We start from the raw sequence: 487,587 nt of genomic DNA on the forward strand, positions 1-487,587 counted from the left end.
TCTCCATGTCACTTCACATCCCGAAGAGATGGATTCTGTCTTTCCTTCAGTTTCTCCAACCTGTGCCATTGCTACCTGATCCCTGTCTGCCTCCAAGTTTCAGCAGACTAGCTGAACAAACACAGAAAAACTGTTCTTTAAGGAGCAGCTGTGCAGTATAAAATGGAAAATGTCCCCCCCCCCCCCCCCCACCACCCCATAAGGAACAGCCAGGCCATGTATCGGGAAAACTGCTGGTTTTATGGCTAGAATCATTTTGGATCTAGTAGTATCTTCAGGTGAATCCACCATCTTTCACTGTTGGTATGGTCACAACAGATTAATGCCCTATATATTCCATGCACTCTCTCTTCAATCAAAAATGGAGAGCCTTGCTTTTGAAATAATTACATTAGATTCATTCCTTTGGGAAATTACAGTGACTTAATTTATGTAACTGCAGTGTGTGTGTGTGAGAGAGAGAGACCACAATTTTCCTTTGGGGTCTCTGCTGTTGTTTGTTTTCAGCCCATTCCTCTCAGTAGTTTAAAACCTGGAATACACTCAGTGAGCTGAGCTTTGCAGTGTAAGATATGTGCTTCCCTTAGATGTGAAGGCCTGACAGTTGGTTAAACGATGGGAGGGAGAGTCACAAGTTGTTAAATGATGGTAATGTTTCAGCTTCAGTAATTCCACTACGTTAAAACAAAAGCAAGTAAGTGAATTTGCTTGGTGCACTCCATTCCATCAAATATTTATTTAATTGGTGACTGTATATCAAGCTCAATTAGTCAATGCTGATGGAGGGTCACTAACCTTTAATGAATTAATGTGAGGTTCAGTGTGATGAATGCTGCTTGAGCAATGACTGTTCATCAGGCAGGAGGCAGTTGTCAAGGTAACTGAACTCCTTTGTTCTGTAGATACAGCGTTTGGTGGTCTGGGCTTCTTAAATTCTTGCTGTCAGTAGCAGGCATCTTCATGCATTGGAATCCAGACCCGAGGAGACTTGTTCCTCTCCATCTGCTGCCCTTCCTCATTGAAACAGCACCTAAATGCTCCTCTTTATTCAAAAGAAAATTGTATACCCAATGCCCAACTCCACCCATAGCCCTCTCCTCAGCCCAATTATTTCAGTCAAGTCACAGATGCATATTTTCTGACTTTGTCCATTTCACCATTAATATGTTTCCTCTATGCTGTCAAACTTCCTTTTCAATGTTGTCCAAGCTTTCTAACTCCCCATTCTGAAAAGCAACCCTAAACTCTCCCATTTGGCTTTATGGTTTCTTATATACATCAACCAGCAATTCCATCCGTTGTTGGATGCACAATGTGACCTCAGTGAGTGAAGCTGTCAATAGCTGCAGCACAGAGCCAAGCAGTGTGATCTGCTCCAGGTTTCCCAGATTCCTACTGCAGGTCACTGACTGAAGCTGGGTAGCAGATGGAGCCAAACAACTGGCTGCAATAGCCCTGGGCGGGGCGGGGGTGGGGGCTCCTACCATGGTCCAGCAATTTATTTTTTCCTCTCATTCACATGATTGCCAAATTTCCAGTCCTGCTCTAACATCCTCATCCATATTTCACGTTCTTTTGTGACCTCATCCCATTGAGAGATTCTTTGTAACTTCCAGGATTACTGTACTCCACTCCAATCCAGGCATTCTCAGTTCGCTTCTCCGTGGGTATTGCCATTGCTGATGCCTTCCTTTCTCTAATCCCCTCTCCCCCTCTCTCCTCCTCCTTCCCTTCCTCACTTCCCATTTTTTTTCTCTCTGATTCTCCCCATCACCCCCTTTTCCCCCCATTCTCTTGCTCCCCACTTGTCTTCTCTATGTCAACTCTTAAAATCTAAGAAAGTGTTTATTTAACTGATCTAACAGCTCCAGATTGGTCTTGGTCAATTTTTGCTTTTTTTGTAATTTTCTGAGTACTTTTGGATACGTTATTGTATGGAAGTCATTATGAGAATGCATTGACAAAATACACAAAATGAGTGCCAATGTAATCACAGAGGAGAGAAAGCTTGATAGTATCTTTAATCAATTTAACTGAATGTCTATTTGGACATCTGATACCACCCTCAGCAGAAAGTTATGGATTCAAGCCTTATTTGGACAAGTGCTTCAGTGATGCACTGAGAAAGTAAGTGCCACATTGTCATTACCTGCTCTGAGTACAGTCAGCCCTCCTTATCCGCGAATTCCGCATGTGCGAATTCAACCAACCGCCAATCGAGAAAACCCGGAAGTGCTTTTCCAGCACTTGTTGTTTGAGCATGTACAGACATTTTTTCTTGTCATTATTCCCTAAACAATACAATATAACAATTATTTTACATAGTATTTACATTGTATTTGGTATTATAAGTAATCTAGAGATTATTTAAAGTATACGGGAGGATGTGCGTGGGTTATTGTGGATTGGGATTGGAAAAAATCGGAAGTTCTCTTACTAATAAGTTGGAACAGGTATATCCGGTATTATTTAGCATCAGTCAAACCTTTGTCTTAGTATATAGTATATATTTTACCTTTCAATGCATATAAAACTCTTAAGAATGTATGTTTCAGCACTGGGCTCGGGAACAAAAGTTCCCGAGTTCGATTCAGTGACAGACCGCTCTCAAGTACACTTTCCATCTGTGCCAGGTTGATGTGGAGAATCTAAAACTCAAAACCCCCAAAACCCAATAATTAAACCACTGTGTTGCTTGGTAATAATTGTAGCTTTCATCAGTGCAGAGCCTTTCTTACTTTATCCTTTAAAATTGTTGGGATCGTTGACTGACGTAGCCTAACGCTTTTCCAATGACCGATGGTGTTTCACCTCTTTCTGATCGCTTTATTATTTCCACTTTATTTTCAATCGTGATCATGATTATTTTCGTGAACAGAAACACTGTGGATTCAGAGCCTCACCGCTGGGTCCTAATGTCAACCACACTGAGGCAGATTAAATAAGGGACTTGAGCATCTGCGTTTTTTGGTATCTGCGAGGGGTTCCGGAACTAATCCTTCGTGGGCAAGGAGGGCCGACTGTATATGGTTAGTTTTTGCTCTGTCCATTTAGCTAACAGGGACATGGAAAGCGTCAGTGCAGCTGTTTTAATTCATCCATTTTAAGTTTGGAGGAGCTTGTGACTCTGTGTGTTTTAGTAACAATGATGGTAAATACTGAAGGTGTGTTTGTCACTGGAGTCTCCGCACATTGTGTTTGTGTATGCAAGAGTGAGTTATTTACATTGAGTGTACTAACAGAAACATTGGCTTCTGCAGTGGTGACTTCTTTTGGATATTGTGAAGTTTATCTGCTCTTACTCTGCTTGACTACACACACAGAGAGGCTCTTGCAGGAATGGGCTGATGTTACAACAGTGGGATTCAGCTGTTTTGCGAGACCAGTTGGGCTGCTGAATTATTTTGGGTGAAGTAATTGAGTATGGCAGACAACAAATCATTGGAAACAGCAACTCAACAGCAGCTGAAAGTTTCAGCTGATAATACAATTCCATTATTACTGAATCAGCAAATGTTCTTTCCTTTCACAATCAATGCATTTGCATGGCACCATACTTTTCCTTGTGCACTTTATAGGGAGATAGACACACCCCAATAAAAACTGAGATTTTGATGGACTAGAGAGACCTGGTGGAACTGCCCTGTTTGGGCTAAAGTACATAGCATGGAATCACCACAGCACATAGGCACAATTGAATTACAGGCCACATTGCCATAAGACATGGGTGCAGAATTATGCTATTCAGTCTGTCGAGTCTGTTCCACTATTCTGTCGTGACTGATTCATTATCCCTCTCAATCCTATTCTCTCCATAACCTTCGATGCCCTTGCTAATCATGAACTTATTAATCTTTGCTTTAAATATACCCAATGACTTGGCTTTTACAGCTGTTTGTGGCAGTAATTTCCACAGATTCACTACCGTCTGGCGAAAGAAAATCCTCCTCACTGTTCTAAATGGTCATCCTTCTTTTCGGAGGCTGTGCTCTCTGGTCCTAGGCTCCCCCACTATTTTCTCTCCACGTCCACACTCTCTCGATCTTCCAGTATTTGGTAGGTTTCAATAAGATCCCCCCCCCCCCCATTCTTCTAAACTCCAGTGAGTACAGACCCAGAGCCTTCAGATGTTTCCTATATGTTAACCTTTTCATTCTTGTGAACCTCCTCTGGACCCTCTCCAATGCCAGTACATCCTTTCTTAGATAAGGAGCCCAAAATTGCTCACAATACTCCCAAGTGCAGTCTGACCTATACCTTATAAAGCCTCAGGTCTGGTAATCTTGAGCCTGATAATCAAATTTATAACTGGTTGCAAGTCACATTTACTGCTTCTCATTAAAAAAATACTATGAATCTAACTGAAATTGTTCCATGGTTATTGCTACTGAGAGCAAGAGATTTGACTCAGCATTGACAAGATATTAGTTTACATAATTCCTCATTCTCATCCCATATAGCAAGCTGGTCCAGCCATGGGATGGGGGGAGCGGGGGTGGGGTTGTGGTGGAGAGGAAGAGTTGCACAAGTAGTTCATCTGCCTTTATGGAAGATAAATGAAATAGGCAGTATGAGGTAAGTCCTAGCATTGATCTGCTGTACCGACCCCCAGAGAAGGAAGACAAAAGTATAATTCCTGTTTTTGTGAAGGGTTGTGCATGCATGGGAAGCAGAGAGAAGAACTGTTTTTCTTTCTTTATCAATCTTTTTATTAATTTAAGAAAAGTACATAATACAAACAAGAGAATTATCTCAAGTATCTATATTGATAACAATTCATATAAAAGGTAAAATAAACATTTTCAAGATCATACATAGTATTAATCTAATAGTATATAATAAAAACAACATAATCAATTCTCCTCTTATCATTCCATAAAAAGGAAAAAAAGATAAAGAAACTTATAATTTTATATATATAATAAAAACCCCCACTATTCTCTATAAACAAAAACAGAAAAAAAATTAAAAGAGAGAAAAAAAGGGACTGGGCCGCCCATACTGAGAGTAAAAGCAAGAAAAAAGAGAGACTTTCTGATCAAATCCAAAGTTTTGAGAAAGTAACTGGAAGAGCAATAAATCAACCCATATGAAAATATTGAATCGAAGGTCGCCAGGTTTCTTCAAATTTAAAGGATATATCAAATGTCTGACTTCTTTTCTCTAAACTTAGACAAGACATAATGGAGGTAAGCCAATAAGAAGCAGTAGGTGGATTAGAATCCTTTCATTTAAGCAAAGTGGCTTTCCTAGCCAATAAAGTTGTAAAAGCTATTATCCTTTGAGCAGAAACAGGAATATATCCTCCTTCCGGTGGAATGATCCCAAAAGAGAAGAACTGTTTTTATCTGTGATACACTGTGTTAAACAGTCTGCTGTGAAGTGGAGGGAGAGGATTGGGTCGAGGGGTAGAATGGAATGGCAGGATACCTGGGAGGAGGAACAATGGTTGGGGTAGGTGATGGAGTGTAGCTCCACTCAGTATTAAAGCCTGTCTTATTAAGGCAGAGAAATAGGTTCTGCTCATTGGGAATGAAGTTCGTGCCTTATATAGTCACTCCCACCTTCAGCACATTCCTCTGTCCCTTCCTCCCTCAGGCTCACCAACTTGCCCATAAACACTTCTGCCCCAGTAGTTCCGCATAATACTTTTCAGTGTGGCTGAAGCTGGGAGCAACTGATGAATACCAAGTCCACAGGAACTGCACTTGACCAGTGGACTGTGTTTGCATTAACTGGAGCTGAGGGTGGTGTGGGATTACAGGGATAAACTGGGACTGGACATCTCACATTGGAAGGGTGAAAGGCAGATTTAATGGAGGTGATGACATTTGCTGTGTTTTTCCTGGGATAATAAGAAGGAAATAGGTTCCACTAGACAACAGGGTGACCCCGTTGGGGCGCCCTTTGAGAGAAAGGTAGTGCAGTCTGATGTGACCAGAATGAACATTAAATTTTCACGAATGCTATTGGTATTGCTTTGCTTTGGAAATTGAAGATGGAAAAACTCAGTTTATTAAAGAAGAAAAACACGTAACAAGGTAAATATAGCTCCTCCTGGCTTAATGACAGACAATTCTGATGGCAACATTTCTAGTTTTTCTCTGACAGATCGGAGACTCAGCTGACAGCTCACCCCAACCCCAACTCCCCCTTCCTCTGTAAAACCACTATCAGCCATCTCTACTTACCATCTAACACGGGTTTCAACTCAACCATATGAACTACAGTTCCCACAATGCACGTCGGGAGCGATAGACCAAATGCAGACGCAGTCCCTTTCCGCTGGTGGGGGTGGGTGGTGTTGACGGGTTATCATGTGATGTATCTGGAGAGGTTGAGCATCACTTTTGGAAAAATTTTTCAGTTTTTCCACGTTTTGTCCCTAGCTCCAACTGCAATCTGCTTTTCAATCATGGACCCATTTCTAAACTACAGCTCCAACATCAATTTTTTAAAAGTGGTTCCCCCTCAGATTTTTCTTGTTTATGATAGTCGGCTTGAAGCTGAACACAAATATAACTTTAGACTACTTGCATCACATAGGAATTAAGAGAAACAAGAAAGTAACTTTCATTGAATATAATGTGTTTAAATGCACAACGGTGATGACGCTTTCTAATAGTTCAACTAAGCTAAAAATGTTTTGATCATTTTCGTTTGTACTCGGTGTGCGAGTCTTTTTGCTTACATATCTAACAATATCAATGGATCATCAATGGATTCCAACTGCCTTGATACTGTTTATATGCGATTGAATGTCCCATTGAAACCTTTCACTGTACTCAGATACGAAGCAGTAACACCAGAGCCTCCAAGATGATTCTTGATGATGTGGTTGGCACTCTCCTAAATGGAAGTGACCGCTGTCCTTTGACTGCAGCAAAGGGTTTTATGGGTGTCTCGAAGTACGTCATTGCAATAAGATTTATTCATCTCTTATTGATGGGTGACAGTTAGATCTCTCCCAATCCTGCACATGCTGATGGAGAAGGTGATTAGCAGAAAGTGACTGCTCGAAATATAGCTCCACTGCCTTTTTGCTCCGGTTGGTGTCACTGTTGAGGCTGGCCGTGCACATGCGTCTTGATGTCGCGTCCTGATTTCCATGATGGTGGATTGGCTCTCGGGTGAAAATGGGGCAGTTGATTTAGGCGAGTGAACAATTTTATACGAATATATAACCCTGAACTTTGCCTGCAATCTGTAAGTTGGCACATTTTAAGTTAACTTATCCAAAAATAATGCTGCTGTAATGTACCATTTGTGCTCATTGGAGATCACAAACAGACAGACAGAGCAGGAGAGTTTTAGTAGTATATTGATTGGCAGGAGAACACCTGTAGAAGCAGGAGTAGGCTGCTTAGCCCCTTGACCTAGCCCACCATCAATTCCTCATCTATGCCAGACCCCATGGCTCTCAATCCCAAGCTATCAAGCATATATCTACCTTGACTTTACATTCTTGTGTTCCAGGTTCTGCAACTCTAGGGCAGATAATTTCAGAGATTCATCACCTTCTGCGAGAAGACATTTCGAAGAACCTTGGTTTTAAATAACTAAACCTTTATCTTGAAAGCATCCTCTCATTGGAGACTTTTCCATATGAAAATAACTAGACATCCACCCAGGGATTGGGATTTTATATGTTTCAATGAGATCACTCCCCGTTCTTCAAAGAATTACAGTCACAACTTGTTTTGCCTCTCTTGACATGTCAACCCTTTCATCCCAGGATAAACTCAGTAAATACCTTCTGATGAGTTGATAACAAGTGGTTGGAAGTTTAAAGTGACTGGAACAAAACAAGAGAAGCGAGGAATACAACATCTTCCACTGGAATGCCCTTGCTTGAAACTGATGTGGCAATGACTTTCAGAAGGGAAATGAATGGACAAACATCCAAAAAACAAAGGGAAGGAAGCAATTAGCTGGCCCTTCTCAAATGTAAGGACAGACTTGAAAGAAACAACTGAAGCATTGACATACATTGTGGGATGGGGAGACGGAACAAGCATACAGCCAATAGGTACAGGCTGAACTGAACACCAAAGCAAGGTGATGTTAGAAGTAGCTGCTTTCTTTCCTCTGAATCTGATTGGCTGCTTTCATTGCTCTGGCAGTTCATGATGGCACTGAGCTGCGCTTTTCCATTTTTTTTTTGTTTTTTTTAGAAGTTTTTTGGGGTTTGTGAGGATGGTGTTAGGGAGAGAGGTGGAGCTAGGGGTTAGGTTAGGGTTTGTGGACAGAAGTATGTAGAGAATTAGAGGCCAGACTGGAGTCTCAAGACTGCACCTCGTGTTTGAAGGCCAGCAATGTAAGACATCTGCAGACCAGGCCGCAATGTTGAGCAGGCAGACCAGTGTGGACAAAGGCTATTGGTCACCCCAGGGTAAGCAAATTTTTGGCAGCTTCTGGTGTTGGAGTTCCTTGTGGGCAACAGGAACAAGATCTGATGACTTCCTGGGTTTACAACTTGGTGACTCCTGAGTTTGCCGACTAGAGTCTAGGGTCCTGTCATCGGTGGGTCTGGAGTTGGAGGCCTGGTATTTATTGATTAGTGGGTGTTGTGATCACCGCCAAGGATTGAGGCTTCGATCAAATCAGGAGTCTGGAAGTCGAGACCTGTTGGCTGGAATCTGTCAATCTCTGTGACTCTGCTGAGGTAGTCAAAGGCCTAATGTCTGCGCATCTGAGTCTCTTGGAGGTTGAAGAAGACTGTGTGTGAGGAGGACTGTGTACATGTGTTGTTGTTTCGTCTTGTTGCATTGTTGTTGCTGTGATCTGTTTTGTTGTGCTCTGTGTTGTTCTGCAGAGCATTGTGGGCATGCTGTTTTGGCAAGGAACACGTGGTGACATTTGCAGGCTCATCCCAAGCACGTCCTCTTCCCCTCTTCTGCTAGTCAGGGAATGTGGGAGCCATCTACATTCTCAGATAATAACTGGCCTTTATTGAGCAAGGTGATCAGGTTAAGCTTCAGAATAATCTTGGCACTTCAGCTGTGAGTCTGTGATACTGCACAGACTGTTAGCCATTGTTACTTTACCTGCAAGTTCTCCTTTTTAAGTTACTTACAGTCAAATGCATCATTGGCAGTGGTCACGACACTAGTGAAGGATTCTCTTGTCATTCTTGTCAGTGAGCGTTTCTCCACATTGCCTGTGTCTAGTGTTTTATTAAAAGCCATCATCCAGTGGTAAATTATGTTTTTGTCTGACGAATGTTAATTAGTCCGAAACCCCCAATGTCTGCTAATCATCACCACTTGAGGAGCAGTGCTTTTAGGATGGTCATTTAGAAAATAATTTTTCCAATTTGTTTTGAAAAATTAATTATCGATTTGGTGTTGAGGTTAAGTGGAGGTGTGGTGTGAGATTGGAAATGATGTGTGAGGGAGGAAGATTACTGTAGAAAGTTGAAGCACGTCATGTAGAAGGAGTTGGCATGGATCGACAGTTGGCTGACTAATAGGAAACAGCTTTTCTAGTTGACAAGAGGAAATGAGCAGTATGGCCCAGTGATCATTACTGGGGTTTCAGCATTTTACAATTTGTATAAATGACTCAGCTGAAGGCACTGAAAATGTGATGGTTGAACTTTCTGAATGTAACTGGGAAAATACATTTGAAGAGGACAAAAGGAGGCATATAGATAGGTTAAATGAGTGGGCAAAAGTCTGGTAAATGGAGTTTGAAGTAGAAAAATGCTAAATTGCTCATTTTGGTAAATTGGCAGCTATTGTCATGTGCATTGAGGTGCAGTGAAAAATGTTGCACGTTCTCCATTAGTATCATTTCATCACAATCAGTGTATTGAGGAAGTATAAGGGAAAACAATAACAGAGTGCAGAATAGGGTGTTACAGGCATGGAGAAAGTGGCGTGCAAGTAGACAATTTACAGATTTACCCATTTTATTTTGGAAGAGAAAAAGAAGCAGAGTTCTGAATTATTGGTGCTGATTTATTATTGTCACAAGTACTGTACTGAGAAACAGGGTAAAGCTTTGGTTTTGTGTGCATTCAGATGGATCATGCCATATATAATTATATGGAGGTAGTAAAGGAAATGCAATTGCAGAGAGACAAATAAAATGCAAGGGCAACAACAAGTAGATTTGGAGAGCATGTGTTCCTCTTCTAATGTTTGAGAGGTATGCCCAGGAGTATGATAATAGCTGGATAGAAGCTGTCCTTGTGTCTTTCAGTGCATGTTCTCAAGCTTTATCTTCTGTCTTACATGAGTGGGGAGAAGGGAGACTGGGTTGGAGGGTCCTTGGTTATGTTGACTGCATTCCTGAGGCAGCAGAAACTGCAGACACATTCAGTGAAGGGACAGCTGGGGAGATAGAGGGATCCGGGTGTCCTAATGCATGAATTGCAAAAGGTAACAGCAGGTTATCATTTATTATTGGGGAATTGAATATGTAAGTAGGGAAATTAGGCTTCCTGTATGTTGGACATAGTTGAGACGAAATGGAAGTTGTGTGTACACTATTGATGTACCCCAGTCCTCAGGGTCATGTTGCCGGTGGCCTTTGACGGGGGGCATCGTAGTGCGCTTGGCAGATGATGGTGCTCAGAGAAGCTGTGCCGGAGGGGATGGTCGGAGGATCGGAGGTTTGACAGACTCGAAGTCCGCTGCGGTTGGGGCGCTTTCACTGTGTGCTGCGTCTGTGAGGCTGGGTCCGGCGGCGCCTTGGAAGTCCATAGTGGGAGTATTCCCTTCTGCCGCCTGCGTGGGGTGATGACTCTATCGGGACTCTGAGGACCTGTGGAAACTGTGTGGTGGTTTCTTTTGAACTTATAGTTTTTTTTATCAATTATGGTATTGTCTGCACTGTTGTAACTACAGAATGTGTTAACTATAACTATATGTAACTATGTGGTTTTGTGTAGCTTTAGTTTTTGGTTTGTTGGGTGGTCGAGTTGGTGGTAGAGGAAGGATTATGGAGAAGGTCCACCAAGGATTGGGCAGCTTATCATTTGAGGAAAGTGCTCTTCATTATTTATCATGCATATCAATGATTTGGAAAAAGGTATAATTAACATGATTAGTAAATTTGCAAATGACAGCAAAATTGATGGTAGTGGACAGGGAAGAGGGTTGTCAAAGATTACAACAGGAATGTAGATTAACTGAAAAGTGGGCAAAGGAATGGTGGATGAAATTTCACTCATGCAAGTGAATAGGGATGCAGTTTGGGAAATTAAGTCATGCCAGGAATGACAGGGCCCTAGAGAGTGTTGGTGAATAGAGAGATCTTGGATTGCAAGCTTATAATTCCTTGAAAGAGGTAACACGGGTAGATGGAATGGTGAAGCTTTATAAAATCCTTACTTCAACGGAGGCACTGAGTATAGGAGTTGGGTGAGCTAATGCACTTTGGGAAGTCAGAGACATACTGTATACAATGAATGTCAGTGCCATGATGAATATTGAGGATTAGAAGTGCCCTTATACCCAAGATATACCATATACTGTATCTTGTATAACATAAATTCCTCAGGGTAAGGTACTGAAGAATTCATATGGGATGCATATAATTGTACATTGAATATCAGGGCAGAGAGGTAATGGTGAAACTTTATAAAACAGGTTAGGCCTGAGCTGAATTGCTATGTTCAGGTGAAGCTGGCACAGTGTTAAAAGGATGTGATTACACTAGGGAGGGCGTGGAGGAGATTCACCAGGATGTTGCTCAGGATGGAGTGTTAATGTTAAGTAAAGATCAGATAGGTTGGGTTGGTTTTCAGTGGAGCAGAGGAGGCTCAGGGGGAACCAGGTAGAAGTGTACCATCTTATGAAGGTCTTTGATAGGGCGCATGGTGACCAAAATCCCCAAATGGAGACATCCAACTCTACAGGTACAGGTTTAAGGAGAGGGATAAGGGGGTTAAACAGAATTTGAGGATTTTTTTTATCCATTCAGAGAATGGTTAAAATATAAAACACATTGCTGAAGAAGATGGTGAAGGTCGTTACTCTGACAAAATTGAGAAAGTAATTGAATGAGCTCTTGAACTGCCATTGAAGGCTACTTATCTAGTGCTGGGAAGTTGTGTAATTCCTTAGCTTCTTTTGGTAATCCGGTGTCAGCATGGGCAAAGAAAACACTCAAACGAAAATTACTGCAGTCCAATCTTTGTTAATACTTAGATCACTTAAAAGGCATAAATATTTAGTTATCCTCTGTAACCCTGAAATATCTCACTGTTCTAGCTTGCTTTACAGTACATTAAATCACAAGACTCAAGCCTCGGACTCAAATACTATCTGTGGGAGACAAATTAGCCAGGCTCACTTCAATCGATTGTAGACTTTTGAGTTCCAAACTTGGCATTGTGCTGAAGTTGTAGCAGCTACTGTACTCACAGTTTCTCCTTCTTTATCTTTTCACACTAATGCTTTAGAATGCTTGTTGCAGAAAAGGTATTACTTGGACACAAAGGGAGGTCGCCTTAGAAAGTCTTTATTGTAAAATGATGCGCAGCAAGGAGAGCTCAACCTCTTAAAGCAGAGTTCCTGAGACTCTCCTGAGTACACAGACTTTTTTCATTACATAGACATTGTGTATGTTACCAAAAGCTTTCAAGCATGATTGTGAAATATAGCATACAAGCAGATAATTCTTTTACTCAATAATCTTGTTTTAGCACAATACAGAAAAAAGTATAATTAGGTTACTATTTCCTTATCTATTCGAAGGCTACTTCTGCCTACACCCTTGAAGCAAGGACAATTACATGGTATAACTAAAGAAAAACAGAGCATCATGTGATTATGCTTTGATTACTCCTTTTCAGGCTAGTTAGTCATTTAGCAGCCCTCCAGGAACAGTTTAATGCTGCTGTAAAGAAAATACTCTTTAACCCCTTAGTATCTAGCTAGTAACAAAATTTCTTCCACAATGCTAATGCATTTTAACCCAGAACTGATCCAATAAGATATAGAGGAGCCTGGAATTGATTGCTCCTGATAGTTTCCTCACATGGGTTTCTTAACCATGTCTTCCTACATGAGATTTCCACTGTTGTAATCTAGGCCTCTAGTTATGTCTTCTTGCTATGGTAACAACTAGTTCTTCTGCTGTTGAGGGCTTGTATATTATAGCAGATGTTTCAGAGTTTCTTATCTCACTAGAATCAAATACTATTCACGGTCTTACTATGTCTTGTTTATTTGGCTTTTGAGACAATAAATCCCAGCCATTGTTAGGAATACTCCTCTGAGATTATGAAATTAGGATACTGTTATGAGGAATCGAAGATATTAAAAAATCATTTTGAACCTATGTAACCTGTGGCTAAAAGAATAATTGGGACTGAAGTAAATTCTGTCTTTAGCAGTTTGCTAAGACAGGCTCATTATCAGTCCTCCTTATCTTGCAGAGAAGCATTGAGAGTTGATAACATTATATACTGTACCCTCGTTTGAGTAGGGGAGGAGGACTCACCAATAATGACATGAATGAATATCCATCTGTAATTATGTCAGGGCCTAGCAAGGGGAATAACTGATAAGGACTGGACAGCACATCCATCTGTCATTAAGCCTTGATTTAGCGGACTCTCTTATCTAAGTAATTAAGTTTTGCACCAACAGACTTGGTGGGCGTACCAGTTCAAATGACATCTTGCAACAGTGATGTATGCAGCTTACTACGTATAAATAAATGGCTGTAAACTAACTAAGTGGGTCCACTTGTCGGATGGTGGCAGTAGTTACGTGCCTTCCCTTCAGCAACTGGGTCTCAAACAGGAGGGTGCGCAATAAACTGTTGTAACTATAAGAAGCTGGTCTCCCGAGTTTTATTCAGATTCTACTTTAACAGTTACTTTACAATTATCTCATGAAAGCCTGGTTTCAATCTGTATGTCATTTTAATTGCTACAGATATCAGAACATGGAATATGGAATAGTAGAGTATAGTTCAGGCCCTTCAGCCCACAATATTGTGCTGTATTATAACCATAGAACAATTACAGCAGGGAAACAGGCCATCTCAGCACTTCTAATCCATGCTGAACGCTTACTCTCACCTAGTCCCACTGGCCTGCACTTAGCCCATAACCCTCCATTCCTTTCCTGTCCCTATACCTATCCAATTTTAGTTTAAATGACAATACCGAACCTGCCTCAACCACTTCTACTGGAAGATTGTTCCACACAGCTACCACTCTCTGAGTAAAGAAATTCTCCCTCATGTTCCCCTTAAACTTTTGCCCCCGAACTCTCAAATCACGTCCTCTTGTTTGAATCTCCCCTACTCTCAATGGAAAAAGCCAATTCACGTCAACTCTATCTATCCCCCTCATTATTTTAAATACCTCTATCAAGTCCCCTCTCAACCTTCTATGCTCCAAAGAATAAAGACCTAACTTGTTCTACCTTTCCCTGTAATTTAGGTGCTGTAACCCAGGGAACATTCTAGTAAATCTTCTCTGTACTCTCTCTACTTTGTTGACATCTTTCCTATAATTCAGTGACCAGAACTGTACACAATACTCCAAAATTGGCCTTACCAATGCCTTCTACAATTTTAACATTACATCCCAACTCCTGTACTCAATGCTCTGATTTATGAAGGCCAGCATGCCAAAAGCTTTCTTCACCACCCTATCCACATGCGGTTCCACCTTCAGGGAACCATGCACCATTATTCCTAGATCACTCTGTTCTACTGCATTCTTCAATGCCCTACCATTTACGATGTATGTCCTATTTGGATTATTCCTACCAAAATGTAGCACCTCACAATTATCAGCATTAAACTCCATCTGCCATCGTTCAGCCCACTCTTCTAACTGGCTTAAATCTCTCTGCAAACTTTGAAAACCTCCTTCATTATTCACAACGCCACCTACCTTAGTATCATCTGCATACTTATTAATCCAATTTACCATCCCATCATCCAGATCATTAATGTATATAACAAACAACATTGGACCCAGTACAGATCCCTGAGGCACACCACTAGTCACCGGCCTCCAACCTGACAAACAGTTATCCACCACTACTCTCTGGCATCTCCCATCCAGCCACTGTTGAATCCATTTTACTACTTCAATATTAATACCTAATGATTGAACCTTCCTAACTAACCTTCTGTGCGGAACTTTGTCAAAGGCCTCACTGAAGTCCATATAGACTACATCCACTGCTTTACTCACATCAACTTTCTTGTAACCTCTTCCAAAAATTTCAATAAGATTTGTCAAACATGACCTTCCACGCACAAATCCATGCTGACTGTTCCTAATCAGGCCCTGTCTATCCAGATAATTATATATACCATCTCTAAGAGTACTTTCCATTAGTTTACCCACCACCGACGTCAAACTGACAGGCCTATAATTGCTAGGTTTACTCTTAGAACCCTTTTTAAACAATGGAACCACATGAGCAATATGCCAATCCTCCGGCACCATCCCCGTTTCTAATGACATTTGAAATATTTCTGTCAGAGCCCCTGTTATTTCTACACTAACTTCCCTCAAGGTCCTAGGGAATATCCTGTCAGGACCTGGAGATTTATCCACTTTTATATTCCTTAAAAGCACCAGTACTTCCTCCTCTTTAATCGTCATAGTTTCCATAACTTCCCTACTTGTTTCCCTTACCTTACACAATTCAATATCCTTCTCCTTAGTGAATACCGAAGAGAAGAAATCTTTCAAAATCTCCCCCATCTCTTTGAGCTCCACACATAGCTGTCCACTCTGATTCTCTAAGGGACCAATTTTATCCCTCACTATCCTTTTGCTATTAATATAACTGTAGAAACCCTTTGGATTTATTTTCACCTTACTTGCCAAAGCAACCTTGTATCTTCTTTTAACTTTTCTAATTTCTTTCTTAAGATTCTTCTTACATTCTTTATATTCCTCGAGCACCTCATTTACTCCATGCTGCCTATATTTATTGTAGATATCTCTCTTTTTCCCAACTAAGTTTCCAATATCCCTTGAAAACCATGGCTCTCTCAAACTTTTAACCTTTCCTTTCAACCTAACAGGAACATAAAGATTCTGTACCCTCAAAATTTCACCTTTAAATGACCTCCATTTCTCTATTACATCCTTCCTATAAAACAAATTGTCCCAATCCACTTGTTCTAAATCCTTTCGCATCTCCTCAAAGTTAGCCTTTCTCCAATCAAAAATCTCAACCCTGGGACCAATCCAATCCTTCTCCATAATTATATTGAAACTAATGACATTGTGATCACTGGACCCAAAGTGCCCGCCAACACATACCTGCATCACCTGACCTATTTCATTCCCTAACAGAAGATTCAACATTGCCCCTTCTCTAGTCGGTATCTCTATGTATTGCTGCAAAAAACTATCCTGCACACATTTTACAAACTCCAAGCCATCCATCCCTTTTACAGTATGGGCTTCCCAGTCTATGTGTGGAAAAGTAAAATCTCCCACAATCACAACCCTGTGCTTACTATAAATATCTGCTATCTCCTTGCAAATTTGCTCCTCCAATTCTCACTCCCTATTAGGTGGTCTATAATACACCCCTATAAGTGTTGCTACACCTTTCCCATTCCTTAATTCCACCCAAGTAGCCTCCCTAGACAAGCCCTCTAATCTATCCTGCCAGAGCACCACTGTAATATTTTCTCTGACAAGCAATGCAACACCTCCCCCTCTTGTCCCTCCGATTCTATCACACCTGAAGCAAAGAAATCCAGGAATATTTAGTTGCCAATCACACCCCTCCTGCAACCATGTTTCACTAATAGCTATAACATCATACTTCCTGGTATCAATCCATGCTCTAAGCTCAACCACCTTTCTTACAATGCTCCTTGCATTAAAATAAATGTATTTAAGAAATTCTCCACCTCTTCCTCTCTGTTTATCTCTAATAGTACAAAGAACTTTACTGTCTTCTTTTTCTTCCTGCTACCATACATCTGTTCCTGCACTGTGGTTCTCCTCCCCCTGTATCTAGTTTAAATCCACTGGAGCCTCTCTAGCAAACCTACCTGCAAGAATATTTGTCCCCCTCCAGTTCCAATGTAAACCATCCCACCAGAACAGGTCCCACCTTCCCTGGGAAACTGCCCAGTTGTCTATAAATCTGAAGTCCTCCCTCCTGCACCATGTCTTCAGCCATGTGTTGATCTGCACTATCTTACTATTTCTAAACCTACCTCCATGTGGCACTGGTAGCAATCCTGAGATTGCTATCCTGGAGGTCCTGTCCTTTAACTTGGCACCTAGCTCCCTAAGCTCAGCTTTCAGGACCTCCTCACTTTTCCTACCGATGTCATTGGACCCTACATGGACCACGACTTCCGGCTGCTCACCCTCCCTCTTGAGAATACTGAGAACTCGATCCGAGATGTCGTGGACCCTGGCACCAGGGAGGCAACAGACCATCCGGGATTCACAATCTCTTCCACAGAACCTCCTATCTGTCCCCTTAACTATCGAATCCCCTATCACTACTGCTCTCCTCTTTTCCCTCCTTCCTTTCCAGTCTTGGTGCCAGAGACGCAACCACTACAACTTGTCCCTGTTAGGTTGTCCCCACCAACAGTATCCAAAACGGTATACTTATTGTTGATGGGAACGGCCACAGGGGTGCTCTGCTCTTCCCGTCTATTCCCCTTCCCTCTCCTGACAGTCACCCAACTACCTGTCTCCTGACTCCTAGGGGTGACTATCTCCCTGAAACTAAATCTACTAAACCTAAATGTTCTACGTATTACTAAATCTACTCCACAATCAATCTAATTCTTCCTTCCTACACAGTCCATAATCTTCCATTTTTCCTCCATTCAAGTACCAGTCTAAGAGTCTCTTAAATATTGCTGTCACTTCATCCTCTATCACCACCCCAGACAGTGGGTTCTAGGCACCCAACACTCTCTGTGGAGGTAAAAAAGACATTACCCCGAAACTTATCTCCACTAAGCTTAAATGGATATCCTCTGAAATTGGTCATTGTTGCATTGCAAAAGTTGCCAGCTGTCCACTCTGTCTCTGACTCTCATAATATTGTACGCTGTGATCAAATTGCCTGTCACCCTTTCTCCCTTCACAGAGAAAAGCCCCAGCATGCTCAACCTTTCCAGCCAGCATCCTTTTCATTCTTCCTTGCACCCTTTCTAAAGCTTCCACATCCTTATGGTAATGAGATGACAAGAAATGAATATGTTCTAAGTGTTCTAACCAGATAGTCTGTGACATTACCTCACGTTTCTGGTACTCAATGCCTGACTATTGAATGCCAGCACACTTTGGATGTCCTTCCAAAACAGCTGATTCACAGTTCTGTGATCAAATCAATGAATTCTAGAGACTGTTTTATTTGAGCTGTTGTTAGTTCTCTAAGCATTCTTCTGGAGAACTTCATGGTTTATTTACTATATTTGCATGTGACTTGTTCAAATTCAATAGACTATTCATGCTTTTGATTGAGATGGTTGTTTTGATCGCTGTCCTTATGTCATTGTGTTTCTAATCTCACAATAACTAAGAGTCATAGAATAATATAGTATGGGTTCAGGCTTTTCAGCCCCACTTGTTCATGCCAACCATGGTGCCCATTGAGCTAGTCCAGTTGGCCCACATTTGGCCATAAATGTCTCTTATCGTCTCCTATTCATGTACTTAACTAAATATGAATTTTGGATCAGGAGTAGACAGGAATTCTTGTAAAGCAATGTTAGCTTTTTTTCCCCTTGGGGAGTTTGAGCATCCCCCCATGTAACTACATTAAGATTTAGTATAGATGTCAGCATTGACATGGTGGACTAAAGGGCCTTTTGTGGGGTTGACAATTCCGTGACTTTGTGATTCACAATGACAGCTCCACACAGTCTGTAAGCCTGAGGCTGGAGGCTTATGCCGGTGGTCAAAGCCATCGTCTGAGTACAGCTGGCTTTCTTCTCTAAGACATACACCAGTTTGTGTTGAGACAGTCTTGGCATTGGCCAAAGAGTGTCCCCGTGCTGGGCTGGGATATGGCTCGAGCTGCTTGACCGCTCAGAATTGAGCAGGCTTGAGGTATGTGGGGGTGAGATGTTGGAATGGTCTACTCTTGTCCCTCTTGTGCGACGGTGGAAACCACTGAATGGCCACACCAGGATCCACACTGGAACAAGCAGCGAAGCCAGCTAGCAGTGTCAGGGTTTCAGGAGGTCTACCATGTTGTTCCTTGTGGTGTTTTGCTGTAGGAAAATTCATTGCTGTATTTCAGATGAACAATGATTCCTCAGCATTCAAAATAAATGCCTCATGCAGTTACCCCTTGTATGAAGTACCCAGCAGAGTGGGAAGAGTTTGGAGAAAGAAGGCTGGTGATGTGAGTGAAGAAGAGTAGGAATCCCAGAAATCCCATACAGGAATTGTGAGCTAAGTAATATCATTATGGGATCCCCGTATTGATGTAGAGTTTAGGCAGTCACCTGGTTTACAAGACTGAAAGTGGTGTTGCAAGTCGACAGGGTGATGAAGAAGGATTCTGGCATGCTGACCTTCATAGTTAATTTCAGAAGTTGGAAGGTTATGATGCAGTTGTACAGGACATTAGTGAGGCTGCATTTGGAATATTGTGTTCAGTTTTGTTCACCTTCATATGGGAAAGATGTCATTAAGCTGGAAAGTGTGCAGCAAAGATTTATGAGGATGTTGTCAGGCCAGAGTTATAGATCTTGATCAGACTAGCTCTTTCTTCACTGGAGTGTAGGAAAATGAGGGATAATCTTGTGGGGCTGTGTAAAATCAGGAGAGGCAGAGATAGGGTGAATGCACTGTCTTTTTCCTAGGGTTGGGGAGTCATATATTAGAGGGCATAGGTTTCAATGAGAGGAGAAAGGTTCAATTAGGATCTTGAGGGACAACATTTTCACCAAGAAGAGAGTCTGTATATGAAATTAGCTGCCAAATGAAGTGGTTAAGGCATCTATATTAATAACTTTTGAAAGACAGAGGGTCAGCTGCATGGATAGTAATGATCTGGAAAATTCTGGGCCGAATGCAGTTTAGATAAATGTCTTGGTCAGCATGGATGAGTTGGGCTGAAGGGCCTTTTTCATGTTGAATGACTCTACGGCCTCTTCTAAATGACTATGGGATGTTATTTGTTCCATCTGAGATGAGGTGTCAAGATCCTCTAGTTACGGTGAGTTTGTCAGTGTGAACCTAAGCTGAAAACTTAACTCAATTTACCTGGGAGTATGACTTCAGAAAATTCCAAGGGCCCAGCTGCAGCAAGAAGCCTCACCCATAACATCCCTGATCGGTTTGAAGTTCAATATTGACAATTTTGTGACAGGTGATTGCAGAATGTGAGACAGAAAATTAAAAAAAAATCAAATTCTTGCACTTGAGGTGGAACCAAGTAATGACATTCTACTTAAGTTACACATTCCCAGAGCCGATCTCCATCTTTTCCTGACAGTTAATGCCATAGAGTTCCTAGCCAATGTGAATTTTAACTTCTGTTACCTTGCTTCCTTTGATTGAGGTACATCTCGCAATCTGTGGAGTGAAACAAATTTGGTTTCGATAAGCAGTAATCTAACTTTCCTGCTTGTGTTGACAGCAGCCATGCAAACACACTTTGACCTTTTGTTTGTGTTCCTTGTGGTATGTCTAATATAGCTGTTGGCTGCAGCAAGTACGATGGATTCAGTCTGCCCTCTGCTCCATCCTTGTGGTAATGCTTTTGAATGAGAGGCAATAAGAAGTAGGAGCTGGAGCATACAATTTGGTTACTTGAGCCTGCTCTGTTATTCACTAATATCCTGGCTAACACGACATGCCTTTCATCCACTTTCCAGCCCCTGACCCTTGTTTCCCTCACTGATTAGAAATCTGGTTGTATTGAAAACTTTGCACCCACACTTTTCTGTAGGAATGAACTCTGAAGACTTTCAGTCCTCTGAGAGGAGAAATTGTACATCTCAGTTTTAGATGGACTGTATGTTATTCTGAAACCATGTCCCCTGGTCCTAGTCTCTTGCACGAGAGGAAACATACTTGCAGCCATTTCACTTAATAGTTCCCTAAGAATTTTACATGTTTAAATAAGATCACCTCTCATTCTGTAAAACTCCAATGAGTGGAGTGCCAGCCTGTTAATCCTTTTTGTTTTGAAGCATAATTTCTGATAAAATAAGAACATGGGATCTATCCTCGAACATGGGATCCATGGTACATTTGTGAGTGTTTTAGTTGACAAACCAATTTTTCTCAAACTCCTGATGAAATATAGCTGCTGTCTTGCTTTCTTTATAGCTGCCTCAATATGTTGTGTCCAGGTTAAGTCCTCTTGAGATATTGACACCCAGGAACTTGAAGTTGCTTATTTATTTCTGGCTGATAAACTGAATGAAGGCCCATATTACTTCAAATGCACAGAGGCCAAGAACTGGTTAAGTATCATTCTAAGTCACATCACTTGGTACTGTTGTAGTGCCTACCTTGTGCTTCACAGCCTGCTTTCATCCTGGGTGAAATACTTGTGTCATAGGATGAGGTTAGAATTCAAGCTAAATAACCTCCTTCTATCATTATCCCTGGAGGAATGGGTTCTTCTTTTCCCTATATGTGGGTGATGAGGGGAGGGGAAAATTAATTGGAGTTCCCCCCCAGTGCTGCTCACATGATTCTTTCTGTGCCCACTTCTATGTATAGTTGCTGGGCTTTAATCTGATCAGATGTAAGTAATCCGATCAGATGTACATAGAACATTACAGCACAGGACCTTCAGCCCATGATGTTGTACCAACTTTTGAACCTACTCTTAGATCAATCCAACCCTTCCCTCCAACATAGCCCTCCATTATTATACCATCCATGTGCCTATCTAAATGTTTTGTATATGCTCCTAATGTATCTGCCAGTGTATTCCATGCATCCCCTATGGTCAATGTCAAGAACTTACCTCTGATGTCCGCCCCCCTTCATACTTTCCACCAGCCATCTTAAAATTTTGTCCCCCTTGCATTAGCTATTTCTGCCCTGGAAAAATGTCTCTGGCTATCCACTTGATCATATATCATCTTTATTGAGTCAGCTCTCCTCCTCCTTTGGTCCATGTCAGCTGTGAGTGGGGGTTCTCTCTCTGACATTCATTGGGTGTGGAGTAGGTGCAGCCATCTTTCACCTTCTTCTGCCCGGTGGGCCGGGATCAGGAGGAGGAGCCCCAGGTTGTGTTGCCCACGGAATGCCGAGCCTTTCTTTTGTCTCCTTCCCCAGCGTGTGTGATTGCTGAGGGAATCCTGTACGGCCCCTTTGACACCAAACTGGCAGCAGCAGGGAATTAGCTGACTTCATGTTGCCATGGCAGCAGTGCTGTTCCATTTCACTTACTTTGTCCATCTTGCTCTCCCCTCCCTCATTTCTGCCCTTGTTGCTTGTTTACTTTCTCTCTCCCCCCTCCTGCTACCCTTCTCCTTACCTCCCTTACTCTCAGTTTTTTGCTCTCACACCTCCCCCCACCACTCTCCTCAACTCACAGGCTCCTCTCACCTGATTTACTCCTTAACTCTTACTCCCACCACCTACACCTGCCTGTTTGCTGTTCCTCCTCACTCTCAATTGCCTCATTTTATTCTGCATCCTCTTATTTTACATTGTACTACCTCAATGTACTGTGTAATGATTTGATCTGTATGACAGTATGCAGGGCAAGCTATTCACTGTATATCAATGCATATGACAGTAATAAGCCAATTCCAGTTCCTATTATGGATTTCTGGAATGAGATGCCAGAGAAGGTGGTAGAGCAAGAAAGAGTAACAACATTGAAGAGGTACAGTACCGGAACAGTTACTTGAGTGAGCAAGGCAGAGAGGGATGTGGAATTAATGCAGACAAGTGGGATTAGTTTAGATCAACAAGGCAACATAGGCACCAAGGGCTGATAGGTTGAGCACTGTGCTGCATAATTCTGTGACTAATGGAATTGGTGCTGAGAGAATTAGTAAGGACATTTTATGCATAATGTTAGATTCCTGAAATGGACTCTATTCCAAGAGGTTATTTGCTTATTTAACAATACCTCATGGAGTAGGCCCTTCTGGCCCTTCAATCCATACCACCCCAGCAACCCCCAACAGGCCCGATTAACCCTAAACTAGACACAGGACAATTTGCAAGAGCCGATTAACCGGTACTGAGCAGTAGAGGCTGGGAGAGTTAGGCAGAGGATTGGGCTGACGGGTGGGTGCTGGATGATGGGTGGGCTAAGTATAAGGCAGGTGTGAGTGGGTGCTGGGCAGTAGAAGTGGTGGATGTGTATGGGACAGAAGGGTGGGGCTGGAAAAATGGACAAAACTGGTTAGGCTTTAATTCATGTCAGAGAGGTTCAACATGCTTTTCTCCACCTGAGTAACTGACAAGTAACTAATTTTGTATGGTTATGTTCTGACTGTGATGATGGATTTGAGAATCAGTGTGCAGTATATAGGCCTCAGTCACCGTGGCTTGAGTTCTGGTAATACAGTGGCATGTACATTCTGTCGCATTTGTTGTATGTCTATAAACCTGCAGACTGGAGCATTAAACTCCAGGGCCCACTGTTAGGGTGTGGATTTGATGCAGCCTGCTTGTGCTGGGATTACCCAGCAATGCAGTGAAACGATGCTTGAGCAGCAAATCCAAGGTACTCACCTGGTATTTCAGTTGGTGTAGAAAAACTTTCTCAAAAGCAAAGGTCGTCCTTCTGGATGATGAGTTGGGAGGAGCTGTGTCGCCCTTCCCTTACATCCATGGCCGTGTGCCCTCTCCTATCAGATTACCCCCTTCTCCAGCTCTTTATTTCTTTCACCAATCAACTTCAACTTCCCAGCTCTTTGCTTCACCCCTTCTCCTCTCCCGGTTTCACCTATCACCTACTACCTTGTACTTCTTCCTCCCCTCCCCCCACCTTCTTACTCTAACGTCTCATGTCTTTTTTCCAATCCTGATGAAGGGTCTCAGCCCGAAATGTCGACTGTACTCTTTTCCACTGATGCTGCCTGGCCTGTTGAGTTCCTCTAGCATTTTGCGTGTTACTTTGATTTCTAGCATCTGCAGATTTTTTCTCGTTTGTGACCTGCTGAATGTTTTTATTTCAGATTTCCAGCATCTGCAGAATTTTGCTTTTCAGTGATGCCATGCAGCCCTTCTTGTCCATGCTGCTCCCGGTTTGAGCTCTTGGACTTCTTTGTCCTTTGAAGTTCATGCAGTCTGCAGAACTTTAGAAACTAGTGAGATAGTGACAGAGAAACTGTATGAAATGAATGCAAAGTTTCCAAGGGCAAAGAGATAAAAGGGAGGAAACTAAAGATTAAATAGAAAAGGAATTGCAGACCTCTCTAAGGACAAAAATGTTACTCAATTTCTTCTGTTTGGTCCACTAAGTTTGTGAAGTATTCACTCAGCTATCAATTAGCAATGAAATACTGATACTTCTGTATTTAACACTGGTTGAATAGTAGATCTGACTTGCTTAATATTACAGTGTGCTTCATTAGCTACACAATGTGGGGATACACAGTTCTGTGGTAATTTCCATGTTAGTTTATTGAGCATGGCTAACATTTACTGTCTAGGATTCTATTAGGGTCTGCAAGACATTACTTCCTACAAAGCAAAACCTAATAGCATGAATGGCAGTGATGCTTCACCACCAGATGAACTCAGCACCTTCTGTGCACTCTTTGAAAGGGAGAACCCAACTACAGCTGTGAAGATCCCTGCTGCACCTGATGACCCTGTGTTCTCTGTCTCAGAGGCTGATGCTAGTCTGTCTTTAAATAGCGTGAACCCTTGCAAGGCGGAAGATCCTGATGGAGTACCTGATAAGGCTCTGAAAACCTGTGCCAACCAACTAGCGGGAGCATTCAAGGAATTTTCAACCTCTCAATGCAACAGGTGGAAGTCCTCACTTGCTTCAAAAAGGCAACAACTATACCAGTGCCTAAGAAGAATAATGTTGGCTGTCTTAATGACTATCACCCGGTAGCACTCACATCAACAGTGATGAAATGCTTTGAGAGGTTGTTCATGACTAGACTGAACTCCTGCCTCAGCAAGGACCTGGTCCCACTGCAATTTGCCTATCACCACAATAGGTCAATGGCAGATGCAATCTCAATGGCTCTCCACACTGCTTTAGACCACCTGGACAACACAAACACCTATGTCAAGATGCTGTTCATTGACTATAGTTCAGCTTTTAATACCATAATTCCCACAATCCTGATTGAGAAGTTGCAGAATCTGTGTCTCTGTACCTCCCTCTGCAGTTGGATCCTCGACTTCCTAACCAGAAGATCACAATCTGTGAGGATTGGTGATAACGTATTCTCGTCGCTGACAATCAATGCTGGTGCACCTCAGGTGTGTGTGCTTAGCCTACTGCTCTCCTCTCTATATACACATGACTGTGCAGCTAGGCATAGCTCAAATGCCATCTATAAATTTGCTGATGATACAACCATTGTTGGTAGAGTGTCAGGTGGTGATGAGAGGGTGTAAAGGAGTGAAATATGCCAACTAGTGGAGTGGTGCCGCAGCAACAACCTGGCACTCAACGTCAATAAGAGGAAAGAGCTGATTGTGGACGCCAGGAATGGTAAGATGGAGGAAGACATACTGATCCTCATAGAGTGAGATATATCAAAAGTGAGATATATCAAAGTAGATATAAAGAAGGCAAGACAGCAGCTATACTTTATTAGGAGTTTGAAGAGATTTGGCATGTCAACGAGTATACTCAAAGGCTTCTATAGTTGTACCATGGAGAGCAGTCTGACAGGCCGCATCACTGTCTGGTATGGAGGGGCTACTGCACGGACCGAAAGAAGCTGCAGAAGGTTGTAAATCTAGTTAACTTCATCTTGGGCACTAGCCTACAAAGTACCCAGGACATCTTTAGGGAGCGGTGTCTCAGAAAGGCAGCGTATATTATTAAGGATCTCCTGCACCCAGGACATGCCCTTTTCTCACTGTTACCATCAGGTAGGAGGTACAGAAGCCTGAAGGCGCACACTCAGCGATTCAGGAACAGCTTCTTCCCCTCTGCCTTCTGATTCCTAAATGGATATTGAATCTTTGGACACTACCTCATTTTTTTTAATATACAGTATTTCTGTTTTTACATGATTTTTAATCTATTCAATATACGCAATTGATTTACTTGTTTATTTATTATTATTATTTTTGTATATTATTATTTTTTTCTCTGCTAAATTATGTATTGCATTGAACTGCTTCTGCTAGTTAACAAATTTCATGTCACATACTGGTGATAATAAACCTGGTTCTGATTCTGATTATATTGTTTTGGTAGTTGTGTTTATGGATAATAATTTTAGAATGCTGTTTCATGGGTATTTTTGCATGCTAGTTAACTGCAGGAAAGGAAAAAAAGAGGAATATGTATGCTATTCTTTGGGCGAGTTTAGTTGATACCAGGGTAAAGTCACATCATCTGAGAAATTCCACCAGGCTCTTCTCACCATAAGTCACCCTTGCAATTCCAACACAGCCTCCCTGTGAAGGCAACACGTGATGATATTACATATCTTGGATGATTTCAGGAGAAGTTGAGCTACATTGTTATGGGCCATCTCCATCTGGTACCCTTCCTTTTCCCCTTTCTTCTACAGTCCACTGTAAGTTGAGGGAACATTGATCAATCCTGGGATCAGAAGTGGAGAGAGTTCTTGGTCCCAACATACCAATGCAGCTATAAAGAAGGCAAGACAGTGGATCTATTTCATTAGGAGTTTGAAGAGATTTGGTTTGCCAACTAAAACACTTGAAAACTTCTATAGATGTACTATGGAGAACATTCTGACAGGCTGCATCACTGTCTGGGATGGTGGGAGGTAACTACTGCACAGGGCTGAAAGAAGCTACAGAAAGTCATAAAATTAGCTCAATTTTGGGTACTAGCCTCCATAGTATCCAAGATATCTTCAAGAAGCGGTGCCTTAGGAAGGCAATCACTCAAGTTATGCCTTGTTCTCATTTCTACCATCTGGAAGGAGATACAGAAGCCTGAATGTTCACACTCAGTAATTCAGGAATAGCTACTTCCCCTCTGCTATATTGTTCCTAAATAGACATTGAACCCATGAATGCTACCTCACTTTTAAAAAAATATATTATTTCTGTTTTTGCACTCTTTTTAATCTATTCAATATGCATATACATACTGTAATTGATTTACAATTTTTTCTATATTACCATGTATTGCATTGAACCTTTGCTGCAAAGTTAACAAATTTAATGTGATACATGCTAATGATAAAAAACCCAATTCTGATTTTCTTCAAATTCTTTATTCTACATCCCTTTATCTCTTTCATGTATCTCCTCGCAGCTTCTCGTTTCATCCTACCCACCTCCCCCCTCACCTGCTGGCATGTACTCCATCACCATCCCACCTTATTCTGGCTTCTGACCCCTTCCTTTTGGTCCTGATGAAGGGTCTTGGCCCGAAACGTTGACTGTCCATTCTCTTCCGTAGATGCTGCCCGACTTGCTGAGCTCCTCCAGCATTTTGTGTGCATTGCTCAAGATTTCCAGCATCTGCAGAACCTCTTGTGTTTATAAGTTGCTCTGAGCTGCCTGATGTGGACATATCCAAAGCATCATTGACCAGATGAGTTGATTTCTCGAACCTCTGGTAATCGCCCCCACCCCTCCACTCCTTCACCAGTCCCCATTCCTGTTTCCCACTCTCATCTCATTGCCCTACTTGTCCATCACCTCCCTCTAGTGCTCCTCCCTCTTCCCGTTCTTCCATTATCTTCTGTCCTGTTCTATCAGATTCCCCTTTCTCCAGCCCTTTATCTCGTTCACCAATCAACTTCCCAGCTCTTTACTTCACCCCGCCCCCCCCACCCCATCCCCTGGTTTCACCTATCATCTATCTGCCACCTTGTACTTCTTCCCCCCCTCCCCCAACACTATTACTCTGACTTTTCCTCTTACTTTCCAGTCCTAATAAAGAGTTGGGTCTCAACCCGAAACATTGACTGTTTACTCTTTTCGTAGATCCTGCCTGGTTTGCTGAGTTCCTCCAGCATTTTGTGTGTTTCCCTATTGACCTAGTCTTACCACAATGGCCTGGACAACCCAACAGTTCGACATTCATGAGAATATTGCCAGGACTTGAGGGACTGAATTGCAGGAAGAGGTTGAGCAGGCTAGCACTTTACTCATTGGAGAGTCAGAGAATGAGGGATGCCCACAATCTTTTTCCCCAGTCCTGAAGAGTCAAAAACAAGAGGGCATTGATTTCAATATGAACTTGAAGGGAAACTTTTTTTTTAAACACGAAGAATAGTACATTTGTGGAAAAAGCTGTCAGAGGAAGTGGTTGAGGCAGATACCGTATTGAACTTTAAAAGACACTTGCATAGGTACACAGAGAGGAAAAGTTTAGAAGGATATGGGTGGACCAAATGTGAGCAAATAAGACTAGCTTGAATGGGCATCGTGTTTGGCAGGGACCAGCTGAAGTACCTGCTTCCCGTACTATATCCAATTCTTAAAATCACCCCAAATAAAAGTAATTCATATTTTTTTATCCAACTGGATAAGTAATATGTGGCTTGATTAAAAAAATAAAGAAGGTGCAAGAGGTGGAGATGTTTATGCAAGTAACACCAGCATTTACAGCAAAGGCAAGTATCAGCAGTTAGTGGAAAGGAAAAAAAGAAACTGATGATTTGCAGAACTGAAAGTGCAGAATTATTAGGAGATTAGCTGTTGTTTGGAACCACAAAGTTGAAAGCAGCAAAAAATAAAATTCATGACTGCAGTTAACATCATGTTTACATGCAAGAAAGAAGAAAACTGAGTGACCCTTGATCACAGCAGCAGTGAGCAAAATTGAGCCAAAAGTGGCAGGCACTTCTATTCCAGTGGTGCCAGTTATTGACTGCTGGCCAGTATTAAAAAGATTAACACCACCTACTTCCTCTGTTTCTTTTCTGCAGATCTGTGGAGTTGTTGCTGCATATACAAAAAAAAAAGTCTATTCACATAATTGCTGTTATTCATTCTAGTGAGTTAGGAAGCCTCCTTAACTCCTTCTGAAGCCTGCCTCATTCATGACACATACTAAACCTATTGAGCAGACATTGGACTTAATATCTGGTTGGCTGGCACCTTTTTAGTCCTATCCACTGTGCATAAAGCAAGTTTAATGGAGCTATTATGTGTTCAATGCTCAATTCCCTTGTTAATTGTAGAAAAATCAAGGTTGTGGCAGTTGTCCTGGAAGCAGGGTTTTTGTGTTCCTGCCAGGTAAATACATTTGTACATTCATCTTGTACAATCCTGACATAAATCAGCTACTTTGCTTTCAAAATAAATTTACAGCGACATTTTAACAATATCTACTCAGGCAGGATTGGTGGGGAGATAAACAAAACCCATGTTCCTGTCGATCGGGATTGCAAGATCAAAAGACTGAAATCATTATTTCTCTTCCACAGATGCTGCCTAACCTGATGATTATTTTTAGCAGTTTCTTTGTTTTTATATTTCTGTTTTCTTTTATGCACTTCCAGTATTTTTGAAATGAAATGTGTCACAAGGGACAGTCTTTCAGAGTAATGGGACGGATTTGAAGCAGATTAAGGATTCTGACTATTGAAATGTTGGTCCCAGTGCTCATTCCTCCTTTTAGACAAAGTGTAATGGGTCTGGATGGGAGGAGTCCTTCAGAAGTTGGGCAGGTTTGCTCTGTGTTACATTGTGCCCACTGATCAAGTTATTGTGATTGATTGAGCTGAGTGATGTAATTTAAACTGTTGTAACATAGGAAGGTGAGAAGTCATTTCTCTAGAAAAAGACCATACAGAGATACAGAGGAGTGATTATATTATTAGCCTTTATGTCTTTGGGATGTGGGAGGAAGCCAAAGCACCTGGAGAAAACTAACAGTATCAGGTAGAATTTGCAGACTGCATGCACACAGCAGCAGAGGTAGGGATTGAGCTTGGTCACCGATTCTACAAGCCACATCATTGGTGTTCCGTTTATGCTGTTACGTTTCATCGAGGTCTGTCTAATCCCTCTGTGGGTGAAAAGAATAGAATGAAATGTTGCTGAGGTTAAATAAAGTCAAATAGGAAAAGACTTGTGTAGATTGTGTTATGTGTTACGTTGCCTGGTTTGGAGAACAAGTCACATGAAGCAAGGTTAGCAGAGCTGGGACTTTTCTCTTTGGTGCGTAGAAGAATGAAAGGGGACTTGATAGAAGTCTACAAGATTATGAGAGGCATAGATAGGGTGGATAGTCAGTACCTGTTTTCCAGGGCACCAATAGCAAACACCAGAGGACATGTGTACAAAATTAAGGGAGGGAAGTTTAGGGGAGACATCAGGGGTAAGTTTTTTACACAGAGGGTTGTGAGCGCCAGGAATGACTTGCCAGGGATTGTGGTGAAGGCTAAAACATTAGGAGTATTTAAGAGCCTCTTGGATAGGCACGTGGATGAAAGACAAATGGAGGATTATTGGGTAGTGTGGGCTTAGTACTTTTTTTAAGGATTATATGGGTCAGCACAACATGGAAGGCTGAAGGGCCTGTACTGTGCTGTAGTGTTCTATGGTGTGAACATACGAAAGAACTTCAGTTCCCAGGGTGCAATATGGTCAGTTTACCTGGAACTGGAAGTGACGTTGGTGACTGGTTGTGCATGCTGGTGCTGAGCTGAAGCCATGATTGTTATAAATGTGCCAGTGTTTAAAACCTACACAAAGTTTGTCTTTGTTAAAGAACAAGCATAGCATGGTGTCAGAAGTGTGATTATTGGGCACGCAGAGCTGAACTGTCAGTAATGGAAAATAAAGTCTTCGAAGGGAACAGACTTGTGATCCAGTGTTGGTATGCACGGAAATACTCCAGAAGGTACAGGAAGCGCATCTTGGTGAGGAAAGATGTAAGTGCAGAGCCCGGGAAGCGATGCACTAGCCAAGAATTAACCAACTCACACCACTGCTTGTAATGCAAAGCGTCATACTGTTGTAACGGACTACTTTTCCAATCACACTGAGGTTGCAACACTGTAATCAACTTGCAGCAAAATGGCCATCACCTTCCTGAAAGCTGTGTTTGTGAGGCATGGAGTTCCACGTGAAGTGATATCAGTCCATGGTCCACAATTTTTGAGCTGTGAATTTAAGTCCTTTGCCAATAATTGGGGGGTCTTGATATATTAACTTGAAGCGCATATCACCCAAAATCTAATGGTCTGTCAGAGAGTTCGGTGAAGGTAGTGCAGGGCCTCGTGAAGAAGGTGCAAGATGGGCAAGAGGATTTCCACAGAAGTCTGATGGCTTATGGAAGTGCACAACTGCAGAATGGCCTTTTGCCAGTCCTAATGCTGACCAGTTGGTGCATACACACTAACCTTTCAGTGCACAAATACCTGTTGACACTAGAATACATGAGGTCAGATTGGCTAAGGAAAAAGGGAAAGAAAAACAGAAACAGTATCATGACATGACTGAGAATCCCACCAGTCCTGAGGCCTGGAGATACAGTGCGAAGCAGAAATCATGATTCTAGCACATGGTCCATTCAAGGATTTATGCAAGAGGAAGATGCTCCACATTCCATCCAGAGTGAGGAACACCTCTGAGAAGGAACCATGTAGATCTCTGACCACAAGCTTCAACCCATAAATGTAACACATCACCTGTCAGTATACCAAAGGGGCTAGCAGATGTGAAAAATAAACTCATTGTTCAGAGTTCTAAGAAAGACACTAATATTAACACAGCAAGTGAAAGCATGATACCTGTCTAGACAAATAACAGACTAAGAATGATCATCAAACCACCTCAGAGACAGATTGAGCATTTAAAAGTGAATAAGGAACTTATTACAACTGAAATTAATGTAAATATGTTGCAAAGCATTATTGTTTCTTGCAGGTTTATGAGGACATAGCGTTTGTTTTTTCTCTTTAAAGGGGGGAATTGTGTTATGTGTGTACATAATAAAGAACTTCAGTTCTCAGTGTGCAATGCAGGCAGTTCACCTGGAACTGGTAAATAATGTTGGTGAACTGGTTGCATGCATTAACTGGTATCAATCTGAAGCCATGATTATTTAAAAAGATGCTAGCATTTAAAACCCACATGAAGTTTGTCTTTGTTAAAGAACAGACATAACATAGAGCATGACTGTTCTATGACTAATGGCTGAAATTTCTGTAATTTCAGATTACAGAAATTACAGGGAATACTGAAATTTCAGCCATTAGTCAAATTTCAGTATGACTAATGGCTGAAATTTCTGGGCTGAATGGACAACATGCACAGTTATACAGTATGACTGATGAGTTGGGAATGGTTAGGCCTGTGAAGTCTGTATCCTTAGAAATGCAGTACTATGCTACATCAGAATTCTGTGCTTTTGTTGCCTCGAGCTCTGGTCAGCTTTAGTTCAATGGTACTGTTCTTGATTTGGAGTCAGAGGTTTGGATTCAAATTCCACTCTGGGCCTTCAGCACATATTTCAGTTAATGGTGTTACTAATGTACATTGATTGGTTTCTGCAGTACAGCAGTAACTATACTTTATAAATATGCCACTGGGTGTATTGCCCATGGAAATGCTTGAATATTCTTCAACCGAATAGCCAATGTAAATAGCAAAAATAAACAATCATGATAACATAAAAAGCACAAATCTGATTTTCACTCTTGGCTGTAGGCAAATGCTTGGTCTTTATCTCCAGCTAGAGAAGCATCTCTTCATGGACATCGACCAAAGGAACACCCTGAATGTTACAAAGGTGCTAACGCTCAAATGTCACAGCAAGTAGTTGTTAAATAAATGCGACAGTAGGTTGTGCCCAAACAATCTCAATTAATCTTTGTCATATCTTGTTACATGAGTTATCAACTGAAATGCAGATGTCTGGCTGTTGTGATAAAGTTGTAGAATTGTGTTGTGTATGAAGGTAATTGCAATCTCCCAAAGTTGCGGCAACATCTGTTTCAGCTGAAAGTGATAGTTTGTTCAGAAGAAGGTGAAAAATCCAATCTGATTCAAACTCGACTGAACCTACTTGAGTCTCATTGAATGCACTTGATTCATTAGTTTTTAAATTGATGATTTTTTCACGAATAGAAGGAGGATGAAATGGCCATTTCAAAAGTGCGTGCAGCAATTTTCTTTGCCCTTTCTGACAAAAAATGCTTGTGCAGCTCCAGCGGAGCCTTTTGAAATGAAAAGATATCACAATCTGCTGTGAAATAGATCTGTTGAACCTGAAAGAGAGAACAGTTCATCGACCTGTTTTCATCATGAAAATTGTGCTAAAGGAAGCTTGAGAGATTCAAGGACTGGGATTTTTTCTTCTTCTGTCTTTTCTAGATGGTTGTTGCTTTACATTCAGATTGTTCATTGCTGAGTGTGACACAAGATGTCAGTTAAGTAGTATTTGTGTTCACTCTGAAGAGCTGAGTACTGAAAAGGTCTGAGCATGCTTGGGTCTTTGGTTCTGCATGGAAAGATGTTCCAGATTATTGAGTATATTCCCTTTTATTACCCAACTTTTAGTTGTCTTTTTTAGATGTTACACTGGTGTATAATATATTTTCCAGTCAGCCAGGTTGGGTGTACAGGGGAATGCCAAGAAATGGGTCCCTGTTGTGTTTCAGGAAAGAGCACGAGCAGGGCCCTGGTGAGTTCAGGGAAGGGTAGGAACCAGGGCCATGGTGAGGTCAGGAGAGGGTGAGAACTGGGGCCCCAGTGAGTTCAGGAGAGGGTAGGGACCAGGGCCATGGTGAGGTCAGGAGAGGGTGGGAACTGGGGCTCCAGTGAGTTCAGGAGAGGGTAGGAACCAGGGCCATGGTGAGGTGAGAACTGGGGCCCCAGTGAGTTCAGGAGAGGATAGGAACCAGGGCCATGGTGAGGTGAGAACTGGGGCCCCAGTGAGTTCAGGAGAGGGTAGGAACCAGGGCCATGGTGAGGTGAGAACTGGGGCCCCAGTGAGTTCAGGAGAGGGTAGGGACCAGGGCCATGGTGAGGTCAGGAGAGGATGGGAACTGGGGCCCCGGTGAGTTCAGGAGAGGGTAGGGACCAGGGCCATGGTGAGGTCAGGAGAGGATGAGAACTGGGGCCCCGGTGAGTTCAGGAGAGGGTAGGGACCAGGGCCATGGTGAGGTCAGGAGAGGATGGGAACTGGGGCCCCGGTGAGTTCAGGAGAGGGTAGGGACCAGGGCCATGGTGAGGTCAGGAGAGGATGGGAACTGGGGCCCGGGTGAGTTCGGGAGAGGGTAGGGACCAGGGCCATGGTGAGGTCAGGAGAGGGTGAGAACTGGGGCCCCGGTGAGTTCAGGAGAGGGTAGGGACCAGGGCCATGGTGAGGTCAGGAGAGGATGAGAACTGGGGCCCCGGTGAGTTCAGGAGAGGGTAGGGACCAGGGCCATGGTGAAGTCTGGAGAGGGTAGGGACCAGGGCCATGGTGAGGTCAGGAGAGGGTGAGAACTGGGGCCATGGTGAGGTCAGGAGAGGGTGAGAACTGGGGCCATGGTGAATTCAGGAGAGGATAGGGACCAGGGCCCCGGTGAGTTCAGGAGAGGGTAGGAACCAGGGCCATGGTGAGGTCAGGAGAGGGTAGGGACCAGGGCCCCGGTGAGTTCAGGAGAGGATAGGGACCAGGGCCCTGGTGAGGTCAGGAGAGGGTAGGGACCAGGGCCCTGGTGAGGTCAGGAGAGGGTAGGGACCAGGGCCCCGGTGAGTTCAGGAGAGGGTAGGAACCAGGGCCATGGTGAGGTCAGGAGAGGGTGGGAACCAGGGCCATGGTGAATTCAGGAGAGGATAGGGACCAGGGCCCCGGTGAGTTCAGGAGAGGGTAGGAACCAGGGCCATGGTGAGGTCAGGAGAGGGTAGGGACCAGGGCCCCGGTGAGTTCAGGAAAGGGTAGGGACCAGGGCCCTGCTGAGTACAGGAGAGCGTAGGGGGTAGGAACCAGGACCATGGTGAATTCAGGAGAGGATAGGGACCAGGGCCCCGGTGAGTTCAGGAGAGGGTAGGGACCAGGGCCCTGCTGAGTACAGGAGAGCGTAGGGGGTAGGAACCAGGACCATGGTGAATTCAGGAGAGGATAGGGACCAGGGCCCCGGTGAGTTCAGGAGAGGGTAGGAACCAGGGCCATGGTGTGTTTTGGGAGAACATGGGGAGCATCTGGTGAACTAGTTGCTGAATTTCCAAATATTCAGTTAACTAATTTATCTGAGTTGTACTGTGCTCCTGCAAAGTTTCATTCAGAAGCACTTTGATCCTTTTACAACCTGGAATACACTTCCTGAAAGGGTGGTGTTAACAACTAGTTACCTGAGAGTAAGCACTTTTATCCCACTTTGAGTTTTTGTTATCTTGAAATCTAGGAATGGTAACTTATGAAGCAATCAGGAATCAGACTTTTGGTATTGAAAAGATGCTTAAGGGAGAACTGTCTTTGGTCAATAGGCCTGTGCGTGATAGTTGAGTGGCACCAAGTGTGGTTAATAACGTGGGCAAATTTTGTATGATGTTGTGATTACAATGAATAGAGCGAAGGAGGAACATTGTAGATGCATTTGAAAATTCACTTGACAAATGTAGGGACAGACGTTCTACCAACCAATCATGTGATAGTAGAATTGAGAGGATGTAAAGGAATCATCATTTTATTTCTCCTTTTCTGTCTCAGTCATCTTCCCATTATCCAAATTTCCTTTTTTTCCTCTACCTGGGAGTTAATGCCTCCCTCTGCAACTGGATCCTTGACTTTCTGACCAACAGACCACTATCACTAAAGACAGGCAGTCTTAGCCTGTCTCGGTCCAATCATGCTGATGTCATGGCTTAGAAAGCTCACCAATGCCTCTACTTCCTCGGGGCTAAAGAAATTTGGCATGTTCCCTCCAACTCTTACCAATTTTTGTCAATGTACCATCGAAAGCATTCTGTTTGGGTGCTTAATGACTTGGTATTGCAACTGCCCTGCATGTGACACAAAAAAGTGTGAAGAGTTGTGGGCACAGCTCAGCACATCACAGGAACCAACCTCCCTTCTGTGCAGTCTGTCTATACTTCTTGCTACGTCAATAAAGCAGCCAGCATAATCAAAGACCCAATGCACCCTGGGCATTCTCTCTTCTCCCCTCTTCAATCGGCCCAAAAGTCTGAAAGCATCTACCACCAGCTTCTATCCCACTCTTATCAGACTCTTGAATGGATGTCTGGACCCTTGGCCTTACAGTCTGCTTCATTATGAACTTGCACTTTATCATTTACCTGTACTGCAACTTTTCAGTAACTTTTATATTTGATTCTGCATAGTTATTGATTTACCTTAGGCAAGCCCACTGCACTGTGTAATAATTTAATTTATGTAAACAGTATACAAGACAAGCTTTTCACTGTATCATGGCACATGTGACAATAGTAATCAAAAACCCCTCCCACTCTATCTACATTTTTCCAATCACCCTTCTTCAAGGCCTCGTTTTCTTCAGTATTAATCCCTCCTATCTTTCACCAAGGCCTCTGTCTGTTCCCTGTCCGTGGCCTGGTGCTGAAGGTCATACTCTATAGCTTTAGCCACCCATGCTGTTTCACCAGCTGCACTGAGAACGGGAGATGAGAAATCTGGATGAGAGTAGTGCCTGAGGAAAACAGGTTCTTCTGGTTCTGTCATACCCAAGGACAGCTTCCTGTGCTCTTCTGGCCCCGTTATTCGCTGTGGAGACTTAAGGTCTGTTTGCACAGAGGAGCAAAAATCTGAAAGGATATAACTGCTTTTTAAAAGCATGCTGTGAATGTGATTTCTATCAGCCAAGCAGGCATGTCTAAAGCTGCAGAATAAATTAACTGCTCATTGAAAGAAATTGAAGCGAATCAATAAGATTCAAGCTTCAAGACTTGACCTCAATACCTCCCTGTGCAATTGGATCCTCGATTTCCTCACTTGCAGACCCAAGTCAGTTCATATCGGCAAAAACGTCTCCTCCACAGTCCCCATCAACATAGGTACACCACAAGGCTGTATGCATAGCCCCTTCCTTTACACATTTTACAATTATGACTATGAGGCTAAGCACAACTCCAGTGCCATATTTAAGTTTGCTGACAATACCAGAATTGTTGGCTGAATCAAATGTGGTGATGAATCAGCTCACACCAGGGAAATTGGAAATATGGCTGAGTGGTGCCACAATAACAATCTCTCACTAAGTGTCAGCAGGACTAAGTGATGATTATTGACTTCAGGAGGAGGAAACCGAAGCTCTGTGAACCAGTACTCATCTGACGATCAGAGGTGGAGAGGGTCAACAAATTTAAATTCCTCTGTTTCATTATTTCAGAGGATTTTTCTTGGTGCCAGTATGCAAGTTACGAAGAAAACATGGCAGTGCCTCTACTTCCTTAGAACTTTGCGAAGATTTGGCACGACATCTAAAATTTGACAAACCTTTATAGATGTGTGGTGAAGAGTATATTAACTGGCTGCTTCACAGCCTGGTCTGGAAACACCAATGCCTTTGAAAGGAAATCCTACAAAAAGTAGTGGATATGAATCAAACCATCACGGGTAAAGCCTTCCTCACTAATGAGCACATCTATACAGAGTGCAGTTGCAGAAAAGCGGTATCCATCATTGAAGGACCCCATCGTTCAGGCCATGCCGTCTTCTCACTGTTGCCATCAGAAAGAAAGTACAGGAGCCTCAGGACCCACACTACCAGGATCAGGAACTGTTATTACTCCTCAACCATCAGGCTCTTGAACCAGAGGGGATAAGTTCAAGTTTAATTGTCATTTAATCTTACATGAATACCCTTGAATACAGGCTTACTTTGGGGAGGGCAAGACATGGTACCAACAGCCATACACAATACAAGGCACATTTAGCATATATAAAATAGTAGTAAAATGCAGACACACAAAAAATATGTAGTCCAAGACCCTGAGTCCATGAATATTTCAGCAGTCTGCAGTTGAACACAATACAGGTTGTCTTCTGCTAAGTGAACCTGGAAGGCAGCAATAATGCCTCCTGCGTTGACTGTGACGCCTCTCTCCTGGACAGCTGTGAACAAGCGACACCACAGCTTCAGGCCCAGTCACAAGAACTGAGGCCACACTGCTCCCCTGTGTCCACAGCTGTTATCCACCAATAAACCAGTGAACTAGACTTGCAGCTTTCCAGATTATCAATGTCAGACAGGGGTCTTGCAAGAAAAGGGACTAAGATAATCACTTGCTGTTAGACTGCACTCATTCTTCGTGCACTGATGCAGGCAGCAGCACGTTCCGCACCAAGTCCAGCTCCTCCAGTTCCTCTGCCAATGAGCAACTCGCTGATGGAGTAGACCAGCAGAACTTTAAGTTCTTTACATCCAGTAGGGGTTTGCGAATGTAAAAGATACATTTAAAAAGGCAATAATATCTTTGGTTGGCCCCATTGAAGCCACTGCATCCAAGCATGCCTTACTGGAAGTACTTGTCCCGTCATAGAACTGTTCCCACAACCTATGGACTCACTTCCGAGGACTCATCATCACATTTTCTCAATACTTATTCACTGTTATTACTTCTTATTTTGTATTTGTCTCCAGCAAACAGGTTGTTTTGTCTGTCCTATTGGGTACAGTTTTTAATTGATACTCTTATGTTTCTTGGATTTACTGAGTGTGCCCACCAGAAAATGTATGTCAGTGTTATATATGGTGACATATGTATACTGTGATAATAAATTTGCTGTCTGGTTGATACTCTGAGGTTTTGGAAATGGATTGACATTTCAGATTGATTTAACTGCTGAAAAGCTTAGTCTTCTTTTGGAGTGCTTCTGGATCAGGACTGAGTATGAGAATGTGAAAAGGGTAAGGGGTACGTGTAGAGAGGGTGGGCGAGGGGTAAGTGTAGCAAAATATGTAGACAGGACAAGAGAGAGGTACATCATTGGGGAAGTAAAGAGAGATAGCTAAAATAAGGTGCCAGGCCAGATGTGGAGACCACAAGGAAAAGGGAACCTACAACCACAAGACAATGTGCTTGGCAAAATATTTTAAGGATGCCTATTTCAAGTGTCCTGAAGTACGTCAGTATTAATTCTAGGTATTACACTTTAACCTTTGCTAAATTCTGAGTATTTCGCATGCTTAGCTATGCAATAGCCAATCAATTGATGAATTCGAATCCGTAAGCATATTTGCGAATGTAGTACCCTGCTTTTGGGTACAAGTATGACCTTTGTAAACCGAAAAATTGGGAGTTGGCTACCTTACGCCCAAAGTGCATAGGGCTGCAAACTCCTCTCTGAATAAAAACCGTTTCAGAGGTAATTTCGTGTCTCTGGTGTTTTTCCTCAACTGAGCAGGTAACAGTTACAGGTTGACAAGTGGACCTGTGGTTTGAAAATCCAGGTGTGTTTCTGGAGTGAAATGCAGTTGTAATGATTTCCTGGTTAGCCCTTGTCACTGATGATGTGACTTCCCTTTCATTCGTGCAGTTAGTGACATCTTTCTTTGTATGTTGGTCTGAATTGCAAGGGGAATAGGTCGGGTCTTTCCAAAAGCTGAATTCCTCCATACTGGATTCTGAGCCTGTCCAAGCTGGATATCACATCCATTCCTGCTGCGTACAAAATCCTGCCATCATACAGCTCGGGGGCAATAAATGCTGGCATTGCCAGCGATGTCCCTATACTGTGAATGAAAAAATAACTCTTAGCCCGAAACATCGACTGTACTTCTTCCTGTAGATGCTGCCTGGCCTGCTGCATTCCACCAGCGTTTTGTGTGTGTTGCTTGAAAGTAAATATGTCTCAGTTCGGCACTGGGACACAAACTCTTGTCGATCCCCTTCAATGTGGTTGCATACCTGTACCCCATAGGACCTTCAACATGCTGAGGCTTCCTCACCTCAGCAACCCCCGCCTTCCCCTAATCCCCTAATCGCTGCCATTTGAAGCAACCCTGCCCTTACCTACCTGGGCCTAATTCACAGCTCTGATCCATAGCCAGAGTCTGGGAGGATAAACTGGTGTTTAGACCTAAATCTTGGGCATTATTGAATTATTTAGTGATGTGTCAGTGATCAAGATAGTGATTGGCTTGCCTCGTGTGGATGGAATAATGAGCTCCTGTGGGCTGTTATGCTGTGATGTCATTGGACCAGATCTTTGATGTCCATCTCCAGAGGAAAGGCAAGTTTGAAATTTGTTTGCAAAGGACATTTTCTTTCAGCAGTTTAATTTAATTTAATTGGCTTAAAGGTTGTAAGAGATAATGGAAGGAGAGGAAATATTTAGTCCACAGAGCCTTCTCCATCACAAGGTATTCATAATAAATTGATGAGCTGAGGCGCAAAATCTCAGAACCCGGCCTTCTCCTCACATTAGACAGTTGGTTTCATGTCTTCTCACCATTGAGGGGGAAGCTGTCAGCCATTTTCCTCACCGGCTGCTCTGATGGTGTCAGTGAGATGGGGGAGGGCTATGATCCCCTCCTCTCTCTGTAACCAGCTGTCCTTGAGCACCACATGCACTTCAAACCAAAGCTCAGTTTTACTGAATGCTTGCGAGCTGGTCGTTTTGTTTTCAACTGCTCTTTATTTAAAATCTCCTTTATCTGGTTTGAATCTGCCCGAACTATTTCATTTGGTCGATCACTAGCGCTGTCCAAACCCCGGATGCGCAAAGTCTACCTCCAAACCCATATTGTGAACAAGCTTCTGGAAATTTGCTGCATTTTGTCCTTGACAGTGCATTGTCTGTGATTAACGCCATTTAAATGCACTCTCCATTATGTTGTCTGCTGAGACAGTATAAAGTGATGGCTGTAATGTCACTTGTTTCAATGACTTTACCGCCATCTCTTCACCCTGCTGCATGCTGCTCCAGCTTACTCGTGTGTGCCATGGTGGTAGCTGCTGCTATTTAATCACAGGCTTTGTGTAGTGTCAAGCAGAATGATCTGTCTGATTTTTATCTCTTGTGCAGTGATCAAAGTAACAGTTGTAATATGAAATCTCAGCTCCATTTACCATCCAAAAATCACTGGGAAGTGCCAGCTGTATGTAGAGCCTGGCATTCTGCATTTTAGTTGAGGTAGATCAAAGCTCTTAGATGCAGCTGGTAGACTAATGTAAGGGAGTTGTAATTAGATGGAGATGAAAGCTTTCCATTTTTATGGGTTGGGTAAAAGCGTCAAGCCGTCATTCCATTAAAATGGCCGGTCTTTTGAAGTTTGTCTCCCTATGGCTCCTTAACTGTGAATTCACAGGGGGGAAAATACAGCTCTCTTCGAGTATGGAGCACCATACAGTTAGTGAATTAATAACTCACAGAATGTAACTTTAAATCCCACCACAACAGAGTGAGGATTTGATTTAAGTTTGTATAGTAAAAAATGACAGTGTAACAATAAGACTTGTTATTGAAAAACTTCCCAGTGGTATCTTTGGAACACATAACTCTATCTAATTTGTTAGCTTGTTAGTGTTTAATGTCTCTTACCTGTGTAGTTTAGAGTTAATTAAAAGGACTTGGCAAACAATTGGATTGTTCTGATGGCAACAAAGGTAGATGAGGATTCAGCTGGGCGATGCCCATAACCCAAATCCAGTGAAACACCAATAATCCAGCAGTTTGAAGAGTTTGAGAAACTAACAGATTTCCCAGATTATTGGAGCAAATTGTCATTGGAGCATTGGAGAGTGAGAGATGTATGAAATCACAAGGGACATAAATGGGGTCAGTGCCCATCGTCCTTCTCCTGGGCTTGGGAGGTCAAGAACGAGCGAGCAAGCATAGGTTTGTGAAAGGGCAGAGATTTATTTGAAACTTGAGGGGCAACGTTTTTACCCAGAGGATGGTCAGTATATAGAATCAGCGGCCAGAGTAAGTGGTTGTAGCAGGTATGTAAAGAACATTTGGACAGGAACCTGAATGGGAAAGATTCAGAAAGATGTGTCAAATGCGGGCAAATGAGACGAATTTAGATGCTGATCCTAGTCAGCATAAACCAGTTGGACTGAAGGGCCTGTTTTCATGCTGTATTTGATATTCCTTCTACTAATAGTGTGACATTCTGGTAGGGGGTCATAGTTGATAGCCTGCCCCTACCCTTCTGTTGGCCAGTACTGTTTGTTGTTCTTGTGTCAAAAATGCTTTTGTGGGATTATGGTGGGAAGTTCCAGTTCATTTATTGTTACATTTTACAGTTATGTGCATGTGTATTTGTGGTTCACCCTAACTGTATCCAGGGTGTGCGATGGTCACCTCTGCCGTCTATGTGAGACTGGTTGGGTTCACTCTGTGGGTCATGGTGCCCGGTCTGTTTTGTGCCTGTCACAATGAAACGGTTGTTGAGTTCAATGAGCTTCTTCGTCTGTCATTATGGACCAAGTGATCGCCACATTACTTAAACAAACCTTATTTTACTTGAACAGCAGTTTGCATGTTCTAGTGAACCTGAGTGAGTTTAAAGAAGGTGAGAAATACATAACGGTATATTCCAGTCCCAATCAAGCTACCCCCAGTCCTAACCCATCGTGTTGTGATCCATACTCCTCTTCCAACCTCTCTTCACAGCTCCTCTCCCCTTCGCAGTTCTGGCTGCACACCGTGCTTGCACTGTCGAACCTGGCCTCACATTCCAGAGAAGTGACTTACTTAACCATCAGAATTTCCAAACACTTGGATGTTGGGTTATCAGAGTTTTGCTGAGCATCTGCACTTCCAGTCACCACATGACTGGAAGGATGGGGAAGCTTTGAAGAATATGCAGAAGAGGTCCGCAAACATGTTGCTGGATTAGAGTGTATTAGCTGTAAGAAGAGGTTGGGCAAACGTGGATTGCTGTCTCTGGGGTGTAGGAGGCTAAGAGACGACCTAGGGAAATATGTAAATTTGTAAACACAAAAGTTTGTGCAGCTGCTGGAAATCCAAAGCAACAAACACAAAATGCTGGAAGAACTCACTAGGTCAGGTAGCATCTATGGAGAGGAATAAGCAGTCAAGCTTTTGGGAGCAGAGCCTTCACCAGGACTGGAAAGGCAGGGGGAAGAGGACACAATAAGAAGGTGGGGGAGGGGAAGGAGTACAAGCTGGCAGGTGATAGGTGACACACACAAAATGCTGGTGGAACGCAGCAGGCTAGGCAGCATCTACGAGAAGAAGCACTGTCGATGTTTCGGGCCAAGACCCTGCGTCAGGTGATAGGTGAAACTGGTTGAGGGAGATGGCAGGGGGTTGGGGGAGGGAGGGTGAAGTAACAAGCTTGGAAGGTGGTAGGTGATAGAGCAGAGTGGACCATGGAGGAGCACCGGAGCAAGGTGCTGGGCAGGTGGTGACCTCCTTCTCCTTTCCTCACATGCACATTTACCTTCCCCTTCACCTGATTTCATCTGTTACTCACCAGCTAGTACCTCTTCCCCTCCCCCATCTTATTCTGGTTTCTTCCCCCATTCCTTTCCAATCCTCATGAGGGGTCTTGGCCCAAAACGCCGATTGTCTATTCCCCGTGCTGCTAGGGGATGTGGTGGAAGCTGATCAGGTAGCAATGTTTTAAGAGGCATTTTGACAGATTCATGGACAACCAGGTCATGGGGGGTTCTGTCTGAGTACCCTGTATGAAGAACTGCAGTGTGTTTCATAAATGATCCGCATTGCAACAGGAGCTGGAGGAAATCGATGTTAATGGTTGTTGTCTGTCAAGTGGGCTGTTTGTCATGAGTGATGTGTTGGAGCACTGTTGGAAATGGATGTATCAAAGCAATTGTGGAGTATTCTCTCATACTTCTAACTCATATATAGGGGAAAGGCTTTGGGGAAGCAGGAGATGAATACTTCACTGCAGGATACCCAGTGAAAGACTTGCTGCCACAGTACTCGTGTGAGTGGTCTAAATGAGTCAATTGATCTATTTGTACCTCCAAAGTAGTACAATTTTTATTTGCACCAGATCTTGTGGAGTTTGTATTTCTGGAAACATTTGGCCTGATTCTGATGTTTTTGAAGATTTTCTGGGAAGCTGCTGGACTGAAGTTTGTTTCTGTCTGATTGCAGAGCAAGTCACTCACCCAATCGTGATTGACCCTCACTCAATTTGCAGAGGCATCAAATGGTTGGAGTTTGATCTTTCAGCTCAGAGTTTCCTGATGCATAGGGGTGCAGGAATACTTGGTAGCACATCAGACACTGGATATTCACCTGACTCCCCCAGAGCTTTTCCACTACATACCGAGAGATGAGTTAGAAGGGTAAAAAATACTCTTCAATTGTTTGGATGAGTGCACCTTTGAACTAGCAAACCATTGTTGCAGTAAGTGTTTGTAAATACAACCAGTGTGCTGCAAGTTTTTTTAAGGAGCTTGCACACTAGTGACTTGTAAGCAGGTTTGATCGTCTTCATGGAGAACTGCATTTCTGAAAACTCTTGTTGCCTCCTCACAGAAAAGGGGTTCAGGAACCTTAACATCTCCTGCAAGTGAAGTAAGACAGTCCTGGTTTCATTGATGCTATGGGCATAGTTAGCACATTGGTTGCTAATCTAGCATGTTTTGCAGGAAGCAAGAGATGTTGATTGGGTACACAGAGGGTACAGTACTGGTGGAGTCAGTCAGTCACTGTGTAACGCTGGGGTAGAATGCTGGTGGGGGCAGGTCGGTCAGTGTATAACACTGGGCTACAGTACGGTACTGAGCCAGCTGGTGGTGTAGTCCCATCAGCATTGGACTTTGAGGCTGATGGTCCTGTGTTCAAATCCAGCCAGGTCTCAAACTGGGCAGCAGCAATACCTGCGCGGAAGAAAGGCCAGGCAATCTGTTTTCGTATCTACTCAACTACTCTGTCCCTGGAGTGACCATGAGTCAATGACGACTCAATGGCATTCAACAACATCAACGATAGTACTGGTTGTGATCATTTGAGTTATGAATATACGCCTGTACAGGATTCACATAACACTACTTGAAATTGAATAAAACTATTTCTGACTGAATTCATTAGAAAAATATAAAGTAAATAAATTTCTTTTTCAACTTGCATTTCATGTCTAAATAATGCCGAGTTGCTTCAGGAAAATGGCAATTTTCTAGGAACATGACCCCCCCCAGGCCATTCTGCTTCCATAATGTGGGGGTTACCAATGAATAACTTCAGTACACATTTTAGTTGATGGGGATTGGTTTGTCACTACAGTACTGGTGGGGTGAGCCTCTCACTGTAGAACACTGGATACGTATCTGCAGAGTGTAATTGCAGTGCAATTTTATGTGCTGCATACTGCAGCTAGTGTGTGCTGTCGTAGAGGGGGGCACTGCAAGTCAAGCAGATCCCTTGAATGCTGTTCAAGCAAGTGGAGAGTATAGTTTTACACTTCTGCCCTGTCAAGTTGGAAAAACACTGGGGTGAAAAGCAAGGTGGTGAGTTCCTTGCTGTAGGATACTCAGCTTCTAACTTGCTGTTACAGCCATGGTATTTATATGGTTGCTCCAGTAAAGTTGTTGGTCAGGATAACCCACAGATTTTATGGCAGTGTGGGGCTTGGAATTGGTCATATCATTGAATTCCAAGTGCTGATTTCCTCATGTGCACTATTGGCTTTGCATTTTTAAGTTCCAACATTTAAAACCTGCAGAGAATGAGGAAAACTATTCTTTGCTGTTTCCAATGTTGCCTTTGATCAGTAAATGAAACTCAAACCTCTGTCGGTTGTTTTCTTGCATTGTCTAATGGCTGGGCATTGGCATAAATAATCACAAGTTTGCTAAATTTAACAAGTTATATACTCAGACAATGAAATTCACTTCTACATGTTTTAATTTAAATACAGACTTTGAATTGCTTTTGAAACCAAATAATGCTTTTTGAGTTTTTCAAGTGATTCTCAGACTTAATCAAACCTTCTGCTGATTCTGGTAAATACGTGCTCCGCGAAAAAATATTCATGCTCACTTCCACAAAACAGGGAATAAACTGAAGGTAAATCCCTCAGTTCCTTTGAAGTTGAGTGCAGCCTCTTTTGATGATGATCTTCTTTGCATTTTCAACTAGCTGGTAATTATATTATGGTCTTCCAATTGGAATGGGATTTCAACAGCAGCCTGATTTGCTGTCTGTGGTGCTGAAAGATTGGTTGTGTCCAGGAAAACTTCTGTCCATTGTGGTATCCTTTAATGCTGTAATGATCATCGGCACCGAGCTGTTCCTGCTGTGAGAGACTTGGACACCTTTTATCATTCCTGTGAACAGGAGTTTCTCACTGTGCATCCATGATCTAATTAGACTTGGATTCTGAGCAATAACATAAACAGAGGCAAATCTCTTTCCCCCAGAGGTAACAGTAATCTTCAGACAATATAATGTCTGCTTAACAGTCATGCCTCCAGGCAGAGTCAAAATAAATTCTTCAGGGACAGCTGAGCATCATATTAACTTCAGTATGATGGTTTAAACTGTGTTATTTATTATGGAAATATTTTACATTGTCACTCAAAGCAGATCATGTGCTCATTGCAATCATTCTGAAGGATAGGACAAAGTAGATAGGTCACTGGTTCAGCTTCTTATCTGAGGAACACCATCTCTTACAGTGCATACTACTTGAACGATGCACAGGGTTTTAGCTGATTCTGTGAAGCAGGCATGTTAATTCAAATCAGAGGACCATTTCCCATTACAAACAAGAGAAATCTGCAGACGCTGGAAATCCAAGCAACACACACAAAATGCTGGAGGAACTCAGAAAGCCAGGCAGCATCTATGGAAAAGAGTATAGTCGACGTTTTAGGCCAAGACCTTTCACCAGCAAGTCGTACCTATATTGACAAGAGGGCTAAAGGCATTCACAGACCATCAATATGTTAATCAGCACCAGCTAATCAAAGGTTTTGGCGAGTATGCAAATATTGACTTTTATCATCCAGGATAAAAACTAAATGGAATATAATGGTGGGATAGTGAGCTGTTAAAACTCTTGTCAGTGTGACCCTGGTTTTCACTACCCATTTGAGGATATAATATAGGCTGTCCCTGGAGGTGTGAACTTTAACATAAAAGAAAGGAAGGAAGGCTATATCTGATCTTGTGAGACCCTTGTCCTCTTCCATTCTCTCATTCACACAAATATGTCATGTACACCTGGTTCAATATCAGTAATGTTCATGCCATTTTTTTTTCAGATTGTAATTGTGTTGAGATTGTTAACCTGCTAACTCTTCACTTTGCTGGTAGAATATGAGAGTATATCATGGACCTCTTTGGTTGTTTTTGTATGAAGGAAGTTAAGGCACTTAAATTTAAAGAATAAATCAGTAGCAGCTACCTCAGGTACAGTTCCAATCAACAATATTATTGTTGAAGAACAATTTCAGACACACTTCAATTTACCGGTGCACATTAACTTAAAGAAAGACTTTTTTAAAATCATCGAAATCTTGAATATTGTTTACTGACAATGATCTTCTGCTTTTAGAGGGCTGCTCACAAATTGCAGTTTCTTCTACATAATTTTGCTAAAGGCTTCAATCATGGAGTACTGGAAATGGAGACAAATAGTATCAAGGTCAGAACTATATATATTTAAAAATTAAATTTAAAAAATGGTGAAAAAAGAGAGTAAAAAAGTGAGGTAGTGTTCATGGGTTCTCTGCCCATTCAGAAATCTGATGGCAGAGGAGAAGAAGCTGTTCCTGAAACATTGAGTGTATGTCTTCAGGCTTCTGTACCTCCTTGTTTATGGTAACAATGAGAAGAGGACATGTCCTGGGTGATGATGGTCCTTAATAATGGATGCCGTCTTTTTGAGGTATTATCTTTTGAAAGGGTCCCTGATGCTGGAGAGGCTATTGCCTATAGTAGAGCATGCGGCGCTTACAACTTTTTGTGCCTCTTTCTCATTCTGTGCAATGGCCTCTTCATACCGGACAGTGATGCAACCAGTTAGCATGTTCTCCAGGGTACATCTGTAGAAAATTGCAAGTGTCTTTGGTGAGGTACCAAGTCTTGTCAATGTCTTAATGAAATATATGTGCTGCCTTTGTAAGTGCATTAACGTGTTGAGCCCTGGATAGATCCTCTGAGATACTGAACACAAGAACTTGAAGCTGCTCATCATTTTCACTGCTGGATCCCTTGATAAGCACTGGTATGTGTTCCCTTGACTTGCCCTTCATGAAGTCCACAATCAATTCCTTGGTCTTACTGACATTGAGTGCAAGGTTGTTGTTGTAACACTCCTCAACCAACTGATCTATCCCACGCCTCTACGTTGCCTTGTCACCATCTGAAATTCTGCCAACAACATTTGCGTTGTTGGCAAATTTAGAGATGGCGTTTGAGCTCTGAAAAGCCACGCATTTGTGGATTTAGAGAGATTAGAGAAGATGGCTAAGCATGCATCCTTGAGGATTGATTGTCAGCAAGGAAGAGATGTTATTTCTGATCTGCACAGACTGTGAGGAGATCAAGCATCCAGTTGCAGAGGGAGTTACAGAAGCTCAGGTTTTGGAGCTTTTTGATTAGAACTGAGGGTTTAATAGTGTTGAATGCTGAATTGTAATCAATAAACAGCAGCCTGAGGTGGATATTGCTGTTCCAAGGTGATCAAAGGCTGAATGGAGAGCCAGTGAAATGGCATCGGCTGTAGACGTATTGCAGTGATGGTCAAATTGCACCAGGTGCAGTTCCTTGCTTAGGCAGGGGCTGATTCTAGGCATGACCAACCTTTCAAAGCACTTACCTCATCATAGTAGATGTGTGTATATCATTGGGCGATAGTCATTGAGCCACCTTACCCTGCTCTTGGGCACTGGTATGATTGTCGCCCTTTTGAAGAAAGGTAGAAGCCTCCAGCTACAGCTGTGAGAGAATGAAGATGGCTTTGAACACTCCTGCCGGTTGGTTGGCACAGGTTTTCAGAGTTTTACCAGGTACAGCATCAAGGCCTGATGCCTTGCACCAGTTCATCATCTTGAAAGATGTTTTGACGTTGGCCTCCTTTTCAGAGTTCACAGGGATACCTGATGCTGTAGGGATTTGCACAGGTGTTGTTTTATTCTCCCTTTGAAAGTGTGCATAAAAGGCATTGAGTTAATCTGGGAGAGAAGCATCACAGCCATTCACTTTGTAGGAAGTAATGGCCTGCAAACTCTGCCAGTGCTGATGTGCATCCAATTCTGTCTCTCACCTCAATCAGAATTGTTTTCTCGCCCTTATAATAGCCTTCAGTAGGTTGTACCTGGACTTGTGGTATATATTTTGGATCACCTGGCTTGAATCCCACAGATAGAGCCCTCAACAGACTATGAACTCCTTGTTCACCCACAGCTTTTGATAGTTCTTGTAAGTACACACTCATCCACATAGGTCTTGATGAAGTCAGTAACAACAATGGCATTTTCATTCTGACTCAAAGATGAATTCCTGAATATTGTCCAGTCCACCAACTCAAAGCAGTCTTGTAAGCAACCCTTGCCTCCCTTGATCATACCTTCTTGGTCCTCATCACCACTGCTGCCACAGTTTTTAGTCTCTGCTTATACACTGGGAATAGAAGTACAGTTGGCCCTCCTTATCCACGGATTCCGTATGCCCGGATTCAACCAACCACGGATCGGGAAAACCCGGAAGTTCTCTCCCCAGCACTCATTGCTTGAGGATATACAGACTATTTTTTCTTGTCATTATTCCCTAAACAATACAGTATAACAACTATTTACGTAGCATTTACATTGTATTAGGTATTATAAGTAATCTAGAAATGACCTAAAAGTACAGGCAGTCCCCAGGTTATGAGAATGAGTTCCATTCCTGAGTCTATCTTTAAGTCGGATTTGAAGTCGGAACAGGTACATCCGGTATTATTTAGCGTCAGTTAGTCAAACGTTTTTCTTAGTATATAGTACATATTTTACCTTTCTATGCATATAAAACACTTAAGAAACATACGTATTTCAATAATCAAACCGCTGCGTTGCTTGGTAATAATTGTAGCTTTTATCGGAGCAGAGCCTTTCACATTCTCCATTAAAATTGTTCTGATGGTTGACCGACTGTAGCCTAATGCTTTTCCAATGACCGATGGCGTTTCACCTCTTTCCAATCACCTTATTTTCCATCATGATTGTGATTATTTTTGTGAACAGAAACACTGCGGATTCAGAGCTGCGCCACCAGGTCCTAATGTCCACTGCAAGGGGACATGCTAAATAAAGTCTGGGGTTCCTAAAGTCCACCACACTGATACATCTTAAATAAGGGACTTGAGCATCCACATATTCTGGTATCTGCGGGGGTGGGGGGGTCCTGGAACCAATCCCCTGCGGATAAGGAGGGCCGACTGTACAGCCATTTGATCAGACTTCCCAAAATAAGGGTGTAGGATGGCATGGTAAGCATTCTGAATCATGGTATAACAATAGTCAAGTGTGTTGGCTCTTCTGGGTCCACAGGTGATATGTTAGTGGTAGTTATTCAGAGACTTAATCAAGCTCTCCTGATTGAAATCCCCTGCAATCATAGGGACAATATCAGGGATTGCTGTTTCGTACCTGCTGATAACATTGCCCAGTACCTGCCTGACATTGGCCTGAGGTGGAATGCACACTGCTGCCATGATAGCAGAAAACTCGCTAAGTAGGTAAAAGGGATGACATTTGACCGCTAGATATTCCGGGTTGGGAAAGCAGGTGGTAAAGTTGTCTAATGGGGAAATATCCTTCAAGTTTTACAGAAGCCTGAAATAAATTCACCTCCCCACAAATGCTGGTTATCAGATGCCTTGTCAGGCGAAGTAATGCATGATTCCTTTTGAAAATCTAAGTGATAAGAGCAACAAGTCTGAATTCAGATGTGGTGACACACAAGCTGTGTTGTGGAATAAAAGTCTGTAGTCTTTGCACAAGGAAGCATCATGGTTGCCAAATGTCAATCCAGACAAATGGAACTTGGATTACTTACCACATTTGTAGCTTGCTTATTGAATAACTTTTTAGTGTACTGGGCTTCTTTCTTTCTTTCTTTCTTTCTTTCTTTTTTAATCTTTTATTACTTTTCAAATTCATAAACATAACAACAATAATAGTACAAAGAGATTGGGATTACATTATTGGTAAATAGCATATGCAAATAAAAGCTACAGATAACACAAGTGTACTAAACCTCCCAAACTCTTCATGTAATTAAACATGATTTTTTAAAAAAAGAAAAAAAAGTCCCAAAAAAAACCCAAATTGAAAAAAAAAACAAAAAACTAATCTAAACTAAGCTAAACAGAACTAAACTAAACAGAACTGGCTATTATATTACATCGGTTACAATCATTAATGTAAACAACTCCATTCCTCTATCCACATGCTTAAGCTTAATAAAAAAGATTTGGAAAAGGCCAGGTTACATTTTTGAAAGTGTTGAATAAATGTTCTCCAAATTTCTTCAAATTTAACCGAAGGGTCAACAGTGACACTTCTGATTTTTTCTAAATTTAAACAAGATATAGTTTTGGAAAACCATTGGAATGTAGTAGGAGGATTAATCTCTTTCCAATTCAATAAAATGGGTCTTCTAGCCATTAATGTAACAAATGCAATCATCTGATGAGCTAAAGAGGATAAATAACTATGTTCTATCATTGGTAAACCAAAAATTGCGGTAATAGGATGATGTTGTAAATCAAAATGAAAAACTGTTGAAATAATATCAAAAATGTCTTTCCAATATTTTTCCTTAAGAGGGCAAGACCAGAACATACGAGTCAAAGAAGCTACCTCAGAATGACATCTATCACAGACAGGATTTATATGGGAGAAAAAATGAGCGAGCTTGTCTTTAGACAGATGGGCCCTATGCACCACCTTAAATTGTATCAGCGCATGTTTAGCACATATAGAGGAAGAGTTAACTAATTGGAGAATTTTCTCTCATTTCTCTATAGGTAGAGAAAGTTGGTTCCCTTTCCCATTCATTCTTAATTTTATCAGATATACCTGGCTGTATTTTCATAAACATATCATAAATAGTAGCCATTAAACCCTTCTGATAAGGGTTAAAACTAAAAAAATTCTTGTGATATCAGTTGGATATGAATTCGGAAAAGTATGTAACATATTATTCAAAAAGTTTCTTATTTGTAAGTATCTAAAAAAATAGGATCTGGGCAAATTATGTTTATTAGACAACTGTTCAAAAGACATGTAAAAGTTATCCAAGAATAAGTCACGAAAACATATTATACCCTTCATTTTCCATAACTAAAAGGCTAGATCCATAACAGAGGGTTGGAAAAAGAAATTAGATATAATAGGGGTTCCGATTTATAGGCGTCACCTGTCAGATTGGTTACTGACTATTTTACTTACCTGGGTGTAAAATTATTAAGAAGCATAGTGATTTATTTAAGGTCAATTTTTTACCTTTAATTGATCAGGTTAAACAATTGCTTACTAAATGGTCTCAGTTGTCTTTATCACTGATTGGTCGAATCAATGCTATTAAGATGATTATTTTACCTAAATTTTTTATTTATTTCAAGCGGTACCAATTTTTATTTCTAAATCCTTTTTTGATATTGTTGACTCTAAAATTTCTTCATATAGCAGAATAAAAATCCTAGGTTATGTAAAAAATATTTACAGAAGTCTGAAAAGGAAAGTGGTTTGGCATTGCTGAATTTAAGACTTGATTACTGGGCAATTAATATCCAATATTTAATATTTTGGACATAGGATTTGGATATAATTCCAGGTCCACAATGGGTAAATCTTGAATGTAAATCTGTACAAGGGTTTTCATTAGTTTCTATTTTAGGGACTTCGCTTCCCTTTGCTCTTTCTAAATGGAATAAACAAATGATCAATCCAATAATTAAATATACACTACGAATATGGTTTCAATCTCGCAGGTTTTTTGGACTTCTTATTCACATTGGTAACCCTCTCAATTGACATAGCAGTCATGAGAAAAACTTATTGTGCGGCTCCTTTATGGATTATGTACATGGTGCACATGCTTTAACCACTAATCACTTTGCTGTCAAATACCACCAACCATTTCTCTGCAAAATCCATCCCACTCCAAGCCATTGGCAGGAGAAGTGAACCAACATCAGCCTCCTCTCTCAAGCTTTCATTCCCAGTTTTAAGGCTCTAATTATACTCAGTTGGCTCAGTTGTGCATTTCTGATACAAGTCTTGAAATAGACACTTTAAGCTCTGTCACACCAAAAGATTACCGGGTGGATAGAGGACATGATTCAAGGGTATTCCACAAGCCTTGTTAAAAGTGTGTAATATTCCCACTGACATTTAGGAATCACTATTTGGGATCGTATTGAGAAACTTGAAGACATGGACCAGGATTGTGCAAGAGTCAGTGTCAGAAGGAAATTACGAACCCATCATGCACACCCTTTGCTGCTTGGGAAAGACTTTGTGGTTCTATTTTGGTCTCATTAGTTACTTCAGTACCTTAGAAGTGGAGTGGAAACTGTTCTTCATTCACGACAAGAAGAAATATTTTGTCGCCCATTATCATCATATATTAAACACTGTGCTCTTTCTTGTTAATAATCAAGTTATCCTCTTGCATTCCCTTTTTTCTTAGTGAGCCCCTTGGGCTTGAAGTTAGGTGCTTGGATGTGAATTATTTTAAACATGGGATGGTTGTTATAAGATAGCTACTGCATATAATTGCAAGGTCTTGATCCAAGCCCTCTTCTATCTCCCTCCCCCATCCTACTTTGATTTTCCTTCGTGCACAGGTAACCCTCTATCTTGGTCCCTCTCAGCTTCCTCTCCTGTTATACACTCCTCCTCCTTCTCTCCTCCACAAGCACCTTACCTTAGCTCTAGATCCTCCATCTATTGGGAACTCTTTAGTTCTCCAACTGCTAACCACTCTCTCCCCCACTGTGAGAAGACTCCCTACCATGTTGTCAGGAGAGGTGACGGAAGCAGATAAGATATGTCAAATATTTCTCTGCTAAGTCTCACAAACACAATACCAACATTGATCGCCGTTATGGAAAGTTTACCTTCGCTCACCAGGGATGATAGCTTGGCAAAATGCTTACAGATGTTTTGATTCCAATTGAGAAGCCATCATCAGTGCGCAGTTTGTGTGTGTGTGTGTGGAATATTACTTTTGATGCTGCCGTTTAAAGAGGGAATTATTTCAGAGTTTGGTCCTCTCTGCCCCAATCTCCTGCCTTCTCCCTGTATCTCTTCATGTTCAGACTGATCAGGATCTATCAGCCTTAAATATACACACAGACTTGGCCTCCGCAGCTGCAGTTAGCAAAGAATTCCACAGATTCACCACTCTCTGGCTAAAGAAATTCACCCTAATCTCTGTTCTAAAGAGATGCCCCTCTAATCTGAGGCTGTGTCCTCTGGTCTTAGCCTCTCCCACCATAGGAAGCAACCTCTCCACGTCCACTCTATCAAGGCCTTTCACCATTCAATAAGTTTCAATGAGGTCACTTCTCGTTCTTTTGATTTGATTTCCAGTGAATACAGGCCCAGATCCATCAAACGCTCTTCATATGACAAACCATTCAAACCTGGAATAATTTCCGGGAACCTCCTTTGAACTCTTTCCAGTTTCAGCACATAATTCTAAGCTAAGGGACCCATAACTGTTCACAATACTCCGAGTGATGCCTTACCAGTGCCTTATAAAGTCTCAACATTACAGTCTTGCTTTTATATTCTAGTCATTTTGAAATGAAGTCTACATTGCATTTGCTTTCCTCACCACAGACTCAACATGCAAATTAACTTTCAGGAAATCCTAAACAAGGACTCCCAAGTCCCATTGCACCTAATTTTTTTTTTGTATTTTCTCTCCATTTAGGAAATAGTCAACCCTTTCATTTCTTCTACCTAAATGCATAACCATACACATCCTGACTCACTATTCTGTCACTTCTTTGCCCATTCTTTTAATCTGTTTAAGTCCTTCTGTAGCCTCTCTACTTCCTCAAAGCTACCTACCCCTCCAAGTTTCTTCATATCATTCTGCAAAGTTTGCAGCAAAGCCATCAATTCCATCATCCAATTCGTTTACATATAAAATAAAAAGAGTCAGTCCCAACACAGACCCATGTGGAACACCACTAGTCACTGGCAGCCAACCAGAAAAGGCTCCCTTTATTCCCACCCTTTGCCTCCGGCCAATCAACCATTGCTTTATCCATGGTAGAATCTTTCCTGTAATACCATGGCTCCTAGCTTGTTAAGCAGCCTTATTTGTGGCACTTGTTAAAGGCCATCTGAAAATCCAAATACACAGCATCAATTGATTCACCTTTGTCTATCCTGCCTATTTGATCATGAGCCTCCAAGTACCCCGAAACCACATCCTTAACAATCAACTCCAACATCTTCCCAACCACTGAGGTCAGACAAATTGGCCTATAATTCCCTTTCTTCTGCTTCTCCTCCTCCTCCTTGAAGAGTGGAGTGACACTTGCAATTCTTCAGCCTTCTAGAATCATTCCAGAATACAGTGATTGTGAAAGATTACTTAAGGCTCCATGATCTCTTCAGCCACCTCTTTCAGAACCCTGGGGTGTACGCCATTTGGTCCAGATGACTTAACTTCTTTCAGACCTTTCAGTTTCACAAGAACCTTCTCCCTAGTAATGGTAACTTCATACACTTCATGAACCCTGATACCTGGAACTTCCACCATACTGCTAGTGTCTTCCACAGTGCAGACTGATGTAAAATACATATTTAGTTTGTCTGCCATTTCCCTGTCACTCATTACTACCACACCAGCATCATTTTCCAGCAGTTTGTTATCCACTCTCACCTCTCTTTTACACTTTATGTATCTGAAGAATCTTTTGGTATCCTCTTTAATATTATTGGCTAGCTTATTTTTGTATTCCATCTTTGTCTTCTTAATGACTTTTTTAGTTGCCGTCTGTTGGTTTTGACATGGTTGCCATCTTTTATGAGGTCGGTTGTAGAGGTTACCAGTATCTGCAGCTATACTCTCCCTCAGGAAAGTTACTTTGTTGTGAAGATACTGTGAATTCCTCATTTGTAGTTGATGCTTGACTGATGATGATCATGGTAAGACTTGGATTGCCGTCTAGGTCACTTTTGTCTTTCAAGAGACCAAATTTGTCATCTTTACCTGGTGTGACCCATTCCAGGTCCATCACATGCTCTTGAACGTCCTTTGAAGAATTCTAGTAATCTGCTTGGTTATGTCATTACTCTATGTTCAGAGAAGGAATAAATCTAGATACCCTAACCAGAATTGAAAAAGTGCTGAATTTAGACTTGATAAAGTTGCTTCTTGTACAGTAGAGCTTGCAAAATTCTTCTCACGTCCGGTAAATCTGGGGACTCGAGTATAGATCAAAACACAGACAAGGAACGGTGGAAAAGCTCAGGAAGTTGGGCAGCATCTGTGGAGATTAAAAAATGTCTATGTTTTGTGTCCCTTCAGAATTGGGATAGAAAGAGATGCAAGTGGATTTTTACTAAGAGGGGAGGTGAAGACGGATGTGTAGAATGTCTATGACAAGCTGAGTCAAAATGGCTTATTGGGGACAGTTATCAGCACATTAAGCTACTTGGTCTGTGTACTGAGTTGTTAATAGTGGGACTTGCCCAGCAAGGTAGAGGTATTGGCAGGATAAAAATGAAAATGAAAGAGAAAATGGAAAATACTGAAGAAACTAAGCAGGTCAGTTAGCATCTGTGGAAATTGAGAACAGGTGATATTTCTGATAGAAGTGTCTTCATCAGATTAAAGAAAGAAAGAATTTGGTTGGGGCAGTAGAGAAGTGTGGGTGAAACCATGCAGTGCTGGCTTTTGGGATAAAATATGATTGTGATTTGCTGCTGGAGTATTTGCAGTAGATAGAGATTATAGACAGGATTGAAAAGAAAAAAAAAAATAATGCCAGGTAGAAAGGGTTCTGATAGTCTGGAACAAAAGAGGATTTTAGTGAAAGTTAGAGAAACTAAATTAAATTCTGGATGTAGACTATGTTCCCACATAGAAGTGAAGGCATTGTTCCTCCATCTTGTGCTAAGTGTTGTTGTAACATTGCAGGGGGCTACAGGTAGAATGATCAGAGTGGGAGTGGAATGCTGAATTAATTGGACCGGCAAAGGGAAGCATTGTGTCACCTATGTGGTCTGAATGCTGGTGCTCTTCAAAGTGATCATCTGGTCTGTGTTCATATTTTTCCATCATAGAGGAGGCCAGGTTGTGAACACTGAATGCAGCTTGTTAGACTGGTAGAAGCAAAAAGTGAACGGCTATTTCACCTAGACAGACAGGGGATAGTGGGAAGGGAGGAGATAAAAGGACAGGTGTTGTACTTCCCTTCTGGTTGGATGGGCAAATGCTATTTGTTGGAGGTTGATAGGTGGGGATAGAAGAGTTGAATTGACTTTATTTTTTACATCCTTCACATCTTTATGTTATGTTTCCATCTAAATGTGCAATGTGCAATCATAGTAATTTATAATAAATAGAACAGTTAATGTAATATAGAGTACACTCAAATCAGCATGAGTTAATCAGTCTGATGGCCTAGTGGAAGAAGCTGTCCTGGCTTTTATGTTGCGGTACTGTTTCCTGGATGGTAGCAGCTGGAATAGATTGTGGTTGGCGTGTCTCGGGTCCCCAATGATCCTTTTTACACACCTGTCTTTGTAAGTGTCCTGAATAGGGGTAAGTTCACAACTACAGATGCGCTGGGCTGTCCACATCACTCTCTGCAGAGTCTTATGATTAAGCGAGGTACAGTTCCCATTCCAGGCAGTAATGCAGCCAGTCAGGATGCTCTCAATTGTCCCCTTGTAGAAAGTTCTTAGGATTTGGGGGCCCATACCAAACTTCCTCAACCGTCTGAGATGAAAGAGGTGCTGTTGTGTCTTTTTCACCACACAGCCGGTACATACAGACCACGTGAGATCCTCAGTGATGTGGATGACGAGGAGCTTAAAGCAGTTTACCCTGTCAACCTCAGAACCATTGATGTCAATAGGCGTTAGCCCGACTCCGTTCCTCCTGTAATCCACAACTAGTTCCTTTGTTTTTGCAACAGTGAGGGAGAGTGAACAAAGAAGTACAAAAGGAAGCACACCACAAAATGTTGAAAAGGAAAGGGAGGGGATGTTGTGTCTGGTGGTGGAATCTTGTGGGAGCTGACAGAATTGTGCAGGATATTATTTTAGATATAGCAGCTAGAGGAGTGGGAGGTAAGGAGCACGGTACCTCTTGTTTTGTTGAAGGGAGGAACAGTGAGAGCAGAGGTATGAGCATTAAATAAAATGTGATCAGAATCTCTGCACACTGTGGTAAAAGAGAAGGTAGACAACTGTGCAGAATGTCTCATTGACAGACCAAATACCATGAAGATGATGAAATGGAGAGAGTGGAATGGAGTCCGTATAAGAGGTCAGGTGGGAGCAAGGACTATCAAGTTAGCCATGGCTGTCTGTGGGAAAGTAGTTCCACAGATTAATAAAGCATCTTCTGACAGTGGCCGTCACAAAATCACATCTATTGAGAAAATGACAGGCTCCTCCATCACAATCTGACATGAGATGATAGCATAGTAATGTGTGGGCATGAAGGGATAGCCCTTCAAGCCATGATCTTGTATAACACCAGGCTAGATGTAGTCGATGAATCTTGCTGCTTACCACTTATTGTCCTCCTTCACCTGATCAGTCTCTGCTCCTCCAAGCTGAGCTACATTTGGAATTGACAAGGTAGTGAATGTTCTCCAAATGGAGGACTTCAGTGCCCATCACCAAGAGTGGCTTGTTGTACCAGCACTGTTAGTGGGAAAGACCAAGGAAGTGGAATAAAATGGGTAACTATTCTGAGAACTGGTCGAAGTCCAAGTAAGTTTATTATCAAAGTATGTATATATCACCATGCACTACCTTGAGATTCATTTTCTTCCAGGCATTTAGAGGAAAATAAAAAAATGGAATAGAATTTATGAAAACTATTCATAAATAAAGATTGACATCCAACCAATGAGCAAAAGAAGTCGAATTGTACAAATAAAAAAATAAATAATACTGAGAATATGAATTGTGGTGTGCTTGAACTGGGCTGTGTCCACTGTTTTCTCTAGAGTTGCAAAGGACCAGATGGAGTTGTTAGATTCTGCACACGAAGAACACTGATTGAAATGGTAGTAACTTGACTACCTTGACCTGGAGTGTTAGTTGTCCAAGGCAAATTTCAAGACAGGAGATGAAGGATGGGTAATAGCTTGAGTTTAGTATTTCATCATAGACAGTTGTAATACTGCCCTGAGGATGTTGCTTTTCACAAACAAAAGAAAATCTTCAGATGCTGGAAATCTGAGCAACACTCAGGAACCCAGCAGGCCAGGCAGCATCTATGGAAAAAAAATGCAGTGGATGTTTTGGGCAGGACTGGAAAAAAAAAGCTGAGGGGTAGATTTGAAAGGTGGAGGGAGGGGAGAGAGAAATGCCAGGTGGTAGGTGAAACTTGGAGGTGGAAGGATGAAGCAAAGAACTAGGAAGTCGATTGGTGAAAGACACAGAAAGCCGTGGAAGAAAGAAAAAGGGGTGGGGTGGAGGAGCACCAGAGGGAGGCGATGGGCAGACAAGGAGATAACATAAAAGAGGGAAAAGAGACTGGGGAAATGGTGAAGGGGGGCATTAACAAAAGTTTGAAATATCGATGTTCATGCTCTCAGGTTGCAGGCTACCCAAATAGAATATTAGGTGTTGTTCCTTCAACCTTAAGTGTCGCCTTATCCCGACAGTGGAGGAGGCCATGGATGGACATATGGGAATGGGAATAGGAAGTGGAGTTAAAGTGGGTGGCCACTGGGAGATCCTGCTTGTTCTGGAGGGTGGAGCATAGACACTAAGCGAAGCAGTCTCTCAGTCTACATCGGGTCTCACTGAGATACAAGAGGACACACCGGAAGCACCGAGTACAGTATCTGGCTCCAGCAGACTCACAAGTGAAGTGTTACCTCACCTGGGAGGACTGTTTGGGGCCTTGAATGGTAGTGAGGGTGTTGCAGCAGGTGTAGCACTTGTTCCGCTTGCAAAGATAAGTGCCAGGAGGGCGATCAGTGGGGAAGGACAAATGGACAAGTGAGTCGTGTAGGGAGCGATATCTGCAGAAAGCAGGAAGTGGGGAAGAGGGAAAGATGTGTTTGGTGGTGGGATCCAGTTGGAGGTGGTGAAACTTTCAGAGAATTATGTGCTGGACACGGAGTGTGATGGTGTAGTAGGCGAGGACAAGAGGAACCCTGGCCCTGGTAGTGACAGGAGGATGGGGTAAGAGCAGATGTGCGTGAAATGGAAAAGATGTGGTTGAGGGCAGCATTGATGGTGGAGGAAGGGAAGCCTCTTTCTTTGAAAAAGGAGGACATCCCCTTTGTTCTAGAATGAAAAGCCTGAATAAACTTTTACTCACTCACCTTTTCAGACCAATTAGTAACATGTTGCATCAGATTATCAGATTAACAAAGGGATTAAAATTTTACTGGAAATTAAAATTTTACATTAATGGAAAATCAGCACGGCTTAAGTACTTTGTCTATGGCATGTAACTTAATATATGAGTTTTTATTTATTATTTAAGTGTTCATTCACATATCATTTAAATCAGACCCTTCACTTTGGGTCCGTAATTAGCATATTTTTAAAGAACAACTTGGTTACTTCTCAGAGAGTTTTTGATCATTTAAGATGATGTAATCACAGCTATTGCAAATGTTCCATTCTGTGTCAAAGTTAAAGTATAACTCTGGAGGTGGGGAGGCATATGGTATTTCTTCCCAAAAGCTTGGCATGGTGTGTATCAACCCTAGAACCAGTTGTCAGTGACCAATGTGCTTCTGGTCACACATCTTAAATATCTTCTAAATGTATAAATTGGAAGGAAATCTACAGATACGGAACATTTAATAACCTTGTCAATTTATATACTTCTTTTCCTTTACAAATTTACGGAAATATGGATTAAGTGTTTTCTTATCCCGATGGACACAGTGCTAAAGATAGCCCACAAGATCAGAATGTAATAAAGAGCATGCAATCCGGATGAAGGATCTTGACACAAGACCTCATCTGTCCATGGCCTTCCACAGGTGCTGCCTGACTTACTGAGTTCTTTCATCAACTTGTTCCTCATTCTATTTTCTAGCATCTGCAGATTCATGTGTCTAATACGTATTCTCTGATCATTAAGGACAGGACAATTTCCTTTTTGACGACTTCATGAGAATCTCTGCTCTGTTGTTGCATCACTATTTCTGCTGCCTCTTCTGGATGTAATGAAGATGGGCAGCGTACACACCCGTATCTGCATCAATGGACTGAGGTGGAGATGGTTGAGAGCTTCATGTTCTGCGGGGGGGGGGGGGGTGGAGTGGGGTAACTATCACCAACAGTTTGTCCTAGTTCAGCCAAGGTGATGCTGTGGCCAACATTGAACAGAGAAGGCTGAGGAAACTTGGCATGTCCCCAGTGCCCTCTTACCAATTTTTATTGATGCATCACCAAAATCATCCTGTTGGATGCATCGTGGCTTGACTGCAGGGGATTGTAGAGAGTTATGAATGCAGTCCAGTCCATCAAACAAACCAGTCTCCTCTCCATTAACTATATCTAAACTTGCTGCTGCTTCCTGAAAGGAGCCATCATTCTTGAAGATCCCTCTCTATCTAGTAATTGTGTCTTTTCCTTTCTCCCTTGGTCAGAAGATACAAATGCCAAAGTGCGTAAGCCACCAGATTTGAGGAGAGCTTCTATCTTGAATAGACCTCCCCTATCCTAAAAGATGAACTCTTGATCTCTTATTCCATATATCCATTTATCCACCTACCTGCACTGTCTTCAGCTGCAACACTATATTCTACATTCTGTTTTCCTTTTATTATCTTGATGTAATTACGAATGGTATGTTCTATTAAAGGTTATGGGGAGAAGGAAGGAGAACAGGGAAAAAAGCCTCTGTGATTGAATGGCAGAACAGGCTCTAAGATTAAACAGAATTAGGTTTAATAACACTGGTATAGCATGAAACTTATTAACTTTGCAGCAGCAATACAATATACAATACAAAAATAGAAAAATATATGCTTATATATTACAATAAGTATATATGTATATTAAATAGTTAAATTAAGATAAGTAGTGCAAAAATGGAGATTTTAAAGAAAGTAGTGAGGTAATGTTCCTGGGTTCAATGTCCATTTAGAAATCGAATAGCAGAGTAGAAGAAGCTGTTCCTGTATCCTGTATGCCTCCAATCTTCTGTGCCTCCTTCCTGACGGTAACAATGAGAGGAGAGCATGTCCTGGGTGATGGGTGTCCTTAATAACAGACGCTACTTTTCTGAGGCACCGCTCATTGAAAATGTCTCTGATACTACGGAGGCCAGTACCTATGATGGAGCTGACTAATTTTATAACTCTCCACAGTTTATTTCGATCCTGTGCAGTTGCTCTCACCCCCCCCCCCCCCATAAGATCTTAAGGTTAGTTTTATATCGAAACATACAGTGAAATGAGCCATTTACATCAAATCAAATCAGTAAAGTCACCCGCTCCCATCCATTGCTTTGAATGGCCTAATCCTCTGCTATTCCTTATGGTCTTAACTGTTTGGATGACATGTAACAGTAAATCTTTTCACTGTCACTTGGAGTGTGTGACAATAATATAGTAATACCACTAACATTACAGTTAACTTCTGTTGTTAACTTGCTGTGCCCAAAGTCCCCAGTCTCAGCCAACTCAGTTGCAGGCAAAAAATTCTCCAAAACCAAATGGAATTGTGGTCTACAACACCATCCTCACCGAAGTAAAATGCTGAGCAAGTTCACAATTGAAATAAAGGGAATTGCTAGTAATAGTTGGCATGCCGGGCATTATGTGTAAATAAAGAGCAATGTTAGATTTTCAGAATTGGTCCTTGTCTCTCTGAAGATGCTGTCTGACCTGTGGAGTGTCTCCCTTTTCTGTTTGATTGAATCAGTCACAGAATATTAGGATCACCAGAAAATCCTGATCAAGTTGTGCTGTGGCCTCCATCAGTCAGACTTTCCTTCATCTTCAGTAATTACAGTGGTTTGAGCTTTATTTGTGTTTTTTTTTCCAGAGCAGGGAATTGGAGGTAGAGTTGCAAGCAGAGCAGTCTTTGGTGAAGGCATTGACTATCATCAAAACATCAGTTATAACAATTTGCAATAAAGTCATAGAGTTAAGGAGCAATTTAGCCCAACCATGCTAACCAGAGTGCCCACACTGCTCATCCCATTTTCCTGAAATTGACCGAAATTCTTCAAAGTGCTGCCCTATCTAATTGCTTCTTAAATGATACTATTGTACCAACTTCAGCCTCCTCCTCTGGAAACTCATATCATATTCTTAACATCCTCTGTGTGGAAAAGTTACCCCTCAGGTTTTTAAAAATTCTTCCCCACTCTGAAGCACAGCTCACTGGTTTTGGACTCCTCTGTCTTGGAAAAAGGGGTTGTCGGTGAGTGCCATTGAGTCGCCGTCAGCTCACGGTGACCATGTCCATAGGGTCGTGCATAGGGTTTTTGTGGCAAGATACAGGACGTTGGGACCCAGCTGAATTTGAACAGTTCCATCCAACTCAGTCCAGTGCTGATGCCATTACACCACTGGCCATAAGTTAATGTAAACCTCCATTAATCCACTGCACTCTGCACTTGGGACTTCGATGCCCGATGAGCAGATCTTATGGACTCTGAGATATTATTCTTGACTATCACTCCAATATATTCTTAATTCATTCTTTTTATGATGTTCTGCAATAAAGTAATTAAAGTTTCTGGTGAAAACAGTAACTTTTTAAAAGGACTGTGGTAAACAGGGCCCTAGTAGTTTACAGGGGGGCTAGGGGAATGGATCCATGTCATTTCAAGGAAATGTGGAAAGCAAAGCCTGGTGAGTTTAAAGGAAGCATGAGGTCTGAAGCTCCTGCAAGTGGGAGAAAGGAAGGAAGCGATCAGCACCCACTGAGCCAGATACCAAACCATCAGGATAGGACAAGGACTGGTAGAACAAAGGCATATTGAAGTGGATAGTGATAGGGATCTGCTAAACAAAGGGAGATGGAAGCAGAAAGATCTAAGATGGTGCTGCCTTGTGGTGCAGCTCATTTTATACTACATAGATAAGGAAAATTACATTCAAATTTCGAAATAAGACTCAACCAATAAGAAAGCTCCTATTCAGAAAATGCAGATTCCAGTTCTAGAAGGTCTCCTGCAAATAACCAAGATCTTCCTGAACTTTCCAGAATAATACAAATACAATAAGACCATAGACCATAAGACATAGGAGCAGAACTAGGCCATCTGGCCCATCGAGTTTGTTCTGTCTTTCAATCATGGCTGATGCTTTTATTTCTATCTCCTTCTCAACTCCAGTTCCCAGCCTTCTCCCCATAACCTTTGATGCCGTGTCCCATCAAGAACCTATCAAGCTTTGCCTTAAATATGCCCAAAGACTGGCCTCCACAGCTGCCTATGGTAATAAATTCCACAAATTCACCATCTTTTGGTGAAAGAAATTTCTCCGCATCTCTGTTTTGAAAGGGCGCCCCTCTATCCTGAGATAATTAATTGTTAAACTGCGAAGAAAATATCAATTAAACAGTGGATTCCACCAGTTGTGAAGTGAATGGGGATGTCAGCACAGATGGTTTGAGGATACTGGTGAGTAGTTTATAATTAGCATGGATGTGATGGGTGGAGACACTTATATCACTCTCTGAAATACTGGCTGAGTTCGGTGCCAGAGAGTGAATGTTTGACGGAATTTCACATAGAGCAAAACAAAGGGAATAAAATGGGGGAAATGAGAGGAGCAGTTCTATTTCATTGTCTGGGATTGTGTGAGGACTTCAGTTCTGCACAGGAACTGTTATTTCACAATCAGTCCCATCTCAAGGAGAGAAATATCAGTGCCAAAATAAGGAATAGATTATACCACAGTACAGGCAAAATTGACATTTCAGATCAAGAAGACTTGACGTGTGAAACTTTAACTTTATTTTTTTCTCTGTCCACTGATGCTACTGACCTGATGACTATTTCCAGCACGTCATGTTTTTATTTCAGACTAGTTGCATCTGCAGTTGTTTTTGATGTTCACATTTATCCAGTTTTGCCATCCAGTCCTACACTGCCTGACTCTAGAGGTGCTGAGCTTCACTCAGTTACAACCTGAAATCACGTTAATTCCTTTTCTTGTCACTGCTGTTTTCATTTGTGCTCATACAGGCTTTGAATGTCTTCTGTTTTAGCGCAGATGGGTTTGGGTTTTCGACATGACTTCCTCCTCATGGGTGAATGGGCAATGGTCACAGGAGTGTACAGACTTCAGGTCAGCGAGCATGCGTGGGATTTGACATATAATTAGTCACTTTATCTCTGTGGAGGTGACAGAATTGTCAATGGGGTTGGCAGAGTCTGCTCCAGACAAGAGCTGCAGTCACAGCTGGTTGAAATGAAGGGGAAGTGTCAGGGATTTGTGGAGGGGTGGCTCCAATGCCTGTTTCACGACTTGGAAATAATGCTTTTCAAGATTTGTTCCCTGCTGTATTAAATGACACAACCAACCTATCAAACACATAGTTGATAGAATAAAAGCACAACAAGTTTTAAAAGAGGGCATACTGTGTTATTTTATGTTGCCATTGGTGATTGTAGTTGTGTCAAAAATACCGAGGATCTTGCTATTATCTTACAGCTTATTAATAAATTTATTATGCAAGTGTAAGAAAGTAAGATTTATAAATTCTGCTTTGATTTATTGTTTCTGAGTGAATGTATCCCAGCGTCCTTTCCAGCTCTGAGCATTGTGGTGGCTGCACATATTCAGCTAAGCTTGTGTGTCATTGACGCTAGTGATGTCTAATTGCTTTCGAAGGTTAAGTTATTGCCAGTGGTAACCCTATCAGATTGTCACTGTCACGTCTCCCCACCTAAGGCAGTATTTAATTAACAGTTGTCAGATTAGCCAGATCAAGATGATGCTGAGCTCCAGATTAATCACAAGATGAATCTTTTCCTCTGACTCTGTCTTCGAATTCTGGATAGACTGTGGATTTATTGATTGAGTTAAGATTGGTATTGTGCTGAGTTATCACTGGTGTATAAATGAATGCCAGTGGAGTTGAGCTGTAACTAAGTAGACAACAGCATCTGGAGTAAAACAGCCCTGCAGATTAGTGAGGGATGCAGTCATCTCAGTGTTTATCCAGAGTGAGCTTATATTGTAGTTTTACCACCCCAGTGTAGTGAGGGTGCAGATATCCCTTGATTTATAAATGTCTAAGAATTTACCCTGATTAATTGTTTATTACTGTAAAAGAATTTAGTCGCCAATTTACTATGAGAGAATTTACTCCATTAGCAAACAGAAATAAAGACACAGACCGTGGCATAAGGTTAACTCTTTAATATGTGATCCCAGGGAGCCATTGTCTTACTACTCTGTCAATGTCAGGTTACATCTTAAAATGATAAAATAAATTTTGGGCAATTGCCAACAACTAAACATACTTGGTCAGCGGTTTTAAGAAGCACTTGTCATATATCAGCCAGTCTACAAATGTTCCTGCATGACACACAAAATTAGAATTGCACATATACAGTCAGTTCTTCTATTAGCTAGACAATCCTGGACAAAGGTTAACAATACCTGATCACTGGCATGATGTATTGCTAGCTATTGTTAGAAACATAGAAAACCTACAGCACAATACAGGCCCTTCGGCCCACAAAGTTGTGTCAAACAAGTCCCTACCTCTAGAAATTACTAGGCTTACCTACAGCCGTCTTTTGTTTGGCAGCACTTACCTGTGTGAGCAATTATTTTCAAAAATGAAGCACACCAAGAACCATTTGAGAACAAGATTGACTGATGCCCGTCTGGATAATGTCTTGCTCTTGGCATCAACAAGTCTGACACCCAATATTAAGAAGCTTTCAAGCAACAAACAGCATCAAGTTTCACATTGATTTATTGACTGTTTGCATTAAAATTTTCTTTTTTTATTATACTTAATTTATCACCATTCAATGCATCATGTTCATATGTTTGATGTTTAAAGATTCTTTGTGTCCTTTTAATAGATTCAAAAGATGCCTTGATTGAAATAAATTGCAACTAAACTGAGTTTTTTGATTACTAATTGGCATCCTTGGGTAAGCACAAATGATTTCCTAGCATGTGCTATTCATTATTTTGAGGCAAAGCATAACTAGATATATTTAAATGGATAATTCCCATATTTCAAGTTTTTTATGGCATTTGTCTGACCCACCGTCTGCTCATTAATACACGATCTGGCTCACAGAGGCAAAAAGGTTGCCGACCCCTGTCCTAGAAGGTGTGTTGTAAGGGACTAAAATACTATTTGAATAAAGTTACAAGAAATTTACAGTTTTCCAAAATACACCACCATAATAAGTCAAATTTTAAACAATGATGAAATAGAATATAATTTCCCTTAATATTATCAAAATGAGGGAGCTGTCATTGATTTCAGGAAGTGGGATGGAGTACATGCCTCTGTATGTATCAGTAGTGCTGAGATGCGATTAGTTGAGATCTTTAAAATCCTTGACCTAAATACAAGTAATGTTTTGTCCTGATCTAACCACGTAGACCAACATCTGCCTCTACTTCTGCAGAAGACTTTACTTTGTTTTTCTTTTTATTGCCTTGATGTATGGAATGATCTGATTGGATAGCATACAAACAAAAGCCTTTCACTTCATGTAAGTATTTGTGACAATAATAAACCAATAACATTATTAGCCTTGTTTTTGATGTTAACTGCACATCCAGGGCAGTATGACAATTAGACCGCTGTCAGGATCCTTCCCTTGCATGGTTTTGTTCAATGAAGGAGGAGTGAAACTGTGTAGTGCCATCACCCAGGCTTTCTTTTTTGACTAGATCATTGTCACACCACTAGAAGATTGGCCTTCGGATATCCCATTTGAACCATCAGGTTCTCTGAGTGGTAAATTAAAAAAGACTGAACCCTGAAGACACTTTTGGGATTTCCTTCATAGGAAAGAACAAGATAGTTGCTGGTCACTTTGAAATCATGGAGAAGTTTTCTCATCCTTTAGGATAGTGATCTTGCTATTGACTCAAAGCTTTCAATCACATCCTTTCCCATTCTCTCCATTATAATATCTCTTTGCTTCATAATTATGATGCACTTCCTGGGGTAACATTCTGCTCCAAGCAATATCGTTCTATGTCCAATAGCCAATGATGTCACTTGCGGCAGTCTGTTGAACTTTTGTGATCTGCAGTGCAGCAGCAGAGAGTAGACTGTGGCTTGCCAAAGCCAAGACACTCTGTAAGGATGCTGAGGATGACCTTATCTTTGAGAATGGAGTGGACTGACTCGTGACATTGTCCAGCAATCTATGATTGATATCCAAGTATATGTCAGACAGAAGCAAGTCTGACACATAATTGATTCTCTGTAAGATCTTTTTCAGTTTTCCAAGCATTCACTTGACTTGCTTTCAAGGCTTTTAATTGAAGCATTGAAGAATAGGGCTGTCATGGGATCTGTTAATTTCCATCTATGCCCTAAGGTTATAGTTGAAAACTCTTGGAGACAATTTTCTCGTGCTCTCTACTGATCGGCCAAGCATTGTTAATCCCAGTCATAATCCTGCAATATACTGAATATTGATTTAGCTTCATCTGTTGCCAATCTGTCCCAAGTGGAATTTGTCTCTCTGGATGCTGAAAGTGTTTCTGTATTGTACTGGTATAAGCACACTGTAGATTGCTAATACATTTAGCACAACATTTCTCAATTTTATATTTTTCTCTCTGCCATTGTGATCTGATTCAACCAAAGAACACATGGAATAAAAAAAGCTGTTTTTGCATAAATCAGAGATTATTTTCTAGCAACATCTAAACTGTCAGTACTTTTCAACATTATTATGTAAAACTGGCACCAAACTCTCCTATCTGCTCATATATAGCTAAAATATAAAACCTATTCTATCATAATCTGCTTCTTAGCTGCAGGTTTAGCACTGAGTATGTGTTGACCTTTAGCTTTCTTTTATATGCTGTCCTCATGTAAGCCCCACTGAAAATGTTAAATGTAAAGGAGGTTTTTTTTAATCACTAATTTTTGTTGCAACACCAGCAAATTACATTCAATACAACCAGTTGCCGATTTCATTTTGACTGTCTGTAGAGGAGTTTTTAATGATATTCTAAGCCATATAAACTGCTGAGCACAATCATTAGCCTTGAGAATTATTAATGAGCCAATACCTTCATTCTGTGATACATTCCATGATGGGTTTTTTTCAAAAATGTCTTCCCATGATATTTTTTATAAGAATCCAAATCTTTGCTGCCTTTCTATCAAAATGCCTACTTAACTGAGAACAGTTATTTGCATTGAAATCTGAGGACATGCCCAAAGATATTTTTCACAAATTGCATGTTTTTAATTGCTAAGCAAATTTCACCTCCACTCCGCCATCGCTCCAAAACTTAAACTGTGAAACTTCCCATCTATGAGGGTTGTGGAGGCAAGAAAACTGGAAATGTTTAATGAGAAGGTAGATAGATAGAGCATTACAGTGCTAAACAGGCCATTCAACCTTGATCAAACCTTGCCACTCTTGATCAAAGTTCAAAGTTAATTTATTATCAAAGTACAAATGTATCACTAAATACAACCCTGAGATTCATTTTTTGCAGGCACACTCAATAAATCCATAATACATTAATAACCTTAACAAAATCAATGAAAGTCTGCACCAACTGGGCGTTCAACTAGTGTGCAAAAGACAACAAACTGTGCAAATACAAAAATAAATAGGGGTAAGTGAAGTTGAGTGAAATTATCCCCTTTGGTTCAAAAGCTTGATGGTTGATGGGCAATAACACTTCCTGAATGACATGAGTCCTAAGGCTCCTGCACCTTCTTCCTGATAGCAGCAGTGAGAAGAGAGCATGACCTGGGTGGCGAGGACGATGGATTCTGCTTTCCTGGACAATGCTTTGTGTAACAGTGCTCAGTGATGGGTGGGGTGTGGTAGGGGAGGTGTGGGGAGCTTTACCCATGATGGACTGGGCTGTATCGACTGTTCAAGGACATTGCTATTTCCATACCAGGCTGTGATACAGCTAATCAATAAACTCTTCTCAATGCTAATTTATACAAAATGACCTCTTAAGCTCTGCCACCAAAGTACCTACTTCTGTTACTCTCCCTGGTAGTCTGTTCCAAGCACTGACCACTTCTGCCTAAAAATTAATGACTTACTACTCACATTGCCTTTAAGCTTCTCCCTTCTAATCTTAAAAGAATGGCCTCTGGTGTTTGACATTTCTACCCTGGGGAAAAGTGGTCACCAATCTCCAACCATTAAACTACCCTTCCACATATGGGGAAGCCAGTTGTGAATCTAAACTTGCAATTCATTCTGGATTACATATATCTTTAGCTTCTGGAGCAGCCAAGCACGAGAGTAAGAAGTCTATATGTCTGCCCTGTTGAATACATGCTTTTACTCTGGGTGCTTTCTTTTCTTCCCACAGTCCAAAAACTTACTGGTTAGTAGGTTAATTAGTCATTGCAAATTTTCCTGTGCTTAGGCTGGAGTTAAAGTGGGAGTTGCTTGGCCTATTCTGTGCTGTATTTCAATAAATAAATAATGAAACTTATCAGATGCCTTCCTCAGGTCCAGATAGGTAACACCCATTGCCTTACCTTCACCAAGCTCCTTTGTCGCCTCCTCTGAAAAATTTGTAACACATGACCTGTGCTATATAAAGCCTTGCTGACTGTCCCTAAGCAGAACATGCCTTTTAAATAGACAAAAATTCTGTTCCTCAGTATCCTCTTCAAAAGCTTCCCCACCACTGATGTAAGTCTTACTGACCTATACTTACCTGCATTATCCCTGTTTTTTTTCTTGAACAAAGGCATAACATTGGCTACTCTTCAGCCCTCTGGGACTGTGTTTGTTGGCAGTGAGGATATGTCGATCCTTAACAAAGCTCCTGCGATCTTCTCACTGGCTGCTTTCAGTAATCAGGGATATATTCTATCAGGCTCTGGAGACTTATCCACATTAATGCCTTTCAGAAGACCCAGCACTATCTCCTCAATGTCAAACTGTCCCAGCACTTTAGCGCACCTTAAGGCTGATTTATACTTGTGCGTCACATCTACGCCATAGGTGTCGCGTATGCTATGCCTTACCTATGCTGTACCCTACACAGTCGGGTGACGTTCACCTCTCCAGAAAGTTACTCACGCGTCGTGGCGACACAGACTGCAGCAACTGTGATTGGTCTGCTTGGTAGCATCGCATTTCCTCCTATGCATTTCCGGTTGCTTCTTCTCTGCCATGTCTGTAGGCTGTGCGTACACTGATACAAAATAGATGAACCAAATCGTCAAATCTACCTGCTGACATGTGAAAATGTTTGAAATGCATTTCCTCATCCATGTTTCTCATGAAGGAACTCAACACAGTGGCGTAGAAACCCCACCGCCAACTAGCATTTTGGTGCACACCACCGCATGCTCACTGCGCGTAGAGCGACGCAGAAGTGAAAATGAGGGTTACGTCGTAGGGTGTGGTGTAGCCCAGATACCCAACTATAAATCAGCTTTTACTCTGCCTTTAGTATCTTCAAAATCCTAAACGATAAATCCAATCTACTATTGCCCCCTGGATCCCATGTGATTCATGATTTAGCCTGTCATGAGGGACCTTGTGAAGGACTTGCTGAAAAACCATATAGAAAACATCTTCTGCCCTTCCCTCATCCACCTTCTTAGTTACCTTCTTGAAGAACTCTAAAAGATTTGCTAGACATAGCTTCCTCTGCACAAACCAGTACTAGCTGCCCTGAATCAGATCCCTTCTCACTAAATGTTGATAGCTGCAAAGAGAGAATATAAATAATTTTGGGTTAAACTACGACAGGTCGTTGTTTAGAGAGCCCATAGTCTTTGGGAGTGGCTACAATGGGATAGTCAATATAATGTAGCGATGAATTTCTGTGAATGTGTTGACATGTTGTAAGATTAGATTTAGATTAGATTAGATTAGATTCAACTTTATTGTCATTGTGCCGAGTACAGATACAAAGCCAAATGAAATGCATTTAGCATCTAACCGGAAATGCAGAGTAGCGTTATTTACAAAATAACTGCGAATAAAAAGTAAGTGCTACAGCACACAAGTATAAAAGTATGGAGACAGTACAATATGAGTGCAATACTGCTTAGCACTGTGATGGGCTTAAACTCAAGAGGAGTTGAGTGTTATGGGTGGGCCTTAATGAGGTTCTTAAGGGATGGCAAATCATAAATTCATGAGATTCTACAGATGCTGGAAATCTTGAGCAAAACACACAAACCCCACTGTCCCCACCTCCTTATTCTGGATTCTGCACCCTCCTTTCCAGTTTTTCGACCCGAAAAGTCAACTGTTCATTTCTCTCCATAAATTCTGCCTGACATGCTGATTGGCTCCAGCATTTTGTGTGTGTCTCTTAAGGGATGGACTTGATTGGGTGTGTTGGTGCACTGTGGGGGTGTGAAAGTTCATGTACGATCATTGTTGGTTTCATTTAGTATGCTGTTGAGGTGCGGAGTAGAGTTCAATGGGAAAATTAATGAAGGGGCTATGATCTGGTGCAGTGAATAGCCTAATATTATCACAGCTTTAAGGTTCTGTGAGAACATTTGAAAGCTGGTAAAATGGCTGTGATGAATCCCATATTCACCTTATCTGTTATTTTTACAGGTAGACTGGTGAACTAACAACAGGACTCACAGGAGAACGTCCATTTGGAGATTAATGCCATCCATCTTGAACCAGAGATGAGAATGTGGTTCCTGTTCAGTCATTTTTTTGCATTGTCATTCATTTTCTGCTTGGCAGGTAAGTTGAACGTTGGGCATGATATTGACGTGAAGGGTTTTCTGCTGCTCCCCTTGGCATGATTTCAGATGCAAAGCACGTCAAGGTCAGGACTGAATTTTCATGAAAAAGTAATCCTTATACCCACAGCAGTGGAATGATGAACAAATGATTGTGATTTTCAATGCCATTGATTGTTAGTCAGGTGAAGCAAAGAGAAAGGACTCAAGCCCTAATCCTCATTTGTCTGTCTGTTTGAACAGTTAAGTCCAATGAGCTCTTGTCTACTTCATGTGAGTTCTAATTACATTCTTGCTAGAGCTCACGCATTGCGATTAATGTCTATTGGATAAATGTCTGTTCGTCAACTTGAGTATCTATCCTCTTTTAGACTTAACTCTATCAGGTATATCCTATTGGAGTAATGGGCTATTATTCATTTCATTTAGATCATTTAAAAATAGCTTAACATGCTGATGATCTTGAAGTGTCATCTTTCGATGAAAATTATGGTAATGCAAATGGTACTTTGTGTATGCATTGAAGATGCATCAACTCTCACAAAGCTCTGATGTTTAACCTGCTGACATTTGAAAGGTTCTTGTGGTCTGTTGTTCCATCCTAAGATACCATCTTAATCACATTATAAAAATGTTTTCCAAATTAAAAGAATACTCCATTGTGTTGTAAGTACACAGCTTTTCCTTTACACTGTGACTTGAGTGGATGGTAGTCCTGGACATGGAGTGGATAAGTGTTACGATAAAGAAGATTGTGATTTATTGTTCTCAGTTTATTAATACAGTAACATACCAATTCCTTGTTGATAGAAGAAAAACAATTTGATCTATCTGTATCAGCATGAAAAATGTAAAATCTTTGGTAACAACATAGAGTTGGAAGTGCCTGGTCTGACAGATCCTGCTGAATATTGTCATTGTTCATCCACTGACAACATACAGGGTCTCAACTCAAGGAATTCTTTAAATGAATCTGAACTTTATTGTATAATGCACAAGTGTCTCTTCATGGTAAGTGGAACATAATCTCCATGTAAAACAAAACCGTGTTTGTTGGCAGTAAAGCCCATCAGTGAGCTATTGATATATTTGTGAGACTTGATTAAGCAAGTATTGTTTCTGACTTCCCATGCTGGGTACTATCTTGTCGGAAAGCTATTGTTAGTTCAATAAGTGCAAATACAACAAAACCAGAGGGCTTTCGCTTTGCAATTATAGTATTTCTAGATGGTTGCTTTATTTGTGGAGAAGTATGATATACTGTGTATATATATATATATATATAGTGCTGTTATTCAGAGGTGTAAGAGAATGGGAATGTCACCACAATGACAAGAATGCGCTTTGTTTATCCAGATTTAAACAAGTCCAATAAGCCAAGGATCATTTCTTTAACTGCATGTGAGCAGATTCCCTACAGCTCTCTGTTGAACATCATTTTCTCCGAGTAACTTCTTGGTGGTACATCAGCTCATTAGTGTCACTGCTTTTACTTGCTAGATTGTAATCTTATTCATTCTCTTGGGAATTTGATCTCCACAGAGGTGATGAGCTAATACCTGAGAAAGTATGGGTTTGAAATTACAGCTGAATAATTTTGTTAGAGATTTAAGTTTGATGTTCTCAGACATAATTGAAACAAAAGCAATGGTGAAACCATCATAGTGATTGATTCCTCATGAATTTAGAATTTCAGTTTCTTCACAGACTTTTACCTCAGTTAACATTGTTTTTTGAAAATATTAATGAAATATACCCCTTGGCGACCAGTGTAATCATAATAGTTGCAAAAGTGTTTCACGGTGTTACGGAATATGAGCCTGTGGTCAATGAAAAACTGGTCTTCTTGATACTTTCTTGACATGCTGTCATATTAAATTGTTGAGAGGGAGGGAATAGTTGTATTTCAGAAAAACATCTGTGTAACATTTAATGTTAATGTTTCTGTCTTTGCATGCATTTGTTGAATTATGTTAATAAGCAAGCTGATAACCCCTTTAACTACAGTTAACACTGTATTTGAAATGATATTTTAAGAAAGGAAGTAATTCATTTTAATATGGGAAGCATATGTGATAAAACTTTCTTGAACTAACTCATAGTCAGGAGACTTCTTTAGGAAAAATGTAAATTTGGCATGAAAATGCAGGGAGAGGAGGGATATGGATGATGTACATGCAGAAGAGATTTAGTTTAATTTGACATTGTGTTTGGCATAGGTGACACAAGCTGAAGTAGTTCCTATGCCAAACTGTTCTATGTTAGTTAAACTGGATGAGTTAGCATTTGATAACAGGGTTACACTACTAGTGTGAATGGCAGCAACTGAGTCTGTTTCCTATTGAATGAAGGCTATGTGGGATAACTGATCTGTTTTTTTTAATGATTTTCAAATAGTCCTGTCCAGATTAGACTCAATTCACCAAATGGCCCAATTCTGCTCCATTCCCTTATGCTGTTATTCTGCCATTTAGCTCTTGGAAGTCTATTATGGATGTCTAGTACAGTTACATGGCATTAGAGACACAACTTACGCAAGAAAAAAAATCATGTTTAACATAAATTATACAAAATTATCTAAGCAAAAAAACAATTAGAGCAAAGTAAGTTCCATTATAGTGCAAAATGGTCAAGATGTAATGTCTCTTCTTAAAATCCACACAATTAACAGTATATGAGTCCTCTGGAGTACCAGTCTATAGATATCTTGTGCTCAGTACTCCTTGTTGGGGATTGTGCCCTGCTCAAAAATAGAAAATAAAACTAATTAAATGGAAGTCAAGGTCAGTGGCAGTCAGGGATATTTTCTTCGCTCACAAAAGAAGATGGTTATGGTTGTTAGAGGGTGACCATCTGAAACTCCTGACCAATATTGCAAGAGTTTCTCTGAGAAATGTCTGAGGATCAACTAAATTTGACTTTTCCATCAGTGTCCAACTCTTCATTGAAAGACCTGGAATCTGAATATTTGCATTTAACTCCATTTGCAAACGTTCAGACAATGAAGCTGTCAATACTTGCATGCAGTAAGACATTTGCAAGATACAGGCCTGAGTTCAGGTGGCAAGTAACACTTGGGTGGTCCAAACACTGGTGAGAGATCACTTCCATCAAGAGCGTCTGACCACCACCTTTTGTTCAAGAAAATTCCCCACCACCTTCTCAAGAGCAGTTCAGGCTGGGCAGCAATGTTTAGCCTTTCCATTGAAGCTGACATTGACAGGAAGAGTAAAGAAAGCTTAAACCTACCATCTTCTGAAATTGGGATGAAAATGTTATCACCTAAACCAAAACTGTGATTGGGCAACTGGCCAAATAGAATTGCCTCAGTATATAACCTAACACGGAAGAAAGGGTGGATATTACTCAGGCTTTTGTCTTTCGGCTGTAAAGGATGTGAAACTTTGTTGTAAAAAATCAAACAGATGGCAGTTCTATATGGTGTTCCTCTGCTGTGAATAATTAATCTTGCCTCTGATTTAATGGCTAAATCAATAACTTGAAGTTGCAGAAGATGATGGACAATGTAGGAACACAAGAGAATGCAGATGCTGGAATTTGAACCAATAAACAATCTGCTGGAGCAACTCAGCAAGTCAACTAACCCCACAGATGTTGCATGACTTGCCAAGTTCCTCCACAGACTGTTTCCTGCCATTGGTCAGTAGTTAATGGGCTGCTTGTTAGTGCTTTTGGTTTCAGGAATGAGTTGAAAGAGTGCTGCTGGCGAGAGGACATTGAGATTAATTGACTGTCAATTATTTAACCAAGAGCAAGCAAGGAACACATCAGTTAATAATCATGATCAAATCATCGGTACTGCTGCAATAGAGATCACACCTCATTCTCTGTGTGTGAAGATAGAGGTTCAATATTTTCATCAGTAAATCTCCAGAGGTGGCTAAGCACTTGTGCAAGCTCCTGCAAGATGAAAAGAAAACGTGTGCTGGAAGCATTAGAGGCAATTGTTGCCAATTAGTTACTACATCTGCACTCTTAGTGGAACTGATTAAGCAGAGGATCTTAATAACTCCTTGTATATTTGGATCCAGGATTTCCTCACTTTTAGACCCTAGCCTGTTTGGATTGGGAAAGACATCTCCTCCATCAGCACAGGAGCATTGCAGGGATGTGTACTTAGCTCCCTGCTCTGCTTGTTTTACACCGGTGACTGAGTGGCTCCAACACCATACACAAGTTTGCTGATGCCTCTGCTGTTGTGGGTGTATCAAAGGTGGTGATGAATCAGCATACAGGAGGGAGATTGAAAAATTGGCTGAATGGTGTAATAGCAACAACCTCTCACTCAATGTCAATAAGACAAAGGAACAGGTTGTAGACGTCCAGAGAGGGAAACCAGAGGTACATGAACCAATAATCATCAGGGGATCAGAGGTGGAGAGGTTCCTGGGTGCCACTATCTCAGAGGACCTGTCATGGACCTATCATATAAATATAATTGTGAAGAAAACATGACAGCACCTTGACTTCCTCAGGAGTCTGGAGAGATTCATCATATCATCATAAACCTTGACAAAGTTCTGTAGATGCCTGGTGGAAAGTGTGCTGATTGGTGGCATTATGGCCTGTTATGGGAACACCAATGCCTTTGAGCAGAAAATCCGATAAAAGTTAGTGGATTTGGCCCAGTGCATCATGGGTAAAACCCTCTCAACCATTGAGCACACCTACATGAAACGTCATAGAAAAGCAAGTCAAGTCAAGTCAAGTCAACTTTTATTGTCATTTCGACCATAACTGCTGGTACAGTGCATAGTAAAAATGAGACAACATTTTTCAGGACCATGGTTTACATGACACAGTACAAAAAACTAGACTGAACTATGTAATTAAAAAAAAACATGGAGAAAACTATACTAGAATACAGACCTACACTGGACTGCATAAAGTGCACAAAAACAGTTCAGGCATTACAATAAATAATAAACAGGACAGTAGGGACAGCATCCATCATCAAAGATCCTCACCACCCAAGCCATGCACTTTTCTTGCTGCTGTCATCAGTTACAAGGTAAGGAACCTCAGCACTTGCACCACCAGGTTCAAGAACAGTTACTACACCTCAACGATCAGGCTCTTGAACAAAAAAGGATAGCTACATTCATTTAAGGAATCTATTATATTGTTAGTTAATGATTGTTATTTATTGCTATTTAATTATATCTGCATTTGCATAATTTGATTACAGTTTACAGTTACTGTCTATAGATTTGCTAAGTGTGCCTGGAGAAAAAGAATCTTGGGGTTATATGTGAACTTTGAACTTTGAGTTAAGCACAAGTGGTAGTGATATTTTTGCACCTGTTAATCACTTGCAATTAAAGTTAAATTTCTGTCCCCTTAGCTGTTACTGTTAAGTAACCATTCAGCCAAGTTCACGTGGAAGACAAAGAGAAAATATCTATTTTCATTTCTGAATCTTGATTCGTTAAATGTTCCAATCATTCCATTGGATGTCCATGTCATGCTCAGGCTAGTAATCCAAAACAGAACAAAATGACTTGGGTGATCTGAAAATTTGTCTTTAAATCCTGACTGTTTTCCATGTTAATCACTCTTTGTTAAAAGAAATTCTCGGTTGTTTTTAATTTGATGTTCATGTTTGCCTATGTGTGATACCCTGTTTGTCTTTTTTTCAACCGGGATAAAAGCCACTTAACGTTTTCTTTGCAAGAGTGATGCCTCCCTCCTCAGATGTTCCATGTTTTGCTAGATCCTGCAGATACTGGAAATCTTGAGCAACACACGCAGAATGCTGGAGGAACAGCAAATGAGGCAGCATCTATGGGGGGGGGGGGGGCAGAATAAATAGTGGACATTTCGAGTTGAGGTCCTTCAGGATTTTGTGTATGTTGTTCATGTTCTGATAATTGTCATCTCTGGACTTTCCTCTGAGTTAGGAAAAGCAACGTCACGACGTGGTAGCATCAGCATAGATCACCTAGCGCTGGTGTTTCTTATCAGAGTATTAGCCTTTCACCTTACAGAATCCTGCAGCTATCCTGCTGTGATTTCACAATTAATGTAACAACAGATTGAAGATGAAACCTTAGGTAGGTGGCTGACAATTGAGCAAATTGTGTTGACACATAACCCGATCTTCCTCATGGTGTTGCAGACATACAGCAGTTTCACCAGGCTCTTGACATCATGAACCCCTCAGAGAAGTAGTTTGGCTTGGCATCGCCAGAGGCATCAGGACAAGAACACGGAAGCCTGACATAAATAGCTCTCGGAGAACTGCACTTGCAAACTGACACGACCATCTCCTTAGGCTCCTCTTACCCTATCTGTAACAGAGTTGATGGGTCCCAATTTGACTTTGTCAGTCATCTCATGGATCCTAAGGAACCAGCTAGAAATAATAATAAGAAGAAAGAATGTAACTGTAGATATAGATAGGAGCCTGATGCCTGGGATATCGGGCACCTCATAACGTTCATGATTCCGAACTGTCACCAATAGGACCAAGAAGGCACTTAGAGATGATGCTGGGATCTGGTCTGGAAGAATCTGCTGGAGGAACTCAGCAGGTCAAGCAGCATCTATGAGTGGAAAGGCTTTGACATTCCAGATCGAAACCTTTGACCTGGTGTAATGCCAGGAGTTCAGATCTCATTTGAATGTGGCTCCCAATTGACGATGATGACCACAGTAGGAGAACTATTATAGATTGTGAAATGCCAGCCCCATCTTTCTCTTCATGTGGTACAGTTATGGGTAGCATAGCACAGGGGGCTCCAACCTTTTTATGCCATGGACCAATACCATTAAGCAAGGGGTCTGTGGACCACAGGTTGGGAACCACTGCATTTATTCCTGAAAGATTAGGAAGTCCCAGCTTATATTTCAACCTTCAATGTGGGACATAGCCACTGATGAATAGATTATTGACTTATTTTGCTAGGATTTTCCTTGCATGCTCAAGATTTCATTTGTTCAAAGAATTATTGTTCCACTTATCAAGTAATTCATTGCATGCAGAATGCTTTAGTGTGTCTCGAGGGGCTTTTGTTTGCATTGTATTATACTTAAGTGATGAAGGACTAATTAATCAAAACCATAGAATAGGGGAAACAATGAAAAGTTGTAATCTCAAGAAATGAACTAATTTCTCTCATCAAATGGAATTTGTGGCTTGAAAGACTTATGGAAAAGTATTTTTAAATAAGTTACCTTTATTACTGTGCTGTACACAAGATTTGCTTGTTCATTCTCTTGTATTTATCAGTGAGTGATGGAGGTGTAGCATGAGGAGGTTCATGCTATCCATGTGAAATATCAAAGCAATGGCTCAATGCAGCAGGCCAGGGCTCAGGACAATAGTCTGAGGCTGAGGGCAGCTCTCCTGCAGGTGAGGACGTTATAGCTGGTCATCGTCAAGGACACAATGTAGAGGCTGTCAGCAAAGCAGGCATTGGAACAGTGGTGTGGTTGTATTATCAGGTTGTTTAAAAGAATAAACCAACAAACTTAGACTGAAAGTTGATGTGTACTCATACAATCTGCGCTCAAATTCAGCATCACCTGAGACTGAAGACATTGACTGCCCATTTCCTAGGGTCTTGGTTTGGGACTAAGGGATGAGGGTAATGAGTTTGGAGAGGCACAAGATCCAGCGACAGAAGCTCTAGTGGCAGGGAGGAACTGCTAAGGGAATGCACAGAGAACTTGTAGGTATTGACATAAAGTGGGAGGTGTTTCATTGCCAGTGGAGGAGCCTGAGCAGGTACATCAATGAATATAAAAGTGCACCCACCACGGAAGAAATGGAGATTGTTATAATTTTGGCAAAAAGTTTGATGAACATCAAAACAGCGGCACACAAGTAGAATGCAAAGCTCTGTGAAAAATCTTTTATTTCCAACTGGATATCCTTGCATTCCAAAGACATGGTCACCCACAGAATCCCAAAGGATAGTAGCTTCTATCTGGAAAGTGTTCCTACCAAAAATAAATTGTGCAAGTCCAAAGTGCTCATGGAAGAGGCAGATGATGGAAGACTGCTGTAGGTGTTATGCCACTGTTTGAAATTACCTTGAATTAGTTCAACCATTTCATATGAATTTTGAGATCTTCGATTGACGAATGCATGGCCAATTGCAATATGTCAGAACATTATATAAATGTTTAGTGTCAATGTTTATCTATTAAAAGTAAAATAGAAAGTGACAAAGCAGTGTGGGGTCTGAACTGTTTTAGAAACTGTACAAAAATTGAGCTTTCAACAACCCAAAGCAATGTGGTCAAGAAATAAAACATGTAACTAGTTTCCCTATCTTCTCCTTAGAGTATATGCCTTGTGATCCTGTTAGTTACATTTGAGCATGTAGGCATCAAATGTACCTTAATGGTAGTTCATCAGTTGTGGGGAGGGTGGAGAAACAAGTTCCAGGAAGAGTCTTATGAGTAGCAGCTACTTGAAAGAAGACATAGGAAGAGTCATTGCTGCTGTCAAATCATCAACTCGGTGAAAGATGCTCTTTGGTTGGCCTGAAACTTGATGGTCTACCAGCACATGGAGATGGCCGTGGGAGAATGCTGCCGACTGGCACATTCTCGGCTGCAGGAGTACGTGCTGAGGGACGCACTGTAACTTGGTGCAGCTACCGCAAGGGCCCGGTGGTGAAATACCACAGTTTAGGGTTCTTCTCCCACAGGAGTTGAGGGGTAGGGGCGGGGTCTATACCCCTCAACAAGGGTATGTAAATGTGAACTAACAGAGTGCCACCTGGGTGGCAAAAAGTGTGGAAATGTAAAGACCGTAATGGAAACATTTGTAAAGCATTGAGAGTCATTGAATGGTTTATTGTACATAATGTTATTTTTGAATAATGTATATTTTGTTTAATTAAAAAAAATAGGAAGAGTCATTGGTTTTAACACACTTTGCTCTCTCTCGCTAAGTTAAGTGATTTGTGCACTTGGCTTTGCAAAGGAGCCCTAAAGCAAGCATCAGATCCTGATTTTCAGGCATAGATAATTTGAGTTTCTCAAAATATGTTGCAGATATCTGCAGAGGTCAGTATGCTGCACAAAATGAGCAGAGATACCTGTTGAATATATGGAGCATAATCTGTTTTAAAAGACAACACTGTTTCATAACATTCAGACTGTCATATACAGGATCTGAGAATAAATGCTTACACAACCTCTGTAGTCCCATTAATGATGAGGTCTCTAAAAATGCAGCTTTTTTCTTAGTACGCCCTCTCCTTTCCCCTTCCCAATCAGCCACCCTGTACCTACTTCCTTCCCTTACCCCATTAATCTTTTGAGATGCTCCATGGCATATAATCTGATCATTAGTATGCTCCAGTAATATAGAAGGACCTTGAAAACCATTTAAATGTTTCAAACAAGTTGTCAGAAAGTGAAAACTGTTAACATTATTAAAACTTACTTTGCGTTTAAAATACATCATCACTTGCTGTTGAGTGTTGCCAAGAATGAAGTTCCCAGTTACATGTGTGTGAAGATCTATTTTTCTTTTTTATATTTTAATGGAAGAAGGAAGATGGAATTTTCAATAAACTCAAGAAGTGCAGAAATTCTGGAAATATTCTTCATTCCCCTACGGCTGGAACTGGAAAACACCTCTGATCATCTCCGAGACTTGAGTGCTGAGGAGAAGTCTTGTTTATTGGTTCAGATGAGATGCATAGGGTTCTTGGGAAATATCTTGCAGAATGATTAATTCTTCATCAAATGCTTGTTTGGCCTTTGATTTCTTGAAGGTTTTTCTGAAGTTGAAAGTGTAGGTGGAATTTTTCAGCTCTCACCACAGCTGAAATGTTGAATAATGGATGAAAATCTTTTCAGTTGTCTCGGATTCTCCAGGAGTACCTGTTGTGCCAACACAGAACAGAGAATCTTTCCTCAAAATGTTGCTCACACCACTGTTTCTCAGACCACCTCATGTTGAAGAGCGCAAGCTAACATGCAAATACCAGTGAGTTCCGAAGGACATTCTACATGAGCGGGAAGAAAGAGCTTGTAATCCTTGATGTCATAAGTCAACGGAAATGTTGGTATGACGATACAGAGGTGCAATGGTTATTTCTGCCTCACAGCTTCAGTGATCCTCGTTCATTCAGTTTATGCAGTCTCAGTGGACATTGCACATTCTCCCTGTGACCAAGCGAGTTTTCCCTCCCACTCTTGTTTCCTTCCACATCTCAAAAATAAATACTGGATGACAGATGTCGAACTTCATGACAATAAGTTTCGAAGTCTGGTGCAGTGGGCTATGATTGTTGGCAGTGTTGAGAAGGTCTTCTCTATTCATAGGTAGTGATTGCCATTGGATAGGGTTATCAGATGTTTTCTTCAATATTTTGCATGGATTTGCTTTGTAATTTCAGAACTGAATTTCATATTAATTGTTATAATATTCTACATCTAAATTTATTTGGAAGCAAATTCCTGTTACACTGCCACTTAGTATCAAATGCAAAGCTTTGGATGACAGGACATCAACCTGATATCTTTGGCTTGAGGGATGAGAGCATCTCTTCAGGGCACTTTCAGACTTTCACCCTTTGGAGTGCTAGTGGATGGAAAATACTCAGATATTCTCAGTAAATAGGGATTCCTTGATATTAGGAGTTTATCCCAGTCAAAGAGCACAAATGGTAAAGCCAAGCCTGGCACTGACAGACTATGGCTTCTAATTTCAAAGTTCAAGTAAATTTAATATCGAAGTGCATATATGTTATTATTAACAAATATAAGAAACACAGTAGAATCAATGAGAGACTGGACCCAGCAGGAAGGACAAACAGACAATGTGCAAAAATAAAACAGTTGTGCAAATACAAAAAGAATAATAATAAATAAACAATAACTATCGAGAACATGAGATGAAGAGTCCTTGAAAGTGAGCCATAGGTTGTGGGATCAAAGGTTGAGTGAAGTTATCCCCTCTAGTTCAAGAGCTTGATGACTGAGGGGTAATAACTGTTCCTGAACTAGGTGGTGTGGGCCTTGTGGCTCTTGAACCTTCTTCCTAATTCAGCAGCAAGAAGAGAACATGGCCAGGATGGTTGGGTCCTTGATGAAGGATGCTGCTTTCCTGCGACAATGCTCCGTGTAGATGTGTTCAGTGGTGGGGAGGACTTTACCCGTGAAGGACTGGGATATAGCCATTACTTTTTGTAGGCTTTTCCAAACCAGGGTATTAGTGATTCCATGTCAGACAGTGATGCAACCAGTCAATATACTATCCACCACAATGTCAAAGAATTAAGTGATATGTCAGATCTTCTTAAACTAGTGGAAGTGATGCTCTGTTTTCTTTGTAATGGCACTTATGTTGTGCACCAGTACAGATCATCTGAAATTATAACACTGGGGAATTTAAAGTTGCTGACACTCCAGTCATCCAGATTTTCAAACTCACTCCTATCTGCTGATGGATCACCTTTGATTCAGCCAATGACGGTGGTGTTGTCAGCAAAGTTAAATATGGCATTGGAGCTGTGCTTAGCCTCACAGTCATAATTATAGTGTGAGTAAACCAGGGTGCTAAGCACACACCCTTGTGGTGCACCTAGCTGAAGGAGTTCGTGGAGGAGTTGTTATTGCCAATCTGAACTGACTGGGATCAGCAAGTGAAGAAATCGAGGATCCAATTTCACAAAGAGGTATTGAGGCCAAGGTCTTGAATCTTGAATCTTATGATTAATTTTGAGGGGATGATAGTATTGAATACTGAGCTGTAGTTAATGAAAAACATCCTGATGTAGGCACCTACACTATCCAGATGTTCCAGGGATGAGGAAAGAGCCAATGAAATGGCATCTGCTATTGGCTTGTTGTGACAGTAGGCAAATTGGAGTGAATCCAAGTCATTTCTCAGCCAAAAATTGATATGTTTCATTACCAGCCTCTCAAAGTACTTCATCACTGTGAATGTAAGTGCAACTGAATGATAGTCATTGAGGTAGTTAACCACATTCTTCTTTAGCATTGGTATAATTGAAGCCTATTTGAAGCATCACTCTCTTGAACTTGCCTCATTTCTTTCTGAGCCCTGTACTTTTGGTATTTTTTTTAAACAAAAACCTTGGATTTAACACTTTGAAGTGCACATAAATCAGACATCATTGAAGTATGTGGCATTGTTTGATTTATTCCATATCAATAGAATTGCAGGCTGTGGAAATGAGATCTCTCTTGTACTGCTCATGTTAGTCCAGGAATTAATGATTCTCAACCATTTGCATCTCACCTGACCTGACTTGGATTGCTTCATAGTTGAGATTACATTCATGGAACAAAATCAGAAGTTCATAACACCATCATTGAAGATGTGCTATCCTCAGAGAATATGTTCAACTCTCAGACTCTTATCTTTTGGGAGAACTGTTCAGTGCTCTATTAGCAAAACGCTTCACACAAATGAAATATTGCAATTTGATGTGCCAGTAAATTGTGCTGGAAAGTAAATGCAGAATTGTTTGCGAAAAACTGTGATGCTCCTTCCCTGTGCTCCTCTGCTTCGTCAAGCCATGGCTGACTTGCACTTCGTTTAACTCAGAGAAGCAAGTCCTGATGCAGGGCTTCGACCCGAACTGTCAACAATTTCTTTCTTACTACAGATATTATTCAAAGTGTTGATTCCTCCAGCAGATTGTTTGGTGCATCTCTTTTATCTTGTTGTCTCCACCTGTCTTGATGCTCCTTATTGAATAAAATCTTCCAATCTCAGACTTGAAACCTCCACTCATCCTGGAACAGGGAAAACATTTCCAGATTTCTTTTACCTCAAGACAACATCACCAGGAAGCATGCTGTACTCTGTGATATGATTTGATATTGACTTTGGTTTCAATGTTTAATTGATTTTCTGGTGTAGTCTATTTTGTCATATGCTTTTGTGATATAATTCTGGAGGAACGTTGTCTCATTTTTTAACTGCATTGCATTTGTAGTTTCTAAATGACAATAAACTGAATCTGAATCTGAATCTGAATCTGAACAGTAGTTCATAAATACTTGTATAGTATTACCCCAGAAGCTGTGAATTTGAGATGTGCCTCACCATTAGTATAAATCTAGTTAATTAGTGTTTGACTGGAATATTGTGTCAATAATTTTTTTTAATCCTTGTGTGACACTATTATCCCAAAGTGTTGATTTTTGCAATGTTGAGATATAAAATACTGTAGAAGGTAATTTCTGTAGCAAATAAGTACAGTTTACCAATAATGATACTCTTAGAGTTGTGTACCACTGAATGAATATGAATATACATATAAAAACTCAGGTCAGGCAGACACTTTAGAAAGAGAAACAGTATGCACTTCAACTCCGATGCACAGAAGTGGCTGTTGGGCCCTTCCAGTTAATGATATCCATCAAGCACCTATTTACACTAGCCAAACACTGATCTAATATTTTTAATTCTCCCTATAACAGAGTTAAGGGGAAAGTAAGTTTATTATTGAAGTAAGTGTATGCTACCATGGTCTACTTTGAGATTAAAGCTAGTAGATGGTAACATTTATTTCAGGCATTTACAAAAAAAAAGAAATACAATAGATGTTTTGAAAAATGATAAAATTAAACTAACCGATTAGCCAGTGAACCAGTTTGTCTTTGGATTGTGGGAAGAAACCCATGCAGTCACAGGAAGAACACACAAACTCTTTACAGATGGTGCTGGATTTGAACTCTGAACTTCAGAATGCCCTGAGCTGCAATTGATATGTGTTATCGCTACACTATTGTGGTGCCTATGCATGTTCTAAACTTCGAAGTCCAATGTGGGGCCTGAATTTTCAGAACGACTGTTTTGTCTTGGCAAACAGATGTTGTGTATTTAATATTTTAGTAATATTTGAGTAATAATGTAAATATGTTGTCTGGTTAAGCATTCTTTGTTATTGATATAATTAGTTCTGGTTATATGTACAAGGTATGTGAATAGCATATGTCATCATGCCACCACGTCCTATAAGTGCAAGCATCACTGAAATAAAAAATAGGTACACACATTCATCTTCTGGCTCCTTGTTTTACTTTCAATTAGTTTTTATGTTTTGGAGTTCCAAAAATAACAGTGGTGATGAAATATTTTAAAGATGAACCCAAGATGACTACCTACCTGTTAAAGCGCAGCAAGTTATTCAAGTAAAAAAAGCGGTGAGAAATGGTCAACTTTTTTTTTAAAGCGTAGCATTTTTTTTCCTTCAGAGCACCACGTTTTCCTTGCAGAAGAAAATATGATTGAATTTTTTAAAAAGGCAGAAAATGGAAGAGTTCACAGGTTCATAAACAATGAGTACTGGGTGATATAAATAATAAAAAAGAGAGAGCAGAATAGACTGCTTACTTCAGGAAGATTAACAGATTTGATTACACAACAGATAACTGGATTTTGTACACTGAACAGATTAACCAGTACTTTGAATCAAATGAAATAACCAATGAGAAGTATGTGTCAGTTTAAAGACATATAGTTTACTTCGAAGTTTAACTGCTCCAACCAAACCAGCCAAAACGAGCTTTCCTGTATTGTGAAAATAATGCAGGAATACTTAGCATCAAAACCATTGTTGTTTGCAGACCACTTTAGGTTTTGTAAGCAAAATCATAAAGAAGGGGAATCCATTTTAGTGCACATGGCAGAATTGAAGAGATTGAGCATTGTCACTTCAATGCTGGGCTTAATGATGCATTGAGAGCTTATTTAATTTGTGGAATCTTAAAAGAAAGCAATCAAAACTGCTGTCAACTGAGGCACAACTCACTTTTAAAAGTGCAGTTGAAATTACTGTATTAATGGAAATAACAGACAGTGACGCAATTGAGTTGCAGCCAAGAATGAAAGTGAGCAAGAACAAAATTGCAACGTCTAAACAGAAACTTGTTAGCTGAATAATTTGTATAACAGTTGTGGCAGGAGCTCATGTATATCAGATGAATACAAATTTAAAGGCAGATCATGTAGAAAATGCAATAAAGTAGGAAACGTACAAAGAATATGTTGGGCAGACAAAATAAATGGACTGTAAAGGTAAGAGAAAAAGATAAAAAATTAGGTTGCAGTTTCAAAAAGAGCATTAATCTGCATGCTGTTGATGAAAAATGTGATGCTGATGAGAGTGACACAGGACCGGGTAGCCTTGTAATTTACAATTTGAAAACTAATAATAGAGAAGCAACATGGATTACACTGGAAATGGATGGCAGATTAATTAAAGTGGAATTTGATTCTGGCTCAGCCATTCCACAAAATGAGTTTGAATGGCATTTCAAAGATACTGACTTGAAGCCTGCAGATATCTAACTAAGAACGTACTGGAGAAAAGTTAACTCCTGTGGAAATGACATTCATAACAGTGAAATGCAACAAACAACAAGCTACAAAGGGCTCGTACGTGGTAAAAGCAGGAGGCCAGCATTGTGGGGACTTGAGTGGCTGAGACAACTACAACTTGATTGGAGATTCATCCACTATTTGCATGTCACATCCTCTCCAAAAGAGTAAGCAGAAAGTGAATTAAGGAAAGTACTGGATGATGCCACAGCAGCATTCAAGGATGGCATTGGAAAACTCAAACATAACAAGGGTAAAATTGTATTAAATGAAAATGCTACACCCAAGTTTTTCAAAGACCATTCCATTCCTGATACCATCCATGATAAAGTATCCAGTGAGCTAGATCACTTGGAAGCTGCATGAATTCTTTCCAAGATTGAGTGGAGCCCATGGGCAATGTGAGTATTCCCAGTAGCAAAGAACAATTTGTCTTTCAGGATCTGTGGTGATTTTAAGGTAACCATCAATCTGGTATTGAAAGTAGATTGGTACCAAGAGTCCAAAGTGTTTCCTACCATTCACAAAGTGTTTCCTAATACTCAGAAAGGGCTTTCTTGCTATATTATGCTTATTTTTGCAGTAACATCTGCACCTGCACACTGGCAGAAAGCTATGGACCAGGTGCTGTAATGCTGCCTAGACACTCAGTGTTACCTGGATGACATCATTGTTACCAGAAAGGATGACAAGGAACATTTTCAAAATCTCAAGACTGTTGAAAAGATTGAAGACTATGGGCTCATTGCATGATGAAACAATTGTGAATTTTTTAAACCAAGTTTCATGTACTGTGAAACCATTGACACACAAGGATTACACAAGTGTGGTGAGAAAATGCAAGCAGTGTTGGATGCCCCAAGCCCAAAGGGCATGTCACAGTTTCAGTCCTTTTTAGGATTTGTCAATTACTATAACACTTTCTTGCCATACCTGTATCCCACCTTGTGAACTCCTTACTACAAATCAGGAAGAAATGGCAATGGACAAAGCAGTGTGAGGTGACTTTTCAAAAGGTAAAGGAAATGGTGACGTCAGGCACTGTACTCACACATTATGATCCACATCATTCAGAGAAGCTTGCCATGCACCGTTCAGGATGATGACACGTCCAGAAGAAAGGTGTCCAGAGCTGACAGAACCAATTCCTGCAGTCTCAGAGTTAACTCCCACAGCCACCGTGGAAGAGGTCCCACACCTGAGATTGTTTCCCAGCCACAAGTTTCTCTGCCAAGCGAAGTGATCGCCCTTGCTTGGAAACGTGTTATGCTGCAAGATTAAGAAAGCCTCCACAGCAATTAATTCTTTTAGCTTAAAAGGAGCAATTTAAATTTATTCTGCTGTGGATGTGTGCATAGTAGTTGTATTATATAGTAAACTGCATATATGCTGAGTGAGCAATAAGTTAAAATATTTTGAGTTGAGATGCATTCTGTATTGAATAGGAATTTATAGTTAAGCAGAGAGGAGTGTTGTGTATTTAATATTTGAGTAATACTGTAAATATATTGTTTGATTAAGTATTCTTTGTATATATTATTCATTATGATTATATGTATGAAGTATATAAATGGCATATGTCATCACGCTACCACGTCATATATGTGTACCTCTTGCTTAAAGTAAAAACAAAGTACAAATGTTTATCTCCTGGCTCACTGTTTGGCTTTGAATTATTTTTTTTGTTTTCAGGTTTCCAAATCTAAGAAGATTTGCTGGTTCCTGGTTGATGGTAAATGGTTTGTGTTGTGTAACCAGTGATTATTGGTGTGTGGTTGATGACAAATGTCTTGAAAAGTGATCTGGGCCTCTGGAACTTCAGTCAGAAGTAGATTTCTGGGAGGTCAAGCATCCAGTAGCTGGCAACACGCACAAAATGCTGGAGGAACTCAGCCGGCTAGGTAGCATCTACAGGAAGGAATAAACAGTCTACATTTCAGCTGAGATCCTTCATCCTTTGGTTGAGACCCACAGTCCTGCTGTGGTAGCAGGTCTGGGTGAGCACATGGTCAAAGAGTCGGAGGGCAGCAGAGATCACAGAGGGGGAGCAGTGCGAAAGGGTTTCACTGAACTCCCATCAACGGGAAAGTTTAGATTTCTTCAGGGTAGGCATCCCTGGAAGAGTCTTCACAGTGTAATAGTTAAATCACAAACAAAATGCCGGAAATCAAAGCAACACCCACAGAATGAAAGACCATGGACCGAAACATCGACTGTGTATTCTTTTCCATAGTTGCTGCCTGGCCTGCTGAATTCCTCCAGCATTTTGTCTGTGTTGATTTGATTTCTGGCATCTGTAGATTTTCTCCTTTTTGTGATCCAGTAACAGGTAAAGCTTATTGTTTGTTAGTGGAGCATGAACCTAATAATCAGGGACCTCACTTGTTTGCCCAGTAAATGCAGCTATATCTTAATCTGCAGCATAATTTATAAAATAGATGCTCTCTCAGCTTGGAAGACTAATTACTTTAGACATCCTGATGGATGTTATTTCACACCATCATTGTTTGAACCAAATGGAAGCCAATGACTTGTGGGTGCTTGGGACAGAGAGACAGCACTTCCTTCTGATGTGCCTTCGAACTACTTTGTAAACTGATGTTGAGTCTCAGTGTTTGGAGATTTCAAAACCTAACAGGAGAGGTAAGCCATTAAGAACTAGGATCTCTGTCAAGTGACAGTCCAAGCAAACTATACAGGTTAGCAATTAGTTGGGTAGCTACTGATCTGAGGTTTGGTACAATACCAGTTTTCGTTGCTTACAGGCAGAAATAACTCAGTTCTGAGTAAACCTCAAGCAGTTTATTCCTCCTGTCATCTGGGACAGGATTGTGGTGGTCTTGCTACTGCCAGACTTGGGGCCTGCATTGCTCATGTTTAGAAGTTTTTATTGTTAGCTTCTGCCCACATTCTGAGAGTATTGCTAAAAAGGAGTTTCTGCAACAATGCATGTGATATATTCCTTCTTTGTCGTAATTTTGATTGTTATCAGTATGCAGGTCACAGATGCCAACTTGTGAACAGTTGGGCTGGTTTTTCATATGCAGAGTGGTGGACATGAGTGACATGGACCATTGCAAGCCATGGCATTATATTCGGTCAACGGACTGATATTTGGTTATGTACTGGATATTTAGTGGGCTCTTTCAGCAGGAAGGAGTCTGTTAGAATTTTGCTATTTGCTATTAGAATCTGGCTATTTAATCTCAGTTCCATTCTGTTTTTGAGAAGCATGCACTACGTATCGTTACTTGGTCTGCTTTTCTGAGAATCGATGACGGTGGTTTACTGAATTTTTCTTCACCCTGGATTCATCCAACCTACTGAAGCCAAGATTATGACACAGCCACACCCATGTTTACATCTCTGATTTGTACCAACAGAAACATGATGTTACATGGGAAGAAAATGATGCACTATTCAGTGGACTGTTCCTTCATATCCATATGTGTGAAGTTAATCAATTACTTTTTTCCCAGAATCTTGTTTTCACACTGGTGTTTGCAATAAAACTAAATGCTGGTCATACGTATATCTTATTAAAGCTGTGGTCGAATTCTCTCTGTATACAAGTTTGATCATGTTCCTGGTGCATTGTACTAAGCCTCAAAGAAAATTACCACTATGTATGTACAGCGTGTCTTGGAGCAATATTAGATGCCTGGTGGAATTGTTGATATGACAGATCTCTGTGCTGGCCTCTGCTTTCTTCACTCTTGACCTTACCTACTTCCTTTTGCCACCAACTACAAAAGTAGAGAAAGCTTCCATTTCCTACACCTGTAAAAAAACACTTTCTTTTACTTTGTTGTATCTTGGAGAGATTTGCAACCATGCACATGGATTCAGAATGAACATCACAGATTGGATAGGAAAAAGCAGAGGACATTAAGTCAGATTGCATAATTCACCTCCTGACTGTAATTGCAAGGTCAGAAGATTGAGTGTCAGTTTCTCTTCCTTACTTGTTACTTCAAAATCAATTCATGCATAAATATATCTGAGCAGTTGACACAAAATCCCATTCAGAAACTCTACAATGTTCTAAAAATAACAGTTTCTTCACTCAATGTGTTTGAATAAATCTCCTCAGAGCTGCATCTGTAATAACATATTAACCTACATTTTTCTGTTGAAGCAGTGGAAAATATCTTAATTCAGAAAATATTAAAAAGAGGTCTGTGCATTAATATTGTAGGGCATAATTTTAGCCTATAAACCTATTAGAACGAAATATGAGCCTTTAAGGGAGTTTCGTATTTCATCATCCCATTTGAGACTTTTCTGTTATAATCTGAAAATACATTATTAATTTCTTCAATCCAGAGCTGATCTCAAGAGCTTTGGTATTAAGTCGAAGAGTCTTTGGTGGCTCTTTTTCACGTTAATCCCCAGCTGCTGTTGGTGTACAGAAAGCTCTCCCTTCCGTTTACTACAGGGAATGAAGCTTGGGTTAGGTCACTCACAGGTCAGAATAGAATTATTGTCTTCTAAGTAATTGTGCAGAATTTTCTGGTGCTGTTTTGAGCAGAATACAGGAACACCTTTCTCAATTTTGTTTCTTTTGGTGTAGTGTAGAAGAGAGCTTTTTGTATTAGCCAACTCTAGTGAAGTTTTGGTCATTACAGACTTGTTACTGATGGTGGAGCAAGCTTCTAAGTCAGAAACATTGACTGGACTGATCTTTTTATGTTCTGGGTAAGTAACAGAACACTCAAAAGTCATAGGTCCTTCAGAGGATATAAACAAAGGATAAAAGATCAAAGGCATCAGAATTCTCAGGGAGAGGATTTTAACGTATGAAGCTGCAGTAAAAATTTTATGAGCTGCTCAGTATGAACACTCACTCATTGTTGGTGCATTCAGATGTGAACCAATCAAAATGTCTTTGTTGTAGAATTGTGTATAATAAAGAAACTTTAAGATATATGAATCTCAAATTTGAACACGTGTAGGCTCAGAGATGATTGCTGATGACAGCAGGAGTTGATTAATGCTCTGGTGTGATCTCTGCCCAGGATTACAATGCAACCATTAACCTGTTCTTTTTAATCAGGATTAATATTAAGCCAGATTTGTTTAATGCCAATTGGGGCATCTTATTACATCTCTGAAATCCTCATTTAGCTTCTGAACTGAAAAATCACAAAGCCTTCAGCTACCTCAGGACTGACTTTGTACACTTTTGAAGACTCTTTCATACTTCAGAGGTGACCATTCAGTGGACTTCTAGATAAGGAATTTCCATCAACGTTCTTTATTCCAAATTTAGTTAAAGCTGAAAATAATATTTTGACAATTAACTGGTTAATAAGTGACACACATGAGATATTTTCCTTTTTATTTTTATTCTAAAACTGGTATATTAAAAAGTAGATAAATGTCATCATCTTGTGCTCCAAAATGAGGTGCCATATATAGGTACTTTATGGTGATGTCAGCACTGAATATCGCTGTAGGATGAGCAAGTGTTTGCACTGTTCAAAAGCTTGAAGTAGATTTTGTGTAGTTATTTCCGTTAGGTTGATGAATGTTGGCAGGACATTTCAGTATTATAGGAAGATTTCATACAAGGAGGCCAACTGTTTCTCTAGTGTTCCTTGCACAGAATGTTTCAGTTTCCAGCAGGAGTTATTCCTGTAGCAGAGTTTGAGCTACTTTCCCCCAAACCATCATGATGTTTGCTTCGCTTGCTACTTTCATTCTGTCAGGTCATCACCGAATGATGACTTTGCTGTGCCCGCTAAATGCTAAATGTTGTCAAGCTGAGTTTGAAGTGACCTCTGTGTCTTCCAACCTTCCTGGGGTGGGGTGCAGGGACTGCGTTTTCTTGGAAATTCTGCCCTTTAGGAATCTCATTGAACCAAGTCAACTCAGGAAGTGGATCGGTCCGAAATGTGGATGTGGAAGTGAAGCACCTTTGGAAGATCAGACCAGTGTGGAAGGTGTAATCACGGACTTACACCGTGAGGAATGAAACTTCAATTCCATTGAGCTTAGATTCTAAATTCAGGTGTTGATGGCACTTTGTCTTTGTTGTGTGAGTCAGGCTCACTAACATGAAAGCAGTAGAATAACCATGTACTCATTTCATGGCTTGAGAAGGTTGCATATGATTGCATTCTGATCAAAACTTGCTAATGCTCAATACTTATAATGCTAAATTCAATTAAATGATTATGTTTATTTGTGTAATGGAGATTAAGAGTAAAGCATTGAAAAAACATGAAAAATGCTGCCTTCAGTGAGTCCAAAATTGATATGCACCCGTCATGTCTGCTCCATGGTATCACAGCTTCCGTCAGCATTGTTCCGCTCTGGTGCTTCATTTCTCCAAAGCTTCCCTGCTAGAGCATCATTTACCTAGTGGATAATGTGTGCACAAACAGTAAGATTGGGTAACTTGTTTGCAAAGAACCTATTTACAGATTCAGAATAAAAGTCATCAGCTCAGTATCATCATGCTTTATACTGGTTAGGCATGTTAAGGACTTTCAGAGTCTTACCAATGACATTTGCAGAAATTTGCCATGATCTGACTGGTTCTGCCTGAAGGAATGTGAGGTGAATGTTTATTGAGTAAAGGGTAAAAAAATGTGTTACAGAAAATTATTCATGAGAAATGGGTTCTTTTTAAGTCCAGAGTGATTGTGTGAATTGCAGTGTTAACAATATGGAGGATATATTGGTGGAAAACAATGAGAATCATCAGCCACTTGCTACTCCCTTGATGCATGTGTTGCTATGGAAACAAATCAGCAGGGAGTGGCATGATGACAAGCATTTCAAATGGTAAAAAGACACTGAAATTACAAAGAAAGGCAATTAAGGCAGTGCGTTGCTTTATCAGTATTGGGAAAGGACACAATGAGAAGGTAGGTGGTGATATCCTCCCAATGGATGGACCAGATCAGACCAGCAGTAATGTAAACCATATGCTTCTTTGAATTGTGAGACTTGCCACATTATTTCTTCCTGATTGCTGTCTCTTGGCTATAATAGCTATGTGTTGTAATTGCAGAAGACAGCAGGGAGTATGGGCCAGTGTTTGAGGAGCAGCCAATGCCAACCATCTACCCAGAAGAATCCGAAGAAGCAAAAGTGTCACTAAACTGCCGAGCTCGAGCAATTCCTTCCCCTGTCTACAGGTAAAAGCAACCGTATGCTTAACTGTCTGGTGCTAACTGCCCAATGGAATGTAGCTATGTAGGTTTTGGGTTGATATTCAGAACTATTATCAAATATACTTCAATTTATGTTTCCTTTTACCTTTCCTAATCTGCTATGGCCTCGTTTGGTTATCAGGTGAGTGACGGAACGGTATTAACTCAGCCACTGCTTTTCTATAAGATGTGCACCATGCACACCGGCACAGCTTTCATTAGGTGCATTATAACTGCAGGAATGTCTTGTGGCTGCTGCCTCCCCTTCCTGCATGGTGCTTTCTTCTTGTTTATTTCACTTTTGCAAATGTGCTTCATTTGTGTTGTAGATGGAAGGTGAACAACCGAGACATTAATGTGGATGACAGCCGTTACAATATGGTCGGTGGCAACCTGCTTATCAACAACCCGGAAAAGGTGAAGGACCGTGGCAAATACCAGTGCCTAGCAACAAACAAATACGGAACCATCATTAGCAAAGAAGCCGAGCTGCAGTTTGGGTGTACGTACTGATTTTCAAAGCAAAAGTCTTGCTACGTAGATTAATTTGCTCATTCATATCTGCCACATTTTCTCTTGGAATATAAGTCGAGCGTTTGTTATTTTATTAAGTAAGAAGGTTGTGTGTTCAAGACCAACTTCTTTCTAAATTTGAGCTCGTGTTCTAGTCTGTCCTGACGGGTTGCTGAAATGCAGAGATATCGGCAGCAATATTAAGTGATATACGCTGGTATATCACTCTATCTGCTGGTGGGTGTAAAATATCCCATATCACTCCTGCAAAGCAAACAGACATTTCTGGAGTACTGCTTCTTTATCTGTCAACCAATAAAACTGGAACAGGGTGATCATTCAACTCATTGCTCCTTGTGGGTACCTTTATGATGAAGTGTCTTGTGGCCTGATGAACAGTGACCATATCTCAACCAGAAAAGAAACTATAGTGTTAGGTCAGATGCTGGAGCAGTTGTTGTAAAGGTGGATGCAATGTGTACAGAAACAATCACCACCACACTGAGGAGCTGGTAAGTGTGCAGGTTTTGGCAAAGTGCAAAAACAAAGTCGTTATCATGAGTGACCTCATCTCTAATATTCACACCTGTTTAATGTCAAAGGCTTAGATGGGGTATAATTGTTTTAAGGGCACCTAGGAAGCAGTGTTTTCCTGATACAGTGTGTGAAAGGGCTGACTAGAGGAAAGGTCGTACTGGATCCAGTACCAGGGAGTTAGTTAGGACACAGACACTTAGTGGCTGAGCATTTCTGAGTGACCATAACTCCCTTATCATTAGCAGAGTTATAATTTTATTATGAATAGAACAGACTAATGTGCTGGGCCATATTGAGATTAAGAAAGAGGCAGTGATGGATCTTATGAGAAAGAAAAGTACGATAGTGAAGTCCCCAGTGCTCGAAGGGATATACCGAGGTTACTATGGGAAGTGAGGAAACAGATTACTGGAGCATTGACAATGATATTTGCATCCTCCATGGCCGCAGGAATGGTATTAGAGGATGGCACTTGTTCTGTTGTTCAGGAAGGATAATAGGGATAATCTGGAAGCGGTGGTAGAAGCTGACACAATAAGGACGTTAAAAAAGAATCTCTTAGATAGGAACATGGATGTAAGAAAAATGGAGGGTCATGGGATGAGTAGGAGGGAAGGATTAGATTGATTGTGGAGTGGGTTATATAGGTCAGCACAACTTTGTGAATTGGAGGGCATGTGTTGTGCTGTACTGTCAGCCTCCTCTTTTTCAAGCATCCATGTTCCATAATACTTCTTCACCTTTTTCCAACAAGAATAGCATGGAATCTGTCTTTCATTCTTTTATCTATTTGATGATTACACATCTCCCCGAGAAAGCTGACTGAATCTGATGCATAGCTTTGCCACTATTATTCCAGTTCCTTTTCAGTGAAACGATATTAAAGCAGCTCGATCAGTTTAAACTAAATTGAGGATATTTTGTCGGAGATACAAAACATAGAAAATAGAATAGTACAGCATATGAATGAAACAGACCCCTGGCCCATAATCTTTATGCCCAACAAGAAGCCAAATTAAACTAAATCTCCCTGCTTGCACATGATCCATATCCTTCCATTCTCTGCTTATATGTGACTTAACAGCCTCTTAAAATCCATTATAATATCTGGTAGCCTATTCCAGTCATCTCCTACTCTCTGTGTTTAAAAAAACAAACTTGTTTGCACATTTAATTTAAACATTCACTCTCTCATCTTAAGTGCATGTCATTTAATGTTTGACAATTCTATCTTGGGGGCACCTATTTGCCAGTTTATCTTTAAGTCAATCTGAAATAAAATAATTTTAATATTCTACTGTTGCTAAAGATTCTGCCTATTGCTTGGGAACAGGAATACCAGATGATATGAAATAATTCTCACACACAGGAACTGGTGTGGCATAATTTTGGAGGCATTGTGTAATTTGCATATTACTTTAATAAGGTTAAAATTTATTCTCAACTATGAACTTGTAATCTGGAACCATGTATTGTCAGGTTTTGCAAGCCATACCTGGTGCAATCCTGATCAACAGTTGATCCCTTTACTCTGCTGTGATAGTACCCTTTCTTTGGGTGTCTCAGTGCACAAAATAAAGATGGAAGGTAGATTTTGAATTTACTTGCAAGTTTGGCTCTAACTGGTTTCTCATTTGTCACTGTAAATCTGTCAGGTCAGCTTGACAGTTCTGTATATTGCACTGAATCGTACCAGATCGATTGTGAGAATATGGCAAGTGTGTATGCAGCTGGTGGATTGCACAGTGAATTGATTGGACTTTCTACACATGGAGGGATCTTTCTTTATGTGTGGGCTTTAGGGTGCGCCTGTTTTCATCTCTGATTCATAGCTCCCGCACTGTAAGTTGTCAGTGTGTACAGTAGCTAACAGGACTCAGTAAAAACACTTAATCCTACTGCTCCATTGATATTTTTGCTCTGCATGTACATAACAGACCCCAGATTCTGATCACATTGCATAATGTGTACATTGTGCACCAAGCAATGGTCATCAATGGATTACTGTACAGTAACCATCACTCATTGTTTGGTTCTGGAGGGGAGAAGGGAACTTAATGAACTCTTTTATGAACTCCCAAGTGTGTCGAAGACAAAACATGTCTCCATGATCTGTTCTGTTTATTTATTATCCTTGACACTGCAGTACACATGAAATTTGATATCAACTCAGGGCTTACAAAGGCTCCATCGAGCAGACTAGAATGTAGCTGAGATGTAGTTCAGTGATAAAATGAAAATAGAAAATGTTGGAAATACTAATGAGAAGCAAGTAACATTACAGGTTGAAGACCCTGGGGAGGAGAGAAAAGAAGTTGGTTATTCTGCAGGGAGGCTGGGTGGAAGGGATCTCTCTGATGGATTAAAACCAAAGCAACCTTGGAGAGAAGATGTAAGCAAGGTTACCTGGTTAATGAGTGAATGGGGACAGTTAGTGAGAACATAGTCAGAAGAATCTAGGAATTGCAAACTACAGAGGAGGAACAGATGCATTAGGTCAAGCTAGAAATGTACTCTGCAACCAGAGGAAAAAAGGAAGGAAAATTTTCAAACCATCTGAGCTGCTATGGACAACTGATAAAGAAGCTGAAGAATTCACTATTGAATTCAGAAGCCTACAAGGGCCCAGATGGTAGATGAGAGTTTAGTTCTATAGCTTGCATTGGCTTTGTTATAGCAATGCAGGAGGTCACAGTAGGAGTGTGATGGTGAATTAAAATGGCAAATTACAAGAAGCTCTGTGGTTGCACTCATCCAGAAGGCTGCAGGTCGAAGAGGAGTGAATCTGTCTCTTTTTCCGGAGTCAGTGGGAGGTGCTGTGCTGTTCCTTGCTGATTCCGTTACCTCATCCAGAGTGACAGAGATTTAGTGGCTTGTATCTCCCTAGGAAAAGAAGGCAGTAACACACGCACAAAATGCTAGAGGAACTCAGCAGGTCAGGCAGCTTCTATGGAAATGAACAAACAGTTGATATATTTTTACCATCCATCCTCAGAGTAGGACAGATGGTAAAAAGGCAAACATAGCGTGCAGTCAGAATGTCAGGAAGGTCAGACAGATGATAGGACAAAATTGCAGCTAACAGAGTATCAGTGCATTAGGGATGTAGAATCAAAAAGGGTAGCAAATACAGTAGTCAAAGTGTTATATCTCAATGCACAGCGTATAAGAAAAAAAACAGATGATCCTGTTGCACTTTTTCAGATTGTCGGGAATTGTGGCTGAAGGATGGTTGGAGTTGTGAGCTAAGTGTCCAAGGTTATATATTGTATCAGAGGGATAGGAAGGTAGGCAGAGGTAGTGGTGTGGCTCTGCTGGTAAAGAATGGTATCAAATCATTAGAAATATGTGACATAGGATTGGAAGGTTTCTTAACTTGCAGGTTGAGTTAAGAAACTGCAAGAGTAAAGGGACTCTGATGTCAGTTATATACAGGCCACCAAACAGTAGCTGCGATGTGAACTACGGATCAGAATGGAAAATAGAAAAGGTGTGTCAAAAGGGCAATGTTATGATAGTCATGGAGATTTTAACATGCAAGTAGATTGGAAAAATCAGGTTGGTAATGGATCTCAAGAGACTGAATTTGTTGAATGCCTACAAGATGGCTTTTTAGAGCAATTTGTCATTGAGCCTACCACTGGATAGGGCTTTCTGTAATAAAGTGGAGGTTTAGAACGTAAGGTAAGGAACCCATAGGAGGCAGTGATCACAATAAGATTGAGTTCAACTTGAAATTTGATAGGAAGAAGGTAAAGTCTGACATAGCAGTATTTTAGTGGAGTAAAAGAAATTACAGTGGTATGAGAGAGAAGTTGGCCAAAGTAAATTGGAAGGAGATGCTGGCAGGGATGACAGCAGAGCAGCAATGGCTCGAGTTTCTAGGGAAAATAAGTAAGGTGCAGGATAGATGTATTCAAAAACAAATAAATACTGAAATGGCAAAATAGTACAACTGTGGCTGACAAGGGAAGTCAAAGCTAATGTCAAAACAAAAGAGAGGACATACAACAAAGCAAAAATTAGCAGGAAGATAAAGGATTGGGAAGCTTTTAAAAAGCTACAGAAAGCTACTAAAAGAACCATTAGCAGAGAAAGGATGAAATATGAAAGCAAGCTAGCAAACAGTATCATGGTGGGTAGAAATAGCTTTTTCATGTATATAAAAAATAAAAGAGAGATGAAAGTGGGTATAAGACTACTAGAAAATGAAGCTGGAAAAATAATAATGGGGGACAAAGAGATGGCAGATGAACTAAATAATATCAGTCTTCACTGTGGCCGAAAATGTGCCATTTGTTGACTGGTACAAAGGAAGAGAAGTGAATGCAGTTACTATTACAAGGGAGAAGGTACTCAGAAAGCTGAAAGACCTAAGTAAGTCACCTGGACTAGATGAACAGTACCCTAGTGTTCTGAAAGTGGTAGTGGTAGAGATTGTGGAATTATTAGTTATGATCTTTCAAGAATCATTAGACTCTGGCATGGTTCCGGAAGACTGGAAAATTGCAAATGCCACACCACTCTCTAAGAAAGGAGGGAGGCTGCAGAAATGAAATTATAGATCAGTTAGCTTTACCTCAGTGGTTGGGAAGATGCTGGAGCACTTGGTGATGCAGGACAAGATATGACAAGGTCAGCATGGTTTCCTTCAAGGAAAATCTTGCCTGATTAACCGGTTGAAATTCTTTGAGGAGACTACAAGTAGGATAGATAAAGGTGATAAAGTGGATGAGGCTTTCAGAAGGCCTTTGACAAGGTGCCACACATAGGGCTATTTACTAAGCTAAGAGCCCAAGGCAACACAGGAAAGTTGATAGCATGGTTAGAGCATTGGCTGGGAATAAAAGGATCCTTTTCTGGTTGGCTGCCAGTGACTAGTGGTGTTCCGCAGGGGTCGGTGTTGGGACCGCTTCTTTTTATGCTATATATCAAGAATTTAGATGATGGAATAGATGACTTTGTTGCCAAGTTTGCAGATGATATGAAGATTGATGGACAAGCAGGTAGTGTTGAGGAAACAGGAGGCTGTGGAAGGACTTAGACAGATAAGGCAAATAGGTAAGAAAGTGGCAAATGAAATACAATGTTGGAAAATGCACAGTTGTGCATATTGGTTGAAGAAATAAATGTGCATACTATTTTCTAAATGGGGAGAAAATCCAAAAAATATGAGATACAAAGGGACTTAGGAGTCCTTGTGCAGAACACCCTAAAAGTTAACTTGCAGTTGAGTTGGTGGTGTGGAAGGCAAATGCAATATTAGCATTCATTTCAAGAGGTCTAGAATATAAGAGCAGGGAGATGATGCTGAGGCTTTATAAGGCACTGGTGAGATCTCATCTTGAGTATTGTGAACAGTTTTGGGCTCCTTATCTAAGAAAAGATGTACTGGCATTGGAGACGGTTCAGAAGAGGTTTACAAGAATGATTCTGGGAATGAAAGGATTATCATATGAGAAGTGTGTGCTTGCTCTGGGCCTGTACTCGCTGGAGTTTAGAAGGATGGGGGGGGGGTTTATCAGTGAAACGTTTTGACTGTTGAAAGGCTTATACAGAGTAGATGTGGAAAGGACATTTCCATGATGGGAGAGCCAATGACAAGAGGGAACAGCCTCAAGATAGAGCGGTGTCCATTTACCACAGAGATGTGGAGAAATTTCTGTCGCCAGAGGGCGGTGAATTTGTGGAATTTGTTACTACAAGTAGCTGTGGAGGCCAGGTCTTTGGGTGTATTTAAGGCAGAGGTTAATAGCTTCTTGATTGACCACAGCATCAAAGGTTATGGAGAGAAGGCTGGGGATTGGGACTGAGCAGGAGAAAAAAGAATCAGCCATAATTGAATGGTGGAGCAGACTTGTTGGGCCAAATGGCCTAATTCTGTTCCTATCTCTTATGGTCATATGATATTTTGGGCTGAGACCTTCATCAGAACTGGAAATGATGAGGGAAAGATGCTTGGAGGGAGGGGAAGGAGGACAAGATAGAAGGTGATAGTGAAGTCAAGTGGGTGGGAAAGATAAAAGGATTGGAGAAGAAAGAATCTGATAGGAGAGAAAAGTGGACCATGGGAGAAAGGGAAGTAGAAGGGGTATCAGATGGAGGTGATAGGCAGGTGAGGAAGACAGGTGAGAGGTCAGAGTAGGAAATTGAAGAAGAGATAAGAGGGAGGAGAAAAGGAAAATATAAGGAAATTTTATCAGAAGGAGAAATCGATATTCATGCCATCAGGTTGGAGGCTACCCAGACTGAATATGAGGTGTTGCTCTTCCACAGTGAGAGTGCCCTCATCATGGCAGCAGAGGAGGCCCTGGACTGATATGTTGGAATGGAAACGGGGGTAGGAGTTAAAACAGTTGGCCACGAGGAGACTACTTTTTGCAGATGAAGCGGAGATGCCCAACAAAGCATTCGTCCAATTTACATTGGGTCTCAGCAATGCAGAGGAGGCCACATCAGGAGCACCAGATACACTAGACGACCTCAGCAAATTTGCAGGTTAAGGGTTGCCTCACCTGTTGGGATTCTGACTGGAGGTGAGGTGAATAGGCGGGTGTAGCATTTGTGACACTTACATGGATATACACCAGGAAGGAGATTAATGGGGTGGAATGAATGGACAATGGAATCACTGGAACCCTGTGGAGAGTGGAGAGTTTACCTCAGCATTGGTGTCGATACTGATTCAGGACGTTGTCATGGATATAGAAGTCCACAGTTTAGTGGTCAAGCTTCTCTTGGACATTTCTGCCCCTGGATTCAGGATCATGTCCAGTGACTTACTACAAAATGTAAACATACTTTCATCCCTGAATCTGGCATCTACACTGGGCATTTGCTTCCTTGATAAGGTGAGGCCAGCCTATCCATTGTTTCTATGGGGGCGGTTTTGCCTAGCTGGGAAGAGAAGAAAACATGGGAAGATTGCTAATTTTATTTTATTTCTTTTATTTGATTTTTAATGTTTGTTCAGTGTTCTCCAGGCAGAGTATGTCATTCAAGTCACCCAGACACTGGTCCCGGCACTATGAAAGTAAACTCTGGCCCAACAAAATTGAAGCCCACCTCTCCCATGTCAGCTTTTGAGCTACACGTTCAAAGCTCTCTGTTCTTTTTGACCCAATTGTAGTTTGCAGGGGGCTTGGGTCGTGATCCAGAGATGATGTTCTCTGGCCACTGGTTGTTGGCATCCGTGCTGAGGGAACCAGATCATTCTTTCTAGGCTTCTCCTATTTTTGTGCATTCATATTAAGAAGAAGATGAGGATTGTCTGTCAAACCTTCCATAGTTGATTAGCTTTTGTTTTCCATAACTCTAACCAGGTTTTGGAAGGATTCCATGCAAATAGAGTTTAAAATGAGTTGACACACTGGAAGATTATCTTTGGGTGAAGAAAGTCCTTTAGTCACTTAATCCTGTTGCTACAGAACTTCCGATATACCATTGTAACATAAAACTGGATTAAGTACTCCAGAATCTGGTCTTGGGAACTCCTTGCTGCCAATTTGTTCCTGTTCTAACTCACCTGCAAGGGTTGGGGTGGGAACAGTGGTCTTCTGGCGAAGAGTATCGAAGTCATTGTCCACATTGGCTGGTTTTGCTTCTTGTGAGCACTATTCAGTGATCAGAACACTACTCGTACTACAGGCAACATAAATGACAGCAGTCCCGCAGTCGTATTCCAGTCTTGTTCCTGAAGGTGAATGAATCCACTCAAAAATCCAAATGGTTGGTGATTGTTTGCACATTCGCACGACTAAAGTGTCAATGCACTTCCATGGGCTTATTGCAGTTCGGGCATAGAGACTCTTGAAAGACTTGGTTAGAATCTTCTAAAATGATTAACTGTGAGGTTTGACTGTCCACTCTGATGTTGTGGCTATTTTAAACACAAGAGATTCTGCAAATTCTGAAAATCTTGAGCAACGTACATGGTGCTGGAGGAACTCAGCAAGTCAGGTAGCATCTGTGAAAGGGAAGAAACGGTTGACATTTCGGGATGAGAACTTTCATTTAGAAAATGGTTCTGTTAGTCCAGAACCTTAATGAAAATATTACTGCTTTACTTCAACCTGTCTTCACTCTGATGGGAACATCTCTCATTGGGAGGTCTAATGTCTATGCAGCTGTAGATGCTTTTCTAAAGAGGAAATAAAATCTGGCTGTGGTATTTTTCTTTTAAGGTATTCTCCCAGCTTTGATTGGGAAGAGAAATGTCCTGTTGTTTGCTTGATGGTATCCATGGGTCCTAATTAAGTTGGTGTTATTTTTATCCTTAACTTGCTAACAGATCATTTTGTTAATGATTTGGTTAGACAGTTAATGACAGCTCTTGGCTTGGCCTTTGGATTGAAGTTCTGACCAACAGTTGTTGGGTATTCAGATCGGCCTTATTGTTTAAGGTCCCCTTTAAAGATGCAAAAAAGGTTTGAAGAAATGTATCATGTAGAAGGAAACCATCATTTTCTTTGCATTGAAAATAGAGCTCTCGAGTTTAATTCTTCCCAACTCCAGCACTGTGTTCTTGTTCTTAACTCTGTAAGTCACTGTTCTTTAAGTAGACATCCCAGCCCTGTTTAAATGTGATGAAGGTTTCACCATACTTTCAGTCAACGAGTCCTAGTTTCATCTACCCTCCAGTGTTTCTGTAGATCAGTTTTAAATAACCATATAACCATATAACAATCACAGCACAGAATCAGGCCATCTCGGCCCTCCTAGTCCGTGCCAAACTCTTAATCTCACCTAGTCCCACCTACCCGCACTCAGCCCATAACCCTCCACTCCTTTCCTGTCTATATACCTATCCAATTTTACCTTAAATGACACAACTAAACTGGCCTCTACTACTTCTACAGGAAGCTCATTCCACACAGCTATCACTCTCTGAGTAAAGAAATACCCTCTCGTGTTTCCCTTAAACTTCTGCCCCCTAACTTTCAAATCATGTCCTCTCGTTTGAATCTCCCCTACTCTTAATGGAAACAGCCTATTCACGTCAACTCTATCTATCCCTCTCAAAATTTTAAATGCCTTGATCAAATCCCCCCTCAACCTTCTACGCTCCAATGAATAGAGACCTAACTTGTTCAAACTTTCTCTGTAACTTAAGTGCTGAAACCCAGGTAACATCCTAGTAAATCGTCTCTGCACTCTCTCTAATTTATTGATATCTTTCCTATAATTCAGTGACCAGAACTGTACACAATATTCCAAATTTGGCCTTACCAATGCCTTGTACAATTTTAACATTACATCCCAACTTCTGTACTCAATGCTTTGATTTATAAAGGCCAATGTTCCAAAAACCTTCTTCACCACCCTATCTACATGAGACTCCACCTTCAGGGAACTATGCACTGTTATTCCTAGATCTCTCTGTTCCACTGCATTCCTCAATGCCCTACCATTTACCCTGTATGTTCTATTTGGATTATTCCTGCCAAAATGTAGAACCTCACACTTCTCAGCATTAAATTCCATCTGCCAACGTTCAGCCCATTCTTCTAACCGGCATAAATCTCCCTGCAAGCTTTGAAAACCCACCTCATTATCCACAACACCTCCTACCTTAGTATCATCGGCATACTTACTAATCCAATTTACCACCCCATCATCCAGATCATTTATGTATATTACAAACAACATTGGGCCCAAAACAGATCCCTGAGGCACCCCGCTAGTCACCGGCCTCCATCCCGATAAACAATTATCCACCACTACTCTCTGGCATCTCCCATCTAGCCACTGTTGAATCCATTTTATTACTCCAGCATTAATACCTAACGACTGAACCTTCTTAACTAACCTTCCATGTGGAACTTTGTCAAAGGCCTTGCTAAAGTCCATATAGACTACATCCACTGCCTTACCCTCATCAACATTCCTCGTAACTTCTTCAAAAAATTCAATAAGTTTTGTCAAACATGATCTTCCACGCACAAATCCATGCTGGCTACTCCTAATCAGATCCTGTCTATCCAGATAATTATTAATACTATCTCTAAGAATACATTACATTAATTTACCCACCACTGATGTCAAACTGACAGGTCTATAATTGCTAGGCTTACTTCTAGAACCCTTTTTAAACAATGGAACCACATGAGCAATACGCCAATCCTCCGGCATAATCCCCGTTTCTAATGACATCTTAAAGATCTCCATCAGAGCTCCTGCTATTTCTACACAAACTTCCCTCAAGGTCCTGGGGAATATCCTGTCAGGACCTGGAGATTTATCCACTTTTAAATTTCTTAAAAGCGCCAGTACTTCCACCTCTTTAATTGTCATAGGTTCCATAACTTCCTTACTTGTTTCCCACACCTTACACAATTCAATATCCTTCTCCTTAGTGAATACCGAAGAGAAGAAATCTTTCAAAATCTCTCCCATCTCCCTTGGCTCCACACATAGCTGACCACTCTGATTCTCTAAGGGGCCAATTTTATCCCTCACTATCCTCTTGCTTTTAATATAACTGTAGAAACCTTTCGGATTTCCTTTCACCTTATTTGCCAAACCAACCTCGTATCTTCTTTTAGCTTTTCTAATCTCTTTCTTAAGTTTCCTTTTACATTCTTTATATTCCTCAAGCAATTCCTTTACTCCATGCTGCCTATATCTATTGCAGACATCCCTCTTTTCCTGAACCAAATTTCTAATATCCCTTGAAAACCATGGTGCTCTCAAACCTTTAACCTTTCCTTTCAACCTAACAGGAACATAAAGATTCTGTACCCTCATAATTTCACCCTTAAATGACCTCCATTTCTCTATTACATCCTTCCCATAAAACAACTTGACCCAATCCACTCTCTCTAAATCCTTTCACATCTCCTCAAAGTTAGCCTTTCTCCAATCAAAAATCTCAACTCTTGGTCCTGTCCTGTCCTGTCCTTCTCCATAATTATATTGAAGCTAATGCTATTGTGATCACTGGACCCGAAGTGCTCCCCAACACATACATCTGTCAGCTGACCTATCACATTCCCTAACAGGAGATCCAACACTGCCCCATCTCTAGTCGGTACTTCTATGTATTGTTGCAAAAAACTATCCTGCACACATTTCACAAACTCTTAAACCATCCAGCCCTTTTACAGAATGAGCTTCCCAGTCTACGTGTGGAAAATTAAAATCTCCCACAATCACTACCTTGTGTTTACTACAAATATCTGCTATCTCCTTACACATTTGCTCTTCCAATTCACGCTCCCCATTAGGTGGCCTATAATACACTCCTATGAGTGTTACTACACCTTTCCCATTCCTCAATTCCACCCAAATAGTCTCCCTAGAGGAGCTCTCTAATCTATCCTTCCAAAGCACCACCATAAGATTTTCTCGGACAAGCAATGCAACACCTCCTCCTCTGGCCCCTCCTACTCTATCACACCTGAAGCAACTAAATCCAGGAATATTTAGTTGCCAATCACACCCTTCCTGCAACCATGTTTCACTAATAGCTACAACATCATAATTCCAGGTATCAATCCACGCTTTAAGCTCATCCACCTTTCTTACAATGCTCCTAGCATTAAAGTAGATACATTTAAGATACTGTCCACCTCCTCCTCTCTTTTCATCCCTAACAATGCATTCAAATTTATTATCCTTTTCTTTCTTCTCCCCTACATCTTCGGGCTGAGCGCATCCCTTCATCACATGCCTTTCCTCTCTCACACACTGTCTATTTACTTGCTCTACTGGTGAACTAACCTCCTCTCCCATAGTTTCCTCAAATTGATTCTCGTCCCCCCCATCTTACTAGTTTAAAGTCTGCCCTGTAGCCCTAGCAAACCTCCCCGCTAGGATATTGGTCCCCCCAGGATTCAAGTGTAACCCGTCCTTCTTGAACAGGTCACGCCTGCCGCAGAAGAGGTCCCAATGATCCAGAAACTTGAATCCCTGCCCCCTGCTCCAAACCCACAGCCGCGCATTCATCCTCCACCTAATTCTATTCCTACTCTCACTGTCGTGTGGCACAGGCAGTAATCCCGAGATTACTACCTTTGCGGTCCTTCTTCTTAACTGCCTTCCTAACTCCCTATACTTTCGTTTCAGGACCTCTTCCCCTTTCCTACCTATGTCATTGGTACCTACATGTACCAAGCCCTCTGGCTCCGCACCCTCCCACTTCAGGATATCTTGGACGCGATCAGAAACGTCCCGAACCCTGGCACCAGGGAGGCAAATTACCATCCGGGACTCCTGATCACCTCCACAGAACCGCCTGTCTGAACCCCTGACTATCAAGTCCCCTATTACTATGGTCCTCTTTCTTCTATCCCTACCCTTCTGAGCTACAGGGACGTCCTCTGTGCCGGAGGCCCGGCCACTGTCACTTCCACCACGTAGGCTGTTCCCCCCCCAACAGTACTCAAACATGAGTACTTATTGTCAAGGGGTACAGCCACTGGGGTACTCTCTAGTACCTGCCTCTTCCCTTTCCTGACCGTGACCCACCTATCTGCCTCCCGTGGCCCCGGAGTGACCACCTGCCTGTAACTCCTCTCTATCACCTCCTCACTGTCCCTGACCAGGCGAAGGTCATCGAGCTGCAGCTCCAGTTCCCTAACTCGGTCCCTCAGGAGCTGCATTTCGGCGCACCTGGCGCAGATGTGGACGTCCGGGAGGCTCAGAGACTCCAGGACTTCCCACATCCGACACCGAGAACAACAAGCTGCCCTCACACTCATACTTCCCAAATAACTGAAAATAACAAGAACTAAAAGATAAGCCGACTGTGCCCTCTTCCGCCTAAGCCCCCTGAGCCCAAGCCCTACACTCTGCGCCCGGCTCACTCCGCTGCCCGCAAACGAAGCTGCCTGCTTCTTAAGGCTGCGATCTTTTTATATCTTCCCTCCTTCCCAGGCCTCCTTCACGCGTCTGCGCAGTCCCGCCTCTCAGAACTCCGATCTGAGAAGCAATTGGACAATTTGAAAATGGCCGCCGCCGCACTTCCTCTCAAAGCCTCGCTGTCCTCTTCCAAAAGAGAACTACCTCACTCAGTATCTCCTTTATATATCTTCCCTCCTTCCCAGGCCGCCTTCACGCGCCTGCGCAGTCCCGCCTCTCAGAACTCTGATCTGAGAAGCAATTGGACAATTTGAAAATGGCCGCCACCGCACTTCCTCTCAAAGCCTTGCTGTCCTCTTCCAAAAGATCTGCATCCTTTGAGTTTTGACCTCTCACAGCTCAAGAAATGGGTCCATCTTGGCTCCTTATAATTTAGGAACCTCAGTTCAGTCACAGTCCACTTCCTCTGCTCTGGAAAAGACAGGTATATCCAATCTTTACTCAGAGCTGCAACCCCCACCTTGAATCTCCTGTGCACTCACTCTGGTGCAGTCACATCTTTCCTCTAATGTGGTTAGCAGAATTGTGCATGATATGCATGCTGTGGTTTAATTAGTATTGTATACAGTGAGGATAGTTGGTGTTCTCATACCCCAGTGAGTTAGAGACACATCTGTTCCAGCATGTGAAGTCAGCTCTGGCAGACTGGATTGATGAAAACTACAGTAATCTCTAATGGCTAAAGAGGCAGTACTGCAATGCTCTGTGGTGATTGAGGGGCAGTATAAGACCCAGAAGACATTATGGTCATCCACTGTAACCATGGAAGACCCCAGTTTGTGATGCACGTTTGAACCACTGAACCCGGACTTCTGAGGTCAGGAGAGTGGAATTATCCCAGTGCAAAGGCTTTTCCACGTTAAAAACTTTCCCGCACAGGTTTCCTGTCATCACAGGATACAACAGATAACCACCCACCACCCACCACCCACCACCACCACCGCTGTTTTAGCATAATCCTCTGCTCTTTTACGCCTCTTCTAATACAATCCTCAATACCTTTTTATTTTTTTAACTACTTAATTGACCTTTAAGGGTCTATAGGTAAACATTCAAAATATTCTCTGTTCCTCAACTCTACTGAACAGTCTCCTGTTTGCATCAGTTCTTTTGCCTTGTTGATAACCCAACCCTGGATTAAATTCCTTTCATCACTTTTCTGCCCGTCTAACCAGGCCATCTGTGATCTCCTGCAGTCTAAAGCTTTCCTCCTCATGCTTTATCCCAGTTTCAGTGTGAACTAAAAAAAAGTTGATCTCATCTCTATACTTAGGTTTAACTTTAATATTCCCAGCAGGCTGGGTTGTGAGCGTCTGACTTATGGACTGCCATACCAATGAACCACAACAATTAGAGACTGTCAAGACAAGCCGAGCTGGGAGTGAGTGAGGCTGCCTGGTTACTGCTCTTCCCGTGCCTGCTCACTCTCCTGTCACGTGTTGCTGCGATCCTCTCCCACAAACCGTTATTCATTTCTATCTTCTGAGAACTTCAGGTTTCCATCACTTCTTTGGAACAGTACTCTTTTGTGACCTGAGGATTTCCCTTATAGAAAGCAAAGGACTAAGAAGAGAATCACATTATGTTTTCAGCAGCAGTTTCTGGGGTAACTTTTAAGTCACCTTGACCATTGAAAATTTCAGATTCAGTCAGGATTGTAATGCTTTTAATTGTAATAAATAAGCTATTACCTTAACTGAAATTTTAACCAAAGTGAAGAAAATCAAGCGGGGCATAAATTGGGCATCAGACTTCTTCACACTAAGAGGTCTGTTTTAAAAATGTGGGGTTTTACTCTTTGAAATTCTGCTTGTTATTGCTTTTGAGTAAAAGGGATGTTTTGTCATCTTTCTCTTGCAGATCTTGAGAGGTTTCCAACTGATGAGCGACAGGCCGTGAAGGCGAAGTTAGGAGTTGGTGCAGTGCTTTTGTGTGCTGCCCCTCCGCATTTCCCAGGTACTTCCACAATACCATGAATTTTACACAGATCAATCTCTTGGCTTTAAATTTCAGCTTTCTTTTGTGACTGCCCTCCTACCAACCCCACAGCACTAACTAATCAATCTCATCATATTCCGGCTCAGATAGGATCCTGTCACTGTCTAAAGGATGTTGAACTTGACAGCTCATTATGCTGTTAGGGGATAAATTATAGCTAGAAAGCAGATTAACCCTGTGATTAATATCTTGCATCGCTGGATGTGACCCAATGAGCTTGAGATTGCTTGCTGCAAATACTGTGAAAGCTGGCTTGTGGCATTTAGCTCTGGCACTTAATCTCCTTTGCCAAAGGATTATGGGAATGCTATCGGTCTGTTGTAATTTTAGTTTGAAAATATGGATATTTTGATGCTTTTTAAAAGTATTGCTCTGTTTTGGGATCTTGTTGCAAGCAATTAAAATCTGTGAAATGACTGAAATGTTGGTAGCTGTAAAAGCTATCTAATCATTCATTTCCTTCAGGAACTCGGTTTCATTTGTGACTCCAGACTGTCCAGTGTGGTTGACTCTTAAGTGACCCGCAAGGCAGTTCATTAGGGGAGTGATCATTGATGTGAATGAATTATATAAAACAGGAGTTTTTAGAGTTTTTGCTATGTACCTTGCACGATGCTGCTTGTTATCTTTTGAATAGAACATCGAACTGTACAGCACATGAACAGGCCACTTTGCTCATGCTGTCTGTACCACCCAGGATGCCAGTGCAAAATGATCTTCCGAGATAAACATGAAGAGACAAGATAGTGGCTATCTTAGGAATGGAACATTTTAGCTTTGGATGGAGATTAAATAAGTTATCTTGAGAAACCAGATGTAATACAGGTTGCAGATTAAGTCGAAAGAAACTTGGTTCCCTTGACAGTAGAATCAAATACCAGTAATCATGGAGATAATATAATTGGTAGAAGGATTAGAGGGGAGATGGAGAAATATTTTCTTTGGCCAGATTGTTGAGGAGGCCGTGGAACATACTGCCTAAAAAGGGAACAGAGGTCGATGTCCACATCACATTTAAAAGGTGCCAGGAAATATAGTTAACTCATGCATGGCTGTGGATCCAATGCTAGAACGTCTGGAGAATTGGTACTAATTCTGGGCTTGGCTCCTTGACCAATAATTGTGTTTTTCAGCTCTGCCTATCCAGTCCAAACCAAGTGCAGTTGATAAGTGTATACCAAGCATTATTAAATTTTAGAATGACTTGTGGTACATTAATTTGAACCTGCAGCAGAGTAGAACTTAGCAATGAACAGACCAGGCTCTGCAGCTCACATTGTTGTGCTGAATTAATTAAATTAATTACATATAATCATTTCTGTCTGCATTTGTCTCTCCATTCTCTATGTGTTAATGTGCCTATCTAAGAAACTCTTATATGCCTATATCATATCTGTCTTCACGTCAACACCTGGCAAAGCATTCTAGGTACCCTCCACTTGCTGTGTTTAATAAAAAAAGTCCATTGTTGTGCGGAGTAGTCCAAGTGCTTCTATACTGAGGTGGTGATTAGGGTTGTGCACGTTGGTTCAACCCAGATACTTTTCGTGCATGGAGATTGAAAGCTGCTTTGGGATAAATGCTTTATCTGTAACATCTGGAGGAGCAGAAGCCAAGACCACAATGGTAGCATCAAATCTGCAAGAAGATAATGTAACCTGGCAAGTTGAGATCACTGCCTGAGGGCCTTTACGCCCTCTTCTGTTTTCAGGTTTAAATGAGGGACATTTTGGTCCTGTGTAGATCTCTCACCATCTTGTGGCTGTGAACAGTCACTACGTGGAAGCAGCTAATTCCTCTAGCATACGTTGGATTTTATAATTCTTACCATAAACATAAATTCACGAACAATATTTTGTCTGTGAAACTAGAAAGAAACCTGCAGATGCTGGAGATCCGAGAAAGATCAAAGAGAAAATGTTGGAAAAGTCCAGCAGCTCAGGCTGCATCCGGGAAAGAGCAACAGTCAATGTTTCATGTCAGGCCTCTGAGATGTTGAACTGCATACATCAAGGAAGGGATCGCTATTTCTTTTAAAACCAATCTGCACAAAGTGTGGCCTTCAGCAGAGAGATGGGCAAATAAGACTATGGATGATTAAGACTATGGTTTTTTCTTCAGTGGTTTGATCGGGGCATGACTGTGCAAGCGCGTGGACATCAGCCATTTAGAATAGCGAGAAGAGTTTAAAAGGCGACACCTTATAGAGCGGGCTATGGAGTAGAGGGGTTCAGTGTAGGAAGGCTTTGGCTCAACAAGGCTTCGGCAATAATGGGTAGAGGGCAGGTAGGCTGCCGGTGCAGAATACAGACAAGAAGGATGTGTGTGAGGCCAGTGTTCTGTGCTCGGTGTCAGTTGTGGGAAGTCTGGGAGACACCTAGCCTTCCGGACAGCCACATTTGTGCCAGGTGCATCGAGCTGAAGCTCTTTAGCGATCGCGTTAGGGAACTGGAGATGCAGCTCGATGACCTTCGTCTGGTTAGGCAGAATGAGGAGGTGATAGAGAGGAGCTTTAGGCAGGTAGTCATACTGGGGCCTCGGGAGACAGTCAGGAGAGGGAAGTGCAGGACTCAGAGGCTAGAGAGCACCCCAGTGGCTGTACCCCTTGACAATAGGTACTCTTCCTTGAGTACTGTTTGGGGGGTGGATGGCCTTCCTGGGGGAAGCAACAGTGGCTGCACCTCTGGCACAGAGTCTGGCCCTGTGGCTCAGAATGGTAGGGAAAGAAAGAGGATGGCAGCAGTAGTAGGGGAGTCTATAGTTAGGGGGTCGGACAGATGATTCTGTGGATGCAGAAAAGAAGCACGGATGGTAGTTTGCTCCCAGGTGCCAGGGTCCAGGATGTTTCTGATCGCGTCCACGATATCCTGAAATGGGAAGGAGAATAGCTGGAAGTTGTGGTACATATTGGAACCAACGACTTTAGCAGGAAAAGGGAGGAGGTCCTGAAAACAGACTACAGGGAGTTAGAAAGAAAGTTGAGAAGCAGGGCCACAAAGGTAGTAATCTCAGGATTACTGCCTGTTCCACACAACAGTGAGTATAGGAATAGAGTGAGGTGGAGGATAAATGTGTGGCTGAGGGATTGGAGCAGGGGGCAGAGATTCAGATTTCTGGATCATTGGGATCTCTTTTGGGACAGGAATGACCTGTAGAAAAAAGATAGGTTGCACTTGAATCTGAGGGGGACCAATATCCTGGCAGGGAGATTTGTTAAGGCTATTGGGGAGAGTTTAAACTAGGATTGCTGGGGGGGGGGGGGGGGTGAGAACCAAATTAAAGAGACGGAGGAAGAGGTGGTTGGCTCACAAATAGATAAAGCTTGGAGACAGTGCAAGAGGGAGGATAGGCAGATGATAGAGAAGGGACGCACTCAGACCGATGGCTTGAGATGTGTCTACTTTAATGTAAGGAGTATTATAATCAAAGCAGATGAGCTTAGAGTATGGATCAGTACTTGGAGCTATGATGTTGTGGCCATTACGGAGACTTGGATGGCTCAGGGGCAGGAATGGTTACTTCAAGTGCCGGGTTTTAGATGTTTCAGAAAGGACAGGGAGGGAGGCAGAAGAGGTGGAGGCGTGGCATTGTTGATCAGAGATAGTGCCACGACTGCAGAAAATGAAGACATGGAAGGATTTTCTACGGATTCTCTGTGGGTAGGGGTTAGGAACAGGAGGGGACCAACAACACTACTGGTTGTTTTTTTATTGACCACTCAATAGTAACAGGGGCATTGAGGAGCAGATAAGAAGACAGATTCTGGAAAGGTGTATTAATAACAGTGCTGTCTTGGTGGGAGATTTTAATTTCCCACATATCGATTGGAATGTCCATAGAGTGAGGAGTTTAGATGGAGTCGAGTTTGTTAGGTGTGTTCAGGAAGGTTTCTTGACATAATATGCAGATAAGCCTACAAGAGGAAAGACTGTACTTGATCTGGTATTGGGAAATGAACCTGGTCAGATGTCAGATCTTTCAGTGGGAGAAAATTTTGGAGATAGTGATCTCCTTTACCATAGCATTGGAGAGGGATAGGAACAGATAGTTAGGAAAGTGTTTAATTGAAGTAAGGGGAAATATGAGGCTATCAGGCAGGAACTTGAAGCATAATTTGGAAACAGATGTTCTCAGGAAAATCTACGGAAGAAATGTGGCAAATGTTCAGGGGATATTTGCGTGGAGTTCTGCATAGGTACATTCCAATGAGATAAGAAAAAGATGGTAGGGTGCAGGAACCGTGGTGTACAAAGGCTGTTTTAAATCTAGTCAAGAAGAAAAGAAGAGCTTATGAAAAAAACTAGGTAATGATAGAGATCTAGAAAATTATAAGGCCAGCAGGAATAAACTTAAGAAAGAGATTAGGAGAGCCAGAAGGGGCCATGAGAAGGCCATGCCGGATAGGATTAAGTAAAACCCCAAGGCATTCTACAAATATGTGAAGAGCAAGAGTATAAGATGCGAGAGAATAAGATTAATCAAGTGTGACAGTGGAAAAGTATGTATGGAACCGGAGGAGGTAGCAGAGGTACTTAATGAGTACTTTGCTTCAGTATTCACTATAGAAAAGGATCTCGGCAATTGTAGGGATGACTTACAGCAGCTTGTAAAGCTTTAGCATGTAGATATTAAGGAAGGGAATGTGCTGGAGCTTTTGGAAAGCATCAAGTTGGCTAAGTCATCGGGCCTGGACAAGATGTACTCTAGGCTACTGTGGGAGGCGAGGGAGGAGATTGCTGAGACTCTGGCGATGATCTTTGCATCATCAATGTGCAGGGTTTGGAGGATGGTTACATGTGAACTGTGTGCACTTGAAGCAGTGTGGTCACCAGGCCAGACTGTTAAGGGAGTTTCCCAGTTGTCTCTTGGGGATATAGTGAGTTAATCCCCAACAGGGCAGTGGTATGCAATTTTGAAAAATTGTGTTTTGCTTCAGATCCTATCCTCATTTGAGCTCTGGTTACCACGCAGATTTTGTTTGGTTTCTCCATAGATGACCTCAGGTATCGCTGGCTGCTGAATGCTTTCCCCAGGTTCATCGTGTCCAGCCAGCGCCATTTTGTTTCCCAGAACACCGGAAACCTCTACATTGCGAAAGTGGAAGACACCGACTTGGGCAATTACTCCTGTATGGTCAGCAGTCCATCCATTTCCAAAAGCGTTTTCAGCAAGTACATCCCTCTCATCCCTCAAACAGTTGGTAAGAATTAATCATTTTTGCTTTTGCAAATTTTTCCTCAGATGTTTTGCTTTTCAGAATTGTTTTTTGTTTTGCAGATGGGATAGATGCTGCAAATCTCCCAATTTTGTCTCTTGGTTACGTAAACACCTGAAGATTGAATAGAAATTTTTGGAAACATTTAGCATGGCAGTCCGCATTAATGGTGAACAGAATGGAATTAACATTTCTCTTCTGTGGTTATTTACCCTGTCAATGACAAGGTGAAAAGTGCAGGAGGAGTACTTAGGGTGATTGATGGTCGCTGGCATGGGCTCAATGGGCAAAAAGGCATGGTTTCATGTCCTATCCATCTATGACCCCAGTCTGAACTGGTTCTTTCTCCATAGTTGCTGCTGCTTTGCTGACTGTTCCAGTTTACTTCTACCTCAGCCATCTTATGGCTGAACACATTGTGTCTTCAATTTAATTTTGTTGGAATTGCTATTAAATGATTAATGAAGGCTATTAAATGGGGCCTGACTATGTATGGTTGCTTCATTTTGTTCCAGTAGCAATGATCAGAAATTCCCCTTTTTTTTAAAATTCCAGGCTTAGTGAAAAGATATCCTGCTGACATTCGGGTGAAGTTCTCCGATACCCAGGTCCTGATGGGTGAAAATCTGACACTTGAATGCTTTGCACTTGGAAAGTAAGTAGGAAGATTAAATAAGTTGTGGTGTGAACACTGAGGGAGTTTCCCCTTGCTATGCCACTCTTCTTACAGTGTTGTAGCTATTAATGAAGTGCAGTGTATATGGAGGAGCAGGAATAGGCAATTCAGCCTCTGACACCTGCGGTAACAATGAATTCCTAATGTATTTCTCACTGTGGTTCATTATTCTGTGAAACCCTTGCCTCAAAGCAATCTCAGTCTGAAATCAATTACTTCAGGCTCTAGCGTTTGGAAGGGAGAATTTAGCATTTCTCATTTCCTGTTGGGAGAGTGCTTCCTGATTTATCCCCTCACTACTCTGAGTGTAATCTCAAGATTTCTCCCTCTTGTTTTGGATTCCCCACTGCAGTGCTTGATACCTGTGACTTGGTGGACTGAAGGCTGTATTTCTGTGTTCCATGACTTCACCATTACTTTTTCTATAGTGATAGGTGAAGGACAATTAAATGGCAGCTACACCCTGTGAAGCATGCATCCCATAATGAAAACCAAACCAATCACACCTCAGTCAATGCAGTCTGATCTAGCAGTCTTGGAACCATTTTTCTGGGGTTGTTCATAATTTTCTTTAACATGACTTCTCCTACTTGAGGCCACTCCATAGTTACCTGCCCCATGTTGCCTGAGTATGCAGGAAAATGCAGGCCCAGTGCAGACCAACAGGCAGTATTCATTGGCAGCTCTTCAGCCATGAATGGTACATCTCAATCTACTGTTCAGGGACAACCACACCTTTCCCTGCAGGAACCAGGAGAGGTGATGTCTTCTCCCCTTGGTTTCCTGATTCACAGCCCAGGGTGTGAGACCTTTAAGAGACAAAGATCAATGTCGCACAGGCACAGGCTCATCGGCCCAATGACGGATGGTGCTGGTGATATACGGTGATGTTTTGCAGGCAGCTAACAAAATTACTAACTATTCTACTAAATTTACTTTATTTCTGGACTATGATTACTGCAATTTGCAGCCATTCCCTTTGGGAATTGTGCTTTTGAATTGCCTGAACATTCCGGTGTTTTTGCGGAATCCTGAAGCATTCGGCAAACTGGACTCTGAAGAATGCAGGTACAGCCACTGCGCCATTGCTGGAGCAGACTTTGGCTGGATTAAAACTTAGGGCCGATTGAAATTTTGGGCCCATTTGAAACCAGATTGAAGCAGCATGGCCCAAGCTGGAGAGTGAAAAACAAACTGATGTTTCGCCAATATAAGTGTGCAGCTAGATTATAAAGATTAAGGCGACAAGGCTGAGTGCAAAGATGTACTGCTCACTACTCTGTGTCAACCAGGGTCCCTCATCTGACCCTGTCATGTCTGCCTGCATTTGACCCTCTTATCTCCTCTGCCGTCTGGAAGCTGGTGCAAAAGTCCTCCTGCCACCAGATTTGAGAGCAGTAGTTGCCCTGCAGCCATCTCTACTCTCTTCGGTACTAAACGGACTCTGTGGCTGTGGACCCACTTTCAGAGTCTCTGCGGTTCATGTTCTGTACGTTATTTGTTTACTTTTTTAAGTGTTTGCACGGTTTGTTCTTTTTTTGCATTTTGTATGCTTGACGGCCTTTGATGTGTGTGGATTCCTTTGTGTCTCTTTGTGTTGTTGCTGCCTGCCAGAAGGTGAATCTCAAGGTTCTATATGGTATACCTACTTTGATAATAAATGTACTTTGAACTTTGAAGTTAGCTCATCCCAAGTTGCTGCATTCAGCCCATATCAGTCTTGCACTGTGTCAGCCTTTACCATCAGTTTCCTGTGTTGCCATAGCAACGCAACGCTTGCCTTCTGGACCTATTCTCGCAAATACAAATCTCTTTGAGATCCTGGTAGCGACTCTGCTGAGCGCTCTGGAATACATTTCCACACCTGTCCTATTGCACTTGAACTGACAATGCGAACAGGGCAGACAAGGCCAGCAGGTCTACTGTGAAACCTGAGTTGAGGTCACATTTTGCTCTTGTAGGCAATCTGTGCTTGAGATGAACATTTTGGGGGAAGGTGAAAAGTGCTGAGGATAAGCAAGACAAGGATTCAGCTTTATTCTTTGTCAATCAGAAACTATACCGGGGTCAAGGCAGACTGGGATAAACCAGTCATTAATCTCATTGTAACTATTACCTTGACAACTTTGGTCCAAACTCCACCACAATCATTTCCCTTGTTCGCTCTACCATTACCGCTCTCTGCAAGTTAAAACAGGATTTTACACCTTTTCAGTTCTGATGGGGAGTTTTTGACTGATGATGTCAGCTTGGTTTCTCTCCACATGGATACTGTCTGGCCTGCTCAGTGTTTCCACCATTCCCTGTTCTTGTTACTGGATGCTATCTTTTTTTTTGCCTCAGTTAGAGAAATCCATGCCAGAGTAGGGACAACTTTCACACACGAGAATATCTACAGATGCTGGAAATCCATGCAAATCACACAAAATGTTGGAGGAACTCAGCATGCCAGGCAACATCAATGGAAAATAAGTACAAAAGTACATCCTTTGAAATCTGCTCCTCATCCTTTTTCCTCCAGTCTTGATGAAGGGTCTCGGCCTGAAATGTCAACTGTACTTTTTTCCATAGATGCTGCTGAGTTCCTCCAGCATTTTGTTTAAGGGAAACTTTGCTGGGGTAAAGCACACTGGTGCAATATACATTTGGGGAAAATGTACTTAGGTAACCGATATTAGGATAAATCACACTGGGTTAAGATATGCTGGGATAAACCAATCTGGAGCAATCCGTACTTGGATAAATTGTGCCAGGTTCAGTTTTGTTTTGACAACCCATGCCAACGTAAGCTACTCTGAGTGAACCATGCCAATGTAAACCCTGCTGGGAAAACTGCACTGGGGTAAATCATGTTGTGTTATTTCCATCCTGTTGTAAATTGTGAAATGCCTCATTATGACCCTACACTTCATTGTCTATCTGCACTGCACTTTCTCTGTAGCTGCTACACTTTATTCTGCATTCTGTTACTGTTTTACCTTGTCCTACCTCAGTGCACTGTCGAATGGTTTGATCTGTATGGAAAGTATGCAAGTCAAGCTGAGTGTCTCAGTACATGCGAGAAAAATCATAAACTAAATTGTGCATCTGGGTTGAATGTCCCCAGGGTAAATAATGCTGGAGTAAATGGTTTCAGGGTAAAACAGTTCTGAAATCAGAAGTAAGATAACATTACAGCAAGCTGCATTAGCTAGAGAAGACTAAATAAGTAAAAGCACCAGTGAAATCACTTGGGTAACCTGGGATTTGTTTCATCATTTTTAAAAGCTGAAAATAGCCTCTGCACTAGGTGAACAGGATAGTGCTGGTGTTGCTGAGAGATGGGGTGTTCTCTTTCAGCCAATGCAGAGGGACTAATGTAGTTCTGGTCCTGATCCATCACAGACAATAGGAAGGTCCCTTCTAGCTCCCTTCACTCTGTTCCTTTCCCTGTAGATCACTATTAATAGTTTGAAGAGCTATTGCCTCAAGCAGCTGGGTAGTTAAATGAGAGGGAACATGCTTTTTCTTCAGAGAGAAGAGTTTTTAATGAAACAAAATGTTGTTAGGGCTAAAGGTGCACTGTTTGAAATGATGGTAGAGCCAGGACATAAGGAAAGAGTTTGGCACTGGGGTTATCACATAGGAGTGTGACAATAACCTGACGGCTTTCTTGTGAGCTCATTGGTTCATTAGTAGGCTGAATAATGCAGATACAGTGAAACATGGAAAGTGATTTTAAATCCAAGGGAATAAATTCAACACTGCTCTCTGTTTAAGTGGCCTGGGCAAAGGGGCAGAGTGTCCCAGAATAATATTCTCTGTGTCATCCTGCAAGTGCATTTGGGATGGTTTTTTTCTGAAGTGCTCCAATAAGATACATGTACACAAAATATGTTTTCTTATTTTCAGCTTGATCAAAAAGATCTTATACTGATAGGTCTTCTTCTTGGCTAATTGAGGTAAATTGAGGAATATGTGGAATATGAAACTGTGGTTCAGTTTCTTTTTGCCCCAGACCTCTGGTGTCCATCTCAACATGTACATTGCTTTCGAAGTTGGATTGCCATACAAACTGGCTTTCAGTAACTCTTTTTCTCACTCCCCTCATTTCTTTCCTCCCTACCCATCTCTCCACCCCTTCCCCTTCCCGTCCTTCTCTCCCCCCTTCCTGTTTCTTCTCCCCTTGTCTTACTCTCATTCCTTTCTCTCTTCACCATCTCGCTTCTTCACCCCCCTTCCTTGTCTTTCCTTCCCCTTCATTGCCTTCCTCCATCTCTTCCTTCAGCCCAATCCCTCAGATCCAGTGGCGGAAGGTGGGGGGCAGCCTGCCCAGCAGTGCTGAGCTGCTCAATTCCAACACTGTTCTGAGGCTGTCAAACATCCAGCCTGAGGACGAGGGCTCCTACGAGTGTGAAGCCACAAACTCCAAAGGGAAAGACCGTGTTGAAGGCTGGCTGTCCGTGCATGGTAAGAGAGCACATCCACCAACGTTCACCAAGCGGGTTCAGGAGTTTGCTGTACTCTGCTGCCTCTGCTCTAGTCCTCTAAGGACACAGAACGTCTTACTGCAGGCAGGAGATTGAACCTTGGAGAGCATTCAGAAGGGATTGGCTGGATTAGTTCAATCACAGGGGAAAATGGAGTGCATCAAAGTTTGAGAAAAGTGTTTGAGGTCTTTTCACAAGATAAATGTCAACCCATTCCACTAGAAGGTGAGTTGTGATACTTTTAAGAGACAAAAACTTACATTGTTGAGAAGAGAACCCAAAACATGAGGTGGGTTGCTAAGGCAAGTGTTAGTCTTTACTGGAATTAATAAAGGCAAATAATAAAATGGCAGTGACTTTGAATAAATATGCAAAAAGAGTAGCAAATCCAGACAAAAGGGAGGATGGAACTTAAATCAAGTTGAAGGTGTAATGTAAATAAATGGCACTAAAGGCTGACTGAAACTTGGAGAAAGTGGCTGCAGAGGTCTGTTCCAAAACTCCCCAGATTCTGGAAAGGCTCTGATGGGTTAGAACACCACAAATGTAACAAGGGAAAATGACAAGAATATCAAGCAAAGTAAAACATTAAAAGGGGAATCAGTCATGCTTGATAAACATAAAGTTATTTTTTGGTTGTAGGGAGCAGGATGGGTCAGGGAGAACAAGTGGATGTAATATATTTGGATTTCTGCAAAACAATTTGTGAACTGTCACTGCAGAAAGCGAGAGCTTGAAGCATTCATGATACTACATTAGCACATGTAAAGGACTGGTTTACTAGCAAAAAAAGGAGACCTAGAATAAATGGATCATTTTCAGGATGGTAAACTGTAATTAGTGAGGTACCAGAACTATCAGTGTCTATGCCTCAAATATTTACAGTCTAGGTGAGTTAGGTGAAGGAACCAAGTTTACAGTGATTAAGTGTGTTGACAAAAAACAGGTGGGCCAGCATGGTATGAGGAAAATAAAATCTACAAGGATGTAGATAGGTTAAGCACGTGGACAGAAGTTTTGCAGATGATATATGGTATGAGGAAATGTGACCTTATCTGTTCTGTTAGGAAGATTAAGTAAACAAACTATTTCTGAATGGAGTCTTGTTACAACTGTATATGAAATTGGTGAGACCACACCTCCATTACTGGGTTGGAGTTCCAATAAGAGCCAATCTGTTGAAGGTTCACTTGTTGGTTCTTAAGATGAAGGGTTGCCAAAGCTCCATCAAGTTGGAATATGTAAGAACAAGAGGTGAACTTACTCAAGCATTCTGAGGGGGCTTAACAAGGTACAGGCTGAGAAAATGTAACCTGCGGCACAATTTCAGAACAAGGCCTCTCCATTTAAGTCAGAAATGAGAAGGAATTAATTTTCTCATTTGTTATTGGAGTGCAAAATTGTTATTAGTGCCATCCTTTGAATAAGACTCTAAAGAAATGGGTCCCCTGTCAGAATCGGGCATTTGACAAGTCTTTGCACAGAATTATTGACTAATTCTGTTAGCTCTGACTGAATGATTATATTTACTGTTAGAGGAAACAATGCCATGAATGTTCCCAGTTTTCCTGATTTATTATCTGAGTGGAAATGATCAAGCTTTGTATTTCTGATAGAGAAGCATGTTCTCTCAGTTAAAATCCCTTGATATGGATGGAGGAGAAATGGAATTGGTATTTCAGTGATGACTATTTCAGATCTGCAGCATCTCCTATGTTTCTTGACTCTACCCCTTGTGCTATTGAGGGTGGTGACTCCTGTACAGTTGAACGTTCAGGATGAAAATGTACATATGGTGCTTGTCATTGTCTTTCTTGCTGCAGTTTAGCATTATCCTTTCATGTTCATTCTAAGAAAAAGAGTTCTTTAAATTTTCTAAACAGCTCTGAAAATCTAAAGCTTTTATAATTAAACCCCACTGACTTTTTTTCATTTCTTATTTTCACCCCTGTTGGGTGTCTTCTAGCCAGCTGGAGCAGATAGATTTTCTTTCAACAACACACAGCAAACCTCTTTTTCAAGTCTTGTGTAATGACCTAAATAGAGAAGAAAGCCACACTAATTTATTTTACAGGACTTGGCTCTTGAAACAAACTGGCTGAGGAAATGCCTGAGCTTTATGACAGGTTTAGTTTTTATTAAACTCTAGATGACCATAATCTTCTTACAGGCCTGCACACTTCTGACTTATCAAAATGTACAATATCTGAAATTATTTGTTATACTGAGCTCCCTGCAACCAGAGATTATGCTCACTACCACTGCCAGTTGCATTTATCAAATCTCTTAAACCAAATGTTACCAACATCAAGGAAATCAAAAAACACATCAGATCTGAAACAGTAATCACTGAAGTGTCAATCTCATTTCTCCACCTTAATTCTATCAAAGGATCTTTGACTGAATTAAGGTCCTGATGAAGGGTCTCAACCCGAAACATTGCTGTACTCCTTTGCATAGATGCTGCCTGGCCTGCCGAGTTCCTGCAGAATTTTGTGTGTGTTGTTTGGATTTCCAGCATCTACAGATTTTCTCTTGTTTGTGATTGGACTCTATCAAAGGATTTTGGCTGAGAGAACATACTTCTCTATCAGAAATACAAAGCTTGATCATTTCCGCTCAGATACTAAATCAGGAAAACCGATGACATGTATGGCATTGTTTCCTCTAACAGTAAATATAATCATTTAGTCAGCCAATAAAGGATGTCAATAATCATGTGTAAAGAATTTTTACATGCCCATTTCTGACAGATGGCTGTGGACTAAAGTATGGTTATATTGTTCGGTCCACAAACAACCCTGAGGCAGTGGACAGCCACTGTAGAGGGAACAGCCCTGCCCCAGAAGAAGTTCTGTGACATCAAACACATAGATGTGAAGTAGATTCTGCCTTTTTATTTTCTAGTCTGATGAAGGGTCTCAGGCTAAAATGGCAACTTTTATTCCCTTCCATAGATGCTACCTGACCAGCTGAGTTACTCCAGCATTTTGTGTGTGTTGCTGCAGAAGATGTTCTCATCTTGACATTTTCTGGCATCACTCTTTAGAGCTGCCAAGCTGAACTTCAGATGCAGTTCAGTTTCACTCCTATCACCATTAGGTCACAATTTGTCGAGGGGGAGATAGTCCCTGTTGACAGTCTCAGCTGGTGCAAGACTCCTTTATAACCTCCCTAAAGACCAACATTAGTATCTCTCTCAAGTAGCCTTTGGCAGCTTCTTTAGAGAGTCCAATGTCCTGGCTTCAGTCTGTCCACCCAAACATAGCAGCCCCTCTGTGTCTTTGAAGTCAAGGCATTCTTCCTCACTGTCGTCCTGCAATTGTTCTTTATGACCATGAGCCCTTAAACCTGCTCATAAAGTGTATCTCAAAATACTGTGACAGGTTTACTTTCAAGAAGCAATATTTTTTTCAGCCCTTCAAGCTACATTGCCCAGCATCCCCTGTCAACCTCTGATTAACCCTAATCTAATCATGGGACAATTTAAAATGACCAGTTAACCTACTAACTGGTACATCATTAGAGTGTGGGAGGAAATCAGAGCACCCGGAGAAAACCCATGCATCTCATGGGGAGGACATGCAGACTTCTTCCAGAGGGTGCTGGGATTGAACTCTGAACTCCGTGGCCTTGAACTGTAGTGTCGTGCTAACTGCTAAGCTTCTATGGAACCTATATATGCAATAATATAGTAAAGTATATTCTTTCTTGCTGTTTTTAAAGTTGCCTTGTGCTTCTTTCTTCTTCACTGCAATGTTCATGTTGCTGCCGTCTATGTACAAAGGGAATCGATTTCCATGAATCTGAGGGGTTTAAAAACTTTTTATTATAATTTTAAATATACTGATTAGATTCCTCATGGTCAACAGATGCTGAAATTCAAACATTGCAATGTCTTTACAACTTGCATTCCAGAACCTGATGAGTTTAAAACTCTCCCCAGACCTACTTCACTCCATCCCACCCGAAGTAATACTTTGGCTTTGGATTTAATTCTTAGTGATAAGTTACTGAAAGTACTTGTGTGCCACAACATTGTCTTTCCAGTCACGTTTGATCTGGTGCAAAGTCAACCTCTTTATATCCCATTTATACACTTCTGGGAATGTGGTCAGTTCTGTGAGTGTTTGTTAAGGAGCTTTAATTGAACCAGTGAGGTCTTCCATTCAACAGCTGATCAAGTGCATTGCAGAGCAGTGAAGGGATTAGAACTCGAACTCCAATCGGTGTCAGGGAACACAGAGGCTACAATCAGACCATATTCTTACACATAATCCTTGGCAGAGCGCAGAAACATTATTGGCACGAGTACAACTCTGGGAGAGAATTGTGATTTTCATGCATTTTATGTTGGGAGGCTGACAGAGGAATTCAGACCCCAGGAAGCTGCTTCGCTGATTAACAGAGAACACTGCAACACAGTAAAGGCCCTCAGCCCACTTTGTAGTGTTATCTACTCTAAGATCAATCTAATCCTTCTCTCCTGCATTGCCTTCCATTTTTCTATCATCCGTGTGCCTATCTTAAGAGTTTCAGAAATTCCCTACCACCACCACTGGCAGAGCGTTCCACACACACATTACTGTCTGTGTAAAAGACTTACCTCTGACATTCCCCTAATACTTTCCTTCAGTCATCTTAAAATGATGATCCCTGGTATTAGCCATTTCCACCCTGGCAAAAGTCTCTGGCTATCTACTCGATCTATGTCCCTTTATCATCTTGTTCACCTCTGTCATCGCCTCTTATCCTCCTTTGCACCAAAGAGAAAGTTATTACCAATCGGCCTTCAGTATTCATGATCATAGCAACTTGATCTATGAAACAAAACCTCTCATCTTCCTCTCCCTTTTCACCTACCAGCACCACATACGCATGTTTCCTTTCTCTTATTAGATTAAATCTGTGTCCTCCTTGCTGCTGATGGAGCACTTTGCCGATGACATGAAGCTTGGTAGAATTGTGGAGTTTTTTGGCAGTATGGCTTATGAGTAGATACAGAGAGCATGAGTGGTTAAATGAATGGCCGATAGAAAGGTGTGCGTTTTCCTCACTGGAAGAGGAGTACTATTAGGTAGTAAGTGATGCCTGGATTGCTGTTCAGTAAGATCATAGTTCAACTTCTATCACACCTCCTCTCATCTGCTCAACCCCCTATCTCTTGATTACCTTAATTTCTATTGTTCTCAGTTCTTAGTATCTTCAACATAGAACCATCCTTGTGGATGGGTAGTGAATTACAAAAATTCATCAACTTTTGAGTGAAGAACTTTTTTCTATGTCAGTCCTGAGAGGCTATTTTGACAGTCGGACTCCTGGTTCTGGACCAGTTCTCTCACCCTGCCACACTGAGCTCTTAAAGAAGAAGCTCAACTTTTAATGAGATCACCTCTCAGTTGTCTGTCACTTTCTTTCCTAATTGCTTGTTACTTAGTTTACTTCAAGTGATTTGGGTACAAGTCAACCCAGATGCCTTTGAAAATGAACACCTTCTCTCAAGTTTTAAGCAAAATGTACCACTTTTCAGTTCTCCCTTTAACTCTTTTCCCCTTTAGTAGTCGCTACAGGTTTTCAAAATTTTCTGTACTTGAGTGTTCTGCTCTTTTCATTCGTGTTGCTCAAACAAAGAGCCAAGCAAAATGAATCAATGTAAAATCTGAAATAAAAATCCACAATCTCTAGTGATTCTCAGCAGGTGAGGCAGTATCTGTGGAAAGAGAATTTCAGGCCATGAGAAGGATTGGTGATTTGGTGACTTGTGAGAAAAATTAACCAGAGAAAGGAACAGGACTGGAGGAGAAAGGACAATGTGGCAAGATCTGTTACTTCATGGCAAGCATGTGATTAAATATTATTAGCGATGATGGTGTGAAGAGGGAAGTGTGGTGTTCATCATAACAAGAAGAGTGCCTCATAGAGAGCCTAAAGTCCAAGTGGAATAAAAGATAATACATATAGCAACAGTAGCCTGCTTCCAGTTCATTTTTATTGATTTTCTATTTCATTTTAGCAATTAGTGGGCAAGGATGATAATAACAGTATCACTGGTCCATCATCTAACCTGAGACTTCTCCTGCTTTTCAGCGCATCCTTACTGGATCCGTCCCATCAATGACACCATCGAAGACGTCGAGGGTGAGCTGATCTGGCCCTGTGAAGCAGGAGGGAAGCCCCAGCCCACTTACAGATGGTTCCGAAATGGAGAAGTAATATATGGGGTAGGAAGCTGTGCCTGCAGTGAGGTTCATCATTTCCATTGTTGCTGCCATGTGCCTGTTTGTACACGGCATAAAGATGAGAAGTGCACGTCTCTTTGGATATTTTGTGTGGACCGTTGATTGGAAGTGTTATGTTTCTTTCTTTGTACCAAGCACCTTCTTCAATCTGAAGAGCATCCCAGTCCCTTGATTAACAGTTTCAAGTTTATTTTTATGCAATTACAAATGTGTGCCTCTTTCTTTCTCAGGTCCTTGATGTAAAAGTGACTTTCCTTCAGTGTGTTGCTATGAATCATGTAAAGCTCTGCAAGTTTTGTTGGTCCTTTATTTCTGCAGCTGGTGTGACAGGTTAAGATGTGAAAAGATGACAGGAAGCTGACGTGGCATATACAGGCTGGCACTGATGATTGGTTGGACTGAGATTTACAAAGAATGTAATCCTATGCTTAACTGTACCTAGGGCCGATACCGGATAAACAGAGGGGAACTGCGAATTTCAAAACTGACTCTGGGAGACGCTGGAATGTATCAATGCCAGGCAGAGAACAAGCATGGATCCTTGTATTCCAATGCAGAGCTCAAGGTTTTGGGTTGGTATTCATCACAAAGTACGGCAGAATGTTTAGTTAAAAAGAAAATCACTGGTTCTAAGTTCTGCTAAAGACTTTAAAATCATTGCTTAGATCTCAGCTGGACACACTGATCAGTTTTGGGAATGGATCAAGACCAAGCAGAGATTGGAGAGATGATGGAAAATACCCAGGGATTTTGGGACTTAAGTACTGCAGAGCAAAGAAGCTGGAGTTAATAATTACTGATATTTAGAGAGTAAACAATGTGCAGGAATAAGTTTATTGCTGACCGAATGACAGAGTTAAGATAATTCATAGCCAAACCAGAGGGAAATATAAGGAATTTGAGTTCAACTGGCTTGAATGGATAGTAGAGTCAGATTTAGTTGTAAATTTTAGAGGATTTTTAAACTATGGTTTCTGTTTTTCCAGGAAGGAGGAAAGGGGAGACTAATTGATGCATTTTTAAGAGAGATGTTCCAAGAGAGATGTTCCAAGAGCATATGGGCTCTCAACAGTATGATTCTGTTTAAGGTTTTTAGCATAACATGGATAAGCTAGTGTGGATAAGGAATTCAATAGGTACATTTACAAATGTCAGAGAAATGTATACAATATACATCTTGAAATTCTTTTTCTTCCATGGTGTCATCCATGGTGTAATAGAATGTCTGTGTGAAGTTGAGGGGTTGAATATCCATTCAGAATAGCATAGTTCCAATCTAAACTTTCTCATCTCCTTTTCTTTCATTGTCTGTGATTTAACACAAATAAAATGGAATTATGTTGTTTGGAGGCAAGGAAAGGTTGGAGGCAGAAGTGAAAGGCTTCACGATTGTTTTGGTTTTCTGAACTTACTTTGTTTTCTTTTAGCTTTGGCACCAGACTTCAGGCTGAATCCAGTGAAGAAAAAGCTCTTAGGGGCCAGAGGAGGCAAAGCAATCATCGAGTGCAAACCCAAGGCTGCACCAAAGCCGACATTTGTTTGGAGCAAGGGCACGGAACTCCTCACGAATAACTCTAGGTCAGTAAATTGGAAATGCCTCCCAGCGGCATAAACAATCTGTCAGCCATGACACTTCTTAAAACTATTCAACTTGGTGGCTTCTGATCTTGTAAATGCCTTTCAGCCAATGGTTCTATAAAATAGTGAATGAGGAACATGCAGCATTTTAAAATGCAGTGTAAAAGTCAAAGTTAATTTGAGAAGCTATGGCAAATCGATAATGTCATTATTTGGCTGCCATTTATTCACCCTGTTCACTGTCTAGTTCTAATTTCAACATAAAAGCTGACCAGGCAATGGTAATCCTGCAGAAGGGAATGACCCTTGACCTTATCATTACCATTTTGGACCTCGGTTTGTGCTATCTACTGACTAGCTTGCAACACATTATCATTGAATAGGAAGTTGATCACTCTCTGGATGGCATTATTCTAAGGACTGGACAGATCAAGGAGAGGATCAAATAAATTCAGATGCTGGAAATGTGCAGTGTAAATACAAAACAATGGAAACACTCTGCAGGTCAGGTGTTGGTTATGGGGGAAAAATCGGAGCTAACGTTTCAAGATTCTTTGTCATACTGGGTTCTGATTTGAAACTTCAAGTTTCTCTCTCTATCGATGCTACTTGACCTGCTGAGTATTTCTATAAGTTTCTGTTCTTAAATCCAGGAGAGTGGTGGAACACATGGGTCTGTGCTGGAAAAATGGTCAAGTCCACAAGACTGTGCTTGTGTTTCTGCTCTTTCACTTGTGGCACTAGACGGAGGTGAAAGGCGGATGGGGTACAGTCACTGCAGTCATGCTGAGGATATAAATGGACAATTTGAGAGCCAAATAAAACAGTTCTGCAATCGAGTGAAGCTCCTTGGAATGTGACTGGCTGGAAGAGGCAGGTCAATGGGCACTACGTCAGCTCAGAAGATAGGAAAACTGCACAGTATTTTGGCAGAAGGGAGGGAAAGCAGAAGATGGCTGGACATGAGGAGTCAACAAATGACAAAAGTGATAATGTTCCTAGACAAGTAAAGGTGGAAGTAGAGAAACAAGAGAGAGTCTAAAGCGGGTGTGGATATGCATGTGTCAATTCCAGACCCTTCATTGGGAGCACACAGAGGCACCCAGCGTAAACGACTGAAGGAGCACATTCTTCTCTCATACAGATTGTTATGCATCTCCTGTCCTACACTGATTGCACTGGGCACTTCACAACACAGAAAGCTAGACTGAAATCAAGTCATCCTCAGCCCCAAATAATGCTTAGGAGAAATGCTAAGTGTCATGGGCTTAAGTAGTCAAGCGGGGGGTGGGGGCAAAGGGAAGATATGGCAAAGAGGCAGAACCTCCTGTTACTCAGAAAGAAAAGGAGCTTCCTCTCACTGCTGCTGTCCCCCCCACCCCCAGTCACACAGTTTGATTGTGAAGAGCTGCTGCTGAATATTTTATATTTCTTTCTTCACTTCCTAACACAGAAGACAAGGAACTCTGACTTGGGACCTTGTGCTTGAGCCTTAGGGTGACTCCAGTCAGCTGATTGACAGAGCAATCTTTTGCTCTTAGTAGCAAGAAAACCCCATCCCCTCATGATATATCAGCACTATGTGAGAGGCAGGCACTTTCTGATCTTATCATTGGAAAGCCTTTTTAATAGAATAGAAAATATTCTTTAAGATCACATTACTGGTACTTTGTCAAAATTTCTTTTACTTGGCCAACTACTGAAACAAGTCAACTGCAGTGCTCCCTTTTAGGGGCAGATACAACCTCTTGAACTTATTCTACACTCCCCCCCCCCCCCCCCCGCGGCCCTTCCTCTAAATTTCCATTTTGTTCATTCTGCCTCGCTGTCTTTCTCAATCTCTCTTACTCTTCACTCACACATTACCTCTATCTTCACTAATTCTTTCTCCATTTCCCCCACCGCCTTACTCCATTTCTCATTCTCTTTTTCTGTTTCTATTTTCTTTTCTAAACCCCTGATCTTTCTCTCTCTCTCTCTCTACCATCACTTCTGCCTCATACCCCCCCATCACTCCTTTTTCTGCTTTATTTTATCATGTATTTTTGGTATTTTTATCTCTCTACTTGTATCTCTATTTCTATCAGTCCTTCACTCTCTGTCTCATTTTCAACTCACAAGATAGCACTCTTGGTTGCTGGTGGAAGTTCCAGTCATGAGAAGTTCCATATACGCTACATCTAAAGCCGTAAATGCAGTGTGTGTGGATTTCAGCAAGGCATTTGACAAGGTACCCCATGCAAGGCTTATTAAGAAAGTAAGGAGGCATGGGATCCAAGGGGATATTGCTTTGTGGATTCAGAAATGGCTTGCCCACAGAAGGCAAAGAGTTGTAGAGGGGTCATATACTGCATGGAGGTCAGTGACCAGTGGTGTGCCTCAGGGATCTGTTCTGGCACCCCTACTCTTCATGATTTTTATAAATGTCCTGGATGAAGAAATGGAGGGATGGGTTAGTAAAATTGCTGATGACACAAAGGTTGGAGGTGTGGAGGGCTGTCAGAGGTTACAACGGGGCATTGATAGGATGCAAAACTGGGCTGAGAAGTGGCAGATGGAGTTCAAACCAGATAAGTGTGAAATGGTTCATTTTGGTAGGTCAAATATGATGACAGAATATAGTATTAATGGTAAGACTCTTGGCAGTGTGGAGGATCAGAGGGATCTTGGGGATTGAGTCCATAGGACACTCAAAGATGCTGCACAGGTTGACACTGTGGTTAAGAAAGCGTACAGTGCATTGGCCTTCATCAATCGTGGGATTGTGTTTTGGAGCTGAGAGCTAATGTTGCAGCTATATAGGACCCTGGTCAGACCCCACTTGGAGTACCGTGCTCAGTTCTGGTCGTCTCACTACAGGAAGGATGTGGAAACCATAGAAAGGGTGCAGAGGAGATTTTACAAGGATGTTGCCTGGATCAGTGAGCATGCCTTATGAGAATAGGTTGAGTGAACTCGGCTTTTTCTCCTTGGAGCGACAGAGGATGATTCTCCTTAGTGTGATGGAGGATGAGGGATGACTTGATAGAGGTGTATAAGATGTTGAGAGGCATTGATCGTGTGGATAGTCAGAGGCTTTTTCCCAGGTCTGAAAAGGCTAGCACGAGAGGGCACAGTTTTAAGGTGAATTGACGTAGGTAAAGAGGAGATGTCAGGGGTAAATTTTTTATGCAGAGAGTGGTGAGTGCTTGGAATGGGCTGCCGGTGACGGTGTGGGAGGTGGATATGATAGGGTCTTTTAAGAGACTCCTGGACAGGTACATGGAGCTCAGAAAAATAGAGGGCTATGGGTAACCCTAGGTAATTTCTCAGGTAAGGACATGTTCGGCACAGCTTCGTGGGCTGAAGGGCCTATATTGTGCTGTTGGTTTTCTGTGTTTCTGTGTTTCATGAGGCCTGAACACAGATGTCTCCATTTCACTGCGTCTCAGTCTCTCTGTTTCTCTTCCTCACTCAGTCTCGAACTCAGTCTGTGTCTATCTGTCACGCAGTCTCACTATCAACATGTCTATCATAATTTGTCAGTCTTAATGTTCTGTCTCTCCCCTCCCAAACCTCCCCGTTCTCTATTCCTCGACAATGTTTTTGTTAAATCAAGCATGAAGTTAAATCAGTTAATGAAGCAGCTGTAGCATTTTCTTCAAGGGCTGTGAACAGCTCTCTGATGAGGGAAAAAAGACGGCGCCTTAAAAGTCAATGACAATGCAATCAAAATCTCAGAATCAGAATCTCACTGGCATTTGGTATGTCATGAAAGTTATTGTCTTTGCAGCAGCAATACAATGCAATACATAATAATAAAAAACTTTGAATATACATATGTATCAGATGGCAGAGGGGAAGAATCTGCTCCTGAATCAATGAGTATGTGCCTTCATGCCTTCAGGCTTCTCTACCTTCTCCCTGATGGTAGCCATAGGAACAAGAAATGACCTAGATAATGGGGGCCCTTTATGATGGTATTGCCTTTTTGAGGCATTGTCCTTGTAGATGTCCTGGATTTTACGGAGCCTAGTGCTCATGATGAAGCTGACTAAGTTTATTTTAATCTTGTGCCGTAGCCCCCCAACCACCATACCAGACAGTAATGCAGCCAGTTAGAATGCTCTCCATGGTAAACTGTAGAAATTTACGAGTGTCTTTGGTGAGAGATCTAATCTCCTCAAACTTCTAATGGAATATAGCCGCTGTGGTGCCTTCTTTGTAGATGTATCGATATGTTGGGTCCCAGTTAAATCCTCAGAGATACTGACATCCAGGAACTTCCCATCAAGCATCATGTAGATTCTACAGATGCTGGAAATCCAGAGAAACACACACAAAATGCTAGAGGAACTCAGCATGTCAGGTAGCATCTATGGAAAAATGAAGAGTTGGTGTTTGGAGGCAAGATGCTTCATTAGGAAACATCATGTGTTAGCATCTGTGTATTCTCTCATGAAGTCCATGGCTTCAGATTCAACATGGGCCATCCCATTGGGTTGGACTTTTATGTGTCTGCCTTTGTTTATACATACATAGGAAATCAAAAACTCTTATCCCTCTGAAAACAAGCTAAGTATTATGAGTAAGTTTGATTTTAGTTGCTGCTGTCACCGGTTCCAGTGCATGGACCAATCTTCAGTGAAGACCTTTCATGGCACAGTGGGGCAGCAAATAGAGCTGCTGCCTCTCAGCTCCAGTGACCTGGGTTCAACCCTGACTTTCCACCCTGCCTTTGTGGAGTTTTCTTGTTTTCTTGGTGACCGTGGGGATTTCCTTCCACTTTCCAGAGATGTGAAAGTTGGTAGGTTAATCAGCTGCTGTAAATTGCCTCTAGTGTTTAGGTGATGGGCAGCATCTGTGGGGAGTAGAAGAGGATGAAATGTTATTAGTGTTGGTCCGGTGACGCCATTGTCGAGAATGGCAGCTTAAGTCACTAGCTACTCTGGAAAAACGTGTATTAAGCCCCATTAACCAGTCAAATATAATATTCTTCAAAAAATATTTGAACTGAAAAGAGGGGCAAGAATGGGGAGAAGAAATGGAAATTAAAAAAGCAACACTGCGGAGCCTGCGTCCGAGAGGAGTGCAGCGAGCAGCTCTCTGACCTGACGGCATGCTAGCGAGGCGGCTGCCGGACCTCGTTCAGATGAACCGGCAAATATTTTCGAAATCCTGAAAGAAATAATGGAGGTCCAGAAAGATATAAAGCAGCAGCTCCGTGATATTAAGGCAGAGCTCGCTAGCGTTAATCAAAAAATAGCGGTGGCAGAGACTCGCATTGAGAAGGTGGAAGATCGCGTTCAAAAGGTGGAATGGATACTGAGCAAGACAATAAAAATATTACATCACCAAGAAGGTAAACTGCTTGATCTGGAGGGAAGATCACGGCGGAAAAATATCAGAATCTACAACGTTCCCGAAGGAGCGGAGGACCCGTCTATGACGGAGTTTGTCGGAGAGTTACTGCAGAATGCGCTGGATCTTCCCCCGTATATGGAGCTGGAAGTCGAAAGAGCGCACAACGCGCTCATTCCAAAACCTATCCAGGATAGAAAGCCATGCTCAATTATAATTAAATTCCTTCAGTACAGCACCAAGGCTGAGATTCTACAAAGGGCCTGGGGTAAGAAGAGAGTGTTTTTAGAGGGTAAGTTAATATATTTTGACTAAGATTACCCCCCCCGCAGTCCTCCAGAAATGCAAAGAATACTCCGAAGTAAAGCAAGTATTAAAGCAAAATAAGATTAACTCCGTACCCTGCTAAACTTAGAGTGTTTTATGACAATGGGACGCAATTGTACCAGACAGTGGAAGAGGCAACTACAGACATGAAGGCCAGAGAGTTGCCCGTCAGCATGACCAAAACAAAAGAAAGCCTGGCTGAGGAATTGTCCCGCTCAGCTTGGGAAATAGTGTGCGAAATGAGACGGGAGGAGGCCGAGAGAAACATATCAGGAAGAGACCGGGAGTTTCCGAAAGACAGTCCTCACCCCCTTCCAAAGAGCCATAAGGATTGGCTAACTTTAAAAATGTTGAGAAACTAAACAGAAGCAAAAATACACGGTGATATACCTATCTCGAGAAATACTTATTATAATGTGGATTTTATATTACTTAGTTGTTATTCTTCATTCACTCACTTACTCCTTTTTCCACCCCAAAATGAGAATATATATATATGTGTGTGTGCATATATGTGTATGTGTGCAATGTGTGTGCGTGTATATCTATATATATGTGTGTGTGTGTGTGTGTGTGTGTGTGTGTGTGTGTGTGTGTGTGTGTGTGTGTATATATGTGTGTGTGTGTATGTATATATATGTATGCGTATAAATATATCTGCGTGTGTGTGTATATATATATATATGAGGAGTAGACAGGGAAATCTTTTCTGTGTAATGGATTTGTTCACTGACTTTTATGAATACTGCAATGGGGGCCCTCAACTCACAAATAAGAGGGGTTATCCCCCACAGCTAGACATTTCCTGGAGCTCAACGCAGGGTCATTTACTAGAGACCTCAGCCTTGGAATCACCCGTTCATTGCCATTTTTGTTAATATTTGAGTTTCTTGGTTCTTATTTGTTCAGGGAGTAGATTGATTAAGTTTTATTCTAATTTCAATGATACACTGACAGATAAATACAGATGGCTAAGGACAAGGTAAAATTAATTTCTTTTAATGTAAATGGGCTATTAAATCCAATCAAATGTAAGAGAATTTTATCCAAAATGAAAAAAGAACAAGCCCATGTAGTATATTTACAGGAAACTCATTTAAGTGATAATCAGCATAAAAAACTAAAGAGAATGGGCTTCACTAATCTGTTTTCCTCCTCATATAAATCAGAACATTGGAGAGCAGTTGCTATTCTTATCTCAAGTAAGCTAAATTTTGAAAAAATATTCGAAATGGGAGATAAAGAAGGCAGATATATTCTGGTAAGGGAGAATATAGACGGCAATTCAGTTACTCTATTGAATATATATGCACCCCTGGGAAGTGATATTGGTTTCTTTCAGAAAATTACTGATATTATGGTAATGGAAACAGAAGGTCTCCTGATATGTGGGGGAGACTTAAATTTACAATTACAACCAAATTTAGACTCTTCCAATAGAAAAACCTATGAAACAAAATCTTTACATAAGAAAGTTAATACACTTTTTGAGGATGTTGGTTTAATTGATATATGGAGGGACCTTTTCCCTGACAGAAGGGATTACACTCATTATTCTGCTCCACATTCTGTATATACAAGAACAGACTATTTCATAATGTTTGGAAAAGACAAAGACAAAATAAACACCTGTGGAATTGGGACAATAGATGTAAGTGACCATGCACCCATATATTTATCTGTTGATTTTGACCTACAACCAAAGAATACTATTTGGAAACTAAATTGAAGTCTACTCAATGATCAGTACTTTAAGGAACAAATTAAAAAAGAAATTGGTCTCTTACTTAGAATTTAATGATAATTGAGAGGTTTCACCTCCCATTTTATGGGATACTCTGAAGTCGGTCTTAAGAGGGAAAATTATAGCAATATCTTCATATAAGAAAAAAATAAGGAATAAAACATTAGAGGAATTACAAAATAGGCTGAAGGAACTATAGAAAAAACACAAATTGAATTTGGAACGGGATACATTAGGGGAATTTAAAAGAATTAGGAATGAAATAAATAATTTGGCTACGCAAGAAATCAGGTAAAACTTAATGTTTCTGATACAGAGACATTATGAAAGTGGATTGAAATCTATGAAAATACTGGCGTGGAAAGTGAAAAAGGGGGGTGGAGTTTCAAGATGGCGACGTAAGCATCTGCCTTTATTTTTTTTAACTATAATCACCCTTTAATTAGATCTTTTCGAACTTAATCATATGAGTTGCTACCTTTGATTGACCCTTTTTTCCTAAAATAATAGTTGATCTAATCTTGTCAAACCTAAAATGGCTACAAGTAAGAAATCGGCTAAGGATCCTGTATCCATCGACGCAATTTCTGGTCTTTTGGACATTAAACTGGATGTTAAATTTGCGGGTATGGAAGGTAAATTGGACAATAAACTGGATGCTAAATTTGCGGGTCTGGAAGGCAGACTAGAAGGTAAATTGGACAGTAAACTGTTAAATTTGGAAAGGAGGATTACTTCGAAAATATCCGATCTTGAAGGAGTTGTTAAATCGCTTGAAACTAAGTTTCAGTCGCAGGCGTTAGAGGTTCAACAGCATGGAAATAAGATCACGACTCTTGAACAATCAATTTGTGAAAAAGCATGTACAATTGAAGTGTTAGAGAAGAAGATAGAGTCGACTGCTAAAACTTTAGATCAGTATAAGTTTAAAATTGCTGATCTTGAAAATCGTTCTCGCAGACAGAATTTGCGCATCATCGGAATTCCCGAAAAAGTTGAGTCCGGTGATTTAACTGAATTTTTCTCTAAATTACTGTGGGAAATTTTCGGTGGTGAAGGTTTGAAAAATGAACCTGTTATCGACCGTGCTCATAGAGTTGCGAGGCTTTCGTCTGTGCCTGATAAACCACGAGCGGTGATTGTTCGCCTTCATTATCCTCGTGAGAAAGAGCTTCTAATTCGATTAGCTCGTAAAAAAAGTATGATCTCCTTCAAAAATTACTCATTTCGAATAGTTGAGGATTATTCTTATGAAGTAATGAAAGCCAGGATCGCTTTTAAACCAGTGATGGCAGAGATTCATTCGATTGGATTTAAACAAGCTTTAATGTATCCAGCGAAGCTTAGAATGGTGCTGCCCGACAACAGTCTACACTTTTTTAACACTCCTGAAGAAGCGAAAAAATTTGTTGAAGAATATCGATCCTCCAGTGCAACTTGAACTATGAATTACATTGAAGATTTTTTTTTGGAGAGAGGATGTCATTTCATTTTAAGTTTTAACCCTGGAAGTTGGGTTATAACTTTTTATTTTGAACTATGGGTCTGGGTCTTTTTTTTTTACTACTATTATTATTGCTTATAGATGCTGTTTTAATTTTTATAATATCCTTTTTTATACACGTTTGTATTTTGTAATAATGAATTATTTTTTCAAAATGTCGTTTCTTCTTCCCGTAAGTCTTTACTTTTTATAAGCGTTTATTTGCTTGCCTGTATTTAGAAATGGAACAAAGGTTTTGAATTCTTTTTTTTTAGTTTTTTTTTATATATATGTTGTAGTGTCTATTAAATCTTTTTTTTAAAAAAATTCTATTTTGATAACTTTTTTTAATTAAATTTTCTTATTAGATTGCTGAATTTATATTCATATTTTGTAATATGGCTTTCTCAAAATGTCGTTTCTTCTTCCCATAAGTCTTGGCTTGTGAAACGTCATCTTTGTATCTGAATATGGAATTTCTTTTTTAAAGGTGTATTACATTTTTAAACTTTAATGTTCATTTTTTTTTATTAATGATTTTTCTGGTTTTACTATTTTAGTTTTTTTTTTGATTTGTCTGATATGTGTGTGTATGTGTATGTATATATATATATGTAGGTATATATATATATATATATTTTTTTTTGCAACTCTATATTTTAATTAGGGTGTTATATAGTTTTTTCTTAAAAAATTTTCTTATGGAGCTGCCATCTTGAAATGGGGGTAATATTAGTATTAGTTTATGCGCCTGCCGCTTGGCTTTCTTTCAAAGGGTGGGGGGAGGGGGGAGGGATCTTTTTTCATGCTTTTGCTTTTTATTTTTTTGCTTTTAGTTTATGGGCTGACTTTAAATTGTTAATATTGTTGAGGTGTCAGGATCTCCGTTTGCTCCTGAATCAATTTTCCTTCTTCCTAAATTGTGGGTTATGTGTCTTTTTAACCTTTTATGATACACACAATTAATATTGGTATGATGGATAAATCTATTAACTTTATCTCGTGGAATACTAATGGTTTAAATCATCCGATTAAACGTAAAAAAATATTTAAAGTATTCCATAGATTGAACGCTAATATTATTTTTGCACAGGAGACCCATATTAGGAGGGAGGATAATCAACGTTTTTTTAGGTTCTGGAAAGGTCAACAATTTCACTCAAATTGTACCGCTAAAATTAGGGGTGTGTCTATTTTTATAGACGCCTCAATTTCGTTTACACATTATGAAATTATTTCTGATCCACAGGGTAGATTTTTGTTGATAACTGGTTCACTTTTTAATCGGAAAGTTGTTTTAGTTAATATTTATGCTCCAAACTTTGATTGTCCTGAATTTTTTAAACGTTTATTTACTTCTCTTCCTAATTTGAATGAATATATGTTGATTATGGGTGGAGACTTTAATTGTTGTTTGAATCCTTCGATGGATAGATCTAAACCTATTCGAACTCTTCCGAATAGATCAGCTTTACTTATTAATTCTTTTATGGTTGATTCTGGAATTACTGAAATATGGCGGTTTTTGAACCCTAAAGATAAAGAATTTTCATTTTTTTCACATGTATATCATAGTTATTCTAGAATGGATTATTTTCTTATTGATCATCGTTTATTAAAAGATGTTATTGATTGTAAATACGATTCTATTGCTATTTCGGATCATGCGCCTTTGAAGTTATCTATCAAGATTCCGGACTCTTCTATCAATACTAGATCTTGGAGACTTAATGCTACTTTACTTCAAGATCCAGAATTTATTACCTTCATAAAACAACAAATTGACTTATTTTTTTTAAACAAACTATAATGAAGAGATTGATAAAGGAATACTTTGGGACTCTTTCAAGGCTTTTATTCGTGGACAAATTATTTCATATTCCGCTGGTAAAAGAAAACAAAGATATTCAGATATAGCTTTATTGGTGGATAAAATTAAAGAAATTGATAAGATTTATTCCGTTACTCCTACCAAAGAACTTTATAAGAAGAGAGTTGAGCTTCAAATGGAACATAGTTTATTATTATCTTCTTCAATTGAGAATCAATTAATTAAGACTAGGGCTCAATTTTATATTCATAGTGATCGAACTGGTAAATTGTTAGCTAATCAATTAAAGGCTATTTCGACTAAGCGACAAATTATTAAAATTCGTAAACAAGACGGTAATTTAACTACTGATTATAAAGAAATCAATAACACTTTTCAAGATTTTTATAAATCTTTATATCAATCAGAATTTGACGGTGACCGGTTTACGATGGATAATTTTTTTAATAACTTGAATATTCCTAAACTGATAGATGAAGATTGTAGCTTGTTTGATGCTCCTATTTCTATGGATGAAATAAGAGAGGCTATTTCATCAATGAACTCAGGGAAAGCTCCTGGTCCTGATGGTTTTATTGTAGAATTTTTTAAAACTTTTTCTTTATTGCTTTCTCCTTGGCTATGTGAAATCTTTAATGATGCGTTTGTTAAGAAGAGACTACCTCAATCGTTTTATGAAGCTACTATCTCTCTAATTCTTAAAAAAGATAAAGATCCTACTTTATGTGCATCTTATCGCCCTATATCATTATTAAATGTAGACTCTAAGATTCTTACAAAAATTTTAGCCATTAGATTAGAAAAGGTATTACCACAGATTATTTCAGAAGATCAAACTGGTTTTATTAGGAATCGGTATTCCTTTTTTAATATTAGAAAATTGATTAACATAATTTATACTTCATCACCTACAACCCCAGAATGTGTTATCTCATTAGATGCTGAAAAAGCCTTTGATAGAGTTGAATGGACATATTTATTTAATGCATTGAGAAACTTTAATTTTAGTCCTAATTTTATATCATGGATTAAATTAATATATTATAAACCTGTTGCTTCTGTTCTTACAAATAATTATAGATCCTCTTTTTTTCAATTATTTCGTGGTACGAGACAAGGTTGTCCTTTAAGTCCTTTATTATTTAATATTGCATTAGAACCTTTAGCTATTGCTATTCGTGAGTCTCCTAATATTTTTGGTATTACCCGTAATGAGAAGTTATACAAATTATCGCTTTATGCTGATGATTTGTTGTTATATATTTCTAATCCTAGTAGGTCTATTCCTGCTATTTTATCCTTGTTGGCTCAATTTGGTAGCTTTTCTGGTTATAAGTTAAACTTAGATAAGAGTGAGTTATTCCCTTTAAAAGCGCAAACCTTATTGAGTGATAGGATGCCATTTAAAGTTGTTACTGATAACTTTATCTATTTAGGTATAAAAATCACCAAGAAATATAAAGATTTATTCGGACTGAATTTTTTACCTATGCTTCATCAAATTCAGCAACTTACTACTAGATGGTCTCCCTTATTTTTATCATTAGTTGGTTGGATTAACGCTATTAAAATGATGATTTTACCGAAATTTTTATATTTATTCCAAGCTTTACCAATTTTTATTCCTAAATCTTTTTTTGATAATATTGATTCAAAAATTTCCTCATTTGTGTGGCAAAATAAAAATCCTAGGTTAAGCAAAAGGCAATTACAAAAGTCTAAAAAAGATGGTGGTCTAGCTTTACCTAACTTTAGATTTTATTATTGGGCGAATAATATTCGTAACCTAATGTACTGGAAACTAGATTTGGATTCACCTGTGTGCCCACAGTGGGTAAATTTGGAATGTAGTGAGGTTAAGGGATATTCTATATTTTCCGTTCTTGGTTCTTTTCTTCCTATTGTTTTAGCCAAATTCAATAAACAGATATCTAACCCTGTTGTTAAACATACACTACGAATTTGGTTTCAATTTCGCAAATTCTTTAATCTGAAAAACTTTGCTCTGGACAGCCCTATTTTATGTAATTTTTTTTTTAAACCTTCATTGACAGATCAAGCTTTTAGTATATGGAAAAGGAAAGGTATAAAATGTTTTCGTGATCTTTTTTTTGAAGGTACTTTGATGTCTTTTGATCAACTATCCAACAAATTTGAATTACCTAAATCTAATTTTTTTAGATACTTACAAATTAGAAATTTCTTACATAAAATTCTTCCATCTTTTCCTAACTCAACTCCATCGGATTTTTCAGATTTGATTTTTACTTTTAATCCTTGTCAGAAGGGATTAGTAGCTTTTATTTATAACATGATTATGAAGATACAGCCAGAAATATCGGATAGAATTAGACAAGAATGGGAAAAAGAACTTCGATGTAATATATCAACAGATAAATGGGAAAAAATTTTACAAATGGTTAATTCCTCCTCTATTTGTGCTAAACATGCTTTAATACAATTTAAAATTGTACATAGAGCTTATATGTCTAAAGATAAGCTTGCCCGATTTTATTCGCATATTAATCCTCAATGTGACAGATGTCACTTAGAAGTGGCTTCATTGACTCACATGTTTTGGACATGTCCCACTTTACATAACTATTGGAAGGACATTTTTGATGTTATTTCCTCAGTATGGAATATTGATTTACAACCCCATTTTATTACTGCAATTTTCGGTATACCAAATGAAGATGGCAATCAGCTTTCCCCTTCAATCAGACGAATGATTGCCTTTGTAACATTAATTGCCAGAAGGTCTATATTACAAAATTGGAAAGAAGTAAATCCTCCTACTACATTTCAGTGGTTCTCCCAAACTATTTCTTATCTGAGTTTGGAAAAAATCAGAAGCACTATCTTTGATTCTTCAATTAAATTTGAAGAAACCTGGGGACCATTTATTCGACACTTTCATATGAATTAATTTGGCCTATTTCAGATCCTTTTCTCTACTTATACTTGTTCAGGTATGGAGTTCCGGAGTTCTTTTCTTGACACCTTTATATATTTATAAAGTGCTATTATTGCCCATGTTAGTTTTAGTTTAGTATTTTTTTTCAATATATATTTTTTCTCATATATAATTTCAATTTTTTTTTTCTTTTTTCGATGATTATTTTTGTTTTTTTTCATATATATTTATATAGACTTGATTGATTTATGTACCTTTTGTTGATGGATGTTTTAATAGGATATTATTATCCTATTACTAATGTAATCTCAAGTTTATTGAATCTGTAATCTATTCATTATTATGTGTTGTTTTTTTTTATATATGAAATTTAATAAAAAGATTGAAAAAGAAAGAAAGGAAAGTGAAAAAAAAGCAGAAAATACAATTCATAGAATTAGGGACCCAAGAAGGAAAATGATAAAAAATAAGCTAAGTGAAATTCAAGAAGCTTTTGAAGTGTTTTACAAAATGCTATATTCCAAAGTTCCAGGGAAAAGCATAACCCAAATTGACACCTTCTTGAATTCTTTAGAGTTACCCACTTTAAGTGAAGAACAAAATAGAACGATGACTGCTGACATAACTGAAGTTGAATTAAAAGCTGCAATTAGTAGGCTTAAATTAAGCAAGTCACAAGGATCAGAGGGGTATACGGTAGAGTGGTACAAAGAATTTTAAAATGAGTTAATTCCTGTTTTACTCCCCACACTGAACTGGGCTCTAAAAAAGGCACAAATGCCACCCAGTTGGAAGGAAGTGATAATCTCAGCTATACTGAAAGAAGGCAAGAATAAAATGGAATGCGGGTCATTTAGACCAATATCCGTTCTTAATGTAGATTATAGGTTATTTGCCTCCATTATGGCCAAATGATTAGAAGAGTTTCTACCCATACTGATACATAATGGTCAGACAGGTTTTATACGACAACGCCAGACTCAAGACAATATATGAAGGACACTTCACATTATGGATCATATACAAAAAAATAAAATCGAAGCAATAGTGATAAGCGTGGATGCTGAAAAAGCTTTTGATTCGGTAAATTGGAATTTTCTTTACAGAGTTTTACATAGATTTGGTTTCCAAGACACAATTATTAAAACTATCCAGACACTATATGATTATCCTACTGCTAGGATTAAAATCAATGGATATTTATCAAATAGTCTTATCCTAGAAAGGGGCTCGAGACAGGGTTGTGCATTGTCACCATTACTCTCCGCGTTATATCTGGAACCATTAGCTCAATATATCAGACAAAATAAAGACATCAAGGGAATTACTATTAAAGGGGCAGAGCATAAATTGGCTTGTTATGCAGATGACATTTTGATCTATCTAGGGCAACCAACATACTCTTTACCTGGATTGATGCAATCCTTTGAACAGTATGGTCAATTATCAGGATACAAGATCAACATAGATAAAACCCAATTACTTTCATATTACTATAGCCCACCAAGAGAAATTGAAAGTCGATACCCCTGGGCATGGCACACAGAGTCTTTCAAGTATTTGGGCATCATTATGCAAAAGATTTGGCAAAATTATCAGAATGTAATTATCAACTCTTTTTTTAATATTAGTTTTTTTATACATTTTCTACATCGCTACAGATAAAAAAAAACCCAGATCGAAATGAAGAGCATTAATACAGTGCAAAAATAAACATACAATAATAATATAATACAAAAGAAGATAATTGAGAAAGCACCCAAATTGAAGATATGTAAAATTAGTATCCTCCCCAAGCCCCACTACAAAAAACACTCCAGACCAACCACAACACAATATAGCGAATATAAATCAGGACTTTCTAACCCCCAAAACTGTAAATACACTTAGCGACAGAAGATATTGATGCCTACTACCAAAAAAAAAGGAGCTGAAAGCAAGGGACCGAAAAAAAAACCTTAGTTAAGAGGAAGGCTATGAAAGTACTCAATAAAAGGTCCCCAGACCTTATGGAACTTTGTATCCGAATTAAGAACTGATTAATGAATTTTTTCAAGGTCTAGGCAGGACATAATATCATTAAGCCATTGAGCATGCATGGGCGGGGCAACATCCCTCCATCTAAGGAGGATTAAACGTCTAGCCAGGAGAGAAGCAAAAGATAATATTCAACACTTGGTCGAACTCAGACGTAAATCTGTCTCATCCAAAAAACTGAACAAAGCGCATTAAAGGGTTAGGTTCTAGGTGGTGATTCAGAATATAAGATAACTTTGTGAAGACATCTTTCCAAAATTTCTCCAAGCTAGGACAAAACCAGTACATATGAATAAGAGAGGCCTCGCCCCTTTTGCATTTATCACAAAGAGGACTAATATTAGGGTAAAATCGAGATAATTTAGATTTAGACATGTGGGCTCTATGAACAATCTTAAACTGTAAAAGGCAATGGCAAGCACAAAGAGAGGTTGAATTTGATTTGAGGTTGATTTGAGAATCGAGTCCCAAGTCTCATCAGATAAGGAGATATTTAAATCATGCTCCCAAGCCATTCTAATTTTATCCACAGGGGCACGTCGTAAGGATGCTAATTTATCACGAATAAATGATATTAAACCTTTACCTAGTGGATTAATAGAAAGAAATAAATCCATAACATTTTTCTCAGGCATTTCAGGGAAGTTAGGAATTAAAGGATTAATAAAGTGTCTAATTTGGAGATATCTAAAAAAAAATGAGCATTGGGCAGATTGAACTTAGCAGAGAGCTGTTGAAAAGATGCAAAGCGATTGTCAATAAAAAGATCTTCAAAATGTCTAATGCCCTTCCTATACCATTCATGGAATGCTGAATCATACGTAGTAGGTAAAAAAAGGTGATTATGTAAGATAGGGCTAGAAAAGGAAAAACCGTGGAAACCATAAAATTTCCTAAACTGAGCCCATATACACAAAGTGTGTCTAACAAGAGGATTAACAATTAATCTGGACAAGCTACTAGGGAGTACAGAGCCAAGAAGTGCAGAGATAGATAAATCTTTAGTGGAACTCAACTCCATTGCCACCCAATTAGGGCACTCGGGTTGGCCATGGAAAAAAGACCAAAAGATAGCACAACGTATATTGGCTGCCCAATAATATAAACAAAAGTTAGGTAAAGCCATGCCACCCTCTTTTTTAGATTTTTGGAGATAAACTTTATGAATTCTAGAGCGCTTATTCTTCCACAGATATGACAAAATAATAGAGTCTAAGGAATCAAAAAAAGATTTAGGAATAAAAATTGGGATTGATTGAAATAAATATAAAAGTTTAGGGAGAACATACATTTTAACAACATTAATACGACCTACCAAAGACGTAGATAGAGGTGACCATTGTAACAGACTCTGTTTTATAGTATATGAAAGATTGGCAAAATTTTCACGAAAGAGATCTTTAAACTTCCTTGTGACTGTAATCCCAAGATAAGTAAATTGATTATGAACTAATTTAAAAGGGAGATCACAAAATGTTAATTCTCATGCTTCTTTATTAATTGGGAAAAGTTTGCTCTTATGTAAATTAAGTTTATAGCCAGAGAACTGGCTAAACTGATCAAGAAGTGATAACATTGGAGGTAAGGACGTAGGTGGATTTGAAAGAAAAAGTAATAAGTCATCAGCATAAAGAGAAACTTTATGCTCAACACCCCCTCTCCAAATCCTGGTCAATTTAGGACAATTTTGAAATGCTATCGCCAAAGGTTCTATAGCCAAATCAAAGAGAAAGGGACTTAAAGGGCATCCCTGACGGGTGCCACGTTTGAGGTTAAATAACTGGGATTTCTGAAAATTAGTCAAAACAGAGGCAGTAGGACACAAATACAGCAATTTTTTCTAAAACTGCAAAAAGGTAGTTCCACTCTATACGATCAAATGCTTTCTCCGCATCGAGGGAAATAACACATTCAGGAATCCCAGTTGGAGGTGAATATAAAATGTTAATTAAATACCGAATGCTAAAAAAAAGGAAGACGGTTTTTAATAAAACCAGTTTGATCATCAGAAATAATAGAGGGAATAACAGTTTCTAATCTATAAGCCAAAGCTTTGGCCAAGATTTTAACGTCAACATTAAGCAAAGAAATCGGCCTATACGAGGAACACTCTGTTGGGTCTTTACCCTTTTTTAGTAAAAGAATAATAGATGCCTCATTAAAAGAGGGTGGCAATTTACCGTAATTAAACGAGTCAGACAATACTGAGAATAACTGAGGAGAAAGAAGTGAAGAGAATGATTTATAAAATTCTACGGGGAACCCATCAGGTCCAGGAGATTTCCCTGAAGACAATGCAGAAATTGCAAAAGATATTTCTTCTGATGATATAGGCGTGTTAAGTTTGGCTTTAAAATCAGATGAAAGCGAAGGAATATTCAGATTATTTAAAAAATGATCAACAGAGATATTGTCTTTCAAAGATTCAGAGGAATAAAGTCGAGAATAGAAATTTTTAAATGCGTCATTGATTTCTAAGTGATCCAATGTAAAGTCTCCATTCTCCTTCCGGATCTTTGTAATATGTTGTTTGGCTTTGGAACGCCTCAGCTGATTGGCTAGAAATTTACCAGATTTGTCACCATGAATTATAGAAGCGACTCTTACTTTCAAGAAGTTGGCGTTCGACAGGTTGAGTAGACAGAAGATTAAATTTAGTTTGAAGTTCTACACGCTTCTTGTATAATTCAGGATTCTTAGTTTGAGCATACAGTTGATCCAATTCTTTAATCTGATTAATGAGGTCTAATCGATCTGCACAGGACTTTCTATTAAGATTTGCTGTATAGGAGATTATTTGACCCCTCAAATATGCTTTCATGGCATCCCAGACAATCTGGGAAGACATTTCAAATGATGTATTTTTGTTAAAATAAAAAGTTATCTGATCTTTAATAAATTTTAGAAAATCATCATCCGATAGTAAAGTCGAGTCAAAATGCCAGTGTTTATTCCTCTGAGGGAGACCAGGAAAATTTAAAGACAAAGCAATTGGGGCATGGTCAGAAATCAGTATACTCTGATAGTCACAAGAATAGACAAATGGAATCAGTTGATTATCGAGTAAAAAGTAGTCAATTCTAGTAAAGGTATGGTGAACATGTGAAAAAATAGAATAGTCTCTCTCAGTAGGATGAAGGAAACGCCATATATCGGAGATACCATAATTAGAGAGAAAAGAGTGAATAGCTAAGGCAGATTTAGTAGGTAGTTTAGTAACAGAGGATGATCGATCCAAATTAGGATCTAACCAACAATTGAAATCGCCACCCAGTATAAGAGAGTATGAATTTAAATCTGGTAGTGAGGAGAAAAAATGTTCAAACATTTAACATCATCAAAATTGGGAGCATGCAGGTTTGCTAGTACAACTTTAGTATTATATAATTTACCAGAAACAATAATAAAACAGCCATTTGTATCAGATATTTTATTATGGAGTTCAAAAGGAATATTTGAATTAATAAGGATGGAGACCCCCCCCCCCCCAGCTTTGGCAGCAAAGGATGAATGAAAATGCTGACCCACCCACTTTGACAGAAGCCGAGAATTATCAAAACTACGAATATGAGTTTCTTGAAGGAAAGCAATGTCAGCTTTAAGTTGTTTAATATGCGAGAAGACCTTCCTTCTTTTAACAGGATGATTCAATCCCTTTACATTCCAGCTCACAAATTTAAGTGAATTAACCATTATCAATTGTTAGTGCATATGAGGTAGCAGGCATATAAAAAATCAAGCAGTACAATAACAGTCTGGGAGCAAAAATGTAAACATAGATCCGTAGAATCAAAACAGAGACATGTCCTGAATAACAAAGGAAAACAAAAGAAACAGTGAGTAGTGTTGGAACTGGAGAACCCACCCCCCCACCCCCCCGCTCGCAACCCAAAATTAGACGGCTACCTAAAAAGGCAGCTAGCTCTACCAAAAAAATTAACCCAAGTATGACTTCCATTTCTGTGTCATTAACAGAAGTTCCGTATAAATAATATAGCAAATAATAGCTAATTTATGCACTAGAAAACAGAATTACAAATAGGAACAACTTCAACAGAAGTATAAAACTTAATACAAAGAAAATCAGAAGGAAACTAAAACTAACCTACCCGCGAAAAATTATAAAAGATTAAAAGAGAAAAAAAAAGGAGGGTGAAAAGGGGGAAATTATAAAATTCAAAGAGAGTCCTTATCAACCATTTACAGAAAAAAAAGCAAAACTTAAACTATGAATCAACCAACAGGGAGGCCTTCAATAAAAACTCCAAACCTCCAAAACAAGTTAAAGACAATTGTAGTTCTCTATAGATAAGGTTATACAAAAATAAAATAGATTACACAGGTAAAATCTAAAAGTTTGCAGGGAAACATTAAACTTAAATTATCTATTTAGAAAAAACGCAAGTCCAGGGAGAGATTGACTATAGCCCTTAGAGTTTCAATAGATAATGACTGAATTATTCAAGTAAAGTCTGAGTTCAGAAAAGATATTTTTACTCCGGGAAGTACTTATCAACCATTTTAGAAGGTCAGGCTGGTTCCGAACAAGACAAGGTGGCCGGAAGACTTCCAACAAATGCCTCAGCCTCCTTCACTGATTTAAACCACTTACAATCTCCAGTAGTAAACGTAATTCGAAGATCGGCTGGATTTCGGAGAGAGTGTCTGAATCCGCGATCAAAAAGCACTTTCATTACACCTTTAAACTCAGCATGCATCTTCAGAATCTGGGGGGCAAAATCCTCCACAAAACGAATGACCGTATTTTGAAAAGCAAAAGTACCTCTGCGGCGTGCCTCCATCATCAAATGGTTTTTCACCTGGTATTGATGAAAGCATAAAATAATCGGCCGTGGGTGGGAACCCAGAATTGCTCGAGGAACATAGATCCTGTGTGCCTTTTCAAGCTCAGGTGGAGTCGGAAGGAATTCTTTCCCGAAGATCTCACAAAGAAACTTAGGAAAAAATTCAACGGGAGAGCCCTTTTCGGTGGCCTCTGGCAAACCAAGAATTCATAGATTGCAAAGTCTGCTCCGATTTTCAAGATCCACCATTTTGGAAAAAAGTTTACTGTACTTCTCCTCTAGGCTGGAGCAGAGAGTTTCAAGATATTGAACACGGTGTTTTAAATCTTTAGAAGTTACGTCAATGCGAGATAAATGTTCAGCATGTTCATCCACTCTAGCATTAATCTGATCCAATTTGACATTCAGCTGGTTGAAAGAAGTTCTAAATTCAGTTCTAAAATCCATTAAAGTATCTTGTCGATGTTGTTCCAGAACAGCGAGAATGTCAGCCGACAAAGCCGTAGAAGTTTCCTTTTTCCCGGTTTTAGTACTTTTGGTAGCCATTATAAGATAGATGTGTTCGCAGGCAGGTAAAAGGGAACTAATAAAATACCTAATAAGGTTTAAGAAGGGAGACATATAGTGCAAAGAAGAATAACGGAGCAAAAGTTCGGAGCAACTAAACAATCGCCATCTTACCCTTATCAACTTTTATATTAAAAAAAAATTAAGGAAGATGTGGCAAGATGGAGCCTGATTCCTTTTTTCAGTCTCAGTTCAATGATTGAGTCTATTAAAATGAATATACTGCCCAGACTGTTATATCTCTTTCAGACCCTACCAATAGAGATTAATCAAAATCAATTCAATGAATGGAACAAGATGCTATCAAGGTATATTTGGCAGGGTAGAAGGCCTAGAGTTCGTCTCAAAACTTTGCAATTAGCAAAGGAAAAGGGGGGGATGGGGCTTGCCTTCTCTTAGAGATTATTTTGCAGCACAGTTGAGAGCTGTGATATGTTGGTGCAACCCATCATATGATGCTCAATGGAAAAACATTGAGGAGCAGGTACTTCCCATCCCCATACAAGCAATTTTGGCTGATAACAACCTGCAAAGGTACATAAAAACTATTGATAACCCATGGGTGAAATTGACTCGTAAAATATGGAAAACTACTATAAAAGAATATAATCTAGAGGGAGATATTGCAATTCTTAAATGGTGTGCATATGACTCCGATTTTACACCAAATAAATTGGATGCTAGATTTGAGGACTGGACAGCTAAAGGAATAACAGTTCTTTGCAACATAATGAAAGAAGGAACACTGTTCAGTTTTGAAATGCTTCAAGAGAAACACTTATTAGAAAAACAAGATGTTTATCGGTATTTACAGATGTGACAATATGTTAATAAGGTGCTTAAAAATGTAACCAAGGCAAATACATGCTTGATAGAGCTCTTTAGAAAAGCATATAATTCAGATAATGGTAGTAGAATCATGTATAAGCATGTATAAGGGGTTGTCAAATCTTAAAACACATTCGACTTCATACATTAAAACAAAATGGGAGAAGGAAGGAGGAATAATTATATCTGAGGAAGAATGGACAACAATATGGAGGTATCAATGGAAGTGTACCAATTCATGGAAATGGAGGGAGTTTGGATGGAAAAACTTGATATTTTATTACACCCTCTCAGAAATCCCATTATGATAGTAACCTTCCTGTTTGCTGGAGAAATTGTGGAAATCAAAATGCAAATCATTATCATATTTTTTGGGACTGCCCTGTTATCAAAAACTATTGGAGGGGGATACACAATGCCCTATAAGACATCTTTAAATGTGAAATACCCTTGGAGAGTAAGACCATATATTTTGGATATATACCTCAAGAATGGTTGAAAAGAGATAAATATTTAATGAATATATTGTTGGTGGCTGGTAAAAAGACTCTTACTAGGAAATGGTTATCACAGGAGAGCCCAACATGGATGGAAATTACAATGGACATTTACAAAATGGAGAAGATAACAGCATCTGTTAATCATAAGCTGGAACAATTTGATTCATACTGGGAAAAATGGTTTAACTGCATAATGCCTCATAGGCCTGATTTTATTCTCACAAATCAATGAATCTGTTGTAAAAAAAAATCACTCCCTACTTGTACATAGTTCTTTCCTTTTGCTTGTTTTTTCTTTCTGCTCTTTTCCATAAGTGTATACCCCAGATAAACACTTTGTGAAGACATTGTGATATATATGATTATATGATATATATGTACAATGTCTGAAATACATCTTATGGAAATGTTTGTTTGATGAACTTCAATAAAAAAAAAATTACAAAAAAAATGTTATTAGTGTTGGTGGTCAGTGCTAACTGGAAGGGCTGAAGAGCCTGCTTGACTCTGATGAATAATGACTGCACTGCTCAGTCAGCTGCAGGAGATGCATTAACCACTACAAGCGCAGCTGTTACAATCCATGCTTATTATGGGTTCATGGTGCCAGCTCACCCCTACGTGCTTCATTCCATTCTGTTGTTGACCTTTCTATAGACTCTGCTTGGGTTGCCGTAGGAGGCTTCGTAAGGTCCTATCTTAAGGGCTCTGTGGTACAGGGGTCATCATTCGGGAGTCACTGGTCAGAAGGCTGTACTGCTCACAAAGGCAGTGGCTAGTACACATCAGTTCATGGGCACAGTTGGCAAGTACAGAATTCCCTTTTGTCTTTGCACACTGGTAATTGCTTTGTTATTGTCACATATACTGAAATCAGGTGAAAATGCCATACATAAGTACAGCGAGGTTATACAAAACCTCAGGAGGCTGTAGAGGTACACAGAGGTTGTACAGAAGGGGGGCAAATTACACTCCAGAGTTTTGTGTTACTGTTACAGAAAAAGTGAAGTGCAGGTAGACAAATAACGTACAAGGACCGTGAAGTACAAGGGCTGTGATGGTTTACCAAACTGGTTTCTCAAAGATGATGGCGTTCTGCATTCAGGAAGAAGGTGGGATGGAAGGATGAGATTTTGTAGGCAGTTAAAGGGGCATAGCACCATTAATTAAAAAGACATCATGCATCCCAGCACTTGCAGTTTATATTCATGTCCAAAAATGAAGGCATGAAAGTGGTCTGTATACAGATTGGTCCCATCTATTGAGTCACGTTCATTTGTTCTTGAATAAATTATTTTCCCTAAGCTGCCTACATTCCCAAGGTGAAAGGATTTAAATGACATGAGGGAATCTGGTGATAGAGTTCAGATACAATTGTGTCAGAGGACCATAAAATTTGATACAGCTAATTTTGTTTCTCATCATAAAGTACAGTGCAGTTATAGCTATTTACCACATTTCCTACCCTTCCCACAGGATATCTATTTGGTCCAATGGCACTCTGGAGATTCGAGATGTCACCAGGAATGATGAGGGGAGCTATACCTGCTTTGTAGAGAACAACAGAGGAAAAGCAAACAGCACCGGCACTCTTTCAGTCACAGGTAGGAGGCAAGAACTTGGTGGTGCAACTTTATGGACTTCACGCTCAATATTTAAGAATGTAACTATCTTTTAAAAAGGCAGTCTTGCGGTGAAAATCTTTGCATGAAAAATCTGTAATTCCTATATATAATAAATATGCAACATTATTGACAGGTTCTGCTGAAACTAGTTGCCAGCTGAAGGAGTAGGTTATCACAAAGTTGGTTCCTGAGACATTGTGCCAATCTGCTGCTCTGTGATGTCTTATTCCAACACAGAACCAAACTGGAAGACAGTAATCTTAAAACTCATAGAGATTAGGGTCCATAAACCATATTCCATTGCAGGGTTTGAAGGGAACTGTGGGCTGAGGCATGCATGTTTGTATTGATATTCCAAACTCAAGACTAGGAATTAAAACAATGGCGAAGAAGTTGTTCCACACTTCTTGTTCTGATATTAACATATTATTGTATGTCATCCTGAGTCTGTGAAAGTAACAAGAACTGTGAAAACCTTGTCTGCATGGTTCACTGTTCCTTGTGTACAGCTGCCCTCAGATTGACTTTGTTGATGTTCCCTACTGATGTGTTTGAAGTTCTTGTAGCTGCTGGTGTGTAACCCAGCAGGTGCAATCTGTGCAGCTAGTTCTTAAAGAGAGAAACCAGATTACACTCTTCTGGCTCTAGGGGAGTGTTGCTACAGAATGAATGGATATTGCAGCAATGGGAGAGAAAGTAGGAGGGTGCTCCCAGAGGTTAGTGGGACTGGACAGACTTGGAAAGACTGTTTATGTGATGGGCCACAGAAACCCTTAAGAATATAGTAAAGAGGTCCTGGCAGAGGATTAGATTATCTTAATTTGTTACATGAACATCAGAACATAACAGTGAAATGCATCGTAAGGATATGAGTGCAGTCTCTGTGTGCCTTTGTCTGGGAGATACTGGAATGGAAATCTGCTCTGCCTTCTTCCCTAAGGTGGGGGGCTGAAGGATGAATTTTCTTCCCCTTGAGTGTGGTGTTAGGTTAACTTCCCTAATCTTCACAGTCAAAGCAGTCCCAGGAGTAAGTGAGGTGGTCTCAATGACGATGAAGAATGAAGTTTGGATGTTGTCCCTTTAATGGGTTTCAGGAGAAGGATTTTAGTAAACCTGATTATCCGTTGAATAAATAAGACCAGTGAGGTTGAAAATGTCACCGCAGAGACATTTTGCAGACACACTTTACTTGTTGCACAAATATAAGACAATAAAGGATAGGAGCAGAATTAGGCCATTTGGCCCATCGAGTCTGCTCTGTCATTTCATCATGGCTGATCCGTATCCCCTCTCAACCCTATTCTTCTGCATTCTTCCTGTAACCTTTGATGCCCTGACTAATCAAGAACCAATCAACCTCTGTTTTAAAAACACTCAGTGTTCTGGCCTCCAAAGCTGTCTGTGGCAATGAATTCCACAGATCCTCCAACCCCTGGCTAAAGAAATTCCCCCTCATCTCCATTCTAAATGGCCGTCCCTCTATTCTGAAGCTGTGTGCTCTGGTCCAAGATTCTTCCTTTATAGGAGACATTTCTCCACATCACTTTCAACATTTGATAGGTTTCAATGAGATCTCCCTTCATTCTACTAAATTCCAGTGATTATAGGCCTGGAGCCATCAATCACTCCTCATATATTAACCCTTTCATTCCAGGAATTATTCTCATGAATCTCCTTTGAACTCTCTCCGCTGTCGGCTCACCAGTGTCTTATAAAGCCTCAGCATTGAATCCCTGTTTTTATATTCTAGTCATCTTGAAATGAATTGGTATCTTTATATTTGCTCCTACACCACTGACTCCACCTGCAAATTAATCTTAAGGAACTCTTGCTAAGGACTCCCAAGTCATTTTGCACCTCAGATTTTCTGCCCATTTAGAAAACAGTCTACGCTTTTGTTCCTTTTACAAAATTGCAAAACCTCACACTTCCCGACACTCTATTCCATCTGCCATTGACTGGCCCATTTTCCTAATTTATCTAAGTCCTTTGACTGCCTCCCTACTGCCTCAGCACTACCTGCCCCTCCACCTATCTTCGTATCACTCACAAACTTGACCAGAAAGCCATCTATTTTGTCATCCAAATCATTGACATATAATGTAAAAAGAAGCAGTCCAAACAGAGACCCCTGTCACTGGCAGCCAACCAGAAAAGCCTCCCTTTATTCCCACTTTTTGCCTCCGACCAATCAGCCATTGCTCTATCCTTGCTAGTATCTTTCCTGCAATACCATGGGCTCTTGTTAAACATCCTCATGAGTGGCACCTTGTAACAGGCCTTCTGAAAATCTAGATGCACAACATCCACCGATTCTCCTTTGTCTGTTCCTGCTTGCTATTTCCTCAAAAAATTCCAACAGGTTTGTCAGGCAAGATTTTCCCTGAAGCAGACGGTGCTGACTTTGGCCTATTTGTCATGTGCTTCCAAGTACCACAAAACCTAATCCCTATCAGTCGACTCCAACATCTTCCCAAGCACTGAGGTCACACTAACTGGCCTATAATTTCCTTTCTTCTCACTCCCTGCTTTCCTGAAGAATAGAGTGACATTTGCCATTTTCCAGTCCTCTGAAACTATGCCAAAATCGAATGATACTTTAAAGATCATTACTGATGCTTCCACAGCCTCTTCAGCCACCTCTTTCAGAACCATGAGGTGTAGTCCTTCTGGTCCAGGTGACTTACCTGCCTTCAGACCTTTCAGTTTCTCAAGCACCTTCTCTCAAGTAATTTCAATTAAGCCTTGACACTCTCAAACTTTTGGAATACTGCTAGTGTCTTCCACAGTGAAGACAGATGCAAAATACTCGTTTAGTTCATCTGCTATTTCTTTGTCCACCATTACTACATCTCCAGCATCATCTTCCAGTGGTCCAACTTCTACTCTTGCCTTGCTTTTACTCTTTATATCTGAGAAAGCTTTTGGTATCCTCCGATAGTATTGGCTGGCTTACTTCATATTTCATCTTTTCCCTTATTGCTTTTTTAGTTGCCTTCTGTTGATTTTTAAAAGCTTCCCAATCTGCTAACTTTGCACAGTTTTTGCTCTATTACACCCCCTCTCTTCTGCTTCTATATTATTTTTGACTTCCCTTGTCAGCCAGGTTGCTTAATCCTGCCTTTGAAACACTAGTTCTTCTTTGGGATGTATCTGTTCTGTGCCTTCTGAATCGCTCGCAGAGACTCCAGTCATTGCTACTCTGCTGTCAATCTTGCTAGTCACCCTTTCCAGTCAACCTTGGCCAGTTCCTCTCTCATGCCTCTATGATTCCATTTACTCCACTGTAATACTGATACATCTGCTAGCTTGTCCCTCTCAAGTTGCAGGGTGAAGTCTGTCACATTGTGATCACGTCCTCCTAAGGGTTCCTTTACTTTAAGTTCCTTAATCAGATCTTGTTTATTACACAACAGCTAATCCCAAATAGCATTCCCCCTAAATGGACTCTTCTACGAGCTGCTTTTAAAAAACCATCACGGAGACATTATAAGAATTCTCTCTTGGGATGCAGCACCAACCTGATTTTCCCATTCTATCTGCATATTGAACTCGCCCATGACTATCGTAACATTGCCTTTTTGTCAAATGTTTTCTAATTCCTGTTATAATTTGTAGGTAACATTCAGTCTACTGTTTGGAGGCCTGTATATAATTGCCATCAGGGTCTTTTTACTCTTGCAGTTTCTTAATCCTACCCACGAGGATTCTAGATCATCCAACCTATGTCACCTCTTTCTAAGGTTTCCATTTTATTTTTTACCAACAGAGCCACCCACCCCTTCTGCCCCTTCTGCCTACCTGCATGTCCTTTTGATACAATGTATATCTTTGGATGTTAAGCTCCTAACCGTGATCTTCTTTCAGCCACAAATCTGATGCCCACAACAGCATAGTTGCCAAATTCTAAATGTGCTACAAGATTATCTACCTTATTACGTATTCTGTGTACATTCAAATATAACATCTTCAGTCCTGTCTTCATCACCCTGTTCAATTTTGACCCCTTGTTACACTTTAACTCATCCCACTGATGGCAATTTTACCCTTTCATCTGCCTGTCTCACAGTCTCACAATGCTGTATCTAATCGTATACCAACTGCTCTCTCCTCAGCTGTATCACTCCAGTTCCCAACCCCCTGCCAAATAGTTTAACCCCTCCTCAATAGCTTTAGCAAACCTACCTGCAAGGTTATTGGTCCTTCTTGGGTTCATTTGTAACCCGTCACTTGTGTACAGATCATACCTTGCCCAGAAGAGATCCCAATGATCCAGAAATCTGAAAACTTGCCCCCAACATTAGTTCCTCAGCCACACACTGATCTACTAAATTATCCTACTCTTACCCTCACACAATAAAAGGAATGCATGGGAGAATGAAAAAAAATAGAAAAATGTGAAGGCAAGCTTTCTGGCTGGTAATAAAGGACTCAGAAATGTGTAAACAGTCATTCTGCTATAGATTAAATTGATTTTCAACATCATAATTTTTAGATGTATGAATAAATGTTCTCACCTCTAGCACTCGGTTCCTGCTTCTGCACTCTCCATCCGTGGTTCCAGGCTTTGGATTTTCACCCAAGGCATTCTGCTGGATCTTTTCTCACTTGCCTGTATGAGACCCAGTCCTGCTGTGAATCAACTTCTAAAGTGTGCTTGAATGACCCACCTTTGTTTCAGAGGATTAATGTCCAAAGGATGAGAATATAAATTTGCCCTGCACTTAGAGGCATCTCTTGAGATTGTCTGAAAAGAAAGGCACAGAGCAGGTCACTCTAAACGCCGGGGATACCCAGTGGGTCAGGTAGCATCTACAGAGAGAGAAAGAGAGGTAGAAAGTTGATTTTCACTCATACTGGGAAATGTTAGGAACAAAAAGTTGGAGGGAAAGTGAAGATGTGTGTAAGGTCTCCGAACAGGAGAAACAAGATTAATTGTCTGATTCGGGTTCAGATTCAGATTTATTTATCACAGCAACATCAAAGCATGCAGTGAAATGTGTCATTTGCATTAAAAACCAACATACTTAAGGATGTGTTGGGGGGGAAGCCTACATGATACCCACATAGGATGCCCTCCATGCCCGGCAGAACAATGCAGAACATACCAAGTGACAAGCAAAAGACAAGCAAAATCTGTCTGACAGATTTGCTGAACACCTATTCTCTGTCCGCCAGAGTTCGCTGAACACCTACGCTCAGTCTGCCAGGATCTCCCAGTGGCCACACATTTTAATTCCACATCCCATTCCCATTCTGATATGTCTCTCCATGGCCTCCTCTACTGTCAAGATGAAGCCACACTAAGGTTGGAGGAACAACACCTTATATACTGGCTGGGTAGTCTCGAACCTGATGGCATGAACATAGACTTCTCTAACTTCTGTTAATGCCCCTCCTCCCCTCCTTACCCCATCCCTGATATATTTAGTTTTTTTCTCCCCTCCTTTTGTTCCCTCTCTTTCTGCCCATCACTCTGCCTGTTCTCCATCTCCTTGTGGTGCTCCCCTCCCCCTTTCTTTCTCCCTAGGCCTCCGGTCCCATGATCCTTTCCCTTCTCCAGCTCTGTCTCCCTTTTGCCAATCACCTTTCCGGCTCTCAGCTCCACCCCACACCCTCCAGTCTTCAATCATTTCGCATTTCCCCCTCCCCCTCCTACTTTCAAATCTCTTACTATCTTTCCTTTCAGTTAGTCCTGACGAAGGGTCTCGGCCTGAAACGTTGCTTCTTCCTGTCGATGCTGCCTGGCCTGCTGCGTTCCACCGGCATTTTGTGTGTGTTGCTTGAATTTCCAGCATCTGCAGATTTCCTCATGACAAGCAAAAGAAGCCCTGTTCCTCTCTCCCACCCGCTAGCCATGCACATGTAGTCCTCTAAACCCAGGCAGGCTGTCTTCTTTGGCCTCCTGCCTCTGGCAGACTCATGGATTCACAGACATTGGGTCTTAGATTTCCACAGTGAATTTCCAGAGGTTTACAGACTCAGGGTTCTGGCCATTGAATATTGTCTTCTGGACTTCTGATCGACCTTGGTGCTTGGCTTTGATCTTTGATATCGAACCAGGACTTGCCAATGTTGACGAATAAGGTGCTCGGATCCACGCCTCAAGGTCCAGACTCACCGATGACAGGACCCTGAACACTAAAACTCGAACAATGGTCTTGGAATTCTGGTGAAGATTTTAGTGAAGAACAAAAGGTGCTTCCTTAGAACAAGTGGATGGAGGACAATCTCTGATGTACCAGAAGAGGAGAGAGGGGTTACTCTCTGACATCAATGCCTTTGTGCAACATTCCAACAAAACACAACATGAGCCAAAGGGAAACAGCTTAGCTTCCAACTGGTAACATGACAGCCTTCTGAATACTACTCTGGCTCCAGTTAATTCAACAAAGTCGTCTATTCCAGCCTCATGTCTCCCATTCCCTGTATTCTTCTTTTCTCCCACATCCTTCCATTTTTTCCAATTTTGCTCCCCTCCCACTTACACCCGCTTGGTCCAAGATGTGGGTTGAGTGTATTCTAGAGGGAGTCAGGGACAAAGTCCAGCATTCTGGACACAGATGGTCTGCGGGAGGAGGGAGGAGGCGCTTGGCAAGGAGGTACTCAGTGGATGCCAATGAAGCTTGGATCATGATGGCCAGTAAATTGCAGAAATGAGACAGGAAGCTGAAAGACAAGAGGAGTTGAGGAAGGTCCCAAGAAAGGAAGAGCCCCTACTTATTTCACAATATGAACACCATGAATGTACTGTATAATTTTGTTTTTTTACAATGTTGACGGAGATTATTTGGCCGATCGACTCTATGCTGATTTTCAGAATATTCTCATGTCCATTACCCCACCAATTTCCCTGTAACCTGTTCTATCAATTTCCCCATCATTTCTCTTGCCACCCACCAACACTTGAGGCAATTTATATCGGCCAATTAACTTGCCAACCTGTGTGCCTTTGGAGTGTGCGAGAAAACTGGAACACCACGTATTCTCAGGAAGAAGTGCAGGCTCCATAGAGAGAATATCTTTCCCAGTTTTAGATGTAATGTTGAATTTCTGCAAGCTGATTTATGCCGGCATAAGTGCAGTAAAAAAACATAATGCCAGGCACACAGCATCAGGATCGAACTGGGATCACCGGAGCTGTGAGACAGTTATTTCTTTACAAAGGTATTATTTTACAAAACCGGGAACTACTTGCCATACCTGTGAGGATTCACTCCCGGGCTGCTGCTGAGCTCAGTAATTCTGAGGCACATTTCATCCTGTAGACAGCTTGTAAACAGATTAAAGCCCAGAATTCTAAGAACACCTCTCCTTCCCCTATTCTTAACAAAGAGGGAAGCAAATTTCCAAGCTATATTTCAAGGTATTTACAATCTCAGGGCTATATATGTTGACATATATGTACTTTGATAAATTTATTTTGAACTTTCAGCTTTGAAAGTTACCCTTGGTATAACCTTCCAAATGGGATCTTCCAGGAGCCACTGAGATTTTTCAAACCAAGCAAAACGACCCTAATCTACTGCCTGCCCTTATTTTCTTAAGAATATTGTTGGCATTCGTGACTGGGACGCCACTTGTCAGAGACAACGGTTGGCAGAGGTGAAAGGTTCAGGAAGGGAATACCACAGTCTGAGGGTTAAAGTACATAGAACATAACAGCACAGTACAGGCCCTTCAGCCCACTATGTTATCCCAACCTTTTAACCTCCTTTAAGATCTAAGCTAAGTACATGAAGGCAATGCACATCTATAACTTTGGAGTACACAAGGGTGTAGTAGAAAGGACAAGAGTGGGCAACTCAAGTCTGACCTACCATTCAACGTGAGCATGGATGATCTGCTCTTGGCCTCAACTCTTCTGTGCCACTCCCACTCAGCCCATGATTCTCTGATCTTTCCAAGGTATATCTACCTCCATTTCCAGTACCTTCACTGATCTCACTTCTGCATTTTCAGAGATTCACTATCCCCTCTGAAAAGAAATTCCTGCACATTTCAGTTTTAAGTGACTGCCCCCGATCTTGTAGCTGTCCCCCCTCATTTGAGACTCACACTCTGGTGGAAGTGTGACCCAGTCACACCCCTTAGAAAAATCATCCTTCATTCCAAAGATTATTTACCCAACTTCTTTTGCCTTCAGTGACTGAGGAAAAGCCCTTATCGCAGGGATTAGCCTGGTGAATTTTCTTTGGACTGTCTCCAAGACTGCATCACCCTTTCTTAAATTGGGTGACTGGAAGAATGCATAGAACTCCAGGTGTACCACTGAAAACCAAAAGACCAGTGGCCCCCATAACCACTCACTGCACTTAACCAACAGCCTAGTGTGATTCATGGCATTACACCTGGATTACTCTGTACTTCTGACATTTACAATTTCTCTCCAGTAAGACAATGATCTGTCATCTCAAAGTCAAAATTGAGTTCATTGCGATATGCACACAAGCGTATGTAGTAGTGCTGGCGTAGTGCGATGTCTCGAGTAGGATGTTCTTCTGAGGGGTTGTCTATTGGTGGGTCCTCAAACGATTGCAGTGGCAGATCTGGGAGCCACATATTCTGGTGCAGTGTGAGCACGATTAAGTCTGGCTGTGGTTACTGGTCAGGTCTTTTGGTTGTTCAGTATCTCCTTTCACCGCTGCCGCTTGCTCTGAGCGGCAGGGCAGAGGGTCATCTCAAGTGGCACAGCTCCCTCTGGAGCAGATTTCTGCCAGCTGTACCTAATGAGTATGATATCTTCCCCGTTTTTAGAGGTAATGTTGAAGTACTACTGGCTGATCTATGTATGCATAAATGCAGTGAAAAATGTAATCCCAGGCACATCGCATCAGATACAGGTGAAGTTTTGGAGGACCAGGAGGTAGTTGAGGGAGGGGGCGAGAGCTGAACTGATATACAAGTTAGGGAATGACTAGCTAATGAGCCTGTTATCTGTGGTGGGAAGTTACTGGAGGGGATTCTGAGCAGCAGCATCTGGATAGATGAGGTCTGGAGCGGTGGGGAACAAGAACTCAAGGGGGATGGGATAGAGACAAGTTTGCTGACCTTGATGGCAATGCCAGGCTGGGAAAGGAGGACAAGTCAGGAATGTCGGAGCTGGGTTTTTTTTATCTGCAGCTTCTTTTATGTGTCCAAGAGAGAGTTGAAAACTTGTTGCCTCATGATTGTTTATTGAAAGTTTAAAACAGAACACATGAAACTAAAATAAAGATCTAAGAACAAAGACAAAGGCAAGATGAGGATTTTTGCAGAAGGAGACACTTTTATACTGAGGAAAGGCAAATTCCTGAGACAAGCGAGGGGCTATTATATGATACACAGGTATAACTTGTTCAATACTTAGCCAATGAAAACTGAAAGATGATAAACAATTATGCAACTGTTATATCATTTTGCCACCAGTAGATGGAGTCCAACACCACAATTTGAAAAATAAGAGTTAAAAATACGAATTATATGTTAGTGAAGCTACAAATTCAGTCTTGATAGACTGAATTCAATTAGTACCTTATTAAAAGCATGATGAGCAACTGATTCCAAGAAGAGGAGAGGACAGGCCGGAAGGACTGGAGAGCTGGTGAGGACACTTGATCTCACTGGTGCAGCTGGTGTCACCCACATCAGGGTAAATGTGAAGAATCCTCCTGCATCCAGCACCTCTCTCCAACCTCTTACTGGTCCAGTAGCTAACTTTCACTTGGTGCTATTTGTCTACGTTGGCATTGTTTCTGTTGGCAGCCCACGACCAGGAGAAGATGTCTGGCAGGGCATTATGACAACGTCTGCATCTCCAGGTACAGGTGATCAGTGTCACAGTGAGAGGGGCACTGTGTAATGAGGGAGTCTGGCCAATGGGCATGGACTCATAAAGTTCTGGAGATGTAAAAATAAAATTGCCACCCAGTTAGTTACAATTCAAAAGAATTAATATTTAATATTACAGGAATTGGTAATGCTACCATTTTTGACAATTCTTTGGATAATGGTGGCCTTGAAAAAAGAGAAGATAGGTTCCAATTTTGGGAAACAGTGTAAAAGATAAATTGCTTTGGTAACTGATTGCACTGTAATAATGTTACACTACTACACTACTGTACTGTGCTGCATTTCTGTCTGTCTATCTATGTATCCACCTATCTATTTGTCTATCTATCTATTTATTTAGAGAGACAGGCCCTTCCAGCCCTTCAAGCCATGCCACCCGGCAACCCCGATTTAACTTTATCTTAATCACAGGACAATTTACAACAACCATTTAATCTACTTGGCAACACGAGTGAATCTGCAGATGCTGGAAATAAATTAAAAAGCACGAAATGCTGGCAGAACTCAGCAGGCCAGACAGCATCTATGGGAGGAGGTAATAACGACGTTTTGGGCCGAAACCCTTCATCAGGTCTCCTGATGAAGGGTTTCAGCCCAAAACGTCGTTATTACCTCCTCCCACAGATGCTTTCTGGCCTGCTGAGTTCTGCCAGCATTTCGTGTTTTTTATTTTAATCTACTTGATATGTCTTTGGACTGTGAGAGGAAACCGGAGCACCTGGCAAAGACCCACATATTGCACAGGGGGGACATAGTGGGACTTCTTACAGAGGGTGCCAGGAATAAACTCTGGAACGGCCCAAGCTGTGATAACATTGTGCTAACTGCTATGCTGTGGTGGCGCCCAAACTCCAACATAGGCTTATGTGGTTGGAGTTTGGGAATAGAGTGTTTGATCTGAGACGCTTCCAGATTGTCATCAGAATAGCTTTGAGAACACACTCAGGTGGCAGGAGTTCCACTATCTGACCAGGTATACATAGTTACTGCCAGTCTGGTTCCTCACAGTAATTCAGCACTGAAATAGTCTTTGGTGTTTAACCTTGTGGTTGGTTTTCAAGAGGAGAAACCTCTTACTCACTTCCTCTCTCTCTAGAGCCTACCAAGATCACCCTTGAGCCATCAAACATCGATATCACGATGGGAGAGAATGGCACCATGGAGTGCCAAGCATCCTACGACCCCACTCTTGACCTTGCTTTCATCTGGTCGACAAATGGCTATCCCATCGACTTTGACAAAGAGAAGGACTACATGGAATACCGAGTACTGGTGAGTGGCCGTAGTAATGACTGATATAGTGCTTATGACTGTTGTAAACTATGGTTTGACAGTGTTTGGAACTCATTGGAACTGTACTGAAAGGTTAAGTTGGTCTCTTACTCTCTCTGGTACAGGTACTGGGACATGGCCTGCTGTTGCTTGAGCAGTTGTTTCACATACTGTCCTGTCAGTTCATTTTTCTTCCAGGATTTCTTAAATTGTTGTAACACATGGAAGGAGACCACCTAGCCCACTGAGTCTGTGCCAGCCTCGGAGCAATCCCGCCAATCTCATTCCTTTATTTAATTCCCTGTAACCTGTTCTCTCTCACAAGTACTCTCACTCCTTCCTGATTCTCCTACCACACACCATACACTAGGGGCAGGTTACAGAGAAGGTCTAACCAACATCTCTTGGGGAGAAAGCTCGCATGGTCACGGGGGATGGTGGCAAATGTGGAATGTCCACCCAGCCAAAGCTGGAGCTTGGGATCAAACCCAGGTCTCTGCAGTTGTGAGGCAGCAGCACTTCTCTTTGCACCACAGTGATGTTGTGGCATTTAACTGTTTATCTCTTCTTGACTTACTTAAACCTTCTGTTAGTCAGAAAATGAATATATCTACTGTCCCCCTAGTGTTCTGCATTATCTGGGTGATTTATTGGCACTGCCATTTGTTGCCAGGCTCCAGCTTCTAAACCAATCCCTGAAACTTCATTCTACTATTTGGTCAAAAACAGGCTGTGATCATCTAAGGGAAGCTCACAACCTTTCCCTTCCCAGGCAATGGTAATTTGAGAAACAAATTTGGGACCGAATCATGTGCAGTGCTTTGCTTTGCCATCGGGGGGCAGCTAACATCACTTTTAAAAATGCCACATGAAGTTGTATGACTGAGTACAGCTCCACTCCAATAGCTCTGCCTTTTCCGATCTGCGTATGAAAAAAATATTTTGGGTGGCTCCTGCCATGTGAAGCCCTTCCTTTGAAGCGCTTACTCTTTCACAGGGCTACCCATCAGTTTTCTGATGGAAGGCATTTGAATTGTTTTGTAAGCGGCTTGCCTGAAATTTTGAGAGACCAAAGAGAAAGGAGTTCCTTTGCCAAGTTCAGCAAACCTTAAGTTATTATTTGGACCCTGTGAAACATCTCCTTCCTGTATTTAACCTACATTGACCATCTCTCTCTCTCTGTCTGTCTGTCTCTCTCTCTCTCTCTCTCTCTCTCTCTCTCTCTCTCACACTCTCACTCTCTGTCTCTCACATGCTCTCACTCACACACACTCACTCTCACACACACTCTCTCTCATACACACTCACTCTCACTCTCACACGCACTCTCACTCTCACACATACTCTCACTCACACACACTCTCTCTCATACACATACTCTCACTCACACACACTCTCTCTCATACACATTCACTCACTCTCACACACTCTCACTCTCACACGCACTCTTACTATCACACACACTCACACTCACTCACACACTTGATGGCCCTCAAGATCATTCCAACACACAAATGGCCTGAGGATCTCAAGCGGTCAAACAGCATTTCTGGATATCAGAGGAATCATGGGACATGGGGGAAGAGCAGCCACGTTGTTATTGATTGGCAGGGCAGGATTGAAGGGACAAATTCCCTGTGTTTGCTCCTGTTTCCAACATAACTCCTCACAAGAAGTTAATTCCATTTGTTGTTGTCATTTCTCCATTTGCTCTGTCTGTACTGATGGGATGGGGAATTGAATCTGACATCATTCACACTTTTTCTTGCAACCATAAGACACACAGCTTAGTCGTGTGTGCAAGATTACTGTTAAAAATGAGCTGTACATGAACTCAGACCATTCATAGAACTTAGAAAATTACAGCAGAGTACTGGCCTTTCTGTCCACGATATTGTGCTGACCAAGCTAACCCTTCCCTCTTACATAAACCTCAATTTTACTCTCATCCATCGGCCTATCTTAGAGTTTCTTAAATGGACCCAATTTATCTGTCACTACCACCACCCTAGCAATGCACTCACCATTCTCTGTGTAAAAAAAAAATACCTCTGACATCTCCCGCCACCCCGCCCCCATACTTCCCTCATGTGGGCTTTAAAGCAGGTTTTTAAGTAACTGAGTAAAATCTAGCTTATTGGAGAAGGGTAGATCTACCTAGTGGAGCTCCTGTTGCTTACAGATGCTGCTTTCCATATTCTGCCATTGATAATGTCAGTCTGCATCAGTGGGGAGAGAAACAAGGTTTACATTTCAGGTCGAAAAACTCTTTATCAGAACTGGGAAGGAAAGGAACAGTTTGTTAATCTGTGTGGAGACCATGGGGATAAGCTGCAGATGATGTTAGCTGGCTGACGAGTGAATGGGGGCAGTCAGAGAACGAGAACATAGGCAAAAAATTTTGGGAGTTGCAAAATGCAGAGCAGGAGAGGTTATGCCCAGCCGATCAGGCTGAGAGTGGGCTCTGCCCACAGGGAACAGAAAGGAAAATGGGGAGAAAGCAAAAAAAATGGACCGACGTCAGAGATGGACAACTGATACAGATTTTCTACGACAGGAGGATGTGGAGGCCAAGTCATTGGATGTATTGAAATTGTAGGTTCTGGATTCACAATAGGGTTAAGGGTTACAGGGAGAAGGCTAGAAGGTGAGATTGAGGAGCATAGCCAGCAGCTTGGGTTAAATCCCAGTTTGTCTGTAAGGAGTCTGTGTATTCTCCCTGAGAGTCCGTAAGGTTCCTTTGGGTGCTCCAGTTTCCTCCCTCATTTTAACCATGTGTGGGCTAGTAGGTCATGTGGGGCAGCGGAGGCTCAGGGGCTGGTAGGGCCTGTTACCGAATCTCGAAATTAAAGAAAATAAAATCAGTCATGATCGAATTGTGGAGCAAACTGGATGGGCTAGATGGCTTAACTCTGCTCCTGTATCCTGTGGTGCTGAGGACAGAAATTAAGCTAGCTAAAGTTGTAGCGTTTAGTATTGAGTTCAGAAGACTGCAGAGTGCTCAGACGTCGGATGACTTGCTGTTCCTTCAGCTGATATTGAGTCTCATTGCAACAGTGCAGGAGGTCGCGGATCAGCAGGTGAAATAGAGAGTGGGAGCGGGGATTTGAAGCGGCCTTTTCTGTTTGTGTTTGGTGCAATGTGCCCACATCCATCCATCTTCCCTGCCTGTACAGAGTTTATCACCAAAACTGGAGAATGGGAAGGAGTAAAGTAATGTTGGAGGAGACTGACTCCTCAAGATGACATCTTGCTGAACACTGGTCTGTACGGGTAGCTCCAGATCTTGCTGATTGCTTCAGATCTCGCATTGTAGCAGTTTGCTGCTGACAAAGTTTTATTTTCCCTTCACTGACAGAGTGGAAAACCACTGTCAACTGACATTCAAATTTTCCAAAATTTCCCTGATGGTGACATTTTGACTCTGGGTTGAAATTCTCTCAAGTGAGCCAGAGTTTACTGTCACTAACAGCGGAAAAGAAAAACCTGACATTTTGATAAATGAGAACATTTTCCCAGCTGTTTGCCAGAAACTCCTGACATCTTGACAGAATCTTGAATTCCCTAACCTATCCATCACCGGCGGGTTCCTCCAATATTTTACAGTTGGCTAGAATTCTTGGGTTTTAGTTCCACATTTGTGGATGGAATCTCCCTGATGGTTTGTTGGGATCAGATTTTTTTTTGCAGTGGGGTCAAATTTCTTGACACTTTAAAATTATTTCAGTTTCTGATATATAAACACCTTCCCCGAATTGCATCTGGGTGGAAGGTTTGAGAAGGCTTCTTGTTCTGCAAAGAGTAAGCCTCATTGCGGAGACAAGTGAATATAGCCTAGTTCTCTGGGTCAGAGAGTTTGAAATTCCAACTTGAAAAAGAGTTTCTGTCCCCCCTGATGGATTTTTTTTCCTCAGATATTTTCTCCTTCTCCCAGTTAATCTGCAGATGCCAGGAGCTTAAAAATGGGTTACCTTGCAGGATAGAATGTGTACACTGACACACGTTCTGCTATTTACTTCCAAGTTCAAAGTAAATTTATTATCCAAGTACATATATGTCACGTTAAATAAGCACGCTATGCGAATGAAAAATTGAGCCTGCTGATCATATTTGCATGGACGTTGTAAATAGCAAGCACAACAAATTTCTCAAACTAAAAAATGTGGCACAACAAATAAATGGAATTAAAAATTACTGAAAATACAACCCTGAGGTTAATTTTCTTGCGGGTGTAACACTCACCCAACAGGCTGGTATATGTCTAGGGGAAAATGAGATCCAGCTACACACCAACCCCACCTCCCGTACACGCAGGTGCTGTGGGAATCAAGTTTATGCCGCGCGCGCACACACAGTATCAAACTCACACCAGATAGTGTTATGAAATACACTTTAAAGATTTTACTATAACTAAAAGAGTACTAGGCAATACAATATATATGAAAGAAAAGAAAAAGCAAAAGGCACCAACTTATCAAAGTTCAGTCAGTTTAGAGCACCTCGTTGGAGCTCAACCATCGAACCATTCGACCCCTCGTCACTTTCCTCTGACCTCCACGTCCTCGCACCTGGGACCACCCTGGTGGTCAACCAAGCTGCGCAGCGCACGTCCACCTTCCTCGGCATCTTCTTCCCAACTCCCCTGAAAAAACCGCGAAAACCCCCAAGCTCCCAGCCTCACCAGACAAAATAACATTCCCCATTGGTTAACAAATGAATACAATCCTCATATCAGCAAGTCTAAAGCTAAACAACTGCGAGAGAAACACTTATCAGACAAAGAAGCATTCCTACTCTTAACAAACCAAAGAAGCCATTTTGAGTAACATACACAGGACATTGTACATGGGCATACCCAATAAATTCGATAACCATAATAGAATCACTGAAAGACTGCGCCAACAGGTTGGACAACCAGTGTGCAAAAGACAACAAACTGCAAATACAAAAAGAAAGAAATAATTATAATAAATAACTAAGCAATAAATATCAAGGACATGAGATAAAGAGTCCTTGAAAGTGAGTCGATGGGTTGTGGATGCATTTCCGTCTTGCAGTTGCAGAGATCCTCGTTCTGTCATTACCTTATGTGGGCTCTGTGTGTGGAGCTTGTGCATTCTTGCTGTGACCAGGTGGGTTTTCCCCATTACTCTCATTTCCTCCCAGACCTCAAAATGAAATCCTGGATGGCAGGTGAATTAGCTACCACCAATGGCCTTGAATATCCGAGGGTGGAAGGAGGATTGGGCAGGATTGATCGGAATAGAGAGGGAAAGCTCGTGTCAGTGGATGGTCAGGACAGATGTGGTGACCTAAGGGACCTGTCTCCTTGCTGTAGAACTCCATGACGATAGGTTTCCAAGTCTAGTGAGAGGTCCAGTGGGCTCTGATTATTGGCAATGTTGAGAAGATCTTCCCTATACACAGGCAGCTGTGGAGGCCAAGCCTTTATGTATATTTAAGACAGAGTTTGATAGATTCTTGATTGGTCAGGGAATGGAGGGATATGGGGAGAAGGGAGGAGACTGGGACTGAGAGGAAAATTAGATCAGCCATGATGAAATGATGGAGCAGACTCGATAGGCCAAATGGCCCAATTCTGCTCCAAATATCTTATGGCCTATCTATAAGTAGTGATTGACTCTGGGTAGAGTTATTGGATGTTTAGTTCAAGTTCTTGCCTGCATTTGCTTAGTAATTTTAGAACTAAATTTCATGTTCATTGCTGTTTATAATATTCTTTGGCTTGAGGAATGTGAGCATCTCTTCAGGGCACTTTCAGACTCTTACCCTTTGGAGTGGTAGCAGATGGAAAATGCTTGGATAGTCTAAGTAAGCAGGGATTCCTTGATATTTGGAGTTTGTGTCAGTAAAAGAGCGCTACTGCACAGCAGCATGCGGACTGTATAAAGCTAACCCTGGCACTAATGGAGCCAGGATCTCCCGGTTGCCACCTGCTTCAACTCTGCTTCACATTCCCATTCAGATATGTCCATACATGGCCTCCTCTACAGCCATGATGAGGTCGATCTCAGGTTGGAGGACCAACACCTCATATACCGTCTGGGTAGTCTCCAGCCCCTTGGTATGAACATTGAATTCTCCAACTTCCCGTAATTCCCTCCCTCTCTCTTCCCCCATCTCAGTTTCACTCCGCCTCCTCCTCCAGCTGCCTATCACCTCTCTCATGATTCTGCCTTCTTCTACTACACATAGTGCTTTCCTCTTAAATTCCTTCTTCACCTTTCCTGCCTATTCCCTCCCTGCTTTCCTTCCCCCACCCCTTGATCTTTCCTCTTATTGATTTTTCACCTGGCACCTACCAGCCTTCTCCTTCCCACCCTCCCCCACCTTCTTTATAGGCCCCCTGCCCCCTCCCTCTTCAGTCCTGACGAAGGGTCTCAGCTCGAAACGTTGACTGCTTGTTTCCACAGATGCTGCCCGACCTGCGTGTTGTACATGTTACTAATGGAGCATGACTTCCAGTTTCAAAGTTCAAAGTAAATTTATTATCAAAGTGCATATATGTCACCATAGATAACCTCGATACATTTTTTCTGGGCAATCATAGTAACTACAAAGAACACAACAGAATCAATGAAAGACCCACACACAACTGGATGGACAAATGACCAGTGTATAAAACACAACAAATTATGCAAATACAAAAAGAAAAGTAATAATAAATAAATAAACAAACAAACAAACAAACAAACAAGCAAGCAAGCAAACAATAGATATCAAGAACATGGGATGAAAAGTCTTTGAAAGTGAGCCCATAGATTGTGGGAACATTTCAATGATGGGGCAAGTGAAGTTGAGAAGTTTTCCCCTTTTGGTCCACGAGCCCGATGGCTGAGGGGTAGCAACTGTTCCTGAACCTGGTGGTGTGAGTCCTGAGACCCTTGTACCTGAGGTTCCTGATAGCAGCAGTGAGAAGAAAGCACGATCTCGGTGGTGGTGGTCCTTGATGATGGATGCAGCTTCCTGTGACAACACTCAGTGTAGATGTGCTCAGTGGTGGGGAGGACTGGGCCACATCCACTACATTTTGTAGGATTTTCCATTCAAGGGCATTGGTGTTTCCGTACCAGGCTATATTATAGGCAGTCAATATACTCTCCACGACAATCTATAAATGTTATTCAAAGTCATAGATGTCATGCCAAATCTTGGCAAACTCCAAAGGAAGTAGAGGCGCCGCTGTACTTTCTTTGTAATTGCACTTGTGTGCTGAGCCAGGATAGGTCCTCTAACATTATAACACCGAGGAAATTAAAATTGCTGATCTTCTCCTTCTCTGAGCCCCTGATGAGACCTGACTCATGGGCCTCCAGTTCCTCCTCTTAAAGCCAATCATCAGCTCCTTGGTCTTGCTGACATGGAGTAAGAGGTTGTTGTTATGGCACCACTCAGCCAGAGGTATTGAGGCAACGGTCTTGAAGCTTGTTGATCAGTATTGAACACTGAACTGTAGCTGGTAAAGAGCATCCTGATGTATGCATCTTTGCTGTCTGGATGTTCCGTGGTTGAGCGAAGAGCCAATGAAATGGCATCTGCTGCTGGCCTGTTATGACCATAAGCAAATTGGAGTGGCTCTAAGTTGCTTCTCAGACAGGAGTTCATAAATTTCAACACCAACCTCTCAAAGCTCTTCATCGCTGTGGATGTAGATGCTCCTCGAGGCAGGTTTCCACATTCTTCTTAGGCACAGGTCTATTTGAAGCTGGCTTAAAGCAGATTGGTACCTCAGACTGCCAAAGCGAGAAGTTAAATATCTCAGTGGACAGCCAGTTGATTGGCCAGGTACCCCACCCTCCTGAAAGATGCTCTCGTGTCAGCCTCAGAGATTGAAATCACCTTTGCTTACTTACCGCTTGAACAGCATCCCAGTAAGGAACACCAGGCCATTGTTTACCACACCATCAGCAACCTTATTGACTCTGGGGATCTCCCATTCACTACCACCAACCTCACAGTTCCCTCACCCCGCACCTCCTGTTTCTCCCTCCTACCCAAGATCTACAAACCAGCTTGTCCAGGTAGACCCATTGTTTCAGCTTGTTCCTGCTCCACTGACCACATATCTGCATACCTTGACTCTGTTTTATTCCCCCGGTTCAGTCCCTTCCTGCCTACATCCGTGAAACTTCACAGGCTCTTGATCTTTTCAATGATTTCAGGTTCCCTGGCCCCCATCATCTTATTTTCACTATGGATGTCCAGTCCCTCTGTACCTGCATCCCCCATCAGGAAGGCCTCATGGCTCTCTGTTTCTTTCTGGACACCAGACCTAACCAGCTCCCCACCATCACCACTCTCCTCTACCTAGCAGAACTTGTCCTCACTCTAAATAATTTCATCTTCGGCTCCTCCCACTTCCTTCAAACAAAGGGTAGCCATGGACAGTCACATGGGTCCTTGCTATGACTGCCTGTTTGTCAGCTACGTGGAACAATCTATGTTCCAAGCCTGCACTGGTGACTGTACGGCCTTTTCCTGTGCTACATCAATGACTGCATTGGTACTGCTTCTTGCACCCATGTTGAACACATTGACTTCATCCACTTTGCCTCCAACTTCCACCCTGCCCTCAAATTTACCTTATCCATTTCCGACACCTCCCTCCCCTTTCTCAATCTCACTGTCTCTATCTCTGGAGATGGATTTCTATTATAAACCCATGGACTCATACAGCTACCTGGACTATACCTCATCCCACCCTGTTACCTGTAAAAATGCCAACCCCTTCTCTCAGTTCCTCTGTCTCTGCCGCATCTGATCTCAGGATGAGACTTTTCATTCCAGAACGAAGGAGATGTCCTCCTTTTTCAAAGAAAGGGCCTGCCCTTCTTCCACCATCAATGCTGCCCTCAACTGCATCTCTTCCATTTCACGCACGTCTGTTCTCACCCCATCCTCCTGCCACCACACCAGGGATAGGGTTCCTCTTGTCCTCACCTACAACCCCACCAGCTTCCGCGTCCAGCACATAATTCTCCAAAACTTCCTGCCCCTCCAACTGAATCCCACCACCAAGCACATCTTTCCCTCCCCCCCCCCCCCCCACCACTTACTATTTCTGCAGGGATTGCTCCCTACGCTAGTCCCTTGTCCATTCATCCCTCCGCTGATCTCCCTCCTGGCTCTTATCCTTGCAAGCAGAACAAGTGTCACACCTGCCCCTACACCGCCTCCCTCATTACCATTCAGGGCTTCAAACAGTCCTTCCAGGAGAGATTGCTTCACCAAGCACCTGTGCTCCGTCCGCCAGAAAAAGCAGGATCTCCCAGTGGCCATGCCCTTTAATTCCACTTCCCATTCCCATTCCGATATGTCCATCCATGGGCTCCTCCATTGTCATGATGTGGCCACACCTAGGTTGGAGGAACAACACCTTATATTCCATTTGGGTAGCCTTCAACCTGGTGGCATGAACATTGATTTCTCAAACTTCTGGTAATGTTCCCTGTTTCACCATTTCCCACCCCTTGTCCCTCTCTCACCTTATCTCCTTGCCTATCTATTGCTTCCCTCTGATGTTTCAGCCCCCTTTTCTTTCTTCCATAGCTTTCTGTCTCTTCAACCAATCAACTTCCTAGCTCTTTACTTCATCCCTCCCCCTCCAGGTTTCCCCTATCACCTTGTGTTTTCCTCTTCCCTCCCCCCACCTTTTAACTCTACTCTACAGCTTTTTTTTTCCAGTCCTGCTGAAATGCTTCGGCCCAGAACGTCGACGGTTCTTTTTCCCATAAATACTGTCTGGCCCATTGAGTTCCTCCAGCATTTTCTGTGTGTTGCTCGGATTTCCAGCATCTGCAGGTTTTCTCTCCCTTGTTTATACTTGGCCACTGGTGGTGTGAAAACCGTGGTCAGGATCACAGAGCTCTCTTGGTAAACAGAATTGATCATTAGGTGTTTGAAGTCACAAGAACAAGAATATGACAAGCCCGCTATATCAGAGCACCACAGAAAGTTTATAATGAAACACACACCTCCACCTTTTGCCCTTTTCAAATCATTCTGTGTATTTACAAAAAAGAATAATCTCAAAAGGGACTTGAGGAACTATTTCACACAAGTGATGGGAGAGTATATGGAATGAGTGGAAGTGGTCGAGTCAGGGATAGTATTTTCATTTCGGAAGCACTGGGTAGTTACATACAAGGGCAGGACTTGGAGCGATTTGGGTTGAAAGCTGGACACGGGCACTGCGGTTGGCATGGTCTGGTTGGGCTGAGATAGATTTCACAGCTATGTTGCTCCTGATTCCTTTCCTAGCCAGTCTTCCCACCTCCTGCAATCTTTCTAATGCTTTTTAAACCCAAGAATCACATCACGAAAAGATGAATTTTGTTTGAAGAGGTGAAAGAGTCCTGGTGCAGAATTTTGACCCAAAATGTTGGCAATTCCTTCCACTCCTCAGATGCTGCTCGGCCCACAGATTTCCCTCCAGCAGATGGTTTGTTGCTGAATTTTGTTTGTGTGTCTTAGAGTGGTAGAGCCACACAGCACAGAAACTGGCCTTTGTACTGTACTGACCATCAGCATCCCATCCATGTTGATCCTATATGAATTGCATTCTTATTCTCTATACATTTCAATCGGCTCCCCTCCCCTACACCCAATTTGCATGCCAGTTAACCTAGTTACCTGCATTTCTTTAGGATGTGGGAGGGAAGCAGAGCATGCAGAGGAAACCTACGTGATCACAGGGAGAACATGAAAACTCCACACAAGCAGCATTGAACCTGGGTCATCGGAGCAGTAAGGCAGCAATTTAATGGAGATAATTTTCAAGATCAGATCATCGTTATATCTTCCCTGAATTGCAACATGTCCTGTCCATCCAACTTGTCAACTATTAGATTTTGGTCACATTTTTTGATTCCTCCTCTTTCAACTGCAAATTACTGTGTATTCCACTTATAAAAGACCTTTTTCATCAGACATAGCTTTCCAAGGTTCATCCCGGGTTGATTGATAACTAAGTACAACATAACTCTAAGATCATTGAACTGCTGCAGTCGTGACAGAGTAGGTTATTGTGATGCAGCCAAGCACTGAATGTCATCCCCTTCTATCACAGCTGAACTTGTGAGGATCTAACGAAAGTTGGAACTAGTGTGTTCATTCATGCAACGTCAGCAAGGTGTATTATTGCTTTGACATGTGCTTCTTATCCTTTTAGGTGATTCATTGGTCTTAAAAAAGACACTAATCTTGTGCAGGTCCTTGGAATAAATTCCTACTATTTGGCCACTGTTGAGTGCTTTTCATGAAAATCAAGAAAATCTGCAGTTGCTGGAATTCTGAAATTGAAGCAAAAATTGGTGGATGCAGGCCTGTTAATGTTTCAGGATGGATAGGCTAATAGGAATATCTCTTAGAGGGAGAGGCCAGGGTTGACGGGGGTTTAAGTTGCGGAGGTCATATGATAAGTGGATTCATGAGGTCAGTTAGTGATTTACAACTTTTACATTCCTGTGCTTGTATTCTCACTTTCTAACTACTCACACTTTATCCTAGTTTGTTTACCTTGTCTTTCTCTAACTACCCCCAGTTACTTGATGATCAGATGATCTCTGCAGCCACTGCACCCCATGCTCTCTGAATCACCTTTGTTCTCCCGATCCATCCCTCACACTGTCTACAATTTCAAATCAACTTGTTTTTTCTCTTTCCCAGTTCTAATGAAGGGTCTCAGAGCTGAATTATCTGCCCTGTTTCTTCTTCCTCAGCCGCTGCCTGGTCAGCTGAACTTTTCCCACATTTTTTGCTTTTGCTTGAGTTAAGTTTTTTGTTTTGCCCTGAAATGCCACTTTCAACTGATCTTCCGCTTCACGAGTCATGTACCAAGATTGTGGATAAGAAGTATGATGAATTCCATTGGAGGGTGACATGACAGACCTCACGGGAGCTGAACTATCCTGTTTTTTATCTCAATTCCCACAGGAAGGAGGTGGTGGAGAGCTGTTCTTCAAAAATGCACAGTTGAGGCACTCGGGGAAATACACCTGCACTGCGCAAACAAACGTCGACAGCACCTCGGCCTCCGCAGACCTGATCGTCAGAGGTAGGGAAGTGTTCTGGGCTGAAATAATGCACGACAGAGCAGCATCTGCATTGTAAGGCCTTGTTTAGAAGTAGATTTTGAAATATTTCCAAAGTAAGAATTGCTTGGTTATGGGAAGATAATGATTTTCTATTCTGAAAGTGATGTAAAACATTAGTTGTTGAGATTAAGATAAATGGACGTAACCTCATCCTGTTGGAAGTTAAGTCATTGTCCATGTATCCAGGAGGTGATCCCACCACTATAAACCATGGTCCTAGGTTTTGTCAGCTCGAGACTGTAATAAGCTTTACACTCGTCAAAGTGTATCACCTCTTCTGTATTATTGCTTGCAGTTGATTAGCTCAAGGCCTGTTTAGGAACAGCAACTGGCATTCAGCACATGGGCTGCAGCTGTATTTCAAGTTGGTGTTTGTCACTTGCTATTCGAACTGTTTCCTACTTGAAAGTGATAAATTAATGTGATTTTATGATGCAGTGGATCAGTGCATCAGTTGGGGTTTGTCATTTGCCTTTGAAACTGTTTCCTACTTTAAAGCAATACATTACTGTGATTTGGCTTTACTGATGAATAGAAAGTTAAAAGATTTAACTCGAGTGGATTTGTTGTAAGTTAGAGAGCCCTACAGCAAGGAAACAAGCCCTTCAGCTGGCTAAATCAGCACTGATCATCAACACTCACTTACGCTAATCCTTTGCCAAACTCATTTTATTCTCCGCAAAATTTCGCCGCTCATCGAACTTCCTTTAGCCAACTCATTCAGTTTCTTAAACAGAAGAGATTCTGCAGATGCTGGAAATTCAGAACAGTGCACACAAAATGTTGGTGGAACTCAGCAGGTCAGGCAGCACCTATGGAGGGTTCCTGATGAAGGGGTTTGGCCTGAAATGCTGACTGTTTATTCCTCTCCGTAGATTCTGCCTGATCTGCTAAGTTTCTCTAGCGTTTCGTGTGTTGCTTGTCAGTTTCTTTTCACGTCGAGTCTGTCTAGCTTGGAATGAACATTAATATTGCAGCCACAGGGGTGTGCAGAAGTTCAGAATTTTATGTTCTCTCATGATATAGAAGGAAGCCATCTGGCTCACTAAATCACTGCTTGTCTGAGAATATTTCCCCTATTCCCCTACATAATCCCCTGTAAACAATTATTTGTTGCATACCATCAACTCCAATGTTCTTTCATTGCCCATCTACCATCAAGAAAATTTGCAGAAACCAGTTGACTAACTTGTAGGTATTTGGATGTGGGAGGAAGCCAGGTAACTTGGGGAAAATTAAAGTTGTCATAGGGAGAGTGTGCAAACTTCATATAGACAGCACCAGAGGATGCAATTGAACCCATTTTGTCAGAGCTGTTGGGCAGCACTTCATCTGTCCCATGCTTAATCCACATCTCCTCTTCTATAATTCATTTATCATCTTATTGTTGGTCTTATAAAACAAAAAAATGAAACTGCTACAGGTACTTAGAACCTCGCACAGGTCAGGCAGCATCTGCAGGAAGAACAGAGTCAATATTTCAGACCAAAGACATTATGATGAAATTTCTTCAACCTGAAACATTAACTCTTCTTCCCTTCCCACTGCTACCACCTTGAGCTGCAAAGTAGATCCACCATTTTCTGTGTTTTTTTAAATGATTTCCAGCATCTGCAATTTTATTCTTACCTTAACGATCATTGGTCTTTGAACCAATGAGTCAGTGAATATTCCATTCCATTTCATTTATAACACTTCTCAAACTTTATTAAAAATTTAAGACATCTGCAGCAAGGGTCAAAGTTTTGCGACGAACCACTTTGAACCATTGTGAAGATCTGTCAGTCGGAACTGTTGACCATGATCTTCCCCATCTTTCCACTGTTGCACCCCCGCCCACCATCTCTCCAGAAGGATTCAAAGTGGCTGAGTATGCCAAAAGCCTTCCCAGCTGGTAGACTCCGCCAGAACAGACAAACTCCACCCTGAACTGAAAATATTATCTTAACCAAATGATTGTTGATGCGGCTTTCAGAATACTTTGACTGAATAATCCTGTGAGAAATCGTTAGATAAATAGGAAGTTGAGATGGTATTACAAATATTTTCTGCATTTTATATGATAAGAACGGCAGAGGCCAGTTTGCTTATCCATTTGATAAATAATGGAAACTTCAGCAGAATTGTTATTCTTTCATTTGTGTGTTTGTGTTTTTTAAGATTATGAGTATCCTGTAGATAACTGCAAGTGGCAATGTAATATTAGTTATTAGAAATTGTTTTCCTCGAAGTAGCACTGGAAGTATGACCTCTCCCGTAAATAACCATGTAGACTGATTTTAATACACAAGTTTATGAAAGTTGAAAATCCTATGCAATCTTGTGAAATCTTTAAACTAAGTATCATTGCTACTGAGAGAGTGTGAAGAAAATTTGCTGGAGTGTCCTGGAATGTGGGTCTGCCACATGAGCTAAGTGAAGAAAGCATTTATGAAAGAAAGCTAGTCTTTTGGAAAAGGGGAAGTTTCTGAATATCCAAAAGTGGAGTTTTATTCAGAGTCCATTCACCTTGGGTTATTAATGGTGCTCACTATCATCCCACTACTAAAACTACATTTCAACTAATGATCTAACTTGCTCCTCAGAAAACTCTTCACTGAGTATCTTCCTTTGTTCCCAGAATTCATGGAGCCCTTCTGTTGTTTGGGGTGTCTCTGTGGCATTGAGATATTTGCAGTAAAACAGCCCCACAATTATCTCTCTCTCAAGAAAATGCATCTTTTCTGAGACCACCCAGGAGGTGGTGGTGAGGGATGGTGGGCAGCTCCTTGTGTTCCTTGATGAATCTCCCCAATCTGGCTGGAGCCTTCACTGCAATTAAGGGGTAGATTTCCCCTAAGGATGGCAATAGGAGAAATCCCATGGGATGGTGCATCTGGCAAGTGCAATTGTGAGTAATGTTCAACTCTGTCATCCCTGAAACCCGGAAGGTAGAATAGGATACCTAGTTCTCTCTCGTGCCCTTGTTTGGTATTGGATGTGATTTTCAAGCTCTATGAAATACAATGTTCACTTTGTATCAGACAGAAACAATTCTAAAATAAAAATTTCTACGCTTCTAATGAAGCCTCTGGAGGATTTTGTGTCTCTGCATAGTTTCAACTGAAAGGAGACCATTCATTCAAGAGATGTTGCAGCTGTGGCAATTTACTAGATGAAGAGCTGTAACCCCAGAGATTGGGAGCACCGATGTGAATGTGTTTCAGAAATATAAAAGAAGGTATAACTTTATAATTAAGATTACTGGGCTAAGATTGTCAGACATTTTGCTGTAACTTTCAAGAAATTGTTCAGCCTTGATGCCCCCAGATATATTTTTGCCTGACTCTTTGAAACAGAATTTTCATCTTGTGCCAATAAAGTTCTGATTGAAAGGACTAGAGGTTAAAGGTCCCCTGACGGGAACTGTTTTTGTTACAAGTCCTGCCATGTCAAAGTAACCACTTGGGTAGAATAAGTTGCAGTCACGAACACACAACCATTTCCTTCTGTAAACTCTGATCCGACAGAAAGGAAAGTTCAGTTTCCCCTGTTCCTATTTTAATGATTTACCGCTAACAACAGAAGTTTTCAGCTGAAAGGAAAATGTGCTTCTGTGCGATTGAATGACCACTTAAATAGAACATTTATTGCTGCCAGAATTGAACAGTATGCACTCTCAGAAGGATGCTTATTAAAGGGTGGTACACTGAAAGGATGTTAAGCCTTTTTAATCAAAGTGGAAAATATCAAACACGAGGAAATCTGCAGATGCTGGAAATTCAAACAACACACACAAAATGCTGGTGGAACACAGCAGGCCAGGCAGCATCTATAAGGAGAAGCACCATCCTGACGAAGGGTCTCGGCCCGAAACGTCGACAGTGCTTCTCCTTATAGATGCTGCCTGGCCTGCTGTGTTCCACCAGCATTTTGTGTGTGTTGTTTGGAAAAAATCAATTTGGTTTGCTTCTCTGCTTCTGTGGAATGTCAGCAGCATACATCATACAAATTGAAACTTTATATAATTGTATATCTTCGGCAAACTGTTCAGCCTCCATAGAACAGCACAAACCAAACAATAGTTTTTAACTCAGAAAAGCACCCCAAAAACTTGAGTTAGTCACCATACTTTATACTTTATTACTTTATTGTCACCAGACAATTAATACTCGTACGTACAAACATCACAGCGATATTTGATTCTGCGCTTCATGCTCCCTGGAGTACAAATCGATAGTAAATATAATAAAAATTTAAATTATAAATCATAAATAAATTTAAAAAAAAGAAAAAGGAAAGTAAGGTAGTGCAAGTCAGGTCCAGATATTTGGAAGGTACGGCCCAGATCCGGGTCAGGATCTGTTCAGCAGTCTTATCACGGTTGGAAAGAAGCCCAAATCTGGCCATATGAATCTTCAAGTTCCTGAACCTCCTCCCGGAGGGAAGAGGGACAAAAAGTGTGTTGGCTGGGTGGGTCGTGTCCTTAATTATCCTGGCAGCACTACTCCGACAGCATGAAGTGTAAAGTGAGTCCAAGGACGGAAGATTGGTTTGTGTGATGTGCTGGGCTGTGTTCACCATCTTCTGCAGCTTCTTCTAGTCTTGGACAGGACAACTTCCATACCAGGTTGTGATGCACCCTAGAAGAATGCTTTCTACGGTGCATCTATAAAAAATTAGTGAGGGTTTTAGGGGACAGGCCAAATTTCTTCAGATTTCTCAGGAAGTAAAGGTGAAAAGAAAGTGAAGGGAAGTAAAGATGAAAGAACATGAGATGAAAAGAAGAGCAGATAGCTAAAAGCATGGCTAGGGAGGTAGGTTTGAAGAAGCATTTTAAAGCAGTAGTGAAAAGCGCAGGGATGGCAAAAGGAGCGATGTTGCTCCATTGGTAAAAAATGAAATCTAATCATTAGAAAGAGGTGACATAATGTCGGAAGGTGTTAAGTCATTGTGGATAGAGCTAAGGAATTGCAAGGGTAAAAAGACCCTGATGGAAGTTGTATACAGACCTCCCAAAAAGAGTAGTAAGGATGTGGCTTAAAAATTACAATGGGAGATAGAAAATGCACGTCAAAAGGGCGACTTCAACATGTGGGTAGGTTGGGAAAATCTGGCTGGTGCTGGATTCTAGAAGGTGAAATTTCTAGAGTTCCTACAAGATAGCTTTTTAGATTTGCTCATGGTTGAGCTAACCAGAGGACCAGCTATTCTGGATTGGGTGTTGTGCAATGAACCAGGATTGATTAGAGACCTTAAAGTAAAAGAACCCTTCAGGGTTATTGATCCTAATTTGATTGAATTCACGTTGAAATTTGCGAACGAGAAGCTGAAGTCAGTTGTATCAGTTTTGCAGTGGAGTAATGGAATTACAGAGGCATGAAACCATAATACAAAGGAGCAGAGTTCAGCTCATCGAGTCTGATCCACCATTCCATTATGGCTGATATCGGATCCCACTCAACCCCATACACCTGCCTTCTTGCCATATCCTTTGATGCCTTGACTGATCAGGAAATCATCAACTTCTGCCTTAAATATACCCATGGAATTAGTCTCCACTGCAGTCTGTGGCAGAGTATTCCACAGATTCGCCACTCTTTGGCTCAAAAAAATTCCTCCTTATATCTATTCTAAAAGGTCGCCCACTCAATTTTGAGTCTGTGCTCTCTGGTTCTGGATACCCCACCATAAGAAATACCTCTGCACATCTACCCTGTCTAGTCCTTTCAACATTCAGTAGGTTTCAATGAGATCCCCATATTTTTCTAAATTCCAGTGAGTACAGGCCCAAAGCTGCCAAATGCTCCTCATATGTTAACCCCTTCATCTCCAGAATCATCCTTATGAACCTCCTCTGGACTCTCTTCAATGACAACACATCCTTTCTGAAATATGGGGCCCAAAACTGTTGACTTTGCTCTTAAGTGTGGCCTGACTAGTGTCTTATAAAGGCTGAGCAATATCTCCGTGCGTTTATATTCTATTCCCCTTAAAATAAATGCCAACATTGAATCTGTGGTAAAGAAGGCAAGTGCAAAGGTTTCAAAGGAGAATTTAATTTTAGACAAATGTATTCAATATGCATCCTGAAATGCTTTTTCTTTGCAACCATCCACAATAAACAGAGGATTGCTCCCAAAGAATGAATGATAGTTAAATGTTAGAACCCCAGAGTGCCCTCAGCTCCCCTCCCTCCTGCACGTAAGCAGCAGCAAGGAACAATCCCCCTCCCCCCACCGGCAAAAAAAGCATCGGCTTTCACCACCAAGCACTCAAGTGTGAGCAAAGCAACAGCAAAGACACAGACTTGCAGTAGTCCAAAGACTACTTGTTCACCCAGTATTCACATACCACAGGCTCTCTCTCTCCCTAATAAGGGAGAAAGAGGTATCTCCATTTCACAGCGAGAGGGGAGACATAACAAATAGCCTGCTGGTTTATGATATTAAAAGTCTGTTCCGTCGCTTTTTCCGAGCTCTGTGCCCAAAGATCTCGGGCCTCTGGGCACACAGCCTTATATCTTCCATCTTCCACGACACACCGATCTCCTGCCCAGACACCGACCTTCGATCCGCCCATCTCCAGAGCCTTCTAAAGGCGAGCTGAGCTCTTCGGCTGTGCCCTTGGCGTGCCAAATAACGGCCAATTGTGAAACCCCGAGAGTAGGTCCCATTCCCACAAGGAACCGTAGTCAGCGTGTACCTCCTGGTCAGGGTCTTCAAAAGAACCCTGAAAGGGAAAAATAGAAATAGTAAAGATGAAAATAGAGCTGTTTCCACAGATACAAGCAAAGGAGTCGCCGTTAGGTGCCATTAACCCTCCTGAGCTTCTCCTGATGAGATCCCAACCTGTAAATTACAGATTTCAACCTGTAAATTAACCTTCTGGAAGTCTTGCGTGAGTCCCTCTGCATCTCTGATATGTAAACCTTCTCCCCATTTAGATGATAGTCTGTGCTATTGTTCCTTTTACCAGAATGCATTATCATACATTTCCCAACACTGTATTCCATCTGCCACTTGCAGTTGCATTGCTTCCTCAGCAGTACTTGTGCATCCACCAATCTTTGTATCATCTGCAAACTTTGCCACAAAGCCATCAATTTCATTGTCCAAATCATTGACAAACAATGTGAAAAGTAGTGGCCCCAATACTAATGCCCTGAGGAACAGCACTAGTCACTGGCAGCCAACCTGTTTGACAACCTTTCTGGAGTTCTTTGAGGATATAATGAGCACAGTGGATAGATGGGAACAGATGGACTGTATTTACTTTGATTTGCAGAAGGCGTTCGAAAAGGTGCCAAATAAAAGACTTATCAACAACACACACACAAAATGCTGGTGGAATGCAGCAGGCCAGGCAGCGTCTATAGGGAGAAGCACTGTCGACGTTTCAGGTCCTGATGAAGGGCCTTGGCCCAAAACGTCGACAGTGCTTCTCCCTATAGATGCTGCCTGGCCCACTGTGTTCCACCAGCACTTTGTGTGTGTTGCTTGAATTTCCAGCATCTGCAGATTTCCTCATGTTTGACTTATCAATAAAATAAGGATGCATAGGGTTGGGGGTGATGTACTAGCATGGATAGAAGATTGGTTAACTAACAGAAAGCAGAGAATTGGGATACATGGGTGTTACTCTCGTTAGCAATCAGTGGTGAGTGGTGTACTGCGGGGGTCTGTGCTGGGCCCGCAAGTGTTCATGATACACATTAACAATCTGGAAGAGGGGACCAAGTGTACCTAAATATGCTGATGACACTAAACTAAGTGGAAAAGCAAATTGTGCAGAAGGCATGGAGAGCCTGCAGAGAGATATGGTTAGGTTAAGTGAGTGGGCAAGGGTCTGGCAGATGGAGTACAAGGTTGGTAAATGTGATGTCATCCACTTTGGAATGAACAATTAATAAGCAGGTTATTATTTAAATAGTAAAAAATTGCAGCAGGCTATTGTGCAGAGGGACTTGGGAGTTCTTGTGCTTGAATCACAAAAGGTTGGTTTGCAGGTGCAACAGGCTGTCAAGATGGCAAATGGAATGTTGGCCTTCATTGCTAGAGGGATTGAATTCAAGAGCAGGGAGGTTATGCTGCAACTGTACAGGGTACTGGTGAGGCCGCACCTGGAGCACTGCGCGCAGTTCTAGTCTTCTTGCTTGAGGAAGAATATACTGGCTTTGGAGGCAGTGCAGAGGAGGTTCACCAGGTTGATTCCAGAGATGAGAGGGTTAGGCTGTGAGGAGAGATTCAGTTGCCTGGGACTGTACTCACTGCAATTCAGAAGAATGAGAGGAGATCTTATAGAAGCATATAAAATTATGAAAGCGATAGATAAGATAGAGTCAGGAATGTTGTTTCCACTGGTAGGTGAATTGAATTGAATTCACTTCCGGGGCACCTAGGCGCGACTCAAGTAGCAGCAGTACTCTCAATGGATATGATTAAATATTCCCGGTTCAACCTGATACAACTAAAAAGCACAACTGCTTCCAAGGACAGAACAGTCAACAAAGATATCCTAATGCCTTTAAACGAACTATTGCTGCTTAAAACTGACAGAAACAATACTGATTGTGGTCGGAAAACGCCCACGTAGGACACCATGGAGGAAGCGCGAGTCCAAGCAGGATTACAAGTGCATTTAAGGAAACGGGCTTTTAAAATCCCTATACCGACTATCTGGCTGGCAAATATACAGTCTCTGGTGAATAAAATCAATGATCTTAAAGTTAGGGTGCTGAATCAGAAGGACATTAGGACTGCGTGTGTCCTTTGTTCCACAGAATCCACGGTTAACCCCTTCTGTACCAGATGCAGCGATGCAGATCAACGGGTTTACTATGCACCGTCAGGACAAATCTGTAGAGTCTCTCAAAAGCAGAGGTGGAGGAGTATGCCTCATGATCAACTCTTCATGGTGCACAAATATATCAGTGCTGTCCCAATTCTGCTCCCCAGACCTGGAATATCTAGCAGTTAAGAGCCGTCCTTTTAACATACCACGAGAATTCATTGGGGTCATTTTGGTAGCAGTATACATTCCACCTCAGGCCAATGTCAATCAGGCTTTACATGTTCTGAGCAATGGGATCAACATGCACGAAACAGCGCACTCTTAACGCCTTTGTCATCGTTTTGGGAGATTTTAACCAGGCCAGTCTTAAAAAATCTCTAAGCAATTACCATCAACAGATCACTTGCAGTACCAAAGGAAACAACACACTGGACCATTGCTACACCACCATCAAGAATGCCTATCATGCTATTCCACACCCTCACTTTGGGAAGTCTGATCACCTGGCTGTACTTCTACTCTCTGAGTATAGGCAGAGACTGAAGACTGCAGCACCAGTAGTGAGGACCAAGAAGGTATGGACAACGGAAGCACAGGAGCGCCTACAGGACTGCTTTGAATCGGTGGACTGGGCTGTATTCAGGGATTCATCATCGAACCTGGATAAGTACATTGCAGTCGTTACCGACTTCATTAAAACCTGTGTGGATGAGTGTGTGCCCACGAAGACTTACAGTACATTCCCAAACCTGGGTGTCATTGTACACCAGTCATTGAAGGTGGGCATGCAGGTACAGCAGGCGGTGAAAAAGGCAAATGGTATGTTGGCATTCATAGCAAGAGGATTTGAGTACAGGAACAGGGAGGTTCTACTGCAGTTGTACAAGGCCTTGGTGAGACTGCACCTAGAGTATTGTGTGCAGTTTTGGTCCCCTAATCTGAGGAAAGACATTCTTGTCATACAGGGAGTACAAAGAAGGTTTACCAGATTGATTCCTGGGATGGCAGGACTTTCATATGAAGAAAGATTGGATCGACTAGGTTTATACTCACTGGAATTTAGAAGATTGAGGGGGGATCTTATTGAAACGTATAAAATTTTAAAGGGATTGGACAGGCTAGATGCAGGAAGATTGTTTCCGATGTTGGGGAAGTCCAGAACGAGGGGTCACAGTTTAAGGATAAAGGGGAAGCCTTTTAGGACCCTGAGATGAGGAAAAACTTCTTCACACAGAGAGTGGTAAATCTGTGGAATTCTCTGCCACAGGAAACAGTTGAGGCCAGTTCATTGGCTATACTTAAGAGGAAGTTAGATATGGCCCTTGTGGCTAAAGGGATCGGGGGTATGAAGAGAAAGCAGGTACAGGGTTCTGAGTTGGATGATCAGCCATGATCATACTGAATGGTGGTGCAGGCTCAAAGGGCCGAATGGCCTACTCCTGCACCTATTTTCTATGTTTCTATGTTTCTAAAGTGAAACCCAATAGCATGAATGGCAGCAATGTTTCACTACTAGATGAACTCAACACCTTCTATGCATGCTTTGAAAGGGAGAACACAATTGCAGCTGTGAAGATCCCTGCTGCACCTGATGACCCTGTGATCTCTGTCTCAGAGGCCAATGTTAGGCTGTCTTTAAAGAGAGTGAACCCTTGTAAGATGGAAGGTCCTGATGGAGTACCTGGTAAGGCTCTGAAAACCTGTGCCAACCAACTGGTGGGAGTATTCAAAGACATTTTCAACCTCTCACTGCTATGGGTGGAAGTCCCACTTGCCTCAAAATGGCAACAATTATACCAGTGCCTAAGAAGAATAATGTGAGCTACCTAAATGACTATCGCCCAGTAGCGCTCACATCGACAGTGATGAAATGCTTTGAGAAGTTGTTTATGACTAGACTGAACTCCTGCTTCAGCAAGGACCTGGACCCACTGCAATGTGCCTATCGCCGTAATAGGTCGACAGTAGACGCAATCTCAATGGTCTCCACATAGCTTTAGGTCACCTGGACAACACAAACACCTATGTCAGGATGCTGTTCATCAACTATAGCTATACCATCATTCCCACAATCCTGATTGAGAAGTTGCAGAACCTAGGCCTCTGTACCTCCCTCTGCAATTGGATCCTCGACCTCCTAACCAGAAGACCATAGTCCGTGTGGATTGGTGATTACATATCCTCCTCGCTGACGATCAACACTGGCCCACCTCAGGGTTGTGTGCGTAGCCCACTGCTCTACTCTCTAGATACACAGAACTGTGTGGCTAGGCATAGCTCAAATACCATGTACAAATTTGCTGATGAGATAACCATTGTTGGTAGAATCTCAAGTGGTGACGAGAGGGTGTATAGGAGTAAGATATGCAAACTAGTAAAATGGTGCCACAGCAACAACCTGGCACTCAATGTCAGTAAGATGAAAGAGCTAATTGTTGACTTCAGGAAGGGTAAGACAAAGGAACACACACCAATCCTCGTAGAGGGATCAGAAATGGAGAGAATGAGCAGTTTCAAGTTCCTGGGTGTCAAGATCTCTAAGGATCTAACCTGGTCCCAACGTATCGATGTAGTTATAAAGAAAGCAAGACAGTGGCTATACTTCATTAGGAGTTTGAAGGAATTTGGCATATCAACAAAAATGCACTCAAAAACTTCTATCGATGACAGTCTGCATCACTGTCTGGTATGGGGGGGGGGGAGGGCTACTGCACAGGGCTGAAAGAAGCTTCAAAGGGTTGTAAATCTAGTCAGCTCCATCTTGAGTACTAGCCTTCAAAGTACCCAGCACAGCTTCAGGGAGCGGTGTCTCAGAAAGGCAGCATCCATTATTAAGGACCTGCAACATCCAGGGCATTCTGTTTTCTCATTGTTACCATCAGGTAGGAGGTACAAAAGCCTGAGGGCACACACTCAGCGATTCAGGAACAGCTTCTTCCCATCTATCATCCGATTCCTAAATGGACATTGAACCCATGGACACTACCTCACTTTTTTAAAAATATACAATATTTCTGATTTTTGCATGTTTTAATCCATTCAATATATGTATACTGTAATTGATTTACTTATTGATTATTATTATTTTTATTTTTTTCCCTCTTCTATATTATGCATTGCATTGAACTGCTGCTGCCAAGTTAACAAATTTCACGTCACATATCGGTGATAATAAACCTGATTCTGATTCTGATTCTGAATTGACTTTATTACTTACATCCTTCATATACACGAGGAGTAAAAATCTTAGCATTACATCTCCATCTAAATGTGCAATGTGCAATTTATATAATTTATAAGAAATAGTATGTACACAGGGTAGTCAATATAACATAGAAATACAGTTCTCAGTCTGATGGCCTGGTGGAAGAAGCTGGTCCTCGCTTTTATGCTGCGGTGGCGTTTGCCGGATGGGAGCAGCTGGAACAGTTTGTGGTTGGAGTGACTCAGGTCCCTAATGATCCTTTGGGCCCTTTTTACACAGCTGTCGCTGTAAATGTCCTGAGTAGTGGGAAGTTCACATCTACAGATGCACTGGGCTGTCTGCACCACTCTCTGCAGAGTCCTCTGATTGAAGGAAGTACAGTTCCCATACCAGGCTGTGATGCAGCCAGTCAGGATGCTCTCAATTGTGCCCCTGTAGAAAGTCCTTAGGATTTGGGGACCCATACCTAACTTCTTTAACAGTCTGAGGTGAAAGAGGCACTGTTGTACAATTGGTATGTACAGACCACATGAAATCCTTGGTGATGTTTAAGCTGAGGAACTTAAAGCTGTTCACCCCCTCAAACCCAGATCCTTTGATGTCAATAGGGGTTAGTCTGCCTCCATTCCTCCTATAGTCCACAACCAGATCCTTTGTTTTTGCGACATTGAGAGAGAGGTGTCAGGGTGATGACTTCTCTGTAGGCTGCCTTATTATTATTTGAGATTAGGCCAATCAGTGTAGTGTTGTCAGCAAAGTTAATTCGCAGATTGGAGCTGTGGCTGGTGACACAGTCATGGGTATACAGAGAGTAAAGGAGGGGGCTTAGTATACAGCTCTGAGAGGCACCTGTGTTGAGGGTCAGAGAGGCAGAGGTTAGAGAGCCCACTCATACCACCTGCTGGCAATCTGACAGGAAGTCTTGGATCTATCTACACAAGGCATGGTGAAGACCAAGGTCGAGCTTGTGAGACTAGAACTAGGGAACATAGCCTCAAAATTCGGGGTAGTAAATTTAGGATGGCGATGAGGAGGAGCTGCTTTTACCAGAGGGTGGTGAATCTGTGGAATTCTCTGCCCAGTGAAGCAGTGGAGGCTACATCAGTAAATATATTAAAGATAAGTTTGGATAGATTTTTGCATAGTAGGGGAATTAAAGGTTATGGGGGAAAGGCAGTAGGTTGAGATGAGTCTATTGCCAGATCAGCCATGGTCTTATTGAATAGCGGAGCAGGCTCGAGGGGCCAGATGGCCAACTCCTGCTCCTGTTTCTTAGGTTCAACCAGTTTTATTCCCAGTTGCTGCCAGCTGCCTGCCAGCCGTTCCTCTATCCATTCCAGTATCTTTCCAATAACACCATAGGGTTTTATCTTGTTAAATAATCTCATGTGTGGCACCTTATCCAATGCCTTCTGAAAATCCAAGTAAATGACATCCACTGCCTTTCCTTTGTCCACCCTGCTTGTTACTTCCTCAAAGAACTCCAACAGATTTGTCAGGCAAGATTTCCCTTTACAGAAACCATGATGACTTTGACTTATTTTATCATTAGTCTCCAAGTACCCCAAATCCTCATCCTTAATAATAGACTCCAACACTTTCCCAACCACTGAGGTTGGGCTAACTGGCCTATGATTTCCTTTATTTTGCCTTCCTCCTCCCTTAAAAAGAGTGGAGTGCCATTTGCAGTCTTCCAGTCCTCCGGGATCATGCCGGAATCAAGTGATTCTTGAATGATCATGACCATTGCATCGGTTATCTCTTCTGCAACATCTCTCAGGACTCTGGGATTTAGTCTCTAGTACTTTTTCCTCTGCAATAGCAATGACACTCACTCCTCCCTGATGGTTATGGACCTCTTGCACACTGCCTCCCTCTATACCACCTCTTCATTTTCCCTAACAAGCCAAAGGTCATCAAGTTCCATAACGTGGTTTCTAAGGAGCTGCATGTTGATGCACCTGGTGCAGATGTGGCCATCCGGGGAGGCTAGTAGTCTCCCAGAAATCCCACATCTGACACCCAGAACAGAACAATGGCCCTGCAGACATACCCTCTATTCTCCCAAGAGTTAAATAAGAAAGGAGGAATGAATTTACCTACTCACCTTGCCTCTGCCTGTTCTTGCCAAAGCCCTGGTAAGCCAAAGCCTTACCACTCCCACAATGAATGCTCCACTAGATCGTACCCCTCTTTTATGGAGACTGGGTTTTTAAAGCAATCCACCAGACTTGTGTGGGAATGCTCCTACTGCGTATGTGTAGTACTGCAATCAATGAGAGAGGAGTTGGCCAGAATTGATCGGAAAAGAACACTGGCAGTAATAATGGCAGAACAATGATGGCTGGATTCTCTGGAAGTAATTTGGAAGGCACAGGATATATACATCCCAAAGAAGAAGAAATGTTCTAAAGGAAAGATGACACAACCATGGCTAACAAGAGAAGTCAAAGCCAACATAAGAACCAAAGAGAAGGCATATAATAGAGTAAAAATTTGTCGGAAATTAGACAATTGGGAAGCTTGTAAAAAGCAACAGAAGGCAATTAAAAAGTCATTAGGAAGTTAAACATGAAATATGAAAGTAAGCTAGCCAATAATGTTAAAGAGGATACCTTCAGTTACGTTAAGTGTAAAGGGGAGACAAGAGTGGATATTAGACCACTGGAAAGCAAAGCTGGAGAAGTAGTAACAGGGGGCAACAAAATGGTGGATGAACTGAATAAGTATTTTGCATCTGTGTTTACTGTTGAAGACACTAACACGGTGGTGGAAGTTCCAGGTGATTGGGGCATGAAGTGTGTGAAGGTACCATAACTCCAGGAAGCTCCTTGGGAAACTGGAAGGTCTGAATGTAGATGTCACTTGGACCAGATGGTGTACACCGCAGGGTTCTGAAAGAAGAGGGTGAGGAAATTGTGGAGGCAGTAGTGATGATCTTTCAACAATCACTAGATTCTGGAACAGTTCCGGAAGACTAGAAAATTGCAAATGTCACTGCAATCTTCAAGAAGGGAGAGAGGCAAGAGAAACGAAAGTATAGGCCATTTTGTCTGGCCTCAGTGGTTGGGAAGATGTTGGAGTCGATTATTAAGGATGAACTCTCAAGGTACTTGGAGGCACATGATAAAATAGGCCATAGTCAGCATGGTTTCCTGGAGGGAAAATTTTGCCTGTCAAATCTGTTAGAATTCCTTGAAGAATTAACAAACAGGATAGACAAAGGAAAATTGGTTGATATTGTGTACTTGGATTTTCAGAAGGCCTGTGACAAGGTGCCACAAATAAGGCTGCTTAACAAGCTCCAAGTCTTTGGTAATACAGGAAAGATTCTAGCATGGATAAAGCAGTGGCTGATTGACAGGAGGCAAAGAGTGGGAATAAGGGGAACCTTCACTGGCTGGTTGCCGGTGACTAGCGGTGTTACACCGTGATCTGTGTTGGGACAGATTTTTTTTACAATATATGTCAATGATATCAATGATGGAATTGATGGCTTTGTTGCAAAGTTTGCAGATGATATGAAGATTGGTGGAGGGGCAGATGGTTTTGAGGAAGTAGAGAGGCTACAGAAGGACTTAGACAGATTTGGAAAATGGGCAATAGCAGATGGAATACAATGTGGGGAAGTGTATGGTTATGCACTTTGGTAAAAGAAATGAAAGGGTTGACTATTTTCTAAAGGGAGAGAAAATACAAATAGGCTAGGTGCAAAGGGACTTGGGAGTCCTTGTGCACAAAGCTCTAAATTTTAATTTGCAGTTTGAGTCTGTGGTGAGGAAGGTAAATGCAATGTTAGTATTGATTTCAAGAGGACTAGAATGTAAAAACAAGGATGTAATGTTGAGACTTTATAAAGCACTGCTGCAACCTCACTTGGGGTATTGAGAGCAGGTTTGGGCCCCTTATCTTAGAAATGATATGTGCAAACTGGAGCGGGTTCAAAGCAGGTTCTTGAAAATGATTCCAGGATTGAATGGCCTGTCATATGAAGAATGTCTGATGGCCCTGGGCCTGTATTCATTGGAATTCAGAAGAATAAGGGGTGATCTCACTGAAACCCATTGAATGGTGAAAGGCCTTGTTAGTGTGCATGTGGAGAGGATGCTTCCTATGGTGGGAGAGTATAAGAATAGAGGAGTGCCTGTTTAGAATGGAGTTCAGGAGGAATTTCTTTAGCCAGCGAGTGATGAATCTGTGGAATTGTTCACCACAGGCAGTTGTGGAGGCCAAGTCTTTCTGTATATTTAAGGCAGAGGTTGATAGATTCTTGATTGGTCATGAAGGGATATGGGGGGGAAGGCAGGAGATTGGGGCTGAGAAGGAAGTTGGATCAGCCATGATTAAGTGGCAGAACAGACTCGATGGGCCAAATGGGTTAATTCTGCTCCGATATCTTATGGTCTTAAAGGTTTAGAGAAGTTGTTCAGAGCTTAGGATCTTGGCGCTGAGGCAGTGGTAGAGTGCTGAGAGGAAGCAGGCCAGAGGAGGAGCTGAGGGCAGCAAAAGATCGAAGAAATGAGGTGATGGAGCAATTTGGGAAAACATTGTGGTATGAAAGAAGGAAGTAGTCAAGGGTCCTGTTAAGAACAAAGATAATGACATACTTGAAGAAGAGGAGATAATACCATCTCAGCAAACAGGAAAAGAGGAGTTGTGGTTAGCAGGTTAATTCTGTATTGTTTACATGTACTGTCGTCTGTTTTAGTTTTTGCTCTTAGTTTGGCCAGCAGAGTGCGCACTTCTACCAGAAAAAGACAGGGGACCATTGCTCTGAATTTGTTGCTATGCCTGCACCAAACCTTTCTGGACCAGTGAAATCCAGTTAAAATCCTACATTGGTTTCATTATCTTGGTGACAAGTGTTTCAGCACAATACACGACTCTCTTTCCTCACCACCTTGGGTTAACTACTGTAGAAAAGTTGTCTCCTGTTTGTTCTCTTTTATCTCCACAAGCTTGGATTTGTAAATAGCAACATTTGCATTCAATAACATGTAAATATACAGTACTGTGAAAAAGTCTTAGGCACATGTACCGTATATACTGTAGCTAAGGTGCCAAAGATTTTTGCAGAGTACTGTATTTGTCAACATGGAGCAGACAGCGAGTTTGTAAATCTAGTAGGAGAAAAGGATATTGGGAATGGCGAGGGTGGAGTGCTGCAGGAGGTATGTAGAACAGGTGTCAGAGAAGGAGTGCCAGGGGTGGGGGGGAGGGTGTCGCGGGTGCAGGCACACCCAGCCCTGAGACACCAGGCAAGGTCATTTGATTCCAAAGAATCGATCTATTGATCATTACAGAATGTCTCTCCAGTGCTTCCCGCACCCTCCCCTTTTCCCAGCCATGATTCCCCTTTTGCTGTCCCCTTCCCTCTCTCAGTCCACAATAGAAACCTGGATCAGAATCAGGTTTATCATCACTCATATGTGTCATGAATTTTGTTTTGTTTTGCAGTAGCAGTACAGTGCAATAGATGAAATTACTACATATATATATGTACATATATGTGCAAGATGTTTGCACGGTACTGTATATGTGGGTTTAAGTAACTGCTTCTCCTCCATCCCTGCCATCCTTCAGAAATTCTCTGCTCCCTTTCTCATACCCAAGTCCCTTTTTTCTTGCTTTTGATATCTAGATCTTCAATGCTCTGAATCTCTTCCCTTAATCTTGTTGCCTCCCTCCTTTCTCTAAAACACTCTTTGCAGTCTGTCACTCTAACCAGGGTTGGGGGCTTCTGACCTGAGTTTCCCACTCCATCTCAATTCCTACCTGTTAGCTCTTCCATGAAGTGTCTTTTGATGTCTTAGTATGCTTTTGTATGTGCACCTGTAAATTTTGTTAGAACTTCACTATTTCATGTAATTATTTAGTTTTGAATTGGGGTAAAAGTATTCAAGAAGAAGATAAAAACATCATTGAGTAATGCATGGACCATGGAGCACCCATTTGGGTTAATCCCATTTTATTCTTCCCACGCTCCCTGATTTTAACTTACCACCTTCATGAGGAGCAGTTTACAGTGGTGAATTAACCTTTCAGGTTGTAGGAGGAAACTGGAGAACCCAGACAAAACCCACAGGGAGAACATGCAAACTCCAGACAGACAGCACCGGAAGTCGAGATTGCATCTGAGTCTGAAGCTGTGAGGCAACAAGTCTGTTCACTACTCAAGTGCTGACTGCCTGGATGTGTTATTGTCTGCTGGTTGTCTCCACTTCTACACATTCTGTCTCTTTAACTTCTGTGAACTGAATGTGCTTTCTCCACCATGACTTTGACTGAAAGCAGATGAGATGTGCCAGCTAATAACAGAAGTCTTTAAAGAGAAGGCAGTAGCTGCAGGGACTGATGTTGTTTGGATGGTTTGGTAAGGTGGGAGTAGAATTGAGAACAATTTTGAATAGTGGGGTCCAAGTGGCACTAATATTTGGATCTCAGCATCCTGGGATTTGGGTGCCAAAGTATTCTGGTTCATAATTGATGGCAGTATGAGAAATGAGTCAATGCCAAATTTATGAGTGCTAAAGTGAAACGTTTCACTATAACTACATCTGATATTGGTGAGATAACATCTAAACAAGGTGCGTACAATTTTGGTCAGTTTTAGCACGGTGGTGTACTGGTTAGCATTGTGCTATTCCGAAATCCAGTGACCGAAGTTCAATTCTGTCCCTGTCTTTAAGGAGTTTTGTATATTCTCCCGGTGACCACATGTGTTTCCTGCAGGTTCTCAGGTTTCCCCCTATACTCCAAAGATGTAGAGGTTTAGGTTAATAATGGTGGGCATGATACGTTGGTGCTGGAAGCATGGCAACACTTGTGGGCTGCCCTAAGCACACCTGCAGACTCTGATGGTCATTGACGTAAACTATACATTTCACAGTGTATTTTGATGTTTCAATGTGCATGTGACAAATAAACCTAATCTTTATTTTGAAACAAAGTATTCTTGCTACTGAGAGAGCGTGAGGAAGATTCACCAGCACGTACTGGGATGGTGGGTCTGTTGCGTGAGGAGATCAGCTTGGTCTCATTGCAAAGAATGAGAGGTGGCCTCAACTAAAATTCATCAGGCTGGCTGCTGGGAGAACCAATTTCCTGATTGAAGATTCTGGAATGAGGCATCACCATCGCAGAGAAAGGGGATGCAGGAGCATTTATGACTGTGATGAGAGATTTCTTCTTTCGGAGTGTGGGAACCTTTGACATTCTGCACCCCAGAGGGCTGTAGACGCTCAGTTTTTGAGTTCATTCAAAACAAATGGTTGGACCTCTGGACTGAAATCCATAGTAGAACAAATTTGAAAATTGGTGTTTGAGAAATATCAGCTAAGATGTAATCAAATGGAGGGGCAGGGTTGAAGTCTAAAACAATCTACTGTTGCACCTCTGTCCTAGGTTTTGCATTTTTATAGCGCTTTTCACATTCCAAGTCACTTTACAGTTAATGAAGACTGAAAGTTAGCAAGCAGTGGTGTAATACATGACCAGGTCATGTTGCTGAGTGACAAGTAAGACTGACCACCAGTGGAATTCTCTGGTGACAGTGTGACTAGACTCTCGTTCCGCCTGTGGCTTCAGTTTGAATTGAGGGCAGGAGCCCCATTAGAGTACCTTTCCCCAATTTGACACTCGACTTCTGTCATGAAGTTTCAGGAGAGAAACTTGGGCTCATTACTTCTTGCTTCAGAGGCAAAAGAGCCAAAGCCACAGCTTTCTTCAGACCTTATTGTTCTAAAGTGCTGTTAATGAGACAGTCCAAGGAGGAATGGCTTTTTCTTCAATAGAAGAAGAGAATGCTACAAAAGCTTAGTAGGACAGAGCAGCTTCTGTGGGGACAGAACCAGGGTTAATGATTTGTATAAAATGTCGACTCTGTTTCTTGTTCTGCAGATGCCTCCTGGCCTGCAGAATATTTCTAGCAGTTTCAGTTTATGTTTTAGGTTATCGACAACCTGCAGTATTTAGTTTTTGCCTTTTTCTGTTGGATCAGCTAGCGACCTGGAGACAGGTTCAAGGGGCACCCTTCCCAAGTTTTATTACAGACACCTAGACCTAACTGAAGACACAAAAACAACACGATTGGTCCAGCTCAGTAGCATTGTGTCTTCCTCCTGGCTCCTGTTAACTCCTTTTGGCTGTTTGTTGCTGCAGAAAATAATTTTAACATCTGATTCAAATCTGAAAGTAAAGCAGCCATTGTTCTCTCAGAGACCATTAATTCAATTATCAATTAGCAAGGTGGCTTACCTTGGCTGGATTACCAAAACTGCTTCCTTTCACGCAGACCTCAATTTGTCATATCAATCGGTATTGGCAGTCCTTCCACTTCCATCAAAATCCCTCCAAGTGCTGTGTCTTGAAGTTGGACCCAATCAGATGTTTTTAATTTCCAACATTGTCCGTCTAAAGATACATAAATGTATATAATTTTCTTTATTGGATGCATAGGAGTTCTGCTTTTGCCACAGTTGTTATAAATAGTAAGTAATCAGCACTCATAGCTCCCGCTCAGTGTGTGACTTCACATATGTCTGAAATGATGCAATGAAGCCTGCTGGGTTGGAGTCAGTGGTTACGATCAGAGCCGCTGTCTTTCAGCCACTGGCGCGCCTCGGACATCCGCGTGTATTGAGCATGAAAGTCACTGCAGTCCAGAGCTGGAGTTTAAACTTGTTCGGACTCCCCAGCATTTTGCCACAGATAATGTCACAGATTTTTCATATTTCAGCTTGTTGGTAGTACAGACTTCACTGGGTTATTGATGCATTGTAGATTAGAAGGGAAGGGGGTGTTAAGTTTTTTTGTGATTTTTATTTTAGTTTAATGTCTTTAATTATTTCTGTGCTGTTGCATTTTACACAGAGGTTTATATAATTTTTTTTTCTGTTTTATTTCATATTGAATGCCAGAGCATACTTGAGAGGACAGGTAACCTGTCCAGTGTTCTTGAGTAATAACTTTGCTTTTAACTGTTTTTACATGTCTCTAAATGGTAAAGGGGTTTAATAACTATAAACAGACCTCAGAGTTTTGACACAAAGGGAAGACTGCTGGGGTGGGAGTACAGGTTTTTGGATGCCTGAAGCCCACCCAGTCTCTGTGCTCTGCCCCTATTCCGAGCGTGGGGTCAGGGAGGTTAACTTTCCGTGTCTAACCCAGGTGAAGGCAGGTGTGTCAACCACTGGAGGTCTGACTTCATGAAGGGACCAGGTCCAGGAAGTTCTGGCCCATGATAAAGAGGTAAACTTGAAAGGGCATCAGTCCCTTCATTGAGATTCAGTGAACAAACAGATCCAGGAAGAGTTAGATTCATCCAGGTGAGCTGTGTAAAGTCCCCAACAATTTCACCACACTGAGACCTTAGGCAAGTCAGAGGTGGGTGTGACTGTTGACCATAGACAACAGTCAATTGACCCCATTGACTGTGGGGTCAATGTTGTTTGGATCTCGTTAAGTTGTACAACATTGAAACAGGCCCTCTGGACCAACTGACCCACACCAACCAAGATACCTGTATATTCTAATCCCATTTAAGACCATAGGAGCTGAATCTGGCCATTCAGCCCATCGAGTCTGCTCCACCATTCCATCATGACTGATTTATTATCCCTCTCAACACCATTCCCTTGTCTGCTCCCTGTAACCTTTGATCTCTTACAAATCACAAACCTATCAACCTCAGCTTTAAGTATACCCAAAGACTTGGCCTCCACAGCCATCTGTGGTAATGAATTCCAGAGATTCACCATCCTCTGACTAAAGAAGGTTTCTCCTCACATTTGTTCCAAAGGGATGTCCCTCTATTTAGAGGCTATGACCTCTGATTCTAGACTCCCCCACGATAGGAAACACCTATTACTAGTCCACTCTGCACAGAACTTTTAGTCTTTGATAGGTTTCAGTGAGATTCCCTCCTCATTCTTCTAAACTCCAGCAAGCACAGGTCCAGAGCCATCAAACTCTTCTCGTACATTAACCCTTTAATTCCAGGTATAGTTTTCATGAATTTCCTTTGGACCCTTTTCAATGCCAGCATGTTCGTGCCTGCATTTGACCTCTACCTCTCTACCCCTTCCTATCCATATACCTCTCCAAATGTTCTTTAAGACTGTAGTTGTACCCTCCTCATCACTTCCTCTGGCAGATTGTTCCATATATCCACCACCATCTGTTTGAAAAAACTTGCTCCTCAGTTTCTCTTTAAATTTTGCCTCTCTCAGTTCAAGCTCTTTAGTTTTAGACTGCCCCATCCTGGGGTAAAGACTGTGACTGTCAATCTTATCTAAACCTTTCATAATTTTCTATATCTCAATCTGGTCGTCCATCTTCCTCCTTCATTCCAGGGAAATAAGAGCCCTGGTCTCTACAATCTCTTTGCATAACTCATTGAATTTAAGAGCAGGGAGATTGTGCTGCAACTGTAGTGGATACTGGTGAGGCTACACCTGGAGCACTGTGTGCATTTCTAGTCTCTTTACCTGAGGAAGGATATACTGGCTTCGGAGGTGGTGCAGAGGAGGCTCACCAGGTTGATTCCAGAGATGAGAGGATTAGACTATGAGGAGAGACTGAGTTGCCTGGGACTGTACTCGCTGTAATTCAGAAGAATGAGAGGAGATCTTATAGAAACATATGAAACTATGAAAGGGATAGATAAGATTGAGGCATGAGAGTTATTTTCACTGATAGATGAGAGTGGAACTAGGTGACATAGTCTCAAGATTCGGGGGAGTAGATTTAGGACGGAGATGAGAAAGAACTGCTTTTCCTAGAGGGTGGGGAATCTGTGGAATTCTCTGCCCAATGAAGCAGTGGAGGCTAAACATATTTAAATAAATAATTACAGTAAATATATTTAAAACAAGGTTGGATAGAGTTTTGCATAGTAGGAGGTTTGAGGGTTATGTGGAAAAGGCAGGTAGGGTGGAAATGAGTCCATGGCCATATCAGCCATGATCTTACTGAATAGCAGAGCAGGCTCAATAGGCCAGATGGCCTCCTCCTGCTCCTATTTCTTATGCTTGTATGTTCTTATGACTTCAGTCCAGGCAACATTTTTCTGAATCACTTTCAAGTGGTCACTGATGTTTCCTTTGTAAGCCACCAGCAGAGTTGCTCAAGACTCAGGAACTGACCTTGGAAACGCCAGGTCCATGTGGCTGCAGTGGTTTACTATTCTGAAGCTTCATTGAAGTATAAAAGCTCCCCCTATATGATCAGTAGTCAGAATACATCTGTGATCAGATGATGTGTCTAAAGGGCTGAATTTTAGTTTAATCCCACCAAACATTACCAAATTATGCTGTGATCCTGTTGCATCTCTTACCTGGATGTCTTATTGGTAAACTGTATACTTCTGATGGATGGCACATAAACTACATCGAAGCTGATACCATAGAGACAGAAGAGACTGCAAATTATGGAATTGGGAGCAAAAAATAGCAAATTACTGGAGGAACTCAGCAGGTCAGGCAGCGTCTGTGGAGGGACAGGGACAGCTGACCTGTCTAGGTCAAAGGTCTCAATCTGAAACATTGACTGTCCATTTCCTGACCTGCTGAATTTTAGCACCCGTTTTCTTTTTTGTTTCAAGCTCACAAAAATTTGAATCCTAACTCAAGCCACTCATTTGTGGGGAGGAGCAGGCTCTGTCTGTGCTTTCCACTGCTGGGGCTGAGTGGTGGAACTGATTTTACTCTAGTTCAGGCTGTTAGTCCATATGGTTGGGAGTCTGCGTGTCTCACTGTTAGGTTTATGCCCTTGTGTTTGGGTGTATCTGTGTGTTGGCGTCATTGTGTGCAGGAAGCAGAGAGGGAAAAGATATTTCTTTTCATTATGTGAAATATTTGAGTGGCTACAGCTGTCAGAAGACATCACTGTAAAACAATTCTTGCAGACTGCAGTGGGGTTTTAGCTGCCCAGCATTCACTAGGCACTATTCCATTGCTATAGCTTACTGAAATACTAGGAGACATGGAAGACATTTCAGCTCAGTAGGAAATATGTCTGTACGCTGAAGAAAAAAAGCCTGTAATACAGTGATGGCCCTTCATGCAATTAGCCATAAGGTTTGTTTTGGTCTGTATAAATTTTCACAAAGTCCCTCTGATCATAATGCTTCTCCCACATGCAAAGGTTTTCTCCCTACATCTCAAAGATATCTGAGTTCAGAATCACAATTGTTACCACTGTTATAAGACATGAAATTCGTCACTTTGTGGCAGCAGTACAGGACGCAGACACAACATTATAATAATATTACAAAATAAGAGTGCAAAGAAAGGGATGACTTGGTCGTGTTCATGGGCAGTTCAGCAATCTGTTGATGGAGGGAAGACACTGTTCCCAGCTTGTTCAGTGTGGGTCTTCAGGCTCCTGTAACTCAACCCTGAAGAAAGTAATAAAAAGCGGCATGTTGTGGGTAGTGAGGGTTCTTCATAAAAGATGTAGCTTCCATGAGGCACTGCCTCTTGGTAATGTTCTCAGTGAAGGGAAGGGTTCTGTTGTGATTGAGCTGGTCGATTCTACAGCTCTCTGCAGCCTCTTGCAATACTGTGCATTGGGACTTCCAGACCAGACTGTAATGCAATCTGTCAGAATTCTCTTCAATGTACCTCTGTAGGAATTTGCTAGGGTCTTTGGTGACAAACAAACTCTCTTAAAACTTTTAATGAAGTAGAGCTGCTGGTATGCCTTCCTTGATCTTGCTGACATGGTGTGCAAGATTATTGTGTCGCCATTCAACCATCTCCTTTTATTCCTCTCGCTGCTCGATGTCTCTTTGCCAGCCAAGATTTTACCAATAGTGCTGTCATTGGCAAATTTATAGATGGCTTAGCCACAGAGTCATGAATGTAGAGAGAGTAGAGCATTGGGCTCAGCACACATCCTTGAGGTACATCTGTATTGATTGTCAGCAAGAAGGAGATGTTATCACTGATCCGTACTGACTTGAATCTCCTGATGAGGAAGTTAGGGACCTAAGAGCAGAGGAAAGTATAGAGGCTCAGGTTTAAAACTTGGTCATTGATTTTGAGGGGATGATAGTTTTAAACATTGAGTTATGATCAAGGTTGCTAGGTAACTTGCCTCAAGTGTGTAAGTGAGTATTAGGATCTGACTTGAAGGGAGTGAGGGGGGTAGCTGATTGAAAAATTGAGAAAATAAAAAAGGGTTAATATAGGATTAGTGTAAGTGAGTGTTAGCTGTTTGGTATGGATTTGCAAGGCTGAAGGGCATGTTTCTGTGTATCTGAATGTCAGAGAACCGTAAATACAGACATGAAAAAATGTGCAGATGCTGGAAATCCAAGCAAAATGCACAAAATGCTGGAGGATCTCAGCAGGTCTGGTAGTATCTCTGGAAACGAATAAAGGCCACGACCTTGTCCTGATGAAGGTCTTGGCTCAAAATGCCGATAGCTTATTCATTTCCATTGATGTTGCCGGACCTGCTCACTAACTCCATCATTTTGTGTGTTTTGTCAGAGAAATATTCCAACTTTGGCTGAGGTGAAACACAATATGATTTCACGGTGCAAAATAGCTACTGTTCCTGCAGTTGCCTTTGGCTCAGATCAAAAAGGCAAGGAAAGTTGTACAGAAGGTAAAAGGTTTAATGACACACTTGGGATATAGATGCATATTGAACCAGTCCAGCCATTCCTAAGGCTCTTGAATTGAAATCCTCGGTGGTCAACCATTATCTTACCAAATCCTTCATAGTGAATGTTTTCTTGCTGACTCAAAAGGCACATCACAAATTGCTATCAATTTCATTTTATCGCATTATTACTAAATGCCATTTTACTCTTAATAAGGTTTGCCATGAGTTTCTGCGTGTAAACACCTACTGGATTCTGGGAATTTCAGATTATTGTGCACATTCATTCCTTCTCGAGGTGTCATGGGGTTGAGTACGAGCTCTCCAAAACATTTGTTCTGTATAGAACAAACAGGGCCCTTGAAATTGTTTAAAAATACTATTCTCGGAAAAATAATAGCTTATGACTACCCAAACTGGGACTTTTGGCTTTGTTGATGCAGTTTTTGTATCTGTGATGGGTATTTCCTAATCCTTGCAATATTACAATCTCCAGAGAGAGTTTAAAGCCAAACCATTGGCTTCAGTTTCTGATTCTGTACTGAAGGAAGCAGTCAAATGTGCATTTTTACTCTCTCAAGGCACCCATAAACACCTGACTGTTGAGATATCAGAGCCACGGCAGCTGGCTCACACACGGGATCATTTTCCTGAAGACAATGTGGTCTTGGAAAAATCTAGTCCAGAGACAGGTGCTTCAGATCACCATGTGTGCACCAACAATGATGCCAATCTAAGCTAATCTTATTTGCCTGTAGGTGATTCATACCCCTCTATTCCCTGTTTGTTCGGGTGCTTGTCTAAATGCTTATTAAACATTGCTATCATGTCTGCTTCTACCACCTCCCCTGGCATCATGTTCCAGGCACCCACTTAGTCCTCTCACTTTAAAGCTATGCCTGGAACATTTCCACCCTGGGGAAAGATCCCTGGCTCTCTACTCTTGAGTCTTTCATGATTTTATGTATTTCTATCCAAGTTGGCCTTAGATTCCAACGCTCCAAAGAAAACAATCCAACTTTATTCAACATCATAAACACAAGGGATTCTGCAGATGCTGGAAATCCGGAGAAACAGACACACAAAATGCTGGAGGAACTCAGCAGGTCAGGCAGCATCTATGGACAGCAATAAACAGTGGACTTTTCAGGTTGAGACCCCTCATTAGGCCACTGATTGCCCACAACATCGACTGTTTATTCCTCTCCAAAGCCTAACCTGCTGCATTCCTCCAGCATTTTGTGTTTGTCAAACATCTTATAGCTATAGATATATTTGGCCCAATATAGCCAAAGTTCTGATGAGCTGTTCTTGTACTTTCTCCAAGCATGCACGTCCTTCCAGGTTCATCCATTCCAGGTACAATGACCAGAACTGGACACAAATTCAGCCTGACCGAAGTGTTACATAGCTGGAATATGACTTCACAACTTTTATACTCAAATCCCCAACTGGAGTCAAGTATGCCCTGTGCCTGCTTTACCATTCTATAAATTTGTGTTGTTGTCAGTGCAGATAACCAGACAATTGCTTCCAGTAGCTCAAATTGAGGTATAAATGCTGATACAGACACTAGATTTAGGTTCTCTGCTCCTCTGAGTGCAATAGAACCATTTGTGTTTACCTGAGGGCATCGGACTGTTTAATAACTTACTGAGAAACGGCCACACTGCAGCACATTCCTGAGCAACTGAGAATTCTGTCCTCGTGTTTTCGATGTGGGATCTGAGTCCAGGGCATTCTCCCTTAGAGGTAAGGAATTCAGGACCAAAGAGTCTGAGCTAGTATTGAATTTAATAGGCGAGTTGAAATACTAAGGATGTACTAGCTGGGCATGTTGATCAGCATCTGGAAACAACTGGACTCAGCAACAAAGCAACCTCAGACTGGACTGGTCCTCATGTGAGAACCTGGAATACCAGATGTCAGAAACTCTATCTGGGTGGAGATGCTGAATTCCTCCAGCTTTTTGTATTTTGCTCCATCAATAGATTCTGTTTAGAAATGCTCTGTGATGTGTCTGAATATATTCCAATAATGACCCTGGAATTGCTAATTTTCCAAAAACTCCTTTGTGGTGAACTATGTGCCTGTCTGGACAAGCCCCCTTCTGACTGCTCCTGTGGCTCCTCCCACAGGCCCCTGTATAAAGGCGATTCAGGTCTAATCCTCTGCCTCATTCTCCAGGATGTAATATGATGGTCACTCACTGCTGGTTCCTGCTTCAGTCAATAAAAGCCGATATCTCGCCTTACGTCTCAGAGTGAGTTATTGATGGTGCATCAATTTTATTGACTGGAAGTTTTAAAACATGGAAACCGTTTTACGTCCGGAAAGGTTGGATTTAGACCCTCAAGACCCTGAAGCAGCTCTCGGTTTTGAACACTGGCTTGCATGCTTCCAATCATACTTGGCGGAGCTTCGTGCGACTGACCCTGCCGTTATGTACAGAATTCTCCTCTCGAGGGTCACCCCAAAAGTTTATTCCATTATCCGGGACCTGCCGACCTACGAAGGGGCACTGGACGCCCTCAAAAGACAGTACCTGCGGCCGGTGAACACCGTCTACACAAGATATCGTTTAGCTACCTGGCTACAGTGGCCTGGAGAATCGAGCGCCGAGTTTCTCCAAGCACTACAGACACTCGTCTGAGCTTGTGACTGCAAGACGCTCACGGCAGAACAACATGCGGAGCTGCTAGTGCGAGACGCCTTTGTGACGGGACTGAGGTCAGTGTACGTGCGCCAGCGACTGCTGGAACACTCAGATCTTACCTTACGCTCGGTGATCGAGATGGCCCACGCTCTGGAAGCTGCGCTGCACTATGCCGACGCTGTCCAGTCACGCAATTCCCCGCCGGTTCCGTGGACGCCTCAGACCCCGCCACCGCCAGCTCCCGCGAGCGAAATCGCCGCTGCCAGTCGCGATTCCACGAGCTCCCCGAACCCGACCACAGCGGCAGCCCATCAGAAGCCCGTGCTTTGTTATTTTTGTGGCCACAAAAAGCACCCTCGTAAACGCTGCCCAGCGCGAGAAACGACCTGCTCCAGCTGCAGAAAGCGGGGCCATTTCGCCGAGGTCTGTAAGTCTAAACTGCAAGCGGCGTGCAGCGCTGAGGGTGAGACGTGGGGGCCGCTATCTTGCATGCCCGGATGTGGGCGGCCATCTTTGTCGACGTCAGCACGCCCCGACCCCGACCCTCCGATGCTTACTGGGTACCCCGACAGCGATTCAACTCTGGCCACTGTAACCCTCGACCAAGGCGCCCCACACCAGCTTGCAAGGTCCATGATGGACATCCGGGTGGAGGGGCACAGGACTAGATGCCTGTTTGACATGGGCAGCACTAAGAGTTTCATTCACCCGGACACAGTGCAATGCTGCGGACTCACAACACGGCCAGTAAGTCAGAAGATCCATTTGGCTTCTGGGTCGCATTCCACAGACATCCGGGTGGGTTGTGTAGCAGCATTGGTGGTTCAAGGCACAGAATATCGGAACTTTGCGCTACTGGTCATGCCTAATCTGTGCGCACCTGTGCTATTGGGGCTGGGCTTCCAGAGCCACCTCGAAAGTGTGACTATGGTATATGACGGGCCCCTCCCACCACTCACTGTCCGGAATCCTCAGTTCTGTGGGCCTTCATCATTACTGACCACACACACACAGCGACACACACATCCCATCCAACACGACAGCTGCGCTACCGACACCACTTGCAGTCTCTCCACTCTCTAGGTCCCTCCCCCGCCGCTGTTCGCCAACCTGACCCCGATTGAAAACCGGTGGCGACTAAAAGCAGGAGGTACAGTGTGGGGGACTGGCCCTTCATTCAGTCAGAGGTGCAGTGGCTGCTCAGGGAGGGGATCATTGAGCCAAGCACAAGCCCTTGGAGGGCCCAGGTGGTCGGATGGTGGCCCCACCCCCCCCTCACGAACTCCTATTCTCTTTTCCCAGGAAGTCTGTCACTGGGACCGCTCTACCAGTTTGGCTGATGTCCCCGGGGCCAGTGCTGCTCCGGAAACATGTGAGGAGCAATAAATACTCCCCGCTGGTCGAGAGGGTTCACCTTCTGCATGCGAACCCCCAGAATGCTTACGTGATCTTACCTGATGGGCGGGAGGACATGGCCTCCATCCGCGATCTGGCGCCCGCAGGTGCAGCAGACCACTACCCTGAACACTCTCTGGTAACTATGAACCCTGTACCCGAGGTGACACCGCGCTCACCAGGCCCTACATGGACTCCTGATGACACTTATATACCAGGTGCCTCGCACATGCATGAGCTGGAACCAGCACAACCTCCGTCTCCTGTGCAATCACCAATGTTGCCGGCATCGGTGCAATCACAGCCGGTGCTACGTAGATCGCAGCGACAGATTCGACCACCTGATAGACTTGACCTGTAAGAAACTTCGCCACATGGGGACTCTTTCAAACAAAGGGGGGGTGAATGTGGTGAACTATGTGCCTGTCTGGACATGCCCCCTTCTGACTGCTCCTGTGGCTCCTCCCACAGGCCCCTGTATAAAGGCGATTCAGGTCTAATCCTCTGCCTCATTCTCCAGGATGTAATATGATGGTCACTCACTGCTGGTTCCTTCTTCAGTCAATAAAAGCCGATATCTCGCCTTACGTCTCAGAGTGAGTTATTGATGGTGCATCATCCTTGCACAGTTAAGACACTACAGTTAGAGTCCATGTGTTAAATCTGGTGTGCTAACAACATATCTTAATTCTTCTTTTGTTCCTTCGATAACACTGACAGTTTTCCACACAGACTGCTTGGTAACTTGGTTTATTATTGTCACATGTACCAAGGTAAGATTTAAAAGCAAATTTTGAAACATTTCGCCACATCAGTATATCATGGTAGTATAAGGGAAGGGCAATAACAGAATGCAGAATATAATGCTACGGAGGAAGTGCACACAGGCAGTAATGTGTAAGATCATGAGGTAGATAAGAGGTCATCTTATCATACAAGGGGACCATTTAATTTTCTTATTACAGTGTGACAGAAGCTGTCCTTCAGCCTGGTTGTATGTGCTTTCATATTCCAAATGGGGAAGGGTGTGGAAGAGAGAATCTCGGGGCGGGTGAAGTTGTCGATTATGTTGGCTGCTATACTGAGCCAGCAAGAAGTGTAGACAGAGTCGGTGAAGGGGAGGCTGCCTTCTGTGATGTGCTGAACTGTGTCCGCAACTCTCTGTAGTTTCTTGTCATCACCGGCAGAGCAGATGTGATGAGCAGGGATTGATTGGTCTCCTGGAAAGTTTCTAGTATGCACAGTTCACTTGCAGCCTGTCTGTCGTGCCCTTCAACCAGGATGTCTGTTGGAGCCTTACTGAACAAAACAATTCAGAGATTGGAAGCATTGCAAACACTGAACACTGCCTGAATAATAAGTCCTGAGAGGGAGAGACTGTAGGGGAAAAACTGGAGGAGGGAGAGGGGTGCAGGAGAGGGAGAGGGAGGGAGGGAGGAGAGACAAGAAGATACACAACTGAGGTTTTTGAGAAAGACAACTACAAGCAGGAGGTATATATATATATATATAACAAATCCAATCAAACTGGTGAAAGATAGAAAAAGAAATGAAAGAAAGAGAATAAGAAACATTGGATAGGAGTTGGGGGTTAGTGGAAGAGAGAGACAAGAAACATGCATGAGTGTTGAGGAGGGAGACACACTGTGGTAGTGGAGAGAGTGGGAGTGAATAAAACAGGAGGGAAAGGGTCCAGAAATGGAAAGGGAGGAAGATCTAAGATGGAGGGGAGAAGGCTTTATGTTTGTACTTTTTATTGTGTTCTGAGGTTTTTCAGCCTTGGCAGTACGAGGCTTCAGTGTCAGGGAGTGGGAGTTTGTGAAGAGTAATAGTTTCATTCAGGTTTATTTATGAGTTCCAGGAAGTTGCTGTATGGAAAGTTTAGGAAGAAGTTACTTGTGTCAACAGTATTGTTAAATCATTGTCCTTCACATGGTATTGCTCATTGAGGCCACGGCTGTAAGAATGCCATAGAAGCATTTTTATAAATTTTGTTATACTTAGTTTTTCTATTCTTTTGTGCTTTTAACTTATGAATCATTTATTTTACACTACAACCAAACTTCAGGTATTTTATCCTAGATTTGTGGTAGCTAAACACATTAGTAAATGCATATTATTCTGGACAGTTTATAAAAATAATAAATTGCAGATACCTGAAAGAATAGTCACAGAAATATACAGCACAGAAGCAGGCCCTTCTGCCTGCTATGCCTGTGTTGACCCTTTAGGTCACCTACATTTATCCCATTCATATTTCTGGTAGTTTCTGGTTTTATTATTGAATGGAGTTGACCTGCAGCCAGACTGAATCTTTCACAACATTTTGTAGGCTTATCAGAAAGTTCATTCCCTGGTCATTCTTTTTTGTTTGTCATATATCCTGTTTATGTTTTGAACAAAAGCATTTCAAATAGATGATTTTTTTCTCTCGGAAGCCAGACGCCTGGAATTTGCTGCGTTTCAATTGCATCCTGGTTTTAGGGATAAAAATGTCTTTTTTTGATTTGCTGACAGGCTTCTCTCACTGACGTTTTAACACCCTAGTGCTAACTGTGCTGTATTCCAATGGGCTTAATGAGAATGGAGTTTATTGCAGGCAGTGCATGCGCAGTATGTTCCAGTAAGCCTTCCTGCAGAACAGCAGGCCCCAGAAACTTGCAAATATGGGTATTGAATTTAATTGCATCTCGTAAGTGAAAAAGGAGAAGGTGCATGGGGATCTAAACAAAATGTAGATTATGGTGATCTGAAACAAAAGCAGCAAAGACTCAGGGAATATCTACAGAAAGAGAAACAGAAAGTTGAAGATCCTACATCAGATCCAGGAAAGAGGGAGAACAGTTTTTGTAATGTGGGATCTGCCAATTCTGCATTCCTGAAACCTGGTCGTTTTTGGAATCTTCTGCAATCTGCAAAATGTGTTCTGCTGCATTCAATGGCAAACTCTGCATACAACTCTCCAGAATATACATTGAAGGCAGCAGTTCACACCTAACTATCAGAAGGCAAATATTTGCCACTTCTCCAAGTTCAGGTGGTTTCAGTGAACCCTCCAGTAACAACTGCCTGTTGCAGCACTGGACATACCAGTACTCCTAACTGTCTCTGACAAGCAAACGGTGGGAGAGAGGCTGGGGCAGGATTGGTAATACAAAAACACAAGAAAATCTGTAGATGCTGGAAATCCAAAGCAACACACACAAAATGCTGGAGGAACTCAACAGTTCAAGCTTCATCTATAGAACTAAATAGAGGACATTTTGGGTTGAGAGCCTTCTTCGGGGCACTGGTTTACATATCATTGTACAGTCGGCCCTCCTTATTCACGGATTCCGCATGCACGAATTCAACCTACCATGAATCTTTTTTCTCGTCATTATTCACTAAACAATGCAGTATAACAATCATTTTACATAGCATTACATTGTATTAGGTATTAGGCATTATAAGTAATCTAGAGATGATTTAAAGTATACGGGAGGATGTGCGTGGGTTATCGTGCATTGGGATCGAAAAAAATCGGAAGTTCTCTTACTAAGTAAGTCGGAACAGGTACATCGGTATTACTTAGCGTCAGTTAGTCAAACGTTTGTCTTAGTATATATTTTACCTTTCTATGCATATAAAACAATTAAGAACGTATGTTTCAGCACCGGGCTTGGGAACGGAAGTTCTCAGGACTCGGGACAGATCGCTCCCTAGTGCACTCTCCACCGTGCTGGGTTGATGTGGAGGATCAAAAACTCAAAACCCCAAAACCCACTAATTAAACCACTGCGTTACTCAGTAATAATTGTAGCTTTCATCGGGGCAGAGCCTTTCTCACTTTATCCTTTAAAATTGATCCGATCGTTGACCGACGTAGCCTAACGCTTTTCCAATGACCGATGGCATTTCACCTCTTTCCAATCGCTTTATTATTTCTGCTTTATTTTCAATCGTGATCGTGATTATTTTCATGAACAGAAACACTGTGCATTCAGAGCTCTGGCGCCAGGTCCTAATGTTCACCGCACTGAGACAGGTTAAATAAGGTCTGGGGTTCCACTGGGTCCTTGGGTCCACTGAATTGAGACCGGTTGAATAAGGGACGCGAGCATCCACGAATTTTGGTATCTGCGAGGGGTCCCGGTACCAATCCCCTGCGGATAAGGAGGACCGACTGTTCTTGTAGCAGGCCTTTAAGGGACCTGTTTGAAATTACAATTAGTACTAGCCCACAGTGCTGTGCACAAATATCAATGTGACAGGCTCCCTCCCCCACCTGTACTTATCCCAGTGACAGACTAGTCCCCATTTGTATAGTACCCTGGTGTCCTATAGACATGCCTCCTCCTGCTTTGTCCACATTGCTTAACAGATGAGACCTGTGTCCACCAGTATGTGCCCCAATGTTAAGAGTTACAGATCTACTATACCTGTGTAGTATACTGACAGATGATTCCCCAGCAGTACTGTACCCATTGTATGTACTGGCAGACTTCTCCCTCCCAATACTGCACCTCACTGTTAAACACTGAGAGACCTGTCGCACCAGTAACATATCCCAGTGTTGCATTCCATTGATCGTAAATGTTTTGGAATATATTGAGATCATAAATGCAAGTCGAGGCCATTGTTTCCAGAAGCTGTCCTCAGGCAGCAGATGCTGCTGTTACTCTTTCCCTGCCCTTGTACTCCAGTGCTGGTGCAGGAACCCAGCTGTACCTGTTCATTGGGTTTTACATAGGGCCATAAAGCTCACTTCTTGGAGTGAAGACCAAGTTACCAGTGACACACTGAGCTGCATTTTGACCAGTTAGTGACTCAGGATCTGACAGCTTTGTTGCTCATGAGGGTGAGCTAGAGGCAGACCTGAGGCATGAGACTGAAATATTAAAGTTGGGCAATGGCTTCTTAAGGGCGATGGGCAAAGGGCAGAGATGGTGGGTCTAATTGGCAACTCTTCAAGGTTGGCACAATCCTGAGTGCTCTATTGTAAATCTAGTCCTTTGCAAAATTGAATTGAAATGTAATGTCATTCTCATGTTCCACAAAATCTGGAAATGCTGTAAATCCAGAGCAACACACACAGAATGCTGGAGAAACTCAGCAGGCCAGGCAGCAGCTGTGGAAAAGCAGTCGACGTTTCAGGTCGAGACCTTTCTTCAAGACTCATGAAGGAGATCCTGATGAATAGGCCCAGCCTGAAAGGTTGACTGTTTACTCTTTTCCATAGGTGTTGCCTGGCCTGCTGAGTTCCTCCAGCATTGTGTCTGTGTTGCCATTCTTATGTTGTTCAATGACAGCAACGTGGTGATAAATCCATTTGATTAATCCAGATGGATTAATGCTTTATAAGCAGTTGTCCATTTTTACTTCCATTAGTTAGGGGCACATTCATTCCCCTGAACTTATTGTGGATGGAAGGTATCCTTTGCATTAACCTTGATTCCCTCCAGCTGAGGATCTGACAGTTACTGCCTTCATTGTAAACAAAGTAAGCTCAAAGATTCTCTCTGTAATTTGCAGTTAGGAAAAGGGTAAAACCAGCATTACTCCAAATAAAAGAGTAGAAGTTACTTGGTTGGGCTAACCGTCAACTACAACTCAAATAAGCAGGGACAGATGTAAAGCAAACCAATTGATCCCAAAGAGGAGGGGATCACAAGCAGGTTTCAGCTTTACCTAAAGTACCTCAGATGGTACATTCCAAGTCATTGTGATACTTTCTTTTGGCCTTGAATGGTAAATGGAATTACTGTCCCTGGGAGAGTTGCTCAATGAATTAGGAGAAAACTGGATAGTTTTCAGCAAGTTATGTTCTTTTCTTGTTCTTGTTCAGTAACTGTATGCACCAAATTAAGGAACTAGCAAAAATATGTAGGTTTTTTTCCTGTATTAGGTATTTTTCCATGACAAGATTTGCACAGGTGCTGTGTATTTGCACAGAACGGAAAGTGGTGAAAGAAGCAAGACCAAAGGCATGTGAGCTGGTGTGAGAGCAAGGAGAAGGGGTGCTTTGCGTATGTCCGGAATGAATCAGTGAATACTTTTTAAATGCTTGTCTAGCAAAAGAAATGCAAAGCAGTTGAAGTGTATGGATCTGGACAGCGAGGTTCATTCAAAATGAGTGTCAGTTCTTCTTCCAGAATGGTAATTGGACTTTTACTCCTTTTATTTCTGCATTTTAGAATCACAGGAGCAGGAATAAGCTATTCAGCCTCTCAAGACTATCCTGCAATTGTGTTAGACCATGAGTGAGTGGGAGCCCCATCAACTTACCCTGATTCCTCTCAGCAGAACCTTTGTAATATGTAATAACAAATCTATTGAGCGCTGTTGTCAGCATTTTCTTAAGTCCTTATCTTAATGGCTATTTGCAGAAAAATATGTTTATGAAGCCGAAATTAATGCAGCTAGCAAAAATAAGTATCAAATCCAAAATACAGTAAGAAAGCTTTCAGAAATCTGCCACTTCCTTTGTACAAACAGGTCTTATGGACAAATGTTAAATGGACCAGCTCAAATTCTAAAATTATAGGCCCTTATTCTCACACCCAAGTGGAGGAAATAGTTTCTCTGCATCAACTCATTTAATCATCTGAAACAACTCAATTATTTCACCACTAATGGCTTGTACACCAGGGAATTCAGGCCCAACAGTGGAACCTGCAAAATTGAACTCATTGCTTCAGCATTGTTCTGGTAAATCCTCCAAGGCCAACCACTTCCCCACTGAAGTTCAAAACCAGAACTAAATGCAATAATCTGGATAGCTGTACGTGTACTTTTACAAGTTTTCCCTGTATTATGAACACAGGGCTTACTACCATCAAACAAGCTTCCACAATATTAAATTCAAAAGTCTGACATACGGACATCTGTTCATTCCTATGGAGGTCAGAGTTAGTTTCCTATTTCTCTCTCTGATTCTCCCCCTTCTCTCACCCCCAAATCTCTCTCACTCCTCTCTCAACCCTCTTTACCCCTCACCCCCTCTCTCACCCCCCTCAACCCTCTCTCACTCCCCTCTCTCAACCCCCTTTCACCCCTCCCTCACCCCATCTCACCCCTACTCTCTCTCTCTCCCCTCCTCTCCCTCTCTCTCTTCTTGCCCCCTTTCACTATTCTCCCACTTTTAGTAATTGTCCTTATCAGCTTATGTGCTTTTGGTGCCTGTCATTCATTACTTTACTGTGGATTGTTGCTCTATCGAGTGACTTCTGTTATTTACTAATTTACGGGCAATCCGTCTCTCTCTCTCTCTCTCTCTCTCCCGCCCCCATCTCTACACTTCACTACCCCACCTCACTCCCCCTGTCTCTAGTCTCACTCCTCATCCTCCTGTCTCAATTCCTATCCCATCTCAATTCCCATTCCTCCCGTCTCACTCCACCTGCCTCACTCACCGAATGCACTGCCCTGCCTTCTTCCCTTCCTGTCTCACTCAGCCTCACCTCACTCCCCCATCTTGTTTCCTCCACCAAATCTCACTCCCCAATGCTGTCTCACTTCTCCCAGCCTGTCTCATTTCCCCAAACTCACGTGCCCCCCCCCCCACCGTCCCTGCCTCACATTAGAGGGAATCAGGCGAAGCAGAGTCTGAAAGCTAGAGCAAAACTTTAATTCTGTTGCAGCAGGAATAATTCTGCGAGTCATCTCTCAGCCAAGTTGTAGAAAATGCTCTGTTCTCCGGCTGCTTCCTATGGATTGCTCGAACACCACAGCTAACCCTGCCTCTAACAAAGGATGTCAGGCAGTGACCAGAGAGCAAAATTAGGCAATTAGCAAAAGAGCTGCCAAAGTTGAACCCACTGCGTAGCTGAATATAAAATCCGAGTTTTTCCTTGAGCAGAAAGAGCTCTTTCTATAGTTGACCAGTCCTGCACCACAGTCAAGTCCCTGCAGGTTATGTTTGTTGTAATTAGACCTTTGAAGCTGGCGATCTGGTTTCCCGACATTATCCAGTGGAACCCTGGAGGAGCGTGGGAGTTAGTCTGTAGCAGAAATTCAACTATTTGCATACAAGGAAGTCCATCCGTTGCTTCCTTCCACAGAAACCTGAGAATTTTTCCATTGCAGAATTTGGCTATTTTCTGAATCATCTGATAGTTCCTTTTCTGGGGTAGCCATCCCAGATACGAATCCATATTTGTACTGGAGCTTTGTTATGTCAGGCTTTAAAATTCTGTGCTATGTTCTCTTTGCTTAATGTCCAAAGTCCTGCAGCATGGCCTAATGTGAAGCAGGTTGTGACTGTGATGGCCCAGCACTGGGACTCTTGCTTCAAAGGCTCGACTAGCACAGAAACAGTTCCTTCAGCCCATTGAGACCATGCTGAACTTCAAGCACCCATTGAGACCATGCTGAACTTCAAGCACCCATTGAGACCATGCTGAACTTCAAGCACCCATTGAGACCATGCTGAACTTCAAGCACCCAGTGAGACCATGCTGAACTTCAAGCACCCAGTGAGACCATGCTGAACTTCAAGCACCCAGTGAGACCATGCTGAACTTCAAGCACCCAGTGAGACCATGCTGATCATCAGCACCCAGTGAGACCATGCTGATCATCAGCACCCAGTGAGACCATGCTGAACTCCAAGCACCCATTGAGACCATGCTGAATTCCAAGCACCCATTGAGACCATGCTGATCTTCAAGCACCCTTTGAAACCATGTTGATCTTCAAGCACCTAGTGAGACCATGCTGATCTTCAAGCACCCATTGAGACCATGCTGATCTTCAAGCACCCTTTGAGACCATGCTGAACTTCAAGCGCCCATTTACAATAACCTGATTGTGTCCTCTCCACATTTTTACATCAATTCATCCCAGATTCTACCACTAAGAGACTAATTAACCATTATTCTGTCCACATTTTTACATCAATTCATCCCAGATTCTACTACTAAGAAACCAATTAACCATTAGTCTATCAACTGTGTGTCTGGGATGCGTGAGGAAACTGGAGTCCTCAGAGGGAAGCCACATGGTCGGCAGAGAGAAAGTGCAGATACTGCAGTGACAACACCAAATGTCAGGATTGAACCTAGGGTTCCTGGCGTTAGTTCATCAGTTCCATTTGCTGTGACACTGACCATCTAGTGATAATGAACTTGTACACTTTGAGTCCGAGAGTGCTACAGCACAGAAACAGGCCTTTTGCCAAATGGATCTATGCCAATCATCACTCATTTACATTAATCCAAAGTCAGTCTTCTTCCAACACTCACATCAAGTCCCCCTAGATTACCACTCACCTACACACCAGGGACAATTCACAGTGGCCTATCAACCTGCCAACTTGCATGTCTTTGGGTCATGGGAGGAAACAGGATCACAGGGAGAACATGCAAACTCCATACAGACAGTCTCCAACATTAGGATTAAACTGGGGGGAATGGTGTACGTGGGTTCTGGCCTCGTAGTCAGCGACTCTAAATGTGCAGCCCAGGGTTGTGTTGAATGCTCAGGGGGAAGCCAGAGAGGGAAATAAGTGGGTTGATGGCATTCCCCTGCTGGTAAATGTCTGCCGCCAGGCTGTTTCTCTGCCTCGCATTGCCAGATAGCAAGGAAGGGAAACTGGAATGAATCCTAGTTTGTATTTTCCAGGGTGGGTGGGCAAGCAGTTAAGACCAGGAGAAGCCTGCTGAGGACCAAACCTGAAGGTCAATGGGCCACACATAGCTCAGTCCGTTTTACCGACATCACTGCAATCAAAGAATAATCCAGCATCACTGTTTCAAACGGCTTCTATCCCCATGCTGCCAGACGCAGGCTGTGTTTATTTGCACAGCACAAACTTTATAAACTATAACTGGAAGTGACACACAGTGATGTATGAATGCCAGTGCACTCATATCAAGCTGCTCTTTGTTTTTTTCTTTAACAGAGGAGTCAGCCATCTATTTTACCTAAATTGGCCAAACATTCAAGTTTTGTATGTCTTTTTTTTAAAACAAAGTCCCAACTCTGAAGGGAACTGAGATGGAGCTAAAACAAGTCCTTGTTCAGAATACTTTTTGAATATAACATGCAGTTATATTACACATATTTCTTTTTTGGCACAAGCTTCAGCTTCTTATTAGACCTGCTCAGTGGAATGACTTGTTCATTTATGGGCCATAGATATCACAGCAATTATTACCCATCCGTCATGGAGTCTTTCAGCATAGAAAACAGGCCCTTCGGGCCAACAAGAACATGCCAATCAAAATACTCATCTAAACTTGTCATGTTTGCCATGTTTGACCCATGTTGCCCGAACTTTTCCTGTCCATCTACCTTTTAAATGCCATTAATTTACCTACCTCAATCACTTTCTCAGGCATCTCATTTCATATATAGACCGCCCTCCAGGTGAAAACATTGCTCCTTCAGGTTCCTATTAAATCTCTCCTCTCTCAACTTAAACCTTTGCCCTCCGTCATACCTTGCTATGAGGCATGGGTAAGTGTGCCTGATGAAGGTCACCATTTGAGAAAAAGGTAGATGGTAAACCACAGCAGCACATTAGTGTAAGGGATTTTATTTAGTGCCAGGTGAAAAAAATGCAAAAGCTGCACAAAAGTTGTGGCAAAAACAATGGTTACAAATAGACAAATGAAAAGTTACAAAAACTTAAAATATACAGAGGCTTTTTCCATGACATACATTTTTGTTAAGTTTCCAGTATATCTATTCATCAACAGTCAAATCCACCCTCCACACCTCTCTTGCAAAGCCGGACTGAGTATTTAAGTCTGCCCGCCTGGCCTAGAAGGACGAGGAATTCTACTGTTGGTCTTGACGGTGGGTGGGGGGAATCAACGTGGCCAGACCATAATAATTATTTTAGATGCAGAATTGGAACATTTTCAACAGGCAATCTAATCCTACAGTTTTATTTCACAACTAATACCTTAGTTAAACCCATAGATCGGTGTCTGCATATTCAGATGAATATAAAAGAATATTGCCTCTTCCACCAGTGGTGTTGCCTGGGTAAGGTGTAGTGTGCCTGCTCCCACTAACCCAGGCATTATTTTAGGTTCCTCTAAACTGTCCCCCAGGTCTTCGGGGCTGTTCCTCTGTCTACAAACTGGTGTAATGAGTGAGTGAAAATAAATGAAACTGTTTGGAATGCCTGTGTTTGGTATCCTTATTTTTATGAGTTATTAACCAGTACAGCACGCTAACTGAAAGGATTGTTTTGATTAGCCAAGCTAGCAATTGCTTTACTGTTGGGGTGTGTGAATGGTGAACTCCCAAGAACTTCAGAACGGGAGGGCAAAGTGTATGAGCTACTGAGGAAAATAGGCCAGGGACAGAACGAGGAGGAGTGACTACCGAGCAAAGGGGCATGGTTAGTGGGTCAACCTGTTTTGTCACACCCTCTAGTTCTTGTTTCCCCAGCCCCGGAGAAAAGACTATATGCATTCACTTTACCTATGCCTCTCATGATTTTATACACCTCTGTAAAATCACCCCTCAATGAATAATGTCTTCGTTTCTCTTGAGGAGGTGAGAACTATTGCAGTTCTTATACTCCTAATTTGCTATTCAAAAAGGAACTCCAGGATTTAGACCCACCTACACTGGTGCCAGGATATTGAGTGGTGTTTTCCTACAACTGTTACTCTTGTCCTTTGTGGGAGAGGAGAGAGGTGAATAACTGCATCAAGTTTTGCAGATGACATAACTTAGCTGTCATGCAGTATGAATGGTGTTGGTTTTTTAATGTCACATGTATCAAGACACAGTAAAAAGCTTGTCTTGTATACTGATTATACAAATTAAATAGTGCCTTGAGATAGAATAAAGTAACACAATAACAATGCAGAATAATTTGTAAAAGCAACAGAAAAAGTGCAGTGCAGATGATCAATAAAATGCAAGATTATAACAAGTCGGACTGTGAGTTAAAGCTTTCATGTTACTGTACAAGAGGTCTGTTCAAGGTAGAACTTGTCCTTGAGCCTAGTAGTATATGCTTTCAAATTTTTGCATATTCTGCCTGATGGGAGAAGGGAGAGTGTACGGGCTGCATGAGGTCTTTGGTAATGCCGATGCTTTACTGAGGCAGCAAGAAGTCCTGACAGAGGCCATAGAGAAGGAGGCTGGTTTCCCTGATGTGCTGAGCTGTGCCCACAATTCTGTGCAGTTTCTTGCAGTCATATGCAGAGCAGTCATCCATGCCAAGCTGATGTTCTAGATAGTCTTCCAGGAGCTAGTCAAGTGTCAATTGAGTCTCGAGTATTATTGAAGCTGCACTTATCCTGAAAATTGAATAATATTCCTTCATATGCCTTGGGTTTTGGTGTATAATGACATAAGTCAATTGCTACAAGATGCCCAGACCCTGACCCACACAATCATATTGTATATTGGAGGGACAGTAAGAAGATTGAAAGAATCTAAGGAACCCCAAAAAAGAGGAAGGAAGCATAGGATCCTGTCAAATTTAACAGCAAGACTCCATGACTTTTTAAAGTACTTTCTCTAACGTTAACTGTTGGTTTTCCTGATCACTAGGAAATTAGCAAACAAGCAGTTAGTTGCAAAAGTAAGCCACAGCCACACTGTGGGAACCCTAACAAAATGTTAATGAAATGTTATCATGGCATTATACTTCACCATAATAACCAGCAAGCAGTGGGTCAGTATTGAGTTATACTTGATTTGCTCTTACCTTTTATGGGAAGGTGTTAATGTCAATGTTGATGTTTTAGAGCTTGGCTGAATACTAAAGTGTTCCCATTAAGTCACTTCAGAACAGGAGAAAATTTTGTTAATCATTTTCATTATTTGAGAGGCAAAGTACATTGTTCTATATGATAATGTTTTATATTGTATACAGAGTTGTATGAGACCACAGGTATTAACCCAGAATTTAATATAACAATAACACCATGACCATGAGAGTGTTCACATGTAGACTGGGCAATCCAAATTAGTGATGGTGTGGAGGACATATTCTAAAAGATTATAAGAGATGATTTTCCAGAACAGTGTGTGGAAGAACCAAATAAGGATGCAAGTTCTTTTAGAATTAGTATTGAGCAATGGGAAAGAGCCAATTAAAAATTTGCTGGTTAAGGAGTCTTAACAGAAGGGTGGTCACAAAATGATGGAATCTGATGTTATGATTAAAAGTGGTTCAGTTAATTCTGAAATCATGGTCAAGTCTAAACCAAGCAGGTCATGGAGGGGTGAGATATGAGTTGGCTTTAGTAAATTGGGATTCACATTAAAATATCTGGCAGTAAATCAGCAATGGCTCAAATATAATGAATCAACATACAGATTACATCTAATTGCCCCAAGTCCTTTAAATGCTCAATGTGAAAGTGGTCCAGCCATGACAGCAATATCAGTATCAATTTAGGTTGAAAATAAAAATGAATTATAGTGTTGTCAAAAAAAAAGTATTAACTCTGAAGACAGGGAAAACATTAGAATATGGCATAGGAGGTTCAGGGCATGGACCCGAGTAATCCAAGGAGAAACATGAAAACAGACGGCAAAATTAATAGAAGTCAAACTGAGTTCCTTAGAGTGAGAAAGGAGAATTTACGCTAGAGAATAATGGTAGAAAAATTAATAAAATATTTTCTGTCTTCAGAATCTGAATCTGCATAGTTATCATTCACTGCTGTAAAATTTGCTGTTTTATAGCAGCAGTACAATGCAAAACATAAAAACTATTACATTACAAAAATTAAATAGTGCAAAAGAGGAGTAACTAGGTTGTGTTCATGGGTTTCTGGATGGTTTAGAATAAGATAACACAGAGGAAGAAGCTGTTTCTAAAATGTTGAGTATTGGTCTTCAGGTCCCTGCATCACCTCCCCAGTGGTTGTAATGTGAGGAAGACAAGTCCCAGATGGTAATGGTTCTTAATGCTGGATGGATGCTGTCTTCTTGAGGTAATGCTTTTTGAACATGACCTTGATGGTAGGGAGGGTTGTGCCCATGATGGAGCTGGCTAATTTATAACCCTCAGTAGCTTCTTCTGGTCTTGTGCATTGAAGCTTCCACACCAGGAGGTGATGCAATCAGTCAGAATTCCCTCCATTGTATATGTGTAGAGATTTGCACGTCTTTGATGACATACCAAATCTCCTCAAACTCCTAATATAGTATATCTGTTGACATGCCTTCTTTGAGATTGCATCAAGATGTTGTCCCAGGATTGTAAATATTTGGAGTTCTTTAACCAAAGGGATATAGAACCTTAGTCACTGAATATACTTAAGACAGGGATCATTGAGTACTTTGATATTCAGGGGTGTGTAGTTACTGTAAAAAACTAGTGCAGAGATAATATATATATACCAGCTGTAATTTTCCTGAATGGCAGAGTGGTCATAACACTGGACAAAAAGGGTTTTGCTTCCTGAATACTCTTGGGTGTATCTTATAGATTTTGGGCTACTGATCATAATAATCACCATGAAAATTCTCTATCACGCACCATTTTTCAAAAACATTGTCTATATTTGTTATTTCAATTCATATTTCAAGTCCAAATAACTGATGCCAAGACTAAGGAAGCCATTTTTCGGGTCCAAAATCAAACACGTGACAGGGAATTCAAAGGAATCCCAGTGGGACTGGAGAAAATTGCATGGAAGGCATTCAAGGATACTGTTGAAAATGTTTGTGACAACTGCAGAACATCAAACTACATGCAACTGGTTGACAGTTGACAACATGCTTCAAGCATGCAAAACCTTGACATGCAACATGTCACTAAAGAATAATGTTCTGCATTCCCATTTAGACTTCTTCCCTACAAATCCTGGCCTTGTCAAGGCTGAGCATGGTAAATGGTTTCAGCAGGACATTGTCATCATGGAGAAACAGTATTAGGCAACTGGAATCCATCTGGCTGATTATTGTTGGACATTTAAGTGAGAAGCTTCAGACACGGAGTACAAATGAAAATCATCAACAAAACATTTTTAGCTTAGTTGAACTATTGCAAAGTGTCAAGGCTGCTCTGCAATTGAACGCATTTTATTCAATGAAAGTTAATTTCTTGTTTCTCCAAAATGCTATGTGATACAAGTAGTCTGAAATCATATTTGGGTTCAGCTTCAAGAAGTCTATCAGAAACAAGAAAAGAATTCTGAGGAAACACTTTTGAAAAAAAACTGTTCATGCAGTGTAATTGAACTGACTTTCCTCCTTCTCTCATTTGTGTACTTTTCTTCTTAAATATTAATATAATGAATGCACCAGGAATATTTACACATCTGCCTCTTTAGTAACATTGACTTTCCTCTCTGAAACTTGCTTTGTAGACAGTCTGTGGGTTCTGTGGATGTGCACAACACACCCAGGCACTCTGCTTTGAATAACTGTCTGGAATTTACATGGTATCAGTGGGCTGTTTATCCTTGGAGTGCTGCAGTCACACTTTTGTCCTGAATCCAAATTTAGAATTTTCCAGATGGTTCTTTGGTATGTCCTGTAATATATGAGAGCCCAGAATCCATAAGGATCTGTATCATGTACAATACTGAGCATGCTTTTTTACATGAATGAAAAAGAAAGGATTAAGGAAATGAAAAGAGTCAGAGATCTTGGATTTCAAATACTTAAGGAACTAAATAGAAGTCTTTTTTTCTGGAAGAAGGTCAACAATAACTGAAAATGTATGAATAGAGCCATAGAATGGAGACTGTTGTGTGTCATGAAACAGTAGTTTCCTTAATTCCTTATGACTTTGGTCGTAGTAAAGACTTGATCTAAAATTGTGGTGTCATCTGTTTGCACCTGCCAAGGGGGAGGCATTGGAGTCGGGTGCTCTACTGGAGTGCCAGAGGCAGTGTGGCATGATGCCCATGCGGGAGTCAGTGCTGCCCCCCACTGTTCGCTCAGCAGAAGACAAGCTGTGTTGTGTTTGGCTGCAGACTGCTGCAACACACATGGACTCAGGGATTTGGACTGTATTTTTTGTATGGCATTATTTTACTGCTACCTTATGTATACTATCTGTGCCTTGTGCTGTGTCTAACTGTTGGTACTGTGTTTTGCACCTTGGTCCTGGAGTAACACCGTTTTGTTTGGCTGTATTCATGAGTGTTCATGAGTACGGTTGAATGAAAATTAAACTTGAACTTTGTCAATGCCAGCACACATAGCAGTCTGATTTCCTCACTGATTTCCCTGTCATTCCTTCCTTTCCCCCGAACTCCAACATCCATCCACATATTTGAGGCAACATACCAACCCATTCATCTGTAGGTTATGGGAGAAAACTGGAGCACCTGAGGGGAAACTGTAGTGTGGTTACAGGGAGAACGTGCAGATTCCAAACACAAACGGCACTGTCGATCAGGAGTGAGTCTGTGCCACTGTGCTGCAGTTGTTGGTTCTGAGGAGTTGTTGGATTGTTTACCTTCTTTTTCTGACTCAGTAGTACCTCAATTTCCTTCACTCAGAGTCAATATTATGAATGGTCTAGGGGAAGCAATGAAATAATGATTGACCTGGGTAATGAACGGATTTGTTTTAAGAAGAAACGAATATCTTTGAGCAGATCAAGTTAGGAATAGTTTTCACTGGGAATATTTGTAACTGTCAAGGTCTTTGAAGTAATAGAAAATAGGTGCAGGAGTAGGCCATTCGGCCCTTCAAGCCTACACCGCCATTCAGTATGATCATGGCTGATCATCCAATTCAGAACCCTGTGCCTGCTTTCTCTCCATATCCCCTGATCCCTTTAGCCACAAGGGCCATATCTAATTTCCTCTTAAATATAGCCAATGAACCGGCCTCAACTGTTTACTGTGGCAGAGAATTCCACAGATTCACCACTCAGTGTGAAGAAATTTTTCCTCATCTTGGTCTTAAAAGGCTTCCCCTTTATCCATAAACTGTGACCACTCGTTCTGGACTTCCAACATCGGAAACAATCTTCCTATATCTAGCGAGTCCAATCCCTTTAGAATTTTATGTTTCAATAAGATCCCCCCTCAATCTTCTAAATTCCAGTGAGTATAAGCCTAGTCGATCCAGTCTTTCTTCATATGAAAGTCCTGCCATCCCAGGAATCAATCTGGTGAACCTTCTCTGTACTCCCTCGATGGCAAGAATGTCTTTCCTCAGATTAGGGGACCAAAACTGCACACAATATTCTAGGTGCGGTCTCACCAAGACCTTGTACAACTGCAGACGAACCTCCCTGCTCCTGTACTCAAATCCTTTAGCTATGAGTGCCAACATACCATTTGCCTTTTTCACCGCCTGCTGTACCTGCATGCCCACGTTCAATGACTGGTGTACAATGACACCCAGGTCTCGTTGCACCTCACCTTTTCCTAATCGGCCACCGTTCAGATAATAATCTGTTTTCCTGTTCTTGTAACCAAAGTAGATAACCTCATATTTATCCACATTAAATTGCATCTGCCATGAATTTGCCCACTCACCTAACCTATCCAAATCACCCTGCATCCTCTTAGCATCCTCCTCACAGCTAACACCGCCGCCCAGCTTCGTATCATCCGCAAACTTGGAGATGCTGCATTTAATTCCCTTGTCTAAATCATTAATATATATTGTAAACAACTGGGGTCCCAGCACTGAGCCTTGCGATACCCCACTAGTCACTGCCTGCCATTCTGAAAAGGTCCCGTTTACTCCCACACTTTGCTTCCTGTCTGCCAACCAATTCTCTATCCACATCAATACCATACCCCCAATACCATGTGCTTTAAGATTGCACAATAATCTCCTGTGTGGGACCTTGTCAAAAAGCCTTTTGAAAATCTAAATATACCACATCCACTGGCTCTCCCCTATCCACTCTACTAGTTACATCTTCAAAAAATTCTATAAGATTCATCAGACATGATTTTCCTTTCACAAATCCATGCTGACTTTGTCCGATGATTTCACCTCTTTCCAAATGTGCTGTTATCACATCTTTGATAATCGACTCTAGCATTCTCCCCACCACCGATGTCAGACTAACCGGTCTAATTCCCCAGTTTCTCTCTACCCCTCCTTTTTTAAAAAGTGGGGTTACATTAGCCACCCTCAAATCCTGAGGAACTAATCCAGAATCTAAGGAGTTTTGAAAAATTATCACTAATGCATCCACCAATTCTTGGGCTACCGCCTTAAGCACTCTGGGATGCAGACCATCTAGCCCTGGGGATTTATCCGCCTTTAATACCTTCAATTTACTTAACACCACTTCCCTACTAACATGTATTTCCCTCAGTTCCTCCATCTCACTAGACCCTCGGTCCCTTACTATTTCCAGAAAATTATGTATGTCCTCCTTAGTGAAGACAGAAGCAAAGTAGTTATTCAATTGGTCTGCCATGTCTTTGTTCCCTGTGATCAATTCACCTGTTTCTGACTGTAAAGGACCTACATTTGTCTTGACCAATTTTTCTTTTCACATATCTACAAAAACTTTTACAGTCAGTTTTTATGTTCGCTGCCAGCTTTCTCTCTCAATCTTTTTTCCCTTTCCTAATTAAGCCTTTTGTCCTCCTCTGCTGGTCTCTGAATTTCTCCCAGTCCTCAGGTGTGCTACTTTTTTTTGCTAATTTATATGTTTCTTCTTTGGACTTGATACTATCCCTAATTTCCCTTGTCAGCCACGGGTGTACTACGTTCCCTGGTTTATTCTTTTGCCAAACTGGGATGAACAATTGTTGTAATTCATCCATGCGATCTTTAAGTGCTTGCCATTGCATATCCACCATCAACCCTTTAAGTATCATTTGCCAGTCTATCTTAGCTAATTCACGTCTCATACCGTCAAAGTTACCTTTCTTTAAGTTCAGAACCTTTTTTTCTGAATTAACTATGTCACCATCTATCTTAATGAAGAATTCCACCATAGTATGGTCACTCTTACCCAAGGGGCCTCGCACGACAAGATTTGTTAACTAACCCTTCCTCATTGCTCAATACCCAATCTAGAATGGCCTGCTGTCTGGTTGGTTCAGAAAACCATCCCGCATACATTCCAAGAAATCCTCTTCCTCAGCACCCTTATCAATTTGGTTCACCCAATCTATATGTAGATTGAAGTCACCCATCATAACTACTGTTCCTTTCTAATTTCCTGTTTAATGCCATCCCCAACCTCACTATTACTGTTAGGTGGCCTGTCCCACCAGCATTTTCTGCCCCTTAGTGTTATGCAGCTCTGCCCATATCGATTCCACATCCTCCAGGCTAATGTCCTTCCTTTCTATTGTGTTAATCTCCTCTCTAACCAGCAATGCTACCCCACCTTATCTTTCCTGTCTATCCCTCCTGAATATTGAATATCCTTGGATGTTGAGCTATCCTTGGTCACCCTGGAGCCATGTCTCTGTGATCCCAACTATATCATATTCATTAATAACTATCTGCACATTCAATTCATCCACCTTGTTACGAATGCTCCTCGCATTGACACAAAGCCTTCAGGCTTGTTGTTACAACACTCTTAGCCCTTATAGAATTATGTTGAAAAGTGGCTCTTTTTGCCCTGGATTTGCCTGCCTGCTACTTTTACTTTTCACCTTACTACTTTTTGCTTCTACCCTCATTTTACACCCCTCTGTACTTGTTCCCATCCCTCTGCCACATTAGTTTAAAGCCTCCTGAACAGCAGTAGCAAACACTTCCCCTAGGACATTGGTTCCAGTTCAGCCCAGGTGCAGACCATCCTGTTTATACCAGGACCACCTCCCCCAGAACTGGTTCCAATGCCCCAGAAATTTGAATCCCTCCCCCTTGTACCATTTTTCAAGCCACGTATTCAACTGAAATATCCTCCAATTTTACTCTGACTAGCACATGGCACTGGTCATAATCCAGAGATTATTACCTTTGTGGTCCTGCTTTTTAGTTTATCTCCTAAGTCCCTAAATTCACCTTGTAGGACCTCATCCTTTTTTTTTACCTATATCATTGGTACCTATGTGCACCACAACCACTGGCTGTTCACCCTCCCATTCCAGAATGTCCTGCAGCCACTCAGAGACATCCTTGACCCTTGCACCAGGGTGGCAACATACAATCCTGGAGTCTCATTTGCAGCCACAGAAACACCTATCTATTCCCCTTACAATCAAATCCCCTATCACTATAGCTCTTCCACTCCTTTTCCTTCCCTCCTGTGCCACAGAGCCACCCATGGTGCAATGAACTCGGTTGCTGCTGCCTTCCCCTGATGAGACATCTCCCCCAATAGTATCCAAAACAGTATATCTGTTTAGGAGGGACTCCTGCACTACCTGCCTACTGCTACACTGCCTAGTGGCCATCCCTTCCCTTTCTGCCTGTGTAGCCTTTACCTGTGGTGTGGCCAACTCACTGAACATGCTATTCACGACTTTCTCAGCATCACAGATGCTCCAGTATGAATCCAATCGCAGCTCCAGACGCTCAATGCAGTCTGCCAGAGGCTGCAGTTGGACAAACTTCCTGCACACATGGTCATCAGAGACACTGGAAGTATCCCTGATTTCCCACAAGCTGCAGGATGAACAAGCCACAGGGCCAATCTCAGCTGCCATGACCTACCCAATACTTGCCTCAACTTTTGAAACTTTCTCCTTTGAAAGGAACTTACCTGGCCTTACCTCACTTGGAGTGCAGCTCAGCCTCTTCACATCAAAACCTCAAATCTCCACTCACTGGCAACTCTGCTTGAGGTAACCCTCCATTTATTTGTTTGAGCTTTTCAAACTGCTTGGTCACCTGACCTCGATTGCCCAATCAGCTGCTTTCTGCTGAGTCTGAGCTATTCAAATCTTAATTGTCTGATCAATGGCTTTCTGCTGAGCTATTCAAATCTTGATTGACTTGATTGCACAGTCCAACTGCCAAAACTGCCAGAATCTCTCGAGTCAAAGCCTCAAATCTCCACTCCTTCACTGGCCCACTCACTCACTGGCCACTTTCCACAGGTTTCCATGAGCTTGCTTCCTAAGGTATGGCTACACAACACCAAGGTAATTACAGAAAAGAGTTAATTTTGCAGAGGTTTGTTGGAGTATGGAAAGTTTTATCTTGTGCAGAGGATGTAAAATAGTGTCATCAAACAGTGCATTGCAGTGCCATTTTCTGCTCTGACTGTTCTGTGCAGAGTTTTGGATACAGTGAGGTAGATGTTTCTGACCATTTTAAGTTATTAGAGAGAAAAACACTCACTGATGTTAACAAAACAATAATCCTAACCCTGTGTGTGATGGAAATATAGAAATAATATGGAAAGCGGAGAGGGGTAGAAAGGGAAAGATGTGCTTAGTGGTGGGGTCCTGTTGAAGGTGGCGGAAGTTACAGAGGATAATGTGCTGGATTTGGAGCCTGGTGGGGTGGTTCCCTCCCTACCCCTCTCTGCTTTCCATAGGGATTGTTCCCTCTGCAACTCCATGGTCCGCACATCCCTCCCCACGGATCTCCCAACTGGCACTTATCCCTGTACGTGTAAGTGCTACACCTGTCCCTACACCTCCTCTCTTATCACCATTCAGGGCCCCAAACAGTCCTTCCAGGTGAGACAACACTTCACTTGTGAGTCTGTTGGGGTCACCTATTACATCTGGTGCTCCAGGTGCAGCTCCTCTACATCGGTGAGACCCGACGCAGGTTGGGGGACCACTTCATCGAGCACCGTCACTCCGTACACCACAACAGACAGGATCTCCCAGTTGCCACCCACTTCAACTCTGCTTCACATTCCCATTTGGATATGTCCATACATGACCTCCTCTACTGCCATGATGAGGCCAAACTCAGGTTGGAGGAGCAACACCTTATATACCGTCTGGATAGTCTCCAGCCCCTTGGCATTAATTCTCCAACTTCCGGTAATTCCCCTCCCTTCCCCCATCCCAGTTTCACTCTGCATCCTCCTCCAGCTGCCTCTCACCTCCTTCACGGTTCCACCTCCTTCTACTGCCCATAGTGCTTTCCCCGCTCATTCCTTCTTCACCTTTCCTGCCTATCCCCTCCCCACGCCTTGATCTTTCCCCTTACTGGTTTTGCTCCTGGCACCTACCAGCCTTCTCCTTCTCACCCTGCCCCACCTTCTTTATAGGGTCCTTGCCCCCTCCCTCTTCAACCCGAAACGTTGACTGTTCTTTTCCACGGATGCTGATTGACCTGCTGAGTTCCTACAGCATGTTGTGTGTGTTGCTTTGACCCCAGCATCTGCAGTGTACTTTGTGTTCACTCTTCATCCATGATTGAACATGTTGTGGTGTGGACTGTGCTTTATTTGCCTGCTCAAGGGTGATCGTGGTTTAGAGTTGAGTGCCTTTGTTTACCTTTGGCTTAATACAATGCAGAAAGTGTTTGTTCAACCATGCCTGCTCCCGGAATAGCAATCCTATTGGTCCCATTCCTTTCTGTATTACATCTAACAGAGATTATTTTATTGTAACCAAACAATTTATCAGCACAACTGTTGGATCTGGGAGGAGACAGGAGGACCTAGAGGGTGCACCCACAAACGGATAGCTGAACATAGGAAGGCTAACATCTCAGGTCAAGATCCGGCTGTATATCTACACCTGTAGGACAAGGGACACTCCTTTGAATGTAACAATGTGCATATTTTGGACAGGTGGTGTGAAAGAGGGGATAAAGAAGCCACCTTTGTCAAACTGGAAAACCCATCCCTGAACAGAGGGGGTGGGATTCAATACCACCTATCAGCTACTTACAATGCAGTCCTAACATCTCTACTGCAGCATCTCCACAACAGTTCACACCTCCATTCATGCAAAGTTAAGATTAATGACCCTCTCATTACCACTACAACTCTTGTGTGATGCTATGTGATTGCTATACCTCATGTGATTGCTATACCTTTAAACAACACAAAGAGTTTATAAACCGAAAGATTACTCACCATGGATCAGATCCGAAGAAGCCTCTCGAATAAGTGGCAAAACATCTTCAAGACAACACAGCAAGTCCAGTTGCCTTGATTTACTACTGTTTGATATACAATGACCTGGATGACCGAGAACCTTCATAGACATATGAAGCAGCATGCCATTTGTCTGATCGTAATTATCCACTCCTCCTGAGATGGCATCAATTAGAGAATGCCATGCCATAACTGATGCACTTCGGTTTGACCTATAAAAGTCCAAAATATCCCCATACTAATTTATAAACATGAGATTTTGCAGATACTGGAAATCGTGACCAGCACATATAAAATGCTGGAGGAACTCACATGGTTTATGGTGAAAGTAGTCCCTGTGTTCAGTCTGAACAACAAACTGAGGTTCTTTCAACAATAGACAGGCATAAATGATCCAGTTCCAAATCAAAGGGTGAGGGCCATGCATTTGGCTATTACTACTTACTTCTGCATATGCAATATATAGTCAATTAAAAAAAAAGAATTATCCAAAGCAAGTCCTGATGAAGGGTTTAGCCTGAAACATTGACTGCCTGACCTGCTGAGTTCCTCCAGCATTTTGTGTGTGTTGCTCTGGATTTCCAGCATTTCAGCTTCCCTTGTGTTTACCAAATATCTGACATACAATTTCATTGTATTACCAGGCAGCTGGAATTCTAACATGCTTTTGGAACTGAATTCCCTTTATTTTTCTTTGATTCCCACATCAAATCTTAATTGTGTTTGCAAGTAGGTGGAAGATTTTAAACTTTTTCTTGCTGACCAGGTGAAGTAAAGTAATTAGTGCTTTATTGAAGGAAGAAAGTTGATTGGGTACTTAGCACTTTAGGAGAGTGGAGATGGTGCAGATCCAATGAGGAATAAGAGAGCTGGGGTTTGGTAGACCAACCTAAATAATCTCAAGGTTTCTAAAACCACTTATTGAATTGCTGTGTACAGGATCCGGCAGCATTTAAATTGGCTAATGTGTCCTTTATGTTGAAACTGTGACTGAATTCCAAACATCAGTAATTCAATGGCCCTAAGGTGCTTTGAAATATTATGAAAGGAACATAAAAGATTCTATGAAGATGGATGTCTTTCTTTCTTTGTAGTTGTGGCATCACAGAGCAGTACAGCTCAGGTACAAGCCCTTTGGCCCATCAAGGCCATGCCAATCAGGATGCCCATCCAGCTTGTCTCTGTTTCCTGGGTTTGGTGAATTTACTTACCTTAAATTATGCTATTGTACCACCTCATTACATGTACTCTCTACCCTCTAGGTGAAAAAGTTGTCCCTTGTGTCTCTTTTAGGTTTTTCCCCTCTCACCCTAAGCCAATGTCCTGAGTGGTGGAATTGCCTACCATGGGGAACATTCACCTTATCTATACCTCTCATAATTTTAGACAGTTCAGTTATTCACTTATTCTCCTGTGGTCCAAGAACTTGTTCAGTTTGCCACCATGGAACGGATTCTGATTGCCTGTTGTGTACAGTGGAAATCTTGTTTTACAGTGTGGGGTTTACACCTCCAAGTTGGTGGGTGTGTGCATGGAGAAGACAAAATGAGATTCGGGATGGAGAATCCTGAATTAATTAATGCAACACAAATAAGTTTTATCCACAGACCAGTTGTAGACTTGTTCCTAAGCACTTCCCGCTTCCAGCCTCACTGAGGATGGTAAACAAGCAGTGCAGTTAATAATCAGATGGCACATATGTTGACAACTCTACCGTGGATGGTCCCAAGAATGGCTAGCAAAGTAAAAGATTTGGATCTGGGGCTAGCAACCCCATCCTGTAAAAACCCGCAGCTGCAGAAACGTCAACAGAAGCTCTGAAGTCTTCATCCTTGGGAGAGGAAGTATCTTCACCTAGAAGATGTATGAACTCATGGAAGCAACAGGGCCAATGAACCTTCAGCCCAGGACTGAGGACTCTGGCGAGCTGCTATCAGTGGAATATGTCCCAGCAGGGCTGATGGGCTTAAGAAGAAGAGGACCTATGTTGCTACCCTGTGTTTGTTCATATAGGAGCTCTTCAAAAAATACCAAATAGATCCACTTATTGGTTCATTCTTTTTATCCATGCAGATATAAAGGGTCCAGAAACTGCATCAAGCAAGAAAAGTTTTTATGTATCTGGCACCAGGTGCAAAGAAAGTAAAACTTGGACTGGCAGTGCAGGCACTGAGTTAATTCAGTCAGCAGTTAGTGACGGATGGTGACAAAACTGAGTGATGATTGCTGGAGGCATAGAGTGAGAGGCGGCGTGTGTTCCGAGGGAGGAGATGGATATGAAACGTGCCGCCAAGTTTAGCATTGTCACCACTCATTGCAACCACAGCTCCAATTGTCCTATGCAGCTGTAAACAGCAGTAAATGACTTGCACATGGCCATCAGATTCTACTGCAAGAACATGGTCAAAGAGAAAATCAGATCCTAAAATTGAAAACAAACCTTTGTTGCACCACAAGAGGAAGTTAAAAGCTCATCAAACCAAGAGGGAAATGTTCAACTTGGGCTTTAAACTAAATACACTCTGCAGCAATAGTTGTTGCCATCTCTCTGGGCCCCAGAGGAACATGATTGGGTCCAACATGGCCTGTCATGAGCTTTCAGCTGCTTGTGCTTCAGTCAAATGTCTTAATAGTTCCTGGATCCCTAGGCATCACTCAAGTTGTTCAGAATAATTCAGCCAGACTGTGAGCACTACCGTGGTGACAAGGTTGTTTTCTTTTCTGGAGTTGAGACAAATTGCCAGTGCCAAGAATGAAGGATTTACGAAGCTTAGACCAAAACCTCAGAAGTCCCTAATTTGCTAAAGTAGTGAGCCCATTGTGCTTTCAAAATCTGTTTGCATTTGTTTCAAGATGTGAACACCAGATGGTATTGTGAGCTATTATTATGCCCTTTCACTTCTGGCAGCTGTGCCCAGGAAAGATGGGATCGAGTTGTCTGCCTATGTCATTGAAGAGCAAGAGGAAAGCATAACTTTGTGTTTCTCTAAATGACCAAAGGGAGTCTGGGTTTTATGTATGAAAACATGAAAGAGCAATCTCAACCCCTTGAACAGCCAATGTGTCTTTCTCACACCGGCTGTATAATACCCCACATTACTGTTACTTCTTCACTTTGTTCAACCATGCCAGGACACAAATGAAATGTTCTCAGCTGTTCCAAAAACAGTGATTTTGGTGCTATGGTATTGTGTGTTTGGGTCGTGTGACTGGACCCAGGTCACTGGGGCTATAAGATTACAAAGCCATAAACTGTGTTAATGTGCTGTTCAAATCTGGTCCCTAGACATCCTTTGAAGTTACATATAATACCAGTATCTGAGCTGGAACTTTGGTGTTTTTTCATCATCACTCCCCTTACCCCTACATCACCTTCTGGCTAGGATAATATTCATGCATACCCGACCACGAAGATATAAAACAAGGAGAAAGGTTTTAACCCAAAGTGCAGACTGACTATTTCCCTCCGTAGATGCTGCCTGACCTGTTGAGATTCTCCAGCATCTTGTGTGTTGCTCCAGATTCCAGCTTCAGCAGTCTCAGGGTCTCCACAGGGCTAGGGTGCTGGTGAGCAGAGAAGAGGAAGAGGGGAAATTGGGGTGGGGGGGTTTAGAGCTTATCCCATCTGTATTTTGTAAGTGCAAAGAAATTGCTGGGAGAGGAGCAAATGAAAAATGAAGGAGCTAGGTTTGCATGCTTCCTTTCAACCCAGCTTCAACAATGGCCATGTCATCAATACCTGTGCCAATTGACGTTCTGTTCCTCCACCAGTGCTGAAGGCAGTGGAGCCATCTCTGTGTCCCACTTATTCGTGGCTGCCCCTTGGTCCAGTTATGCAGTACTTCGTTCAGGAAAGGAAGTATCTCACTGATTATGTTGAGTGATGTGGCTCTCATTATCTGGATGTGTGCAGAAACAACAGCACCCTTGTGAATGTTTGGTGAGTCCGAGACTGCAGATGGGATCTGGAGAATAGACTCAAGGAGCAATGTCTGAGATTTGATGTCTCAAGATGCTTCCTTGAACCTGACCATGTTTTTTAGGCTGTTGGACCTTCTGTGGCACTGCATCTGAATCTGTAAAACCTGAACCCCAGCAGTGAACATTGCTGCCGCCGCCACAGAATTTATCTGGAGTATATATCGTCCGTTGTGACCCACACACAAATCTTCTTCAGCCATCTTCTCCATCCAGAGTTGAAGTGCTTTGTTAAAAATCCTTTCTCCCATTTTGTGTCAAACTTAAGTTCTTCCAAGTCACAGTACATTCAAGAATGTCTGCTTGCGCTGGTTGCAACTACAGTGTATATGTTTTAGAGATTCAGGCTAAGTTTAAGTGTCTCAAAGAAGCTGTGATATGGCTTCCATCCCTTGGCTTCATTTTACTGCAATTTAACAGCACCAGTACAGGTTTATTGTTACAATGTGATGCTCATTTTTGACACCTATCCAATTTGAATGAACATGCAAGTGGAGTTTCTAGAGGTGTTGCTTCATACTAATTCCCCAATGGCAAATACTTCCACACACATTGATTTCAGTTCTGTAAGATTCATTCGAGAGTTACACAAGCTTATTTAGAGACTATTTATATCATATGGACAAATATGTTGTCATGATTTTCTTGAAAGTTTTTAGTATCATTTGATTCAGGTTAAAAGAAATTAAACAAAACTGGATGTGATTTGACTGATGATTATCTTTGAGTTTGGTTTTGGGCTGAGTTATGGCACAGGATCTAGTTTGAAATAACAATCTGAGACGGTTCCAAAATGCACAAGGTCAGCCTTTGTCAGGTTAACTTTAGAGCTTTTGTTTTAGAGCCTTATTTCTCTTCACACCCCGCCCCTAACAGTGCCTGTGGTCTATACTCCAAAAAAACCTCTCTCTATATTTGAGTTGAGACAGTACTTTGTCAGCTGAACCCAATTTGGGTAAGTGGGATGATGCAGGATTAGAAACATAAATTGAAATGGAAAAGTGTGGACAAAGAATCATGTCTCCTATCAAGTGGTAGTTAAATGTTCCAATGATGTATAATTTAATAGCTCAGAGCCAACGTCCTATTAACACCCAACAGTTTCTACATTATTGGGTCAAAGCCTCGTGAAAAGTTGATTTATATTTTTAATTATCTGGGTTGATGGTGTAATGGCTGTGAACAAACTCACTGGTTTCCTTTACAGACTAAAAAAGTGTACTTTAGTATTGAATGGAACCTCAGTGGGGTTTAGACAAATCTCCTGCTGTTGTTTGCAGTCTCCAAATGCGGAAGCTGTCAGGACATGAAGGGGGGAGTGTGGTGGTGCTGGGGATGTTTGGTATGTGTAGTGCTTACAGTGAAGACTTACTATAGATTCACTTAAGGGTTGATTGAAACCTGTCCCCCCACCCCCACATTATCTGCATTGTTCTCCATTTAAAGTTTTCTGAATGTATTGTATTACAATTTTGGTCCTTGAGTAATTTCTCCAAATCGGCATGTGGACTGTAAATGATTTGCCCCTCATGGCCCATTCAGTGTATTTGATAAAAGGATTGTGTCGCATAGTTCTTTACAGATACAGAATCCCCACTCACACACCATAGGAATTTCCATTGAAAATCAATGGTCTAAAGCCAATCCCTCACTTCCACAATTTCCCACCCAGTGCTCCCATCCTCAGCAAGAGAACTTGCTTGAGATATTGTTCCTGCTGACTCTTCCTGATAATTGAAGATGCATCTGACAAGGCAGTAAGGAAATGAAATGCCTTGTCTTGTATTTCATGAGGTTTGAATGTTCAAGCATGCTTTACGTCCAAAGAAATGGCTTGGAAGAGTGGACATTTTAGTTTTGTAGAAAGCATGGCAGCTAACTTAGGCTACGTCCACTATACACCGGATAAATTTGTAAACGAAGCTTTTTCTCTTCGTTTTTACCCTTTGTCCACACTAACGGTGTTTCCGTCCCCCGAAACCAGAGCTTTTCAGAAACGCTCTCTGAAGTGTGTATTTTTGAAAACGCCGGATTGGCCAGTTCGGTGTGGACGGGGTAACTGGAGACTTCTGAAAATGCTGTCAGATGGCAGCGCTCTATTTCATTGTTCTCTTGAACGCAACCTAACAATTTCAGAACAGACGGCAACGAAACTGATGCCAGAAGAGGTAGACACGTACTCACCAAATACTTTGACCCATAACTTACTGAATAAATAAGTATACTCACTTTGCCCTGTTTTCTGTCCTTGCTCATATGAAGGTGGTTTATCTATTTATGCAAGTACTTCTCTGACAATAGATGTGTAACAGCCTAATGTAACATTGTATGGAAATACAAAATAACACTGATGCAGACATGTTTTATATATTTAAGGTGCTTTATTAATGCAACAGAATTAGTCAGTTTTTCAATGTTCATCATCAGCCGGGTCATACTGTCCGTGAACTCCATATGCTCCAGTATTTGTTTTTTTTTTACTTTTAAGTTCTCCTGTGCGAAATCCAACAGCTATCTGTCGTTTTAAGTTTTTTTAGTCTGTAACTACACAAATGTGCACTTTCACAGCGAGATTCAACACCAAACATATCACTTGTTTTTGGAAGATGTGTCCTGCGCATGTGCAGGAGGAGGAGATATGCCGAAATCTCAGTTTCAATGTGGACAGAGGTATCTTTAAAAACGCCTAATGTGGACGCCTATCGTGTTTATGTGAAACTGGTGTCTGTAAAATTATCCGGTCTAGTGTGGATGTAGCTTTATACAGATAAGTCCCAACAAAAAGCAAAGTGACACTGATAAGGTAATTGTTTTACAAGTAGTGTAAATAAATGTCACAAATGTCATGGAAACAGACCTTTATCCCCTGAACACATTTGACCATCAAGTGTTATTCTTTAGTAATCGTTTTTATCATTAAACCTCCCCACAATCCCATCAACTCTTCTCCGACTGCCCCCTCCCCGAATCTATACTACGTTAAGTGGTAATTTACAATGGCATATTAACCTACCAACCTACAAATCTTTGAGGTAAGAGGAAATGGGATCACAAAGGGAAAACATGCAAACTCCACACAGACAGCAGCGGAGGTCAGGATTGAACCTGGATCGCTGGAGTGGTGAGGCAGCTGCTCTACATGGGCAATGTCATCTGGGAAAGTGACGCTGCTCAGCATCAAAATGTTGACCTGGGATATTTTTGCATCCACCTTTGAAGCACAAGGAATTAGTTAAAGTTACTCAGCTGGGATGGATCCCCAGGCAATGAAATAGTTCCAGGACGTTTGTGAGGAAAGCTAGACAATTTTTAAATTGTGAATACCTTTATGGCTAAACCAGGAGTGCAGTTGGAGGATAGAATGTACTCCATTTGATGGGCACATAGCTACAGCTACCTTCACTGCCCTTCCCACCCCCCCCCCACCCCCATACCAGGGTTACATTAGACAGGGAGCTAGAGCTCCCACCAAGTTTCCTTTCGTTCAAAATAAGGAGATCCAAGATCAACTTCAGGTGATGCCACTGCTGGGACCAAGGTTGGGGAAGGCGATCAGTTGTGGGGAGGGGCAGGCTCACCCTGGGGGGAATTGAGATCAGCTGGAGAAAATGGGGTGGCTTAGGTTTGAGGTGTGGGGAAGGGGGAAGGTGGTGAGTGGGGAGGCAGCCCAGACTTCCAAACGTAATGGGGCTGTTTATCTTCAACCCTAAACAGGGAGGTGCCTTTGGATTTGGGGTCTGGGCAGACATTCTGGCTTTTTCGACTCCTCCCCTCATCTGCCGGCGATATGGCAGAAGCAGAGAGCTTTGGATCATCTGGTTGAGTAGGAGCCCAGCTTAGCCCGGCTTGGCCATCCTGGTCCTGGAATCAAGGACAATACAGTCAGCAGGCTAAAAAAGGTGGTGGTTAGGGAATGCCTGGTGGAAATGAAGTGTAATGATGAGGTGGGTGAAGTGCAGACCCTCTCTGAGAGAGGGCAAGTGGCCATCAGCTATAGGGTAGAGAGAGAGGGAGGGAGCCAACTAGAAGCAGAGGAATGGAGACCAAGGGAGTGGGTGGTTAGTAGTCCGAGTGCAGAGGGGAATGTGAGGGATAATGAGTGGGGAGTGAGGGTGGGAAAATGAGAGGAAAGTACTGAGGGAGGGACAGGAGGGCTCCTGAGGAGGTGTGGTGTGTTGGAGATGGGAAGGTGGGGTGAGAACTGTCAGAGGAAGGTGGCTTGTGGAATCGCGAAGGGTAAGAGTTAGAAGAATGTTTTTGAGGAAGAGGCTATGGGCATGTGTGTTTGTGTGTGTGAGGAGAGGGTTAGTAGGGAGGTAGTGTTAGCCCTCATCTTTTGCAGTACCCACTAAAAGTATTTTCCTTGTCTAATATGTGCGTAGGTTCCACCATTTTTGTTTTCATAGTCCAGGTTTTACAAATCCAGTTCCTGGAGTCCCACAATTTCTGCACGTTTTCATTCAGACAGCATTCTCATAACATTTAGGATTCTACCCCCATCCTTCCTTCCTCTCTTGATCCCACCCTTTTCATTCTCATCTCAAACACCCAACTCTATTTTCAACTCTCTCATATTAACGAGTTGAAAACTAATTTTTCTAATAATTAATCATGATACTCATGCAAGTAGTTATTGTTGTTAGTGAAACCCTCAAAAGGCACCCAGTAGGTGGGGTTGGAGGAAGGCAAAACAAAACTGCAGATGCTGGAAACCAGCAATAAAAACAGAAAACTATGGAGGCAATTGGTAAATGGGGTAGAGAGCAAAACTACTGTCTGACCTGCTGGGTATCTACGTTATGTTCCATTTTCCTTTCAATAGATATAGTAAGATGTCAGGATAGGTATTGGGAAAAGGGAGCAAACAGAAAATGGCTGAGAGAAGACAGTGAGGGATTGGTTTTGGAAAATGGCAAAGAAATGAATGAACTCTTCTCAGGCTTCCAACTGAGTGCAGGTGTCGATTTTAACCAACACTTCAATAACATACTCTGCCATCTTCATCAGGGATGATGCCTGGGCATGTCTAGTCTGGTGGTATTTACACCCTATCATCTGTCCCTCTTGATTGGTTAGTTCTCATACAATCAGGTTTCTGCTGTCCCTCCTTGTTTACAATCAAATTCCAGTTGTTATTTAGAGTGAGACCTTTGCCTTTGTTAAAACTCTTTTCCTCTAGTTTTATTTCAATGGTATTCTCCACCAGGTGGCCCCAAAATTCATTGGCATGCCACAGTAGTTTTGTGCTGTTGAAGTCAATCCTATGGCCATTGTGAATGCATTCTTCTGCTCCTGCTGATTTCCCTGGGTAACCCAAATGGACACACCTCCTGTGCATCTTGATGCAGGTTTCCACCGTGCATCCCGTCTGGCTGATATACACTGCTCTGCTTTCACAGGGAATCCTGTAAACACTAGCTGTCCTGAGTCCCAGATCATTTTGACCCACATAAACTCTGATTTGAACTTCCTTATGGGTTTTGTGGATGTTATTAATGTTAGGTTTCCTTGTTTTACTGTCGGCCCCTTTAAGAACTGGATTGATTTTCTTCACCTTGTAGCCATTCTGTAGGTATGTCATACATAATCATCTTACTTTGTTGTGGAGACTCTTCAGGCCTGAAATAGTTATCTCACTCTGCAATTTTGCTTGTAAAGGTGCTCCCACAGTGCTGTTGTGGAGAGTGCCCCAGGATTTGGATCTTGCAATAACGAAGGACCAATTATGCATTTCTTTGTTGGGACAATGTGCACCCTGGATCAGAACCAGGTGATCCCCTTCACCTGCTGTCCTTGTTTTTCTGTATTGCAGGTTTGAAAGGTGCTGTTGGTCTAGCATAGATGAAGAACCAGTATCTTTTTCATCCTCAGTGCATCATTGGGAAAGGGAATAACAGTAGAGATGCAGGTTGGTAGTACAGATTATCCCTCTTTGTGGGGCATAGCTGTATAGGTTGGGTATGAATCTGGTAGTTCTGCTTCCCTGAGGGACATGGGTGAGCCAGGTGGGCCTAACTGCCATGTTCCAGCAGCCTAAATATTTACTTCCTCGCCCAGTGATGCACTACAATGTTTACCTCAGCTTCAGCAAAAGCAAATGTAGTGGTGGTGATGAGGAAGGAATGCTGATGAGGGGAGCTTTGAAAGTTGAAGATAAATGGTATAATGATTGCATAGTGGGTCAAAAAGTGTAATGTTCATCATTGTCTGATGAGAAAGGGGCTGTGCCCACAGAGTAACCCTCCATTTAGAGTCAAAGTAGTGGAAAATGTATGCCCTTTATGATTGTACGCACATGATTGCTGAATGAAAAGGCATCATGGAGATGTGCTTGCAAAGTGACCAAAGTAAAGAATCATGCACTCTAGGATGAACCTCTTTCAGAAGATTGGACAAAGTGGAAAAAGAGACTATTAATCGTAATGTGTTGAAGGATTTAGAGAGAAAGAATGTTAATGCTAAAAATCACATAGAAGAATTGGTTTGGAAAGAACTAAGAAACACAGTGCAGAAAACATTCTTTGGAGTTGTACGAGGGGTGATTAATAAGTTTGTGGCCTAAGGTAGAAGGTGATGAGTTATTAACTTCAAACTTTCTGCTAATCACTCAGAGTTGAACTGCATGTGCATGTAACGAGAGGTGTATAATTCGTCTCCTTCTACCTTAGGCCACGAACTTATCAATCACCCATTTCTGTAGGTCCAAGATCTGTATGCTCCACGACCGCTGGACTAAATGTGTAAATGTATGAGGAGACTGTGTTGAAAAACAAATATGCCGAGCTTTCTAAAATTGACTCCTTCTACCTTAGGCCACAAACTTATCAATCACCCCTTGTATGCAGACTCCAAGCAATCATGGTACCATACAGCAGAAAATAAATCAGGAAATATGAAATAAATATAACAAAGCTAATTCACTAAATATGAGCAACATCAAACTGTCTGCAGACTGGGCAAATCAGTGGTCATAGTCTCAAAGAGGAATTCATGGTGTGAATATGAAACTGTTTTCCGGAGCAGTGTATTCAGGAACTAGATTTACACTTGTGCAGAGTGGAAGAATTAGTTAATAATCTGGCAGTTCAAGAGTTCTGAGAGAAGGGTGGTTATAATATTATAAAGTTATATATAAAAATTGAAAATGACTCAGAATAGATCTAAAACCAGCATCTTAATTTCAAAAGTAAGTAGGTTTTGGTCGGATCAGGTATGAGTTGGCTGGGGTAGATTTAGGAAGTGTATTGAAAGAGGTAACAATATACAAGCAATGACTGGCATATGAAGAAGTATTCCAAGTGTTACCTAGTTTACAATATAGTCATGTCGAAAGCGATCTCTATGGACAGTGGAGAGAGGACAGCAGGGAAAGATGTGCTGAGTGGTAGGATCTTGTTGGAGATGGTGGATGCTGTGGAGAATGATATGCTGAATACAGAGGCTCATGGGATGGTAGGTCACAACAACGGGAACCCTGTCCCTATTATGATAGCTTGAGGGTAGGTTGAGGGCAGATGTGCACCAAATGGAGGAGATGTAGGTGAGGGCAGCATTGATGGTGGTGGAAGGACAACCAGTTTTTTGGGAAAAAAAAAACATTCTCCTACCCCCTTTTTCCATTCCCCATTCTGGTTGCCCTTTCATCTCTTCTCTCCCCCCCCCCCCCACCTTCATGACCTGCCCGTCACCTCCCTATGGTTCCCCACTTCCTTCCCTTTATTTCATGGTCCACTATCCTATTAGATTCCTTCTTTTTAGCCCTTTACCTTTTCACCTATCACCTCTCAGCTTCTTATATTGTCCCCTTTCCCTCACCCACCTACTTTCCCCCTCAAATGGTCTCATCTACCATCTGTCAGCATGTGCTCCTCACTCTCCCCCTACCATCTCATTCTGGCATCTTCCCCCTTCTTTTCCCATCCTGATGAAGGATCTCTACCCGAAGTGTCGACTGCACATTTTCCTCCATAGATGCTGCCTGACCTGTTGAGTTCCTCCTGCATTTTTTATGAGTTGCTTGAATTTCCAGCATCTGCAGGATCTCTTGTGTTTGTAATGTACAGCAGAAGTGAGGACAGAGAGAATTTCAAAGATCGCTGATGGAAGTCCAGAACATTGATAAGGAAGTATAGATAAGAGAGTAATCTTGTGAGGAACATAAAGGAGGCTATACAATTTATGGATAAATAAAAAGAAGACTGTCAAAAATCAATGAGGCCATTTAGAAACGGAGACAAGAGAAATTATATTCAGTAGGAAGCAAATGAGAGAGAAACTAAATAAACATTTTTTTTGTCTGTCTTCATGCAAGAAACCACAATAAACCTCCCAGCATTAGCGGAAACAACAGATCAAAGGTAAGTGAGGAACTGAAGAGAAATTTTTGAGTAAGTTGGAGAAAGTTGATACATACCCAGGATTTGACGACCTGCCTTCCAAGGTCTTCAAATAGGTGATGACAGTGGTGTGCATACAATGGTTGTCATTTTCCAAGAATCTGTATGTTCTAGAATGATTCACACAGACTGGAAGGCCAGAAATATAAACTGACTGTGAAAGGAGAGAAAGGAAATGTTATTTAAGGAAGTGATAACTAGGCACTTAAGAAAAGAGTAATAGGATCGGGTAGAAATGAGGGTAGATTCATAAAAAGAGTATCATGTTTAGTAAAACTGCATTTTTGTCTCTGACTCACACAGATTACATTAGAGGGTGTCAGTAGATGTGGGATATTTAGATTTTCAGAAAGCCTTCAAGAAGCTGCCACTCAAGATATTGTGGCCTGAATTTAAAGTGCATAGATTAGGAAGAAAAGCTATCAGCATGAATAGAGGATTGATTAACAGGTAGAAAATGAAGAGAAGGAATAAATGGGTAATTTTCTGGTTGGACTGCTGTGTCTAGATGGGTACTACAGCAAGAGGGGCTGAGGCTAACCTGTTGACAAGATTGCTTGAATGAGAGGACCTAGTATAATAAATTTGCTGATGATCAAAATCTGTGCGGCAGTTTGGGCTATAAGGTCAGTGGAGAGAAGCTGCAGGAGGATATAGGCAGACTAAGTGAATGGGCAACAGCTTAGCAGATGGAATATGATGTGAAAAAGTGAAGTCATCTATAGAGAGATACAGCACAGAAAAAGGCTTTTTGGCCCACTGAGTACGTGTTAGCCATTAACCACCCTTTTCCACTAATTCAATGTTACTCCCATTCTTCTTACATTCTGTGAATATCTCCCCCTTCACCCTCATTTTGTAACCGGTTCCCATAGATTCCTTTACGTACTAGGAGCAGTTTGCGGTGGTCAGTTAATCTGCTGACCCATGTCATTGGGATATGGGAGGAGACTGAGCACCCACACAGTCACATTGTGGAGGTACAAGTAGCAGTCGCCGAGGTCAGGATTGAGCCTCAGGTTTGGCTGCACTCTCCACACTGCTGTATTGCCTACTGTGAATGAAAAAGCAAGGCAGGTTTATTTTAAGCGACGAAAGATGGAAAGATATTGGTGTAGAGAGGGACTTGGCCAACGTTTTGCATGAATCACTGTCGTGCAGGTGCAGCGAGCAGTTAGGAAATTCAGATTTATCTAACTTTATTCAGTAGATCTATTCAGTGATCCAATTTTCGATTGACAGCACTGTTCACGGTGATGCAGATTGTTGAACAATGCTGTAAAATTGAAAACATTTGAGAATAGGTTGGATCTCTTTTGCTAATGGAAGATACCAAAAAAGACACAAATCAAAAAGCAGTAATTAAGTGAAGCCTCAAGATCTCCCAGTAAGATGGTGGCATGCTTGGATGCAGCGACCATCTTTGAAGCCAACCAAAGGTGTTTTGGTCTTCATTAAATGTATTTTTTTACCGCAAGACAATGCTGGACATTAAGAACTTCAAGTAGAGCAGGTCTACCCCACCAGTGAGTTGCTCATTGGTGGAGGAGCTGGACTTGGTACAGATCGTGTTGCTGCCTACTACAGAGGGCATCGAAGTCAGTGCATGAAGGCAGTGTGTGGTCTAACAATGAGTGATTGTCTTGGTTACTTTTCTTGTGACCTGTTGGACTTTGTTATTGTAAAATACTGCAAGTCAGATTCACAGATTGATTGGTGAGACTGTCGGCAGGGTAGCAAGGCCCAGGCCACATACTGCCTGTGACAACATTCCAGGAGTGGAGATGCTGGAGGCGCTGTGGCACAGTGTCCATGGTGGATTGGTATCTGACCCCCCTCCCATCAGTGCTGCCCTCTAATGTCTACTCTGTGGAAGACATGCTGGAATGTGTGCAGACGTCTGCAAGGTGCTGAGAGCTGCTTGTTCTTGCTGCCAAAACCCATGCTGCACCATTCACTTAAGAGGACATGAGGAGCTTGTTTTTGTGTGACTGTATGTTTACTGCTATCTAATATGTGCTATATGTACCCTGTGCTATGTGTGACTGTGGTACTGTGTTTTGCATCTTGGCCCTGAAGGAACACCTTTTCATTTGGCTGGATTCATGGGTATTCATGTATGATTAAATGATAATTAAACTTGAATTTGAAGTGACTGCTGATTCTAGAATCTAGTGAATGAAAACAAAATGCTAGAACCCCCCCCCCCCCAAGGGTCAGGCAGTATCTGTGGAGAGGAATAATGCTTCGGGTCAAGACTCTTCATCAGGGCTGATGAAGGTTCTCGACTCAAAATGCCACTGCCCCTACACAGATGCTTCTTGATCTGCTGAGTTCCCCCCAGCATGTTTTAAAGTTATGAATTAAATGAACTAGAGGGTTTAGAAGCTCATTGAACGCAAGACGGAAGAAGAATTTAACAAGGTGGAAACTCTTATTTCCAGGAAACTTGAAGTTGGAGAAAAGCAAAAGCAGAGTACCAGAGATGCTAAAAATCTGAACCTATACTGGAAGTACCCATCAGGTCAGGCGGCATCAGTGAAGAGAGTTAGTGTTTTAGATCAGTGACCTATCACCTTACCAAGCATGAGAGAATCAGAGCTTGGTCAGTCATTGGGCTGGAGTTCAGTAGTTTGCTGAACATATGGGTACATCAGGAACAAGAGAGGAAACTTCCATGGCAAGTTATTAATTAACGAGGGGCACAATTTTTTCCTGATCATTGTCCTTTGTATAATTATCACAATAGAGGTTTGTAAGTCACTGGCAACTGAGACAGCTTTTAATCAGAAACATTGGTGGAGTCTGAATTCACAGGAGGCTAAAGTAAAATGAGAAGAAGATGGATGGATTTACCTAATTGTCCGGCCCACCGACTGGAAGCTTGAGCCATGTCCTGAGATGGCTGACCTTCACTCCACTGCTTTTCTTGGCCATTTGCCTCAATGCTTTGTCTTTGTAGTTTTGTTGGATATTCATTCAAAACTAACAGACTAAATTCTAATAGGCAAAAGTAATTAATATCTGAAATTCTGCATAGTTTTCTAAATGATTAATTGCTTTCTGCTTTGCAGTGAGGACCCCCCTTAACTTAATGTTTCCCTGCAGACTGTGGATCTTAAGCTCCTCTCATCATTACATAAAGAGAATACTGATCCCATTCTCTTCCACTTCCTGCCTGAGTAAACTGAAAGTGCCTACCATAATAGTGTTCTTTGAATCAAATTTTAGAACCGAATCTCCTACCACCATTTCATTGGGAATTTTTTGTTTCATCTGAACTCTGCTACAGCATAACCCTGTGACCTTGGCAGAGCTCAAAATGAGTAATTTATTGTTTCTGAATTAGCTTCACAAAAAGAAAAAGTATTGAGGAAGGGGAGAAAAAAGTTCTGCATCATGAGACAGCACCTTGCATTCATAAGGTAACTCACAGCGGGAAAGTGACACTGAACACTGGCGAGGGCAGAGAGAAGGCATGGTTACAGAGGTAGGCTTTGACGAGGCAGAGAGAAGGCATGGTTACAGAGGTAGGCTTTGACGAGGCAGAGAGGAAGGCAGTCAGACACAGCAGGCTGGAGTGAAACAGCTGGTGGCTTAGCCACTGAGAGTGGAGGGAGGGAAAAGTTGAAAGAGTGGAGTGGAAAGGTCAGACAGAGATGAGCTATTGAACCAATGGCCCTGCCTGCCCTGTGGGTCATTGTAAAACATCCCATGGAAGAACAAGGAAGTGTCTCTCTCCAGCAATGTCCTGGCCATGTTTATCCCCCAATCAGTAACACTACAACTGATTTGTGCTGACTTACTCATCTTGTGTTTTGTGGAATCTTACTGTGTGCTGAATTTCCTACTTTGTATCAATAGCTGTTCTTCATTTGTAATGTCAGGAAATTATGGACAAAGGCTCCTCCTTTCACAGAAGTGGTGGAAGCACGAATGGAGAGTGGACTGAGGCAGTAGAAGACAATCTTAAGTACAAACTTAAAATACAAAGGGCTGGAAGTATTCAGCAGATTGGGTAGTACCTGTGTGGAAAGGTTAGGGTTGGAATCTAATGATTTAGGAATGGAACCCTCCAGAAGGCTTATTAAGGGTCCAGTTTAATATAACAGAAATTGCAGATTGTCACAGTGGATCACGGGACGTGATTAAGAAAAACATTAGAACTGCGCAGATTTAGGTGATAAGACATGGGCAAAGTAAGGACAGCTGTAAGCCATGTTATAGAAATTAAAAAGAGCCAGTCTGGTCTACTCAGATTCACTGCAGATTTAATTGGTAATTACATTGTTGTTGCATGCATCAAGGTACAATCTCTTTCTCAATTTGAATCGGTGATGATAAAATGGCAATGCTTTCCCTCCCTCTGTTCACCTGTAAAGTCAATGTTTCAAGTGAATGGGTCGTCAGTGTTGCAATCTGCGTCATGGAGGTAGGTGAGCATGGTGCTTTACTTTCCCAGATCTGACGCTAAAGCATAGGTCATGATTACAGTTACGAACCAATTCAAGAATGGTGATTTTCTCTGTCAGTACCAGGTCTTGCATTCATGTTTTACTTTTTGTGTGATGCTCAGTCCATTTGGGGCTATGCTCTTTCCAGCGCATCAGTCTCATCAATCCCATTCATCCTCTCCATATTTCACAGTACTCCCTGCTATTAAGTCTCTTTCACATTTTGTTGCCATTTGCAAAATTAAATGTATGCACAAATGCAATGAAAAACTTACCTGTAGCAGGATCTCAGATATGTAGGTAAGCAGCATTCACAAGAGAAACATAAACATAAATCATACACATTTTTCTACAAGAATAAGCACAATTAGAACAAAAAGAAACAAAGTCCAGTGTAGGGTAAAGTGATCAAAATGATCATAATGTTGCTAAACTATGATGATGAGTGTTGTGCTCGTTGCTTCATGAACTGATGGTTGAAGCAAAGTTCTTGGATCTGGCCGAGTGAGACTTGAGGCTTCAATATGGCCTTCTCGAGGCAGTACATGTAGGTACTGGTGGGGAACAATGTGCCCATGATGAATTGGGCAGAGTCCATTACTTGCTGCAGCTTCTTATGCTCCTGTCCATTTGAATTGCCATAGTAGACCATGGTGCAACCAGTCCAGTTACTTTCTTTTTTTTTAATTTATTTTTTTATTGAAGTTCATCATCAAACAAACATTTCCATAAGATGTATTTCAGACATTGTACATATATATCATATAATCATATATATCACAAATCTCCACAAAGTATTTATCTGAGGTATACACTTATAGAAAAGAGCGGAAAGAAAAAAACAAGCAAAAGGAAAGAACTATGTACAATTAGGGAGTGATCATTTTTTTTTACAATAGATTCATTGATTTGTGAGAATAAAATCAAGCCTATGAGGCATTATGCAGCTAAACCATTTTTCCCAGTATGAATCAAATTGTTCCAGCTTATGATTAACAGATGCTGTTATCTTCTCCATTTTGTAAATGTCCATTGTAATTTCCATCCATGTATTTAAAGTTGGGCTCTCCTATGATAACCATTTCCTAGTAAGAGTCTTTTTACCAGCCACCAACAGTATATTCATTAAATATTTATCTCTTTTCAACCATTCTTGAGGTATATATCCAAAATATATGGTCTTACTCTCCAAGGGTATTTCACATTTAAAGATGTCTTGTAGGGCATTGTGTATCCCCCTCCAATAGTTTTTGATAACAGGGCAGTTCCAAAAAATATGATAATGATTTGCATTTTGATTTCCACAATTTCTCCAGCAAATAGGGAGGTTACTATCATAATGAGATTTCTGAGAGGGTGTAATAAAATATCTTATCAAGTTTTTCCATCCAAACTCCCTCCATTTCTGTGAACTGGTACACTTCTATTGATATCTCCATATTGTTGTCCATTCTTCCTCAGTTATAATTATCCCTCCTTCCTTCTCCCATTTTGTTTTAATGTATGAAGTCGAATGTGTTTTAAGCTTTAACAACCCTTTATACATGCTTGAAATGATTCTACTACCATTATCTGAATTATATGCTTTTCTAAAGAGCTCTATCAAGCATGTATTTGCCTTCAACGTACATCTGTAGAAATTCGTTCAAGTGTTCAGTTGCATGCTGAATCTCTTTTACCTTCCAAAGAAAGTAAAGATGCTGGCATACCTCCTTGTGATTGCATCCGTGTGCTGGGTCCAGGGCAGTTTATTGAGCTGGAGCTATGAGACCTCTGTGACCGTCAAGTTCTGTCATTGCAATTATCGAAGACATAGTACATGGTGGATATTCTGACTCTTGTAGTCACCTGTGTATAGCTGTCCAAATCTTGTGGCTTGGATTACAAAGTTCTACTTCCACGAGATGACCTCACTGAAATCTGCCATTAGCTGCAGCCACAGATGCAACCTGAGAACACTGAAAGAACTACGTTGCCAGTTATGCTAACTGTGACAATGGATATAAATGTGTCCAGTTCCTTCCGGAGTGGCTAGCAGCATTGAGAGCGGAGAGATGGTAGGGGTGGGGAAGATGAATGTCTCTTTGGTAGAGAGCATAGTACATTTTCACCCAGAGAGTTGTGGATCTGTGGAATGCTCTGCCTCAGAGGGCAGTGGAGGCCAATTCTCTGGATGCATTCAAGAAAGAGTTAGATAGAGCTCTTAAAGATAGTGAATTCGGGATATGGGGAGAAGGCAGGAACGGGGTATTGATTGTGGATGATCAGCCATGATCACAGTGAATGGCGGTGCTGGCTCGAAGGGCCAAATGGCCTACTCCTGCACCTATTGACTATTGTGTGAAGGTGCCTGTTTTCATGCTCTACGTCTCTATGGTTCCCTGTTCTCCACCCTATCAGTGTATGCAAACAAAAGGAGAATTCAATATGGTTTGGAAGAACAGGGAGATGAAAAGTTGGAGGAGGCTGTGTGGCTGTTCAGTAGGATCATTGCTGATCAACTTCATTTTGCTGCCTCTTCTCCATAATACTCCATCTGCTTCAACCATGAATATCAAGTCAAGTCACTTTTTATTGTCATTTCAACCATAACTGCTGGTAAAAACAAGACAACGTTTTTCAGGACCATGGTGCTACAGGAAACAATACACTGAACTACGTAAAACAACACAAAAAAATCTACACTAGACTACAGACCTACCCAGGACTGCAGAAAGTGCACAAAACAGTGCACGCATTACAATAAATAATAAACAAGACAATAGGCACAGTAGAGGCCAGTAAGTTGGACTCTGGGTATTGAGGAGTCTGATGGCTTTGTATTTACAGCTCAGTGGAAAGAAGAAATTTCTCAAGATTTACCATGTTCAGAGAATTTGTGTTCAAATTGAGTAACTTCAAATACTCTACTCACTCCTTTGAAACTCTCAGATGAGAGTTACCATCATCTCAGTACGCACCTTGTCAGAGCCCCTCAGACACAAGTACATTTCAGTAATGTTGTTTCTTACTGTCTCACTCAACCTTTCCTCGTAAGGCAATCCCTACCTGTCAGGGACAGTAAGTTGTTCCTGAGAACTACAGAGTGAGCGCAGTACACCAGGTGTGGTCTCACCAAAGCTCTGAGAGTTTCACCAGGACTTTACTGTAGCACATCTTGCCTTGCTTTGAAAGGCAGTGATCCAGTTGCCTTCCTATTTGCTGAACATGCATGTTAACTTTTTGTGAATTTGTTGAGTGTCATCTGTCAGATGAGATGAATGGTGCACCTTTGAGGTTATAGAACCTGCCTTCTCTTACTGCATTTACTGAGTGATCTGCTGTTTGTTTCTGATTTTAAAAAGAGCCACAAAATATACTTTTTTAATTTCTCAAATCAATGAAGTACTTCTTCTCAATCACTGCTATAACAGAGAGAAATACAGGAGCCAGTTTGCATCTTGCAGTCTCCCAAAAGCAGGAATGTGATAATGATCGGGTAATCTATTTGCAGTGATAATTGCTGAGGAATTAAATACTGGCAACCTCTGGTCCTGTCGTGTACCTGAGACGTGCTGGTGACTCTAGTGCAGGGGTGGGCAAACTTTTTGACTTGTGGGCCACAAAGGGTTCTAAAATTTGACAGGGGGGGCCGGACCAGGAGCAGATGGACGGAGTGTTTTGGTAATACACCTCATAAGAGAAAATAAAATATCATGGGATATGTAGAAAACATGTGCTGTAATTTCAATTGAAAATGAACAAATGCATTACAACAAAATATCTGTCTTTGAAGTCCCATGGTATTTAGTTATTTATTGAAATGACTTTTAAAACACTGAAAATTAAATGAATAAAATACAGCTTTTTTTAATAGTAATAGTTATTATTTTAAAGCACTGAAAATTCTGTTATCCTTCAAGATATTATCATCATCACTCTCCTCCTGACTGTCTTTATTTCAAAAATGGTAGGAGATGCAGGTCTACTTGTCCTGCTCCTTCTTATTCAATTGTCCCCTGTGCCAAAACTCAACAACGACCAGCACAAGGACAGAACAGTGACAGCGCGCCAGTATGCGGAGCGCGTTATTTGATCTGGAGTGCATTTTTTATTTTGAGAACGTACGTGCACCTGCGCACTACTCATGTCCATCACTTAACAGAAATGACATGTAACATGTGCTTATTGAAAAAAATATTTTCGAATGCATTTTTTACATAACACAACGAAGAAACTTATTTTTAATTTCAGTGGGAACAGTGTTGTTGGTCTCCCATTTTAGCCAGTGCATCAAAGTCTGGATTTAGTTTTGTTGTGGCGATTCTCAGGATGGATCTGAGGTGTTGGTCAGTTAACTTGGATCTGTGGCTGGCTTTGTTGATGTTCATGATGCTGAACACCTGTTCACACAAATAGGTCGAGCCGAACAAAGAGTAAAGCGCAAATGTGGAGTAATACGCTGCACTTCAACAAAGGTCAATGTGTAGCGGTGTGCTACATGCAGCGCTAAAATTACGACACGGAGTCGGTAACTGCAGTCGAAGAAAAAAACTTTATTTGAAATCCCCAGCCTCACTTTTAAGCCTCCCTCAACCTGCCCCCCGTGGCGCAGAGGCTCCAAAGCTCTGTGCTTGCAAATCCCCGCAGGCTATCTTCCTTAGCCGGAATGCTGGCTAATTGTGAGCCGGTTCGGATGTGCCAGGAAATGGGTCGCCACAAATGTATATAGAGTGCGTCATCTATTGGGAAAACGCCAGAATTGCAGGGAAAAAATGTTAACAAGGTTTATCAATATAATTTCATCAAGTTCTGCGGGCCGGATTAAAAAGCTTAACAGGACGCATATGGCCCGTGGGCCGTAGTTTGCCCATGCCTGCTCTAGTGATTGCAACAGTTGTCATTTCAACCGAGTACCTACTCCCTGCAAAGTAGATCACAAATTGCCCCAGTCTTGGCCTTCTCTACCTTTCAGATATCTACATTTGGATGTTTGGGTACAGAAAATATCTAGAGATGTAGTTGGATTCTGTTCTCTTTTTTTGTCATGATTGTAGGTGTTCTGTTCTTTTCCTCACGTAAGGTGGTGGTGCTGTTCAAAAGCCAGAGATAAAATTCAGAAGGAATACAGTATTCTGAAGTCCTGAAAAATATCTTGCTGAAAAATGCACACTTCTGCATTTAGCAAATATACACATCTCTATTCTTTGCAGGGTAAACTGCACAGTTCTCCAAGCTTATTGTAATCTGCTGCTTTATCCTGTTATTAAACAGTTTGATTTAGCGTAATTTGATAGACTTTCACGATTTCTATACGTCAGCTATATCTGTATTCAATGTCGTCACATCTTTTCAAATCGTACTAGGAAGCCATATGCCTTTGCCTTAAAAATATTCAGACTGCTTCAATCACTCTGAGAAAATGGGGGTTCAATGACTCATAGATGTCCAGGCATGTTCATTCACTTCTGTCATAAATAAGCACCTCTTTTTAGCTGTAAGCCCTAATTCTCCATTCTCCTGTTAGGAGAAACGTCCTTTCCACATCCACCCTGTAAAAACTGTACAGGATATTTTGTGATTGGAATAATTTCCACATTCCATGAGCTTTCTTTGGAGTTCTGGGTGCGCAGGTGACCAATGGAAGAACTTAAACCTCTGTTTACATAGGATCTTTAACTTTTTTGGTGTTCTAAGGTGAATGATTCTGCTTCTGATGACTAAAGCCATTCCCATAAGTTTTGAAGTCAGCTAGTAAACCAATGTACACAAACACTATTGAAGATTTACTCTCTGTAAATTGTTCAATTATTTGCAAAGAGCAGCTTTATAACACCTTTAACATCTCCAGAGTGTCCCAAAATCCTTTACTACTCAAGAAATACAAGATTTTGTCACTGCATTATGCAGGAAAGAATACAACCAGTTGTCACCAACAATGACCTTGTCATCTGATTTAGAACAAAACAGAACATGTTAGATATATGCAGCAGGCCTTTGAGCACAAGGAAAGAGAGTTGTTGTTTCAAGTTGATCACATTTCATCATAGCAATTCTACTGACGATCAACTTGAAACGTTAACTGTACCTGACCTACAGACTGTTTCCAACATTTTCTATTTGCTTCAGATTTCCAATATGTGCCACTCTTTATGTTTCATCTGTTTTAGCTGTGATTTCAGAGGTTACATTTTACGAAACGCAGGGAAGGACTAGCATGTGGGGTTTTTACCTCTGCTTGATTTTGATCTGTTTAATGTCTTACCTAAACGACAGACGTCTCACAGTGCCAGGTCCTCTCAGTACTTCATGGAGTACCTGCTGAGGTTACCTGTGCAGTAGTGATCAGACCATAGATCTTTGAGTTGAAGAGTGCAAATAGTACTCCTGAACTATTTTTGGCACTATATAGATGAATAACATCCTTCCCAGTTTCGCGTTCCTCTGTGTCAACATCTGAATATCTATCCTGGGTCCCAACATACTGATGCAATTACAAAGAAAGCTTGGCAGTGGCTACGTTTCGTTAAGAGTTTGAGGAGATTTGGTATGTCACCAAATTTCCATAGGGGTATCATGGAGAGCATTCCATGAACCCATAAACACAACCTCACTACTTTTGATCTCGTTTTGCACTACTTATTTACTTTTTCAGAATATTTATGTCATGAACCCTTCAGACCACCAAGGGGCGACAGGTCTCAACCCACTTAAACGTCACTATTTGAGTTCATTCGTGTTGTTTAATGACTACTTTTATTAAGCTGTCACTGTGCTTTTTGTGGCTCTTCTTATATAAGTACTGTCTCCTTTGCTTCTCGTTCATAAGTGATTATTTTTTGATTTCTGGACCAATGCTCGGTGCTGAGTCCTGGATTCGAGTCCCATATGAACTACTGTTCTGTGCTCAAATCCTGAGAAAGTTAGCTCATAGTTTGATTATTCCCTGTATTATTCTCCAAATAAATCTTCATTGTTATTATCTACTATTGAGTCTTGAGTTTACTCTGCACCTGGTTCAGCTTGTTATGATCGTTATGATATGCATTTCTTATGGTAATCTATAGTATATTTTATGCATTGCACTGTACTCTTGCCGAGTACTTTCCCAGGGCATGCTCTCTTTTCGCTGATGTTATTGGAAGGAAGGTACAAACGCTTCAGGACTTACACCACCAGGTTCAGGAGCAGTTATTAGCCCTCAACCATCAGGCTCCTGAACCAAAGGGGATAACTTCACTCAACTTCACTTGCTCCATCATTGAAATGTTCCCACACCCAATGGACTCACTTTCAGGGACTCTTCATCTCATGTTCTTGATATTTATTTCATATTTACTTATTTTTATTATTATTTTTTTCTTTTGTATTTGCAGAGTTTGTTGCCTTCTGCACTCTGGCTGAATGGGAAGCCTTTCATTAACTTTGTTATGGTTGTTATTCCATAGACTTATTGAGTATGCCCACAAAATATGAATCTCAGGGTGGGATATGATGACATACATGTACTTTGAAAATAAATTTACTTTGAACTTTGGAATCACCAAACTATGTGACATATGTCAGTGATAATAAGCCTGATTCTGATTGTATCACCAACTCAGAGATGAACTACAGAGCTGGGACTCATCTTCACTTCCTGTTACAGAGTGACTATTCGTACCAACTTCACCAATGAAGGTAGAAAGCCTGAGTTAATATTACAAGTATATGACTATAATGTTACAGACCAAACGTGGGCAGATGGGACCAGGTTAGATGGGAATTTTGGTCAGCATGGACCATTTGGTCTTTGTGAAACAGAAGAGATACTCCACAAAAACAGGCTCTTTAGCCCGCTGATGCTCTGCTGACCATTTGCACAGTAATTTTACGCCAACATATTTTATTCTCCCTGCATTCTACCACTCACTTATGCGTTAGGGGTAATCTGCAGCAGCCAGTTAAACCACCAGCCAGGACACCTTTGGGATGTGGGAAGAAACCAGAGCACCCAAACGAAGTCCTCATCGTCACAGACAAATCATGCAAACTCCAAGGTCAGTATCGAACATACCAGATCTCTGTGAAACAGTGTCTCTACATGCTGAGCCACCTTGGATCTGCTGGCTATTTCCAGTTTTCCGCTACAGTTTGACCATAATTGGAGTTGGTCAGTGTTGAGTGGTGTGCTGTAACTTCAGAAGACAGTAGGTTAGAGTGAGTAATGGCAGTAGAAAAAAATGAAACGGCCGTCATGTCAGCAGTTGGCAATGAACAGATCTAGAGAATGTAAGAGGCCAGAGGGATTTTCGGGATTTTCAGAATCTGCAATTTTTTTCACCGTCTTGGACAACTGTAAAAACCTCTAGGTTCCCAAAACCCTCTGACCTGTATTTGACTCCAAAGTCGTAACTCCCAAAGGTCTCTGAGAAAGCTGCAAATACAGAAATTGCAGCTATGACATTGCCCCTCCTTCCCAGCCACAGCCAATATCCCACCAACCCCTCCCTCCTACACACCCACCTTCTCATCTTCACTTCCAACTTTCCATATCAAATGCTAGCCTTTGCACTGAACCTCTTCTGTTGAACTCTTTCATTAAGTGGTCACCACTTTGTGAGACTGGGCTAAAACCTACCATCTATTGAAACATTGGTACCAAGAAAGAAGCAGGGTTATCTTGCAAATCAAAATTAAGTTTAATTCCTCAGCTGTTTCTCTTTCTCTCCTGAAAATAAACTTCATTCTTTTCGAAGTCAGTTGGTTGCAATAAGGAGAGAATGGTTTCATTCAGGCATTCTGAATCAGCATGGGAATGGTTGCAAGACCTGCATTTATGAGTGTGGCATTTATTTATTGACGTGTGTAGTTAGATCTCTTGTTCCAACATGTTCTATATTGGGACAGGAGACCTCAAGCTAATTAAAGGATTTGAACAACCTGTTGGTTAATGAGCTCTCTTATTCCAGAGTAAAATATTCGGACACATTAATTATAACCACATAATGTCAGTTATAGACTTGCCTGTGCGCCTATTTTTAAGCTGAGAGATCCTTCTGGAGAAAAAATAGTATTTATCCTCAAATAATGATACAGAGAGTGGAAAGACAATGTGACTGAAGACTGTATCACAACATGATTCATTCTTAAGTCGTTGATTGTTATTGTTGGTTGTTTTATTGGCTGAATAAAGAACTAAAAAGCTGCTTCAGGTCACAAAGCGATTGCTTAAATAATAACTTCCGTTTGTCATTGGTGAATTGGCCTCCAACCAATTCAAGTTCCATAAATTATTTGTTGTTCAGTCACAAGATGACAACCATTTGGAGAATTTTATAGTTGGAAGTCCTTGGTTTTAATTGAGCTCGGGTCAGATTCAGAATTGTTTCATGTTACTTATTGAATTGGAAGTCCTCTCTGATTTTACCCTCACATTTGCCAAGTTCCTAGTACATACAGTTCCATGAAAGCCTCTGTCCGTCTGCTACTGCAGTCAGCCTTCCCGTTCTTCTTGCATTGCTCACTCAGTGACTTGACTTGTGATGCACAAACATGCAGTCAAATGACATTAAAGTTTTCCCTCTAGTTTTGTAAAATCAGAAAGTGATCAAGGATACAAGGTCAGGCTACAGACATGGAAATAAAAGCAGTTAACTTTTTTAGGCTTAAGAACCTTCATCAGAAGAGAGAGAAAGTGAGAGAGAGAGAGAGAGAGAGCACAAGAGAGAAGAAAAAAATCAATTAACCAAGTAACAGAGATTGTAGGGGATGGCAAAGGTTCATAGAAAGGAAATTTCTGTAATAGGGTGAAAATATAGACAAAGAAGGGCAATTAAACTCCTTTGTCTGTGAGATATATTACAAATGGTGTGAGATAGCCTTGGGAATCAGTAGTCTTACAACAGTGTGTAGGTTTATAGTCTGGTTTATTGGGACATGCCCAGGAGACAGAATGTACAAATTAAAGAAATAGAAAGAGGAGAAGGATTGCAAGTAAAAATGGCTGTCTATCTGAAGTTGCAGAATTCCCCATCGTCCAGCAAACTGGAATGTGATCGGATGGAAAATGAAGTGTTGATCTCTAAATTGTATTGTGCCTTGTAACAGTGCAGAAGGACACAGTCAGAGAAATTCAGAGGGGGACGGGGAATTAAAGTTAGCTATCTGATTGATGATAAGGAATTGCATGGTGGAAACATAGGTATGCCAAGGAGTCATGAAGGGAAGAGCTGCTCTGAATGCCAGAAAGCGAGTGAGGGGAAAGATGATTCTGGTGGTGGGATCTGTCTGAATGTGTTCAAAATTGCAGAGGATGAATTGAATGCAGAAGCTGATGGAGCATGGATAAGGAATCTATCCTTGTTAAATCTCAGTAGGATGGAGAGTTGAGATCAGAGGTACAGGAAACTGATGAGGTGCAGGCCAGAGCGAAGCCACTATACTGGAAGAAGGAATGCATTTCAGAAGGGCCTGTACAGAAAGTCTAATCATTGAAACAAATACAGTGGGAGCAGAGGAACTGAGAGAATGAAATAGAGTCCGTACTGGAGGCGGGCTGGGATGAGGAGTAGTCGAGGTAGCATTTAGAGTCAACAGGCTTGTAATGGGTGCTAGTTGTGTTACATACCCCGTAACTGGGTCACTTACCAGCAAAGATAGAGAGGTCCGTTGAAGTCTGATGGTACTATTTTTAACAGTATTTATTGATAAAAAGACACAAAAATAATATCAATGCAAACATACAGATAATATACGTCATCAATACTAAATGTAAAAGTGCGGGTATAATAATAATCAATAAGGAATAGCTCTATCATTGTCTAGGGGATAATGTATTGTCTGATGGAAATATAAAAGTCACTTTAGTTCATTCAAACTGCAGCTTTCTGGTTGGAGAGAAAGACGGGTTAAAACTTGCCCAGTCCTTTTATGATGACAATCCTTCAAGAATCGTTGGGAGTTGATTTCCCCGTTGTTAGCTAAAAACCATTCTTCCATGGTAAAGGACCACTGATTCCGGGGCAAATGGAAACGGACGCACGTGGCCTTCCCACCGGCTTTTGCTATTACGGGATCGCTAGCATTTCTTCTGGTGCGTCTGAGGGGCTGTTCCCATAGACCCTCTTTTATCCTGACTCACAGGGTCTCAGATGTCAATCAGGTTGGGATGATGCAATCCCTCCACCAACCTCCCCCATCGGTTCATTGCCTGGGGGCTTCGATGCATCGTACAGGATTCAATACACAAGTCTGTCTCCAAGAGACAATAGCCGGTATCCATGGCTCCGCCTTTCGGAGGCCAGGACACATTCCAACTCTTTGTGGATTCTGCATGTCTTTCTGTCATTTCCTGGATCGCCTGAACTGACTCAATAGTGATCTTGCGATTCTCAAAAAGGAGGGGGCTACCCCGAACCCTTTGGCCCCTCAGAACTGTGGCATATTTGTAACAGTTACTAGTTTATCTTCTGAGAATGAAACAGAGAGAGATCCATAAAAGGAAAGGAAAGAGTCAGAGATTTACCATTAGAAGGTGAGAACAGAGTGGAAATTGGTAGTTAAAAGAATAAAATTGTTGAGCAAGGTTTAATAGTCTGGTATGGGATGATTAGTTAAGGATTGCAAAAAGGGGTCATTTTGGTTTCAGAAGATGTGACTGTTTGTGTGCTACAGGAAATAGTTCTGGGTCCCTGCCGGTTCATAATCCCTGTAAATAATTTAGATTGGAGACTCAAGATTGCTATATGCAGTGTTGGGTAATAGAGTGGATTGCGGGGAGAGACTTCAGGGGATATAAACAGGTTAAGTGAAAGGGCAAAGACATGGATGTGAAAATATACGATTATCTTCTTCAGTAGGAAAGAAGTGGAGTATTTTTGTTTGATGGCAGTATAGTGGAAGGAATTGATGTCCTAGTATATGAATTGTTGAAGATCAATCTGCAGGTACAGCAAGCATTTAGAAAGGTATATGGTTCATTGGCCTTTACTGCAGAAAGATTTGAGTACAAGATTAGAGACATCTTTGGCAAGTCTGGCCTTCCTTCCTAAGCGATGCTGGAGTGAATGCAATGAAGTTTCAGAGGGTTGTGAACCTGTCTAACCAAGAGGGCTTGGAGGATCAATCTCTTGAGTTCATACTTATTAAGAGAATCATGGAATATGGAATGAGTGAGGATAAAATGGTACTAAGGTGAAAGGTTACCCACAGCATTTTTGAATGGGAGGCAGTGTAAGGGACTGAAGATGTATTTTTGGCTATTTATTCTGAATGGCTAGGTGACGTAATTACAGATCAATCACTGTGCGATGAGGCCCCTGTTGATCACAGTTTACAATGGTATTGCATCCTAGCTGTCTAGATACACAAGCTTGGGCAGTACAATATGGAGAGCAAGCTGTTGCCTATGTAACAAGCTCCTCCTCTCCACACATCTGATGAGCCCATAAGAACGCCAGAGAGCGATACAACTTGTACCAGAAGTGTTGCCAGAGTTGCCAGTCAGCATTGAACTCACTGTGGGACTGCTTAGGGATTCCAGCTCTGGATTCTCCCTCGGGGTTTGCTCCCAAAGCCTTCCCCATGAGTGGGTATGGCCACATGGCAGCAGAGGTTTGGATTAGTGTTTTCCTTCTCCTAGATGAGCAGCCAACCACGGCTAATGAACCCCACCTGCCCGAGCGATATGGTATCCTGAATTGTGTACCATTGCATACAGCATTCTCAAGCATAGTACATTTTTATTCCTTACAGGATGTGGTCTTCATGAGCAAGGCCAACATTCAATGCCCCTCCCTATTTTCCCTGTAGAAAGTAGTGGTGAACCACTTTCTTGAACTAATGGAATCCTGTTGGCAAAGGTATAGTTAGTTGGGCAATTCTAACATTTAGAACCTACAGTTATGGGGAAACAGCATTCATTTTCAAAACAGTATGTCAAATAATTTGGAAGGAAGTTGACTGTGGTAGTAATTCTGGTGCTTGCTCCCCTTGCCCTCTTAGGTATGTACCATTATTGGATAAGAACAAGCAGCAGATAGTGCAGTCAGCTTGTTATAATGTTGATTAATTTGATAGGGGCTGCTGAACTTGAAAGCCAAAACTTTCCTCATTCTACCGATTATAATTATCTTTTAAAGCATTGCTGAAAATGTGACAAATCAACTTTTAATCGGGTTTTCAGATCAGCTTGTGTAAGACTTCTGTAACAACTAATTAAATATCCGATAAAATGTGGCAGGTTATTAGTCACCAAAACTGGAGCAGAGAGTGAAACAGGCCTCATTAATTATAGCTTCCGTTATCACGTTTTGAACTACCATTTCCTGTAATGTAATCAGAATATCCAAGATAAATAAGGTTAACTGAGTTGAAAGAAAAGAGTGTGAGAAAAACCATGTCTGACTTTCACAAGCACAGTTAATTAAGAGAATGGAAAATATGGTGTGAAACTTCCTGTGAGAATCTCATTTACATTTAGAGTAGCATGGACAGGTTAGCTTCAATTACATCCTCTATTCAATGATTTTACTTTACAGTAGTGAATGTCCGTTGGGTTTGACAGAGATTCTGTTCCATCTGCACTGCTGATTCAAGGTTCAGTATGGTTTCGTATGAAATCTTTCTGCAGATCAGAAAATCATAATAGTTGTCTGGTCTTTTCTGTGAAATGTCTTCCAGCTTCACTTCTTCAGTTTAATTCCTGAAGGTTCTTGGGGTGACACGAGTAACATCCCCATAAAATCATCTAGTCCCCCTCAGTACACCCATGTACGTGTGACCCTGTACAGTGTACCTTGGAAGTCAGCCTAATTGCATATGTGCAGGTTAATGGAGGTGAGGGACGATGAGCAGAAGCAGAAATCAGCGTCAGATTCCAGCTGTCTCTTGTGTCTCATCAATTATTCTTTCCTTCCCTCAATACTGAGGCCAGTTTGAGGTCCCATTTGCAGCTCTGAACAGCCTGTTCCTGAGAAAACCCTCATACATTTGAGAATCAATTGGGAAGGCTCTTGAATCAACAAGGCACAGTACGCTGCAGACCAAGAGACTGTACACCTCTCTTAATAGTAATCTCGGGTAATTAATAGTTGGCAAGGTCACGTTTCTATGCTCTGTGATTTAATAAATATTCACAATTATCTAGTGACAAGATTGGCAGTGCCCTCACCAAGTCAGATACGTGGTTGCAACAAATTAAGTTAAATTTGTTGGCAAATGCCCACACTATGATCCCCACTGTCGATGGAAGTCTGCAGGATTGGTTACGGGCCCCTGCTAAAGAGCATTTTGAGCCTTGATGGCCTTACTACAAAGAAGAAGGGAGTTTATCTTCTTCATCCTGTTGAGCTGGCACACACATCAAGTTCCTTGGAGATAAACACTTTGTTCCTTTCTTTGAATCAATCTATCTCTCCCTCTCGCTCCCTCTCGCTCCCTCTCGCTCCCTCTCGCTCCCTCTCGCTCCCTCTCTCTCCCTCTCTCTCCCTCTCTCTCCCTCTCTCTCCCTCTCTCTCTCTCCCTCTCTCTCTCCCTCTCTCTCTCTCTCCCTTCCTCTCCCTCCCTCTCCCTCCCTCTCCCTCCCTCTCCCTCCCTCTCCCTCCCTCTCCCTCCCTCTCCCTTCCTCTCCCTCCCTCTCCCTCCCTCCTCCTCCCCCTCCCCCCTTTCTTCACTCCAGCTCTTGCCACTGCCATAGAAAATGTGCCTTTCACGGCTGAAAGTTTTCTTCAGTTATTCTGCAATGAATTGTCAGCAGCTGGTTAACCAATTTCACGTCACATGACGGTGATAATAAACCTGATTCTGATTCTGGTTCCCTCAGCAACCACACAAATGTAACACTTTCCTGGGTGGAAAATAAGACTGCTGCCACTGGAGGATCTCAGCAGATCAGGCAGCATCTATTGAGGGAAATGGACAGGCAGGGCTTTGGATCAAAACACTTTGTGTGGTTGGTTGAGTCGAGTTTCCTGTCAATGTGCATCACAATATCTTGATTGGACCAGCTAAGAAGGTGGGATAGCTTACAAGGAGTGACTCCCATTCTGACACACAGCAGATTTTCCACTAACTAGAAAGGGAAAGTTAAGAAGGTGGTGAGAAATTCCTCACTTTCCTGGATAAGTGCAGCTCCAGCAACACTTGGGATGTTCAAAACTATTCAGGACACAACAATCCACTTGAACAGGACCACATCTATCACCCTAAACATATCATTCCTCTCCCAACAGTGCTCAGCATTGGCATTCCATACCATCCACAAAATACATTCACCCACTCCTCCAGCAATATCTTTCCAACCTGCAAAATTTGCTGCGGTAGAAGTATGAACACTATCAAATGGAAGTCCATGTTGATTTAGAAAATCTTTTTTTGTGTGTGTGGATGTTACTAAGAAAATAATTTAAGGCAAAGTAGTAGACATACAGTGCCTATAAAAAACAATAAAACATGAAAACTTCACCCCACCCTTGGAAGTTTTCATGTTTAATTGTTTTACAACATTGAATCATAGCCTGGCTTTTTTGACGCTGATCAATATACTCTCCACCACACAAATATAGAAGTTTGTCAAAATTTTAGGTGTTATGCCTAATCTTTGCAAACTTCTAAGGAAGTAGAGGCACTGCCATGCTTTCTTCATAATTACACTCGCTTGCTGAGCCTGGGACAGGTCCTCTGAAAGTATAGCACCAAGGAATTTAAAGTTACTGGCCCTCTCCACCTCTGATCCTCCGATGAGGACTGGCTCATGAACCATCGTTTTGCATCCTCTTAAAGTCAATTATCAGCTCCTTAATCTTGCTGAAATTGAGTAAGAGGTGGTTGTTGTGGCACCATTTAGCCAGATTTTCAATCTCCCTCCTACATGCTGATTCATCACCACCTGTGGTTTGGCCAACAACAGTGGTGTCATCAGCAAACTTAAATATGTATTGGAGCTGTGCTTAGCCTCACAGTTGTGTGTAAAGCAAGTAGTGCAGGAGGGGTGAAGCAATACAGCCTTTCACAACAAATCATATGAGATTTTGACGAATTCTAGAAAATTCAGGCACTTGGGATTCAAGTTTTTTTTTAGCAGACTTGATCTAAAATTGGCTTGCTGCTAGGAGGCAGAGGGTGGTGGTGGATGGTTGTTTCTCAGACTGGATGTCTGTAACAAGTGATGTACCACAGGTATCCATATGGGGACTTTTGTTATTTGTCATTTACATAAATGACTTGGATGAGAATGTTCTGTTTGATCAGTAAGTTTGTAGACAACTTAAAGATTGGTCAAGTTTTAGAGAGTGAGAATAGAGATTGGAAGTTGGATGGCATGTTGGTAGATGAAATTTAATACAGACAAGTGCAAGATAATGCATTTTGAGTTGCCTAATTCTGGCTGGATGTGCACATTAAACAAAAGAGTCCTTAGAAGTGTTAATGATCAGAGTGATCCTGGGTACAGTTCAATTTCTTGAAGATGGTGTCACAGGTTGATTAGGTTGTCACGTACCCCGTGATGGGTTAAAGAACCAGCAGAAATGGAAAACGCATTGGGGTCTGGTATTGCTAATACTAATAGTGTTTATTAGTAACTACGCAATTCAGTACTATAAATGCAGATATATTACACAGGTTAGCAATGATATATATGTACATAAGTGTGGAAGTAGGAACAAAACTAGGCTCTTTCAAACCTAGGGGTGGATGGATATAGTCTTACGATGATGAAGTGAGTTCAGTTCAGTTTGTGGTATTCAGCTGAGTTGAGTTGGTAAGAGAGAGAGATTTGTAATCCAAAGGCGTATGTTGTGAGAAGGCAATTATGTCGATATTCCAAAACAATAGTAATAGTAGGTTTTATCTCCGAAGTTGTTCCACTCCACACGCAAAGTATCCCCAACAGTGATCTTCAACGAATATCCTTTCAACACAAGTGATACCACACCTGAGTTCAGCTACGGGTCATCCCAAAGTGGTGGCCACAGGATACTCAAACAGAATCCATGTATGGATTATCACCAACAGTAGCTTATCACTGAGGTCCCATCTTCAAGTGGTAAAACTACCAACCCAGGCCAGGATTATCACATGCAGGTAGATTCCACAAGGTTACCTCAAACACACAACTGTGATAGCCACTTATCCAGTTCCACTACATACGAAATAACTCCTACAGTGATTTGCCATAGGGGTGCCTTTCTTCAGTGAACTACCACACCCAAACAAGGGTAACACACAAGTGGTAATCACAAAGGTTTCCCCCTCACCAGAGAACCCACTCCTGTGGATTAACTACGTGACAGTCACACCTTCGTATTCGAATGGAACTCAAAATCACCCTTATAGGCTACAGAGGAGAGAGTCCAAACAGTGACTTCTTTGTCACTAGGTTTCTTTTGTTTCAAACCACCTTCTCCCCTCTTCACTTCCTTTAAAGTCACCAACTGTGACCATAACCAAGGTGACCGTTCTCCTGTGGTAGAGTTATCAACCCAGGCCAGAGTTGGACTCACAAATAACTCCCCACCGGTCACAGCTTTTCTGCTCTTCAAGAGCCACTGATCGATTCTCCTGATCGATCATCCAAAAACCCACCTTCCTCTGGCCACAACAAGCTCATCCAGTGTCCCAAAACCATGTGTGTCTGTCTGTGTAACAGCGGACCTGATTTTTATCTCCACATGTTGGACACCAGCTGTCCATCAACCTGCTCCGCCCTCCTCTCTCTGCAAGAACTTTGGAAAGTGTCCTTTTGGAAAGGTAAACAACTTGTAAAGAAACCATAACATCAATCTTTCGAGCAGTTTCTGTCTCTCTCTCTCTCACTGCATTGAACACCGCCCTCTCTCTCGTTGTAACAGCTCAAACAGTGTCCAAAAGTCAGTCTCATTCTCCCGACATTTTAAAGTGATTGTCCACAGAAAATATGAACCCTAGGGGTAGTGAAGAAGGCATTTAGCATACTTATTGTCATAGGCAGGGACAGTGAGTACAGGAGCTGGCACATCATGTTGCTGCTGTATACTGCATTGGCTTTGCCACATGTGGATTACTGTCTGCAGTTCTGATCACTACATTGTAGAAGGAATATGATCGGACTAGAAAGAGTGCAGGAGAGATTCACCAGGATGTTGCCTAAAATTAGGTCGGATAGTTCTTACTAGAGTACAGGAGGCAGAGGCATGTTCTTAGAGAGTTTCATAACTATGAAGGACATAGTTAGGGTAGATATTCATAGTCTTTATCAAAGATTAAAGAGCCCTATAATTAGAGGTCATAGGTGAGAGGGTAAATCTATTGAAGGAGATCTGAGGGGCTGATGGCATGGGCTGTGAAGCAGTAAGCCTGATGGTGGGGACTTCTAAGGAGATGCATGGACATAATGTGCTGGTAGAGTAGATGGTAGTTGCAGGTGCAATCACAGCATGTTAAAAGCATTTGGACAGATATATGGATATAAACAGGGAAGATAGATATGAGCCAAATGCAGGAAAGCTGGATTGGCATGGATAGGCATCTCAGTTGGTATTAACCAGTTACGCCACAGGGTGTGTTTCTGGGCTGTACAACTCTGTGGCTCCACAACACAAGGTCATTCGGGGTTGGGCAATAACTGCATGTCTTGGTGAAGATGTATCAATCCTGGAAAATGAAGGAATTAATAAATGAGGGAAGAAAATAGTGACAGCCCCCCCCCCCCCACCCTTTCCAACACACCATTTGCCAGTTAGAAACGGTCATAATCTGACACTTGTATGGTACGAACGTTACTTGCATTTATCAACTAAGCCTGAGTCTGGGTCTTGCCACATGCAAACAGAATCAGATTTATTATCACTAGCATCTGTCATGAAATTTGTTGTTTAATACACACACACACACACACACACACACACACACACACACACACACACACACACACACACACACACACACACACACACACACACACACACACACACACACCTGATGGCGGAAGGGAAGAAGTTGTTTCTAACATATTGAGAGTGTGTCTTCAGGCCCCTGTACCACCCCTTGATGGTAGCAATGCAAAGACATCATGTCCTGGGTGATACGCGTCCTTAATGATGGATACAGTCCTTTTGAGGCATTGGCTCATGATGGAGCTGGCTGAGTTTGCAACATTCTGCAGCTTTTTCAGATCTTGTGCAATGGCCCCTCCATACCAGACAGTGACATAACCTGTTAGAATGCTCTCCACAGTACATCTGTAGAAATTTTCTAGAGTCTTTGGTGACTGTTTTATTTGCTGAGAAGTTACAAATGGGATTGAACATTAAGCAATCATTATCAAACATCCCTACTTCATGACCATTGATGAAACAACAAAAGGGTGTCAGGTGAAGGGCACTGCCTAAGGAATTCATATAGTGATGCCCTGGGCCTAGGAATGTAGACCTCCAACTACCACAATGATTTTCCTTTGTTTGATGAACTATTCCAATCATTGGAGTGATTTCCTATTGATGCCTGGGGCACCTTAATGTTGCACCCAGTCAAATGTCCAAGGGCATCACGATTCAGCTTTGTGGTCCGTGAATCTACCAAGGCTGTGATGCAGTTTGAAGCTAAGTGCCCCCTGATGAAACCCAGCTGGGCATTAGTGAGAGTAGATGCCACTTGATAGCACTGTTCCCATCATCTTTCTTTGCTTTGCTGATGATTGAGAGTTGGCAAATTTGGTAGTAGTTAGCCAAATTGGATTTAGTCTTCGACAGAGGTCCTTTGGCCCACCTGTACTGCCTATCAAGCATCCATTTACAGTATTTCTCCGCTAAGCTTATTCTCCTTGCATTCCCCTCAATTCCAAATCTATCATTTCCTCCCCACCCCCAAATTTTAGCAATCAGCCTGCATACTAGAGACAATTCACATGACTTAGTGAGGCAGCAGCTCTACCAATGCAACACTGAGCCATCTATTCATTCTGCTTTTTGTGAACAAGACTACATTTTGTAGTGTTGTGCAGACGTCAATCTTGTAAGTCCACTGGAAATGTTAGCTAGCAATATGGCTGGTTATGGAGTACAGGTCCTCATTGCTGTAGCTGGAATATTGCTTGGCTCCAGAGCCTTTGTGTGCTGTTTCTCCATGACACTTGGAGCTAGTCAATTTGGTTGAAGACTGACTTATTTTCCCTTAAGTCTCGAAGACTCCACTGACACTAGAAAGGATAAACATGTTAAACTCGGGGAGAAATGTAAATTACATTGTCGGAGGTTATAAAGGCAAAGAGTTTATAAAGGCAAAGTGAGCAAATAAAAGATAGTGAAAATCTATTAATGTAAAATCATGTGTTATGGACCTGCAATTAATATAGTTAATTATTTGGCAACCTTGCTTATATCTCAGATGGATGGAGGGGGCAATTTCAAAAAGTTTAATAAAACTTGTATAGCCACATTTATCTAGCCACATCTTTTCATGTCTCAGTTGGCTTAGAGAAATGAGGAAAAGTCTGTCTGGAATTTCCTCTCCCAAGGGTTGGATATGACTCCCATGATAGCAATCATTTATGGATTGAATCAGGTGGACCCATGTTCTCAGGCTGTAGCTCCATGCTGCAATTTAATTAACTCTTTGTGAACTGACAGCAGTGCTGGAGGCTCCTGCTCTTTAATTTCCCACTGCGTTCCACTGTGGGAGTTTTATAAGTAATTTAGCAAAGTCTTGCTGGCCATCCATGTGATATGAACTCCTGATTTATTGACATGCCTACATACTAGCGAGCTTCCATAATATTACTGAACTCAAAATTCTGACGTAGGTACGGAGCTAATTTGTTTTCTTCATCTTTCATGTTCCTTCTCACTAGTCTTATGTATCTGGAGGTATGGTTACCTGAGTTACTTTCCACCTTACGGACAAAGTCAACTTAGAGATGTCTGAAGAAGTGGAATAGTCTTTGTTGGCGGTCAGGAAGACCTTAGAGGCAACAGTGTCTTGGAGCAATCCATCACTAGAGCAAGTCCTTCGGCCCCTCAAGTTCACAATGACCATTCAGATACCCGTCTTACACTAATCTGACACAAATCTCATTCCACCCTCTCCACATTCCCATCAGCTCCCCTCAGATTCTACCATTTAAACTGCACGTCAAGTGCAGTTACAGAGCCAACTTGCACATCTTTGGGATGTGCAGGAAAACCATAGGGAATGCATGTAGTCACTCTACTCAGACAGAACTGGAGATCAAGATTGAACTTGGGCCACAGAAGCTGTGGCGTACCCCAATATTGATATCAAGATATTTATCAGGATCAAAATTGTTTATAGTCATTTGTTGTACACAAGTGTAAAGGAGAATGAAATGATTGTTACTAAGGTGTCCAGAAACACAATAAACATAAAGACACAATAAAAAATACCAAAAAATGGTAAATATAAATATAAAAGTGATTCTATAAAACACTATGTACAAGTAGCTGTTTGAATGTGGTAGTATATACATAAGATTAGTTAACATGCATAGACTGATTGTACAAAAAGTGACGCTAGGCGCAGAAGTATGTCTACAGTGTACCGGGTGAGTCTGCAAGGAGATGATAAGTAACAAGGAATTCTTCTAGATAGCAGCAGAGCAGTTGAAGGCACAGAAGGACAATGATTATAGGTATGAAGTGTAGAATCTTAGCGTAAAGTGGCAGTGTTTGGGGTGGGGATGAAGGGTGCATGGGAACATTACTCACAACATTGCACTTCAGAATACTATTTATGTAATCAATACAGCTGGATGTTAAAAATACCCATAAAATTCCAGAAATGAAGATGTTAATCATAACAAGAATGGATAATTGACAATAAATTCACCAACTGCAGACAGAACTGCTCCACAACAACTGAATGGAGGTGAGAAATGCTTTATGATTAACTCACCGTTGGGCACAGATGTGGTTGTTCTGTCTCAGTACTGCTCTCCCAACCTGGAACATCTCATGGTCAAATGTTGTCTATTTTATGTATCAAGGGAGTTTTCTGCCATCATCTTGATAGCGGTGTACAATAAAAAATAAGTGGTATACCGGGTAACCACAGTCTGTACAGATCAGGAATAATATCTCCTCCATGCTGACAGTCAACACTGGTGCACCTCAAGGTTGCATGCTTAGCCACTGTTCTGTTCTGTCTACACCTACAGTTGTGTAGCTACGCACAGCTCAAATGGTGGCTCTAAATCGGCTGACAACACAACTACTGTTGGCAGAATTTCAGATGGTGACGTGAGGGCGTACATGAGTGAGATCGATCAACAACCTTGCATTCAACATCACTAAGACCAAGGAATAGATCGTGGACTTCAGGAAAAGGAATTCAAAGGAACACACACCAGTCCTCATCGAGGGATTGGCAGTGGAAAGGGTTAACAGTTTCAAGTTCTTGGGTGTCAACATCTCTAAAGATTTATCCTGGACCCAATGACATTTGCTATATTTCATAGGAGTTTGAAGAGAATTAGCATGTCACCAAAGACACTTGAAGATTTTTACATATGTACTGTGCAGAGCATTCTAACTGGTACCATCACTGTCTGGTTTGGAAGGGCCACTGCACAGGATGGGAAAAAGCTTCAGAAAGTTGAAAGTTCAGCCAGCTCCTTTATGAGCACTAGCCTCCAGAACATTCAGGGCACCTTCAAAAGGCAATGACGCAAAAAGGCAGCATCCAATATTAAGGACCCCCATCACTCAAAGGACATGCCCTCTTCTCAAGGAAGAGGTACATGATCCCAAAGATACACACTCAGCATTTCAGGAACAGCCTGTCCCTCTCTACCTACAGATTTCTGAATGAACCCATTAACACTACCTCATTAAAAAAGGATCTTGTGCTTTCCTGATGCATAAACTCTTCTCGGGGTTCCAGCTGGGTCCAGATGTCAATTCTAACTGTCGTTTTGATCATAACCACTGCCATCTTCATCAAGGATGATACCTAGGCATGTCTAATCCAGTTATATATATATATACATATATATACACACTCAACTCCTGTCATCCGTGCCTCCTGATTGGTTAGTCCCTTTACAGGGAATCCTGTAAACATTAGCATCCCTGAGTCCCAGGTTATCTTTAAACCACATAAGCTGTGATTGAGCTTCCTTACGGGTTTGTGGATCAATAGACAGATAGACACTTCATTGATCCCAAAGGGAATTACAATGTCACAGTAACATTACAAGGCACAGATATAAATATTAGAAGAGAAGTAGAAAGAATAAAAAGTAAGTTACCACAAACAGTCTAACAGGAAGGGTTCATCACTTTCCAGGCTATATAGGTTGACTCATTATAGAGCCTAATGGTGAGGGTAACAACAAATTTATATAGCACTTATTGGAGCAGTGCAGTTGTCTTAGTCTATTACTAAAAGTGCTCCTCTGTTCATGCAGAGGGTGAAAAACATCGTCCAGAATTGCCAGGATTTTCTGTAGGGTCCTTTATTTCACCACAGCCTCCAGAGAGTACAGTTTGACTCCTATAATGGAGGAACACCTTTCTAATCAGTTTATTAAGCCTTATGGCTTCTACTGTGTTGATACCATTGCCCCAGCACACCACTGCATAGAAGGTTGTACTGATGACAACAGACTGGTAGAACATGTGAAGGAGAGGCCTCTATACTCCAAAGGATCTCAGGAAGTAGAGGAGACTCCGACCCTTCTTGTACACAGCCTCTGCGTTGGTGCTCCACTCAAGTCCGTCTTTCAGGTGCACCCCCAGGTACTTGTAGGTCCTCACCACATTCACATCCTCACCATCAACAGAGCAGGCTTGGTAGTCCTAAAGTCCATCACCATCTCCTTTGTCTTGTTGATGTTGATCTGCAGATGATTCGTCTTGCACCAGTTGACAAAGTCCTCCACTAGGGCTCTGCATTCATCCTCCTGTCTACGCCCACCTATTGCTCAGTCATCAGAGAATTTCTGCTGATGAAATGAGTCAGTGTCTTCTAAAGTCCGAGGAATACAAGGTGAACAGAAAGGGAGCCATTACAGCCTCCTGTGGGGCCCCATTGCTGCTTACAGCCATGTCTGACACACAGCACTGAAGCTGCACAAACTATGGTCTGCCAGTCAGGTAGTCCATTATTCAGTTTACAATAGAGGTGCCAACGTGCTTTGAATGGAGCTTTTCCCCCAGCAATAACGGTTGCATGGATAGTATTTATATGATATTTCTTCAGGATCCTGGCTATCTTTTCAGAAACCATGGAAAAATAGGGAAGACAGACGGTAGCGATGGGTTCCTGCTAGTTGCTAGGTTTTTCTCTCAGCCCTTTTAAGGGCCTGATTAATTTCCTTTGCTTTGTAGCCATTCTGTAGGAATGTCATGGCTAATCGTCTTATTCTCTCTTGGAGATGGGTCTGAAATAGTTTTCACATGGCTAAGCAAAGTAGAAGGAACAGCTGTATCCTGAGAGGCGTGATGGTGGCTGGTATTGTTGAGGTAACAGTCCTTATGAGTAGGCTTCCAATAAACAGCATGCCCAAGGCTACTGTCCGACTTCCGTTGTATTGGAATGTCCAGGAATGGGAGGCTACCATTCTTCTCCTCCTCCATGGAAAACTGAATGTTTGGATGTATGCTGATCAAATGATCGTAGAGCTGTTGGAGTACCTGGAGTCCATGTGGACACACTATGAAGGTGTCATCGACAAATCTGAAGAAGCATTTGGAGCATAAGGGTAATTAAGTCAGTGCCTTCTTCTCAATGTCCTCCATGTAGAAATTAGCAATAGATGTACTTCCTGTCTAAGGGGAACTACTGTGAACAAATCGACAGAGTGGCCATGGGGCCATTCTTGTCTCTGGCTATTGCTACAGGATTTGAGTATATATACCCCTGGACTAGACATGCCGAGGCATCATTGCTGATGAAGATGGCAAACGTTGGTTAAAATTCACACCTGGACCCAGCTGGAAGTCTGAGAAGAGTCTGTGCATTACTTCTTCAGTATTTTTTCCCTTTCTTTTTGCACTACTTACTTAATTTAATTTTCTTATACACACAGTGGATTCCGGTTAACTGGGCTGTCAGCTACTTGAGGCAGTAGTTTACTTGGAACACTATGCCACTCATTGGGGCGGGAGACTATTGTTGAACAGTTGCTAACTGGCGTCAGATTCATGCACTTGCATGCACCGCATTTAGAGCAATCAGTTTTTCAAAAGCATCAATTGTGTATGTTTGTGTCAAAAAACAGTGATTTTTGTAATTGATTGTTGGCGAGAAGTAAGCAGTAAGACAATTCAAAGCTGTTTTGCTCAGTGCAGTTTCAAGCATTCAGGCTTGGAGATGCCAGAAATGGCCTGAGGTGAAAATTAAACCAATTTCACTACTTCAACAAGCTAGAAATTACAACAGTATCAACAATTATCTTGAACTTCACAATGAAGATGAAGATTTTGGGGATGCACTTGTCTAAAGCATTATCTGAAGACAGTCCATTATCTGCACTAGATGTCTGCACTGATTTTGTTCATTTACAGTCAATTAAAAGAACACAGTTAATGAATTCCTCTGTTGATTACTATTAGGAACTAATACATAGGTTTATAGTACTTTCGAGGCTTTGGTACTGTTCTAATATGTTCTGTAGTTCATTTAAATATATAAATTGATACTCAGTTAAACTGTAATTTGTCTTTTTTTTTAAACCTTTTAACTATTTCCATGAAACTTTGGTTAATTGGAGCAGCCTCTTAATTGGTCCAAGATGTACTGATCCTAATGTGTCCCAATTAACCAGAATCCAGTGCACTTCTTATTGTAACTTATAGTTTTGATTATTATGTACTGCTGCCACAAAAACTCAAATTTCACCAAAAATGCCAGTGATTTTAAATCTGATTCTGATAACCTCATTTAGAATCTTTTTTGGGTTTACTGTAGTGCATTGTGCCCTGTGTGCTTGCTTTAAGTTTGGACCAGTTCTAAGTGCTGCCCCTATCTCTTCACATCAGAAAATTTCTGGTGAGAAGCCATCAAAACCTTTGAGCCTCATCTGACAAAAACTGCAGGCTGTTTGCCAGATGAGATAACAAACTGTGACCACGCCTGACCACAGCCCTGCTTCCCACAGCCTTCTGCTGCTTTTAACTTGTAACTTCATCCAGGGGTCAGCCCTCCTCATTAACCCTTGTGCAAGGCGAAAGACAAGCGAGGAGCACAAAGTAAACTTGTCCAGCCCTGACACAAGACCTATGTTCCCCAATGTAAGTCACACCAAGGCAGAGGCATCGAAGCTGGACATCTGTCTTTCAGCCAGACAGTCCTTTCAGATACCAAAAGGAATCAGTTTGGAATCCATTAAATACTTCCCTGAAGTCTTGCTCATACAGCTGTTGACAGACAAGTGAAAAATGTGGTACAAGTGTAGAGGGAGCTGAGAAGGGGTGAGACATGGAGCTTCAGGGGATGGCAGTGCAACAGCAGCGTTCATTCTGAAAACAGACAGGTGCAGTGACCTTCTGCGTGATTGAATGCTTAGAATGAGAGCAAACCTGTTGGATATTTAAGTGGATGACTGAAGTGGTGCCCTCTGCAATGTATAATTCAGCAGACATTGCACAGACATGGGATGTTCAACACTACAATTATAACACAAGGATACATTATTGGTATCCTAGATGGTCACACGGAGCAAGAGTTTAGGCAATAGAGATGAGATGGATGGTGCAGTTACCTCAATAATCATGTGCTTTTGCCCTGCTGGTATGATGAACTAGGACCAAGGCTTGGGCCTAGTCTGGCTGCTCAGGGAGCGGATATGTGGACTCATTCTGGTTCAGGACACTGCTGGCTTGCTTCCATTCTTTGCTTGATTTGTGTTTTTTTTCTCTTCCTCTGCTCAGTGGTTTTTGGTCTTTTCTCAAATTGAGTAATTCGGGTTTCTTGCTTTGTGGCTGCCTGTAAGCAGACAAATCTCGGTTTATAATCTTTGATAATAAGTGTGCTTTGACTCTTTGAAAAATTGTGCATTTCTCTGGAGATGTATGAATGCCCAAGTTTGTTTGACTGCACCCCTCACAGTTGATCAATATCCTATGAGCTCTGTCGGCCCAAGGATCTGTGGATTCCAATCTGGAGCCCAAACCCAGATACAGTCCAGCACATGGGTGGTGGGCTGTGGCTATTGAAATTACCTGATACAACCAGTGACTAGACTTGACTGAGCAAACTAAAATCTAATGCTGCTGACAGTGAAAGGAAAGATTTGGACGGGCTTGGGATGAATAAGAGGGGGATGCAGGTGGCATTGTTTTCACTCAGTGTTTGGAAAGTGAGCACAGACTGACACTGGTAAGTGCTATCAGCGCCCAGCCCATTCACACCATTCTGAGTGAGTATCACTCAAACCTTTATCAGCCACGCAACCCATATTCATTTCCTTCCAGTCACACTCTGGCCCTGAATTCGGTCCTTTTTGCCAACTCCCTAGCAATCATCCAGCCTGAACTCACCACCAATTCCTGATCTCTACTGCTCCCACTCCAGTCTCTCTCCAACATCCACCACCCATGGATCCTCTTTCCCCCGCATGGACAATCCATTTGATCTGGATCCAGATCTGGGCTTTCTTTGCAATTCTGCTGACCCAGGGATTGTTTGACCCAGAGACCACTGCAGCAGTATTCGCTGCACACTAGACCCAAGGTGCTGTCCGCTGACAGCTAGTCCTACACAAACAACCGGTCCTTCAAACACTTTGCCATTGCCGTGTGTGCAAGAGACATCCAGTAAATCCACACCAAGCCTATCTGGATTGGGAGGGGTGACTGGTGGTGAGTTTGGGACTGGTGGGAAGGGAGACTTGGGGACCAGAATGAGGGCACAGGAGAAAATCAGGTATTTGTCTGGGAGACTGTCAGGGGGTCAGCAGTAAGGACTGAATTCATTGGAGAGGTTGGATGGACAACTTGTGATTAGATGGAATTGTGTTGGGCTGCATGGTTGATAGGAGTTTGGTGTGATACCTCACTAGTTGCTGATAACCAATCAAAATGGCCATTTATTTATTGATCAGTTGACTGATTGATTGAGATGCAACATGGAATAAGCTCCTCCGGCCCTTTGAGCTGTGCCACTCAGTAATCCCCCCAATCTAATCCGAGCATAATCACAGGACAATTTACAATGGCCAATTAACCTGCCAACCACGAAGTCTTTGGACTGTGAGAGGAAACTGGTGCACCTGGAGGAAACCCACGCTGTCATGGGGAGAACGTACAAACTCCTTACAGGCAGCAGCGGGAATTGAACCCTTGTCACAGGTACTGTAAAGTGTTGTGCTAACCACTATGCTACCATACTGCTGCCAGAGAGTGCTTGACTTCTGTTTTAGTAAGCCACTTAATTTCCCATGCCAATAAATTCTCCCCAATCCTGTGCACTCTTGAGTTGTAGTCTTCTACATAGCATTGCAAATATACATCTACATCTGCTGTTTCGTCAATATCCACCTTTCTGTTCCGTCCTCAGAAAGGCAAACATATTTGACACATATAATTTCTTTCCCTTGGCTCTACTTGATTGTCTCCTGCTTTTATTTCATTAGGAATCCCAACATTCTTCCTTATGAATGACCTATAGAACCCTGTGTTGAAAAGTGATGTTAGAGTTTTCCAGTCCTCTGGAATTCTGGTAGATTACAATCATCACACACTCAGCCTTTTGCAGTCACTTTCTCCTTAATGGTGGAGGTTAAGTTTCTGCCTCTCAATGGTCCTGAAGTTCATTTATTATTAAGACTTTTTTAATACCAAACATTATTGATTAAAATCTCTGCTATTCCTTAGTTTCTCATTCTTTAATTCTCCCATCTCACTGTCGGAGGGACCAACATTTATGTTCAAAGACACAAAGCATGAATGCAGTGTATAATCCTGAGGTTGGTCCTCCCACAGACAGCCACAAAACAAAGAAAACCCTGGAATCCATGCAAAGAGAAACGTCAAACCCCACCTCCCCAATGCACAGAAAGAAATCACGCAAACGCCAGAAAGGGAAAAAAAAGGAGTGGATACAGACCATAGAATGCAAAATCTAAAGAGTCCCGGCACATTCAATTCAGTTCAGTTTATTTCAATCTAGCTGTTTGTTATTTTATCATCAACAGGCCGCCCCAATCACCTAAAACAGCAATGAAAACGGAGCAACCAGAAGCTCAAAATGCATCATAACAGAGTCCAATCCACAAACCACAAAGTTAGACATTGCCCTCCACCCATAGACCTGAAGATATGAGTTTCAAGTTGTTTGCTAATTTCCCATTGTCTCAGTCATCCATTGTTGATTTTTAAGTTTCAATCCTTTGGCATAACACTTTCCTATGCACCATTGCCTTACCTGTCAATTTGATATAATTTTTTTTTAGTTCCATCCGTTTGTCTACAATGTCCCCTCAAAGGCATAAAGGGACATATCTGTGGCACTGTAAAGCTGCTGTCTCACTGTCTCTAGCCTCAGGTTCGATCATGACCTCTGATGCTGCCTGCGTGGTGTCTGCGCGCTCTCGCTTTGACCAAAAGGGTTTCCTGTACACGTTCTCCCTTCTTCCCACATCTTAAAATATGCACGTTGGTAGGTTAATAGGCCACTTTAAAAGTCCCCTAGAGTGTAAGTGGGTGGTAGACTCTGGGGAGAGATGATGGGAATGCGGGGAGAGTAAACTGGGATTAGTTCAGGATTAGTGTAAGTGGGTGTTTGGTGATTGGCAAGGATTCTGTGAGTCAGAGAGCCCATTCCTCTGCTCTATGACTCAAGTGCTCTTATTTAAATTAAGGCAGCAAACTGAATGAATTATAACAGTCTATCATAAAGCAGTGGGTATGTTGACTGAAATTTGCCTAAATCATGAATGAATGAAAGATGAATGCAGCCCCAGAGTTATATTTTGACCACTTGCTGACCCCCCCCCCCCCCACGTCTTTAGATTTTCAGTTTAATGAAGCTCTTATCTTGGCTTTATTTGGTGTTTCATTCTTTCATTAAAGTTTTTTGCTCTCTTGTGGTCTGGAAGTAGTATGCAACACATGTCATTCATTGAGGATTATATAAAGAAATGTGTATTTCAGGACAATTAAAAATAAACCAGAAAACCGGTAATGTAGACCAGATTTCACAGGGTGCGACTTGACAGTCATTATGACACAGTTGATTCTTTAATAAATAATCCATTGGAGTTCAAACGCTTAACCAGAATAACAGTGACTTGTTAAAACGAGAGTGAGGTACAGGTGCTAGACTTGTTCAATGGGAGGAATGGAGAGGAACTGCCTGAATTATACGTGACCTAAGTGGAATTCTTTGACTTCTATCCTGGCATAATCTGTTCTGATGCACCTGGGTTTACACAGGCAGGTAGAAGGAAGGTACGATAATATATGGTTCAGCATCTTTTCGATGAGAGGGGAAATTTCATGTATCCTGAGATATCCCATCTTTGTGAATGGGAGATATCATAAAACCCACCCTAGTTATGTTAAAAGAATGAATTAGGAAAATACTTTGATTACAGCCTAGTTACCGTGCCTCATTCTCTACAGTGTGTCCATTCACCCAACATCCATTGACCATGCATGTGGCTCCTTTCAGATCACAGGGCTGGGTTTTACGTTGAAGTAACTTTGAGGCTGACAGTGATCACATTTTAAATACAATAAGGTCAGCTGCCAACTACCACACATTAATGCTGAAAAGCAAAAATCGGGGTCTTATTTCTATTTCCTCTTCTGACTTTATTTACTCTGGTTACAAAGATGGTAACAGAGATATATGGATTCTTGATCATTTAATATGGGTGTCAGATGTACGGTACGTGGACACTGTATTATTTGACTGGTGTTCTAACCTGAATATTCAATGTAAAAATACTAACAGCCTCTGTACATATCAAGTGACTAGCACTGTTTTCTGGTTGGAATTAAATCCAGCTCAATGTAAACTCAGTCATTTATTTTTTTAAATAAAGAAAGCTTTGATTTTGAGCACAGGATTTTGAGGTTAAAGGTTTCTTATTTATTGCTTACATTTCTCTTGTAAAAGAGCCAACTGGGTCCTGCATCCAAATCACCACGCTTCACATAAGGGTGGAAACGCAGACTGCCAGCTAGCTCATCCACCATACGTGACATCACTCCGAATCCTAATGTGTACTTTCCAGGAGCTGGATTATAATTTTAACAAGTCCCTAACACATTCAGCTCCATAAATACACCAGATGTACTGTATCTCAAGTAAACCCAACTCTACTTTCTTAGTTTTTCTTGGTCAATAGTCTTCAAGTAAAGTTGGCATTTCTTTTATTATAGATTCTCAGGGATTTCCTTCGTGTTTCATTGCTCAAGATTTAATACTTAAAGCACCCTCATTAGGCAAGGATTTGGTCCCCTGTTTGAATGTCATGTTCCCTGATTCAGTCTTTGGTTTTGATGGGCACATTGAACAACTTACTGGGCTGAAGAGACTCGACAAGTATTTACTACTGCTCCTTAGATCTGTGTGGTATAAAGGAGAGGATTCCCTGTGGGCTTTCTTTCAGCAGGAGACCTTTACCACAGCTACCGTACAAGTAAGTGGTGGGCTGATAACTACATTTTATAGGGAGCAGTTGTCGGTGCACAACCTTAGCTCTCGTGTGTGGTCCTGTTGAGTGAGGTTCTCCACTGGCCAAACACTGAGAAAAATAGTGCCAAAGGATGTGTTGGTCTGAATTTTACTTATTTTATTTTAATTAGAGGTACAACTCGATAACAGGCCCTTCCAGCCCAATGAGCCCACTGCCCAATTGTACCCGTGTGATCAATTAACCTCCTGACCGAGATTTCTTTGGAATATGTAGTAGGAAACCAGAGCACCCGTGTGGTTACAGAGAGAAAGTACAAACTCCTTACAGGCAGCACCGGAGCTGAACCCGGGTAACTGCGCTATAATAATAATACATATACTGCTGTACTGTTGTGCTACCTCAGGGATGGTTATGCACCGGGAAGATTGAAATTTCTTTGAAGATACTGTATCCACTAGTTCAAGTTCAAGTTTACCATTATTTCAACAGTATACATGCATCCTGCCAAGTAAAACAACATTCCCCTGGGCCAAGGAGCTCAACACAATACATGTAACTCACACACACAACACATGAAGTAATATTAACACCAATAAATTAGTAAGGAATGAGATGCATTTATGATACAAGTTAAAAAGTAAACAGTATAACACTACTGGCACTTCATACATGCTGAGATCTGGGTAGTAGCAGGAAGTTCAGTAATCACACAGCCTGGGGGAAGAAAGTGTTTCCCATCCTAGCAGTCCTTGTCCTAATGCTACAGCACTTTCTGCCTGATGGTAAGGGGTCAAAGAGATCGTTTGGTGGACGGATGGGTGGGGTTCATTGACAATGCTAAGGGCCTTATGTCCCCAGTGTTCCTAGTGAATATCTCTGATGGGTGGAAGAGAGAACCTGCTGATCCTTTCAGCAGTCCTTGCAACTCTTTGTAGGATCTGGCCTGTCAATTTCTATACATGGGGTCAGCTCTATGGTGCTCCTGTAACAATTGGCTAGAATGGGGGCGGGAAGAAGCAGCCTTGCTCACCTCAATCTTCTCAGGAAGTGGAGGCGCTGCTGTGCCTTCTTGGTTAAAGGGGTGGTGTTGAGGGACCAGGTGTGATCATCCATTATGTGCTCCCAGAAACTTGGTGCTCCTAACTCTCTCCACAGAGGAGCTGTTACTGTGCAGTGAGGAGTGACCTTCCTTTCATCCTCAGTCATCTCCTTAGTCCTGTCCACGTTGTGACTCTTTCCTTCAGGAGGCAGTGGTCAGCCTTCATATCCCATTCCTCCCCCGATTACAAACATCTGACCTTTGTACAGCCCATGCATATGAGTAAGCACTTGAGTGACCAGTGGAATGGATTTGCTAGCTGCTCAGCTATCTCCTTTTCTGATCTGTGAGCTGCCTGTTTCTCAGGAACAGAGCTGTGTTGTAACCTGGGGAGGGTGAGTGCTGTTGCTTAAACACCTTCAGTGGAATTAGAGTATTGACTGTTTCTGAATATCAGACACCAACAATGGCACCTTGCTACGTATGTTTATCAGTAAATAAGAACTCAAAGCACTTTTTTGACCAGTAACAGGGGGTTGGTGAGATGCCCTTTCATGTGATCTTTGATCTGCCTTAGTAACTGAGAGCTTTGTACCAGCTGCTGAGTGGGTTAATGTGTTCAGAAATTATGTTCAAAGCCTTGATTCCTTCCCAGGTAATGGTAGAAATAGAAAATGGGTATGAATATATAATTAAAAATATACTTGGCAGGGGGTCATTCATTACTTATGGATACCAAATATATTTGTCATTCAAACATTCAAAGGAATAGATGCACTCTAAAACTAAAACAGATTCCATCTTGGTTAATTGTTCAATTATCAGCAACATTCTGCAATATAATATGTACCAGGCCATAAGCCACAGAACTCCCAAGTCCAGAACAGCCCTCTCAGTACTTTTCTTGTTATGTTGCACAGTAGGATCATAAAAAGCTACAACAGAAAGGATGTTTTCCAATTGGCACTCACTGTCCTGTACACTATAGCAAGGCCCCCGTGTCTCCTCTTCCTTGAAAGTCATTGAATTCTTAACTGCATAAGGTTTCAAAGGTACATCTAATGTCAGAGAAATGTATACAGTATACATCCTGAAATGCTTTTTCTTTGCAACCAATCCATGAAAACAGAGGAGTTTAAAAATAAATGACAGTTAAATGTTAGAACCCCAAAGTACCCCCCTCAGCTCCCCTTCCTCCCGCACATAAGTGGCAGCAAGCAATGATTCCCCCCTCCCCCCACCGTCAAAAAAAAGCATCGGACCCACCACTGAGCACTCAAGTGTACAGCAAAGACACAGACTTGCAGTACTCCAAAGACTATGTGTTCACCCGGCATTTGACATACCATGGGCTCTCTCTCTCTCTCCCTCATAAGGGAGAAAGAGATGTTTCCATGTCACAGTGAGAGGGGAAACATAACAAACAACTCACTGGTTTACAATGTTAAAAGTCCATTGCGTTGCTTTTTCCGAGCTCTGTGCCCAAAGGTCTCAGCCTCTTGCCACACAGCCGAAGATCTTCCAGCTCCCATGATACACCGGTCCTCCAGAGCCACCAGATCCTAGGCCTCCAAAGACAAGCTGAATTCTTAGGCCCCGCCCTTGGCATGTTGAATAATGGCCAGTTGTGACACCCCGAGAGCGGGACTTCTGCATCTCTTGAATTTGGGGAAAAAAATCTGTGCAGTAATGACATGCGTTTCTCCTAATGCCTCCACATGTGCAAGTTAAGTTGGGGAGTCACTGGTCACAGTTAGGCCGTGGGCAAGCACCAGCAGAGGCTGTCAGCCTGACAAAACCAGTGTGGGAGCTAGAAGAGACACAATTCCTTTCAGAAGTCCTTAAACTACAGCAGATATCTTGGTACCAGATATGTCATGGATAGGGTAACTTAGGATGCAGTTACTGTCAAAGTAATTTTTATAACAAAATAAACTTTATTCACAATATAAACAGTTTCAGACTTTACATTCTTGACTGACATGGTCCCATGCTTTCCATACTGTTCTAACACTGCTGCCACTCATGTGGCACTCGAGGATTTTATATTAAATACTACAATAATTGAGGGACTTTCTTACCCCCACCTGGCCCCTCCCTCTACAGCAGGAGAAGAACCCTAAACCGTGTTCCTTCCCCAAAGAGCTTTTGGGGTAGCTGCACCAAGTTTCAGTTCGTCCTTCAGCACATTTTCCTGCAGCTCGGAATGTGCCAGTCGGCAGCATTCTTCCACAGACATCTCACCATCAAGTCTCAGGCCGACCAAAGAGCGTCTGTCACTGAACGGATGATCTGCCAGCAGCACCTGATGTTTGTCCCTATGTGCATCCCCGGGAAACAGCCCGTAGATCAGAGAGTCCTTTATCACCAGCTGCTCGGGAGGAAATGTGACACAGGCCCTTTCATCTTTCTCCAAACCATCTTCACAAACCCTCAATGTGTGAGGAGGTGAGTTACTGTTTCTTCCCCACTATAATCATCCTGCAGGCAGCAGATTGTAGGGGTGATGCTCCGGGCATGCCAGAAGAATCTGACTGGTGCCTTTTGGTGAGGCCTGATGATGAAATATTCTACAGATGGTCTGGACAGTCTGCTCGGGGAACAGTGAGGTGAGCAATGACAGGATGAATACTGGTTTACATCTGCCTGTTTCTTTGGCAGCAAGTTTTATGGTCCACAACTCACTTTTAAGAAACTTTAGTTATACAATTGTTTTGAAGTCAGGAAGGAATTACAAGAACTTAACCTCTTCGAGCAGCACAAGCCATATTGTTTTGCATCTGTCCACGTGCTCTGAAATCATTGTTACTTCCTCCTTTTACCCTCCCATTCACTTTTTGCATTATAAAAAAATTATGTTTAAGCTGTACATATAAGCATTCCTTGACAACTATCATTGATGCTTTTCACAGTACATTGCAATGTGTTCACTTTTTACGTCAGCATATATTCGCTGCCTTTCCATGCATGGCAAGATTCAAAAGAAAGTGTCATCGGCAGTTTTCTGTGATGTTATTTAAAGCAAAAGGGTGACCAAGTGATGCAGTGATGGGAGGAAATCCTTATCTGCAGCTACTTCAGAATCAGTTTTACTATCACCAGCAAATGTTGTGAAATTTGTTAACTTAGCGGCAACAGTACAATGAAATATAGGATAAATATAGATGTGTATATTAAATAGTTAAATTAAAAATAGTGCAAAAACAAATATTAATAAAAGTAAGGTAGTGTTCATAATTTCAATGTCCAGAAATTGGATGACAGAGGGGAAGAAGCTGTTCCTGAATCGCTGAGTGTGTGCCTTCAGGCTTCTGTACCTTCTTCGTGACAGTAACAATGAGAAGAGGGCATGTCCTGGGTGATGGGAGTCCTTAGTAACAGATGTCTTCTTTCTGAGGCACTGCTCCTTGAAACTGTCTTGAATATTATGGAGGCTAGTACCCAAGATGAAGCTGACTAATTTTACAACTTCCTGTAACTTCTTTCAATCCTATGTAGTATCTCCCCCGCCACCATACCAGCCTCTCAGAATGCAGCCTCTCAGAATGCTCTCCACTGTACATCTGTTGAAGTTTTCAAGTGTTTTACATGGCAAAACAAATCTCCTCCAACTCCTAATGAAATATATCTGCTGTCTTGCCTTCTTTATAGCTGCATCAATATGTTGGGACTGGGTTAGATGCTCAGATATTTTGACACACAGAAACTTAAAATTCAACTTGGAACTTGTTCTTGCTGGCTTACATGAACTGAGTGTGGAGTGGGTCTTGCATTATATCATGAGTGTCAAAGGGCAAACTTTGTCCCTCAGCTAATAGTTGGTTTATCTGAGGAACACTTATTGTTCTGTGAAACCAGGTCTTGAAACAACTGCATCAAAGGACTTTAGGTCCATAATGATTTGCTATTTATATCATTTTTTTTTCCCGAAGTACATTCGATTTTTTTTCAAAGCAGTCATTCCGTTGGTGATCATTATCTATCCATTGGTCCTTACTCAGTAGGTGTGTTGGCGCGTGGCCAAGTGGTTAAGGCATTTGTCTAGTTATCTGAAGGTCACTAGTTCAAGCCTTGGCTGAGGCTGCCTTGAGCAAGGCACTTAACCACACATTGCTCTGTGACGACACCAGTGCCAAGCTGTATGGGTCCTAGTGCCCTTCCCTAGGACAACATCAGTGTGGAGAGGGGAGACTTGCAGCTTGGGCAACTGCTGGTCTTCCATAAAAAAACACCCTTGCCCAGGCTTGCGCCCTGGAAACTTTCCAAGGTGCAAATCCATGGTCTATCAAGACTAATGAGGGCCTACACACTCAGTAGACTTAATGTTTCTTCTGCTCCAACTTGAGTGTGAGATGTTGGAAACATACAGAAAGCTGCTTTCCAAAGTAGTGTCTGATTGCCAGTACAGACTCAGAGGGCTGAAGGGCCTACTACTGTATAACTGATTAAGTCTCAGCATACCCCGCAACTCTACTTTCTTGGCTTTCATTTTTCCTATATCCGTCAAATCTGTTTTTACACAGTCATTCATTGGATTGGTTCATACTGTTGTCTTACTGGCTAACACGAGTAACCTATTCCCTTGCAGTTATCCTTTGGATGAAGGCATTCAATTAATTTTACCTTCTACCTCCTCCTCTTTTGTCCACTGTGATGCAAGTCATATGGAGTTGAATCTCCTCCACAACTGCATCCTCTTCAACTGCATTTGCCTCTTCAATTTTGTTGGCCACTTCATTTTGCTACTGGGGACAGGGCCTTCTTCCTCAGTGTACTCAGAAGCCCTTCTCTCATCCCCCTTTCTCTTACTGGCAGTCTCCTGCTTCTAAATGCACTTTCTTTGATCTCTTCAATTGTTCTTTTTTTTTAGATCAGCTTTGTACCTTGCATTAACTCAAAGTTAATATATTAGTCTGTATGCACGCACACATATAGTAAGGTTTGTTTTATTAGATGTTGATGCTATGTTGATTGAGAAATGACTTAAAATTGCTTGTTGTAATTTTCTTTTAATTTGTTTATTTTTAATATCAGTAAGGTTGGCTTTGATCACCTATCTGTTTATTGTTGAGAAGGCCTTCCTTAACAGTTGGAATCCTTCTAACGTTGGCTTCCTTACAGAGCTGCTGGAGAGGGAGTTCCACTACTTAGGTCCGGTGTAAATGAAGGAATTGGGATATATTTCTATATTGTGGAGCTGTTCCACATGGAAATGAACCTTCAGGTGATGGCATTCTGCAACTGCTGCTCTTGTCCTGCTAAATGATAGGGATCAGAAGTTTGAGAGGTGTTATTAGAGTAACTTGTGAGTGTGTTTTTGTCATTGGTGCTCACAGCAGCCACTGTGCATGGTTGACAAATGGAATAAATGTTTCTGGCGGTGGTGTGTCAGTGATGTGAGCTGCATTCACCTGGGTAATATTAAGTCTCAGGCGTGCTGCTGGAGTTGCATTCATTCAGGCAAATGGAATCTTTCTTCACAGACTGGATTTGTGCCTTAGAAGTGTTAGAAATGCTTTGTACTATCAGATGTTGCTGAAGAATAAGTTGTTGCAGGGTGCCCAGGCTCTGAACTGCTTCTGCTGTCAGAATAGTTATGTGGCTGGTCCATTTGAGCTTCTGGTCAGTGCATAAATGTTAATGGGATGTTTATTGCATGGCACTTCAGTGTGTACTTCGTCATTGCCAAGGGTTTAACTCTTGTTTGGTTCAGCTCCAATTGATCTGTAGTTAATAATTTGTTCACCAAGGAATAGTTAAAGCACATAACAAAGACAAACTACTTCAGCTGAGTAACAATTTATACATTTAAATAAATACAGAACAAATCAGAACATCAACAATACTACTTCAGTATTGTAAAAATGTGTATTAGTTCCTATTAGTTATCGATGGATGAATTTTTCACTGCCATGTTCTTTTGATTGACTGTAAATGAACAAATGATCAGCACAGACGCTTAGTGCAGATAACGGACTGCCTTCATGGGCTTCCTGCATAAAGTAAAAATTAATTTTTGCTTTTTGAATTAGCATCTGTCAGCTCAAAATGATTAACATAACACATGCGCTCGCAACTGACACTATTTAAAAACTGTTTGTTCTGTAATGTTTAACAGCAGTTTCTGGCGTCTCAAAGCTAGAATGCTTGAATCCATGGTGAGCAAAAAAGCTCTGAATTGTCTTACTACTTATTTCTCACCAACTATTAGTGACAAAAATCACTGCTTTTTGAACACAACACACGTAATTGAAGCCTTTTAAAATCTGTTCATTCCAAGCATGGTGTAGAGTCTTAACAGCACACAAGTGCATGCGACTGACACTATTTAGAAACTCAACACGTACAAACACGTTAGAGGAACTCAACAGGTCGGGCAGCATCCTTGGAAACGAGCAGTCAACGTTTCAGGCCGAGCCCCTTCGTCAGGACTGAAGAGGGAGGGGGCAGGGGCCCTGTAAAGAAGGTGGGGGGAGGGTGGAAAACCAATCAGAGGGAAGATCAAGAGGTGGAGGAGGGGAAGCAGGTGGGAATAGGCAGGAAAGGTGAAGAAGGAATGTAAGGAGAAAGCACTATGGTAGTAGAAGAAGGCAGAATCATGAGAGAGGTGATAGGCAGCTGGAAGAGGAGGCAGAGTGAACGTGGGATGGGGGAAGGGAGAGAGAGGGAATCATCAAAAGTTAGAGAATTCAATGTTCATACCAAGGGGCTGGAGACTACCGAGACAGTATATGAGGTGTTGCTCCTCCAACCTGAGTTTGGCCTCATCATGGCAGTAGAGGAGGCCATGTATGGACATGTCTGAATGGGAACGTGAAGCAGAGTTGAAGTAGGTGGCAACTGGGAGATCCTGTGTGTTGTGGCAGACAGAGCGGAGGTGCTCGACAAAGCTGTCCCCCCATCTGCATCAGGTCTTGCCAATGTAGAGGAGGCCGCACCGGGAGCATCGGATGCAATAGATGACCCCAACAGACTCACAGGTGAAGTGTTGCCTCACCTGCAAGGACTGTTTGGGGCCCTGAATGGTGGTAAGAGAGGAAGTGTAGGAATAGGTGTAGCATTTACGCTTGCAGGGATAAGTACCAGGTGGGAGATCTGTGGGGAAGGACATGTGGACCAGGCAGTTGTGGAGGAAACGACCCCTGCGAAAAGCGGAGAGGGGTAGAGAGGGAAAGATGTGCTTAGTGGTGGGGTCCTGTTGAAGGTGGTGGAAGTTGCAGAGGTTAATATGCTGGATCTGGAGGCTGCTGGGGTGGTAGGTGAGGACGTGGAATATGGTCCCTGTTGTGGTGACAGGAGGATGGGTTGAGGGCCGAAGTGCGGGAAATGGAGGAGGGTGAGGGCATCATTGACGATGGCAGAAGGGAAACCACAATTCTTAAAGAAAGAGGACATTTGAGATGTCCTGGAACGGAACGCTTCATCCTGAGAGCAGCTGTGGTGGAGACGGAGGAACTGGGAATAGGGAATAGCATTTTTACATTTGGCGGGATGGGAAGAGGTATAGCCGATGTTATTATGAGAGTCAGTGGGTTTATAGAAGATGTCAGTGGACAGTCTATCTCCAGAGATGGAGACCGAGAGCTCGAGAAAGGGGAGAGAAGTGTCTGAGATGGACCAAGTGAATTTGAGGGCTGGGTTAGAGGCAAAGTCGATGAAATTGACAAGCTCAGCATGGGTGCAGGAAGCAGTACCAATGTAGTTGTCAATGTAGCAAAGGAAAAGTTGGGGAGCAGTACCAGTATAGATTTGGAGCATAGACTGTTCCACATAACCCACCAAGAGGCAGGCATAGCTGGGGCCCATGCGAGTGCCCATAGCTACACACTTGGTCTGAAGAAAGTGCTATTTAGAAACTACTTGGCAACAGTCTTCTGTCTTAATTAAGCAGTATAGTGTTCCAAATAAACAAAGGGAATCCCAGATATTTTCTCAATTTAGTTTTTGTTCTCTAAGAGTTGTCCCAAATAAGTGGCTGTGCCAATTAACTGCTGACCCAATTAACCAGAAAAAAAATATATTCCATTCTCTCTCAAAGGCCTTGCTGGAACTTCCCTCCAACATGTTTGCAGACAAAGCTTTCCAGATTCCAACCACATGGTCTGTGGGGAAAAAAATTGCTGCATGCCAAATTTTATTCAGTTCTTTATTCCATATCAAAACCTCCAATCTTTGGCCTGTCCACCAAAGGGATGAGCCTCCCCCCTCTCCTGACTCCCTATCATTTAATGTGTTTCCATCAAATCTCTCTTCAGCCTTGCATTCCTGAAAAGTAACAGTCCCGGTCTCTTCCCAGGAACCCTTCCTGTGTCAACCAGAAATGAGCCCAGTAATCCAGTTGAGTACCAGCCAGTGTCTTATAGGGGCTAAGCAAGACAACACTGCTTCTATACTGTGCCACAGTATCGATAAAGTCCAGATTGTGACAATGGTGTTATTAATAAAGTCCTGGTATGTGACTTGTAGTAAAACACACACACACACACACACACACACACACACACACACACACACACACCCCCCCCCCCCCCCCCACTGGAAAGTAGCATCCATCATCAAAGGCCCCCACCATTCAACCATGCTCTCTTCTCATTGCTGCCATCATGAAGTAGATACAGGAGCTCAGGTCCCACACCAGGAGGATCGGGAACCGTTATTTCCCCTCAGCCATCAGGCTTTTGAACCTGAGGGGATAACTTCACTGAACTTCACTCACCCCAACACTGAACAGTTGAAGTTCCCACAACCAATGGACATACTTTCAAGGGCTCTTCATCTCATCTTCTCAATCTTTATTGCTTATTTATTATTATTATTTTGTTTGTTTTTATGTGAACGCCCACAAGAAAAAATGTCAGTGCTGCATATGATGACATACACGCACTTTGATAATAAACTTACTTTATAGTGACCACTGCAGTGAGCTTCCAGCAAATTTTACAGTAGGATAAAGTGTACTTGTTGACACATTTCTTGGCCTGATAACTAAAGGTACAATGTTTTACCAACACTGAGTGACTCATATCTTCTTTATCCCCCTTGTGAATCTCTCTGCAGGTCCACCGGGACCCCCTGGAGGAGTGAGAGTCGTAGATATCCGAGACACCTTTGTGACTTTATCCTGGAGTCGAGGGACAGATAATCACAGTCCAATCTCCAGGTACACGGTCCAACAGAAGGTTTTGGACTCTATCGATTGGAGAGATGCCATGACAGGTCAGTAGGATCCCTCTGACAGTGGGACCTTGGTTGAAGATGGGCAAGGACAAAGAATATGCTTTTTGTTAAATCAAGTCATTCTTCAGCTGTTGCGATAAAAAAATAGCACTTTGATCTCTTGCTGGAGGGATTGCAGAGAAATTAGGCTAATAACGATAAGAGTTTTATTCGTCTGGTTGCGCACTCACTCATGTGTTGGCAGAAGGTTCTTAATAGCCAACTTAGTTCAGTAAAATACGTGAGCGAGTACATTCCCAGAGGAAATGAAAGGCAATGTGGAGGGGTTTGTTTTGGATTGCTGACATCAAACATGTGCTTATATATAATAGCCATGGGTGTACTCATCTCTACAAACTTGGCTCTGCATATTTACCATTGGAGACAGAAACTTATTCCGGTCCCATAATGTGCTTTCGGATAGGATCTCCAAGTCCATACAGCTGAAGCTGGTAATTTGTGGCAATAACTGTTTCAAAGACACTTCTAGTTGAGGAAATGGATGCTAGTCAGTGAACAACTGTGTTGACCATGCATTTGATGAGGCCATTCCCAAAGCAGCATCTGTCTTTTTCTGATATCACTGACATTATTAAAACTTGTGTGAATGAGTGTGTGCCTATGAGACTTTACTGTACATACCCAAATCAAAAGCTGTGGATGAATTAGGAGGTTCATAGTCTGCTGAGGGCTAAATCTGTGACATTCTAGTCTGTCGACCCAGGTCTGTACAAAAAAAACAGGCATGACTTGCGGAGGGCTTTTTCAAGAGCCAAGGAATAATGCCGAGTGAGGTTGGAGGTGACATTGGATGCACATCAACTCTGGCAAGGTTTGCAGGCCATTAGTTCCTGCAAAACGAAACCCGTTGTTGTGAATGGCTGTGATGCTTCACTTCCAGACAAGCTCAATGCCTTTTATGCTTGCTTTGGGAGGGAGACCAAAATTACAGCTGTGAGGATCCTGCAGTGCCTGGTGGCCTTATGATCTCCGTCTCAGAGGCCGATGTCAGGCTGTCTTTCAAGAGGGTGAACCCTTGCAAGGTGACAGGCCTCGATGGAGTACCTGGTAGGACTCTGAAAACCTGTGCCAACCAACTGGCGGGGATGTTCAAAGACATTTTCAATCTCTCACTGCTACAGTCAGAAGTTCCCACCTGCTTCAAAAGGTCAGCAGTTATACCAGTGCCCAAGAAGAACAGGGTGAGCTGCCTTAATGACTATTATCCAGTTGGACCCACATCTATGATGATGAAGTGCTTTAAGAGGTTGGATATGGCTGGAATCAACTCTGGCCTCGGCAAAGACTTGGACCCACTGCATTTTGCCTATTGCCACAGTAGGCCTACAGTGGACACGATCTCATTGGCTCTTCACTCATTGACTACAGCTCAGTGGTTAACACCATCATTCCTACATTTCTGATTGAAAAACTCCAGAACCTGGGTCTCTGTTCTTCCCCCTGCAACTGGATCCTCGACTGCCTAACCAGAAGACCACAATCTGTGCAGATTGGAAATAACGTCTCCACCTTGCTGACAATCAGCACTGGCGCACCTCAGGGATGTGTGCTTAGCCCACTAACCTACCCTCTCTACACCAATGACTGTATGGCTCGGCTCAGCTCAAATGCCATCTATAAACTTGATGACGACACAAACGTTGTCGACAGAATATTAGATGGTGACGATAGGGCCAAAGAAATCAAAGAACCAAAGAACTGATAGTGGACTTTCGAAGGGGTAAGACGAGGGAACACACACCGGTCCTCATTGAGGAGTCAAGGGAAAGAATGAGCAATTTCAAATTCCTGGGTGTCAGAATCTCTGAGGACATAACCTGCACCCAACATATCAAAGCAGCTCCAAATAAATCACAACAGCAGCTCTATTTCATTAGCAGTTTGAGGAAATTTGTTATGTCACCTAAAACACTCACAAATTTCTACAGATGTACTGTGAAGAGCGTTCTGAATGGCTGCATCATACTCTGGTATTGGGGGGCTACTGCACAGGATTGAAGTAAGCTGCAGAGTTGTTAAATAGTCAGCTTCATCATAGGCACTAACCTCTGTAGTAGCCAGGATGTCTTCAAGGAGCGATGTCTCAAAGAGATGGTGTCCATAATTAAATACCCCCATCACCTAGGACATACCCTCTTCTAATTTCTACCATCAAGAAGAAGCCTGAGGGCACACACTCAATGATTCAGGAACAGCATCTTACTCTTTCTGAATGGACATTGAACCCATGAACACTACCTCACTACTATTTTTAATTTCTATTTTTGCAATACTTATTTGAGTTAACCATAAGTGTGTGTGTGTGTGTGTGTGTGTGTGTCTAACAACACATGCTGGTGATACTAAACCTGATTCTGATTCTTCCTGCCTGAGCATCCATTCTCCGATCCCGTAAGATAATTCATTAATTAAGCAACTCGTGCCAGTTAAAGTTTAGCTTCTGCAAAAAGTTGTCCTCATTGTTGAAGTCTTTGGTTCAGGCCATCAAGTTTGAAACCATTCTTTCAATCCTTTATCCCCACTTAGATCCTGAGGTTATAGAAGGCAACGTGGAAACGGTGAAAGTTGTGGATCTAATTCCATGGATGGATTATGAATTCCGTGTCATTGCAACAAATACCCTGGGGATGGGAGAACCCAGTATGCCATCCGCCAAAATCAAGACTGCTGAAGCAGGTGAGTCGGCAGTTGCAGCTCTACTTAATTTGCATCTAATACCTTGCAATAGATTATTGTGTAAATAGCTAAACTATTCTCCAAATTTTTCATGGGAGAATGCTGTACCCAATTTTTTTTTTGCAATAAAAGTTATGTTGGTGGCTTGGAACTAGGGCAGTATCTGATTACAAATCCCAACTCCATCATTCTGCCTCCTCCACAGTCCAAATTTTATTTTTTTTCTTAACTCCCAGCTGATTTTAATTTCCTAAGATAGGAGGTTCTTGTGGTTTGCGATTCGCATTATGTCTATATGAGAAGTTTCTCCCTAAAAATTCATTGAGTACTGTTATGTATAAAAAATTAAGTGACCTGCTCATGTTCTCTCTTTCTATTTCATTTCTTTTGGCACCTGTCAGTTACTGTACAGGACAGCAAGTCCAAGCAACATGCAAAAAACTACACTCTGATTATAAACAAATGAATCTCTTGAGGGCACAGAGATTCTTCTGACAAGTTGCTCTGGTCTGTTTGTTTGATGCACAATAATGGATATAATTATCCACTAAATCAAATTAACCACTAAATGAAAATGTAATGTAAAATGCAAAAGTAACAGATAGTTAAAATGATGTGATTTTAATTGAGAACAACCTTCATTCAGAGTTGCTTGTGTTGAATTATGTCGCTAATAGGTAGGTGTGCCATTGACATAATGTGGACTCTGGTCTGATCCTTTGCCCCTTTATCTTCTGTTGCTTTGAATGTACTTTAAATCAGTTAAGAGACTAAGACTGTTAGAATTGTGAGTAAGTTTTATCACTTTTCTGACTTAAAGTTCCAAGTATTTATTGATAAAGAAACATCCATTGCAATGGAAAGTTGAAAATGGAGTCAAAGAATGTTTAATTCCACCAAGAGTTGATTGCTTTGCAACCATAGGTGTTGTAGCTTTACAATCCATTGTCGCTGATCAATAGATATTTGATACATAATATCAACAACTGAATGAAACTTCAGGACACCTTACTCTATTGCAATGATCATTGTACAAACTGCACTTAGTGGTTTGCCTTGTGGAGAAGGTGTGATAAACTGTCATTGGGAATTGGGGGATGTTAATGGGCTAAACAAAAACTTGGAATTAGATTTTTTTAATTTCTATTTGACTTCTCTGAGCTATTTGCAACTTAAGAATGCCAGGCTCTGATCATGAAGGGAAAGGCAGAACCAGTCCATTTTTGTCTCTTTTTTTTCTATCATCAACCTGTCAGCAAAAAAATAGCATTATGTTTTTCAAGAATCATATTTAAATGAAAATTCAATTTGTTCAATTCACTATAGATCGACTTGGTTTGGAGCAGTTGTAGTTAGGAAGGGGAAATATCTCAAAGCCCTGCTCTGTGAATTCATGCTCACCTGAATAGTGAGTAAATCAGGGTTGAGTTATAATGCCTCACAGCTTGCACCCCTACCCTGTATGGTTGTGCCCTTAAACTCATTCGAATCCAAGCATTGAGGCTTATTTGTATCTGCAGCTTGAGGTAAGTGTTAATTGAAGAAAATAAGGACAATCAACATGGTACACACACGTGGTTGTGAAGATGAGAAGGAAATTCTCAGCGTGGAATATTGCTAGAGCATGCTGAAGAAGTGGAGTTCAGCGCCATTCTCATCTGGGATGTCTTGTTCTGAAGAGCCTGCAAGTTCCATTTTTGGCTTTGCCATTCCTGTCAGTGACACTTCTTAATGTCAGAATGCCTAGGGTGGATTCTCTGCAGAAAATGAAGATGTGGCATGAATTAATGAGGAGATCAAAGCAAGTCACTACCTCATCTGACATAGGTTTGGACCTGCAGGTCAGCCTTGGCTGAAACCCCTTGCCATGTGGATTCCCAGCTGTTGATCAACGTGTTGTTCTTCACTTTCTCCATGATAGGTTCTCACATTTATTATTTCTGCGTTTTGATGCAATTTTGAACATGCCTTTCAAGAATCTATATGTGGCATAAGTTATGCAAGTGCATAAGTTAATTGGCTATCCAGGTATGTGTTGTGTAAACAATCTAGTATTGGCATTGTTCCATCTTGCTTAGTCATACCTTCAGTAATGTTCTACCTGTTGCCAGTAGGTTAGCTGAGAAGTGTTGAAAAGTTTGTAACACTTACACAGGTTCAGTTTCTATTATTATTGTGTAGACAATTGTTGTTTATTGCGAGAAGAATTACCATCTGTAATTACCTCCCTGTGCACCCTGACAAAATGGGAAATAACAAGTTCTAAGTCATGGTCAAATAGATAGCCTTATATTTTCATTGAATGTTCCATTATCATGTTTAGCACCTTCCATTGTACAGCAGCATTTATGATTTTGTTTAACATATTATAATCATGCATTTGTAGTGTCGCTTTCTATACCTTCATTCCTCAAATCACTGAACCTTAAGAATATTACTTATCGGAATCACATGAAATAATTTTGTAACTTTGCATCATTGTCTATAACTAGCTTCCTTGTGTTCATTCATCTCTTCCCTTGTGGCGGAATTATACTATGTATGTGTGTGCATCTTTGAATCTGGTTTAATTTGTGTACATTAGCATCTTTTCGTCTAAATCTACTTTGCGGCAGTTTTTTATTACTGAATATATTTGTGTTTCATACTAGCAATGATGGAAGTGCATTAATTGCTGGTCACATGATGTATAGCAGTCAGGTTGAGTGGAATGGCAGTAAATCTATCAAACCAATTGCATCCACTGTCACCGAGTTAACCATACACTTTAGTCTTGATCTGTATATACAGAATGTTCTGAAAGGTTACTCCCTGTCTGCACATTCTAGGTGTGGCTAAAGTGTACATTGGTATGTGCACTCTATGTTGGTATATTTTTTCTCAGATGGGCAGTCTGACAATAGAATATTGTCAACACATCTTTGGCAATTAAACTCACTCTACTTTCCTGTCTCTGAGATTTGATATGAATTATTAACTGTGGGTTTAGTAACATTATATTTATAACTGTTTTACTGTCTGCATCCAAATTCAATCAGCAACAACTGACTCTTTGTACTGCTGAGAGTCAGATTTTGTTCCCTTTTAATTGTTGCTTCTGTCAAACCTTTTACCATACAAGAACTCAGATGATATTTTCTTGCTTTTGTGATGCTTGGGTAAACAAAATGCAAAGACTATATATGCATTCAGTGGCTGCTTTATTAGGTACATGATTGGAACTTAATGTGGTATTCTGCTGCTGTAACCCATCCGCTTCAAGGTTCGATGTGTTGAGCGTTCCTTAATGCTCTTCTGCATACCACTGGTTATTTGAGTTACTGTCACCTTCCTGTAAGCTTGAACCAGTCTGGCTATTGTCTTCTGAACTTTCTCATTAGCAAGGTGTTTTTGCTCACAGAACTGCCACTCAATGGATTATTTTTCCTTCTCTCTGTAAACTCTAGAGCACGTTGTGTGTAAAAATCCAAGGAGCTCAGCAGTTTCCAAGATACTCAAAGCACTCCGTCTGACACCAACAATCATTCTACAGTTAAAGTCACTTGGATCACATTTCTTCCCCATTCTGTTGTGTGGTCTGAACAACAAATGAATTTCTTAACTATGTCTGCAGGCTTTTATTCATTGAGTTGCTGCTACATGAAAGGCTGATTAAATATTTGCATTAATAAGCAGGTGTGGCCTAACAGAGTGGCCACTGAGTGTACATACGAACCAGAAGGCAGTTTCTTTGGCACATTCTTGGACATTGACCATAGGTGAGATCTTCCAGTCAAGATGGCACCTGCATACAACGGTCCTTTGGTCGACATCTGGATAGATCGTGAAACCATCTTTTTTGCTTCTTTTAAGTCTGTTATGTTTGTTTTTCATCTTGGATGTGATTCTGGGACTGTTAGAGCCTGTGATTTGCTGTTTGGAGATCGTTTGGGTGCTTCAGCGCTTTGCAGTCTCTGAGAGGATTCTGGGAGGCAGAGGCAGCGTGAGTGAACCTCATGACGAGAAGGATGGAAGGTGGCTCATGAACCAATGTTTGACCCCAGTTTACTGATTATAACTTCCATTGTTTACCAATTAAACTGACAAGGGTGACTGAAGCATCAAGGCGAGTGCAGAAGTTTGGAGATTGCTTGGGTGTTCCACTGCTCTGCAGTCTCTGAGAGGATTCCAGGAGGCAGCTTGAGCAAATCTGGTAGCGGGCAGCCTGCAGGGCAGTGTGCAACCCAAGGTTGGCTCCATTTCACCAATTAAAGCTTCCAGTGTTCGCCAATTAAAGCAACGAGGGAGATTGAAGCATCAAAACGAGTGCAGAGGATGAGCGCTGGCTGCTTGCCTTTTGATTGGTTGCTCCGTACCGGAGATGCGAGAGCTTGCCGCTGAGCCGGGGAGAGTGTTGCCCAGCTTTATTCTGCGTGGATGTGGACTTGGACTATGGTTGCCTTTTTTTTTCAGTCTTATAGTTTTTAATTTCTGCGTTTTGTCACCCAGATAGGTTTTGATCCGTTTTTGTGGGGAGGGGGGATTCGGGGGTTGATGATCGTACTGCCTTTCTTCGTTTCATTGCTACCCAGAGAACTGAAGATTTGAAGAACTTCAGAGTTGTATACTTCGATAATAAATGAACCTTTAAACTTTAAAAAATAATAGTTTCTGTGTATACCAAGCATACTTCACCTGGTATTCATAAAATAATATTCCCTGCTATTTCCAGAGGCAATATTGGGCGGTGCTATTTCAAAAAAAAACACCCCAATTACATCAATATTATTACATTACATCAAGATTATACCCAGGGAAAGTAATTAGGTGATGGAATTGGTTTGAAAGCTGGCACAGACTTAATGGGCTTAAAGGCTTCTTCCTATGTCATAAGGAAACATGACTCATCTCATTGTAAAAGCTCAGGATTTCTCAAAGCACTTTGGAGCTAAAGAAGTACTTTTGAAGTGTTGTCACCTGTAAGCAATGCAAAATACTGAAACCAGTGTGCATACAGTTCAAAGCATGACTATAAAGGCGATAAATGCCTTGAAAACCATCTTTTTGCAACTGTAGCACAGTACATTGCAAACATGACAAACATAAGTGACATAAACCACATTATACAAAATTTGCATGACAAAATAAACAAAAGTAAGCATAATGACATCATTGTAAGTTCAGAGAAATACAGTCCAAGACAGAATTACGGATTTTCAGGTTACTGCAAGAACCTGATGACCATAGGGAAGAAACTGTTGTTGAACCTTGAAATCTGTGCTTTCAGGCTTATGTACCTCCTGTCTACTGTCAGCAACGAGAAGAGGACAAGGCCCATATTTAGAGAGTTTTTGGAGATGGGTATCACTTTCCTGAGACATAGTCTCTTAGAGATGTCCTCAGTGGTGGGGATAACCATTACCATGATGTTACTCACCACTTTCCGTGGCTTCTTGCGTTCCTGTGCACTGGAGTTTCCATACCAGGCTGAGGTGCAACCAGAATGCATTTCACTGTACATCTGTAGAAGTTTGAAGATCTTGCAACCAGGGATGTGACATTAGTACCATTAACTGAGAGACAGGTATTGGCCAAGACAGCTCTTCACCATTGAATATCGTGGATCTTTTACGTCGAAGCAGCAGGGCTGCGGGTCCGAGAGTGATGAACAACCTGAGGTTGGGCTCGTTTACGTGGTGGGCTACATGGTGTCGGGGTTGGAGGAGACGGGCGGGCTGGTGTTCAGCTTGTGACTTCGTGAGGTCTACCCGTCCCTGCACTGAACTGAGGCTGCATCCTGCATCTAACAGACTCCTGGATCAGCCACAGTGATGACTGGCTTCATGGCTGTGGACTCAGTTTCATGAGCATCAGTTCTGGGTGTTACTTGCTTGCTTTTAATGTTTGCACAATTTGTTTTTTCCTGCACATTGTGTGTTTGACAGATTTTTTAAAGGGGTTCTATTTGGTTTCTGTGTTTAGTGACTGCCTGTAAGGAGACGAATCGCAAGGTTGTATATAGTATACATACTTTGATAATAAATGCACTTTGTACTATTCTTAACCCTCACCTGGAGAAAAGACAGAGCATTACCTTACCTGAAAGGAGGCATCTCAGACATCACTGGCTTGTCTGGGCACTGCATTGTACTGGCATCCAAGATCTTGTGTTCAAGTCTCTGCAATGTGAACAGAATCAAAAGCAGGAACATTCCCAATCGTGAAATTGCCAACTTCTGAGTAATGAAAATGTTGGTACGTGAAATAGAAGGCAGTTTTTTTTGTTGCCATCCACAATTAGAAAGCCCTAACTTGGCACATTGTGTCCAGCTGTCTGTGGCAGTAGAAAGCAGCAGTGACAAATCCACAGAGAGCAATCTGGAATCAAATCATGAAAGAGGAGAAATACCAGAGAGTTATGGTTCAATCTGGTGGTGCAGTCAGTAGATATGGAGAATCCTTTGTGCAAAGCCAGGAAAGGAGAATGTTATTGCCATCAACCTATTCCTCCAGAATAATTGATAATCAAAAATATGCAGATTCTGAAAATCTAAAATTAAGAAGCACAGGAAGTAATTACTTGTTGCTTATTAACTTAAAGGCAGCTGTTTTGCAATGTCAATGTATTTAGCTAAACATTCTGACATAGGTGTTAGTTTGGCCAAATGATTGATGGCTGTATAGCAGTAAAAAAACATATGACCTAAGTCATGCATGTGAAACATTATGCCAAACACTGATTCATTCTCATCCCTTATATTTGCCTCCTTTCAGAATATGTGTCATCAGATCTAGAATCAATCATGAATGACTGAACAGCAATCAGTACTACTGTCAGGCATTACTCATCTTTCAACTTATGCACACTATATACCTTAGATTTTTGAATTTTCTTCCCATTTAGCAAATAGTCTGTACCTTTATTCCTTCAACTTAAGTGCATGACAATACACTCCTTAGTCTATATTCCATATGCCACTTCTTTGCCCATTCTCCCAATCTGACTAAATCCTTCTGCAGACTCCCTACTTCCTCTGCACTACCTGCCCCTCCATCTATCTTTGTATTAATTGCAAACTTGAACATAAAGCCATCAATTCCATCATCCAGGTCATTAAATATACATGAAAAGAAGTGATCCCAATACCGACCCCTGGGGAACACTTCTAGACACTAGCAATCAACCAAAAAAGACTCCCTTTATTCCCACTCTTAGCTTCCTGCCAATCAGCTAATTCTTCTACCCTGGCTAATATTTTTCCTGTAATACCATGGTCTCTTATCTTGTTAAGCAGCCTCATGTTCAACACCTTGTCAAAGGCCTTCAGAAATTCCAAGTAAACAACTTCAATTGACTCTTCTTTGTCTATCCTAGCTGTTAGATAATATGCTTCTTTTAATGTTGTTAAACAAGCTCCTTCAATCCCACCATGTATTTGGAATCTCCACCCTTGTGTCTTTTCTGGTGGGTAAAATTGCAAGGACATGCTCTCTTCTCAATGATGCCATCAGGAAGAAGTTACAGGACCCTCAGAACTCTCACAACCAGGTTCAGGAACAGTTATTACCCTTTAACCATCAGGCTCTTGAACCAAAGGGGATAACTTCACTCATCTTCACTTGCCCCATCATTGACTCACTTTCAAAGACTCTTTGTCTCATGCTCTCAATATTTATTGCCTGTTCGTTATTATTATCATTTCTTTCTTTCTGATTTGCACAGTTTGTGTCTCTTGCACAGTGAAAACCCAAGTTGGTGCGGTCTTTCATTAATTCTCTCCTGGTTGTTATCCTATTTGTGGATTTATTGAGTATGCCCACAAGAAAATGAATCACAGGGTTGTATGTGGTGACATGTATATACTTTGATCATAAATTTACTTTGAACATTGAAATTTGAATGTTGGGGTGGGGGCAGGTGTGAGAAACAGTTTTTTTACGTAAAGTGTGATGATCTGAAACATCTTCTGTAAAAGTGGTGGAAATACAGTCAGTCAAAGAATACAGAAGGGTAGTGGATAGAAGCATGTGGGAAGATATATTTTTAGGGATATGGAAAGCAACAGGATGTGCCAAAAACCATGATGGAATTGATGGCAAACATGAGGAAATCTGCAGATGCTGGAAATTCAAACAACAACACACACAAAATGCTGGTGGAACACAGCAGGCCAGACAGCATCTATAGGGAGAAGCGATGTCGACGTTTCGGGCCAAGACCCTTCGTCAGGACTAACCAAAAGGAAAGATAGTAAGAGATTTGAAAGTAGTGGGGGGAGGGAGAAATGCAAAATGATAGGAGAAGACCGGAGGGGGTGGGATGAAGCTAAGAGCTGGAAAGGTGATTGGCGAAAGTGATACAGAGCTGGAGAAGGGAAAGGATCATGGGACGGGAGGCCTCAGGAGAAAGAAAGGAGGTGGGGGGGGGGGGGGGAAGCACCAGAGGGAGATGGAAGGACCTCACCTGGAAGGACAGTCTGAGGCCCTGAATGGTAGTGAGGGAGGAAGTGTAAGGGCAGGTGTAGCCTTGTTCCGTTTACAAGGGTAAGTGCCAGGAGGGGGATCGGTGGGAAGGGATGGGAGGGACAAGTGGACAAGGGAGTCGCGTAGGGAGCGACACACCCTGTTCCAATTCAACCTCACTCCTTCCGAACTCCTTCGCTCTGCTCTCCGCTCCCTCCGCACCAATCCCAACCTCACTATAAAACCTGCTGATAAGGGGGGAGCTGTTGTTGTTTGGCATACTGACCTCTACCTGGCCGAGGCACAGCGACACCTCTCTGATACCTCCTCTTATTTACCCTTTGATCATGACCCCACTAAGGAGCACCAGGCCATTGTCTCCTATACCATCACCAACCTTATCAGCTCTGGGGATCTCCCATCCACTGTCACCAACCTCATAGTTCCCACACCCCGCACTTCCTGTTTCTACCTCCTACCCAAGATCCACAAACCTGCCTGTCCAGGTAGACCTATTGTCTCAGCTTGCTCCTGCCCCACTGAACTCATTTCTGCATACCTTGACACTGTCTTATCCCCCCTTGTTCAATCTCTTCCCACCTATGTTTGTGACACTTCTCATGCTTTGAATTTTTTAATGATTTTAAGTTCCCTGGCCCCCACTGTCTTATTTTCACCATGGATATCCAGTCCCTATAAATCTCCATCCCCCACTGAGATGGTCTCGAAGCTCTTCACTTTTTTTTGGATTCCAGACCTAACCAATTCCCCTCTACCACCACTCTCCTCCGTCTAGCGGAATTAGTTCTTACTCTTAATAATTTCTCCTTTGGCTCCTCCCACTTCCTCCAAACCAAAGGTGTAGCCATGGGCACCCGTATGAGTCCCAGTTATGCCTGCCTTTTTGTTGGCTTTCTGGAACAGTCCATGTTCCAAGTCTATACGGATATCCATCCCCCTTTTTTCCTTCTCTACATCGACAACTGCAATGGCGCTGCCTCTTGCACGCATGCTGAGCTCGTCGACTTCATTAACTTTGCCTACAACTTTCACCCTGCCCTCGAATTTACCTGGAAACAGCCCATCCACCCGCCACCCCACTTGGGATAGGGTTCCCCTTGTCCTTACCTACCACCCCACCAGCCTCCAGGCCCAACGTATAATTCTCCATAACTTCAACCACCTCCAACGGGATCCCACTAACAAACACATTTTTCCCTCCCCCCAACTCTTTCTGCTTTTTGCAGGGTTTGCTTGCTACGCGACTCCTTTGTCCACTTGTCCCCCCCATCCCTTCCCACCGATCTCCCTCCTGGCACTTATCCTTGTAAACGGAACAAGTGCTACACCTGCCCTTACACTTTCTCCCTCACCACCATTCAGGGCCCCAGACAGTCCTTCCAAGTGAGGCAACACTTCACCTATGAGTCGGCTGGTGTGGTATACTGTGTCCAGTGCTCCCGGTGTGGCCTTTTATATATTGGTGAGACCCGACGAAGACTGGGAGACCGTTTCGCTGAACACCTACGCTCGGTCCGCCAGAGAAAACAGGATCTCCCAGTGGCCACACATTTTAATTCCACGTCCCATTCCCATTCTGATATGTCTATCCCGTGGCCTCCTCTATTGTCAAAATGAATCCAAACTCAGGTTGGAGGAACAACGCCTTATATACCGGCTGGGTAGCCTCCAACCTGATGGCATGAACATTGACTTCTCTAATTTCCGTTAATGCTCCTTCTCCCCTTCTTACCCCATCCCTGACATATTTAGTTGTTTGCCTGTTCTCCATCTCCCTCTGGTGTTCCCCCCTGCCTTTCTTTCTCCCGAGGCCTCCCGTCCCATGAACCTTTCCCTTCTCCAGCTCTGTATCACTTTCACGAATCACCTTTCCAGCTCTTAGCTTCATCCCACCCCCTCCGGTCTTCTCCTATCATTTCGCATTTCCCCCTCACCCCACTACTTTCAAATCTCTTACTATCTTTCCTTCCGGTTAGGCCTGACGAAGGGTCTCGACCTGAAACGTCGACAGTGCTTCTCCCTATGGATGCTGCCTGGCCTGCTGTGTTCCACCAGCATTTTGTGTGTGTTGTTTTATGGAATTGATGGGTTAGATTGCCTCCTCCAGTGTAATAAATATTTTTGATCTTGTCTGTCCCTAATATCTTCTTATTGAGTTAACTCATGCATGATAGTGTTCTTGTGAAGCTATTTGATTTTGGTAGTTTGTGTTTCTGGTGCAGTTTCAGATATCATTAAATCAAAAACAAAAAGCTGTGCCTGTCCCCTGGATTGCACCAATCCCACATATTGATTTTCCTGTAGTTCTTGGCTTCCTACCTAGCAACATGCCAGATTTAGAGTTCTTTCTTTGGAATTGCTCTGTGCCTACAGTGATCTCTAACGATTATTTCATATCATTTGGGTCCTGTCTTTCTTCAATTCTGGTTTTATGCTCATCTCCGACTTAAGATCCTCCCTAAATCCAGCTCTGTAATAAAGCATTTGGTCATTTACCATAAAATCCCCATTTGTGGTTAAAATTGAGCTGAGCCTTACATCCTCTGAAGCATCTGAAGACATATCACAATGTCGAAGGCTTTATATAATTGTAAGTTGAAAAATAAAAAGTTTTCACCAAGTTTCACTGACTTTATAGGAAAACAAACTTAGTGTATTAAATACTCCTTTGCCTCTAGAGAGCTTCATGTATTAAAACTGAAGGGAAGTTGATACAATTACAGCTTCAGAGTGAAGTATGTGTTACATTGCAGATTCAGTGAAACTCATATTTCTCCATTTCAATATGTTACAAGTTTTATGAAGGTCCTTATTTCAGTTAGAAGGTTTTCTGAAGCCTTTGTTAGCTTGCTAGTGTACTATGTAATGAAAAGACAAACATATTAAGGAAGCAGTAAAAAAGCAAGTCATGTCAGCCCAAATAACTCTTTGTTGTAGATTTATTGATGTTCTATGCAGCAATGTCATTTCAATTCAGCATCAGCATGTCAAGATATATTTTTCACCTGACCTTAAGGACATCGATACTGGAAATCCAGAGTAACACACACAAGGTGCTGGAAGAACTCAGCAGATCAGGCAGCATCTATGAAAGAGAATGAACAGTCAACAGTCTGGGCCAAAACCTTTCATCATGTGTGCTTCAATCAGTGACCATTTGAGCAAACTGTGCTCCAGTGATCTCATTCAGCATCAGGCATCTTGTTTAGGTGTACAAGGTTCATATACTTCTCAAATGCAAATAGACTCTTTGCCAACTTTGCCAATCAGGTCACGGTTGACACAGTTGGGGAACTGTTGTAGGAAAACATCCACAATCAATTTCAGATGCGACCCTGTGCTGGCTTCCACTTCATCTTGTTCTGCAAAGGAATCAAAAAGAATTTATGGGTGGCATGGTTGCACAGGAGTTAGCGTAACTCCATTAAAGTGCAAGCAAGCTGATTTCAATTCTTACTGCTGCCTGTAAGGAGTGGGTTAGTTTCTGTATAGTAGGATGTAATGGATATTCTGTAATGGCTCACTTTAACAGTTACCAAGACCATATATTTGAGATTCTTTCCCAATCTTCCTCTTTCTGCTTTTGAGGTTTCTTACTGTGAACCCTTCTTTTTAATTTTTGATAATCTGCTCCAATGTTCCCTTACGTAGACTGGTGCTAAGTTTTGTTTCATAACATTCCTATTAAAATGCCTTGGGTCATTTAACTGACTTGAACTGCTGCATGGGTACAATTTATAGTTGTCATCTAAAGGAGAGGCAGCAGGCGTTCCTGCATTCTTTAAAAATAGATAGACAAGTCCAGTTAATCCAATTATATCCAGCCAAGGTTAGTCAGACATTGATGTGCATCATTTACCACAACTTGGTTAGCAGAGTGCCTTAATGAACCATCAATTATGGGCAAGTATTCATACCAAGATAGAGAGGAATTAGGCTAAGGAAGATCGGGGCGACATGCTATGTGTCATGGTTAGCTAGTTGTAAGATCTCTTCTGCACAGATTTCTTTGTGCATTTCACGTCATCTTAATCCAACAGCACAAAAGAAGAACTGCACAAATCTAACTGTCATCATCAGATACTATGGAAAACCAATTATCATCGTAGTGGAGCACAGTGCCACTGCCGGCAGAGCCACTAGCTTCAGCAACCCAGGTTCAATCCCTGATGCCTGCATTTGGTGCTCCGAAAGAAAACACTAAGCAAAAAGTTGTATTAACATGGATGGGATTTGCAGGGTGTTATTAGTGAAAGGCCAACAACTGGCACTTTCTGTGGCGAAGGCAGGCAGTTCAAAAGTGATAAGCTTGTGGAACCCAATGGCAATACCTAGTTTAAAAAGATTCTTCAATTCTACAATGATATATTAAAAAAAACACAAAGGCACACAGTGGTAGAAGAACAAGCTGGATGTATTAAGTAGAATGTTACCATGCTCCTCAAGAAACTTTTGACTGAAGTCTTCTGTTTCACCAGTTACTTCTTCTTCTCCTATGATGTCATCACTAACATCCAAATTCTGCAGTTCCAGCTCCAGCTCTTCCGTACCAATCAACTCCTTGGTATCTTTTCCATCCCTGGAATCTTTCCTCTCTTTGGAAAAAAAGTTTGCATATGAATATCTGCAGGAAATTTGGTGAACTTAGATAAAACATTTGCAGTGTTATCCCCAAACACTCATTCAAAATAACCATTTTATTTTGAAACTATGTGTTGCATCAAAATTAGGCTTATTGCCATTGACAAACAGTATGTCGTGAAATGTTCAGCACAGCATTGTGGGCAGAAGGCCTGTATTGTGCTATAAGTTTTCTATGTTCTATCTCTTGCTAATTATTTGTCTGTTGTGATACTGAGGGAGATTAATGAGTGACACTGATGTGCTGAGTAAGAATAGAGTGGCTTCAAAATACTCCATTCCAGATATTCAGGCAAAATGTTGTTATTTGGGAACTAAAGAAATCTTTCTTTTGTACCTTTTTTGTAACTTGCAGCATTTCTCCTTATAGAATTTCACAATTCTGCCTTTGTGGAAATGAATATGGTAACTTGTCTCAGTTTAATCTTTGCTTTATTTGGCCAGATCAAGATGCTGTACAATAGATCCTAGTCTTACATGGCCTATTTCTGCATTAACAAGCCATACTCAGACAGAATCAAACATTTCTCATAACATTGAGCAAAGAAACTCAACAGTGATTTCCTGTTTCTGAGGAAAATGCTGTGTTGTACTTAAATGTTGTTTAAGAAGTGTGAGCTGAACCTATACTGTGTTGTCACTTACCCCACTTACTCTGAAAATGTTGAACCCCATTTGAGGAGATAATGCTCATCCTTTGTTTTATTGCAGATGTGGTCATTATTCATCTGTCAGCTAAGGTGATGTATTGCTTTAGAGTTGGTGGTTAGGCTTATTACTGGCCTCACACCTGGCTTTGCTGTACATTAACTTCAGGATGGAAGTACATTGTAGTCGGGATTGCTTGATTGAGAGCAACAGGAGAACTGATTCACTTATAACTCCCTGTATCAGATTTGTGAAGCAACTTCCCATATCCTGCCCTTCTTTCTAGGTGAGATAAGTTAACTTGGCAGAGATGATTGAGCAAATACCCCTGTGGTCTGTTGACAACACCTTCTCACCGGTATGAGGTTGACAGAGTTTGAAGTTTTGCTAGCGGGATTTGTCTCTTGCAGCAGCATAGCTGGTCAAGGTGGTCCCTCACAGCTCCAGGTTCACTCCTGACCTCTGCTATGGCCAGGTATGTTTTCTCCCACATCCCAAAGGAGTGCAGATTGGCCACCGTAAGTTCCCCTGACCTTTGTTGAGTAGTAGAATCTGGTGGGAGTTGATGGAGGAGTAAAATTGGGATTATTGTAATTGGACAAGTGATGTCTCAGTGAGCCAGGGATCTGTTTCCACATTGCAGGATTCTGTTTCTCTGTGACTGAATAATCAAGCATTTCAAAGCTCAAAGTTCAAAGGACATTTATTATCAAAGTATGAATACATTATACAACCTTGAGGTTCATCTCATTTCAGGCAGCCACAAAACAAAAAAATCCAAAAGGACCCATAGAAGTAAGACCATCAAACACCCAATGTGACCAGAAAAAAAAGACATCATACAAACAATAAAAGTAAGCAAATTGCATTCAGAACAAAAGTAAGTCCACAGACACAAAGTTCTGAGCAGGAGCAGACCACAGCCACAGCCACAGTTCAGCACAGAGCTGAGTAAACGTTGCGGAGCGGCGGGCAGAACCGGCCCAGCCCTCGCCTCTGATCCTCACACCCGACAGCATTTAATACCTGCCTGTTCTTGGAAATTTGACGCTGGTTCCTCCATTCTGGGAGAATGTTGAATGCAGGCAGCTCTGGCACCTTTCAAAATTAACCTTTGTAGCTCTGCCTGAAACATCAGCTGCTACTCACAGCTCAGAGACAACCAGTGCTATTGCATCAATCTACTTGCCTTTGTTTCCCCAGCTGAGTAGACAAGCGCACTGAGGAGAACAAGATCTGACTCTCTCCTCCCACATAGCCTAGCTTTCAACACCACACTGCTTCTGATTACCTAGTATCATGGGGAAGTGATTAAGTTTCTCAAGGAGGTTAGGAAGAGATAATCTCTTGGCTCAGGCTAGAAGTTTTCTCATTTATTTAAATTGCCTTAATTGAGAAAATGTAGGATAAAGGTACAGGAAACTGACTTCAGGAAACTAGCACAGTCTTCAATGAAAAACTACCTACCATTGAATACCACCTGCTCCAGGAAATCTCTCCCTGTTACTGCACTGGCCATCCACTTCAAGCAGATGTTTGAGCATTAGATGACATCAAACTGTCCATCCAGGTTCAGCAATACTTTCATTCGTGAGAATATAGTTTACCTTCTGTGAAATCTTCATCCAACGTGATATATGGAAGAATTTTCCTGATCTGCCCACGGCCAACTATTTGCTTGGCTTTGAACATTCTTTTCTTATAAAATTGCTGGTTATTTTTGCAGGGGTACTTCCAAGATTAGTTGTGGAAAATTGGCTGTTGAAGCAGTAATGAATCCCTGTGAGTTGGAACCATATCGACTGTGTTGGCATTTTAATGACAGAAAATGAAATTGCATCTCATCCAATTGAATACTTGAATGCAACACAAAGTTATATTCTTTTCTTGAGTTAGTACTGTTTATTATTCACTAAGATAATGTTAAGGAGGGTTATTGAACTTGTATAAGTGAGCTTACTGGTCCAGATCAGGCTCTCTGTGCAGATCACTCTGCTGAATGTCAGTGTGAGCCTTTTTGGACCATTCCACATTCAGCTGCTCATTGTCCTGTAATACTGAATACTTTATTGTTGGTGGGATACTTTGCTTGGAAAAGTACTTGCATTTTTCTGGAACAACTTTTCAAACCATACCATGTGACCCACTATGAATCACAATCAAACTCTCTCTGAGGAAGCACTTTTGAGTGACCCTTTGGCATGCAGATCCTGGGATTGAGGATGGGTTCCCCTTACATTGCAGATTGCCTGCTGATTTCAACGCAGTCTGGTGATGAATAATGCGTCTCTGAATAACATGCTGAGATAGGAAAGGAATTAAGCAATGTTACACTTTATTTTGCAGCTTGTTTCTCTTCATCTAAATCAGTGGTTGAGCGTTTTCATGGAATTAGGTCTCCCTGCATTTTCAGAACCAAAACGAATGTCCAGTCAAAACGTAACAGTTCTCAGCTTATTGCCTAGTCTGGAAATGTTGGCAGCTGTGCACTTAGTCCTATCATTCTCTAACTGGACCCAAAACCATTCTTAAGAGTTGGCTGTAATGTGTGCGCTCTCTCAGATCTTCCCTTTCTCCCATGGTCCACTCTTTACTCCTATCAGATTCCTCCTTCTACAACCCTTTAGCTCTTCCACCTGTCACCTCCCAGCTTCTCACTTCTTCACCCCTCCCCCACACACCTACCTTCCCCCTCACCTGGTTTCACCAATCACCTGTCAGTTTGTACACCTTTCCCTTTCCACCCCCCCCCCCCACATTCTTATCCTGGCTTCTTTCCTCGTCCTTTCCAGTTCTGATGAAGGATCTTGAACTGAAACATCAACTGCTTATTCCTTTTCATAGATGCTGCCTGACCACCCCCACCCCCAACCCACTGAGTTCCTCCCGCATTTTGTGTTTGTGGCTCCCTCAGACCAAATGGTTTTGTTGTTTTCTGTATTGGTGTAAAACGCATGCCTGCAGTGGGTCAGAGAGCTAATATACTCTGAATCATAAACTCCGCAGTTTTTTAATGTTTATGGAACGTTGATGGTGTTGTGATATTTAGTATTCCTTTTGAGTTGAAATGATGCACTGTCGAAGTTTGTATCTCATAGGGTCATATAATGTCTAACAGGAATACTGCAGGAACTGCCAATTTCGGTTAATTTCATTGCACATTCTTTCAGAATTGGCCGTGCATTTATGGCAGTTCCCATCCCTCTACACAATACTTTACCTTGTAGTGTTGCCTGTTTGAGAGTGTTGTGTTAAGACCAATATTCTTTGTTGCACTTTTATAAATTAAAAATAAAATTGAACTGTATCCCATTTGTGGCAGCGCACCTCTGCATTAATAACCTAGTAGATATTGTGTCACTCTTTAGCTCATGAGGAGCCTGTGAAGGAGGTAGTTTTCTCAAACCTAGATAAAAGCAAAAAGATCTGAAATGTCAAGCTGAGAAATAACTTCTCCAAGTTGAAATGTGCTTCAGGAGCTGAGAAGCTTTCTTGAGTACCACAGAATGAGTGAGCTTTACCTGCCTCTGACAGAGCATTCTACACAGCCAACAGTTCAGCAGTAGCCAGGAGGGATTGTATTCTTTCGTGGTCTCCGTTGTGTCTTTGGAAGACTAAATGGTGACTAGTGTTTTATTTTGACTCCCATTCCTGCAACATTAGAGTATCAGATGTTGGTGGAAGGAGCAGTGCAGAGAGTGTTGATGAGCTGAATCCAAGTTCTGAGAGGGAGCTTTAATGTAGCCAAAAGTACCATAGTCTGAGAATAAAAATCCAACTACATTGTGAAAGAGGTCAATTTAAATCAAACCCTTTTGACTTGTGGAATTGAAATTGGGCCTATTTTACTCACTTTTTACCACAAAATGGAGACTACAAAGGCTGTGAAAGAAAGCAGTCATGTCAGATTGCCACAGCAACTCAAGCTATGTAGATCAAAATGGCTTTAGTAATATGATTCCAATGTTCTGTCAAAGAACTAGTCAAAGGTAACTTCAGTTATGGCTTATTCAGGTCTCTATTAAGTAAAACGTTGCCAATGTTATGGGCAGAAACAATTAATACTGATAACTGGATTTGAAAGTTTTTTGGCATTTCTTCCACTGGATATAATTTCACATCCATTCTTGAACTGCCTCCAAGTAATGACTGCATTATCTGAATCTCAATAGAGTTCCATTTATAAATAGTGAAAATGTAAAGAAGCTGTAAACCATTACCTGTGTCTAACTGAGCTCAATAGTTCATTGCTAGAGTTTGCAAATGGCTCAACTCTGTGTAAACTTGTAGCTGTAATTTTTTGTCTGCTGCATCTGATGTACTTTAAACAAAAAAAAATCCTTACGTACAGCTCCTGCATTCAGGGCATTTTACAACGTGAAGTATTTTGGAATTCTGATCACCATTGTAAAGTTGCAGTTTCAGCAGCCTATTAGTGCATAGCATGATCACAAAAAAAAATCTATAGGGGTTTACATAAATTGGCCAGAGCACTCGGGATAATGGTGAATGTTCCTTTACAGAATTGTTTCATGACTTTGCTGCATTAACTTATGTTTAAGTTTTGGACCATGGCTTTAAAAATTGCCTTGCAATGAGCCAAGCCTAATACCTGACTTCTGAAAGCTTCCCATGCAATACAAATTTATTGAGTTTATTGGCAAGGAACTGAAGAAAGCCCTTTTTAACCAAGAGCTCACAATTCATTATTTCTATTGTTCTACAGACTATTGCCAGTTAAGCAAAAATGAAATAATTCAATTCCTGATTGCCTTGTAAATGATTCATAGTGACTGATCTACTGACAAGAATTGCACTAAATTGTGGCGTTAAGTTTTGGTTTGAAGTGAACATGATTTTCATCCCACATAACCAAGTCTCCTTTTAGCTCAGTGCAACCTGATTGGTGTGTATTTATGATTTTTAAAATATAAGGAATGAAAACTGCAGCCGACGTTTCCTGTATATTCCTTTATAAAGACATCCAGATCTCTCTTCCAATAATTCTTAATTTTTTTTTATTGTTTAAGTCCTCTGCTTTTCTGTTTTTCTAGCAATGAATTGTTTCACCATGTTCCACTCAATTGCTTATTTGCACATACTGTAAATGTAGCCCACCTTTATCCTCTTGAAGCCTTTCTGCCTTGCTCTTCTGAAATTGCACCGTTAAACAAGCTTTATATCATCAGTAAACTTGGATATGTTACACTTTGCTTCCTCATCCAAATCATCGAAGTAGACTGTGAACTAGGGACCCCAGCACTAACTCCTCTAGTTACTGTTTCTCAACCTGAAAATAATCTGTTCCTCAACTTTGCTTTCATTCAGTTAACTAATCCTCAATGCATGTTAAGGCTATTAATCAAGCTGCTTTGTTTTTATTTAGGTAAACTACAGATAATATTGATCTTCTGTAATGAGGTAACAGTGTAAAGCTAAATGGAAGATAATTTTATTCAAGTAGTTCCCTTTACGAAGTCTATAGTACATCAGATCTGAGTAGTTTACTTGCCATCATGAACTATTGCAGGTCAAAGAATTCAGTAAAAAGATTGTCTTTCAGGTTGCTGTGATTTACTGACCAGGTCTAGCCTTTACAGTGGAACAGCTTGACATTTGAAACTTAAACACGAGGGAATCTGCAGATGCTGGAAATTCAAGCAACACGTACAAAATGCTGGTGGAACGCTGCAGGTCAGGCAGCATCTATAGGAAGAAGTTGACGTTTCAGGCCGAGACCCTTCGTCAGGACTAACTGAAAGAAAAGATAGTAAGAGATTTGAAAGTGGGAGGGGGAGTGGGAAATCAGATATGATAGGAGAAGACAGGAGGGGGTGGGGTGAAGCTAAGAGCTGGAAAGTTGATTGGCAAAAGGGATACAGAGCTGGAGAAGGGAGAGGATCATGGGACAGGGAGGGGAGCACCAGAGGGAGATGGAGAACAGGCAAGGAGTGATTGTGAGAGCGGCAGAGAGAGAAGGGGGGGGGGATAAATAAATAAATAAGGGATGGGGTAAGAAGGGGAGGAGGGGCATTAATGGAAGTTAGAGAAATCAGTGTTCATGCCATCAAGTTGGAGGCTATCCAGACGGAATATCAGGTGTTGTTCCTCCAACCTGAGTGTGGCTTCATCTTGACAGTAGAGGAGGCCACGGATAGACATATCAGAATGGGCAACACACACAAAATGCTGGTGGAATGCAGCAGGCTAGGCTGCATCTATAGAAAGAAGCACATTCGACGTTTCAGGCCGAGACCCTTCGTCAGGACTAACTGAAAGGAAAGATAGTAAGAGATTTGAAAGTAGGAAGGGGAGGGGGAAATCCAAAATGATAAGAGAAGACAGGAGGGGTGAAGCTAAGAGCTGGAAAGGTGATTGACAAAAGGGATACAGAGCTGGAGAAGGGGAAGGATCATGGGATGGGAGTCCTAGGGAGAAAGAAAGAGGGAGGGGAGCACCAGAGGGAGACTTCCATCATATATGTCACCACATATAACCCTGAGATTCATTTTCCTGCAGGCATATTCAGCAAATCTATAGAAACTATAGATTAGCAAATCTATAGCAGGATCAATGAAAGATCAACCAGAGTGCAGAAGACAACAAACTGTGCAAATGCAAATATAAATAAATAGCAACAAATAATGAGAACATGAAATAACAAGATAAAGAGTCCTTAGAGTTAGATGATTGGTTGTGGGAACATTTCAGTTGATGGGCAAGTGAGTCCAATTTTCCCTTTTTGTTCATGGTTGAGGGTATAAACTGTTCTTGAACCTGGTGGTGCGAGTCGTGAGGCTCTTGTAGCTTTTACCTGATGTCAGCAGCGATAAAGGAGGATGTCCTGGGTGGTGAGGATCTCTGATGATGGGTGCTGCTTTCCTGCGACAGCATTTCACGTAGAGGTAGTTGGACTATAGCCCTCCATTCCCTTTCCATTAACGTACCTATCCAAACTTCTCTTAAATGTAACAATTGAACGAGCATCTACCACTTCCACTGGTAAAACATTCCACACTTTCACACTGTCTGAGTAAAGAAGTTCCCCTTCAGATCCCCCTTAAATATTTCATCTTTCACACTAAACCTATGACCTCTAGATCAAGTCTCAACCAACCTGAGAGAAAAAAATATGCATGCACACTCACCCTGCTGCATCTCACTTTTTGTAAGAATCTAAAGATCTTATTCTCTGAAGTACAGATATCATCAGCTGTCAATTTAATTAAATCCACACAAAAAACTCTAAATGGGTGAAGTGAGCAGATGATCGTTGCTAGGGAACCATGTCACGAAACTCTCTGGTGTAAATGGATGTGATAAGACCCTTGTCTAACCACTCTGGACTCCAGAATGCACTCTGTCAATATTACGGACTTGTCTGCTAATGGAAAATATTACTGAAACTATTGAGGCAGGTATGTAAAATTTAACATTGATATTCTAATTTTCTCTTCATGTAGCCTTGGATGTGGAATGTATTTATTGCACCAAAGCCATCATCTCATCACGTCTCAATGTACCTCTAGATTAGCTAAAAACTAGCTTGTACATATCTGTTCCCAATATCATTTGAGACTACTGTGCATGTGTCTCTTTAATCTTGTGCATGAAGTTAGTGAATCATGCCACAATGTAAATCAATTTTATGGTTATAAGTTCTTCAAAAGCTACAGTCTAATTACTTGAAGCATTTTTGAACAAGTAAAACTATAATTTGAAGTAATATAGCCACTCATACCATGTTATGGAAAATCATGTGCTCTAGCCCCTGGTTAAAAAACCATAATGCAATTTGAAGTGGTTGAAAGAATGTATTGTCTACAATTAGGGGCATTGAGTTGGTGGGTAATATGGAGAATGGGTTTTTGTTTCTCTACAGGGGAGAGCATCTTGCAGTTTAACCAGAATATTTCTTCCATACCATAGGTTAGGACTGGGCAAGCTTACATCATTTTCAAAAGATGTTTGACATCTCACACATAGCTCTGTGAAATTGCCTTGAGCATCGGATGGCTTTTTGGCTCCAGCCCACCTTTACTGCTCAAACACACCCAAGGGCAGTCTGATAATGTTCAGAGCTCCAAAGTAGTGTTCACTGTGAGGCCATCACTGACCCAGCACTTCTACCTTTTGGCTGCACTGAATGTAAGGATTCTCAGTGCCATACTGCCACAATGTTCAGGACGCTGTATTATTACCCTCATTCCATGTGTACAACAAATAATGCATCAGTCAAACACCTATGTACTAAGCTGAGTTCAATAAATTACAATTCTGAAATGTCCTCAGGTCTCTGCTAAATAATACTTCATCAGGACGATGATGGAATCCTTATCTTAGGATAACAATTCATTGACCCTCAACCAATCGATTTTGGGTGCTTTTAGTTTCCAGCCACAACACTCAGCTTTAAGTTGGGAAGTTTATACAGTGGGTCTATCTGAGAAATGAGAACACAAAATCCAGGTTGGCACTATTAGCAGCACTGAGAAATCCTGCCCTATCAACGCTGCCATCCTTCAGGAGAGTCCTCAAATGCCCTCTCGTGAAGGCAAAAGACTTCGTGACAGCACTAAAGGAAGTTGGAAGGTTTATTGTCCCGAGCAATGTTTAGATGATGATGATGATCACAGTGATGTTCATGTGGTCCTGCTGCCTGAAGGGCTGGTTGTCACTCTGCTGCATTACACCATTGTTTATTCTTCAGATATATTTAACTGGCTGCAGTGTGCGCATCAGGATATATGAAGGACACCAGTGGCTGCTGTATTTCTTTATTCATTTCATCTGAGAGATGTTTTTTCTGTTTTCTCATTGGCAGTACAAGGTCCTGTGAGCCTGCTTTGAAGAAGAATGGGGGACTTCATACACTATCTTGGCATGTATTTATTTCCTGGTCAATATAGGTAAAACACAATGTGTAGTCATTGTCACATTGTCGTATGTGGGAGCCTATTGTGAGAAAATATGATTCCACGTTTACCATGTTGAGTCATAGAAACAAAGAAACATAGAAAACAGGTGCAGGAGTAGGCCATTCAGCCCGTTGAGCCTGCACTGCCATTCAGTATGATCATGGCTGATCATCCAACTCAGAACCCTGTACCTGCTTTCTCTCCATACCCCCGATCTCTTTAGCCACAAGGGCCATATCTAACTTCCTCTTAAATATAGCCAATGAACCGGCCTCAACTGTTTCCTATGGCAGAGAATTCCACAGATTCACCACTCTGTGTGTGAAGAAGTTTTTCCTTATCTCGGTCCTAAAAGGCTTCCCCTTTATCCTTAAACTGTGACCCCTCGTTCTGGACTTCCCCGACATCGGAAACAATCTTCCTCCATCTAGCCTGTCCAATCCCTTTAGAATTTTATATGTTTCAATAAGATTCCCCCTCAATCTTCTAAATTCCAGTGAGTATAAGCCTTCATACCGGGTTGTTCCTCAACCATCTTAGGCTCAGCATGTCCCTGCAGGTGTACATCAGGGAAGGTTCCTAACCCCCAACAAGGAGGGGGCAACAAGGAGCTGCCTCCTTCCATCATAAATCCTGATGTGGAGATGTTCACTGGTGATTCCACAATGTTCAGTTCCATTTCCAGATCCATGGCAAATGGAGTCATCCATGCTGAGACAACATGAATGCTTGCATTAAGAAGTGGCAAATAAAATTTACACCAGACAGTAGCCATGACCAGCAAGAGAAAAGTCTAATCACCCTTTGTTATTCAAAGACTTGCATTCACCAAGTTTCTCACTACCAATTTCCTAGATGTCATTATTTGTTTGCTAAATTGAGTGTCTAAAAATGCAAGTCAGAGACTGGATAACCTACAACAAGCATCTCACCTCCTGATATCCCAGTAAATTCTCCCATTCACAAGGCACGTCAAATGTAAAGTCAATTTTCTGTCTGTGTGGATGAGTGGTGTTCAATAGCAATCAAAGAGCACAGCACTGTTTGGCACAAAGCAGCTCCATCTGTCTAGCTCCCTTAACCATTGGCACATTTCTACAAAAGCTCCCCATGGTTAATCTACGTAGCTTCTGAACACGTAATGCAGTATCAAAGCTTCTTTCTGAGTCTATTTCCAATGCAGATTGGAAATAACTTGCTGATCTTTCATCTTCACTTGTCTAAGCCTCAGAACCCCCTGCCCAACGGCACTGTGAGAGCATATGCTACAAGAATGTTGTCTTTACCTGCAGCATTACATCTCATAATTGATTAACATAGACTATGTTTCCAAGAGACTCTGGAGGCTTTGGTGGTATCCTCAAAGGGAAATGAAAGTTGCTATGGAAATGCAAGTCTGTACTGTTGTGCATTGGCAGGCCATTAGAGGGCTCTCTGAACCAATGATGTTCTGTTGATGACTGGATTACTATTCATGCTTTATCACCTAAAGCAGGGGTTCCCAACCTCTTTTTATGCCATGGATCCATACCATTAACCGAGGGGTCTGTGAGCCCGAGGTTGGGAACCCTGGACCTAAAGCATCGTAACTACTAGAACTGTCCAGCAGAATCCTCAAGAGATCAGAAGACAATATGGCAGCACGGGTTGTAGTAGTGCCACCTTGGTGATACCAAAGAGGTACAAACACCATGAAATGGATGCTGTTTCTCTGTTATCAGAAGAACCCAGCCTGTGTGATTCACAAGCTGACTCAGTCAATGATGAGCGCTTACACTCAGAGATACACTGAGCTCAGCAAGTGCACTGCATCAGGCATTTTCTCTGTGAGAGGATTCGTCAAACACAGATCCCAGTCAGGGTTTAATAACTTGGGCTGGTGTTTCATGATAAATAGTTTGCTTGGACACATTTACATAATGGACTGCTTTATGGCAAAGGAACTGTAAAGTTGCTTTAAGACCCATTTTCATTCATGCATGCTGAGCACCATGATTTTAGTTGTGGATCCATTGGTAGCCTTGCCTTCTGCTCTGGAATTCCTTCCTTTTAAGATGCTTCTTAAGACTTGAAACATTGACTCAGTCTTTTAGCTACGTGCCGTAATATCTCCTTGATATCAGTTTCTTCTTTGTTTATATTCCACAAGATTTGGATCACTTTACTGTGTCCAAGATACAGTATAAATGGAAGTTGCTGTTGTTGTACAAGCATCTGGGCTGTCAGTATCCAGAATCAAGCATGTGATTTTAACCTTTTTGGCCAGTGCAGCAGAAGCTGGAGTGAGTTGAATATTAGAAAGAGCAAGATGGATTAAGTTGGAGCAATGTCATCTCCTAAGCCTCTTTAATCAGTTCTCATCTGTTTTGCATTGGCAGCTGCAGAAAAGGACTTTCTCTATTTTTTAACACTCTACATTTCCAAAGACTGAATTTATTTTGAAGTGGCAGACAGGATCAAGTCAATTCAAGTCACTTTTTATTGTCATTTTGACCATAACTGCTGGTACAGTACACAGTAAAAATGAGACAATGTTTTTCAGGACCATGGTGCTACATGAAACAGTACAAAAACTACACTGAACTACATAAAAACAACACAGAAAAAAACTACACTAGACTACAGACCTACCCAGGTTTGCATAAAGTGCACAAAAACAATGTAGGCATTACAATAAATAATAAACAACACAATAGGCACAGTGGAGGGCAGTAAGTTGGTGTCAGTCCAGGCTGTGGGTATTGAGGAGTCTGATGGCTTGGGGGAAGTCTAACGGTCGTGAGAGCCCGAACGCTTCGGTGCCTTTTTCTCAGATGGCAGGAGGGAGAAGAGTTTCTGTGAGGGCTGCGTGGGGTCCTTCATAATGCTGTTTGCTTTGCAGATGCAGCACGTAGTGTAATTGTCTGTAATGGCGGGAAGAGAGACCCCGATGATCTTCTCAGCTGGCCTCACTATCCACTGCAGAGTCTTGTGATCTGAGATGGTACAATTTCCGAACCAGGCAGTGATGCAACTGCTCAGGATGCTCTCAGTAGAACCCCTGTAGAATGTGATGAGGATGTGGGGTGGGGGGTTGGAGATGGATTTTCCTCAGCCTATGCAGAAAGTAGAGGCGCTGCTGGGCTTTCTTTGCTATGGAGCTGGTATTGAGGGACCAGGTGAGATTCTCTGCCAGGTGAACACCAAGAAATTTGGTGCTCTTAATGATCTCTACTGAGGAGCCATTGATGATCAGCGGAAAGTTCAGCGGATGTTTCATTTGCAAAGACACCAAATTTGAGTCTAACCCACCATTTACCAGACTCTTTCCAGACAGCAATAGCGGAGCCTTGCGTCACTTGACCATTTCCCAGTGAACCCATTGAGCTCCTAGTGGAGTTCCATTCTCATTCTCTCCAGAAACCCAGCATCACATTGGCCTTAGCAGAGATGGGAGATCACAGAACTGACTTGTCCTGGAGAAGGGTCTCAACCTGAAACTTTGACTGTTTATTCATTTCCATAGATGCTGCTTGACCTGCTGAGTTTTTCCAGCATTTTGTGCGTGTTGCTTTGAATTTCCAGCATCTGCAGATTTCCTTATGTTTCTGACTTGATTGCTCTAATAACATCAGCCTTAATGGCACTCCTGGCCAGTGCCAAAATATAGGTTTCTCAAGTCAAATCCCATACCTGTTATATTGGACATCCTGAGAGAACACACATCTACTGGATCATCTACCTCCTCAGATCATAGTCATAGAGCATTACAGCACAGACATATTCTGTATCTAGTCCATGCCAAACTGTTATTTTGCCTATTTTAAGTGACCTGCACCTGGATCATAGACTTCCGTACCCTTCCTATCCATCTGTTTATGGTATTTTTTCTTAAATGTTGAATTGAAACCACATCCATCACTTCTGCTGGCAGTACATTCCACACACTCACTAACTGCTGAGTGAAGGAGATCCTCCTCATCTTCCCCTTAATATTTCACCTTTCACCTTTAACCTATGACCACTAGTTCTATTTTCACCCAACCTCCGTGGGAAAATGTCTGCCGGCATTTATGCCCCTAATAACTTTGATTCCCTCTATCAAATCTCTCTTCATTCTCCTACACTCCATGGAAGAAGTTCTTCAAGGAGAATAGGAGAAGGATTCCCATTGTTTGATGCCATTTTATCCACACTTTCCTGCATGTAATGTCTGAAAAGGTAAACTTCATGCCCACTGTGGCTTTTTGGGGAGCCATGTAGGCCATGTTGGTGACTGCAGCGCTGAAGCTGATGACAATGGTGCTGTCAGATACTCGGGGGTGGTGTTTGGACCATGGTTTCTACCCACTGGCTTAATTCAAAGTAATCATAGTTGCAGTATTTAAAGCATGCAAAACAATAACAGACTAAAGCAATGAACAGTTAATAAAAAGCTGAAGGTGAGATTAGACGGAATGTAAGAAATAAATATCAGGGAAACACAGAATTTGCAGACTGCAAAAAATGTTGCTGTGTGGGAAGGACTGGGTGTGAGGCCAAAGCTCTATGAAGCAAATCCCGATTCTCACAAAACCATTAAGCGTAATTGAATTTAACCTCAGTGAAAATCAGTCTGGAACAATTCTTTCATTCTTCAGCTAGTTAAGCTATTAGTCACATTGCTATGTTCATTGGGTATCCAAAATTTGATAATGTGTCTGTAATCAGATACTGAGGCAATAAAGAGGAGTTGGGGGATGTTGGTACTGCATTGTCCACTCCCTCTCCTCAACTGGTGCTTCCCCTGGGGTCTCACTGCCAGGGCCTTACATACTCTGCGAACCGGGTAAACAGATGATCTCAAGCAAGATCTCACACAAAATGCTGGAGAAACTCAGCCGATAAAACAGAATCTATGGACGGAAATGAACAGCCAATGCTTTGACAAAAATACACACCATTCATTTTGTTGAGAGTTTTTCAAGATTTTCAGCATCTGCAGAATCTCTTGTGTCTCCTGTATGAACAATGGAGCTGGGGCTATTGTTAGTAAAGGTCACCAGCTGATCCCACTCACTTATTCCTAGCAGTGTGGAAGGAATAAGTGAGGGGGTGTTTGGAAGTTCCTGAACTCAGTGAAAGTGACAGATTCTGGCTGATAACGTCAATCATGGCAAATTGGATATTCCGGCAGATTGAAAAAGGGGAACAGGTGAGGACATTTTCCCATGTTGGTTTATTTGTATTGTTTACTCATGCCAGATTATCAGTGTTTATTTACCAGTGCTAGTTTACAAATGTTAGTGTACTCCCTGCTCAGACAGAATGATTCACCCTGTCTGAGATGCAAGATGATTTTTGTTCCATGACTAAAGGAAACTATTTAAGATCTTATCAACAATGGCTGGTCTCTGCTAATTCTCGGAGGCCCTATCTCTCTTGGCAGCAAAGTCTGTATGCTTTAAAATAGCAATACTATGGTTTCTTCCAGTATAACGGTCAATATTTCTCTCTCAGCCAGTGCCAACCATAAACAGTTTAGCTGGTCACTTACTTCTTTGCTGTTTGTGAGAACTACTTGTATAAACTTGTATGCATTCTTTATAATATTATTACAGTACTTCACTTCAAGAAGTGCTTCATTGTTCACGAAATGCTTTGTACTGTTGCATTACTCAGTACATAAAGTTTTTGAAATAGGCCACTCAACCCAACCAGTCCATATTTATGTTTATGCTCCATTTAGACATGATTTAGTTTTCAAAGTAGCTCAGGCATCTGACGTTTTTATCCTGTTTCCTTCTGAAGGCATTTACACTGCTGTTCTCATCTACTCCCTCTGGCAGTGAGTTTTAAATCTTCAGTCCTCTAGTTGGAGAGCTTCTACTGAACTGCTTCAAAGTTTAATGTAAATTTATTATCACCATATACAACCCTGAGATTCATTTTCTTGCAGACATACGCTGGGAAATACAGAAATACAACAGATTTTATAAAAAAACAACAGTGGATTAATTAGGCCATCAGATAATCAGGCCAGCTGCATATTTGGGACAAGTTATTAAAAACAAAAACTGATTGAGAAAATAGCTGGGATTCCCTTCATTCATTTAGGGTACTATGCTACTTAATTGGGCCAAGAGACTATTGCCGAACTGTTTCTAACTGTTCCTAACTATTCTTTCACATACACTAGCTTGCTTAGAGTGAACAGTTTTTAAATAGTGTCAGTTATGTATGTTTGTGTTCAAAAATCAGTGACTTTTGAGAAATAAACAGAAATAGAAACAAGAAACAGAAATAAACAAGAAATAAACAGTAAGACAATTCAGAACTGTTTTGTACACAGTGGTTTCAAGCACTCAGACTTGGATATGCCAGAAACAGCCGGAAGTGAAAATGAAACTATTTCACTACTTCAACAAGTTAGGCACTGCAAAGAATATGAAAGTATTGACAATCATCTTGAATGTTACAAAGAAAATGAAGATATGGAGGATGCAATCATCGAACGCATTGTATGAAAGCAGTTCATTTTCTGGAATAGATGCTGGCGCTGAATTTGTTCATTTACAGTCAACTCTGCACTCTGGATGAGTTCCTCCATCGATACCTTTTAGGAACTAATACGTAGTTTTATAGTACTGTATTGGTAGTGTTCTAATTTGTTCTGTATTTTTTTAAATACTTAATTTATTACTCTCTTAAATGGTAGTTTGTCCTTTTTTATACTTTTTTAACTACTCCATGAAAGTTCAGTTATTTGGGACAGGCACACAATTGGGTAAAAATGCACTGATCCCAATGTGTCCCAATTAATGAGAGGGAGAGGGAGAGAGAGAGAGAGAGGGAGGGAGAGAGAGGGAGAGGGAGAGAGTGTGTGTGTGATACATATATATATAAAAAATCAAGACTGACAAACATCAAACATAGAATGCAAATAAAATATGATTCTCCTCCAGAGTCCCCTATTTATGAGAAGCCAAGTGGGGTAAGGGGACATGGTACAAAGGAGTTTCCTTTGGACAATTGCCTTCTGCCACTGGCATGGAACAGTACAGCATAGAAACAGTCTGTGTTGAATGCAGTTGCAAATTAAACAAAATCCCTTTTACTTGCGCATGATTCATATCAATCTGTTGCCTTAATGTTCATATGTCTAACTAAAAGCCTTTTTGTATTTGTTTCCACTTCTACCCCCAGCAGCAAGGCACTCTGTCAAAATTTCCCCCTCCCACCTTAAACACATGTCATCAAATAGTTGACATTTCTACCCTGGGGTAATAAAGATACTCACTGTCTAACCTACCTATCTCTCTTAATTTTATAATCTTGTATCAAGTCTCTCCTCATCCTGCAGTGCTCCAGCCAAGACAGCCTTAATTGGTCTAAACTCAACTTATAGAACATGCCTTCTAATTCAGACAGCATCTCTTGTTAAACTCTTTTGTACCCTTTCCAAATCTTGCACAACCTTCCTGAAATATTGTGCCCAGAATTTGACACTGTATTCTAAGAGTAGCCTAAGTTTTATATAGTCGCCACATGAACTCCAGATTCTGCTACTTATAAATTTTAGACTAATGAAGGCAAGTATGCCACCATCCTACTTTACCACCCTATTTACATGGCTGGCTACGTTCAGGGAGCGATGCTCTTGAATCCCACCGTCACTATGTACATTAATGCTGTTAAGAATCCTTCCATTAACTGTATACTTTCCCATTAATTTTGACCTCCAAAGTTCAACATGTCATACTGCCTGGATTAAATTGCATCTGCTATTTCTCTGTCCACACCTGTAACTGATCTATATTCTGCTAGATCTTTTGACAACTTTCTTCACTGTCCACCACTCCACTAGCCTTTGTGTTGTCTGCAAACTTATTATCCCACCCGTCTACATTTTCATCCAAGTCATATATTTTGAAAACAATAGGAATAATACTGGTTATGGTATTATTCTGGCTGGAGGATTCTGCACTGCTCTGAAGCCATGACACATGAGGCATGTGATCCAATAAAAAAACATCAGATAATTTGCCTCGAGATACTTCAAGTGCCTAGACTGCTCAGGAAGCAGCTTAAGGTTCAAAAGATTCAAAGTACATTCATTATCAAAGTCTGTATGCAGTATACAATCCTGAAATTCATCTTCTCATGAAACAAAAGAAAACCGTGAAACTTGTTCAGAGAAAAACAACAGTGCACCCCATGCAAAAAAAAAACATGCGTGAGAAAACAAATCACAGAATCGGCAACAAAAACATCAACCACCCCCACACACAAAAAAAACAAATTGCGCAAATAGCAATAAGAAAGAACAAGTGAATACACAGGAAATAAAACACAAAATTACAGGAGTCCGTATTCCATTCAGCTCAGTGTTCATTAGTCCAATCCACAAATTGTAGACCCAGAACTTTGGTACCATCCTCCGACAGCATCAAATGAGAGAGCCAATTCAAGTGCAGAGAATTACCTTCAAGAACAGTAAGTGAGAGTGGGAGAAAGAGAGACTGCCACATGCAGACACTTTCCACTGGCAGCCTCATGTGACATGCTGATAGACAGCACTAAGCACTTGCTCACCTTCTGTAATCAACTTGATGTTTCAATCTTCCTTGATGCTTTGATCGGTGAAAAATCAAGTCTACTATGGGCTTGCACCCTGCCTCTAGGCTTCTTGGCCTTGCTGCCACTTGCATCCCGGCACCTCTTCGGAGACAACAAAGTGCCAGATCACTCAATTTGCTAGAAAACACACCTCTAAACTATAGATCACAAGATCTAACAGTAATAGAACCACATTTGAAAGAAAAACAAAATGGAAGAGAAGTGAAAAAACAGTTTAGTGGACCATATAGAGAATGTTGCCCATGGTAGCACTGTTCACTGGTATCATCATCTTCCAGATGTTCTTAACTAAATAGAAATATGTAGCCATCACTGGCATCATAACCTGCGAATAATGCTGGCTCAGCCCTTGCCTGGCAAAGAGCAGTGGATGAGGAGGCAACAATTTTGGCTGGGCAGCTGATGAACAGCTTGCAGCATCGTGCCTTCAATTCCCATTTCCTTCAGTTAAGACAAACTTAAGTAACTTAAGGCAATGCTGGAGAATGGGCAGCTCCAAAGGAAGTCATCAATATTCCTGCTTGGGACCACTGCAATTTAAATCTACACTCACAGTCATAGGACACTGCAGCAAGCAACATTGTTTCAAGAAATTTTAAACATCTATCATTCTTTAAAATCAGCAGGCTCCATACGACAAATCATCCTGATAGCAAGTTAAGTTTCCCTTTAAGAAAATGAGGCTCAGTGGAGCTGCAGGCAAAACTGAAACACAGGCCCCTGAGGCCCCCCACTTCCTATCATCCTACTGACTAATGTACAGTCTCTGGAAAATACATTTGTAGAGTTCAGAGCAGATTGCAGTACCAAAGGGACATCAGAGACTACTGTGTATTATGTTTTACAGAGACGTGGCTTACTCCCAGCACTTCAGGTACAGCATTCCACCCCAAGGGCTTCATTTTTTCATCACATCGACCAGACAGTAGTGTCAGGTAAAGGCAGAGGAGGCAGCGCTGCTTCATGGTTAACTCATTGTGTTGCACAGATGTGGTGGTTCTGTCCCAGTCCTACTCCCCTTACCCAGAACATCCAGCAGTCAAGTGTGTCTACTTGATCTGCTGAGGTCATTCTCCGCCATCAATCTGGTTGCATTGTACGTTCCACCCCTGGCCAATGTTAGGTGGGCGTTACAGGAGATGAGCACCATGATCAACAGTCATGAAGCAGCAAACCCTGCTGTCTTCCCAGTGATTGAGGGGAGCTCCAGCTAGGCCAGCTTGGACAAATCTCTGACCAACTGCCACCAACATGTCACCTGTGGAATCAGGGGAGCAAACACACTTGATCACAGTTACAGTGTCATCAAAGACATAGACCTCACCATCCTATGCCCGCACTTTGGCAAGTAAGATCACTTGGGTGTACTCCTATTCCGGGTATACAGGCAGAAACTGAGGACCACAGTACCAGTGGTGAGAGCTGGAAAAGTATGGTCAAGAGAGGAGGAGGACTGCTTACAGGATTGCTTTGAGTCAGTGGAATGGACCTTATGTTGAGATTAATCTTCGGACCTGAATGAATATGCCATAGTTGCACCAACTTCATCAAGACCTGTGTGGGTGAGTGTATTTCTTGAGAACACACTGGACATATGTACACCAGAAGCTGTGGATGGGCTGTGAGATTCCAATTCTGCTGAGTGCTAGATCTACGGTGTTCAAGATTCATGATCCAGAACTCTACAAGAAGTCCAGATATGTCTTACAGAAGGCTACCTTAAGAGTAAGAAAGCAATTCTGAGTGAAGTTAGAGACAAAATTGGATACATACTGGCTCTGGCAGGGTTTGCAGGCCTTTACTTCATATAAGGCAATGCCTACCATCATAAATGGCTGTGAGGCTTTACTCCCCAATGAGTTGAATTTCATTTATGCATACTTTGAAAGGGGGAATAAAACTATATCTGTGCAAGTCCCAGCAGCTTCAGGTGACCATGGGATATCGGTCTCAAAGGTTGATATTAGAACATGCGAACATCTTTCAAAAGGGTGAAACTTCACAACAGGTCAGTGACAGGGCACTGAAAACCTGTGCCAACCAACTGGCTAAAGTGTTCAAGTACACCTTTAATCTCACATTGCTGATGTTGCAATTTCCCATCTTCTTCAAAAGGACATCAATCATACTTGTACGCAAGAAGAGCAGGGTGAGCTGCCTCAACAAGTAGCACTGACATCTTCTAGGATGAATCTTAGTACTTGGTACCAAGATATTTAGTACAGAATGTCGCCAAAGATTCTCTCCAGTTTCTACAGGTGCACCTTGGAGAGCATTCTAGCTGGTTTCAGCACCATCTGGTATGGAGGGGCCACTGCACAGGGTCAGACAAAGCTGCAGCAAGTTATAAATTCAGCCAGCTGCATCCCTGGCATCCAGTACATCTTTGAAAACTATACGTACCTCAAAAATGCAGCACCCATCATTATGACCCCCATCACACAGCACATACCCTTTTCTTTTTGCTACCACCCAGGAGGAGGTACAGAAGCCTGGAGACACACGCAACATTTCAGGAACGGATTCTTTCCCTCTGCCATCAGATTTCTGAATTGACAATGAACCCTTGAACACTACCTCAGTACTTTTTCCCTCTCTTTTTGCGCTGCATGGCTCATTTTATTTAATTTTCTTTTATTATATTTACTTATAGTAATTTATTATATTTATTAGTATGTATTGCAATGTACTGCTGCCACAAAACACCATATGCCAGTGATATTAAACCTGATTCTGATTTTGAAGTGCTTCGTGAGGTTGGTCAAGGCTAAAATTAACTCCTGTCTGAATAAGAACCTGGACCTGTTGCTTACAGCCACAAAGGTCTACAGTGGAGACGGGTCTACTGGCCCTCCACTTGTCCATGGACCAATGGACAACTGCAATACTTACTTCAGGCTGCTGTTTATTGATAGCAGCTCAGCATTCAACACCATCATCCCCTCAGTACAAATCAATTATCTTCATAACCTGGACATTTGTACCTTTCTCTGCAACTGGATCTTGACTTCCTCATCGGGAGATCATAATCAGAGCATCTTCTGCATTTAACGTCTTCTCCTCGCTGACAATGAACTGGCACACCTCAAGGATGTGTTCTACTCCCTCTACACTCATGGCTCTTGGCTAGGCACAGCTCAAACATCAATGTTTTTGCCAATGACAACGGTTGTTGGCAGAATCTCTGATAGTGATGATGTGTGAGGTAGATCGGAAGTTGAGTGATGTCACCACAACAATCTTGCACTCAATATCAGTAAGACCAAGAAATTGAGTTTTGACTTCAGTAAGGGGAAGTTCAGGGAACATATACCAGTCCTCATCAAGGGATGAGTAGTGGAAAGGGTGAGCAGCTTCAATTTCCTGGATTGAAGAAATTGGGTCTGAAGATCAATCCTGGTCCTTGTGTATTGAAACAATGATGAAGAAAATACGAAAGAGGCTATATTTTGTTAGGAATCTGAGGAGATTTGGTATGTCACTAAAGAATCTACCAGGTTTCTGGAAATTAAATTATTCTCTTTATATCCATTCTACAATTCAAATCCCTCCATTCCCTACTTATTCACATGTCTATCCAAAGGCCTCTTAAATTCCACCTTTCCTAAGGACTCTCTACTCTCAGTATGGAAAAAGAACTTGCCCCACACCTGTCCATCATACATTCCCCCTCTCACCGTAAATACATAACCTCCAGCACTTGTCATTTCTTTGCTGTGACAAAACATCTGTCCACATTTATCTGTGCCCCTTATAATCAAGTCTTCCCTCAGTTCCCAGTTCTCCAGTGAAAGTAATTCAAGGTTGTCCTAACCTCTTCTCCTAACCCATGCCCTGTGATCCAGGCTGCATCCCAGTGAACATCTTCGGTACCCTTTCAAAAGTGTTCACATCCTTCCAGGAATGAGGCAACTAGAAACACAACTCCAAGTGCAGCCTAACCAAAGTCCTGTGAGCCGGCATAGACTCAGTGGGCAAAATGAGCATCTATGTCAAAAGAATGTATGGGATTACAGAAACAATCATCCTGCATGCGATGGCCTATCTGAGAAATGGCAGTAGCCTCTGTCGCTGTAAGAGAGGATTTTAATTGCACTTAACCAACGAGTGTTGTCACAACAGCAAATCGTATGGAAATTATTGGGAAACCCATTGAAACTTTAATGAGTTAAATGCACCCTTGGAGGGCAAAATTAATCTTTGGCTGAATTTAAAAAACATAAGCACATGCCGTGCTGTTCGAGGATATATCCAGTTGTTTTTATTGTAGTGTGTAGTAAACTCCTCATTATAGCTGGCTGCCTGGAACCTAGCCAAGTGCCAGCTTTTAATGAGGCGTGAGTATTTGGGCTCATTTAGAATTCACTTGAGTGCGGGAGCAGCAGCAGCACTGAAATCATTTTGAATGGAGCTGTTGTCTGATGCTTTCGGCTTGGCATTTTTAATTAAATATGTCTGCTCACAAACTTGTGCCGTGCATTGTCATTGCAACCTCCCTGTCATCCCTACAGCCTTTCTCCATGTCTGAGATCTCACCGCATTGCCAATGGCACTGACAGTTAATTGTCCAAAAACAGAGACGGCATCTTTGGATTCAGGGCAGACATTACATCAAATGCAAGACCGAAATGTAGCTGAATAGATGGTGCTGCTCACTCTGTGAGAACACCTTTCCACTGCACGGCCCTTAAGGTGGATTGACTGATGTAAAGTTGCTGTAGGTACAAACTGAAGTCTCCATAGAATGTAAAACTTTCACTATTTCACTCTAACAATGTGATACCTATTAAGAACTGCCAGACTCTCTGATTTACTTGGGCGAGTGGAGTCACTTTCCTTTTGCTTCCAGTAGTTTCCCAGATAGTAAAACTGACAAACAGGATTTCTTTCTATTAATGGTTCCATACTGTTGTTCATTTCACAATCCTGTCCTTCCTTACATCTGTCCTCTGGTTTAGACAATTACTTCAACCATCTTTATTCACACTTCTTATAAGACATTGCACTGGCCTGAAGGAAATTCAGTAAGGTTCTCCTTTGCATTGTGAAGATTGTTGGCAGCCAAAACCACAGCAAGACCCAATATCCTGCCCAAAATAATGACAAGATGATGTAAAATTAGGCTGTGTCCTATGGTCAGGCATCCTAGGCAGCCACTTGAAGGTTTCTTATGTCTATAAGTGAGAGGATGAGAGCTTATGAATGGGATTTGTATGGATAGCAGCAGTGAGTAAAGAGCATGGGCAGGATGGCGGGGGTCCTTGATGTTGGATGCTGCTTTCTTGTAGCAGCACTTCATGTAGACGTGATCATTGGTGGGGAGGGATTTTCATGTGATGGATAAGGCTGTATCCATCAGTTTCTGTACAATTTTCCATTCTTGGGCATTGGTGTTTCCATAGCAGGCCATGATGCAACCAGTCAGGATACTTTCATCTGTAGAAAACTGTCAGATTTTTAGATGACATGTTGAATCTGTGCAGACATTGAAGGAAGTAGAGGTGAGGCATACCTTTTTTTGTGATGGCACTTATGCCCCAGATAGGTCCTCAAAAATGGTAATACCAAAGAATTCAAAGTCACTGACACTCTCTATCTCTAAACCCTTAATGAGGACGGACTCATGGACTGCTGGTTTCTTTCTCCAACAAACAATCGGCTCTTTGGTTTTGCTGACATTGAGTGAGAAGTTGCCATTTTGGAACCACCCAACCAGACTTGCAATTTCCCTCCTATGTGCCAAATCATCACCACCTTTGATTCAGCCATCAACAGTGGTGTCATCACTGAACACAAATATCTTATTAGAACATTACTTAACCTCACAGTGATAAGTGTAACGCGAGTAGAGCAGGAGGCTAAGCACACAGCCTTGTGGTGCCCCTCTGAGGGAGATAGTGGAAGAGATATTGCTGCCAATCCAAACTGACAGGAATCTGCAAGTAAGGAAATTGAGGATACAATGGCTTAAAGAGGTATGAGGCCTCAGTCTTGGAGCTGATTGATTAGTTCTGAAGGGGTGATAGTGTTAAATGCTGAGCTGTACTCAATGAAGAGCATCCTGAAGAATGCATCTTCACTGTCCAGATGTTCCAGAGCTGACTGAAGAGCCAATGAAATGGCATCGACTGTGGCACCTGTTTTGTTGCTTTCTCAGTATTTTAAGGAATCACTTTGTCAACACTGAGGTAGTTGGTGACTGCGTAGACTAGATGAGGGACCTCTGTGCAGGAGCATAAAATGTCCTTCACTTCTGCAAGATCTTTGAAGACATCATGTTCTGTACCAAAGTCCGTGTGATATACAATGGGCATGCAGGGTCAGGTTTTCCAAGCCTGTTGTCACTGTGATAAATGACATTTGGTGGTAAGACATTCAGCCTGGAATGTTCTTTCCATGGAGATCCAGGTCACTGGAACACTCAACTTTCTTGCTGCAGGATTATTCCAAGCAGCTGCCCTGCATCCCAGTACGTTGCTTGCTGCTACACCAGAGAGGCATCAGAAACAATGAATCATGAAGAAGTGGCTTCACATACTTTCCCTGCAGTGTTAGGAGTAGGGGTCCTCTTGAGCATGAGGATTTGCTAATACTATTAGCATCCCAGGACAGTCTTGTTTCTATAAAGCACAGATGGTGTGTTTGCCAACAGGAAATATACACTGCTATATGTCTTCAGCAATAAGCAATGTTCCTTGCTGTTGGGATCCAGGCTTGAGAGTGTATCAAAGTGTCAGGTCCTGGGTCTGAGATTGAGGAATAACCTGATGTTTGGCTGATTTAAGGGTCAGATTGTAAAGGTCAGGGTGTTGAGCTGGAGGAGAGAGACAGATCCATTTTCAGCTCACAACTCCATGAGGTTTACTCATCTCTGCTCTTAATTGAGGCTTTGGCCTGTAACTAATGGGCTCCTGGTCCGGCTGCAGTAATGATCGACTTCATGTCTGTGGACTCGCTTTCAAGAACTTCAGTTATGAATATTATTTGCTTACTTTTATTGTTTGCGCAATTTTTTTTTGCACATTGGGTGTCTGATGGTCTTTTTTAAATGGGTTCTCTTGGGTTTCTTTGTGTTGTGGCTGCCTGTGAGGAGACAAATCTCAAGGTTGTATATAATCTAAATTCTTTGATAATAAATATACTTTGAACATTGGGAACCACTCTCTCAGCAATGTATCTTAGGGAATGAGGTCTACTCTCTCCTTCTGTCACTCCTGGTGCCATTTTGCAGACATATCGAGAGCCACGCAAGCTCTGGGATTGTGGTGGAAATTGCCATTCATCTCTCTTTCATGGGCTTGAATCCGTTCAGGGCATCTTGCAGTACATGTTGGACAGGTGTGGAGACCTCATTGTTTAGATGCTTCTCTCCCTTGCTATCGAAACCTAGCTGCCATTAGCAGAGGTAAAGCACTGGACAGATTTGAAGCCTGAGTATCTGTGGGGTAGGGGAGGAGGGAAGGGAGTGGTGTTCCTATTGAACACCCAGTGCCTCCATCACCTAGCTGAGCAGACGAGGTAGGCAATGGCATAGATATGAGGAGAAGGGATATCCATTTGTTTCTACCTGGCATATACTGTATATCATTGACCTGTGATCCCCCTTCATCCCATGCAGCCAAGATGTCTTGGCGTTGGGATTGTATATTTCAGGGCTGATACTCCTCAACAGAGCAGTGATGGACTTCGGTGCTAAATGGAGTGCAGTTTTGTTGGCAATCATGCAGTTTCACCGAACAATTTTTTCCCACTTGCTGTTGACCAGCTTTGCAATTTACTTTAGAGTGACCCGATTCAGTGACAGTTCTAGATGCAGCAACTTTTTGCACATTAGCAAGAATTGAAATAAGTGTTTATACTACCAATTCTGAATAGTTGTGGTCCAGAAACATTAAATGCCAAACTTGAAGTGAATGACTGAAAAAGTTAACAATTTTAATGACGTCAATACAGAGTTTCACATTACAGATTTATTTATAACAACATTTAAACTTATATTGAGTGCACACAAACATCACCGACATAAATTCAAATGTATCCATATTCACACTATTGTTCAGTTGCAATAACATTGATGGCAGATCTAGATCATGACAGATTTGTATTGTAAGTCTGTTGAGTCTTGACACTCAGAGTCCAAGGTCACAGAGCAGCATTCATTCTTGTAGCCTGCGTGGTTGAACTTGGCACATAGGGTCCAAGGCAGGCTCACTTGGTTGGTTGGCGACTGTGGGGAGAGAAATAGAGTTAGTGCTTCAAATCAATGATCCTTCATCAGATCCAAAAATAAATCTGTCTGGATGATAGGCCTTTGACTTAAAGTGTTGACTCTGTCCCTCTCCACAGCTGCTGCCTACCCTGAATATCTCCAGTGTTTTCTATTTCATTACAGACTTCCAGCACTTCTAGTGTGCCTTCTTTTGCATAGGTTGCTTGTGCATAGTTGGATGGGAATGGGACCATAAGTCCTTAAAGTTAAGTTGTGGTAAGACTCTGTTCCATCTTTGTGCACTTACCACTGTCCAGTTGGATTGTGGCTGGACCAGTGGCAGTGACATGGATATCATCCATGAAAGTTGCACACTGCTACGAAACACAGATTGTTTTCTAAACAACTAAACTCCAACAAACTGCAGTCCATTGACAGGCTCAGTCCATGTTCCAAGTGCAGAGGTTGGATTATTGCCCTCTCTGTAATTTACTTTTCCTTGCGCTCTGCCAGCTCATGTTGATGTTACTCTGTCATTCTGCTGCTACCTTCCTTCCTGGTAGGAAACAGATCTGGATGCAAGCTATCAAGGCTTCTACCTCAGAGCAGCCCTGCCCACTCCCAAATACACAAACATGACTTTTTTCCAGTACCAGAATTTCTGTGGTTGTTTCAATGAAGTGGCTATTTGGAGAAGAACTGGCTGTTTCTTTTGAGTTTGAATGATTCCAGCTCACTGCGTTCGATCACTATACTTTTATTATAGAATCCTTTTTACCTAGTGATTATATTTGTGCTTGCAAAAGTTTAAGTGTGTTTTGAAATTCTCAGTGCATGCTTTCCTGAAACTGGATATTTATCTTTATTATTTGAGTGGGGCTGAATGGAGTGCCCATTGTGAAGCAATCTTCAGTGCCATCAGATCTATTCAAAGCCTTTCACTGTTCAGAGTAAGATCTGTAACAAGGCCTCACTGTGCTTTGCTGGCATGGTCTGTAGCAAGTTAAAAACCGACTGAAATCACTTCCCGCAGAGCCACTAATTGAAGGAGCTGAAGTGCTGGAAAATTGGCTCCAATGCAGACATTGTGCAAGAAAGCTACCTTGGAGCTCAAGAGTCGGAGTTTGTTCACTGAATTTAATATTTCTCTCTGGCAAATTTACAAAGCAAACCATCTTAATGTTCAAAATAAATCAACAAGCTTCCTGCTCTAGTTTGCAATGATAACTAAATCATTGACAATTTCTTTTACACTTTTTGAAATTAAGGACAAAGCAAAAGTTGATGTGACCTTTCTCATAATACCCCACAGTGCTTTCTAGTGTCTGACATACCTTGCTGTGTCCTCACTGGCATAACTAGGACACGCAGGTCAGCTTCTGAGCCTGAAACTTCAGAAAGTGCTCTGTAAAAATAACCAGATAATCATTTATAGTGATTGAGTACCGCAGTGATTGAAGGGTAAATTTTGCTTAATTTTGTCATGGGATCTTCCATGCCCAATTGAGAGGGCAAATGGGACTTTAGTTTAACTATGTTAAAGGTTGCTGTTGCTATTTCCAATGAAGCAGCAGTTGCTCATTATTACATTACAGGCTACGGTCTCTAAACACAAACCTGCAATTTCTGATGCAGAGACTAGAGTGAGCCAACTCGTGCCAGAAGTCAAGACTTTATGGTTTATTTTTCATCTCCTGAGTCACAGAGATGCTGATGCCAAGTGCATTACTGGCGTACATCATGTAACTTAGTCCTGACTTGGGACTGAACATGAAACTCATTCTGTTCAGCTCTGTAATGTAGTCCTCGGGCCCAATGGCTTTCATCACTCAGTATTCATCTGGTAATGGTAGCCATTGAGATGACTGAACTAATGCACAGTGGTTTGTGAGATTGCCTGCATTCATTGTCATTCAGGATCTCAATGAATGCCTGGTCTAACTAGCAATACCAACGATGGTCAAACCCACCCTTCCCCAATTCGCACTCTACAAGCTATTTAGTTTGCAGACTTAATCTACTTTATCATCAGGAGTCTGACAAAGAGAGCAGGTAATCGTCTATGTTTTCATGATCAAATATCTCCAACAAATTGAATTTTGTTGCCTGAAATGTGAGATAGGTTATTAACCAGAATTACTGCTCAACCACGTCAAAAATTATATGTGTGAATTATCATACACTTGAATACAATTTTTAAGGTGCAATGATTTTAAACAAGTTCAGATGCTGAAATTTTTGTCTGATAATTTGTGCTCTGAAAATTGTTTAAAATATGCTTTACAGTGCTTTTCCCTCCTTCGTATGCTGCAATATGATCGACAATTCAGCCATTTTGACAATATTCAAAATATATCTTGAAGAAGGGTCTCAGCCCAAATCGTTGACTATTTGTTCATTTCCATGGATACTGCCTGAACTGCTGAGTTCCTCCAGCATTCTGTGTATATTGTATTGTATTGTATTTCTCATGTTGACAATATTTGTATTGCTGGGATCTTGTTGAACTGAGGCCAGACAGTAGTCGATGATGGAAGAAAAGGAACCATGTGCTTCGGGGATTCCTAAAACTTTGTGGGTGCTTCATTCTAGCTCTGTTGCTTTGTTGCTCAATGCCAAATCCAAGTTCATCAATTTTCTTCAAAGTGATCTTTTAAATACTGTGGCAACAACTTCATTGTATTTTTTTGTTAGCTTCCTTTTCAATAGTATCCTGGCCTGATAAATGTAAAAGAAGAAGATTATCTTCAAAGTGTACAGTCTGGTGCTTTCTCTCACTATTGCAAGCACCAATCTGTTAATGATTCTTTCTAGTCCAGCTGGTGCAAACTTGTATAATTTTTACCATATGTTTGGTTGAAGAAACAATCATTTTGTTTGCAAAGACTTTACTTTCTCAGGGTAGTTTAGCCCATCTCCTGTCATCAGTGTAGATATGTTTCCTTTCAAGTCCACTCCACAGAGTCCCAACATCTTCCTGACTTTCTGTTTCTCTTCCCCGACACCTGCATCAGATTGTCTGCAGCAGTTCCCTCAGGCATTCTCTTCCATCTCCACCTCGCCTCTACTCTGCATCTTAGAGAGATCAGTTGTGATGCATGAACTGGCCAGGAGGTTTTGTTTTAATCTTGCAAGGTGTATAAGGTAAACAAATTAGAGCAAAAAATAAAAACAGACAATTTTAGAAACACACAACACTCCCTCTTCTCAGTCACAGGGCTGCGGGTTCAAACAGTACTCGAGGTTTCCACACTCAGCGTGCACACTCACCTCTGTGCAGCATCAAGGAAGTGCCGTTTGCTCCAAGTGTGAAGAAGACAAGCATCTCCTGCACAATATCCAGTCTCAAGGAACAGAAAACAGCAACAGAGTTAAAGATCTCTCATTATTATTTCAGATTTTCAACTTGATTTTTAAAAATCCTTCTTCAGGCTATATTTAATTGATTTGTTTATATCCACTCTATGGTTCAAATCACTCCATGCCTTGCTTCTTCATGTGTCAACCTAGAGATCTCCTAAATGCCACCACTGTATTTATTTCCGCCAGAGAAAGCAGGATCTCCCAGTGGCCACACATTTTAATTCCATTTCCCATTCCCATTCTGATATGTCTATCCATGGCCTCCTCTACTGTCAAGATGAAGCCACACTCAGGTTGGAGGAACAGCACCCTATATACCGGCTGGGTAACCTCCAACCTGATGGCATGAACATTGATTTCTCTAACTTCCGTTAATGCCCCTCCCCTTCTTACCCCATCCCTGATATATTTAGTTTTTTTTCTCTCTCTGCCCATCACTCTGCCTGTTCTCCATCTCCCTCTGGTGCTCCCCTCCCCTTTCTTTCTCCATAGGCCTCCCGTCCCATGATCCTTTCCCTTCTCCAGCTCTGTATCCCTTTTGCCAATCACCTGTCTGGCTCTCAGCTTCACCCCACCCCCTCCGGTCTTCTCCTATCATTTCACATTTCCCGCTCCCCCCACTACTTTCAAATCTCTTACTATCCTTCCTTTCAGTTAGTCCTGACGGAGGGTCTTGGCCCGAAACGTTGACAGCGCTTCTCCCTATAGATGCTGCCTGGCCTGCTATGTTCCACCAGCATTTTGCATGTGTTGACTTAGTATTTACTTCCACTACCACCCCTAGCAACCCAAAGAGGGAGATAGCACAGAAAAAATAAAGTGATAAGCTGGAACGGGTTAGGAAGAATTATGGTTGGGACAGGGATGACTTAGTCATTTATTCATGAGAGTAACAGTGATGACAGAGTGGTTATATTAATCCAAAGATCTAGTCTAAGAATTCTAAGATGTTTGATTACGCCCCACAATACACCGGCTATGATTTGAAATTCAGTTAATGATGTGAGCTTTGAATAAACACATTTTTGAAAGATCACAGAATTGAGGGCTATGGGGAGCTGGCACAGAGCAGTTGAGGCCTGGAGCAGATCAGCCATGATCGTATTGAATGGTGGGGCAGGCTTGTAGGGCAAATAGCTGTCTCCTACTTCATTTCCTTGTGTTCTCGGGCTGAGATGAAGAAATAGGTAGTTTGTATTCCAGTGCACCTACAGTATTACAGGCTTAAAAACAGCTGTTGGTGGAGTGTTACTTCTTTTGTACTGGAGCTTGGTTTTCTTTGCATAGTGGTGTCTTACACTGGACAGCATTTGTTTTAATGACATTCACTTGGACTGGATGTTGAACAGAGACAGAAGAGTTTACTCACTCCTCTTCACTGAATCCAAAAGCCACTGAAAACAACTTGGAGTGTATCTCAAGTATGGAAGCTTCTGGGAAGCTGCTTGAACCCACAATCTTGTGACTCACTAGTGGGAGTGTTAAAATTTGGCTCACTTCTGAGACCACTGCATCAGTTCACATCATTGTCAACCTTGCACCGATGTACCAATGGCAGTGTTTTTGGCAGCTGGTGGCACAGCTGGTAGAGCTGAGGTCTCACAACTCCAGGGTCCTAGGTTCAATCCTGAACTCTGGTGCATGCTTCCTTTCCTCTAGGTGCTCCGGCTTCTTCCTCCCTCCAAAAAGAAATGCACTTGCAAAGTTGATTGGTCATTGTAAATTGTCCCAGTATTTGAGTGTTGGAAGAATTTGGTATGAGTTAAGGGAATGTGAGGCGATTAAAATGAGATGGGTGTAGGATTACTTTCAATGGTTGTGGTTTGCACTGCAGACTTGTTTCCAACCTTCATGTCTGCTCTGATTCTATAACTGTTGTACCCAGCCACTAAACAGTTAAAAATGTACAAGCATTAACCTTCCAGCTGTAACTATGATAGAACATTAAAACTGGGCACATGGTTACGTTCTTTGTGCATAAATGACCAATTTACTGAGTATATTTTTGTATTTAAGCTTTTGCAAAACCATCTGGTGGTGTTGCAACTGTAGAAATATGATTTGTATTTCCATACCTCAAGGGCCACATGAGTTTTATAAAAATAACTTTCAGAAAAAATCAAAGCATGAAGTTTCATTACAAATTCCTGCTATCCAGAGTCTGCTCCAAGTTGAATATCTTGTGGATAATTACATTTTGTTTTGTTGGAAGTCCACCATGTATGAAGTGCAAAAGACATTTTCTCTGCTTTCTTTCTCCTAACTTGGCAGTCAGTTGTTAGCATTTGATGCAGGTTCCTGTAAGTGTTAAATAGGTGTTTGTGCAGTGCTTCTGGAAGAGGCATCTGCTGGCCAAATGGTAGATTATTGTCATCTGCGCACTTGTGCAAAGTTAGCTGTTCAGTCACCCAACGGGACATTTCCTCTTTCATTTCATCCTTGGAATTAAATGCAGAATGGTCTGTGGTGAATCACGTAGAATGCGTGGAGGTTCATTTTCTGCAGCTCGTACAGAAGAAACATTCAAACTTGGGCTAAGAGGTGACAATTCAGATGAATGGCAGGCGATGAATGACCTCCACCAAAAAGGGAGTTTCTATACACCTCGCCCTGATATTCAGCAGAAATAAATCCCCCCATCATCAGCAGCCTTGGAGGAGACTGATGCTGCTATCTATAAATGTATCTGGACCAGTTGTATTGGTACTGTGCCAACATGAGCAGAACAGATGCTCAGCGTTCTATGCCAAGTGACTCAAGGCAAGGCACAAATGAGGAATGTAAAGGGATACTCTGAATTTGCCTGGATGAGTCTGGCTCCAACAACATTGTCACTGTCTGGCACTGCCCAGGGGGACAGTAGTACATTTGATTAGCACTGCACCCATCTCCCTGAAAATAGAATCACTCCATCACTAACACACTGAAGCTGTAATGTGTCTTAAGTGGTGTAGCTGGTAGAGCTGCTGGCTCACTGTTCATGTGATCAGGGTTCGATCCTGACCTCAGGTCTCTGTGTGTGGAGTTTGTGCATTTCCCTCTGACTGCATGGGTTTCCTCCAAGTGCTCTGGTTTCTTCCCATATTCCAAAGACATGCTGGTTCATTGGTTAATTATTTACTATAGCTGACCCTGAATGTAGGTGAGTGGTAGAATTGATAGGAATGTCGGGACGAATAGGTTACAGGGAAAGTTGGAATGGTCTCGGCCTGAAGCGTTGGCTAATTACTCTTTTCCATAAAAAATGCTGCCTGACCTGCTGAGTTCCTCCAGCATTTGGTGTGTGGTGCTTTAGATTTCCAGCATCTGTAGATTTTCTTGCATTTATGGTATTGTTCTATTGGCTGGTTTAGGCTCAGTGGGCCGAAGGAGCTCCTATCTCAATATCAGTTCACCAAGGCTCAAACCTAGGACAGGAGCTGCAGGGATCTGGGAAAGCCACCTCGAATCAGTTCCCTTCCAAACCATGTGATCAATTCTCACTATTCCCTCATCTTTGCTGAGTCAAATGGGAGCTGTTTTCCAGTGTCTATATCACAGGGGCTACTGTTGTTCCAGAAAGCAGCTTGCAACCGCCTTTCTGAGTTCAGTTTAGAAAGGATTTAAACACTGGCTTTGTCAACTGAGTTCTGTGACTGAATGTGAAAAATGCTTCCAGTTAGTGACCAGCACAAAGTTCTGCTGAGGGGATTGAATGCATAGTGAGCATCTTCAGTCCCATTGTTTTCTGGTTCCAAGGAATACTATGACAACAGTGTCCAAAATGTTTATAAGTTAATGGCAAAGTGGGAGGTGAATTGGATCTTTTGAATTAACATCATGCAAAGCAATTTGAACTCACTCTTACATAAAGAGAACACTATACTGTTGATTGATTGAATCCACTATGCTGCTTTGAAGAACTTGTGTGTGATGCGGAATAAAGTAGTAAAATGAAATTGTAGATTGCGTGCTTTAAGGCATATATCGAAGTAGATTCTTCAAAGGGGCTGTATTTTTATGGTTTTTTAAATACTTGATTCTTTCACTATGCCAGGAAAGTGGTACTATGTTGGAGTGGGTGGTGTTACTGCCTCACAACCCCAGTGATCCAGGTTCAACCTGCACCTCCAGTGCTCTCTGTGCAGATTCTCCTTGTAACTATGTGGGGTTTTCTCCTCTTTCCCAAAGACATGCAGTTTTGTAGGTTAATTGGATGCTGTATGTTCCCCCTGGTATTGGTAGTTGGATAATCAGGCTGGAATTTGGACAGTGACGAAAGGATTGATGAGAGTAGTGGACGCAGCCTGGGCCATCATGGGCATAGCCCTCCCCAACCCTGTTTTTGATTCTGATTCTGACTATTGACAGCATCTACATGAGATGTAGATCTAGTCATCTAGTAAACTACTTAAGGTTTAGAAAGCAAGAATCAGATAGGACTCTAGAAAGTTATAAGATAGCCAAGAATGAGCTTAAGAATGAGTTTAAGGAGAGCTGGAAGAGGACATGAGAAAGTTTTGGTGAGTAGGATTAAGGAAAACCCCAAGGTTGACTAGTTTGAGTGTAGGACTGATCAGGGATTAAAGAGAAAGTGTATGCCTAGAGCCAGAGCAGGTCCTTAGTATTCAGTATTCATTTTGCCTCAGTATTCACCAGTAAGACAGATCTTGATATATGTGAGAACAGCATTTAATAGGCCAATGTGCTGGAGCATGTCAACATTAAGAAAGAGGATGTGCTGTAACATTTGAAGAATATTAGGATGGAAAAGTCCATGGGATGACAGATGACACAAAGGTTGGTGGTGTTGAGGATAATGTAGAAGGTTGTTGTAGATTACAATGGGACGTTGACAGGATGGAGAGTTGAACCGAGTTCAATCCAGAAAAATGGAGTTCGGCAGAAAAGTGTGAAGTAATACACGTGGAAAGTTGAACTTGAAGGCAAGGTACAGAGTTAATGGCTGGATTCTTAGCATTGTGGAGGAATGGAGGAATTTTGGGGTCTACGCCATTGATCCCTTAAAGTTACAGGACAAGTTGATAGGGTGGTTAAGAAGGCATATGGTGTGATGGCCCTCATTCATCAAGGATTGAGTTCAAGAACTCTGAGGTAATATTGCAGCTCTACAAAACTCTGCTTGGACCACACTTGGAGTATGGTGTTCCGTTCTGGTCATCTCATTATAAGAAGGATGTGGAAGCTTCGGAGAAGGTGCAGATCAGATTTACCAGGATGCAGTTTGGATTAGAAAGTAGGTTGTATGAGGAAAGACAGAGCGAGCTACGGATTTTCTTTTTGAAGTGAACGAAGGTGAGAGGTGACTTGATAGGCTTGATAAGATGATAAGAGGCATTAATAGAGCAGACAGCCAGCATCTTTTTCCCAGAGCAGGAATTACTGATAGGAGTGGTCATATTTTTAAGATGACTGGAGGAAAGTATAGAGGAGATGTCAGAGGTAGCTTCTTACACAGAGAGTGGTGGGTGTATGAAACACAGTACCAGGGTGGTGGTAGAGGCCGATAAATTAAGGGCAGTTAAGAGACTCTTAGCTACCTGGATGATGTAGGAGGGAAGGGTTAGATTGATCTTAGAGTAGGTTAAATAATTGGCACAACACCGTAAACCGAAGGGACCATTCTGTGGTCACTGTTCTATGTTCAAACAAGATTCAGGGATGATGTGGCAGATTATGAGAAGCATGGAGAGGGTAGACAGTCAAAATCTTTTCCCCAAGATAAAGCTATTAACGACAAGAGGGTATAAGTTTAAAGCGAGAAGAAGATATCTTAAAGTGGATCTGAGGAGTAAGTTATTTTTTAACATAGAAAGCATTTCCAATCTGGAACAATGCCAGATGGTGGAATTAGGCATAATCATACGTTTAAGATGCATTTAGACAGACTCTTAAATATGCACTGCATGGGCTATGGACCTAATGCTGACAGATGGGATTAGTGCAGGTAGATAATAAAGGTGAACACAAATATCTGTACTGTGCAGCTCTCTGACTGGAAAGCAGAGGGAGAAGTTCCCTTGTGATCTTATGCACAATAAATGATTTGAGGGAAGTTATGACTTTCTTCTGTAGGAGAGAAATACAATGCGAGTATAAACTTGGAAACTGTTTTCCAACTAGGAGACTTTTTTTGCCATCAGCCTGAGAAAAATAACAAATCACGTGCATATTTTAGGTGATACTGAAAATGCTGGCAGTATCTAGCAGGTGAGGAAGCACCTGGATTGATGACTATTACCACTGATGCTGTCTGACCTGCTGAAAATCTTAAGTGTGTTTTGTTTTTATTTTGGATTTCCAGTACCTGTTGTGTTTTGTTTTTAGAGTTTTTAAATAAGATACTTTGACACTTATCTGATTGTAAGATTTGTGGGCTAGAGTAATTTAAGGAAACTTTAATTTTAGTTTTCAACAACTTACACAGACAAAAGTTCAATGCAGAAAAGCTTTCAAATAAGATTATTCCCATGTTCTGACACCAAAGACAAAAAACAGTGCTCCAGCTCAGGAACACTTTGCACTGAAGCACTGATAATAAAATTGCTTTTGGACACTGCAGCAGGCTGTGAAACTCCCTTGATATGCTCGGTTAATGTTTCATTTTTAATATTTTTACATTTACCCAATTCATTTTAGAATCAGAATCAGAATTTATTATCACCGGCAAGTGACATGAAACTTGTTATCTTAGCAGCAGCAGTTCAATGCAATACATAATATAGAAGAGAGAAAAAAATAATAAAAAATAAATAAGTAAATCAATTACAGTTTACGTATATTGAATAGATTAAAAATGTGCAAAAAACTGAAATACTGTATATTAAAAAATTACAGTATTGAAAAAAAAACAGGTTGAAGCTGTTCCTGAATCGCTGAGTGTGTGCCTTCAAGCTTCTGTACCTCCTACCTGATGGTAACAGTGAGAAAAGGGCATGCGCTGGGTGCTGGAAGTCCTTAATGGACACTGCCTTTCTGAGACACTGCTCCCTGAAGATGTCCTGGGTACTTTGTAGGCTAGAGCCCAAGATGGAGCTGACTAGATTTACAAACTTCTGCAGCTACTCTCAGTCCTCTGCAGTAGCCCCCCACCCACCATACCAGACACTGATGCAGCCTGTCAGAATGCTCTCCACAGTACATCTATAGAAGTTTTTGAGTGTATTTGTTGATATGCCAAATCTCTTCAAACTTCAAATGAAGTATAGCCACTGTCTTGCCTTCACTTAACTACATCAAAATGTTGGATCCAGGTTAGTTTCTCAGAGATCTTGACATTCAGGAACTTGAAACTGCTCACTCTCTCCTTTTCTGATCCTTCTATGAGAATTGGTATGTGTTTCTTTGTCTTACGCTTCCTGAAGTCAACAGTCAGCTCTTTCATCTTACTGTGGCACCACTCCACTAGTTGGCTTATCTCACTCCTGTACCACTCCTCATCACCACTTGAGATTCTAGCAAGAATGATTGTATTGTCAGCAAATTTATAGATGGTATTTGAGCTATACCTAGCCACACAGTCATGTGTATATAGACAGTTGAACAGTGGGCTAAGCACACACCCTGAGGTGTGCCAGTGTTGATCGTCAGCGAGGAGGATATGTTATCACCAATCTACACAAATTGTGGTCTTTTGGTTAGGAAGTCAAGGGTACAATTGCAGAGGGAGGTACAGAGGTACTGCAACTTCACAGGATTGTGAGAACGATAGTATTAAGTGGTATTTATTCAGTGAATAAAGTGTTTTACTATATTATAAGACAATTCACAGAGTTTGAAGGCTGGGTCCCAAAGTCTGGTACATCAGTCACTAAGACCAATTGTCCCTGATCCCCATATTCCCAAGATTTCCAGATGAATGCAGCCTCAAGTTGGAATAAACTTAATGAGTGATCATCCAGAAACTTATGAATCATTTTTGCAGACATGGAGTTTAAAACACAAATTATCCTTAATCATTCTGCTTTTTGTTAAGACTGACACTTCAGCACTGGTTAGAGATAGAGCACAGAAACTTTGGCCCATTATTCTATATCCTTTCTTTTGGTATTCTCTTTAAATTTTAAGATTAGCTTTATTTGTTACATGAACATTGAAACATACAGTGAAATGCTTTATTTGCATCCAATCCAGTCGAAGAGGATTGTGCTGGGCAGCCCACAAATGTCGCTAGACTTCCGGCACCAACATAGCAAGCCCACAAAATAATAATCCTTATGCTTATGTTTCCACATTTCTATCACCATCCCTCAGATTCTCACATTCATCAACACCCTGGGGGCAATTTATAGAGGCCAACTAATCTTCGTGTCCTCGGGATGTGGGAAGAAACCAGGGTGTCCAGAGGAAGCCCATTATACAAACTCCGTACAACACACTGGAGGTCAAAATTGAATCTGGATCTCTGTTGATACAAGGCAGAGGCTTTATGAGATGTGCCACTGTTGCACCAAATATGTCACTGCTATTCCTCTGCTCAGGAAGCACGATAATGTCTCTACTTTCTTAGGAGTGTGCAAAGATTTGGCAAACTTCTGTAGATGTGTGGTGGAGAGTATTAGTTTGACTGGTTGCATCACTGCCTGGTATGGAAACACTAGTACTCTTGAAAGGGAAATGCTACAAAAAGCAGTAGATACGTCTCAGCCCATCAGGGGAAAACCCTCCCCACCATTATGCATATCTATATGGAGTGCTGTCGCAGAAAAGTTGATCTATCATCAGGGACCACCACCAGCCAAGTTATGCTCTCTTCTCACTGCTACCATCAGGAAGAAGGTACAGGAACCTCAGGACCCACACCACCAAGTTCAAGCACAGTTATTACCGCTCAGCCATCAGGCTCTTGAACCAAAGGGGATAACTTCACTTAAGTTCACTTGCCCCATCACTGAAATGTCCCACAACCTTTGGACTCTCTTTCAAGGACTCCTCATCTCATGTTCTAGATATTTATTGCTTATTTATTGTTGTTATTATCTTTGCTTTTGTATTTGCACAGTTGGTTGTCTTTTGTACACTGGTTGAATGCCCGATTGGTGTGGTCTTTCATTGTTTATTGTTCATGGTTATTGAATTTTTGAGTACACCTGCAAGTAAGTGAATGTCAGGGAAGTATATGGTGACATATATGTACTTTGATAATAAATTTACTTTGAACTTTGAACTGCTAAGTCCCTTATGTCCTACTCTTGGCAGTGATAGTCTTCCAATTCCCTTCTCTTCCTACAGCTCCAATACATACCTGTTCCTAATTCCCAACAATCTTCCTTTCAGACATCCAAGCTGAGATTTAGGTATCACCCACCATTACAAATTTAAGAAGCCCTATAATCAGCCATGCCCCTTCCCCCACGAAAAAGAATCCAAGCCTAGCCTCGCTGTCTTTGTAATATCCCTCCCTTCAGTCTTTTGTCTCAAATCTAGCAGTGGCTGCATTTAGCTGCACATAACTTTGAGTTTCCCACTTGAAGTCTGATCATGGCATTGTTCCATATTTACACTGTTTCATGTGGTATGAATTATTCTGCATCTAAGGTGAAAGTGTCCTGTTAAAACCAGCAAGCCATAACTGATGTTAAGTAAACTTGGGAAGTGATTTAAACTTAATTGCTGTGAGCCAAAGGTCTAAACTGTGGCTCTATTTTTTTAATATAAAGATTAGCAAGAATTTCTATGCTGACAGACATTCTGGCTCCTGTGTGAAGTTACTGCCGTTGTTTCCTTATTTGACTTGAAGTGCGTTTTAATGCTGCTTTGGAGGTAAAGGGTAATGCATCTAAATGACGTCAAATATATAGCAACACAAGCCGCGGCCTGACAATATACTGCTTTCATAAGTCAAGATCTCTACACCATGTTGGGCAAATGTGTTTGTCCTCCTGGCATTAATGTAATTGATGTTTGTCCTTGTTAAGGTTATAGATTTTGATTCTTTTAATGTGAATGTGGTTAAGCTACCAGTCTCATACCACCTCAGTGCATTCTGTAATGATTTTATCAAGGATTTCCCAATCTTTTTTATGCCATGAAGCCTTACCATTAACCAATGTGTCTATGGACCCCAGATTGGGAAACCGTGATTTAATCTGTATGAAGAGTACGTAGCACAATTTTTTTTCACTGTACTTTGATACATGTGACAATAATAAACCAATCCCAATTGATTCCAATTCCAAGCGATGGTTCAGGGATCCTGGAGAGACCTTTCAGGCCATCTTGAAGTTCTGTTGCTGCTCAAAATTGAGGCATGATTGCACTGAATTTGCAGTTAGTAACTATTTGTCTTAATCTGACTAGAGGTCGGACACAATGAGGCTTTTGATTAGAACCTGCCATTGTATTCAGATGTGTAGTTAAATGCTTTGCATGATTGGAACGTTGTGTGAAAGATATGCAGCTACCATCAGGACTCTTGCTAAATAAAATAGCCGAAAGTGTGTTGCACACCAAATCTATTAGAACTGCCTTGACTATTGGAGCAAAGGGAATTGTGAGATCCCAATATTTCACAGTGCAGTGAGTGATGGTGTCCAATCTTAACCCATTGGAGTCAAACAGCAAGGTCACACATGACCATTGAACATCCATTTGCACCAATCCAAATTCATTCTCCCCACATTCCCATTAGCCACCCCAGAATCTACCACTCAACTGCACACTAGATGCAGTTAACAGAGATCAATTAACCTACTGAGTGGCACATCTTTGAGATGTGAGAGGAGATCCGAGTACCCAGAGGAAACCACATGGAAACAGGGGAATTCCACACAGACAGCACCGGGTGTTAGGATTGAACGCAAGTCACTGGAACTGTGAGACAGCAGCTATCACTGCTGTAAAAGTCGACTGGTTCCTCAGCGTCTTCAGGACAGGAGATCGGCCTGCTTTACCCAGAGAAATCCGATAAGTTCCATCCACCCCCTTCTACATATTCTCATTTGGATACCGTTGGTTCTTTTGTCACTTACCTATCTGAGCGATAATTAACAGCAGTGAATTACACATCATTGGGATGTAGAGGTGGAGGGGAGATAACCAGAGGACCTGGCAGAAACACACATGCATGTGGGAGAGTGCAAATTGTGCGCAGTCAGGATCGAACCCTGATCTCCAGAGCATAAATACTAACTGCTGTACCACGTTACTGCCCATCCTATTAAAAATGTCTCATGTTTTATTCCCAAAGCAATGTTAACCATTACCCAGAATATACATAGTCTTTGTATCATTGTGGAAGTCATTGTTCAATTCTCTGATTATATCTGTGTCTAATATAACATTAAACCTTGGCTAGCTCGGTTGCAGAGAGTACTAAATGTTACGTCCTCGGCTTTAGTGTAAACCCGTAAGTAATACTTGTCCTATTGCTCACACAAGAGAGTGATACACTAACAGAGATGAGTGATGAAAGCAGCACATGTTCCAGTGTGTTTACTTTCCATTGACAAGAAGTCAATTTGGTGATCAACCTGCATGTACCAGTCATAAATCCATCTCATTGGCTTCATCTCTTCATAAAAAGAGCCTGATTTGTTGGAATACAGTCTGAAAATTACTGTGCTGATGTTATTTGCATTCAGCATACTGCTGCGCACAGATTGCCTGCTGGTATATAAAAAAAATCAAACCCTGTGCCAACTTTCAGAAGAAGTGAAGTTCCCCAGCAATCTAACTTAAATACCTAAATGTTCAGTAGAGCTAAATTGAAACCACATTACCTTGCATTAGGAGAACTGTAATGGTGTTACAACTTTGTATCTTCATTCTGCAGAGATAGATGTTAAGTTGCTTGTGACTGAAGTGGATCACGTCTGAGAAAGGTTTGAGATCCATTCTCACTCATCCTGTTAGCTTCTCTGTAGACATTTTGCAAATTGTTGCATACTCTTGGTATTATTATATAATTGATTTATTCTTAACGTCAGTCAAGTGAGTTGATGAGTTGCTTCCATCCTGATTCTGTTGGCTCTGCGATGACTGATGGAACCAAAGTGGGACCACTAGACCAGGTGGGGCAGGAGGTGCCTGCATGGTTTGAGAGGTGGAGACCTTGTGCTCTTTTCACAGGGTTTCTGGATGCCCAAGGTATCTCTTGGTTCCACTTTTTCCACGTTGAGTGATCATAGGCTAGCAGATTCTCAGTAGTCAGTGGGGAGTTGCAAGGAGACTGTTGAGAAAATCCTTGAAGGGTTTCCTCTTTCCTCCTGGTGATCTTTTGCTGAAATAGACTGGAGTGCCTCTTTTGGGGATCTGCTGTTAGGCAGGGCAGAGATGTAGATGTGTAATTAGAGACTCGAGCCTCAGGGAGCACCTGAGTGTTTATCCAAGTTGCTTTCTCTGAAGACTTCCTGATAAGTGGCTACCTTTGTTGGTTCCTTGAGAACTTTGGTTTTTGCTTTTAATTCAGTTTTTGAGATCTGCTTGTTGCTGCTAAATCTGCCATTATTGCTTATAACCATATAACAATTACAGCAAGGAAACAGGCATCTCGGCCCTTCTAGTCCGTGCCGAACGCTTACTCTCACCTTATCCCTCATGCCTCTTGAGAAATTAGAATTGAATCTCTAGTCTTTCTGATGAAATTATTTTCACATTGCTGCTAAATAGTGAGCTTAAGAATGTTGTGGCTCAGAAAGAAATCTGTAGGTGGTGGTGTAACAAAGCATTTGCTGTCTTTGTCTATGCTGGTAGAAGTCATTGGTTTGGGAGGTGCTAGCCAAGTAGCCAAGCAAGTAATTACAGTGCATGTTGTAGATGGAACAAACTGATCCAATGGTGAAGGGAACAAATGCTTTGGGTGGTGTGTCAGGAGACAATCAAATACAGGTCCTCCTTAGGATTTGGGAGAATTCCGTTCATCTGAACTCTGCATAACCCCAAAAATAATCAGAAATGCAACTGTGAACTGTGCTTCCACATAGGATAAGATGCCTGTAGCAGTTGTCAGATACACCCCACCAGTCTTCCAATTACTCATTCCTCTGTACAGGCTATACTTAAGTCAGATAATTGTAATCTGGAGACAGCCTATTAGCTGTTGGATAATGCCAAGCTTCTTGTGAATTGGGGTTACACTCAGCCAGGCAAATGCAAAAGATGCCTTCACACCACAGACTTGTGCCCTGCAGATGGAGAAAGGTTTCAGAGATAGCTCTCTAAGTTTTATTTGTCACATATACATTGAAACATACAGTGAATGCATTGTTGGCATCACTGGCCAACACACTTCAAGGGTGTGCTGGGTGCAGTCTGCAGGTGTCGCCATGCTTCTGGTGACAACAAAGCATGCCCACAGCTTACAAACTTTAACCTATACACCTTTAGAACCTGGGAGGAAACTGGAGCACCCGGAGGAAACCCTCACAGTCACGCGGAGAACATACAAGCATCTTACGGACAGTGGTGGGAATTGAACCCTTAATCGCACAATAAAGTGTTGTATTAACCACTATGACACTGTGCAGGATGGCAGGCTCCAACTTGTCCTTGTTGTCTTTTTGTAAACTTGCATGGTCTCGTTGAGATTCTCATCTATGTTGTTCCTTGGGGTGTTGGTGATGGAGATTCCAGTGATAAGAATGCCATTGACTATTAATACAAGTGCTTAGACTGCTACTGTTTATTGCTTATCGAGCAGCTGCCTCACAATGCCAGCAACCTAGGTTCAGTCCTGATCTTGGGTGCTGTCTGTGTGGTTTTCCCCTGTGACTGTATGGGTTACCTTCAGTTTCATCCCACATGCCAAAAACTTGTAGGTTAGTAAGTTAATTGATCACTCTAAGTTGCCCCCGGTTTGTAGATGAGTTGAGGACTCTGGGGGAGGTTAAAGTGGATATTGGAAAAAAAAAGATGGGATAAATGTGAATGAGTGGTTGGTGGTCGGCATGGAGACATTAGCTGAAGGTCATGTTTCAGTGCTGCATGTCTCTCTGGCTTTATCAAAGTCATTGATGAAGCAGCAGAAAATGTTTGGGCTTTGTCCACTGTCCTGAAGAACATTTATATTGGGGCTAGGTTGATATACCTCCAGGAACTATGGCCACCTCCCTTTGTCCAGTCATTGGGGATCAAAGGGATAATGCCTCAATGACTGGAGCCATTTAGGACTGGAGAAAGGGAGATGGACTTAGTTGCTCGAGGTCAATCATCCCATCCCCAGGAAATGTTCTTCAAGGCGGTGGATGAAGGGCAAACATTTTCTGCTTTTTCTGTAACTTACAATTTTACTAGGGCTTCTTAAGCTGCCTTTTGTCAAACATGGTCACCTCATCCACAGTTCAGCTCTTTGTCCCAGGATTTGGACCAAGGCTGTAATGAGGTCTGTAATCTTGGCAAGACTAAACAGGGCATCAATAAGTTGGATTACTGGCGTTTGCCATTTGTTGGCAGTGTTAATGATACATACTATCACTTTGGAAATGGTTAAGAGTAGACTGAATGGATAGTAATTCACAAGATTGGCTTTATCCTGCTTCCTGAGGCCAGTACATTTCTGGATACATTTCAAAATTGTTGGGTTGGTGTCAGTGTAGTAATTGCATTGGAACAACTTGCACCCAGAAGCGAGGCTGGCTCTGGAGCATAGGTCTTTATTACTACGGCTGGCACATTGTCTGGTTCAAGAGCCCAAACAATATGTTTGGCACTTCTGACTGAACAGCCAACATTCAGCATTTCCTATGCTGATTCCCCCCATCATTTAGATTGGGGATATTCTTGGAATCTTCTACTTCCATTAGCTGTGTCATTGGCTTACTAGTATAATCTGGCTGGACTGCAGATCTGATCCTTTGGCTGTGAGGTCACTTAGTTTTGTCTGTTGAAGCTTTTGCCGCTTTGCACGCATATCAGATTGGCAATTCAGAATTTTTATGTCTACCTGATGCTGTCCCTGGTGTGGACTCTGGTACAAAAAGCCAGACCACTTACTTATGGACTGCAGTTATGTACTTTTTCACTTCTGTCAATGAATCACAACACTTCATGGATTCCTAATTTTATCTACTTGATCTGTCTTGAGTCTTAACCCATTTTTTAAATACAAATGTTATTGTGCAGTGGTGATTTCTACCAATTCTCTTGTAGAATCAAGCCTCTCCTATAGCTGGGCTGATGAGGATGAGGTTAAGTTCCTTTATCCCTCTGCAAATGCACTCTCAGCATTGTGTGCTCCTTAGCTTAGTCAGTGGTGATGCTACTTGATAGTGGTCATTGAAGTCCTCCAGCCAAAGTGCATTCTGTGCTTTTGCTACTCAACAGTGTTGCTCAACATGGAGGAGTACTGATGGACCAGCAGGTGGAGAATGGGAGGCAGTTATCCTTGCTTGTTCTGATCTGATGCCTTAATTCTTTGAGGATTCCAAGGGCTGCTCCATTCTGTCTGTGTAACAATGCTATCCCTTTGCCTGCTGTAGCCTGTCCTTGGGACTCTGGTTGAAAAATCAATGTGTTGTAGAACAGTACAGCACAGGAACAGGCCCTTTGGCCCACAATGTTGTGCCAAATCAGTTAAATTAGTAATCAAATAGTTAACTAAACTAATCTCTTCTGCCTACACAATGCCCATATCCTTCCCGTTTCCTCACATTCATGTACTTATCTAACTATATCTTAAAAGTCTCTGATGTTTCTGCCTCTACCACTACCCCAGGGAGCACATTCCTGGCACCCGCCACTCTCTGTGTAAAATAAACTTGCCCCTAGCATATTCTTTGAAATTACCCCCTCTCACATTAAACGCATGCCCTCCGGTATTAGACATTTCAACACTTGGAATAAAGATATTATCTGTCTACTTTATCTATGCCTCTGATAATCTTATAAACCCCTATTAGATCTCCCCCCAGCCTCTGTCACTCCAGTGAAAATAATCCATTTGTCCAATCTCTTGTTATAGCATGTGCCTTCCAGGCAATATCCTGGTAAACCTCTTCTGCACCCCCTCCCCCATAGCCTTGACGTCCTTTCTATAATAGGGCAACCAGATCTGTATTGAATACTCCAAATGCAGCCAAACTAGTATTTTATAAATCTGCAATATGACTTTTGAACTCATACCATCTGCTGCCTTAACCACCCTATCAACTGCATAGCCACTTTCAGGGAGCTATGAACTTAAACTTCAAGATCCCACTGCCCATCAAACTGTTAAAGGTGTTGCCTTAACAGTGCATTGTCTCTTTGCATTTGATCTATCGAGGTGCAAACACTTCACATTTTGCTGGATTAAACTCTATTTGCCATTTCTCCGCCAGTTCTGCAACTGATCTATATCCCATTGTATTCTTTGTTAGTCTTCTACAATACCACCAACCTTCGTATCATCTGCAGATTTAACCCACCCGTCTACATTTTCATCCAGGTCGCTTATCTCTATTACAAACAGCAGAGGTCCCAGTATAGACCCCTGTAGAACACCACTGATGACAGACCTCGAATAAATCCCTTCTATGTGCAAGCCCATTCTGAATCCCAATGGCTAACTCACCATGGATCCTGTACATCTTAATCCTCTGTATGAGCCACCCAGGAGGAACTTTGTCAAGCACCTTACCATGTAGACAACATACACAGCTCTACCTTCACTAATCATCCTTGTCACCTATCAAAAAACTCAATCAAGTTAGTAGGGCACAACTTGTCCCGCACACAGCCTCTTTGGCTCTCCCTAATGAAACCATGTTTTTCTAAACACTCATAAATCCTATCCCGATGAATTCTCTCCAGTAACTTTCCTACCACTGATGTGAGACTCACCATTCTGGAGTTTCTTGGATTATCCCTTGTCCACTTGTTGAGCTACTTACCACTCCTTTGGGACCTTGCCTGTGGCTAGAGAAGACAAAAAATATTGGTCAAGGGTCCAGCAATCTCTTCTCTTGTCCCTCGCAACAACCTGGGCTATATCCCACCAGGCCCTGGGGAGTTACCTACCTCAATGCTATTTAAGAGACCCAAAACTATGTCCTCTTTTACCTTGAAATGCCCTAGCATATTAATAAACTCAGCAATGATCTGTCTATCTTTCATATCCTTCTCCTTGGTAAACACTGCTGTTATTAAGGACCTTACCCACATCCTGCACATCCAAGCAAATACTCCCCTGCATTATCCTTAAATGATCTTACACTCTCCCTGGTTATCCTCTCACTTTTGATATATGTATGTAATGGCTTGGGATTCTCTTTAATCCTACTTGTCAAGGACTTAACATGGCCCCTCCTGGCTTTCCTAATTGCCTTCTTGAGTTATTTGCTGTCCTCATTATAACCGTCCGTTTGAGGGTTGTGTTTGAGTCTAGCTTTACATACTTACATACTTCTTCTTGACTAATTCATCACGTCTCTCGAGCTCCAAGGTACTTTACCTTGCCATCCTTGTCTGTTCTTCTTGCTGGAACATACCTGCCCTCTGATCTGTGTAATAGGTCCTTAAACACATTCCACGTGTCAGATGTGAACTTGCCCAAAAACAGGTTTTCCGAGTTAACTTTTCCTGATCCCTGCTCACATAATTTGCTCTGCTCCAATTTAATACTCTCCTGCAAGGTCCATTCGTATCCTTATCTATATCTGTCTTTAAACTTAAGGAGTTGTGGTCACTGTTCCTTAACTGGTCACCCACTGAAATGTCAATCACCCAACCAAGATCATTACCCTCCAACAGCTCCAGTACAGTCCCTCCTCTTGTTGGACAATTACATATTGATTTAAGAAACTCTTCTGGATGAACCCAACAAATTCTGCCCCTTTTAAGTCATTTGCACTAAGAAGGTCCCAATTTATATTAGGAAAGTTGAAGTACCCCATGACAACAACCCTATTGCTTTTACTTAATCTGCCTGCATATCTGTTCCTCAATGTCCAGGTGGCTATTGGGGAGGGAGCATCTGCAGTACAATCCCATCAGAGTGATTGCACCCTTCCCATTTTTGAATTCTACCTATATAGATTCAGCGGATGTCCCTTCTGAGTGCAGCTGTGATGTTGTCCCTGATTAGTAGTGCAACTCCCGCATCTCTTTGATCTCCCTCTCCATCTTTACTAAAACACCAAAACCCTTGGAGATTAAGCACCCATTCCTGTTGGTCTCTCATCCAGCTCAGTTCTGTAAAGTGTGTTACATCAGAATGTGTGCAGGTGGAGGTAAAACTTACTCCAATTTTCATTGAAGTTATTAATGTCAATCTGCCTGCAAATCCAGGACAAATCATCCAGGAGACACAAGAGACTGCAGATGTTGGGGTCTGGGGCATAAAGCAATCTGCTAGAGGAACTTGGTTGGGGGGATGTGTTCAGGCAGCATTTGCCTGAAAAAGAAATAGTTGACATCTTGGGGCAAGACCCTGCATCAGGACTGAGAATATAAAGGTAGCCGGTATATAGAGATGAGAGTTGAAACAAGAGCTGGCAAGTGATTGGTGGATTGAGTGAGGAGGGGGTTGACGGGCAGGAGGACCAAAGTGGGGAAGGAGGGATGGAGATTGCAGCAGGGGTTGGGAGGTGAGCAGTGCAGCTGCAGGTAGTGGAATCTAGTGAGAGAGGACAGTGATGAGCCAAACAAGATAATGGAGGGATTCTGGGCAGATGGAAACAGTGGGAAGAGGGGATGAGACAAGGGAGCAAATGGGTAGAGTGAATGTGTGATAGATGGAACTATGTGGGGAAGTGTAAAGAAACTGGTTAACAAGAAGTTAACAAGGTTTAAAAAGGTATGTGCAAGAAAACCTGGATGAATCAGGAGAGAGAAACAAAACAGAGGAAGTGTGGGTTCTCTGAAATTGGAGAATTCAGTGTTCATGCCATTGATTTGTGGATACACCTGCCGAATATCAGCTGGAGTTCCTTTAGTTTGTATTTGCCCCCTCCCTGCCAATGGAGGAGGACAAGGACAGGTAGGTCAGTGTGGCAATGGGCAAGGAGGTTAAGATGGTCATTGCAGATGAAGTGCAGGTGCTCAGCAAAGCTGTTGGCCAGCGAGCACTTGGTCACACTGAAGTTCAGGAGAGCAATTCAAGAGAACGAAATGCAATGGGCAAGGTTGAAGGCGGTGGATGAGAACCTCCGCTCGGCTGAGCAAGTGCTAAGAACTGCATTTCTCTCACCACTGCTGGTTGACTTCGTATTCTTTCGCTTCTTTGGTTCTTTGGACGTGAACTTCCAAGGGCCCGTCATTGGTTACCAAGGTTACTGCTGGTATATGCAGAGTTATTGGCAGACAGGTATCAGTGAACTGAAGGTGCCATCCTGTTATTCCATTAACTCTGCAGAGGTTTCTGTTGCAACAAATAGCTCAGAATCCCAGTGAGACTGCTCTTCCTTGCTCCAGCTGACAGCAACCTCTACAGCTTACAAATCAGAAGTTTCCACTGAATGCTCGTGTGATCTCTTGGGCTCACACCACCGTTCAGTAAAATTATGACAGATTTGATTGTAGTCTCAGCTGCTCATTCCCTTCTAGCCAAAGTTATCTTTCACTGACTTGCTTATTAAGCATCTGTCTACCTCTGACAAAAAAACATTCAAAGACTCTGCTTCCTCTGCCCTTCAAGGAAGGGAATTCCAATGATTTTTATCTGAGAAGAAAATTTTGTCTCATTCCTGTCTTATTAGGTGATCTGTTGTGTTTAAAGAATGTACCCCAATCCTGGTTTCTGCTGCAAGGGAACATCCTCTCCCCACTGTGAAAGCCTTGGGATCCCGGCACCAGCAAACCGTGCCGACAGGCAGGGACTACTGTAATACTTCTGCAGCTTGAAAATCCCAAAGCATTTTAACTAGTGTCAGACAATCTTCCTGAAATTGCAGCAAAGATTTGGCATGGGTTTCCAGAGATTTTGATTCTATTTTTAAACATTTGTTTTTTATGAGCTTCTGGTTTGTACTCTCTGAAGCCTAGAGATTGGAGAGGCAGCCTGGACAAGGCCAAGAGCTTTCTTGTACCCTAGCAACACAGCCTGAGCATAATGGTTCACTGCTTATACAATATGGACCCTCCAGGACTGTGTAATGGACCTGAAGTCTGAAAGTGTATTACATTTATTTTCTGTCTCATTTATGAGGAGATACCAGACTAGCTGGGTTTGTTTTCCTTGGGACAGAGGAGGCTGAGGGGAGGATCCAGATAGGAGTGTGCATAATTATGAAGGGCATAGAGAGTGTTGACAGCAGTAAATCTTTCCCCCTACAGAGGAGTCTGTAACCAGACAGCAGAAGTGTAAGGTAAAAGGTAAGAGGTTCAGAGGGGTTGTAAGGAAGAGGTTTTTCACCAGAGCAGTAGTTGAAGTTGGGATTGCACTGCCCAAGAGGACTCTCACAGTATTTAAGAAATAAATGGACAAGTACTGGAATTGGCTGCTATGGACTTAGAGCTGGTTAATGGGATGTGTATTTAGGGTGCTTGATGGTCAACATGAACACTGGGTTGTAGGAGACTCAAATGCTGGAGCCTGGAGCACAAATAAAGCGCAGTTGGCATCATCTGTGGAAGGAAATGGGCAAGTGGAGATTTCAGGACCAGACCTTTCATCGGGACATAGAGACAGCTTTTGACCTGAAATGACAACTGTTCATTTCTCTTCAAAGATGCTGCCTCACCCACTGAGTTCCTTCTGTGCTTTGGCTGGTTGGAATGTGGGCTGAAGGGCCTGTTCTAATGCTGTATGACTTTTTTTGTCTTTTTGCAATTAAGGTTTCAAGATTTACAGGCTGAGAGGAAGACATCTGGGGAAAGTTAAGGGGCAGCAGCATTGGTAAGATGTGGACATTCTGCTCGACTAAACCACATCATGACCAGGGGGCCAGAGCTCACAGGGGGCCATCACAGAGACCAAGATGCTTGGAAGTGGCCAGGACATTGACGGTCAGTCAGGGCCCAGCAATCGTACAGGAGACTGTGTCCCGTAGTTCAGTGCAAGGGCAGCATGCTCCGCTGATCCATGGATGCTAAGCTCAGTGGGTCACCCCTCATTAGCTGCTTTGTCCTGTTATTTGTTTCACCAATAGGGAATGCATCCTATTTCCTCTGGAGCTGCTGGAGGTCAAATCATTGGCTCTGTTTCAAGGTCACCTTACAAATAAAACATCCTCATTGTCGATACAAGTGGCTGAAATTGGAGAGTATTTTCCAACCACTTTTGGTGAATGTTTAACTCTATAAAATGATGCCTGCTCATCTGGAGAGACGTTGCTGTAGCTTTGAGATTTGCTCTCCATTCCAACTGATCAGTCCATTTGGTGAATTTATTTCACCTCCTCAGTTCTGTTCTGTTGGGAGGCCAGAGAGCCACATTCCTTTCATGAGCGTCAAGCATAAAACCCTGTAAGGTAGCATAAAAATTATTCAGGCACCACAGTGAAGGGAAGCTGATTTCAAGTTGAAGGGAAGTTGAGGGGACACAGAAGGAGTCTGAGATCTGATTTTTGAAGAAGGAGGCTGAGACTGTTAACATTTGTGTTTATTGGGCTTGATCCCTGTTAAGACATTCAGTTTTTGTGTCATTTTAAAGGACAATTTAATTCCCATAGAACTTTTAACTTCCTGCTAAGAGGAGGCAATCCAAAGAAGAGGAGAGTAAATTGTTGGAGATCATGAGTGGTCCAATGGAGTGGAGCCCAGCTATGGGACAGATGATACTCTCGCCAGTTTTAACCCATACTTGGAATCACCTTCACTAAGATACTGTCCCATCAAGAAATTCGTTCCATCACATGAGTCCATGAGTCTTCCATCATTGCCCCATGGTCTGGAAGCTCTCATTCCTGGAAGAGACTTCCAGAGGCATTTCTGCCTCAGTAGCCCCAGTGGACATCCAATACATTTTCACAGAGCTTCCCCGTCTCTCTACCACAGTTATGTATCTTTGAGTGAATTATGAAACTCTCTCCCCCCACAAACACTGTTGTGTGTGTTGCTACTGTCTGGGTAGCTATTGTGAAAGCTGCAAGAAAATGAATTTCAGGGCAGCGCAAGGTGACATATGTACTTAGATAATAAATTTACTTCGAAATTTGAACTAGGCATAGTTCTTTGAAGCAATGACATCGACGGCAGTGCTGCGCAGCAAAATGTCTGCAGCTGTTGTAAACTGCATGCAGTAAATTACAATTTGAATTGCAATGTGGTAAATTCCAAGCAGTCAATTGCCTCATAAATGCAGCAAAATGCAGTAAATTTTGTGCATTTCTGGGAACTGTGCAGGTCCCATTTTAGCATCAGACTTTAGGAGTAAACATTGTTGTTCCTAACCATTTTTGACCAATTTCATGACTTTTATTGCTGGGGTCTGTAGGGACTTTAATGTGTACAAAGCACTGGTTGCACCAAAGAATGTTAAAATCCAACATCTGAGCAGCTGAAGCACATGTCATAACCATAGTTGGTTATGACATGCTGGTATGACTATAGCATTAAAACTGTTTCCTTTGTGTGCTGTTAGTTATACAATCTGAATAATAGGAGAGGGACTAGACAGTGGAAATGAGAATACCCTGGAAGTATTGCTACAGAATCCAAGAGAAGGAAGTTTGGTCACATTATTGAAAGGAAACTGGATTGAAACATGACAGAGTATATGAAGGCATGCGGAATATTACCACTCAGTGTGCATTAGTTGAAACAACTTTGTGTTCTTCAAAGCTATGAATAGAGATAGTTGTATTGTTCCTGCAACATTTTATTATTTTCAGTCCACAGTTGGTATTATGTGGGTTTCAATGCAGAATCATTTAAGAAAGAAATATTGCAAATAGTAACAAAGAATTTGCTTACAGCCCTACTTCAGTGTGCAGTTTGAAGTTTGCAGTTTGCAGTTTGGCCGCAGTCCCAGAGCAATATATGTGTTAGTCTTGGCAGGGAGCTGGACTCTGGCAGCTATTGCAGGTCACTGTTTTTCTAATGTACTGTCTGGCTTGGGAGAGAAAATGAGTGCCCTCTTTACAAAGTTTCCAGCATTATCACCTCCTGCCTTTCCCCTCTTCTCCCACCCACCCACTCAGTGCAAGCCATTAAAATGTCCCTGCTCTTCTTCCCACAGCTCCCACTGTGGCTCCATCTGATGTTGGAGGAGGCGGCGGAAATCACCGGGAACTGACAATAACATGGACGGTAGGTTTGGAACCAATTGAATGTTGTTCAACCCTGCTACCAAGTACAAGTGGTCGAGGAAGATAGGAGAATAAGAGTTCTTTACTATATGTCCAATATATGACTGTTTAATAGCCTTGTTTCTCAATATGACCTCCCTGTATCTATCTCTCTCTCCATATATAAAACATTTCCCAGCATGTTCTTTCATTAAGTAATTAAGTTCGTCTGGTCCGCAATCTTAAATAATGCCCAATGATCTGTGCAGTCTTGTTTGCTGTTCTAACACTGCATAAAAGTATCTATTACTTAGATCATTCTAAACTAATGCCATCATTTCCATTAAGAGTTGCTAGTAAACCACAAGACAGCATGTTCCAGACTTCTGCACCTGTGCATTTGCAGAGAGTAAGTCTCAAACGCTCCTGAGGTGGCATGGCAGCACATCCGTCATCCTCTTCCATATTGGAAGCAGAGTCCAGCAGTCACCAGCTGTAACTGGTACATGTACAGCCGTCCCATTCATCTGAGTGGGTCACCAATATGGTCCCTCAAAAGAGGCACCATGTCACACAGCACAGAAATGAGCCCTTTGGTCCACCATCCTTGCTGACCAAGATGTACATCAAAGCGATTCCCATTACCTGCATTTGGCCCATATCCCTCTGAACTTTTGTATCTGCACAATTCGTGTAGCAAAGACTTCCTCTGGCAGCTCTTTCCTAAAACGTACCACCCTCTGTATGAAGAAGTAGCCCTTAAGATCATTTTTACATCCTTCTCCTCAAACTTATATCCTGCAGTTTCTGATTCCCTTTGCCTGGAGAAAAGACTACGTACATTCACTTTATGTGATAATGAAAATGCAGGTAGATATCTTATTCTTATTTGTTTTACTTAATTTCATTGCTTTTTAATTAGTGTACACCAATTAAATGGCTTCTAAGTAAATTCATTCTTCCTTCATTATTTTATTTTAGTTAAATAATTCATGTTATTAATTATTGGTCTCTCAACTGTTTCTACAAGTCTCTGTCAAATACATTTGGAAACAGTTGGTAAAGTCTGATAGCCCAATTGTTTTTAAAATCCATCAATAAATCTCTGGTCCAGTAATAAGCTTAAGAGATTCTGCAGATGTTAGAAATCCAGAGTAACACACACAAAGTGCTGGAGAAACATAGCACATCAAGCAGTATCTACGGAGAGGAATAAACTGTCAACATTTCAGGCCATTCTCATCATCAGGACCAGGACCTGAGGCCTAGTTGTTACTCACAGACGTCCCTGCCTCCTCATGCAACCCTAATGTAGAGTCATTGTAGAGCACAGCACAGAGCCAGTCCTTTGGCCTACCTAGTCCGTGCCGAGCCATTTACACTGCCTACTTTAAACAGCAGTGAAGCCAGGAGTTAAATTTGACCTGTGGGGAAGAAATGGTTAGTGCAGCTACAGGTGTCAAACCTGAAGATTGAGCCAGATCAAGCAAGGTTCACCTCACTGTATACAAATTTTCATACTTTGAAGAGAGATTGCTATTCACACATAATACCTCTCTAACTGCATGACAACTACTACAAAAATAGCCAAGTAAAGAACACATTACAGATACAGTAAGTGATGACAGTTGTGGTTCAGTGACAATACTTCCATCTTTAAATTAGTGGATTATATAAACACATTCCACTTTAGGGGAGAAGTTGTTGCTTCATGCAGGGTTGGGAGAGGATGTAAGAACAAAGGAAGTAAGTTCAGCTCTATCCAAAGCCTGCCTTTCAACAGAAAATGGATGCCTCAGAAAAAGGTGAAGTGGTCTGAAGAGGTTTCTGATATCCACTGTCCATCATGATCATTTGTTCTGTTACTAGTGTCACTGAAGCAAAGGATATTTAATCTAACAGAAAAGATTTGCATTAATGAACATTTTTCAGTCCTCAATATCCCAATCCATCTATGCAAACTACTTTGGAAGAGTAGCCATTGTTATAGGAAATGTGATCAGCTTGTGATCTGAATTGAGGGATAATTTGTTCTCCTCCATACAAGACTGTGGAATCCCTTGGATCAGAGGAATGATGAAACCTTGGATTCATGGCTCAAAGGAAGAGACTCCTTTTCAACTGGGTGACATGGACTCAGTGTTATAACATCAACCAGGCTGGTGTCCCCGTCTAACCTAAACAGTAAATGTTGGAGATGCTCAACATGTCAGGCAACATTGGTGTGAAGGGAAATAATGTTCCATTATAGATTTGATTTAAGACCGTGGGCACCATGGTGGCATTCTGAAGTTTGGAGTTCAATTCTGGAGCTGTTCCGTAAGGGGTCTCTGTACGTCCTTCCTGTGGAACGCATGGGTTTGCCCTGGGTCCTTCAGTGTCCTCCCACAGTCCAAAGATGTATTGGTCTATGTAAAATTGTCGTGTGATTAGGTTAGGATTAATGGGGTTTGTTGGAGTTTGCTGGGGCGGCATGGCTGGAGGGGCAAGAAGGGCCCACTCTGCGCTGTATCACTAAATAACTAACCGTTTCTCTCCGCACATGCCGTCTGACCTGCTGAATACTTACAGCATTCTCTTTTCACTTCCACCCCAAAAAATGTCAGGTTTGCAGCGTCTGCAGTATTTGATTTTCGGATTATGTCTTGCATCAGAAGGGGAGATTTAAGGCTACTCTCTGCAACTTGGAGACAAGGCTGCCTACCTCTCTATCCCTTTACTGTTACATGAGGGTTGTCCAAGGGTTTCCACCATCTCCATAAATAGTTTGAATGTCAGGGAACCTCTGACCCCTAATTTGATTTTGGATGGCTCTGACATTTATGCCACTGAAGTGAAGCCAGAGAGAAGTTGTTTCAAGCCTTCAGCCCTAGGTCATTATATTCACAATCATTCAGGACTGCAACTGAAGCTGAGATTGTGATTGATCTCATGATAGTTGTCAAAAGCATGCCTGGCACATTAGCCACATTCTGGGGCTGAGAATGGATTGCATATTACAAGGTTGAACCTCGGCCTCCCTTGGCTCATGGAATGTTTGAGGATTTCTTGGGACAGATTCCCCCTTCATTTACAGATTTAATGATCCCAGATGTGTGGTTCTGATGCACATATTGGGACTGGAACCAAACTGATCAATTAAAGAAAAATCTAATTATAATGTAATAAAGTTAATGATTGTAGCAGGCACATACAGCTCCTTTCCATAATTACTTCAGAATGGGAACTGCAGTTAATAATTTTAGACTAAAATCCTCAGCAATAGTGCTCCATAAAAACATGAGGAATAGAACATGCAATGAAATGCTCATGTTCCTTTCCCACTCAGTTGGGTGCGTGTAGTTACTCCATTTATGCGAACATCACTTGATAGCTTGACATAGCAACATTAATAATTTCAGAAATGGTCTGGCCATATTGTTTGGGGGGGGGGGCGTCCATGTACCTCAGTTTGGGGGGAAAGTGCTCCTTGACATTGCCCCATCAATTGTGTGTATTCAAGGTTGCTCTCTCTCCATACTGTTGCACTGAACGAGGTGATTTCTTTTTGCTAGTTCAGCCTAATCCCTCAATTGTCTTAATCACCTCAGTTAGTTGTCCCTGATCTTCTGTTATGATGGCGGCACGCTTGGACACAAGGCTACTCTGGGTCCAATCAAAGGTGTATTTGTTCGCCTTGTATGTCTCTTTTACAATTGCAAGTCACTGCTGGATACTAAGAACATTAAGTACTGAGGGACTATCCCATCAGCAAATTGTCTGATAGCAATGGAGTTGAACATCTACCACGCAGTTGTGTGTGTCACCTGGACTTGTTGCAAACCATTGTGCCGAGATGGTGTGTGGTCCAAAAAAAGAGGTCCAAGTGATTGTCTTGGATATTTTCATTGTAATCGCAAGACCCTGTTGGACGTTGCTAACATAGAATAGTGCAGTTCCAGTTCACTGGCTCATTGACGAGTCTGACAGCAGGGGAGCTATGTTACCTCAGTTGTTACACAGACACTGCCCTCATGCTTCGGAGTTGCCTGTGTGGGCGCCGGCAAAGAAGATGCTGGATTTCTGACTGGGTTGAGGGATGTCCTCTCATTCGGTGCTGCTCTCCAGTGCTCGCTCGGTACTGCTCTCCGATGTTCATTCAATGCTGCCCTCCAGTGTTCCTTTGGTGAAGTACAAGCTGGACCAGGAGAACTCAGGTCTTGGCCTATATTATTATTAATTTTGCTCTTTGTGATTATATGTTTTCTTGAAATTGTAACCATATATGCAGTGTGCTGTGTGCTGCTGTTAATGTGTTGGCACCTTGACCTTTTTTGATTGGCTATATTCATGTCTGTTTCAATAATAATTAAACTTGAACTTGATCTCACCTGAGACTAACCCTTCGCCTGTCACTTCTGCCCACACAGCCCTTGCCAAGAGAGTACCATTATGGGAGCAACTTTGGTTACCTTGTTGCCTTCAAACGAAGTGGAGAGAGAGAGTGGAGGAAGGTGACAGTACCCAATCCTGAAGGCAGCCGATATGTTCACAAGGATGACTCCCTGACTCCCCACACTCAGTTTGAAGTCAAGGTCAAAGCTTTCAACAGCAAAGGGAATGGTCCATTCAGCCTGTCTGCATTTATTTACTCAGCAGAGGACGGTAAGCGGCAGAGCAATGCTTTTGATTTTGCTGCAGAATCTAGAATTGGAGGGGAAGTGGAAGCAGGGAACCGTATACCCATTAGATAATGTTGATGGTATAGAAAACGCCAGAATTCATCACAAAGGATGTAACAACAAAACACCTGAAAGGAGTAACCAGATTGTGCCGAGTCAGCACGAATGGAAAATCAAATTTGATTAATCTACTGGAGTCTTTTGAGAGAGCGACTCGAGTAATATGTGAAAGGGAGCAAAGGGGATGTGATGCATTTTGAGTTTTCAAGTTGCTTTTGTTAAGGTGGAAATCTTTATCATTTTTTTTGTCATTATATCCTTTGTAGTTTCAAGCAGTTTCTTTACTAATGATGTTGGAGCACATGGAGTTTGAGGCAATAATGGACTAACCAATTATAGGTCACCAGGCAGAAAGAAGTTGTATAATTTATTTTAGTGTGCTAAACTTAGGTTTGTAATGTATTGTACTGCTGCTGCAAAAGAATAATTTTCATGCCATTTATACCTTGCATAAATTTACCTCTGACAACAATAAACGTGAATTTGTGCAGCGACAGGGAATAAGCAGATGTTGCTCAGGAAGGCAGGCTGTGACAATTGGGGTACCAGACATGCAGTGGTTGGGCCACAGCTGTTATTAATGCCTATTTGGCTGGGGGATCAGGAATCATATTTCTAGGTTTGCTAATGATGTGATACCAGATTGGATTGTGAGTAGTGAGGAGGCCATAAAGAGACCTCAAGGAGCTTTGGAGAGCTGGTTGTATGTAGAAAAAGTACAGAAATGCAATAGGATGTGGAGAAATGTGAAGCTATCCTTGGTACACGAAACAGAAAACTGTAGTAATTTTTAAATAATGGGAGATTGGGTAATGTCAAAGTTCAAAGGCAGGATGATATCTTCATGCATAAATCACTAAAAGCCAGCCAGCTGGTAGAGCTAGAAATTAGGAAGGCAAGTACCAGAGGATTTGAGTAAAACTGCCTTACTGCAATGATACAGAGCCTTGGTGAGGCCACACCAGGAGTTTTGTGCACCATATTAGTCTGCTTACCTATGAAATGATGCAATTGCCATTTGGGGAGTGCATCAAAGCTTCATTAAACTGGTTCCAGGGATATGCCCCAGGTGGATTTGCTCTCTGAGAAGCAATAAGAAGTCTAGACCTGTAATGTCCCAGGGCTTAAGAGGTTGGATGTAGAGAGAATGTTTCCCAAGGATTCAAATGAGGAGAAATTTCTTCGTGCAGATGATGGTCTACAGAGGATTGGTTATTGAACTCATTCAAAACAGCAGTTGATATATTTCTGAATATGAGGAGGATCAAGGCGCAGTGCAGGAATACTGAGGTCAAAAATTTGGCCTAAATCAGGTGAATAGTACACCAGGGTCACTGGGGCGGATGGCTCTCTCCTGCTCCAGTTTCATGTGTTCTTACCCACCAAGGTTCGATACACTGACTGCCGAAATCACTCACTGATAACTTATGAACTAATGGCCCGTCTTTGTCATTACATGAAATTGAGGCACACCTAGGAGTTGGTAGAAGGATCAAACTCATTGAGATGAAGCACTGATACCACTGGGGATTGCTCTCTTTCATCTGTCTGAAAAGGAAGCAGTCGATGCCAGAATTCCTAGTCACATAGTTAGCAAATCAGCACTTGTGCTTGGTATTGTGATAACATGTTGAATACTCTGTTCCACGTTTCCACGTGTCAACAACCTTTGGTGAGCTGCCTGATAACAACGTTCTGTACACTCTCAGTCTTATAATCCAAAGCAAACCTTGCTTCTTTCTTGGTGACTGTGAAGTGTTTGATGCCTGGAGAGAACACTGGCTTCCAGGTCCTTACACTGAGGAAGGCAATCTGGCTTCAGCCCCGGTGAGAGGAAGTTCCTCCCTCTGTGGTAGGAACTGTGGTAATTCAAGCAGCTTGATGCAGTGTGTTCTCAGAGGCTGGGAAGTAGTGAACCAGGAGTCATAGACTTTGTATTGGTAATTGTCACATGTACGAAGCTTTGTTTTGTGTACCATCCAGACAGATCATTGTCATAGTACAGAGATGTAGTAAAAAGAGAACAGAATGCAGAATATAGTGTTACAATTACAGAGAAAGTAGGTGAATAAATAAAGTATAAAGCTATGCTAAATTAGATGAGAAATCAAGAATTCATCTTTACTGTATAGGAGAGCTGTTCAAAATGTCTGACAACAGGAATAGAATTTGTCCCTGAGCCTGGTGGCACATGCTTTCAAGCTTTGTATCTTCTCTCCAACAGGAGAAAGAAGAAGAGAGAATGATCAGGTTAGTGGGGGTGCAGTTTCATGATTAAGTTGGCAGCTTCCTGAGTGAGAAGTGTAGATAGAGTCCATGGAGGGGAAGCTGGTTTGTATGATGGGCTGGGCTGCATTCACAGCTCTGTAGTTTCTTGAAAACTTGGGCAGAGCAATTTGTATACCAAACCGTGATGCATCCAGATAGGATACTTTATGTGCTGCATCTGTAAGTACTGGTGAGAGTCAGTGGAGACATGTCAAATTTCCTTCTCTCCTACAGAAGGCAATTGAGGCCAAGTAGCTAAATATATTCAAGAAGCAATTAATACAGAAGAGTTAAATGCTGATGGAGGATGCAGGGAACAAGGTAGAAAATCAGATGATCAGCTCTCATTGTATTACGCTGTAGCGCTGGGCTAGATGAATATACCTGACCGTGATCCCAAAGAGTAAACTCTCTGGACCAAACCCACAGCAACAGAACTTCACCAATGGGCAACATTAAGGAAAGCTGACATGGTGGGCAAAGTGTTTCCTGTCATCTATCAGGGATGGCTTGCACAGAGATATGTCCACTTTAATACAACATTCAAAACTGCAGCATTGTGTTGAACCAGTGCAGGAAGAAATGTCTTGCTTTGAGCTCATATTTGTTAGATTCATATTTTATTTGCCTTAGATGTTTTTTTGCACACAAATTTTACAAGATAAAGATAAGGATCCTATATCCTCATTCTCACAGTGGTGGTTGTGAATTTAGGAGCATGCAACTGAGTGCCAGCTCTCTCCAAAATCAGTACCTAAATGCAGTTCCCCAGTCTACGCTCTCTCAGACCAGCAGACCAGTATCGTCTCTGAAATGCCAAACAAATACTGTTAATCGTTCAGAGATAACAATGTTACTACTGAGGAAAGTAAAGCTTCTTAAACGCACCATCTAACTGTTGACCAAGATAGGATTTCTCAGTTGTGTTACATCATAAATACAAGTAAATAAAAATGGGGTCACAGTCATGCAAGTAACGAATGACAGACATAAATAATAATAATAATAATAAATACTTTATTGATCCTGAGTAGGAAACTCTTTGGTTACAGCAGAAACATTTAAAAACACACTTAAACAGTGTGCAGACTTAACTAATAATAAAGCACAGAATAATAATATCCACAATAATAATTTACCAATGTGCAATAATAATGTATGAAACAATAAGAGAGAGGGACTGTTGTACTATGATGTGTGTTCTCCTGCCGCACAGAGATGAATTGTTGTTATGCTTATGGCATTTGGTAGGAAAGATTTTCTGTAACAACCCTTGTGACAGCGGAGCTGAATGAGCCTGTTCGAAAGGATGCTCCGCTCCTTATTCAGTAGGTCATGGAGAGGATGTGCCAGATTATCCATCATGGATAACTTTCGCCACCATTGAAATTTATTTAAAAATACTTTGTGTCAATTATTTAGAGATTCCATTCCTGAAGTACACTTCCTCCCAGGTTACAAAATGCTTAACTAATGAACAAATAGTACATGGAGACCAGCAGGATGGATGGGAATGGTTTGCCACTGGTTCTGGGACTGCATGCATCTCCCTGTGCTACATGGGTACAGGGGACTTCCCCCATGCCTCTTCTCTGCAGTTAGCACACCTCTCCACCCCCAGCCGAGCTGCATCAATCGGGGGCTGAGTTGAGCCGAGCAGAGCTGGGAGACTATCACTCACTCTCTTGCTCACTCACTGAGTCAGGGAAACTGGCTGGCACCTGCTCTTCCCTTGCCGTCACAACTCTGACTTATGAACAGTTCTCAGGAATGGAGCCCTGTTGGAACCTGAAGACTGCCTGTATTCAGTAGGTGGAAAGATTTGACAATTAGATGTGGAGGTCAAATGCCTCAACTCCAAAGTTTTCTGGTAGGGTTTATATCACAAAACAGCTCCACTTATCATTATTTGAGTTGCATTCTGAGATAGGAATGAATCCATGTTACTTTCTAGTTCCACAGAGCTCTGCTATTGACATCTACACTCTGTTCCTGTTGTAATTGATCACTGCATCACTGGACTAATTTTGATACTGTTTGAGAAAACAAGGTTGACCTCCTTGCCCCATTGCAGTCCACATGAAGAAGGTAGGTCATAACTGTTACGAGGAAATTCCCAGATTTTGACTGAGCGGCTGTGGGAATAAAAGTGATGATTGTCTAGATTGGGATGATGTGTATTTTGGAAAGGACGTTTAGTTGATGTCCATGGCCTTACAAAGCTTCAGGCTTGGGAGAATTGGTTGAAGGATATCCTGTAAGATAGTATTGTAACTGAGGAGTAGATAGACCCACTTCTCTTGCTTTGCACAGACAGACATACTTTATTGATCCCGAGGAAAATTGGGTTTTGTTACAGTTGCACCAACCAAGAATAATGTAGAAATATAGCAATATAAAACCATAAGTAATTAAATAATAATAGGTAAATTATCCCAAATGGAAATAAGTCCAGGACCAGCCTATTGGCACAAGGTGTCTGACACTCTGTAGGAGGAGTTGAAAAGTTTGATGGCCACAGGCAGGAATGACTTCCTATGACATTTCGGTGGAATGAGTCTCTGGCTGAATATACTCCTGTGCCTAACCAGTACATTATGGAGTGGATGGGAGACATTGTCCAAGATAGCATGCAACTTAGACAGCATCCTCTTCTCAGACACCACCGTCAGAGAGTCCTGTTCCACCCCCACAACATCACTGGCCTTACAAATGAGTTTGTTGATTCTGTTGGTGTCTGTACCCTCAGCCTGCTGCCCCAGCACACATCAGCAAACATGATATCACTGGCCACCACAGACTCGTAGAACATTGTCAACATCGTCCGGCAGACCTTAAAGGACCTCAGTCTCCTCAGGAAGTAGAGACGGCTCTGACCCTTCTTGTAGACAGCCTCAGTGTTCTTTGACCAGTCCAGTTTATTGTCAATTTTTATCCCCAGGTATTTGTAATCCACCACTATGTCCACACTGACCCCTTGGATGGAAACAGGGGTCACCGGTGCCTTAGCCCTCCTCAGGTCCACCACCAGCTCCTTAGTCTTTTTTACATTAAGCTGTAGGTGATTCTGCTCACACCATGTGACAAAGTTTCCCACCATAGCCCTGTACTCAGCCTCATCTCCCTTGCTGATGCATCCAACTATGACAGAGTCATCAGAAAACTTCTGAAGATGGCAAGACTCTGTGCAGTAGTTGAAGTCCGAAGTGTAGATGGTGAAGAGAAAGGACAGTCCCCTGTGGAGCCCCAGTGGAGCCCCAGTGCTGCTGACCACTCTGTCTGACACACAGTGTTGCAAGCGCACATACTGTGGTCTGCCAGTCAGGTAATCACAGAGTGATGCTGGGTGAAGCTGCGACTTGGGGCTTGGGAGAAACTGTTCCTGTTCATTTAGTTTGCGCATGGAATAAACCAGGCTGTTGGAGCTTGCAATCAGCACATGATATCTGAGTCACCCTGACAAAGGACTTTACTGCCACTTGTATCTTAACAACATCAGAGTTGCTGAAATTGGCCTGGAGACTCTGGAAGCCTGAGGGTAAACTGTTATTAGGAGAGCATGGGTGGGGGCAGGTAGAATTGCAGACTGGAGTGGAGGAGAATCTGGAACTAGAAAGGGGAAAGAGAAGAAAACACATGCTGACAGTTTTAAGGTTGAAGGTGACAGATTCTTGGGTATTAAGGGATATGGGGTGAGTGTTGGAAAGTAGCACTGAGGTGGAAGATCAGCTTCATTCTCATTAAATGGTAGAACAGGTACAAGGCACCAAATGGCTTGCCCATTTTCAAATATATAATGCTCTTTGAAATGTGATGGAGATAAAAACATAGGCTCTGGAAAGAAGTACAGATTGCAGAAGGGGGAAGAGAGAGAACAGATGTCTCATTGGAACAAAGGTGGATCTCTCTAGGACGGTCTTATCCACATGGGCTACTTTATTCAAGATGGGTCAAGTTTTTTTTATGAGATGTGCGGAAGTGGTTTCTTGCTGTGAGGAGTGCCTTAATTTGCTGTGGTAGCAGATGATTTCAGTTAAAATTTTTTCCTGCTTAATTCACATGTAAGATCGTGAGGGGTGTGGATGGAGTGGTTGTTGTGTTGGGCTGTCCTTTGATCGTGGTCAATCATGTGTCCTAACTGTCTACACAAACCATGGCAGTATGATGTAGAGAGCAAGCTGTTGCCCATGAAGCAGGCTCCACGCAGCTGATAAATCCAAATGAATGACAGAGACCAATACAATTTGGCACCAGCCACAGTGGTTGCCAGTCAGTGTTGAATTCAATGTAGGACTGCATTAGGGATTATAGCACCAGATATTTCCTCAGAGTTTACTAATAAAGCCTTCCCCATGAGTGAGTATAGCCGCAAGGCAATGGATGTTTGAAATCAGAGGTTTCCTTCACCTATACGAGCTGCCAATCATGGTTAACGAGCCCCATCTGCCGGAAATGACAGTAATCCACCTTTGCCCTTTCTCCTGTCAGTACAAGTAGTTCCGTTGGGCTTAGCAGCTAAGCTACACATGAAGGCCAGGAGCTGGACTTGGTTGTCAGATGCTATTTGAGCATCCATTCCATTAGGAGCATTTGGTATGTAGTGGGAGCTTATCCCCTCTACTTCCCCTGTCTATGACAACCTTAAGGAACCAGGGTGGTTGTAGTGAGGGTGTTTCCTATTTCCTCTGCAACTAAGGATCACACTTCAAATTAAGGGGTTACCCATTTATGTCAAGAATTGAGATATTTTTTGTCATAGTGCATTTGGAGCTTGCTTCTCCAAAGTGCAGTTGAAGCAGACTATGAATAGATTTAAGGCAACAGTTGATAGATACATAAACAAGGAAGTGATAGTTACTATATGTAGATGGGAATGTGGTGTTGAGTTTATAGTCAGATGAGTAAAAAACTTATTTAATAGTAGAACAGTCTCAAGGGACTGAGAAGCATACTAACTTGCAACGTGTCCCAAAAATGTTTTTCAGATACTTTGTTCCTTCTCATTCAGCTGAGTTAATTTGTTCATGTAGAAGACATTACATAGAATTCCCAGAGCTGAAACTTCTGCAAAATTACTGACCTTCATTCGCAGGAAGAGACTGTCACTGTAAGTGAGGATAGAACTGACAGAGGATTCCTTTGTCTACAGTTATTATTAATTCCTCTGAAGAGCTTGCATTGAAAGAGGCTTCAAAAAGGAGAAATGGTTGTATGGGTAGAACATATCAACCATCGTGAATCAAGGTGTCATTAAGTGGTGAAGAACACAGCAAAGATTCACAAGAATTTTACTTTTTTCCCAGAATGAAAGAGGGCCAAAAGTGGGCCTTGTAGATGTTCATACAATTATGAGGGATATAAATAAGATAAGTGGCCACAGTCTTTTTCCAGAGTTGATGAGTCTGAAGCTGGAGGGTTTTGATTTCAGGTGAGACATAAAGTTTTAAAAATGACCTGAAGGTCAGCTTTTACACAGAGTGCAATGGAAATGTGGAGTGAGCTAATGGAGGAAGCTGTAGAGATTGTTACAATTACAGTGTTTTAAAAACATTTAGACAGGCATGTGAATAGGAAAGGTATAGAACAGGGATTACCAACCTGGAGTCCACAGAGCCCTTGTTTAATGGTATTGGTTCATGGTATAAAAAAATGTTGGAAACCCCCGGTTTAGAGGGATATGGGCCAAAAGCAGACAAATAGGATGAGCTCAAGTAGGAAACTTGCTTGACATAGACGAGTTGAGGGGAAAGGCTTACTTCTATGCTGTATAACTCTGTGACTAGAAAGGAGGCCATCAGCACAGTACATCCAGTGAGTAACAGATCTTATATTAGATTCAACCAATTAATACCACTGATTTGGTTTACAATCAACATGAAATTTATTGATTGTACAACAGAAAAGATCTAGCACTGAAGTAGGCTGCAAAAAGGCGGAGTAGTTGATTGAGCTAACCTCAAGAAAAAACAAGCAGTTAATAATCACTATTTTACCAGAGCTGATTTTGGTTTTGATCTCGAACCGAGTGCACTGGCAGCCCGAATAGTTGGCATCTCCGTGGAGATGGAGGCAGTGCAGATCAAATGCATAATAGGAAGCTGCAGTTTAAAAAGAGACATTGTCTCATGGAGGGTCATTGCCTATCTTGTTGTGAGAAGCCTCAGCTTGAAGACAGGGATGGAGGGATAGGAAATACAGTCTATGGAACAGAATATGTCTGGGAACTGAAAATGGAACAGGAACTCATAGAGGCTCCAGGTTCTTGTGTAATATATCTTCTTCAATCCAAAATTTATGGGGACTTGGTGTGCTGGATGTTGGTATCTTTTCTTAATGAAGCAGAATAGGTATTCAACAATGAGAAATAAAGGAAGTATAGCATTTTCTTGGGGAGGGGGTTAAATTGTTTCAGCCTAATTAAATGTCATGAAGCGTAAAAGCAAAGCACTCTGAATGACTCGGTTTTACAAACCCCATTTCACAGGACTATGTGGTGTTTGATGGGCTACAGCATGTGACCTTAATGTGTTCTCCGTCTACCTGGGTTAGGGTCACTCTCATCTTCCTTGCCTCAGGACCATTGCAGGCAGCTGCTGATCTCCACCACATCTCACAGTTTGCTACTTACTGCTATACTGGGGAGGCCACCCAGAATCCACACTCAGGGAGAGGAAACTTCCATGGTTTTTCCTTCATCTCACAGGATCAGTTAGCGACTTTCATGGAAATAGTTAAAAGACAACTACTGCTTAACTAATTAACCATGTATATATTTAAATAAAATACAGAACAGATTAGAACATTACCAATACCTCCACAGTACTATAAAACTGCGTATTCATTCCAGTTATCGACAGAGGAATTCATCTGCTGTTTTATTTTGATTGACGGTAAATGGACAAAAATAGAACAAGCACCTAGTGCAGATAATGGACTGCCTTCATACAATGCATTGCATCCTCCAAATCTTCATTTTCATTGTAACGTGCAAGATGGCTATCAATAATTTCAAATTCCTCGTACTTCCTATCTTGTTGAAGTAGTGAAATCATTTCATTTTTGAGCTTCCTTCAGTGATTCAAGTTTGGTCCAGAATCATCACTTCGTACTTGAGATGGCTTTCCGGAAATCTAACCTGGACCTCTTGTATTTTACTTGGGTGCCAGACATGAACATGATAATCTGTCCTTCAGCAGATTGTGGACCTCATGATTCACCCAGGGCATCTGCTTGGGGAAGACGGAATGATTTTGTGAAAACACAATTGTCTACATTTGTTTTTTTATATTCCTTTGATGAGTTCCTGAAAACAGCCCAGTCCACCAACTCAAGTCAAGCCCATCGCTTGACCACTTCTCCTGTGACCACTTCTTTGTTGTCCTTATTTCTGGAGCCTTGCTCTTTAGCTTCTCCCTGTATATAGGTAGGAGGAGGAGAGGCAAATGATCAAATTTCCCAATATGCAGTCTGGAGATTGAACAGTAGGCATTCCCTATTATAGTATAGCAGTGATCGAGTGTGTTGCTAACCCTGCTGCAGGTGATTTGTTGATGATAATTGGGCAGAGATTTCTTCAAACAAGCCTGTTAGAAGTCCCCAGCAATGATTTGAAAGGCATTGGGGTAGGCAGTTTCTTGTTTGCTGATGGCAGCACTCAGTACCTCGAGTATCTGCTTAACATTGGCTTTTGGTGATATGTGAGCTGCGATCTGGATCATGGAGGAAAACTCGCTCAGTAGTTAGAACAGTTGGCACTTAGATGTTCCAGGATAGGGGAACAAGAGTGTGACAAGACCACTGTGCCCATGAAACACAGAACCTCCTCCAACTTTTGGCTTCTCCGAATCAGCAGTCCAGTCCATCAAGAAGCCCTAGGGTATGATCGGCGAATCCAGCGTGTCTTGAGTTAGCCAGTATCACTGAACACAGCAAACCCTAATTTCCCTCCAATGCATCAATCTTGCCCCAGATCCTCAATTTTGTTCTCCAGCAATCGTAGATTTGCTAACAAGATACTGGATAGATGAAGTTTTATATCCCTCTCCTCCCTCACTTTTGGCCGTGGTGATGTACTTTTGTCCACTTAAAGGTGCCTTACCTGCCTTCTTGAGAGTTAAGTCCACTGAGTTCTTCAGAAGATCATGAAATCACTCGTCCATTAAAAAGGTTCAGAAGTATGTTGCTTAATAGGAAATTCAAGCTGTAGATTGCAATGAGAGTAGTTCAGAGAAGTATATTTACAAGTTTTGTAAACTGACTGCAAAGCATTGCCATTTTTTTCACCAGCTCCATCTTGGCTGTGGGAGTGGATCCATTAAATATTCACGATAGAGTATGACAGATGCTCAAACAACAAAGGAGTAAATAGGCTAGGATTAGATCATCCATGATCTGGTTAACAGGAAGATTAAGTTCTATTGACCAACTCTTGCTCCTGTTTCCTGTGTTTAGATCTTGCATATGTTAGTTTTCAAAAGCTTATCTTGAATTTGATACATTCATTTTCATCCATCAGTCTTCAATTGTTCTGCACAAAAATCCAGAGGCATCAAAGCACTATAATTGAAGTGTGTTGCAGTGAATAAAACACTTATCAGACGCAAGCTTCTATGTGGGTAATCTGGTGGATGCCAAAATCTCTAATTGGTTTGTACTGTTCTTGTTTAAAATGCTTTACAGCAGGGTAAGTTTAGTGATGGGGGTTATCCTAAATTGAATATTCATGTTAATAATACTTGCTGAAGCAGTGTTATCAGCAATTTTGGGCAAATTGAAAAGATTATGTTAGTGATTATCTTCAGGCACTTGGGTTCATCATGACCAGCTGAAATCTTTGTGGTGGCAATCATATTCTATGTGGTAATGTAAATGATTACTATATATCTGAGGGAACAGATATTTGACTATTTGGATAGGCATGGACTAAACAAGTATAGTTACCGTGGCTTCATGCGTCGTCGGTCTTGTCTAACCAATGTTTTTCATCAAAGTTGATGAAAGCAAGGCAGTGGATGTGGTCTACATAAACTTTAGTAAGTCTTTAGGCAAGGTCCTACATGGGAAATTGGTCAAAAAGGTTCAGTTGCTTGGCATTCAAGGTGAGGTAAATTAGATTAGACCTTGGCCTTATGGGAGAAGCCAGAGTGTGTTAATAGATGGTTGCCTCTCTGACAGGAGGTCTGTGATTAGTCTAGTGCTGCAGCAATCGGTGCTGGGTCCGTAGCTGTTTGTCATCTATATTAATGATCTGGATAATACTGTGGTTAACTGGATCAGCTGGAAAAATGAGCTGAAAAATGACGGATGGAGTTCAATGCAGACCGGTGTGAGGCTGTTGCACTTTGATAGGACTAACCAGGGTAAGTCTTACATAGGGCACTGAGGAATGTGGTAGAACAAAGCAATCCAGGAATACAGGTCCATAATTTATTGAATGTAGAGTCATAGGTAGATAGGGTTATAAAGAAAGCTTTTGGCACATTGGCCTTCATAAATCAATGTCTTGAGTACAGGAGATGGGATGTTACGCTGAAGTTGTGTAAGATGTTGGTGAAGCCTAATTTGGAGTACTGAATGCAGTTTTGGTCACCTATCTACAGGAAAGATTTAAACAAGGTTGAAAGAGTACAGAGAAAATTTTCAAGGATGTTTCCAGGTCTGGAAGATCTGAGTTATAAGGAATGATTGAATAAGTTAGGACTGTATTCTTTAGAATGTAAAAGATTGAGAGGAGATTTGATAGAGGTATACAAAATTATAAAGGATACAGATGGGGTAAATGTAAGCATGCTTTTTCCACTGAGGTTGGGTGGGACTACAACCAGAAGTCATGGGTTAAGGATGAAAGGAGAAAAGTTTAAGAGGAACGTGAGGGAAAACTTCTTCACTCAGAGGGTTGTGAGAGTGTGGAACAAGCTGCCAGTACAAGCGGTGCATGCAAGCTCGATTTCAACTTTAAGGGAAATTTGGATAGGTACATTGAATCAGGGGTATGGAGGACTATGGTCAAGGTGCAGGTCAATGGGAGTAGGCAGTTTAAATGGTTTGGCACGGACTAGTTGGGCCAAAGGGCCTGTTTTTGTACTGTACTTTTCTATGACTCTGTTCAGTATGAATGTGAATGGAGAGCTGCTACTTTTCTCTGCCTTCATAGTTTTGAATGGGATGTTAGTTTTAGCAAGGACATTGTTTCAGTTGCTCTTGGGATTCACCAATTTTTTTTTCTCACTGTACTGTCCTGATTGACCACATCAACATTTGTTGATTTAAAAAGTAAGCAGTAAGAAACTCACTGCTGTAGCACCAGCGAGTTTTCTGGGTTTGCACTACTATTTCAGTTTGTGTGATTTGGACTGAGTTTTTAATTCACAACCAGCCATTCCATCCCTAAATCCCCACATACTTGGCAGTCTCCCATCAATTCCATGCCAAGTCTTTCCATTTTGCATTTCAGCTTTAAAATTTTCACTTTGATATCTCCAAGCAAGATGTTTTTTTCTTCAGAAAATGTGGCCTTGATTAAAAACCTTAGGTTGAAGTTCATTTTTTTTCCTAGACGTTTTGTCAACTCAAGGGAATTAAGAACGACACCTGGCAAAGTTTCTCTGTGCATTAATATGATTGATGCATTTTACTTACTTTTGGAACATGTCTTTCCTCAATTCTAATACTAAGTCATTTTTGCACAAGGAGTTCAAACAAGCTCCAGTAGAAGCTGTTGAAGTAAAGTTCAGAAAAAGTTTCAAAAATCACTTCAATGCATTCATTGTGAGTGACAGATCATCTTCCCACCTCATAAAACTTCAGTTATAATTGGGATATGAGTAATCAATCATGAGACTGGCCCTGTCCTGAGACCTGGGGCAGGAGACCTGGGGAGGAGCCTTGCATCAGTGTTCAGACAGCAGTCATTGATGGCAGTCCCTCAATCTGCTTATGTGTATATATGCTTGGGTGTCTCTATGTGTATTTGTGTGTATGTCCTTGTGTGTGTTCATGTGTCCTCTGTAAGTGCTAATGTGTGGGCCTCCATGTGGCAGTGTGTGAATGCCTGTACTGAATATAATTCTGTGAGTCATTGCACACACAGTATCTTTGGCTGTTATGTGTGTTTCTTTGTGCATATGCATGCTTTTATTTATATTCATTTTTCAGATCACACTATTACAGGCAGTGGCAGCATTTTTTGCCCATCCCCAATTATCCCGAAGAAGATAATGGTGAGCTTTTTTCTTGAATTGCTGCAGTCTTAGTAAACGTGCTCAAACCATGGTGTGAGGAGGGAGTTTCAGGATGTAGATTTATTTATTGATTGATTGATTGAGATATAACGTGGAATGGGCCCTTCTGGCCCTTCGAGCCGTGTCACCTAGCAAACCCCCGATTTAATCGTTGCTTAATTGCAGGACAATTTATAATGACTAATTAACTGACCAACCAGTATTTCTTTGGATCCAGAGGAAAGCCACACAGTCATGGGGAGAACATACTAAGTCAGAGTGCATTGGGAAATGAACCGGGGTCATTGTGCTAACCATCACCCTACCATGTCAGCTAGAAAAGGTCAAGGACTGGTAATACTTTTCCACATTCAGATAGTCCACCACTTGGAGAGCGATATGCATTTGGTGATTTTTCTATAGACCTGCTGTCCTAATCCTTGTTTGTAGAGTTTGCAGGTTTGTGCTGTACCGTTGGAATGGCCTGGGCAAATAAATACAGATCTGCAATTTGTGGATGGGGCACGGTCCAACCAGTGTACTCTGGCTGTGCAGGAAGTGAGGATATGAGTGTGTTGCACATACTCTAGCTCTTAGTGTGTGCGAATGTGAGGGCAAATGTGAAGACAGAAGGAATGGGACTGGTACATGTGATCAACGTTTTGGCCCCAGACCCAGTACTTAGTTCTGAATGACTTTGGGAAACTGAGATTGAGAACCTGGCTGGAAGTTGTTTGCTAAACTTAGGGGGAAGGGGAGGATTAAGGAAAAGCATTTGCCATTCAGCCAGAGGATTTACAAGAGCTGGAGAATGGTAGGAAGGTGTGGTACACCGGCCACCTAGCCGTGAGGGTCAGTCCTTGCCATGTCCAACCACGGAATCTACAAGCCCTGTAATACTCATCTTGAAAATTCTACATGTGTGCAAATGATTTGCACATTTTCATAACCATTTTTTGAGGAAGAAATACTTCTTGATTCAACTTCTAAATGATATATTTTGAAGACTAATGTTCAGTGCTTTGATCTGGAAATCATTTCTCTGCTTTATCAGAACTCTTCATCAATGTAAACACATCAACTCAATCAGCCCTGTTTCCCGGTAAATATAAGCCAGTTTTCCCACAACTTGACTTCATAATGTAAGGCTTTTAACCTATTTATACAACATCTTTCATTCTGCAGAAAAATGGGCCCTTCAACCCATCAGGTCCAGACTGACATTAAACACCTGTTTCAAATTCACTAATCCATTTTATTCAATCCATAATTCCATCAACTCTCCCATTTACTATCACCCAGTTGCACATGGGTCTATTTGTAGTGACCAGTTAACTGACCAACCCATAGATCTCTGGTCTAGGGGGAAACACCCAGAGGAGATCCATGTAGTCACAGGGAAAGTATAGGTAGTATAGATAGTTAGTTAGCTAAACCTATCACCCCTGCTGAGGGGATAGACCACTGACAGCAGCTCAGCAGAAGCCTCTGTCGTGAGCCAGTCTTTCGAGTTGTACCTAGGCGTAGCCCATCTTGGTGTCAGCTTCAAGGTTGCATCGCCAAGTGTTCTTTGGCAAGCCTCTCTTCCACTTTCCCTTGGGATTCCACATTGGCACTTGCCTGATGATGTTAGTACTTGGCTTATGCAGCACGTTTCCTAATCATCCCCATCTTCTTTCCCTAAGTTTCACTTCCACTGCTCGTTGGTGTGTTCTCTGCCATAGATTGGAATTGCTGATTACTTCTGGCCAGCAGATCCAGAGGATTTTTCTCAGAGAGCTACTAACAAAGGTCTTCATTTTCCTAGTGATAATCTTTGTTGTTCGCCAAGTCGCTGCCCTGTACAGAGGAACTGACTTCACATTGGAGTTGAACAGTCTGATCTTAGTGTGTTGTGATTGATCCCTGGAGTACCAGATGCCCTTGAGCTGAGTGAAGGTTGCCCTAGCTTTGTCAATCCTTGTCTTGACATCCGCAACATTGTTGCCCTGTCTTTCAATGACACTACCAAGGTAGGTGAAGGCTTCTACCTCCTCAAGTGGACTTCCCTCGAGTGACCGAGACGATGTGGGATAAGTTGATCTTGAAGACTTCAGTTTTCCCTTTGTGGATGTTAAGGCCCACTTGTGATGATGTGTTTGATGGTTCTGTTGTTTTTTTCCTGCATCTGCTTGTGGGCATGGGACGGAGCTATATCACCAGCAAAATCCAGGTCCCCCTCTTGTTTCCATAGAGTCCACTGTATCCCATTTCTTTTCTGTGCTGCAGCTGTCCTCGTGATTTAGTCTATGACCGGGAGGAACAAGAAAGGGGACATCAGGTACCCTAGTCTGACTCCTGTCTTCACTTGAAAGTTACTGGTGAGTTCTCCACCTTGACTGACTCTGAAGAGCCCTTGATCAGTCTAACCATCTTTCCTGGTAATCCATAGCGCTGAAGGATTCTCCACAGACTCTTTATCTACACTGTTGAAGGTTTTTTTAACACATATACAGAGATAAATTCCACTCAAGTGACTGCTTGACTGTTATGTGTAGTGTGGCTATTTGATCAGTGCATGGTCTGTTCTTGCAGAAGCCTACTTACTCATCTCTTAGTTTAGCATCTAGAGCATCCTTCATCCTCTGTAGTATTATCCTGTAGGAGTCGTTTCCTGGGACTGTCAAGAGTGTGATGCCTCTGTAGTTGAAGCAATGAATAAGGTCTCCCTTATTTAGAATCTTGACAAGGTAGCTAACTTTCCAGTCTGTTGGTCTCTGCTCTTTTTCCCCAGATCTTCTGAAAGAGAGGGTACAGTAACTACTGTAGTGTCCAGTTCTGCCTTGAGAGCTTCTCCAGGAATGTTATCTGGACAATCTGCTTTATTATTGCTTTCCTGATCTCTCTGGTATGCTTGTCTCCGTTTATAGGCAGGTCATTAGTGGCTGGAGGGATGTCAGGTGGGTTTAGAGGTGAGGGTCTGTTTAGCAGATCATTTAAGTGTTCATCTCAGCTGATCAGCTGCTGTTCTGCTCCCACTATGGACTTCCCATCCCTGTCCTTGACTGGCCTTTCAGGCATACTGTACTTGCCAGACAAACTCTTGGTGGTCTCATACAGCTTTCTCATGTTACCACACCCCACTGCTTTATCTGTCTCCTCTGCCAGGCCATCTATAAAACTGCACTTGTCTGCTTTAATGCTCTTCTTCACTGCTCCATGAGCCTCTGTGTGCTTTCCCTGTGCTTTCACCTTTCCAGTTCGAGTCCTACAATTATACATGATTGCCTTCTTCTGCCTCTTGCTGATATCCAGTCTTCCTGCTGGTTCTTTTTGACACCTAGTACCTCTGGACATGTCAAGACTTATGTTTCCTTAACTTTCTGCCGTTCGTTGTGTAGATCCTTTTTCACATGCAGTCCTTGTTGCACTTGGAACTTGTTACTGAGGACCAATTTGAATGTTTCATTGGGTTTTCATCTCTCAGAAGATTAACATTGAATCTCTGCCTCATTAACGCTGATTCTATCCAATTCTTATTTAGTTTGAGTTTTAGCAAGCAAGCAAGTGGTGTTGGTCAGATGTGATATCTGCTCCTCTCCTCACTCTAACATCCTGAATTTCTTGGACATACTGATGTGGTCTATTTGGTTCTCTGTTATGTGGTCAAGTGACAGCCATTTGTGCTTATGAATTGTTCTGTGGGGGATGATGCTGCTTCCAATGACCATGAGCATTTTGCCCATGTGGGCAAAGAGCTGGCCATTCCCGCTCAATCTGGGTGTTCCTATCATGTCTTTGTAGTCAGTGTAATCCAATCCTATTTTTGCATTGAAGTCTGCCAGGAGAATATTAGTATCTCTTTCAGGATATTTTGGAGCCTAATATAGAAATGTGCTTGATTCCTTTGATAATGTTGTCAGTTTGTGCATAACCTGATCTTTACTGATGATGCAGAAACCATGGACTTCGCATGCTATTAATGCATTTTGTGTTACTTTTGATAGCACGAATGCTATTCCTTGTGTGTGTGAGGCATCAGTTCTTCCTCATCAGTTCCCATCATCAGCCACCTCTGCCCGGGCTACATCCATCATGTCTCACTGACATCAAGTAGGCTCAGATTGTGATTCTTCATTTCGCCCGTCACTTGTGCTGTCTTCTCGCTTTCATATGTGGTCTTTACTTTCCATGTTCAATGGTGTTGGTCCTGGATGATTGAAGGATGGTCGACCCCTGTAGATTCTATGGACTTGTGGCTTTCACCACACAACGATATGTCTTCTAGGTGAAGATCCTTCCTCTCCAAGGGATGAGATCTTTGGAGCTTCTGTTGATGTTTCTGTAGCTCTAGGATTTTCAGGATGGAGTTGCTAGCCCCAGGCCCAACCCTCTTCCTTTCACAACCGGGCTTGATACTGGCAACGGCAGAGTTTAGAGAAAGCATCATGTGTATGTTGCTTTGGATTTCCAGCATCTGCAAGTCTTCTCATGTTCAAAATAGACTGTACCAGAGATCAGGATTGAATGTGATTCACTGCAACAGTGAGGCTACTTGTTGTGCTACTTGGCAAAATTAAAACCATGCCTTGATGGCTAGTGAGGAGTCAGGAGCAATGAACTCTACTTTGCATTCTGTATAGTGTACATTCTGGTTTCTACTCCATTGTAATGTTGAATAACATGAGCTATTCAAATAGCATGCAGAACAAAAGCTTTTCTCTGTATGTTGGTACATGTGACAATAATAAAACAAATGCAAATACCTCAGCCGGAAATGTGTTCTTTAGAGGAAACCTTACAGGAGAAGATGCAAAGGCTTCAACAAGGAAGTTCCAGAGCTGAAAACCTGATAGTGGGAGGTGCAGTTGATAATGATGGACTGAAGTGTATAGGATCTACAGAGCAGAGCCAGTGGAATGAATACATGGAGGTTCTTATTTCCCAGATAAACCATGTTCTTCAGACCTGCTTCTCCTTGTGTCCTACGCAAGCACAAATCCTACGAACTGATTCTGAAATGTTAGTTCTTCCCACTTTCATGCCCTCCTCTCTTCTTGATGTTCTTTCTCCTAAGTAGGCACAACATACAGTCATGTTAAATACTTTTCCACAATTGCTGAGGGATAAACATTGAGCATGTAGATAGAAGAGCACATAAATGGCCATTGTCAGATACCTGTAATCACTGCCATTGTAACTCTCTGTTCCCCTTCACCTCAGAATTGGGAAGTTTCAATGTAAAATAGATTCAGTATTTTTCTGGAAGTAAACATAGAACATAGAAATCTACAGCACATTACAGGCCCTTCAGCCCACAATGTTGTGCTGACCATGTAAACTCTCTAGAAACTACCTAGAATTTCCCTACTACATAGCCCTCTATTTTTCTAAGCTCCATGTACTATCTAAGAATCTCTTAAAAGACCCTATCGTATCCGCCACCACCACTTTCACTGGCAGTGTATTCCACTCTGTATGAGAAACTTACCTCTGACATCCCCCTTGTACCAACTTTCTAGCACCTTAAAACTATGGACCCCCCCCCCCCCCCCACCCACTCATGTTAGCCATTTCAATCTTGGAAAAAGCCTCTGCCTATCCACACGATCAATGCATCAATTAATCTTTTTAAATTAAGATAAAACTAATCTTTTTAATTAATTTGAAAGAGTCCAAACTTCTGTTTAAAAATCATAATGATTGCTCACTGATGATTCCCAAATTAATTTAAGCTTGGTAGACATCAGATGACCATTTTTGTTGTCAGTCAGCTGTCTGTGATACCGGCTCAGTTTTTCACCCCTCCCCGCATGTACTCCCTGACCTTCTATTTGCAACACACCCTCTTTGTCTGCATTGACAACTCTTGCTTGAACCCATCCTTCTCCTCACTTTCCTTGCAACTTGAAACCTTTTTTTCTCTGTTTCTCCCTCTTCTGTTCAAAGGGTTTTCAACCAGAAACATTTGCTGTTTCTCGTTCCACAAATGCTGTCTGACAAACTGAGTGTTTCCAGCTTTTTCTATTCTTTGTTCTCAATCGCCCTGAAATAGTTTGACATGTGGCCACTATAATTCATTTGCCTTATTTATGATGCACTTTGTGTTGTTCTACAGTAGGATACCCTCTGGGATACTCTCTGAATTTGTCAGCTCTTTTAGTCTGATTTGGAAGGTTCTGTGTGTAGCACATAATCGCCTCTCTCAAAATTACATAAGGAAATTCTGGGTTTGCATCATCTCCATTGGCACTCCAGTGCAGGACTGAGGGTGTGCTGCATTGCCATCTTTCAGATAAATTGCCATCATGGGAATTTAAAATCCAATGATATATTTGAAGAAAGTCACAGTTGTTCTCATCATCCTGACCATATTTATCACTCAAGCCTCACCCTGAATGTAAAGCATTCCATTTTTGCAATGTTTTTGTTTGTGGGATCTTGTTGTTCTAAAATTATCTACATTCAAAAGTTCTTTGTTTTCTTCATACATAACAAGAATGTAAGGTACTATAGAAATGAATGTTTCTTCAGAATAATAGGATTACCTCCAATCCATGGGAACTGTTCCGTAATCTGTAGGATTTCACAAAATGATCATTCACAGTTCACATGGCTATTTCTTTTAGTACTTGAAGGTGCAGATTAAAACCATTGAGATACATTGGCCTTCAGTCCCATTATTTTCTCCATCACATTTTTTTTGCTAAAACTAATTTGCTGGAATTCTTTCTTTTCATTAAACTCATGGTTTCTGAGCATGTCTAGGAAGTTATTAGGAACTCCCTTGTGTGAAGGCAAAAACCGAATTTTTGCCATATCTTTGCGAAGTAATAATTTTCCCCATTTCTAACATGGGCTAGGTTTTTTCTTCTCTTTTTGCATACACTGAGTAACTCTTATAGTTCACTTTCTTTACTCTGACACTTTACTTTTCCTCCATCAGCCAAACTGTTGGTAATTTTCATGATGAATACTGAATTGCTGCCAATTCGCAGGCCTGACACTACTCCTGACAACTTCATATCCTTACTATTTGGATCTAATAATATCCTTAACTTCTTTTGTAAGCTGTGGTTAGGCTACATTTCCTTATGTGTCGCTGCACCAGAAGGAACTGTAGAACTGTTAGAGTTTCTGAATGCAAGCTGCAGCTACAGTCATGCCTCTTAAGGGATCATCCCAATCTATCATAGCCACTCAATCCTCAAGTCTTAGCAGTTTCCTATGTTTCAGTTTAGTGCCCTGATCTCAGATTGAACTACAGCACCTTCCATCTTCAATGAAGAATTCTATCATGTTATGGACACCTTTCCCTGAAGGACCCCACACAACAAAAGTATTAACTAATCCCTTCTCTTTAGGCAATAACCAGTCCAGAATAGACTGTTCCCCATTTGACTTATCAACACTGGCATGAAAAGCCTTATCTCGCAAACTCTAGAATTTCATCCTTGTCAGTATCGTGGCTAGTTCGGTTTATAGACTGGAAATTCCTATTCTTACTGTAGTACCCTTTCTACATATATCTTCATTTGCTGTTTAATGCTGTCCTCTGCATTATCACTACTGCTTGAGCACTATTGACAACTTCCACCAACTTTTTTTGCCCAGATTTGCTAAGACTGTTTTCACAACTTCAATTTCTGAACTGATTTCCTTCTCGCTATTGGTCTAACTTCATCTTTTGATAACAACTCCACACTCTGTCCTATTTGCTTTCTACCCATGCTTCGTGATTATTGAACACCCTCAGATATTTAGCTTTCAGCCTTGGCCACCCTGCAGAAGTGGTTCCTCTCTGGCATTTCCATTTCCAGTGGTAAGCATGGCATTATTACAGCTGGGGCGTTGGAGTCCAGAGTTCAATTCCCATGTTATCTGTAAAGAGTCGGTATGTCCTCCCCGTGGAATGCATGAGTTTTCTCTGGGTGCTCCCATTTCCACTCACAGTCCAAAGATGTACTGGGTAGGTTAGTTAGTCATTGTTAATTGTCCTGTGATTAGGTTAGGGTTAAATTGGCAGCTATCTGGGTTTGCGGGACAGTAATGTCAAGAGGTTTCAAAGGGCCCATTCCACGCTGTATTTCTAAATAAAACAAAATAAATAAATCTCAATCTATCCATTCATACTGTTGATTTGTCCGCCCTGCATCATGAGTTCAAACTCAGCCATCTCCAGTTTTCTTTGTTGCTGTTACCCTCTGGTTCATCTCGGAGAAGACAGTCTCCGGCCCCGCCACACTTGTGAAATCTCGTTTGTGTGGATGCTGCATGATGTTTCTCCTGTTACAAATCAATGCCACAAAATAACAAACAGTACACCATATGCAATTAAATGATTTAGCTTTATAATTCTTAATTTGACTGGAGGGTTAGTAAAGAAAAACAAAGAAAAATGAAACTGTCTAACGTGCACGTTGGAGCTCACAGTTTCCCGTCTGTTAGTTCCTCAACGATTTCCCCGGGTGTCGTCAACTCCCGGCCCCATTGCAAGTCCACTCCATCCTGCAGTCTACAACCTCTCCCTTCTGGCATCTTCTCTCTCCATCTTCTGCTGAACAAAAGCCTATAAATCCCTCGCTCTCAGACACACAAGAAGTGAAAAACACTCCCCTTGTTGGACAGCGCACATTCCAGAGCCCCCGTTATCTCTGGTCATAACCCAAATACTGCAGCTACAGAGAAACCATTACACTAGCAGTGAAACCTTTCCCAGGGTGTTATATTTCATTTTGCTAACCATCTTCGCATTTTTCTACTATGACCAATTTTTTTCTAAACACAGCCTATTTGTTAGTGCACTCTTTTGTTTGTATGCCCTGCTCCTTCCCAATGGAGTCTGGTTATCCTTACTCCACTCACATTCCTGCACTACTTCCTTGTATTTTCACTGTACTATTAAGAACTTTCTCCTCTAGGACTAACATCTTCTGTGTTCTCAAAGTTCTGAGGATCAAAATAGAGAAAAGAATGTAAACTTCCATTCATATTCACCTTCCTTGGCACAAGCAGCCAACTGATAAAGTGTAGCTATCCTGTTTAAAGTGGTGTCCACACCGGACGGTCAGGCTTGTGGTCCTGGGTTCAAATCCAGCCGATCTCTTGCACGTTCCATCCGTGCTGTGTTGAACATCGAGCTAGCAACTTGGGCTTGCAAGAGAAACAGCAAGGCACGGAAAGGAGCAAAAAATACTGCTTAGGGGGTATTGATTGAGCATTGAATCTTCCCCCAGGGCTCTTGGGAATAATCCCAGCTCTTCTGAAAACTAGTGTTCAAGATCATTTTCAGAATCAGAATCAGGTTTAATATCACCTGCGTATGTTGTGAAATTTGTCGCCTTTGCAGCAGCAGGACAATGCAATACATAATAACAGAGAAAAAATGTGAATTACAGTGAGTATATAGATTAAATAGTTAAATAAGTAATGCAAAACTAAACATTTTAAAAAATGTAGTGAGGTAGTGTTCATGGGTTCAATGTCCATTCAGAAATCAGCAGAGGGGATGAAGCTGTTCCTAAATCGTTGAGTGTGTGCCTTCAGGCTCCTGTACTTCCTTCCTGATCGTAGCAATGAGAAGAGGAGATGTCTTGGGTGAAGGAGGTCCTTAATGGTGGATGTCACCTTTTTGAATCATCACTCCTTGGTCATGGGGAGACACATATACATGTGATTAAAATAGTACTGAACAGTTTTCCTTTTATTTCTGAAATCTATTTGTTTTCCCTCAGTGGTTTATTTGAAGCACTAAGCTCCAAGGCAGAGTTCCAAGATGTACATAGTAGTTTCCATTGTTCTCTTCCCCAATCCGCAACATGCTGACAGATTTCATGCTGGCAGCTCTTGTATACCTTGTTTCAGTGCTCAGTTTTCCTCTGTGAATTAAGGCAGAAAATATTAACAAGTTGTTTAATCATTGAGAACACTGTAGCCAAGACAGTACTTCACTCCCTTATCTTAGACAAACATACAAAAAAATTGAGCAGAAACATAAGTCACTTTCCTATTCCCATCTAAAAGATGCATTCATCTGTTTCTGCAGTACCCTGGTGAGGAGAGTGATTGGAACATGATAGAATTTTGCTTTGAGTTTTAAAGTGATGCTACTGAATTGTATATAAGATTGCTCATAAAAATCAATTAATAATTGGGAAATTGCATTTGGTGGCCACTTTATTAGGTGCTAATGTACACCGGTTTGTTAATACAAATAGCTAATCAGCCAATCATGTGGCAGCAGCTCAAGGCACGGTCAAGAGGTTCAGCTGTTGTTCAGACCAAGCATCAGAATGGGTAAGAAATGTGATCTAAATGACTAACAGTGGAATGATTATTGGTGCCAGACGGGATGGTTTGGATATCTCAAACACTGCTGATTTCCCAGACTTTTCATGCACACCAGTCTATAGAGTTTATGGAGAGTGGTGCGAAAACAAAAATCAGCCGGTGAGCAGCAGTTCTGTGAGCCAGAAACACCTTGTTATTGAGAGGGGTCAAAGAAGAATGGCTCAAGCTGACAGGAAGATGTCAGTAACTCAAATAAACACACATTACAACAGTGGTGTGCGGAAACACATCTGTGAATGCACAACATGTCAAACTTTGAAATGGATGAGCCACAGCAGCAGAAGATTGCAAACATAGACTCAATGGCCACTTTATTAGGTACAGAAGGTACTTAATAAATTGGCCACTGAGTGTATATTCTGACAGTAGATCAGTAATGGTAAGCATTTGAGTAATTCATAATTCTGAATAATTATGTATCAATTCCATGAAGAAAGACTTAAATGTAGTATGGCCCAAGTCATGGATAACAGGATGAATTACAGGTGCCAAAACGTTAAGAAAAGTGGCAGACTGTTATAAAGAAGAGCAGGAAACCTGAAGGTTGATTTATGGGAAGTCATAGAATTGTGCAGCTCAGAAACAGACCCTTTCAGCCCATCTTGTCAATACCTATCTATGCGTTATTGATAAAGAAAAAATAAAACTTCAGAGTTGAAATCAGATTTATTATAATTGACATATGATTTGAAATTTTCTGTTTTGCAGCAGCAGTACAGTGTGAGGACATAAAAGTCTTTAACTTACAAAAATAAATAGAGTACAGAGAAGGAATAACAAGTTAGTGTGCATTGATTCAGAAATTTGATGGCAGAGGGGAAGAAGCTGTTCTTAATTCATTCATTGTGGGTCTTCAGATGCTTCATCTCCTCCCTGAAGGTTGTAATGAGAAGTGGTGACGGTCCTCAGTGATGTATATCACTGGGTGGTAGGGTCCTTGATGAAAAATTCCGCTTTCTAGAAACCTCTATATGCCATAAGTGATGAGGAAGGCTCCATGGTTTTACAGTTACTGTGACTTGTGATCTTATCATAAATTGGCAGTACCTCTTCACATTTCTGCCTGGGTTATAATATGGTGAATTAGAATACCCACGTTTTGTTATTTGGTTTTCCCACAGAACAGGCCAATTCACTGAGTCAAACCACTACCTTTGATGAATTTTGCTGGTGATTTTCCCCTTTAAGGTTCTTGATTAGTCAGGGCATCAAAGGGTATGGAGTGAAAGCAAGTTAGTGGGGATGACTGGAAGAATTGGATCAGCCCATGATGGAATGGTGGAGCAGACTCGATGGGCCAAATGGCCTGCTTCTGCTCCTCTATCTTATGGTCTAATTTTAAAGCTTCCTGGTGGTTCTGAGTGATGTCTGTTTTGATGTGCATCCAAAGGAATATAACTTGCAGCACACTGCGCTGGGAGCTAGCAGTCACAGGTCCAAGCTATGACACCCTGTGCCTTGGCCAGTGTTGCCACCTTTGATCAATGCTGAACAATCCCCTAATTTCATAGAACGCGTGGGACTGCATCAGTTGCAATGACCATTGTGCACTAGGATTATCTCAGATACTTGCCTGCAATGGACTGCCGAGTCATCATAAGTCTTCCATATTTTGGTTTTCTCTAAACTGCCATATCTTCTTCATTATTTCTTACGTTATGTAAAAGGTTCAGTCAACCACCATGAATTTTTCTCAAAGAAAAACTGCAGATGCTGGAAATCTGAAATAAATACAGAGAATGCTGGAAACACTCAACATGCCATGCAGCACCTGCAGGAAGAGAAACAGATTTAATACTTTTTCTCTTTCTACCGATTCTGCCTGACCTGCTGAGGGTTTCCAGCATTTTCTGTCTTTGTGACATAAATGATTGCAGTGATAAACTAGATTAAAACATGGGCTGGGTAAAGGTTGCTCAGATGAGGGTTGTATTCACTGGAGTTTAGGAGACAGAGAGGGGACTTGATTGAAACAAATGACAACATGAGGGGTCTTGAAAGGATGAATGTAGAAAGAATGTTTCCTCAGGTGGAAAAATCTGAAGTCACTGATTAAAGTACAGAAGTCACCCATTATGATAGAGATGGAAGATTTGATTTTGTCTCAGAAAGTCCTGAATCTTTGAAACTCCGCTACATAAATTGTGATGGAAGCAGATTTCTTTAGCACATTTTAAAGGGAGAGGGAGATGGAATTGTGATAAAGCAAGTGGGTGAAAGGTAACCATGGAGATGAAATGGGGGATTCTGGTTATAATCTATCAGTCATCATCTTATTAAATGGTGGAACAATTTTGGGTGAACAGCGTGGTCTAATCCTGCTTCTATAGTATTATGATGAAAATGTACAATACAATATTAAATTGAGGTGGCTTGGTTATTGCACACAAGTTTTATCAGATCACAGCACTTGAATGTTATGACATGGAATGAGTTAGAAGATGGGAATGAAGGCTGAGCAACCAGGGAAATGGTGGTGGTACAACAGAGGATGGCCCAGTACTACATCTAACATAGCCATCGCCTCTCAACTCCAGCAGCTGGGTTCAGACCCGGCCTCGGTTCTCATTGTGAGTTATCCCCAGGTGCTCCAGTTTCCTCTCACATCCCAAAGGCATGTAGGTTGATATGGCTACTGTAAATTGCCTCTAGTGTGCAGGTGAGTGGTAGAAATTGGGGGAGTTAACAAGAAAGTGGGGAAAACTTTTAAAAAAAGGATTAATGCAAATATGTGCTTGGTGTACAGTGAACCAAAGGGTCTATTGATTGCTGAACAGTTCAATTGCACTATCCAGCAATATACTGTACCCATGTTATCCTCATTTTGGATATTGATAATGTCGAGTTAGTCTGTCTCATTCCCCAGCTCTTTCCCTATAGCCCGGTGACCTTTTATTCTCCTCAAGTATCTTTGAGACTGTTTTTGAATGCAATAGTTGAATCCTTTTCCTCCACCTTCCCACATTTTGAATTCCGGATCATGTCCACTATTCATCTCCTGTAGCTTTATTCATGCCCCCTATATGTTCATCAATGGTAACATTTTTTCAGCAGTATTGGACTATTTCAAAAATCAATTATTTTGATAAGACAATTAGAAATTCTAATTAGCAGCTGGAAATGCTTGAAGTAATGCCAAGCAGTTTGTGTGTTTTGTTATTACTGTTACTGAAGCCTTGACAGTTTAAAATGAAATGTGTTTATAGAGTGTGATTTTATTGCAATAAAGTCATTTGGTATTTTGTTCTGTAACCAGAGCCCAGTGAAGCACCTGCAGAATTGACTGTCTGGAGTGTCTCATCATCAGAGATTGAAGTATCCTGGACGCCTGTGACCCAGCGGTCAATCGAAGGCTATGAAGTAAGTTCAAATCATCTATCATATTGAAATATCTGTGAATAATTGCAACATGGCAGTTTACATTTGGGGAAATCAGCACCTATGTGATATGAGTTTAAAAAACAACAGGACTGTTTCAGTGTGGAGCACATGTACTGACTTAATCTCTCAACCGTGTTCCATCCTGCTCTGTAGGCTGAAGCACTTTAGGCTTTTTGCTGAGTTGCAAGTTAGAATCTTGTTCGCTAATCAATTGATTCACAAGTAATCTGTCAGAGAGTCAAACCTCTGACCAATTACTTGATGTATGAGGAATTGAATTTGTGGTTGAGGTTATCTTGCCAGTCATCAGTTTGATCTGCATTCAGTCCACCATTTTATACAACTTGACTTCGCTGTGGTGCCTGCTATTCACAGTTTCTGCAGGAGGTCACCACTGCCTTATCAGATCCACCTCCCAAACCTGAGAGCAAAGGCACAGGGGCAGATGAAAAAGAGTAAATTGAATTTTGGTGTAGCAGTTACTTTAAAACAAACCGAAACCACAGACAGACTAAACCAGGATGTCGACATTGTATGAAGTGCTTCCAAAATAACCAAGTTCTAAAATCAAAAAAGGTATGTATGATCCATGATCCTTTACTACAAAACCAACAAAGATGAACAATCTTTTTTTTACAATAACCAGGCTTTCTTTCTTTCTTTCTTTCTTTCTTTTTTTTTATATAGGGCAGTTAGGGGGGAGGGGTTAAGGGGAGGGGGTATGGGTTATATACATTGTTTTTTCATACTTTGTAATCATTTAAAAATGCAATAAAAAAAGTTTTTAAAAAAAAAAAGATGAACAATCTTATAGCAATAAAAAATAACAAAACTAAATCAACGCTATAGCGGTCTAACTTGCAGTCTAACATGCAGTCTAACAGTGATATCAGCATTCTGTACGTATTTAAGCAATCTAGTAATGTTCCAATTAACATCTCAATTCACGGTCAACAAAATTAGCATAACTAAGTGGTTGAACTAAATTAGCGGTCAACAAAAAAATATTACTTCCTGGCTGCCGCTAACTAAGTCAAAGGATGAATACATAATAATACTCATTTGCTTTCACCACAGTCCAACCCACATGACAAATTACCATAATAAATGCAACACAAAATTCAATACAGACAGAAAGTAGATACATGGCTCCTGCACTTAGGATGAAGGACATTTGTTTTGTGGAGAGACTGCAGGACCTGTGTTTGTTCCTGGAACGGTAAGGTTGCAAGGAGATCTGACAGCATTACTTCAAATGATGATGAGTATGGACAGATTAAATAGGGGAAACCATTCCCTCTGGCTCAGGTTTAAAAACTAGGGGACGAAGAATGAAGATGAAGATTCAGAGAACTGATAATGTCCCATGCCTCAAATGGTCAGAGTCTGAAATGCTTTGTCAGAAGCAGTAATAGATGCAGGTACATTTGCTGCTTTCAAAAGAGAACTGGATAATTACCTGAAAGGAAAGAATTAGTGGAGCTGTGGGGATAGGTGGGGGTTTGGACTCTTGAAATCACTCTGACAAGGAGCCAGTGCACTCAAAGGGTAGAATGGAGTCCTTCAATGCTGTTACAGTTTTGTAAACCTCTGAGGAACAAGGGCAATAAATGCATGGGAATATGTCAGTTCCTCATAACAGATTCCTGATGTGATGTAATCATTGCTAGATCAGAATTCTAGGTCTTCCTGTCAAACAGTTGTCAAGGCCCAGAGAGACTCAGAAAGTGGCTTATAATTTTCTTCTGAGTCAATGATGCCTTCTCACAGGAGGGAACTTTTAAAAATTCAATGGATAGAATTAGTTGTAGAATTTATTAACAGAGGAGATCAACTGAAGTTAATTTATTTTTATAAAAGCAACAAGATAGTACTTGTGCTCAGCTTCTGGCTCAAATTGTTCAAGCAAATAATAACAGATTTACATGGCTGACTAATAATCCAGAGTAACACCAAATCAGGACTGATGAAGGGAGTCGGCCAAAAAATGTCGACTCTTTATTCCATTCCATACATGCTGCCTGACCTGCTGAGTTCATCCAGCATTTTCTGTGTGTTTTTCTGGATTTCCAGAATCTGCAAAACTTCTTGTGTTAATAATCCAAAGTCCTAGACTAATAATATGGATATATGAAATCTTCCATTTAATTCCAGTTCAAGATAGTAAAAAGGATTTTTTCAGAAACAAGGCTAATACCAATAATGTGGCAGTAATAAAAGCCCGTCAGGTTCTGTAGTATTTTTTCTAACTTTTATATCTCTTTGGGAAGAAAATCTGCAGTCCTAACTAAGCATTCAACAGCTTTACCATTGTTGACTTCAACCACCTGCTCCAATCAACATTCATTTGCAAGAAACTTACTGGATAGCCCACATAAGTAATATGGAACAAGAACAGGTTAGAGTCTGGGTATCACGCAGCAGCCGACTTTCCTTCTGAGTTGCCAGTTCTTCTCCTGCTTCCATTAAGTCAAAATTGTGATGAAATGCTATCTCGCTGAGTACATTTCCAGAATTCTCAAGAAGCCTATTTGATTCGAAACCCATCCACCGCTGGACATTTCCTTCCTCCACCACTGCTGTGCAGTGCATTGTAGAATGCGGGTCTTGCAAGATCCACTGCAGCTTGCAAGGCTATTGACAAATACTCCAAACCTGCAACATCAAACCACTTGGGACATCAAGGGCAATGAATGCACTGGAAGTCCCACTAAATGCAATTTTCCCATCAAAACACACCCTCTCCTGACTTGGAAACTTTGTTGTTTCCTCATTGTCATTTGATCAAAATCCCCAAGTGACTGCTCTTCAAAGTGTTTTCATCTCAGGGAATGCAGCAGTTTAAGAAAGTAGCTTACCACCACTTTTCTCAAGAAATACTAGTGATGAATATTATATACTGGCCTTGCCTACATACCATGGATAGAATATATGGCAGATTCAAGCCTTGCTTTCGTCTAGTGTGCTGGCAAGATTGATGGAGTTGTTCTTATTGCTTTCATACTGCAAGTTTAATCAAAGCAGCATGAATTTCATCAGCTAAATCATGGTTTTCAGTTGCTCAGAAACAACTAGTTTTCTTTCTGATGATTAATTGTGTACTTGAAGTCAGGAGATATCAGCAGAGCAGCTCTTCATCGGCCAAGCTCCTATTTCCTGTTCCAAATCCTTTTGGAAGTACTAAAACCTTTTTGTACCCAATGCCTCCTTTCCTCTCTAGGGCATTGTAACTTAAATCAGCAAGTCAGTCTCTGAAAACGTCTGTGTTTTTGATTCTTCACTTCACCACAGTGGAACTTGGGATATCTTACTCTACTAACCACCATTTCAAATGTCCCTTCTGATGCTTTGCCTGTGTTTTTCAGGTTATTGAAAATACAAGCGGCAACCAGGAAGAACCATGAACAGTTTTCTCAGTGTTCAGGCCAAAAACCCATCAACTGGTCATTCTTTTTCTGTTTGTTCAGTCTTGCTTTTCATCAAATTACCAGCAGGATCAAACACACAAACTAATCATTGAATTTGAGCACAATCAGAATCTGAATCAAGTTTAATATCACCTGGATATGTCATGAAATTTGTTTTGTAGCAGCAGTACATTGCAATACATAATAATAAACAATTACAACTAGAAGTATAAAAAATTAAATTATATAGTGCAAAAAGAGAGGGAAAATACTGAAGTAGTGTATATGGGTTCATTGTTCAATCAGAAATCTGATACAGTAGTGGAGGGGAAGAAGTTGTTTTCTGAAATGATGTTTGTGTCCAGAGGCTCTTGTACCTCCTCCTTGATTTTAGCAAAGGGAAGAGGGCATGAATTGGGTGATGGGGGTCTTTAATAATGGGGACGCTAGTGCCCATGATAGAGCTGGCGGAGTTTACAACTTCCTGTAGCCTTATATCCTATGGAGTGGCTCCTCTGTACCAAATAGTGATGCAACTAATTAGAATGCTCTTCACAGTACATCTGCAGAAATTTGCGAGTGTGTTTGGTGACATACAAATTCTCCTCAAACTCTGAATGAAATATAGTCAATGTGTTTGGCTCAGGATAAATCCTCAGAGTTGACACCCTGGAGCTTGTGAAAATGCTCACCCTTTCCACTTCTGATCCTTTGATGAGGGCTGGTATAAGATCTTGACTTCCCCTTACTGACGTCCGTAATCAGTTTCTTGGTTTTATTGACATTGAATGCAAGGTTGTTGCTGCAACACCACTCAACCAGCTGATCTACTTCACCCTGTATGCCTCCTCGTCACCACTGGAAATTCTGCCAACAATAGCTGTGTCATCAACATAGATGCCATATGTACTGTGCTTAGCCACATGTTCTTGGGTGTAGAGAGAATGCATCCTTTAGGTGTGCCATTGTTGATTGTGAGGAGGCGATGTTATTTCCAATCTGCACAGACTGTAATCTGGTGAGGAAGTCAAGGATCCAGCTGAAGAGGGAGGTACAGAGGCCCAGGTTTTAGAGCTTGTTGATTAGAACTGAGGGTATGATTGTTTTGAAGGCTGAGCTGTAGTCAGTAAACAGCAGCCTGGCATAGACATTGCTAGTGTCCAGGTGATCCATGGCTGAGTGGAGATAGGCACATTGCAGCAGATCCAGGTCTTTGCTTAGGCAGGAGTTGATTCTGGCCATGTCCAACCTCTCAAAGCACTTCATCACAGTAGATGTGAGTGTCACTGAGAAATAGTTGTTGAGGCAGCTCCCCCTGCTCTTCTTGGGCATTGATATGATTGTCGCCCTTTTGAAGCAGGTGGGAACCTTTGATTACAGCTGTGAGAGAATGAAGATGTCCTTGACCACTCCCGCCAGTTGGTTGGCACAGGTTTGCAGAGTCCTACCAGGTACACCATCAAGGTCTGATGCCTTGCGAGGATCGATCCTCTTGCAAAATGTTCTGACATTGGCCACCGAGACAGAGATCACAGGGTCACCATATGTTGTGGGGATTTGTGTAGGTGTAGATTTATTCTCACTTTAAAAGTGTGCTTAAAAAGTGTTGAGCTCATCTGGGAGTGCAGCATCACAGCTATTAATTCTGATAGGTTTGCCTTGTAGAAAGTAATGGCCTTCAAATTCTGCCAGAGTTGATATGCATCTGATTCTGTCTCTGACCTTAATTAGATATATTTTTACTCTTAAAATAGCCTTCTTTAGGTTGTACCTGGACTTCTTGTATACTTCTGGATCACCAGTCTTCAAACCCACAGATATTACCCTCAGCAGACTATGGATGTCCAGGTTCATGCATCCTTTTTGATTTAGGTATGTCCAGTATGTTCTCAAAGGCACACACTCAACTACAGAGCCTATAAAAAGTATTCATCCTCCTTGGAAGTTTTCATGTTTTATTGTTTTACAACATTGAATCACAGTGGGTTTAATTTGGCTTTTTGACACTGATCGACAGAAAAAGACTCTTTAGGGTCAAAGTGAAAACAGATCTTTACAAAGTGATCTAAATTAATTACAAGTATATGACACAAAATAATTGATTGCATAAGTATTCACCCCCTTTAATATGTCACACCAAATCACCGCTGGTGCAGCCAATTGGTTTTAGAAGTCACGTAACTAGGCAAGGTGTTTCAATTGATTGTAGTAAAAATACACCTGTATCTGGAAGGTCCAACTGCTGGTGAGTCAGTATCCTGGCAAAAGAACACTCCAAGCAACTCTATGAAAAGGTTTTTGAAAAGCACAAATCAAGAGATGGATACTAGAAAAATTCCAAGTCACCAGAAGTACAGTTAAGTCAATCATCAAGAAATGGAAAGAATATGGCACAGCTGTAAATCTGCCTAGAGCAAGCTGTCCTCAAAAACTGAGTGGCAGTGCAAGAAGGGGACTAGTGAGGGAGACCTATGACAACTGCGGACGAGTTACAGGCTTCAGTAGCTAAGATGAGAGAGACTGCGCATACAACAACTGTTGTCTGGGTGCTTTACCAGTCACAGTTTTATGGGAGAATGGAAAAGAGATAGCGACCGTTGAAAAAATCTCACATGCAATCTCAGTTAGAGTTTGCCAGAAGACACTTAGGGAAACTCTGAAGTCAGCTGGAAGAAGGTTCTGTGGTCTAATGTAACCAAAATTGAGCTTTTTGGCCATCAAACTAAATGCTCTGTTTAGCATAAGCCAAACACTGCTCATCTTCAAAAACACACAATTCCTACTTTGAAACTTGTTGGTGGCTGCATCACGCTGTGGGGATGCTTCACTGCAGCAGGCCCTGGAAGGCTTGTGAAGATAGAGGGTAAAATGAAAGCAGAAAAATACAGGGAAATCCTGGAGGAAAACCTGATGCAGTCTGCAAGAGAACGGTGACTTGGGAAAAGATTTGTTTTCCAGCAAGGCAGTGACCCTAAGCATAAAGCCAGAGCCACACAAGAGTGCCTTAAAAACAACAAAGTTTATGTCCTGGAGTGGCTAAGTCTGAGTCCAGACCTCAATCCAATTGAGAATTTGTGGCTGGACTTGAAAAGGGCTGTTCACTCACGATCCCCGTGCAATCTGACTGAGCTTGAGCAGTTTTTTAAAGAAGAATGGGGAAAAGTTGCACTGTCCAGATGTGCAAAGCTGTTAGAGACCTATCCACACATACTCAAGGCTGTAATTGCTATCAAAGGTGCTTCATCTAAATACTGACTTGAAGGGGGTGAGTAATTATGCAATCAATTATTTATTGTTTAATAACTGTCATAAATTTAGACCAATTTGCAGAAATTTGTTTTCACTTTGACACAAAAGTGTCTTTTCTGTTAATCAGTGTAAAAAAGCCAAATTAAATCCACTGTGATTCAATGTTGCAAAATAATAAAACATGAAAACTTCCAAGGGGCTGATACTTTTTATAGGTACTTGTACATAGGTCTTGATGAAGTTGGTGACAACTGTGGCATATTCATTCAGACGCGAAGATGAATTCTGAATATTAACCAGTCCACCAACTCAAAGCAGTCCTGTAAATGTTCCTCTGCCTCCCTTGACCAGACCTTCTTGGTCTTCACCACAAATGCTGCAGTCTTTAGACTCTGCCTATATGCTGGGAGTAGAAGTACAGCCGGATGATTGGACCTTAGAAAGTGTGGATGTGGGATGGCACGCTAAGTATTCATGATGATGGCATAACGGAAGTCAAGTCTGTAGTTTGCCCTCTGGTTCCTTGGGTGATATGTTGGTGGTGGTTGCTCAGAGACTTCTTGAAGCAGGTCTGGTTGAAATCTTCTGCAATGATGGTGGAGGAATCAGAGAACGCTGTTTTGTACACACCATTACATTCCTCAGTTCCTCCAGTGCCTGCCTGACGTTGGCCTGGGGTGGAATGTACACCGCTGCCAGGAAGATGGCTGAAAGCTCCCTCGGCAGATTAAGTGGACATTTAACCACTAGTTGCTTCAGGTTGGCTGAACAGGATTAAAACAGAAGCATCCACCTCCTCTGCCTTTAAAAGGCTTTGCGGAGAATCGTGAGGACATCGAGCTCCAGCTCTGCATCTGAAATGGCAATGGATAGCTACACTTCCATGAAGCAAAATACACAGCAGTCCCTAAAGAGTGCTTCTTGTAAGATGGCTGCATACTCAGACGCAATGGCTTCTATGGAGCCAACTAAAGGTGTTATTGGCTTTATTAAATGTATTTTTTATAATTGCAAGACTCCGCTGGACATTAAGAACTTCAAAGTACTGCAGGTCTACTTCAGCGAGTTGCTCATTGGCAAGGGAACTGAATGAGCTGGACTTTAGTGTTAACTGTGCTGCTGCCTACAAGAGAGAGGAGTCAATTTGCCAAGGCAGTGTGCAGTCTAATACTGAGTGATCGTCTTAGTCAGTTTTCTTGTGGTTGCAGGACTATGGTTGGGCATTGGTAATGTGGAATGCTGCAAGTCCAATTCACGTAACACACACAAAATGCTGGTGGCACACAGCAGGCCAGGCAGCATCTATAGGAAGAAATACAGTCGACGTTTCGGGCCGAGACCGAAAAGTCGACTGTACTTCTCCCTATAGATGCTTCCTGGCCTGCCGTGTCCCACCAGCATTGTGTGTGTTGCTTGAATTTCCAGCATCTGCAGATTTCCTTGTGTTTGCGAAGTCCAATTCACTATTTATAATTGGCGAACAGCGGGGGAGCCGCGTGGCCTCAGCCGTAACGAGGACTCGACGTCAATCCGCGGTGTCACCGGTTTGCAGCCTCCCAGAGAGAGGCATCGGAGTTGGTGCACACCACCAGAGTGGCGTGACATCCATGCTGGGGGCAATGCTACTTCCACTGCTCACTAAGGAGAAGACAAGATGTATTGTGTTCTCATGCAGACTGGTACAACATTCATGGGCTCAGGGAAATGTACTTTTTTTTGAGCGGCTATATTTTACTGCTGCCTTATATGTGCCACGTTTGGCTTGTGCTGTTGGTTCTTTTTTTTGTACCTCGGCCCCAGAGTAACACTGTTGTTTGGCTGTATTCATGAGTATTCATGTATGGTTGAATGACAATTAATCTTGAATTTGGACTTGACTTGCTGGCCCTCTGGTACAGCAACCTTGCTCTGAGGTCTTCAATTTTACTTTCCACAGACCGTACATACACCAGCAGGAGAGTTGGGAATGGGGGTCTGAAGCCTCGGCATTTCAATCATACTTGAAGCACCTTCCCCAGTTTTATTTTCTTAAAGGGGAACTGCAGTCGCAACCTGAGATGCTTGTGTGCGTGGAACAATTTGAAACTGTCTAGAACATAATAAATTCCTATAAAAAATACTTGTCTTTTTAAGTTCATCTCAGTTCTTCGAGCTGGATCTTACCCAGCTTCACATTGTCTTTTCTTACTTGTTTTTTCATATTCTTTACTTGTGGAGTAGAGCTACATAATGTTCTTTTTGTTGTTTGTATTGTACTTGTCTTCATTCCATGCCTCAGGCATTGACTAACTGTATTAAGGAGAACAGAGTTTGGAGATTGTTGATAATCAGCCAATTTCCATTGTCAACAAGGGAATTTGTGGCCATTTATTCAAATAATAGTGTTTGCACTGCTCTGGAGTGATATTACAATTTGCTTTGCTGCTGCACCCAACTCAAATAGGATGTTCTTCTTTGGGTAAAGCTTTGTGTATTCACTGGTCTTGCAGCAATTTAATTTTATTTTTTCTGGGGGAAATCAGCCAACCTTTATCAAAGGGGTTCATCTTCCAAGATGCACTTTCTTCTGCTGCATACAATAGTTTCTGGCAGGGGAGAAGGAAGTGTTTATGTTCACACAAGGTTTGTATTAAGTGAGTCTGTTATAACAAGGACTTGGCTTTTTTATCCTTACATTATTTTTTACTCACGATTGCAATTGCACCTTGAAGCTGCCTTGGCATGTACAAGTCATTAATATTGGCCCATGATGTATTATCCAAGGATTTAGGCTAAAAAAAATTATGTAGCAATTACTTATTGTTTCAGCAAGTCACAAAACACCTGATAAATCTTGGATAAATAAATACTAGCTTTCTCTGCAGTTGCCATATAAGATCATAAGATCTAGGAGCAGATCCGTTTATATAATCAGTTCAGGAATGCATCTGTACAAGAATTTGCTGTTTCTTGCGTAGTCGTTGGTAAGCATCTGTGTTTTGGAAGATAGGTGGATACAATTGATCTGTTCTCCTTGCAAAGTTCATGTCAGTTCACTAAACCATCTCAGTGCGCTTCCTAAGCCAAGCCTGTTTATACTCTGCATTCTCATGTGTTCCTGTATTAGCTGCCACAGCTCAATGTCTGGTTATATGCTCAAGGTCTGGTTGGTACTATCAATGTACAGGCACAGCATGTATTCTACTTCATGAGGACAATAATTAGGTCTCAGCTAATTGTTATGGTTTAACTTCCAAACATTCGACTGGCATCTGCCACAGTCCAATGACCTATTTAAATTCCTCCCACCTTGTTAGCAGGATACAGTGATCATCATTCGTGTTTATTCCAAACTTGAATAATATCCTCCAACTGTGTCACTCAATTACCAGGGTTGGTGGAGATAAATTGGTTTATCCTGTATCTCTAATTATGCAAGAAAATAGGGCAAAAACATCTTACAAATACCTGGATTAGATGCAAACAAGATTATCCTATGATAGAAACTCTCTTTTCTACCTCTAATTTCCTGTCTTAACATCACAACTTTGCTTGCTTTGCATTGCTTTATTGATAAAAAGATTCTGAAATCTCCCCACTTGCATCCATTCAACAGTCATTGCACATTCTTCTCAATCTTTCTCAAACTATCTTTTCCCCCCACTCATTAGTGTTGGCTATTGATTGACCACCTTTACACGTTTGCAAATTTGGCTGTCACCTCTGTAGTTTAACAGCTGATCTACCTGATTGAGTGTTGCTTGAGCTGGACATGGGAGGAGGAGAATTCATAGGGAAGATTTTGTGCATGTAGAACAAGCAGCACGTCTACTGAAGGCCGATCTGATAGAAAAGCTCTAGGTCAGGGGTTTCCAACCTGGGGACCATGGCATAAAAAAAGTTGGGAGCATCTGCTCAAGATGGATCAAAGTGTTCAAATTCACTCCCCAGGCTGTGTTGTACAGTATCTTCATTCTTCACTGGAACAATATTGAAAAATGTGCAGATCAGTTAGGAGTACAAGAGGCCTTGAATAATCTTTTACTGGCAACAGTCTTCACACCAGCTAAGCTAGTTTTTAAATGCAAGAGATTCTGGAGATGCTGGAAATCCCAAGCAATGCATAAAATGCTGGAGGAACTCGGCAGGACAGGCAGCATCAATGGAGCAAAATAAACGGTCGACACTTCAGGTGGAGTCCCTTCATCAAGTCTCAGCCTGAAACATTGACTGTTTATTACCCTCCATAGATAAAGCCTGACCTGATGGATTCATCCAGTATTTTGTGTAAATTGCTCAATCTAGTTGTTAGTGTTTATTTACACAGCTGACACTCTAAATACCAAAACTCTGTTGGCTGGTGTGAAGGTACTTGTTGCCAGGTAAGAACATGGGAAGTTCAAGCAAAACTGTGTGAAGTGAGTGTGTTCTTGGAGGTTAGATTTTAGAGCTTGATTTCTGGAGCATTTTATATGGCCATGTGGTTTACAGTGAGAGGCAAAGCTTCACTCTACAGGACCAAACAGACAGGTAAGTTGATTGAGAGGAAAAGTGCATAGTTACTTTAATCCAGTGCAAGTGTAAGATAATGCATTTGGGATAATGCAACAGAGCAAGATAATGTGAAATAAATAGCACAATCCCGAGTGGTGTGGAGGTACAAAATGGAGCTTGCATCCAAGGATGCTTCAATTTAGTAGGATAAGTCAAATAAAGTGGTTAAAAAAGCATTTGCAATGCTTTGATTTATTAGCTGAGAACAGAAAGGTTATGCTGAAATGGTATGCAGCATTGGTTAGATGACTACTTGAGTGGAGCAAATAGTTTGGGTCTACATAGTGAGAAAGATGCAATTGGACTGAAGAGAGTTCAGAAGAAGTTTATGAGGATGACAAAATTCAGGCTATGGGGATAAGTATAATTTGCTTTGACACAAAAAAATGAAACAATTTAATTGAGATATATAAAATTTTGAGGGTAAGACTGTGTAAAAAAGGATTGACCTGTCCTTAGTGGAAGAGTCAAAAAACATGGGGTATAGGTATAAAATGATTAATAAAAGTACTAGAAGGGAGATAAGGATGTTGGAGTTTAGAATTTAGTGGTTGAAAGAGAGAAGGCAAAGCCTCAATCACAATTTAAACACAACTTGGATTTGTGCTTGAAAGGCCATGACCGCAGGGTCACAGACTCAATGCAGGAAGGGTTGATAAAGTAGGAAAGCTCTTTCTTGACTGGTCTGGACACATTGGACCAAATGGCTTACTGTCATAAAAGTTTATGATTCTTTGATTCTACAAAACTGGGATAACATTGTCATTAGTGTCCCCTCCAAAATATGCAACATGTCAACTTAGTCATCAATTGACTTTTTCTATCCTTGTTCCAATATTATGAAACTTTCTGCCTACCCACACAGTGAAAACATCAGCAACTTGTAGACCATAGCAGGTAAAAAAGGGCACCTACCTTTATTCTCTAAAGTATCTTCCAAATTCACCAAGGCGAAGGGCAACGTGAACATGAAAACAACATTGCCTGCAAGTTACACACTATATCAGGTTGGAAGTATGTCATAGCATAGTTTCATGAGTGCCACTTTGCTTGCGTTGTTCAAAGCCCTAACCAATGCCATGTAGATGTCCCATTGCCTGATGAGCTTCAACATGCACCACCTGTCAAGAATGGTTAAGGATGTGATAAATGCCTTTGCCATTGTTGATGGCCCAGCCACTCAATGTTGCATGACAACCTTGCTTGTTTTCATTGTTCAGTAATGATCCATGCCCTCTCAACTGTCCACTCTTGCTTCTCTGTGCTATTTCACCTTATTTTATGCCAATAAGTGATACTGGATCCCACCATAAAGAAGAGTGTATGGGTTGGTGTGGGTGATAAATAACTTGTCATATCATTGTCTACACTGGCATTCAGAAAACTCCCTTTTTTTGTTTTCCAGATATTATCACCAAACCTTATCTTCTGGCAGATAATTTCAGACTTCAATCTTGTGACTTTTTGTGCCTGTCATCTCAGTGCTGTCATTTATAGAGAGATACAACACATGAACATGCCCTTTGGCTCACTAAGCCTCCACTGAACATCAAACATCTACTTTTATACCAATCCTTCCTTAACCCATTTTATTCGCACCACATTCAATGAACTCCTCCCTCTCCCAACACTTGCTGTGAATACTACTGTCCAACTACATGCCAGGGGCAATTGCAGTTGCTCGGTTAACCAATTCATCCACATGCCTTTAGGATGTTTTAGCTAATTATGGAAGCCCACGTGTTCACTGTGGGAATCTGCAAACTCCATACAGACAGCATTCAAGGTTAGGATTGAACCAGATTGCTGGAAGTTATGAGGTATCAGCTCTAATTGCACATCACCATGTCCATCAATGTTAGCTCATTAATAATTGTGATGAAGTGTGCTGCTTCAGTTGAGGGAAATTGAAATGTTTGTTATTTATTAAAGCTTCCTTTCCATTTTGTTTTCCACTTATTCACTCCTTACTTCAAGAGCTGCTGGGTTAGAGTTCCAAAACCAGAGGAGATGATTTGGGATGATTTCTGTGGCCCAGTACCAGTTCAGTCTGAAGGGTGTCAGACTAGTCTTTCAACCTGTAGTGGTAGATTGGGAAATGTTGATGTACAAGTGGAGTAGAGTGTCCATGTACAGCAGACATTGAAAACATGCTGAACACCAAACAGATGTCTCTTTAGCTAGTGAATTTGGAAGTCATAGTCTCAGGATATGAGATAAGACACTTTGGACTAAGATGAAGAGAAATATATTCACTCAAGGCTGGTGAACCTATGCAGTTCTGTACCAGCAAAGGGTATGGAGACCAAGTCACCAAACAATTTAAAAGGAAATAAATTATCAGGGGCCATGGAGATAGAATGGGAATATGGTGTTGCAGCTCCAGTGAGCCTACAGCCCATGATTACACAAAGATGAGAAGAAGTACAGTTCTTTCCAAATTATCCATTGACCCACCCCATCAACCACTTCCTGCCCTATCTGTGTTAAAGTAAATAGTGTCTCACCAGCCACCTTAAAACACAAAAACTAGTGTGGAATTAAGTCATCCATAACCCAAGGGGCTGCCAAAGAATAAGAGGAGATGTTGAGAGAGAGGATTCACCAAAGGCCCAAATGGCCTACTCATACTGTTTTCTGAATTTCTCTAATCTTATAATTTTCCAAGTGCAGTAACTTGGATCAGCATAGTGTTGTCCTCTCTGAGACAGTTTCAGTAGTCATCAATTTCAACACAAAAGTAAGGGAGCTCTTGGCGGTTGCAAGTTCTGTCTTCATTCTTGAGTGAAGACAAGAGAGTAACTGCCTTACTCTACCTAATATTTGTTGAATCTAGTCATTTAGAAGATATCAACTCAGAATGGTTTCTCCTTCATGTTGGATTACGTTTTTTAAACTAAAACAAATTAGGGAACTGATAGATCCAATGAAGAAAGATTATTGGATTTGAATTGAATTGAATTGACTTTATTACTTACATCCTTCATATACATAAGGGGTAAAAATCTTTACTATGTCTCTCTGTCGAAATGCATAGTGATTTATAATAAATAGTATGTACAACAGGACAGTCAATATAACATAGAAATACAATTGTATCAGCGTGAATTAATCAGTCTGATGGCCTGGTGAAAGAAGCTGTCCTGGAGCATACTGGTCCTGGCTTTTATGCTGCAGTACTGTTTCCCAGATGGTAGCAGCCAGGTCTGAAAATTCAAGTAAACAACATCCACTGCTGCTTCAGAACTGGCAGCATTATGTTGCTAGACTATGGGCAGCTTACTGGTTAAAGGCAAGCAGGAGTTTCTTGCACCAATTTATGCCCTGACTGGCCATGGAGGAGATATGTGCATGTTCCAAGCTCCACATATGTAACTGGCTGATTAAGTTGAAGATTCCATGAACTATTGGCTATGAAAATCCACATACTCACCCACGTCCAGAGAAGGGCCTTTGGGTGGGTTTTGAGGAAATGGGGAAGCATTGCACATTTCACAGTGCTGTCAGCACTTCAGCAACAGTAATCTGCAGAACTGTTGAAAGGAATTTTATTGCTGTAATTAAAGTTTGGCTAAAGAGAGGCATCCACTGCAGTGTGTAAAATGTTACAGTCTGATGCAGTTGTGGTAGCTGTACTAATCATTTGATGAAAAAAAATTGATGGTGCCTGAGGCTAACATTTTTAGACTGATGGTCCAAGTAGTTTTATAAATTTTCATGAGATTGTCTTCAGAGGATAGGTGGATGTGCCTTCTCTGTTGATGGGGCACAAGGAATTCTAGTTCAAGTTTTTAAAAATGATGTTTATATCATAAACACAAGAAATCTATAGATGCCAGGAATCTCGTTCCAACGTGTTAGTCCATGGCCTGCTCTTGTGCCAAGATGAGGCCACCTTCAAGGTGGAAGAGCAATACCTTACATTCCATTTGGGTACTCTGATACAATAAATATTGATTTTTTTTTCCTTCCAGTAAACAATTCCGCCTCTCCCTTTCTCTATTCCCCACTCTCTCCTTTTACTTCTTCTCACCTGCCTATCACTTCCCCCAGGATCCCATCCTCCATCCCTATTTGCTAAGGTCCAGTCTCCTCTCCTATAAGATCCTTTCTTCTCCAGATCTTGACCATTTCCACCCGCCTGGCTTCACCCATCATCTTCCAGCTAGCCTTTCTCCCCTCCCCCTTCCTTCTCAGTCCTGACGAAGGGTCTCAGCCCAAAACATGAACTTTTTATTCTTTTCCTCAGATGCTGCCTGCCCTGCTGAGCCTCCCCAGAATATTGTGTGTTTAACGTTTATTTTGTGCTTTTCATTTCAAAGAAAATCATTGCGGCAATGAAGAGGAAGTAAAGGAACTTAATGGTGAACAGCTCAGTAAACGCCAGTGAAGGGAGCATGAAGCTTTCATATTTTTCCTTTGCAATGACAGGTTTGAAGTCTTGTAGATATGAGAAAGGGTCTAGTGCTTTATCTAGTGCATATCTAGTATATGATGAATAAACTGTTCTGATCTGATGAAGATGGTAGAGTTTGTCATTGAAACGTCAACTAAAATCCACACCTGTACCCAGCTGGAAGCCAGGGAAGAGTTTATTCGTCCTGTAGCTATGTTGTCATTATTTTAATAATGGAAACTCACACCAGATATCAGTCCATAAGAAATATGAGCAGGAGTACACCAGCTCATTCAGCTAGATATGGCTGATCCCTGTTTTCCAGCAGCATCCATAATGCTTGATTCCCAAAATGTCCATGTCTTTGGTGATGTTTTGAATGAACTTCCACAGCCCTTCAAGGTAGAGCATTCCAAAGGTAGGGATTCCTTTGAGTGAAGCAATATGTCCTCATCTCATTCATAAATGACCGATCCTCATTCTCCTAGCATTTAGAAACTAGCTGGGTGATGTGAATTGCTGTAGGTTGAATGATGAACATTGATTGTGGCAGAGTGAAGAGCTCTTGTACAGTGTGATGGGATCCACTGTGTGTACTATGGTTGCAGACAGGACATCAGTTTAACAAGACAGTTGAGAAGTCAGTGTGGGGAGGGTTTCCTCATGTCTCCACTTTGGGACTTGAGTTTGGTCAAAAACAGGAGCTATTATTAGGAGGCTTTTGAAGTTTGATATAAGGGTTCCAGACTAATGTATTGATTCAAAGGTCAGTGAAGGGAAGGAACCAAGAGAGCACCAATTATGTAGGTACGGAACGTATTCACTTTCAATGTGTGCACAGAAAGCAGTAATCCAGAACTCTCAAACTGACAGATATGGAGCGCAAAGGCAGGTCATTTATCTCAGTCTAGCAGCAGATTTTGTTGTCCATCAGAGTTAAAATGGCCAATAAATGATCTGTTGGAAAAACTCAGCGGTTCAAGTGGCATGTGTGGGAGGAAAAGAATGGTCAGCATTTCAACCTGTTACAGTCCTGATGCATGATTTCAACCTCACAGGTCGATAATTTCTTTCCTCCTACAGATGCTGCTTGACCTGCTGAGTACTTCCAGCAGATTATTCGTTGCTCCACATTCAGGCATTTGCAGTCTCTCATGCCTCCAAGAAGTAAAATGAAATGGTTACAAGGGAGAGTGAAATATTTCTGTTAGAAGCAGGCTGTTTTGAGACAAAGGTGGAGATCGGCATATGGTGCAAGGCATTTTAAAATGTTTTTAATTCTGAGACCGGCATGGGTTGTTTGGATTTTGGACCTGTGTTTTTCTCAGAAACTGAAGCACTGTGTTTGAGAGTACAAGAGATGAGAAATAGGGAGAGGGAGGGGGGCAGTTTGTGGTGTGAGGTGTGAAGGACCTGGATGCAGATCTATTATTGACCGTGACCACTTGTCTGAGATTGGAAGTTGTGATGTGTAAAGGGCAGATTTAAATTAGTTTTTTCGTCAAATTAACTGGGAAGCAATGCAATTGCTTGATTGCATAAAGCTCAGAGAGTACACAGTGTACATGGTAATACTAAGTAGAAAAAACAGCAGAATGATGTAAAGATTGCAGTGCAAATTGAAGTAATGCAAAAAGTAATGCTAAAGTGACTCACTGAATCACCAAGAGAAGTAGAATTAAGAATGGGAATGAGCCAGCATCTTTGGGAAGGGGGTGTGAAAGAGGTGGTCAGTTCAGTGGCAGCTGGTAGCTCCCACTTGTGTGTCTACCTGTTTAAGGACAGGTGATGCTGCACCCATTCTCTGCCATTAGATGCACCATGGAGTCTAGCACCCGAACAACATCTCGAGCAAGGGACAGGTACACCTGCAATCCGGAGTAACACACACATAATGCTGAAGGAACTCAGCAGGTCAGGCAGCATCTGTAGAGAAGTATAAACAGTTGATGTTTCAGGTCAAGGTCCTTCGTCAGAACCTACACATGTAATCTAACTCTGATGTATGGATGGAGTAGCTCCCTTAATGATTTCAGTGACCCGGAAAAGATGAATGCTTTGCTCCTTTTAGTTTTCTGCTTATAATTACTTTTTTAGAATTTGTGACTACATTTATGTCTTATGTTTAATAAATTTCTTAAATTATCTCATCCTATTTGAGTTTTTTTTCCAATCTCTGCATCTTTGAGTACAGTTTTCTGGGGACAGTGTCCTACATGCTGCCTGATGCCAAGTCCCCACTTGGAGCCCAATTCACTTCTCATCCCACCTCTCAGGTGAAGAGGAATTATCAACCTATCTGCCAGTCTCTCTCCCTCTCCCTGACTCTGTCTCTCTCTCGAAAGTCAATGCATTTGGGCAGTCAGTGGATGCTGAGTTTAGACAGTTGTCGTTTTTGAAAAGCTAAGTTGTCGTTTTTGTATTGCAACAGCAAACAAAGTATGATGGGGAAAGGAGCACGTTAAGTAAAAGATACTTTCGAGAATATTCCATTAAAACTTTTAGAAATCTTAGTTTTTCATGTGTAATAAATGTAAATAGAGAATTTATATCAAGACTAAATGGAACTTCATGATCTTCCTCGTACCAGGGCTTTGACCTAAAGCATTAGACTGGAAAAGTACAGTGCTGATCTAATTCCAGGAAAGATTGGGAAAATATTTTAGTGCCCAGAAACAAATTGTTCATGTTACATGACCCTCAAAGTGCGTCTGAAAGTGAAATTTAAAGAGGTTTTTCAATACAGTAAGCTAGAATTTGTTTTAGGGAATAAAGCCTATTTGCAAAAAGTCCTGACTGCTGGGAAAATTTGTAGAAAGACTTCATCATCGCTGAGCACAGTCTGTGGCTGTGACTTTTCAATGTTTAATCTTTTTACTACATAAGTGCATTTCTTTTATGTCATGATCTTGCAATATCGGAACCCATTTCCAGAGGAAAGACAAAGTCCGATGTAAAGGTAGTGACAAGAATTTATTCGTAATAATTCCAAAAGAACATCATTGGCTTGGCCAAGAGACACCATAAGAAGTAACATTCCCAAAACTAGGACCCCATGATTTGCGATAATCAGGCATCGCTTAAAAAACGCAATTAACACGGATTCCCCAAGACTATCAGCATATTCTCAGCAAGCTTAAACAGAAAGCACCAGGAGACAGCATTACACAGAGCAAGATGAACACAAGGAACACTAAACAGTTACCAACTCTCATTCTGTCTCTAAAAAGCTCGGAGCCCAATGCTGATCGGCACTTTATACAGGCCCAAAGAGCTCGTTATGGCCCAGGGAGACTTGAAAACACAAGATTCAGAGATGACTTGAGAGACCTGGGGTCGTATGAGAGGCAGAGAGACACCTGGGCACCCCAGGAGGCAGGGAGAGTCAGACAGACTTGGGAATCCTTGAGACAGGGAGAGCATTGAAAAAAAATCCTTAGAAACATTGAGAAGTCCGAGGAAACATTGCAAGAACCTTGAATGCTGAGATCAGGTTGCTTAGACTCAGAAAAATCTTTAAGGCCCAGAAACTTGAGTCCCTGAAAACATAAAGCTTGAAACCAAGGGAAGGATCGTGCACACAGTGTTCTACTCTTCAGTATTTTCCCAGAGGCAATGAGGATACAGGAGGCTGTACTCTCAATTTTACAAATTGTGACAGCATAGATTGGCTCTTCTTATCGCTGAGTTTGCTGGCCGTCTGTAGATCTGTATCTTTTGTTACCTGGAAGTTCAATTTTCACAGTCTGTACCATGATTTTCATCAAGAGGTTAACTATAAGATAGCTTACTCTTGATAGAGTTAGTTTACTTGTGTATTTGCACACTCCAGCCACGGATCAGCTTTTGGCTGCAAACTCAAATTAGTGTTTCAGGAGGCACTTGTGCACTGGGAATGTATGCTTCCATTAGCATCAATTGGGACAGACAGACAGGAATTATGTATTTTAAAAGGTTAGTCCATCCCCACTGCAGTTGTTGGCATGTAAGTTTATTTCAATTATTCCCTATAGTATTCTTTCGAACATTGATTTGACATTAACAAAGGCATACCATTTCTTACAAGGAACAATGTCAGGAAAGGGCATGTTCTTCCAAAATTTACACTGGTGACTTGAATGCTGATTTGTTGAATCAAACAAACTTAATCGATAAGCTTGCTTGAAGTACTCAATTGTTATGTAGACCTGAGTCACAGGATTCCAAAGCTGGGAACCTGGGTAGTTACAGCTTGAAAAGCTCAGAACAGAGACCATAGAAGCTCAAGATAGTAGATAAGAGAAGCTTGCAATGTGTACTTGAGAAACTCAAAATGTGGACTAGAGACACTCAGAATGTAAACTTGGGAAACTCAGAACGTAAACTTGAGAATAGATGACATTCTCACCTAAAGCTGACCGATGTCACAACACCGTTGTTCAACCAGCATTGGGTTCATTACTGGGCGGGGTCCTTCTGTGACAGTGTGCGCTGGCAAAATCAAAACTCAGGTGCAGAGGAAAGACAGAGTCCAATGTAGGGACAGCAACGAAAATTTGTTCATAATAATAATAACATCGGTGGCTCAGCCAAGCAACACCATGAGAAGTAACATTTTTCAAACTAGGACCCTGCGATCAGCACTAATCGGGCAATCGCTTAAAAAATACAAATAACATGGAATCCCCATGACTATCAAAAAAAAGATTAACAAATTTAAACAGAAAGCATCAGGAGGCCACATTACAAAAAGGGAGTCACTCAAGAAAAACACAAGGAACTCTAAACGATTAATGACTCTTATTAAACAACAATTAACCGGTTGAGATGTTCTATAAAAACCTCAGACCCCAACACTCTCTGGTGCCCTGAAAAGGCCTGTAGAGCTCATTGTACTTTAATCCATTCAGTTGATATTCCTCCGTGTCCTTTAAATCTCTAAAATAACATGACATTCAATATTTGCATCACCACTACACTAATGTATACACATTATATTCTGTGTGGCAATGATTAGCCTACTGAGAGTAGTTATAAAATATCATTAAAAGGAAATGGCTGCAATGCTGTTTATCCCTCTTATCAATGAGCACAATTTTCTAACAACCTCAGCACTATAATCTTCTAGAGTGCATCCTCTGGGATTAACTTTCTAATTAGAACCTGAAGCATTGCTCATTACCTTAATTGCATGGAGAACATATAGTTTACTTGTAACGAATTAGTTTGAAAAATCGCACATCAAAAAATTATCTATATGCTTGAGGTGGCTGTTATAGGTGAGGTGAGGTTCGGGTTTGATTTTTTTTTAACCCACAGATCTACCAGATTCTCAGGACAGTCCAATGCTTCTTAGTTCAACACGACAAGGACTTCTGAATCCGTAACCTGTTGACAGCATTATCATATTTAAATATTTAATTAACAGCATGACAGAATTAATGTATGTAACTTGACAATCACTAAGTACACATTTTAGAGCCACAGTGGATAATTATAACTGTTGATGACATATTATTGCAAACCTTTATATTGCAGCTTTGAAGATATTGGTTAGATTTTTATGATGTCTGATCAGAAAGATGCTGGCAGCTTGACAGTAGGTTTGATAGCTTATGCTTTGATCACCCTTTGTAACTCCAAGTCTGGTAGACCTACAGAGCAGTACTTGAATAACTGTAGAAATTTGGCAAGAATAACTTCAGGATGCTAACTGTGTATATACAGCATGCAACCTCTCCAGATGTCCCCAGCTACCTCTTCTTTCTCCTCATCATTGAGTACCATATTCTCAGACGATAAGGTCTAATCTATTTGCAGTTCTCAAAGCTGTCTGCCCTTCCTTGTATTAAACTTTGCTTAGAGTTTAACTCTTCAGGCATGGGTAAAGCCACTCAAATGGGAATTCACATCAATTTATTTCTGTGTTTGTATCTCTGGTTTATTTGTGGTATTTGTTACTATAAGTCTCGCTTCTTGGGAGCACTGTGCAGATCTATAAGATGGAGTCAGCAATATCTGTAGTGATGTGCTTCCATTCCAATAGTCCAGTCTGTCTCTCCTGGCATAAGGTCCAAAGGATGTTGGGCATCAATACATCCATTAAGGTGCCATCCTCCCCACACAACCCACAGCATAACTTACAATAAATTTTCTGATCATTCCCCCCATCCCCACCCCAACAACATACTTGGAGCAATTTACAGTGGCAGATTACCCTAACAATCAGCACACTTTTGAGGTGCAGGAGGAAAGCCTGTAACCAGAGTTCAATGTTTGGACAGGATTGGATTTACCGGGTACTGGACAAACCAACAGCAGGGTCTTTTTTAAATGTTATGCAATCTAGCAAGACAGCACCTGCACCAACCCATACTTCAGCATTAAACAACAGGCTTTGCATAACTGCATAGTGCTGTATCTGAATGACTAGTGTGTGGTCATAGCCTACAACATAACTGACATATTTGCTCTCAACTTCTCCCAGTCTGGCACAAGTCAACCATTGTAAGTATTGTTGTAAAGACTTTACATCGGAGATTTATAAAATGCGTTTTATGTTTTATCCATCCAAATATGCCATTACAAAGTCGCTAGTGCAATCATGCAAAGATATTTTAAGGGCACAGTTACAAACAGAATTTTACATGTTTATTTATCTTTCAAAGCAGGAAATTTCAACCCCTATTAGAATGTCTGACAAGCGCCCCTCCAAAGTTGAGGCATACTTGTTTATTTGTAAAAGTGGAACATTGCCAGCTAGTTTCACATCATTTTCTCTTGAAGCAATGCCATCTCCCCAAGGCCTCACATTAACATCTGCCCAACTGGTTTATGGTCATGCCTCTTTGTTTGAATATGTGAAACTCTGATGGTTTTAGGAAACCATTCAGGTTATTTTAATGTCATCTTCAAATCTAGCTCCAGCACATAATTGGACATGAGAATTTTCAAAGGTCTTTGAGAGCAATGTTGGTTATTCTGTGGGCTCAGTCCAAGAAAGAACACCGTATGTTTCACAGCAATAGGTTGTTATCACAATAAATTAGAAATGAAACATGATATGCCCTTACCCTTGTGGCATTCATTTTGACTTCAGCCCATATGGAGGGCATACAGGTATCCCATCTGAGCTGCAGCCCCATGAAAATCACAGTGTGTCATTTGTACTTTCTGTTGGGTTATGAATGGTGTTGACCAGAGTTCCATTGCCTTGCTCATGCTGGTTACTGCTGCATATGAGATTGCTGGATTTTATTTCTGTTGTTTGATACCCACACATAAGGAAAACTTGTGGATCTTGATTTTGATAGTCTAGTTGGCTCAGTATGCATTCCCTTAATCTTAAGGAAATCCGTTGCTATGAGTTTCCCATTCAAAAAGTGAGTTTTTCTTAGCATACACTCTTAAACCTGTCTATATTGTCATGCACTTTGACTCTTCAAAACTGAGAGCATTGCTTTTGAGGGGCTTGATACAACTGAGGCCTTGGGGCATTACTTTTGAATTCCAGATCTTTTTGTATTGTTTCTTTATTGATGCACAAACTTTGAGTGATGCACATGGGCATCTAAATACCCTCAGAATTTTACAGTTTCTAATCAGTTACCATAAGGAATGTTATTCTAACAGTTTCTGTCATGGCACAGTTCCTCCTGCTCACTCGATCTGATTATTCTTTTAGAATTTCCTGTTCCGACTACTAAGCTTACCGGGACTCCTAACCATGTCGTCTGCACACTTAAACAAATGACTGACTACTCCAAGCCATTGGGGGTAATTGCATTCATACTTCTCAGCCAACTGTTAAGTATTGGATTCTTTTTCAAAAGCTGATAATTAAACAAATCTCATCAGTGAGACAGAGCCATAGGACTACTCAGCTCTAAATGTTTTAATATTTAGTAAGGAGCAGTTTTGGTGTTGGGGAAAGTATACGATGAGTAATGGGAATGGCCCATTGTGAGATCGGGTTGACAAGTCTCTAATGATGTGTCACCACAGGACCAAATGCAACAAAGCAAAAAGAGGTCAGCTACATTGTTTAATTATGGAAATTTATGATACAGGAGGAATCCATTCAGTCCATCAACTGAACAAGTATTCCTTTGGAATACTTCCTAAATGAAGTATTTGGGATTCCTAAGTGAATGTAATGCTAGAAATTGGTAAATTGGTTTATTATTATCACATGTACCAAAGTACAGTGAAACCTTTGTTTTACCTGCCACCCATACAGATCATTTAATTATAACCGTGCATTTAGACTAATACATATACAGACAATGATAGAGTGCAGAACAAACTGTTACAATTACAGAATAAGTGCAGTGTAGGCAGCCAACAAAGTACAAGCCCTAAGTCAAGAGTCTGTTTTATCTGACGAGGGAGCTATTCAGTCGTCTTATAACAATGGGATAGAAGCTGTCCTTGGGCATGTGCGCTTTCAGGCTTTTGTGTTTTCTGCCTGACTGGAGAGGGGAGAAGTTAGAGTCTTCAGGATGCATGGGGCCTTTGATTGTAGTAGCTACTTCGCCAAGGCTGCAAGAAGTATGGGCAGAATCCACGGGGGGGAGGCTGGTTTCCCGATGTGCAGAGCTGTGTTCGTAACGCTCTGCAGATGCAGGCAGAGCGCAGTCACCATACTAATCCATAATATATCCATGTAAGATGCTTCCTGTGGTGCCCCCATAATATAAATTTATCAATGGCAAATATGAGCAGTCTTAATTTGGTTCAGGAGCCAGCTCAGACTTATCTTACAACAATATGTTTGAGAATAACTGACGAACTATGAAATGAATTGATGTTTGGTAAATGATAGTGATACAGCTGCGGGAAATGGTAAAATGATGAAGAAAGAAGGTGGAACAATTTAAAAGAGCAGGTCTAGGAGCTGGGGAAGCCTGGTGTCCTGTCTGAATTCTCCTCCTCAGTCAGATCCTCACTTCTTGTGAGAATTCTTTGTGTTAAAACCCTAAATGTACCTGTTAGTCAAGCTGCATGGTTAGTCAAAACTAGATCTTGATCTCCCTCCTCACCACACCGATTTGGGTTTTTAGTCCAACAGATTTTCTAAGTCTAATGGTAATTCTGAGGAAGATAGTAAGGGGAACAGGACTGAAGGCATGGGTGGTAGTTAGCAGTGAGGCTAATGATCTCAGGTGATGACATTTATAGCACAAGAGGGGCAATTAGCCTCAAATGCACCCTACTATTTACCCACACGTTTCTCACTCTGGACCCCAGGACAGCTTTAATTGGTTTAACGTTATCGGCGGTACGGTAGCATAGTGGTTAGCACAACGCTTTACAGTTCCAGCGACCCCGGTTTGATTCCTGCCACTGCCTGAAAGGAGTATGTACGTTTCCCCCCATGGCCATGTGAGTTTCCTCCCACCATCCAAAGGTGTACTATTTGGTCATTGTAAATTGTCCTGTGATTGGGCTAGAATGAAATCGGGGGGATTACTGGGTAGTACGGCTCAAAGGCCCAAAAGAGCTTATTCCACACTGTACATCAAGAAAAATGTGCTGAGCTACCGTGGAAAAACTTTGTTTTGCATGCCATCCATACAAATCATTCCAGAACATAAGCACTTTGAGATAGTACGCAGCAGAAAGCGATAACAAAATGCAGAATATAGTGTCGCAGTTACAAAGGAAGTGCATTGCAAGTAAGATGCAGCCTTCAGATAAAGCATGTTAAACATACAACTTTTATGATAACACTGGATAAGGTGGGTTGATCTCAAAGATCAGCTGGACGATTCTGGGCACTTAATGCATGCCCAGAATTTTATGCTTGATTTGATTTAACCAGGTGATAAATGGCACACTTTATTTTCTTTTCTGTTTGCTGTTAGCTTGTGCTTGAATAATTTCCGTGATAAATTTAAAGTCAATAAAGCAAAGTTTATTACGCATGTATGCTTAAGTGTTATGGTAAGCTTCTTTTGCAGCCATATCACAGGACATAGCATCAGGCAAACCAAGTTCAGGTGAAATATAACGAATTAAACATGAATCATACACAATTTTTACAAGAAAGAAGACAATTAGAATAGAAAAAAAGCAAAGTCCATTGTATGCAAAATGCAAAATTTAAATCTCTTTCTCCATGATTAATTTGAGCATATGATAAGAGGAAGGATGTTACAAGGTTTTCCAGCTGTGAGCAGTGTATTTTAAGCCAGGCCTCTTAATAGCTAGACCTATAGTCCTTCGTGAATGATTCTCGGTTAAGTTTTAATTGTCTGTCTATTGGAAGGTCACTGGCTCTGCTGTGTTGGGTTATCTGTGCACTCATGTGTTCAGTGGGGGCTGCAGTGTGAGTTCCACAGAAAGAACTGAACCGTCTCAGTCTCAAAAGGATGCCTTCAAAGGAACACCATGTTAGTTCATCAGCTGATAAGCTGACAGAGAACAGATGCATTAGCCAGCCTCAGACTCTATGCAGGCACCACAGTGCTGAGTTACAACTGTGATCCACAGCCAGTGACTCACTTTTCCATGATTTTGCTGATGGACGAGTTGTCTCTCCTCTCAGTGAGTGCCATCCCTTGCACTTCCAAGGGCTTGGTTGGCCAGATCCAGAATCAGTGCCTGAGCTGATTTTCATTGCCAAATGAAAAAAGCCTTTTAAGTTGCAAATCTCTTTCAACAAGACAGTCACACAAGGTGACTGGACAAATTTCTAACCCCATTTGTAACAGTGCTGAAGAAACGCCTTGTAAAATTTACCAATTATATACCACTTTCGCCATTACTGACACATTTCTCTCACCCCACCCCACTGTGTCAGCTGCAGCTCAATTGATAACACTCCCCTTGTTCTTTTAGATGATTGCCCACCCCATTCCAGAGACCTGAATGCACAAAGCTAGGCCAGTACTCCAGTGCTGCACCGAGGAACTGGTGCAAGTTGGAGACTTTTCCATTGTGATGTGAGGATAGCAAAGACCCAGTCAATTGGATGTCTGTTCACTACTTGGAAGAACAATATTTTAACCACATAGTCATTTAAGATTTTGATCCCATAATCAATATGGCATTAAAAAACTTATTTGTTATTGTATTGCAGTTGTGGGAGCTTATATTGCACAGATTGGCTGCTAAGTGTCATATAATGGCAACTGTAATAAATCAAACAATCATTACACACACCGACGTAGGCAATTCAACACATCAAGACTGGGTGAGGTTGAGTGAAACTAAAACTAGAGGTCATAGGTTAAAGATGAAATATTTAAGAGGAACCTGAGGGTTAATTTCACACAGAGGGTGGTGTGAGTGTGGAACAAGCTGCCAGAGGAAGTGGTAGATGTGTGTTCACTTTCAACATTTCGGATAAATACATGGACACAAGGGATATGGAGATGCGGGTCGATTTAGGGCCTGATTTTGTGCTGTTGTGCTCTATGTCTGTGCTCCATGCCAGCTCTTCAAGATGGTCACTTTTCCCAAATCTTACTCTGTGGAACTGCACATTATTTTTTCTCCAACTCCCCAATGAAGACTTGGGTTGATTTTATTTACCATCAGCCTTGCAAACTGTGAGTTACTGACTGTAACCACACTCTGAGTAACAGTGTTGTCCACATATATCCTTTGTGATTTATTCTACACCCATGATCCTCCATACCTGTCCAATTTCTTTTCAACATTTCTTCCTTCTTTTTAGAGCTGGAATTGACCATCAAGCCCTTTTCTCCATCAAGAAAGGACTTAGATGGTTTCCCATCTCAATTTGTGTCCTTCTGTGCATGGCCAACCCTCTCATTCTTCTTTCGTTGTATCTTTGCTCTCTGTGGATCACATGCACATATTTTCTTTAGCTCCCATTCTGCCCCTTATTTCTGATGTCTGATAGGGGAATAATTGTAACTTTTTTTAAATGACTCTTGATGGTCATGCTGTAGCAACAGAGACTTGCAATGCTGGGAAGATTACTTTATTCATTACATACACAAATCTGCTGATATTACACACCCTGCAGTATTTACATTCCTGAACTGTTGCCCTCGCGAACTTGCCAGGGAACTGACTGCAAAAACCTGGTGGATCCCTTTTAATTCCATTCTACTATCCTTTAACATAGAGGGCAAATACCTGGCTGAACGACTCAGGGACTTGGCTCTTTCCTGTCACAAAGTGACAATGCTTTCTGCAACTCTTTCTGTCCATTGACCTGGAGAGGGCACAGAAGCTGGCTTGCTAATAGTAAGTAATTGGGCATGCGCTAGCTAATTTCCAAAACATGGTTCAGTTACAAAAGACAGTAGACTTTGAAACTCTGCTGAGCATAAGCCAAGATATTGCAAACTGAAATTTTAAATTAAACTATAATTTTAGCTTTAGAGAGGGTGCAGAGGAGATTTACCACGATGCTGCCTAGACTGGAGGGCATATCTTATGAAGATAGGTTGAGCGAGCTGGAGTGTTTCTGTCTGGAGTGAAGGAGGAAGAGAGGTGATTTGATAGGGATAAACAACATGCTGAGAGGCAGGGATTGAGTGGAATGCCGGGGACTCTTTCCCAGGGTGCAAAATGGCTAATATGCAGGACGTAATTTGAAAGTGCTTGGAAGAAAGTATAGAAGGAATGCCTGAGGTACGTTCTTCACATAGAAAGTGGTAGGTGTGTGGAATGCCCAGTAGAGGCTGATATATTCGGGCTATTTAAGAAACTCTTAGAAAAGCATATGGATCATTAAAAAAATAGTGGGCTATGTGGGAGGGAAGGGGTAGATTTATCTTACAGTAGGTTATAAGTTCTACAAAACATCATGACCCAAATGACCTTTGTACTGTGATCTCTGTTAAGGAACAATTGCCTTTTTCTGTTAATGCCTCAGTTAAATTAGTGAGGAAACTCTGTCGAAATAATTTGTAGCATCATGGTCCTTAAGTTCTATAAGCATGCTTTCTTGTACTTTCTCGCAGTGGCATGAAACAGTATTTTCCGAAGAAGCATTCAGAGTGGTAAATGAGGCTGGTGTGGGAAGTACAGGTTCTGCCACAGCCAGGACTGAGAGTAGCTGGTTGATCCTGGGGGGATTTAATAGTTTAAGACATGGTGCACAGGAAGAGGTTTTTTGGCACTAATAGACCACCCACTTGAGGAATGATAGAGAGGGAGAGATGCAACATGAAAACAGACCCAAATCTGCACCAATCACCATGCACCCATTTGCAATAATCCTGCATTAACATCAGAATCAAGTTTATTATCACTGATTTACATTATATGATATCTGTTGTTTTACGGCAGCAGTACAATGCAAATATGTAAAGTTAATATATATTACCAAATAAATAAAAGGTGTAAAAAGGAATAATGAGGTAGTGATAATGGGTTCAGAAATGTTCAGACTGTTCAGAAATCTGATGGCAGAGGGGAAAATGCTGTTCCTAAAATATTGAGCAGGATCTTCAAGCTCCTGTAGCTCCTCCCCAGTGGCAGTAATGAGAAGAGGATATGACCTGGATGGGGGAGATCTTTAGTGATGGATGCTGCTTTCTTAAGGTGCCATTTTTAGAAGATGTTCTCACTGTTTAGGAGGCTTGTGCCCATGATGGAGTGGGCTGACTCTACAGCCTTCTGCAGCCTCTTGTGATTCCTTGCATCACTGGAGCTTCCATGCCAGGCTGTGATGTGAAAACATAATTTTTCTTTTATTCTCACTGTTTCCTCATACATGCCCCCCCCCCCCACTATAATCACACCTGCATAGTAGGGGCACTTTACAGTAGCTATTTAATCTACCGATCCGCACATCTTTGGGACGTGGAAGGGAAGCCCACGTGGTCACAGGGAGAAGGCGCAAACCTCACACGGATAGGACTGGAGATTGAGATTGAACCTGGGTGTCTGGCTCTGTGAGGCAGCTGGACATGTTGACTGAGCTTCGGTGGACATCAGAAACCTCGTTCTGCTGAGCTTATGTTGCGTGGACACACGGCACCACGTCCGTCCACAGGCAAACCAGCTCGGATACAGGGACACCGAGCCAGAACCTAGAGCAGCAGGCGGCGTTTCACACTGGTCACTGTGCTGTCAGGTGACACAAAAGGGGAAGGAGTCCTGAGGACAAAGGAAGGGTTAACTGAGGGCACTGTAGTTGTGGCTGAGGAAACACAGACAACGCGGTGACAGAGACACACAGTAGAGAGCTGGTGACAAAACAAGGGACAGGGAGAGTGCTGGAGACATGGAGACTTGGCTGTTTTCCTTTGAGGCAACACGCACTGATAACAAAGGGGAGACCTCTGGTATTTAACTCCATATCAGGCAGGAATTGGAGTAAGGAAGATGTTGCAAGAAGCAATTAATAATGAAAAATCAAAAACAAGACATTGCAAATACCAGTAAATTGACATAAAAAACACTCAACAGGTCATGCAGTACCTGTGAAGAGATGAAACAGTGTTAACATCCGGGGGTGATGATGCTTCATCAGAACGGGAACTGGGATAAGTTAGTTTCTGCACGTTTATGTTGCAGAAAGGGAGCATCTGTTATCTTATGAAGAGGGTCTTTAGCTGGTGTGGAGGCGTGACTGAGTATGTAGGAAGGGCTTTGTCTTGAGCACCATTCACCCTTACTGGCTGCTGGTGCTCAGCAGAGTAAGTCAGACTGGGGGAGGTGCGACGAGAGGGAGAAAGATGTTGATGGATACAAAAACAGCGTTGGAACCATGAAATACACACATCTACTGTAAAACAAGCAGAAATAAAAGCAGACACGAGGAAATCTACAGATGCTGGAAATTCAAACAACAACACACACAAAATGCTGGTGGAACACAGCAGGCCGGGCAGCATCTATAGGGAGAAGCGCTGTCGACGTTTCGGGCCGAGACCCTTCATCAGGACTAATTGAAAGGAAAGGTAGTAAGAGATTTGAAAGTAGTGAAGGGAGGGGGAAATGTGAAATGATAGGAGAAGACCGGAGGGGGTGGGATGAAGCTAAGAGCTGGAAAGGTGATTGGCGAAAATGAAACCGAGCTGGAGAAGGGAAAGGATCATGGGATGGGAGGCCTCAGGAAAAAGAAAGGGGGGGAGCACCAGGGGGAGATGGAGAACAGGCAAACAACTGAATATGTCAGGGATGGGGTAAGAAGGGGAGGAGGGGCATTAATGGAAATTAGAGAAGTCAATGTTCATGCCATCAGGTTGGAGGCTACCCAGCCGGTATATAAAGTGTTGTTCCTCCAACCTGAGCTTGGATTCATTTTGACAATAGAGGAGGCCATGGATAGACATATCGGAATGGGAATGGGACTTGGAATTAAAATGTGTGGCCACTGGGAGATCCTGCTTTCTCTGGCGGACAGAGCGTAGGTGTTCAGTGAAACAGTCTCCCAGTCTGCGTCAGGTCTCACCAATATATAAAAGGCCACACTGGGAGCAGCGGACGCAGTATACCACACCAGCCAACTCACAGGTGAAGTGTTGCCTCACCTGGAAGGACTGTCTGGGGCCCTGAATGGTGGTGAGGGAGGAAGTGTAAGGGCAGGTGTAGCACTTGTTCCATTTACAAGGATAAGTGCCAGGAGGGAGATCGGTGGGAAGGGATGGGGGGGTACGAGTGGACAAGGGGGTCGCGTAGGGAGTGATCCCTGCAGAAAGGTGGGGGAGGGAAAGATGTACTGGGTAGTGGGATCCCGTTGGAGGTGGCAGAAGTTACGGAGAATTATACGTTGGACCTGGAGGCTGGTGGGGTGGTAGGTGAGGGACCCTATCCCGAGTGGGGTGGCGGGCGGATGGGGTGAGGGCAGATGTGCAGGAAATGGGAGAGATGCATTTGAGAGAAGAGTTGATGGTGAAAGAAGGGAAGCCCCTTTGTTTAAAAAAGGAAGACATTTTCTTCATCCTGGAATGAAAAGCCTCATCCTGAGAGCAGATGGGGCGGAGATGGAGGAATTGTGAGAAGGGGATAGCCTTTTTGCAAGAGACAGGGTGGGAAGAGGAATATAATGCCCCTCCTCCCCTTCTTACCCCATTCCTGACATATTTAGTTGTTTTTTTCTCTCTCTCTGCCCATCACTCTGCCTGTTCTCCATCTCCCTCTGGTGCTCCCCCCCCCCTTTCTTTCTCCCAAGGCCTCCTGTCCCATGATCCTTTCCCTTCTCCAGCTCTGTATCACTTTCGCCAATCACCTTTACAGCTCTTAGCTTCATCCCACCCCCTCCGGTCTTCTCCTTTTTGGCATTTCCCCCTCCCCCCACTACTTTCAAATCTCTTACTATCTTTCCTTTCAGTTAGTCCTGACGAAGGGTCTCGGCCCAAAACGTCGACAGCGCTTCTCCCTATAGATGCTGCCTGGCCTGCTGCGTTCCACCAGCATTTTGTGTGAGAAATAAAAGCAGAGAGTGCAGGAAATACTCAGCAGGTCAAGTAGCATTGGCTGAGAGGGAAAAACAATGTTAACTGGCTTGTTCTTCTACAAGACAGAAATTCTATGTGAAATTGTTTATAGTCGCTGTTGAATCAAATGGGTTGTACTGTGCCTGATTGTAAGATAAGATCTTTTTAAAATTTTGTTCCTTGAGTTTAATTGGAACAGTACCAGAGGTCAGAGAAGGAATGGGATAAAAGGAAATGTGTTAGTGAGAGAACCTGAAATTACAGGAAAGCAAATGAAATCTTTGCAGCTTGTTTTTACTTAGGTGTGCGACCTCAGGAAATATTACTAACTCACGTACATTATAAATCCAATGTAATCCAGCCATTAGTATGAATGTCTTCACAACTCTGTAACAACATAGTCATAAATAACATTTAAATTGTAAGCTATACGATGGAAACCTAATTCATTGGTCATATTTCAGCAGTGCCTGAAATGAAAAACAGGCTGTTGTTGTGAAGCACTGTAGTAATATTTTGTGGGCTAACCTGGACGCTCATACTTCATGAATCAAAACAGCCTGGAACCATTAAAGACTGCAGCAAACATCAATTGCAGGGAAATATTGACATATAAATCCTACCTGAACTATTAACCGGCAAAAAACAGAAAATCACTCACAATGGCATGCATGTTGCAGCTTGACTTCCACCAGCTGGAAAACGGTGCTCGAACCTGTCGTTCGTGCACTACACCAAGAGTTGAGTGGTGTTCCTGTGCGTTTGCAAAGAAATTGGGAAAATGCTAAAAGAGAAGGAGAACATACTTCTCATCCTCTTCTCTGGATTCTAAAACCTTTCTGTCTACAATCTTTTTCTAGTTCTGATGAAAAGCCATGGATGTGAAATATTACCTATAATTTCTCTCTCCATGGATGGTACCTGCCCTCATTTGAGTACTTACAGCACTTTCTATGTTTATTTTATTTCAGACATCCAACATCTGTAGTGTCTGTGCAGTCTTTTTTTAAGTTGTTACTCAGCTGCTTCACTAATTGAACACGAACAGATAATCTAAGGTGGTGCCTATATATCTGGTTACGATACCACACTGACCACCAGAGACTAGTCACCAATAACTAGGCCAGTGCTATCCACCTCTGAGAATTAGGTGGCCTGTAGGATGGATGAGAGGCTCTTCCTGTGCCCTGGGGATGGCAGTCACAGTGAGATTCTCAGTGGGCATAGAACTACCCTTGGTTTCAACACTGCAAACTCATTCTGTGGCAAGGCGGGAAGTTGGCATTGCTGCAAATGGTTTCTGCTTGGGACAGACAAGGTAGCTTTTCTGGATCTTGTGCCTCTGCTTAACACTGAACATGTGGCAAATACTTAGCATACTGAGCGGAGACTCTTGAAATGCTTAGAGATATGACAGGCAACTACAGAGGTAGAGAACTAGAGGAGGGAAGGGGAGGGTAAAAAGGTCTGTGGCACAAGGACGGTAGAAGGAATTAAATAACTGTAAAGTATAGGACAGGTTTAAAACCTGCAAAGTGCATCAAGAGAAAAATTATAAATGGCCATAATTGTATTTCTACCAAAAGCCTCTGGTTATTAATTACAATGATAAATTAGAATGAGCAAAGACAGTATTGTAACTTGCATGAAGTGGTTCTTTCCTTTATGAAGAGACTGAATGTTCAGCTACAATGACCTAAAACAACATATTGGCCCTTTAAAACTAATGTAAAATGATGGTTTTCATTGCCTCAAAAGGATTAGTCAGCCCAGAACCTGGTTCTGAGAAGTATTCCCACAGCCTTTGATGTTTACTTCCAAGGAAGGGTAATCAGGAACTCGCAGCTCCCAGATCATCACTCAGTCAAGCGCTAACATTTTTTTCCAGTGCAACTGGAGATCATAAAACTTCAAAATGAAGATTGGGAGTGAGAGAGGGGTCACACAAGAGATGATGTAATGACCTTCAAGCTAAACTTAAAAGCAAAACCCATTGTACTGAGGACTGGGAGATGAAGAAAGAAGTCTGGAGGGTGGAACTGTAATCTGTTGATCTTCTGCAAACAATGTGATCTTGGTTCTGGCTTAGAGTATGTACAGGTTAACCTAACTCATAATAAATCAGGGTGTTTGAATTCACTGTAATACATAGGCACTGGAGAGCACTCGTCATACAAAAAAACTATTTGGTTATCTTCTGAAAAACTCAAAATGTTTCACAGCCAATGAAGCACTATTTGTGTCTAATTACTGTTTAATGTGGGGAAGGGTATCAGGCTTGAGTGTGTGACATTCTTTAAATGGAAGATTAAAGACAAAAGCAAAATCCTGCAAGTAAAGCATGAAGTGCAACATGTTGTTCCACTAAGTGGATGCCCACAGCGATTCGTGTTGCCTTTGTTGTAAAACAGTCTATTAATATTTATCTGCTACAATATCTTAAAAGGAACATTCAGGTCCGTGACGCTGGCCAAGTGACAAGATCACTCTGGCTAACACATCAACACTTGTAGTTTGCCTCAAGCTGTCTCATTGTTATCAATAAATCATGGACGAGGTGTCCTTGCAGCCAAACTGCTGCCCAGAGTTTATGAAAAGAGCAGAAAGAGAATGTTGTTTGGCCAAACACATACACACATACATACACACTTCCACTTATGTGAAATGTTTGTGGCCAGTCAGTATGACTGAATATTTAGCTGCAATGTAGAATGCTGATTTAATTTCAATGGAATCAGATATATCTTACAATGACATTCATGATTTGGAACTTGTTATTTTGTGGCAGCTGTTCAGTGCAAAGGCCCCAAGTTAACATAAATCAAAAAAATAAATTGCAAGCAAGAGAGTAGCAAGTTTGTGGGTTCATGGACTATTCAGAAATTTGATAGAGGAAGGAAAGAAGCTGAGTATGAACCATCAGGCTCCTGCATCTTCTCCCTCATGGTAGTATCAAGAAGAGTGCGTGTTCTGGATGATGAGAGACTTCAGTGATGGATACTGCCTCATGGGGAAGCGCTGAGTGGAGGGCTGTATCCGTGACGGAGCACACTTGGACTAAGTGGCTATAAATCACAAGTTAGTCTGTGCATCTGTGCAGTTTCTGAAGAAATAGAAGAGATGTGGGGAGAATAAAGTAAGAGGAGAATAAAATATTGGAATTAGTGTACATGGGCACGATGTTTGGTGTGGACTGGGAGGGGCCATGAGCTTGTGTCTGTGTTGTGTGAATTTTATGTTTCTATGTGCACTTCTAAAGTATGCTCTGTTATTAATTCCATTGTATTTCACTCCAATCAAAAGTACTTCCATCTATTCATGCAACACACACAAAATACTGGAGGAACTCAGCAGGCCAGGACATCTATTCATCATGTAGTTCACTCTCCACCCTCCTGTTTTTTGTGAACATAGATATAAAAATTGATAGCAAAGTGAATTCATAGAACCATTGAGTAATACATCATGGAATTCGTCTATGCCAACTAAACAAGTCCCATTTATTGTCGTTTAGCCCTTTTCATATCCATGTGCTTATCCACTCATTGAGGCCGATTTGGCTTTCCAAGCTGGTGACTTACTTCCATTTCTTCACTCATAAAATGTCATTGAAATACAGGATATACCTGTATGTCTTTTACATTGAGAAGCACGCTTGACAAAATGCTTTATATTCTTTAAATTGTCTCTCTGCACACTGCCTAGTAGTATACCTGTCACATTGATGATTATGCAATATCATCACCCTCTTTTCCAAGTCACAAAACTTCTTGTGGGTTCTCCTGCAAGATCTTCACAGCAACACTGGCTGTCTCTTCACCATGGTCAGCCTTATGTTCACCTATCAAAGTCAAAGTCAAGTTTATTGTCATATGCACTGGTGCAGCAAAAAGCTTACTTGGAATCATACCACAGTCACATAGCATCATATAACCAGCATTCACAGGGAAAAAAACATAAATTATGCACAATTTTTATAAGAAAGAGATTCAATTAAAATAAAAAATTGAATATTTTTAGTGCAAAATGATCAAAGTGATCATAGGGGGATTAAACAGTCATTTTTTTAGGGCTGTGCCAATTGTTTTGAGAACCATATGGCTAAAGGGAAGTAACTGTTCTTGAACTGGTGGTGTGGGACTTCAGGCTTCTGTATCTCCTGCCCCATGGTACCTGTGAGAAGATGGCATGGGCTAGATGATGAGAACCTGTGATGATGGCTGTTGTATTTTAGAGACAGCTTGAGGCTCCTGGATCAGTGATCTGTTTTGCTCTTTATCCGTTCGGCTGGTTTCTGTGTTGAACACTCACACAATAACCAGTCTGCATTTCAGCAGAGTGAAGATGGTCATCGAGTCATTAACTCTGCTCCCCTGTCCACAGTACCTCTGTGATTTTTTGAAATTTTATTTAATATTTTCCAGCATCTTACACATCAGAGTCACTGTGTACTGTTCACTGAAACAGGTACTTATACAAAAATTTATGCACGGAGAAAAATATTAAATATTTCATTGCAGTTTCAATTTGCTTCTTTAGGAATTACAACATTATTACACCTCTTTAGTTGTTGTGTAGAAAGCTTTTGTCCTGTTATTTCTATCTTTGATTCTCTTTCTCCCATAAAAATAATTCTCATCCAAGCCCTTCACCAACACAGCTCACATCTCCACTTGCTTAGATTCAAGGGATGTGAACTTGAATGGACTTGGCAAACAACTGGTTTAGGCATCCACTAGCAAATGTTGACCAGCATTAAACATTTGACTAATGGTTAATAAAACTGTTCAGTGTTCGACATTCATTTTGGAATGCGAAGATAACCATTTCTGCTTTCTTTCACTGCAAAATATCTTAAATACCTCGCCCCTCTGTCTTCAATTCTCAAATCTAACTGCTGCTTCTTAGCCTAAAAACCTCCACATAACTGGGGCTTCCCTTCTTCCACCATCAACTCTGCTGTCTTCCTTTTTTAAACAAAGGGGCTTCCCTTCTTCCACCATCAACTCTGCTCATATGGGTCCCAGTTATGCCTGCCTTTTTGTTGGCTTTGTGGAATAGTTCATGTTCCAAGTCTGTATGGGTATCCATCCCCCTCTTTTCCTTCACTACATCGACGACTGCATTGGCGCTGCCTCCTGCAAACATGCTGAGCTCGTTGACTTCATTAACTTTGCCTCCAACTTTCACCCTGCCCTCAAATTTACCTGGTCTATTTCCGACACCTCCCCCACCCCTTGATCTTTCTGCCTCCATCTCTGGAGACGACTTATCTACTGATATCTACTATAAGCCTTCAGACTCTCACAGCTACCTGGACTATTCCTCTTCCCACCCTGTCTCTTACAAAAATGCCATCCCCTTCTTACAATTCTTCCGTCTCCACCGCATCTGCTCTCAGGATGAGGCTTTTCATTGCAGGATGAAGGAGATGTCTTTCTTTTTTAAACAACGGGGCTTCCCTTCTTCCACCATCAACTCTGCTCTCAAACACATCTCTCACATTTCTCGCACATCTGCCCTCACCCCATCTGCCCGCCACCCCACTCGGGATAGGGTTCCGCTTGTCCTCACCTACCACCCCACCAGCCTCCAGGTCCAATGTATAATTCTACGTAACTTCCGCCACCTCCAACGGGATCCCACTACCCAGCACATCTTTCCCTCCCCCCTCTTTCTGCTTTCTGCAGGGATCGCTACCTACATGACTCCCTTATCCACTTGTCGCCCCCATCCCTTTCCACCGATCTCCCTCCCGGTACTTATCCTTGTAAACGGAACAAGTGCTACACCTGCCCTTACATTTCCTCCCTCACCACCATTCAGGGCCCTAGACAGTCCTTCCAGGTGAGGTGACACTTCACCTGTGAATCGGCTGGTGTGGTATACTGCGTCCGGTGCTCCCGGTGTGGCCTTTTATATATAGGTGAGACCTGATACAGACTGGGAGACCGTTTCGCTGAACACCTGCGCTCTATCCGCCAGAGTAAGCAGGATCTCCTAGTGGCCACACGTTTTAATTCCACGTCCCATTCCCATTCTGATATGTCTATCCATGGCCTCCTCTACTGTCAAAATGAATCTAAACTCAGGTTGGAGGAACAATACCTTATATACTGGTTGAGTAGCCTCCAACCTGATGGCATGAACATTGACTTCTCCAACTTCTGTTATTGCCCCTCCTCCCCTTCTTACCCCATCTCAGACATATTTAGTTGTTTGCCTGTTCTCCATCTCCCCCTGGTGTTCCCCCCCTCCTCTTTCTCCCGAGGCCTCCCGTTACATGATCCTTTCCCTTCTCCAGCTCGGTATCACTTTCACCAATCACCTTTCCAGCTATTAGCTTCATCCCACCCCCTCCGGTCTTCTCCTATCATTTCGCATTTCTCCCTCCCCCGCTACTTTCAAATTTCTTACTATCTTCCCTTTCAGTTAGTCCTGATGAAGGGTCTCGGCCTGAAACGTCGACAGTGCTTCTCCTTATAGATGCTGCCTGGCCTGCTGCGTTCCACCAGCATTTTGGGCGTGTTGCTTGAATTCCCAGCATCTGCAGGTTTCCTTGTGTTTGCTACATAACTGAGTCTGATACCCTTGTAAAGATGTTCCTTCCTGGAATCCACTCGGCCAAACTTGGTATTTTTCCCAGCTCCAGATGGGTCTTCCGTTAATTTTGTCCCAAAATTTCCTCACACTCTCTCCAAGCTGAATTGTCCATTGAAGCCATCTCCTTCAGTCTTGAATCCACTGAGCTGCTGACCACCTTCCAGTTCCTTCTGGTCCTGGCTCACGTATTAGTTGATTCTTTTGATCAACTATCATCTTCCCCTTTTTCAAATCTGGAGTCACTATCCTTGCATTGAAATACAACCCTTCTGTCTTTGCAAACCTCTCCTCCAGTTAACTTTCCTCTCAAACTCCTTGAGCATATTGGAGCCTTTCAAATTGGGGGCATTTATTTCCTAGAATTCCATCTCCAGACTCAGCCATGCCACTGTACTTATGACTCATTAGGAGCAGGAAAGAGTTCAAGGCTGATATTCTCCTTTTTGTGGGAGGGTAAATGCCGAGATATCTTCACCAGTGGGAGAGTTGCAAATGCAGGGACAGTTTCACATTAAGGGGCTAGTTATTAGTATAATGGAGCTGCGTAGAAATTTCTTCTTGGGGTTGGTGGCGAATCTCTGGAATTCTCTACCCTAAAGAGTTGTGGGAGCCACTTAAATAGAAGCATTTAAAGTGGAAGTAGATTAAGTTTTGAAAGATGGGGGGATCATGGGTAATAGGGGTGCAGTACAGAGGGGAAGTTAAGGCCTGGAGTAGAGCAGTAACGATCATGTTAAGTGGCCTAACCCTGCCCCTGTTTTTTAATGTCCTTGTGCAGTAGTTTCCTGCAGTGACCTCGCATCGTTGATGCCCTTCAAATCAGTGAATCTATCAATCTCTGCTTCGAATGGCCTTTCACTAAAACTGCTGTTTCAAAGACTTCAGCAATTTGGTGTCCTTGGATACTGAAGCTGACGTTGGCCCATGCTGAGTTAGAAAGGTGGCATGGTAGCATAGCGGGTAGCACAGCACTTTGCAGCACCTGCGAGCTGGGTTCAATTCCCGTCACTGCCTGTATTAAGGAATTTGTACATTCTTCCCGTGATCACTTGGGTTTCCTCTGGGTGGTCTGGTTTCCTCCTACATTCCAAAGACGTAGTGGTTGGGAGCTTAATTGGTCATTGTAAATTGTCCCGTGATTGGGCCAGGATTAAATCAAGGGATTAATGGGCAGTGCAGCTCAATGCCTGGAAGGGCCTACTCGGTGCTCTATGTCAATAAATAAAAAACAATAAAGGATATTATCCAACATCGATGTGAAGACTCTTATGTGGTCCTTGATGCTGATGAAACATGGAATGCTCTAGCCAGTCCTGGTTCCACCCCTGATTGGTCACAGTGCCACGCACAATTCCTGCAACATTTTCTCCTCCCTGACTCCTGGGATGAAAGCTGTTGCAACAGTTCTATCACCCTCAGTCTTCCTCCAGCCGTGCATAATGTGGAAGTTAAAGTCAAGTATGGACAGTCTGACACAGTGGTAGTCAAGTGACACCTTTGTAGTGACACGACAACACACTGGAGGAACTTAGCAGGTCAGGCAGCATCCGTGGAAACAAACAGTTGACGTTTCCACGGATGCTGCCCGACCTGCTGAGTTCCTCCAGCGTGTTGTGCGTGTTGCTTTGACCCCAGCATCTGCAGAGTATTTTGTGTTTACCTTTGTAGTGAGACAGCCAGATACACCTCTGCTTACTACCGACGAGATAGGCTGGGTTAACTCTGGCTGTGTGGACTCAAGCCAGATGAGTGAGGCTTCTGTAGAGAGACTTTTCCAGAGACCCTTTACACAATAGGGGGTGTCAGAGACAAACAAGATACAAAAAGATGTGAAACATACACAAAAACTAAGGCTCTATTCTCTTTACTAACTTCAAAGTATCATCAACTGTCTGCTTGGAGTTTCAGTTGACTTTAGCACCTCTGTAGTGAATGACGATTGACCTTGCGAGTAAGGAATTCAAACATATACAGTTTACAGTGATCAGTATCCGTAACTGATAAGCCAATTCTGTATAAAGATAGCAGTTTTCTGTTCAGACTTCAGAACAATGTGGGTGACAGGCCAATGGTGTTCTCCTTGTGCACAAGTTAAATAAAAAGAAGTGCTTGAGTCGAAGTGGGCGTGTATTCTGGGCCAAATTATTTTAGTTATTTTATTACCAGTGACAATAGTTACACCCCTGCCTCTTGCCCCTGCTCTTTTCAGATTGTTGAACCATCCAGTGCATTGCTGAGCCATGGCAGAATTCGCTTTAATCTCCAGCTAGTATAAACTCTTATTCTTCTGATTTCTCTGCAGATCAGGTACCGAAGGGTCATTGACACCGAGGCAGCCATGCAGCGAGTGAGAACGGTCGGATTTAACACAACGGCCAGAATCAGAGACCTGAAGCCCCACACACGCTATTCTATAGAGGTCAGGGCCTATAACAGGGCTGGCGCTGGGCCTTCCAATCAACCTATAATATTCACCACCAAAAAAGCACGTAAGTACCACCTCGGTAATCTGGGATTTCATCCAGTGCCGTTTACCATTTTGTTGTGTCAGTTGGAATGAATTCATGTATTCTTGCCTTTTAATGTGTTCATCCCCTGCATGGGCTGAAGCAGGATTCTTGCTGGCAGATAGGCTATTTAAAATACGATCCTTCCCAAGTGACATTCTAAGGTTGCTGAGGCAAGGCAGTTTGGCAACAAAGCCGGGACTGTTGTCACACCATCTCACCACCAGCAAGCTAATGCGATCAGATCAAACACAATAGATGTGGCAAAGAATTCACAGCACAGGAGAGACATGGTGTACTATATGGTTTCTGACTGTTTATATAGAGTCACAAAGCTTTCAAACAGGTCCTTCAGCCCAACTGGTCCGTGTCGTCCACGATTCCCATGATTTTTTGGGAAAACCTTAAAAAACAAGGGAATGGCTAAGGTTTTAGTAGATGTATCTGTGATAATTTACTAAATTTCTGTGGACTTTACGCAGGACCCGGCAGGTTGTAAGATAGTGAAGTCACACCACTGTTTAAAAAAGGATGAACACCTGTAGTCAGAAAATGCTTGAAGATATTATTAAGGCAGAAATGGATGGATTGAAGTGGTTCCATAAGGCAGACGCAGCATGGATTCACAAAGGATAATTTCTGTTTAACAAAGTTACTTAAGTTCTTTAAGGATATGAGCACAGTGTACAGACAGACGTTCAATAAGGTGCCATAGGAAAAGCTTAACCATAAGAAAGCATGTAGTTTGAGGTAATGTATTAGCATGGATAGAGGATTAGTTAACCAATAGAAGGCAAAACGTTGGAATAAACGTGTGTTTTTTCTGGCTGGCAATCAGTGGTGAGCAGCATGCTGCAAGCATCAGTGCTAGCGTGTAACTGTTCTTGAGGCCCGCTAATGATTTGCAAGAGGGGACTCAGTGTAGTGTATCTAAGTTTGCTGATGGCACAAAATTGAGTGGGAAAGTAAATTGTGCAGAGGCTATGGAGAGTCTGCAGAGAGATATAGATAGGTTAAGTGAGTTCACAAAAGTCTGGCAGATGGAATACAATGTTGGTAAATGCAAGGTCCCCACTTTGGAAAGTAAATAGAAGATCAGATTATTATTGAAATGATTGCAGCCTGCTGTTGTGCAGAGGGACTTCGGAGATGTCTGCATGAATCGCAGAAGGCTGATTTGCAGGTGAAGCGGATTATCAAGAAGGCAAATGAAATGTTAGTCTTCATTGCTAGAGGGAATGAATTTAAGAGCAGAGAAGTTATGCTGTTGTATGTAACTGTACAAGATACTGATGAGGCCTCACCTGCAGTACAGCAGGCAGTTCTGGTCTCCTTAATTGAGGAAAGGCATACTGACTTTGGAGGCACTGCAAAGGAGGTTTACAAGCTTGACTCCAAAGGTGAGGGTTTAACCTATAAAGAGATTAAGTCACCTGGGACTATACTCATTGCAATTCAAAAGAATGAGGTGTGATCCTATAGAAACATAAAATTATGAAAGGAATAAATATGAGAGATTCAGGAATGTTGTTTCCACTGGTTAGTAAGGCTAGAACAAGGGGTAAATAGCCTCAAGATTTGGGGGAATAGATTTAGAGTGGAGGTAAAAAGAAACTGCTTTTCCCAGAGAGTAGTGAATCTGTGGAATTCTCCGCCCAGGGAAGTAGTGGAGGTTATCTCATTAAATATGCCTAAGACACAGTCAGATATATTTTTGCTTAGTAGGGGAATTAAGGGTTATGGGGAAAAAGTAGGTAGGTGGAGCTGAGTCCATGGCCAGATCAGCCATGATTCTATTGAATGTTGGAGCAGGCTTGACAGGCCAGTTGACCTACACCTGCTCTTATTTCTTATGTTCCTATGTTCTCAATGCTCTGTTCATCTGAATGTGATGAATCATTTTCCAGCTCCCAGCAAGCCTCCGAAAATTATCGACACCACAAGATATGGCACGTACTTCAAGATTACCTGGGAAGCAGTGGAGCCCTTGGACAATGAGTCAAATGTCGAAGGCTACAAGGTGATGTGTGAGCAGTGGAATTGTGTGAAAAATGCTTTAGGCAGTGAAAACCGTATTGTCTACATTCCATTCCCTCCCTTTCTCCATTACTCACCAGTGTTCTCAAGGGACAAGGTTTTAACGCAAGGGGTCACCCCTCTTTTAGTGACTGATCTCATTTGTCTCCGCGTTGTGGCATAAATCAACTTTGCTGCCAAAAAGTTCACATGCAATGGGTGTTTGTATAATGCTTCTTTCCACTCCCATGCCACAAGCATTGGTGTACCGTTCACATAAGGTGAGATCGAGCAACCCGTGAGCATTGATTTCATTTATCCGGTCACGTCTCTTTTGTGTTTGTTCTTTTGTTTAGAGCACAGAGGGGACAAGGATGAGTGAAGAAGTTACCAAGATTTATGGTTGGTGGTTTGACAGGATGCAGAACCAAATGGTGAAAGAATCACTAGTCTTAGATAGGTTTTGCTTTGTGATTCTCATATTCTAGAATCATAGAGACAAATTACACGGAAACATGACATTTAGCCCACTGCATCTATTCAACCACTAACTATCAGCCATTTATGCTGGTCCTATATTAATCCCATACTTTATTCTTTGCACATTCTGATCAACACCACCCCACCCCCAGATTCTACTACTTAACTACACACCATAAGACATAGGTGCAGAATTAGGCAACTTACAGTGGCTAACTAATCTATCAGCCCACAGGTCTTTGGGATGTGAGAAGAAACTGGAGCTGCTGAAGGAAGTCTGCACTGCCACAGAGCAAATGTGCAAACTACACACAGTCAGCGATGGAGATCAGGATTCAACTGTGTCTCCAGTGCTCTGACATAATGGTTCTGTGAGCTGTACAGCATGTGTTATCCTGGCTTCTCTCTGTTTCTAAAGGCTTTCTGCTCCCTTTGTTCATGGTTCTGTCAGGGAGCACCAGTTTCCCCAAGAATATTAACATTGCTTTGTAGGTCTATAGAGAGAAAAAAACAGTCAACCTTTTTGTATCATTGAGCTTTTATCAGAACTCAAAGAAGTTGGGAAGATAGAGAAAGACATATGGGTTAGTAGGTTCATTAGTCACATGGGTGTAATTGGGCTGTATGGACTCATTCAGCCAAAAGGGCCTGTTAGCTTGCTGTATCTGCAAGTAGTTTTTTTTAAATGGATGGAACAAGCGATTGAATGGGGCCAAGAGAGACTGAATGATGCTAATGGCCATAGTACTGGCTCAGACAGAATGATGAACGCATGCTAACGTAGTTAATCTATCTGAAAGAGATGTGCTTAATTAAAACAGAGGAGGAACAAAAAAATAATGTGGGAACTGTGGGGTTCAAATCCCTGCAGATATGAGAGGTTCACAAATAAAAACAGTGCTGGAAATACTCAGCAGATCAGGCAGCATCTGAAAGAAACAAACACTGAATATTGATGACTGAATCATAATTGCCCACATAAATTAAGATTCAATGATTCAAGGTTCAGAGTAGATTTATTCTCAAGGAAAGTATAAAGGCAGTCACAAAGCAATGAACCCTAAAGAACCCTTTAAAAAAAAATAAAGACCAAACCCCAATGTGCACAGAGAATGAGGGAGGAAAAAAACAAATCATGCAAACAGTAGAAATGAGCAACAACAACAATAGCATTCTGAACCAAATTGAGTCCTTAGAGCCAAACTCCCAGAGCAGCCTGGAGTAGACCCAAAGCCTCGGTATTCGGTTCATCACATTAGCGGAGCAAATCGCCGCAAAGTTCGCAGACACAAGGCTCAGCAGCCTCAGACAGTTTTATAGCCTTAGTGCCATGGAGAGGAGTCACCAGTCTATCTTCTCCTAATGTGAGAATAATGTAAAAATAAAGTGCATTTGGATTTCTGCTTCACCCAATACTTCAATGATAGGAAGAAAAAAGGATTGGGGAGGGGGTTGTCCTATCTCCCACAGTGACACGGGAAGGGTAGAGGATATTATGGAGATTAAAAATGAACCTGGGATTAGTGGATGGTACAGTCATTTCAGAATGTTATAAGCAGAGGAGGAGATACATCTGGTGACAACATCATGTTGAAGGTGTTGCCTGACCTGTTAAGTATCTCCAACATTTTCTCTTTCAATTTCAGGTTTGCAACACCTGCAGTTGTTTTGCATTTTGGACATTGAATAAATCTCTCTTACTGAGTCTTGATGCGTTAGTGCGTGCATCCAATTACCCAAGAAGCAATTGAAAAAAATCATTGTTAATTTTTATTATTCTGTAAATATCCTTGAGGTGCCCAATCCTAATTTATCCCTAATTAGCTGTTGCTGCTTAGGGTTTACAAGCGGGGTAGAAACTGCTGGCTGAAACCAAACCAATTTTAATGAACATGATTCAGCTAGCTGTCAAAACAACAAAATAGCATAAATGAAAACATCTAGTTTTATTATATTTGGTCCCAACATCAAAATCACAAACACGGGTTATGAACAGCTGCAATTACCACACTGATCTGTAAAGAGTCCTTCAGGTAACACCACCTACTGGAAGATATTTTTCCTGTCAGTTTTCTAGACATCATGAGGGCTGTGTTTTTGGACAATCCTTTACCCAGAGACCAAGCACTTATATCTGCAATCTCCCAGTACCCTCCCTGTCAATTTCTGTCAGAATCTCATCTGTCTCAATGAGGTCACTTCTCATTCTTCCCTACCCCAGTGAGTATGGTCAATATTGTTTAATCTTCCCAGCAGCCACTGCCCTGTGTACAAGACAATAACAGCTCAGTCCTACTTAAATTCTGTGTGGCTTTTATGTGGTTGATGAATCTTTTAACCTAACCTCTTGTGGTTAAAACACATGCCCAGCATTGATTACCATAGTATAAGTTTATTTTAAAGCTGCAGCCACACATGAACCTGACACTGCCCTGCAGTGTCAGAGATCTGAGCTATTTGGGGAAATCTGCAGAAACCACTGCACTTCATCCTGACAAAATGGTGTCTGATAAGGAACTTACAACATCCTTGGATTCAGAGGCCAAAACTGCATGCTGTGTTTCCAATGAACATTCTCCAAATCGCTGTTCATTCTCAACTAATCTTGCACATATTATTGCAATAACCTTGCAATGAAGACGAACGTACCACTCGCCTTCATTCTCTATCTGCATGTTTACTTTGTAGGATTCCTCTGCATATCAGTTTGAACTGGTTTCTTGAAAAAAAATGTTTTTCTGTTCCTCCTCCTGAAAGCGAATGACCTCACATTTTCCACATTACTCTCCAATTATCAGCTACTTGTTGTCTGTTTTTTCTTTGTCCATTAACCAATTCCCAGTCCATAGCAGTATATTTGGCCCCAATTCCATTTGCTTTAATTTTGTTCAGAAACATCTATGTACTATCTTACCAAAGGTCTTCTGAAAGTCCAAATACATCCCAAACATTTACATTTTCTGCTAGTTTGTAGGTCCAGTAGAGGACTCCATTCTGTGATTCCTTGCTGAATCTGCCTTTAATATTTTACAAATACCTTGCTAGTGCTTCTTTAAAAGATTCTCAGATTTTTCCTGCTACTGATGTCAGGCAACCTGATCTGTAATTCTCTCTTTTCTCCTTCCTTCCTTAAACAGCTTATTCCACTCTCAACTATTAGCTGCATTTAAAAAAAAGGTTTTCATGTATGTGATTTCTCTTCCTTGTTTTTCATCATCACTTTAAAATGAGGAGATTGAAGCTTCTCTCCCCCAAGCTAACTAATTTCTACTGGAGCACCGTCGAGAGTGTCCTGACCAGCTGTATCACCATCTGGTATGGGGAATGCAGAGCATCTGACTGCAGGACCCTGCAATGGATCGTGAAGGCTGCTGAGAGAATCATCGGAGTCTATGCACCCCCCTCCCCCCAGACCAGGACATGCACCAGAAGCATTATGTTAGCAAAGCCCTCAGCATTGTGAAGGACCCCTCCCATCTGTCCCACAATCTCTTTGACCCCCTACCGTCAGGCAGAAGGTACCACAGGATAAGAACAAGGGCTGTTAGGCTGGGTAACAGTCTTTTCCCCCAGGCTGTGCAACTTCTGAACACCCTGTTACTACCCAGTACACATTATTTGTGACAGCGTCGGTGGCATTATACTGTTGTATATTTAACTATGTGTGGTGCATGCACTTTATGTCAACTTGAACATCTGCAGAATATTTTTATTATCTGTGAATAGTACTGGGTTAATATTATTTTATGTGCTGTATGTGATATATGTACTGTGTTTTGCACCTTGTCTCCAGTGGAATTTTGTTTTATTTAGCTGTGTATATGTGCACAGTTGAAGGACAATAAACCTGAAGTTGAAAATCTTTCACTCTGATTATTAATGCTGAGCCATAGAACACAATTTAATGCAGTAGATTCTGGGTAATTAGGCCATTGTTTAATCGGGGCAGCTGATTATTCTTAAAGAACAAAACTAATCGAGAAAATAGTCAGGATTCCCTCCTTCTATTTGGGACACTATGCCACTTAAGTGAGGCAGGAGACTGTTGCCGAACAGTTTCTAACTAACAACAGAAGCATGCAGTTGTGTGGCTGTTAGATACCACACCATGCTTAGTGTGAATAGTTTTTACCTTAATTCAGATGCATGTGCTTGTTTTGAAAAAGCAATGATTTTGGTCACTATTAGTAAAAAATAAGCAGTAAGACATTTCAGAACTGTTTTCCTCACTGCAGTTTCAAGTGGCTTGGAAAAGCCAGGAATAGCATGGACTGAAAATTGAACTATTTCACTACTTCAACTGGGAACTACAATGAATTTGAAGGCATCAACAATCATTTTGAATGTTACAATGAAAATAAAGATTTGGAGGATGCAGTTGCGGATAGCAACGTATGAAGGCAGTCCATTATCTACAATAGGGGACTCCGCTATTTTGTTCGTTCCCAGTTAATCAAAAGAACACGTCAGCGTTTACTGAATGAAGTTCTCCATCGATAATTATAAGGAACAAATACGTAGTTTTAGAGTACTGTAGTAGTATTGGTAAAGTTCTAATTTGTTCTATATTTTAATTGAAGTACATAATTTGTTGCTCAGTTAAACAGAATTTTGCCTTTTTTATACCTTTTTAGCTATTTCCATTAAATTTCAGCTAATTGGGGCAGCTGCTTAATTGGGCCAAAATGTACTAGTGTTTCTCAATTTAACCGGAATCCACTGTACGTAGTTTATCTTAATCCTCTGTGATTTAAACATTGTTTCTCCAATCTATCAACATGACTATAATTCCTGGAATCAGAGCTGGTAAATCTGTTCTCTATTTTCATATCTTTTCTGAAGTCCAGTGCCCAAAATTGGACACAGTATTTTATTTAGTTTTGCATGACTTCCTTGGCATAACTATCTCTAAGTTAAAATATCAAACTATTTATTAACTGCTTCTTAATCTTATCTTCCCGCTCCCATAGATGTGTGCTGTTACCCTTGATCTCGGCACCCACATTAAACTACTTCATAGTGTTCTCTTTTATTCTTCCTTCCAATACATATCACTTCATACTTGTCGGCTTTAAAAGTTTCTCCTCAGTATTTTTATCCTTTCCACCTTTGCAGTATATTGCTATCTCTGAGCTTGATGGCAAGGAAGACTAGCATATATTAGGTTACCACTGAAAGAAATTAGCTGAGAAATTCAAGCAGTTAGCACAGTCTGTTTTACAGGATATTTAATGAAGATTTCCTCTCCTTTTTAGGTGCTGTACAGAAGAGATGGCACAGTGAACAGCACACTCTTGCACACAGACGGACACAATATAAACATACCCATTCAAGAAGAGGGCGATTACATTGTAGAAGTAAGAGCCTACGGAGAAGGAGGAGATGGTGCAGTGAATTCGGTCAAGATTACCAAAAGTGAGTTGATGCATCATCCTTTCTCAAGAACTTGAGTGTGTGGCTATCTGATCAAGTTGTTGAGAGTGCTGGAGCAGGAATGTGATCTTCCTTTCCCCAATTTCCCAGTACCAGAAAGGTAGTAATTTGCTGTTAGTTGAGGGTGCGGTAGTGCAAGAAGGAAAAAGGAAATCTTAAAAATGGCTTTGTTTTTTTCACATTTCTTAATATTCATGGATATTAACTGTAAGAATTTATTACAGAAAGAATTTCTAACAGATCTCTGACTAATGTGGCTGCTTTATTTGCTTTAGTTTTGCCTCATTCTACTGACATACGCCTGTATTTACTTCTCTGTTGTTAAGGACCTCGCTAATTCCCGGGCAGTCACTACTGTAATAAGGAAAAGAGCTGTGGTATCTCCAGATCATGCTTGTATTTCTGACAGGTGGACAACCATGGCTCTTAGAGGTGTGATCTCCTGCTAGAGCTTTGGTAGTCATGACTGACTTAGTGTTTTGCTTCAAGGGCATTGGTCAGGAGGATTCTTCTGTCATTTAAAACCATAAGAAATTAAATCAGGTATTGATCCATATACCTTTCAGTTCTGCTCTGCCACTTAATAAGGTGATGACTCATCTATTTTCCCGCCTGATCTACACATCCTTCAAGTCCTTTAGCATCCACACATCCATCAATCTTCCTTGAATGCTCTCAAAGGTATCAAGATCAAGGATGTCTCGCAACAGGTATATTTTATTCTGAGAGGGGAGGGTGAGCAGCCAGGGGTCGTGGTCCATATACATTTCAGTGGCATAGATGTGAGCAGGCTTGAGGTACAGCAAAGGGAGTTAAAAAGCAAGACTCTCAGTGTTGCAGTCTCAGGATTGCTACCCATGCCATGTGCTGGTAAAGTGAGAAATAGATACGTAGGGCAATTCAATGCATTCAAGGTCAAGAATCAAGTTTATTTATCACATGTACGTCAAAGCGTACAATGAAACGTGATGTTTTAATTAATAATCAACACATTTGAGGGTGTGCAGGGGACAGCCCACAAGTGTCATCACACATTACAGCGCCAATGTAGTATGCCCACAATGCTTGGCAGAACACCATAGAATACAACAGAACAGAACACAAGAAGCAACAAAACAACAACAGCAAAGCAACCCCCATTCCTCTCACTTACCTACTCCTCTAACCTCAAGGAGGGTAAGATAAGAAGGACGTTGGATGACCTAAGAAGTCCTAAATTTAGTTAGGTAGGAAAAGGGAGCAGACATAAGGCTTAAGAACATAAAGTTAGATTGATTAGGATGGCCAAAATGAGTCATGAGAGGCAGATTCCCATGGCATTTTGTATTTATAGTAAGGAAAAGAAGAAATCTAAAGTGGAGGTTGATCCAATCAAGGACGAAGGAAGGAATTTATGCTTGGTGTCAGAGCAAGTGGTTCAGGTATTCAGTGAGTACTTTGTGTTTGTATCTACTCATAGTAGGATGATTCAGAAGATAAGGATGCATGGGATCCAGGGGAATTTGCAAGCTTGGATTCAAAGCTTTCCCATTGAAGGCAGAGAGCAGTGGTGAAAGACTGGAGGTACATGAGGTCAACAAAAATCGGTGCTGGACCTCTGTTTGTGATATACACCTAGTGACCACTTTACTATGTATCTCCTGCACCAAATAAAGTGGTCACTGAGTGTATGTTTGTGGTCTTCTACCCATCCACCTCAAGGTTTATGATGTTGTGTTTTCAGAGATGCTCTTCTGCGCACCACTGTCGTAGTACACGGTTATTTGAGATACTGTCACCTTCTTCTCAGCTTGAACCAATCTAGTCATTCTCCTCTGATCTCCCTCACTAACAAGGCATTTCTATCCACCAAACTGCTGCTCACTGGATGTTGTTTTTGTTTCCTGCACCATTCTCTGTAAACTCTAGAGGCTGTTCTCCATGAAAGTCTGTTGTGAGTGTGTATCTAAAATGTGTATGAAAATTCTGTTGAGTGGATTAGCAAGTTTGCAGATAACACCAATACTGATGGAGTTGTGGAAAATGTGAAAGGCTATCAAAGAATACAGCAGGGTATCTGTAGATCAGTTACAGATATGGATAAAGAAGTGGCAGTTGGAGTTTAATTCAGGCAAATAGGAGGTGTTGCACTTTGGGAGGTCAAATGAAAGAAGAAGTAGCAAGTTAATGGTAGATTTCTTAATAGCATTGACATATATGAGGAATCTTTGAGTCTGGGTCCTTAGTTCACTGAAAGTGACTACACAAGTGGATAAGATGGTAAAGAAGGTATACAGCATGCCCACCTTCATTGGTGGGAGTGTTGAAAATAAGAGTAAGGAAGTCATGCTGCAGAAATAACAGTTCCTTATAAAACCTTCGACAGAGACTCCATTTGAAATATTGTGTGCAGTTTTGGTGTGTGCAGAGGTGGTTTACCGTGATGCTGCCTAGATTAGAGTGTATATGCATAAGAAAGGACTGGACAAATTTGTGTTTTTCTCCTTAGAGCATTCAGAGGCTGAGACGAGACCTGATAGAGGGTTTTGAAATTATTAGAAGCATAGGGTAGACAGGCAGAATTTTTTTCCTCAGGGGTAGAAATACTGAACACCAGAAGACATACAGAGTTACATAGAGCTTGCTGAGGAAGTTACAAGGAATGTTGATGAAAGCAAGGTAATGGATGTTGTCTACATGGACTTTAGCAAGGCCTTTGACAAGGTACCATAGAGGAGATTAGTCAAGAAGGTCAGTCACTTGGAATTTAGGATGGGATAGTAAATTGGATCTTTAAATTGGCTTTGTGGGAGAAGCCAGAGAGTGGTAGTAGATGGTTGCCTCTCACTGGAGTGCTGCAGAGATTGGTGCTGGGTCCATTGTTTGTCATCTATATTGACAATCTGGATGATAAAATGATAGACAGGTAAATTTGTGGATGACAGGAAGATTGGGGACATGGTGGACAGTGAGGAAGCCTATCAAAGCTTTCAACATGATCTGGACTAGCTGGAAAATGCCCTGAAAAATGGCAGATAAAATTTAATGTAGACAAGTGAGAGATATAAGGAGGAGACACCAGGGTAGAACTTACATATTGAGAGGTTGAGCACTGGTATCTGGGAATACAGATCCAGAATTCCTTGAAAGTGGCATCACAGGTAGATAAGGTCATAAAGAGAGCTTTTGGCATATTGGCTTTCATAAATCAAAATACTAAGTATAAGAGGTGGAATGTTATGTTGAAGATGTATAATACATTGGGGAGGCCCAATTTGGAGTATTTTGTACATTTCTGGTCACCTAAGGCATCCATAAACTTGAAAGAATGCAGAGAATATTACAAGTTCATTGCCAGGTCTTCAGGACCTGAATTATAGAGCAAGGTTGAATAGGTTAGGACTTTATTCCCTATAGTGTAGGAGAATGAGGGGAGATTCGACAATGGTATACAAAATTATGAGGGGTATAGACAGGATAAATGCAGACACGCTTTTTCCACTGAGGTTGGGTGAGATTTGAACCAGAGGTCATGGGATAAGGTGAAAGTTGAATGTTAAAGGGAAACACGATGGCGTAACTTCCTCACTCAGAGGGTGTGACAGCGTGGAATGAGCTGCCAGTGGAAGTAGAGGATACAGGTTCAATTTCGACATTTCAGAGAAACCTGGATAGGAATATTGACGGGTTTGGAGGACATTGGTCTGGGTGCAGGTTGATGGAACAAAGCAGATTAAAAGTTGGCATGGACTAGATGGGCTGAAGGATTTGTTTTTATGACTCTGACATGGTTTTAAGGTTATAGAGGGAACTTTTAAAGGTGATGTGAAGGGCAAGTGTTTTTTTTTACCTAGAGAATGATAAGTGCCCCCTGGATTGCGTTACAAGGGTAAATGAGGCAGACAGTTGGTGAAGTTTAAGAGGCTTTCAGATAGATGCATGAATAAGAAAGGAATGGAAGGATATAAGTGAATAAAAGGAAGAAGACTATTAAATTGACACCACACACAAAATGCTGGATGAACTCAGCAGGTCAGGCAGCATCTATGGAAAAGAGCAAACCGTTGATGTTTTGGGCCGAGACCCCTAATCAGAACTCCCAATGGACGGTCTTGGCTCGGAACGTCGACTGTACTCTTTTCCATCGATGCTGCCTGGCCTACTGAGTTCCTCCAGCATTTTGAGTGTGTTGCTTGGATTTCCAGCATCTGCAGGTTTTTTCATCTTAGCATTACGATTTGTACAATGTCATGGGCTGCGTGGCCTGTCCAATGCTACAGTGTGATGTTCAGTGTTCTGAAAACTGAGCATCCTGAGGGCTCTATCCCTATAGGACAATCCTTTATCTGGAGACCATTCCACTGTAAACTCTGCAATCTGTCAGTACTCTCCCAGTTCAATGCTTGCTAGAACCTCTCATTCTTCCCTATCCTAGTGACCAGGCCAATATTCTTCAGTCTTTGTCTGGAGAGCAAACGATACTCATCCCTGTAAACATTGTCCTGACTGCAAGACAGTATAGCTCACACCTGTTTCAATTTCCTGCTGTTTTTAGGTGGCACGTAAATCCTCTCCCCTAATTTCTTTTAGGGAAAACACATGCCCAGTCTAGATTAGCAAGCTATAAGTTTGTTCTAGAGGTGCAGTCATGCAGAACCACAGTGTCAGATCTGAACTAAATGGGAAATCTGCAGAAGTTTCTTCATTATTTCATCCTCACAAGGAACTGTCTGATAAAGGAACTCACGACATCCTTCCTCGGGGTCAGAGCTGAAACTGCACACTATTTCAGATGAGTTTTCACCAAATCATTCTGCAGTCTCAACTCATCCTTCAAACTTCAAAATAAGAATCTTACACTACAGGCCAGCATGCTTTCTGTACCTGCATTTTGATTTGTAAAATATTTCTGCACACCAATTTGTTGTGGTTTCTGGGAATAAAAATATTCTTTGTGTTCCTCCTTCCAAAGCAAATGACTTCATATTTCCTACATTATTCTCCATTTAAAACTTTTTTTAAGCCTCTCTCTGCCCATTTGCAGACTCTTTGGCTTAGAAATAATCTCCAATCAAAATCAATGCACCAGACTAGCACTAGGCAGTTAACTAGTGATGCCTCATGCTGGTCCAACTTGGATATGATACTCCATCCCATTCCTAGTGAGGATGCTTATTGTGTACTAGTTCCCAACAGATCAGTTTCCTGCTGATAGTTTGGTAGAGCTCAATTCAGCTGGCCCATTCAGATTCAATTTAAAATCAGGTCTCTGGCTCTGAATGGACACCAGTCTATTAAATTACAACACTGTATGAAATATCTACTAACACCCACTACTGTCAAGTCCTTAGTACTAATCTGCATTTGGAAAGGAAACATCAAGCAGACTTGATGGAGTTTAGTGGCTTGTAGTTTTCATGATTTCCTTTCTGTTCACTGGCGATGGGCAAGATGTTCAGCCCCTGGTTGAGTATCCAACACTGCAGCATTAGTTTTCTGTGGTCAACAATAGGCACAAAATGCCGTGTTTTGCCCTCTCTCTGAGGGAAAGATCTAAGGACTCTAGTAAGCATGGTCTGTAACAACTGAGTTCAGAAACCCTGAGCAGTCGTGAGAGAGCAAAGCGTGTAGATTCTGGTCCAATTGCAAGTGGAGAAAATTGAATTATATCAGCTCTCTGCAGAGAGTAATTGAAGCCAGTTGATTTTGCTGGATGGCTCCTCTGGCTGTACTGAGTGATCCTCATGAGCACAGCTGCTGATCATCAAGCTACCTCTCTTTTGCCTTCCGCAAAATCAGAACCTTTGGGACTGTCTGTCTGCAAAAAGGTAAGGGAGCGATGCTTTCATTGCCAACTTCTCGTGTTCCCCAGCTGCCTGAGGATCCTTCAGTCAGATCTGTTTTCCTGTCATTTTCAGTCAGCCTAGTGCTGACTGCTGCTGCTTTTCCTGCGAAGCTTGGTTCTGGCTGGCAGAGGCAACTGCAAGAGAGATGAGAGTCTGCAAATGCTGGAGTCTGCGGGGCAGAAAAAGCAACTGCTCGTAGGACTCAGTAGGTGAAATCCTGATACCAGATCTTAACCCAAAGCAGCAATTCCTTTTACTCCTCTCAGATGCTCATCACGCCAGCAGTTTGGTGTTATTAGTGAAGTCTGAGCCACACAGTGGGATGTTGGCTGTTGTACACCGAAGTCATATAGTGTGAAGAGGAGCTGGTTCCACTTATTCCCAGTTCTAACAACACCAGTTTTATTTCTCCAGTTATTGGGACGGGTTGTTCTCTGGCAAGGATGTGATTGGTAAGTGGGAGGCCTTCAAAAGAGAATAGGCAACAGGGAGGCAAATAAGATGCTTGGGGAGTATAAAAAGAGTAAGAAAATACTTAAGAAAGAAATCATAAGGGCTAAAAGAAGACATGAGGTTGCTTTGGCAGTCAGGGTGAAGAATAATCCTAAGAGCTTCTACAGGTATGTTAAGAGCAAAAGGATAGTAAGGGATAAAATTGGTCCTCTTGTAAATCAGAGTGGTCGGCTATGTATGGAACCAAAAGAAATGGGAGAGATATTAAATGGATTTTTTGCATCTGTATTTACTAAGGAAACTGGAATGGATTCTATGGAAACAGGGCAAACAATTCGGGAGGTCATGGAACTTATACAGGATAAAGAGGAGGAGGTGCTTGCTGTCTTGAGGCAAATCAGAGTAGATAAATCCCCAGGACCTGACAGGGTATTCCCTCGGACCTTGAGGGAGACTAGTGTTGAAATTGCAGGGGCCCTGGCAGCAATATTTAAAATGTCGATATCCACAGGTCAGGTGCCGAAGGATTGGAGGATAACTCATGTAGTTCTGTTGTTTAAAAAAGGCTCAAAAAGTAAGCCGGGAAATTATAGGCTGATAAGTTGGACATTGGTAGTAGGTAAATTATTGGAAGGAATACTAAGAGATAGGACCTACAAGTATTTGGATAGACAGGGACTTATTAGAAACAGTCCGCATGGCTTTGTGCATGGTAGGTCATGTTTAACCAATCTATTAGAGTTTTTCAAGGAAGTTACCAGGAAAGTGGATGAAGGGAAGGCAGTGGATGTTGTATACATGGACTTGAGTAAAGCCTTTGGAAAGGTCCTGCTTGGGAGGTTAGTTAGGAAGATTCATTCACTAGGTGTACATGGAGAGGTAGTAAATTGGATTAGACATTGGCTCAATGGGAGAAGCCAGAGAAAGGTTGTGGAGGATTGCTACTCTGAGTGGAGGCCTGTGACTATTGGTGTGCCACAGGGATGAGTGCTGGGTCCATTGTTATTTGTCATCTATGTCAATGATCTGGATGATAATGTGGCAAATTGGGTCAGCAAATTTGCTGATGATACAAAGATTGGAGGTGTAGTGGACAGTGAGGAAGGTTTTCAAAGCTTGCAGAGGGATTTGGACCAGTTGGAGGAATAAGCAGAAAAATGGCAGATGGAGTTTAATGCAGGCAAGTGTGAGGTATTGCACTTCGGAAGGTCAAACCGAGGTAGAGCATACAAGGTAAATGGTAGGACACTGAGGAGTGCAGTAGAACAGAGGGATCTGGGAGTACAGATACATAATTCCCTAAAAGTGGCGTCACAAGTAGACAGGGTTGTAAAGAGAGCTTTTGGTACATTGGTCTTTATAAATCAAAGTATTGAGTATAAGAGTTGGAATGAAATGGTGAGGTTGTATAAGATATTGGTGAGACTGAATTTGGAGTATTGTGTGCAGTTTTGGTCACCTAATTACAGGAAGGATATTAATAAGCTTGAAAGAGTGCAGAGAAGGTTTACAAGGATGTTGCCAGGACTTGAGAAACTGAATTACAGAGAAAGGTTGAATAGGTTAGGACTTTATTCCCTGGAGCGTAGGAGAATGAGGGGTAATTTGATAGAGGTGTATAAAGTTATGATGGGTCTAGATGGAGTAAATGCAAGCAGGCTTTTTCCACTGAGGCCAGGGGAGAAAAAAACCAGAGGTCATGGGTTAAGGGTGAAGGGGGAAAAGTTTAAAGGGAACATTAGGGGGCTTCTTCATGCAGAGAGTGGTGGGAGTGTGGAATGAGCTGCCAGATGAAGTGGTAAATGCGGGCTCACTTTTGACATTTAAGAAAAACTTGGACAGGTATATGGATGAGAGGGGTTTGGAGGGATATGGCCCCGGTGCAGGTCAGTAGGACTAGGCAGAAAAATGGTTCGGCACAGCCAAGAAGGGCCAAAAGGCCTGTTTCTGTGCTGTAATGTTCTATGGTTCTATTACCTTCCTGCCTTTCCTTTTGGTGGTCAGGAATATCTCAGGATATTAAGAGACTCTGTGATAGCACATCTAGCAATGGTATTCCTTTGTCACCGTCTGCTAGCCACCTGCTTCTCTGCCACCACAGCACCTCTTCTTCCAATTCCTTCCGGGAAGCCTTGTGAAAAGGCTGACCCTTTATATTTCTGAGGTGAAAGAGCAGAGGACAATCAATATCAGGTAACTATATCAGGAGAGAACTGCAAAGCAGCCACAGAAATCAGAATCCTTCTTGAGGAACCTTGCACTTCCTGCCTTTTGGTTGGTCCCAGCAGCTTTTACCATGAACTTTGACCGTGCTCTGCAGAAGCGACATTTCGTGATGTTACACTGTAGATAGTGTGTTTATTCTGAATCTCACAGTAATTGCTCACTATGGGAAGTAAACAATCGTTGACAAAAGTCATGATGTCATTATAAATATTCCATTTGTAGGGTGACAGTGTACTACAGATAGTAGAGCTGATGGCCTCAAGGCTTCACAGACCTGGATTTACTCCTAACTGTGGTGAGAGGAGTTTGCACATTGCCCATGTGGGTTTCCACGAGATGTGCTGGTTTCAGCTCACATCCTAAGGACACTGTAAATTGCCTGTGGTGCTCAGCTGAGTGGTGGAATTTGGTCAGAGTAAGTGGATGGGAATGTGGGGAGAATAAAAAATAGGATTAATGTAAATGTTCAGCACAGACTCAGTGGGCTGAAGGGCCTGTATCTATGCTGACTGACTAGGACCCTTGCAGGATCTGGAGTCAGGAGCCAAGGTGTGAAATACAGCAGTCAGTGTGATTTTTTTTAAAGTTTAAATAAGACAAGTGAAGCCAGTGAGCACAGCAGGTCACGGAACTGTTGGAAGGCTGCAAACCTTGTAAGTGTTTTTTCTCAAGGAGAAGCTATTAATTGAAAAGCCAGCACCTTTTCCCCAAGGCGGCAATGGCAAATACCAGAGGACATCTGTTGAAGGTGAGTGGAGGAAAGTTTCGAAGAGATGTCAGAGGTAGGATTTTCACACAGAGTGGTGGCTGCCTGGAATGCACTGCCAGGGATGTTGGTAAAGGCTAATATAATTGGGATATTTAAGAGACTCTTAGATCGGTACATGAATATAAAATGGAGGGTTAATGGCTGCGTAGGGGGGAAGGGTTAGATTGATCATGGAGTAGGTCTGGATCAAATTGCGCAAATTGTACAAAAAAAGTAAACAAAAACACATGAAACATGAACCGCAGAGTTCCTGAAGATTAGTCCACAGCTGCGGAGCCTGGTGAGCGCTGAGGCAAGTGAGGCCCGTGCTGGAGCTCAATGGCTGCAGGGTAACAACTGCTCCCAAACCTGATGGCCTGACACCCAAGACTCCTGCACCTCCATCTCAATGGCAGCAGCAAGAAAAGAGTGAGAAAGGTCAAACTCAGGTAGATGACACTGAGCACCTGTGCGTTTTCTGTTCTCACCCTCGACGATCTTAATCGTTCTCAACCTTTAATCGGTGCAAAGTAATGGAGCCGACCACGGGTTCATGTGCCACCATCAGGAATCAATGCAGCCACCCCCACCCTGGCCATAACTGCACTCTCCACTCTCATCCTCGGATGAATTCCCCAGGAGATCACAAAACGTCAGATCATTTAATTGGTTCAAAAATACACCCTTAAAAGGGAAATTACAGACTGCGATCGATCACGGTTCAGAAGACGTATATCTAGAAGAAGGGTATCTAGCTGTTTCGTGAGCAGTCTGCAACATGTCACTGTTGGTCACTGGCACCATCTTGAATGTGAAAAAATTCATGAAAATTTTTAGGGTGATGAAGACTTCCTTTATTTTATCAGCAATGTGTGGTGCATTTCACACTCATAATTGTTTGATAAATGCCTTCCTTACCTACATTTGCACAGCTGTTTGAAACTTTCGGAAGCTGTTTCTGAGGCCATTTTGCAATTTAATTCCATATCACTTCCTCCAAATCTGCCAAGGCCAACTAATTATTTCCAGCTGCAGTGAAAGATCCCTTCAGCCCTGTGAACATAGCATTAGTGCATCCAACTGACATAATCATGCTGTATCAAAATGCAGTTCTGTGGCACCTCGTTGCATTTCCAACTCTTTTGTAGATGGCTGAAGCTGCAGCTACAGTCTGACAGTTATTTCATGGTTTATTTTTACAGAGGCTTCCTGAGATTTGTCGACCTTCAGCATGACTTGAACTAGGGATGGCCAACACTCCTCGTTTGAGCTAAGAAACCATCCCTAGGTTCAGTCTGCCCAACTTAAGAACACCTTCAGTTACAAATGAACTCTAAATTGCTAAATTCAAAACATCTGATGTACAGTCAAAATTGTTCCTATGAATGGTAGAACTAGTTTTCTGTCTACCCCACTTTTAGTAATAGTTCTTCCTTATCAGTTTTATGTGCTTTTGATGCCATTCATTACCATACAATGGAGGTAGTGTTATATCAAGTTTTTTTTGTATTTTCCAATTTATTGGCAAAATTGTCTTATCAACATCTATCTCCTGTTGATTTCCTGGGGATAGCCTGTACTTACAAGCAAAAGCAACCTTAGTGAGGTAATACAGCATGCATTTATAATTGCTGGAAATCCAGATGAGTCAACTGCAATGGAGTGAAAACAAATCAGTATAATCTATCGATTCTCTAATATTTGACAAAGCCAGTGACAATATCAATGACCTTTGATACATTAAACACCATTACATATACTGTATATCCTGTATGACGGAACACTCCTTCCATCGTACACTGCTGATCTGCTGCTTCAGTCACCATTAATTGCTGCTAATCCACATGTAAAATCATTAAGTAAACCCATTTCACTGAGGCAGCTAATCTTACAACTCCTATGTGCATCGGCTTTAATGTAGTCAAGCATGTCATCTAGACTAGTCGGCAAAATTCAATATGAGACACGTTGGGTTTCTCTAAGGTTCTTACTGTATATCCAAGAAAGTGGGCAAATTATACTCTTCATTTTCACTGAAAGTTGATGTATGGCTTGGAGATCAAAATGTTCTGCAGTATTTTTGGGTATAGTTCATTTCAATCTTCTTGCTGTTGTTATTACCATAATGTTTTCATTCAGTTGTGCAGAGGTTCAAGAATGGGACAGTGAAATAATAGTTATTAATAGTTAGCGTTTGTACACTTTGCTCACCCCGCATTAACTCTAAAGTTGTGTGTGCTCTCCTCAGTGAAGACTTCAGGCTCTGCTTTTCTGCAGAGACCCAAGCAGGAAGTAAAGGACCATTGAGCTCACACTAACTGTTCATCCCAAGAGCAGGATGATGGATTGGTGTTCCGGGTCCCTGAGTACAGATGTGCCTACAGTCTGGATTGTGGGTTACAGAAGGAGTCCCATCCATTTTCATCCTGCTACACTGTTACAGTCTAGTGTGCTGAATTAAAGTGTCATCTGCTTACCATTTCAATGATGAAAGACAGCAATGTTTGATGCAACTAACTGAGAAAATCACTTAACATGCATTCTGTTTCTGTGGAATCCTCATAGAGTCCCGTATGATTAAGAGACCTTCCATTCCAGATCTCTGGGGACAGTAATGAGGCCAGTGTGGAGCCCACAGGCTCTTCCCTTGGTGGGACTAGCAGATGGGTAGGTTATGGGATAGTGCTCTCTTTCCACAACACCTATGCTCCTATGTGCTTTTAATTCATGGACTCAGGTTTCTCACTCAAATGCTTCTTCTCCGCATTGACCAATTGTGGGCCAGAAACTCCTGAGAGTCAATGGGAGATGTCACTTCCTTGAATCTTTCCCTTCATCCACTTGGTTGTCCCTCCCCTTGACAGAATGATTGGAGCAGTGTGCTGACTTTGGGTGCCTCTTCTGGGGCAAATGAGTGATAAGACCATCCTTCATGTATATATATTACTGTTTTGCCAGTGGAGAAAGAAAGGGCATGAAATAGTTTTCTGTTGCCTCTCACTGCACTCCACAGCTGAGTGAAGAGTGAACTATTTCATCCATTTAACAAACTGCACGGAGGGCTACCGTCCTGCTGATAACCAAAGGAATTAGTTTGCTGACAGGGGCATTGTGGGCTCAGTCTTAGGACAGTGATTCTTTAGGGAGCACACAGACACATTAACTTAACACAGGAAGTTAATGTGCAGGAATAGCAAACAATTTTGAAGTTAAGTGGCCCATTAGTCTTCATTGCAAGAGGGGCTGAGTACAGAGGGAGTATCTTATTGCATTTACACAGGCCCCTGCTGAGACTGCACATTGAACAGTGCATACTGGTCTGGTTCCTTTATCTTTGGAAGGATGTACTAAGCCTCTAACCTGATGGCATGAATAGCAATTTCTCCTTCCAGCAAAATAATTTTTCCCTCCCCCTTCCCACTTCTTCTATTCGCCTGTCTTATCTCTTCTTTACCTGCCTGTCACCTTCCCCTGATGTCCCTCCTTCCCCTTCTCCTATAGTTCTCTCTCCTCTCCTGCAGATTCCTTCATCTCCAGCCCTTTACCTTTCCCACCCACCTGGCTTCACCGATCACAACTAGCTATCCTTCTTCCCCATCTCCCACCATTTTATTCTGATGTCATTCCCCCTTCCTTTCCAGTCCTGAAGAAAGGTCTCGGCTTGAAACATTAACTATTTGTTAGTTTCCATGGATGCTGCCTGATCTGCTGAGTTCCTCCAGCATTTTGTGTGTGCTGCTTTAGACTTCCCTCATCTGCAGAATCTTTTGTGTTTATGGTATATGCAGTAGATGGAGTGCAAAGAGTGTTTACTATACTGATTCCTGGGAAAGCAGGTTTGTTATAGACAGCAAAGTTAAGCAGATGTGACCTATACTGTCTGGAGCTTAGAAAGAAAAGAGGTGATTTGGATGTCTTGAGAGAGTAGATGAAGGGGTGTGGTTTCCCAAGGTGAGATGTCTAGAACTAGGGCATCATGGTCTCAAAATAATATGAAGGCCGCTCGACTGCATTTTTTTTACTTACTGTAAGTGATTTTTTTGGAATTCACTGCAAAGTCTCATACATAAAATAAGTGAAGTGATAGATTTTTAAATATTTAAGGAATTGGAGTATAGGAAGTTAGAGCAGTAAAGTAACGCTGAGGTAAAAGATCAGTGTTGTATGAAATCGGGCTCACGGGTTTGGTGAGTGGGGACAGAAGGCCATCAATACTGGTAAGTAAGTTACACATTTATTTATAGGACAAGACAAACACTGAACATTTCAGTAAATCATTCAAGTTACACTCCATTACAAATACTTAAGCTACAGTGTGCACCTGGGCCCCCTCTCACTACAGTACACTTCTACTGTTGCCATAGCACCATCTGCGACCTGGTCCACGGAGACCCAGAGAGCAAATGAGACCAGGTGCTTTCAGTGCGCTAGATTTATACTCTGTCTGGCCGTGATGTCATCAGTCAGCACAAAAAGTAGCATTGTCCATCCACGAATGGGTAACAAGAAAGAAAACAGATAACTAAAGGAGACCAATATAGACTACAATCTAATAATCTTGGAATTTTGAAAACATCCCCCCACCAGCGTTGAGGAGAGTGGCCGCACAAACTCAGTCCTTCCGTGAAGAGCAAATACCACCGACAGCTGTTGACCATAGCCTCCTTGGAGAGCAACTACTGACCTTCTCCACATAATTCCCCTTAATGGTGAGCTGCTGTTTTAATTAAATGATCTGGTACTCATTAAGTGCAGACATGATGTGTCTGTACATAATTTCACCCCACAGGAGTCCAGCTTGTCTTACCAGTCTACTGACACCTCATGGCCCACCAGTAGGTTGACAAGACCGCAAAATCCAGCACTGTTGTCAGTGCACCCTGGGATTCAGCATCCCTCACACAGGGGTTCTCTCTCTTATCTTTGCCTTTACACATATTAATCTTCTGTTCAATCACTGAACCCTGCTCGCAGTGCCAATTGTTGTTACAATAAAGTGTGCTGTTACAATAAAGTGTGCATCTTGGCCTTTTCTTATGGCAGCACATTTCCACTATTTCTATGGGACCTTCTGCGGTGACCCAGAGATCAAAAGAGACCAAGTGCTTTTAGCACTCTAAATTTATACTTTACCTGTGCCATGACATCATCAGCTGGCACAGGCAGCCAGTGAGAGTGCTGCATTGTTCCTTAAACAAGCCAATCCCAAGCTGGCATGGGGGAATGGCTTTCAATGAACAGGTAACATCAAAAAAGAAGTTCAAAAGTAAATTTATTATCAAAGTACATATATGTCTACATAAACAACATTTTCTTGCAGGCATTCATAGTAAATACAAGAAACACTATAGGATCAATGAAATACCACCCCCAATAGAACAGGCAACCAACCAATGTGCAAAAGACAACAAAATGTTCAAAAACAAAAAGAAAAAGAAAAAATAAATAATAAATAAATCAATCAAAAATGAATGTTGGGAACATGAGATGAAGAGTCCTTGAAAGTAAATCCATATGTTGTAGCAATAGTTAAATGATGGGGTGAGTGAAGTTATCGCCTTTGTGTTGATGTGTTCAGTGGTGTGGAGGGCTTTACCCATGATGGTCTGGATGGTATCCACTTTTTTTGTAGGCATTTCCATTCAAGAGCATTGGTGTTTCCATACCAGGCTGTGATGCAAGCTGTGATCCACTGCACATCTATAGAAGTTGTCAGTGTTTTAGATAACATGCCAAATTTTCACGAATTCCTAAGAAGGATTCTGTGTTTATCCTCACAGGAATGCAGAGGAATGAGGGGAGACCTTATAAAATTTAATGAGTTTATGAGAAGCACAACTCGGGTAAAATCTTCTTTCCTAGGGTGTGGGAATCTTAAACCAGAGGTATAGGTTTGAGGTGAGTGGAGAGAATTAGAGAAGATCTACGGGGTATGATTTTCACACAGAGGGAGGTGGAACAAACTACTCAAGGAAGCAGAAGAAACAGGTATGAATAGAAGGCATTTGAACACATGCTTGGATAGGAAAGGAAAGGGGGATATAGACTGAATGCAGGGAAATGGGATGAGCTGGGGTGAAAGGCCTTTCTCTGTGATGTACAATTATTGCTTTGAATTGGAATGGTGATTTGTAGAAAAGATTATTTTGGTTGGTCCTGAAAAATCGAATTTGGAAATGATGGGAGGGTCAGGATGCTGGAGAAGGGATCCAATCGCAGACCCAGTACATGCACACAGTGATATTAATTGAGTAACAAATCCTGAGGTTCAAACAAAGTCAGCATTAAAGTTCAGGCAGAGATCAAAACAGGTACCAGCACACAAGAATATTATTGTGTCATAACGATACAGGGATCCAAGAGTTTCTGCACCTTCAGTTTAAGACTAGCTACAGTGTTACTTCTCATCCTCATTCTGATGCCTGCGATTCCACATCTCTCTTTTAGGACGGAGGAAATAACCAATGGGTTCAGTAGGACAAACATTACATCAGTACGTAGTTTTGCTCTTTTCCCACCACTTGCACAATTAAAAGGAAATCCTTTCAGATAAGTGAATGTTTTCGAGAGGAGATAATCATTCCCATGTGTTGGGTAAAAGGAGTTGTTGTTATCTTTATTGCAGCAACTTTTGTGTGGGCTGAGAGCTATGATGCTCTTTCCAACTGGGACTCTTAAAGTTGCTTTATTTGGTATTGTTATTTATTTATCTTAAGTGCAGTCTTCTCTTTAGAGGACCTCGGTGGGGATTAGAACACTTTCTTTGTTCGTTGGTCTTGGAATGGAGGTCTGAAAGAGGCTGTGTAAGAACATTAAAAAGCAAATAGTGAAAAGGAGGGGATTTTGGGGCAGAAACAGGAGAGCGGCACCATTCAGACTGCTCTTCTGAAGGCTGAACGGGGAATAGAGCACCCTTAAATTATACATCAGTCTCCAGGATGATGCTCTGCAATTTTGAGATTGGGACGTGCGCAGAGTACAGCGAACGTTACCAGTTTCTGCTTGGTACAGGCTGTGTCCAGACTACCAAAATTACACAGGGAAGATAACAGCCAACTCATTTGAAATAACAAGTAAACCACACTGCGCAATACAGACCAGAAGCCTTCAAAGACCAGTGTCCCTACTGCCTGACATTCGTGGTCCTGTAAGGCGAGTCAGTAACCTTGTGGTCTGGCACAGTGCCACTCTTGTAAGGACCCCCAGCGTGTCATCTGATTTGTTTTTCTTTAGCTTCCTCCCTGTTGAATAGCCACTTCAGTCTCAGTCAATGGTTCAACTGCTGACTAAGCCGTTTGGCCCTGTGCCATCTGTGCACGTGCCAGGATTTTAAATATGCTCTCCCATTCCGTGCATTTTATCACCCGGCTGTTTGTGAAGGGTATGGGTGGCGCAGGGGAGGGAAAGCTGGGCACAATTACAGGGATATGGCTTGTGGTTGAACAATTAATCATGTCCTATCTCCACACTCTCTGATAAGTATACTTCAGCTCAAAGATAGCTTTGCTGGTGAGAAAAAAGATCTTGCATCCTGAAAATTGTTTACAGTGGTCAACTGTAAATATTCTCTCCCTCTCCCACCCCTACCCCTCTTTGTCCCCCTTCCCCTCCTCCACCTCCCTTTCCTCACCTCTCCTTTCTCTCCCTCTCCTCCTCCTTCTCCTCCCCTTCCTCCCCCACCTTCCCTTCCTCCTCCTCCTTTCTCCCCCTCCCCTTCCTCCCCTCCATCTCCCCTTGCTCCCCCCGCTCCCCCTCTTCTCCCATCTCTGAACCTCTTCCACAGTGAGAAGAATGCACTGCATCACAACACTGTGTACTCCATTACCTGCGTTCTACATGCCACAAAATATTTTTTTTGCTCAACATATTATTAGCACTTTGGCCTCATTCAATATGTTCCATGCTTTGATATGAAAATTTGATAAGTACTTGCACATATAAATACTGATGAAAAAAATACTTAACTCCAGGAGCATATAGAGATGTTGGCTGGGAATTTAAATAAAACTACTGCAAATAAATTTCTAATTTAGAATTCAGTCACAACAGGCATGTTTTTCAACTGTGAATGTAGAGCACCATAACACCTCAAGTCCTCCCCACTTCTTTTGGCGCACTTCACATCTACCTCCATTGTCTGTTGTGGAACTGAACCTCTCAATTCTTACCTGTTTGGTCTCTTACAGTGCCTTTGTCTGCCAAGTGAAACTTAGGGAGTTTCTCAAGGATATCCTTTCCTCCTTTCTGTTTCTCATCCATATGCCGTGCCATGGAGACTTTACATCAACCTTCATATATTTACTTATTTACACATGGAATAGGTTCTTCCAGCCCTTTGAGCCATGCTGCCCAACAACCTCCAATTTAAAGCAAGTGGCATCCATCAACTCCCCCACCAAACCTTGTGGTCCCTCCATTGCCTCTGTATTGTCAGAGTGCCAGCCCAGTCTCTTTCTCTACCTCTCTGCTACTTCTGGCACAGTTAAGGAATCAGCGTCCTCCATTGGAAGTTGTTCAGTCTACCTTCCTGCCGCTACAGAAGTCAATCTCTGCTTTCTGATGGCACTTGTCAACTCCTTCAAAGGCGCTTATTACAGCAGCTCCTCAAAGCGCAGGAAAGTTATTATCTGTGCTGGCTCTGCAAAATCCTCCAAAAACGTTGGCGTGAAAAGTGAACCAACATCAGTGTCCTCACCCACTCCAGCATTCCCAACACTAAGGCCCAAATTGCATTGGGCAGGCGGTATTGTTTGCGTGCCCAACACCAGACTGTGTTCTGAGCTGTGTCATGCCATGGGATTTGTAGTAGTGGTCATGCGATCACTTGAATAAAGTGTGATGTTCTCCTAAGGGATTGTCTATCGGTAGGTCCTCAGTTGGCTGATCTGGGATCCACATATACGGGATGTTAAGGTGGATTTCCTTAATGGACAACACCCATGCATGACTTTGGTTAATGTGCGGAGTTGGATACAAGAGTAGTCAGCACATGGTCCTTGATGGATCGGGGTCAGGGTCCAGTGGATGGAATACAAGATAACTGGAGACCCTTCACTGCTACTGCCTTCCTTCACCTTCACTACTGTTGTGATGTGTCATCATCTTCTGCCAGCTCCACTGTTGAGGTCTTGTTTAGACCACTCTTTGACTGGAACATCCTACTTGATCTTACCACCAGGGATGAAACTACCAGGAGCTAAGCACCAGATGACAACTGCTCTCAGGATCTTAGGAACTCACAAGCCTCTCCACGCCAACCAGGTGATGATCCTCAGTGAAGACCAAAATGTTACCAAGTGGAGGGAGTAAAGGCTGTTTTCAAAGCCTCCTTAATGAAGTACAACATCTGCAGTGGTTGCTGCGAATCTCTGACTGTGCCTGATCAAAGCAGAGGAGTATTCCAGATGAACCATGCTTTGTTAGTGTGGCGTGTGGCCAAGTTGGACTAGCAATCTGAAGGTTGTGAGTTCGTGCCCCAACCATGTTGTGTCCTTGAGTAAGGCACTTAACCACACATTGCTGCAATCCACCCAGCTGAAAATGGGTACCGGCAAAATGCTGGGGGTTAACCTCGCAGTAGACTGGCGTCCTATCCGCGGGGAGTCTCGTACTCTCAGTCGCTTCGCGCCACGGAAACCGGCATAAGCACTGGCCTGATGAGTCTCAGGACAGACTTTAACTTTAACATTACGCTTTGTTAGCATCCAGGGTTTTGACATGAACAGCAGGAGTGTGGTATGTTCCTAAAAGAAAAGGAATGAACTGATATACCCAGCTGACAGACCTGTCAAGCACCTTCTAACAAACCTACAGTCTCCCCTCATTGCGTGGATCACACAAGGCCTTAGAACTGAAGTAGAAGCAAGGCCTCCTCAATCGCAATCAATGGTTGGATGAAGTAAAATCTGCTTCTTGGCAAACACCTGTGAACAAAGCCAACGCCTTCAGTTCCCCTGCTCCCTGTCACGTCTGTCTATCTTGTCACATTGCTAAACGAACTGGAATAGGCAATCAGACTCAAGCTACAGCAAATAAATATTGTTGGAATGGTCAAGTGCAGATAAGCCTGGCTCACTGCTAAGTCATCATAGCTGCAGAAGTGAACCATTTGGATTAGTTTGTTTTCTGGTATGTGCAGGCAATGAGATATTACACTTGGGGATCAGCATATCTGGGAAAATTATGGGCTTCAGCTGTGATTAGGAATTAGCATATGAGCCTGCTGGATTCCTGGTCTGGAACATTTATCTGAAAATGACAGCTCTAGTTGAGTATTAAAATCATCAGATTTATCACGCACAGAGTTGCAGAGCTCTACAACACTGAAAGAAGCCCTTTGGCCCATCTGTCCATTCCAAACTGTTATTTTCCCTAGTTCCTTTGACCCACACCTGGACCATTGCCCTCTTGCATCGATATACTAATCCAACTTTCTCTTTAATGTTGTAACCGAACTTGTATCTACCACTGCCACTGGCAGCTCATTCCACTTTCACTACCTTCTCAGTGAACATGTTTCTCCTAAATAATCCACCTTTCACCCTTAACCTATGACCTCTAGTTCTAATCTTACCCAACCTCAGTGGAAAAAACCTGCATGTTTTACTCTATCTATACGCCTCATAATCTTGTATACCTGTATCAAATCTCCTGTGCTCTAGAGAATAAAGTCCTTACCTATTCAACCATTCCTATAACTCAGGTGCTTAAGTCTTGGCAACATGTTTGTAAATTTTCTCTGTACTCTTTCAATCTTATTGATATCTTTCCTGTAGATAGGGGATGAGAACTGCACACAATACTCCAAAGTCGACCTCATTAATATCTTATAAAATGCAACAGAACTTCCTGACTCCTGCACTCAGTACTTTGAATTAAGAAGTCCAATGTGCCAAAAGCTGTCTTTACGATCCTATCAACCTCTGATGCCACAGTAACCACCACTGCTTGATTAAAATCAGAGTATGTCCAAACTAGGTTGTTGATAGATTTCTCTAATTTTCAGACAACTATTGCTATTTGAGGCAAAAAAAAAGTTTACTCAAGGTCATGAGGCACCCCTTGTGTACCAGATCTGGGAAACTAATGTGAAAGGTGGATATTGAGAGGGAGACACATGATCAAAAAAATTGAGCTTAATTGCAAGAATTGACTGTAAATTTAATAGTGATGCATCAAAGTTAGTTTAATTGTTAAACTTCAATAACAGATCTGATAAACCTGTCCCAAGCTGAGTTTTATTGAACATGTATAGATGATAGCACTCATTGCCAATCTCCTCATGGTCCAGCTCACCGGTCTTACCACCTCCATGTTTTCTGTTTGAACGACATCCCCGTTCCAGCTCACTCTGTTCAAAATCTCAGTTTTGTCCCTACCCACCTCCCCAAGATGCTCCTCACTCCACCAATCCAACCTTGACCCAAAAATCCTCCCACCACTAACACCTTAATTTTCCCTCACAATCTGCAGACAACTTTTGGCTCACTGGGGCAGTGTTACTCAAGAACTGGCCGGTTGTCTGGTCTTAAGTACGCACCATGTCTTTGGGCTTGTGACTGCTTCGGGACCAGTGGCAAACCAAGCATCAAGCCATCCTCCTCTCAAACTGGGCAATACTACTTTAATGAATGTTTCTCACTCCATACATCACTTATTTCTCCTTATTCTTCAGAAAACTTACTCTTGCTTGACTCTCTTTGCAGCCAGAACGCTTTCTTTTTCCCCACTACACTCTTCCAAACATTCTGGAGCACAGGCTTTCTCATTCAACTTTTACCTCCTACTGAAGCACTTTAACAAATTGCTTATTATTTGAAGATACAAACAACTATAATTCATCATGTTGGTGCTGTAGTTACACATTATCAATAAGTGGAAAGTAACACCTTTTTCCAAATTATTTCTGAACCAAAACTTAATCCTTCTAATATACTGGGACAAAGAGCAGAGCATTGAGTTCAAGTGCTGGAGCAAGTACTAACTAACTTGGGCCAGGGAATTTTTAAATGCATCTGCTTACACCCCAGGTATGAGAGGAAATAAATGCAAAATGACAAGGAATGGAAAAGGGAAAGAAAAGAACAGTGGTATCTTTTTCACTTCGTTGGAGCAAAGTAAGTCCTTAAATAGTTGAGGGAAATAAATAAGAGCGACAACAGAGCTTGAAAGTCTCAGAAGAGGGGATAGTCTTTAAAGAAGAGTAGAGACCTGGATATGGATGAATTATTACCGAGGTAGCTCTTGACTGGTGGTTTTGTCCATTGAATATGACATAACCTTTTGGATGATATATTTATTATTGTGCGAGAGTTCTTAAAGAATCTACTTTTAATATGAAATTCACATTTTTCCAGGGAAAATGACTGACTGTCTTACAAATGAACCTTCAATTTTGTGCCACCTGCCTTTCGGCTTCCCACTTGGCCTTGCAGGTACTTGAATTTCATTACCCTAAATGACGATAAAGGGCTGTCGGACCTTGGGGTACAAAGAACCCTGTGAAGACGGCAGTGAACTTTTCATTTGGCACTCATCTTCACATTCCCCACTCCCCCTTCATTTTATTATTGCTGGTCCACCAAGGTCAAACATTACCCAGCCCTAAAACTGGAAAACCAATGAGGTGCTTCACACCTACATCTGAACCATTCTTGATGTATTACAAACGAGGATGTCAAGGGTAAGTTTGAAAGTGGTGGGTGCGTGGAATGCACTGCTAGTGAAGGTGGTAGAGGCAGATACAATAGGGTCTTTTAAGAGCCTCTTAGATAGATGGAGCATAGAAAAATAGAGGGCAATGCGGTAGGGAAATTCTAGGCAGTTTTTAGAGTAGGTTATGTAGTCAGCACAACATTGTGGGCCGAAGGGCTTGTAATGTGCTGTAGAGTTTTATGTTTCTATGACCACTCATTCTTCTAAACTCCACCAAGTACAGGCCCAGAGTCATTATAGACTTCTCGAATGTTAACCCTTTCATTCCCAGAATATTTCTTGTTCAAAGTTCAATATAAATCTATTATCAAAGTACATATATATATAAAACCATATACAACCTGAGATTCAATTTATGCAGGCATTCAGAGTAAATACAAGAAACACAATAGAATCAATAAAAGATCGTACCCAACAGGACAGAAAAACAACCAATGTGCAAAAGTCAACAAACTATGCAAATCCAATAAAGAAGAAATAGGAATAATAATAAATAAATATTCAATAAATATCAAGAACATGCAATGAAGAGTCCTTGAAATGAGTCTATAGATTGTGAGAATAGTTTCAGTAATGAAGTGAGTGAGGTTATCCCCAGTGGTTCAAGAGCCTGAAGGCTGAGAGGTAATAACCGTTCCTTAATCTGGTGGTGTGGGTTCTGAGGCTCTTGTATCTTCTTTCTAATGGCAGCAGTGAGAAAAATGAATGGCCTGGATGCTGGAGGTTCTTGATGATCGACGCTGCTTTCCTGTGACATGTAGATGTGCTCAGTGGTGGGCTGTGCTTTACCTGCGATGGACTAGGCCGTATCCTCTACTTTTTATTGGCTTTTCTGTTCAAAGGTCATTAGTGTTTCTATACCAGGCCATGATGCAACAAGTCAATATGCTTTCCACTACACCTCTATAGAAGTTTGTCAAAGTTTTCATCAACATGCTGAATTTTTGCCAATGTCTAAGGAAGTAGAGACGCTGCCATGCTTTCTTTGTAATGGCACTTGCGTGCGAGACCTAGGACAGATTGAGATGTTGCCCCAGTGCAGATTGGCAAAGTGAGGCTTATGGTGAACTTAAATGGTTGGTTTATTTCCTCAGAGTAGAGGTGAGAGTAAACCACAAATTTCAAACAGGAGGAGGCTATTCAGCACTTTGCGGATCATGGCCAAACCAACATTCCTCTAGTCCACTTTAAATACATTTCCCCACGACTGATACGAAGTATGCTCAGGGGCACTACTTCTGTCTGTAGCAAGAAGCTCCAAACACTCCACAAAACTCAGAGAGAAGTAATTCCTCCTTAGACCAGAAGAACAAAAGACAGAGGAGCAGAATTAGGCCATTCGGCCCACCAAGTCTGCTCCACCATTCCATCATGACTGACTTATTATCCCTCTTAATCCCATCTTTCTGCCATCTCCCCATCACCTTTGATGATGTCCTGATGCCCTTTGGCATCTTTATCTCTGTCTTAAATGGATCCTTCCTTATTCTGAGACCTTTGCACTTGGGAATACATATTATTCACAGCCATATTAATCTCGACATGAAATCACATTTTGAAATCAATTTTACACCAAGTCAGTCAGGTTGCATGTAAAAAGGGCCTCGCAATTGAATTACTAGACCCATGGTAGACAAGAATGCAAGATGGAATTGCATAATACCACTGCGTAAAAAAATGTTGGCACCACCTTTCTGCCACCAAGTCAAGTTTAGTAATCTACCTAACAACATTAAAAAAATCTTTAAAAAGACATACTTCTTTATTTAAATTGGTTTCCCACTTTGCCGATAGAGTTCTTTGTGACCTCTTGTATACAACAGTGAGAAGCTAAGTGTCATTTGTGGCATGGAAAAGATAAAGATTAGCTTTATTTATTGGATATAATTCAAAACATACAGTAAAATGCATCGTTTTCATCAAATCGAGGAGTCTGTGACTCCTGCTGTGAGAGCTAAGTATTTGTTGCTGAGCGAATCTTGTGGATTCTTGTGTATTGTTCTGATCACTGGTCTTCAACCTGAAATGTTAACTCCAGGTCTATTCTTACAGCTGTTGCCTGACCTGCTGAGTGTTTCCAATACTGTTGTTTTATTTGTGTTGTTTGCTGGACAAACCACTAGTAGCAAACGTGTACTTCTGTCAGAGTGCAAGACGGGTCTCCCTCCCTCTCACCTGTGAGGGACATTTGGCTGCACTCCTGGGTTCTCTGCAAGACATACATTCAGAAAGGACATCCATGGTCTTACCAACCTCCCAGACAACTTACTGGCATATGTGCTACCTCTTTTGTCAAAGTATCCTTCTCGCTGATTTGAAAAGCATGGAACCACTCCCCTTTTTTGCTACATTTCTTCATGTATTTGTGGCCCCTGGATCTGCCATTTTCCCATACAGCAGAGAAAGAGGCTATACAGCTCCTTGAGTCAATTTCTGCTTGATTTCTCCATGATTTCCCTGCAAGAACATCTCCATCTTCACTCAAACAGCTGGTGCAGTTAACCACATAGGTCTGGGGTGTATTAGGAAACCAGAGCAACCAGAGGAAGTGTATACAATCATCAAGTCACACAGCATGGAATAAGCCTTTCAGCCCAACTCGTCCATGCCAGCCAAGTGCCCATCGAAAAGTCCTATTTGCCCACATTTTGGCCCATATTCTTTTAAACTTTTCATTAATCAGTCCAGCTGGCTTTTACATGTTGCTATTGTACCAGCCTCATCTACTACTTTCCTCTGGCAGCCCAGTCCACACATGAACTGTTTAAACAAAGAGTTGCTCCTCAAATTGCTATTGAATTTTAACCTTCTCACTTTAAATTTATGCCCTTTAGTTCCTGATTCTTTAACCCATGTTAGGGAAAAAGCCTATGTTTGCCCTAGCTATACTAAGATCCCTAATGGGGAGAATTTGCCAAGTACCACTTGGACAGCGCAAAAGGTCAGAATTTAACCTAGGTCATTGGTTCTGTGAGGTAGTAGTTTGACAAGCCACTGTGGTGCCTTATGAGTGCGGGATTTGATGTACCCAACCTCCCGAGAACTCAGTTCAAGCCAGTTTGAAATTTATTACAGACAGATGAGTCAAGCCCTGTTAATATTGTTCTCTTTGAGTCTTTAGTGTTATTAAACACGAGTTTTTCTGTGAGTAAGTAGAGAGCTGATTCAAACTATTTCAGAAACAAACGTTAGGCAATGCACAATGTCACTGGGCATGCTGGGCACAGAAACACAACACAGATACACCAGTTTCTTACACCGTGTTGACTGGCATCAACTTGGAGCTGTGCATGGAATTCATTCACATTGTAATTATGTGACTTTTGACTGCATGGTTGTTTTTCATGCTTTGCAGGGACATTTTCTAGACCTGTATTCTTAATTAGGTTAAAGGTAGTACAGGAAAACAAGCGTATAAACTGCTGAAAACATTCAGGACTGATGTCAGGAAGCATTTCCTCACCTGCAAAATGCTGGAGGAACTCAACAGGTCAGGCAGCATCTATGGAAAAGGGTAAACAGTCAACGCTTTGGGCTGAAACCCTTCATCAATAATCTTGGAAGTCCTGATGAAGGGTCTCCGTTCAAAATGTCAACTGTTTACCCTTTTCCATGGATGCTGCCTGACCTGCTGAGTTCCTCCAGCATTTTGTGTGTGTTGTTTTGGATTTCCTCACCTGACCCAGAAAACTTCAAATTTGCGCCACTGTATAAAATACTGCATAATCAACCTGTCTGCTTATCATACATCTTTGAAACCATAGGGTGGGAAAATTGGTGGGAATATAAATCGACCATCAGTCCGATCTTGCCCATTTTATACATCTCTTCCAAAGTCACCATAGGATTCGATTACATTGGTGTCTCTGGGGTAAATCTGTGCCTAGTCTTGTTATTTGGAAGAGACGTTTAAAGATCTATGAGTTTTGTCATGGAAGGGTTAATTACCTGTCAGTTGCTCTCCATGTGATTAACGAAAGTGCATTCACTTTTGCTGTGTATTGACTGATGATTTTCTGGCCTGCAGCTACACTCTGCTTCCTGCTGCTGCATTACAGCTAGTTTCTCTTCTCTTGTTCCATGCCCAGAGCTGGAGGATACTTAGGTGTGGTCTGACACACAGCAATACAAATTTCGGGCTTTCTTTGTACCAGGCTATAAATTACCTTGCACTTAAACAGCTCGAACACACAGTTATTTCATGGAGCTCTCTGGTTCTGTTGTTTTGAGTGTCCAGCACCACTTAATGGGCTGGAAAGGCAGGCAGACAGACAAATGTCCTATTTACACACCGCAGCAATACCTTGGTGGATTAGCTTGATTGTTAATAAACTAAACAAATCCACAAGTGATGGAGGATCTGTGTTTACGCAGCGCAGAAATGAAAAGTTTGTTGGTTGTAAGTGGTCAAAATGAATAAGTAAAACTACCTCGTCATTTGGAATGCTTACCTTAATACATCCTGTTGGTGACTTCGGGTGAGCTCAACCCTTTAGGGCATTTCTATCATGCCTTCTGTGGACATCTGGATAAAAAGGAAGATTTCCTTGCATTCCCTTGTCAGGACACAGAGGCCTGCAAAAGTTATAGATGCATTTTGACATCTTTTTGAGGGGTAAATAGAAGGCAGAAAGCAAAAAAATAAAATGGAGCATTAGCAATTAAAATAAACTATCAATCATGCCCAAAGCAAGACTTCATGCAGATGAGATCGCAGATGAGAGTGGCATTGAATAGTCTTCACTGCTGGTGCTGTGATAAATCCCATCAACATCCAAAAGATCATCACTGTCCCAAAACTTAAACTAGATTAGTCCATTACTGTATTGGAAAAGCAGGAGCATTTGCAGTTCACAGTTGGATATGAGTTCAAGGTGTCTATCTTATTTTGTAATTTATTTCTTTGAATTTTCTTGCACTGTACTACTGACACATAATAACAAATTTCATGACATATGTCAGTTATTATAAACCTGATTCTGTTTCTGATTTTGGAAATCAATGATTGTTTCCCTGGCATACAGTTCCATGCTTAATTCCAAGGAAGTCTGGGCATTTTAAAAAATTCTTTTGTGGTATTGAACTGAAATATGCCTTTTGATTTGGTGTTTTATATTCTGTGTTTTCACTTGATTTTTTTGTTGCTATTTGCATGATATTTTTGTATGTGGTGGGGGAAGGTGTTTGATGTTTGATGTTTTTCTTTGAACATATTGGTTCCGTGGTTCTTCTTTGTTTCATGATTGTGGGGTAGATTAATTTCAGGGCTGTATACTACATACCTATTTTGATAATAAACATACTTTGAATCTTTGAATGTTGCGATAGAGAATTACTTTATAGATTTTAAAAATGTAGATATCTACTGCCAGAACTACTCTGGTTCAAAAAGCCGCTTGCACCAAGTGTCACTGATTACAGATAGTCATTATTGAACAGTCCCAATTCTGACCTTATAGAAGGATGGTCATTGTTAAAGCTGTTGAAGGCAGCTGGGTGGAATATTGGCCTCAAGGAATCTCCACAGTGGTCCCTTGAATGTAGATGATTGACATACAGTATAACAACCACTATTTATGCATGGCATAACTTCAGTCAGTGAGAGATTACCACTTGAATTGCCAATAGCTTCAGTTTTCCTGGAGCATTCGGTCAAGTTTTGCTTTCCTATAACAGGCAGTCACTCCCTTTTCACCTTTATTTCTTTTGACCATCGATAACTGAGTAATTGGTGTGTGTCCTTTAACAGCACCATTGGTAACCATCTCCTTCGCTTGGTTGTTGAATGAAATTACATAATTGTAATTGACCAACGTGTTGCTGGCCTCCCTGGTAAATGTTCAACTTTTGTAGGTAGAACAACTAGTTCTGGGGCACAGACCTTTGTCTTAGAACCTCAGCTATATCCGTGGTATCAAAAGAACTGAACAAAATGGTAGATGACTGTTTTCTGCTAAGGAGGAGTGGATCAGTGAAGGAGAGACTAATTGGTTGCAAATGCTTAGCCTTGTTTTAGCATAGACACCATCATTAATGATGGAGGTGCAGCTGAAGCTCCAAAGCTACTTAAGTGTCAATCACCAACCCTGTCTGAATATGTTTTAGTTTCAATTTCAATGTGAATTGATCGCAGGCAAATTAACAGGACGTGGCTAAGAGGATGCTAAGCGCTTGAGTTAACCTTCTCACAGGGGTACAGGATCCATCGATTCTAGGTGAAATAATTAAGCCCTACTTCGTAGTCTGTGCGATGAGATCAGGAAACACGGGGAACCTGATAGGATGTTATGAGGGGAAGTGGTAGGATAAATATTACAAACCCTCTCCATTGTTGAGGAGTCCAAAGCAAGAAGGCATGGATATATGGTAAGAGGTAGGAGATTTAGAGGGAACTGAATGGGGTATTTCTTCACACAGACAGTGGTTGGAATCTAGAATGTTCTGCCTAAAGAGGTGATAGAGGCATGTTCTCTCACAAATTTTAAGTGCTATCTGGATGTCTTCTTGAGTCACCAAGGCATGGAAGACATCGGGTCAAATGCAGCTAAATAGGAATAGTATTGATGTGTACTTCATGGTCAGTATGAAGACGCTGGGTCAAATGGCTGTTTTCACACTGTATGACACTGTGACTGTTAAGAACTTTTTCCACACTTTATATACTGTCCAAGTTTTGTCTTGAGGTGGACACTGTTCCTTAGTGTCAGCTCTGTAAAGGAGTATCTTAGGCTCGCACTCAAACAGTGATCAGGCATGGATTCACTAACTGATGTACTAAGTGTAGAAATAGTACTGTCTTACTTTCAGCAACAGGGAAATTCCATAATGTCATTAGGCCAATCATTTTTTTTCAAGTATCTCCCCACCTTCCCCTTCATATCAGTGGTCTTCCATGACTGACTACATCACGGAAGTACTACGGCATGGCTTCATTCAGCCATCTAGTCCCCAGCCGGTGCAGGATTAGTTTTTGTCAAAAAGAAAGATGTGGTTTTCATTCCTGCATTGACTACTATGGTCTCAACAAAATCACTATTAAGAACTGCTACCCTCTCCCCTTGATGGATAGTACATTCAAAACATTCTGCAAGCCTCCGATCTTCACCAAACTGGATCTACATTGAGTGCCAGCCATAAGAAGGGTCCTGTCAGGCCTACACAGGTAGGCACCTCCCAGACTCCACCCAGCTAACAGAAGGTACCTGCCACTCATTTCCAGCTTGTCACCTACAGCCTATTTAAACCCAGCTCTAATCCATAGTCCTTTGTTCACTTGCTCCTAGCCATAAGTTACCTTGTTGCCTTGTCATATTAAGTATCTGGTCTCTCTTGTTTCATGGCCCCTCATGACTTGTTATTTTGCAGTTTGTTATTAAAGTTATCACTCACCACTAAATTGTCTCCGTTGATCTGCATTTGGGTCAAGTCTCCTGTACATCTCCTGACAATGGATGCTGGACAGGAAGCTTGATAACATTAAGTCAACAGTTGAGGGCTACTAGTTTTGCACTATTAATCCACTGTTTATTTTTCCTTCCCATTAACATTTCTGCTTCATGTTTTGAAATGGTATCTAAATAGTTATAGAGAGAAAGAAAAATAAATACAGTCCTGCTCTTGTTATTCTGAAGTTTCTGAATGAATGTTTAGTTCTGCACTTTGACTTGGCCACTGTCAATCATGAGACATTCTTAATTGCCATAGGGAAAGTTATAAACTTTTTAAAATTCCAAGCCCGTTGTGTAATTGCAGTGTTGTGCACCAGAACTGTGCAGAGCTAAGGGAGTTAACTGTGGGCTTTAAATAAAGCATAATGAGGGCTGAACATTACTGTGAACTGTAACTGGAAAGACCTTGAGGAATCTGGAGATGCCTGTGGTGAAAACAACTGCTTTCATTGGAAGAATTAGGATGCAGCGCATGGACAATGAGGTCATTCTTATTTATTGGCTGCCAATAATCAGTAGTTTGTTAATTTTGATGGAATCTAAATGAATCCAAAGATGTTGGTGGCAAAAGCATGTTTCTTGCTTAATTATCTATAATGAAGGGTTTCTCTACTCACAGAGGTGCCAGAAGATTCTACCTTCAAAGTGGATGAGAGATAGAACCTTAGAATTAATAGACTGCATATCCTCTTTGGCAGCGGACGAGAGATATGGAAGAGAAAATATATAGATATTGGAAATCATATGAAGCCAAAATGTATAAAATGTGTGTTGAGATTCAAATACCAATATTACCTTTAAAAGATCTGCTCTTGTAGTTCATCATCATTTCAAGCTCATTTCAAGTAAGTAAGTGACTGGGAAAGGATACACTTGCATCCCATCAGAGAGTACCCAGAGCTTGCAATTAATTGGTAAATTGATAGCGGGCATCTTATAATGAGTTGCCATGCTTCAGCACCATCTTGCTTTTGAAGTAATCATGTCAAAGTCATTCATTAGGTCTTCACAGTTAGTTGAGTAGGTGGGGGCCTGATGACCAGCTGTGATTTTTTACTGCCAGCGTCCCTTTTAACAGTACAGCACAAGAACAGGCCCTTTGGTCCTCAATGTCTGTTCTGATCTTGCTTCCGCCAATGAAAACTAATCCCATGTGTCTGCGCACGGTCTGAACAACCATTCTTTGCCTGTTAACGAGTCTGCCTAAATGCCTATTAACTTTGCTATTTTATCTGCTTCCACCATTTTCTCTGGCAGTGAGATGACTATTGAGATGCATAAACCACAAATTATTTTCTTATCGGAAAGAAAGCAGTGAGTCTAGCTCAGATAACAGAGAACTGGGCTCCAAGTTCAACAGTACCGATATAATGTGGAGCTGGTGAGCCCTTCATAAGCCCCCTTACAAACTTCTGTACAAGTGTACAAAACTTCCAACTCTGTAGTTTCTCTCTGTGTTGGTAATAAGCGGCAAAAAGGCAAAGGTCTATTAAATTGCAGTCAAAGTGGTTTCTGTTTGAACTATAGGCTTAATTGGGCTTGGGAATGATAGCCTGTTTTTGACCATTCCATAGTTGCATGCCAAATCACATGCATGGCTTAAGTGTAGCTTCTGCTGTTTAACAAGGGTTAGATTATAAAATTAGTTACAGGCATAAAAATAGTCCTGTTTAAAATATATTCTGACTGTGATATCACCACCAAACAAAAAGCAGCTTATACTAAAATTTCCACATAAATCTAAAGATATCCCAGTGCTCCACCACACTCCCCTTGTCATCTGGCCTGTGCCGTTTCTCTGCTTTGCAGTTATCCAGTTGTAGAATGCACATGTCAAATGTTTCTACTCCCACCCCGTTCTGTTGAATGAACAGGACCCAAAATGCATCATTTCAGTTAAGAATATTGATGTTGCACATTCAAAATAGAGAGGATTTAAAAGGTATTGGTGAGATCACACTCTGTGTGTTGTCAGTAGCTTTGGGCCCTTTATCTAAGAAAGAATGAGCTGGCATTGGAGAGGCTCCAGAGGGGGTTAACACGAATGATCCTCAAAAATGAAATGATTAACATATGAGGAACATTTGATAGTTCTGGGCCGGTACTTGTTGGATTTAGAAGAATGAGGGGGGGATCTCGGTGAAACCTATTGAATATTGAAAGGCCTAGATAGAGAGGATATTTCCTTTAGTAGGGGAGTCTAGGACCAGGGGACACAGAATACAAGGATGTTCCTTTAGAACAGATATGAGGAATCTCTTTCACCAGAGCATGGTGAATCTGTGGAATTCATTGCCACAGACGGCTGTGTAGGCCAAATCATTGTGTATATTTAAAGCGAAAGGTGATAAGTTCTTGATTAATAAGCACAAAGTTACGGACAGAAGGCAAGAGAATGGGTTTAAGAGGGATAATATATCAGCCATGATAGAATTGTGGAGCAGATTCAATAGGCCAAATGGCTTAATTCTTCTCCTATGTCTTCTGGTGTTATGATCTTACGGTCAAATTGAATATCCTGCCTAAAGCACCTTGGTGCACTGAAAAATGGGAATAAAACAAGCATAGACATTAGACTCATAAATCAAGTCCTTGAGATTAGAGGCTTTTGGCTGCCTACGAAAGCCATTATCTTCATGATTTGTCAACGCTCATCATCTGCATGTTTCTCAGAAGCTTTTGAAAGCAGAAGCAGGAATTGTGATGGAAAATGAACTCAGACCCATTGCTTACAGTGGCAGCAGCTCGCCAGCTTGTTACCTTTGCTTAATATTGACTCCAGGATCTGAGAAGATGTGACGAAGCTGCTTGCTGACAACCTGCCTCATCAGGGAGTCTACTTCAAACACTTTACACCAACTAAAGCAGCATACACAAACTGCTGGACAAATTCAGCAGGTCAGGCAGCATCCGTGGAACGGTCGACGTTTCAGGTTGAGACCTTTCTTCGGGACTGAGAAGGAAGGGGGAAGATGCCGGGATAAAAGCTGAGGGAGAAGAAGGAAGCCAGCTGGAAGGTGATAGGTGAAACCAGGTGGGTTGGAAAGGTCAACAGCCGGAGAAAAAGGAATCTGATAGAAGAAAGTGGACCACAGGAGAAAGGGAAGGAGGAGGGGACCCAGGGGCAGGTAATAGGCAGGTGAGAAAATGTAAAAGGTGAGTAGGGAATGGGGATGGGTGGAGGAAGTTTGTTTACTGGAAGCAGAAATCAATATTCATGTCATCAAGCTGGAGGCTACCCAGATGGAATATAAGGAGTTGCTCCTCCACCCTGAGGGGGGCCTCATCTCGGCACAAGAAGAGGCCATGGACTGACATGTCAGAACAGGAGTGGTAATCAGAATTAATATGTTTGGCTGCTGGGAAGTTCTGCTTCTGGGGAATGGAGTAGAGGTGCTCAATGAAGTGGTTTCCTGGTTTACAATGGGTCTCACCAATGTAAACGAGGCTGCATCAGGAGCACTGGACAAAATAGGTGACCCTGGCAGATTCACAGGTAAAGTGTTGCTTCACCTGGAAGGACTGTCTGTGGCCCTGAATGGAGATGAGGGAGGAGGTGCATGGGCAGGCGTAGCACTTAGGCTGCTTGCTGGGAGGGAGACTAATGGGGAGATGACTAGACAAGGGAGTCACAGAGGGAATGATCCCCATGGAAAGGGGAGAGGGGTTTGAGGTAAAGGTTTGTTTCGTGGTAGGAGATGTCGAGTGCCGCAGAGGACAATGTGTTGGATGCAGAGGCTGATGTGGTGACAGGTAAGGACAAGAGTACCATGCACCTGCTCCCTCACTATTACAAATTTGATGGCAGAGGGGAATGCTCAGTCCCTCCTCCTAACTTTCAGTCATCTCAGACAAACATCCTACGCAATTGGGTGCACATGTGTTCCTAGTGGCTGCTGCTATTGCTGACTGAAATGCATGGTTAAACCGTGTCATTGTCAATGATAGGCCCACCATGATGAAAAGCAATGTGCTGTACAATAATGACTAAAGTGTTTTCTATCAAAAAAATGTTAAAAGTTAGCACATGGCATTTGGGCAATTGTCTTAAGTTTGCTTTTGGTGAGGAAGAGAGAACCTATCCACTGTAATGGTGGAAGAATTCTGAAGCAGCAGTTGTTTGATGTTCCACCTGGAAGGAGGTGCAGTGTTTCTCCACCTTGTCTTGGAAGTGACTCTGAGCGAAGGAGATTCACCAGTCTGGAAAAGAGAGAAACCCTATCTTGCCCATTCACACACAGCAATTAATAATTAATCAAACCATAACGTTGTAGTTTAGCCTCAGATACTGCTGCATCCCTTGCTTTCTTTACAGAGCACATCTCCTCGAGGGAGCAGTCTTTGAAATTCCTTTTTAAAACAAATTTATTTTAAAAGATATATGATAAAATCTGTGATGCATGAGATGTGTGACCTATATTCATAATTTCATCAGAATATATTAACTATAATTTCATCAGAATATATTAACTGAGTTTTTTGTAGAAGTCTGATGTAGATGGGATTGTTCTGTTCATCTATTTTAAATCATTGTGAGCACTCCCATTGCACAACTGCTTCAGTTAAAACATTCAAGTAGATTCCAAAGATTTGAATTGCTTCAAATCTACAAATGCCTCTTAAAGTGGCAAATAAAACTTGGTTTATTTTAATTAAATGTTAACCAATGTCTTTAAAAAATCAGGCTGTTAAATTAACATGGCTTTGGGAATCTTGATCTTCATTTTTTTTACAGAAGTTATTTGGAGGAAAAATTATCTTTAAATATGTGTTTTGAAATAGCATAGTCACAAATCTTTTTAAGAAACTATTTCCAGACTTCAGATGTTGAAGGTAAATACAAAATGCTGATGTGTTGGCTTATGGAATTCCAGCTTTCCTGTTTTTCCGTCTATAAGACCCATTTGATTCATCCCTGACATAAAGCTTGGAAGATCCTCTTGTTTTGACAATGAAAGAAGGTTTTCACTAAACGTCTAACCGTAAGGACATGGTGACAGTGTGGACAGCAGAAGCTATCTGTACGGACACACCTGCTACTGGGTGGAAGAGAAATCAGAAGCTCCTCAATGCCTTGGAAACAGAAAGGGTGTGGGTCTCGATCACTTCCTCAGGAAGCTGCTTCTGTGGTTCGAAAGGTTCCTGGCCTGTCAGAAAGGGAAAGGCTGCCAGGAAACAAGCAAACCCGTTAAGAGGGATCATGTAGGTTGTTGTGTACTTGATGAATATTCTGCAGACAATTAGATCCAGGTGATTGTTGATAAACTACATAAGGTTTATTTACAATCCCCAAAGGAGCAGTGAACAACTTTTGTAGGGAGGGCCAGAATGCTTCTCCCTAGAACGTTTCATTTTAATCCTACTTCAATAAGTCCTGATATTTCCAAACAATGTTCAAATTGCACAGTGCTTGTAAGTCTATCACCATCTCTCCCTAGTACCTGCAGTCACTCTCCTCCCTCATTTCACCCACTCCCTCATCTCTGCTCTGTTCCCTCTCACTCCACTCACTACCCCTTTACTCTACTCACTTCCCCTTCTCACTCCCCTCAAAACCTCACTCACTTCTTCCTCATTCGCTCTCTCACTCCACTCATCACTCCCCACAAAATTAGATCTAGTGATTCTGTTGCATAGCACTTGTTTTGGTTTAATTTCTAAGCAAGCAGAAAAAAAGAGTTGTAGTTACAGGTCATGAGCACAAATATTTTACCTTCACTGTGTCCACCTGATCTGCTGATTTGCAGCTCCAACAATGTGGGCATGATGAAATTTTATCAGATCTTCCTGAATGTGGCATTGCATCTCCTGGCAACACCCAACCTCGCTGTCCACGGTGCCCTCTGAGAACCTGTGGAAAATTCCTTGCCGGCGAGTTCCTGGTCATCCCCTCAATGAACCACAGCAGTGGTGCGAATTAGTGGTCAGCTGGTCAGTTCCTCTTTGTGAACCAGAACCCTGACACCATTTAGTCCTGGTTCAATTCTGTCCAGGCACGACTGCTTGATTAACACTACTGGGGAAAACCTGAGTTAAGCAGGTTTTAAACACATACCTGCTCTTGCACAAAGAGCACAGAATAAAATCAGGATGAAAAGTACTTGGAATGCCTGCATGGGGACGTTTTTTAAATGTGAAAGAATTTTCTGCCTGGATCCTGTGAAAAACATTCAAGTTGTCAGGATGACTGGTGACCATTTTTGGTCAATGTTTAAAATTGTAAATACTTAAATAATCATAGGAAAAATTAATAATAGGGCTTTTTATATAAACAGGAATAAACTTTTGGAATTGTAGGGGGTTCATCAGTAGGTTAATTGTGTATTTTTATTCTCTGATATGTAGGAGATCTGTGATTGTAAATATAATTGCAATATTGCATGTAAATCTAGGTATTTAATGTTCAAAGGACCGAACTACATTGAGTAGAGTTCAGAGGTAGATGACAGAGATAATTCTGATGTTAAATATCCAAAATTAAAGGAGAAGGAATATGACAAAGACTTTTTTCTTCATGGAAAGCAAAACGGAGAGGGAAATTGGTGGAGGTTTTAAAAGTGATGAGTGCACAGTGTTAATAAAATGTGGTGTTGAACTTAATTATTAAAGAAATGAAGAAAGCAGACTCAGCATCAGTAAATACTGTCAGCAGTACAGTAATTAGATAAGTTGTTTAACTTCAGCAGTGGATAAGCTGATGTGTTAAATAAATTCAGCAAAAGGAGTTGACGTTATGCTGCACTACAGCTGTATAAATCTCTGGTGGGTGTATGATTGTTGCTTGTTAGATCAAGGATAGATTCTGACAGTGTGTAATGACTGCTCCTCTCCTGAAATCCTGAGCACAACTGCTTCAGACCAAAGCTGAAGAAGTAGAGATTTTAATAAGTTTGGACTGATATTTTGGATTGGTTTCTGCAGTTGAGCCACAGACAAATATTCAGTGGATTTAAATTGCATGAATTAAACATTGTGCAGGAATAGATGATGATCACTTTGCTCATTCTTTGCTGTATCTTTCATATCCTGGTCAGTAGTAAAATTACGATCGCTAAGTGAAAGACGTCAGCTTGACAAGGTCTCCCTAAAGTTGAGACTTTCAGGGGTTTTTTTTTGCCTTGAGCTGCTTGTGTTACTTCAGTCACTTCTGTATGCGCTGCAGTCTGGAAATAGGTTGACTTCATTTGTTTCCGCACTACATTAGCTGTGACTTTTGAAAGCTGCCCTGCATACCTTCTGTCAGTCTCTTAAATGGGATATGAAGAAAAGTAAGAACTCATTTACTTTGGCCATCCAATCAGTCACCTGGTGCGGCCATAGCAAACTCATTATTCAGTATTTCACAACTATAAGGTACCTACCGGGCATCTCACATCATCAATCATTATCGAGTCAAAACAAAGGGGAGATTGCATGGCCAGTATTAGAGAAAGCGCCATTCTTTTAATAAAGACGTTTCCCCTTGAGAAGCGGACAGAGCACAAAAATATGCATTCTGTAAATTTAACAGCAATGCTTATGGTTTCCTTCAAATTACTTACTGCAGCTGATGCCACTGAAAAAGAGCAAGGAACAAGTTTCAGCAGAAGTGTTGACAGCCTTTCCTGATTGTCTTTAGTTTGTGGCTAAACAACCAACCTCCATTGTGTGCTTTCAGCTTGTCAAACACTTGAGTGTGGAGAAAAGGCTGTCTTATTACAGAAGTGTTTCTAACTATATGGAACTCTGCCAAGTTCATTGTCACTCAGGCTGAAAAGTTATTGTATCAGATGATAAGATTGTGGCATCTATGCAATTTATTGATATCCTTTCCTCAAGTTTTCTTTTGAGTGTGAACCTTCACAAGTTTAGTGCAGTAAATATAGAAGCCATGGATTCTAATGGTCTGCCAAGGGATTCCAATTCTCAGAGTCATGCATGATGCCTGCCATAGTCTCTGCTTCATTGTGTTGTGATCAGATGCTTAAACCGTGTCTGTACAATCCCTGGTTGGATCATCTCTTCATTATTACAGGGAGAAAAAGTATATACTGGCCAATCTCTCAGTGGATTTTTAACCACCAGGTCAAAGATTCCAAGACTGGACAGGAAATAGCTTTGTGGTTTAGTTTGAGCATTGACTCGAAATGATCCTAAGAATTTTGCTGCACATTCAATTTCTTACCATTTACTGAATAATCTGACTTGACAGACTTCACACTTTAATAGCCACAACAAATGACCATTTTCACTGGTCCATGAGAACGGTTAAAACTAATTCCTTTTAGTGAGGAACTAAGTTTAATTTCTTTGTGGCAAGGCAGCACTTGCATTGGCTAAGTTTTCACTGGAAGTCATCAAGTTCTTATTCTCCTGGTTCAAAGCATGTACCTCAAACAAAAACAATGTTATAGTTGTATAAAAAAACATAATTTTGTACCAGTGCAGAAATATTAAACAAACTTCAATGAGAAAAGTCAATATGGAATGAAAGAGGGACTGATGGTGTATTTATCTTAAGCAGGCCATGACCTCAGGATGTCTGACAAGCTTCAAAACCCTTGTAATATATTTGAAGTATTATCTGTGCTGGGAGCTGCAGCGTCAGTGTCAAGAAAGGATCTCCGGGTAATAGCAAAATATGAGATGTTCTCTTTCAGTGATAAGGAAATATAGGGTGGATGGAACTCCCCAAACTTTCTGCAATCTCTTGGAATTTGCAATCAAGGTGCAGGTTTGTGCTTTTAAAAGTGGAAAACAAGGAAATGGTTTTGCTCTCCAAGACGGGAAGTTGTTCAATTGCACATTTACGAGCAGGGACAAATTTCTGCTTCAGGCACAAAAAATGGTAAGATCACGGAGCAGTGGCATCCTTCACTAGGTAGCGTTTGAGGTCAGTCCAACAACACAAGGTATCAGAGCAGTCTGAAAATAATGTTTTAGTGTTGTCGGGGAGTTCATCACCTATTTTTTCCAGGTGCCTCTGATCTTTAAATGTGGAATGGTAAGTAAGAGTTTTCTCAATGGTGTCCTTGTTCTTCCAATCTGTTGCTTGCCAAATGAAATACAAGTTAACATTTATGTGCATTTGAGAAACAATGGCAGTATTCATTGGAAATATTCCTCCCTATAGGACAAACTCAATATCGTATCGAAGTTCGTATGTGGTCTTAGAGTTGCCTTTACAGATCCTGCTGAGAGAGTACCATGTCCATGCTGACACTGACAGGAAGGAAACTTAACGTGAAGAGTTTTGGAAAGAACATAAGTTCATAGTATTCAGGAAAAACCCTTCCTCCCACCACCCCTCCCCATCCTCTCCACATGACACCCCTGTTGTTTTGGGTAAAAGGAAACTCTAATTCTATGAAAGACGGCATTTAGAAGGCTTAATTAAGTTTGTTGCCACCCTAAGAGACCAGACCCCTGATATATGAAAAGACAGGAAATTCAGAAAGATAACCCCAGTCAAAGAAGGCTAATGTAGCCCACTGTTCCAAACCTGTTATTGGCTCAACATCTCTCTGTCATTTGAACATCATCAGTGCTTTGTCCTTCAGCTGTGACAGCAATTATTCCCATTACTAATCATTCAGTTTTTGATGAACTGATCACAACTTGTTCCTGCCTTGTCATTTCCTGCAGTCATCTATTCCATTTTACTGCATTCTACTCCATTTGAAATATTTATTTATTGTTCAGAGCTACAGCACGATAACAGGCCCTTCCAGCCCAATGAGACCACGCCATCAAATTACGCCCATGTGACCAACTAACCTACCAACCTGTGCGTCTTTGAAATATGGGAGGATGCCGGAACGCCTAGAGGAAGCCATTATGGTCACTCACAGGGCGAAAATGCAAGACATCAGCGGGAATTGAACCTGGGTTATTTTAGCTGTAGTAGTGTTATACTAACTGCTACGCCTCTATGCCACAGCTGAAATATTTTTCTATAGATTAATATCTAATCCATGCTCTGAATATCCCTTACCATTTATAAATTGTTGATTTTGATCAGGGTCAAATCCACACTTCCATGTAAAGCAATTTTCATGGAAGAAGTATATTATTCAGTCCTGGACGTATTTCCCTGGAATGGGCTTCCGATGTGAACATTGGAAGTCATTCATTCTGGCTACCCGTTGTTCGAATTGTATTTGCTGCTAATTGTTAAAAATATTGCTTACATTCTATTTATTTGTGCACACCATAAAAAAAACCACAAGGAATATTGAGCACATCTGACTTGATTGCAGGCTTGTTTTACAACATCTGTCAGATAGTAAAATTGAAATCCTATCTCATGTGGTCTGGAGTGCTCCTTTATAACAATGCCTAGGGTGGAAAACTCTGAAGAAACCCATGATTTCTGGGTGAAAGAGGTGTCGAAACATATGTATCTCTCAGGTAATTTGATAAGGTAGGTACAGAGAAGCTACTTCTGGTAGGGAATTCAGGAAAAGCTTTATCGTCGGAACTGAAGTGTCTGGACTAAAATCAAAATGCATTTCTTCTGTAGAAAAGAAATAGGAAAATGAGAATTCAGAACACAAAAGTTTGTGAATGCTAGTTCAGGCTGACACTACATTGTAATGATTTGGAGAAAAGCCGGAGAATTTAAGTCAAAAGGGAGATAAGCAGAGGAGGCTGGGCCAGGTGGTCTGCTCCATGGTCAATTGCCCAATCACTGCACCATTTGGAACTGTGCATGCTCAGTGTGAAAAGACAAATGGCTTGTTTTATTGATAAATTATTCAGACCTCTTTTACTTTCTTATTCAACCAGGGGAACAGGACAACAGTATTCAAAATATTTGCCACCTTCATTTTATGTAGAATTTCCAAATTCTTCTGACATAGACACAGAAACAGACTCAAAATTAGGCCCTTTGGCCCATCTGGTCCATACCAACCAAAATGCCCATCCATTCTTGTCCTATTTTGGCTCAGATTCTTTTCAAAATTCAAAGTATATTTATTATCAACGTATGTATATTTTACCATATGCTACTCTGAGATTTATTTTCTTGCGGACCTTGATGAGGGGGAGGAAAAAAAACAATAGAATTTACAATAAACTGTCCATAAATACAAAGACTGACAAACAACCACTGTGCAAAAGTAGACAAAGTGTGCAAATAAAAAATAATACTCAGAACATAAGTTGCAAAGAACCGTTGAAAGTGAGGTTGTAGATCTCAGAATCAGTTCGGAGTAGTGATGACTAAAGTTATCCATGCCAGTTCAAGAGCTTGATTGTTGTAGAGTAATAACTGTTCCGAAACCTGGTGGTGTGGAATTCAAGATTTCTGTACCTCATGTCTGAGAGTTGTAGCAAAAAGGGCATAGCCTGGATGTCAGGAGTCCTTGAAGATGGATGCTGTTTTCTTGTGGCAATGTTCCATATAAATGTACTCAATGGTTAAAAAGACTTTGCCTGTGATAGATGGGCTCTATCCACCATCTATTTTCTGTAGTCTTTTCCACTCTGGGCTTTAGTGTTCCATACTAGGCCATGATGCAACCAGTTAGAATACTCTCCACTTTGCACCTTTACGAGTTTGTCAAAGTTTTAGGTGACTTTGCAAACTCCTAAGACAGTAGAGGCACTGTTGTGCCTTCTTTGTGATGATGCTTATGTGCTGGTCCCAGGGCAGATTCTCTGATATGTTAACACCAAGGAATTTAAAGCTATTGACGCTCTCCTGCTCCATTCCGCTACTAAGCACTGCCACACAGACCTCTATCTTCTTCCTCCTGTTTTGGATAATCCGCTCTTTGGTTTTGCTGACGTCATTTTGGTTGTGGTTGTGGCACCACTGAACCAGATTTTCAATCTCCCTTCTGTGTGTTGATTCATTACCAGCTCTGTTTTGGCTGGCAACAGTGGTGTCATTAGCAAACCTAAATACAACATTGGAGCTGTACCTGGCCACACAATCATAACTACAAAATGAGTACACAGCCCTGTGGTGCACTTATGCTGATGGTGAGCATGGGATTAGAATCTGCCAGTGAGTAAATCAAGGATCGAGTTGCTTGGGGACCCAGGTCTTGGAATGTATTGATGAATTTTGAGGGGATGATAGTGTTGAATGATAGTCTTATCCAGGAGAGTTCCAGTCCATGCAGGTCATGGGCATATCTTCTCATTGTCAGCCAAAATTAGAACTTTATTCCCACAAGAAAGTACATTGCAGCATATAAAACAAAGTGGCCCAGAAATTGAAGCAAGCAACAAGCCAATTACTACTGGCTCATTTTTGAAGACCTTCTGGCCCAATGCAGCATGGTGGATGAAGTAAGCTCTGTTCTCAAGTTGGGGGCTTCCTTCATGTCCATCTCGTCATATGTGCGGACCAGAAAAAAACCTGACCAATGAAAATGCCTTGTTCTCTAAACTACACCTCTATTCTTAGCCAGCTGTTAAAGATATTAAAACTTTTGAATGTTTTGAATAAATTTGACATTCTGAAACTTTAATACATCTGTTAAAATTTAAAGATGATCAGGTAAAATCATTCAAAAAATATATACATTAACAGTAACTTAGATTTGAGGCTTCATCAGCCAGTTTTCCTGTTTGCAGGGACATTGGTCCAACACCAAATCTAAGCTGATAAAGAGGATCCCCCACAGTAAGTGGGGGGGTGTCAGAGCACTCAGTCTCCACTGAGAGTCCATTAGGAATCCGGCAGTCAGACAGCTATCAGGACTTCTCCATTTATATAAGACCCCCAAAGCTGCTCACTTTACCTGACCGCATTCTCCAGATAATTCAGGTCATTTTATTCTCTGCTGTTGTCACTTATGTTCTTTTAAAGATGCAAAGTCTACTTGATAACAGAACGCATGGCAATTACAATCCAGAAACAAGCTGATAAATTTCAATCTTCAAGTTCTTTGCCCCTCCATTCTTGTTAGCTATATAACTTTCTGTTTATTTTTCTTTCACATTTATATTTTTTCTGCATAATATTATTTACCTCAAATACTCCATGTGGTGTTGTCTCCATGTTCTATTTACACTCTCGGCAATGTTCCTCCTCCTAATTTCCTCACTAGATTTTATTTATGATTTTACTCCTCCATTAGGTTACTCACAGTATTGTTCTATTAATAATATATTGTACTGGTGTCCAGTGTAATTCTTTCCTGCACTTTCTCCGTTGCCTTTATATCCTTTTCTCTGATATGAAGACAGCATTCAAAGATAGTGTTTCCAAGATTCTCTTCACTTTGATGTTATCTCACTGCTTTTCAGTTCCATGCCTGGGTTAGTTCATGCACAGGTCATTTAAAGAGTTGCAGGCAGCCAAGCTCAGATCTCTTCTGCTGCTGGAGAGGTAGTTTGCATCAGATTGTGTGCAGTGATGTGACATGATTGACACAAAGTGCTTTAAAGTATATGATAGTTGTTCAAATCTGATCTGTATTAAATTTGAAATGCGAGAATGATTTTTTTTCCTTGAAATATTCAACTTGTTTTTTTTTTCCCCCTTCTTCTTTAACCCTCAGATCCAGGAGTCACTGTGCAGATCTCCTACATCTTGCTTAGTTTTGGCCTGATGCTTGGTGCCATCAATTGCCTAGAGCTGTGATTGTAGCCAACATTATCTCCTCTTTACATCGGTAAAGAGTGCTCCGTGAGGTGACTGAATCGTCTCAAGCCTATAAAGATCGTTGCTTGCTGCAGACATCTCTGGTACCATCAAAAGCCAAATACAGTATGAATTTGAAAGACTTATTGTATACTTCTAGAGGACAGAAGGCATCAAGGAACTTTATCCCATCCGCCACCCACCTTGCCCTTCCACCCCCATTATATACCAAGTAAACATAACATTGGAAGTGAATCAAAGGAATTCTTTTGACTTGTTCCAATATGCCTTATATAAACACTTACACTGATCTATGGCAATTGCATGATTTGATCTAATGGTGCAAGGTACCAGTGACGAATACCATAGCTTAGAGTTTGAGAAAAAGAATTGAAATCACCACACATAGGTGCTTGAACAATTAACAAAAAAACGGTTGAGTAAGTTAGACAATGAATGCATTGGTTGTTTTAAAAAGTGAATGGAAGGTTAATCTTGTCCTATACTGTGTCTGTATGCAGCACCATTCCTTAGAGTTGACCGCAGCCAATCTCCCATGAACGAGAGCCTTCTATTCAGAGAAACAGTCATAACAAATACAATGGATCACCAAGGTTACGGTTATCAGGCCACATTTTCCTTCGAGAAGTGCACACTCTGGGTGTTTGAAATCAGCTGCACCTTTTAGTTGCCATGATATGCATGCTGACATTGAGACGTCCGAAAGACTTGATCTTTAATAAGATGACTGCTGACACTATGTCAGACCCTGTGATCAGAAAATAGAATAAATTCATTTATAATCAATTTGTGTATAGATTTATACTGTGAAAGTAACATTCCAATATAAATCTTAAAATGTAAATTTATATTCTTATTTAACTGCTCTTTGAAAAATCAGATGAACTTCCACGCTGTTTAAGCTCTTTACCTTCTTTGACCAACACTAGATTAGCTGGTTGATTACACTTAGTAGGTCAGGCAGAATGCAAGGAAAATGAAACCAGGGTCTCTGACAGGACTAATGAATCCTGTTTCTCTCCCTGCAGGTGCTGCCTGACGTGAGGAATGTTCCCAGCACTTTCTGGTTTTGTTACTTCAGGTTTCCAGCATCTATCATTCATTTGATTTACACTAATTGTTTAATTGCCTATTGTATCCCTTAAGTCTCCACCTGCCTATTTTTGATTGTGGGACTCAGCTACACTGAATCTCAAATGACAGATTTTCACGGGACAGTTCCCTTTTAAAGAACTTGTTTTATTGGGTTGTCCCAGCTGCCCGCTTCCTTGACCACCGGTAAGTGATCCAGACGTTGTCCCTTTACTGTTCGTGAATGAACTCTTGCCATTCTTCCCTGACTAAAAACAACAACCGCTCAAAAGCAACTGATATTACAGGAAGCACTTTGACACAGCTTTGAGAGACAAGCTGGCAAGCAACAAGGGTCTTCTCAATCTTGAGGATTCTTGTGGAACTTTAATACATTCCAGACGTCGGACCAAAAATCTTGCCGCACTGTAGAAACTTTTAGGATTTTGGGGATAGGTTCCACAAAGGTTAGTTTTTCTACTTGAATATCTTAATGTTTTATGTTGTGTTGGCTCTTGATTTTCTCCAGTTTAACTGATTAAACCTTCGTTTACTTGTTACTCAGTCTGTATACTTGACTTTACCTTCAATCATTTAAAGTTGCTCCTCTTCGATCACAGTTTGTACTCTTTGAAGAACTTGGCATCCTTCTCATGTTGTGACAGTGTCCATTTCTCAGACTGCTCCTGAGGAATTATTGCAAGAGTCCAAAAGAATCGCCTTGTTCTCACCATTTGATTTCACGTTATGAACCACGTCCATCCAGCTATACACAATTGTAAAATCTCTACACACATTCTGGTTCAATGAACAGATGCAGTAGCCTGAGACATCCATTAAAAAGAAGGCCTTAAGGCCCATCATGCCTGTGCTAGCTCTTTAAAAATTAATAATCTCATCATTCTGTCCCTGCTGTTTCCTCATAGCATTTCAAATTGATTCTATTCAGTTATATATCATGTTCCTTGTGATTGAATTTGCTTCCACCTTTATTTCAGGAAGCTATTTTGCAGTATATTAACTCATTGACCTGAAAACAAAGATCCCCTCAACCTGCCTGATTTTTATTTACCACTTATCTTGATCTGTTTACTGGAGGAAGTTAGCATGTTAGGAGTGGTTAACCAATCCCATTAATCAAGCTTCAGTCTGACCTCTAAGGGTAAAGGAAAAATCCCCACCTTCAATGTAAAAGAGTTGGTAGGTCCATGCCTTGTGTGAGCCATTACAAATCAGCAGTTTCTTGATGTTTAGATATCCCAGCTTCTCTCGTGCAGAGTTGTTTCCAGACGCATGGAGGATATTTCCTTGAAGGAGTCTCATGAGTCTGGAGTTGAAGAGAAATTTCTTTGCTCAGAGGGTGGTGAACGTTGAATCTCTTTAGCCTGAGGAACTGTAGAAGCCCAGTCATTGTGTTGATTCAGAACAGAAACTAATGGATTTGTGAACATTAAGGATGTTCTGGTGAGACAGAAGATCAGCCATAATCTTGATAAATGGCAGAACAGCATGAAGGGCTGAATGGCCTATCCCTGATCCTATCTTCTGATGAACTTGGTATCCAGATAAGATGAGAAGATTTTAGTGAAACCTTCAGTGTCGAATCCATCAATGGACAAAGTGTCCATTGATGGATTCTGTGACATCTGTTTATGATGTCACAGTGCATCATAAAGGTGCCAAATTCATTGATGAATGAAATGCCTTTTAATCTTCATAAGCAGGAAATTATCTTGGAAGAGTAACATTGCATGAAGGTGGATTCATTTGATTGGAGCAGCAAAGGGAATCACAAATAATTCCAAAAGTGTACAGGATTGTCCAATGTCTTGATGTTAGTTTTGGAACAAACGGATTTGCATTTTGAGAAACACAGATTATACCACAGGGTTTCAATGCCAGCATGCTCACAACTAAATTTTGCAGCACCCGTACATTTTAAATGCTACTGCCTGTAAACACAGTGGTTACATCAAACACCTAAAGTCAAGCACAACCTCCAATTGGTGTAGAACGTGCTGCAGCAGCTGCCAAAACGCCTGAATATAGCTAACGCTTTTGTCTATAAAAAAAATTCAGTGTTACATGTTGGTGCTGTGTGAGGAATTTAAAGTCCATTTATGATTCACTTGTCAATTAAGATTGAATGTGTGATTTTGCAGGTAATGCAAATGGTGTTGAATCAGCGGGTTAAAATATTAGTGCAATCTCATGCTTTATAACAGAGTAATAGCTTTTGAATGAAACTTAGCACAATCTTGCTAGATAGAGGTAGATTCTTCTCATAGATTTCATGCTCTCCTCAAGCTTTGTCAGTAATGCAGAACTAGGCACTAAGGTATGTTATATGTAATTTCAATAGTTTTAGTAACTGGATTTTTTGCACTATGTCATTTTTAATAAACTGTAAACTAAATGAGTTACTCTAATTTCAGTTACTAGATTTATTACAGTCAACTAGATTTATTTTCTGAAGGCTCATTTGTTCATTGAGTGTTTCTTGATTGAACTCACTTGTTACAACTGATTTCTGAATGCATAAATAAATCAGAAGGGTTTCTTAAAAGTTATATTTTTCCCTGTTGATTTGCTGGTTGTTTTTGATAATCAGCTGTGAAAGGATTGTGCCTCATTTTTAACTACATGAATAATAGGCTTGATATCCCCCAACCCCATTCCATATCATTTTGTTTATTAAGTCGATTGGATCTACAATGTCAAATTGTCTCAGTTATGTGGTGGGGTACCAACATGATGCATTCATCCAAAATACCTCTGTCCATGAATTTAAAGGACTTCTTGCAAACAAAAGAACTCTAAAGTGTTTGTCCACTGTCTTCCCACAGCTTACTGCTCTACTAAACCAGTGCATATTGAAATTAAATGGAAATTTACAGCATAGCCATACTTTGCTAAATGATGGGATAAGGAAATAGTTACAAGCAAAGGTGCAGTTCGCTGCAAAAGCTCATGTCAACCTTACGTTTTTGTTCAGTTGCGACTTCTTGGCCAAATGCATTCACAATACTCAAGTTGATCTGTTAATACTCCCAAAATGTATAAATTCCACAGATGCTGCCTAACCAGCTGAGTGTTTCGGCATTTTCTGTCATTACTTAATGTTTCTAGTAGCTGCGGTGTTTTGATTTTCAAATGGCTTTAACTGTTGAGATAAATTATATTCAGACGGGAAGTGGTCTGTAATGTTGTGCATGGGATTATGGTAAAATGCAAAAAACTGTTCTTTTTACACCCTCTTTTATTGAACTGAGAGTGCTCTGATACTTATAACTGGGAGCACAGACTGCCATTTTTTTACCAACTGATGTATGGTTTTATGGGATCATTAATTCATACAGGTATTGTAAATTAAATAAACATTAGCTCTCTGCTGTTTTATCATACCAATTCTGGTATCAACTAATCACTGGTACTGATGTGTAACTACTATTCTCAATTAAAGTTTATATAGACTGTAAACACTAGCTAATTTTTTTTTGTGAATTATATGGCTAAGTTTTCTGGTTTATTGTTCTGATGGTTTTTACCTAGATGTCTTCCTTGTGGGTTTACAGTGTGAAATCATGACAGTTTTGTTTGTAAGATGTGTTGTCACGGTGACTGAAAAGACACTCTCAGGAGCAACGCTATGTAGCTGCGTTTCCAACAGCACTTCCATTTTCAAACAATTTCAAGAATGATTCTTAGATGTGTTCTAAAGCAAAAGCATACAACCTATCAACCTTCCATAAATAGTAGACCTTCATCTGAGCACAAGTCTGCTAATACATAAACAGTTGTAGATGTAGAGGCGTACAGGAAGCAGACCTCAGCCAAATGCGAGTGGTCCACAGTCTCTGCTGTATGTGTTATTTTTAGCTGCACACATTCCACAAGCAAACCATTGGCAGCACCTATAGGAACAGAGATTTTCCAACCATTCTGTCCTTAAAGGGAGTTTAATTCAGCAATTTAATGCAAGGTAGACAACTAGGATTCCATAAGTAAATACTCGTAATTGTGGCAGCATGAGCACCTTCTACAAATACTTACAATGCTTTAACTACCACAATAAAATACTGATTGCACCCTTGAGATTTTGGTAGTGCGAGGCACCTGCATTTTCATGACTAAACACTTTTATTTTGTGTTTTTTTTGCACATGTTACACAGTAATATACATTTTCCAGTGAACATGGGATTTACAGTGAATTGGAATTATTCAGACACTCAGGACCCAGCCTCTAGCCTGAACCTATCCATTTCCTGACCCTAGTATATGTGGCTTTATATGGTCAGACCGCATATTGAGTATTGTGAGCAATATCGGGCCCCTTATCTAAGAAAGGATATGCTGACATTGGAGAGGATCCAGAAGAGGTTTATGAGAATGATTCTGGGAATAAAAGGGTTAATATATCAGGAGAGAATACAGGCTCTGTGCCTGTATTCGGTGTAGTTTAGAAGAATGAAGGGAAATCTGATTGAAAACTACTGAATATTGAATGGCGTAAGTAGAGTGAATGTGTAGAAGATGTTTCCTGTATTGGGGGAGTCTAGGACCAGAGGGCAGAGCCTCAGAATAGAAGGGTGGCTCTTTAGAACAGAGAAGAGTTGGTGAATCTGTGGAAGTCATTGCCACAGATGGTTGTGAAGGCTAAGTAATTGGGTGTGTTTAAAATAGAGTTTGATTGGTTCTTGATTAGTAAAGGTGTCAAAGGTTATAGGGAGAAGGCAGCAGAATGGGGTTAAGAGGGAAAGTAAAGCAGCCATGATTAAATGACAGAGCAGTCATGATCGACCAAATGGTCTATTTCTGCTCCTATATCTTATGGTCTTAGTTTGCACAAATCCAACCCTGACTCCAGCCACACACCCATTTCAGAATCTGGATCCCAACCCTGGCCCCACTGCAAGTCCACAACTCCATCCGCACACCCTGATCATATGGTCCAGATTTTTCCAGATAATACATGAACCAAGTGCCCTAACTATCAGGAATTCTGAACATTCAGATGCCTAGTTATCAAAGTTTTTCCTGAATTACATATTACCTTAGACGAGGGTCTCCCAACTTTTTTTCCGCCATGAACCCCTTCCATTAACTGAGTGGTCTGTGGACCCCAGGTTGGGAGTCCCTGCTTTAGACTCATCTACTTCCAAATCACTTAAACAATTCAGCTGTCAAGCCCCTAACTTAATTGTACAAAACTTCCAAAGAGAGTACGTTAGGGCAAAATGATATGGTGATTGACATGTATGACCTCTCCGCTGGCTGCCGTTCTGCCTGACGCTGAACACAGCATCATAATCCTCACTGTCCACTGGATGCAGCCTCCTCAGCTGGATGAATAGTGCTAGGCTGCCCACTCGGAATGTGGCATCCTAGTAGACCGCCCATCTTTGTCACGTTTCTTCACTGTTACCTCATCATGTAGGCCTAGGCTTTCAGCTTCCAGTGTGAACAGTTTATCAATGCGAAGTCCACATCCAGGTTTCCGTGACAACTGTTCTTCAAGAAGAATTCCTGAGTTCTATTTGAATAGAACATAGGATAGTACAGTACATTACAGGCCCTTCAGCCCACAATGTTGTGCTGACCCTCAAACACTGCCTCACATATAACCCCCCACCTTAAATTCCTCCATATACCTGTCTAGTAGTCTCTTAAACTTCACTAGTGTATCTGCCTCCACCACTGACTCAGGCAGTGCATTCCACACACCAACCACTCTCTGAGTGAAAAACCTTCCTCTAATATCCCCCTTGAACTTCCCTCCCCTTAACTTAAAGCCATGTCCTCTCGTACTGAGCAGTGGTGCTCTGGGGAAGAGGTGCTAGCTGTCCACTCTGTCTATTCCTCTTAATATCTTGTACACCTCTATCATGTCTCCTCTCATCCTCCTCCTCTCCAAAGAGTAATGCCCTAGCTCCCTTAATCTCTGTTTATAATCCATACTCTCTAAACCAGACAGCATCCTGGTAAATCTCCTCTGTACCCTTTCCAATGCTTCCACATCCTTCCTATACTGAGGTGACCAGAACTGGACAGTAC

The 487,587-nt window shown here is 41.6% G+C and overlaps 1 protein-coding gene across 1 annotated transcript; it reads left to right on the top strand.

The window, feature by feature from the left end:
* Positions 1-72,925: 72,925 nt before the first annotated feature.
* LOC132397672 (contactin-1-like) lies at positions 72,926-485,017 on the top strand. The gene is made up of 22 exons (XM_059976440.1): positions 72,926-72,980; positions 95,347-95,473; positions 95,818-95,990; positions 111,260-111,355; positions 116,391-116,597; positions 117,168-117,267; positions 121,556-121,737; positions 127,845-127,978; positions 128,439-128,568; positions 129,424-129,574; positions 153,430-153,557; positions 164,506-164,681; positions 176,637-176,757; positions 287,774-287,932; positions 290,480-290,629; positions 356,505-356,575; positions 360,963-361,197; positions 388,347-388,450; positions 429,311-429,497; positions 431,423-431,535; positions 437,267-437,426; positions 480,358-485,017. The coding sequence occupies exons 1-22, from the start codon at positions 72,926-72,928 to the stop codon at positions 480,438-480,440; spliced, it is 3,042 nt and encodes a 1,013-aa protein (XP_059832423.1). The 3' UTR covers positions 480,441-485,017.
* The last annotated feature ends 2,570 nt before the right edge of the window (positions 485,018-487,587 follow it).

Source organism: Hypanus sabinus, chromosome 8 (assembly GCF_030144855.1).
Source record: "Hypanus sabinus isolate sHypSab1 chromosome 8, sHypSab1.hap1, whole genome shotgun sequence".
NCBI classification, from domain to species: Eukaryota; Metazoa; Chordata; class Chondrichthyes; order Myliobatiformes; family Dasyatidae; genus Hypanus; species Hypanus sabinus.

Excerpts from the sequence above, each read along its gene's own strand:
- LOC132397672 (XM_059976440.1), top strand. The coding sequence starts at position 72,926 with ATGTGGTTCCTGTTCAGTCATTTTTTTGCATTGTCATTCATTTTCTGC. Across the intron at positions 176,758-287,773 it reads CGCAGACCTGATCGTCAGAG|GTCCACCGGGACCCCCTGGA; the intron begins GTAGGGAAGTGT and ends ATCTCTCTGCAG. Across the intron at positions 290,630-356,504 it reads AATCAAGACTGCTGAAGCAG|CTCCCACTGTGGCTCCATCT; the intron begins GTGAGTCGGCAG and ends TTCTTCCCACAG.